Source organism: Chiloscyllium plagiosum, unplaced genomic scaffold (assembly GCF_037043375.1).
Source record: "Chiloscyllium plagiosum isolate Xiang-an unplaced genomic scaffold, Cpla_swu_hap1 HiC_scaffold_9, whole genome shotgun sequence".
In the NCBI taxonomy this organism is placed as follows: Eukaryota; Metazoa; Chordata; class Chondrichthyes; order Orectolobiformes; family Hemiscylliidae; genus Chiloscyllium; species Chiloscyllium plagiosum.
The window spans coordinates 1,180,778-1,652,882 of NW_028270147.1; the positions used below are offsets into that span (position 1 = coordinate 1,180,778).

Sequence of the window (472,105 nt, forward strand, 5' to 3'; positions counted from 1 at the left end):
AAGAACACAACAAGCCAGGCAACATCGGGAGGTGGAGAAATCGACATTTCGGATGTAACCCTTCTTCAGGACTGGGGGTGAACGTAAGGGAGGCAAGTTCAATGGAGAAATCAGAAGAAATAACAAGGTAAGGAAGTACACAATGCTCAGAGGAACAGAGTGATCTTGGGGATGTTTGTACAAAAATCCCTGAAGTTGGCAAGGCAGGTTAATAAGGTAGTTAAGAATGTATATGAGACAATTGCCTTTATCAGTTGTGGCATGCATTATAATAGCAGGGAGGTTATGTTGGAAGTGTACAGGGTTTTGGTTAGACCACAACTGGGGGACTGTGTGCAGTTTTGGTCACTGCACCTAGGGGAAAGATGTGATTGTACTAGAAGGGGTGCAGAAGAGATTCATCAGAAGATTGCCTGGGATGATGCACTTTAATGACAAAGAGAGGCTGGATAAGCTCAGGTTGTTTCCTTTGGAGCATGAAAGATTGAGGGGTGATCTAATTGTGGTTTATAAAATTGAGAGGCTAAGATAAGGTGAATAGAAAGCAGCTGTATCCTTCAGTTGTAGGGTCAATAGCAAGGGGGCAACATTTTAAAGTGAAAGGCAGGCGGTTTAGAGGGGATTTGAGGAAAACTCTCTTCACTCAGACTATGGTGGGAGTCTGGAATGCACTGCCTGGGAGGGTAATTGAGGCAGGTAGCCTAAAAATGTACTTGGAGTATTGTGTTCAGTTTTGGTCACCTTCTTACAGGAAGGATGTTATTAAACAGGAAAGGGAGCAGAAAATTTACATGGATGTTGCCTGTGTTATCGACTAGGCCAGGGTTTAGATCAGATCAGAGTGATGCTGGAAAAGCACAGCAGGTCAGACAGCATCTGAGGAGCAGGAAAATCGACGTTTCGGGCAAAAGCTCTTCATTAGGAATAGAGGCAGGAAGCCTCCAAGGTGGAGAGATAAATGGGGGGAGCTGGGGAGAAGGTAGCAAAGAGTACAATAGGTGAATGGGGGTGATAGGTCAGAGAGGAGGGTGGGGGAAGGTAGCAAAGAGTATAATAGGTGAATGGGAGCGGGGTTGGAAGGTGATAGGTTAGAAGGGAGGGTGGAGCAGATAGGTGGGAAGGGAGATTGGCAGGTAGGACAGGTCATGAGGACAGTGCTGAGCTGGGAGGTTGGAACTGGGGTAAGGTGGGGGAAGGGGAAATGAGGAAACTGGTGAAGTCCACATTGATGCTCTGGGGTTGAAGTGTTCCGAGGTGGAAGATGAGGCATTCTTCCTCCAGGCGTTGGGTGGTGAGGGAGCGGCGGTGAAGGAGGCCCAGGACCTGCATGTCCTCGGCAGAGTGGGAGGGGGAGTTGAAATGTTGGGCCACTGAGCGGTGGGGTTGATTGGTGCAGGTGTCCTAGAGCTGTTCCCTGAAGCGCTCTGCGAGGAGGCATCCAGTCACCCCAATGTAGAGGAGACCGCATCGGGAGCAACGGATACAATAAATGGCATTGGTGAGTGCGCAGGTAAAACTTTGATGGATGTGGAAGGCTCCTTTAGGGCCTTAGATGGTGGTGAGGGGGGAGGTGTGGGCACAGGTTTTGCAACTCCTGCGGTGGCAGGGGAGGTGCCAGGACGGGAGGGCGGTTTGTTGGGGTGCGTCCACCTCAGTCTTTTCTAATTGCATTATAGTTGCCCTTCCCCCATCTTGCCCTGTGGCATGTTGCTATCCCTTTCTATCGCTAAACTAAAGGTAACTGAATTATAGTCACTCCAAAGTGCTCACCTATCACTAAATCAAACACCTGGCCTGGTTCATTACCAAGTACCAGATCCAGTGTGGTACTGGACTCTATTTTCTGTTATTACCGATATTGCTATCCTTGATTGCCCTGTTATTACTAGGCTCTGTTTCCACATTATTATTGGGCTATATGCCCTGTTATTACTAGGCTCAATACTCATGTAATTTTCCTATATTACTGGGTGAATACTTGGTTTTATTTCCCTGTTGTTCTCCTCTATTACGACATTAGATTCTGATATTATTCACCTGATAGTTTCTGTTATTACTGTGCTATATCCCTTTATTTTTAGCCTTGGAGGGCCGAAGGGTCTGTTCCTGAGCTGTAAACTTTCTTTGTTCTTTGTACTGGATTCTATCCTGTTTTATTCGCTCATTACACTTTTATATCCCAATGTCTTTACTGGCACTACTCCTTGTTATTAATAAGAACAATACAATACAGGAACAGACCCTTCAGCCCTCCAAGCCTGCGCCAAAATATTTTGCCCAATCACACTAAAACTTTCTTTACTTACAGGATTCATATTCCTCTATTCTCTTCCTATTCGTATATTCATCCGGGTGCTCCTTGAACGCTGCTATTGTGTCTGCTTCTACCATCTCCTCTAGCAGCATGTTCCAGGCACTCACCAGCCTTTGTATGAAATACTTATCTTGAACATCGCTTTTAAACTTCTTTCCTTGCACCTTGCACTTGTGTCCACTCGTAATTGACCTCTCCATCCTGGACAAAAGCCTCATACTTTCCACACTATCCATGCCATTAACAATCTTATAAACTTCAGTTAGATCGCCATCCTGCCTTCCAGTGAAAACACACCTACTCTATCCAACCTTTCTTCATAACTAAAACCACCATACCAGGCAACATCATGGTAAACCTTTTCTGAACCCTCTTCAAAGCATTCACATCCTTCTGGCAGTGTGGTAACCAAAACTGTACACACTATTCCAAGTGTGGTCTAAAGTTCTATAAATCTGCAGCATAACTTGCCTACCCTTATACTTAATGCCCCTTCCAATGAAGGCAAGCATGCCATAGGCCTTTTTTACTAAGAACAAAGAACAAAGAAAATTTACAGCCCAGGAACAGGCCCTTCGGCCCTCCAAGCCTGAGCCAGTCCAAATCCACTGTCTAAACCTGTCGCCCAATTCCTAAGCATCTGTCCAGACGCATCTTAAATGAATCTAGCGTGCCTGTCTCTACCACCTCTGCTGGCAATACGTTCCAGAAACCCACCACCCTCTGTGTGAAATACTTGCCACTTGTATCCCCCTTAAAACTTTTCACCTCTCACCTTGAAAGTGTGCCCTCTCGTTACTGAATCCTTCACCGTGGGAAAAAGCTTATCTCTATCCACCCTGTCTATACTCTTCATGATTTTGTAAACCTCAATCAAGTCCCCCCCTCAATCTTCTTTTCTCTAATGAAAACAATCCTAACCTACTCAACCTCTCTTCATAGCTAGCGCCTTCCATACCAGGCAACATCCTGGTGAACCTTCTCTGCACCCTCACCAGAGCATCCACATCCTTTGGGAATGTGGTGACCAGAACTGTACACAGAATTCTAAATGTGGCTGACCCAACTTCATGTACAATAGTAACATGACCTGCCAGCTGTTATACTCAACACCCTGTGCAATGAAGGCAAGCATATCATATGTCTTCTTGACCACTCCATCCAACTGTGCAGCAACCTTCATGGGACAATGGACCTGAACTCTCAGATCTCTCTGCTCATCAACTTTTCCCAAGGCTCTTCCGTTTACGGTATAATCACTCTAGAATTAGACTTCCCAAAATGCATCACCTCACATTTGCCTGGATTGAACTCCATCTGCGACTTCTCCCGCCCAACTCTCCAGTCTATCTATATTCTCCTGTATTCTCTAACAGTCCCTTATGCTTTCTGCTACTCCAACAATCTTCATGTCATCTGCAAACTTGCTGATCATACCAACAGTGGCCTCTTCCAGATCATTTATGTATATCACAAACAACAGTAGCCCCAGCACTGACCCCTGTGGAACACCACTGGGCACCCTTCTCCATTTCAAGAAACTCCCTTCAACTACTACTCTCTGTCTCCTATTACTCAACCAGTTCTTTACCCACCTAGTTCGAACCCACTGCACACCATGTGACTTCACTTTCTCCATTAGTTTACCTTGGGGAACCTTAACAAATGCCTTACTAAAGTCCATGTATATGACATCAACAGCCCTTCCTACATCTATCAACTCGGTCACTTCCTCAAAGAACTCTATTAAGTTGGTATGGTACAATCTCCCCCGCACAAAACCATGTTGCCTATCACTGATAAGCCCGTTCTTTTCCAAATATAAATAGATTTTATCCCTTAGTATCTTCTCCACAATGTTCCCACCACTGACATCAGGCTCACTGGTTTGTAGTTACCTGGGATATCCCTACTATCCTTCTTGTACAGGGGGACAACATGAGCAACCCTCCAGTCCTCCGGCACCTCACCTGTGTTTAAGGATGCTACAAAGATATCTGTCAGGGCCCCAGCTATTTCCTCTCTCGCCTCCCTCAGCAACCTGGGACAGATCCCATCCAGTCCTGGGGATTTGTCCACCTTAATAACCTCTTGCATACCCAACACATCTTTCCTATTTATGTCAACGTGATCCAGAGTTACCAAACTTCTATCTCTAATCTCAACATTCATCATGTCCCTCTCTGCAGTGAACACAGATGCAAAGTAATTTTTCAGAATCTCACCCATTTTGCAAGGTGCTGCATTTTGGGAAAGCAAAACTTAGCAGGATTTATACACTTAATGGTAAGGTCCTAGGGAGTGTTGCTGAACAAAGTGACCTTGGAATGCAGGTTCATAGCTCCGTGAAAGTGCTATGAACCTGCTGGTAGATAGGATAGTGAAGAAGGCGTTTGGTATGCTTTCCTTTATTAGTCAGAGTATTGAGTACAGGAGTTGGGAGGTCATGTTGCGGCTGAACAGGACGTTGATTAGGCCACTGTTGGAATATTGCATGCAATTCTGGTCTCCTTCCTATTGGAAAGATATTGTGAAATTTGAAAGGGTTCAGAAAAGATTTACAAGGATGTTGCCAGTGTTGGAGGTTTTGAGCTATAGGGAGAGGCTGAACAGACTGGGGCTGTTTTCCCTGGAGCGTCGGAGGCTGAAGGGTGACCTTATAGAGGTTTACAAAATTATGAGGCGCTTGGATAGGATAAATAGGCAAAGTCTTTCCCTGGGGTCGGGGAATCCAGAACTAAAGGGCATAGGTTTTGGGTGAGAGGGGCAAGACATAAAAGAGACCTACGGGGCAACATTTTCACACAGAGGGTGGCACGTGTATGGAATGAGCTGCCAGAGGAAGTGGTGGAGGCTGGTACAAATGCAACATTTAAGAGGCATTTGGATGGGTATATGAATAGGAAGGGTTTGAAGGGATATGGGCCGGGTGCTGGCAGGTGGGACTAGATTGGGTTGGGATATCTGGTCGGCATGGACGGGTTGGACTGAAGGGTCTGTTTCCATGCTGTACATTTCTATGACTGTATGACACACTGCCTTCCTTGCTTATCCTTTAGTGGGCCAATCCTTTCTCTAGTTACCCGCTTGCTTCTTATATAAGAATAACAGACTTTGGGATTCTCCTTAATACTGCTCGCTAAAGCTATTTTCTGACCCCTATTAGCCCGCTTGATTCGTCGTTTAAGACTGGTCCTACCCTCCTGATATTCCTCCAGGGCCCATTCTGTTCTTAGCTGCCTGGACCTTATGTACACTTCCCTTTTCCTCTTGGCTAGTCATACGATTTCTCCTGTCATCCACGGTTCACGAATCTTGCCTTTCCTATCCTTTGCTATCAATGGGACATGCCTAACCTGCACTATCTTTAAGCTATCTTTGAAAGCATCCCACATATTAAAAGAGGACTTCCCTTCAAATAGCTGTGTCCAATTCACATTTCCCAGCTCCTGCCTAATTGTGATACAGTTCCCAAAGAAATCCCCCACCGCAACTTCTACCATCTGGCCTAGCCCATTCCCCAATAGCATGTCCGATATGGCCCATTCCCTTGTCAGACTATTGACATACTGCTCTAGAAAACTCTCCTCGATGCCTCTTACAAATTCTGCCCCATGCAGACCTCTGACACTCAGTATATCCCAGTCAATGTTGAGAAAATTAAAATCTCCCATCGCCTGTTGCCTCTACATCTTTCCATAATCTGTTTACCTATTTGATCTTCTACCTCACGTTTACTTTTGGGAGGCCTATAAAACAGTCCCATCAACGTAACGGCGCCCTTCTTATTTCTCAGCTCCATCCATATTGCTTCACTGTTCAAGCCCTCCATTGTGTGCTCCTTTAGCACAGCTGTGATATCATCTCTGACCAACAATGCAACTCCTTTCCCCACCCCCCACCCCGCTTTTACTTCCCTCCCTGTACTGCCTGAAGCATCTATATCCTGGAACATTTAGTTGCCAATCATCATGCCCTTCCTTCAACAAAGTCTCTGTGATTGCAATAACGTCATACTCACAGGCACTAATCCAAGCCCTAAGTTCATCTGCCTCACCCACTGTACTCCTTACATTAAAGTATATGCACTTCTGGCCACCAGTTCTTTTGCGTTCATCTGCTCTCTGCCTACTCTTCCCCTTATTAATGCTAATTTAATGATTCCTACTGGTCTTCTCTTCTGGTTCCCAGCCCCCTACCACATACGTATAAAACCTCCTCAACAGCAGTCGCAAAAACTCCCCCAAATACATTAGTTCCAGTCTGGTTCAGGAGTAGACTGTCCAATATGTAATAGTCCCACCTTCCCCAGAACTGGTCCCAATGTCCAACAAATGTGAACCCCTCCCTTCTATACCATCCCTCAAGCCACGTGTTCATCCAGCCTATTTTTTCATTTCTATGCTGGCTAGTACGTGGCACTGGTAGTAATCCCGAGATCACTACCTTTGAGGTCCTCCTTTTAACTTCTCTCCTAGCTCCTTGTATTCTGCTTTCAGGACCTCATCTCATCTTTTTACCTATATCATTGGAGCCTATGTGCATCGAGACCACTGGCTGTTCATCCTCCCCTTTTAGAATGCTCTGAAGCCGATCGGTGACATCCTTGACCAGAGCACCTGGGAGGCAACATACCATCCAGGAATCCTGTTTTCGGCCACAGAACCGCCTATCTACACCTCCCACAATAGAATCCCCCATGACTACAGCCCTACAAGTCTTTTGCTCGCCCTTCTGAACAGCAGTGCCTGCCATGGTGCCATGATCTTGACAATTGCTTCCCTCCCCTGGTGAACCCTCTCCCTCAAGAGTATCCAAAAGGGTATGCATGTTTTGGAGGGAGATGATCGCAGGGGACACCTGCACTGCCTTCCTACTCTTTTTCTGCCTTTTGGTCACCCATTCACTGTCTCCCTCAGCAATTCTAACCTGCGGTGTGACCAATTCACTAAACGTGCAATCCACGACCTCCTCAGCATCGCAGATGCTCCATAGTGAGTCCATCCACAGCTCCAGAGCTGTCATGCAGTCAAATAAGAGCTGCAACTGTACACACTTCTTGCAAGTGTGAGAGTCAGGAACATCAGCCACATCCCTAAACTCCCACATCAAACAAAAGGCACATGCCACGGGCTGAGTTCCCCTACCATTGTAAGCCTTAGCTTTATAACTAACTAAAACTAAACAATGCACTTAAATATATGAAAGAAATGACAGAGAAAAATAAAAGCCTTACCGTAAGAAATCTTTTTCTTTGTAAGGGGGGTGCGGTATGTGTAGTATCTCGGCTTTAGCTGTTGCCCAAATATATACTACGTCCTTACCTTCCCAGTAGCATCCTGCTCGCCACGTCACCTCCGCTGTGTCCCCTGCGGCTCCCGGCGAAGAACTACCTTATCTACTTGCGCTGCCACCTTCAATGATCTGTGGACCTGCACAGATCCCTCTGCATATCAATACTCCGAAGAGTTCTGCCATTCACAGTACAATTTCCACTGTGCCTGACTTTCCAAAATGCATCAATTCACCTTTGTCCAGATTAAACTCCATCTGTCACTTCTCTGTCCATGCTTCCAAGTGATCTATATCCTGCTGTATCCTCTGACAATCACTATCTGCAACTCCATCATCTTTGTATCATCTGGTTTTATAAACGTAGAAAATAGGAGTAGACCATTCAGTCCTTCAAGCCTTGTCAACTATTCAATATGATTGCGTTAATGGCCTGCTTCTACACTGTAGGGATTCTATGATTCTAGTGGAGGATGTTTAAATAACATTTAACACAACACAAACCAGTTTATAATCCTAACAGGGAAAACCCTACTTCACAAAAAACAGGACAATATAAAAATAAAAGAAGGCTTACAAAAATAAGAAAAAGAGCATAGATGCCTCTGAATGGGAAAGATACAAAGACCCATAAAGGGCCATGTGTAGCTTATAAAAGCTATTAGAAGGGATTGTGAAAGGAAACTTACTAGGGACATTAAAATCCATAAGAAGTTTCATTGTTACATAAGGAAAGTGGGTCGCCAGGAGAAATGTTGGTGTACTAAAGATTGAAGGTGGGGATGTTGTCAATGACCAAGAGCATTGGAAACTGAGGGGTGACCTTACAGAGGTTGATAAATCATGAGGGGTATGGATAGGGTGAATAGCTAAGGTCTTTTTCCGAGGGTAAAAGTGCCCAAAACTAGACAGCATAGGTTTAAGGTGAGAGGAGAAAGATTTAAAAAGGACCTGTGCGGAAATTATTTTCACACAGAGGGTGGTGTGTGCATGTAATGAGCTACCAGAGGAAGAGGTGGAGGTGGGTACAATTACAACATTTAAAAGGCATCTGGCTGGGAATATGAATAGGAAGGGTTTAGAGGGATATGGGCCAAGTGCTGGCTATTGAGACTAGGTCAGATTAGGATGTCTGGTCAGCATGGATAAGTTGGATCAAAGTGTTTGTTTCCGTGCTGTATAACTCTATGATTCTAGTTAGTATAACATCTGTGGTGGAAAAATTGCTAATATCTATAATCAAGGATGCGATAACTGAATATCTTGAATATTTTCAATTAATCAGGGAGTGCAAGCATGAATTCATGACAGGTAGGTCACGCCTGACAAATCTCACTGAATATTTTGAAAAGGTGACTAAAGTAGTGGACATAGGAATGTCTATGAATGTTGTTTATATGGGCTCCCAGAAGGCATTTGCTAAAGTTTCACATAAAAGATTGTTAACTAAGGTTAACTGACACCACTGAATTGAGGGCAAATCACTGACATGGCTGTGAAAATGTTTGAGTGGCAGGCAACAGGTAGGTACATAAAATGGCAGGATGTGACCAGTGCTGTTCCACAATGATCTGTATTACAGCCTCAATAACTATCAGAATGTATTAATGACTTGGATAATAGCAGAGTTTGCTAATGACACAAAGTTAGACAGTAATGTGGATAGTGTAAATTAAACTATAAAACTACAGGGTGATATTGATAGACCAAGTGAACGGACAAAACTGTAGCAAATGCAGTTTAATATAAGCAAGTATGAAGTTATCATTTTCTGACTAAAAAAGATTCAATCAAGGTATTTACTAGATGGTGTGAAGTCATATGTAGTGGATATCCAAAGAATTTGGGGGTTAATGTGCATAGATCTTTAAAATATCATGTAAATAATAGGCAAGCTAATGGAATGCTGGCTTCATACCTCGAACGCTGGAGTGCAAGGATCCAGGACTTATGCTGCAGTTATACAAAATCCTGATTGGACTCCACTTGGAGTACTGCTGACTTCACCTGTGAGAAGTGCACCCAACTCCAGTTCCTCACAGACCATGTTAAGGGAACTGGAACTTTGAAACATTTGGGAGGTTTGAAGAGGTGATAGAGAGGGGTTATAGGGAGGTAGTCACATGTAAGTTACAGGATAAAGGCAGCTAGGTGGCTATCAGGAGAGTGAAAGGGAATAGGCAGTCAGTGCAGACGTTCCCTGTGGCCGTTCCTCTCAATATGTACACCGCTTTGGATGATGTTGGTGGGAAGGAGCGACCTACCAAGGTAAAGTCACTATGACCAGGTCTCAGTGGCTCAGAAGGGAAGGGGCAGAATAGGAAAGTGATAGTGAAAGGAGACTCAGTGGAGGAACAGACAGAAGATTCTGTGTCAAAGGTGAGGACTGCAGATGCTGGAAATCAGAGTCTGGGTTAGAGTGGTGCTGGAAAAGCACAGCAGGTCAGACAGCATCCAAAGAGCAGGAAAGTCGATGTTTCAGGCAAAAGGAATTCCTGATGAAGGGCTTTTTGCCCGAAATGTCGATTTTCCTGCTCCTCGGGTGCTGCCTAGCCTACTGTGCTTTTCCAGCACCACTCTAATCTAGAAGATTCTGTGGTCATGAATGAGACTGCCAGATGGTATACCAGGGTCATGGGTATTCTCGATTTGAGTCTAAGGGGAGGGTGAGCAGTCTAAAGTCGTGGTAAACATTGGTACCAATGACATAGCTAGGAAAAGGGATGAGAACCTGATACGTGAATAAAAGGAGTTAGGTTGGAAGCTAAAAGGCAGGATGAGTAGTAATCTCAGGATTGCTATCCGTGCCACAGGCTAATGAGGCTAGAACAGAGTGAGTGCAACTGAACATGTGGCTGCAGCACTGGTGTAGGAGGAATGGCTTCAGATATGTGGATCATTGGGATACTTTCTGGGGAAGGTGGGACCAGTACAAGGAGGACAAGTTGGACCTGAACTGGAGGGGTACCAATAACCTGGGCGGGAGGTTTGCTAGAGTTCTTATGGAGCATTTGAACTAGTTTAATTTAAACTAGGATGGGAACCGGAGCTATGGATCAGAGGGAGGGGTAGCTGGTGAACAGGCAGATTCAGCATGGAGAGAATCTTTTAGGAATGATAGACAGTTGATAGGGCAAAGTTGCAATCAGTGTGATAGGTTGAAGTGTGTCTATTTTAGTGCAAAAAGTATCGGGAATAAGGGTGATGAACTTCGAGCATGGATCAGTACTTGGAGCTATGATGTTGTGACCATTACAGAGACTTGGATATTACAGTGGCCGGAAGTGGTTGGTGGATGATCCAGGTTTTAGATGTTTTAAAAGGAAAAGAGAGGGAGGTAAAATAGGTGAGAGGATGGCATTGCTAATCAGGAATAGTGTCACAGCTGCAGAAAAGGAGGTCGTCGAGAAGGGTTTGTCTACTGAGTCATTATGGGTGCAAGTCAGAAACTGGAAAGGAGCAGTCACTTTATTGGGAGTTGACCCCCCCCGCCAATAGCAACATAGACACTGAGGAGCAGACTGGGAGGCAGATTTTGGAAAAGTGCAAAACTAACAGGGTTGTTGTCATAAGTGATTTCAACTTCCTTAATATTGACTGGAACCTTCTTAGTACAAATAGTTTGGATGGAACAGATTTTCAAGTGCGTCCAGGAAGGATTTCTGACTCATTATGGAGATAGGCCAACTAGAGGGGAGGCCATATTGGATTCGATGCTTGGCAACGAACCAGGTCAGGTGTCAGATCTCTCGGTGGGACAGCATTTCAGTGATAGTGATCACAACTCCCTGACCTTTACTATACCCATGGCGAGAGATAGGAGCAGACGGTGTTGGAAAGTACTTAATTGGAGGAGGGGGAATTACAGTGCTATTAGACAGGAACTGTGGATCATAAATATGAGCAGATATTCTCAGGGAAATGCACAACACAAATGTGCAAGTTGTTTAGGAAGCATTTGCTGCGAATATTGAACAGACTTGTCCCACAGAAGCAAGGGAGGGATGGTAAGGTGAAGGAACCTTGCATGACAAGAAATGTGGAACATTTAGTCAAGAGGAAGAAGGAAGCCTACTTAAGGAAGCAAGGGTCAGACACGGCTGTAGAGGGTTACACGGTAGCCAGGAAGAAACTGAAGAATGGACTTAGAGAACTAGAAGGGGGCATAAAAAAAGCTTTAGTGGGTTGGATTAAGGACAACCCCAAGACATACCACACTTACATGAGGAAGGAGAGGATGGCCAGAATGAGGGTAGGGCTGGTCAGGGATAGTGGAGGGAACATGTGCCTAGCGTTGGAGGAAGTAGGGGAGGTCCTGAATGAATACTTTGTTAGTGAGAGGGACCTTGTCATTTGTGAGGACAGTGTGAAGCAGGCTGATACACTTGAACAGATTGACGTTAAGGAGGATGTGCTGGAAATTTTGAAAAACATGAGGATAGGTAAATCTTCTGGGCCAGACGGGATATATCAAAGGTTGCAACATGAAGTGAGGGAAGTGATTGCTGCATCTTCGGCAATGATCTTTGTGTCCTCAATGTCCACTGGAATAATTCCAGATGATTGGAGGGTTGCAAATGTTATTCCCCTGTTCAAGAAAGGGAAGAGGGATAATCCTGGGAATTATAGACCAGTCAGTCTTACGTTAGTGATGGGCAAGTTATTGGAGAGGATTCTGAGAGACAGGATTTATGATTATTTGGAAAACCAAAGTTTGATTAGAGATAGTCAGCATACTTTGTGAGGGGCAGGGCATGCCTCACAAACCTTATTAAACTCTTTGAGGATGTGACAAAACACATTGATGAAGGTATAGCAGTTATGTGGTGTATACGGATTTTAGCAAGGCATTTGGTAAGGTTCCTCATGGCAGGCTCATTCAGAAAGTGAGGAGCCATGGGACATAGGGAAATTTGGCTGTCTGGATACAGAATTGTTGGCTCATAGAAGATAACGATAGATGGAAAGTATTTAGCCTGGACTTGGTGACCAGTGGTGTTCCACAGGGATCTCTTCGGGGACCTCTTTGTGATTTTTATAATTGACTTGGGATGAGAAAGTGGAAGGGTAAGTTAGTAAGTTTGCCGATGACACAAAGGTTGGTAGAATTGTGGATGGTATGGAGGGCTGTTGTAGGATGCAATGGGACATTGACAGGATGCAGAGCTGGGCTGAGAAATGGCAGATGGAGTTGAACCTGGAAAGTGTGAAGTGATTCATTCTGGAAGGTCGAATTTGAATGAAGATTACAGGGTAAAAGGCAGGATTCTTGGCAGTGTGGAGGAAAAGTGAGGTGTGGGGTCTCAGATCCCTCAAAATTGCCACCCAAATCGATAGGGTTGTTAAGAAGGTGTTTTGTGTGTTGGATTTCATTTGCAGGGAAATTGAGTTTAAGAGCCGTGAATTTATGCTGCAGATATATGGAGCCCTCGTTACACTGCACTTGCAATATTGTGTTCAGTTCTGGTCGCCTCATTATAAGACAGATGTGGAAGCTTTACAGAGGGTGCAGAGGATATTTACCAGGATGCTGCCTGAATTGGAGGACGTGTCTTATGAAGAAAGGTTGAGGTATCTAGGGCTTTTCTCAATGGAGCAAAGAAGAATCAAAGGTGACTTGATAGAGATGTACAAGACGTTGAGAGGCATAATTTGGAGATGCAGGTTTTGGTCTGGGATGTACAAAGTTAAAAATCACACAACACCAGGATATAGTCCAACAGGTTTATTTGGAAACACTAGGTTTCAGAGCACTGCTCCTTCATCAGGTGGTTGTGGAGGATAAGATTGTAAGACACAGAATTTACAGCAAAAGTTTGCTATAAATTTGCTATAACACTTTCCAAATATTGACTGGGGAACTATACTTCAAGTATTTTAGATGGGTCAGTGTTAGTTCTATATGTGCAGGAGTATTTCCTGACAGAGTGTGTAGATAGGCCAATATGGGACGAGGCCACAATGGATTTGGTATTGGGTAATGAACACGGTTAGGTGTTAGATTTGGAGGTAGGTGAGCACTTTGGTGATAGTAACCATAATACAGTTATAGAACATACAACAATACAGTGCAGAACAGGCCCTTCGGCCCTTGAAGTTGCACCGACCTGTGGACCTTTCTCAGCTTGTCCCCCTACTTTATCCCAAAATCATCCACGTGCTTATCTAAGGATTGTTTAAATCTCCCTAATGTGGCTGAGTTGACTACCTTAGCAGGTAGGGTATTCCACGCCCTTCCCACTCTCTGTGTAAAGAACTTGCCTCTGACATCAGTCTTAAATCTATCACCTCTCAATTTGTAGTTATGCCCTCTCGTACAAGGTGACATCATCATCCTAGGAAAATGTCTTTCTCTGTCTACCCTATCTAATCCTCTGATAATCCTGTATGTCTCTATCAAATCCCCCCTTATCCTTCTTCTTTCCAATGAAGAAAGACCAAGTCTCTCAGCCTTTCCTCATAAGACCTTCTCTCCAGACCAGGCAACAGCCTGGTAAATCTCCTCTGCACCTTTTCCAATGCATCCACATCCTTTTTGAGACATGAAGGCTCAGTTCAGGTGCTTGAGAGTCACAATTTAGCCAGGAAAGACCGGAAGAGAGAGCGAAGACGGGCCAGGCAGCGACATGAGAAGTGGTTGGATGATAAGATCAAGGAAAACCCTTCGGCTTTCACTAGGTATATCAGGAGTAAATGAATGACTCGATAAGATTAGGGCCAATCTCGGATAATAGTGGGAAGTTATGCATGGAGTCAGAGGAAATAGGGGAGGCGTTAAATGAATATTTTTTGTCAGTATTCACACTGGAAAAAGACAACATTGTCAAGGAGAATACTGAGATACAGGCCACGAGACTAGACAGGATTGAGGGTCACAAGGAGAAGGTCATAGAGATGTACAGCATAGAAAGAGACCCTTCGGTCTAACTCGTCCATACTGACTAGATATCCCAACCTAATCCAGTCCCACTTGCCAGCACCCGGCCCATATTCCTCCAAAACCTTTCCATTCATACACCCATTTAGATGTCTTTTAAATGTTGCAATTGTACGAAACTTCACCACTTCCTCTGACAGGTCATTCCATACACGCACCACCCTCTGCGTGAAAAAGTTGCCCCTAAGGTCTCTTTTATATCTTTCCCCTTCTTACTCTAAACCTATGCCCTCTAGTTCTGGACTCCCCCACCCCAGGGAAAAGACTTTATCTATTTATCTTTTTCATGCCCTTCATGTTTTTATAAACCTCTATAAGGTCACCCCTCAGCCTCCAACGCTCCAGAAAAAAAACAACCCCAGCCTATTCGACCTGTCCCGATAGCTCAAATCCTCCAACCTTGGCAACATTTTTGTAAATCTTTTCTGAACCCTTTGAAGTTTCACAACATCTGTCCGATAGGAAGGAGATCAAAATTGCATGCAGTATTCCAAAAGTGGCCTAACCAATGCCCTGTACAGCCATAACATAACCTCCCAACTCCTGTACCCAATATTCTGACCGATAAAGGAAAACATTCATTAACGCCTTCTTCACAATCCTATCTAACTTCGACTCTACTTTCAAAGAGCTATGATCCTGCAATCCAAGGTCTCTTTAGAACATAGAAGATAGAACATAGAAATGTACAGCACAGAACAGGCCCTTCGGCCCACAAGGTTGTGCAGAGGATTATTCCTAATCTAAAATAACCGAACCTACACACCAATCAATTCAGTGCTGTCCATGTGCATGTCCAACAGTCGCTTAAATGTCCCAAATGACTCTGCTTCCACCACCACTGCTGGCAACACACTCCATGCATTCACACCTCCCTGATAAAGAACCTACTTTGAATCTCCTCTATACTTTCCTCCTAACACTTTAAAATTATGACCCCTCGTGCCAGTCAATCCTGCTCATGGGACAAGTCTTGGCTGTCGACTCTATCTATGCCTCACAATATCTTGTATACCACGATCATGTCACCTCTCTTCCTCCTTCTCTCCAGAAAGAAAAGTCTGAGCTTAGTCAACCTCTCTTCATAAAACAAGCCTTCCAGTCCAGGCAACATCTGGTTATCCTTCTTTGCACCCTCTCCAAAGTCTCCGTATCTATACTGTAATAGGGCGACCAGAAATGGACACAATATTCAAAGTGTGATCTCACCAGGGACTTGCAGAGCTGCAGCAAAACCTCGCAGCACTTAAACTCCATCTCCCTGTTAATGAAAGCCAAAACACCATATGCTTTCTTAATAACCTGATCCACTTGGGTGGCAACTTTGAGGAATCTATGCACTTGAACACCAAGATCCCGCTGTTCCTCCACACTGCCAAGAACCTGTATTTAATCCCATATTCAGCACTCGATTTCAGCCTTCCAAAATACATCACTTCACATTTATCCAGGTTGAACTCCATCTGCCATTTCTCAGCCAGGACTGAGTGTACAGTTCTGGTCGCCATATTTTGGGAAGGATGTTGAAGTATTGGAAAAGGCACAGAGGAGATTTACCAGGATGTTGCCTGGTCTGAAAGGAAGGTCTTATGAGGAAAGGCTGAGAGACTTGGGTCTGTTCTCATTGGAAAGAAGAAAGCTTAGAGGGGATTTGATAGAGACATACAAGATGATCAGAGGATTAGATAGGGTAGACAATGAAAGTTTTTTCCCCAAGGATGATGACGTCAGCTTGTACGAGTGGACATATGAGGGGTGATAGATTTAAGACATATGTCAGAAGCAGGTTCTTTACTCAGAGTGGTAAGGGCGTGAAATGCCCTACCTGCCAATGTAGTCAACTCAGCCACATTTGGGAGATTAAACAATCCTTGGATAAGCACATAGATGATGATGGGAAAGTGTAGGGGGACGAGCTGAGAATAGTTCACAGGTCGGTGCAACATCGAGGGCCGAAGGGCCTGTTCTGCGCTGTATTGTTCTATGTTCTGCATCCTAACAACATTGCGGTGCAGCCTGCAATAGCCTTTGATACTATCAACGGCACCTCCAACATTTGTGTCATCGGCAAATTTACAATCCCACCCCTCAACCTCCTCATCCAAGTCATTTATAAAAACTACAAAGAGCAAAGGCCCAAGAACAGAGCCCTGCGGGACACCACTCAACACTGATCTCCAGGCAGAATACTTTTCCTCTACTACCATTCTCTACCTTCTGTCAGCTAACCAATTCTGAATCCAGACAGCCAAATCTCCCAGTATCCCATATCTCCTGACTTTATGAATGAGCCTACCATGGGGAACCCTATGAAATGCCTTGCTGAAGTCCATATACACCATGAAGGAGAAAGTGAGGTCTGCAGATGCTGGAGATCAGAGCTGAAAATGTGTTGCTGGAACAGCGCCGCAGGTCAGGCAGCATCCAGGGAACAGGAGAATCGACGTTTCGGGCATAAGCCCAATTCCTGAAGAAGGGCTTATGCCCGAAACGTTGATTCTCCTGTACCCTGGATGCTGCCTGACCTGCGGCGCTGTTCCAGCAACACATTTTCAGCCATATACACCATATCCACTGCCCGACCTTCATCGAACTGTCTCGTCACCTCCTCAAAGTACTCAATAAAATTTGTGAGGCATGACCTGCCACTCACAAAGCTATGCTGACTGCCTTTAATCACGCTATGCATTTCCAAATAGCCATAAATCCTATCCACCAGAATTCTTTCCAAAACCTTGCTGACCACAGACGTAAGACTGACTGGTCTGTAGTTGCCAGGTATTTCCCTATTCCCTTCTTGAGAAGAGAAACAACATTCGCCTCCCTCCAATCCTCCGGTACGACTCCTGTGGAGAGTAAGGAAGCAAAGATCTTCGCTATCAACTTAGCAAACTCCATTCTCGCTTCCCGGAACAATCTAGGATAAATCTGGTCTGATCCTGGGGACTTATCAATTTTGTCAAAATTTCCTGCACATCAATTTCATCAATCTTGATCTGTTCAAGCCTGTTTCCCCTACCCTCAAAGTTCTCATTCACAACAAGGTCCCTTTCCTTCACGAAAACCGAAGCAAAAAACTTATTTAGGGCTTCCCCTATCTGCTCAGACTCCACACACAAATTCCCTATGCTATCCCTTATCGGCCCTACCTTCTCCCTAATCATTCTCTTATTCCTCACGTATGAGTAAAATGCCTTTGGTTCTCCCTAATCCTTCCTGCCAAGCCTTTCTCGTGCCTTCTCCTGGCTGCCTCAGTCCATTTCTGAGCTCCTTTCTAGCAAGCCTGTAATCGTCTAAAGCTGCGTTAGAGCCTTGCTTCTTCCACCTTATGTAAGCTGCCTTCTTCCTTTGTTCAGCAACACTCCCTAGGACCTTACCATTAAGTGTATAAGTCCTGCTAAGATTTGTTTTCCCAAAATGTAGCACCTCTCATTTATCTAAATTAAACTCCATCTGCCACTTCTCTGCTCATTGGCTCATCTGATTAAGATCCCGTTGTAATTTGAGGTAATATTCTTCGCTGTCCACAACACCTACAATTTTAGTGTCACCTACAAACTAACTAACCATACCTCTTGTGCTCACATCCAAATCCCAGCACCAGTCCTTGTGGCACTCCACTGCTAACACTTGATAACACTGCTAACACTTGATAAGGAATAGCATTACAGCTGTACTGAGGACGGATATTCCCGGAAATAAATCCAGGGACATTTTTTGGGTGGAACTGAGAAATAAGAAGGGGATGATCACCTTATTGGGATTGTATTAAGGTCCCCCTAATAGTCAGCAGGAAATTGAGAAACAAATTTGTGAGGAGATCTCAGTTATCTGTAAGAATAATAGGATCTCTAATAATGAAAAACAAACCTTCATCACTACCCTCTGTCTTCTACCTTTGAGTCAGTTCTGTATCCAAATGGCTAGTTCTCCCTGCATACTGTCTCTGGACTCTTGTTATCTCATTTCTGAAGGTTTCCCATTTTCCAGTCATCCTTTTACCAACAAACATCTGCCTCTAATCAGCTTTTGAAAGTTCTTGCCTAATACCATCAAAGGTAGAAGACAGAGGGTAGAAGACAGAGGGTAGTGATGAAGGTTTGTATTTCATTATTAGAGATCCTATTATTCTTACAGATAACTGAGATCTCCTCACAAATTTGTTTCTCAATTTCCTGCTGACTATTAGGGAGACCTTAATACAATCCCAATAAGGTGATCATCCCCTTCTTATTTCTCAGTTCCACCCAAAAAATGTCCCTGGATGTATTTCCGGGAATATCCGTCCTCAGTACAGCTGTAATGCTATTCCTTATCAAGTGTTAGCAATTCTCCAAAGTGTGAAAACAGATAGGTCACAGGGGCCAGATGGGATTTTTCCTAGGATTCTCTGGGAAGGCAGGGAGGAGATTGCAGAGCCTTTGGCTTTAATCTTTATGTCATCATTGTCCACAGGAACAGTGCTGGAACACTAGAGGATAGCAAATGCTGTCCCCTTGATCAAGAAGGGGAGCAAAGACAATCCTGGTAATTATAGACCAGTGAGCCTTACTTCAGTTGTGGGTAAGGAGTTGGAAAAGATTATAAGTGATAGGACTTAATTAGCAAGAAAGGAATACATTGATTAGGGATAGTCAATATAGTTTTGTGAAGGGTAGGTCGTGCCTCACAAACCTTATTGAGTTCTTTGAGAAGGAGACCAAACAGATGGACGAGGGTAAAGCCGCTGATGTGGTGCATATGGATTTTAGTAAGGCGTTTGATAAGGTTCCCCGTGTTGGGCTACAGCACAAAATATGGAGGCATTGGATTGAAGGTGCTTTAGCGGTTTGGATCAGAAATTAGCTAGCTGTAATAAGATAGAAGGGTGCTGATTAATGGGAAATGTTCATCCTGGAGTTCAGGTACTAGTGGGGTACCGCAAGGATCTGTTCTGGGGCCACTGCTGTTTGTCATTTTTACAAATGAGCTGGTGAACATAGAGATCTCGGTGGTGTCCATGTACATAGATCACTAAGACTTCCCACCCAGCTTGATAGGGTTCTTAGGAGGCATGATTTGAGAGTGTGTTGCTGGAAAAGCACAGGTCAGGCAGCATCCGAGGAGCAAGTAAGTCAACATTTTGGGTTGGAGCCCTTCATCAGGAATGAACAAAGAAAAAAGAAAATTTACAGCCCAGGAACAGGCCGTTCAGCCCTCCAAGTCTGAGTTGATCCAAATGTACCATCTAAACCTGTTGGTCAATTCATAAACATCAATTCCATCATCCCTCTGCCCCCCACCTACTCATGAAACTGTCCGGACGCATCTTAAATGAATCTACCGTGCCTGCCTCTACCACCTCTGCTGGCAATTCGTTCCAGACACCCACCACCCTGGGCATAAGGTGTGTTAGTTTTTATAAGTAGAGGGATTGAGTTTTGGAGCCGTGAGGTCATGCTGCAACTGTACAAAACTCTAGTGCGGCCACACTTGGGAGCATTGCATACAGATCTGGTCACCGCATTAAAGAGTAATAGAGATGTACAGCATGGAAACAGACCCTTTGGTCCAATCTGTCCATGCCATGTCTGTGATCATATCCCAACCCAATCTAGTCCCACCTGCCAGCACCCGGCCCATATCCCTCCAAACCCTTCCTATTCATATACCCATCCAAATGCCTCTTAAAAGTTGCAATTGTACCAGCCTCCACGACTTCCTCTGGCAGCTCATTCCATACATATACCACCCTCTGCGTGAAAAAGTTGCCCCTTAGGACTCTTTTATATCTTTCCCCTCTCACGCTAATCCTATGCCCTCTAGTTCTGGACCCCGATCCAGGGAAATGACTTTGTCTATTTATCCTATCCATTCCCCTTATAATTTTGTAAACCTCTATAAGGTCACCCCTCAATCTCTGACACTCCAGGGAAAACAGCCCCCGCCTGTTCAGCCTCTCCCTATAGCTCAAATCCTCCAACCCTGGCAACATCCTCGTAAATCTTTTCTGAACCCTTTCAAGTTTCACAACATCTTTTCGATAGGAAGGAGACCAAAATTGCATGCAATATTCCAACAGTGGCCTAACCAATGTACTGTACAGCCGCAACATGACCTCCCAACTCCTGTACTCAATACACTGACTAATAAAGGAAAGCATACCAAATGCCTTCTTCACTATCCTATCTACCTGTGATTCCACTTTCAAGGAGCTATGAGCCTGCACTCCAAGACCTCTTTGTTCAGCCACACTCCCGAGGACTTTACCATTAAGTGTATAAGTTCTGCTAAGATTTGCTTTCCCAAAATGCAGCACCTCGCATTTATCTGAATTAAACTCCATCTGCCACTTCTTAGCCCATTGGCCCATCTGGTCAAGATCCTGTTGTAATCTGAGGTAACCCTCTTCGCTGTCCACTACACCTCCAATTTTGGTGTCATCTGCAAACTTACTAACTGTACCTCTTATGCTCGCATTCAAATCATTTATGTAAATGACAAAAAGTAGAGGACCCAGCACCGATCCTTGTGGCACTCCACTGGTCACAGGCCTCCAGTCTGAAAAACAACCCTCCACCACCACCTTCTGTCTTCTACCTTTGAGCCAGTTCTGTATCCAAATGGTTAGTTCTCCATGTATACCATGAGATCTAACCCTGCTAATCAGTCTCCCATGGGGAACCTTGTCGAACGCCTTACTGAAGTCCATATAGACCACATCTACTGCTCTGCCCTCATCAATCTTCTTTGTTACTTCTTCAAAGAACTCAATCAAGTTTGTGAGACATGATTTCCCACGCACAAAGCCATGTTGACTATTCCTAATCAGTCCTTGCCTTTCCAAATACATGTCTCTCAGGATTCCCTCCAACAACTTGCCCACCACTGAGGTCAGGCTCACCGGTCTATAGTTCCCTGGTTTGTCTTTACCGCCCTTCTTAAATAGTGGCACCACGTTTGCCAACCTCCAGTCTTCCGGCACCTCACCTGTGACTATCGATGATACAAATATCTCAGCAAGAGGCCCAGCAATCACTTCTCTAGCTTCACACAGAGCTCTCGGGTACACCTGATCAGGTCCTGGGGATTTATCCACCCTTAACCATTTCAAGACATCCAGCACTTAGAACATAGAACAATACAGCACAGAACAGGCCCTTCGGCCCACGATGTTGTGCTGAACATTTGTCCTAGCTTAAGCACCCATCCATGTACCTATCCAATTGCCGCTTAAAGGTCACCAAAGATTCTGACTCTACCACTCCCACAGGCAGCGAATTCCATGCCCCCACCACTCTCTGGGTAAAGAACCCGCCCCTGACATCTCCCCTATACCTTCCACCCTTCACCTTAAATTTATGTCCCCTTGTAACACTCTGTTGTACCCGGGGAAAATGTTTCTGACTGTCTACTCTATCTATTCCTCTGATCATCTTATAAACCTCTATCAAGTCACCCCTCATCCTTCGCCGTTCCAACGAGAAAAGGCCTAGCACTCTCAACCTATCCTTTTACGACCTATTCTCCATTCCAGGCAACATCCTGGTAAATCTTCTCTGCACCCTCTCCAAAGCTTCCACATCTTTCCTAAAGTGAGGGACCAGAACTGCACACAGTACTCCAAATGTGGCCTAACCAAAGTCGTGTACAGTTGTAACATCACTTCACGACTCTTGAATTCAATCCCTCTGCTAATGAACGCTAATACACCATAGGCCTTCTTACAAGCTCTATCCACCTGAGTGGCAACTTTCAAAGATCTATGAACATAGACCCCAAGATCCCTCTGTTCCTCCACCTCACTAAGAACCCTACCGTTAACCCTGTATTCCGCATTCTTATTTGTCTTTCCAAATTGGACAACCTCACACTTGGCAGGGTTGAACTCCATCTGCCACTCCTCAGCCCAGCACTTCCTCCTCTGTAATCTGTACATTTTGCAAGATGTCACCATCTATTTCCCTACAGTCTATTTCTTCCACATCCTTTTCCACAGTAAATACTGATGCAAAATATTCATTTCGTATCTCCCCCATTTTCTGTGGCTCCACACAAAGGCTGCCTTGCTGATCTTTGAGGGGCCCTATTCTCTCCATAGTTACCCTTTTGTCCTTAATGTATTTGTAAAAACCCTTTGGATTCTTCTTAATTCTATTTGCCAAAGCTATCTCATATCCCCTTTTTGCCCTCCTGATTTCCCTCATAAGCACACTCCTACTTCCTTTATACTCTTCTAAGGATTCACTCGATCTATCCTGTCTATACCTGACATATGCTTCCTCTTTTTCTTAACCAAACTCTCAATTTCTTTAGTCATCCAGCATTCCCTATACCTCCCAGCCTTCCTTTTCACCCTGACAGGAATATACTTTCTCTGGATTCTTGTTATCTCATTTCTGAAGGCTTCCTATTTTCCAGCCGTCCCTCTACCTGCGAACATCTGCCTCCAATCAGCTTTCGAAAGTTCTTGCCTAATACTGTCAAAATTGGCCTTTCTCCAATTGAGAACTTCAACTTTTAGATGTAGTCTATCTTTTTCCATCACTATTTTAAAAGGGATAGAATTATGGTTGCTGGCCCCAAAGTGCTCCCCCATTGACACCTCAGTCACCTGCCTGCCTTATTTCCCAAGAGTAGGTCAGGTTTTGCACCTTCTCTAGTAGGTACATCCACATGCTGAATCAGAAAATTGTCTTGTCCGCACTTAACAAGTTCATCTCCATCTAAACTTTTAATACTTTGGCAGTCCCAGTCTATGTTTGGAAGTTAAAATCCCGTACCATAACTATCCTATTATTCTTACAGCTGAGATCTCCTTACAAGTTTGTTTCTCAATTTCCCTCTGACTATTAGGGGGTCTATAATACAATCCCAATAAGGTAATCATCCCTTTCTTATTTCTCAGTTCCACCCAAATAACTTCCCTGGACGCATTTCCAGAAATATCCTCCCTCAGCACAGCTGTAATGCTATCCCTTATCAAAAATGCCACTCCCCCTCCTCTCTTGCCTCCCTTTCTATCCTTCCTGTAGCATTTGTATCCTGGAACATTAAGCTGCCAGTCCTGCCCATCCCTGAGCCATGTTTCTGTAATTGCTATGATATCCCAGTCCCATGTTCCTAACCATGCCCTGAGTTCATCTGCCTTCCCTGTTAGGCCCCTTGCATTGAAATAAATGCAGTTTAATTTATTAGTCCTACCTTGTCCCTGCCTTCCCTGACTGTTTGACTCACTTCTGTTCTCAACTGTACCAGTCTCAGATTGATCTCCCTCACTATCTCCCTGGGTCCCACCCCCCCCACCCCACCTTACTAGTTTAAATCATCCCAAGCAGTTCTAGCAAATTTCCCTGCCAGTATATTAGTCCCCTTCCAATTTAGGTGCAATTCGTCCTTCTTATACAGGTCACTTCTACCCCAAAAGAGATTCCAATGATCCAAAAATGTGAATCCTTCTCCCATATACCAGCTCCTCAGCCATGCATTCATCTGGATTAGAGTGGTATTGGAAAAGCACAGCAGTTCAGGCAGCATCCAAGGAGCAGGAAAATCGGCGTTTCGGGCAAAAACCCTTCATCAGGAATAGAGGCAGGGTGCCTGCAGGGTGGAGAGATAAATGAGAGGAGGGTGGGGGTGGGGAGAAAGTAGCAAAGAGTACAATGGTGGGATGGAGTTGATAGGTCAGGAAGGAGGGTGGAGTGGATAGGTGGAAAGGAAGATAGGCAGGTTGGACAATTCACCCCAGCTCCAAACGTCCAGCTCAGTTTCAGAGGAGATTTACTGGAATGTTGCCTGATATCGAAGGAAGGACATCCAGTCCCTGTACACCTCCATCCCCCATCACGAAGGACTCAAAGCCCTCCGCTTCTTCCTCTCCCGCCGTGCCGACCAGTACCCTTCCACTGACACCCTCCTTCGACTGACTGAACTGGTCCTCACCCTGAACAACTTCTCTTTCCAATCCTCCCACTTCCTCCAAACGAAAGGAGTAGCCATGGGCACCCGCATGGGCCCCAGCTATGCCTGCCTCTTCGTAGGATATGTGGAACAGTCCATCTTCCGCAACTACACTGGCCCCACCCCCCACCTTTTCCTCCGCTATATCGATGACTGTATTGGCGCCGCCTCGTGCTCCCACGAGGAGGTTGAACAGTTCATCCACTTCACAAACACCTTCCACCCCGACCTCAAATTCACCTGGACCGTCTCAGATTCCTCCCTCCCCTTCCTCGACCTTTCTATTTCTATCTCAGGCGACCGAATCAACACGGACATCTACGACAAACCGACCGACTCCCACAGCTACTTGGACTACACCTCCTCCCACCCTGCCCCCTGTAAAAACGCCATCCCATTCTCCCAATTCCTTTGACTCCGCCGCATCTGCTCCCAGGAGGACCAGTTCCAAAAACGTACAACCCAGATGGCCTCCTTCTTCAAGGACCGCAATTTCCCCCCCGATGTGGTCGACGATGCCCTCCACCGCATCTCTTCCACTTCCCGCTCCTCTGCCCTTGAGCCCCGCCCCTCCAACCGCCACCAGGACAGAACCCCACTGGTCCTCACCTACCACCCCACCAATCTCCATGTACAGCGCATCATCCGCCATCATTTCCGCCACCTCCAAACGGACCCCACCACCAAGGATATATTTCCCTCCCCTCCCCTATCAGCGTTCCGTAAAGACCACTCCCTCCGTGACTCCCTCGTCAGATCCACACCCCCCACCAACCCAACCTCCACTCCCGGCACCTTCCCCTGCAACCGCAGGAGGTGCAAGACTTGCGCCCACACCTCCCCCCTCACCTCCCTCCAAGGCCCCAAAGGAAACTTCCATATCCGCCACAGATTCACCTGCACCTCCATACACATCATCTATTGCATCCTCTGCACCCGACGTGGCCTCCTCTATATTGGGGAGACAGGCCGGCTACTTGCGGAGCGTTTCAGAGAACACCTCTGGGACACCCAGACCAACCAACCCAACCACCCTGTGGCTCAACACTTCAACTCCCCCTCCCACTCCACCAAGGATATGCAGGTCTTTGGACTCCTCCATGGCCAGACAACAACACGACAGTTGGAGGAAGAGCGCCTCATCTTCCGCCTAGGAACCCTCCAACCACAAGGGATGAACTCGGATTTCACCAGTTTCCTCATTTCCCCTCCCCCCACCTTGTCTCAGTCAAATCCATCGAATTCAGCACCACCTTCCTAACCTGCAATCTTCTTCCTGACCTCTCTGCCCCCACCCCAGTCTGACCTATCACCCTCACCTTGACCTCTTTCCACCTATCACATTTCTGACGCCCCTCCCCCAAGTCCCTCCTCCCTACCTTTTATCTTAGCCTGCTGGACAAACTTTCCTCATTCCTGAAGAAGGGCTTATGCCCGAAACGTCGATTCTCCTGTTCCCTGGATGCTGCCTGACCTGCTGCACTTTTCCAGCAACACATTTTCAGCTCTGATCTCCAGCATCTGCAGACCTCACTTTCTCATCGAAGGAATGTCGTACGAGGAAAGGCTGAGGGACTTGAGGCTATTGGCATTGGAGAGAAAAAGGTTGAGTGGTGGCTTAATTCAATTATATAAGCTAATCAGAGGGTTAGACAGAGTGGACAGTATGAGTCTTTTTTCCTTGGATGGTGATGACTAGCACAAGGAGACATAACTTAAATTGAGACGTGACAGATGTCAGAGGTAATTTCTTTATTCAGAGAGTGGAAAGGGCGTGGTATGGCTTCCTGCAACAGTAGTAGACTCGCCAACTTTAAGGGCATTGGATAAGCATATGGATGAAAATGGAATAGTGTATGATCAATGGGCTTCAGATTGGTTTCACAGGTCGGTGCAACATCGAAGGCTGAAGGGACTGTACTACACTATAATGTTCTAACTCCCTGTTATTACTGGGCTCCATTCACCTGTCATTACCTTGCCCTATATCCCTATTATTATTGGGCTGTATTCCCCTGGCATTGCTGGGTCTTAGTCCCCTGTTATTGATCAGATTCCCTACAGTGTGGAAACAGGCCCTCCAGCTCAACAAGTCCACACCGACCCTTTGAAGAGTAACTCACCCAGACCCATTTTCCTCTGACTAATGCATCTAGCACTATGGGCAATTTACCATGGCCAATTCACCTGACCTGCACAACTTTGGATTGTGGGAGGAAACCCACACAGACATGAGGAGAATGTGCGCACTCCACACAGTCACCCAAGGCTAAGAATCGAACCTGGGACCCTTGTGCTGTGAGGCAGCAGTGCTATCCACTGAGCCACCATGCCACCCCAGGTCCTATTCTCCTGTTATTACTGGGTCCTATTCTCTTGTTATTATTGGGCCCTATTCCACTGTTAAATCTAGGTCCTTTTCCCCTGTTCTTACTTGGACCTATTCCAGGGTGGCATGGTGGCTCAGTTATTAGCATTGCTACCTCATAGCACCAGGGACCTGGGTTCGATTCCTGCCTCGGGTAACTATCTGTGTGGAGTTTGCACATTCTCCTGCGTCTGCGTGGGTTTACTCCCATAGTCCAAAGTGAATTGACCATGCTAAATTGCTATAGCGTTAAGGGATATGTAGGTGCATTAGTCAGGAGTAAATATAGGAAATGGGTCTGGGTGGGTTACTCTTCGGAAAGTCAGTGTGGTCTTGTTGGGCTAAAGGGCCTGTTTCCATATTTCAGGGAATCTAATCTATTCCCCAGTTAGTACTGGGGCCTAGTCTCTGTTATGACTGGGTCCTATTCCCCTGTTAGCACTAGGTTATTTTCTCCTGTTACTATTGGGATCTATTCTCTGTTGTGACTAGTTCCTATTCCCCTGTTATTACTCGGTCCTATTCCCCTGATGTTCCTGGGACGGCTCGGCACATTGCCCGGTTACTATCCCGCTGTTGTTGAATGTTTTCTCTCGGATCCACCCATTCCCCGCCCTGTCTCCAGCATTATTTCCTGGTCAGACCCACAGCCAGTGCCGCTCCCAGGATCCAGCTTCACCTCACTGCCAGTGTCGGATCCCTGCAGATCCCGATCGACACCATCCCGGATTCCCCAATGTCTACCGGGGGCTCCGAGCCGGAGGACAGCTCCCTGAAGCGCCGTTATTCCGAGCTCTTCTCGCGGCTCGATGTGAACCGGGACGGCCGCGTCGATGTCTCCGAAATACGGGCAGCACTTCAGGCTCGGGGCCTGCACCTCGAGCCCGAGGCCCAGCAGGTGGGGAGCCTGGAAACTGCCGGTGGGGGTGGGGAAGGTGGAATCCGCGGGTGTGGGGGTGCCTGAAAACCGGGGCAGGGTGTGAATGCAATTTGGGGCCGAAAACGGTAACTTGGTGCCGATTCGTCAGAGAGAGTGACAACTCACAAAGGGGTTTCCCCTGGTAACGGGCAGGGCGGTTCCCCTGGTAACGGGCAGGGCGGTTCCCCTGGTCATTGGGAAGGTCCCTTGATAACGGGCAGGGCGGTTCCCTTGGTAATGGGTAGTGCGGTTCCCCTGGCTATGAGCAGACAGCTCACCTGGTAACGAACATGGTGGACCCCTGGTAATGGGTAGGGCGGTTCCCCTGGCCATGAGCAGGCAGCCCACCTGGTAACGAACATGGTGGCCCCTGGTAATGGGTAGGGTGGTTCCCCTGGCCATGAGCAAGCAGCTCACCTGGTAACGAACATGGTGGTCCCCTGATAATAGGCAGGGCGGTTCCCTGATAATGGACCAGTAGGTTCCCCTGGTGACGGGCAGGGAGGTTCCCCCAGTAACAGACAGGGAGGTACCCCTGGTAATGAGCAGGGTGACCCCCTGATAATGGACTGGGAGGTTCCCCGGTGCTGGACAGAGAGCTTCGCCCGGTGACAGGCAGGGAGGTTCCCCCCTATGACAAACAAGGAGTATCCCTGGTAACGGGCAGGGAGTATCCCCAGTAATTGACAGGGAGCGTATTCCTGTGCAATTTGTGAATGCGGGTTCCCTCCAAAGCCTGCCTTTCACCTTTATCCTTCTAAACACTTCAGTCCTTGTGGAGATGAAGTCCCATCTTCACCTTGAGAATACCCTCCATTGTGCTATGTAGCGCTATCACCGTGCTAAATGGAATAGACTTTGAACAGATCTACCAACTGAAGACTGGGCATCCATAGAACATTACAGAGCAATACAGGCCCTTCGGTCCTCATGTTGCACCGACCTGTGAAACCAATCTGAAGCCCATCGAACCTACACTATTCCGTTTGCATCCATATGTCTGTCCAATGACCATTTAAATGCCCTTAAATTTGGCAGGCCTACTGCTGTTGCAGGCAGGGAGTTCCATGCACCTACTACTCTGAGTAAAGAAACTATCTCTGACATCTGTCCTATATCCATCACCCTCAATTTAAAGTAATGGCCTGACATAACCCCATTCAACCATTACCATCAAGCTGGGCGATCAACCCTGATGCAATGGAGAGTGCAGGAGAGCATGACAGGAACAGCACTAGGCATACCTGAAGATGAGATGTTAACCTAGTGAAGCCACTAAACAGGACTACTTGCATGCCAAACAACATAAACATCAAGTGGTAGACAGAGTTGAGTGATCCTACAACCAACAAATCAGATTTAAGCTGTGTATGTCCTGAAACATATAGTCGTGAATGGTGATAGACATTAAACAACTCACTGGAAGAGGCGGCTCCACAAATATCCCCATCTTCAATGATGGAGGAGCCCAGCAAATCAGTGCAAAAGATAAGGCTGAAGCATTTGCAACAATCTTGAGCCAATCGTGCCGAGTGGATGTTCCATCTCAGCCTCCTCCGATGATCCACAGCATTATAGTTACCAGTCTTCAGCCAATTCGATTCACTTCATGTGATGTCAAGAAATGGTTGGAGGCACTAGATACTACAAAGACTATGGGCTCTGACAACATTCTAGCAATAATACTGAAGACTTGCGCTCCAGAACTTGCCGGCTCCCTACCCAAGCTGTTCCAGTACAGTTACAACACTGGCATTTACCTGACAATGTGGAAAATTGCCCAGGTATGTTCTGCAGATACAAAACAGGTCAAATCCAAAATGGCCAGTTACCGCCCCACCAGTCTATTCTCGATTATCGGTAAAGTGATGGAAGGTGTCATCAGCAGTCCTATCAAGCAGTACCTGCTCAGCAATACTCTGCTCAGTGATGCTCAGTTTGGGTTTCACCAACTCCTGACCTCATTACAGCCTTGGATCAAACGTGGACAAAACAGGTGAATTCAAGAGGGGAGGGGAGAGTGACAGCCCTAGACATCAAGACTACATTTGAATGAGTGTGACTTCAAGGAGCCCAAGCAAAACTGGAATCGATGGGTATCGGGGGTAAGCTCTCCGCTGGTTAGAGTCATACCTGATACGTAGGAAGATGGTCATGGTTGTTGGAGGTCAGTCATCTTAGCTCCAGGACATCTCTGTAAGAGTTCCTCAAGGTAATATCTTAGGCCCAACCATCTTTAGCTGCTTCATCAATGACCGTCTCTTCATCAGAAGGTCAGAAGTGGGGATGTGCAATCGTCAGTGTGCAATGTTCAACAACATTCCTGACTCTTCAGACACTGAAACAATCTGTCCAAATGCAACAAGATATGGACAATGTCTAGGATTGAGCTGACAAGTGGCAAGTAACATTTGCGCCACACAAATGCCATGCTATGACCATCACCAATAAGAGACAATCTGACCACCATCCCTTGACATTCCGCGGTGTTACCATCACTGAATCCTGCACTATCAACATCCTGAAATGATTTGGAGATGCCGGTGTTGGACTGGGGTGTACAAAGTTGAAAATCAACAGGTTTGGACTATAGCCTGGTGTTGTGTGATTTTTAACTTTGAACATCCTGGAAGTTATCATTGATTAGAAACTGAATTGGACTCACCATATAAATGCAGTGGTTGCAAGAGCAGTTCAGAGGTTAAGAATACTGTGGTGAGTAACTCACTTCCTGATTCCTCAAAGCTTGTCCACCATCCAAAAGGCACAATTCAGGAGTGTGATCGAATACTCCCCACTTGCCTGGATGAGTGCAGCCTCAACAAACGCAACGTCATCCAGGACAAAGCAGCCTGCTTGATTGGCACCACATCCACAAAATCCACTCCCAATGCTCAGTAGCAGCAGTGTGTACGATATATAAGATGCACTGCAGAAATTCACCAAAGGTCCTCAGACAGCACCTTCCAAACCCACGATCACATCTACCTAGAAGGATAAGGGAAGAAGGTACATTGGAACTCCAGGATCTTCAAGTTCCCTCCAGGTCACTCACCATCCTGACTTGGAAATATATTGTCATTTCTTCACTGTTGCTGGATCAAAATCCTGGAATTTCCTCCTTAATGGCATAGTGGGTAAACCTATAGCACATGGACTGCAGTGGTTCAAGAAGGCAGCTCACCACCACCTTCTCAAGGGGCAACTAGGATCAGGCAATAAATGCTAGCCAGCCAGCGACACTCACATCCAACAAAAAAAATGAATAAATTTTAAAAAGCACCCTCTCTGCCATCCCTCCTCTCCCTGTTAAACACAAGGAAAGGACTGCGAATGCTGTAAAACCTAGCAGGCCTGGCAGAATCTGTGGAGAGAAAGTAGACTTAATCATACAATCCCAACTATGTGGAAGCAGACCATTTAACATCAAGTCCACACTGACCCTCTGATGAACATAACCCTATGCCTATAACCCTGCATTTACCATGGCTAATCCACCTCACCTGCACATGGAGTCATAGAGATATACAGCATGAAGACAGATCCTTTAGTCCAGCTCATCCATGCCAACCAGATATTCTAAACTAATCTAGTCCCCTCTGCCAGCACTTGGCCCATATCCCTCTAACCCTTCCTATTCATAAATCCATCCAGGTGCCTTTAAATGCTGTAATTGTACCAGCCTGTACCACTTCCTCTGGCAACTCATTTCCATACATTTACCACCCTCTGTGTGAAAATGTTGTTCCTTAGGTCCCTTTTAAATTTTTCCCATCTCACCTTAAATCTATGGCTTTCTAGTTCCGGACTCCCCCACCCCAGGGAAAAGACCAGTCTATTTACCCTATCCATCCTCATCATGATTTTAGATAGATAGATTACTTAGTGTGGAAACAGGCCCTTTGGCCCAACAAGTCCACACCGATCCTCTGAAGAGCAACCCACCCAGACCCATTCCCTTACATTTACCCCTTCATTTGACACTACGGGCAATTTAGCATGGCCAATCCACCTAACCTGTACATTTGTGGACTGTGGGAGGAAACCGGAGCACACAGAGGAAACCCATGCAGGCATGGGGAGAATGTGCAAACTCCACACAGACAGTGCCACTGGTCCCGTAACATTGACTCTACTTTCCCTCCAGATGCTGCCAGATGTGTAGTTTTTCCAGCAATTTCTGTTTGTGTTCATCTCTACCTACCTCTGCTTTCTCCCGTCCTTCATCCCAGCCCTCCCTGCCCCCACTACACAATTCACCCCACCCCCCCCCCCAAATCAAAACCTTGAATGATGCTGCAAAAAAAAAGGCCGTGTTCATCATTGCAGTGTCTCTGTGGAAGAGCTTCCACAGCGACATTGGATCAAATATCCTCTTTTTGTCTAGAATTCTTGATTCTCAACCAATTAGCACAAGTGGACACATGATCCTTCCTATATTGTACAGTCTATTAGATATTGTACATCTAATTTTTCATTCACCAGTTTATTACATTTTGTTTTTGACACAGAAAATATTTCGTTCTGCGGGCAAAGAAAATAGCAACCAACTGGACTTTGCAGAGTTTAGTAACTATCTCCGAAACCATGAGAAGAAACTTAAACTGGCGTTCAAGAGTTTAGATAAAAATAATGATGGTCAGTATTATTATATCTTTCCACAAAAGAAATACACCTATTAAATCTCTTAGGGTGGTAGTCTGTCACTTTCTCTATCCCTCAGACTTGTACAGTGTGGCACTCTGTCCTATGTTGTGTGTTACTATCCATACCCCTCATCTTGCACAATGTCTCTCTTTCTCTCCCCGTGTGCCCCTCAGTCTTGCACAGTGTATCTCTCTCCTTGTATCCCTCAGTCTTGTGCAGTCTCTCTCTCATTGTACTCATCAGTCTTGTGCAGTATCACTCTCTCTACCTGTACACCTATCTGGTGCAGTGTCTTCCTCCCTGTACTTCTCAGTCTTGGACAGTATTTCTCTGTGAGGACTGCAGATGCTGGAGATCAGAGTCGAGAGTGTGGTGCTGGAAAAGCACAGCTGGTCAGGCATCATCTGAGGAACAGGACAATTGATGTTTCGGGCATAAGCCCTTCAGCAGGAGTGAGGCTTGTGGGCCGTGGACTGAACGATAAATGGGAGGGTGTGGGGCTGGGGGGCAAGGTAGCTGGGAATGTAATAGGTAGATGAAGGTGGGAGTGATGGTGATAGGTTGGAGAGGAGGGTGGAGCAGATAGATGGGAAAGATGATGGACAGGTCAGGAGGGCGGTGCGGAGTTGTAGGCTTGGGACTGGGTTAGGGTGGGGGGGAGGAGAAATGAGGAAACTGGTGAAATCTACATTAATCCCATGTGATTGCAGGGTCACAAGGCAGAAGATGAGGCGTTCTTTCTCCAGGCGTTGGCTGGTTAGGGTTTGGTGATGGAGGAGGCCCAGGACCTGCATGTCCTTGGTGGAGTGAGAGGGGGAGTTGAGGTGTTCAGTCACAGGGTGTTGGGGTTGGTTGGTGCAGGTGTCCCAGAGGTGTCCTCTGAAACTATCCGCAAGTTGGTGTCTTGTCTCCCTGATGTAGAGGAGACCACATCAAGTGCAACAGATACAATAGATGACATTTGTGGAGGTGCAGGTAAATTACTGTCAGATGTGGAAGGATTCTTTGGGGCCTTGGATGGATATGAGAGGTGAAGGTTTTGCACTTCCTGCAGTGGCAGGAGAAGGTGCTGGGAGTGGGGTGAGGCCGTGGATCTGACAAGGGAGTCGCGGAGGGAATGGTCTCTCTGGAACACTGGGGAGGGCACTATATCCCAAGTGGTTGGGTCTGTTTGTAGATAGCAGAAATGGCAGAGGATGATGCAATGTATATAGAGGTTATTGGGATGGGAGGTGAGGATCAGATGGTTTCTGTCCTTGCTGCATTGGGTGGGGTGGGGTACAAGAGCGGAGATGTGGGAAGTGGAGGAGATGCACTGGAGGGCATCGTCGACCATATGGGACGGGAAATTGCAGTCTTTGTAGAAGGAGGCCATCTGGGATTTTCTATGGTGGAACTGGTCATTCTGGGAACAGATGCGGTGGAGGCACAGGAATTGGGAATAAGGGATATCATTTTTACGGAGGCAGGGTGGGCAGAGGTGTAATCCAGGTAGCTGTGGGAGTCCATGGGTTTGTAGTAGACGTCTGTGGTTAGTCGGTCGCTGGAGATGAAGAGGTCCAGGAAGGGGAGGGAGGTGTCCAAGATGGTCTAGGTGAATTTGAGGTCAGGGTGAAAGGTGTTAGTGAAGTTGATGAACTGTTCAACATCCTCATGGGAGCACAAGGTAGTGCCAATACAGTCATCAATCTAGCGGAGGAAAGATGAGGAATGGTGCTGGTGTAGCTGCAGAAGATGGACTGTTCCACGTACCCGACAAAAAGACAGGCATAGCTGGGGCCCATATGGTGCCCATGGCTACCCCTTTGGTTTGGAGGAAGTGGGAGGATTGGAAGGAGAAGTTGTTAAGGGTGAAGACCAGTTCAGCCAGGCGGGTGAGGGTGTCAATGGAAGGACAGCATGAGAGGAGGAAATGGAGGACTTGGAGGCTTTCGTCATGGTGGATAGATGCATATAGGGACTTGATGTTTATGGTGAAGATAAGAGGTAGGGGGCCAGGGAAACGAAAGTCTTGGAGGCGGTGAGGGGCATGGGTGGTGTTCTGAACGTAGCTGGGGTGTTCCTGGACTACAGAGGACATGGCGGTGTCAAGGTACACAGAGATGAGTTCATTGGGACAAGAGCAGGCTGAGACAATGGGTCGACCGGGGAGGTCAGGTTTGTGATCCTTGGTAGGAGGTAGAATCGGGCAGTGCAGGATACACAGACGATGAGGTTGGATGCGATGGTTGGGAGGCCAACCAATCCCACCGCCCTGTCTCTGAACACTTCATCTCCCCCTCACACTCCACCAAAGATTTGCAGGTACTAGGCCTCCTCTATTGCCAAACACTAACCACCCGATGCCTGGAGGAAGAGCGCCTCATCTTCCGCCTTGGCACCCTGCAACCACAGGGGATTAATGTGGATTTCACTAATTTGCTCATTTCCCAGTCCCAAGCCTCCAACTTGGCACCACCCTCTTGACTTGTCCATCGTCTTTCCCATCTCTCCGCTCCACCATCCTGTCCAACCTATCACCTTTCTCTCACCTTTATTTGCCTATCGCCCACCCAACCTCACCGCCCCCCCCCGTTTATCTCAGCCCACCCAGCCCATAAGCCTCATTCCTGATGAAGTGCTTATGCCGAAAACCTCTGTTCTCCTGCTTCTCAGATGTTGCCTGACCTGCTGTGCATTTCTAATATTTCTCTCTCCCTGTATCCCTTAGTTCTGCACATTGTGTGTCTCTGCCTGTACTCCTTAGTTTTGCACAGTGTCTCTCTCTCTCTCTCTCTCTCTCTCTCCATGTACCACTTAGTCCTGAATAGTGTGTTTCTCACTACCACCAGTCCTAAACAGGATGATTCCTTTTGTTTGGGTATTTCATTGAAACACTGTTTTATCCTTTTAGGGAAGATTGATGCTGCTGAGATTGTTGAGTCTCTTAAGTCACTGGGAATGAATATCAATCTTAAAAAAGCAGAAAAGATTCTTCAGAGGTGAGCAGTTGTGATAAAGTTTCTCCCTATTTTATTCGTTATTGTGTTTCCTTGATGATGGCATCTTGTTTGCATGCTGTCCAATGAATCAAGAACATTCTGTGATTTAAATTATTGTTAAAATGATATGCCCCACCCCAAGTTTCCATGTTCAGGTTGAGGAGAACTGCCCTCTTAAGTGATTAGCGACAGAATGAGACAGCACAGAGGAACATCAGTTGGTCCCTGTGACTGCGCCAGGTCTCTGCCAGTGCCACCCAATGGAGTCCCTTTGCCTGCTTTGGCCCCACATCCCTATGTTTTTTTCTTCAACTAATTGAAAGTGGATAAATCCCCAGGACCTGATCAGGTGTACCCGAGAACTCTGTGGGAAGCGAGAAAAGTGATTGCTGGGCCTCTTGCTGAGATATTTGTATCATCAATAGTCACAGGTGAGGTGCCGGAAGACTGGAGGTTGGCAAACATGTTGCCACTGTTTAAGGGCGGTAAAGACAAGCCAGGGAACTATAGACTGGTGAGCCTGACCTCGGTGGTGCGCAAGTTGTTGGAGGGAATCCTGAGGGACAGGATATACATGTATTTGGAAAGGCAAGGACTGATTAGGGATAGTCAACATTGCTTTGTGCGTGGGAAATCATGTCTCACAAACTTGATTGAGTTCTTTGAAGAAATAACAAAGAAGATTGATGAGGGCAGAGCAGTAGATGTGATCTATGTGGACTTCAGTAAGGCGTTTGACAAGGTTCCCCATGGGAGACTGATTAGCAAGGTTAGATCTCATGGAATAAAGGGAGAATTAGCCATTTGGATACAGAACTGGCTCAAAGGTAGAAGACAGAGGGTGGTGGTGGAGGGTTGTTTTTCAGACTGGAGGCCTGTGACCAGTGGAGTGCCACAAGAATCGGTGCTGGATCCTCTACTTTTTATCATTTACATAAATGATTTGGATGCGAAAATAAGAGGTACAGTTAGTAAGTTTGCAGATGATACCAAAATTGGAGGTGTAGTGGACAGCGAAGAGGGTTACCTCAGATTACTATAGGATCTGGACCAGATGGCCAATGGGCTGAGAATAGCAAATGGAGTTTAATTCAGATAAATGCGAGGTGCTGCATTTTGGGAAAGCAAATCTTAGCAGGACTTATACACTTAATGTAAGGTCCTCGGGAGTGTTGCTGAACAAAGAGACCTTGGAGTGCAGGTTCATATCTCCTTGAAAGTGGAGTCGTAGGTAGATAGGATAGTGAAGAAGGCGTTTGGTATGCTTTCCTTTAATAGAGTATTGATTACAGGAGTTGGAGGTCATGTTGCGGCTGTACAGGACATTAGTTAGGCCACTGTTGGAATATTGCGTGCAATTCTGGTCTCCTTCCTTTGGGAAAGATGTTGTGAAACTTGAAAGGGTTCAGAAAAGATTTGTAAGGATGTTGCCAGGGTTGGAGGATTTGAGCTATAGGGAGAGGCTGAACAGGCTGGGGCTGTTTTCCCTGGAGCGTCAGAGGCTGAGGGGTAACCTTATAGAGGTTTACAAAATTATGAGGGGCATGGATAAGATAAATAGGCAAATTCTTTTCCCTGGGGTCGGGGAGTCCAGAGCTGGAGGGCATGGGTTTAGGGTGAGAGGGAAAAGATATAGAAAAGTTCTAAGGGGCAACATTTTCACACAGAGGGTGGTACGTGTATGGAATGAGCTGCCAGAGGAAGTGGTGGAGTCTGGTACAATTGCAACTTTTAAGAGGCATTTGAATGGGTATATGAAAAGGAAGGGTTTGGAGGGATATGGGCCGGGTGCTGGCAGGTGGGACAAGATTGGGTTGGGATATTTGGTCGGCATGGACGGGTTGGACCGAAGGGTCTGTTTCCATGCTGTACATCTCTGACTCTAGAATGACGTAATTTGTTTCTGGAAGTTATTACTGAATCTGTTTCGATTGGTGTTTCAGATGGCATTTTCCCAATTCCAGCAAATCAACACATTGAAATTATTTCTTCTTTCCTCCAATTCGAGAAAGTGCTGGAGATATGAAATAAAAACAGAATGGCTGGCAAAACTAAACAACTTGCAGCATCTATGGGAAGAAACGAGTTAACATTTTGAGACTAGATGTTGAAGGGTCACCGAACTTCAATCATTAATCTTTGCTTTCTTCCCATAGATGCTTTCAAAACAGCTGAGTTTTGTCAGCAATTTCTGTTTTTGTTTCAAGTTAATATCATTTGCTTCTTTGCTGCTTGTGTTGACTGCGATTTTCCAATATTGACTCTAACTATGGTTCCTGCAGTGCTCAGTGCTCACTTTACATTCCTTTGTAACAATTCTGTTTTCCATTTACAATTCTCCACCATTATCATTAATAATCCTGTTTTGATATACATAGTGTAGGGGCATAGTCTTAAAAATTAAGGCCAGACTGTTAGCAAGCAGCCGAAGAGTGTGGTGCTGGAAAAGCACAGCAGCTCAGGCAGCATCCGTGGAGCAGGAGAATTGACGTTTTGGGCATAAGCCCTTCATCAAGCCCTTATGGGCTGGAGTGGGTTAAGAGATAAATAGGAGGGGTCGGTGGGGTTGGGGGGAAAGTAGCTGAAAATGCGATATTAAAAATCACACAACACCAGGTTATAATCCAACAGGTTTAATTGGAAGCACTAGCTTTCGGATTGCAGGTCCTTCATCAGGTGGTTGTGGAGAATAAGATTGTAAGACACAGAATTTATAGCAAAAGTTTACAGTGTGATGTAACTGAAATTATATATTGAAAAATACCTTGATTGTTAAGCCTGTCATCTGTTAGAATGACCATGTTAGTTTCAGTTCTTTCATATGTAAATCACAAAACTTTTTTTAAAAAAGTTACATTCTCAGGTTAACTTTAGCAATTAGTGTCAGCCCAGGTAAGATATTGAAGGTGTTGGCCCCCTGTGTGCTGCTGTCTGTGCCCTAATGTTTAGACTGATTCTAATCTAAAAAATGAGTTAACAGAGTCTTATATAGATTCATGCAATTTTTGAGCAAAGTTCAATGTAACTCTGCAAGTACAAATTCACCGTACAAACGTATATGTATATGTGTGCATGTGGGTTTTTGTGTGTGTCTGGGGTGGGGTGCTCTGCAATAGGTAGATAAAGGTGGGACAGAAGTTGATAGGACAGATCAAGAGGGCAGTGCTGAGTTTGAGGTTTGGGCCTGGGCCTGGATAATGTGTGGGGAGGGGAATTGAGGAAACTGGTGAAATCCACGTTAATCCCATGTGGTTGCAGGGTCCCAAGGTGGAAGATGAGGTGCTTTTTCTCCAGGTGTCACGTGGTTAGAGTTTGTCGATGGGGGAGGCCCTGGACCTGCATGTCCTTGGCAAAGTAGGAAGGGGAGTTGAAGTGTTCAGCCACAGGGCAGTGGGGTTGGTTGGTGTGGGTGTCCTAGAGTTGTTCTCTAAAATGATCTGCACTTTGGCGTCCTGTCTCCCCGATGTAGAGGGGACTACGTCGGGTGCCTGCAATTAAATTTCTGTTTAATGTGGATGGATCCTTTGGGGCCTTGGACGGAGGTAAGGCGGGGGGGGGGGGAGGTCTGGGTGCAAGTTTGCGCTTCCTATGGTGGCAGGGGAGATGCCAGGTGCGGGGTGTGAGCTGGTGCGGGGGGGGATGTTAATCTGATAAGCGAGTCATGGAGGGAATGGTGTATCTGGAATGCTGATAGGGGTAGGGAGGGAAATATATCCCTCGTGGTGGGGTCTGTTTGGAGGTGGTGGAAATGGTGGAGGATGATGGGCGGCACGGTGGCACAGTGATTAGCACTGCTGCCTCACAGCACCAGAGACCTGGGTTCAATTCCTGCCTCAGACAACTGTCTGTGTGGAGTTTGCACATTCTCCCCGTGTCTGCGTGGGCTTCCGGGTGCTCCGGTTTCCTCCCACAGTCCAAAGATGTGCAGGTTAGGTGAATTGGCCATGCTAAATTGCCCGTAGTGTTAGGTGAAGGGGTAAATGTAGGGGATTGGGTCTGGGTGGGTTGCACTTCAGTGTGTCGGTGTGGACTTGTTGGGCCGAAGGGCCTGTTTTTATTTCATATCCCCCTAATCAATGTACACAGAGGTTGGTGAGGAAGGTGAGGATTGAGGGGTTCTGTCCTTGTTGCGTTGGGAGGGGTGGGGTTCAAGAGCAGAGGTGCAGGAAGTGGAGAAGATGTGCTGGAGGGCATCATCAACCATGTGGAAGGGGAAATTGTGATCTCTGAAGAAGGAGGCTAGCTGGGATATTGTGGAATTGGTCATTCTGGGACCAGATGTGGTGGAGGCGGAGGAATTGGGAGTAAGGGATGTCATTTTTACAGAAGGCAGGGTGGGAGAAGATGTAGTCCAGGTAACTGTGGGACTCCGTGGGTTTTCTAATAGGTGTCTGTGGTTAGACAGTCACTGGAGATGGAGAGGTCCAGGAAGGGGAGGGAGGTGTCTGAGATGGTCCAGGTGAATTTGAGTAGGAAAAAGTGAGGACTGCAGATGCTGGAGATCAGAGCTTAAAAATGTGTTGCTGGAAAAGCGCAGCAGGTCAGGCAGCATCAAAGGAGCAGGAGAATCGACGTTTCGAGCAACACCTTTTTAAGCAGGTGAATTTGAGGTCAGGGTGAAAGGTGTTAGTGACGTTGATGAATTGTTCAACCTCCTAGTAGGAACATAAGATGGTGCAGATACAGTTATCAATGTAGCAGAGGAAAACCTGGGATATGTTGCTGGTGCAGCTGCGGAAGATGGACTGTTCCATGTACCCGACAAAAGAGGCAGGCATAGCAGGGGCCCATGCAGTTGTCTATGGCTACCCCATTGGTTTGGAGAAAGCAGGAGGATTGGTGGGGCTCATGCAAGTGCCCATGGTTACCTCTTTGTTTTGGAGGAAGTGAGAGGATTGGCCTTTGGTTTGGAGGAAGTGGCATTGAGGTTGGTTGGTCTCCCATCCACAGCCTCCAACCTCATCGTCTGCAAACCCCGCATCACCCAATTCTACCTCCTACTGACGATTCACAAACCTGACTTCCCTGGTCGACCCATTGTCTCAGCCTGCTCCTGTCCCACTGAACTCACCTCTGCATATCTTGACACTGTCCTGTCCTCCTTAGCCCAGAAACTCCCCACCTACATTCAGGGCTCCACCTACACCCTTCACCTCCTCCAAAACTTTAGTTTTCCCGGCCCCCTACGCCTTATCTTCAACATGGACATCTTGACCCTGTACACATCTGTCCGTCAAAACGAAGGCCTCTAAACCCTCCGTTTCTTCCTCTCATGCCATCCCAACCAGTACCCTTCCAATGACACCCTCATCCACCGGGCTGAACTGGTCCTCACCCTTAACAACGTCTCCTTCCAATCCTGTGTAAGTTAGCTTGCTGAGCTTGAAGGTTTGTTTTCAGATGTTTCGTCACCATACTGGGTAACATCATCAGTGAGAGTCTCTGGTGAAGTGCTGGTGGTACGTCCTGCCTCTCTCTTTATAGGTATAAAGAACAGAAAAAATCTACAGCCCAGGAACAGGCCCTTCGGCCCTCCAAGCCTGAGCCGATCCAAATGTACTATCTAAACCTGTCGGTCAATTCCTAAGCATCTGTATCCCTCTGCTCCCCACCTACTCCTGCATTTATCCAGATGCATCTTAAATGAATCTACCGTGCCTGCCTCTACCACCTCTGCTGGCAACGCGTTCCAAACGCCCACCACCAGGTCTTGGTTTCTTAAGGTGGGTGATGTCATTTCTAGTTCCTTTTTTCAAGGAAAGTTAGATAGAGTGTAAATTGATGTGTTTATTGATGGAGTTCTGGTTAGAATGCCATGCCTCTAAGAATTCTCATGCATGTCTTTGTTTCTCTTGTCCGAGGATATGTGTGTTGTCCAGACAAAGTGGTGTCTGTATGTATAGAAACGAGTGATAGCGGGTCATGTCTTTTGTTGGCTAGTTGGTGTTCATGTATCCTAATGGCAAGTTTCCTGCCAGTTTGTGTTTTTTTTTAAACAGTTCTTGCATGGTATTTTGTAAATGATGTTATTTTGTTACTGGTATCTATTGGCTCCTTTAGGTTCATTAGTTGCTGTTTAAGTATGTTGTTAGGTTTGTGGGCTACCTGATGCCAAGGGGTCTGAGTAGTCTGGAAGACATTTCTGATATATCTTTGATGTAAGGTAATGTGGCTATAGATTTTGGTTGCATTGTCTGCTTGTTTGGATTTGTTTGAGGAATTGGCAGATTCTGTTTACTGGGTACCCGTTTTTCTTGAAAATGTCCTATCAATATTTTTCTTCTGTTTTTTTGTAGTTTTGGGTGCTGCAGTGTGATGTAGCTTGTTGAAATAATGTCTTGGTGCAGCTTCATTTGTGGGTGTTAGGATGATTGCTTCTGAAGGTAAGTATTTGGTCCGTGTATGGTGTTTTTCTGTTGATGCTGGTTTGAAGCTCTCTGTTTACTGTACGTTCAACTGTCACATCTAGGAATGGGAGTCTGTTGTTCTCTTTTATGAATTTTATGCCTGTCAGGATATTTTTGATGGTGTTGTATGTTTCCTCTAATGTGTTCCATTTTGTGATGACAAAGGTGTCATCCATGTAGCAGAACCAAAGGTTTAGGTTAGATAGATGGGAGCTTGTTCAAGTCTCTGCATTACTGCTTTTGCTATGAGCCCTGATATTGGTGATCCCATAGGTGTTCCCTCCCTCCCCTTCCTGGACTTTGCCAACTCCATGTCTGGTGACTAACTAACAAGGGACATCTACTACAAACCCACCGACTCCCACAGCTACCTATAGTACACCTTCTCCCACCCTGCTTCCTGTAAAAACGCCATCCCTTATTTCCAATTCTTCCGCCTCCGCCGCATCTGTTCCCAGGATGACCAATTCCCCTTAGAAAGATGGCCTCCTTCTTCAAAGTTCGCAATTTCCTGAGGGGTGACCTTATAGAGGTTTACAAGATTGAGGGGCATGGATAGGATATATAGGCAAAGTCTTTTCCCTGGGGTTGGGGAGTCCAGAACTAGAGGGCATAGGTTTAGGGTGAGAGGGGAAAGATATAAAAGAGATCTAAGGAGCAACTTTTTCACACAGAGGGTGATACGTGTATGGAATGAGCTGCCAGAGGATGTGGTGGAGGCTGGTACAATTGCAATATTTAAGAGGCATTTGGATGGGTATATGAATAGGAAGGGTTTGGAGGGATATGGGCCGGGTGCTGGCAGGTGGGACTAAATTGGGTTGGGATATCTGGTCGGCATGGACGGGTTGGACCGTAGGGTCTGTTTCCATGCTGTACAGCTCTATGACTCTATGTGGTCAATGATGCCCTCCAGTACATAACCTCCACTTCCCACACTGTTATGCACTAAGCCAGACCATTCAAAACATTCTTAAGCAGGCATAACTTTGCAAACCATAACTTTGCAACTTTTGGGGCGGCACGGTGGCTCAGTGGTTAGCACTGCTGCCTCACACCCAGGTTCAATTCCCGCCTCTAGCGACTGACTGTGTGGAGTTTGCACATTCTCCCCATGTCTGCGTGGGTTTCCTCCGGGTGCTCCGATGTCCTCCCACAGTCCAAAGATGTGCAGGTTAGGTGAATTGGCCCATAGTGTTAGGAGGATTAGTCAGGGGTAAATGTAAGGGAATGGGTCTGGGTGGTTGCTCTTCGGAGGGACGGTGTGGACTTGTTGGGCCGAAGGGCCTGTTTCTACACTGTAGGGAATCTAATCTAATAAATCTAACTTGTTTTGGTAAGCGAATAGTGAAAAGTACCCAGGTTAAGTTAACTAGGTTGACTACTAGATTTTAAAACAGACAAAAATTTATTCACAAAATAACACAATGAAATACAAAGAACAGAATAAAGAACCCCTACAGAACTCAGTATACCATAAATTAAATCTATGGTATTGAATGACATAGCGTTGGATGATGTGGAGTCTGTGTGGGTGGAATTGAGGAACCACAAAGGCAAAAAAAACATAATTGGAGTTGTGTATAGACCTCCTAACAGTGGTCAGGACCAGGGACGCAACATGTACCGGGAAATAGAGAAGGCATGTCAGAAAGGCAAGGTTACATTGATCATGGGAGACTTCAATATGCAGGTGGACTGGGTAAATAATGTTGCTAGTGGATCTAAAGAAAGGGAATTCATGGAATGCTTACAGGATGGCTTTTTGGAACAGCTTGTCATGGAGCCGACAAGAGAGCAGGCTATTATGGACCTAGTGCTTTGCAATGAACCAGACTCTATAAAAGATCTTAAAGTAAGGGAACCCTTAGGAAGTAGCGACCATAATATGGTAGAGTTCAGTCTGGAGTTTGAAAGGGAGAAGGCAAAATCGGATGTAATGGTGTTACAGTTGAATAAAGGTAATTATGAGGGCATGAGAGAGGAACTGACTAAAATAGACTGGAAGCAGAGGCTAACCGGGAAGACAGTAGAGCAAAAATGGCAGGAGTTTGTAGGTATAATTGAGGACACTGTACAGAGATTCATTCCCAAGAAAAGAAAGATTAACCGGGGAGGGATTAGACAATCTTGGCTGACAAAGGAAGTCAGGAAATGTATTAAAGAAAAAGAGAGATCCTATAAAGTGGCTAAGAACAGTGGGAAATCAGAAGATTGGGAAGGATACAAAAGCAAACAGAGGATAACAAAGAGTGTAATAAGAAATGAGAGGATCAAATATGAAGGTAGGCTAGCCAGTAATATTAGAAATAATAGTAAAAGTTTATTTCAGTACATAAGAAACAAACGACAGGCAAAAGTAGACATTGGGCCACTTCAAACTGATGCAGGAAGCCTAGTGATGGGAGATAAGGAAATAGCAGGAGAACTTAACAAGTACTTTGCGTCAGTTTTCACAGTGGAAGACATGAGCAATATCCCAAAAATTAAAGGGTGTCACGGGGCTGAGTTGAGTATGGTTGCCATTACGAAAGAGATAGTGCTAGAAAAGTTAAAAAGTCTTAAAATTGATAAATCTCCTGGCCCCGATGGGATACACCCTAGAGTTCTGAGAGAGGTGGCTGAGGAAATAGCAGAGGCATTGGTTGAGATCTTTCAAGAGTCACTGGAGTCAGGAAAGGTCCCGGATGATTGGAAGATGGCTGTTGTAACCCCCTTGTTCAAGAAAGGATCAAGGCAAAAGATGGAAAATTATAGGCCAATCAGCTTAACCTCGGTTGTTGGTAAAATTCTAGAATCCATCATTAAGGATGAGGTTTCTAAATTCTTGGAAGAGCAGAGTCTGATTAGAACAAGTCAACATGGATTTAGTTAAGGGAGGTCATGCCTGACAAACCTGTTGGAATTTTTTGAAGAGGTAACAAGTAGGTTAGACCAGGGAAACCCAGTGGATGTGGTCTATCTAGACTTTCAAAAGGCCTTTGATAAGGTGCCACACGGGAGGCTGCTGAGCAAGATGAGGGCCCATGGTGTTCGAGGTGAGCTTCTGGGATGGATTGAGGATTGGCTGTCTAACAGAAGGCAGAGAGTTGGGATAAAAGGTTCTTTTTCAGAATGGCAGCCGGTGACGAGTGGTGTCCCGCAGGGTTCGGTGCTGGGGCCACAGCTGTTCGCATTATATATTAATGATTTGGATGAGGGAACCGGGGCATTCTAGCGAAGTTTGCCGATGATACGAAGTTAGGTGGGCAGGCAGGTAGTACTGAGGAAGTGGGGAGGCTACAGAAGGATCTAGACAGGTTGGGAGAGTGGTCCAGGAAATGGCTGATGGAATTTAACGTGAGCAAGTGCGAGGTCTTGCACTTTGGCAAAAAGAATAAAAGCATAGACTACTTTCTAAATGGTGAGAAAATTAATAAAGCCAAAGCACAAAGGTATCTGGGAGTGCTAGTCGAGGATTCTCTAAAGGTAAACATGCAGGTTGAGTCCGTGATTAAGAAAGCGAATGCAATGTTGTCTCTTATCTCAAGAGGGTTGGAATATAAAAGCAGAGATGTACTACTAAGACTTTATAAAGCTCTGGTTAGGCCCCATTTGGAGTACTGTGTCCAGTTTTGGTCCCCACACCTCAGGAAGGACATACTGGCACTGGAACGTGTCCAGCGGAGATTCACACGGATGATCCCTGGAATGACAGGTCTAACATATGAGGAACGGCTGAGGATACTGGGATTGTATTCGTTGGAGTTTAGAAGATTAAGGGGAGACTTAATAGAGACGTACAAAATAATACATGGCTTGGAAAAGGTGGATGCTAGGAAATTGTTTCCGTTAAACGAGGAGACTAGGACCCGTGGACACAGCCTTAGAATTAGAGGGGGTCATTTCAGAACAGAAATGCGGAGACATTTCTTCAGCCAGAGAGTGGTGGGCCTGTGGAATTCATTGCCACGGAGTGCAGTGGAAGCCGGGACGCTAAATGTCTTCAAGGCCGAGATTGATAGATTCTTGTCTAGAGGAATTAAGGGCTACGGGGAGAAGGCTGGTAAGTGGAGCTGAAATGCGCATCAGCCATGATTGAATGGCGGAGTGGACTCGATGGGCCAAATGGCCTTACTTCCACTCCTATGTCTTATGGTCTTATGGTCTTATATCCAAACTAGACTTAAGAATGTTCTTCCAAATATACACAACAGTCCCAATAATCAAACTCCCACTCCAAGCACCTTTGACTGCCAGCACAGGAAGTGCAAAACCTGTGCCCACATCTCCCTCCTCACTTCCATCCAAGGCCCCAAAGGATCCTTCCACATCCGACAGAAATTTACCTGCACCTCCACCAATGTCGTCTACTCTGCCCGTTGTACCCAATGTGGTCTCCTCTACATCGGGAAGACTGGACGCCAACTTGCGGATTGTTTCAGAGAACATATCTGGGACACCCGCACTTACCTACCCCATCGCCCCGTGCCTGAGCACTTTACCTCCCCCTCCCAATCCTTCAAGGCCATGCAGAGCCTGCACCGCGTCCATCACCAAACCCTAACCACCCGACGCCTGGAGGAAGAACGCCTCATTTTCCACCTTGGGACCCTGCAACCGCATGGAATTAATGTGGATTTCACCAGTTTTCCCCCATCCCACATTATCCCAATCCCAAGCCTCAAATACGGCACAAGCCTCAAACATGGCACCACCCTCTTGATCTGTCCATTGCTTTTTCCATTTATCTACCATCCTCTCCAACCTATCACCTTCTCCTCCACCTTCATAGAACATATTACAATACAGTGCAGAACAGATCCTTCAGCCCTCGATGTTGCGCCGACATGTGAACTATTCTCTGCTTGTCCCCCAACACTATCCCAAAATTATCCATGTGTTTATCTAAGGATTTTTAAAATCTCCCTAATGTGGCTGAGTTGACTACATTAGCAGGTAGGGCATTTCACACCCTTACCACTCTCTGCGTAAAGAACTTGCCTCTGATATCTGACTTAAATCTATCACCCCTCAACTTGTAGTTATGCCTCCTCGTACACGCTGACGTCATCATCCTAGGAAAAAAACTTTCACTGTGTACCCTATCTAATCCTCTGATCATCTTGTATGTCTCTATCAAATCCCCTCTTAGCCTTCTTCTTTCCAATGTGAACAGGTTCAAATCTCTCAGCCTTTCCTCATAAGAACTTCCCAGACCAGGCAACATCCTAGTAAATCTCTCTGCACCTTTTCCAATGTTTCCACATCCTTTCCAAAATATGGCGACCAGAACTGTACACAATATTCCAAGTGTGGCCGCACTAGCGTTTTGTATAGTTGCAGCATGATATTGCAGCTCTGGAACGCAATCCCTCTACCAATGAAACCTAACGCACTGTATGCCTTCTTAACAGCACTATCCACCTGGGTGGCAACTTGCAGGGATCCATGCACATGGTCTCCAAGATCCCACTGCACATCCACACTACCAAGAATCTTTCCATTGACCCAGTACTCTGCCTTCGTGTTATTCTTCCCAAAGTGCATTACCTCACATTTAGCTGCATTGAACTCCATTTGCCACCTCTCAACCCAATTCTGCAGTTTATCCAAGTCCCCCAAAACCTGTAACATTCTTCCAAACTGTCCACTATTCCACCGACTTTATTGTCGTCTGCAAATTTACTAGTTCATCTACCTATGCCTGCGTCTAAGTCACTTATAAAAATGACAAACAGCAGTGGTCCCAAAACAGATCCTTGTGGCATCTACCTATTGCATTCCCAGCTACCTTCCCCCTCCCATTTATTTCTCAGCCTCTGGGCCTGCAAGTCCCATTCCTGATGAAGGCCTTATGCCCAAAACATCAATTCTCATGCTCTTCGGATGCTGTCTGACCGGCTGTGCTTTTCCACCATAACATTCTCAACTCTGATCTCCAGCATCTGTAGTCCTCACTTTCTCCTAGAACTTCAGTAAGGCCACAATTGGAATATTGCATACAGTTGTAGTCGCTCCATTACCAGAAGGATGTGGAGACGTTGGAGAGGGTAAAGAAAACGTTGACCAGGATGTTGCATGGCTTGGTGGGTATTAGCTATAAGGAGAGATTGGCTTAACCCTGTTTGTTTTCACATGAATGTTGGAGGCTTAGGAATGACCTGGTAGATCTTTACAAAATTGAGAGGCGTGGATAGAATGGATAGTCAGTCTTTTTCACAGGATAAAAATGTCAATTACTGGGGACGCTTAAAGGAGATGTGAGAGGCAAGTTTTTTTATTATTCAGAGGGAGATAAGTGCCTGGAATGTGCTGTCAGATAAGATGGTGGAGGCAAATACAAAAGCAACGTTAAGAAACATCTTGAAAGATTCATGAATAGGCAGGAAATAGAGGGATATGGATCACATAGAGGCAAAAGTTATTTAGTTTTGAAAGGTGTCGTGTGTTGGTGTAGGCTTGGTAGGCTTAAGGGTCTGTACCTGTGCTGTACTGTTTTTGTGTTTTGTTGATATGGGCTAAAGACAGGTATACAGAATTAGGAGGAGAAAGTGAGGACTGCAGATGCTGGAGATCAGAGCCGAAAATGTGTTGCTGGAAAAGCGCAGCAGGTCAGGCAGCATCTGAAGAAGGGCTTATGCCCGAAACGTCGATTCTCCTGTTCCTTGGATGCTGCCTGACCTGCTGCACTTTTCCAGCAACACATTTTCGGCTATACAGAATTAGGCCATAGATCAACCATGATCTCCGTGAATGGTAGAACAAACTTCAGAGGATCAATGGCCTACTCCTGTTCCTATGTTCTTAATCAGATTTATAGAGTCATGTAGATCTACAGCATGGAAATAGACCCTTCGGTCCAACTTGTCCATGCCAACCAAATATCCTAAATTATTAAATGAATTCCATTTGCCAGAACATGGTCCATATCCCTCTATTCATATGCTCAACCAGATGCCTTTTAAATGTTGTATTTAATACCAGCCTCCACCACTTCCTCTAGCAGTTTATTCCATACATGCAGCACCCTCTGCATGAAAAAGTTTCCCATTTAAATCCCTTTTAAATTTTTCCCCTCTCACCCTGAACCAATGCCCTCTAGTTTTGGGCTCCCCAACCCCAAGGAAAAGACTTTGTTTATTTACCCTATCCATGTCCCTCATGATTTTATAAATCTCTGTTAGGTCACCCCTTAGCCTCTGCTTCAGGGAAAACAGCACCAGCTTATTCAGCCTCTCCCTATAACTTAAACCCTCCAAACCTGGCAAAATCCTTGTAAATAATTTCTGAACCTTGTCACGTTTCACAAAATCCTTCCTATAGGAAGAAAACCAGAATTGCACACAATATTCCAAAAGTGGCCTACCCAATGCCCTGTACAGCTGCAACATGACCTCCCAACTCCTGTACTCAATACTTTGATCAATAAAGGAAAGCATACCAAATGCTTTCTTCACTATCCTATCTACCTGCGACTCCACTTTCAAGGAGCTTTGAACCTGCAGAGGTCTCTTCGTTCAGCAACACTCCCTAAGACCTTACCATTAGGTGTATAAGTCCTGCTCTGATTTGCATTTACAAAATGCAGCACCTCACATTTATCTAAATTAAACTCTGTCTGCCAGTCCTCAGCCCATTGGCTTATCTGACCAAGATTCCAATGTACTCTGAGGTAACCCTCTATGCTGTCCACTACACCTCCAATTTTAGTGGCATATTGTTGGTAGGAAACAAAAGATGGAGAATGTAGAGAGTCATTTCACCTCTAACACATTTTTTCCTCTCTGGTGCAGTATGGATGAGGACAGGACAATGACAGTGGATTGGAATGAATGGCGAGATCACTTCCTGTTCAATCCAGCAACAGACATCCAAGAAATCGTCCATTACTGGAAACATTCAACGGTGAGCAGTGGAGTTAAGATTTCGTACTCAGAGATAAAGTGGAATTGCTTCACAGAATTATTATGCTGCAGAAGGAAATCACTTGGCCCATTGTGTCTGCACTGGCTCTCTGTGCATTTTAACTCATGTAATGCCCACTCGAATGCCTCAATTGGACCTGCCTCCACCACACTTTGTGGCAGTGCATTCCAAATCCAAACCATTCACTTTATGAACAAAGCTTTTTCTCATCTGATATTTGTTTCCTCTGGAAGCAAAAACTGCTGTCTGGTTTTCGATCTGTTTACAAGTAGGAAAAATTTCTCCCTATCCCTGGCAATATATTTTCATGTCAGGATGGTAAGGAGATTGGAGGGGAACTGCTTTGGGCATTGTCCCTAGACAGCCTGGCATACAGGTTTACGAGAATGTTACCTGGACATCAGGGGTTAACTTATGAGACAGATAAGACAAATTAGACTTGATTTCTCCAGAATTTAGAAGACTAAGGGGTGATCTGATCAAAATCTTCATGATATTAACAGGAAAAGACAGTACAGAGAAAGATAACCTATTTCCACTGGTGGGGATTCTAGAACTAGGGACATATCTGGGAATTAGGGCCAGACCATTCAAGACAGCTATTATAAAGTCATAGAATCAGGAATAAGGGTGACAAATTCAGAACATGGATCAGTACTTCCCACTATGATGCTATGGCCATTACGGATATTTGGATGTCACAGGAGCAGGAATGGTTATCGGGTGTTCCAGGGTTTAGCTGCTTCAAGAGGAGTAGAAGAAGCGGTGAAAGAGGTGGACGAGTGGCATTGCTAATCAGGGATAGTATCACCGCTGCAGAAAGGGAGATCGTCAAGGAGGGTTTGGCTACAGAGTATGATTGGAATTCAGAAACTGGAAAGGAGCAGTCACTTTATTGGAAGTTTTATATAGACCCTCCAATAGTAACAGAGACAATGGAGAGCAGATTGGGAGGCAGCCTTTGGAAAGGTGCAGAGGTAACAGGGTTGTTGTCATGAGTGACTTTAACTTCCCTAACACTGATTGGAACCTACTTAGTTCAAATAGTTTGGACGGAGCAGTTTTTGTCAGATGTGTCCAGGAATAGAGGGGAGGCCATATTGGATTTGGTGCTTGGAGGGAGGGTTTTGGATTCTTGGATAATTGGGGCTAGTTCTGGGGTAGGTGGGACCACTACAAGCAGGATGGTCTTCATCTGAAGCAGAGGGATACCAATATCATGGGGGGGGAATTAACTAAGGCTATTGAGGTGGGTTTAAACTAATCCAGCAGGGGAATGGGAACCAAAATTGTAGTTAGAGTATAGAAAAAAGTAGGGAGGTCCGAAATCAAGTTTCAGGAACGCAAGATGGCACCGGCAAGCAAGAAGTTGGTTTGAAGCATGTACTTCAACGCCAGGAGCATCCGGAATAAGGTGGGTGAACTTGCAGCATGGTTGGTACCTGGGACTTCAATGTTGTGGCCATTTCGGAGACATGGATAGAGCAGGGACAGGATGGTTATTGCAGGTTCCAGGATTTAGATGTTTCAGTAAGAACAGAGAAGATGGTAAAAGAGGGGGGTGTGAGGCATTGTTGGTCAAGGACAGTATTACAGTTGCAGAAAGGATGTTTGGGGACTGGTCAACTGAGGTAGTATGGGCTGAAGTTTCAAACAGGAAAGGAGAGGTCACTCTGTTGGGAGTTTCTATAGGCCTCCGAATACTTCCAGAGTGTAGAGGAAAGGATAGCAAAGATGATTTTCGATAGGAGTGAGAGAGACGGTAGTTGCCATGGGGGATTTCAACTTTTCAAATATTGACTGGGAACACTATAATACGAGTACAAAGATGGTTCAGTTTTTGTCCAGTGTGTGCAGGAGGGCTTCCTGACACAGTATGTAGACAGGCCTACAAGGGGCGAAGCCACATTAGATTTGGTACTGGGTAATGAGCCCGGCCAGGTGTTAGACTTGGAAGTAGGTGAGCACTTTGGTGATAGCGATCACAATTCTTTTATGTTTACTTTAGTGATAGAAAGAGATAGGTGTATACCACTGGGCAAGAGTTACAGCTGGGCTGGGGGAAAAGGCAATTACGATGCGATTAGGCAAGATTTAGGAAGCATAGGATGGGGAAGGAAACTGCAGGGGATGGGCACATTAGAAATGTGGAGCTTATTCAAGGAAAAGCTCCTGTGTGTCCTAGATAAGTAAGTATCTGTCAGGCAGGGAGGAAGCTGTAGAGCGCTGGAGCCGTGGTTTACAAAGGAAGTGGAATCTCTGGTCAAGAGGAAGAAGAAGGCTTATGTTAGGATGAGATGTGAAGGCTCAGTTAGGGCGCTTGAGGGTTACAAGGTAGCCAGGAAAGACCTAAAGAGAGAGCTCAGAAGAGCCAGGAGGAGACATGAGATGTTGTTGGCGGATAGGATCAGGGTAAACCCTAAGGCTTTCTATAGGTATTTAAGGAATAAAAGAATGACGAGAGTAAGATTAGGGCCAGTCAAAGATAGTAGTGGGAAGTTGTGTGTGGAGTCAGAGAAGATGGGGGAAGCATTTAATGAATATTTTTCGACAGTATTGACTCTAAAAACGACAATGTTGTCGATGAGAATACTGAGATACAGGCTACTAGACAAGGTGTGATTGAGGTTCACAAGGAAGAGGTATTAGAAATCCTGCAGAGTGTGAAAATAGATAAGTCCCCTGGGCCAGATGAGATTTATCCTAGGATCCTCTGGGAAGCCAGGGAGGAGATTGCTGAGCCTTTGGCATTGATCTTTAAATAGTCTTTGTCTAAAGGAATAGTGCCAGAAGACTGGAGGAGAGCAAATGTGGTTCCCCTGTTCAAGAAGGGGAGTAGAGACAACCTTGGTAATTATAGACCAGTGAGCCTTTCTTCAGTTGTTGGTAAAGTGTTGGAAAAGGTTATAAGAGATAGGATTTATAATCATCTAGAAAAGAATTATTTGATTAGGGATAGTCAGCACGGTTTTGTGAAGAGTAGGTCGTGCCTCACAAACCTTATTGAGTTCTTTGAGAAGGTGACCAAACAGGTAGATGAGAGTAAACCGGTTGATGTGGTGTAAATGGATTTCAGCAAGGCGTTCGATAAGGTTCCCCACTGTTGGCTATTGTACAAAATGCAGAGGAATGGGATTGTGGGAGATATAGCAGTTTGGATCAGTAATTGGCTTGCTGAAAGAAGACAGAGGGTGGTGGTTGATGGAAATGTTCATCCTGGAGTCCACTTACCAGGGGTGTACCGCAAGGATCGGTGTTGGGTCCACTGCTGTTCATCATTTTTATAAACGACCTGGATGAGGGCGTAGGAGGGTGGGTTAGTAAATTTGCAGATGACACTAAGGTCGGTGGAGTTGTGGATAGTGACGAAGGATGTTGTTGGTTACAGAGAGATGTAGATAAGCTGCAGAGCTGGGCTGAGAGGTGGAAAATGGAGTTTAATGCGGACAAGTGTGAGGTGATTCACTTTGGTCAGAGCAAAGTACTGGGCTAATGGTAAGATTCTTGGTAGTGTAGATGAGCAGAGAGATCTTGGTGTCCAGGTACAAAGATCCTTGAAAGTTGCCAGCCAGGTTGACAGGGTTGTTAAGAAAGTATACAGTGTTTTAGCTTTTATTAATAGAGAGATCGAGGTTATGGTACAGCTGTACAAAACTCTGGTGCGGCTGCACTTGGAGTATAGTCTACAGTTCTGGTCACCACATTATAAGAAGGATGTGGAAGCTTTGGAAAGGGTGCAGAGGAGATTTACTAGGATGTTGCCTGGTATGGAGGGAAGGTCTTACGAGGAAAGGCTGAGGGACTTGAGGCTGTTTTCGTTAGAGAGAAAAAGGTTGAGAGGTGACTTAATAGAGATATATAAAATAATCAGAGGGTTAGATAGGATGGACAGGGAGACCCTTTGTCCAAGTATGGTGACGGTGAGCACGAGGGGGCATAGCTTTAAATTGAGGGGTGATAGATATAGGACAGATGTCAGAGGTAGTTGCTTTACTCAGAGAGTAGTAAGGGTATGGAATGCTTTGCCTGCAACAGTAGTAGATTCGCCAACTTTAAGTACATTTAAGTCGTCATTGGACAAGCATATGGACGTACATGGAATAGTGTAGGTTAGATGGGCTTCAGATTGGTATGACAGGTCGGCGCAACGTTGAGGGATGAAGGGTCTGTACTGCGCTGTAATGTTCTATGTATAAATGTGAGGTGCATTTTGGGAAAGCAAATCTAAGCAAATCTTAGCAGGACTTATACACTTAATGGTAAGGTCCTAGGGAGTGTTGCTGAACAAAGAGACCTTGGAGTGCAGGTTCATAGCTCCTTGAAAGTGGAGTTACAGGTGGATAAGATAGTGAAGAAGGCATTTGGTATGCTTTCCTTTATTGGTCAGAGCATTGAGTACAGAGTTGGGAGGTCATGCTGTGGCTGTACAGGACATTGGTGAGGCTTCTCTTGGAATATTGCGTGCAATTCTGGTTTCCTTCCTATTGGAAAGATGTTGTGAAACTTGAAAGGGTTCAGAAAAGATACACAACTATGTTGCCAGGTTGGAGGATTTGAGCTGTAGGGAGAGGTTGAAAAGGCTAGGGCAGTTTTCCCTGGAACGTCAGAGGCTGAGGGGTGACCTTATAGAGGTTTATAAAATCATGAGGGGTATGGATAGGATAACTAGAAAAAGTCTATTCCCCGGGGTGGGGGAGTCCAGAACTGGAGGGCATAGGTTTAGGGTGAGAGGGAAAAGATATAAAAGAGACCTAACGGGCAACTTTTTCACTCAGAGGGTGGTACATTTCTGGAATGAGCTGCCAGAGGAAGTGGTGGAGGCTGGTATAATTGCAACATTTAAAAAGCATCTGGATAGGTATATGAATAGAAAGGGTTTGGAGGGATATGCGCCAGGTGCTGGTAGGTGGGACTAGATTGGGTTTGGATATCTGGTCAGCATGGGCAGGTTGGATCAATGGGTCTGTTTCCATGCTGTACATCTCTTTGACTCTAACATCTGACACTCCAAGGAAGGTAGCCCCAGCCTATTCAGCCTCTGCCTATCACTCAAACCTTCCAACCTTGGCAACATCCTTCCAAGTTTTGGGTGTAAGTTTACTCACTGAGCAGGAAGATTCAGTTCCAGACATTTTGTTACCCTACTAGGTAGCATCTTCAGTGACATCTGGAAATGAACCTTCCTACTCAGTGAGCAAACCTACATCCAAAACCTCAAACTTAGCGACAAATTTTCTCAAATCTCACAAATCTTCTGAACCCTTTCAAGTTTCACCACAACTTTCCTACAGCAAGGAGATCAGAATTGTATACAGCATTCTAAAAATGGCCTAACCCAGGCCCTGTACAGCCATAACACGACCTCCCAACTCTGTATTCAATGCGCTGACTAAGGCAAGCATACCAAATTATGTTTTCATTACCCTGTCTACTTGAAACTCTGTTTTCAAGGATTTATCAACCTGTACCCCAAGGTCTCTTTGTTTGACAACACTCCCCAGGACCTTACAATTAAGGAAACACTTCTACTCTCAAAAGGTAGAAGATGTTTGGAACTTTCTTCCACAAATGGCATTGGATACAGGATCAATTGTCAGTTTTAAATCTGAGATTTTTTTTTCAACAAAGGTTTTTTTAAACAAAGATCAGGCCACAGATCACCATGATCTCATTTAATGGTGGAACAGGCTTGCTGCATGTTCCTGTTTGGACATCTCTTGACACACTGCGGGCAGTCTATCTCAGATAGGATGTCCAAAAGACAAAGTTGATGGCATTCTACCTGAATGCACACAGCATTCAAATGAAGGTGACTAACCTAATAGCTCAAATAGAGAGAAATGAATATGACTAATTGTTATTACAGAAACATAGCTACACGGAAACAGTAGAGAGAAAATCAGAGTTACTGTTTCAAGTCCAACGACCCTTCTTTAGAACCATTCAGTGACCTTGTGATATTGTTGCTAGACTATTAATCGGTAATATTTGGGAAGTCTGGGTTCGAATCCTGCCAAGGCAGATGGTGGAATTTAAATTCAGTTCAAAATCTGGAATTAAAAGTCTAATGGGACTATGAAAACCATTGTCAATTGTGGGGTAAAAACCAGCTAATCCACTAATCTACTTTAGGAAAGGAAATCTTTACCTGGTTTGGCATAAATGTGATTCCAGATCCTCAGCAACATGGTTGACTCCTAACTGCCCTCTGGGCAATTAGAGTCAGGCAATAAATACTGGTCTAGCCAGCGATGCCCACACCCTGTGAATGAATTTTATAAAGACCTTTCAGTTTTGAAGAGAGGCCACTGGACTCAAAATGGCAAAAGTGAGGACTGCAGATGCTGGAGATCAGAGTCAAGATTAGAGTGGTGCTGGAAAAGCACAACAGGTCAGGCAGCAACCGAGGAGCAGGAAAATTGACGTTTCGGACAAAAGCCCTTCAATTTTGACACTGGACTCAAAATGTCAACTCTTGTTTTTACCACAGATGCTGCCGGATCTGCTGAATATCTCCAGCAATTTCTAGTCTTGTGTGTTTCAGATTGCCAGCATCGACAGTTCATTTTTAATTTTATTTCTGTGTGGAATCTGTTTTGGTGGAATGAAGAAATAGGGAGGGCAGCAGATATTGTTTGGAGTTATTTATAGGCCATTAAATAGTGGCGGTAGTGTGGATATTTGTCAGGAATTGGGAGAAGCAACGTAACATGAGTACATATTCGTGATTCTCTGAAAGTGGCCAGGCAAGTTGAAACAGTTGCTAAGAAGGTTTATAGGATCCTTGGGTTTATAAATAGAGGCTGACAGATTAAAAGCAAGGATTAAAAGCAAATCATTGGTCAGACCACATTTAATGTATTCAGTTCTGGGCACCTTAAGGAACAATGTTAAAGCCCTGGAATAAGTTCAAAGAAGATTTACTAGAATGATACCAGGAATGAAGGATTTCAGACACAGCTAAAGATTAGAGAGATTGGGCTTATTCCCCTTGGGGCAGAGAAGACAAAGAGGTGACCAAAATCATAACAATTTTGACAGGGGAAAGAAGATTAGATTAGATTAGATTACTTAGTGTGGAAACAGGCCCTTCAGCCCAACAAGTCCACACCGCCCCACCGAAGCGCAACCCACCCAATACCCCTACATTTACCCTTACCTAACACTACGGGCAATTTAGCATGGCCAATTCACCTGACCTGCATATCTTTGGACTGTGGGAGGAAACCGGACCACCCGGAGGAAACCCACGCAGACACACGGAGAATGTGCAAACTCCACACAGTCAGTCGCCTGAGGCGGGAATTGAACCTGGGTCTCTGGCGCTGTGAGGCAGCAGTGCTCACCACTGTGCCACCGTGCCGCCCACAAGGATATTTAGTTTCCACTAGTTGGTATATCGGTAGCAAAGGGTCACAATTTCCAAGACTGTCAACATGAGAAATGGAATGAGATGGAGAGAAACTTCTTTGCTCAGAGAGTTCTTAGATTTAGAATGCGCTGTCTGGGAGAGTGGTGGAGGCGGATTTCATACAAAACTTCAAAAGAGAGCTGGATATATATTTGAAAGGTGATGAAGTTCAAGGGCTAACGAGAGATAGGGCTAGAGAGTGGGACTTGCTGGGTAGCTCTTTCGGGAGCCAGTAGAAATACAATTGTTGAATGGCTTCCTTTTGTGCTGCAAAATTCTATGATTCTATTAAATAGCGATAATGCTGATGGTTGAGAGGTTTATTGAATGCAACAAAGGAGAAACAAAGAACTGACAAGAAAAGGGAATATGAATGCGATGTAGGAAAAAATAAAAACAGACTGTAAAAGCTTTTATAGGAAATCTTTGAAGAAAACAAATGTGAATCCATTGCAGGTAGGGTAGAGTCAGGAGAATTTATAATGGCGAAGAGAGAAATAGCAGAGAAGCTAAATGATTACTTTGTGTTTGTTCACTTGAAGAAGATACCAATAATAACCAATAAGATGGCTAAGTGTGAGGTTAGCCATTTTGGTCAGAGGAATAGAAAGGCAGCTTATCATTGAAATCGAGGCAAACTTCAGAGTGGTTTGGTGCAGAGAGTTTCCTTGTGCAGAATCTTTTCAGCAAGTAATAAGGAAGACAAATGGAATTTTGGTATTTATTGTGAAAGAAATAGATTGTAAAAGCAGGGAAGTGTTTCTGCATTTGCACCTGGAGTATTGCGTACAATTTTGGTTCACTTACTTGAGGAGGAATGTAGTTGAATTGGAAGCACTTCAGAGGAGATTCACTGGATTGATTCCAGAGAGAAGGAATTGGTTTTATGATGAGAGATTGAGCAGTTTAAGCCTATGCTGTCTGGAGTTTAGCAGAACAAGGGAAGATCTAATTGAGATATATAACATGCTAAAAGGGATTGACAAAGTAGATTTAGAGCAGATGTTTTGTCGTGTGGGGTAATGTAGATCAAGAGGTCATAGTTTTAGGATATAGGTAGTAGAGTTAAAAAGAGACAATGAGAAATTACTTCTCTCAAAGGGTCATGAATCTGTAGAATTGTTGAATGATTATGGAGCGTGGGCAGGAAACTGCAGTTAAGATTGAGATGAGATCACCCAGAATTGTACCAAATTTTGGAGCAGACTTGAGGGGCTGAACTCCTTATTCCTGCTCCTAGTTCTTATAACTGGAGATACAAGTGACTGGGGAGAATGAGGTGTTGAAGTAAATTAGCTTCAATAAAATTGTACTGGAGAAATTAATGCGGCTGAAATTTAATAAATTCCCATGACCTGTTGGTATATATCCCAGAGCTCTGAAGGAGATGTCTGTAGAGTTAGTGGATGCTTTGGTGATTATCTTCCAAAGTTCTATTGATTCTGGAATGATTCCTAAAGATCAGGAGGGAGCGAATATCACGCCATTATTTAAGAAGGGAGCGAGATAGAAAACTGGGCACTACTGACCTGTTAGTCTTGTGTCAGGAGTCAGGAAAAAAGCTATAATTTATTGTAAATTATGTGATAATTAGATACTGGGTAATAATTAGCTAATTGGATATTGTCAACATGGATTTAGAACATAGAACAATTCAGTGCAGAACAGGCCCTTCGGCCCTTGATGTTGCATCGACCTGTTGACTATTCTCAGCTCGTCCCCCTACACTATCCCAAAACCATCCATGAGCTTATCTAAGGATTGTTTAAATCTCCCTAATGTGGCTGACTTAACTACATTAGCAGATAGGGCATTCCACACCCTTACCACGCTCTGCGTAAAGAACTTGCCTCTGACATCAGTCTTAAATCTATCACTCCTCAATTTGTAGTTATGCCCTCTCTTACAAGCTGACATCATCATCCTAGGAAAAAGTCTTCTGTCTATCCTATCTCATCCTCTGATCATCTTGTATGTCTCTGTCAAATGCCCCCTTAGCCGCCGTCTTTCCAATGAGAAAAGACCCAAGTCTCTCAGCCTTTCCTCATAAGACCTTCCCTCTGGACCAGGCAACATCCTGGTAAATCTCCTCTGCACCTTTTCCAATGCTTCCAATTCCTTTTTGTAATGGGGCGACCAGAACTGTACACGATATTCCAAGTGTGGCCGCACCAGCATTTTGTATAGCTGCAGCATGGTATTGCGGTTTCGGAACTCAATCCCTCTATGAATGAAACCTAACACACCGTATGCCTTCTTAACAGCACTATCAACCTGGGTGGCAACTTTCAGGGATCTATGCACATGGACTCCAAGATCCCTCTGCACATCCACACTACCAAGAATCTTTCCATCGACCCAGTACTCTGCCTTCCTGTTATTCTTCCCAAAGTGCATCACCTCACATTTAGCTGCATTGAACTCCATTTTCCACTCCATTGAACTGCAATTCTGCAGTTTATCCAAGACCCCCTGCAACTTGCAACATTCTTCCAAACTGTCCACTATTCCACCGAATTCAGTGTCGCCTGCAAATTTACTAATCCATCCCCCTATGCCTGCGTCTAAGTCATTTATAAAAATGACAAACAGCACGGCACGGTGGCACAGTGGTTAGCACTGCTGCCTCACAGCGCCAGAGACCCGGGTTCAATGCCCACCTCAGGCATTGTGTGGAGTTTGCACGTTCTCCCCATGTCTGCGTGGGTTTCCTTCGGGTGCTCCGGTTTCCTCTCACAGTCCAAAAATGTGCAGGTTAGGTGAATTGGCCATGCTAAGTTGCCCATAGTGTTAGGTGTAGGGGAATGGGTCTGGGTGGGCACTCGCCGGTGTGGACTTGTTGGGCTGAAGGGCCTGTTTCCACACTGTAAGTAATCTAATCAAAAGTAGTGGTCCCAAAACAGATCCTTGTGGAACACCACTAGTAACTGGACTCCAGACTGAATATTTTCCATCTACCACCACTTGCTGCCTTCTTTACAGAAAGCCAGTTTCTAATCCAAACTGCTAAATCATCCTCGATTCCATGCCTCTGCATTTTCTCCATCAGCCTACCAAGTAGAACCTTATCAAGGCTTTACTGAAGTTCGAGTATACCAGGTCAACTGCCTTACCCTCATCTACATGCTTGGTCACCTTCTCAAAAAACTCAATGAGGTTTGTGAGACATGACCTGCCCTTGACAAAACCATGTTGACTATCTGAAATCAAATTGTTGCTTGCTAGATGATTATAAATCTTATTTATTATAATCCTTTCCTACAACAGAAGTAAGGCTCACTGGTCTATAATTACCTGGGTCATCTCTACTGCCCTTCTTGAACAAGGGCACAACATTTGCAATCCTCCAGTCCTCTGGTACTAAACCTGCAGACAATGACGATGCAAATATCAAAACCAAAGACTCTGCTATCTCCTCCCTAGCTTCCCAGAGAATCCTCTGATAAATCCCATCAGGCCCAAGGGACTTGTCTACTTTCACTCCTTCTAGAATTGATAACACCTGTGCATAACTAACCTCAATCCTTTCTAGTCTAATATCTCATACCTCATTCTTCTCCTCTACAATATTCTCCTTTTCCTGAGTGAACACAGATGAGAAATGTTCGTTTAGCACCTCTCCGATCTCCACAGGGTCCACACTCAACTTCCCACTTGTCTTTGACTGGCCCTGTTCCTATCCTAATCATCCTTTTATTCTTCACATACCTATAGAAAGCTTTAGGGTTGTCCTTTATTCTATTTGCTAAAGACTGCTTGTGTCCTCTCTTTGCTCTTCTTAACTCTCTCTTTAAATCCTTCTTAGCTGATCTGTAACTCTCCATCTCATCTGTACCATCTTACCTCATCAGCACATAAGCCTCTTTTTTTTTCTTAACAAGAGATGCAATTTCTGTATCACTTCTTCCCTGCCTGACAGAGACATACCTATCAAGGACACGCAATATCTGTTCCTTAAACCAGCTCCACATTTCGATTGTCTGCATCCCCTGCATTTTGCTACTCCATTCTATGCATCCTAATTCTTGCCTAATCGCATTTTAATTGCCCTTGCCCCATTAATAACTCTTGACCTTTCCATTGCTAAACTAAACGCAACTGAATTACGGTCGCTCTTTGCAAAGTGCTCACCTACAACTAAATCAAACACCTGGTCTGGTTCATTACCAAGCACCAGATCCAGTGTGCCCTCCCCTCTTGTCGGTCCTTTGACATACTGTGTCAGGAAACCCTTCTGTACACATTGGAGAAAAGCCGATCCATCCAACGTACTGGAGTTATCGCGTTTGCAGTCAATGTTGGGGAAGTTAAAGTCCCCCATAATGATCACGCTGTTCCTTTCACTCCTACCCAGAATAATTTTGCCAATCCTCTCTTCCACCTCCCTGGAACTCTGCGGAGGCCTATAAAAAACTCCCAGTAGTGTGACCTCTCCTGTTTCTAACCTCAGCCCACACTACCTCAGTAGGCGAGTCCTCATCAAAAGTTCTGTCAGCCACTGTTATACTATCTTTGACTAACAAGGCCATGCGTCCCCCTCTTTTGCCACCTTGCCCGTTTTTAATGAAAGATCTAAACCCTGGAACCTGCAACATCCATTCCTCACCCTGCTCTGTCCATGTCTCTGAAATGGCCACAACATCAAAGTCCCAGGTACTTATCCATGCTACAAGCTCATCTACCTTATTTCAGATACTTCTGGCAGTTAAGTAGACACACTTCAAACCACTTCGCTGTTTGCCAGCATATTCCTATGACCGTGAAATCCTGTCTCTCATCCTATTCTTATCCTCCTGTGCACTGCAGCTACACCTCCGGTTCCCATCCCCCTGCTGAGCTAGTTTAAACCCACCCGAATAGCACCAGCAAATTTCCCACTCAGGATATTAGTTCCCCTTGTGAAGGGAAATTGTGTTTGACGAACCTGTTAAAAGTTTTTGAGATGCTACTAACAAAATTGATAAGTGAGAACCGATGGACAGAATATACTTCAATTTTCAGAAGCTTTTTGATAAAAATCTACCACAGGAAGCTGGATATAAAAATTAAGACATGAGATAGGAGGTAATGTACCGGTGTGGATTATTGATTGATTAACAGACAGTTGGAATAAATGGGTCAAGAAGTGTGTATCCCTGAAAGTTGCCACTCTGGTGGATAATGCTGTTAAGAAGGCATACAGTGTGTTAGGATTCATTCGTAGAGGGATTGAGTTCCAGAACCGCAATATCATGCTGCAACTATACAAAATGCTAGTGCGGCCATACTTGGAATATCGTGTACAGTTCTGGTCCCCATATTTCAGGAAGGATGTGGAAGCATTAGAAAAGGTGCAGAGGAGATTTACCAGGATGTTGCCTGGTCTGGAGGGAAGATCTTATGAGGAAAGATTGAATGATTTGAACCTGTTCTCATTGGAAAGAAGGAGGCTAAGAGGGGATTTGATAGAAACATACAAGATGATCAGAGGATTAGATAGGGTAGACAGTGAAAGTTTTTTTCCTAGGATGATGATGTCAGCGTGTACGAGGGGACATAACTACAAATTGAGGGGTGATAGATTTAAGACAGATATCAGAGGCAGGTTCTTTACGCAGAGAATGGTAAGGGCGTGGAATGCCCTACCTGCTAATGTAGCCAACTCAGCCACATTAGGGAGACTTAAACAATCCTTAGATAAGCACATGGATGATCTTGGATAGTGTAGGGGACGAGCTGAGAATAGTTCACAGGTCGGCGCAACATCAAGGGCCGAAGAACCTGTTCTGTGCTGTATTGTTCTATGTTCTATGAGAAAGCACAGGTCAGGCAGCATCTGAGAAACAGGAGAGTTAATGTTTTGGGCATAAGCCCTTCATCAGGAATCACCTGTGATGAAGGGCTTATGCCCAAAATGTCAACTTTCCTGTGCCTCAAATGCTGCTTGACCTGCTGTGCTTTTCCAGCACCACACTTCTTGGCTCTGATCTCCAGCATCTGCAGTCCTCACTTTTTCCATTCGGAGTAAATGGATCATCCTTGAGTTGGCAGGCTGTGACTCATGGGATGCTACAAGTTCAAAGGCCCCAGCTGTTCACAATAATTATCAATAATTTGGAGGTGAGGTCAAAATGTCCAGTTTCCAAATTCGTGTATAATCAAAAACTAAGTTGGGGTTTATGTTGGGAAGATGTAAAGCTGCTTTAGGAGGATTGGGAGAGGCTTAGTGAATGGGGAAGAACATGGCAGGTGGAATAGAATGTGGGAAAATGTGAGGTGATCCACCTTGATCAGAGAAACAGATGTGCTGAGTCTTCCTAAAACGGTAAGAGGTTGGAAAGTGTAGTTTGTACAGAACAACCGAGGTGTCCTTGACAATAAGTCACTGAAGGCTAACATGCAGTTATAACAGGTTCTTAGGAAGCTTAATGGAATGTTAGCCTTTATCATGAGGATTTGAGGATAGGAGCAGTGAAGTCTTACTTCAATAAATAGGAGCTTAGTTAGATCACACATGGAGTACTTTGTGCAGGTTTAGTCTCGTTTTATCTCAGGAAAGATATTATTGCCAGAGAGGGAGTGCAATGAAGGTTCCCCAGATAATGGGACTATCCAGTGAAGAGAGATTGGAACAAACTGGCCACAACACGAGTTTCTAGGATGGAGAGATAATTTAATTGAAACATACCAAATATTGAAACATACCAACTTATTTTAAAACAAGACGTTTCAACTTGTTGGGGAGGCTAGAAACAGAGGCACAATTTGAAAATAAGGGGGATGCCTTTTAGGTCCGAGATGAGATTTTCTTTTCACGGAGGGTATTGAACTTTTGCAATGCTGCACCTCAGAGGGCTGTGGAAGTTTTTTGAGTATGTTTAAGCTAGAGATGGATTGATTTCTGATTATCAGTAGGGTACAGGGTTATGGTGATGTGGAGGGTAAAAGGCATTAAAGTGTTTTAATGGCAGGGTTGGTTCAATGGGCTGATTGCCCTGCCCCATTCATAGAGTCAGGGAGTCGAAAAGTCATATAGCATGGAAACAGACCTTGCATCCAACTCATCCATGCTAGGTTTCCAAACCAAACTAGTCCCACTCACCTGTGTTTGGCCGATTACCTCTTAACCATTCCTATTCATGTACCTATACAAATATCTTTTAAATGTTGTAACTGTACCTGTATTGACCACTTCCCCTGGCAGATCATTCCACATATGAACCACCCTCTAAGTGAAACAGTTGCCCCTCAGGTTTCTTTTAAATCTTGCTTCTCTCACCTTAAAATTATGCTCTCTAGTTTTGAACTCCCCTAAATTAGGGAAAAGGCCTTTGCTAGTCACCTTATCTTAGAACATAGAACAGTACAGCACAGAACAGGCCCTTCGGCCCACGATGTTGTGCCAAACATTTGTCCTAGCTTAAGCACCCATCCATGTACCTATCCAATTGCCGCTTAAAGGTCACCAAAGATTCTGACTCTACCACTCCCACAGGCAGCGAATTCCATGCCCCCACCACTCTCTGGGTAAAGAACCCACCCCTGACATCTCCCCTATACCTTCCACCCTTCACCTTAAATTTATGTCCCCTTGTAACACTCTGTTGTACCCGGGGAAAAAGTTTCTGACTGTCTACTCTATCTATTCCTCTGATCATCTTATAAACCTCTATCAAGTCACCCCTCATCCTTCGCCGTTCCAACGAGAAAAGGCCTAGAACTCTCAACCTATCCTCGTACGACTTCCTCTCAATTCCAGGCAACATCCTGGTAAATCTTCTTTGCACCCTCTCCAAAGCTTCCACATCTTTCCTAAAGTGAGGCGACCAGAACTGCACACAGTACTCCAACTGTGGCCTAACCAAGGTGGCCTAACCAACTCTAATATATGAGGGGTCTTCACAGGTCTGATAATAGCAGGGAAGAAGCTGTTGTTGAATCTGTTGGTTTGTGTTTTCAAAGTTGTGCTTTCCCAGGCCAGATGGAAGTATAGACTGAGTCAATGGAAGAAAGAGTGGTTCTTGTGATAGACTGGGCTGTTTTCACAACTCTCTGTAATTATTTGTGGTCTGGGGCAGAGCAGTTGCCCCAGACCACAAATGCAGATGATACAAAGATAGGTGGAGTTGTGGACAGTGAGGAGGGCTGTTGTCGGCTGCAGAGGGACTTAGATATGATGCAGAGCTGGGCTGAGGAGTGGCAGATGGAGTTCAACCCTGCCAAGTGTGAGGTTGTCCATTTTGGAAGAACAAATAAGAATGCGGAATACAGGGTTAATGGTAGGGTTCTTAGTCAGGTGGAGGAACAGAGGGATCTTGGGGTCTATGTACATAGATCTTTGAAGATTGCCACTCAGGTGGATAGAGTTTGTAAGAAGGCCTATGGAGTGTTATCGTTCATTAGCAGAGGGATTGAATTCAAGAGTCGTGAAGTGATGTTGCAGCTGTACAGGACTTTGGTTAGGCCACAGTTGGAGTACTGTGTGCAGTTCTGGTCGCCTCACTTTAGGAAAGATGTGGAAGCTTTGGAGAGGGTGCAGAGAAGATTTACCAGGATGTTGCCTGGAATTGAGAGGAAGTCGTACGAGGATAGGTTGAGAGTTCTAGGCCTTTTCTCGTTGGAACGGCGAAGGATGAGGGGTGACTTGATAGAGGTTTATAAGATGATCAGAGGAATAGATAGAGTAGACAGTCAGAAACTTTTTCCCCGGGTACAACAGAGTGTTACAAGGGGACATAAATTTAAGGTGAAGGGTGGAAGGTATAGGGGAGATGTCAGGGGTGGGTTAGAACAGAGAACATAGAACATAGAACAATACAGCACAGAACAGGCCCTTCGGCCCACGATGTTGTGCCGAACTTCTAACCTAGATTAAGTACCCATCCATGTACCTATCCAAATGCCGCTTAAAGGTCGCCAATGATTCCGACTCTACCACTCCCACGGGCAGCGCATTCCATGCCCCCACCACTCTCTGGGTAAAGAACCCACCCCTGACATCTCCCCTATACCTTCCACCCTTCACCTTAAATTTATGTCCCCTTGTAACACTCTGTTGTACCCGGGGAAAAAGTTTCTGACTGTCTACTCTATCTATTCCTCTGATCTTCTTATAAACCTCTATCAAGTCACCCCTCATCCTTCGCCGTTCCAACGAGAAAAGGCCTAGAACTCTCAACCTATCCTCGTACGACTTCCTCTCAATTCCAGGCAACATCCTGGTAAATCTTCTCTGCACCCTCTCCAAAGCTTCCACATCTTTCCTAAAGTGAGGCGACCAGAACTGCACCTATCTTCGTATCATCTGCAAATTTACTGACCCACCCTTCGACTCCCTCATCTAAGTCATTAATAAAAATTACAAACAGCAGAGTTCTTTACCCAGAGAGTGGTGGGGGCATGGAATGCGCTGCCCGTGGGAGTGGTAGAGTCGGAATCATTGGCGACCTTTAAGCGGCATTTGGATAGGTACATGGATGGGTACTTAATCTAGGTTAGAAGTTCGGCACAACATCGTGGGCCGAAGGGCCTGTTCTGTGCTGTATTGTTCTATGTTCTATGTTCTACCAAGCTGTGATACTTCCGGATAGGATCCTTTCTATTGTGTATCTATAAAAATTAAGAGCCGTTGTGAACATACTAAATCTCTTTAGCCTTTTGAATAAGTAGAAGCATTGGTATGTTTCTGGACTGTAGTGACTACGTGGATGGACCAGGAAAGATTGTTGGTGATATTTACTCCCAGGAACTTGAAGCTCTCAACGATCTTCACCTCAGCATCCATTAATACTGAGGGGGAAATCGAGAGGATATACCAAAAGTTGGTCACTTCCCAGACACAGGATAAGGACAGCTGGGTTACTGTCAGGGGAAGAAAGGGAACCGACGATAAGAGCAGGGATCCCCTGTGGCCGTTCCCCGCAGCAATAAGTATACCGTTTTGGATACTGCTGGTGGGGACAGCCGACCACGGGAAAGCCATAGTTGTCAGGTCTCTGGCACTGAGGCTCAGAAGGAAGGTGGGAAAATAGGAGAGCGCTAGTGGTAGGGGACTCAATAGTCAGACGGATTGACAGGAGATTTCGTGGTCAGGAACGAGACTCCCGGAAGGTATGTTGCCTCCCCGGTGCCAGGAGAAAGTGAGGACTGCAGATGCTGGAGATCAGAGCTGAAAATGTGTTGCTGGAAAAGTGCAGCAGGTCAGGCAGCATCCAAGGAACAGGAGAATCGACGTTTCGGGCATAAGCCCGAAGAAGTTTCCTGAAGAAGGGCTTATGCCCGAAACGTCGATTCTCCTGTTCCTTGGATGCTGCCTGACCTGCTGCGCTTTTCCAGCAACACATTTTCATCCCTGGTGCCAGGGTCCGGCATGTCGCCGATCGGGTTTACAAGATTCTGAAGGGGGGTGGGGAGCAGCCAGAAGTCATGGTACATATTGGCACCAATGATATAGCCAGGAAAGGGATTGAGGATCTGAAAAGTGACTACAGAGAGCTAGGTTGGAAGCTGAAGAGCAGGACGAATAGAGTAGTGATTTCAGGTTTGCTACTGGTGCCACGAGATAGTGAGATGAGGAGCAGTCAGCGAATGCAGCTTAACTCTTGGCTGCGAGGCTGGCGCAGGAGGGAGGGCCTAGACCATTGGGATACCATCTGGGGAAGGTGGGACCTGTACATGCAGGAAGGGTTGCACCCGAACTGGAGGGGTACAAATGTCCTGGGTGGGAGATTTGCTTGTGTAATTTGGGAGGGTTTAAACTAATTTGGCAGGGGGTTGGGGGAATAAGAGTTACGAACTTAGAGCATGGATCAGTACTTGGGGCTACGATGTTGTGGCCATAACGGAGACATGGGTTTCACTGGGGCAGGAATGGTTGCTTGATGTTCTAGGGTTTAGAACGTTTAAAAAGAACAGGGAGGGTGGAAAAAGAGGAGGGTGTGTAGCATTGCTAATCAGAGAGTGGATCACAGCTACTGAAATGAAGTTTGTTGAGGAAGGTTTGCCTACTGAGTCAGTATAAGTAAAAGTTAGGAACAGCAAGGGAACAGCCACCGCATTGGGGATTTTCTACAGACCACCTAATAGCAGTAGAGAGATTGAAGATCTCATAGGAGGGCAGATTCTGGAAAAATGCAAAAGTAGCAGGTTGTTATTATAGGTGATTTCAACTTTCCCAATATCGACTGGAACCTCCTAAGTGTAGATGGTTTGGATGGAGCCAGTTTAGTCAGGTGTGTTCAGGAGGGTTTCCTTATTCAGTATGTCGACAGACTGACGAGGGGAGAGGCCATTTTGGATTTGGTGCTCGGCAACGAGCCAGGACAGGTGTCAGATCTCGCGGTGGGAGAGCACTTTGGTGAAAGTGATCACAACTGCCTCACATTTAGCATAGCCTTGGAGTGAAAGGAGCAGTTACCGAGGGAAGATATTTAATTGGGGAAAAGGAAATTTTGAGGAGGTTGAGGGGTGGGGTTAGTCAATTTGCAGATGACACAAAAGTTGGAGGTGTCGTCGATTGTATAGAGGACTATTGCAGGCTGCAGCGCGACAGACAGAATGCAGAGCTGGGTTGAGAAATGGCAGATGGAGTTCAAACTGGAAAAATGTGAAGTGATGCATTTTGGAAGGTCGAACCCGAATGCTGAACATAGGATTAAAGACAGGATTCTTGGCAGTGTGGAGGAACAGAGGGATCTGGGTGTGCAAGTACATAGATCCCTCAAAGTTGCCACCCAAGTGTATAGGGTTGTTAAGAAAGCATATGGTGTTTTGGCTATCATCAACAGGGGGATAGAGTTTAAGAGCCACGAGGTTTTGCTGCAGCTCTACAAGTCCCTGGTGAGGCCACACTTGGAATATTGTGTCCAGTTCTGGTCACCCTACTATAAGAAAGATACAGAGGCTTTGGAGAGGGTGCAAAGTAGGTTTACCAGGATGCTGCCTGAACTTGCAGGGCTTATGAAGAAAGGTTGAATAAGCTTGGACTTTTCTCTCTGGAGAGAAGGAGGAAGAGAGAAGACCTGATAGAGGTGTACAAAATAATGAGTGGAATGGATAGAGTCAATAGCCAGAGACTTTTCCCCTGGGCAAGATTGACTGGTACGAGAAGTCATAGTTTGAAGATATTAGGAGGAAGGTATAAAGGAGACGTCAGAGGTAGATTTTTTACACCGAGAGTTGTAATGCATGGAATGGGTTACCAGTGGTAGTGGTGGACAGTGGGGACGTTTAAGTGACTGCTGGACATGCACAGTGAGTTGAGAGGTGCGTAGGTTGTTACTATATTTTACATTAGGATTAAATCTTGGCACAATATCGTGGGCCAAAGGGCCTGTTCTGTGCTGTACTGTTCTATAATACAGACAGCAGCATGTTTGGATGGGAAACTGGGTGGGATGGTGAACTGTGAGGAGGATGAAGAGATGTTGCAATGTGATTTGGACAGACTGAATGAGTGGGAAAATGCACGGCAGATGAAATATAATGTTAATAAATGAGGTTATCTACTTTGGATTATTATCTGAATGGCAACAGATTGGAAAAGAGGAGTGGGTGTAACGAGACCTCGATGTCCTTGTGCAATAGTTGCTGAAAGTAAGCATTGCAGGTGCAGCATGTGGTGAAGAAGTCACATAGTATGTTGGCCTCAGTAAGTGGATTAGAGTACAGGAGCAGGGATGTCTTGCTGTAATTGTACAGGATCTTTTGCCTTGTCATGGCCTAAATTATAAGAACAGGAAGGTGATGTTGGAGTTGTACAAAACTTTGGTGAGGCCACAAAGAACAGTGGAACAGGCGCTTTGGCCACCAAGATTGTGTCCTGATTAAGGGCTTTTGCCCGAAATGTAGATATTCCTACTCCTCGGATGCTGCCTGAGCAGCTGTGCTTTTCCAGCATCACTCTAATCAAGACTCTGATTTCCAGCATCTGCAGTCCTCACTTTTACCATATGCCTTCCTGACCACCTTATCCAGTTGTGCCGCCACTATCAGGAAACTGTGGACTGTACGCTAGATCCCTATGTAAGTTTATTCTATTAAGTGTTCTGCCATTTGCTGCACACTTCCCTCCAGCATTAGATCTTCCAAAATATGTCACCTCTCAATTTGTCCAGATTAAACTCAGTTGGCCATTTCTCTGCCCAAGTCTTCGACCTATCTATATATGTTGCTGTATCCTCTGGCAATCCTCCTCACTATCCACAGCTCCGCCAATCTTTGTGTTGTCCACAAACTTAGTAATCAGGCCACCTTCATTTTCCTACAAATCATTTATAAATATATTACAAACAACCAGGGGTACCAGCACTGATCCCTGCAAAACACCACTGGTCACAGACCTCCAGTCAGGTAATCACCCTTCCACCACTAGTCTCTCTCTCCTATGACTAAACCAGTTCTGTATCCATCTTACCATCTCACCACAGGTCCCATGTGACTTCACAAATCTTAAAAAAAAGGGTCTTTTTAAAGGCCTTGCTAAGGTCCTATAGACATCATACACAACCCTGCCCTCATCAATTATGTTTGTCACTTCTGCAAAAAAAACTCAATCAATGTGTGAGAAACGACATTCCCCTCACAAAAGCATGCTGCCTATTGCTAATAAGTCCCCAAGTCCACAGCTAGAGTATTGAGCGCAGTTCTGGAATCCACGTTATTGGAGAGAAGTGATTGCACTGGAAAGAGTATAGAGGAGATTTACCAGGATATTGCCTGGCCTGGAGAGTTTTAATTAGAAGAGTTTGGACAGACTGGGGTTCTTTTCCTTGGAGCAGAGGAGCCTGAGAGGGACATGATGGAGATGTATGAAATTACATTTGGATCGGCTCAGGCTTGGAGGGCCAAAGGGCCTGTTCCTGTGCTGTAAATTTTCTTTGTTTTTATATACTGTAAGGCTGTGCCCTCTGGTCCTAGTCTCCGCTACCAATGGAAACATCTTCCCAACATCTGCGTTGTCCAAGCCATTCAGTATTCTGCATGTTTTAACTAGATCACCCCCTCCCGCCGTCCCTCCAAATTTTAATGCTATTGGGCAGGAAGTGGGGAGCCTAAATTGGAAACATAGAACAAGAACATAGAACAATACAGCACAGAACAGGCCCTTTGGCCCACGATGTTGTGCCGAACATTTGTCCTAGCTTAAGCACCCATCCATGTACCTATCCAATTGCCGCTTAAAGGTCACCAATGATTCTGACTCTGCCACTCCCACAGGCAGTGCATTCCATGCCCCCACCACTCTCTGGGTAAAGAACCCACCCCTGACATCTCCCCTATACCTTCCACCCTTCACCTTAAATTTATGTCCCCTTGTAACACTCTGTTGTACCCGGGGAAAAAGTTTCTGACTGTCTACTCTATCTATTCCTCTGATCATCTTATAAACCTCTATCAAGTCACCCCTCATCCTTCGCCGTTCCAACGAGAAAAGGCCTAGAACTCTCAACCTATCCTCGTATGACCTATTCTCCATTCCAGGCAACATCCTGGTAAATCTTCTCTGCACCCTCTCCAAAGCTTCCACATCTTTCCTAAAGTGAGGCGACCAGAACTGCACACAGTACTCCAAATGTGGCCTAACCAAAGTCCTGTACAGCTGCAACATCACTTCACGACTCTTGAATTCAATCCCTCTGCTAATGAACGATAATACACCATAGGCCTTCTTACAAGCTCTATCCACCTGAGTGGCAACTTTCAAAGATCTATGAACATGGACCCCAAGATCCCTCTGTTCCTCCACCTTACTAAGAACCGTACCGTTAACCCTGTATTCCGCATTCTTATTTGTCTTTCCAAAATGGACAACCTCACACTTGGCAGGGTTGAACTCCATCTGCCACTCCTCAGCCCAGCTCTGCATCATATCTAAGTCCCTTTGCAGCCGACAACAGCCCTCCTCACTATCCACAACTCCACCAATCTTCGTATCATCTGCAAATTTACTGACCCACCCTTCGACTCCCTCATCCAAGTCATTAATAAAAATTACAAACAGCAGAGGACCCAAAACTGATCCCTGCGGAACTCCACTTGTAACTGGGCTCCAGACTGAATATTTACCATCTATCACCACTCTCTGACTTCGACCGGTTAGCCAGTTTTCTATCCAATTGGCCAAATTTCCCTCTATCCCATGCCTCCTGACTTTCCGCATAAGCCTACCATGGGGAACGTTATCAAATGCCTTACTAAAAGCCATGTATACTACATCCACTGCTCTACCCTCATCCACATGTTCTCAGGGAAATTGGAGGGAGAGACAAACGAAAGGAAACAATAGAGAGCAGGGCAGCAGAATTGGGAGTGACTGACATAAGGGGTGGCGATGGAGGGGGTGGGGATGAAAGGTATGGGCAGCACGGTGGCTCAGTGGTTGGCACTGCTGCGTCATAGCACCAGGGTCCCAGGGTCGATTCCAGCCTCGGGCCACTGTTTGTGTGGAATTTGCATGCTCTCCCCGTGTCTGTGTGGGTTTCCTCCGGGTGTTCCGGTTTCCTCCCATAGTCCAAAAATGTGCAGGTCAGGTGAATTGCCCACACTAAATTGCCCGTAGTGTTAGGTGCATTAGTCAGAGGGAAATGAGTCTGGGTGGGTTACTCTTCGGAGGGTCGGTGTGGACTGGTTGAGCTGAAGTGCCTGTTTCCACACTGTAGGGAATTTAAAAAAAAACATTATAAGGGGCATAGCTAGTGTAGGCAGGAAGATAGCTTTCCCCTTGGTGGAGGAATTGAACCATGTTAAGGTGGCGGTGGGGGAGGGGGGGGGGGGGGGGGGAGCAGGAGGTTTACAGGAGCTGTGAGGAAAAGCTTTTCCATGAAGGGGTGTTGGGAATCTAGACCTCACTGCCTCTAAGGGTGGTTGAGGCAGAAACCCTCATAACATTTAAAAATTGTTTAGGTGTACACTTAGGTATATACAAGGCTGGAATGGGCCAAGTGCTGGTAAATGGGATTAGAATTGTGAGGTGGTTGTTTTTGTCCAATGCAGACTCTGTGGGCCAAAGGGTCTTTTTCTGTGCTCTAAATCTCTCTGCCTCCAAAACCATTGCACCACTATTGGCTCTGCTGCATGAGGGAGAAAGAATAATTGTGGGAAGGCTTTAGTAACAGGAAATTCAATCACAACAGGAATGTATTTGTGTCTGCAAATGAGATTCCAGGAAGGCATGTTACTTCCCAGGGTCTTTTCTGTGTTATAGACCTCCATGATTCTATGACTAGGTCGATGGATCAAAACCTATCCTCTATTATTCATATTCACAGTGGGATGTAATATCTGCTGCTTCCCACAACTTGTAGGGCATCTGTGGTGCAGTGGTAGTGTTCCTGCTTCTGAACCAGGAGCCCTGGGTTCAAGTGGATCTGCTCCAAAGGTATGTAATGACATTTCTGAACAGTTTGATTAAAATAAAATCCATGCCAGTCCTTTCCAAATGTGTTTCACTTTCCGCCTCTAGGTTTTGGACATTGGGGACAGTTTGACCATTCCTGATGAATTTACAGAAGAGGAGAAGACAACAGGCATGTGGTGGAAGCAACTGCTGTCTGGGGCAATGGCCGGTGCCGTGTCTCGTACTGGCACTGCCCCTCTCGATCGGCTCAAAGTCCTAATGCAGGTATTCCTGACAAAATAATTGCTGTCTCCTCTACTGCTGTCTGTACTCTATTATAATTAAACAAAACAAAGCTTACATTGTCAGCAGTAGCTACTAAAAGTCTAGCTTTGTCCAGAAGACTAAGTCACATAGGATCCACAATGCATTGATGAGTTAGATATAAAATTGGATTGGTCATAGAAGACAGACAGACAGTAGTTGTGGATGAGTGTTTTTCTGTCTGGTGTTCAGTGAACAGTATTGGTATTGATATTCAGATCTATTATTCAGATGAAAATGTAAGTGGCCTGCTGAGAAAGTTTGCAGACCACGTGAAAATTGGAGGAATTATGGATAGTGAGGAAGGTTGTCGAAGGATATAGCAGGATATAGATCGGTTGGAAAAATAGCAGTTGGAATTTAATCTGGACAAATAGGAGGTTGATGGATTTTGGAAGGTCAAATGCAAGAGGAAAGTATACAGTAAATAGCAGGATCTGGATTAGAGTGTTGCTGGAAAAGCACAGCAGTTCAGACAGCACCTGAGGAGCAGGAAAATCGCGTTTCGGGCAAAAGCCCTTCATCAGGAATGCAGGCAGAGTGCCTGAAGGGTGGAGAGATAAATGAGAGGAGGGTAGGGGTGGGGAGAAAGTAGCTTAGAGTACAATAGGTGAGTGGGGGTGGGGATGAAGGTGATAGGTCTGGGAGGAGGGTGGGGGAAGGTAGCAAAGAGTTGAGTCTGTTTCAGGACTCCACCCTCCTCCCAGACCTATCACCTTCATCCCCACCCCCACCCTCCTCTCATTTATCTCTCCACCCTTCAGGCACTCTGCCTGCATTCCTGATGAAGGGCTTTTGCCCGAAATGCGATTTTCCTGCTCCTCAGGTGCTGTCTGAACTGCTGTGCTTTTCCAGCAACACTCTAATCCAGAATCTGGTTTCCAGCATCTGCAGTCATTGTTTTTACCTAGTAAATAGCAGGACCCTTAAGAGATTGATATACAGAAAGGTCTTGAGATACAAGTCCCCATAGCTTCCTGAAAATGGCAACACAAGTGTATAAGGTTATAAAGAAGGCATACAGCAAGCTTGCCTTCATCAGTCAAGTCCCTCCTCCCTACCTTTTATCTTCTCCTGCTGAACACTCTCTGCTCATTCCTGAAGAAGGGCCTGTGCCCGAAACGTCGAATCTCCTGTTCCCTGGATGCTGCCTGACCTGCTGTGCTGTTCCAGCAATAAAGTTTCAACCTTCATCAGTCAAGACATTGAGTGTAAAGGTTGGCAAATTATGTTGCAGCTGTATAAAACATTGCAGGTCTGTCAACATCTGTAGAGAGAAATTAGAGTTAACATTTTGGGTCTGATGGAAACTAGGAAAAGGTTTATTTTTGCTCAAGATACAATGGGGAAGCGGAGAAGAAATAAATAACAGGTGGAGATAGACCTCAAAGAGATAGAAGAAACGTCGGAGAGACAAAGGAGTGGATAATGGTCAGTCTAGGAGAACGAATAACTGCTAATGGGGATTATTATGGCTAACAATGGATTGTGTGTAATAACAGGAAAAAAACCACAGGAGGTATAATGCCTGCACATTTACTGGGTGGATAGCAAGAAACTTTTTCCCAGAGTGTGGAACTCAATTACTAGGGGTCATGAGTTCAAAGTGAGAAGGGAAAGTTTTAGGGGAGATATGCATGAAAAGTCCTTTACGCAGAGGGTGCTGGGGGCCTGGAATGCGTTGCCAGTGGAGATGGTAGAGGTGGGAAGAATAGCATAATTTCAGCAAAGGGATACAGATCTTTAGAAAATGGATGACAGGTTTAGATAGAGGATCTGGGTCAGTGGAGTTTGGAGGGCTGAAGGGCCTGTTCCAGTGCTGTAATTTTCTTTGTTCTTTTCTTTGTATAATGTAATCGTTTTTATTTGTTAGCATATGCTAATCAACTACTTTGTTCAATAATATACAGTATAACAAGTAATTTAGCATCATAATACACAGGAAAAGATTAATAATCTTCCACAATGAGAATGTGTGACAGGGTTAACACATGATTTATATCAGGTAGTACGGACCCCATAGGGAGAAATCGCAGTCCCTGGGTTTCAGGTTAATGGTGTTTGTGTAGTCAATTTATCTACATCTCCATGCTTATCTTTCTGCTAAATAAAATCAAATTACTGTGGATATTGTTATATTTTAACAAATTTTACTCTATTCTAACCAGGTCCATTCTTCCAAATCAAACCAAATGAATATGTACAATGGATTCAAGCAGATGCTTAAAGAGGGAGGAGTGACATCTTTGTGGCGAGGAAATGGGATGAACGTAGTGAAGATAGCACCAGAAACCGCCATCAAATTCATGGCTTATGAGCAGGTACTGTTGATATTGAGTTGTGTGTGTCAGCACCCTGGTTTAGGTCTGTGGGCATTGATGCTAAACTAGGTATCATCATTTTGGTACAATCAGAAAGGAACTGGATTCATAAATCTCTGCAGCTATAAGCTGCCATTTTTCTAATGTTGGACCAGAGAGCCAGATCAGTGTTGATGTTGGATATACTTTCAGGTCCAGCAGGTAGATTGGTATTGGACTTGCTGTTGGTTCTAAGTGGTAGATTGAGTCCAATATCAAGAGCTGGGTTGATAGCAACTCCCGGAGTTGGATTGCTATCATTTCGGGAGCAGGATCAATGCTGATTCTGAGAGCAGGATCATTACTGGTTCCTGGAGTGGAATGGATACTGGTTCTAGAAACCGAATTGATTCGGATTCCAGGAACCAGATTACTACCATGGGATGAAGTCAGTCTGGGTGAAAGCCTTTCTGTGCTTTTGAATTTCAGGCATTTGACCTTTCTTCCATTTTCTGCAGTATAAGAAGCTGTTCGCAAGGGACAAGCAAAACATCAAAACCTCTGAAAGGTTTCTCGCAGGATCACTGGCTGGGGCAACTGCACAAACTAGTATTTATCCAATGGAGGTAGGTCTGGACCATTGAAAAACCTGGATACCAGCTCTAATATTCAGCAGGTGATTGTAGATCAATTACCAAGTATTCCCAGCACAGAAACAGGTCCTTTCCGCTGAACATACCAGTGCCAGTGTTTATGTTCCAACAGAATTGCTTCTTTATACCCACTTTTCATTTCATAGAGTCATAGAGATGTACAGCATGGAAACAGACCCTTCAGTCCAACCTGTCCATGCCGACCAGATATCCCAACCCAATCTAGTCCCATCTGCCAGCACCCGGCCCATATCCCTCCAAACCCTTCCTATTCATATACCCATCCAAATGCCTTTTAAATGTTGCAATTGTACCAGCCCCACCACATCCTCTGGCAGCTCATTCCATACACGTACCACCCTCTGAGTGAAAAAGTTGCTCCTTAGGTCTCTTTTATACCTTTCCCCTCTCACCCTAACCTATGTCCTCTAGTTCTGGACTCCTCCACCCCAGGGAAAAGACTATCCTATCCATGCCCCTCATAATTTTGTAAACCTCTATAAGGTCACCCCTCAGCCTCCGACGCTCCAGGGAAAACAGACCAGCCTGTTCAGCCTCTCCCTGTAGCTCAAATCCTCCAACCCTGGCAACATCCTTGTAAATCTTTTCTGAACCCTTTCAAGTTTCACAACATCTTTCCGATAGGAAGGAGACCAGAATTGCACGCAATATTCCAACAGTGGCCTAACCAATGTCCTGTACAGCCGCAACATGACCTCCCTACTCCTGTACTCAATACTCTGACCAGCATACCAAACGCCTTCTTCACTATCCTATCTACCTGCAACTCCACTTTCAAGAAGCTATGATTCTGCACTCCTCACTATATTTCACATCCTCGTGTTTTTAATCCAGTTTACCCTTTAATTGTATTAATACTAATCATATCAACCATTCCTTGTGGGAGAAGTTCCATGTTCTCACCACTCTCTTGAGTAAAGAAATTTCTCTTGAATTCCCTAATGCCTATGTTAATGGTCTCTCGTCCTGATTTCCGTTGCAAATGGAAGCAGATTTCTTCATAACTTTCAAGATCTGACTGAATGGACTTTTATTGCAGAATCATAGAAGTATTTACCATGTAGAAGAAGACAATTCAGTCAATGTTTGCACTGACTTTCCAAATGAGTGTAATGAATTGGAGCCATTCTGTTGCATATTGTATCTATTTAAGCAATAATCTCATGTATTCTTGAACCTTCCATCAGCACTTCCAGGCAGTACTCTCCAGATCCACTTGACATTTCTCACATTTCATTTGCTTCCTTTGCAAGTAACTTTAAATCTGTGTCCTAATTCTTGAACATTTTATGTTTAAAAAAATTTGAGCCTTGTCTGCCATTCAGTTTGATCATGGCGTGACCCTGTAATACAACACCATACCTCTCCGCATACTGCTTAAGTCTTTAATATCTACAAACTTGGCCTCCACAGACATCTGTGGTAGAAAATTCCACTGTTTCACTACCCTTTAAATGAAGAAATGCTCCCTCATCTCTGTCCTAATTGGTTTTACTTTGTATCCTGAGACTGTGTCCTCTGGTTCGTTCTAGATTTCCCAACATCCTCCTTGCATCTAGTCTGTCCAATCTGTTAGGATTTTAACTATTTCAGTCAGATCCTCTCATCTTTCTAAACTGGAGTGAATGGGGGCAGCACGATGGCACAGTGGTTAGCACTGCTGCCTCACAGCACCAGGGTCCCAGGTTCGATTCCAGCCTCTGGTGACTGTCTGTGAGGAGTTTGCACATTCTCCCCGTGTCTGAGTGGGTTTCCACTGGGTGCTCTGGTTTCCTCCCACAATCCAAAGATGTGCAGGTCAGGTGAATTGGCCATGTTAAATTTCCCATAGTGTAAGGTTCATTAGTCAAAGGGAAATGGGTCTGGGTGGGTTACTTTTCGGAGGATCGGTGTGGGCTGGTTGGGTTGAAGGGCCTGTTTCCACACTGTAGGTAATCTAATCTAATAGAATACTTGGCCTAGTCGAACTAACCACTCCTCATTGGATAGTCCTGTCATCCCTGGTGTCAGCTTAGTGAACCTCTGCTGCACTCCCTCCATGGAAAGTAAATGCTGTTTTAGTAGGGAAATCAAAACTGCACACAACACTGCAGATGTGATCTCACCAAGGTCCTGTACAGCATGTAAGACATCTCTATGTCTGAAATCAAATCCTCTTGTAATGACGGCCAGCATACTATTAGCCTTCCTAATTGTTTGCCATAACTGCCTACTTTCATTGACTAGTGTATGAGGATACCCATATCCCTTTGTAAGTCTGCTTCCAAATAGAGTATTATTTAAATTAGAAATATTTAAATAATACTTTTTTTTCCACACCAAATGCATAACTTTACATGTTGCCACATTATACTGCATCTGCCATGTGTTTTCCCACTCACTCAACTTGCCTAAATCACCTTGAAGCCAATTTTAATTGTCCTCACAACGTTTAAAACTGCCCAGTTTCATGTCATCAGTAAACCTGGAAATGCTGCATTTTGGTCCCTAGTCTAGGTTATTCATATATTGTCATTAATAGCTGGGCCCAAGTATTAAGTCATTGCCTCCCACCTGGAAAAAGACCCATTTATTCTTAATCTCTTTTCTGTCTGTTACCAATTCTTAAATTGTGCCAATATATGAGCCTCCCTGCCTCATGTGCTTTAACTTTGTTCACTAACTTCTTCTGAGGGATCTTATCAAAAGCCTTTTGAAAATACAAATGCACTACATCCACTGGTTCTCCCTTATTCTATTAGGTACATCCTCAAAAAATCTCATTAATGCTTTCCAAATGTCTCAAATCATGTCTTTTACAATAGAGTCAGAGATGTATAGCACGGAAACAGACCCTTCAGTCCAACTCCTCCATGCAGACCAGATATTCTAAATAAATCTAGTCCCATTTGCCAACATTTAGCCTATATCCCTCTAAACCCTTCCTTTTCATATACCCATCCAGATGCTTTTTAAACGTTGTAATTGTAATCAAGAGACTTAGATTACTACATTACTGAGAGCTGACTGGCTGACTAACTCATGAATAGACTGCACTGTACAGAACACTGGCCAAACTGAATGACTGCTGACATTAGGAGAGAGTTTTTCAATTACAGTATCGCATGTCATAATATCTCAACAGTACAACGTCCTTATGACGTCCCTATTACTGATGTCTGGCTAAGTGTAGTTTTCTTTTCTATCCCTCCCTTTTTAAATCATAATTACATTTGTCACCCTCTAATCTGTAGTAATGGCTTCAGACTCCATAGAATTATGGAAGAATACCACCAGTGTATCCAATATTTCCAGGGTCACTTCCTTTAATACTCTGGGATATAGGTAATCAAGTCAGCCTTTAACCCCAATTATTTCCTCAGCACCATTTTTTTTCTTAATACTGATTTCCTTTAGTTCTGTCCCCTCACTGTTCCCTAACATTTCTCAGAGGTTATTTGTGTTATTTGTGAAGACAGAACCAAATTCCCCATCCCACAGATTACTTTGCCCACCTCCAACACTCTCCCTCCGCCTGGACCTCTGCCTCTGGCCTGTTACCTGCACTTGACCTGTTCATTGAAAACTGTCGATGTGACATTAGTCACCTCAATTTCTCTGCCTCTCCTCACCAATTCTAAGCTATCCTCCCAGGAACTGACTGCACTGCATACTCTCTGATCTAACGATAACTTTGTAATTAAGCGTGCAGATAAAGGTCAGGCTGTTGTTGACAGGCAGACTGATGTTGCAGAGGCTGAGCGCCAGCTCTCAGATACATCCTCCTATCTTCCCCTGGACCATGACCCCACCCTACAATGGAACATCAAGCCATTGTGTCAATCGCCGTCACCAACCTTATTTCATCTGGTTATCTCCCCACCACTACCTCCAAGTATGCCAACCCCGGATAGCCTGCTTCTACCTCCTTCCCAGAGGCCATAAACAGGACTGCCCATTCTGATGAGGCCAACTTCGACAAAGGAGCTTCCAAAATGTCCACCTTCTTCCCCGACCGAGGATTCTTAGCAGAGTTGTTGACAGGGCCCTCAACTGGGTCCAACCTATCTCCCACACTTCAGCTCTCACCCAATGTGTCCCCTCCCACAACAGCGATTGGTCCCCCTTGTCCTTACCAACCATCCCACCAGCATCCACATCCAGAGTATCATTAATCACTACTTCCACCACCTCCAGTGAGGTGCCACACCAGACACATTCCCCTCCCCTTCCTTGTCCATCTTCCATAGGGACTGTTCCCTCTGGGACCTGGTCCACTTTCATTCACTCCCAAGACCCCACCGCACAGCCCCATGCACTTTACCATGCAACCACAGAAAGTGTAACACCTGTCTGTGTACTTCCTCCCTCCTCAGTATCAAAACACCCAAACATATCTTCCAGCGCTTTACCTGCATTTCACACAATCTAGGAAAAAGTGAGGACTGCAGATGCTGGAGATCAGAGTCGAGTGTGTGGTGCTGGAAAAACACAGCAGGTCAGGCAGTATCCGAGGAGCAGGAAAATTGACATTTCATGCATAAGCCCTTCGTCAGGAATGAGGCTTGTGAGCCGGAGGGCTGAGAGATAAATGGGAGGGGAGTGGGGCTTGGGAGGGCGTCTGTCCTTGTTGCAGTTGGAGGGATGGGGTTAGAGGATAGAGTGCGGGAAGTGGATGAGATGCGCTGAAGTGGGAGGGGAAATTGCGGTCTTTAAAGCAGGAGGCACGGTGGGATTCGCTGGGTTTATAGAAGATGTCAATGTTGGGGATAGGATAAAATATGCAGTGGCTGACTTGCTCGTCCAGTTTAGAGGAACAATATAGCATGCCACACAAATCTTGTGTTTTGACTGTTTATTCGTGAACTCACGGGGAGAGAGAAGTTAACCGAATGTGGTCACAAGTCACTCCAATGAGATGCAGAGAGTTGCATGATTATATGGGTTACACTTTGCCCAGTCAGTACATAGAACATACAAAAGTACAGCACAGAACAGACCCTTTGGCCCATGATGTTGTGCAGAGATTTAATCCTAATGTAAAATATAGTAACTTAACCTACACACCCCTCAACTCACTGCTAACCATTTGCATGTCCAGCAGTCACTTACATGTCCCCGATGACTCTGCTACCACCACCACAGCTGGCAATGCATTCCATGCATTCACGACTTTCTGCATAAAGAATCTACCTCTGACGGCTCCTTTTGTACATTCCTGCTAATATCTTCAAACAATGACTTCTCGTAACAGTCAATCTTGCCCAGGGGAAATGTCTCTGGCTATTGACTCTATCTATTCCTCTCATTATTTTGTACACTTCGATCAGGTCTCCTCTCTTCCTCCTTCTCTCCAGAGAGAAAAGTCCGAGCTTATTCAACCTTTCTTCATAAGGCAAGCACTCCAGTCCAGGCAGCATCCTGGTAAACCTTCTTTGCACCCTCTCCAAAGCCTCTGTATCTTTCCTATAGTAGGGCGACCAGAACTGGACACAATATTCCAAGTGTGGTCTCATCAGAGACTTGTAGAGCTGCAGCAAAACCTCATGGCTCTTAAACTCGATCCCCCTGTTAATGAAAGCCGAAACACCATGTGCTTTCTTAACAACCCTATCCAGTTGGGTGGCAACTTTGCGGGATCTATGTACTTGCACACCCCAGATCCCTCTGTTCTTCCACACTGCCAAGAATCCTGTCTTTAATCCGATATTCAGCATTTGAGTTCAACCTTCCAAAATGCATCACTTCGCATTTATCCAGGTTGAACTCCATCTGCCATTTCTCAGCCCACTCTGCATCCTGTCTATGTCGTGCTGCAGCCTGCAGTAGCCCTCAATACTATCGATGACACCTTCAACCTTTGTCTCATCTGCAAATTTACTAATCCACCCTCAACCTTCTCATCCAAGTCATTTATAAAGACTACAAAGAGCAGAGGCCCAAGTACAGAGCCCTGCAGGACCCCACTCACTGTCCTCCAGGCAGACTACATTCCATCTACAACCTTCTGCCAGACAGCCAAATCTCCCTGTATCCCATACGTCCTGACTTTATGAATGAGCCTATCATGGGTAACCCTATCAAATGCCTTGATAAGTCCATACACACCACATCTGCTGCTCGATTGACCTGTCTTGACACCTCCTCAAAGAACTCAATTAGATTTGTGAGGCATGACCTTCCCCTCACAAAGCCATGCTGACTGCCTTTCATCACGCTATGCTTTGCCAAATAGTCATAAATCCTATCCCTCAGAATTCTTTCCAAAACCTTGCTGACCACAGACACAAGACTGACTGGTCTTTAATTTCCAGGGATTTCCCTATTACCCTCCTTGAAAAGAGGAACAACATTTGCCTCCTTCCAATCCTCCGGTACAACCTCCTTTCTCGCTTCCCGGAGCAGCCTAGGATAAATCTGGTCTGGCCCTGGAGACTTATCAATCTTAATGTTTTCCAAAATTTCTAGCACATCAACCTCATCAATCATGATCTGGTCAAGGCTGTATCCCAGCTCCTCTAAGTTTTCTTTTACAACAAGTTCCCTTTCCTTGGTGAAAACCGAAGCAAAAAAACTCATTTAGAGCTTCCTCTATCTACTCAGTCATGTAGTGTCTGGATAGTGCTAGTTAGTAGCTGATACGCAAGTGTTAGAATACAATAGGTTCTTGTAAAAGAAGAACACTCCCATGCTGGGAAAGAGTTCACTATCAGGTATTAATACAAGATCAACTACCTCACTGAGCTGGGAAAGTACAAACTTAGCAAGCAGACACTATTAAGAGATTCAAAATGGTTTCCAGGCTTTTAATACGTGACAAGATGGCTGCTTCCGATCTTAACAAGTCTCTCACAGTGGTTTCATTTTACGTTTCAGCAGATCAGGAGGGCAGTTCAGAAATATCAGGTGTTGTTTCCATTTACCCTCCAGTTTCCATTTGCCCTCACTGTGACAGTGGAGGATACCAAGGATGGACATGCTGCTGGAGAAGAGGGAGAGGGAATTAAAATGAATGGCAACTGGAAGGTCGGGTTGGGAAGTGCATGTACGGCGCAGACATCAGTTGCGTGGTTCTCTCCACCCCCTCAGCTATTCTAACCTCTTCCCATCCGAACATGGAGCTCTCCACTCCCTTCACTCCAACCCCGACCTCACCAATAAGGGGTGTGGTGGTAGCATGGTGAATTGACCTCTACATCACTGAGGCCAGACACCAACTCTCTAACACCTTGTCCGACTATCCTCAATTATGACCCTACCTCTGATCACCAAGCCATCAACTCCCAGACTATCAACAACCATGTCACTTTGGGAGATCTCCTGATAGAAACGAGTAGGTATGGGGTTGGAGAACTATCTCTTACCCAAAATCCACAAACCTGCCTATTCTGGTCAACCCATTGTCTCTGCCTGCTCCTGTCCCACTGAGCACATCTCCTACCTCAGCTCCGTTCTTTCCCCTTTGGTCAAGAAACTCCTCACCTACATTTGAGACATAACCCACACCCTCCACCTCTTCCAAACCTTTCAGTTCCCCAGCCCCCAACACCTCATCTTCACCATGAATGAAAACACCATTTACATCTGCATCGCTCAAGCCCTCTGTTTCTTCCTCTCCCGCAGGCCCAATCAGACCCCTACACTGACACTCTCATTTGCCTGGCAGTACTGGTCCTCACCATCAACAATTTTTCATTTGATTCCTACTAACCAAAGGGGTAGCCATGGGCACCTGCATGGGCCTGAGCTATGCCTGCCTCTGTGTAGGATTCATGGAACAGTCCCTCTTCTACATCTACACAGGCACCATCCCTTACCTCTTCCTCCGCAATATTGATGAGTGCATTGGTGCTGCATCGTGCTTCCGCAAGTTCGTCAACTTCACCAACACCTTCCACCCCGCCATTTAGAACATAGAACATAGAACATAGAAGAATACAGCGCAGTACAGGCCCTTTGGCACTCGATGTTGCGCCGATCCAAGCCCACCTAACCTATACTAACCCACTATCCTCCATATACCTATCCAATGCCCGCTTAAATGCCCATAAAGAGGGAGAGTCCACCACTGCTACTGACTAACCTCCTCTTCCTGGAACTCCCCGTCTCGGTCTCTGGAAACCGACTCACCACTGATATCTATTTCAAACACACTGACTCCCACAACTACCTCGACTACACCTCCTCACACCCACCCTCCTGCAAAAGTCCCATGCCCCCAATTCCTCCACTTCCACTGCATCTACTCCTAGGATGAAGCATTCCTCTCCAGGATATCCCAGATATCCTCCTACTTCAGTGACCATTTTTCCTCTTCTCAATAATTAAGGATGCATTTAACCACATTTCCTCCATCTCCCACACTTCTGTCCTCAAACCCCCTCCCCCTTAGTCCTCACATACCACCTCATCAACCTCCAAATCCAATGCATCATCTTCTGACATTTCTGCCACCTACAATCAGACCCCATCACCAAAAAGATACTTCTTTCTCTACCCTTGTCCACTTTCCACAGGGACCATTCACTCCGCAATTCCCTCATCAACTCTACACTCCTCATCAACTTCACCACAACATCCGGTACCTTTCCCTGCAACCGCAAGAGGTGTCACACCTCCCCCCACAGCTCCCCCCCACAGCTCCCCCCCACAGCTCCCCCTACAGCTCCCCCCACACCTCCGTCCAAGGCCCTAAACAATCCTTCCAGATCTGACAGATATTCACCTGCACTTCATCTAACTTCATCTATTGCATCCGTTGTTCCTGATGTGATCTCCTCTATATTGGGGGTAGCAAATGCAGACGCAGGGATTGGTTCATGGAGCATCTGCGCACTGCACGCATCAACCAACCTGACCTTACGGTTGCCATCCAATTTAATTATCCCTCCCACTTCCCTGACAACATTTCCATCCTCGGCATTCTCCACTGTTAGAGTGAGGCCAAATGTAAACTGGAGGAACAACAACTGATATTTCACGTGGAAAGCGTACAGATAAATGGCCTCAATAATGGCTTCACCAGTTTCAAAATCCCTCCTCCCATGTTTAATGCCACCCTTCCTCCTCGCCTCCCTGTTCATCTTCCTACTCACCTCTCCACTCCACCCTTCCCACTGACCAATCACAATAACTCTCCACGTGCATCCACCTATCGCCATCCCACCTACCCTTCCCCCAGCCCCACCCCCTCCCTCTATTTACATCTGGGCCCCTCCCCCTCCCCCTCCCCCTCCCCAGTCCTGACAAAGGATTTCAGTCCGAAACATTGACTTTACTGCTCCTCTAATGCTGTCAGTGCTTCTCCAGCTTCACACCTACTGACTCTGGCTTCCAGCATCTGCAGTACTTACAGTCTCCAAGAGTAAAAGAGCAACTAGAGAGAGGAGAGCCTTTTAAAGATCAACAAGGTCCTCTTTGTGTTTAATCTCAAGTGATGGGAGAGATACTAAATGAAAATTTTGCAAGAGTTTTACTAGAGAGAAAGAAATGAAGACGAGAGAACTCAGATGTAAATTTTGATGGTTTGAAAGAGTTCACATTACAGATAAGGAAGCGCTGGACATCTTAGATAACATAAAGGTGGATGAATCTCCGGGACTTGATCAAGTGTACCCCAGAATAGTGTGGAAAGTTACAGAGGAAATTGCGGAGCCTCTAACAGAAATATTTACATTATCAATAACCACAGTCTTTAAGTGAGGAAGGCAAATTTTACAAAACAGAGGAGTAATTCGGCTGTGATGGACTGGAGTGGACGGCTAAAGGATAAATCAGTGATAAACTAGCAGGGGGCAAAAGCAGACATAATCACTATTGCCAAATGGTTGTCAAGAAAATTACAGGGGAAGATTGAATGGAAAAATAAAGCTTAGGTAATCAAAAGCTCAGAACTGCAGCTTGCCTAGATATGTATAGAAAATACAAGGATCAAGTAAAAAAAAGAAATAAAATTAGAGAAGCATGAAAAAATATTAGCAAACACGATATAGAAGAATCCAAAGATGTTTTGCCATTATTTAAAGAACAAAAAAATAGTTAAGGCAAAAGTGGTACTTATCAGACATTAAGAAGGGAACTTGTCTGAAGATGCAGAGTATATGTTAACAATTTTAAATAAATGTTTTGTCTTGTATGTGAAATAAATGAACTGGAATCCTTCAAAGTGAATAAGTCACCATGTCCAAATGGATTGTTCTCTAGAATGTTGGAGGAGGTTAAGGAGGAAATAGCAGATGCTGTGAGGGCTATTTTCCAAATCTTCTCTAGACAAAGGTGAGGTACCAGGGGACTGGAAGAATGTAAATGTGGTTCTATTGTTTAAAAAAGGTACAAAGGAAATGCCAAGCAATTATAGGCCAGTTAGTCTTAATCAATCCTGAGAGATCAGATAAACTGTCGCTTAGAAAGGCATGGACCAATCTGGGATTGTCAGCATGGTCTTGTTAAAGGAATGTCGTGCCTTACAAATTTGATTAAACTTTTTTGAGGGAGTGACGAGAATCGTTGAGGGTAGTGCAGTGGATGTGGTCGACATGGATTTTAATGAGGCATTTGGCAAGGTCTCACATGGCAGACTGGTCAAGAAAAGTAAAAGCTCATGGGATATAAGGAAATGTATCGAATTGGATCTAAATTGGCTTAGTAACAGGAAACAAAAGATAATGGGATATGGCTGCTGTTGTGAATGGGAAGCTGTTTCCATTGGTGTTTCGCAGGACTCAGTGTTGCTGTTTGTTTTATACACTAACAATTTGAACTTGAATGTGTGGGGCACAATTGTTCAGATGACAAAAAAAATGGCTGTGCAAATGGCTGCATAGTGGATAGTGTAGGAGATAGTTGTAAACTCTAAAGTGGTATGGATGGTTTGGTGGAGTGGGCAGGAAAGTAGCTAATGCGAATCAGCTCTAATAAGTATGAGATAATGCATTAAGGGAGGTCAAACAGTAAAAGGTAATACACAATGAATGGGAATATACTGAGGGGGTAGATGAAGTGAGAGTCATGGCATGCAAGTGCAGAGATCTCTAAAGGTAACAGTGCAGGTAGAAAATGTTGTAAAGAAGGCATATGGAATATTTTCATTCATTGGAGAGGTGTAGTGTACAAAAGTAGGGATATAATGATGAAACTATATAAGACACATAGGATCTATCCCTGGTTGCTGAGGGAGGCGAGAGAGGAAATGGTATGCAGGGCGTTCGAATGAGGTGGATAAAGAATTGGTTGAGCAACAGGAGACAGAGTAGTAGTTGAAGGGAGTTTCTCGAAATGGAGAAAGGTGACCAGTAGTGTTCCGCAGGGGTCAGTGTTAGGACCACTCTTGTTTGTGATATACATAAATGATGTGGAAGAGGGCACTGTTGGTATGATCAGCAAGGTTGCAGATGACACGAAGATTGGTGGAGTAGCAGAAAGCAGCAGAGACTGTCAAAAAATACAGGAGGATATAGATAGACTGGAGAGTTGGGCGGAAAAGTGGCATATGGATTTCAATCCAGACAAATATGAGGTGATGCATTTAGGCAAGACTAATTCTAGAGCGAATTATACAATGAACGGAAGAGTCTTGGGAAAAGTTGATGGGCAGAGAGATCTGGGAGTGCAGGTCCACTGTAACCTGAAGGATGCTGCACAGGTGGATAGAGTGGTCAAGAAGGCATATAGTATGCTTGCCTTCATTGGACGGGGTGTTGAGTATAAGAGCTGGCAAGTCATGTTAAAATTGTACAGGATGTTGGTTCAGCCACATTTGGAATACTGTGTACAGTTCTGGTCGCCACATTACCATGGTAGGCTACTGCAGAAAATACGGAGATATGGCATTGAGGGTGAGTTGGAGGTTTGGATTAGGAATTGGCTGGATGGAAGAAGACAGAGGGTAGTAGTTGATGGCAAAGTTTCTTCATGGAGTGCCGTCACTAGCGGTGTTCCGCAAGGATCTGTTTTGGGACCATTGCTGTTTGTCATTTTTATAAATGACCTGGAAGAGGGGTTAGAAGGTTGGGTGAGCAAGTTTGCGGATGATACGAAAGTCGGAGGAGTTGTTGACAGTGAGGAAGGATGTGGCAGGTTACAGCAGGATATAGAGAAGCTGCAGAGCTGGGCAGAAAGGTGGCAAATGGAATTCAATGTAGCTAAGTGTGAGGTGATTCACTTTGGGAAGAATAACAAAAAGATGGGGTACTGGGCTAATGGTCGGATACTTGGTAGTGTGGATGAGCAGAGGGATCTTGGTGTCCATGTACACAGATCTCTGAAAGTTGCCACCCAGGTAAATAGTGCGGTGAGGAAGGCATATGGCGTACTGGCTTTTATTGGTAGAGGAATTGAGTTCCGGAGTCCTGAGGTCATGATGCAGTTGTATAAGACTCTGGTGCGGCCGCATCTGGAATATTGTGTGCAGTTTTGGTCGCCATACTATAGGAAGGATGTGGAGGCACTGGAACGGGTGCAGAGGAGGTTTACCAGGATATTGCCTGGTATGGAAGGAAGATCGTATGAGGAAAGACTGAGACACTTGGGGCTGTTTTCATTAGAGAAAAGAAGGTTTAGGGGTGACTTGATTGAGGTGTACAAGATGATTAGGGGGTTAGATAGGGTTGACAGTGTGAACCTTTTCCCGCGTATGGAGTCGGGTATTACAAGGGGGCATAGCTTTAAATTAAGGGGGGGTAGATATAGGACTGAAGTTAGGGGTAGGTTCTTCACTCAGCGAGTTGTAAGTTCATGGAATGCCCTGCCAGTAGCAGTGGTGGACTCTCCCTCTTTATGGGCATTTAAGCGGGCATTGGATAGGTATATGGAGGATAATGGGTTAGTATAGGTTAGGTGGGCTTGGATCGGCGCAACATCGAGGGCCAAAAGGCCTGTACTGCGCTGTATTGTTCTATGTTCTATGTTCTATGTACCAAAAGGATGTGGACGCTTTGGAGAGGGTGCAGAGAAGGTTTACGAGGATGTTGCCAGGTTAGGTTTATTTTCATTAGAAAAAGGAGATTGAGGTGGGACCTGATTGAGGTTTACAAAATGATGAAGGGTATAGACAGGGTGGAAAGAGACGAGCTTTTTCCCAGGGTGAAGGATTCCATAATGAGAGGTCACGCTTTCAAGGTGAGAGGTGGCAAGTTTAAGTGGGATACACGTGGCACAGAGGGTGGTGGGCGTTTGGAACGTGCTGCCAGCAGAGGTGGTAGAGGCAGGCACGGTAGATTCATTTAAGATGCGTCTGGACAGATGCATGAGTAGGTGGGGAGCAGAGGGATACAGATGCTTACGAATTGACCAACAGGTTTAGACAGTACATTTGGATCAGCTCAGGCTTGGAGGGCCGTAGGGCCTGTTCCTGGGCTGTAAATTTTCTTTATTCTTTTGTTCTATCTGTCTTTATACAAAAACAGAAGTTGCTGCTGGAATAGCTCAGCAGGTCTGGCAGCATCTGTGAAGAGAAATCAGAGTAAACGTTTCACATCTGGCGTGACCTTTCCTCAGAACTGATGGTAGCTAGGAAATGTTGGGGTATAGACAATTTCCCAGATGCCATCAGTTCTGAGGAAGGGTCACCGGACCTGAAAGGTTAATTCTGGGGGAAAGATTCTGATTGTTAACCCTATCTATGCATCTCACAATTTTATAATTTGGAGATGCCAATGTTGGACTGGGGTATACAAAGTTAAAAATCACACACACCAGGTTATAGTCCAACAGGTTTATTTGGAAGCACTAGCTTTCGGAGCGCTGCTCTTTCATCACCTCCAACCAACTGATGAAGGAGCAGCGCTCTGAAAGCTATTGGACTATAACCTGGTGTTGTGTGATTTTTAACTAAATAATTTTATAGACTTCTATCAAGCCTCCCTTCAGCTTCCGCCGCTCCAAAGAAAACAATCCGAGTTTTTCTAGCCTCTCCTTATTACTCATACCCTCTAATCCAGCATCTGCAGTCCTCACTTTCTCCTAGCATCCTAGTAAACCTCTTTCCTAGACCTCCACATCCTGTAATGTAGTGACAGAAATGAACGCAATACTCTAAGTGCAGCCTGACCAAAGTCTCAAAGTTGCAGCATGACACCCTGACTTCTGTACTCAATTCCTTGACCAGTAAAGTCAAGTATGCCATATGCCTCCTTTTACCACCCTATCAACTTGCATGGCCAATTTCAGGGAACTATGGACTTGAACCCCAAGATGCTTCTATACATCAATGCTGTTCAGAGTCCTGCCAGTAACTATATACTTTTTGTTAACATTTGATCTCCCAAAGTGCAGCACCTCATACTTCCCCAGATTAAGCTCCATCTGCCATTTCTCCGCCATATCTGCAAGTGATCTATATCCCACTGCATCCTTGGACAACCTTCTATACTATACTCAGCTCCACCGATGTTTGTATTGTCTGCAAACATACTAACCCACCCACCTACCTTATCATCCAAATCATTTATATACATCACAAACAGCAGAGGTCCTAGGACGGATCCCTGCAGAACACAATTAGTCACGGACCTCCAGCCTGAAAAACACCTTTCCGCCACTACACTGTCTTCTATGTGCAAACCAATTCTGAATCCATGTAACCAAGTTAATGTGTATCCCATGCATCTTAATTTTCTGGATGTGCCTACCATGAGGGACCTTTGTAGAAATTCATGTAAATAACATCCACTGCCTTATCCTCATCAAACACCTTTGCTGCCACCTTAAGAAATTAAATCAAATTAATAAGACATGACCTGTCCTGCACAAAGCCACGCAGACTCTCCCTAATTAGGCCATGCTTTTCCAAATATGTGTAAATCCTATCCTATGAATCCTCTCCAATAGCTTCTGACTACCAATGTGAAACCATCGGCCTATAGTTTCCTGGATTATCCCCATTTCCCTGCTTGAACACAGGAACAACATTAGTTACTTGCCAGTCCTCAGGGACCTCTGCAGTGGCTTGCAAGGTCAAGGCCCTAGCAATTTCATCTTTTGCCTCTCTCAGTAACCTGGGGTAGATACCATCGGACTCTGGGGGTTTATCCACTGTAATGCTCTTCAAAAGATCCAACACCACTTCTTTTTTGATCTTAATATGTCCCAGCATTTTAACATGCTCCACACAAATCTCACTGTCCTTATCCTTCTCCTGGGTCAACACCAATGCAAACTACTCATTTGGGATCTCAAGTTCCCTCCTTTATCTTTGCATAAATATGGTTGTGTTGGAGGCAAGAGGGTTTTTTCTTATGAAGAGAGAATGAGCAATTTAAGCCTCTTTTGACTCAATATTGGCTATCCTCTCCAGGAACCTGGGACTCAACTCAGACTGTCACTATCAAAAGTTTGAATTTTGACCTTTGCTTGCCCAGTCAGACTCTTTAACACATTGAAATGAAACACGAGAGTGAACACCAGAATCTTATCACTAGAATTTTTCAAAGCACCTTCAGCTCAATTCATCATCAAACCTTCCAATATAATTGCAAGGGAGGCAATGACCTTGTGGTATCATCACTGTACTATTAATCTGGGCGAAGTTCTGGAAATCTGGGTTTCAATTCTGTCACGATAGACGGAGGAATTTGAATTCCAGAGAAGTCTGGAACTACAAATCTAATGATGATCATGAAACAATTGTTGTTTGTTAAAAAAAACCCCACCTCATTCACTGATGAATAAGATATGCTAAGATTAGCATTTTTTCGATCCACTGAAACCTTTTCCGTCCCCCGGCTCTGATGGCTTACATCCTAGGATCGTAAAGACACAGACAATGCGGATGCATAGTTTGTAATTTTTCAAAATTCCTTGGATTTTGGAGATTTACTGGAGGGTTGGTCAACTGCAATGTGGTACCTCTATTCAAAAAGGAAGGAAAGAACAAGTGGGTAACCATAGACAATTAACATAATGCATGTTGTTGGAAAAATGTTGGAATCATTTTTAAGAAAGTAGTAGCATATCTGAAAAACATAATCTCATCATGCAGAGTCAGCATGGCTTCTTGAAAGTGAAATCATATCTGACTAAATTATTAGAGTCACTCGAGGGAATCTCAAGCAAAGCAGTTAGAGTGGAACCAATGAATATTTTATATTTAGATTTCCAGAAGGAGTTCAACAAGGTACCTCACAAAAGGTTAAGCCATAACGTAACAGCCAATTGTGTTGGAAGTTGAAAACTGATCGTTTTAAAAAACTGTTTTTTTCAGAACCCAGTGAATTTTGAAATATCGTAACTAATAGATTCACTATCTCTGCTGCTACTTCCTTTAAGGCCCAATGATACAGGCCAAAGGTCTCTGGAGACTTGTCTGCCTTCAATCCCAATTGTTTGCTTGGTACTTTTTCCCCTCGTGATGGTTGTTCCTCCCTTTCTATAGCTTCTGCAATACCTGTTACTATTGGGATGATACTAATATCCTCCACTGTGAAAACTGAAGCAAGGTGCCAACATTTCTATGTTCTCCACTATTAACTCCTCAATCTCATCCTCCATAAGACCAAATTTCACTTTAGTTACTGTCTTCCCTTTTATATATTTATGGAAGCTTTTGTAATTCATATAGTTTTCTTTCTTTTACCTCTGCTCATTTTATTAATTTTAGTACCCCTTTGTTGACATTTAAAAGTTTTCCAATCTTCCACCTGCCATTTGCCTTTGTAAGGTGATATGTTTTAGTTTTTAATCTTTGTTTTATCTTTAACTTGCTTGCATAGCAATGGATGTTTCTTCCTGAAAAAGGGCTCATGCCTGAAACGTCGATTCTCCTGCTCCTTGGATGCTGCCTGACCTGCTGGGCTTTTCCAGCAACACATTTTCAGTTTTGGTCTTCACACCCAATCCACTAGAGCCAGATCTGACCTCATTCCTATGTAATTATCTTTAACTCCAGAATGCTACAGTTTCTCACTTTCCAGCTGAATTTAAAATTCCAGCATACTATGATCACAAATACTGAGAGGATCCTTTACTATGGGATCATTAATGAATTCTGTCTCATTACACAATATTAGAACCAGCATAGCTTGCTCCTTTATTGGTTCCCCAAATTATTCCCCAAAAAACAATCTCTAATACATTTGAGGAACTATCCTTTGAGGTTACTCTTGCCAATTTGATTACTCCATTTAAAACCACTCATGATTATTGCTGTTCCTTTACTACAAGCCCCCAGTATTGTGGTTTATATTGCAGCACTACTTTTCGGGATCTATGGGTTACTCACATCAGGGACGACTTTCTCTAGCAATTTCTTATTTCTCCCCAGACTGATTCTATGGCTTCATCACCCCAGTGCTGATATTATTGTTCAACAAAGCTACACACCTACTTTACTTCCTGCCTGTCATTCTGAATAATTAAGATGTATAAAATTATCATAGACATGGACAAGAAGGAACGTTTCCCCTTTGGTGGAAGGATAATGACCTAGGGGGCCATATATTTATGGTAAGACCCAGGATGCGAGGATTGAGATAATTTAGAACTCAGCTCCTGTAAGAGTGTTAGAAGCAGAGACCCTCATAACGTTTAAGAAGTATTTAGATGTGCACTTGTATGCTAAGTCATAGAATGCTATAGGCTAAGTGCTGGAAATTGAGATTAGAATGGTTAGGTAGTTGGTTTTGACTGGTGCATACCTGATTGGCCAAAGGGCCTTTTTCTGTATTATAGACCTCTATGGCTCCTTGGAGAAAGTAAGGACTGCAGATACTGGAGATCAGAGCTGAAAAATGTGTTGCTAGAAAAGCGCAGCAGGTCAGGCAGCATTCAAGGAGCAGGAGAATCGAAGTTTCGGATTTCCTGAGGAAGGGCTTATGCCCGAAACGTCAATTTTCCTGCTCCTTGGATGCTACCTGACCTGCTGCGCTTTTCCAGCAACACATTTTTCAGCTCTATGGCTCCTTGACTAACTAGTCTTTTGTTCTTATATTTGAAGGTGCTGAAGACCAGAATGGCACTACGAAAGACTGGACAATATTCGGGGGTAGGAGACTGTATCAAGAAGATTATGAAGAGGGAAGGATTGATTGCATTTTACAAAGGTTATATTCCAAACATTTTGGGTATTATCCCCTATGCGGGCATTGATCTCGCTATCTATGAGGTAGGTTCAATACAAAAATCTTGAAATTTCCTTTATCTATTTGAAGGTGGGCCAGTAATCACTCACCCATCCCTCACTGTTCCATAAACTGTCATATGGATAAATGCTCAACATCTATCATCAAGTGTGACTTAGTAGCGTGACTACTTGCCAAGCTGGCTCAGTCTTGCAGGACATTGCCAGACTGAGCCTGGGACAGGTGATGGAAGAACCAAAAACTTGGAATAATCTTCTTGACCTTATCCTCACTAATCCACTTGGGGTAAATGCGCCTATCCATAACAGCATTGCTACCACAACACAGTCATTATGGGAATAAATTATGCTCACCACTACCATCTTAAGAGCAATTAGAGATAGACAATAAATCCTGGTCTTGTCAATGATGCTTACATATGTGAACGAATATTGAGAAACAAGGTAGATAGCGAGAAATTATTTCTGAGTTATGTGTCTTTGGAACGGTCTTCCTCAGAAAGTAGTGGTGGCAGAATTTATGAAAGATTTTTGATAAGCAAAGCAGTGAAATGTTAATGGGAATAGGCAAGAATGTGGATTTGAGGTTAAAACCTGTGAGTCAAGTTGCCGACTCCTACTTCAGTTTCATATGTTCATATAATCATTGTTACGTTGGAAAAGATAGAGCAAATAAATTCATAGTTCCTGAAATGTTCAAAGAGATAGAGTGAAGCACCAAAAAGGGAAGTATGACATGCCAGGTGGAAAATACAAGTGAGAAAAGGTAAATGGAACGTTGGGCTTTATGGCAAGAGGTAAGAGTATAAAGGGAGAGATAGAGACCCAGGGAAGTTAATTGCATCTAATTGAAAGAAATGCATTTAATGAAGGTGGCCAAAAAATAATGCAAAGTAAACTTTTGAGGGTAATCTTTAATTAATGTACAATCAAACAGTGAGAGCATCTTTGTTCATACATGAGGAATAAGAGAATGATCAGGGAGAAGGTAGGGCCGATCAGGGATAGCGTAGGGAACTAGTGTGTGGAGTCTGAGCAGATAGGGGAAGCCCTAAATGAGATTTTGCTTTGGTTTTCACGAAGGAAAGGAACCTTGTTATGAATGAGAACTTTGAGGAGCTGAGACACAAGCTTGACCAGATCAAGGTTGATGAAGTTGATGTGCTGGAAATTTTGGAAAACATTAAGATTGATAAGTCCCCAGGGCCAGACCAGATTTATCCTAGGCTGCTCCGGGAAGCGAGAAAGGAGGTTGCTAAGCCGCTGGCGAGGATATTTTCCTCCTCACTCTCCACGGGGGTCTTACGGAGGATTGGAAGGAGGCGAATATTGTTCCACTTTTCAGGAAGGATAATAGGGAAATCCTTGACAATTACAGAACAGTCAGTGTTACGTCTGTGGTCAGGAAAGTTGATAGGATTTATGACCATTTGGAAAAGCATAGTGTGATTAAAGGCGGTCAGCATGGCTTTGTGAGGAGCAGGTCATGCCTCACAAATCTTATTGAGTTCTTTGAAGAGGTGACAAGACAGGTCGATGAAGGTTGAATAACGGATGTGGTGTATTTGGACTTCAGCAAGGCATTTGATAGGGTTCCCCATGGTCGGCTCATTCATAAAGTCAGGAAATATGGGTTACAGGGAGATTTGGCTGTCTGGATTCAGGATTGGTTGGCTGACAGAAGGCAGAGAGTGGTTGTAGTTGGAAAGTATTCTACCTGGAGGTCAGTGTTGAGTGGGGTTCTGCAGGGCTGTGTTCTTGTGCCTCTGCTCTTTGTAGTTTTTATAAATGACTTGGATGAGGAGGTTGAGGGATGGGTTAGTAAATTTGCAGATGACACAAAATTTGGAGGTGGCTTTGATAGTATCGAGGGCTATTGCAGGCTGCAGTGTGACATAGACAGGATGCAGAGCTGGGCTGAGAAATGGCAGATGGAGTTCAACCTGGATAAATGTGAAGTGATGCCTTTTGGAAGGTCGAACTTGAATGCTGAATATAGGATTAAAGACAAGATTCTTGGCAGAGTGGACATACTGCATCATCTGCCAGAGTGGGATTCAAATCCATGTCCCCAGAGTATTAGCGTGGGATCTAAATTACTAGCCCAGTGATATTACCACTCTGCCTCTGTCCCCCCTACCTGGAATATTGGCATAAAAAAACAGAAATTGCTGGAAAATCTCAGCAGGTCTGGCAGCTTCATTGGGCAGAAATCGGAGTTAATGTTTTGGTTCATGACCCTTTTGCAGATACCTTCTACCATGTCCTTAGTCCAACCTCCACACACCAGTCCTTACAATCACATGGACTGCTACTACGTTGTCAGCTACTAATAATCCCCATTAGCAGCTAATCTAGTATGACCTTGACCTGCTCGTTTGTCTTTTTTCTCCCTCTTTGAGAGGTATCTGAACTTATCATTTACTCTTCCCCCTACCTATCTTCTGCATAAATACCACCTTAGTACAGCATGGAAACAGGACCTTTGGCCCAACTCGTCCATGCCAATCAGGTTTCCCAAACTAAACTAGTTCCATTTGCCCACATTTGGTCCATATCCCTCTAAACCTTTCCCATTCACTTCCATAAATATTGATTTCTCACCTCAGATGCTGTCAGATCTGCTGAGTTTTTCCAATAATTACTGTTTTCGCTTCTGATTTACAGCATGTACAGTTCTTTTTTTTTGGAATGTTGGCATTTATTTTAAAGAGAATGGAGTATGAAAATCGGGAAGTCTTGCGAGAACTATGTAAGGCACAAGTTGTACCACAGTTGGAATACTGCGATCAGTTTTGGTCCCCTGTCCACAGAATGTTATATTGGCATTGGTGGCTATCCAGAGAAGGCTCACTAGATTGATTCTAGGTGTGGAAGGCATTTTCTTAAGAGGAGAGGTCAAGCTGGTTATATCTGTACTTATCGGCATTTAAAACCACAACATGGAGCAGAAGCTTCTTGATTGGAAAACCCTTGACTGGTCAGCTCGATAACTCAGTGGTTAGCACCAGATCTCTGGGTTCGATTCCACCCTCAGGTGACTGTCTGTGTGGAGTTCGCACGTTCTCCTCACGTCTGTGTGGGTTTCCAGTGGGTGCAATAGTTTCCTCCCACAGTCCAAAGATGTGCAAGTTAGGTAGATTGGCCATGCTAAATTATCTATAGTGGACAGGGATGTTTAGGCTGGGTGCATTGGCCATGGGAGATGTGGTGTTGCAGGCCAGGGGTGGGGGTATGGGTCTGGATGGGGTGCTCTTCGGAGGGTCAGTATGGACATGTTGGGCTGGGTGGCCTGTTTCCACATTGTTGGGATTCTATGTAAAAACAAATCTTCTCCCAAAGGGTAGTGTATCTACGGAATTCTTTATCACACACAGAGGTAGAAGGTCGGTATATTCAAGGTTGAGATAGACAGATTTCTAATCAGTAAGGGAATCATGGGTTATGGGTAAAAGGCAGGAAAGTGACAGTGAGGATTATCAGATCAGCCAAGATCTTACTGAGTACCAGAGCAGACATAATGGGCTGGATAACCTGCTTCTGAACCTGGATCTTAGTACAGGGCATTGATGAGACTACTCCCAACGTATCACATACAGTTTTGGATTCCTTAATTAAGGAGGGGTGTAGAACAGAGAACACAGAACGTTACAGCGCAATATAGGGCTTTTGGCCCTCGATGTTGCGTCAACCTGTGAAAATAATCTAATGCCAATCTAACTTGCATCATTCCATTATTATCCATTTGTCTATCCAATACCCACTTAAATACTCTTAATGTCAGCGAGTCTACAGCTGTTGCTGACAGGCCGTTCCACGCCTCTAATACTCCCAGAGTGTAGAAACTACCCCTAATATCTGTCCTAAATCTATCACCCCTCAATTTAAAGCCATGTTCCCTCATGTTAACCTTAACCATCCAAGAAAATAGGCTCTCACTGTCCAATTTATCTAACCCTCTGATTATCTTATACGTCTTGATTTCATCACCTCTCCACCTTCTTCTCTCCAATACAGTCTCAGTTCTCTTAGCCTTTCCTTATAAGACCTCCCTTCTGTACCAGGCAACATCCCAGTAAATCTCTGAACCCTTTCCAAAGCTTCCACGTTCTTCCTATAATGCGGTGACCAGAACTGCACGCAATACTCCAGGTGCGGCCTTACCAGTGTCTTGTACAGCTGAAGCATGACCACGTGGGTCCGAACAACCCTATCAACCCGGGTGGCAACTTTCAGGGATTTATGCACCCAGACACCGAGATCTCTATGATCATCTACACTGCCAAGAATTTTACCATTATCCCATTACTATCCATTCCTGTTATTTCATCTGAAGGGAACTACCTAACATTTTTCCAATTAAACTCCGTTTACCACTTTGCAGCCCAGCTCTGATCTTATCTCTGTCTCTCTGTAACCCACAACATCCTTTAGCACTATCCAGAACTCTGCCTACCTTTGTATCATCCACACATTTACTAACCCAGCCTTCTACGTCCACATCCAGATCATTTATAAAAATGACAAACAGCATTGGCCCCAAAACTGATCCTTGCAGCACACCACTGGTAACTGAGTTCCAGGATGAATATTTTCCATCAACCACCACCCTCTATCTTCTCTCAGCTAGCCAATTTCTGATCCAAACCACTAAATCGCCTTCAATCCCAAAACTCCATATTTTGTGCAATAGCCTACCGTGTGGCACCTTATCAAACACCTTACTGAAATCCAAATACACCACATCAACCCCTTTACCTTTATATACCTGTTTTGTCACCTTCTCGAAGAATTCAATGCTAGTGAGGCACGGCCTACCCTTCACAAAACCATGTTGACTATCCCTAATCAAATTATTCCTTTCCAGATGATTATAAATCCTGTCTCTTATAACCTTTTCCAACACCTTACCCATAACCAAAGTAACCAAGCTCACTGTCTTATAATTACCAGGGTTGTACCGACTACCCTTCTTAAACAAGAGAACAACATTTGCTATCCTCCAGTCTTTTGGCACTATTCCTGTCGACAATGATGACATAAAGATCGAAGCCAAAGGTTCTGCAATCTCCTTCCTGACTTCCCAGAGAATCTGAGGATAAATCCCATCCGACCCACAGACCTTAGCTATTTTCAGATCTTCCAAAATTGCTAAAACCTCCTCTTTGTCAACCGCAATCCCATCTAATCTTGTAGCCTGTAACTCTGTATTCTCACTAACGTTTCCTTTTTCCAATGTGAATACTGACAAAAAGTATTCATTAAGCACTTCCAGTGCTTTCCCTGTAACCTTAGATTCCACGCACAATTTTCCACTACTCTCTTTGATTGGTCCTAATGTGGGACAAATATTGACTGTCAATCAGTTAGTAGATATAGAGTGGAAATTTGGAGTAACAGCAGGGAGCAGTGAATTGCAAAAGGTTGGCAGTATATTTTTACAGTTAAAATTAGTTATAAAGAAGGGAAATAAGAGTGAAAATGTTTACATGAAGTTGACTTTACCACAGTTCCATAACTTCTTACATGAAATGGAACAAGCCAAGGCTAGCCTTGAATGTTTCAGTTAAATTGCTGCATCATTATTCATCAAATTGTTTGAACTATAAACAAACCTCATTTTCTACTTGTTCAAAAAATCCATTTATACATTCAAGTAAAATAAATCTTCATTATTTATAACTTTGAATTGATAGTGAATCGTGTTCAGGAAGCACCTGTTGCCTTTATCAGTTGTAAATGTTAGCATAGTTTAACAGTGTAAATAAAATTATTCTGTGCCAAGTGTAAAAATTTTTTAAAAAGTGGGTGGCACAGTGGTTAGCACTGTTGCCTCACAGCACCAGAGACCCGGGTTCAATTCCCACCTCAGGCAACTGTCTGTGTGGAGTTTGCACATTCTCCCCGTGTCTGCGTGTGTTTCCTCCGGGTGCTCCAGTTTCCTCTCAGTCCAAAAATGTGCAGGTTAGGTGAATTGGCCATGCTAAATTGCCCGTAGTGTTAGGTGAAGGGGTAAATGTAGAGGAATGGGTCTGGGTGGGTTGCTCTTCGGAGGGACTTGTTGGGCTGAAGGGCCTGTTTCCACACTGTAGCTAATCTAATTACTCTAGTCTTTTTTTTTATTCCTGGTATACCTATAGAAGGCCTTAGGGTTTTACTTGATCCTATCCACCAACAACTTCTCATGTCCCCTCCTGGCTCTTCCTAGCCCCCTCATTAGATCTTTTCTGGCTAACTTATATCTCTCAAGCCCCCTAACTAAGCCTTCACGCCTCATCCTCACATCAGCCTCCTCCTTCCTCTTGACAAGAGTTTCAAATTCTTTAGTAAGCCATGGCTCCTTCTCTTGATAACCACCTCCCTGCCTGATAGGTATATACTTAATCAAGGACCCTCGGTATCTGTTCCTTGAATGAGCTCCATGTTTCAATTGTGTCCATCCCTTGCAGTTTTCCTTCCCCATTCTATGCATCCTAAATCTTGCCTAATTGCCCTTCCCCCCCGCCCCCAGTTATACCTCTTTCCCTGCGATATATAACTATCCCTGCCCATTGCTATTGTAAACATCACGGAATTGTGGTCACTATCACCAAAGTGCTCACCTACCTCCAAATCTAACACCTGGCAGGGTTCATTCCCCAGTACCAAATCCAATGTGGCATCCTGTCTACATACTGTGTCAGAAGACCTTCTTGCATACATTGAACAAAAACTTACCCATCTAAACTACTTGAACTATAGTATTCCCAGTCAATACTGGGGAACATAGAACATAAACAGTACAGCACAGAACAGGCCCTTCGGCCCACGATGTTGTGCCGAACATTTGTCCTAGCTTAAGCACCCATCCATGTACCTATCCAATTGCCTCTTAAAGGTCACCAAAGATTCTGACTCTACCACTCCCACAGGCAGTGCATTCCATGCCCCCACCACTCTCTGGGGAAAGAACCCACTCCTGACATCTCCCCAATACTTTCCACCCTTCACCTTAAATTTATGTCCCCTTGTAACACTCTGTTGTACCTGGGGAAAAAGTTTCTGACTGTCTACTCTATCTATTCCTCTGATCATCTTATAAACCTCTATCAAGTCACCCCTCATCCTTCGCCGTTCCAACGAGAAAAGGCCTAGCACTCTCAACCTATCCTCGTACGACCTATTCTCCATTCCAGGCAACATCCTGGTAAATCTGCTCTGCACCCTCTCCAAAGCTTCCACATCTTTCCTAAAGCGAGGCGACCAGAACTGCACACAGTACTCCAAATGTGGCCTAACCAAAGTCCTGTAAAGTTGCAACATCACTTCACGACTCTTGAATTCAATCCCTCTGCTAATGAACGCTAATACACCATAGGCCTTCTTACAAGCTCTATCCACCTGAGTGGCAACTTTCAAGGATCTATGAACATAGACCCCAAGATCCCTCTGTTCCTCCACCTCACTAAGAACCCTACTGTTAACCCTGTATTCCGCATTCTTATTTGTCTTTCCAAAATGGACAACCTCACACTTGGCAGGGTTGAACTCCATCTGCCACTCCTCAGCCCAGCTCTGCATCATATCTAAGTCCCTTTGCAGCCGACAACAGCCCTCCTCACTATCCACAACTCCACCAATCTTCGTATCATCTGCAAATTTACTGATCCACCCTTCGACTCCCTCATCCAAGTCATTAATAAAAATTACAAACAGCAGAGGACCCAAAACTGATCCCTGCGGAACTCCACTTGTAACTGGGCTCCAGGCTGAATATTTACCATCTACCACCACTCTCTGACTTCGACCAGTTAGCCAGTTTTCTATCCAACTGGCCAAATTTCCCACTATCCCATGCCTCCTGACTTTCTGCATAAGCCTACCATGGGGAACCTTATCAAATGCCTTACTAAAATCCATGTACACTACATCCACTGCTCTACCCTCATCCACATGCTTGGTCACCTCCTCAAAGAATTCAATAAGACTTGTAAGGCAAGACCTACCCTTCACAAATCCGTGCTGGCTGTCCCTAATCAAGCAGTGTCTTTCCAGATACTCATAAATCCTATCCCTCAGTACCCTTTCCATTACTTTACCTACCATCGAAGTAAGACTAACTGGCCTGTAATTCCCGGGGTTATCCCTATTCCCTTTTTTGAAATTCGCCACTCTCCAGTCCCCTGGTACCACCCCCGTTGACGGTGAAGACGAAAAGATCATTGCCAACGGTTCTGCAATTTCCTCTCTTGCTTCCGACATAATCCTAGGATATATCCGTCAGGCCCGGGGGACTTGTCTATCCTCAAGTTGTTCAAAATGTCCAACACATCTTCCTTCCCAACAAGTATCTCCTCTAGCTTACCAGTCCGTTTCACTCTCCTCTTCAACAATACGGTTCCTCTAGTTCGTAAATACTGAAGAAAAGTACTCATTCAAGACCTCTCCTATCTCTTCCGACTCAATACACAGTCTCCCACTACTGTCCTTGATCGGACCTACCTCCGTTCTCGTCATTCTCATGTTTCTCACATACGCATAAAATGCCTTTGGGTTATCCTTGATCCTATCCGCCAAAGATTTTTCATGCCCTCTCTTAGCTCTCCTAATCCCTTTCTTCAGGTCCCTTCTGGCTATCCTGTATCCCTCCAACGCTCTGTCTGAACCCTGTTTCCTCAACCTTATGTAAGCCTCCTTCTTCCTCTTTACAAGACATTCAACCTCCCTCGTCAACCAAGGTTCCCTCACACAACCATTTCTTTCCTGCCTGACAGGTACATACATATCAAGGACACGTCGTATCTGTTCCTTGAAAAAGTTCCACATTTCCACAACATCCTTCCCTGACAGCCTATGCTCCCAACTTATGCTCCTCAGATCCTGTCTTACAGCATCGTAATTACCCTTCCCCAAATTGTAAAACCTACCCTGTTGCACGCACCTATCTCTCTCCATAACCAAGGTGAAAGTCACAGAACTGTGGTCACCATCACCAAAATGCTCACCCACTAACAAGCCCATCACTTGTCCCGGTTCATTACCGAGTACCAAATCCAATATGGCCTCCCCTCTGGTCGGACAATCTATATACTGAGTTAGAAAAGCTTCCTGGACACACTGCACAAACACCGCCCCATTCAATCTACTTGATCTAAAGAGCTTCCAATCAATATTTGGGAAGTTGAAATCGCCCATGACTACTACCCTGTGGCTTCTGCACCTTTCCAAAATCTGTTTCCCAATCTATTTCTCCACATCTCTGCTGCTATTTGGGGGCCTATAGTAAACACCCAACAAGGTGGCTGCACCTTTCCTATTTCTGACTTCAGCCCATACTACCTCCAAAGGCAGATCCCCCTCGAACTTTCTGCAGCCGTTATACCATTTCTAATTAGTAACGCCACCCCCCCCTCCTTTTTTACCACCCTCCCTAATCTTACTGAAACATCTGTAACCAGGAACCTCCAACAACCATTCCTGTCCTTCTTCTATCCATGTTTCCGTGATGGCCACAACATCGTAGTCCCAGGTACCAATCCACGCCTTAAGTTCACCCACCTTATTTCTGATACTCCTTGCGTTGAAGTATACGCACTTGAACCCTTCTCTATGTCCGCAAGTTTTCCCTGTCAGTGCTACCTTCTCCACAGCCTCCCTACATTCTTGGACATCCTGACAAACAGCTAGCCTACTTGCTGGACTACAAGTCCGGATCCCATCCCCCTGCCAAATTAGTTTAAACCCCCCCCAAAGAGTGCTAGCAAACCTACCCCCCAGGATATTGGTGCCCTTCTGGTTCAGGTGCAACCCGTCCTGCTTGTACAGGTCCCACCTTCCCCAGAATGCAGTCCAATTGTCCAAATACCTGAAGCCCTCCCTCCTACACCATCCTTGCAGCCACGTGTTCAACTGCACTCTCTCCCTATTCCTTCCCTCACTGTCACGTGGCACCAGCAACAACCCAGAGATGACGACTCTGTCTGTCCTAGCTTTTAGCTTCCAGCCTAACTCCCTGAGCTCTTGAATGACCTCCCCACCCCTCTTCCTACCTATGTCGTTGGTGCCAATGTGCACCACGACTTCTGGCTGCACATCCTCCCCCTTAAGGATTCTGAAGACACGGTCCGAGACGTCTCGGACCCTGGCACCCGGGAGGCAACAAACCATCCGAGAGTCTCGCCCATGTCCACAGAACCGCCTGTCCGTTCCTCTAACTAGAGAGTCTCCTGTAACTAGCGCTCTCCTCCTCTCCCCCTTTCCCTTCTGAGTCTCAGAGCCAGACCTGCTATTTGGGGGCCTGTAGTAAACCTGGTCACTGCAGCTTCCCCCTGCTAGGCCGTCCCCCCCCAACAGTATCCAAAGCGGTATACTTATTGTTTAGGGGAACGACCACAGGGGATCCCTGCACTGCCTGCTTCCTCCCCTTCCCACCTCTAACTGTTACCCAGCTACCTCTGTTCTCTGGCGTAGCTATGTCCCTGTAGCTTCTATCTATCACCCTCTCAGCCTCTCGAATAATCCTCAGTTCATCCAACTCCAGTTCCAGTTCCCTAACTCGTTCTGTGAGGAGCAGGATCTGACTGCATTTCTTGCAGACGAAGTCGGCAGGAGTATCGGTGGTCACCCCTACCTCAAACATCCTGCAGGAGGAACATTCCACTGCCTGCGCTGCCATTAATCTAGGAGGAGAAAGTGAGGTCTGCAGATGCTGGAGATCAAAGTTGAAACTTTATTGCTGGAACAGCACAGCAGGTCAGGCAGCATCCAGGGAACAGGAGATTCGACGTTTCGGGCACAGGCCCAGAAGAAGGGCCTGTGCCCGAAACGTCGAATCTCCTGTTCCCCGGATGCTGCCTGACCTGCTGTGCAGTTCCAGCAATAAAGTTTCAACTGCCATTAATCTACACTTCGTCTCCAAAACAAGAACACTGAGTAGCTTACCTGTGGACTTTAAAGTTAGGTTAGAGGAGGAGAGTGTATGTAGGGCCTGGGGTCTAGAACACACCCACTCAAATATCAATCACTTACTTCCCGACCAGCTCTGCGCTCCCACCTCACTTCCGCCCAGCTCGCGCTGCTCTCTGCTGAGAAAAGACCTTGTTATGGGGGAAGTTAAAGTCCCCCATAACAACTATACATGCCTTGAAAGTGGTTGAGAGATGTTTCATTAAGTGAATCCTATGATAAAGGGGTTATGTTATGAGTACAGTTTGGAGAGTCAGACATCTTATTGGAGTTTATAAGGGTAGACATTGCAGAGGTACTGGCCATGGATGTTCAGCCTTTCTTCAGTTTAGGGTTATGCCAGGAGATTGGATAATTGCAAATTTTGTCAGAATAATCCCAGTAACTACAGGTCAATTAGTTTGAGTTCAATGATGCTAAAGCTTTGAGAGATTATAATTTGCAACAGAAAATGGTGAGAGTGAGGAACTTTATCGTAGTATGTAATTGTGATTTGGATGGGTATATGAACAGGAAGGGTTTGGAGGGATATGGGCCGGGTGCTGGTAGGTGGGACTAGATTGGGTTGGGATATCTGGTCGGTCTGCTTCCATGCTGTACATCTCTATGATTCGAAGTTGTGATAGGGAGATAATAAAGTATGTTGTCAAACTGAGATGAGCAAGATAAGGGAGGAGGCTCATATGGAGCATAAACATCAGCATGGGACAGTTGAGCCAAATGGCCTAATTCTGTACTGTTCATTTTGTTGGACCTGCACATCCATGCAAGTTTGCTTGCTCAGGATTTATATTGGAGAACGTGAGGACTGCAGATAATGGAGATCAGAGCTGAAAAATGTGTTGCTGGAAAAACGCAGCAGGTCAGGCAGCATCAAAGGAGCAGGAGAATCAACGTTTCGGGCATAAGCCCTTCTTCAGGAATGAGGAGGGTGTGCCAGGCAGGCTAAGATAAAAGGTAGGGAAGAGGGACTTGGGGGAGGGGCGTTGGGAATGCTATAGGTGGAAGGAGGTTAAGGTGAGGGTGATAGGCTGGAGTGGGGGTGGGGGCGGAGAGGTCAGGAAGAAGATTGCAGGTCAAGAAGGCGGTGCTGAGTCCGAGGGTTGGGACTGAGAAAAGGTGGGGGGAGGGGAAATGAGGAAGCTGGAGAAATCTGCATTTATCCCTTGTGGTTAGAGGGTTTCTCGGCCTAGGAACCCTCCAACCACAAGGGATGAATGCAAATTTCTCCACCTTCCTCATTTCCCCTCCCCCACCTTTTCTCAGTCTCAACCCTCGGACTCAGCACCGCCTTCGTGACCTGCAATCTTCTTCCCGACCTCTCCACCCCCACCCCCTCTCCGGCCTATCACCCTCACCTTAACCTCCTTCTACCTATCGCATTCCCAACACCCATCCCCAAGTCCCTCCTCCCTACCTTTTATCTTAGCCTGCCTGGCACACCCTCCTCATTCCTGAAGGAGAGCTTATGCCCGAAATGTCGATTCTCCTGCTCCTTTGATGCTGCCTGACCTGCTGCGCTTTTCCAGGATTTATAATGTCTGTTTACTATTCTGAATTTTTTTCTCAAACCCTTTCAGACATTGAAGAAAACTTGGTTAAATAAATATGCCAAGGAATCTGCTGATCCAGGAGTGTTCGTCTTGTTAGCCTGTGGCACCATTTCCAGTTCCTGTGGACAGCTGGCCAGTTATCCATTAGCCCTGATCAGGACCCGAATGCAAGCACAAGGTAAGATCATCCAATCTGTCTTATTCCTGACTTTAGCTTTCATTAAAAATTATGTAGTTTAGACTGATAGGTGTATAGCTAACACTCCACTCATAGAAAAGACTCTTCGGCCCATTGAGTCTGTGCCGATATAACTATCACTAAGGATGGCACGGTGACTCAGTGGTTAGCACTGCAGCCTCACAGCACCAGGGTTCCAGGTTCGATTCTAGCTTTGGGTGACTGTGTGGAGTTTGCACATTCTCCTCATGTCTGCGTGGGTTTCCTCCGGGTGCTCCGGTTTCCTCCCAGTGTCCAAAAATGTGCAGGTTAGGTGAATTGGCCATGCTAAATTGCCTGTAGTGTTAGGTGCATTAGTCAGAGGGAAATGGGACTGGGTGGGTTACTCTTCAGAGGGTCGGTGTGGACTTGTTGGGCTGAAGGGCTTGTTTCCACCCTGTAGGGAATCAAATCTAATCTAATATAATCTCAAAGTGTGCTAATCTCAATTTCCTACACTTGTCCCATATCCTTGACTGTTATGATACTTGAAACATTTACCTGAATGTTTTTAAAGGTTGTAAGGTTTCCAGCTTCCACTAACTTCCTAGGCAAATGCATTTCAGGTTCCCTCACATCCACTGAGTGAAAAAGTTTTTCCAAATCCCCTCTGAATCTCCTGCCCCTCACCCTAAAACTATGCCCTCTCATGATTGACCCCTCAACAAAGGGGAACAGCTGCTCTCTATTCACCCTGCCCATACCCCTCATAATCTTATACACCTCAATCATGTCACCCCTCTGTCTTTTCTGATCTAAAAAACCATCCAAGCCTGTCAAATTTCTCCTTATAATGTAAATTCTCAATCCCAGGCAACATCCTGGTGAACCGACAGGCCGCCTACTTGCGGAGCGATTCAGAGAGCACCTCTGGGCCACCCGGACGAACCAACCCAACCAACCTGTAGCACAGCATTTCAACTCCCCCTCCCACTCCACCGAGGATATGCAGGTCATTGGACTCATCCACCGCCAAACCACAACAACCCGACAGTCGGAGGAGGAGCGTCTTATCTTCCGACTGGGAACCCTCCAACCGCAGGGGATGAACTTGGACTTCACCAGTTTCTTCATCCCCCCTCCCCCCACCTTGTCTCAGCCGGATCCCTCCAGCCCGGCACCGCCTTCCTGACCTGCAGTCTTCTTCTTGACCTCTCCGCCTCCATCCTACTCCGACCTATCACCCTCACCTTGACCTCTTTCCACCTATCACATTTCCAACGCCCCTCCTCCAAGTCCCTCCTCCCTACCTTTTATCTTCTCCTGCTGAACACTCTCTGCTCATTCCTGAAGAAGGACCTGTGCCCGAAACGTCGAATCTCCTGTTCCCTGGATGCTGCCTGACCTGCTGTGCTGTTCCAGCAATAAAGTTTCAACTCCTCTGTAAGCGTCCAGTGCAAGCACATCCTTCCTGTAGTGAGGTGACCAGAACTGCACACAATACTCCAGCTGTGGCCTAACTAACGGACTGTACAACTTCAACATTCCCACCTTGCTGTTATGCTCAATGCCATGACTGATGAAAGCAAGTGTCTCATATGCTTTCTGAACTGTCCCATTCACTTGCTCTGCCAACTCCAGGGATCTGTAAATAATACCCCAAGATCTCTATGTTCTTTTAGCTACCCAGTGTCCTGCCATTTATTAAATACTCCCTCATCTTGTTTCTTCTTCCAAAGTTCATCACCTCGCATTTATCAGGATTAAATCCCATCTGCTACTGGTCTGCCAATCTGACCAACACATCTATATCTTCCTGTAATCTACAAACATCTTCTTTGCTAATAACCACTCCTACCAATCTTGCTGACATCTACAAATTTGCTTAACATTCCTCCCACATTTTCATCAACGTCAGTTATGTATATAACTAAGTAAACTAATGCAACAGGGATTTGGGAACCTGAACTGTAGTTCCCATGTCCAGGAGGTTGAGGGTAAGGAGGTTAGAGATAGGTTTACAAGGTCGTGAGAGGGCACCAGCAACCAGGATGTTGGTTCAAATGTGTGTACTTCAATGCCAGGAGATCTGGAATAAGATGGGTGGACTTGCAGCATGGATTGGTACCTGGGATTTCAATGTTGTGACCATTTCAGAGACATGGCTAGAGCAGGGACAGGAATGGCTGTTGCAGATTCTGGGATTTAGATGTTTCAGCAAGAACAGAGATGATGCTAAAAGTTAGGGGGGTATGAGGGTGGCATTGTTATTCAAAGGTAATATTACAACAGCTGAAAGAATGTTTGAGGAGTCATCCAATGAGGTAGTATGGGCTGAGATTAGAAACAGGAGAAGAGAGGTCACTCTGTTGGGAGTTTTCTATAGGCCTCCAAATTGTTCCAAGGATGTAGAGGAAAGGATAGCAAAGATGATTCTCGATAGGAGCGAGAGTAACAGGGTAGTTGTTATAGGGGTCTTTAACTTCCCCAATATTGACTGGGAGTACTATAGTTCAAGTAGTATAGATGAGTGAGGTTTTTTTCGATGTGTGCAGGAGGGTTTTCTGACACATTGTGCGGACAAGCCAACAAGGCTCGATGCCACATTGGATTTGGTACTGGGTAATGAACCCGGCCAGGTGTCAGATTTGGAGGTAGGTGAGCACTTAGGTGATAGTGACCACAATTCGGTTATGTTTACTTTAGCAATGGAAAGGGATAAGTATATACTGCAGGGCACGAGTTATAGCTGGGGGAAAGGCAATTATGATGTGATTAGGCAAGATTTAGGATACATAGGATGGGGAAGGAAACTGCAGGAGATGGGCACAATAGAAATGTGGAGCTCATTCAAGGAAGATACTGCAGGTCATTGATAAGTATAGACCTGTCAGACAGGGAGGTAGTTGTTGAGAGGAGGAGCCATGGTTTACTAAAGAGGCTGAAGTTCTTGTCAAGAGAAAGAAGGGGGCTTATGTGAGGATTAGGCATGAAGGCTCAGTTAGCGAGCTTGAGAGATATAAGTTAGCCAGAAAAGATCTAAAGAGAGGGCTAGGAAGAGCAAGGAGGGGACATGAGACGTTGTTGGCGGATAGGATCAAGGAAAATCCTTAGGCCTTCTATAAGTATATCAGGAATAAAAGAATGACTAGAGCAAGATTAGGGCCAATCAAAGATAGTAGTGGAAGGTTGTGTAGTGGAATCTGAGGACATAGGGGAAGTGCTTAATGAATACTTTTCGTCAGTATTCACATTGTAAAAGGGTAATGTTAGTGCAAATACGGAGATACAGGCTACAAGATTAGATGGGATTGAGGTTGAAAAAGAGGAGGTTTTAGCAATTTTAGAAGATCTGAAAGTAGATAAGACCCCGGGCCGATGGGATTTATCCTCAGATTCTCTGGGAAGCCAGGAAGGAGATTGCTTTGATCTTTATGTCATCATTGTCTACAGGAATATTGCCAGAAGACTGGAGGATAGCAAATGTTGCTCCCTTGTTTAAGAGGGGGAGTTGGAACAACCCTGGTAATTATAGGCCAGTCAGCCTTACTTTGGTTATGGGTAAAGTGAAAATCATCTGGAAAGGAATAATTTGATTAGGGATAGTCAACATGGTTTTGTGAAGTGTAGTTCATGCCTCACTAACCTTATTGAGTTCTTCGAGAAGGTGACAAAACAGGTGGATGAAGGTAAAGTGGTTGATATGGTGTATATGGATTTCAGTAAGGCGTTTGATAAAGTTCCACATGGCAGGCTATTGCACAAAATACGGAGTTTCGGGATTATAAGGTGATTTAGCGTTTGGATCAGAAATTGGCTAGCTGAAAGCAGACAGAAGGTGGTGGTTGATGGGAAGTATTCATCCTGGAGCTCAGTTACCAGTGGTGTGCTGCAAGGATCTGTTTTACATTTTTATAAATGAGCTGGATGTGGACGTAGAAGAATGGGTTAGTAAATTTATGGATGACACAAAGATAGGCAGAGTTGTGGATAGTGCTGAAGGATGTTGTGAGTTATAGAGGGACATAGATAAGATGCAGAGCAGATGCAGGGCTGAGAAGTGGTAAATGGAGTTTAATGCAGAAAAGTGTGAAGTAGTTCACTTCGGAAGAAATAACAGAAATGCAGAGTACTGGGCTAATGGTAAAATACTTGGAATTGAGATGAACAGAGAGATCTTGGTGTCCAAGTGCATAAATCCCTGCCACCCAGGTTAATAGGGTTGTGAATAGGGTTGGGGGCAGCATGGTGGCTCAGTGGTTAGCACTGCTACCTCAAGCACCCAGGTTCTATTGCAGCCCTGGACTGTCTGTGTGGAGTTTGCACATTCTCCCCGTGTCTGCATGGGTCTCCTCCGGGTACTCCAGTTTCCTCCCACAATCCAAAGATGTGCAGTTTAGGTAAATTAGCCATGCTAAATTGCCCATAGGATTCAGGGATGGAAAGGTTAGGTGCATGAGTCAGGGGTAAATGTAGGGGAATACTCTGGTTGGTGGGTTAGAGGATTAGAGTGGACTTGTTAGGCCGAAGGGCCTGTTCCCATACAGTAGGAATTCTAAGAAGACATACGATGTGTTGGCGTTGATTAATAGGGGGAATTGAATTTCGGAGCCACAAGGTCATGCTTCAGCTGTACAAGGCGCTGGTAAGGCCACATCTGGAGTATTGCGTGTAGTTCTGGTCACCGCATTATAGGAAAGATGTGGAAGTTTTGGAAAGGGTACAGAGGAGATTTACTAGGATGTTGCCTGGTATGGAAGGGAGATCTTTGAGGAAAGGCTGAGGGAACTGAGGCTGTTTTCATTGGAGAGAAGGTTGAGAGGTAACTTAATCGAGATGTATAAGATAATCAGAGCGTTAGAAAGAGTGAACAGTGAGAGCCTTTTTCACTGGATGGTGAATGCTAACATGAAGGGACATAGCTTTAAATTGAGGAGTGATAGATTTAGCACAGAAATCAGGTGTAGTTTCTTTACCCAGAGAGTAGTAGGGGCGTGGAACAGCCTGCTCGCAATAGCAGTAGACTGCCGAAGTTAAGGGCATTTAAATGGGCATTGGACATAATAATGGAATGGTGCAGATTAGGTGGGCATTAGATTATTTTCACAGTCAGTGCAACATCGAGGGCCGAAGGGCCTGTACTGTGCTGTAACGTTCTATGTTCTATAACAAACAGTAAGGATCCAGGTACTGATCCTTGAATCATAGAATTCTGTACAGTGTGGGAACAGGTCATTTGTCCCATTTGAGATTAGAGTGGTGCTGGAAAAGCACAGCAAATCAGGCAGCATCCAAGGAGGAGGAAAAATTGACATTTCGGGCAAAAGCCCTTCATCAGGATCCTGAAGGGCTTTTGCCCGAAACCTCGATCTTTCCTGCTCCTCGGATACTGCCTGACCTGCTATACTTTTCCAGCACCACTCTAAGATTAGATTAGATTCCCTACAGTATGGAACAGGCCCATTGGCCCAACAAGTCCACACTGACCCTCCGAAGTGTAACCCACCCAGACCCATTCCCCAACATTTATCCTTGACTAATGTACCTAACACACTGGGTAATTTAGCATGGCTAATTCGCCTAACCTGCATATCTTTGGATAGTGGAAGGAAACTGGAGCAACGGGAAGAAACCCATGCATACACGGGAAAAATATGCAAACTACAGTTGCCAATGGGTGGAATAGAAGGAAGTCCTGGCGCTGTGAGGCAGCAGTCCTAATGACTGAGCCACAGTGTCTTGTGATATACCATTGGACACTGGCCTCCAGCCACTCGAACAGCCTTCTCCCACTACCCTTTGTGTCCTATTACTAAGCCAGTTACATAGAACATAGAAAAGTACAGCAGAGAACAGGCCCTTAGGCCCACGATGACTTTGCTTCCACCACCTCAACTGGCAATGCATTCCATGCATTCACAACTCTCTGCGGAAAGAACCTACCTCTGATGTCTCCTTTATACCTTCCTCCCAATATCTTCAAACTATGACTTCTCGTACCAGTCAATCCTGCCCTGGGGAAAAGTCTCTGGCTATTGACTCCATCTATTCCTCTCATTATTTTGTACATCGCTATCAGGTTTCCTCTTCCTCCTTCTCTCCAGAGAGAAAAGTCCGAGCTTATTCAACTTTTCTTCATACGGCAAGCCCTCCAGTCCAGGCAGTATCCTAGTAAACCTTCTTTGCATCTTCTCCAAAGTCTCTGTGTCTTTTTTGTAGTAGGGCGACCAGAACTGCACACAATATTCCAAGTGTGGTCTCACCAGGGACTTGTAGAGCTGCAGCAAAACCTTGTAGCTCTTAAACCCGATCCCCTGTGAATGAAAGCCAAAACACCATGTGCTTTCTTAACAACCCTATCCACCTGGGTGGCAACTTTGAGGGATCTATGTACTTGCACACCCAGATCCCTCTGTTCCTTCACTCTGCCAAGAATCCTGTCTTTAATCCTATATTCAGCATTCGAGTTCGACCTTCCAAAATGCATCACTTCACATTTATCCAGGTTGAACTCCATCTGCCATTTCTCAGCAGTGCTCCACATCCTGTCTATGTCGCGCTGCAGCCTGCAGTAGCCCTCTATACTATTGACGGCACCTCCAACATTTGTGTCATCTGCAAATTTACTAACCTACCCCTCAACCTCCTCATCCAAGTCATTTATAAAGACTACAAAGAGCAGAGGCCTAAGAACACAGCCCTGTGGGACACTACTCACCACTGACCTCCAGGCAGAATACTTTCCATCTGCAACCACTCTCTGCCTTCTGTTAGTCAGCCAATTCTGAATCCAGATAGCCAAATCTCCCTGTATCCCATACTTCCTGACTTTATGAATGAGCCTATCATGGGGAACCTTATCAAATGCCTTGCTGAAATCCATATACACCACATTCACTACTCAACCGTTGTCGACCTAACTTAACATCTCCTCAAAGCACTCAATAAGATTTGTGAGGCATGACCTGTCCCTCACAAAGCCATGCTGACTGCCTTTAATCATGCTATGCTTTACCAAATAGTCATAAATCCTATCCCTCAGAATTCTTTCCACAACGTTGCTGACCACAGACGTAAGACTGACTGGTCTGTAATTGCCAGGGATTTCCCTATTACCCTTTTTGAAAAGTGGAACAACATTCGCCTCCTTCCAATCCTCCGGTACGCCTCCCGTTGAGAGTGAGGAGGCAAATATCCTCGCCAGTGGCTTACCCAACCTCCTTTCTCGCCTCCTGGAGCAGCCTAGGATAAATCTGGTCTGGCCCTGGGGACTTAGCAATCTTAATGTTTTCCAACATTTCCAGCACATCAACTTCATCAATCTTGATCTGGTCACGACTGTATTCGAGCTCCTCTAAGTTTTCATTTACAACAAGCTCCCTTTCCTTTGTGAAAACTTTGAACCAAAAAACTCATTTAGAGCTTCCTCTATCTGTTCAGTCTCCACGCACAAGTTCCCTCCACTATCCCTGATCGGCCCTACCTTCTCCCTGAGCATTTTCTTATTCCTCAGGTATGAGTAAAATGCCTTTGGGTTCTCCATAATCCTTCCTGCCAAGCCTTTTTCGTGCCACCTCCTGGCTCTCCTCAGTCCATTTCTGAGCTGCTTTCTAGCTAGCCTGTAATCCTCTAAAGCTGTGCTAGATCCTTACGTAAGCTGCCTTCTTCCTTTTGACGAGAAGCTCCTCTGTTCTTGTCATCCAAGGTTCCTTAATCTTACCCCTTTTTTACCTGTCTCAGAGGAACAAATTTGTGCATCACTCGCAACATCTGCTCCTTAAATAGTCTCCACATGTCTGCTGTGCCCTTTCTGTGGAACAATTGCTCCCAGGCTGTACTTTTCAACTCCTGTCTGATAGCGTCATAATTTCCCTTGAAAGGGTTCAGAAAAGGATTACAAGGATGTTGCCAGGGTTGGAGGTTTTGAGCTATAGGGAGAGGCTGAACAGGCTGGGGCTGTTTTCCCTGGAGCATCAGAGGCTGAAGGGTGACCTTATAGAGGTTTACAAAATTTATGAGGGGCATGGATAGGATAAATAGACAAAGTCTTTTCCCTGGGGTCGGGGAGTCCAGAACTAGAGGGCATGGGTATAGAGTGAGAGGGGAAAGATATAAAAGAGACCTAAGGGGCAACTGTTTCACACAGAGGGTGATACGTGTATGGAATGAGCTGCCAGAGGAAGTGGTGGAGGCTGGTACAATTACAACATTTAAGAGACATTTGGATGGGTATATGAATAGAAAGGGTTTGGAGGGATATGGGCCAGGTGCTGGCAGGTGGGACTAGATTGGGTTGGGATATCTGGTCGGCGTGGACAGGTTGGACCGAAGGGTCTGTTTCCATGCTGTACATCTCTATGACTCTAAATATCTTCCTTCAGTAACTGCTCATTTCACTCTCCAAGGCTAAGTAAAATGTGAGGCAATTGTGATCACTTTCACCAAAGTGCTCTCCCGCCATGATATCTGACACCTGTCCTGGCTGGTTGCTGAGCACCAAATCCAAAATGGCCTCTCCTCGTCAGTCCATCTGATCCATCTCACCAAGTTTCCCTCAATTCCATGTGCTTTAACCTTCTCAATCAGTCTATGTAGAAGCTTGTCAAAAGCTTTGTTAAAGTCCATATAAACTACATCAACTGAATTTCACTCATCCACACACTGGATCACATTTTCAAAAATGTCTAACAAATTTGTTAGGCATGACCTCCATCTGACAAAACCATGCTGACTATCCCTAATTAACCAATGCCTTTCCAAGTGGGTATTACTTTGCTCCTTCAGACTTTTCTCCAATAGTTTCCCTACCACTGACGTTAAACTCACCAGTCTGTAATTTCCTGGTCCATCTCTACTACCTCTCTTAAAACGTAGAACTACATTAATCATCCTCCTGTCCTCTGGCATTTCCCAATGGCCAGAAAGGAATTAAAAATTTGTGTCATCTCCCAAAACATCCTGGGATGCAATTCATCTGGATCAGGGAATTTGTCTGTTTTTAAGCCTGACAGACTCTCCAAATCCCATTTCATATTTCCAACTATGCACGTTTTTTCATCACAGACCCTTGTCCTGAATTCCACACTTACCTTCTCATTTTCCAGAGTGAAGACTAAAGAGAAGTATTCATTTACCACCCTTCCACTATCCTGCGGCTTCACACGCAGGTTGTCTATCAATTCCTCATGGGCCCTACTCTTTCTCTGGTTAACCACTTCTATTTAATGTATTTATAAAATATCTTGGGATTCTCCCTAATCCTGTTCACAAGTTATTTTTCATGTTCCTTTTTGCCCTTCTAATTACTTTCTAAAGATCCCTCTTGCACTTCTTGTATTCTTCAAGAATTGCTTCCTTCGGAATTGCTGAAAGCCCTATTCTTCTTCTTTATGCAATCCTGAATTGTCCTGGACATTCAGGGTCTGTGAACATATTGTTCCTACGTTTCCCTCTAAAGGGTATATGTTGGGGCTGTACTCCCCCCAGTTCCTTTTGAATGCCCCCCCCCCCGCCTCATTTGCTCTGCTGTAGACTCACCCACATGAAGCTGTTCCAATTCTACTGAGGCCAGATTCTGCTTTATTTTATTAAAATCTGCCTTTAAACTTTTCCCAAAAGCACTAGCACTTAGTGCTAATCATTATGTCCCATCCTTAATGAGACAGGGGGACTAGACTGATCCTGAGTTAACTTTGGCTTTATCTGGCCCAGGTTCCTGAGGACTGTTGTTTTGTGCTTGTTCCTCCTCCAGTCTGAATATTGCTTTCAGCACAATATTCCCACATGTGGTGTGAAATTTGTTGGGGTATGGCTTCCATTAATGGACTAATATTCTAGAGACCATAGCTTTTACTCATTATAGACTATTTGCTTTCAGTTAAAAATTATCTGAAAGTAATAATCCCGCATCAGTAAAAAGGATCATGAAACTGTCAGATTGTTGCAAACACTGACCTATTTTTAAGGGAGGAAGATTGTCATCTTTACCTTGTCTGGGCAACTTGTGACTCCAATTCCAGTTAAGGTGGCCCTGGCTCACCAACACCTTCTAAGAACAAGGGCAGTTATATAAAAAAAAGGGGGGAGAGATTAACTGAAGTTGGGGGTGTTTTTGTACTTACAGAGGGTGGTTTGTGAAAATTGTGGAACTCTGAGGGGAGTGTCAAACTCCGATCTCTCAACCTTCATTGATTTTCGGAGTTGTTTTAAAAAAAAATTCTGATCTCTGAACCCTCATTGATTTTCGGAAGCTGTTGAGCTCCGACATTTTTATACTGACAATGGGCGATTTTTAAAATGTAGTGATTAAGGCTGATCTACTTAAAATAGGTAGAAAGGAAGTGTGGAACCTTCTCAGAATTAAGAAAATTTGATTTGCCTAGATTGGTGTTAACTTAAATCAATACTTAAGTTACTTGATAAAAGAAAATATTGCAATATTTTAGAATAAAAGTTTTGATATTTTAAAACTAAAGTTTTGATAATCTGTAAAATGAATTAGGGTCTGTGGAAGTTTGATTGGGGAATAAAAAAATACTTTGAATAGTTACTACAAAACAGAAGTAGTTTTAAAACTGGCAATTATATTGATAAAACAGATGATTCATCCTCAATGTTAGTGAAATTATGTGAAAGATTTCCTGAAAAATCTAAAACCATTTTGTTATGTTATTTTAAATTGAAAAGCCATTTTGAGGTTAATAAAAATCTACATCCTAAGTGTAGCGTAGGATATCAGAAACTGAGGTTCACATTTTGCTGAATTTGAATGCAGTTAACAGAGAATCTGGTATCTTTGCAGCTTCACTGGAGGGATCACAACAGCTCAATATGATGAGTCTATTTCGAAAGATTGTGGCGAAAGAGGGACCCTTGGGCCTCTACAGGGGTCTGGCCCCAAACTTCATGAAGGTGATCCCTGCTGTAAGCATCAGCTATGTTGTGTATGAACGCATGAAGACTGCTCTGGGGATCCAGTCCAGCTAATAGTGGTCACATCTACTCAAGGAACCAAATTTCACTCCACAACAAATCCCATTCGTAGCTTCAGATACAGACTGGCAAAATACAGTTGCCAGATGCCATTCTCCTCATTCAGGAGAGAAACTAGAAAACATTTCTCCACACAAAGGATGCCAGAAGTGTGGAACTCTCCCACAAAGAAGTAACAGATGATGGGCTGAATTCATAATTTTAAATAGGAAATCACTTTTTTTTTGTTAAACAAGCCAAGGGCATCAAGGAATATGTAGCTAAAATAGGAAAATGCAGTTAGAATACAGATCAGCAATGATTCCATTCAATGATAGAGAGGTTTGAGGGGCAGAATGGTCTCTTGTTTCAGTGTTCTTGATTGCAAGGCTCAGTGAAACGTGGGGATTGCAGAACATAATTCTTGAAACATCATACAAAAATCCCTAAATGTCTAACATTAGAGCAGAACTTCCAAAGAACAAAGAAAATTTACAGCCCAGGAACAGGCCCTTCGGCCCTCCAAGCCTGAGCCGATCCAAATGTACTGCTTAAACCTGTCGGTCAATTCCTAAGCATCTGAATCCCTCTGCTCCCTACCTACTCATGCATTTGTCCAGACGCATCCAGTCCAGTCTCGTGACCCTGGACTCTAATGAATGACCTCTCGATGAGCCTCACCATGGGCCTTGACCTCAGTGCTACTGAAATATACATTCTGTGATACAATATCATTTTGCTCACAAGTCCACAGTTGATTTGGCTGTGCTTTCAGATCTGAGCAGAAGCACCTTCATCTGGTGTTAGTCAAAGAATTGACATTTCAAGATGACATGCATTTCTTTAAAAACTTTCCATCCACAGTCTGGTGGAATGTTTACCAAATCATTCAATCTCTGGTAATAAAATTATTCACATTTGTTTAGCTTTGCTTTCATTGTGCAAGTTATAATCAGCTTTTGCTTCTGGAAAACAAGCTCCATATCCAAATTATTTGTAATGACTGTATTTTCTCTTCTACTTGAATCTTGTGCTTCTCTAGTGGGTCAAGTTACCTAAAGCGATTTAAACCAGTGACAATGAAGACAGAAACTTGATTTTATTTTCCAAACCAGGTTGTGCTTTGACTGTGACTTATGCCATACTGAGTCTTAAACATATATCCCTGTATTGCTTCTATTTTGAGGAAAATAGAAGCTTTGAGTCAAAAAGGTTTGGCATATTGAGCAACTTTGGAAAATTGGTTTCAGCACCTGTGCTTTTATACTTTATTATACACATATTGCATGGATTTTTTAAGTCAATAAATCCCCTGATTAATTTGTAACAGTTTGTGGTAATATCTTAATATGTTGGCCTGCTTTTTCACTCATGCCATCTGATGGAAGGAGGGAGCCCAACCTCCAATCATGCACCAGCTAATTAACAGCTTTAAGATATAATCCATCAGCCCAATTTCTATGGCTCTTGTGGCATAGTGATAATATCCCTACCTTAGAGGCAGGAGGCCTGGGTTCAAGTCCCACATTTCTGAACAAGTTGACTATGTCTTTCTCAAATTTCTCAATCTAAATCCTTCATAAGGTCACAGACAAGCCACTCACCCACATTGAAACACTCTCACATAGATACACAACTTTAAAGTGATACAGTATCCATACTCACTATGAAAGGCAAACACAAGAATGGTTCCAGGAAGGAGGAACTTGAATTGGGGATAGATTGAAGAATTTGAGATAGTTCTCCTTCAGAGTGGCACAGTGGCTTGGTGGTTAGCACTGCTGCCCCCACAGCGCCAGGGACCCGGGTTCAATCCCTGCCTCGGGTAACTGTCTGTGTGGAGTTTGCACATTCTCCCCGTGTTTGCGTGGGTTTCCTCCAGGTACTCCAGTTTCTTCCCAAAGATGCCCCTGTCAGGCAGGGAGGACGTGATAAGGTAAGGGAACCATGGTTTACAACAGAAATTGCATCTCTTGTTACGAAGAAGAAGGAGCTTATGTGTTGATGAGGCAAGATGGTTCAGATGAGGCGATGGAGAGTTACAGATCAGCTAGGAAGGATTTAAAGAGAGAGTTAAGAAGAGTAAAGAGAGGACACGAGCAGTCTTTAGCAAATAGAATAAAGGAGAACCCTAAAGCTTTCTATAGGTATGTGAGGAATAAAAGGATGATTAGGGAAGGAATAGGGCCAATCAAAGACAGAAATGGGAAGTTGAGTTTGGATCCTGTGAAGATCGGAGAGGTGCTAAACGAACATTTCTCATCGGTTTTCACTCAGGAAAAGGAGGTATGAGATATTAGACTAGAAAGGATTGAGGTGAGTTACAAACAGGTGTTAGCAATTCTAGAAGGAGTGAAAGTAGATAAGACCCCTGAGCCAGATGGGATTTATCTGAGGATTCTCTGGGAAGCTATGAACATAGAACAGTACAGCACAGAACAGGCCCTTCAGTCCACGATGTTCTGCCGACCACTGATCCTCATGTATGCACCCTCAAATTTCTGTGACCATATGCATGTCCAGGAGTCTCTTAAATGTCCCCAATGACCTTGCTTCCACAACTGCTGCTGGCAACACATTCCATGCTCTCACAACTCTCGATGTAAAGAACCCGCCTCTGACATCCCCTCTATACTTTCCTCCAACCAGCTTAAAACTATGACTCCTCGTGTTAGTCATTTCTGCCCAGGGAAATAGTCTCTGGCTATCGACTCTATCTATGCCTCTCATTATCTTGTATACCTCAATTAGGTCTCCTTTCCTCCTCCTTTTCTCCAATGAAAAAAGTCCGAGCTATGGAGGAGATAGCAGAGTCTTTGGCTTTGATATTTGAGTCGTCATTGTCTACAGGTTTGGTTCCAGAGGACTGGAGGGTTGCAAATGTGCCCTTGTATAAGAAGGGCAGTAGAGATGACCTAGGTAATTATAGACCAGTGAGCTTTACTTCTGTTGTAAGAAAGGTTTTGGAAACCTAGCAAACAACAATTTGATTTCAAATAGTCAACATGGTTTCGTCAAGGGCATGTCGTGTCTCACAAACCTCATTGACTTTTTTGAGAAGGTGACCAAGCATGTAGATGATGGTAGGGCAGTTGACGTGGTAAAGTTGGACTTCAGTAAAGCCACATGGTAGGCTATTGGAGAAAATGCAGAGGCATGGAATTGAGGGTGATTTAGCAGTTTGGATTAGAAACTGGCTTTCTGAAAGAAGGCAGCGAGTGGTGGTTGATGGAAAATATTCAGCCCGGAGTCCAGTTACTAGTGGTGTGCCATAAGGATCTGTTTTGGGACCACTGCCATTTGTCATTTTTATAAATGACTTAGTCGCAGGCATAGGTGGATGGATTAGTAAATTTGTAGATGACACTAAAGTCGGTGGGGTTGTGGACAGTGTGGAAAAATGTTACAGGTTGCAGGAGGACTTGGATAAACTGCAGAATTGGGCTGAGAGGTGGCAAATGGAGTTCAATTCAGCTAAATGTGAGGTGATTCACTTTGGGAAGAATAACAGGAAGGCAGAATATTGGGTTGATGGAAAGATTCGTGGTAGTGTGGATGTGTAGAGGGATCTTGGAATACATAGATCCCTGAAAGATGCCACCCAGGTGGATAATGCTGTTAAGAAGGCATACGGTGTGTTAGGTTTCATTCGTAGAGGGATTGAGTTCCAGAACCGCAATATCTTGCTGCATGTATACAAAACGCTGGTGCAGCCACACTTGGAATATTGTGTACAGTTCTGGTCTCTATATTTCGAGAAGGATGTGGAAGCATTGGAAAAGGTGCAGAGGAGATTTATCAGGATGTTGCCAGTTCTGGAGGAAAGGTCTTATGAAGAAAGGCTGAGGGACTTGGGTCTGTTCTCATTGGAGAGAAGAAGGCTCAGAGGGGATTTGATAGAGACATACAAGCTGATCAGAGGATTAGGTAGGGTAGACAGTGAAAGTCTTTTTCCTAGGATGATGACGTCAGCGTGTTCGAAGGGGCATAACTATAAATTGAGGGGTGATAGATTTAAGACAGATGTCAGAGGCAGGTTCTTTACTCAGAGTGGTAAGGGCGTGAAATGCCCTACATGCTAATGTAGTCAACTCAGCCACATTAAGGAGATTTAAACAATCCTTCAATAAATATATAGATAATTTTGGGATAGTGTAGGGGGACAAGCTGAAAATAGTTCACAGGTCGGTGCAACATCAAGGGCCGAAGGGCCTGTTCTGCGCCGTATTGTTCTATGTTCTATATGCAGGTCAGGTGAATTGGCCATTCTAAATTGCCCATAGTGTTAGGAGCATTAGTTAGGAGTTAATACAGGGTGGGGGGGATGGGTGTGGGTGGGTTGCTCTTCGGAGGGTCGGTGTGGACTTGTTGGGCCAAATGGCCTGTTTCCATATTGTAGGGAATCTAATCTAAAAAATCTAAAAGCCTAAGAGGCTATCAGATAGAGGTTTTAGAATCAGAAAATAGGAGTAGGCTAATCAGTCCTTTGAGCCTGCTGTGCCATTTAGTGTGATAATAACTGATCATCCAGCTCCATATCCTTAGTACTTTCTCCCCATACCCTTTGATCCCTTTAGTCCTAAGAACTATGCATAAATCTTTCTTGAAAATGTTCAATGCTTTGGCCTGAACTGCTTTCTGTGGCAGAGAATTCCACAGACTCACCACTCTCAGGAAGAAACGTTTCCTCATCTCAGTTCTAAATGGCCTGCCCTGTATTCTTAGACTTTGACCCGTGGATATCAGTCATGTTATCAGAGGAATTAATCTGCTAAACCTTTGTTGCACTCCCTGCACAGCTAGAAAATCCTTCCCTAAGTAAGACCAGAAGAATAGGAGAACACCATTTGGTGCCTTGAGCCTGCTCTGCCATTCAAGAGGATTATGAATGATCCAACATTCACCACATCCATATTCCTGCCCATTCTCTGTAACCTTTGATTCTCTGACTGATCTAGAATCCATCTAAGCTTTAAATTTACACAAGGACTCTGTCCCTACAGCTGTCTGTGGCAAGGAGTTCCAAAGGTACTCAACTCCAGGAAAAAAAAATTCCTCCTCATCTTAAAATGATGCCCCTTTATCCTGAGACTATATCCTCTGGTGCTGGATTCATATACAGAATTCTCATACATTAGAGTTGATCCTTCTCTGTAGCTGTGACACTATATGCTGCATTCTGTTCAATTACCTTGATATGTAACGTATGATTTGTCTGGTGAGCATGCAAAACAATACTTTTCAGTGTATCTTGGTACATGTGACAAAAATAAACCCAATCAAATCAAAACTATTCACAGCACTCCAGATGTGGTCTAACCAGCACCTTGTATCATTGCAGCAACATTTACTGACTCTTATAGTGCAACCCCCTGGAAATAAATGCCAACATTCCATCAGCCTTCCCAATTACCTGCTGCCCCATGTGCTAGTTTCCTATGTTTAGTGCACAAATACCTCCAAGTCCCTTACTGTTCTGGCTTTCTACAATTTTTCTTCTTTTAAATGCTGTCCCTTCCAAAATGAACTTTGTATTTTCCCAAATTGTACTCCATTTTTCCCAACATTTTGCGCACTTAACATATCAATATCTCTTTGCAAACTGCTTGTATCCCTCTCGCAACCTGCCTTTCCACCTATTTTTATTTGAGTAAATCCATATGTGGCATATGGTAATCTTTTAAAGGCCAGTTGATTAGAATTCAGGACCAGCATGTTCCTGTCAAAGTGAAAGATAAGGATGGCAAGATTTGGAAACAGTTGATGACGAGAAATTGTGAACTTCGTCAAAAAAAAGGAGGCATACATAAGGTTTAGGAAACTGAAGAGATACAGAGCCCTTAAAGAATACAAATATAGCAGGAAAGAACACAAAGTATTGTGAAGGCTAAAAGGGACCATGAAAAGTCTGTGGCAAATAGAATTGAGAAAAGTCCCAAGTGTTGTAGACATATATAAGGAGCAAGAGGGTAGCTAGGGAAAGGGTGCGTCACAAAGGAGGTAATTTGTCCATGGAGCTTGATGAAGGAGATGAGGACCTTAAAAAATATTTTACTAATTATCGAGAATTGATTGCAAAGTTGCTTGGTGTCATCAACAGTATTATTAAGCTGCACCTAATCAGCAATAACGCAATGATGGCCAATTTGGGATCTGCCAGAGCAATTCAGCTCCTGACCTCATTACAGCATTTTTTTCAAACATGATGGTTCAGTAGTTAGCACTGTTGCCTCACAGCACCAGGAACCCAGGTTTGATTTCAATCTCAGGTGACTGAATGCGTGGAGTTTGCATGTTTTCCCAGTGTCTGCGGAATGTCTCTGCAGTTTCCCCTGGGTGCTCCTGTTTCCTCACACAGTCCAAATATATGTTGGTGAGGTGGATTGACCATGGTGAATTGCCTGTAGTGTCTAGGGATGTGCAGGCTGGATGGATTACCGTGGAAAATGCAGAGTTAGGGGATAGGTCGGGGATGGGCCTGGATGGAATGCTCTTCGAAAGGTCAGTGTGGACTCGACAGGCCAAATGGCCTTCTTCCACACTGCAGGTATACTATGAATTCTGTTCTATGGACAAAAGAGCTGAATTCCAGACATGAGGTAAGAGCCCTTGATATTAAGGTTGCATTTGATTAAGTGTAGCATCAGGAGCCCTAACAAAACTGGAATCAATGGAATCAGGCGGCAAACTCTCCACGCGTTGGAATCATACCTGTCACGTAAGAAGATGGTTGTAGTTATTGGCAGTCTGTTATGTCACACCAGGGCAACTCTGTAGGAGTTCCTCCATTCGCCGAGAGGTGCGAGGGAGGAGCAAAGGACTTCTGGGAAGGTGAGTCTAACAATTTAAAAACCTTAGTTCAGGATTGGGCCTCCATGTGCCGAGAGGTGCGAGGGAGGCGCGATGGACTTCTGGGGAATTTTTAAGTGGGTGAGATCTAGGACAGGTGTCAGATCTCGTGGTGGGAGAGCACTTTGGTGAAAGTGATCACAACTGCCTCACATTTAGCATAGCCTTGGAGAGGGAAAGGAGCAGTTACCGAGGGAAAATAATTGGGGAAAAGGAAATTATGACTCTATCAGACAGGAGTTGGGAAGTACAGACTGGGAACAATTGTTCCACAGAAAGGGCACAGCAGACATGTGGAGACTATTTAAGGAGCAGTTGTTGCGAGTGACGCACAAATTTGTTCCTCTGAAACAGGCAAGAAAAGGTCTCGTTAAAAGGAAGAAGACAGCTTACGTAAGGTGGAGGAAGCAAGGATCTAGCACAGCTTTAGAGGACAACAGGGAGGAGAAAGTGAGGACTGCAGATGCTGGAGACCAGAATTGAGAAGAGTGGTGCTGGAAAAACACAGCAGGCCAGGCAGCATTCGAGGAGCAGGAGAATCGACATTTCAGGCATAAGCCCTTCTTCAGGAATTTTCTTCCTGAAGAAGGGCTTATGCCCGAAACGTCGATTCTCCTGCTCCTCGGATGCTGCCTGGCCTGCTGTGTTTTTCCAGCACCACACTTCTCAACTTTAGAGGATTACAGGCTTGCCAGAAAGCAGCTCAGAAATGGACTGAGGAGAGCCAGGAGGGGGCATGAAAAAGGCTTAGCAAGAAGGATTAGGGAGAACCCAAAGGTGTTTTACTCATATGTGAGGAATAAGAGAATAATCAGGGAGAAGGTAGGGCCGATCAGGGATAGCGGAGGGAACTTGTGCGTGGAGATTGAGCAGATAGGGGAAGCCCTAAATGAGTTTTTTGCTTCGGTTTTCACCAAGGAAAGGGAACTTGTAAATGAAAATTTAGAGGAGCTGAGATACAGTCTTCACCATAAAGATTGATGAAGATGATGTGCTAGAAATGTTGGAAAACATTAAGATTGATAAGTCCCCAGGGCCAGACCAGATAAATCAGAGGCTGCTCCGGGAAACGAGAAAGGAGGTTGCTAAGCTGCTGCCGAGGATATTTGCCTCCTCACTCTCCACGGGAATCGTACCGGAGGATTGGAAGGAGGCGAATGTTGTTCCTCTTTTCAAGGGTAATAGGGAAATCCCTGGCAATTACAGACCAGTCAGTCTCACGTCTGTGGTCAGCAAAGTTGTGGAAAACATTTTGAGGGATAGGATTTATGACTATTTGGCAAAGCATAGCGTGATTAAAGGCAGTCACAGCATGGCTTTGAGAGGGCCAGGTCATGCCTCACAAATCTTACTGAGTTCTTTGAGGAGGTGTCAAGGCAGGTCGACGATGGTTGAGCAGTGGATGTGGTGTATATTGACTTCAGCAAGGCATTTGATAAGGGTCCCCATGATAGTCTCTTTCATAAAGTCAGGCATTATGGGATACAGGGAGATTTGGCTGTCTGGATTCAGAATTGGTTGGCTGACAGAAGGCAGAGAGTGGTTGTAGATGGAAAGTATTCTGCCTGAAGGTCAGTGTTGAATGGGGTTCTGCAGGGCTCTGTTCTTGGGTCTCTACTCTGTAGTTTTTATAAATGATTTGGATGAGGAGGTTGATGGTGGGTTAGTAAATTTGCAGATGACACAAAGGTTGGAGGTGTCGTCGATAGTATAGAGGGCTACTGCAGGCTGCAGCGCGACATAGTCAGGATGCAGAGCTGGGCTGAGAAATGGCAGATGGAGTTCAAACTGGATAAATGTGAAGTGATGCATTTTGGAAGATCGAACTCAAATGCTAAATATAGGATTAAAGACAGGATTCTTGGCAGAGTGAAGGAACAGAGGGATCTGGGTGTGCAAGTACAAAGATCCCTCAAAGTTACCACCCAAGTGGATAGGGTTGTTAAGAAAGCATATGGTGTTTGGCTTTCATTAACAGGGTGACCGAGTTTAAGAGCCGTGAGGTTTTGCTGCAGCTCTACAAGTCCCTGGTGAGACCACACTTGGAATATTGTGTGCAGTTCTGGTCGCACTACTATAGGAAAGATACAGAGGCTTTGGAGAGGTTGCAAAGAAGGTTTACCAGGATGCTGCCTGAACTGGAGGGTTTACCTTATGAAGAAAGGTTGAATAAGCTCAGACTTTTATCTCTGGAGAGAAGGAGGAAAAGAGGAGACCAAAATAATGAGAGGAATAGAGTCAATAGCCAGAGACCTTTCCCCAGGGCAGGATTGACTGGTACGAGAAGTCATAGTTTGAAGATATTAGGAGAAAGGTATAAAGGAGACATCAGAGGTAGGTTTTTTACACAGAGAGTTGTGAATGCATGGAATGTGTTGCCAGTTGTGGTGGTGGAAGCAATGTCGTTGGGGACATTTAAGCGACTGCTGGACATGTACATGGATAGCAGTGAGTTGAGGGGCGTATAGGTTAAGTTACTGTATTTTATATTAGGATTAAGTCTCGGCACAACATCGTGTGCCTGAGGGCCTGTTCTGTGCAGTATGTTTCTATGTTCTATGATGTCACAGGCCCAATCATCTTCAGCTGTTTCATCAATGACATTCCCTCCATCACGAGGTCAGAAGTGAGAATGTTCACAATGTTCAGCAATGTTCATAACACCTCAGACGCTGAAGCAATGTTCTAATGGAACAAGATCTCAACCATGTCCAGCTTGGGCTGACCAGTCGGAGAAAGTGAACACTGCAAATACTGGAGAGTTAGAGTCAAAAAGCATGGTGCTAGAAAAAACACAGGTCAGGCAGCATCCAAGGAACAGGAGAGTCGCGTTTCAGGCATAAGCTCTTTATCAAGAATGTGAAGGTGGAAGGGGGCTGAGAGATAAATGGCGGGGGGGGGGGGGGGGGGGGAGCGGGGGTAGCTGGGAAGGCGAAAGGTGGATGCAGGTGGGGTGTAATACTGATAGGTCAGTGGGGAGGGTGGGGTGGATAGGTGGGAAGGAAGATGGACAGGTAGGACAGTAAAGAGGGCAGTGCCAAGTTACAGGGTTGGATCTAGGATGAGGTGGGGGAGGGGAGATTTGGAAACCGGTAAAGTCATTGTTGATACCATCTGGCTAAAAGGTCTCAAAGTGAAAGATGAGGCGTTCTTCCTACAGTTGTCAGGTGACTTAGATTTGGCAGTGGAGGTGGCCCAGGACTTTCATGTCCTTGGGGAAGTGGGAGGAGAAGTTGAAGTAGTCGGCCACAGGGTGATGGGGTTGTTTGGTGTGCACGTCCCAGAGTTGTTCCCTGAAGTGTTCCGCGAGTTGGCATCCTGTCTCCCCAATCTAGACGATACCGCATCGAGAGCAACAGACACAGTAGATGAGCAGAAAATTCTCTGCCAGATGTGAAAAGATATTTTGGGGCCTTGGATGAGGTAATTAGATTTAGACTACATTACCGTGTGGAAACAAGCCCTTCGGCCCAACAAGTCCACACCGACCCGCCAAAGCGAAACCCACCCATACCCCTACATTTACCCCTTACCTAACACTACGGACAATTTAGTTTGGCCAATTCACCTGACCTTGCACATCTTTGGACTGTGGGAGGAAACCGGAGCACCCGGAGGAAACCCACGCAGACACGGGGAGAACGTGCAAACTCCACACAGTCAGTCGCCTGAGGCGGGAATTGAACCCGGGTCTCTGGCGCTGTGAGGCAACTGTGCCACCATGCCTCCCACGGTAATGAGGTAGGTGTGGGCATAGCTTTCACACTTCCTGTGATGCTAAGGGAAGGTTGAGAGTGGGTTGGTGTGGAGGCATGGACCTAATGAGGGAGTCAGGGAGGGAATGGTCTCTGCAAAACACACATAGGGGTGGGGAGGGAAATACATTTTTGGTGGTGGGAATGGCAGAGGATAATGCACTGTATCTAGTGGGCTAGGTGAGGACCCGGGGAAGGAGGGTCTATCCTTGTTGCGGTTGGAGGGGTGAGTATCAAGGGCAGAGGTGCGGGAACTAGAGGACATGTGCTGGAGAGTGTGGTTGATCATGTGGGAGGGGAAATTGTGATCCTTGAAATAGGAGGCCATCAGAGATATTCAGGAGTGTAATTGGTCCTCCTAGGAGCAGATACATTGGCGGCAGAAAAATTGGGAGGAAGGGATTTCATTTTTATAATGGGGGGGTGGGGGAAGAGATTGAAGAGGTAGTCCACGTAGCTGTGGGAGTTGGTGGGTTTGAAATAGATGTCCGTGTTGAGTTGGTTGCCAGAGATAGAGATTGAGAGGTCCAGGAAGGGGAGGGAGGTGTCAGAGATGGTCCATGTGAACTTAAGGTCAGGATGGAAAGTGTATGTGAAGTTGATGAACCGTTCAACGTCCTTGTGGAAGTACAAGGTGGCGCCAGTACAGTCATCAATGTAGCAGAGGAAAAGGTGGGGGATGGTGTTGGTGTGACTATGGAAGGTGGACTGTTCCACAAATCCTACGAAGAGGTAGGTAAAGCTGGAGCCCATGCGAGTACCCATGGCCATCCCTTTGATCTGAAGGAAGTGGAAGGATTCAAAGAAGAAGTTGTTGAGGGTGAGGACCAGTTCCACCAAACACATGAGTGTGTCAGTAGAGGGGTACTGGTTGGGTCAGCAGGACAGGAGAAAACAGGGCTTGGAGGCTTTCGCCATGGTGGATGGATGTATATAAGGACTTGATGTCCATGGTGAAGATGAGGCATTGGGGGCTGGGGAAATGAAAGTCATGGAGGAGGTGGAGGGAGTGGGTGGTGCCCGAATGTATGTGGGGAATTCCTCGACCAAGGGGGAACAGGGCAGTGTCGAAATATGAAGGGATCTGTTCACTGGGACAGGAGCAGGCAGAAACAATAGGTCGACTGGGACAGTCAGGTTTGTGGATTTTAGATCAGAAGTAGAACTGGTCAGTGGGGGTTCCAGGGCTATGAGGGTGGAAGCTGTAGATGGGAAATCGCCTGAGGTGATCAAGTTATGGATAGTCTGGGAAATGATCGTATGAGGAAAGATTGAGACACGTGGGACTGTTTTCATTAGAGAAAAGAAGGTTTAGGGGTGACTTGATTGAGGTGTACAAGATGATTAGGGGGTTAGATAGGGTTGACAGTGTGAACCTTTTCCCGCGTATGGAGTCGGGTATTACAAGGGGGCATAGCTTTAAATTAAGGGGGGGTAGATATAGGACTGAAGTTAGGGGTAGGTTCTTCACTCAGCGAGTCGTAAGTTCATGGAATGCCCTGCCAGTAGCAGTGGTGGACTCTCCCTCTTTATGGGCATTTAAGCGGGCATTGGATAGGTATATGGAGGATAGTGGGTTAGTATAGGTTAGGTGGGCTTGGATCGGCGCAACATCGAGGGCCAAAGGGCCTGTACTGCGCTGTATTCTTCTATGTTCTATGTTCTATGATGGTTTGGTGATGGGAGGTGAGGTTGTGGTCAAGGGGGCAGTAGGAGGTGTTACCTGTGAGTTGGTGCCTGGCTTCGGCGATGTAGAAGTCAGTGCACCAAACTACCACTATGCCGGTAGGTTTAGGCAGTCAATGCCATGGCGAAGGTTGGAGATAAAGAGGTCAAAGGCAGGTAACAGACCAGTACAGGATATCCAAGTGGATGAAATATGTTGGAGGTGAGAGAAGGGGTCCTCAGAAGGTGGATGGGAAGTCGTGTTTGAAAATGTAAGCTCGGAGGTGGGGGCAACAGAGAAAAGTTTGATGTCGCAACATGTATGGAATTCGTTGACCTGGGAGCGTAGTGGGATGAAGGTGAGACTTTTACTGAGGACCGATTGTTCATCCTCAGTGAGGGGGTGTGGTAAAAACACGGCAGGGGTGGGGCCTGGTGTAGAGCTGGAGTTGGGAGTTGGAGCATTCATGTGATCATTGGTGACATTATTGGAGGAAGTGACAGAGTCACAGAGATGTACAGCATGGAAACAGACCCTTCGGTCCAACTCGTCCATGCCGACCAGATATCCCAACCCAATCTAGTCCCACCTGACAGCACCCAGCCCATATCCCTCCAAATCCTTCCTGTTCATATGCCCAACCAAATGACTCTTAAATGTTGCAATTGTACCAGCCTCCACCACTTCCTCTGGCAGCTCATTCCACACACGTACCACACTCTGTGTGAAAAGGTTGCCCCTTAGATCTCTCTTATATCTTTCCCCTCTCACCCTAAACCTATGCCCTCTAGTTCTGGACTCCCCAATCCCAGGGAAAAGACTTTGCCTATTTATTCTATCCATGCCCCTCATAATTTTGTAAACCTCCCCTTCCTAGAACTTTCCATTTCTATCTCGGGCGACCGAATCAACACGGACATTTACTATAAACCGACTGACTCCCACAGCTACCTAGACTGCACCTCCTCCCACCCTGCCCCCTGTAAAAATGCCATCCCATATTCCCAATTCCTTCGTCTCCGCCACATCTGCTCCCAGGAGGACTAGTTCCAATACCGTACAACCCAGATGGCCTCCTTCTTCAAGGACCGCAATTTCCCCCCAGACGTGGTCGACGATGCCCTTCACCACATCTCCTGCACTTCCCGCTTCTCCGCCCTTGAGCCCCGCCCCTCCAACCGCCACCAGGACAGAACCCCACTGGTCCTCACCTACCACCCCACCAACCTCCATATACAGCGTATCATCAGCCGTCATTTCCGCCACCAGGGATATATTTCCCTCCCCTCCCCATCAGCATTCCGAAAAGACCACTCTCTCCGTGACTCCCTTGTCAGGTCCACACCCCCCACCAACCCAACCTCCACTCCCGGCACCTTCCCCTGCAACCGCAAGAAATGCAAAACTTGCGCCCACACCTCCCCTCTTACTTCCCTCCAAGGCCCCAAGGGATACTTCCATATCTGCCACAAATTCACCTGCACCTCCACACACATCATTTATTGCATCCGACACACCCGATGTGGCCTCCTCTATATTGGGGAGACAGGCCGCCTACTTGTGGAACGTTTCAGAGAATACCTCTAGGACACCCGGACCAACCAACCCAACCACCCCGTGGCTCAACACTTCAACTCCCCCTCCCACTCCACCAAGGACATGCAGGTCCTTCGACTCCTCCATCGCCAGACCATAGCAACATGACGGTTGGAGGAAGAACGCCTCATTTTCCGCCTAGGAACCCTCCAACCACATGGGATGAACTCAGATTTCTCCAGTTTCCTCATTTCCCCTCCCCCACCTTGTCTCAATCAAATCCCTCAAACTCAGCACCGCCTTCCTAACCTGCAATCTTCTTCCTGACCTCTCCGCCCCCATCCCCACTCTGGCCTATCACCCTCACCTGGACCTCCTTCCATCTATCGCATTTCCAACGCCCCTCCCCCAAGTCCCTCCTCCCTACCTTTTATTTTAGCCTGCTGGACACATTTTCCTCATTCCTGAAGAAGGGCTCATGCCCGAAACGTCGATTCTCCTGCTCCTTGGATGCTGCCTGACCTGCTGCGCTTTTCCAGCAACACATTTTCAGCTCCATATAGATCACATCTACTGCTCTGCCCTCATCAATCCTCTTTGTTACTTCTTCAAAAAACTCAATCAAGTTAGTGAGACATGATTTCCCACGCACAAAGCCATGTTAACTATCCCTAATCAATCCTTGCCTTTCCAAATACATGTACATCCTGTCCCTCAGGATTCTCTCCAACAACTTGCCCACCACCGAGGTCAGGCTCACCGGTCTATAGTTCCCTGGTTTGTCTTTACCGCTCTTCTTAAACAGTGGCACGTTTGCCAACTTCCAGTCTTCCGGCACCTCACCTGTGACTATCGATGATAGAAATATCTCAGCAAGAGACCCAGCAATCACTTCTCTGGCTTCCCACAGAGCTCTCGGGTGCACCTGATCAGGTCCTGGGGATTTATCCACCTTTACCCGTGTCAAGATATCCAGCACTTCTTCCTCTGTAATCTGGACATTTTGCAAGATGTCACCATCTATTACCCTCAGTCTATATCTTCCATATCCTTTTCCACAGTAAATACTGATGCAAAATATTCATTTCGTATCTCCCCCATTTTCTGGCTCCACACAAAGGCTGCCTTGCTGATCTTTGAGGGGCCCTATTCTCTCCATAGTTACCCTTTTGTCCTTAATATATTTGTAAAAATCCTTTGGATTCTCCTTAATTCTATTTGCCAAAGCTATCTCATGTCCCCTTTTTGCCCTCCTGATTTCCCTCTTAAGTATACTCCTACTTCCTTTATACTCTTCTAAGGATTCACTCGATCTATCCTGTCTATACCTGACAAATGCTTCCTTCTTTTTCTTAACCAAACCCTCAATTTCTTTAGTCATCTAGCATTCCCTATACCTACCAGCCTTTCCTTTCACCCTGACAAGAATATACTTTTTCTGGATTCTTGTTATCTCATTTAGAACATAGAACATAGAAGAATACAGCGCAGTACAGGTCCTTTGGCCCTCGATGTTGCGCCGATCCAAGCCCACCTAACCTACACTAACCCACTATCCTCCATATACCTATCCAATGCCCGCTTAAATGCCCATAAAGAGGGAGAGTCCACCACTGCTACTGGCAGGGCATTCCATGAACTTACGACTCGCTGAGTGAAGAACCTACCCCTAACTTCAGTCCTATATCTACCCTCCCTTAATTTAAAGCTATGCCCCCTTGTAATACCTGACTCCATACGCGGGAAAAGGCTCACACTGTCAACCCTATCTAACCCCCTAATCATCTTGTACACCTCAATCAAGTCACCCCTAAACCTTCTTTTCTCTAATGAAAACAGCCCCAAGTGTCTCAGTCTTTCCTCATACGATCTTCCTTCCATACCAGGCAACATCCTGGTAAACCTCCTCTGCACCCGTTCCAGTGCCTCCACATCCTTCCTATAGTATGGCGACCAAAACTGCACACAATATTCCAGATGCGGCCGCACCAGAGTCTTATACAACTGCATCATGACCTCAGGACTCCGGAACTCAGTTCCTCTACCAATAAAAGCCAGTACGCCATATGCCTTCCTCACCGCACTATTTACCTGGGTGGCAACTTTCAGAGATCTGTGTACATGGACACCAAGATCCCTCTGCTCATCCACACTACCAAATATCCGACCATTAGCCCAGTACCCCATTTTTTTGTTATTCTTCCCAAAGTAAATCACCTCACACTTAGCTACATTGAATTCCATTTGCCACCTTTCTGCCCAGCTCTGCAGCTTCTCTATATCCTGCTGTAACCTGCCACATCCTTCCTCACTGTCAACAACTCCTCCGACTTTCGTATCATCCGCAAACTTGCTCACCCAACCTTCTAACCCCTCTTCCAGGTCATTTATAAAAATGACAAACAGCAATGGTCCCAAAACAGATCCTTGCGGAACACCGCTAGTGACGGCACTCCATGAAGAAACTTTGCCATCAACTACTACCCTCTGTCTTCTTCCATCCAGCCAATTCCTAATCCAAACCTCCAACTCACCCTCAATACCATATCTCCGTATTTTCTGCAGTAGCCTACCATGGGGAACCTTATCAAACGCCTTACTAAAATCCATATATACCACATCTACCGCTTTCCCCTCATCAACCTCCTTCGTCATCTTTTCAAAGAATTCAATAAGGTTTGTGAGGCACGACCTGCCCTTCACAAAACCATGCTGACTATCCTTGATCACATTATTCCTATCCAGATGTGCATAAATCCTATCCCTTACAATTCTCTCTAAGACTTTGCCCACAACAGAAGTGAGACTCACCGGCCTATAGTTACTAGGGTTATCCCTACTCCCCTTTTTGAACAAGGGAACCACATTTGCTATCCTCCAGTCTTCTGGCACTACTCCTGTAGACAAAGAGGACATAAAAATCAAGGCCAATGGCTCTGCAATCTCCTCCCTTGCTTCCCAGAGAATCCTAGGATAAATGCCATCAGGCCCAGGGGACTTATCTATTTTCACCTTTTCCAGGATTTCCAACACCTCTTCTCTACATACCTCAAAGCCATCAATTCTACTTATTTGTGACTCAGAAATTTCTGAAGGCTTCTCATTTTCCAGCCGTCCCTTTACCTACGAACATCTGCCTCCAATCAGCTTTCGAAAGTTCCTGCCTAATACCGTCAAAATTGGCCTTTCTCCAATTGAGAACTTCAACTTTTAGATCTGGTCTATCCTTTTCTATCACTGTTTTAAAACAAATAGAATTACGGTTGCTGGTCCCAAAGTGCTCCCCCACTGACACCTCAGTCACCTGCCCTGTCTTATTTCCCAAGATTAGGTCAAGTTTTGCACCTTCTCTTGTAGGTACATCCACATACTGAATCAGAAAATTGTCTTGTCCGCACTTAACAAATTTGTCTCCATCTAAACCTTTAACACTTAGGCAATCCTAGTCTATGTTTGCAAGTTAAAATCCTGTACCATAGCTACCCTATTATTCTTACAGATAGCTGAGATCTCCTTACAAGTTTGTTTCTCAATTTCCCTCTGACTATTAGGGGGTCCATAATACAATCCCAATAAGGTAATCATCCCTTTCTTATTTCTCAGTTCCACCCAAATAACTTCCCTGGATGTATTTCCGGGAATATCCTCCCTCTGCACAGCTGTAATGCTATCCCTTATCAAAAATGCACTCCCCTTCATCTCTTGCCTCCCTTTCTATCCTTCCTGTAGCATTTGTATCATGGAACATTAAGCTGCCAGTCCTGCCCATCCCTGAGCCATGTTTCTGTAATTGCTATGATATCCCAGTCCCATGTTCCTAACCATGCCCTGAGTTCATCTGCCTTCCCTGTTAGGCCCCTTGCATTGAAATAAATGCAGTTTAATTTATTAGTCCAACTTTGTCCCTGCCTGCCCTGTTTAGAACATAGAACATAGAAAGATGCAGCACAGAACAGGCCCTTAGGCCCACGATGTTGTGCCGAGATTTAATCCTAATGTAAAATATAGTAACAACCTACGCACCCCTCAACTCACTGCTATCCATGTGCACGTCCAGCAGTCGCTTAAATGTCCCCAATGACTCTGCTTCCACCACCACCGTCGGTAACATATTCCATGCATTCACAACTCTCTGTGTAAAGAACCTACCTCTGATGTCTCCTTTATACCTTCCTTCTAATATCTTCAAACTATGACTTCTCGTACCAGTTAATCCTGCCCTGGGAAAAGTCTCTAGCTATTGACTCTATTTATTCCAATCATTATTTTGTACACCTCTATCAGGTCTCCTCTCTTCCTCCTTCTCTCCAGAGAGAAAAGTCCGAGCTTATTCAACTGCTCTTCATAAGGCAAGCCCTCCAGTCCAGGCAGCATCCTGGTAAACCTTCTTTGCACCCTCTCCAAAGCCTCTGTATCTTTCCTATAGTAGGGCGACCAGAACTGAACACAATATTCCAAGTGTGGCCTCACCAGGGACTTGTAGAGCTGCAGCAAAACCTCGTGGCTCTTAAACCCGATCACCCTGTTAATGAAAGCCAAAACACCATATGCTTTCTCAACAACCCTATCCAGTTGGGTGGCAACTTTGCGGGATCTATGTACTTGCACATCCAGATCCCTCTGTTCCTCCACACTGCCAATAATCCTGTCATTAATCCTATGTTCAACATTCCAAAATGCATCACTTCACATTTATCCAGATTGAACTCCATCTGCCATTTCTCAGTCCAGCTCTGCATTCAATCTATGTCACGCTGCAGCAGCCCACTATACTATCGATGACACCTCCAACCTTTGTGTCATCTGCAAATTTACTAACCTACCCCTCAACCTCCTCATCCAAGTCATTTATAAAGACTACAAAGAGCAGAGGCCCAAGAACAGAGCCCTGTGGGACACTACTCACCACTGACCTCCTGGCAGAATACTTTCCATCTGCAACCACTCTCTGCCTTCTGTTAGTCAGCCAATTCTGAATCCAGATAGCCAAATCTCCCTGTATCCCATACTTCCTGACTTTATGAATGAGCCTACCATGGGGAACCCTATCAAATGCCTTGCTGAAATCCATATACACTACATCCACTGCTCGACTGTTGTCGACCTGTCTTGACACCTCCTCAAAGAACTCAATAAGATTTGTGAGGCATGACCTGCCCCTCACAAAGCCATGCTGACTGCTTTTAGTGACACTATGCTTTGCCAAATAGTCAAAAATCCTATCCCTCAGAATTCTTTCCACAACTTTGCTGACCATAGACATAAGACTGACTGGTCTTTAATTGCCAGTGATTTCCCTATTACCCTTCTTGAAAAGAGGAACAACATTTGCCTCCTTCCAATCCTCCGGTACGATTCCCGTGGAGAGTGAGGAGGCAAATATCCTCGCCAATGGCTTAGCAACCTCCTTTCTCGCTTCTCGGAGCAGCCTAGGATAAATCTGGTCTGGCCCAGGGGAATTATCAATCTTAATGATTTCCAAAATTTCTAGCACATCAACTTCATTCAATCTTGATCTGGTCAAGATGTATCCCAGCTCCTCTACGTTTTCATTTACAATAAGTTCCCTTTCCTTGGTGAAAACCGAAGCAAAAAACTCATTTAGGGCTTCCCCTATCTGCTCAGACTCCACGCACAAGTTCCCTCCGTTATCCCTGATCGGCCTTCTCCCTGATCATTTTCTTACTCACTTCTGTTCTCAACTAAACCAGTCAGATTGATCTCTTTCCTCACTATCTCCCTGGGTCCCACCCCCCACCTTATTAGTTTAAATCCTCCCGAGCAGCTCTAGCAAATTTCCCTGCCAGTATATTAGTCACCTTCCAATTTAGGTGCAATCCGTCCTTCTTGTATAGGTCACTTCTATCCCAAAAGAGATTCCAATGATCCAAAAATGTGAGTCCTTCTCCCATACACCAGCTCCTCAGCCATGCATTCATCTGCTTTATCCTCTTATTCCTGCCCTCACTAGCTCGTAGCACGGGGAGTAATCCAGATATTACTCCCCTTGAGGACCTCCATTTTAAGTTTCTGCCTAACTCTTTGTAATCTCCCTTCAGAATCTCAACCTTTTCCCTTCCTATATTGTTGGTTCCAATGTGGACAATGACCTCCTGCTGGCCCCTCTCCCCCGTGAGAGCATTCTGCACTCTCTCTGAGACATCCTTGATCCTGGCACCAGGGAAACAAAACACCATTCTGCTTTTGCTCTGCTGGCCACAGAAACGTCTGTCCGTACCTCTGACTACAGAATCCTCTAACACAATTGATCTCCTAGAACCCGATGTACCCTTCATTGCATTAGAGCCAGTCTCAATACCAAAAACTTGGCTGTTCGTGCTACGTTCCCGAGAATCCATCAACCCCTACATTTTCCAAAACAGCATCCTGTTTGAAATAGGTGTATCCACAAAAGGCTCCTGCCCTAGGTGCCTACCTCTCTTACCCTTCCTGGAGTTAACCCATCTATGTGACTGTATCTGAGACTTCCCCCCCGTTCCTAGAACTGCCATCCATCACATACTGTTGCTGTTGCAAATTCCTCATCGCTTCTAACTGTCTCTCCAACCGATCCATTCGATCTGATAAGATTTGCATCCAACAGCATTTATGGTCGATATAATCTGCAGTAACCCTTAAACTCCCACATCTGACAAGAAGTACATATCACTGCAAAGGCCATTTTTAGTCCTTCACAATCTACACTGTCTTATTCCTCTACAAAGCACTGCACCAGGTTAAATTAATAGTTATGGCTTATATTTTAAGTTTAATCAAGAGACTTATATCCAAAAACGTATACTCACTACTGCAGCCTTTCTATTGGACAAACTTAAAACAATGATTAACTTATCTGATTCTGTGTTGTGAACTTTGCCCAAAAAGGTTCTTCCAAGATTAGTTGTGAAATTCACTGTTTGTTAATTTTCCCAGACCCACTCCGATGTCCAGCGATACATGAATTCAAAAACAGGAAAGACAATAACTGTGCAGGTTCTCTCTCTCTTTCTCTCTCTCTCTCCTGCACTGTCCTCACCATGTGCTTCCTTTGTCTGTTCTTCTCCCTTTTAAAACTGCTGTTGTTTTGACTATTTTTCCCCCAAAGTTCCAAAACAATGCAACAGCATATAAAACAGTAATTGCTGCTCCTGGAATTCGAGGAACTCATCTCCAGCACCTAAAATACCTCAAAAAAAAGGAGCAGCTGTTACAGCCAGAAATTTTTCCCATCCTCCATCTTGGATTACCTAGAAACCTTACACATAAATGGTGGCAGTCTAGGGGCAGAGGTGGTGCGTCAGTGGCACCTGGTGGTGGGGGGAGCGGAAGTGATGTCCCGACAGGTGTTTGTGGAAGTGGTGGCTACATGGTCGACAGGGCTGGGGTAAATGACGTCAGTGGGGGCGACAACCACGGAGATGGAAGTGACGTGGTAGGCAGCTTTCATGGAGGTTTTGGCGGCAGAGGTTTCAGTGGCATTTGTGGATGCAGTCGTTCTGGCAGTGGCCATGGCCAGTTTGATGGCAGGGACGGAAGTGACGCCATCATTGAGGCAGTAGTGGTGGCCGTAGCAGCCACATGGATAATGGTGTCTGACCAGGTTTGGAGGTATGTACGTGAGAATTTGGTGTACTTATGTTCCTGATGTCCAGTAAGCTCAAGAAAAAGCATTTGTTGAGTTTATATATCCTTCTCCCTGAGCTGGGACAGGGCTGCCTGCAGGGAAAGTAGATGGCAGCACATGGCTGCGAGCGTGGAGCAGAGGATCTGGAGGGAGAACCATTTCTGGAGTCTTTGGATTTGCTGTAGGTAATGGTTGTTCCGGTCAGGCTGACAAATGGCAAGTAACATTTATGTCACACAAATGCATAACAATGATCATTCCAAAGAAGGGATAATCTCATCACTGTCCCATCAATGGTGCTATGATCACTGAATTTCCCAATGTCAACCCAAATGAACTCATCACATAAACACAGTTATGGGCATTTATATGTACAAGTCTGGAATAACGTAGTAAGAAACACACCACCTGACTCCCTAAAGCCTGTCCACCATCTATAAGGCACGTGAAAAGTGTGATGGAATATTCCCCAATTGCTTGTATAGGTGTAGTTCCAATAACACTCAAGCAGCTAAACACTATCCATGACAATGCAGTCCAGTTAATTGGCACCACACGCATAAGCATCCACTCGCTCCACCACCGAAGCTCAGTAGCAGAAGTGTGTACCATTTACAAGATGCAGTGCAGAAATTCAACAAAGATCCTTTAACACCTTTCAAAGCCACGATCACTTCCATCTGGAAGAACAAGAGCAACACATACTTGGGAACACTACCATCTGCACATTCCTCTTGAAGCCATTCACCATACTGACTTAGAAATATATTGCTGTTCCTTCTCTGTTGTTAGGTTAAAGTCCTGGAATTCAATCCACTAACGGATCAAACTACAGCACATGGACTACAGCGGTTCAGACAGATAGCCCACCACCTTCTCAAGGACAACTGGGAATGGGCAATAAAGTGCTGATCAGCCAGCGACTTCCATGTCCCACAAGTGAGTAAACAAGTGTTGGGTCTTTTAAAAATCATTAAGGTAGACTAGTTCCCAAGACCTGATGGGGTCTGTCCCACAAAGCTGAGGGTGGCAGGTGAAGAAAATGCTGGAGCCACATATATCCACTTTTTTCTTTATTTCCTCTTTAGTCACAGGAGAGGTTCTAGAAGACTGGAGAATAGCTAGCTTTGTTCTTTTGTTTAAGAAGGCAATGGGGATAATCCAGGAAATTACATACTGGCGAGCCTTATATCACATTTACAAAAATATGGACTTACTAGCGATAGGGAGCATAGCTTTGTCCAGGGAAGGTCAAGCCTCACAAACTCGATTGTTTTTTTTTGAGAAAGTGACAAAGATGATTGATGATGGCAAGGCAGTGGATGAAATCTATATGGACTTTAGCAAGGCACCTCATGGTAGGCTGATACAAAAGGTGAAGTCACATTGAATCTGCAGTGACCAAGTAAGATAGATACAGAACTGATTTAGTCACAGAAGGCAGGCAGTAGTGATGGAAGGGTATTTTTCTGACTGGAGATCTGTGACTAATGGCAATCTGCTATAGCAGCCCTGTTTGTAATATATATAAATGAAGGAGAATGTAGGTGACCTGATTACTAAGTTTACAGGTGACACAAAGGAGAGGCTGTGAGTAGTGAACAGAATTGCCAGAGGATACAGAATGGTTGAAAACTTGGGCAGAAAAATGGCAGATGGATGGAGTTTAATCAGGGCAAATGTGAGGTGATACATTTTGGAAGGTCTAATGCAGGAGGGATGTATACAGTAAATGGCAGAATACTTAGCAGTATCAACATATGGAGAAATCTTGGTGTACAGGTCCGCAGTTCCCTGAAAGTGGCAACATAAGTGGATAAGGTGGGCAAGATATAGAGCATGCTTCCCTTCATCATTTGGGGCATAGGGTATAAAAATTGGCAAGTTGCATTGCAGCTGTATAGTACTTTAATAAGGCCATATTTGGAATATTATGTACAGTTCTGTTCACCACACGAGGAGGAGGATGTGGAGGCTTTGGAGAGGATACAGAAATCGTTTACCAGGGTGTTGCCTGGTTCAGAGGGTATTAACTATGAGGAGAGGTTGGACAATCTGGTTTGTTTTATTTGAACGTCAAAGAATGAGGGCGACCTGGTAGAAGTTTACACAATTATGAGAGACATGGATAGAATGAATAGACTAAGTCTTTTTCCCAGAATAAAAACTTCAATCATTCGGGGATATAGGTTTAACTTAAAAGGGGTTAAGTTTAAAGAGATATGACAGGCAAGTTTTTTTTTGTACACAGAGGGTGGTAAGTGCTTGGACTGCACTGCCAGAGGAGGTGGAGGAGTGGGATTCAATAGCAACTTTAAGAGACATCTTGAGAGATACATGGATAGGGAGGGAATAGAGGGAAATGCACTGCATAGAGGCAAAAAGATTTTAGTTTAGAAAGGGATAATGTGTCAATGCGGTCTTGGTCAGCCAAAGGGCCTGTTCCTGTGCCGTACTGTTCTTGGTACCTTTGTAAGTATTTAGATGTGCACGTGTGATGCCAAGGCAGACAAGGCTCTGACCAAATGTTGAAAAATTAGATTAGAATAGTTAGGTGGTTGTTTCTGACTGGTGCAGAATCGATGGGCCAAATGCTCTTTTTCTGTGCTGTGGACTTTTGAGTCTGGCGTCCGACAAGGATCCCCATGGGAGGCTGATTAGCAAGGTTAGATCTCACGGAATACAGGAAGACTAGCCATTTGGATACAGAACTGGCTCAAAGGTAGAAGACAGAGGGTGGTGGTAGAAGGTTGTTTTTCAGACTGGAGGCCTGTGACCAGTGGAGTGCCACAAGGATCGACACTGGGTCCACTACTTTTTGTCATTTACATAAATGATTTGGATGTGAGCAGAAGAAGTACAGTTAGTAAGTTTGCAGATGATACCAAAATTAGAGGTGTAGTGGACAGCGAAGGAGGTTACCTCAGATTACAACAGGATCTTGACCAGATGGGCCAATGGGCTGAGAATTGGCAGATGGAGTTTAATTGAGATAAATGCGAGGTGCTGCATTTTGGAAAAGCAAATCTTAGCAGGACTTATACATTTAATGGTAAGGTCCTAGGGAGTGTTGCTGAACAGAGAGACCTTGGAGTGCAGGTTCATAACTCCTTGAAAGTGGAGTCTCAGGTAGCTAGGATAGTGAAGAAGGCGTTTGGTATGCTTTCCTTTATTGGTCAGAGTATTGAGTACAGGAGTTGGGAGGTCATTTTGCGGCTGTACAGGACATTGGTTAGGCCACTGTTGGAATATTGCGGGCTGTTCTGGTCTCCTTCCTATTGGAAAGATGTGAAACTTGAAAGGGTTCAGAAAAGATTTACAAGGATGTTGCCAGGGTTGGAGGATTTGAGCTATAGGGAGAGACTGAAGGGGCTGGGGCTGTTTTCCTTGGAGCGCCAGAGGTTGAGAGGTGACCTTATAGAGGTTTACAAAATCATGAGGAGCATGGTCAGGATAAATAGACAAAGTCTTTTCCCTGAGGTGGGGGAGTCCGCAATTAGAGGGTATAAGTTTAGGATGAGAGGGGGAAAGATATAAAAGAGACCTAAGGGGCAACGTTTTCACACAGAGTGTGGTACACGTATGGAATGAGCTGCCAGAGGAAATGGTGGAGGCTTGTACAATTACAACATTTATGTCATTTGGATGGTTATATGAATAGGAAGGGTTTGGAGGGGTATGGGCCGGGTGCTGGCAGGTTGGACAAGATTGGGTTGGGATATCTGGTCGGCGTGGATGGGTTGGACTGAAGGGTCTGTTTCTATGACTCTATGATTTATGAACCTCAGAAATAAATTAAATAATCCCTGTTTTAGATAGACCAATTCTCTATTCTCAAAAAGTGACCCCTGGTGCTAGAAGGAACAGCCTCCCCCCATCTACTCTGTCAAAATCGGACAGGATCTTACGTTTCACCTCTTGTAAATATCAATGGATACAAGCCAACCCTTTTAAACTTCTTCTCCCAAGTCAATCCTCTCATTCCAGGTATTAGTCTGGTAAACTTTCTCTGGTAAACTTTCTCTGGACTGCCTCCAATGCATTTATATCCATCCTTAAATAAGGTAACCAATACTGTACACAGTACTCCAGATGCATTCCCACCAGTGCTCGCTGTAACTGAAGCATAAACCCTCTATTTTTGTATTAAATTCCTCTCACAATAAATGCTAAAGTTTTATTCACTTTCAAAACAGAAATTACAAAAAAAGATCAGCCGGTCTAGCAGCACCTGTGAAGAGAAATCAGAGTGAACCTTTCTGAGGAAGGGTTACTTGAACCAAAACGGCCAGGTGTTAGATTTGGAAGTAGGTGTGCACTTTGGTGATCATGACCACAATTTGGTTATGTTTACTTTAGTGATGGAAAGGGGCAGGTATTTATCGCAGGGCGAGAGTTATAGCTGGAGGAAAGGCAATTATGATGCAATTAGGCAAAAATTAGGATGCATAGAATGGGGAAAGGAAACTGCAAGGGATGGGCACAGTTGAAATGTGGAGCTTAATTCAAGGACCAACTACTGCAGGTCCTTGATAAGTACGTGCTGGTCAGGCAGGGAGCAAGTTATCGAGCACAGGAGCCGTGGTTGACTAAGAAGTTAAATCTCTTGTCAAGAGGAAGAAGGAGGCTTATGTTAGGATGAGATGTGATGGCTCAGTTAGGATGCTTAAGAGTTACAAGTTAGCCAGGAAAGACCTAAAGAGAGAGTTAAGAGGAGCCAGGAGGGGTCATGAGAATTTGTTGGCGGATAGGATAAAAAAAAACCCTAAAGTTTTCTTAACCTGATTAGAGTAGTAGGAAGCTGAAAATGTGTTGCTGGAACAGCGCAGCAGGTCAGGCAGCATCCAGGGAACAGGAGAATCGACGTTTCGGGCATAAGCCCTTCTTCAGGAATAGTAGGAAGTTGTGCGTGGAGTCAGAGGAGATGGGGAAAGAGCTAACTTTTTATCAGTGTTCACACTGGAAAAAAGACAATGTGGTCGAGATACTGAGATACAGGTAACTAGACTAGATGGGATTAAGATACATAAGGAGGAGATGTCAACAATTCTGGAAGGTGTAAAAATAGCTAAGTCCTCTGGGCCAGATGGGATATATCCTAGGATTCTCTGAGAAGCCAGGGATGAGATTGCAGGGCCTTTTGGCTTTGATCTTTATGTCATCATTGTCTACAGGAATAGTGCCAAAAGACTGGAGGATAGCAAATGCTGTTCCCTTGCTCAAGAAGGGGAGTAGAGACAACTCCAGTAATTACATGAAATTCCTCAGCATAGAAAGATTCATAACCTTCACTCAAAAGACATCTAGACTCACGTTATCACTGACACTCGAAGTATTACAACTCTTCAGTGATAAGTGAGCAAACTACTGTTAACCGGCTCTGGCTGGAGACTAAGACCGGCCAACTGCCACCAAAAAAATGAAATAAAAATAGAAATAAAAAACGGGGGTGCTGGTCCACCTAAACCACGATCAGTCTGACACCAGACTGATGGAAGACCACCAATACCACCCGGCCCTTGGCCTGTGGTGATGCTAGAGAGTACAAAATGTTGACAGGCGATGTAAAGACTCGAAAAAGGCACTCCTGTGACTGTTTCAAAATAGATCAGTAGCCTTACTTTGGTTGTGGGTAAAGTGCTAGAAAGGGTTATAAGAGATAGGATTTATAATCATCTAGAGAGGAATAAATTGATTAGGGATAGTCAACACAGTTTTGTGAAGGGTAGGCCGTGCCTCACAAACCTTATTGAGTTATTTGAGAAGGTGACCAAACAGGTGGATGAGGGTAAAGCGGTTGTTGTGGTGTATGTGGATTTCAGTAAGGCATTTGTTAAGGTTCCCCACGGTAGGCTATTGCACAAAATATGGATGCATGGGATTGAGGGTGAATTAGTGGTTTGGATCAGAAATTGGCTAGCTGAAAGAAGACAGAGTGGTGGTTGATGGAGTTCAGTTATTTGTGGGGTACTGCAAGGATGTGTTTTGGGCCCACTGTTGTTTGTCATTTTTATAAATGACCTGGATGTGGGCATAGAAGTATAGGTTAGTAAATTTGCAGATGACACGAAGGTCAGTAGACTTGTGGGCAGTGCGGAAGAATGTTGTAGGTTACAGAGGGACATAGATAAGCTGCAGAGCTAGGCTAACAGGTGGCAAATGGAGTATAATGTGGAAAAGTGTAAGGTGATTACTTGGGAATGAGTAAGAGGAATGCACAGCACTGGGTTAATGGTGAGATTAGCATCGATGAGCAGAGAGATCTCGGTGTCTAGGAACATAGATTCTTGAAAGTTGCCACCCAGGTAGATAGGGTTGTTAAGAAGGCATATGGCGTGTTAGCTTTTATTGGTAGAAGGATTGAGTTTCGGAACCATGAGATCATGCTGCAGCTGTACAAAACTCTGGTGCGGCCTCACTTGGACTAATACGTATAGTTCTAGTCACCGCATTACAGGAAGGATGTGGAAGCTTTTGAAAGGGTTCAGAGATTTATGAGGATGTTGCCTGGTATGGTGGGAAGATCGTATGCAGAAAAGCTGAGGGATTTGAGGCTGTTTTCATTAAAGAGAAGGTTGAGGGGTGACTTAATTGAGACATAGAACAATACAGCGCAGAACAAGCCCGTCAGCCCTTGATGTTGCGCCGACCTGTGAACTATTCTCAGCTTGTCCCCCTACACTATTCCATCATCATCCATGTGCTTATCCAAGGATTGTTTAAATATCCCTAATGTGGCTGAGTTAACTACATTGGCAGGTAGAGCATTCCACACCCTTACCATTCTCTAAGAACCTGCCTCTGACATCTGTCTTAAATTTATCACCCCTCAATTTGTAGTTATGCCCCCTCGTACAAGCTTATAAGACATATAAGATAATCAGGGGGTTAGATAGGTTGGACAGTGAGAGCCTTTTTCCTCAGATGGTGATGGCTAGCACGAGGGGACATAGTTTTAAATTGAGGGGTGATAGATATAGGACAGATGTCAGAGGTACTTTCTTCACTCAGAGAGCAGTAGGGGTGTCGAATGCACCACCTGCAACAGTAATAGGCTCGCCAAACTTAAGGGCATTTAAATGGTTATTAGCTAGGCATATGGATGAGAATGGAATAGTACAGGTTAGATGGGCTTCAGATTGGTTCCACAGGTCAGTGCAAAATCAAGGGCCAAAGGACCTGTACTGTGTTGTAATGTTCTATGTTCCACATTAACTCTGATTTCTCTCCACAGATCTTACCAGATCTGCTGAACTTTTCCAGCAATTTTAGTTTTTGTTTCCGATTTACAGCATCTGTAATTCTTAGGTTTATTCACTTTCTAATTATGTACTGTACCTGCATGCTAATTATTTGTGCTGCAACACTCAGATCCCTTTGCTTCTCAGAGCTCCAGAATCTTTCACCATTTAGATTAATTGTTTTTTTATTCAGTGTGTCAGGAGCAGGAGAATCAGCGTTTTGGGCAAAAGCCCTTCATCAGGAATCTAGCACAGTTGAATCCAGAATCTGGTTTCCAGCATCGGCAGTCATTGTTTTTACTCAGTATGTAGGCAGGCCAAGGAGGAGAGAGGCCAGTTTGAATTTGGTGCTCGGCAATGAGCCAGGACAGATGTCAGATCTCATGGTGGGAGAGCACTTTGGTGACAGTGACCACAGCTGCCTCACATTTACCATAGTCTTGGAGAGGGAAAGAAGCAGTTACCAAGAGATGACATTTAATTGGGGAAAAGGAAATTATGACGCTATCAGACAGGAGTTGAGAAGTACAGATTGGGAGCAATTGCTCCACAGAAAGGGCACAACAGACATGTGGAGACTGTTTAAGGAGCAGTTGTTGCTCGTGATGCATAAATTTGTTCCTCTGAGACAGGCAAGGGTTAAGATTAAGGAGCCTTGGATGACGAGAACAGAGGAAATTCTCGTCAAAAGGAAGAAGGCAACTTACGTAAGGTGGAGGAAGCAAGGATCTAGCACAGCTTTAGAGGATTACAGGCTTGCTTGAAAGGAGCTCAGAAATGGACTGAGGAGAACCAGGAGGGGGCACGAGAAAGTCTTGGCAGGAAGAATTAGGGAGAACCCAAAGGCATTTTACTCATACAAGAGGAATAAGAGAATGAGCAGGGAGAAGGTAGGGCTGGTCAGGGACAGTGTAGGGAACTTGTGTGTGGAGTCTGAGCAGATAGGTGCAAGGAAGGAGTGAAGGAATTCTGGAAAGGTGAGACTAATGGTTTAAAAGACTTACCTCAGGCATCGGGGCCTCCATTTCTGAGCGGTGCAAGGAGGAGCAAAGAATTCTGGGAAGTTTTTAAGTGGGAGAGCTCTAAACTAGAGTCTCTACAGCATAGGGCCTCCCTCTCACCCACCTCCTCTAACCTTACTAAGAGTCTGTAAACCAGGTAAGTTTTCAGGTTTCTCTTTTTTTTCTTCTTTTCCTTTGTTTAGTCCTGTGCGGGCTTTCAGAGCAGCGGGATATGGATGTCAGGGCAGTTGCACGTTCCTCCTGCAGAATGTGGCAGGTGAGAGACACTTCACATGTCACTGCCGACTACATCTGCGGAAAGTGCACCCAACTCCAGCTCCTCGAAAACCGAGTTAGGGAACTGGAGCTGGAGCAACTTCGGATCATCCGGGAGTCTGAGGGAGAAATTGAGAGGATGCTCAGGGAGGTGGTCACTCCCCAGACACAGGATAAGGGCAGGCTTGGTTACTGTCAGAGGGAGGAAAGGGAACCGACGATAAGAGCAGGGATCCCCTGTGACCGTTCCCCTCAGCAATAAGTATACCATTTTAGATACTGCTGGTGTGGACAGCCTACCAGGGGAAAGCCATAGAACATAGACGAATACAGCGCAGTACAGGCCCTTCGGCCCTCGATGTTGCGCCGATCCAAGCCCACCTAACCTACACTAGCCCACTATCCTCCATATGCCTATCCAATGCCCGCTTAAATGCCCATAATGAGGGAGAGTCCACCACTGCTACTGGCAGGGCATTCCATGAACTCACGACTCGCTGAGTAAAGAACCTACCCCTAACATCTGTCCTATACCTACCCCCCCTTAATTTAAAGCTATGCCCCCTTGTAATAGCTGACTCCACACGTGGAAAACGATTCTCATTGTCGACCCTATCTAAACCCCTAATCATCTTGTACACCTCTATCAAGTCACCCCTAAACCTTCTTTTCTCCAATAAAAACAACCCCAAGTGCCTCAGCCTTTCCTCATACGATCTTTCTACCATATCAGGCAACATCCTGGTAAACCTCCTCTGCACCCGTTCCAGTGCCTCCACATCCTTCCTATGATATGGCGACCAAAACTGCACACAATACTCCAGATGCGGCCGCACCAGAGTCTTATACAACTGCAACATGACCTCAGTACTCCGGAACTCAATTCCTCTACCAATAAAAGTCAGTATGCTATATGCCTTCTTCACCGCACTATTTACCTGGGTGGCAACTTTCAAAGATCTGTGTACAAATCATAGTTGTCAGGTCTCTGGCATTGAGGCTCAGAAGGGAAGGGGGGAAAATAGAAAAGCTCTAGTGATAGGAACTCAATAGTTAGACGGATTAACAGGAGATTTTGTGGTCAGGAACTGGACTCCCGGAAAGTATGTTGCCTCCCTGGTGCCAGAGTCCGGGATGTCGCCGATCGGGTTTACAAGATTCTGAAGGGGGAGAGTAAGCAGCCAGAAATTGTGGTACCTAATGGCACCAATGATATAGCCAGAAAAGGAATGGAGGATCTGAAAAGTGACTACAGAGAGTTAGGTTGGAAGCTGAAGAGCAGGACGAGTAGAGTAGTGATCTCAGGTTTGCTACCGGTGCCACAAGATAGTTAGATGAGGAACAGTCAGCGAATGTACCTTAACATGTGGCTGTGAGGCTGGTGCAGGAGGGAGGGCCTTCAGATACCTTGATCATTGGGATACCTTCTGGGCAAGGTTGGACCTGTACATCAAGGATGGGTTGCACCTGAACTGGAGGGGCACAAATGTCCTGGGTGGGAGATTTGCTCATGTGTTTCGGGAGGGGGCTTTAAACTAGTTTGGCGGGGGGGGTAGGAATCAGAGCCACACGTCTGAGGAGGGGAAAGTTGCATATGGGACAGTGACAGGATACACTGAATCTATCAGGAAGGTTTCTCACACGACGAAACAAAGGGATCGGTCAGTGTGTCTGCTTTAATGCAAGGAGTGTCCGAAATAACTTAAAGCATGGATCAGTACTTGGGCCTACAATGTGGCCATAACAGGGAAGTGGGTTTCTCTGGGGTAGGAATGGTTGCTTGATGTTCCAGGGTTTAGAACATTTAGACCGTGCGGGCGGCACGGTGGTTAGCACTGCTGCCTCACAGCGCCAGAGACCTGGATTCAATTCCCGCCTCAGGCGACTCTCTGTGTGGAGTTTGCACATTCTCCCCGTGACTGCGTGGGTTTCCTCTGGGTGCTCCGGTTTCCTCCCACAATCCAAAAACGTGCAGGTTAGTTGGATTGGTCATGCTAAATTGCCCATAGTGTTAGGTAAATGTAGGGGAATGGGTCTGGGTGGGTTGCGCTTCGGCGGGTCGGTGTGGACTTGTTGGGCCAAAGGGCCTGTTTCCACACTGTAAGTAAGTAATCTAAGTAAACGTTTAAAAAGAACAGGGAGGGTGGAAAAAGAGGAGGGGGTGTAGCATTGCTAATCAGATTGTGCATCACAGCTACAAAAACGAAGGTTGTTGAGGAAGGTTTGTCTACTGAGTCAGTATGGGTGGGAGTTAGGAATAGCAAGGGAACAGCCACCGCATTGGGGATTTTCTACAGACCACCTAATAGCAGTAGAGAGATTGAAGATCTCATAGGAGGGCAGATTCTGGAAAAATGCAAAAGTAGAAGGGTTGTTGTAATGGGTGATTTGAACTTTACAATATCGACTGGAACCTCCTAAGTATAGATGGTTTGGATGGAGCCGTTTTTGTCAGGTGTGTTCAGGAGGGTTTCCTTACTCAGTGTGTCAACAGACCGACGAGGGGAGAGGCCATTTTGGATTTGGTGCTCGGCAATGAGCCAGGACAGGTGTCAGATCTTGTGGTGGGAGAACACTTTGGTGAAAGTGATCACAACTGCCTCACATTTAGCATAGCCTTGGAGAGGGAAAGGAGCAGTTACCGAGGGAAGATATTTAATTGGAGAAAAGGAAATTATAATGCTATCAGACAGGAGTTGGGAAGTACAGACTGGGAGCAATTGTTCCACAGAAAGGGCACAGCAGACATGTTGAGACTATTTAAGGTGCAGATGTTGCGAGTGGTGCACAAATTTGTTCCTCTGAGACAGGTAAGAAGGGGTAAGATTAAGGAACCGTGGATGATGAGAACAGAGGAACTTCTCATCAAAAGGAAGAAGCAGCTTATGTAAGGTGGAGGAAGCAAGGATCTAGCACAGCTTTAGAGGGTTACAGGCTTGTTAGAAAGGAGCTCAGAATCGGACGGAGGAGAGCCAGGAGGGGACACGAAAAAGGCTTGGCAATAAGGATTATGGACAACCAAAAGGCATTTTACTCATACGTGAGGAATAAGAGAATGATCAGGGAGAAGGTAGGGCCGATCAGGGATAGCGTAGGGAACTTGTGGAGTCTGAGCAGATAGGGGAAGCCCTAAATGGTTTTTTTTGTTTCGGTTTTCACCAAGGAAAGGGAACTTATTGTAAATGAAAACTTAGAGGAGCTGGGATAAGGCTTGAACAGATCAAGATTGATGAAGTTGATGTGCTAGAAATTTGGAAAACATTAAGATTGCTAAGTCTCCTGGGCCAGACCAGATTTATCCTAGGCTGCTCCGGGAAATGAGAAAGGCGGTTGCTAAGCCGCTGGCGAGGATATTTGCCTCCTCACTCTCCACAGGAGTTGTACCGGAGGATTGGAAGGAGGCAAATGTTGTTTCTCTTTTCAAGAAGGGTAATAGGGAAATCCCTGGCAATTACAGACCAGTCAGTCTTACGTCTGTGGTCAGCAAAGTTTTGGAAAGAATTCTGAGGGATAGGATTTATGACTACTTGGCAAAGCATAGTGAGATTAAAAGCAGTCAGCATGGCTTTGAGGGGCAGGTCATGCCTCACAAATCTTATTGAGTTCTTTGAGGAGTTATCAAGACAGGTCGACGACGATCGAGCAGTAGATATGGTGTATATGGACTTCAGCAAGGCATCTGATAGGCTCATCCATAAAGTTAGGAAATATGGGATACAGGGATATTTGGCTATCTGGATTCAGAATTGGCTGGCTGACAAAAGGCAGAGTGTGGTTGTAGATGGAAAGTATTCTGCCAGGAGGTCAGTGTTGAGTGGGGTCCCGCAGGGCTCTGTTCTGGGGCCTCTGCTCCTTTTAGTTTTTATAAATGACTTGGATGAGGAGGTTGAGGGGTGGGTTAGTAAATTTGCAGATGGCACAATAGTTGGACGTGTCATCAATAGTATAGAGGGCTACTGCAGGCTGCAGCACGACATAGACAGGATGCAGAGCTGGGCTGAGAAATGGCAGATGGAGTTCAACCTGGATAAATGCGAAGTGATGTATTTTGGAAGTTCGAAATCAAATGCTGAACAAAGGGATCTGGGTGTGCAAGTACATAGATCCCTTAAAGTTGCCACCCAAGTGGATAGGGTTGTTAAGAAAGCATATAGTGTTTTGGCTTTCATTAACAGGGTGACCGAGTTTAAGAGCCATGAGGTTTTGCTGCAGCTCTACAAGTCCCTGGAGAGACCACACTTGGAATATTGTGTGCAGTTCTGGTCGCCCTACTATAGGAAAGATACAGAGGCTTTGGAGAGGGTGCAAAGAAGGTTTACCAGAATCCTGCCTGGATTGGAAGCCTTATCTTACGAAGAGAGGTTGACTGAGCTTAGACGTTTCTCGCTGGAGAGAAAGAGGAAGAGAAGTGAATTGATTGAGGTATACAAGATAATGAGCTGCATCGAGAGAGTCAATAGCCAGAGATTTTTCCCCAGGGCAGGACTGACTGGCACAAGGGGTCATAGCTTTAAGATATTAGGAGCAAGGTCTAGTAGGTTCTTTATGCAGATAGCTTTAAGATATTAGGAGCAAGGTCTAGTAGGTTCTTTATGCAGAGAGTTGTGAATGCAAGGAATGCATTTCCAGCAGTGGTGGTAGGGACATTTAGGCAACTGCTGGACATGCACATGGATAGCAGTGAGTTGAGAGGTGCGTAGGTTAAGTTATTATATTTTAGATCAGGAATAATCCTCGGCACAACATCGTGGGCCAAAGGACCTGTTCTGTGCTGTACTTTTCTTTGTTTAAACATCAAAGACCCCTCGTACTCTAATGTTGCTCTCCTACAACCTCTTCCGTCCGGCAGAAGATGTAGAAGCTTCAACATATGCACCAACAAGTTCAAGAATTTCTTCCTTCCTGCTGTTATTAGACTGATGAATGGACTCTCTAACTTCAAATAATGTTGATCTTGCTTCGTGCACGCCCTGTGCAGTTGTAACCTGTATGCTTTCTCTGTCTAAATATCCTATGATATTTATGTCATTGTTTGCCATAATCTGCCGGTACCCCTCTCAAAACAAAGCTTTTCACTGTATTTAGGTAAATGTAACTTACAATAAATCCAATCAAAGCACTAGACTATTAATCCGGAGACTAAGGTAATTTTTGGGACCTATGTCTAAATACTGCCATGGCAGATGGTGGAATCTGAATTCAATAAAAATCTGGAATTAAGAATCTGATGATGACTATGAAACCACTGTCAATTGTCAGAAAAAAACCATCTGAATCACGAATGCCTTTTAGAACACAGAACAGTACAGCACAGAACAGGCCCTTCAGCCCACGATATTGTGCCGACCATTGATCCTCATGTATGCACCCTCAAATTTCTGTGACCATATGCATGTTCAGTAGTCTCTTAAATGTCCCCAATGACCTTGCTTCCACAACTGCTGCTGGCAACGCATTCCATGCTCTCACAACTCTCTGTGTAAAGAACCCGCCTCTGAAATCCCCTCTATACTTTCCTCCAACCAGCTTAAAACTATGACCCCTCGTGTTAGTCATTTCTGCCCTGGGAAATAGTCTCTGGCTATCGACTCTATCTATGCCTCTCATTATCTTGTATACCTCAATTAGGTCCCCTCTCCTCCTCCTTTTCTCCAATGAAAAAAGTCCGAGCTCAGTCAACCTCTCTTCGTAAGATAAGCCCTCCAGTCCAGGCAGCATCCTGGTAAACCTCCTCTGAACCCTCTATAATAGTGCGATCAGAACTGGACGCAGTATTCCAAGTGCGGTCTAACCAAAGCTTTACAGAGCTGCAACAAGATCTCACGACTCTTAAACTCAATCCCCCTGTTAATGAAAGCCAAAACACCATATGCTTTCTTAACAACCCTGTCCACTTGGGTGGCCATTTTAAGGGATCTATGTACCTGCACACCAAGATCCCTCTGTTCCTCCACACTGCCAAGAATCCTATCCTTAATCCTGTACTCAGCTTTCAAATTCGACCTTCCAAAATGCATCACCTTGCATTTATCCAGGTTTAACTCCATCTGCCACCTCTCAGCCCATCTCTGCATCCTGTCAATGTCCCGCTGCAGCCTACAACGACACCTCCAACCTTTGTGTCGTCTGCAAACTTGCTGACCCATCCTTCAATCCCCTCATCCAAGTCATTAATAAAAATTACAAACAGTAGAGGCCCAAGGATAGAGCCCTGTAGAACACCACTCACCACAGACTTCCAGGCAGAATATTTTCCCCCCTCACCTCCCTCCAAGGCCCCAAAGGAAACTTCCATATCGCCACAGATTCACCTGCACTTCCACACACATCATCTATTGCATCTTCTGCACCCGATGTGGCCTCCTCTATATTGGGGAGGCAGGCCGCCTACTTGCGGAGCGTTTCAGAGAACATCTCTGGGACACCCGGACCAACCAACCCAACCACCTTGTGGCTCAACACTTCAACTCCCCCTCCCACTCCACCAGGTCTTTGGACTCCTCCATCGCCAGACCACAACAACACGACGGTTGGAGGAAGAGCGCCTCATCTTCCGCCTAGAAACCCTCCAACCACAAGGGATGAACTCGGATTTCACCAGTTTCCTCATTTCCCCTCCCCGCACCTTGTCTCAGTCAAATCCATTGAACTCAGCACCGCCTTCCTAACCTGCAATCTTCTTCCTGACCTCTCCGCCCCCACCCCAGTCTGACCTATCACCCTCACCTTGACCTCTTTCCACCTATCGCATTTCCGACGCCACTCCCCCCAAGTCCCTCCTCCCTACCTTTTATCTTAGCCTGCTGGACAAACTTTCCTCATTCCTGAAGAAGGGCTTATGCCCGAAACGTCGATTCTCCTGTTCCCTGGATGGTGCCTGACCTGCTGTGCTTTTCCAGCAAGACATTTTAGCTCTGATCTCCAGCATCTGCAGACCTCACTTTCTCCATCACCATCACCATCCCTGGCTATGGCTTTTTGACTCTTGAGCTAATGCCGCCTTTGAGTACAATCATGTCCTGTCCTTTCCTTCAACAGGATAGGTTCAGCAGAGGTGGAAGCACATTGGTATGTAACTGCGAGGGAGTTGGACCACATGACATCTGGTCAAATATGGGCAAGGAAACCACTTGCTGTTTACCATGTACCATCCTCCATCAGCTGAGGAATCAGTACTTTTCAATTTTGAACAACACTTGGAGGAAGCACCGAGAGTGATGAGTCCAGAGTGTACTTTGGTGGAGGATTTCACCATTTTTATAAATGACCTGGAAGAGGGGTTAGAAGGTTGGGTGAGCAAGTTTGCGGATGATACGAAAGTCGGAGGAGTTGTTGACAGTGAGGAAGCATGTGGCAGGTTACAGCAGGATATAGAGAAGCTGCAGAGCTGGGCAGAAAGGTGGCAGATGGAATTCAATGTAGCTAAGTGCGAGGTGATTCACTTTGGGAAGAATAACAAAAAGATGGGGTACTGGGCTAATGGTCGGATACTTGGTAGTGTGGATGAGCAGAGGGATCTTGGTGTCCATGTACACAGATCTCTGAAAGTTGCCACCCAGGTAAATAGTGCGGTGAGGAAGGCATATGGCGTACTGGCTTTTATTGGTAGAGGAATTGAGTTCCGGAGTCCTGAGGTCATGATGCAGTTGTATAAGACTCTGGTACGGCCGCATCTGGAATATTGTGTGCAGTTTTGGTCGCCATACTATAGGAAGGATGTGGAGGCATTGGAACGGGTGCAGAGGAGGTTTACCAGGATGTTGCCTGGTATGGAAGGAAAATCGTATGAGGAAAGACTGAGGCACTTGGGGCTGTTTTCACTAGAGAAAAGAAGGTTTAGGGGTGACTTGATTGAGGTGTACAAGATGATTAGGGGGTTAGATAGGGTAGACAGTATGAACCTTTTCCCGCGTATGGAGTCGGGTATTACAAGGGGGCATAGCTTTAAATTAAGGGGGGGTAGATATAGGACTGATGTTAGGGGTAGGTTCTTCACTCAGCGAGTCGTTAGTTCATGGAATGCCCTGCCAGTAACAGTGGTGGACTCTCCCTCTTTATGGGCATTTAAGAGGGCATTGGATAGGTATATGGAGGATAGTGGGTTAGTGTAGTTTAGGTGGGCTTGGATCGGCGCAACATCGAGGGCCCAAGGGCCTGTACTGCGCTGTATTCTTCTATGTTCTATGTTCTATGTTCTATTTCAAATGTCCACCACAAGAGTGGCTCAGCAGCAGCAGCAATAGCACGACTTACCGAGTTGTCGAGTCCTAAAGGATATAGCTCCTAGACTGGGATCTGCAGCAGATGAGAGAACCAACAAGAGTGAAAATATAGGTGACCTCATCCTCACCAATCTGTCTGCCACAGATGTATCTGTCCACAACAACATTGATAAGAGTGACCATTTCACAGCTTTGGAAACAAAATTTCACCTTCACACTGAGATTACCCGCTATTGTGTTGTGTGGCACTATCATCATGCTAAATGGGACAAACTTCTAACAGATCCAGCAATTCAAGACTGGACATACATGAAGTGCTGTAGACCAGTAGCAGTGGCAGAATCATACTCCAACACAATCTATAATTTCATGGCCTAGCATATCAACCATTTCTGAAGCCAGGTGAACAACCCTGGTTCAATAAAGAATGCAGGAGTTTATGCCAGGTGGCACCAGGCATACCTACATTTGAGGCGCCAACCTGGTAAAGCTATCAAACAGGACTACTTGCATGCCTAACTGCATAAGCAATAAGTTGTAGACAAAGTCATCCACAATCAACAGATCAGATTTAAAATCTGCAGTCCTGCCATATCCAGTCAACAATGGTGATGGATTATTAAACAACACATTGGAGGAGGAAGCTTCACAAATATCCCCATCCTCAATGATGGGTGAGTTTAGCACATCACTGCAAAAGATAAGATTGAAGCATTTGCAGCAATCTTCACTACAAGTGCTAAGTGGATGATCTGTCTCCTCCAAAGAGTGCCAGCATCACCCATGCCAACCTTCAGCCGATTTGATTCACTTTGTGACATCACGAAATATCTGAAGATGGATACTGCAAAAGTCTACAGACCCTGACCACTTTCCAGCAATAGTGTTGAAACCTTGTATTCCAGAACTTGCCACACCCGTGGCCAGTACTGTTACAACATTTGTATCTACCTGACAATATGGAAAATTGCCCAGGTATATAAAAAGTACATAAAAAGCAGGACAAGTTCAGTCCAATCAATTACAACCCCACCAGTCCATTTTTGATCATCAGTGAAGTGTAGAAGGGGTCATCAACAGTGCTATCAAGCAGCATAACCTGCCCAGTGATGCCTAGTTTGAGTTCTGCCAGGGCCATTCCTCTTCTGACTTCATTACAGCCTTAGTTCAAACATGTGCAAAGAGCTGAATTCTGGAGGTGAGGTGAGAATGACTGCCCTTGAAACAAAGGCCGCATTTGACTGTGTGCGATGTCAAGGAGTCATGGCAAAACCACAGTCATTGGGAATCAAGGGATTCTACTGATTGGAATTATACCTATCACTTTGGAAGATGGTTGTGGTTGTTAGAGGTCAGTCATCTAAGCTCCGACATCTCTGCAGGACTTCCTAAGAAAGTGTCATAGGCCCAACCATCTTTAGCTATTTCATCAATGACTGTCCCTCCATCATAGGGTCAGAAGTGGGGATGTTCATCCAATGACTGCACAATGTTCAGTACCACTTCCGACTCCTCAGATTACTGAAGCAATCCATGTCCAAATACAACAAAATCTAAACAATATCTAGGCATGATCTCACAAATGGCAAAATATTTGCATCACTCAAATGCCAGGAATTGACGATCTCCAATAAGAGACATGACATCAACTGCCCCAAGACAGTCAACAGTGTTACCATCACTGAATCTTCCACTATCAACAGTTGAGGGATTGCCATTGACTCAACTGGATTTGCCATATAAATACAGTGGCTACATAAGGAAGTCAGAGGCTAGGAATACTGCAGCGAGTAATTTACCCAAGTCCCTGAAGCCTATCATCTAAAGGCACAAATCAGAAGCATGATGGAATATCTCTACTTGCTTGGATGGGTACAGCTCCAACCACACTCAAAAGGCTTGACACTGTCCAGGACAAGTAGCCCACTTGATTGGCACCGCTCCTTCCACCACTGATGCTCAGTAACAACAATGTGCACTGTAGAAACTCACTAAAGATCCTGAGCCCACATTTTCCAAACCTACAAACTCTGCCATCTAGAAGGACAGGGGCAGCAGATATATGAGAATACCATCACCCACAAGCTACTCATTATCCTGACTTTGAAACATATCACTGTTCCTTCACTGTCATAAGGTCAGAATCCTGGAGTTCCTTCCCGAATGACATTATAGGTGCACCCACAGCTCATAAACTGCAGCAGTTCAAGAAGGCTGCTTGCCACTAATGTCTCAAGGATAACTTAGGACAGGCAATAGATGCTGATCCAGCCAGTGACACTTACATTCCACAAGTGAATAAAACAAGTGACATAAGCATGATGTCATCACCTCCCCCATCAGAGGGGGAGCAAGCTACCTGACGAAGGAACAGTGCTCCGAAAGCATGTATTTCCAAACAAACCTGTTGGACTATAACCTAATGTGTGATTTTTAACTTCACTACTATAAGACACTATTTAACTCCAACTTCTTTACTAAGTACTTGCCCATCTGCCTAAATACGGTCTAGAGTGGACATGCAGGAGGCAGTGGTAGTGTCACTGGACTAGCAATCCAGATCACTGTGTTAATATTCTAGGGACAGAGTTTGAATCCCACTATATTTGAATCCCAGATGGTGAAATTTAAATTCAATAAAATCTGGAATACAGAGCTGGACACATGGTAACCATGTAACCTGGAAAATCCTGGCTCACTAATGTCTTTAAGCAAAGGAAATCTGTCATCTTTGTGTGGTCTTGCTTGCATATGACTCAAGTTTAACTGTAATACTATAATAATTGGAACAGGAGTAAGCTATTTGGACTCCTGAGCCTGCTCCAGCATTCAAAAGGGCAGTGGCTGATCGATAGTCCTGACATCCACTTTTCTGCCCTGTCTTCATAAATCTTGGTTCCCCTACTGATCAAAAAAATCTATATCTCTCAACCTTAAATACACACAAGGACTCTTCCCCACAGTGCTCTGCAGCAAGGAGAGGGTAATAGTGGAAGGGTACTTGTCAGACTGGAAGCCTGTGAGTAGTGGAGTGCCTCAGGAGTCAGTGCTGGCCCATAACTGGTTGTTATTTATATCAATAATTTGGATGAGACTATACAAAGCATGATTAGTAAGCTTGCAGATGACACTAAAATAGCCGTTATTGTGTACAGTGAAGATTGTCAGAAATGTTTTACAACATTTTTACATAGAGGGTGGTAGGCATGTGGATTGAGCTGCCAGCGTAAATTGTTGAGGTTTAGAAGTATAGGGGCTAAGTGCAGGAAAATGGGGTTAATGTGGTTGGATATTTTGGTCGACATGGACCAGTTTGGGTCAAAGAGCCTGTCTCTGTGCTGTAGGACTCTATGACTCTAGAAGAAATGCCTCATCTCGGGTCTTAAACTGTTACCCCTTTACTCTAAGACTATATCCTCTGGTCTTAGATTTGCCCATGAGTTTTGAGAAGATTTATAGCTCAGGTTGAGGTTCTGGATGTAAGTCTGCTCGCTGAGCTGGAAGGTTCATTTTCAGACCATACTAGGTAACATCTTCAGTGAGCCTCTGGACGAAGCACTGCTGATGTTTCCTGCTTTCTATTTATATGATTGGGTTTCTTTGGGTTGGTGATATCATTTCCTGTGGTGCTGACATTTCCTGTTCTTCTTTTCAAGGGGTGGTAAATGGGGTCCAAGTCAATGTGTTTGTTGATAGAGTTTCAGTTAGAATGCCATGCTTCTAGGAATTCTCGTGTGTGTCTCTGTTTGGCTTGTCCTAGAATAGATGTGTTGACCCAGTTGAAGTGGTGTCCTTCCTCATCTGTATGTGCGGATACGAGTGAGAGAGGGTCATGTCGTTTTGTGGCCAGCTGATGTTTGTGTATCCTGGTGGCTAGTTTTCTGCCTGTTTGTCCACTAAAGAAGAGGAAAACAACAAACTGCCATTCCTAGATGTCACGGTAGAGCAAACAGCCAATGGGGAGCTTCAAATCAGTGTCTACAGGAAAACAACTCATACGGACCAAATATTGAAATACAGAAGCAATCAGCCCAATATCCACAAACAAAGCTGCATCAGAACATTATTTCAATGAGACAACACAGGCTGCAGCACAGAGGAACTACGCAGAGCAGAGGAATATCATCTATACAGTGTACTAAAAAAAAGGGTACCCAATGAACATAGTCTACCGATTTCTCAGCAAAAAACCCAAACAAGCAGACAAAACACGTCCAGAAACCCTAGCCACCCTCCCCTATATCAAAGACATCTCAGAAATGACTGCCCAACAACTCAGACCCCTTGGCATCATGGTAGTCCACAAACCTACCAACACACTAAAACAGCAGCTACTGAACTTGAAAGACCCTATACAGACAACAAGCAAAACTAATGTCATTTTCAAAACTACTGAGCAAGAACTGTTACAAACACTTCATTGAACAAACAGGGCAGAAAGTACCCATCAGGATACATGAACATCAACTAGCCACAAAAGGACATGACCCTCTCTCACTAGTATCCTTACATACAGATAATGAAGGACACCACTTCGACTGGGATAACACATCCACCCAAGGACAAGCCAAACAAAGATACGCACAAGAATTCCGAGAAGCATGACATTTCAACCGGAACTCTATCAACAAACACATTGATTTGGACCCCTTTTGCCACCCCCTGAGAAAAAGAACAGGAAATGACATCACCACAGGATTTGACATCACCAACCCAAAGGAACCCAAGCATATAAATAGAAAGCAGGAATTATCAACAGTGCTTTGTCCAGAGGCCCACTGAAGGTGTTACCTAGTAGGGTGACGAAACGTGGGGAAATGAACCTTCCAGATCAGCAAGCAAACCTATATCCAGAATACAAGGCGTTGGCCAAGTGCTGGAAAATGGCTTAAAATGCACAAATGTTTGGTGACTGGTACAGACATGATGGGACAAAGGTGCATTTCCCATTCAGTAATAAATCTATGACTCATTTTATACTTCGCACTTGACAAACCCAAAAACTTGAGAGTAAGTTCTACATTTTCAGAGTATAATCTGTCCTCCATTTTTGATATAAATCAACCACCCTCCCCAAGTCGTGTCTTGTTTAAGTTAACTCTGCTTTCAACTGAGTGCATCCATTTTCATCACACCCATTTCACACTTACGGCTCACCTTTACCACCAATAGCACTATCGTTGTCTTTTGCTTTGGGTGACCTCAATCTTTGCCACTCTCTCATTTTCCATCTCCGTAAACAGCATTAAAACCATTACTTTCTGAAGAAAAGTCACATTGGACTTGCAACATTAACTTTGTTCACTCCATAGATGCTGCCAAACCTGTTGAGTTTCTCTAGCATTTCCTGTTCTCATGCCTTTTGTCTAAGTTCATTTAGAACAGACAAACGGATGCATAGACTTTACATCAAACCTGTTTCTATAGAAAGTTATAACTTGTCAATCCTTTTATTGATTTCCCAGCTCCTTCAATCAGAAACTGTAACTAAGCATGTTCCCATATTTGCACACACTTTGTATTTTGATTTGAATGTTTCCCTTTTTTTTGGACAGTCTATAGCTGGTATCAACTGATTGTGAAAATCCATCAATTAGTCCTCATTTCTGTCATCATCAGCAGGATATAGGAGAAAGGCCCCACATCTACTCAGCACTACTCGATCAGTCATCTGTAGGATCTCTTCCAGACGCTGGAAAGAGCCACTGAGCTGTTGCACTTTAGGCATGGAGAATAAATTAATTAAGGGTATGTGAAGTTTACCATCAATCTTACACACTTCCAGCCTTTTACTATCTTTCGGCTTAAAAGTTTTCTCTCGTTTACTGTCATCAGTTTGTGCAGATCCCCTTTCATTCTGGTTCCAATTCTCAGCCCCTTGCCCCTCATTGTCATAACGAGTGTTAATGATCTGTCTTCTCACACATTCTGCTGCGTAGATAACTTCATTAAGGACAATATCCTGCTGGATTTTCTTATCTTTCAGACTTGGGTAAACAACTTCATACACCTTGGAAATAAAGGAAAGAAATTTGTAAATCAGTATAAAATCTGTAGCAGGATTATACAGTTTTGAATTAATCCAAATTTAAAGTAAGTATTATTCCTTGTGAATGATTGGAATAAATAAAGATTTCTGAAGGCGATCATGAAAAACAACTGTTGAAACAAGGTTGTTTCTGCTTGGGAATGGAACTGGGACAGAACAACCTGGGATGGATTAATGTGGGTCTGATTAGCATGGGAATGAATAACTGTGATTGATTATTGATTATTTTCTTTGCATTTTACATTATTTTTGACTGCAAACTGAAAGGGGAAAACCCAGGGTTGTGGAAGGAATTGTTGCATTTTAAAAAGCAAGTTACTGAAACACATTATAAGTCATGTTTACACTGCTGTTTTGCTCAAGCTGTTTGCAGACAGGCCTGCACTAGCAGATGTGTACAATGTGAGATATAGTTATTAACAGGTTGCTGATTAGTTTGTAAAGTTATGACCAATTGTTGTTGCCAAAGGCCACTAGTCTGGCAAGAACTATCTGACTGTCTCCTGGGTAACGAAACAGCTTGTGAGGGTGAATGATACAGGAAGTAGTCTTCCAACATATGCACTGACAAATGATGCGTCTCTCTCCCTCTCCAGAAAAATACCTAAAAGCCCGAAGAAAGCTAGTTACTTTCTTTCACCACTTACTGTAGCTGTGATCTTTAATCAGTAATTAAGAGACTTTGCAGTTAATGTACCAATCACCTGTACATGCTGCAAAGAAATGAAAAGAACCAGAAAAACAGGGATTGTAGAACAGAAATTAGATAGGAGTTCTAAATTTAAAAAAAGAGAATAAGAAATACATTAAATGAGCTGCAGGCACAAATTCAAATTGGAGATTACAATATAATAACCATTAATGAGATATGGCTACAGCATGGCTGCAACTAGGAACTAAATATACCGGGGGTTACAGGATGGGCAGGGAGTCCAGAGAGTCGAATCCTTTTATAATCTTACATGTCTCAATCAGATCCCCTCTCATCCTTCTGAACCCAAGTGTATACAAGCCTAGTCCCTCCAATCTTTCAACATATGACAGTCCCGCCATTCAAGGAATTGACCTTGTGAACCCAAGCTGCACTCACTCAATAGCCAGAATATCCTTCCTCAAATTTGGAGACAAAAACTGCACATCATACCGGGGCCCACTACAGCTGCAGAAGGACCTCTTTGCTCCTATACTCAATTCCTCTTGTTGTGAAGGTCAGCATGTCATTAGCTTTCTTCACTGCCTGCTGTACCTGCATGTTTGCTTTCATTGACTGATGTACAAGAACACCTGGATCTCGTTTTACTTCCCCTTTACCTAACTTGACTCCATTTAGGTAGTAATCTGCCTTCCTGTTCTTGCCAAAGTGGATAACCACACATTTATTCACATTAAACTGCATCTGCCATGCATCCATCCACTTACCTAGCCTGTCCAAGTCACCCTGTATTCTCATAACATCTTCCTCACATTTCACCCTGCCACCCAGTTTTGTGTCATCAGTAAATTTGCTAATATTACTTTTAATCCCTTCATCTATATCATTAATGTATATTGTAAACAGCTGCGGTCCCAGCACTGAACCTTGTGGTACCCCACTGGTCACCGCCTGCCATGCTGAAAGGGACCCATTTATCACTACTCTTTGCTTCCTGTCAGCCAGCCAATTTTCAATCCAAGTCAGTATTTTGCCCCCAGTGCCATGTGCCCTAATTTTGCTCACTGATCTCTTATGTGGGACTTTATCAAAGGCTTTCTGAAAGTCCAGATACACTACATCACTGGCTCTCCCTTGTCCATCTTCGTAGTTACATCCTCAAAATAATTCCACAAAATTAGTCAAGCACAATTTCCCCTTTGTAAATCCATGCTGACTCTACCTATCCTGTTAATGCTATTCAATTGAGTCATAATTCTATCTTTAATAATTGATTCTATCTTGGGTGGCATGGTGGCACAGTGGTTAGCACTGCTGCCTCATAGCGCCAGAGACCCAGGTTCAATTCCCGCCTCAGGGATTCTCTGTGTGGAGTTAGTACATTCTCCCCGTGTCTGCGTGGGTTTCCTCCGGGTGCTCCGGTTTCCTCCCACAATCCAAAAATGTGCAGGTTAGGTGAATTGGCCATGCTAAATTGCCCATAGTGTTAGGTGAAAGGGTAAATGTAGGGGATTGGGTCTGGGTGGGTTGCGCTTCGGTGGGTCGGTGTGGACTTGTTGGGCCGAAGGGTCTGTTTCCACACTGTAACTAATCTAATCTAAGTAATCTAATCTAATCTAATCTAATCTAATCTAATCTTTCCCACCACTGACGTCAGGCTAACCGGTCTATAATTCCCTGTTTTCACTCTCTCTCCTTTCTTGAAAAGTGGGACAACATTTGCCACCCTCCAATCAGCAGGAACTGATCCTGAATCTAGAGAATCCTGGACTAGCACTCCCAGATCCCTGTGTACTTTGGCTTTATGAATTTTCTCACCGTTTAAAAAATAGTCCATGCCTGTATTCTTTTTTCCAAAGTGCAAGACCTCACACTTCCTCATGTTGAATTTCATCAGCCATTTCCTGGACCACTCACCTAAACTGTCTAAATATTTTTGCAGCCTCCCCACCTCCTCAGTACTACCTGCCTGTCTGCCTAACTTTGTATCATTGGCGAACTTCACCAGAATGCCCCCGTCCTTTCATCCAGATCATTAATATATAAAGTGAACAGCTGTGGCCCCAACACTGAGCCCTGCGGGACCCATGTCACCAGCTGAACCTTTTATCCCAACTCTCTGCCTTCTGTCAGACAGCCAATCCTCAATCCATGCCAGTAGCTCATCTCGAACACCATGGGCCCTCACCTTACTCAGCAGCCTCCCGTGAGGCATCTTATCAAAGGCCTTTGGAAGTTTAGATAGATAACATCCACTGGGTTTCCCTGGTCTAATCTACTTGTTACTTCTTCAAAGAATTCTAACAGGTTTGTCAGGCATGACCTCCCCTTACTAAATCCATGTTGATTTGTTCTAATCCGATCTTGCATTTGCAAGAATTTAGAAATCACATCTTTAACGATGGATTCTACAATTTTACCTACAACTGAGGTTAGGTTAATCGGCCTATAATTTTCCATCTTTTGTCTTGATCCTTTCTTGAATAAGGGGTTACAACAGCGATTTCCAATCATCTGGGACTTTCCCTGGGCAGCATTGGGGGGGGGGGGGGAGGGATACCCAAGGCGCAAGGTGGCACGGGATCATCCGAGTCCCGGCATGGCATGGGGGAGCCAGAATCCCTGGGCAGCGTGGGGGGAAAACCCATATCCTGGCGTGACACAGGGGGAAACCAGAGTCCCAGGTTGGCACAGGGGTAATACTGAGTTCCGGAGGATGTGGGGGGAAACCAGAGGACTCAGGGTAGCACGGAGGTAAACCAGAATCCCAAGGTGGCACGGGGTGATCCCGAGTCCCGTGGTGGCACAGGGGTAGTCCCGAGGTGGCATGTGGTAATCCTGAGTCCCGGGGTGACGCGGAGGGATAGCCGAGTGCAGGTGCAGCATGAGGGAAGCGAGTCCTGGTACAGCAGCATCAAGGTAAGTTGTGCTGAGTGCCAGTGAGGAGCAAACTGGAGACTAGAGAGAAGCAGGACAGTTGTTGGACTTGTTCCAGGCGCAGGTGGCCTGACCATGTGCTGAGCTGCTGCTATCTAAAACTATTTACCAGGCTGTAATATAAATCCTTTAACTCTGTTCTAACTATCTTATTTCTAACTTATTTTTTATTCACTGTAATAATGCTACCATCTCTTCTTTTAATCCACTTTTGTATCTAAGATTTGTACCTAGATACTTGTACCTAAGATGGCACCATTAAAGGCAGCTATTGTAAAAAACTTTTCATTGTACCCTCTGTATTTCTGTACAAGAGTACATGACAACAAAGGATATTCTATCCTACATATTTCTACCAGTATAGCTTGCTGTCTGGTTGGCATCAGACCATGTTCTATAAAACCATTCTTTGAACTCTTCAACTAAGCGACCTTTACCTCTCTTATTTTTCCAGTCAATAGGTAGAGTATTACAGAATTGATGAACATGAAATTGTCTAACAAGGCTACGAGCCAGCATCAGATTTAAAGAAGAATCTAAGGAAACAAAGTGATCTCTATAGCTGGGTGACTGCCTCTTCAAATTAAATAGAAAATATAGAGATTGATTTCTCACGACTCACCATTTTATATAGCTGTTTGGAATGTTTAGTCTCTATTTGAGGTGCTTTTGATAGCTGTCTCAGAAATATAGATACTTGAGTGCAGAATCCCAACTGCTCTGTCCCGAGAGGTCCTTTTCCTACACCAGTGAATTCCACTTTATAACCAAATTTATTTCCAATGTTCAAAGACCTGAATGTGAAACAGAAAGTTTAAATTACATAGAATGCAATTAACAGTTCCCATTTTAAATAGAAGATAGTCTTCAACTGCATTGTCATGCACAAGAACTGAAATTCAGATAACTTGTTGCCATTGACCCTGTGCTCCACTGCCCTGCTCAGTCACTCCGTAATGAGCCCAGCTGATTTTCTTACTAGTCACATCATATCCCAGAGAGAAACCTGCTTGATGGATCATATTTTGTTTTGTTTCAGTTTTAACAAAGTGGTCTCTCACTGAACCATAAGTATACAATGCTTCAGATTTGGTTTTAATAATAAAACAGAAGCTTAACAAAACAACAAGAAATGAAGACATCAAGACATTGGAGCAGAAGTGGGTCATTCCTTCAGAGGTTACCCAGTGAGTCTATTCTGCCATTTAATAAGATCATGGCATATCTTATAAGTATAATCTTTACTAATGCTGGGCTCTCACTATCTAAATGACACATTTTGCCTCTCAGGCAAAATGAGCAGAGAGTCTGTGAACATTGGGATTACTTTGGTGAAAACAAGGGCTAAATCAGTCCTGTATTATTACCACATACATATGTTTGAACATCTGGTTTAGTCTGCATTTTTAGTCCTAGTGACTTCTTTGCTGGTAGAGATTAAAACACACCACCTTTTGGATGAATGCCTCTGAGAATATACTACTTGCTGAAGACTGCACCAATACTCAAAGTGCTTCAGAAAGTCTTCCAACATATATAAAAGTCCTCTTCAACTTTCCAGGAACAATTGAATAATCGAAGATGATGCAACATCTTTAAGTAACACTCCAGGTCCTCAGCTACTTGGAAGGAAGCAAAGGATACCAGAGAGGGTTCAGAAAAGCTTTACCAGGATGTTGTTGGGAATGGAGGATTTGAGTTTAGATTAGATTAGATTAGATTAGATTAGATTAGAGTGTGGAAACAGGCCCTTCGGCCCAACAAGTCCACACCGACCCGCCGAAGCAAAACCCACCCATACCCCTACATTTACCCCTTACCTAACACTACAGGCAATTTAGTATGGCCAATTCACCTGACCCTGCACATCTTTGGATGGTGGGAGGAAACCGGAGCACCTGGAGGAAACCCACGCAGACACGGGGAGAACGTGCAAACTCCACACAGTCAGTCGCCTGAGGCGGGAATTGAACCCGGGTCTCTGGCGCTGTGAGGCGGCAGTGCTAACCACTGTGCCACCGTGCCGCCCACCGTGCCGTTATAAGGACAGACTGGATAGTCTGGGACTGTTTTCCACTGCAGCATACGAGGTTGAGAGGTGACCTTTATAGGGGGTTTATAAAATCATGAAGGGTATAGATAAGGTGTGTTTTCCCTATGATTGGGAATTTCAAGACTAGGGTGCATATTTGTAATGAGAGAGTGGTAAAATTTTAAAGTCATGAGGGGCAACTTTATTTACAAAGTAGTTCCTGTGTGGAATGAACTTCCAGAGGAAGTGGTGGATTCGAGTACAGTTACAATGTTTAAAAAAACATTTTGTAAGGGCATGAATAAGAAATGTTTGGAAGGATATGGGCCAAGCGAAGGCCATAGTTTAGTTTGGGATTATGGTCGGCATAGATTGGTTGGACCAAAGGGTCTGTGTTCGTGCTGTATGATTCTTAAATATCTGATAATCCTCATTTCCACTTTGCTATCGTTTTGCCACGACCCTTGATTTCCTTAACGATTAAAAATCAATCTCAGCATTCAATATACTTAATGACCCAGCCTAGACAGACCTCTGTGATAAACATCTCCAGAGTTTTAATATCCTCTGACAGAAGAACTCCTCTGTCTTCTCTGTCCTCATCTTTGTCTAAACAAGATAACCCCTTATTCTGAGATTGTGCCCTCTGCTCCTCGACTCTTCCATAAGGGGAAAGAACCTTGTCACACTAACACTATCAAGTCCCCTAATAATTCTTTGTTTCAATAAAGCTGTCTCTCATTCTTCTGAATTCCAATAAGTACAGGCCCAACTGGCTCAAACTCGTCACAAAGCAGTCCTTCTATATTACATATCAGGCTATCGAAACTTCTCTGGACTGCTTCCAATTACAATACATCTTTAATCAGATAAGAGACCCAAACTAATCACAATATTCCAACTTTGGTCTGACCAGTGCTTTAGGAAAACCTTATGACTTTTACACTCCATTACCTTTGAAATAAAATCTAACATCCTCTGTGCCTTCCCTCTTATACACTGAATTTTAATGCTAGACGTGATTCATGACAAAGACTCCCAAACTTCTCTGTTCCATAGCTTCCTGCCGTTTTTGTTCAATGAAATAATATTCAGCTCCACCATTCGTTTCGCCAAAGTGTGAAATTTCACATTTTCCCACATTATATTCCATTTACCAAGTCTTTGCCTCCTCATTTCACCTGTTTATGTCCCTCTGTATCATCTTCACCATTTGACTTCCTCCTTATTTATCTGTCATCCACAAACTTGACTTTAGTACATTCACTTTCTGAATCCTAACTCAATTAATATACATTGCAAATATTGTGATCCCAACACTGATCCCTGCAGCACACCACTTGTTTTAGGTTGCCATCCTGAAGATTCCCCCCCATTATCCCAAATCTCTGTCTTTTACTAATTAGCCAATTCTCTACCCAAGCTAATATACTGCCTTCAACACCATGGCATTTATCTTACTAAGTAGCATCTTTTAAAATGCCTTCTCAAAATCTAAATCTATTACATCCACTGCTTTCTTTTATCTGCTTGAATCTGTGAGACATGACTTCAATTTCCTGAAGCCATGCTGACTTTGATTAAACCCTATCTCTGCCATTTGATCTTTATGGATGTTAAAATTTTCTCAATAATTGATGTTTAGCTAATTGGCCTACAGCTATTTGCATTTTGTTTCCTTCCCTTTTAAATGGAGGCATTACATTGGCAGGTTTCCAAACCTCTGAGGCTTTCACAGAATCTAAGGATTCCTGGAAGATAAGAGTCATAGAATCATGAAATTATCAATACAGAATTCTATAGTCCTTAAAGAATATAGAGAAAGTAGGAATGAGGTCAAACAAGGAGTTAGGAGGGCTAAAAGGAGCAGAGTTAAGGAGAATCCCAAGGCAATTTATACATATATTAGAAACAAGAAGGTAGGTAAAGAAAGAGTAAGCCTACTCAAAGATAGAGGAGGAGATTTTGTGTAGAGCCAAAGGAAATGGGTGAGATCCTTAGTATTCACCAAACAGAAGGACATGAAGAATGTTGAGGTGAGGAAAAGATGTGTGAATACTCTCAGGCAAGTCGACATAATGAAACTTGAAGTGTTGGGTGTCTTAAAATGCATTAAGGTAGACAAGTCCCTATGTAAAAACAATGACTGCAGATGCTGGAAACCAGATTCTGGATTGGTGGTGCTGGAAAAGCACAGAAGTTCAGGCAGCATCCGAGGAGCAGTAAAATCGACGTTTTGGGCAAAAGCCCTTTATGGCCAGATGGGAGCTATCATCAGATATTGCTGGAGACAAGGGACAAAACAGGTGTATTTGCATCCTCTTTGGTGTCAGGTGAGGTTTCAGAGGACTGGAGAATGGTCAATGTTGTTTTCTTTGGTTTAAGAAGGGAAACAGAGATAATCCAAGTAATGTCAGGACAGTGACCCTGAAGACAGTGGTAGGAATGCCATTGGAGAAAATACGGAGAGTCAGGATTTATTCACATTTAGAAGTGAATATACATGTTAAACATAGGCAGCAAGGGTTTGTACGGGGAAGGTTGTGTCTTACCAATTTGATTAGATTAGATTAGATTACAGTGTGGAAACAGGCCCTTCGGCCCAACAAGTCCACACCGACCCGCCGAAGCGAAACCCAACCATACCCCTACATTTACCCCTTACCTAACACTATGGGCAATTTAGTATGGCCAATTCACCTGACCCTGCACATCTTTGGACTGTGGGAGGAAACCGGAGCACCCGGAGGAAACCCACGCAGACACGGGGAGAACGTGCAAACTCCACACAGTCAGTCGCCTGAGGCGGGAATTGAACCCGGATCTCTGGCGCTGTGAGGCAGCAGTGCTAACCACTGTGCCACCGTGCCGCCCACTTTTTTGAGGTGGTGACAAGAATGATTGATGTGGGAAGGTCAGTGGAAACAGTCTACATGACTTCACTAAGGCACATGATAAGGTACCTCATGGCAGGTTGGAACAGAAGTTAAACTCGCAAGGAATCAGAGATGAGCTGGCCAAGTGAATACAAAACTTGGTCATAGAACATAGAACAGTACAGCGCAGAACAGGCCCTTCGGCCCTCAAAGTTGCGCTGACCTGTGCACTAATCTAAGCTCCTCTGCCTACACTATCTCATCATCACACTCTCTGAGTAAAGATCCTGCCTCTGGCATCTGTCTTAAATCTATTACTCTTCAATTTGTAACGATGACACAAAGGTTGGAGGTGCCATTGATAGTATCGAGGGCTATTGCAGGCTGCTGCTCGACACAGACGAGATGCAGAGCTGGGCTGAGAAATGGCAGATGGAGTTCAACCTGGATAAATGCGAAGTGATGCATTTTGGAAGGTCAAACTCAAATGCTGAATATAGGATGAAAGACAGGATTCTTGGAAGTGTGGAGGAACAGAGGGATCTGGGTGTGCAAGTACATAGATCCCTCAAGGTTGCCACCCAAGTGGATAGGGTTGTTAAAAAAGCATATGGTGTTTTGGCTTTCATTAACAGGGTGACCGAGTTTAAGAGATGTGAGGTTTTGCTACAGTTCTACAAGTCCCTGGTGAGACCACACTTGGAATATTGTGTCCAGTTCTGGTTGCCCTACTATAGGAAAGATACAGAGGCTTTGGAGAGGGTGCAAAGAAGGTTTACCCAGGATGCTGCCTGGACTGGAGGGCTTGCCTTATGAAGAAAGGTTGAATAAGCTTGGACTTTTCTCTCTGGAGAGAAGGAGGAAGAGAGGAGATCTGATTGAGGTATACAAGATAATGAGAGGAATAGATAGTCAATAGCCAGAGACTTTTCCCCAGGGCAGGATTGACTGGTACAAGGGGTCATAGTTTGAAGATATTAGGAGGAAAGTATAGAGGAGACGTCAGAGTAGGTTCTTTACGCAGAGAGTTGTGAATGTATGGAATGCATTGCCAGCTGTGGTGGTGGAAGCAGAGTCATTAGGAACATTTAAGCGACTGCTGGACATGCACATGGATAGCAGTGAGCTGAAGGGTGTGTAGGTTAAGTCATTATATTTTACATTAGGATTAAACCTTGGACAAACATCATGTGCCTAAGGGCCTGTTCTGTGCTGTACTGTTCTATGTTAAATGCGTGGCTACAGGGATGGTGCAGGAGGGAGGGATTCCGGTATTTGGATAACTGGGGTTCTTTCTGGGGAAGGTGAGACCTCTATAAACAGGATGGTCTGCAGCTGAACCTGAGGGGCACCAGTATCCTTGGTGGGAGGTTTGCTAGTGCTCTTGGCGGGGGGGGGGGGTTTAACCTAACTCTGCAGGGGCATGGGAACCCAGACTGTAGCTTTAGGGTGCAGGACCTGGAGTGTAGGGAGGTTAGGAACATGGCATCAATTTCAAAGGAGGGTGTCTGTAAACAGGAAAGTGGCTTGAAGTGTGTATACTTCAATGCAAGAAGTATACGAAATAAGGTAGGTGAACTTCCAGCGTGGGTTGGTACCTGGGACTTCGATGTTGTGGCTATTACGGAGACATGGGTAGAACAGGGACAGGATTGGCTGTTGCAGGTCCCAGGGTTTAAATGTTTTAGTAGGGTCAGAGGTGGGGGTAAAAGAGGGGGAGGTGTGGCATTGCTTGTCAAAGATAGTATTACAGCGGTGGAAAGGACGATGGATGAAGACTCGCCATCTGAGGTAGTTTGGGCTGAGGTTAGGAATAGGAAAGGTGAGCTCACCCTATTAAGAGTCTTTTACAGGCCTCCTAATAGTCCTAGAATCGTAGAAGAAAGGATTCAAGAGAAGAGTGAAAGTAATAGGGTGGTTGTTATGGGGGACTTTAACTTTCCTGATATTGATTGGGAAAGCTATAGCTCAAGTTCGTTAGATGGGTCGGTGTTTGTCCAATGTGTGCAGGAGGGTTTCCTGACACAATATGTAGATAGGCCAACAAGAGGTGAGGCCATACTGGATTTGGTTCTGGGTAACGAACCAGGCCAGGTGTTAGAATTAGAGGTAGGTGAGCACTTTGGGGACAGTGACCACAATTCGGTGACTTTTACTCTAGTGATGGAGAGGGATAAGTGTGCACTACAGGTCAAGAGTTATAGCTGGGGGAAGGGAAATTATGATGCGGTGAGGCATGACTTAGGATGTGTGGCTTGGAAAAGTAAGCTTCAAGGCAAGGGCGTAATTGATATGTGGAGCTTGTTCAAGGAGCAACTATTGAGTGTCCTTGATAAGTATGTACTTGTCAGGCAGATAGGAAAGGGTCGTGTGAGGGAGCCGTGGTTTAATAAGGAATTGGAATCCCTTGTTAAATGGAAGAGGGCGGCCTATGTAAAGATGAGGCGTGAAGGTTCAATTGGGGCGATTGAGAGTTATAAGGTAGCCAGGAAAGACCTGAAGAGAGAGCTAAGAGCAGCAAGGAGGGGACATGAAAGGTCCTTAGTTGGTAGGATTAGGGAAAACCCTAAGGCTTTCTATAGGTATGTCAGGAATAAAAGAATGACTAGGGTAGGAATAGGTCCAGTCAAGGATAGCAGTGGGAAGTTGCGTGTGGAGGCTGAAGAGATTGGGGAGACACTGAATGAATACATTTCGTCAGCATTCACTCAGGAACAGGACATTGTTGTCGATGTGAATACTGAGTCACAATTAAGGAGAATGGATGGTTTTGAGGTATGTAGAGAAGAGGTGTTGGAAATTCTGGAAAGGGTGAAAATAGATAAGTCCCTTGGGCCTGATGGCATTTATCCTAGGATTCTCTGGGAAGCAAGGGAGGAGATTGCAGAGCCATTGGCCTTGATTTTTATGTCCTCGTTGTCCACAGGAGTAGTGCCAGAAGATTGGAGGCTAGCAAATGTGGTTCCCTTCTTCAAGAAGGGGAGTAGGGATAACCCTAGTAACTATAGGCCGGTGAGTCTCACTTCTGTTGTGGGCAAAGTCTTAGACAGAATTGTAAGGGATAGGATTTATGAACATCTGGATAGGAATAATGTGATCAAGGATAGTCAGCAGGGTTTTGTGAAGGGCAGGTCGTGCCTCACAAACCTTATTGAATTCTTTGAGAAGGTGACTAAGGGGGTAGACGAGGGTAAAGCGGTAGATGTGGTGTATATGGATTTTAGTAAGGCGTTTGATAAGGTTCCCCATGGTAGACTACTGCAAAAAATACGGAGGTATGGCATTGAGGGGGAGTTGGAGGTTTGGATTAGGAGTTGGCTGGCTGGAAGACGACAGAGGGTAGTAGTTGATGGCAAAGGTTCATCTTGGAGTGCCGTCACTAGCGGTGTTCTACAAGGATCTGTTTTGGGACCATTGCTGTTTATCATTTTTATAAATGACCTGGAGGGGTTAGAAGGTTGGGTGAGCAAGTTTGCGGATGATACGAAAGTCGGAGGAGTTGTAGACAGTGAGGAAGGATGTGGCAGGTTACAGCGGGATATAGATAAGCTGCAGAACTGGGCAGAAAGGTGGCAAATGGAGTTCAATGTAGCTAAGTGTGAGGTGATTCACTTTGGTAAGAGTAACAAAAAGATGGGGTACTGGGCTAATGGTCAGATACTTGGTAGTGTGGATGAGCAGAGGGATCTTGGTGTCCATGTACACAGATCTTTGAAAGTTGCCACCCGGGTAAATAGTGCGGTGAAGAAGGCATATGGCGTACTGGCTTTTATTGGTAGAGTAATTGAGTTCCGGAGTACTGAGGTCATGTTGCAGTTGTATAAGACTCTGGTGCGGCCACATCTGGAGTATTGTGTGCAGTTATGGTCACCATATTATAGGAAGGATGTGGAGGCACTGGAACGGGTGCAGAGAAGGTTTACCAGGATGTTGCCTGGTATGGTAGGAAGATCGTATGAGGAAAGGCTGAGGCACTTGGGGTTGTTTTCATTGGAGAAAAGAAGGTTTAGGAGTGACTTGATAGAGGTGTACAAGATGATTAGGGGTTTAGATTGGGTTGACAGTGAGAATCTTTTTCCACGTATGGAGTCAGCTATTACAAGGGGGCATAGCTTTAAATTAAGGGGGGGTAGGTATAGGACAGATGTTAGGGGTAGGTTCTTTACTTAGCGAGTCGTGAGTTCATGGAATGCCCTGCCAGTAGCAGTGGTGGACTCTCCCTCATTATGGGCATTTAAGTGGGCATTGGATAGGCATATGGAGGATAGTGGGCTAATGTAAGTTAGGTGGGCTTGGATCGGTGCAACATCGAGGGCCGAAGGGCCTGTACTGCGCTGTATTCTTCTATGTTCTGTGTTCCCTCATACAAGCTGACGTCATCATCCTAGGAAAAAGACTTTCACTGTCTACCCTATCTAATAATTTTGTATGCCTCTATCAAATACCCTCTTAGCCCTCTTCTTTCCAATGAGAACAGACCCAAGTCTCTCAGCCTTTCCTCATAAGACCTTCTCTCCAGACCAGACAACATCCTGGTAAATCTCCTCTGCACCTTTACCAATGCTTCCATATCCCGCTTGTAATGGGGCGACCAGAACTGTACATAATATTCCAAGTGTGGCCACACTAGTGTTTTGTATAGTTGCAGCATGACAACTGGAATTCAATCCCTCTACCAATAAACCCTAACACACCGTATTCCTTCTTAACAAAACTATCAACCTGGGTGGCAACTTTCAGGGATCTATGTACATGGACTCCAAAACCCCTCTGCACATCCACACTGCCAAGAATCTTTTCATTGACCCAGTATTCTGCCTTCCTGTTATTCTTCCCAAAGTGAAACACCTCACATTTATCTGTATTGAACTCCATGTGCCATCTTTCAGCCCAATTCTACAGTTTATCCAAGTTCCCCCTGCAACATTCTTCCACACTGTCCACAACTCCACCGACTTTAGTGTCATCTGCAAACTTACTAACCCATCCACCTATGCTTGTATCCAAGTCATTTATAAAATTGACAAACAGCAGTGCTCCCAAAACAGATCCTCGTGGCACACCAGTAGTCACTGTCCAGACAGAATATTTTGCATCAACCACCACTTGCTGCCTTCTTAAAGAAAGCCAGTTCCTAACCCTAACTGCTAAATCACCCTCAATTCCATGCCTCTGCATTTACTCCAACAACCTACCAAGTGGAACCTCATCAAAGGCCGCCTTATTGAAATCCATGTACACCACATCAAATGCCCTACCCTCATCCACATGCTTGGTCACCTTCTCAAAAAACTCAATGAGGTTTGTGAGACATGACTTGCCCTTGATGAAATCATGTTGACGATCTGAAATCAAATTGGTGCTTGCTAGATGATTATAAATCCTATCTCTTTTAATCCTTTCCCAAACCTTTTGTACAACAGACATAAGGCTCACTGGTCTACAATTACTTGGGTCATCTCTAGTGCCCTTCTTGAACAAGGGAATAACATTTGCAATCCTCCAGTCCTCTGGTACTAAACCTGTAGTCAATGACGACTCAAGTATCAAAGCCAAAGACTCTACTATCTCCTCCCTAGCTTTCCAGAGAATCCTTGGATAAATCCTATCCGGCCCAGGGACTTGTGTACTTTTACGTCTTCAAGAATTGATAACATCTCTTCCTTACGAACCTCGATCCTTTCTAGTCCAGTATCTCGTATCTCATTCTTCTCTACAATATTCTCCTTTTTCTGAGTGAAAACCGATGAGAAATATTCGTTTAGCACCTCTCCGATCTCCACAGAGTCCACACACAATTTCCCACTTCTGTTTTTGATTGGCCCTATTCTTACCCTAGTCATCCTTTTATTCCTCACATACCTATAGAAAGCTTTAAGATTCTCCTTTATTCTACCTTCTAAAGGTTGGTCATGCTCCCTCTTTGCTCTTCTTAAATCTCTTTAAATCCTTCCTTGCTAATCTGTAACTCTCCATCACCTCATCTGAGCCACCTCGTCTCAGCATCACATAAGTCTCCTTCATCTGCTTAACAAGATATGCAATTTCTGTAGCAAACCATGGTTCCCTTACCTTATCACTTCCTCTCTGTCTGACAAGGACATAGCTATCAAGGACACGCAATATCTATTCCTTAAACCAGCTCCACATTTCGATTGTCCCCATCCCCTGCATTTTGCTACCCCATTCTATGCATCCTAAGTCTTGCCTAGTCACATTTTAATTGCCACTCCCTGGGGCATGTACCTATCTCTTTCCATCGCTAAACTAAACGTAGCTGAATTATGGTCACTCTCTCCAAAGTGCTCACCTACCACTAATCAAACACCTGGCCTGGTTCATTACCAAGCACCAGATCCAGTGTGGCCTCCCCTCTTGTCGGCCTTTCAACATACTGTGTCTGGAAACCCTCCTGTACACATTGAACAAAAACTGATCCATCCAACGTACTGGAGTTATAGCATTTCCAGTCAATGTTGGGGAAGTTAAAGTTCCCTCATAATGACCACCCTTTTCCTTTCACTCCTACCAAGAATCATTTTGCCAATCCTCTCCTCCACGTCCACAGAACTCTGCAGAGGCCTATAAAAAACTCCCAGCAGTGTTACCTCTTCTCTCCTGTTTCTAACCTCAGCCCATACTACCTCAATAGAAGAGTTCTTGTCAAAAGTTCTTTCAGCCACCGTTAAACTATCTTTGACTAACAAGGCCACACCTTCCCCTGTTTTACCACCTTGCCTGTTCTTAATGAAAGATCTAATCCCTGGAATCTGCAACACTGATTCCTGACCCTGCTCTATCCATGTCTCAGAAATGGCCACAACATCAAAGTCCCAGGTACCTATCCATGCTGCAAGCTCACCTACCTTATTTCGGATACTTCTGGCTTTGAAGTAGACACGCTTCAAACCAGCTTGCTGTCTGCCAGCACATTCCTGTGACCATGAGAAGATGGAGAATGGAAAGGTGCCTTTCAGAATGGAGGTAACTAGTGGTTTGCCGCTGTTCACCTTTGTTGTTTCTAATATATAAATGATGTGCAGGAAAATGTAGGTGGTCTGATCAGTAAGCTTGCGGATGACACCAAAATTGGCAAAGTTGCAGATAGTGAGGAGGACTGTCAAAGGCTGCAGTGGGATATAGACAGATTGCAAGCTGGGGCAGGAAAAAGGTGTTGTGCGTCTTAAACAGTATTAAGGGAGAAAAGACCCCAGGTCCTGATGGGAACTATCCCAAAATATTGAGGGATGGAAGAGAACAAATTACTGGAGCATTGACAGACATCTTTGTTTTCTCTGTGGCCAGAGGGGAGGTCGCAGAGGACTGGAGAATACTGAATGTTGTCCCATTGTTTAAGAAGGGTATCAGGGATAATCCTGGAAATTACAGAGCTGTGAACCTCACATCAGTGATAGGGAAATTATTGGAAAAGGTTCTCAGAGGCACAAAAAGACATGACCCACTCTCACGAGTATCCTTACATACAGATGAGGAAGGACACCACTTCAACTGGGACAACACATCCATCAGAGGACAAGCCAAACAGAGACACACATGAGAATTCGTAGAAGTGTGGCATTCCAGCTGGAACTCTTATCAACAAATACTTTGACTTGGATCTCATTTACCAACCCATGAGAAAAAGACCAGGAAATGACATCACCACAGGCAATGATATTACCAACCCAAGGAAACCTAAACACATAATAGAAAGTGGGCCATGCCACCAGTGCTTCATCCGGAGGCTCACTGATGATGTTACCTCAAATGGTGACGAAACATCTGAAAATGAACCTTCCAGTTCAGTGAGCAAACCTATATCCAGAATCTCACTTTGAGCTACAAATCTTCTCAAAACTTGCTAGTGCTGAAGAATGTTGCAGGTTACACAGGGACAATCGATAAACTGCAGAGCTGGGCTGAGGAGTGGCAAATGGAGTTTAAAATGGAAAAGTGTGAGGTGATTCACTTTGGAAGGAACAGCAGGAATAAAGAGTACTGGGCTAATGGTAAGATTCTTGCATTGTAGATGAGCAACAAGATCTCGGTGTTCATGTGCATAAATCCATGAAAGTTGCCACCCAGGTGGATAGGGTTGTTAAGGCAGCATACGGTATGTTGGTTTTTATTGGTGGACAGATTCAGTTTCGGCGCCACGAGGTCATGCTGCAGCTGTACAAAACTCTGGTGCGGCTGCACTTGGAGTATTGCGTACAGTTCTGGTTACCGCATTACAGAAAGGATGTGGAAGGGTCAAAAAGGGTTCAGAGGCAATTTACTAGGATGTTGCCTGGTATTGAGGGGAGGTTTTGAGGAAAGGCTAAGGGACTTGAGGCTGTTTTCATTAGAAAGAAGAAGTTTGAGAGATGACTTAATTGAGATATGTAAGATAATCAGAGGGTTAGGTAGGGTGGACAGGGAGAGCCTTTTTCCTTGCATGGTGATGGCTAGCACAAGGGGATATAGTTTTAAATTGAGGGGTGATAGACATAGGACAGATGTCAGAGTTTCTTTACTCAGAGCACAGTCAGGGCATGAAATGCTCTGCCTGCAACAGTTATAGACTCACCAACTTTAAGGGCATTTAAATGGTCATTGGATAAACATACGAATGAAAAGGGAATAGTGTAGGACAGATAGGCTTCAGATTGGTTCCACAGGTCCATGCAACATCAAGGGCTGAAGGGCCTGACCTGTGCTGTTATGTTCTATCCTTTTGGCTAGTTTTCTGCCTCTCTGTCTGATGTAGTGTTTGTTACAGTCCTTGCATGCTATTTGTAAATGACATTCGTTTTGCTGATTGTTGATACAGGATTCTTTAGGTTCGTCAGTAGGTGTTCGTGTATTGGCAGGTTTGTGGGCTACCATGATGCCAAGGGGTCAGAGTAGTTTGGTAGTCATCTCCAAGATGTCTTTGATGTTAGGTAGTGTGGCTAGAGTTTCTGGGCTTGTTGTATCTAGTTGTTTGGGTTTGTTGTTTAAGAATCGGCAGACAAAAAGGATGCAGAGGATACAGAAACAGCTAACAAAATGTTACCTGGTTTGCAGCATATTACATATGAGGAGAGATTGGACAAACTTGGCTTGTTTCACTTGAACACAGAAGGATGAGGCGCAACCTAATAGAAGTTTACAAAATTATGAGAGGCATTGTTAGAATGGTTACGGGAGTATTTTTCCCATGGTAGAAATGTCAATTACTAGGGGACATAGGTTTAAGGTAAAAGGGAGTAAATTTAACAGAGAAGTGAGACACAGATTTTTTTTAAACAGAGGATAGTAAGTCCTGGAATGCACTTTCATAGGTGGTAGTGGTTAGCCAGATAAAATAGCAAAGTTTAAGAGGCATCTTAACAGACACATGAATAGACAGCAAATAGAGGAATACAGATTGCATAGAGGCAAAAAGGCTTTTAATTTAGAAAGGCATTATGTGTCAATGCAGTATCGGTGGGCCGAAGGGCCTGTTCCTGTGCTGTAACGTTCTTTGTCCAGCACTATTCACAACTTCTCAATTACTGAAGCAGCACAAGATAACGTGCAACAAAACCTTGACAACATCCAGGCTTGGGTAGAAGTGGAAAATAACATTTGCACCACTTAATTACCATGCATTGACCATCTCCAATAAGACAGAATCTAACCATCTGCCCTTGACAATCAACAGCATTATCATTGCTGAGTCCCCTATCAACATCCTGGTGTTTAACCACTGATCATGAAAGAAATGGGCCAACCATTCAAGTACTGTGGCTGCAAGAGTAGGTCAGAGGCTAGGCATTTTGTGTTGAGTAACTCACCTCTTACATCCTCTCTATTTGCAGCTCCAAAAAACACTCAGAAGCTTGATACAAAGCCAGAATTATTTTAAACATTCATGAACTCCACCACCAATGCACAATGACAGCAATATGTATGATCCACAAGATGGACTGTAGTAACGAAAGCATCCCATGATACCATTTTCCAAACCCTCAATCTCTACCATTCAGACCAAGGATTGAAAATGCGTGAGAATCCACCAACTGTAAGTTCCCTTCAAAATCATGCACCATCTGACTTGGAACCAAGTCACTGTTACTTCATTGTAGCTGGGTCAAAATCCTTGAACTCCTTAACAACATTGCGTGCATCAACATTACATGGACAATAGCAGTCCAAGAAGGCAGCTCATATTCTCCAGGGTAATTAGGGATGGGTAATAAACACCCTCATGTCATGAATAAATAAAACAAAATGAGAATACTGCCACAGAATTGAAGAATTGTAAATTTAAAACAAAAGCAAAATATCATAAATGCTGGAAATTTGAACAATAAGCTAAAAATACTGCAAGCACTGTGCAGGTTAGAGACAGTTTTGTGAAGAGAAAATCAGAATTAATGATTCAGGATTGTAACCGTTCACAATAATACATTGTAGTCCAGCTAAAGTTGTGTGGAGGGACTTTCAAAAGACTTTCAAATAAAGTGTTACATTATAAGCTTATAATGGTATAAATTGATTCAGCCATTGTAAAAGGTCCTGAACTCTAAATCAAGGCAGCTTTAATTTCAGTTCGTACTCTCCATTGAAATCCAATAAGAATGACCAACCAGACCAAATGACTCCTTGAATTATCTCCTCTATTATTTTCTATTCCATCCAATAGTCATTGGCTTACTCATTTATTTTGTTTCGAGATCTACATTTAAAGTGACACGCAAATGAAGCAAAGGTGATGTGAGAAAAACACCGTTTCAAATAGTGAGTAGTTGGTGTATGGAATGCCTGGAATTGTGATGGAGACAGGTTCAACTGATGCATTCAACATTTTCTTTTATAGGAGTGGGTGCGCACAGACATGGAAAAAAAAGGCAGGAGATTAGCACTAGATAGAACCAGACAAGACAACAGAGCTAGTGTAGGTGCGATCAGTTGAATGCCATCCATCTGCTTTGTAATAATTCTGAGATTCTGTGACTCTCTGATATTTGTATGCCTCTATTTAGCTTGGTTCCTTATTTTATAATCGACAATAGTATGGGATATTTGCAGCCCTCTACACTCACCAAGCTTGGAATTCTGCCCTGCTCCACTCAAATTTATGGTCCCAGTGTCTGAATCGCATTATTCCTGGAAGTAAGGGGTTGAAATCTGCATTTGGAGTTGTAATTACAACTACTGCTGGATTCATGTATCCAAACACCACCTCTGAAAATCTCTCAACCTCTGAGATGTTTAGGTGTTCTACTCTGAAATGGAAACAGAAAATGAGCAAAGTCAGATGAAAGGAATTTGACTTTAACATGAATAGTTAAACTGAGAAATATATCTCTTATTCCTTTATAGAAAAAGTGCACATTGCTGGTAAGGTCAGTATTTTGTGCTCATCCCCATTGGCTCTTGCTAAGGTGACAAAATCATAAGACATAAAATTGGTGTAGACCATTCAGTCCTTTGAGTCTGCTCTGCCATTCAAAGAAACAGAGAAACTTAGAAAACAGGAATAGGAGTAGGCCATTCGGACGTTCAAAGTGTTTCACAATTCAATATGATCATGGCTGATCTTTCACCTCAGTATCCAGATCCCACTTTCTTTCCATCTCCTTTGATTGCTTTAGCCATCAGAATTGCCTCTCTTTCTGGTAAACATTGAATGTTTTGGCCTCAATTGCTTTCTATGACAGAGAATTCCACAGGCTAACCACATTCTGGGTGAAGAGATTTCTCCTCATCTCAGTTCTAAACTGCCATCCTGTATTCTCAGACTGTGAAGCCAGGTTCTGGACCCAAGGTCATCAGGAACATCCTTTCTGCATATATCTTGTCCAGTCCTGTTAGAACTTCATAGGTTTCTAGGAGAACTCCTCCTCATTCTTCTAAACTCAAGTGAATATATTCCTAACGGATCTAGCAACTCTTTATATGTCAGTCGTGCCATCTCAGGAATCAGTTTGGTAATCCTTTATTACATTCAGTCCAATAGGAAAAATATCCTTCCTCAGGTAAGACAAAACATAGAACAATACAGTGCAGAACAGGCCCTTCAGCCCTCGATGTTGCGCCGACCTGTGGAGTATTCTCAGCTCGTCCCCCTACACTATCCCAAAATCATCCATGAGCTTATCTAAAGATTGTTTAAATCTCCCTAATGTGGCTGAGTTGGCTACCTTAGCAGGTAGGGCATTCCACGCCCTTACCACTCTCTGCGAAAGGAACTTGACTCTGACATCAGTCTTAAATCTATCACCCCTCAAGTTGTAGTTATGCCTTCTCACACAAGCTGACGTTATCATCCCAGGAAAATGTCTTTCTCTGTCTACCCTATCTAATCCTCTGATCATAGAACATTACAGCGCAGTACAGGCCCTTCGGCCCTCGATGTTGCACCGACTTGTCATACCAATCTGAAGCCCATCTAACCTACACTATTCCATGTACGTCCATATGCTTGTCCAATGACGACTTAAATGTATTTAAAGTTGGCGAATCTACTACCATTGCAGGCAAAGCATTCCATACCCTTACTACTCTCTGAGTAAAGAAACTACCTCTGACATCTGTCCTACATCTATCACCCCTCAATTTAAAGCTATGCCCCCTCGTGCTCGCCGTCACCATTCTTGGAAAAGGCTCTCCCTGTCAACCCTATCTAACCCTCTGATTATCTTATATGTCTCTATTAAGTCACCTATCAACCTTCTTCTCTCTAACAAAAACAGCCTCAAGTCCCTCAGCCTTTCCTCATAAGACCTTCCCTCCATACCAGGCAACATCCTAGTAATACTCCTCTGCACCCTTTCCAAAGCTTCCACATCCTTCTTGTAATGTGGTGACCAGAACTGTACACAATACTCCAAGTGCGGATCGAGTTCTGGAACCATGAGGTTATGCTGCAGCTGTACAAAACTCATGGTTCCAGAACTCGATCCCTCTATTAATAAAAACTAAAACACTGTATGCCTTCTTAACAACCCTGTCAACCTGGGTGGCAACTTTCAAGGATCTGTGTACCTGGACACCAAGATCTCTCTGCTCATTTACACTACCAAGAATCTTACCATTAGCCCAGTACTTTGTATTCCGGTTACTCTGACCAAAGTGAAACACCTCACACTTGTCCGCATTAAACTCCATTTGCCACCTCTCAGCCCAGCTCTGCAGCTTATCTATGACTCTCTGTAACCTATAACATCCTTCGTCACTATCCACCAACCTTAGTGTCGTCTGCAAATTTACTAACCCACCCTTCTATGCCTTCATCCAGGTCGTTTATAAAAATGACGAACAGCAGTGGACCCAACACCGATCCTTGTGGTACACTACTGGTAACTGGACTCCAGGATGAACATTTTCCATCAACCACCACCCTCTGTTTTCTTTCAGCAAGCCAATTACTGATCCAAACTGCTATATCTCCCACAATCCCATTCCTCCACGTTTTGTACAATAGCCTACTGTGGGGGACCTTATCGAACGCCTTGCTGAAATCCATATACACCGCATCAACCGGTTTACTCTCATCTACCGGTTTGGTCACCTTCTCAAAGAACTCAATAAGGTTTGTTAGGCACGACCTACCCTTCACAAAACCGTGCTGACTACCCCTAATCAAATTATTCTTTGAGATGATTATAAATCCTATCTCCTATAACCTTTTCCAACACTTTACCAACAACTGAAGTAAGGCTCACTGGTCTATAATTACTGGGATTGTCTCTACTCCCCTTCTTGAACAGGGGAATCACATTTGCTTTCCTCCAGTCTTCTGGCACTATTCCTGTAGACTATAACGATTTAAAGACAAATGCCAAAGGCTCGACAATCTCTTCCGTGGCTTCCCAGAGGATCCTAGGATAAATCCCATCCGGCCCAGGGGACTTATCTATTTTCACACTCTGCAGGATTTCTAATACCTCTTCCTTGTGAACCTCAAACACACCTAGTCAAGTAGCCTGTATCTCAGTAATCTCTTCGACAACATTGTCGTTTTCTAGAGTGAATATTGTTGAAAAATATTCATTTAGTGCTTCCCCTACCTCCTCTGACTCCACACACAACTTCCCACTACTATCCTTGATTGGCCCTAATCTTACTCGCGTCATTCTTTTATTCCTTAAATACCTATAGAAAGCCTTAGGGTTTACCCTGATCCTATCCAGCAACAACCTGTCATGTCTCCTCTTGGCTCTTCTGAGCTCTCTCTTTAGGTCTTCCCTGGCTACCTTGTAACCCTCAAGCGCCCTAACTGAGCCTTCACATCTCATCCTAACATAAGCCTTCTTCTTCCTCTTGACCAGAGATTCCACTTCCTTTGTAAACCACGGCTCCCGGGCTCTACAGTTTTCTCTTGCCCGACAGGTACATACTTATCTAGGACACACAGTAGCTTTTCCTTGAACAAGCTCCACATTTCTAATGTGCCTATCCCCTGCAGTTTCCTTCTCCATTCTATGCTTCCTAAATCTTTCCTAATCGCGTCGTAATTGCCTTTCCCCCAGCTGTAACTCTTGCCCAGTGGTATACACCTATTCCTTTCTATCACTAAAGTGCTCACCTACCTCCAAGTCTAACACCTGGCCGGGCTCATTACCCAGTACCAAATCTAATGTGGCTTCACCCCTGGTTGGCCTGACTACATACTGTGTCAGGAAGCCCTCCTGCACACACTGGTAAAAAACTGACCCATCTATAGTACTCGTACTATAGTGTTCCCAGTCAGAAATGAGAAAAGACCCAAGTCTCTCAGCATTTCAAAACTTCGCATAATACTCCAGATCTGGTCTCACCAAGGCATTGTACAACTGCAGCAATACATCTCCGATCCTGTACTCGAATCGTTCATGATGAACAGAGTCATAGAGGTCTATTGCACATAAAAAAGCCCTTTGGTCAATTAAGTCCCAAGCTATTTTAAACCCATTTTTCAGCACTTGCTTATTGGACTTGTAGAACATAGAACATTTTGGCGCAGTACAGGCTCTTCGGCCCTCAATGTTGCGCCAATCTGTGGAACCAATCTGAAGCTCATCTAACCTATGCTATTCCATTCTCGTCCATATGCCTATCCAATAACCATTTAAATGCCCTTAAATTTGTCGAGTCTACTACTGTTGCAGGCAGTGTGTTCCACGCCCCTACTGCTCTGAGTAAAGAAACTACCTCTGTCCTATATCTATCACCCCTCAATTTAAAACTATGGCCCATTGTGCTAGCCATCGCTGTCTGAGGAAAAAGGCTCTCACTGTCCAACTTATCTAACCCTCTGATTATCTTATATTGTATGTTTTAGCATTGCAAGTGCACATCTAAATATTTCTTGAAGTTTTTTTTAGTGTTTTGGCCTCTATTTCTATCAGGCAGTTAGCTCCAGATTCCCACTATCCTCTGAATGAAATATTTTTCCTCAATTTCCTCTAAACCTCCTGCCCGTTACGTTAAATACATGCCTCCTGGTCATTGATCCCTTCACCATGGGAGAGTAGCTTCCAGTCTAAACACCCACGGCAATATAATTTCATATATCTCAATCATGCCTCCCCCCCAACAACCTTCTCTGCTCCAAGGAAAACAACTCAAATCTATCCTATTTCAGACTATCAACAGTTTAGAGGGGACAGATTTTGCACGGTATTCAGGAGAGTTTATAATACCAACTCCCAGAAGGCTTTACAAGTTGCTGGACTTAATTATGGGGAGCAAAGTCAGGCACATATTCGAAGTGGAAGTGGGAGGGCATTTCAGTGATAGCAACTACAACACTATATTTGCTATGAAATATGAAAAAAGATGGTCTGCAAAAAAGGGTTTTGATTTGGGGGCAAGGAAGATTTCATTAAAATTATACATGATGTGGCCAGAGTGGATTAGGAACACCTGATTCTGGGTAAATTCACAGCACAACAGTGGGGTTGTCAGATCAACAAGCTCTGCATGCACAGGAACGAGAGACCACATCCGGTGTGAGAGATAGACTGACTGCGTGAATATATAATTTGGGGATTAGATTAGATTCCCTACTGTATGAAAACAGGCCCTTCGGCCCAACAAGTCCACACCGACCCTCCGAAGAGTAACCCACCTGCACCCATTCCCTTACCCTGTATTTACCCCTGAATAATGCACCTAACACTATGGGGCAATTTAGCATGGCCAATTCACCTGGCTAGCACATCTTTGGACTGTGGGAGGAAACCGGAGCACCCGGAGAAAACCCACGCAGACACGGGAGAATGTGCAAACTCCACACAGACAGTTACCCGAGGCAGGAATTGAACTCGGGTCCCTTGTGCTGTGAGGCCGAAGTGCTTACCACTGAGCTACCATGCCACCCTACAGATTGCCAATCTGAAAAGAATCCCTTATTCCCACTTGCTGTTTCCTGCCCATTAGCCATTTCTCTACCCATGCCAATATATTACCTCCAACACCACTGGCTCTTATCTTGTGACATCTCTTTGTGAGGTTAGAAACAGCATGGGAATTAGGCGCAGAGGGGAAGCAGTGCTTTTTCCTTGCTTATTTTTTGAACAGTATAAACTGAAGCAATGGGTCTGGGACCCAGTCAGAACAAAAAAAGTGATATCACAGGAAAATCACAAGTTCATTGGTTGGTAAAAGCTGCTAATTTGACTCTTACGGGTTACTTTCAGTGTGAAAGTAAATAGGAGAAATATGAACTAAAAGAGCTGTAGGAACTTTTTTAAGAACTAAGTAAATAAAACAGAGATGCAGGGTCAGGGCAGTGTGCTTCATAGTGATCACATCTGTAGAAAGCTGTTAGCTTAAGAAATTCCAGCTAAGAGAACCATGATATTTGCATGGCTGGTTTGTATTGAGGTTTGACCTGAGCAGAAAACCTGGTCATCAGGTGTGAGGCACTGTCATTGCTGTTATACGTGGCACAGGTCTGGCCTATTCCTAGAACCTGTGCCGCTGCAGTCACCCGGGCCATTTTCCAATTTATATGGAGGTCAAAGATGGACCGGGTCCGAAGGGACTCTATATATAAAGATCTGGCCAACGGGGGAAAAAACACACCCAATGCCCCCACCATCATCCTGATGGCCACCTTTGTGTGTGGTTGAATCAAGCTGTGCGTGGATCCCCGGTATGCAAACGCCAAGTGTCACTACGTACTGAGGTTCTACCTGTCCCCGGTGTTGCGATGGATGGGCCTGGCCTCGCTGCCGCTGAACTCTCCGAGTAGTTGGACCGCAAGTGGCAGGTCAGGGTAACCCTGAAGGTCGCTGCCAGTGGGAACATCCTCCACCCACCCTCCAGCTTACCTGACATACGCAGGGCAGCCGAACGTAGGCCGAACCTGCAGGAGGTCAGGCCACATGGCGACGGATTGTAAGGTGACCATCTGTCAAAACTGCAAGCAGGAAGGCCACCTGACCAAGGAATGTAAAGAGGCCAAGAACTGTAACGTGTGCGGAGAGGCAGGCCACATGTACAAGGCCTGCCCAAGACGAGGGGCCACCACCTATGCCCAGATGGCCGGAAGTGGCAACACAAGCCGAGAACCGCATAAGACCAGCAAGGTACCACAAAACAGCATGGGAACGGTGTCTGGTGGCATCCAGAAGGAAGGGCAGACTGGAGCGGAGCAGATGGCAGACAGCGGGGACGTGCAGCAGCCGATCCAAGCTCCTTCAAGACGGAGGAAATGGAAGAGGAGGGAACAAAGGAGGCAGAGGATTGGATTACTGTCAAAAACAGGAAGAAGAAACCTTGCCAGGCTCCCAAAGCCACCCAGCAAAAGGGGAAACGACATCTACACGACGAGGATACAGGCAACTCTTCGGATGGTGAGGGTAGGCACAAGGAGGGTTGTCCCCAGAGGAAGAGACAGAGCGCCATGGGGAAAAAGGAGGGCAGCACCGCCCAAACAGGAAAAGACGATCCCTCTGAGAGAACGGGTAAAGACCACTCCCCCACCCAGTGAGAACCAAGAGGTACCCACAGCCCCACAGCTCCAGGTAACTGGGAGCAGCGGTCCTGTGACAGCCCCGCTGTCAGACAGAGAACTGGACTGTGTGGGCCCTGGGCCCAACCCGAAGACACCAGAGCGGGGAAATGGCCCCAGCGTGAAGCAGGACAGCTACCTCAGCCCCGGGAGGGTCCAGCAGTTTGCTGTCACCACGGGGATGCACACAGCTATCCCAGAGAGGCAAGACCAGCAGCAAATGGACACTGGTAACCTCGTAAACTGTTAAAATGGGGATAAAAACTGCCAGTATCAATGTGCTACGCGATGTGTTTTCTACAATGGCCTTCCTGGCCAACGTTAAAGCCAACATCCTGTTTCTGCAGGAGTGTGGGATACCGCACCTCAGCAGCTACAGGAGATGGTCGAGCTTGAGGCCCCATGGGCCGTCAGTTTGGTCGGGGGGCAACGATAGCTGCGCCTCCGGCCTGGATATCCTGTTGTGAGGAGGCAACTTCACCATCTCCGAGGTTAAGGAGATGGTGGGCGGGCGCCTCCTCGTCAATGACGTCATGTACAGGAATGCTCCCCTGAGACTGATTAATGTGTATGCCCCAGTGGGTAAGAGTGAATGGTTGGCCGTCCTGCAGCAGCTTCCACTGTTGCTGGCTACATCCAGACCAGTCATTCTGGCCGGAGACTTCAACTGTATCATTGATGCAGATGGACGATCCGGCGGGGGAGACAGTAAACTGGACTCCGCATCCAGAGCCCTGATGGAAACGGTCAAAGATGCCAAGCTGCACAACGTCTTCAGCACCCCTGCAGACTGAGCACAGCGTAGATACACCTGGTCATGGGCAGACGGGTCTATCTGCTCAAGGACAGATTACCTGTTTGTGTCCCGAACGCTCTCAGTCAGCTCCACCGACGTCAAGCCTGTGCTCTTTTCTGACCACTACCTCCTGCTGGCCGACTGTCACCTATAGGATGAGCAGCGGGCTGGTAAGGGAACGTGGAAGCTGAACACAAAGCTGTTGACCCCAGGAAACATGGAGGAGCTCGAGAGGGACTACGCAGGTTGGAGAACTGTGAAGCCCCTCTTTGAGTCCCCAGCGGACTGGTGGGTAACAGTAAAAGGGAACATCAAAAGGTTCTTCATCCTCAAAGGTGTTCAGGAGGCGAGAGAGGGGCAGGGAAAACTGTCCCAGCTCCAGGAAAGTATGCAGAATCTGCTCCTGCTGCAGACGATGGGGGTCAATGTCACGGAGGACCTCAAGGAGGTGAAGGGCCAGCAAGCCTCGCACTTTGCCTTGGAGGCCTCCAAGATAATCTTCTGGTCCAGGGTCTGCTCCGTGGAGAAAGACAAAACTGCTTACATTTCTTCTTCCAGAAAGTGCACAAAGAGAGCTCCTTGCTCAGCAGCCTGAAGGAAGAAGATGGCTCGATAACTTCATCTCAGGCTGACACTATGAGGATCAATAAATCCTTCTATGCCAGTCTGTATGACTCGAAGCCAACCGACAGCGTGGCCTCCCAGTCGTTCCTGTCCTCTATCACAGAGGTCTTAGACGACAGAACACGGGAGTGGCTGGACCAGCCGCTATCTCTGGAAGAGCTGACCAAGGTCCTCAAGTCCTTCGAAAAGAATAAAACTCCCGGAAGCGACGGCTTACTGGTCGAGCTCTATTCCGCTCTGTGGGACTTGATTGGCCAGGACCTGCTTGAGGTGTATGACAGTATGCTTCTGGCAGGTACCATGAGTGAATCCATGAGGAAAGGCATCATCACCCTCATCTACAAGCGGAAGGGGGAGAGGGAGGAAATTAGAAATTGGAGATCAATCTCACGATTGAATGTGGATTACAAAATTTTGTCAAAGGTTACGCCAAACGGGTCAGGTCTGCTCTGGGGTCAGTGATTCACCCTGACCAAACCTGTACTGTATCGGGCAGGAAGATCGCTGAGAGTCTCGCACTCCTCATGGATACAATCGCCTACGTGCAGGACAGAGGGTTGGACACCTGCCTCATCAGCCTGGACCAGGAGAAAGCCTTTGACAGGATATCACACATGTATATGAGAGATGTTCTCTCCAAAATGGGCTTTGGGAGGGAATCTGCAATTGGATCAAAATGCTCTACACCAACATTGTCAGTGCAGTCTCAATCAATGGGTGGGAATCAGATAGCTTCCCAGTCAGATCTGGAGTCAGGCAGGGCTGCCCTCTCTCTCCTGCCTTGTTCGTGTTCTGCATAGAGCCATTTGCCGAATCCATCAGGAAGGATGCGAGCCTGAGAGGGGTGACTATTCCTGGAAGCGGGGGCCTACAAGTTAAGGCCTCCCTGTACATGGATGACGTCACCGTTTTTTGCTCGGATCCGCTGTCCGTGCACAGACTCATGTGCATATGTGACCAGTTCGAATGGGCCTCGGGGGCCAAGATAAACCGAGGCAAGAGCAAGGCCATGCTCTTCGGGAACTGGGCCGACCAATCCTCGATCCCCTTCACCGTCAGGACTGACCACCTGAAGATGCTGGGTATTTGGCACGGGGGGGGGGGGTGGGGGGTCTGGGGCGTGCGCCAAGTCTTGGGAGGAGCATATCAACAAAGTGAGGCAGAAACTGGGCAGATGGAAGCTACGGTTGCTCTCCATCGTGGGAAAAAAACGTGGTCATCAGGTGTGAGGCACTGTCATTGCTGTTATACGTGGCACAGATCTGGCCTATTCTCAGAACTTGTGCCGCTGCAGTCACCTGAGCCATCTTCCATTTTATATGGAGATCAAAGATGGACCGGTCCGAAGGGACTTGATGTATAAAGATCTGGCCAACGGGGGAAAAAACACACCCAATGCCACCCTCACCCTGATGGCCACCTTTGTGTGTGGCTGCATCAAGCTGTGCGTGGATCCCCGGTAGGCAAACACCAAGTGTCACTATGTACTGAGGTTCTACCTGTCCCAGGGTTTGCGAAGGAGCCTGGCCTCGCTGCTGTGGAACGCTCCAAGTAGTTGGACCGTTCCGTATCAGCTAACCTTCGTGGAGAAGTTTATGAAGAAAAACACCTTTGACCACAAGTCCATCACGAAGTGGTCAGCACGTAGTGTCACTGAGACCCTTCGGGAAAAGGAAAGCGCGGATCCTATCAAGCAATTCCCTGAGCAGACTGTCAAAGTCATTTGGCAGAATGCCTCATCGCCAGAACTTTCCAACAAGCACCAAGACATGACTTAGCTGGTGGTGAGAAGGACTCTGCCTGTGAGATCCTTAATGCACACCCGGACTTTCTGCCGCTCCGCATGCTGTCCTCGAAGCGGCTGCGGGGGGGGGGAAAACGAGACGGTCACACACCTCCTTCTGGAATGTGCCTCTGCAGAAGAAGTCTGGAGAGGAATGCAGTGGTGTTTGTCGAGGTTCGTCCCGAGCAGCGCCGTGACGCGGGACTCCGTGCTCTACGGTCTGTTCCCCGGGACGCACACCGAGACGAACATCAACTGTGCCTGGAGGATCATCAACTCGGTGAAAGACGCTCTTTGGGCAGTCCGAACCTGTTGATCTTCCAGCTGAAGGAGTTGACCCCAACTGAGTGTTGCAGACTGGCACATTCCAAGGTCCAAGACTACGTGTTGAGGGACGCGCTGAAGCTTGGGGCAGCTGCCGCCAAGGTGCGGTGGGGAAAGACCACCGTGTAACATCTGCCTGCCTAAAAAGAACAGGGGGGCCACCCAGTCATTTGGGCTCCGTTGACGCCTCAGCAGAAGAGCTGGATAGTAAATGTACAGATGTGTATACAGGAAAAATAAATTTCGATGTCTGTATGTAAAGCAATGTAATGTGTGCACAAGAATGGCATGACCGATTGTATAGAGATCCAAATAATTTTATAAAGTATATATTTGAAATAAAAAAAAGCTCCATGATACAAGACTCTGTGCTATTTGGTTTGTTCCCTGGAATACACACCGAGACAAACATCAACTGCACCTGAAGGACCATCAACTCAGTGAAAAATGCTCTTTGGTCTACCCAAAACCTGTTGGTTCTCCAGAACAAGGAGTTGACCCCAACTGAGTGTTGCAGACTGGCACATTCCAAGGTCCTCGACTATGTGCTGAGGGATGCACTAAAGCTTGGGGCAGCTACTGCCAAGGTGCAGTGAGGAAGGACCACTGTCTGAGATCTTCCTCCAGAAGATGAATGGGGGGTCAGTTCAGTTGCTGGACCATTCTAGTTCCTTAAGCATTTTGTTTCATGCAAGATGGTAGCAGAGTAAGACGTTCAGCTGGAGCTCCTTTGCTCCACCCATTCTTTTTCCTTTCTTTTCCTTTTTTTACTCTCCTGCTTTTTTTTTCCCAATAATGACTTTGATTTACCTCGAGGAGAGTGGAGGAGCTGGCAAGCCCCAGAGGTGAATCCTGGAGTAGAGGCCAGTGAGGGAAATTGAATCCCGGAGCAGAGGCCACCGAGGAGAATAGAGTCCCAGAAAAAAACTTACCTTGGAGCACCTGAGATCCAGTGCAGAGTAGACTGGAGGTTTGGAGCGAAGCGGGGACAATTGTTGGACTGGAGTCTGGTATGACCTGCTGTGCTTTTCCAGCACTACTCTAATTCAGATTCTGATCTCCAGCATCTGCAGTCCTCACTTTTGCCTAATTTCTAGGATAGCAGGACTGATATATGAAGGAAGACTGGATTAATTGGGCTTGTACTCACTGAAATTTAGAAAAATGAAGAGGGATCTCATAGAAGCATACAAAATTCTGTTGGGATTTGACAGACTAGAGGCAGGAAGAATGCACCCGATGTGGGGGAGGTCCAGAACTAGGGGTCACATAAAAATATGGGAAAAGCCATTCAGGACTGAGATGAGGAAGAATCTCTTCATTCAAAGAATTGTGAATCTGTGGAATTCCCTACCACAGAAAAATGCTGGGGCCAATTCGGGAGATATAATCAAGAGGGACCTGGACATAGCCTTGCGGCCAAAGAGATCAAATGATATGGAGAGAAAGTGGAAGTGGGACACTGAAATTTTATGATTATGGTGGTGCAGGCTCAAAGGGCCTAATGGCCTGCTCCTTCAACCGTGTTCTATGTTTCCATGTTTTACCTCTCCAAATGCATGTAAATTCTATCTCTCAGAATCCACTTCAACAACTTACCCAGTACTGATGTCAAACTCACCAATTTATAGTTCCCATGCTTCTCCTTACATCTTTTATGAAATAAAAGTACAACATTAGCCAATCTCCAGTCCTCTGGCACCTCATCTATGACTATAGATGATACTAATATCTGTGCAAGAAGCCCCGAATTTTGGAAAGTTATATTAATAAATTTTCATCTCACAGGAAATTATTAGAGAAGATTTTTAGGGTCAGGATTTACTCACATTTACAAGAATGTATACTTATCAGGGATAGGTAGAATGGCTGGCAGCATCTGTAAGGAGAGTAAAGAGCTGACGTTTCGAGTCTAACTGACCCTTTGTCAAAGCTTTGACCAATTTTGACAAAGGGTCAGTTAGACTCGAAACTTCAGCTCTTTTCTCTCCTTACAGATGCTGCCAGACCTGCTGAGATTTTCCAGCATTTTATCTTTTGGTTTCAGATTCCAGCATCCGCAGCAATTTGCTTTTATCGCTTATTATAGGTAGAATGGCTTTGTGCAGAGAACGTTGTGGCTCATAAACCTGAATGATGAAGGAAGGTTGGTAACTGTTGTCTATATGGACTTTAGTAAGACTGTTGACATGGTCTCCTCATGGCAGGCAAATAGAAAAAGTGAAGTCACATGAGCTCTGCAGTGAGCTAGTAAGATGAATACAGAACTGGCTTAGTCACAGAAGACAGAGTCGCAGTGGAAGGATGGGGCTTTTCAGACTATAGATCTGTGACAATGGTGTTCTGCAGGGATCAGTACTGGTGCCTGGAATGTAGGTGGCCTGATTAGTAAGTTTGCAGGCAACACAAAGATTGGGGGAGCTGCTGATAGTGAGGGGGAATGCTAAAGGATATAGCATGATATAGATAGGCTGGAGACTTGGGCAGAGAAATGGCAGACAGAGTTTAATTCAGACAAATGTGAGGTGATATAGTTTGGAAGATCAAATACAGGAGGGAAGTATACAGTAAATGGCAGAACACTTAGGAGCATCAAGAGGGATCTTGGCATTCAGGTCCACAGTTCCCTAACAGTGGCAGCACAAGTAGCTAAGGTGATCAAGAAGGATTATAGTAAACTTGCCTTCATCAGTCAGGGCACAGAGCATAAAAACTGGCAAGTCCTTTTGTTTAACAGGATGATGCTTGATTTGAAAGTTATTAGCAATGAGAGATTGGAGAAACTTGGTTTGTTTTCACTTGAACATCAAAGGATGAGGAGCAACCTGACTGAGTTCACAAAGTTATGAGAGGTATGTGTAGAATGGGTAGTTGGAGTCTTTCTCCAGGGTAGAAACATAAGTTATGAGGGGAGATGAATTTGAGGTAAAAGGGGGTATGTTTAAAAAAGATGTCAGAAGCAAGTTTTAGAGAGGCTGGTTAAATGCCTGAAATGCGCTGACAGAAGTGGTGGCAGAGGGGAATACAATAGTAGTGTTTAAGAGGAATCTTAACAAATATATGAATGGCCAAGGAATAGAGGGATATGCACAGCGTAGAGGAAAAGAAAGGGTTTTAGTTTAGAAAGGCATCTTGATGGGCCATAGGGCCTGTTCTTGTGCTGTACAGTTCTTGGTTTCTACCACCAGTTGCTTTACTATGCTGAATAAACCCTAAACATTTACCAGATTCTCACCAAATAACTCACTTATTTTCCTGCAATGGGTAAAAACCAATTTCTCAAGGCTGAAATGGCAAGAAAAGGCAAAAACAATGGAACGCCAGTTTCTTTCTTCCTTTAACTCTCTTAATCATTTAACGTGGCACTCCATTGGAAGTAACAGTCAAGTGTTCAGTCTTCCTAAGTGGGTTAGTTTCATATGTTCCGAACACAAAAGGTCTCACAGATCCCCTCATTGAGGAACTGGGTTTGAGCTAATTGTTAATTATGGCTAACTGCTCTTCAACTGAAAGTTTTTTTTAAAATTCTGCTTTAGGTGGAAACTACATAATTTAAACTGTAAATTTCACTTAAATGCCACTTCCAAAATTAAATTTGTAAAGAATCAAAATTTAGATTTTCTTCCCCAGTCAAATTTAGAACTGAGATGAGGAGAAATATTTTTACTCGAGGGGTTGTGGATCTTTTTGGAATTCTCTCCCCAAAGAGTTGTACATTCTATTCTTGAAAATATTTAAGGCTGAGGTGGATATATTTTTGACATAAAAAGAAACACATATTGGAAAAACTCAGCAAATCTGACAGCATCTGTGGAGAGAGAAGCAGAGTTAACATTTTAAGTTCAATTTGATTCTTCTTCAAATCAGAATTTTTTTTCTGGATTTCTAAGGAAATCAGTGACTGGAAGAGTGGGTGGGGAAATGGAATTGAGGCTCAAGGTCTCCACTACCACAGATCATATGGCCTTCTCCCACTCCTATTTCTTATATTCTCATGTTACCATTATCATCCATTTCACAAATTGCTTAAAGCTAACCTAATGGCAATCATGTAATTATCGTTAATTGCTGTAAAAGCCCAAGTCATTCACGAAGTCTTTTATGGAGGGAAATCTGCAATTCTTATCTGGACTGGCCTAAATGTGACTTTAGATCCACAGCAATGTGGTTGGCCCCCAAATAGCCAGCTGTTACTAGCGGAGCAGACGTGTAGAGAGATTGCAGATACCTGGAGGAATAATAAAATAGCATTGGTTGGAGATTTTAATTTCTATAAGATCATAAGACATAGGAGCAGAAAGTAGGCCATTCAGCCCATCGAGCCTGCTCTGCCATTCAGTCATGGCTGCTAAGTTTCACAACCCCATTCTCCCACATTCTCCATGCAACCCTTGATCCCTTGACAAACAAGAACCTATCTATCTCTATCTTAAATATACTCAATGGTCTGCCCTCCACAGTCTTCTGTGGCAGTGAATTCCATAGATTCACCACTCTCGAGCTGAAGAAGTTTCTCCTTATCTCCATTCTAAGGATGTGCTCTCAGGTCCTCGTCTCTCCTACTAATGGAAACATCTTCACAACATCCACTCTGTCCAGGCCATTCAGTATTCTGTCAGTTTCAATGAGATTCTCCCCTCATCCTTCTAAACTGCATCGACTATAGGCCTACAGTCCTCAGGCATTCCTCAAATTTAAGCTATTCGTTTCTGGGACCATTCTCGTGAACCTCCCCTGAGCACATTCTAGGGCCAGTACATCCTAGAGTGTGGGGCCCAAAACTGTGCACAATAGTCCAAAGGTAGTCTAACCAGAGCCTTATAAAGCCTCAGAAGTACATCTCTGCTTTTATAAAGAACATAGAAAAATACAGTGCAGTACAGGCCCTTTGGCCCTCGATGTTGCGCCGATCCAAGCCCACCTAACCTACACTAACCCACTATCCTCCATATGCCTATCTAATGCCGGTTTAAATGCCCATAAAGAGGGAGAGTCTACCACTGCTACTGGCAGGGCATTCCATGAACTCACAACTCGCTGAGTAAAGAAACTACCCCTAACATCTGTCCTATACCTACCACCCCTTAATTTAAAGCTATGCCCCCTCATAATAGCTGACTCCATACGTGGAAAAAGGTTCTCATGGTCAACCCTATCTAAACCCCTAATCATCTTGTACACCTCTATCAAGTCATCCCTAAACCTTCTTTTCTATAATGAAAACAGCCCCAAGTGCCTCAGCCTTTCCTCATATGATCTTCCTACCATACCAGGCAACATCCTGGTAAACCTCCTCTGCACCCGTTCCAGTGCCTCCACATCCTTCCTATAGTATGGCGACCAAAACTGCACACAATGCTCCAGATGCGGCCGCACCAGAGTCTTATACAACTGCAACATGACCTCAGGGCTCGGGAACTCAATTCCTCTCCCAATAAAATCCATATGCTTTCTTCACCGCACTATTTACCTGGGTGGCAACTTACCCATCTTTTTGTTACTCTTACCAAAGTGAATCACCTCACACTTACCTACATTTGCCACCTTTCTGCCCAGCTCTGCAATTTATCTATATCCCGCTGTAAACTGACACATCCTTCCTCACTGTCAACAACTCCACCGACTTTCGTATCATCCGCAAACTTGCTCACCCAACCTTCTAGCCCCGCCTCCAGGTCATTTATAAAAATGACAAACAGCAATGGTCCCAAAACAGATCCTTGCGGAACTTATATTCAAGTGCTCTCAAAATAAATGCCAACATTGCATTTTCCTTCCTAACTATTGACTAATCGACTGTGGCATCCAGAGTGTAAAAGGCTCTAATAGGGTGGAATTTGTCTAAGAAAGTTTCCTAAATCAATACATAGAGGGCTCTGCTTAGGAGGGTGAACCCTGGACGACTACTTCAGAAACGAGGGTGGGCAAGTGACTGCAGCGAGAGTCGTGGAGCATTTTGGGATCAGTGACCGTAAATCTCCTAGTTCTAACACTGTTACGAATAAAGATAGGACAGGTCCACAGGTTAAGGTGCTAAACTGGAGCACAGCTAATTTTGGGGCTCACACAGGATCTAGTAGAGGTCAACTGGGAGAGTCTGCTTGAAGGAAAAGGAACGACTGGCAAATGGGAAGCTTTTAGAAGTGTGATATCAAGAATCCAGTGATAGTATGCCCAGTAGGGTGAAGGGAAAAGCAGGCAGGTTTAGGGATCCTTGGCTGACAAGGGATATTGAGGCTCTGGTCAGGAAAAGGTAGGCATATATAAAGTTTAGGCTATCGGGCTCAAGTTAATCTCTGGATGATATAAAAAGTGTCAGAGCACACTTAAAAGGAAAATCAGAAGAGCAAAAAGAGGGTATGAGATGGATCTGGTAGATAAGGTTAAAGATAATCCCAAGAGGTTCTATTGCTTTACTGAGGAGAGAATCAAGGTTGCGAAGGAAATAAGGGAAGCAAGTAGGGATGTTTTGACCACATACAATTACGAGAGGAGGTGTTTGCAGCCTTAGAGCACATTGAGATGGATAACTAACCCTGGGCCTGATCAAGTCCATCCTCTGACATTGTGGGAGGCTAGAGAACACATTGCAGAGGCCCTTGCAGAGATGTTTGCCTCATCTTTAACCATTGGTGAAGTTCCGGAAGACTGAAGGGTGGCTAATGTTGTTCCACTGTTTAAGAAAGGTAGCAAAGACAAGCCAGTGAACTACAGGCTAGTTAGCCTGACATCAGTGGTTGGCATGTTGTTGGAGAGGATACTGAGGAACAGGATCAACCAACATTTGGATAGTCAAGGTCTGATTAGGGATATTCAGCATGGATTTGTGCATGGAAAGTCATGTCTGACAAATCTTTTAGAGTTTTCCGTAGAGGTAACCAAGAGGATAGATGAGGGTAGGGCAGTGGTTGTTGTCAAAATGGGCTTTAGTAAGGCCTTTGACAAGATCCCGGATGACAGGCTAGTCATGAAGGTTCGGTCATATAGAATCCGGGAAGCACTAGATAAATGGATTCAAAATTGGCTCAATTGTAGGAAGCAGAAGTTGATGATTTAAAGTTGTTTCTCAGACTGGAGGCATGTGACTAGTGGTGTGCCACAGGGTTGGCGCTGGGATCTTTGTTATTTGTTACTTATATAAATGATCTGGGTGCGAATGTACAAGGCACGATTACTAAGTTTGCGGATGATACAAAATTAGGGTGTTTCGTTAACAGCGAGGAAGGTTATCAAAAATTACAGATGGATCTTGATCAGATGGGGAAATGAGCTGAGGATTGGCAAATGCAATTCAATACGGAGAAGTGCGAGGTGTTGCACTTTGGAAAGTCAAACCAAGGTATGACTTATACAGTAACTGGTAAGATCCTGAGGAGTGCTGTGAAACAGAGGGACCTCGGAGTACAAGTACATAGTTCTTTGAAAGCCACGTCACAGGCAGACAGGGTGATGAAGGTGGCACTTAGCATGCTGGCCTTCATCTGTCGAGGCACTGAGTAAGTATAGGAATTGGGACATTGTGTTATTGTTGTACAACCGTTGGTGAAGCCGGTATTGGAGTATTGTATACAGTTTTGGTCATCCAGTTATAGGAAATACATCATTAAACTGAAAGGAGTGCAAAAAAGATTTACAAGGACATTGCCAGGATTAGTAGGCCTGAGTTATAGGGAGAGGTTGGCCAGGATAGGACTTTATTCCTTTGAACATAGGAGGATGAGGGGTGACCTTATTGAGGTATATAAAATCATGAGGAGCATTGATAGGATTAATGCACATAGTCTTTTTCCTATGGATGGGGAATTGAAAACTAAACGGCATAGGTTTAAAGTGAGAGGGGAAAGCTTTAAGAAGGACCTGAGGGGCAACTTCTTCAGAGAGTGGTGCGTATATGGAATGGGCTGCCAGAGAAAATGATTGAGGTCGGTATAACAGCAACATTTGGAGAGGTACATGGACAGGTTTAGAGGCATATGAACCAACTGAAACTAGCTGAGTGAACACCATGAACAGTGTTATGAAGTTGAAGGCATGTACTGTACCCTTGAGAGTGGATGCTGTTCTGCACTGAGAGCTTACTAGCACCTGTCATACAACTAATGAGCAGTCTCAGAATGTACTAGAAAATTGAAAATATGTACCATTTGGTTGTGAAATGGATACCAGAGATGGTTGCAGTTTTGACAACAATGGGAATTTAGCCAGTTTAAATTATATCCCAGGATATTAAAACCCAAACAAATTTCAATTTATTATTTTACCAACATTGAACCAATGATACAATCCGATGTTAGGGGTATTAAAAAAAAGGCAGGCAGTTTGTAAGTCAGATAGAATAACTGCCATCGAGAAAGACCCAAGATATTGAAACACTCTCTATCAAAGGTACCTTTTCATATGAAACATATTTGCAGCAAAAGAAAGACGACAACACAGGGAGATCTTCAGCTGGAAGGTGGAGGACACCAACAATGACAACTACCGTATGGTTTTGAAATTAAACTCATGTAATTTTAGTAAGTGTTTTACTGGAGCAGTATAGAGTGGAGGCAGATAGTAAGCAGTTAAAAGAAAGGGAGGTTAGAGTTGTGAATAGCTGTTGTTTAATGTTCACTTTTAGAGTTAAAGAATGTGTTGATATTACTTTCCTGAAATAGTGGAATTTGGGAGTTCTCTGTCACTCATATTTTAACAAGTTATGAGACGAGGTGAGTTTTCCAGGCATTTGGTTTAATTAAAAGAAGGGTTCACTGCCGTGTCGTAACAGTCAGCATGGACCAGTTTGGATTGAAGGGCCTGCTTCCATATAGTATTATTCTATGACTCAACTGCTCTCTGAAGTGGCATAGGCAAGCCACAAAAATCAAAGGACAATGGGGTTGGGCAATAAATGCTGGCCCAGCCAGCCACTCGAAGGTCACATGAATTTAAAACCAAAATTCACACATACAATTTCCATTTCAGCTGCTAAATAAATGTACTCAAAATGATTAAAACAAGGTTTACTTGGCAATTATTCCTTTTAGTATAAGTACTTACAATTCAATGCATGACACAAAGTCACAGTCCAACATGCGAGAGTCTTTTACAGTTGCTGATCCATGATACAAACTTACTGTTAACATGGATGCCCGGGGCTGTAGATAGTCGCATGGAAGGGGAGAGACGCGATACCTACCAGGTGGAGAAGTGCAAGGTGAATTTCTCTTATTCATATTTCAGGTATACAGCGATACTGATGCAGCAAAACTATAAGATAATATCCCATTTTGAAACAAGGTTGTTCTGCGATTACAATTAAAATTTTCTTAAAAAGCTTTCTACCACAGAAAGCTGTAGACGCTTAATTGTTGAATGCATTCAAAGCATAGTTTAATACAATCTGGAGCCATCATTTACCTTTGTGGCGAGGATCAGAGAAAGCTGACATAATGCAATTTGGTACCATAGGCAGCTGTGCCATAAAGATGTTTAGCATATTGGACAAGCCAGGGAACTATAGACCGGTGAGCCTGATGTTGGTGGTGAGCAAGTTGTTGGAGGGAATCCTGAGGGACAGGATGTACACGTTTGGAAAGGCAAGGACTGATGAGGGATAGTTAACATAGCTTTATGCATGGGAACTCATGCCTCACCAACTTGATTGAGTTTTGTGAAGAAGTAATGAAGAGGACTGATGAGGGCAGAGTGGTGGATGTGATCTATATGGATTTCAGTAGGGTGTTTGACAAGGTCCTCCAGGGGAGACTGGTTAGTAAGGTTACATCTCATGGAATACAGGGAGAACTAGCCATGTGGATACAGAACTGGCTCAAAGGTAGAAGAGAGGTGGTTGTGGAGGGTGTTTTTTTTTTAGAATGGAGGCCTGTGACCAGTGGAATGTCACAAGGATTGGTGCTGGGTCCACCACTTTTTGTCATTTATATAAATGATTTGGACGTGACATAAGAGGTATAATTAGTAAATTTGCAGATGACACCAAAATTGGAGGTGTAGTGGACAGCAAAGGTGGTTACCTCAGATTACAACGGGTTCTTGATCAGATGGGCCAATGAGCTGAGAAGTACCAGACGGAGTTTAATTTAGATAAATGTGAGGTGCTGCATTTTGGGAAAACAAATCTTAGCAGCGCTTATACACTTAATGATAAGGATCTAGAGAGTGTTGTTGAACAAATAGACCTTGGAGCGCAGGTTCACAGCTCCTTGAAAGTGGAATCACAGATAGATAGGATAGTGAAGGCGGCATTTGGTATAGAACATAGAAAAGTACAGCACAGAACAGGCCCTTTGGCCCACGATGTTGTGCTGAGGTTTAGTCCTAATGTAAAATATAATAACTTAACCTACGCACCCCTCAACTCACTGCTATCCATGTGCATGTCCAGCAGTCATTTAAATGTCTCTAATGACTCTGCTTCCACCACCACAGCTGGCAACACATTCCATGCATTCACAATTCTCTGCGTAAAGAACCTACCTCTGACGGCTCCTTTATACCTTCCTGCTAATATCTTCAAACTATGACCCCTCATACCATTCAATCCTGCCCTGGGGAAATGTCTCTGGCTATTGACTCTATCTGTTCCACTCATTATCTTGTATACCTCGATCAGGTCTCCTCTCTTCCTCCTCCTCTCCAGAGAGAAAAGTCCAAGCTTATTCAACCTTTCTTCATATGGCAAGCCCTCCAATTCAGGCAGCAACCTAGTAAACCTTCTTTGCACCCTCTCCAAAGACTCTATCTTTTCTATAATAGGGTGACCAGAACTGGAGGAGAAAGTGAGGACTGCAGATGCTGGAGATCAGAGCTGAAAATGTGTTGCTGGAAAAGCGCAGCAGGTCAGGCAGCATCCAAGGAATAGGAGAACCGACGTTTCGGGCATAAGCCCTTCTTCAGGAATGAGGAAAGTGTGTCCAACAGGCTAAGATAAAAGGTAGGGAGGAGGGACTTGGGGGAGGGGCCTTGGAAATGCAATACGTGGAAGGAGGTCAAGGTGAGGGTGATAGGCCAGAGTGGGGTGGGGGCGGAGAGGTCAGGAAGAAGATTGCAGGCTAGGAAGGCGGTGCTGAGTTCGAGGGATTTGACTGAGACAAGGTGGGGGGAGGGGAAATGAGGAAACTGGAGAAATCTGAGTTCATCCCTTGTGGTTGGAGGGTTCCTAGGAGGAAGATGAGGCGCTCTTCCTCCAACCGTCGTGTTGCTATGGTCTGGCGATGGAGGAGTCCAAGGACCTGCATGTCCTTGGTGGAGTGGGAGGGGGAGTTGAAGTGTTGAGCCACAGGGTGGTTGGATTGGTTGGTCCGGGTGTCCCAGAGGTGTTCTCTGAAACGTTCCGCAAGTAGGCGGCCTGTCTCCCCAATATAGAGGAGGCCACATCGGGTGCAGCGGATGCAATAAATGATGTGTGTGGAGGTGCAGGTGAATTTGTGGCGGATATGGAAGTATCCCTTGGGGCCTTGAAGGGAAGTAAGGGGGGAGGTGTGGGCGCAAGGTTTGCATTTCTTGCGGTTGCAGGGGAAGGTGCCGGGAGTGGAGGTTGGGTTGGTGGGGGGTGTGGACCTGACTAGGGAGTCACGGAGGGAGTGGTCATTTCAGAACGCTGATAGGGGAGGGGAGGGAAATATATCCCTGGTGGAGGGGTCCGTTTGGAGGTGGCGGAAATGACGGTGGATGATACGCTGTATATGGAGATTGGTGGGATGGTAGGTGAGGACCAGTGGGGTTCTGTCCTGGTGGCGGTTGGAGTGGCGGGGCTCAAGGGCGGAGGAGCGGGAAGTGGAGGAGATGCGGTGGAGGGCATCGTCAACCACGTCTCGGGGGAAATTGCGATCTTTGAAGAAGGAGGCCATCTGGGTTGTACGGTATTGGAATTGTTCCTCCTGGGAGCAGATGCGGCGGAGACGAAGGAATTGGGAATATGGGATGGCGTTTTTACAGGGGGCAGGGTGGGAGGAGGTGTAGTCTAGGTAGCTGTGGGAGTCGGTTGGTTTATAGTAAATGTCCGTGTTGATTCGGTCACCCGAGATAGAAATAGAAAGTTCTAGGAAGGGGAGGTTTACAAAATTATGAGGGGCATGGATAGAATAAATAGGCAAAGTCTTTTCCCTGGGATTGGGGAGTCCAGAACTAGAGGGCATAGGTTGGGGGTGGTGCCAGTGTAAGCGGAGGAAAAGGTGGGGGGTGGTGCTAGTGTAAGCGGAGGAAAAGGTGTTAACTTGACACCCTCCTTCGACTGACTGAACTGGTCCTCACCCTGAAAGACACCCTCCTTCGACTGACTGAACTGGTCCTCACCCTGAAAGACACCCTCCTTCGACTGACTGAACTGGTCCTCACCCTGAATTCTTCCATGATTTTCGCTTTCCCGGTCCCCAATGCCTTATCTTCACCATGGACATCCAGTCCCTGTACACCTCCATCCCCCATCACGAAGGACTCAAAGCCCTCTGCTTCTTCCTTTCCCGCCGTACCAACCGGTACCCTTCAATGACATCCACCTTCGACTGACTGAACTGGTTCTCACCCTGAACTCCCACAAGGAGGTTGAACCGTTCATCCACTTTACCAACACCTTCCACCCGGACCTCAAATTCACCTGGTCCATCTCAGATTCCTCCCTCCCCTTCCTAGACCTTTCCATTTCTATCTCGGGTGACCGAATCAACACGGACATTTACTATAAACCGACCGACTCCCACAGCTACCTAGACTACACCTCCTCCCACCCTGCCCCCTGTAAAAACGCCATCCCATATTCCCAATTCCTTCGTCTCCGCCGCATCTACAACCCAGATGGACAAGAAATGCAAAACTTGCGCCCCACCTCCCCCCTCACTTCCCTCCAAGGCCCCAAGGGATCCTTCCATATCCATCACAAACTCACCAGCACCTCCACACACATCATTTACTGCATCCGCTGCACCCGATGTGGCCTCCTCTACATTGGGGAGACAGGCCGCCTACTTGCAGAACGTTTCAGAGAATACCTCTGGGACACCCGCACCAACCAACCCAACCGCCCCGTGGCTGAACACTTTAACTCCCCCTCCCACTCCACCAAGGACATGAAGGTCCTTGGCCTCCTCCATCACCAGACCATGGCAACACAATGCCTGGAGGAAGAGCGTCTCATCTTCTACCTAGGAACCCTCCAACCACAAGGGATGGAGGGTCAACCCGCGGACTCAGCACCGTCTTCCTGACCTGCAATCTTCTTCCCAACCTCTCTGCCCCCATCCCCTCTCCGGCCTATCACCCTCACCTTAACCTCCTTCACCTATTGCATTCCCAACGCCCCTCCCCCAAGTCCCTCCTCCCTACCTTTTATCTTAACCTGCTTGGCACACCTTCCTCATTCCTGAAGAAGGGATTATGCCTGAAACATCGATTCTCCTGCTCCTTGGATGCTGCCTGACCTGCTGCGCTTTTCCAGGAACACATTTTTCACCTCTTCAAAGAACTCAATAAGATTTGTGAGGCATGACCTGCCCCTCACAAAGCCATGGTGACTGCCTTTATTCGCACTATGCTTTGCCAAATAGTCAAAAATCCTATCCCTCAGAGTTCTTTCCAAAACTTTGCTGACCACAGACTTAAGACTGACTGGTCTGTAATTGCCAGGGATTTCCCTATTACCCTTCTTGAAAAGAGGAACGACATTCGCTTCCTTCCAATCCTCCGATACGACTCCCACGGAGGGTGAGGAGGCAAATATCCTCACCAACGGTTTAGCAACCTCCTTTCTCACTTCCCGGAGCACCCTCGGATAAATCTGGTCTGGCTCTGGGGACTTAGCAATCTTAATGTTTTCCAACATTTCCAGCACATCAACTTCATCGATCTTGATATGGTCAAGACTGTGTCCCAGCTCCTCTAAGTTTTCATTCGCATTAAGGTCCCTTTTCTTGGTGAAAACCGAAGCAAAAAACTCATTTAGGGCTTCCCCTATCTGCTCAAAATCCACGCACAAGTTCCCTCCGCTATCCCTGATCGGCCCTACCTTCTCCATGATCATCCTCTTATTCCTCACGTATGAGTAAAATGCCTTTCGGTTCTCCCTAATCCTTGTTGCCAAACTTTTTTCGTGCCCCCTCCTGGCTCTCCTCAGTCCATTTGAATTCCTTTCTAGCTAGCCTGTAATCCTCTAAAGCTGTACTAGATCCTTGCTACCTCCACATTACATAAGCTGCCTTCTTCCTTTTGATGAGAAGCTCCTCTGTTCTCATCATCCAAGGTTCCTTAATCTTACCCCTTCTTATCAGCCTCAGAGGAACAAATTTGTGCATCACTCGCAACATCTGCACCTTAAGTAGTCTGCACATGTCTGCTGTGCCCTTTCTGTGGAACAATTGCTCCCAGTCTGTACTTCCCAACTCCTGTCTGATAGTGTCACAATTTCCTTTTCCCCAATTAAATATCTTCCTTCGGTAACTGCTCCTTTTCCTCTCCAAATCTATGGTAAATGTGAGGTAGTTGTGATGACTGTCACCAAAGTGTTCTCCCACCACAAGATCTGACACCTGTCCTGGCTCATTGCCGAGCACCAAATCCAAAATGGCCTCTCACCTCGTCAGTCTGTCTACATGCTTTCCTTTATTGGTCAGAGTATTGAGTACAGGAGTTGGGAGGTCATGTTGTGGCTGTACAGGACATTGGTTTGGCCACTTTTGGAATATTGCATGCAATTCTGGTCTCCTTCCTATCGGAAGGATGTTGTGAAACTTGAAAGGATTCAGAAAAGATTTACAAGGATGTTGCCAGGCTTCAAGGATTTGAACTACAGGGAGAGGTTGGATAGGCTGGGGCTGTTTTCCCTGCAGCAGTGAAGGCTGAGGAGTGACCTTATAGAAATTTATAAAATCATGAGGGCATGGATAGGATAAATAGACAAAGTCTTTTCCCTGTGTTGGGGGAGTCCAGAACTAGAAGGCACAGGTTAGGGTGAGAGGGGAAAGATATAAAAGAGACCTAAGGAACAATGTTTTCACGCAGAGGGTGGTATGTGTATGGAACGAGCTGCCAGAGGAAGCGGTGGAGACTGGTGCAATTACAACATTTAAAAATCATCTGGATGGGTATATGAACAGAAAGGGTTTGAAGGGATATGGGCCGGGTGTTGGCAAGTGGGAGTAGATTGGGTTGGGATATCTGGTCAGCATGGATGAGTTGGACTGAAGAGTCTGTTTCCATGCTGTACACCTCTATGACTCTATATTATCATTTGAGAATTTGGATTTTAAAGTACAGGTAATATATTTATCCAATTTTAATTTTATGAAAGCAACTTCCTTCAAAGAGGTCAGGAATACATTTGGAACAATGAGCAAAAGATATTATTTTCAAGGAAGTTCACTGATGCCCACTTTGGGTTTTGCAGGACAACACAGTCCTTCACCTTATTATAGCCTTGGTTCAAACATGCACAAAAGAGCTGAATTTCAGAAGCGAGGTGAGATGAGAGTGACAGTGCCTGACATCAAAGCCGCACTCAACGAGTGTGGCTTCAAGGAGCCTCAGCAAAACTGATGTCGATCTTGCTTTTGTGCACCTCCTGTGCAACTATAACCTTATTTGCTTTGCTCGGTCTAAACACCCCATGATCCTATGTCCTTGTATGTTAAGATCTGAATGGACCGCTCACAAAACAAAACTTTTCACTCTACTTAAGTTCATGCGACAACAATAAATAAATCAAATCTAAAGTTAATTCCATTTCTCTCCACAGATACTGCCAGATCTGCTGAGTTTCTCCAGCTTTGTGTTTGTTTCATTATTTACTATTTCCTCTCTGCTTCTAATTTCAGAAATCAGTCAACAAATTGTGCATTTTTTAGTTAGCTTGCATAACGTCAGAAACGTTCAGATCAGCATTTATCAAAAAGACATTACATTTTTTCCTTCAGCAGTTCTAAGTCAGTATCGACTCCTACAAGAACCTCAACGCAGCTGCAGAATTTTAAACGTGACAGCAGCATACAGTCAGCACATCCCAAATCTGCAACCTGAAAATAATAAAAGATTAAAAAAAGTTCAATAATTAATTGCTCACATTTGGCATTTTACGGAAGTGGCAAACTGTTAAGTCAATAATTTTTCTCAAATTCTCTAAAAGTCAAACTGGAGATCCTTTCATAATTATTTTGCTACATTATAGGTACTGTATGAATGGAAGTCGTTATTACATTTGTAATACTAAATTGTTATATCTACATCTGCTTCAGGACCTATCACTTCTTCAACTACTACACAATAGAACAGCGATACAAGATTTGTATCTGCCTGTCAAAGGCTTGCCATTCACAGGTATCAAAGGAACAGTCATTTCCAGTTTGAATATTTGCTTCTACACAATGAAGTATTAGTTAAAACAGGGATAGGAAGAATAATAAAACATTAACAGATCTGAATCAAACCAATCGCAGTAATTAAGAGATAGGCATCCTCTAAAGGTTTATCATTCCAACGGCAGATTACTTAGTAAAATATAGATCACATTTTAAAAGGAAATACTGTATTTGAAAAGTGAATTAAATCACATAACCCAGAAGGTGAAAAGTTCAAACCAATTCAGCTCAAGTTAGCTATAAAATAATTCTGTGAATGAAGAAGGAAGTGAAATTAATGGGTTGGGCAGGACAGGCATAAAAGATTAAATGGTCTCCTGTGCTGAATCATTTTATGACTATTGACAACAGGAAATGAAAGAAAAACCTTCACTTCTCAATGACATCTCATGGCTTGCAATACCTCAGAAAGTAATTTGGACAACTGCACTTTTGATTGTTCTTTGGAAGAGTTATCAATATAATCCAGCTTCCCTCTCCACCTCATCCCTTTCTCATCAAATGTTCCCTTTCAAGTAATCTATTCAATTCCCTTTTGAAACTTTCACTAAATCCAGCATATGCTCTGCTGGACTTAATCTTTAATATTTAGGAGAGAAAATCAAATATCAACTGCATGAAGGTTGCAGATGATTATATTTTTTAGTTCTGTAGGGAATCAAGGGATATAGGGATACTGCAACAAAATACGACTGAGGAATAAGATCAATCACCATCAAATTGAATGGTGGAACAAACGAATGGCCTAAGTCTCTTGTTTTTATAATCTCAGGGTCTCTGCTAATCGTAACGGGTATGTCTGTTTCTTGTAAAATGTCCTGAAGAAAGCTTCAATGTCAAGATAAAAAGCTTCAACAAAATATGCCTTTTCTCAGCAATAAAAAATCTGACAAGGCCGAACAGACTAGATACAGGGGGACCAGAACAAAAGTTCAAGGCTTCAGGATACAGAGTGGGCTATTCTGGATTGAGATGAGGTGAAATTTATTCACCCAGAAGGTAGTGAATCTGTGAAATTCTCTGCCTCAGAAAGCTGTAGAGGCCAAGTCATTGGATGTAAGCATATATATTGCTGGAGTCTAAAAGTGTCAAGAGTCATTGGGAGAGAGTGGGTATTGAAATTTAGATAATCTGCCGTGATTATGTTGAATAGCGGAGAAGGCTTGAAGAGCCAAATGACCGCATCCTACTGCTATTTTCTATGCTTCTGTTAAGAAATAGAAAGCATTATTTTTGAAACCACCAAGACCAGTGGTTACCGGATTTACCCTAGGCTGTTCTGGGAAGCAAGAAAGGAGTAGCTAAGCCACTGGTGAGGATATTTGCCTCCTCACTCTCCACCGGAGGATTGGAAGGATGTTGTTCCTCTATTCAAGAAGGATAATAGAGAAATCCCTGGCAATTACAAAACAGTCTTACATCTGTGGTCAGCAAAGTTTTGGAAGGAATTCTGAGGGATAGGATTTATGACTATTTGGCAAAGTATAGTGTGATTAAAGGCAATCAGCATGGCTTTGTGAGGGGCAGGTCATGCCTCACAAATCTTATTGAGTTCTTTGAGGTGGTGTCAAGACAGGTCAACGAATGTTGAGCAGTAGATGTGGTGTAAATGGACTTCAGCAAGGCATTTGACAAGGCTCATTCATAAACTCAGGCGTTATAGGATACAGGGAGATTTGGCTATCTGGATTCAGAATTGGCTGGCTGACAGAGGGCAGAGAGTGGTTGTTGATGGAAAGTATTCTGCCTGGAGGTCAGTGTTGAGTGGGGTCCTGCAGGAATGTGTTACATAGATCATAGAACATTACAGCGCAGTACAGGCCCTTTGGCCCTCGATGTTGGGCCAACCTATCATACCAATCTGAAGCCCATCTAACCTACACTATTCTATGTACGTCCATATGCTGGTCCAACGACTACTTAAATGTACTTAAAGTTGCCGAATCTACTACCGTTGCAGGCAAAGCATTCCATACCCTTACTACTCTTTGAGTAAAGAAACTACCTCTGACATCTGTCCTATATCTATCACCCCACAATTTAAAGTTATGCCCCCTCGTGCTCGCCGTCACCATACTTGGAAAAAGGCTCTCCCTGCCCACCCTATCTAACCCTCTGATTATGTTATATGTCTCTATTAAGTCACCTCTCAACCTTCTTCTAACGAAAACAGCCTCAGGTCCCTCAGCCTTTCCTCGTAAGACGTTCCCTCCATACCAAGCAACATCCGAGTAAATCTCTTCTGCACCCTTTCCAAAGCTTCCACATCCTTCTTGTAATGCGGTGACCAGAACTGTACACAATACTCCAAGCGTAGACGCACCAGAGTTTTGTACAGCTGCAGAACTCGATTCCTCTATTAATAAAAGCTAAAACACTGTATGCCTTCTTAACAACCTTGTCAACCTGGGTGGCAACTTTCAAGGATCTGTGTACCTGGACAGCAAGATCTCTCTGCTCACCTACACTACCAATAATCTTACTATTAGCCCAGTACTTTGCATTCCAGTTACTCCAACCAAAGTGAATTGCCTCACACTTATCCGCATTAAAGTGGATAAGTGGATAGTAACTATAGGCCGGTGAGTCTCACTTCTGTTGTGGGCAAAGTCTTAGAGAGAATTGTAAGGGATAGGATTTATGCACATCTGGATAGGAATAATGTGATCAAGGATAGTCAGCATGGTTTTGTGAAGGGCAGGTCGTGCCTCACAAACCTTATTGAATTCTTTGAAAAGGTGACGAAGGAGGTGGACGAGGGGAAAGCGGTAGATGTGGTATATATGGATTTTAGTAAGGCGTTTGATAAGGTTCCCCATGGTAGGCTACTGCAGAAAATACGGAGATATGGCATTGAGGGTGAGTTGGAGGTTTGGATTAGGAATTGGCTGGATGGAAGAAGACAGAGGGTAGCAGTTGATGGCAAAGTTTCTTCATGGAGTGCCGTCACTAGCGGTGTTCCGCAAGGATCTGTTTTGGGACCATTGCTGTTTGTCATTTTTATAAATGACCTGGAAGAGGGGTTAGAAGGTTGGGTGAGCAAGTTTGCGGATGATACGAAAGTCGGAGGAGTTGTTGACAGTGAGGAAGGATGTGGCAGGTTACAGCAGGATATAGAGAAGCTGCAGAGCTGGGCAGAAAGGTGGCAAATGGAATTCAATGTAGCTAAGTGTGAGGTGATTCACTTTGGGAAGAATAACAAAAAGATGGGGTACTGGGCTAATGGTCGGATACTTGGTAGTGTGGATGAGCAGAGGGATCTTGGTGTCCATGTACACAGATCTCTGAAAGTTGCCACCCAGGTAAATAGTACGGTGAGGAAGGCATATGGCGTACTGGCTTTTATTGGTAGAGGAATTGAGTTCCGGAGTCCTGAGGTCATGATGCAGTTGTATAAGACTCTGGTGCGGCCGCATCTGGAATATTGTGTGCAGTTTTGGTCGCCATACTATAGGAAGGATGTGGAGGCACTGGAATGGGTGCAGAGGAGGTTTACCAGGATGTTGCCTGGTATGGAAGGAAGATCGTATGAGGAAAGACTGAGACACTTGGGGCTGTTTTCATTAGAGAAAAGAAGGTTTAGGGGTGACTTGATTGAGGTGTACAAGATGATTAGGGGGTTAGATAGGGTTGACAGTGTGAACCTTTTCCCGCGTATGGAGTCGGGTATTACAAGGGGGCATAGCTTTAAATTAAGGGGGGGTAGATATAGGACTGAAGTTAGGGGTAGGTTCTTCACTCAGCGAGTCGTAAGTTCATGGAATGCCCTGCCAGTAGCAGTGGTGGACTCTCCCTCTTTATGGGCATTTAAACGGGCATTGGATAGGTATATGGAGGATAGTGGGTTAGTATAGGTTAGGTGGGCTTGGATCAGCGCAACATCGAGGGCCAAAGGGCCTGTACTGCGCTGTATTCTTCTATGTTCTATGTTCTAAACTCCATTTGCCACCTCTCAGCCCAGCTCTGCAGCTTATCTATGTCTCTCTGTAACCTACAACATCCTTCGTCACTATCCACAACTCACCGACCTTAGTGTCGTCTGCAAATTTACTAACTCACCCTCTATGCCCTCTTCCAGGCCGTTTATAAAAATGACGAACAGCAGTGGACCCAACACCAACCCTTGCGGTACACCACGAGTAACTGGACTCCAGGATGAACATTTCCTTCAACCACCACCCTCTGTCTTCTTTCAGCAAGCCAATTACTGATTCAAACTGCTATATCTCCCACAATCCCATTCCTCTGCATTTTGTACAATAGCCAACTGTGGGGAACCTTTTCGAATGCCTTGCTGAAATCCATATACACCACATTTACTCTCATCAACCTGTTTGATCACCTTCTCAAAGAACTCAATAAGGTTTGTTAGGCACGACCTACCCTTCACAAAACCGTGCTGATTATCCCTCATCAAATTATTCTTTTCTAGATGATTATAATTCCTATCTCTTATAACCTTTTCCAACACTTTACCAACAACTGAAGTAAGGCTTACTGGTCTATAATTAACAGGATTGTCTCTACTCCCCTTCTTGAACAGGGGAACCACATTTGCTGTCCTCCAGTCTTCTGGCACTATTCCTGTAGACAATGACGATTTAAAGACAAATGCCAAAGGCTCGACAATCTCCTCCCTGGCGTCCCAGAGGATCCTAGGATAAATCCCATCTGGCCCAGGGGACTTATCTATTTTCACAGTCTGCAGGATTTTTAGTACCTCTTCCTTGTGAACCTCAATCACACCTGTTCTTGGGCCTCTGCTCTTCGTAGCTTTTATAAATGATTTGGATGAGGAGGTTGAGGGGTGTGTTAGTAAATTGGCAGATGACACAATGGTTGGAGATGTCGTTGATACCATAGAGGGCTACTACAGGATGCAGAGCTCGGCTGAGAAATGGCAAATGGAGTTCAACCTGGATAAATGCGAAGTGATGCGTTTTGGAAGGTTGAACTTGAATGCTGAATATAGGATTAAAGACAGGATTCTTGGCAGTGTCACGGAACAGAGGGATCTGGCTGAGCAAGTACATAGATCCCTCAAAATTGCCACCTAACTGGATAGGGTTGTAAAGAAAGCATATGGTGTTTTGGCTTTCAATAACAGAGGGATCGAGTTTAAGAGCTGCAAGGTTTTGCTACAAGTCCATGGTGGGACCACACTTGGAATATTGTGTGCGGTTATGTTCGCCCTATTATAGGAAAGATACAAAGGCTTTAAAGAGGGTGCAAAGAAGGTTTACCAGGATGCTGCCTGGACTGGAGTGCTTACCTTATGAAGAAAGGTTGAATAAGCTCGGACTTTTCTCTCTGGAGAGAAAGAGGAAGAGAGACCTGGGCGGCACCTGGGCGGCACGGTGGCACAGTGGTTAGCACTGCTGCCTCACAGCGTCAGAGACCCGGGTTCAATTCCCCCCTCAGGCGACTGACTGTGTGGAGTTTGCACGTTCTCCCCGTGTCTGCGTGGGTTTCCTCCCACCATCCAAAGATGTGCAGGGTCAGGTGAATTGGCCATACTAAATTGCCTGTAGTGTTAGGTAAGGGGTAAATGTAGGGGTATGGGTGGGTTTCGCTTCGGCGGGTCGGTGTGGACTTGTTGGGCCGAAGGGCCTGTTTCCACACTGTAATCTAATCTGTAAATCTGAGACCTGATCGAGGTATACAAGATAATGAGTGGAAAAAATAGAGTCAATAGCAGGAGACTTTTCCCCAGGGCAAGATTGACTGGTACGAGGAGTCATAGTTTGAAGATATTAAGAGGAAGGTATAAAGGAGACGTCAGAGGTAGGTTCTTTACACAGAGAGTTGTGAATGCATGGAATATGCTGCCAGCTGTGGTGGTGGAAGCAGAGTCATTGGGGACATTAAGCGACTGATGGAAATGCACATAGATAGCAGTGAGTTGAGTAGGTTAAGTTATTATATTTTACATTAGGATTAAACCTCGGCACAGCAAAGTGGGCCATGGGCCTGTTCTGTCCTGTACTTTTCTATGTTCTAAAGGCCATCTCTGGATTGAGGTCAAATGAACAAAATCCTCTTTGTTCACAGATTGGTGACTCTCAAAAATGACAACTCCATCCATCAACGCTGGTAGGACATTTCCAATAACTTGTCAATTATGAATTCTCAGTAATAGTCGATACTCTTGGGCTATTCCCAACATCATACAGTAGAATTCAGTTTATTCTTCAATAATTAGCTCATGATTTGGTAACATGTAATTATCAAGCATACGAGGTAATTAATAAATATTATATGGTCTAATAACAGTCAAAATAAGACACTCATATTGCACCACGTGTGCCTATGCCTGTATCTGCATTTCTGCTTGACAAGTGAAATATGCCAAATTTCCCTCGCCCAAAGTAAAGTCATGACGTAATGGTTTTTAACAGAACAAATGTTGCAAAGAGGCCCACTGTTACATGTAATGGCTTGATTATAGAACAAATGTGAGGGCACTTTGTAGTTTCATTGTCAAAGTTGGATATAGTTAAGGATTGTTGGAGTAGTTTTTTAAGGGAAGCATTTTAAAATAAACAGTCATTTTCTTTTAAAGTACGTAACAGGTCTATGTATAAATATGCTACTTTGGAATTTGGTTCTTTAATGAGTTTTGTTTTGCAATTATGGTACCATATTAGCAATCAAGAAGTTATGAGTTTTAAACCCATCAAAGCCATGAAGGGTGGCACAATGGCTCGGTGATTAGCACTGCTGCCTCGCAGTGCCAGGGACCCGGGTTCGATTCCAGCCTCAGGCTGCTTTCCTCCATAGCAGAAATATAGGAGTTGGGAGGTCATATTGAGGCTGTGCAGGACATCGGTTAGGCCACTTTTGGAATACTGCGTGAAATTCTGGTCTCCTCCCTGTCAGAAGGATGTTGTGAAACTTGAAAGGGTTCAGAAAAGATTTAGAAGAATGCTGCCAGGGTGTGCAGATTTGAGCTATAAAGAGAGGATAAATAGGCTGGGACTGTTTTCCCTGGAGCGTCGGAGGCTGAGGGATGACCTTATAGAGGTTTATAAAATCATGAGGATCTTATGGATAAGATAAATAGACAAGGTCTTTTCCCTTGAATGGAGGAGTCCAGAACTAGAGGACATAGGTTTAGGGCGAGAGGAGAAAGATAGAAAAGATACCTAAGGGGCAACTTTTTCACGCAGAGGGTGGTGCATGCATGGAATGAGCTGCCAGAGGAAGTGGTGGAGGCTGGTACAATTATAGCATTTAAAAGGCATCTGGATGGCATATGAATGAGAAAGGTTTAGAGGGATATGGGTCAACTGCTGGCAAATAGGATAATATTAAGTTAGGATATCTGGTTGGCATGGAGAAGTTGGACTGAAGAGTATGTTTCAGTGCTGTACATCTCTCTGATTCTATGACTGTCAGTGTGGAATCTGCACATTCTCCCTGCATCTGTGTGGGTGTCCTCTGGGTGCTCCAGTTTCCTCCCGCAGGTTAGGTAAATTGGCTATGGTAAATTGCCCATAGTGTTCCGGGATGGGTAGGTTAGGTACTATTAGTCACGGGAAATGTAGAGTAATAGGGTAGAGTAATGGGCCTGAGTGTGATACTCTTCGGAGGATCAGTGCGGACTTGTTGGGCCAAATGGCCTGTTTCTACACTGTAGGCATTCTACAATTCAAAACAAATTGCAAAACTAATTAAATTAGTAAAGGTAGGTACAGACACAACATTCAAAGACATTTGGACAAGTACGTGAATAGGCAAGGTTTGTAGGTTATGAGGCAAACGCAGGCAAATGGGACGGGTTTTGGAAATGAACGAGTTGTCATGAACGAGTTGGAGTAAAGGGTCTGTTTTCATGCTGTATGGCTTGGTGACTATGACTCTATAACTCTGGCTGTAGAAATCTCCAGCCATAGAGTCATAGAGATGGAAACAAACCCTTCGGTCTCACTCTTCCATGCCGATCAGATATCGTAAACTAATCTTGGCCCATATCATAGAACAATGCACTGCAAAACATGCCCTTCGGCCCTCGATGTTGCACCAAACTCTGAATTATTCTCAGCTCATCCCCCGACATTATCCCATCATCATCCATGTGCTTATCCAAGGATTGTTTAATCTCCCAAATGTGGCTGAGTTGACTACATTGGCAGATCGGGCATTTCACGCCCTTACCACTCTCTGAGTAAAGAACCTACCTCTGACAACTGTCTGAAATTTATCACCCCTCAATTTGCAGTTATGCCACTCGTACAATCTGACGTCATCATCCTAGGAAAAAGACTTTCACTGTCTACCCTATCTAATCCTCTGATCATCTTGTATGTCTCTATCAAATTCCCTCTTAGCCGCCTTCTTTCCAATGAGAACAGTCCCAAATCTCTCAGCCTTTCCACAAAAGACCTTCCCACCAAACCAGGCAACATCCTGGTAAATCTCCTTTGCACCTTTACCAATGCTTCCACATTCTTCTCGAAATATGTGGGCGGCACGGTGGCATGTGGGCGGCACGGTGGCACAGTGGTTAGCACTGCTGCCTCACAGCGCCAGAGACCCGGGTTCAATTCCCGCCTCAGGCGACTGACTGTGTGGAGTTTGCACGTTCTCCCCGTGTCTGCGTGGGTTTCCTTCGGGTGCTCCGGTTTCCTCCCACAGTCCAAAAGATGTGCAGGGTCAGGTGAATTGGCCATACTAAATTGCCCGTAGTGTTAGATAAGGGGTAAATGTAGGGGTATGGGTGGGTTTCGCTTCGGCGGGTCGGTGTGGACTTGTTGGGCCGAAGGGCCTGTTTCCACACTGTAATCTAATCTAATCTAATCTAATATGGTGACCAGAACTGTTCACAATATTCCAAGTGTGGCCACACTCGCGTTCTGTACAGTTGCAGCATGATATTGCGGCTGCGGAACTCAATCCCTCTACCAATGAATGGTAGAGGCACAACGTATGCCTTCTTAACAGCACTATCAACCTGGGTGGCAACTTTCAGGGATCTATGTACATGGACTTCAAGATCCCTCTGCACATCCACACTACCAAGAATCTTTCCATTGACCCATACTCTCTGCCTTCCTGTTATTCTTCCCAAAGTGCATCACCTCACATTTAGCTGCATTGAACTCCATTTGCCACCTTTCAGCCCAATTCAGTCCAATTTATCCAAGTCCCCCTGCAACGTGTAACATTCTTCCAAACTGTCCACTACTCCACCGACTTTAGTGTCGTCTGCAAATTTACTAATATTTCCACCTATGCCTGCGTCTAAGTCATTTATAAAAATGACAAACGGCAGTGGTCCCAAAACAGATCCTTGGAGTGCACCACTAGTAACCGGACTCCAGGCTGAATATTTTCCATCAACCACCACTCGCTGCCTTCTTTCGGAAAGCCAGTTTCTAAACCAAACTGCTAAATCACCTTCAATTCCATGCTTCTGCATGTTCTCCAACAGCCTACCATGTGGAACCTTATCAAAGGCAAGGTTATAGTCCAACTGGTTTAATAGAAAGCACTAGCTTTCGGAGCGCTGCTCCTTCATCAGGTGGTTCGGAGCAGCACTCCGAAAGCTAGTGCTTCCAATTAAACCTGTTGGACTATAACCTAGTTTGTTAGATTTTTAACTTTGCACACCCCAGTCCAACACCAGCATGTCCAAATCTTTATCAAAGGTTTACTGAAATCCACGTATACCACGTCAACTGCCCTACCCTCATCTACATGCTTGGTCACCTTCTCAAAAAACTCAATGAGGTTTGTGAGACATGACCTGCCCTTGATGAAATCATGTTGACTATCTGAAATCAAATTGTTGCTTGCTAGATGATTATAAATCTTATAATCCTTTCCAAAACCTACAACTAAATCAAACACCTGGCCTGGTTCATTACCAAGCACCAGATCTAGTGTGCCCTCCCCTCTTGTCGGCGCTTCGACATACTGTGTCAGGAAACCCTCCTGGACAAAAACTGATCCATCTAACGTACTAGAGTTATAGCATTTCCAGTCAAAGTTGGGAAAGTGAAAGTCCCCCATAATGACCATCATATTCCTTTCACTACTACCAGGATTAATTTTGCCAATCCTCTCTTCCACCTCCATGGAATTCTGTGGAGGCCTATAAAAACCTCCAAGCAATGTGACCTCTCCTCTCCTGTTTCTAACCTCAGCCCACACTACCTCAGTCGACAAGTCCTCGTCAAAAGTTCTTTCAGCCACCATAATACTATCCTTGGCTAACAAGGCCACACCTCCCCCTCTTTTACTGCCTTGCCTGTTCTTAATAGAGTCATACAGATGTATAGCATGGGAACAGAGCTGTCGGTCCAACCCATCCATGCTGACCAGATATCCCAACCCAATCTAGTCCCACCTGCGAGCATCTGGCCCATATCCCTCCAAACCCTTCCCATTCATATACCCACCCAAATGCCTCTTAAATGTTGCAATTGTACCAGCCTCCACCACCTGCTCTGGTAGCTCATTCCACACACGTACCACCCTCTGTGTGAAAATGTTGCCATGTAGGTCACTTTTACATCTTCCCCCTCTCACCCTAAACCTATGCCCTCTAGTTCTGGACTCACGCACCCCAGGGAAAAGACTTTGCCTATTTACCCTATCCATGCCCCTCATAATTTTGTAAGTTTCTATAAAGTCACCCCTCAGCCTCCGACGCTCCAGAGAAAACAGCCCCAGCCTGTTCAGACTCAAATCCTCCAACCTGGCAACATCCTTGTCAATCTTTTCTGAACCCTTTCAAGTTTCACAACATCTTTCCAATAGGAAGGAGACCAAAATTGCATGCAATATTCCAACAGTGGCCTAACCAATGTCCTGTACAGCCGCAACATGACCTCCCAACTCCAGTATTCAATACTCTGACCAATAAAGGAAAGCATACCAAACGCTGCCTTCACTATCCTATCTACCTGCGACTCCACTTTCAAGGAGCTATGAACCTGCATTCCAAGGTCTCTTTGTTCAGCAACACTCCCAAGGACCTTACCATTAAGTGTATAAGTCCTGCTAAGATTTGCTTTCCCAAAATGCAGCACCTTGCATTTATCTGAATTAAACTCCATTTGCCTCCTCTCAGCCCATTGGCCCATCTGGTCAAGATCCTGTTGTAATCTGAGAAAACCCTCTTCACTGTCCACTACACCTCCAATTTTGGTGTCATCTGTAAACTTACTAACTGTACCTCTTATGCTCGCATCCAAATCATTTATGTAAATGACAAAAAGTAGAGGACCCAGCACCGATCTTTGTGGCACTCCACTGGTCACAGGCCTCCAGTCTGAAAAACAACCCTCCACCATCACCCTCTGTCTTCTACCTTTGAGCCAGTTCTGTATCCAAATGGCTAGTTCTCCCTGTATTCCGTGTCATCTAACCTTGCTAATTAGTCTCCCATGGGGAACCTTGTCGAACGCCTTACTGAAGTCCATATAGATCACATCTACCATTCTGCCTCATCAATCCTCTTTGTTACTTCATCAAAAACCTCAATCAAGTGTATGAGACATGACTTCCCACACACAAAGCCATGTTGACTATCCCTAATCAGTCCTTGCCTTTCCAAATACACGCACATCCTGTCCCTCAGGGTTCCCTCCAACAGCTTGCCCACCACTGACGTCAGGCTCACTGGTCTATAGTTCCCTTACCACCCTTTTTAAACAGTGGCACCATGTTAGCCAGCCTCCAGCCTTCCGGCACCTCACCTGTGACTATCAATGATACAAATATCTCAGCAAGAGGGCCAGCAATCACTTCTCTAGCTTCCCACAGAGTTTAGGGTACACCTGATCAGGGCCTGGGGATTTATCCACTTTTATGCATTTCAAGACATCCAGCACTTCCTCCTCTGTAATATGGACATTTTGGAGGATGTCACCATCTATTTCCCGACAGTCTATATCTTCCACATCCTTTTCCACAGTAAATATTGATGCAAAATACTCGTTTAGTATCTCCCCCATTTTATGTGGCTCCACACATAGAACGCCTTGCTGATCTTTGAGGGGCCCTATTCCCCCCTAGTTACCCTTTTGTCCTTAATATATTTGTAAAAATCCTTTGGATTCTCCTTAATTCTATTTGCCAAAGCTATCTCATGTCCCCTTTTTGCCCTCCTGATTTCCCTCTTAAGTATACTCCTACTTCCTTTATACTCCTCTAAGGATTCACTCAATCTATCCTGTCTATACCTGACATATGCTTCCTTCTTTTTCTTAACCAAACCCTCAATTTCTTTAGGTCAGGCAGCATCCAGGGAACAGGAGAATTGACGTTTCGGGCATAAGCCCTTCTTCAGGAATGGGGAAAGTTTCCCCATTCCTGAAGAAGGGCTTATGCCCGAAACGTCGATTCTCCTGTTCCCTGGATGCTGCCTGACCTGCTGCGCTTTTCCAGCAACACATTTCCAGCTCTGATCTCCAGCATCTGCAGACCTCACTTTCTCCTCAATTTCTTTAGTCATCCAAGCATTCCCAATACCTCCCAACCTTCTCTTTCACCCTGACAGGAATATACTTTCTCTGGATTCTCGTTATCTCATTTCTGAAAGCTTCCCATTTTCCAGCCGTCCCTTTACCTGCGTACCTCTGCCCCCAATAAGCTTTCGAAAGTTCTTGCCTAATACTGTCAAAATTGGCCTTTCTCCGATTTAGAACTTCAACTTTTAGATCTGGTCTATCCTTTTCCATCATTGTTTTAAATCTAATAGAATTATGGTCGCTGGCCCCCAAGTGCTCCCCCACTGACACCTCAGTCACCTGCCCTGCCTTATTTCCTAAGAGTAAGTCAAGTTTTACACGTTCTCTTGTAGGTACATCCATATACTGAATCAAAAAATTGTCTTGTACACACTTAATAAATTCCTCTCCACCTAAACCCTTAACACCATGGCAGTCCCAGTCTATGTTTGGAAAGTTAAAATTCCCTACCATAGCTACCCTATTATTCTTACAGATAGCTGAGATCTCCTTACAAGTTTGTTTCTCAATTTCCCTCTGACTATTAGGGGGTCGAAAATACAATCCCAATAAGGTTATCATCCCTTTCTTATTTCTCAGTTCCACCCAAATAACTTCCCTGGATACATTTCCGGAAATATCCTTCCTCAGCACAGCAGTAACGTTATCCCTTATTAAAAAAATGCCACCCCCCCCTCCTCTCTTGCCTCCCTTTCTATCCTTCCTGTATCATTTGTATCATGGAACATTAAGCTGCCAGTCCTGTCCATACCTGAGCCATGTTTCTGTAATTGCTATGATATCCCAGTCCCATGTTCCTAACCATGCCCTGAGTTCATCTGCCTTCCCTGTTAGGCCCCTTGCATTGAAATAAATGCAGTTTAATTTATTAGTCCTACCTTGCCCCTGCCTGCCCTGATTGTTTGACTCGCTTCTGTTCTCAACTGTACCAGTCTCAAATTGATCTCTTTCCTCACTATTTCCCTGGGTCCCACCCTCCCCCCACCTCACTAGTTTAAATCCTCCCGAGCAGCTCTAGCAAATTTCCTGCCAGTATATTAGTCACTTTCCAATTTAGGTGCAATCCGTCCTTCTTGTACAGGTCACTTCTACCCCAAAAGAGATTCCAATGATCGAAAAATGTGAATCCTCCTCCCATACACCAGCTCCTCAGCCATGCATTCATCTGCTCTATCCTCCTATGCCTGCCCTCACTAGCTCGTAGCACCAGGAGTAATCCAGATATTACTACTCTCGAGGACTTCCTTTTTAAATTTCTGCCTAACTCTCTGTAATCTCCCTTCAGAATCTCAACCTTTTCCCTTCCTATGTCACTGGTTCCAATGTGGACAAAAACCTCTTGCTGGCCCCTCTCCCCGTGAGAACATTCTGCACCCGATCCGAGACATCTTGATCCTGGCACCAGGAAAGCAATACACCATTTTGCTTTTTCGCTGCTGGCCAGAGAAACGTCTGTCTGTACTCGAACTAGAAAATCCCTTAACACAATTGATCTCCTAGAACCCGATGTACCCCTCATTGCATTAGAGCCAGTCTCAATACCAGAAACTTGGCTGTTCGTGTTACGTTCCCCTGAGAATCTATCAACCCCTACATTTTCCAAAACAGCATCCTGTTTGAAATGGGTGTATCCACAAAAGACTCCTGCACTAGCTGCCTACCTCTCTTACCTTTCCTGGAGTTAACCCATCTATGCGACTGTATTTGAGACTTTCGCCCCTTCCTATAACTGCCATTCATCACATACTTTTGCTGTTGGAAATTCCTCATTGATTAGATTAGATTACTTTAGATTAGATTACTTTACAGTGTGGAAACAGGCCCTTCGGACCAACAAGTCCACACCGTCCTGCCGAAGCGCAACCCACCCAGACCCATTCCCCTACATTTACCCCTGCACCTAACACGACAGGCAATTTAGCATGGCCAATTCACCTGACCTGCACATTTTTGGACTGTGGGAGGAAACCGGAGCACCCGGAGGAAACCCACGCAGACACGGGGAGAATGTGCAAACTCCAGACAGTCAGTCGCCTGAGGCGGGAATTGAACCCGGGTCTCTGGCGCTGTGAGGCAGCAGTGCTAACCACTGTGCCACCGTGCCTCCCACGCCATTGCTTCTAACTGTCTCTCCAACCGATCCATTCGATCTGATAAGATTTGCAGCCAGCAGCATTTATGGCAGATGTAATCCGCAGTAACCCTTAAACTCTCTTTAAACTCCCACATCTGACAAGAAGTACATATCAGTCTAATAAAGGCCATGTTTGCTCCTTCACAAACTACAGACCCAGAAAATAACACCTTCCTGTTCTTCTACAAACACTATTTAAGTTTCATCAAGAGACATATCTCCAAAAACATGTAATCAAGGAAGAACCTACTCTACTCACTGCTGCAGATTCTCTGTAAGCCATACTTACAACAACGATTAACTTATCTGATTCTGTGCTGTGAACTTCGCCCAACAGTTCTTCCAAGATTAGTTGTGAATTTCACTGTTTGATCATTTTCCCAGATGTACTCTGATGTCCAGCGATACACGAATTCAAACAGCAAAGGCAGTAACTATGCAGGTTCTCTCTCTCTCTCCTGCAATGATCTCACCATGTGCTTCCTTTGTCTGTTCTTCTTTTTAAAACTGCTGTTGTTTTGACTTTTTTTTCCAAAGTTCCAAAACAATGCAACAGCATATGAAACAGTAATTGCTGCTCCTGCAATTCGAGGAAATCACCTCCAGTACCTAAAATACCTCAAAAAAGGTGCAGCTGTTACAGCCAGAAATTTTTCCCACCTTCCTAAACCCTGGAACCTGCAACATCCATTCTTCACCCTGCTCTAGCCATGTCTCCGAAATGGCCACAACATCAAAGTCCCAGGTACCTATCCATGCTGCAAGCTCACCTACCTAAAATATGTCTGACGTTGAAGTAGACACACTTCAAACCTGCTTGCTGTCTGCCAGCACTTTCCTGAGACCCTGAAATCCTGTCCCTGTACTTCCTACTCTTACCCTCCTGTGCACTGCAACTGCACCTCAGGTTCCCACCCCCCTACTGAGCTAGTTTAAACCCACCCGAAGAGCACCAGCAAATTTCCCACCCAGGATGTTGATACCCCTCTGGTTCAAGTGAAGATCGTCCTGTAGAGCAGTACAGCACAGTACAGGCTATTCTGCCCACAATGTTGTGCCGAGCATTTATCTTAATCTAAGATCAACCTAACCTGCACACACCTCAATCTACAGCCATCCATGTGCTTGTCCAGCAGTTGCTCAAATGTTCCTAATGTCTCTGACATCTCCCTTATACCTTCCTCCAGTCACCTTAAAATTATGACCACTCACGATAGCCATTTCGGCCCTGGGGAAAAGTGTCTGGCTACCTACTCCACACAGCTCTATTCCTGATTAAGGGCTTTTGCCTGAAACGTCGATTTTCCTGCTCCTCAGATGCTGCCTGACCTGCTGAGCTTTTCCAGCACCACTCTAATCTAGATTCCAGTTTCCAGTATCTGCAGTCCTTGTTTTTTACCTATCTATTCCACATATGCCTATCAACAACTGTACACATCCATCAAGTCACCTCTCTTCCTTCTTCTCGCCAGTGTGAAAAGCCCTAACTCACTCAACCTCTTTCATAAGAAAAGTTCTCCAATTCAGGCAGCATCCTGGTAAACGTCGTCTGCAACCCCTCTAAACATAGAGCATAGAATAATACAGCGCAGAACAGGTCCTTCGGCCCTTGATGTTGCGCCGACCTGTGGACTATTCTTAGCTCATCCCCCTATACTATCCCAAAATCATCCATGAGCATATCCAAGGATTGTTTAAATCTCCCTGAGTTGTTGAGTTGACTACCTTAGCAGGTAGGGTATTCCACGCCCTTACCACTCTCTGCGTAAAGAACCTGCCTCTGACATCAATCTTTAATCTATCGCCCCTCAATTTGTAGTTATGCCCTCTCGAACAAGCTGACGTCATCATCCGAGGAAAAAGTCTTTCTCAGTCTACCCTATCTAGTCCGCTGATCATTTTGTATGTCTCTATCAAATCCCCCCTTAGCCTTCTTCTTTCCAATGAGAAAAGACCCAAGTCTCTCAGCCTTTCCTCATAAGACCTTCCCTCCAGACCAGGCAACATCTCTGCATCTTTTCCAATGCTTCCACATCCTTTCCGTAATGGGGCGACCAGAACTGTACACAACATTCCAAGTGTGGCCGCACCAGCATCTACATCCTTCCTATGAGGCGACCAGAACTGGGCACAATATTCCAAGTGTAAGTATAACCAGTATCTATAGAACTGCAGCAAAACCTCACAGATTTTCAACTCAATTCCCCTGATAATGAAAGCCAAAACACCATACACCTTCTTAATAACTCTATCAACTTCGGTGGCAACTTTGAGGGATCTATGTATATGAACATAGAGGGGGCATAGCTCAACCTTTGTCAACTTGTCTTGTCACATCCTCAAAGAACTCAATAAGGCTTGTGAGACATGACCTGCCCCTCACAAAGCCATGCTAACTATGTTTTTCCAAATACTTATAAATCCTCTCTTTCAGAATCCTTTCCAGTACCTTGCTTACCACAGATATAAGACTGACTGGTCTGTAATTCCCAGGGATTTCCCAATTCCCTTTCTTGAACAGAGGAACAGCATTCACCTCCCTCCAATCAGCCAGTACCTACTCCTGTAGAGAGTGAGGATGCAAAGATCATCACCAGAGGTGCAGCAATCTCATTTCTCACTTCCCGTAATAACCTTGGATATATCTGGTCTGACCCTTAATATCAATCTGTTCAAGTGTATTAACCTGGTCTCTCACTATCAACAAGGTCCATCTCTCTCGTGAACACTTAAACAAAAAACTCATTTAGGGCCTCCCCTACTCTTCAGACTCCAGGCACAAGTTCCCTACACTATCCTTGATCGTCCCTACCCACTTTCTGATCATTCTCTCATTATTCATGATGTGTAGAACGAATTTTGGTTTTCCCTAATCCTTCCTGCCAAGGTTTTGTTGCGCCCCCTCCTAGCTCTCCTCAATTCATTTTTGAGTTCTTTCCTAACTACCCTGTATTACTCTACAGCTGTGCCAGATCCTTGCTTTCTCAAACTTAAGTAAGCTTCCTTCTTCCTTTTGACGAGAAGCTCCTCTGCTCTTGTCATCCAAGGCTCCTTCACCTTACCATTCCTTGCCTGTCTCAGTGGGACAAAGGTATCCAACACTCGCACCAAGTGCTCCTTAAACAGCCTCCATATTTCTGTTGTGCACTTCCCGCAGAACAATTATTCCCAATTTGTACTCCACAGCTCCTGTCTAATAGCAGTACAATTTCCCCTCCCCAAACTAACCCTCTCATGACTATGGTAAAGGTGAGGCAGTTGTGGTCACTGTCACTGAAATGCTCTCCCTCAGAGAGATCTGACACCTGGACTGGTTCGTTGCCTAGCCCAATATGGCTCCCCCCATGGTCAGCTTATCTACATATTGAGACAGGAATCCCTCCTGGACATACCTGACAAAATCAACTCCATTCAGACCATCTGCACTGAGAGGATTCTAATCAATATTGGGGAAGTTAAAGTCATTCATTACAACAACTGTTATATCTGCAGCTTTCCAACATCTACCGTCCAATCTGTTCTTCCATCTCTTTATTGAGGGATCTGTAGAAAACATCCAATAAAGTGACTGCTTCTTTCATGTTACTGACTTCCACTCATAATGACTCAGTAAATAAACCCTCAACAACCTTCTTTTCTGCAGCTGTGATGCACTCTCTCATTAACAATGCTACTCCCCCTCCACTTTTTAAAAAGACAGCTGCAACCATTCCTGCCCCTGTGAAATCCATGTCTCTGTTATGGCCACAACATCATAGTTCCAGATACTGATCCACGCTCCAAGTTCATCACTCTTATTCCTGACACTCCTTGCATTGAGTCAAGATTAGAGGTGCTGGAAAAGCACAGTAGGTCAGGCAGTATCCGAGGAGCAGGAGATTTGACGTTTCGGACAAAAGCCCTCCATCAGGAATGAGACTGGGAGCCTCCGGGGTGGAGAGATAAATGGGAGGGAGGTGGGGCTGAAGGGAAGGTAGCTGAGAGTGCAATAGATGGATGGAGGTGGGGGTGAAGGCGATAGGCCAAGAGGAGGGTGGAGCGGATAGGTGGGAAGGAAGATTGACAGATGGGACAGGTCATGAGAATGGTGCTGAGCTGGAAGTTGTAACTGGGGTAAACTGGGGGGAGGAGAAATGAGGAAACTGGCGAAGTCCATATTCTTGCAATGAAACAGACAGATTTTAATCCATCCGTTTGCCCTATAAACTGTGTATCCTTCTTGACAGACTCTCTCCAGTCTATTTCTGCCTGTTTAACAACTACTGGTCTCCTCTAACTTGTAGCTCTGGTACCCATCTCCCTGCCAAACTAGTTTAAACCCTCCTGAAATGCTCTAGCAAATCTCCCGCCCAGGACATTGCTGTCCCTCCAGTTTAAGTGCAACCTGTCCTTCATGTGCAGGTCCCACCTTCCCAGCAGGTACTCCAATGATCTATGTATCTGAAGTCCTCCCTCCTGCACCAGCCCTGCAGCCAAGTGTTTACCTGCACTCGCTCCCGGTTTCTTGGCTCACTAGCACATGGCACCAGTAGTAATCCTGAGATTACTAATCTGCTCGTCCTGCTTTTTAGCTTCCAACCTAACACTCTGAAATCACTTTTTAGAGCCTTATCCCTTTTCCTGGCTATGGCATTGTTGCCAATGTGCACCACGACATCTGGCTGCTCACCCTCCCCTCGAGGGGAGGAAACAGCCGTCCTTACCTGGTTTGACCTATGTGACTCCAGACCCACAGCAATGTGGTTCACTCTCAACAATTAGGAATGCGCAATAAATGCTGGCCTAGCCAACCATCCCCTCACCCCATGAATGAATTTTCAAAAATTATGATGTTATTGCCAGTATGGAGACATGATTAAAAGAGAGAAAGGATCAGCAACTTCACATTCCAGGATATCGCTGTTTTAGATGGGACAGAAAGGGAAACAATAGGGGTGGAGGAGTTGCATTGCTGATTAGGGATCATATGTTGTGGGAGAACATATCAGAGGGATCTTACAGTGAGACAATATGGGTGGAGCTCAGGAATAGAAAGGTGAAATCACAATATTGGGAGTTTTCTATAGACCTCCCAAAAGACCATGGGACACAGGGAAGCAGATATGTAGTCAGATTCTGGAAAGATATGGAAAAAGCAGTAGGTCAAACAGGTATGGACATATCTTGTGGGTAACTTCAACTTTCCTTTAATGTCTGGGACTCCCTTAGAGCCAGAGGCTTGGATACAGAGCAATTTAATAAATGTGCTAGGTCGAGGCAGCTGCAAACGGATGAAGTCCTTGAAGAGCAGAGAAAAGTTAGGAAGGAACTTAAATGTGGAATTAGGAAGGCTAAAAGTGGCCATAATATTTAGCAGAGTCAAGGAGAATCCCAAGGCTTTTTATATTAGAATAAAGAAGGTAGCAACGGAAAGAATAGGCCCACTCAAGGACAAAAAAGGAAACTGTGCATGGAGCCACAGGAAGTGGGAGAGATCCTTAATGAGGACTTTAAATCAGTATTCACCAAGGAGAAGGACATGACTGATATTGAAGTCAGGGGTGTGTGTGCGAATACTCTAGAGAATGTCAATACATTGAAGATGGTGTTGGATATCCTAAATTGCATCAAGGTAGACACGCCCCTTGGGCCAGATGGGATCTATCCCAGGTTACTGAATAAATAGCTGGGGCATTAGCAGATATCTTCACATTCTCCTTGACACAGGTGAGGTTGCATAGGACTGGAGAATAGCCAATGTTATTTCCTTGTTTAAGAAAGGAAGCAGGGATAATCCAGGAAATTATAGACCAGTGAGCCTGATGTTTGTGGTGGGAAAACTCTTGGAGAAGATACTGAGGGACAAGATCTATGCGCATTTGGAAGAAAATTGACCAGTTAGTGACAGGTAACATAGTTTTGTATGGGGAAGGTCATGTCTCACCAACCTGATTAAATTTTTTGAAGAGGCAACTAAGATAATTGATGCGAGAAGCCTATGGATACAGTTTACATGAACTTTAGTAAAGCATTTGATAAAGTCCCACATGGCAGATTGGCACAAAAACTAAAATCACATAGGATTCAGAGAGGGCTGGCTAGGTGGATACAAAACTGGCTTGGTCATAGAGTATAGAGGGTACTGGTGGAAGGGTGCTTTTTCTTTCAGAATGGAGACTGGTAATAAGTGGTGTTCCACAGGAATCAGTCTTAGGTCCTCTATTGTTTATAGTGTATGTAAATGATCTAGAGGAAAATGTCGGTGATATAATTAGTAAATTTGCAGATCACACAAAGATTACAAATAGTGTCGATAATTGCAAAAAGATTCAACAGGATACAGATAGATTGGCAACTTGGGCAGAAAAATGGCAGATGGAGTTTAATCCAGCCAGATGCGAGGTGTTGCATTTTGGAGGATCAAATTTAGATGTGCATTATACTGTAAATGGCAGAACCCCTTGGAATATTAACAGAGAAATCAGGGTATGCAGGCCCATAGTTCCATAAAACTGGCAACACAGGTGGTCAAAGTGATTAAGAAGGCATATGGCTTACTTGCCTTCATCGGCTTGAGCATGGAGTACAACAGTTGAAAAACCATGTTGCAGCTACATAAAACACTTGCTAAGCCGCATTTGAAGTAGTGTGTGCAGTTTTGGTCACCACACTACCAGCAGTATGTGGAAGCTTAGGAAAGTGTGCAGAGAAGATTCAACAGGATGTTGTCTGGTTTCGAGGGCACTAGTTATGAGGAAAGGTTAAAAAGACTAGGATTGTTTTCACTAGAAAGATGGTGGCCGAGAGGAGACCTGACAGAGGTCTACAAAATTATGAGAGGCATAGTTAGAGACTTTTTCCCAGGGTTAAAATTTCAATTACAAGGTGCAGATTGAGAGAGGGAAAGTTTAAGGGAGAAATGCAAGGGAAGTTTTTCACACAGACTGTGGTAGGAGCCTAGAATGCACTGCCATAAGAGGTGGTGGAAGGAGGTACGTCGGCAAAGTTTAAAGGCACCAGGATGGTTACATGGACAGGGAGAGATTAGAGGGATATGGACTGAATAAGGGCAGACCTTTTTTTAAAGTTAGTTAGGGCATGATGATCGGCACAGCTTGGAGGACCGAAGATCTGTTCCTGTGCTGTACTTCTCTTTTGTTCTTTGTTCTAGCTATGTCCTGTACACAGAAAGCAGGACAAATCCAACCAGGCCAATTACTACCCCATACTCCTGATCATTGGTAAAGTGATGGAAGGAATCATCCAACAGTGCTTGAAAGTAAGCACTTTACAATAACCTACTCAGTATTACTCAATTTGGCTTCCATGAGGCCACAGTGGAGGGGGTGGCATAATGGTAAAACACTAGATAAGCAATCTAGAAGTCCAGGCCAATGTTCTGGGGATATGAGTTTGAAACCTGCCATAGTAGATGGTAAAATTTGATTTCAATTTTAAAAATCTGGAATATTAGCAACTGTTGATTATTGTAAAAGCCCATTTAGTTCACTAATGCCCTTTAGGGAAGGAGATCTGTCCATACCTGTTTGACCTACATGTGATTCCAAATCTACAACAACCTTTAACTAACTGCACTCTTAGGCAATTAGACAAGGGTAATAAACACCGATCCAGCCAGTGATGCCCCAGCCCATGAATGATTTTTTTTGTTTAAAAATCGAAACCTTTGTGTTTAAATAAAGCATGCTGCATTCACCTAACCAGAATTTATAACAATTTTAGTCAATATGATGTTTTGCATTCTACAACGATATTAAGCATTTCCCACATTATGTGGTCCTCTACTTACTTTCCTTGCCTTATATTTCTCTACAAGTTCAAAGACCAGCTGATATCTCTGCTTGTACAAAGGTGGGTTGAAGGTTATAGTCTCCATCCTTCTGCTTCTATCAGAGTTTGTTGAAAAACCTGTTTAATCACATTAGCCAAACATCCAAATATAAGTCAGATTCAAAGTCAGGCAGTCACTACAGCTACTATATGTCCTTGATAAGTGTGTAACTAACAGGCAGGGAGGAAGCTGTCGAGCGCGGGAGCCGTGATTTACTAAGGACGTTGAATCTCTTGTCAAAAGGAAGAAGGCGACTTAGGATGAGATGTGAAGTTAGGGCATTTAAGAATTACAAGTTAGCCAGCAAAGACCGAAAGAGAGAGCTAAGAAGAGCCAGGAGGGCACATGAGATGTCATTGGCGGATGGGATCTAGTACATTAGATGGATCAGTTTTTGTCTAATGAGTACAGGAAGGTTTCCTGACAAGAGGGGAGGCCACACTGGATCTGGTGCTTGGTAATGGACCAGGCCAGTGTTTGATTCAGTGGTAGGTGAGCACTTTGGAGACAGTAACCATAATTCAGTTACATTTATGCAAGGTTTGTGAAGGTATGTAGCTCAGGTTGAGGTTTAGGGTGTAGGTTTGCTCGCTGAGCTGTAGATTTGATATCCAGATGTTTCATTACCTGGCTAGGTAACATCATCAGTGGCGAGCTCCAAGTGAAGCGAACCTATTGTCTCCTGCTTTCTATTTATATATTTCTCCTGGATGGGGTTCCTGGGGTTTGTGGTGATGTCATTTCCTGTTCGTTTTCTGAGGGGTTGATAGATGGCATCTAGATCTATGCGTTTGTTTATGGCATTGTGGTTGGAGTGCCAGGCCTCAAGGAATTCTCTGGCATGTCTTTGCTTAGCCTGTCCCAGGATAGATGTGTTGTCCCAGTCGAAATGGTGGTTTTTTTCATCCATGTGTAGGGCTACGAGGGAGAGAGGGTCGTGTCTTTTTGTGGCTAGCTGGTGTTCGTGCATCCTGGTGGCTAACTTTCTTCCTGTTTGTCCTACGTAGTGTTTGTGGCAGTCCTTGCATGGAATTTTATAGATAACGTTGGTTTTGTCCATGGGTCGTACTGGGTCTTTTGTCATCACAAAACGAAACAAGATAGAAGAGACATTTAACATCATCAACAACACCCTCACAGGCATAAAGTTCACCAAGGAGGAAGATACCGACAACAAACTCGCATTCCTGGATGTCACAGTCGAAAGAAAGGACAACGGAGAACTACAAACCTGCGTATACAGAAAACCGACAAACACTGACCAAACACTTAACTACATCAGCAACCATCCCAACACACACAGATGAAGCTGTATCAGAACACTATTCCAACGAGCCACCACAGACTGCAGCAAAGACAAACTTCAGAAAACAGAGGAGAACCACCTATACAACGTATTCAAGAAGAACGGATACTCAAATAATAGTGCAGATTCCTCAAGAACAAACCACGACAAGCAGACCAAACACAGCCAGAAACCCTAACCACCTTACCATACATCAAAGAAGTTTCAGAAATGACAGCCAGATTACTAAGACCCCTCGGAATCCTAGTAGCACACAAACCCACCAACACTCTCAAACAAAAACTAACAAACTTAAAAGACCCAGTACAACCCATGGACAAAACCAACGTCATCTACAAAATTCCATGCATGGACTGCCACAAATACTACGTAGGACAAACAGGAAGAAAGTTAGCCACCAGGATACACGAACACCAGCTAGCCACAAAAAGACACGACCCTCTCTCCCTCGTTGCCCTACACATGGATGAAAAAAACTACCATTTTGATTGGGACAACACATCTATCCTGGGGACAGGCTAAGCAAAGACATGCCAGAGAATTCCTCGAGGCCTGGCACTCCAACCACAACGCCATAAACAAACGCATAGACCTAGATGCCATCTATCAACCCCTCAGAAAACGAACAGGAAATGACATCACCACAAACCCCAGGAACCCCATCCAGGAGAAAGATATAAATAGAAAGCAGGAGACAACAGCTTTGCCTCACTCGGAGGTCGCCACTGATGATGTTACCGAGCCAGGTAATGAAACGTCGGGATATCAAACATACAGCTCAGCGAGCAAACCTACACCCTAAACCCCTCAGTTACATTTAGTTTAGCGATGGAAAGGGATAGGTACATGCCACAGGTCAAGAGTTATCAATGGGGCAAGGGCAATTATAATGCATTTAGGCAAGAATTAGGATGCATAGAATGGGGTAGCAAAATGCAGGGGATGCAGACAATGGAAAAGTGGAGCTGGTTTAAGGAACAGATATTGTGTGTCCTTGACAGGTATGTCCCTGTCAGGCAGGGAGGAAGTGATAAGGTACAGGAACCGTGGTTCACTACAGAAATTGCATCTCTTGTTAAGCAGAGAAAGATGCTTATGTGTTGATGATGCAAGATGGTTCAGACGAGGCGATGGAGAGCTACAGATCAGCTAGGAAGAATTTAAAGAGAGAGTTAAGAAGAGCAAAGAGAGGACATGAGCAGTCTTTAGCAAACAGAATAAAGGAGAACCCTAAAGCTTTCTATAGATATATGAGGAATAAAAGGTTGACCAGGGTAGGAATAGGGCCAGTCAAAGACAGAAATGGAAAGTTGAGTGTGGACCCTGTGGAGATCAGAGAGGTGTCAAATGAACATTTCTCACTCAGGAAAATGAGAATGTTGTAGAGGAGAAGAGTGAGGTAAAGGTACTAGATTAGAAAGGATCGAGGTTAGTTATGAACAGGTGTTATCAATTCTAGAAGGATGAAAGTAGAGACGTCCCCTGGGCCGGATGGGATTTATCCGAGGATTCAACGGGAAGCTAGGGAAGAGATAGCAGAGCCTTTGATATTTGAGTCGTCATTGTCTACAGGTTTAGTACCAGAGGACTGGAGGATTGCAAATGTTGTGCCCTTGCTCAAGAAGGGCAGTAGAGATGACTCAGGTAATTATAGACCAGTGAGCCTTACTTGTGTTATAGGAAAGGTTTTGGAAAGGATTGTAAGAGATAAGATTTATAGCCATCTAGCAAGCAACAATTTGATTTCAGATAGTCAACATGGTTTCATCAAGGGCATGTCGTATCTCACAAACCTCATTGAGTTTTTTGAGAAGGTGACCAAGCATGTAGATGAGGGTAGGGCAGTTGACATGGTATACATGGACTTCAGTAAAGCCTTTGATAAGGTTCCACATAGTAGGCTGTTGAAGAAAATGCAGAGGCATGTATTGAGGATGATTTAGCAGTTTGGATTAGAAACTTCTTTCTGAAAGAAGGCAGCAAATAATGGTTGTTGGAAAATATTCAGCTTGTATTCCGGTTACTAGTGGTGTGCCCCAAGGATCTGTTTTGGGAGCACTGCTGTTTGTCATTTTCATAAGTGACTTAGACGCAGGCATAGGTGGATGGATTAGTAAATTTGCAGACGTCAATAAAGTCAGTGGAATAGTGGACAGTTTGGAAGAATTCTACAGGTTGCAGGGGGACTTGGATAAACTGCAGAATTGGGCTGAGAGGTGGCAAATGGAGTTCAATGCAGCTAAATGTGAGGTGATGCACTTTGGGAAGAATAAATGGAAGGCAGAATACTGGGACAATGGAAAGATTCTTGGTAGTGTGAATGTGCAGAGGGATCTTGGAGTCTGTGTACATAGATCCCTGAAAGTTGCCACTCAGGTTGATAGTGCTGTTAAGAAGGCACACATTTTTCCCAAAGAAATCCCCCATCGCAACTTCTACCACCTGTCCTGGCTCGATCCCCAGTACCAGGTCCAATATGGCTCCTTCCCTTGTCAGCAGTACTAACATATTGCTGTAGAAAACTTTCCTGGACGCTTCTTACAAATTCTGTCCCATTTGTTCTTCTACCTCACACTCATTGTTGGGAGGCCTGTAATACAGCCCCAACAGTGTAACTGCACCCTTCTTATTTCTCAGCTCTACCCATAGTGCCTTACTACCCAAGACTTCCACAGTGTGCTCCTTTAGCACAGCCGTGATATCGTCCTTGACCAGCAATGCAACTCCACTCCCCCCTTTTACTTCCCTCCCTGTCCTGTCTGAAGCATCTATATCCTGGAACATTTAATTGCCAATTATCATGCTCTTCCTTCAACCAAGTCTCTGTGATTGCAATAACGACATACAATAACATGGGCGGCATGGTGGCTCAGTGGTTAGCACTGTTGCCTCATAGCACCAAGGATCCGTGTTCAATTCCCGCCTCGGACAACTGTCTGTGTGGAGTTTGCATATTCTCCCCGTGTCCGGGTGGGTTTCCTCCGGGTGCTAGTTTCCTCCCACAGCCCAAATATTTGCAGGTTAGGTGAGTTGCCCGTACTGTTAGGTGCAGGGGTAAATTTATGGGAATAGGTCTGGGTGGGTTGTTCTTCGGAGGGTCGGTGTGAACTTGGTGGGCCGAAGGGCTTGTTTCCACATGGAAGGGAATCTAATCCCAGGCACCAATCCAAGCCCTAAGTTCATCTGCCTTACACACTATACTCCTTGCATTAAAGTAGATGCATTTCAGGCCACCAGTTTTTTTGTGCTCATCTGCTCTCTGCCTACTCTTCCCTTTATTAATGCTATCTTCATGATTCTTACAATCTCCAGTCTCCACCTCGCTGCCTACTTGCTTTATCTTCTGGTCCCCAGCCCCCTGCCACGTTAGTTTAAAACCTCTCCAACAGTAGCAAAAACTCCTCCAAGGACATTGATTCCACTCTGGTTCAGATGTAGACCGTCCACTTTGTAATAGTCCCACCTTCCCCAGAATCGGTTGCAATGTCCAACAAATCTGAACCTCTCCCTCCTACACCATCTCTCAAGCCACGTATTCATCCTGCCTATTTTTTCATTTCTATGCTGGCTAGCACGTGGCACTGGTAGTAATCCTGAGATGACTACCTTTGAGGTCCTCCTCTTGAACTTTTCTCCGAGCTCCCTGAATTCTTCTTTCAGGACCTCATCTCCTTTTCTACTTATATCATTGGTGCCTATATGCACCAAGACAACTGGCTGTTCACCCTCCCCTTTTAGAATGCTCTGCAACTGATCAGTGACATCCCTGACCTGAGCACCTGGGAGGCAACATACCATCCAGGAATCCCGTTTTCGGTCACAGAATTGTGTATCTACTCTCCTCACAATAGAATCCCTTATAACTATGGCCCTACGAGTCTTTTTCCTGCCCTTCTGAACAGCAGTGCCCGCCACGGTGCCATGATCCTGGCAACTGCTGCACTCCCCTGGTGAGCCATCTCCCCGGAACAGTATCCAAAACGGTATACCTGTTTTGGAGGGAGCTGACCGCAGGGGACACCTGCACTGCCTTCCTACCCTTTTTCTGTCTTTTGGTCACCCGTTCATGGTCTCCCTCAGCAATTTTAACCTGCGGTGTGACCAGTTCACTAAACGTGCTATCTACGACTCCTCAACATCGCGGATGCTCCACAGTGAGTTCATCCGAAGCTTCAGAGCTGTCATGCAGTCAAACAAGGACTGCAGCTGGACACACTCCTTGCAAGTGTAAGAGTCAGGAACGTCAGACACATCAAGCAAGAGGCACATGCCACAGGTCTGAGGTCCCCTGCCAGTAAGCTTAGCTTAGCTTTATATGAACTAACTAAAACCAAACAATGCACTTAAATATATGAAAAAGAAAGATAAAGAGAAAAATAAAAGCCTTACCTTACATAGTCTTTTCTTCCAGTTAGAGGAAGAGGGGACGGGAGGGAGATACTACACGTGTAGTATCTCAGGTTTAGCCATTGCCCAAATATAAATTAAGCTGTAACCTTCCTGGCAGCCCTCACTTCACTCCACTTCTCTCCTCGCCACTCTGTCAAAATTGTATAGGATTATTATAAAAACTGGCTTCATCCTCAGGTCGGGGAAGAGACTTCTCAACTGCCTGGGCAGACCGTCTGTGCTGTTTCAGCTTAGAAATTTTCTCTTCCGTAATATCGCCGTACTAATAAACTGTTTGTCAATTTCACTTTGAACTGTGCTTTGTGACCTCTAACTTATTGGGCAAATTTCTCTGACACCAAGGATCCAAGGATCTGAATCTGAATCTGCCCCATGCACCAGCTCTCAAGCCACACACATCTGCCAAATCCTCCTATTCCTACTCTTGCTAACAGATTGCACTGGAACTAGTCCAGAAATTAGAACTTTGAGGTCCAGCATTTTAACCTTCTGTCTAACTCCCTATAATCAGTCCTTAGGATCTAATTCCTTTTTTCTTTCGATATGTACGACAAGCTCTGTCTGCTCGCCCTCCCTCTTAAGTATTTCACGTAACTGATCAGAGACATAGAACCTGGCACTAGTAAGGCAAAAAAACATCCTGGAGTCACGATCGCAGCCACAGAAATGCGAGTCTGTGCCCCTCTGTCCCACACCACTAACATTCGCTTGGCATTTGCCCAACCTGGTCTCTCCAGCTGAGCCAGTCATGATGCCACAGGCTTAGCTGCAGTTGTTGTACTCCCCTGAGAGGCTAGCCTCCCACAAGTTTCCAAAATAGTATACCTGTTTGAGAAGGGAATAGCCACAGGAGAATCCTGCACTACCTGCCTACCTCTCCTGACAGTCACCTATCTACCTAACTGAACCTCTGGTACGGTCACACTTGGAGTGTAGTGTACAGTTCTGGTCACCGCATTATAAGAAGGATGTGGAAGCTTTGGAAAGGGTGCAGAGGAGATTTACTAGGATGTTGCCTGGTATGGAAGGAATGTCTTACAAGGAAAGGCTGAGGGCCTTGAGGCTGTTCTCGTTAGAGAGAAGGTTGAGAGGTGACATAATAGAGACATACAAGATAATCAGAGGGTTAGATAGGGTGGACAGGGAGAGCCTTTTTCCAAGTATGGGGACGGCAAATAGAAGGGGACACAACTTTAAAGTGAGGGGGAGATAGATATAAGACAGATGTCAGAGGTAGCTTCTTTATTCAGAGAGTAGTAAGGATATGGAATGCTTTGCCTGCAACAGTAGTAGATTCGCCAAGTTTAAGTGCATTAAGTTGTCATTGGACAGGCATATGGACGTACATGGAATAGTGTAGGTGGGATGGGCTTCAGATTAGTATGACAGGGCTGCGCAACATTAAGGGCCAAAGGGCCTGTACTGCGCTGTAATGTTCTATGTTCTATATGTTCTATGAACCTGTGGTGTGGCCATATCACTGTAACTAATGTCGATCACACTCTCTGCCCCGTTTGCTCCTTAGTGTCTCCAACTGGCTCTCCAATCAAACCATTTGGACTGTGAGGATCTGCATCTTGTTACACTTCTTCACATATAGTTGTCACGAACACTAAACAGTTCCTTGATCTCCTACATGTGGCAGATGCACACCACTGCCTAACTGGCATCTTTGCCCTTTCACAGTAAGACCAAGAACAGAATCATATCTTGCCCTTACCTCATTGCTGATCACCCTTGTCACCGAAGCACTGTATTCACCAAAGACCACACTTAAACCACCAGCAGCACTTCCATCGTAAAGCTGCCTTCTGAAAAGGGCCACTCCCAGTAGAGGAGAAAGTGAGGACCGCAATTTCCCCCCCGACGTGGTCGACGATGCCCTCCACCGCATCTCTTCCACTTCCCGCTCCTCCGCCCTTGAACCCTGCCCCTCCAACCGCTACCAGGACAGAACCCCACTGGTCCTCACCTACCACTCCACCAATCTTCATGTACAGCGCATCATCCGCCGTAATTTCTGCTACCTCCAAACGGACCCCACCACCAAGGATATATTTCCCTCCCCTCCCCTATCAGCATTCCGTAAAGACCACTCTCTCCGTGACTCCCTCGTCAGATCCACACCCCCCACCAACCCAACCTCCACTCCCGGCACCTTCCCCTGCAACCGCAGGAGCTGCAAGACTTGCGCCCACACCTCCCCCCTCACCTCCCTCCAAGGCCCCAAAGGAAACTTCCATATCCGCCACAGATTCACCTGCACCTCCACACATATCATCTATTGCATCCTCTGCACCCGATGTGGCCTCCTCTATATTGGGGAGACAGGCCGGCTACTTGCGGAGCGTTTCAGAGAACACCTCTGGGACACCCGGAACAACCAACCCAACCACCCTGTAGCTCAACATTTCAATTCCCCCTCCCAGCCCACCAAGGATATGCAGGTCTTTGGACTCCTCCATCGTCAGACCACAACAAAACGACGGTTGGAGGAAGAACGCCTCATCTTCCGGCAAGGAACGCTCCAACCACAAGGGATGAACTCGGATTTCACCAGTTTCCTCATTTCCCCTCCCCCCACCCTGTCTCAGTCAAATCCATCAAATTCAGCACCGCCTTCCTAACCTGCAATCTTCTTCCCGACCTCTCCGCCCCCACCCCAGTCTGACCTATCACCCTCACCTTGACCTCTTTCCACCTATCACATTTCCGACGCCCCTCCCCCAAGTCCCTCCTCCCTACCTTTTATCTTAGCCTGCTGGACAAACTTTCCTCATTCCTGAAGAAGGGCTTATGCCCGAAACGTCGATTCTCCTGTTCCCTGGATGCTGCCTGACCTGCTGCGCTTTTCCAGCAACACATTTCCACTCCCAGTAGAGGTTGCCTCCCTTTTATTCACTCCTGGGCAACTGCTGGTGACTGAGCTGACTCCTCGCAGAATTCTCCTTAGTCACTTCTCAGCAGCGACTCTGTTGCAACTCAGTGCCGCTGCTCCCACAGTCCCTCAGAACTGGCTCCCAGAGCTACCACAAGCCCTGGGCTTCTTAATCAGGAGGTGATGGCCTAGTGCTATTATTGCTAGACTAATAATCTGGAAACCCAGGTAATGTTCTGAGGAATTTATGTCCAATAATATCTAGAACAAAAAGTTGAATGATGATCAAGAATCCACTGCCGACTGATGGAAAAAGCCATCTGGCTCACTAATGCCCTGTAGGCAACAAAACTGGTCTGGTCGACATGACTCTAGGCCCCCAGCAATGTCTCTAAATTGCCATTTAGGTAATTAGAGATGGGCAACGAATGCTGGCCTAGCCAACGACACCCACATGAATCAATGAATGATGAATGAAATATGTGATGATGATGCTTCTTTAAAAAGATTATGTTGTCCTTAGCTTTTTTTTCCCCCCAGGGAGGTCATAAAAGTCTAAGTTGGATGGATTTTAGGGCCAATTTGGTTACAGCTAACAGATTCTGCTTCAGGCAAAAGGCTTTCAAGTTTTAAAAAAAATTGTACAATGAAAGGGGAGCGGCCAGTTCTCCCAGCTCAGTTTTTTACTCTGGTTTGGTCTGGCTATTCACTGAAAGCAGTCAGGCAGTTTTGAGGCTGCTGATCCAAGAAACAACTACATGAAAGAAGCAGGTCCTTGCTGATCCTCTCTGACATCTCGTCTGTAGGACCCTGTGTTTGATTTTACCTTTTGTGCCAAGGGGTGTTTATGAGAATTGTTGCAAGTATTAAGAATGGCATCATTAAGTGGGGATGGTCTGTTGGGTTTTTGGCTAAGTTAAATTAGTCAGTATTCTATTCTCTTTTGTTTGTGTTTCATTCGGTAATCTTTTAGATAAAAATTCTGTTCTGTTTAAAACTTAGTGATTTGACCAGCTGCATCTCTCCTGAATATCCCAGTTATACCTGCTTAAAACAACTAGCAACGTTAGGGTCTGGGCTACATTCTAGAAATGTTTTGAGGGGGTCTGGCCTGGTCCATAACAGATTGGGGATCATCTGGGATTTGCTCTGTAATTCCAAATTGGGATTAGGGTTGTCGGGCTTGAAGTACTTGAAAGTGTCTTTTGTTCCCGGTATTGAATTTGGTTGGTTTAAACAGCGCTTGGGATAGCAATGGTTATTTCAGTCACCAAACATTTTCTGAAGGTGGAATAAGTGACTTTGGGGGGTTTGCAAAAGGCGATTAAGGCCAAACTGCTGGAATTAGCAGACAAACTGAAGTTGGAGCCGTCTCCTTCCATGAGGAAAAGAGAGATAATTAAAGCAATAGGTCAACATTTAAATTTGCTGGAAACCCCATCAGAATCTTTAGAGATGGTTAAATTTCAATTGAAAATGAAGCAAAAGACAAGGAAAGGACAACAGAAATGAAACAGTTTGAATTACAATTAAAAGCAGAACAGTGCAGAAAAGAAACTGGCACTTCGACAGGAGTTCAAAAATTCACTTTCTGAAGTACTAAGAACCACAATGGAAGAGCAGAGAGTCAAAACAGTAAGATTAGCAGCTGAAATGGCTGATGGTTATGAGTTGGTCCATAAATCAAAGTTCGGCTTCCAAAATCAATTTCAATTAGTGAGAGGTAGAATTTGGGGGAAAAAGAGAAATCCTCACCTGGAAAGGGAAAGGTAAGTCTTGGTGAAGATCCGAAGGATAACTTAAAAGGAAACCCTTGAAGGGGAAACAGAAGTTAAAAAGCTCCACTGTTTTCACTGCAATAAAGTAGGCCATGTGAAATCAGAGTTGGTGGGTTAAGAAAAGCACTGGGAAGCCAGGCTAATGCACAAAATACATAGGAGAAAGTGAGGACTGCAGATGCTGGAGTACCAGAGTTGAAAATGTGGTGCTGGAAAAACACAGCAGGCCCTAACCCTAACTCGCCTTCCAATCCTCCCACTTCCTCCAAACCAAAGGAGTAGCCATGGGCACCCGCATGGGCCCCAGCTATGCCTGCCTCTTCGTCGGATATGTGGAACAGTCCATCTTCCGCAGCTACACTGGCACCACCCCCCACCTTTTCCTCCGCTACATCGATGATTGTATTGGCGCTACCTCGTGCTCCCATGTGGAGGTTGAACAGTTCATTCACTTTACTCACATCTTCCACCCCGACCTCAAGTTTACCTGGACCGGCTCAGACACCTCCCTCCCCTTCCTAGACCTCTCCATTTCTATCTCGGGCGACCAACTCAACACAGACATTTACTGTAAACCGACCGACTCCCACAGCTACCAAGATTACACCTCCTCCCACCCTGCCCTCTGTAAAAATGCCATCCCATATTCCCAATTCCTCTGCCTCCACTGCATCTGCTCCCAGGAGGACCAATTCCACTACCAAACAACTCAAATGGCCTCCTTCTTCAAAGACCGCAGTTTCCCCTCCGAAGTGGTCAACCACAAAATACATAGGAATGGGATTGAGGGTGCTTTAGCGGTTTGGATCAGAAATTGGCTAGTTGTAAGAAGACAGAGGGTGGTGGTTGATGGGAAATGTTCATCCTGGAGTTCAGTTACTAGTGGTGTACTGCAAAGATCTGTTTTGGGTCCACTGCTGTTCGTCATTTTTTATAAATGACCTGGATGAGGGCGAAGAAGGATGGGTTAGTACAATTTGCAGATGACACTAAGGTCAGTAGAGTTGTGGACAGTATCAAAGGATGTTGCGGGTTACAAATGGACAAGGGTAAACTGCAGAGCTGGGCTGAGAGGTGGTGAATGGTGTTTAATGCGGAAAAGTGTGAGGTGATTCACTTTGGAAGGAATACAGAGTGCTGGGCTTATGATATCTTGGTAGCGTGGATGAGCAGACAGATCTCGGTGTCCATGTACATAAATCCCTTCAAGTTGCCACCGAGGTTGATAGGGTTGTTAAGAAGGCATAAGTATGTTAGCTTTACATGTCGGAGGATTGAGTTGCAGCTGTACAAAACCCTGTTGCGACCGCACTTTGATTATCGCATACAGTTCTGGGTCGCCGCATTATAGGAAGGATGTGGAAGCATTAGAAAAGGTTCAGAGGAGATTTAACAGGATGTTGCCTGGTATGGAGGGAAGGTCTTATGAGGAAAGGCTGAGGAACTTGAGGCTGTTTTTGTTAAAGAGAAGACGTGACTTAATTGAGACATATAAGATAATCAGAGGGTTAGATGGGGTCTGGGCTACTTTCTTGAAATGTTTTGACGGGATGTGGCCTGGTGCGTAACAATAAGAAAAAAAATGTTCACAATAGGATTAGTCGTGACATAAGTAGTCAGTTATTTCAGGTGGCTGAATGGCTGGTTTGCAATGCAGAGTAATGTCAACAGCGTGTGTTCGATTCCTGCACCAGCTTAGGCTACCATGAAGGACTCTCAGTCTCAACCTTTCCCGTCCTCTCTCGGTGTAAGCATGCACAGATCATTGAAGGTAGCAGGACAGATGGAGAGAGAAGTTAATTTTGTGTTGTGTTCTCAACTTTATTAAAAAAGAGAGGACAAGAGTGAATCCTTAGAAAACTATAAAGGCAGTAGGAGTGTACTTAAGAGGGATATGGAAGATATAGAATGTAGGAAAATAGATGGTGACACCTTCCAAAGTGCTGGATGTCTTGAAATGCATAAAGGTGGATAAATCCCCAGGACCTGACCAGGTGTACCCTAGAATTCTGTGGGAAGCTAGAGAAGTAATTGCTGGGCCTCTTGCTGAGATATTTGTATCATCGATAGTCATAGGTGAGGATGACTAACGTGGTGCCACTGTTTAAGAAGGGTGGTAAGGACAAGCCAGGGAATTATAGACCAGTGAGCCTGACGTCGGTGGTGGACAAGTTGTTGGAGGGAATCCTGAGGGACAGGATGTACATGTCTTTGGAAAGGCAAAGACTGATTAGGGATAGTCAACATGGCTTTGTACTTGGGAAATCATGTCTCACAAACTTGATTGAGTTTTTCAAAGAAGTAACAAAGAGGATTGATGAGGGCAGAGTGGTAGATGTGATCTATATTGACATCAATAAGGCGTTTGACAAGGTTCCCCATGGGAGACTGGTTAGCAACAGTAGTTCTCAAGGAATAGAGGGAGAACTAGCCAATTGGATACAGAACTAGCTCAAAGGTAGAAGACAGAGGGTGGTGACGGAGGGTTGTTGCAAGGTTTGTAGCTCAGGTTGAGGTTTAGGGTAGGTTTGCTCGCTGAGCTGTAGGAGGGTTGTTTTTCAGACTGGAGGCCTGTGACCAGAGGAGTGCCACAAGGATCGGTGCTGGGTCCTCCACTTTTTAACATTTACATAAATGATTTGGATGCGAGCCTAAGAGGGAGAGTTAGTAAGTTTGCAGATGACATCAAAATTGGAGGTGTAGTGGACAGCGAAGAAGGTTACCTCAGATTACAACAGGATCTTGACCAGATGGGCCAATGGGCTGAGAAGTGGCAGATGGAGTTTAATTCAGATAAATGCGAGATGCTGCATTTTGGGAAAGCAATCTTAGCAGAACTTATACACTTAATGGTAAGGTCCTACCGAGTGTTGCTGAACAAAGTTGCTTGGACTGCAGATTCATAACTCCTTGAAAGTTGAGTCACAGGTAGATAGGATAGTGAAGAAGGCATTTGGTATGCTTTCTTTTATTGGTCAAAGTACTGAGTACGGGAGTTGGGAGGTCATGTTGTGGCTGTACAGGACATTGGTTAGGCCACTGTTGGAATATTGTGTGCAGTCTGGTCTCCTTCCTATTGGAAAAATGTTGCGAAACTTGAAAGGGTTCAGAAAAGATTTACAAGGATGTTGCCAGGGTTGGAGGATCTGAGCTACAGGGAGAGGCTGAACAGGCTGGGGCTGTTTTCCCTGGAGCGTCGGAGGCTGAGGGGTGACCTTATAGAGGTTTACAAAATTATGAGGGGCATGGATAGGATAAATAGGCAAAGTCTTTTCCCTGGGGTCGGGGAGTCCAGAACTAGAAGGCATAGGTTTAGGGTGAGAGGGGAAAGATATAAAAGAGACCTACGGGGCAACATTTTCACACAGAGGGTGGTACGTGTATGGAATGAACTGCCAGAGAAAGTGGTGGAGGCTGGTACAATTGGTACATTTAAGAGGCATTTGGATAGGTATATGAATTCGGAAGGGTTGGAGGGATATGGGCCGTGTGCTGGCAGGTGGGACTAGATTTAGTTGGGACTAGATTTAGTTGGGATATCTGGTCAGCATGGACGGGTTGGACCGAAGGGTCTGTCTCCATGCTGACTCTAAGAGCAATGAGGTGATTTTGAATTTGTCTAAGACACCTGTTTGACTGCAGCTGGAGTACTGTATACGATTGAGGGCACCACTCTAGAGGTAAGATGTGAAAACATCAGAGAGAATGGAGAAGCAATTTACGAAAAGGTTCCAGGAACAAGAAACTTAAGTTACGAGTATAGATTGTAAAAGTTGGGACCGTTTTCCTTGGAGAGTAGGAGGCTGAGAGCAGATTTAATAGAGATTTCCAAAATCTTGAGCAAGCTGGATAGAATAGGGAGAAGCTGGTCCTGCTTGTAAAAGGTATAAGAACAAGAGGGCATAGATTTAAAGTGACGTGCAAAAAAAAAGGAAGGGTGATGTGAGAAAAATGTTAGCACAGTGAGTAGGCCGAGTGTGGAATATATTGCCTGGAAATGTGGTGGAGGCTGGTTCAATTGAGGCATTCAAGAAAGCATTGTATGATTAAATGCATAAAAATAGTGTGAAAAGGTGTGGGAGAAAAAGCAGATTTGCACGATGTTTGTTTGAAAAGCAAATGCATGAATATCCATAGCTCTGCAAGTAGATTTCCCACAAGGGCCCATCCTATTTCCTTTTGGAACCAGTCTTTGTCTCCTGCTTCCACCACCCTCCTCAGCAGTCAGTTACTGAATCAGTCATTACCACGCACTGTGTAATAAAAGCTCTCCCTCAGATCTGATTTATAACGCTAAAGAAAACAGGAACGGAGTAAGCCATTTGGCCCCTCAGGCCTGCTCTGCCATTTAACAATTGCAAAACCAGTTTCCTGCAATAGCTTCATATCTTTTAATTATTTAATTTGAAGAGTAAGAAAATTAAGTAGAAAAATGCATTGGATAATTTGATGGGATTGAAGGCTGACAAATCCCCAGAGCTTGATAATCTATATACAAGAGTACATTTTTTCTTCAGTTGTGGAACTTGGGCATCGCTGGCTGGCCAGTATTTATCGCTTGTCTCTAGTTGCCCTTGAGAAGGTGATGGTGGGCTGCCTTCTTGAACCACTGCAGTCCATGGCCTGTAGGTTGACCCATTATGCTCTTACTGAGAGAATTCCAAGATTCTGATTGCAGAGACAGTGAAAAAATAGCAATATTTTTCGAAATCAGAATGGCAAATGACTTGGAAAAGAACTTGCATGCGATGGAGTTCCCTTGTACTTGCTGCTCATGTCCTTCTGATGGAAGTGGTTGTGGATCTGGAAGGTGCTGTCTAAGGATCTTTGGTGAATTTCTGCAATGCATCTTGAAGATAGTATATGGTGCTTCTACTGAGTATCGGTGGAGGCAGCAGTGGATGCTTGTGGATGTAATGCCAATCAAGTGGACTGTTTTACCTTAGATGGTGTCAGGCTTCTCAACTATTTTTGGAGCTACACCCATCCAAGCAAGTGGGGAGTATTCCACCACACTCCTAACTCCTGATGAAGGGCTTAGGCCCACTTTGATTCTCCTGCTACTTGGATGCTGCCTGACCTGCTGTACTTTTCCAGCACCACACTCTCGACACTCCTAACTGTGCCTTGTAGACGGTGAACAGGCTTTAGGGAATCAGAAGATGACTTACCTATTGCAGGATTCTTAACCTCTGATGCAACTCTTGTAGTGGCTTTGTGGTTTTTGCAAAGATCTGCAGATCATGTTGTGAACGAGGAAGCTGGTTAGCTCACCAAATGCTGGGTTATCATGCAGACATTTCATTACCATGCGGGGTAACATCATCAATGCAACTAACTTACCATTACAGGACAGGCCAACCAGAGACACGCAAGGTAACTCTTGGAAGCCTGGTTTTCAGGATGATGGATTCAAGATTGCTGACACCATTGAATGTCATGGGGCAGTGGTTCGATTTTGTTTTATTGCAGATGGTCATTACTTGGCAGTTGTGAGGTGTGAATGTGACTTGCTGCTTTCAGCCCAAGTCTGGATATTGTCCAGATCTTGTTGCATTTGAACTGCTTCAGTATGAGTCATCATGAATGGTGCTGAACATTGTGCAACCATCGGCAAATATCCCCTTTTCTGGCCTTATGATGGAACAAAGGCCATTGGTGAAGCAGCTAAAGATGGTTGAGCTTAGGGCACTATCTTGAAGAATTCCTGCAGAACTGCCCAGAGTTAAAATGACTGACCTCCAACAGAGACAACCATTTTCTCAGTGCCCTGTGTAACTCCAATCAGTGGAGAGTTTGCCCACTGTTACCCTCTGCCAATTTTGCTTGTGCTCCTTGACGCCACACTTGGTCAACTGCAGCCATGATATCAAGGGCTGTCACTTTCACCTCACCTCTGGAATTCAGCTCTTTTGTCTATGAGCAAAGGAGAAAGTGGGGACTGCAGATGCTGGAGAGTCAGAGTTGAAAAGTGTGGCACTGGAAAAGCACAGCAGGTCACGTAGCATCCGAGGAACATTCATCAGGAAAGCCTGTTTTAACAAAGGCTGGAATGAGGTGAGGAACTAAGTGGCCATGATGAAACCCAAACAGGACGTCACAGAGCAATGCTGAACAGATGCATATTTAGATGTATTTTGTGGTGTTTCCCAGTTTTTATTCAGGGGTATATCTCAGTGTGCAATATGGTTTTTCCCAGCATATTTTGCTGTGTTTCCCATCTTATACTTATAAGTATTTTCCATTGTATATTTAGAGATTTGTCAGTATATATTCTGATGTAAACTGAGGTTTTATCCAGCGCACATGAAGAATATTTCTCAGCATATATTTAGAAGTACATGGAACAATACATCGATGATGTCACTTCCGCCCCCATCATGGCCACGTCCGCCCCTCAGAAGTCCTCATGCACCACACGTAACATCACTTCCGCCCCCAACGTCATCGCTGACGTCACACGCTCAGTGACTTCCGCCCTCCCCATGTTCGCCACCACTTCTGCCCCCACCAACACCACTCACCTGCATACTGCTGACATGTCCCCCACAGATCCAACTGTCACCATCCCCGCCCCCCAGAACCCTGAGGTGAACATCACCCCTGCTCATGACTCCACCCATATTTCTCCTACCATCACGCCCACTCCAGTTACAGACTCTGCCCCACTCCCAGCTCCAGCCATACCCCAGGTCCTAGCTCCCTGCCAAGTTTTCACCATCCCCCCAGACCTCCCCCTTACTGAGGACAAACAATCTGTCCTCAGCAAAGGCCTTACCTTTATCCCCCTCCATCCACGCATCAATGAATTTAATATGCATCGTGTTGTTGAACATTTCTTCCGCCGCCTCCACCTCCAAGCTTACTTTTACAATCAGGATTCCCGCCTACCTTCCGAGGACCGCTTCACTCACCTCCAACATGCTCCATCCACCTGGACACCCCGCGCTGGCCTATTGCCCGGCCTCGACCTCTTCATTTCCAACTACCGCCGAGACATTAACTGCCTCAACCTGTCCAGCTCCCTTCCCCACTCCAACCTCTCACCCTCACAACGCGCAGCCCTCCACTCCCTCTGCTCCAATCCTAACCTCACCATCAAGCCAGCGGATAAAGGGGGTGCAGTGGTAGTTTGGCGCACTGACCTCTACACTGCCAAAACCAGACGGCAACTCGAAGACACCTCTTCATACCACCCCCTCGACCATGACCCCACCCCCCATCACCAAACCATCATCTCCCAGACCATACAGAACCTCATCACCTCAGGAGCTCTCCTATCCACGGCTTCCAACCTTGTATTCTGGGAACCCCGCATTGCCTGATTCTACCTCCTTCCCAAGATCCACAAGCCTGACCACCCGGCCAACCCATTGTCTCAGCATGCTCCTGCCCCACCGAACTCATCTCTACGTACTTCGACACTGTCCTATCCCCTAGTCCAGGAACTCCCCACATACATTCGAGAGACCACCCACGCCCTCCACGACTTCTGTTATCCAGGCCCCCAACGCCTCATCTTCACCATGGACATCCAATCCCTTTTCATCTCCATTCGCCATGACCAGGGCATCCAAGCCCTCCATTTTTAACTCTTCCGATGTCCCCAACAGTACCATTCCACTGACACTCATTCGTTTGGCTGAATTGGTCCTCATCCTTAACAATTTCACCTTCAAAACCTCTCACTTCCTCCAGACCAAAGGGGTCTCCTCTGTGGGACCCAGCTATGACTGTCTCTTTGTCAGCTACGTAGAACAGTCCATCTTCCGTAGTTACACCAGCACCACTCCCCACCTCTTCCTCAGCTACATTGATGACTGCATCGGCACCACCTCGTGCTCCCATGAGGAGGTTCAGCAGTTCACTAACTTCACAAACACATTCCACCCCGACCTTAAACTCACCTGGACCATCTCTGACACCTCCCTCCCCTTCTTGGACCTCTCCATCTCCATTAATGACGACTGACTTGACAGTGACTTTTTTTTTTACAAACCCACTGACTCCCACAGCTACCTGGATTACACCTCTTCCCACCTTACCTCCTGCAAAAATGCCATCCCATATTCCCAATTCCTCTGCTTCCGCCATATCTGCTCCCAGGAGGACCAGTTCCAACACAGAACACACCAGATGGCCTCCTTCCTTAGAGACACAATTTCCCTTCCAATGTGGTTGAAAATGCCCTCCAACGCATCTCATCCACATCCCATCCATTTCCTGCACCTCCACCCTCAAACCCCATCCCTTCAACCGTAACAAGGACAGAACCCCCCGGTCCTCACTTTTCACCCTACCAACCTTCGCATAAACTGCATCATCTGCCAACATTTCCGCCACCTCCAAACGGACCCCAACACCAGAGATATATTTCCCTCCCCACCCCTTTCCGCTTTCCACAAAGATCGTTCCCTCCGTGACTACCTGGTTAGGTGCACGCCCCCTAACAACCCACCCTCCCGTCCTGGCACCTTCCCCTGCCACCGCAGGAATTGCAAAACCTGCACCCACACCTTCTCCCTCACCTCAATCTAAGGCCCCAAAGGAGCCTTCCATATCCAAAGTTTCAAGCTCCATTCCTATGAAGGGCTTTTGCCCAAAACGTCGATTTTCCTGCTCCTCGGGATGCTGCCTGACCGGCTGTGCTTTTCTAGCACCACTCTAATCTAAACTCTGGTTTCCAGCATCTGTAGTCCTCACTTTTGCCATAGAACAATACATTAGAGCAATAGGCCCAAAAGGAGAAGCTGCCAGAAAAGCTCAGCAGGTCTGGCAGCATCTGTGAAGAGCAATCAAAGTTAACGTTTCAAGTCCGGTGACCTCAGAACCAGAAAGGGTCACCAGACCCCAAGCATGAACTTTGAATTCTCTTCACAGATGCTGCCAAACCTGCTGAACTTTTCCAGCAACTTGCATTTGTTTCTGATTTACAGCATCCACAGTTCTTTTGATTCTTATTTTTTATAGAGGAACAGGCCCTTTGGCCCACGATGTTGTGCCGAGCATGACGCCAAATTAAACTAACCCCTTCTGCATGCCCATGACCCATATCCTTACATTCCTTCTTTATTCATGTGCTTATGTAAAAGTCCCCATCATATCTGCCTCCACCACAACCCCTGGCAGCATGTTCCAGGCACCTACCACTGTCTAAAAGCAAACTTGCCCCTCATGTCTCCTTTGGACTTTCCCTCTCTTCCATTAAATGCATGCCCCTTTTTATTAGACATTTCAACTCTGAGAAAAAGATTCTGACCATCAACCCTTTTTATAGATGTTTATCAGGTCTGCCCCAGCCTCCACTGGTTCAGGTAAAACAACCCAAGTCTGTCTAGACTTTCCTTATAGCTCATACCTGCTAATCCAGGCAGCATCCTGGTAAAACCTGTTCTGCACCCTCTCCAAAACCTCCACGTCATTCCTGTAACGTGGTGACCAGAATTGAACGCAATACTCCAAACGTGCCGAAATAAAAATTTTTATAAAGCAACTATGATGTTCAAGAGTTCATTCGCTCTGCTGATATGCAAGAAATTGAAAGTCCTGAGGGTAGGGTGGTGTGTCTTTGTCTTATGGTGGAATGTGGGAGGTTTACTTTCCCATCTCTTGTCATTGAGAGCCATTTGCATCATCATCATCTATTCAGAAATCAGTTGGAACATTGCAATTGAAATTCTGACCACACCCTATAGTTACAAAAAAAATACAATTCACACCAGATCTGACCATGAAGGGATAGAGTTATAGAGATTTACAGCATGGAAACAGACCCTTCGGTCCAACCCCACGCCGACCAGATATCCCAACCCAATCTAGTCCCACCTGCCAGCATCCAGTTCATATCCTTCCAAAGCCTTCCTATTCATATACCAATCCAAATGCCTTTTAAATGTTGCAATTGTACCAGCCTCCACCACTTCCTCTGGTAGCTCATTCCATACACGTATCACCCTCTATGTGAAAACGTTGCCCCTTAGGTCTCTTTTATATCTTTCCTCTCTCACCCTAAACCTATGCCCTCTAGTTCTGGACTCCCCCACCTCAGGGAAAAGACTTTGTCTATTTATCCTATCCATACCCCTCATAATTTTGTAAACCTCTATAAGGTCATCCCTCAGCCTCCGACGCTCCAGGGAAAACAGCCCCAGCCTGTTCAGCCTCTCCCTATAGCTCAAATCCTCCAACCCTAGCAACATCCTTGTAGATATTTTCTGAACCCATTCAAGTTTCACAACATCTTTCCGATAGGAAGGAGACCAGAATTGCACGCAATATTCCAACAGTGGCCTAACCAATGTTGATTCGCATTACATTGGATCTGGAGATGAAGTGGTCACTGCATCATATCTTGAGTGGCATGTGACTGTGAGGGAGTGGCTGGGGTTGACTTGAGCAGCATGTGACTGTAGGGAGTGGCCAGAGTACCTGTAAGCATTACAAACTGACCTGTATAAAGGGGATGTGTTTTCTTTGTTCGGGGCCTCTTTGACTCGACTTTGCACACCTGCGAGGAGGGTTGGGGATTGGGGCGGGGGTCACCTAATTTGTATGGTCTTTGATAAACTTTAACTGTTTGCAGAAGTTGGTGTGTGCAAATTGCATCTCGGGATGCGAAACCTCGAGAAAAGAACCTAACACAGCAACATGACATCCTGACTCTCGTACTCAATTCTTCAACCAATAAAAACAAACAAGTCATATGCCTTCTTTGCCACCCTATTCACTTGCGTGGCCACTTTCAAGGAGGTCTGGAATAGGACACCAAGATTGCTCTGTACATCAATGCTATTAAGGTTCCTGGCATTAACTGTATACTTTCTTTTAACATTTGATCTCCCAAAATGCAATATTTCACATTTATCCAGATTAAATTCCATCTGCAAATTCCCTACCCATAACTGTAACTGATCCATATCTCGTTGTATCCTTTGACAACCTTCCACACTATCCACAATTCCCCTGACGTTTGTGTCATCAGCAAACTTACTAACCCACCCATCTTTATTTTCATCCAAATCACGTAGATCACAAACAGCAGAGGTTCCAGTACAGATCCCTGCAGAACACCACTAGTCACTGACCTCCAGCCAGAAAAACACCCTTCCACTACCCTCTGTTTTTCGATTGGCAAGCCAATTCTGTATCTAAACAGCCAAGTCACCATGGATCACATGCATCTTCTTGAAAAGCCTGTGAGGGATTTTGTTGAAAGCCTTACTAAAATCCATGTCGACACCATCCACTGCTCCACCATCAACCATCGTCATGACCTACTCAAAACAATCAATCAAGTTAGTAAGACATGACTTGTCCTGCACAAAGCCATGCTGACTGTCCCTAATTAGGTCATGTTTTTCCAAATGCGCATAAATCCTATCCCTAAGAATGCTCTTCAATAGGTTCCCAACCACTGGTGTGAGACTCACCAGTCTATACTTTCCTGGATTGTCCCTATTTCCCTTCTTGAACAGAGGAACAATATTAGCTACTTGCCAGTCCTCAGGGACCTCTCCGGTGGCTAGAGAGGATACAAAGATCTTGATCAACCCCTCAGCAATCTTTTCTTGGTGTCTCTCAATAACCTGGTGTAGATACCATCGGGCCCTGATAACATGTTCTTCAAGAGACCTAACACCATTTATTCCTGACCTCAAAATGCTGATAATGCTGGACAGGTTTGACTCACTGAGGTAAGGAAGGGATGGTAGGTTGAACTTTAGGTGATAAGGGATGTGGAACATCTAGAGGAAGAAGGAAGCTTATTTAAGGTTGAGGAAGCAAGGATCAGACAGCGCTTTAAAGGGTTACAAGGTAGTCAGGAGGGAACTGAAGAATGGAGTTGGGACAGCAATAAAGGGGCATAAAAAAGCTTTAGCAAGTAGGATTAAGGAAAACCCTAAGGCATTCTACACTTATGTGAGGAACAAGATGGCCAAAGTGAGAGTAGGGTCGATCAGGGATAATGGAGGGAACTTGTGTCTAGAGTCAGAGGAAGTAAGGGAGGTCTTTAATGAATACTCTGCTTCAGTATTCACTACTGAGAGGGACCTTGACGTTTCTGAGGACAACATGAAACAGACTGATATGCTCGAACAGGTTGATGCTAATAAGGAGGTGTTGAAAATTTTAAAAAAACATAAGGATAGATAAATCCCCTGGGCCAGAGGATTACTTGGAAAAATATAGTTTGATTAGAGATGGTCAGTCATGCCTCACATACCCTATTGAATTCTTTGAGGATGATGTGACAAAACACATTGATGAAGGTAGAGAAGTGGATGTGGCATACATGGATTTTACCAACGCATTTGTTAAGGTTCCCGAAGGTAAGCTTATTTAGAAAGTAAGGAGCCATGGGATACAGGGAAATCTGGCTGTCTGCATACAGACTTGGCTGGCCCATAGAAGACAGAGGGTGGTGATAGATGGAAAGCATTCAGCCTGGAACTCAGTGACCAGTGCTGTTCTGCAGGGATCAGTTCTGGGACCTCTGCTCTTTGTGATTTGTATAAATGACTTGGATGAGGAAGTGGAAGTGTGGGTTAGTAAGTTTGCCGATGACACGAAGGTTGGAGGAGTTGTGGGTAGTGTGGAAGGCTGTTGTAGGCTGCAATGGGACATTGACAGGATGCAGAACTAGGCTGATAAGTGGTTAATGGCGTTCAACCTGGAAAAGTGATTCACTTTGGAAGGTCAAATTTGAATGCAGAGTACAGGGTTAAAGGCAGGATTTTTTGCAGAGTGGAGGAACAAAGGGAACTTGGGATCCATGTCCATAGATCCCTCAAAGTTGCCACTCAAGTAGAGAGCGTTGTTAAGAAGGCATATGATGTCTTGGCTTTTATTAGCAGGTGAATTGAGTTTAAGCGCAGCAAGGTTATGGTGGAGTTCTATATAGCCTTGGGTAGACCACACTTGGAATAGTGTGTTCAGTTCTGGTCGCCTCATTTTAGGAAAGACGTGGAAGCTTTAGAGAGGGTACAGAGGAAATTTCCCAGGATGCTACCTGGACTGGAAGGCATGTCTTATGAAGAAAGGTTGAGGAAGCTAGGGCTTTTCTTATTGGAATAATGGAGGATGAGATAGAGGAATACAAGATGCGGCACGGTGGCTCAGTGGTTAGCACTGCTGCCTCACAGCACCAGGGTCCCAGGCTCGATTCCAACCTTGGGTGACTGTCTGTGTGGAGTTTTCACATTCTCCCAGTGTCTGCGTGGGTTTCCTCCGGGTGCTCCAATTTCCTCCCACAGTCCAAAGATGTGCAGGTTAGGTGAATTGGCCATGCTAAATTGCCCATACTGTTAGCTGCATTAGTCAGAGGGAAATGGGTCCGGGTGGGTTACTCTTCGAAGGGTCAGTGTGGACTTATAGAACATAGAACATCGAAAAATACAACACAGGACAGGCCCTTTGGCCCTCGACGTTGCGCCGATCCAAGCCCACCTAACCTACACTAGCCCACTATCCTCCATATGCCTATCCAAGGCCCTTTTAAATGCCCATAATGAGGGAGAGCCAACCACTGCTACTGGCAGGACATTCCATGAACTCACGACTCGCTGAGTAAAGAATCTACCCCTAACATTTTTCCTATACCTACCACCCCTTAATTTAAAGCTATGCCCCCTCGTAATAGCTGATTCCATACGTGGAAAAAGGTTCTCATGGTCAACCCTATCTAAACCCCTAATCATCTTGTACACCTCTATCAAGTCACCCCTAAACCTTGTTTTCTCCAATGAAAATAGCCCCAGGTGCCTCAGCCTTTTCTCATACGATCTTCCTACCATACCAGGCAACATCCTGGTAAACCTCCTCTCCACCCGTTCCAGTGCCTCCACATCCTTCCTATAGTATGGCGACCAAAACTGCACACAATACTCCAGATGAGGCTGCACCAGAGTCTTATAAAACTGCAACATGACCTCAGGGTTCCGGAACTCAATTCCTCTACCAATAAAAGCCAGTACGCCATATGCCTTCTTCACCGCACTATTTACCTGGGTGGCAACTTTCAGAGATCTGTGTACATGGACACCAAGATCCCTCTGCTCCTCCACACCAACAAGTAGCCGACCATTAGCCCAGTACCCCGTCTTTTTGTTACTCTTACCAAAGTGAATCACCTCACACTTACCTACATTGAACTCCATTTGTCACCTTTCTGCCCAGCTCTGCAACCTATCTATATCCCACTGTAACCTGACACATCCTTCCTCACTGTCTACAACTCCACCGACTTTCGTAAACTTGCTCACCCAACCTTCTAGCCCCTCCTCCAGGTCATTTATAAAAATGACAAACTACAATGGTCCCAAAACAGATCCTTGCGGAACACCGCTATTAACTGCACTCCAAGATGAACCTTTACCATCAACTGCTACCCTCTGTCTTCTTCCAGCCAGCCAATTCCTACTCCAAACCTCCAACTCACCCTCAATGCCATACCTCCGTATTTTTTGCAGTAGCCTACCATGGGGAACCTTATCAAACGCCTTACTAAAATCCATATACACATCTACCGCTTTACCCTCGTCTACCCCCTTAGTTAGCTTCTCAAAGAATTCAATAAGGTTTGTGAGGCACGACCTGCCCTTCACAAAACCATGCTGACTATCCTTGATCACATTATTCCTATCCAGATGTTCATAAATCCTATCCCTTACAATTCTCTCTAAGACTTTGCCCACAACAGAAGTGAGACTCACCAGCCTATAGTTACTAGGGTTATCTCTACTCCCCTTCTTGAACAAGGGAACCACATTTGCTATCCTCCAATCTTCTGGCACTATTCCTGTAGACAAAGAGGACATAAAAATCAAGGCCAATGGCTCTGCAATCTCCTCCCTTGCTTCCCAGAGAATCCTAGGATAAATGCCATCAGGCCCAGGGGACTTATCTATTTTCACCCTTTCCAGAATTTCCAACACCTCTTCCCGAAATACCTCAAAGCCGTCCATTCTAATTAATTGTGACTCAATATTCACATCGGCAACAGTGTCCTGTTCCTGAGTGAATACTGACGAAAAGTATTCATTCAGTGTCTCCCCAATCTCTTCAGCCTCCACACGCAACTTCCCACTACTATCCTTGACTGGACCTATCCCTACCCTAGTCATTCTTTTATTCCTGACATACCTATAGAAAGCCTTAGGGTTTTCCCTAATCATGTCCCCTCCTTGCTGCTCTTAGCTCTCTCTTCAGATCCTTCCTGGCTACCTTATAACTCTCAATCGCCCCAATTGAACCTTCACGCCTCATCTTTACATAGGCCACCCTCTTCCATTTCACAAGGGATTCCAATTCCTTATTAAACCACGGCTCCCTCACACGACCCTTTCCTCCCTGCCTGACAGGTATATACTTATCAAGGACACTCAATAGTTTCTCCTTGAACAAGCTCCACATATCAATTGTGCCCATGCTTTGAAGCCTACTTTTCCAAGGCACGCATCCTAGGTCGTGCCTCACCGCATCATAATTTCCCCGCCCCCAGCTATAACTCTTGCTCTGCAGTGCACACTTATTCCTCTCCATCACTAGAGTAAAAGTCACCGAATTGTGGTCACTGTCCCCAAAGTGCTCATCTACCTCCAATTCTAACACCTGGCCTGGTTCGTTACCCAGAACCAAATCCAGTATGGCCTCAACTCTTGTTGGCCTGTCTACATATTGTGTCAGGAAACCCTCCTGCACACATTAGACAAATACCGACCCATCTAACGAACTCGAGCTATAGCTTTCCCAGTCTATATATGGAAAGTTAAAGTCCCCCATAACAACCACCCTATTACATTCACTCTTCTCCTGAATCATCCTCGCAATCCTTTCTTCTACATCTCTGGGACTATTAGGAAGCCTGTAGAAAACTCCTAACAGGGTGACCTCACCTTTTCTATTCCTAACCTCAGCCCAAACTACCTCAGATGGCGAGTCTTCATCCATCGTCCTTTCCACCGCTGTAATACTTGTTGGGCCAAAGGGCCTGTTTCCATGCTGTAGGAAATCTAATCTAAAAGATGATGAGAGGCAAAGATAGGGTGAATAACCAGAGACTTATTCCAGTGGTGGAAATGTCTATCACAATGGGACACAATTTTACAGGATTGGAGGAAGGTTTTGGGGAGATGACATAGAATAGAATAGAATAGACATAGAATCCGTATAGCGTGGAAACAGGTCATTCGGCCCAACAAACCCACACTGACCTTCCAAAGAGTAACCCACCCAGACCCATTCCCCTACCCTATTATTCTACATTTACCCCTGATTAATGCACCTAATCTAAACATCCCTGAATACTATGGGCAATTTCAAATGGCCAATTCACCTAACTGCACATCTTCGGAATGTGGGAGGAAATCAGAGGACCCGGAGGAAACCCACGCAGGCACAGGGAGAACTCCACACAGACAGTCACCTGAGGTTGGAATGAACATGGTTCCCCAGCGCTGCTACCCATAAGCCACTGAGATTTCAGAAGCAAGATCGTTACATAGAGTACTTGGAATGCACTGCCAGCGGTGGTAGTAGAGTCAGATACATTAGGGACAATTAAGCGACTCTTGGATAGGCACATAGAACATAGTGCAATGAAGGGCATGTAGGTTAGTCTGATTTTAGGGTAGGATAAAAGGCTGGCACAACATTAGGAGCTGAAGGGCCTGTACTGTTGTATGTTCTACATTAATATTGGGGCAGTTAACGTCACCACTCCGACAACCCTGTTGTTTTTGCATCTTACCATAATTTGTGTATATATTTGTTCCCCAATGTCTCAGTGGCTGTTATGGGGGCCTACAATATAATCCCATTAGAGTGATTGCACTCATGTTATTTTTGAACTCTACCTGTATTACTTCAGTTGAACAGTAAGGCAATATGGGCAGAGCTCAGAAATAGGAAGCATGCGATAACAATGTTGGGGCTGTACTACAGGCCTCCCAACAGCAAACGTAAGATAGAGGTACAAACATGTAGAGAGATCATAGAAAGGCATAGGAGCAACAGGGTGGTGATAATAGGAGATTTTCATTTTCCCAACATTGACTGGAAATTCACTTAGTGTTAGAGGATTGGATGGAGCAGAATTTGTATGGAACATCAGGGGGGGTTTCTAGAGTAGTACATAAAGGGAAGGAGCCATACTGGCCCCAATGTTGAAGAATGAGCCCAGCCAGGTGGTTGAAGTTTGAGTGGGGGATTACTTTGGGAATAGTAATCACGATTCCATAAGTTTTAGAATATTCATGGACAAAGATGAAAGTGGTCCGAAAGGAAGAGTGATAAATTGGGGGAAGGCCTTCATCAGAGGAGGTTTTGAGTACAAGAGTTGATAGGTCATGTTACAATGAGAGGTTGGAAAGAAAGCGGTTGAGGGGCAACCTGAATGAGGCCTACAAAATCTGACCTGCTGCGCTTTTCCAGCAACACATTTTCAGCTACAAAATCATGACAGTTGTCGACAGGGTAGATAGCAAGAAACATTTTCCCATAGTGGAGGACTCAATTACTAGGGGTTACGAGTTCAAAGTGATAGGGGAAAAGTTTAGGGGACATATAAGTGGAAAGTTCTTTACGCAGATGGTGGTGGATGCCTGGAATGCATTGCCAAAGGAGGTGGTAAGGGTGGGAATGATAGCGTCATTTAAGATGTATCTGGACAGATACATGAATGGACAGGGAGCAAAGTGATACAGATCCTTCGAAGATAGACGGCAGATTTAGATAGAGGATATGGATCATAGATCATAGAACGTAGAACATAGAACAATACAGCACAGAACAGGCCCTTCGGCCCACGATGTTGTGACAAACATTTGTCCTAGCTTAAGCACCCATCCATGTACCTATCCAATTTCTGCTTAAAGGTCACCAATGATTCTGACTCTGCCACTCCCACAGGTAGCGCATTCCATGCTCCCACCTCTCTCTGGGTAAAGAACCTACCCCTGACATTCCCCCTATACCTTCCACCCTTCACCTTAAATTTATGTCCCCTTATAACACTCTGTTGTACCCGGGGAAAACGTTTCTGACTGTCTACTCTGTCTATTCCCCTGATCATCTTATAAACCTCTATCAAGTCACCCCTCATCCTTCGCTGTTCCATGAGAAAAGACCTAGCAATCTCAACCTATCCTCGTACGACCTATTCTATATTCCAGGCAACATCCTGGTAGATCTTCTCTGCACCCTCTCCAAAGCTTCCACATCTTTCCTAAAGTGAGGCGACCAGAACTGCACACAGTACTCCAAATGTGGCCTTACCAAGGTCCTATACACCTGTAACATCACTTCAGGACTCTTGAATTCAATCCCTCTGCTAATGAACGCTAATACACCACAGGCCTTCTTACAAACTCTATCCACCTGAGTGGCGACTTTCAAAGATCTATGAACATAGACCCCAAGATCCCTCTGCTCCTCCACCTTACTAAGAACCCTACCGTTAACCCTGTATTCCGCATTCTTATTTGTCCTTCCAAAATGGACAACCTCACACTTGGCAGGGTTGAACTCCATCTGCCACTCCTCAGCCCAGCTCTGCATCATATCTAAGTCCCTTTGCAGCCAACAACAGCTCTCCTCACTATTCACAACTCCACCAATCTTCGTATCGTCTGCAAATTTACTGACCCACCCTTCGACTCCCTCATCCAAGTCATTAATAAAAATTACAAACAGCAGAGGACTCAGAACTGATCCCTGCGGAACTCCACTTGTAACTGGGCTCCAGGCTGAATATTTACCATCTACCACCACTCTCTGACTTCGACCGGTTAGCCAGTTTTCCATCCAATTGGCCAAATTTTCCTCTATCTCATGCCTCCTGACTTTCCGCATAAGCCTACCATGGGGAACCTTATCAAATACCTTACTAAAATCCATGTACACTACATCCACTGCTCTACCCTCATCCACATGCTTGGTCACCTCCTCAAAGAATTCAATAAGACTTGTAAGGCAAGACCTATTTCTAATAAATCCATGCTGTCCCTAATCAAGCAGTGTCTTTCCAGATACTCATAAATCCTATCCCTCAGTACCCTTTCCATTACTTTGCCTACCACCAAAGTAAGACTAACTGGCCTGTAATTCCCGGGGTTATCCCTATTCCCTTTTTTAACAGGGGCACAACATTCACCACTCTCCAGTCCCCTGGTACCACCCCCATTGACAGTGAAGACGAAAAGATCATTGCCAACGGCTCTGCAATTTCCTCTCTTGCTTCACACATAATCCTAGGATATATCCCGTCAGGCCCGGGGGACTTGTCTATCCTCAAGTTTTTCAAAATGCCCAGCACATCTTCCTTCCCAACAAGTATCTCTTCTAGCTTACCAGTCCGTTTCACACTCTCCTCCTCAACAATACGGTCCCTCTCATTTGTAAATTCTGAAGAAAGGTACTCATTCAAGACCTCTCCTATTTCTTCCAACTCAATACTCAGTCTCCCACTACTGTCCTTGATTGGACCTACCCTCGTTCTCGTCATTCTCATGTTTCTCACATACGCATAAAATGCCTTGGGGTTATCCCTGATCCTACCTGCCAAAGGTTTTTCCTGCCCTCTCATGGCTCTCCTAATCCCTTTCTTCAGCTCCCTTCTGTCTATCCTGTATCCCTCCAACGCTCTGTCTGAACCTTATTTCCTCAACCTTATGTAAGCCTCCTTCCTCCTCTTTACAAGACATTCAACCTCCCTCGTCAACCAAGGTTCCCTCACACGACCATCTCTTTCCTGCCTGACAGGTACATACACATCAAGGACACGTCGTATCTGTTCCTTGAAAAAGTTCCACATTTCCACGACATCCTTCCCTGACAGCCTATGCTCCCAACTTATGTTCCTCAAATCCTGTCTTACAGCATCGTATTTACCCTTCCCCCAATTGTAAAACCTACCCTGTTGCACGCACCTCTCTCTCTCTCCATAACCAAGGTGAAAGTCACAGAATTGTGGTCACCATCACCAAAATGTTCACCCACTAACAAGCCCATCACTTGTCCCGGTTCGTTACCAAGTACCAAATCCAATATGGCCTGCCCTCTGGTTGGACAATCTACATACTGAGTTAGAAAAGCTTCCTGGACACACTGCACAAACACCGCCCCATGCAATCTACTTGATCTAAAGAGCTTCCAATCAATATTTGGGAAGTTGAAATCTCCCATGACTACCACCCTGTGGCTTCTGCACCTTTCCAAAATCTGTTTCCCAATCTGTTTCTCCACATCTCTGCTGCTATTGGGGGGCCTATAGTAAACACCCAACAAGGTGACTGCTCCTTTCCTATTTCTGACTTCAGCCCATACTACCTCCAAAGGCAGATCCCTCTCGAACTGCCTTTCTGCAGCCATTATACCATTTCTAAATAGCAACGCCACCCCACCCTCCTTTTTTACCACCCTCCCTAATCTTACTGAAACATCTGCAACCAGGAGCCTCCAACAACCATTCCTGTCCCTCTTCTATCCACATTTCCGTGATGGCTACATCGTAGTCCCAGGTACCGATCCACGCCTTAAATTCACCCACCTTATTTCTGATACTCCTTGCGTTGAAGTATACACACTTGAACCCATCTCTGCGTCCGCAAGTATTCCCTGTCAGTGCTACCTTCTCCACAGCCTACATTCTTGGACATCCTGACAAACAGCTAGCCTACTTTTTTTTAGATTAGATTAGATTAGATTACTTACAGTATGGAAACAGGCCCTTCGGCCCAACACGTCCACACCGCCCCGCCGAAGCGCAACCGACCCATACTCCTACATCTACCCCTTACCTAACACTACGGGCAATTTAGCATGGCCAATTCACCTGACCTGCACATCTTTGGACTGTGGGAGGAAACTGGAGCACCCGGAGGAAACCCACGCAGACACGGGGAGAATGTGCAAACTCCACACATTCAGTCGCCTGAGGCAGGAATTGAACCAGGGTCTCTGGCGCTGTGAGGCAGCAGTGCTAACCACTGTGCCACCGTGCTGCCCACTACTTGCTGGACTACAAGTCCGGATCCCATCCCCCTGCCAAAGGATCGGCACAGGGTTGGAGGGCCGAAGGTCCTATTCCTGTGCTTTAATGTTTTTTGTTTATTCTTTGGATGAGACCGCCAGTAAAAGCGGCACCGTGGCACAGTGGTTAGCACTGCTGCCTCTCAGCGCCAGAGACCCGGGTTCAATTCCTGCCTCAGTCGACTGACTGTGTGGAGTTTGCACATTCTCCCCGTGTCTGCGTGGGTTTCCTCCGGGTGCTCCAGTTTCCTCCCACAGTCCAAAAATGTGCAGGTTAGATGAATTGGACATGCTAAATTGACCGTAGTGTAAGGTGAAGGGGTAAATATAGAGGAATGGGTCTGGGTGGGTTGCTCTTTGGAGAGTCGGTACGGACTTGTTGGGCCGAACACTGTAAGTAATCTAAATATCCCTTTACTCCAGTACATCTTCTGAGTGCAGCTGCGCCATTCTCCCCTGATCAATATAATTCCTTCATCCCTTTCACCTCCCTCTCTGCCTCATTTAAAACATCAAAACCCTGGAACGTTGAGCAGCCAGTTCTGCCCCTCTCTCAACCAGGTCTCTGTAATGGCCATAACGTCATATTCCCCATGTACTGATGCAGGCTCTAAGCTCATCTGCCTTACCCATAATACTCCTTGTGTTGAAATAAACACACTTCAGCCATGCAACGTGACTGTGTTCATTAACCTGTCCTTGCTTTCAGACTTTCTGGTCATAACATCTACGTTGCCCTCAATCTCTCCACTTGCGGATCTGCTGATCTGGTCCCTGCCACTAGTTTAACCCCTTCTGAGTAGCACGAATGATCTTCCCTGTAAAGACTTTTGTTCCCTTCCAGTTTAGGTGCAACACCACATCCCCCCGCTCTCCCCCCCACACTTCCCCACCCCACTCTACCCACCCATTGCTCCCCAATTCCTCCCCCCCACCCCAGACTTGATTCCATCATTGCACAACCACCTGATGAAGCAGCAGTACTTCGAAAGCTAGTGCTTCTAAATAAACCTGTTGAACTACAACCTGGTGATGTGTGATTTTTTTAAGATAGACACATGGCAATATAATGCTTTGCTATAACAGAAACCTGGCAAAATTGGCAACTCAATATCTCTGGATATAGAATTTTCAGGCGGGATAGAGATATTGACCATAAAAGGAAGGGGAGGTAGCAGTATTGGTTAAAGCGTCAATTATAGTTGTCAGAAGAGAAGATATGGAGTTGTTGGTCAGTTCGCCAAGCCGGTTAATTGTTTTTGCAAATGTTTCATTCCCCCTTCTGAGTGATATCTTCAGCGCTGTGTAGCCTCCGAATGAAGCGAACCGACCAACAACTCCAACCACAACCCGAGCTACAGATCTTCACAAAAACCTTAAAGGGAAGATATTCTAAATGGGTTAACAAATGAGGCTTTATGGGTTGATCTTAGGAATAAAAACAGGGAAATCACACTACTAGGGAGTATACGATATAGACGTACTACAGCTTGCTATGGCAACTGCTCTGCCCAAGACTGCTAGAAATTGTGAATGCAGCCTATTATATCACGAAAACCAGCCTTCCTGCTGTATATCTCTATGACTCCGTCTAAACTTCCAGCTGCCTTTGGAAAGCAGCCAACATAATTAATGACTCCTCTCACCCCAGCTATATCTTTTCCAACCTCTTCCATTGGGCAGAAGATACCAGCTTGAAAATACAAAGTAACGTATTCAAGAACAGCTTCTTTCCCACTGTTATCAGACTTATGAATGGACTGCTTTCTCTGCATCTTTTCTGAAGCTGTAACACTATATTCTGTACTCTGTTCTATTATCCTGATGTACTTACATCAGGTATGATGTAAATTTTGCAAAATTGAAAAAAGATGTGACAGATGTGAGCTGTACAGGACTGCTAATGGATAAAATCAGTGGCAAACCAGTGGGAGGCACTAAAAGATGGGCACAAAGCAGACATGTCCCGTTCAAAAATAAGAATGGCACTGCCAAATCTAGACTCCCATGGTTGTCTCGAAAAATGCAGGGCAAGTTTAAATGAGAAAAAGGAAGCCATTCTAAGGAAGGGTCACTGGACCCAAACGATGAACTCTGATTTCTCTCCAAGAATGCTACTAGAACTGCTGAGCTTCTCCAGCAATTTCTGTTTCTAATTTCTAGCATCTACAGTTCTTTCGGTTTTCAAAATAAAGCTAAAGATCATCGCAAAAAACTCAACACTGCTGATAGCCTAGCAGAGTACAGACAGTGCTTAAAAATGTGTTGCTGGAAAAACGCAGCAGGTCAGGCAGCATCAAAGGAGCAGGAGAATCGACGTTTCGGGCAGGAAGAAGAAGGGCTTACGTCCGAAACGTCGATTCTCCTGCTTCTTTGATGCTGCCTGACCTGCTGCGCTTTTCCAGCAACACATTTTTAAGCTCTGATCTCTAGCATCTGCAGTGCCCACTTTCTCCTCCGGAGTACAGACAGTGCAAGGAACAAGTCAAAAAAGAAATAAGGAAATCAAAGAAAGGGCATGAAAAAATATTAGCAAGCAAGACAAAGAAAACACAATGATATTTTGCCAGTATATAAAAAGCAAAAGGATAGTGAAGGAAAAAGTGAGACCTATCAGAGATGGAGAACTTATGTGAAGGTGCGGAGGATATATGAAAAAGTTTAAATGAATTGTGTCTCTATTCGCAAAGGAAAGGGATTATGTGGATATGGTAATCAGAGTACCAGTATTGGACAAAATAATCACAATGAGAAAGGAAGCGTAGGAAGTGGTTCCTTTAAGTGGTTAAATCGCCAGGGCTGGATGGATTGTTCTCTCGGATGTTGAAAGAAGTCAGGGAACAAATAGCAGATGCTCTGAGGATTATTTTCCAATCATCACTAGACACAGGTGAGGTACCAGAGGACTGAAGAATGCAAATGTGATTCCGATATTCGAAAATGGTACAAAAGAAATGTCAAATAATTATAGTCTTACTTCAGTGGTGGGTTAGTTGTTAGGAGGAGAAAGTGAGGTCTGCAGATGCTGGAGATCAAAGTTGAAACTTTATTGCTGGAACAGCACAGCAGGTCAGGCAGCATCCAGGGAACAGGAGATTCGACGTTTCGGGCACAGGCCCTTCTTCAGGAATGAGCAGAGAGTGTTCAGCAGGAGAAGATAAAAGGTAGGGAGGAGGGACTTGGAGGAGGGGCGTTGGAAATGTGATAGGTGGAAAGAGGTCAAGGTGAGGGTGATAGGTCGGAGTAGGATGGAGGCGGAGAGGTCAAGAAGAAGACTGCAGGTCAGGAAGGCGGTGCCGGGCTGGAGGGATTCGGCTGAGACAAGGTGGGGGGAGGGGGGATGAAGAAACTGGTGAAGTCCAAGTTCGTCCCCTGTGGTTGGAGGGAACCAACCACAGGGGACGAACTTGGACTTCACCAGTTTCTTCATCCCCCCTCCCCCCACCTTGTCTCAGCCGAATCCCTCCAGCCCGGCACCGCCTTCCTGACCTGCAGTCTTCTTCTTGACCTCTCCGCCTCCATCCTACTCCGACCTATCACCCTCACCTTGACCTCTTTCCACCTATCACATTTCCAACGCCCCTCCTCCAAGTCCCTCCTCCCTACCTTTTATCTTCTCCTGCTGAACACTCTCTGCTCATTCCTGAAGAAGGGCCTGTGCCCGAAACGTCGAATCTCCTGTTCCCTGGATGCTGCCTGACCTGCTGTGCTGTTCCAGCAATAAAGTTAGTTGTTAGGATCAATTCCAATAGATCAGACAAATTGTCACTGAGAAAGCATGGACTAGTCAGTAACAGTTAGCATCGCTTTGTTATGGGAAGGTCATGCTTTACAAACTTGATTGTGTTCTTTGAGGAAGTGAGGAGGAGGAGGACCGACAAGGGTACTGCAATGGATTTTGGTTTAGGCATTTGACAAGGTCTCACATGACAGACTGGTCAAAAAAGTAAAAACGCATGGTATATAGGGTAAAGTGTCAAATTTAGTCTCGTCTTGGCTTAGTAACAACATCTGCAGTCCTCACTTTCTCTTAGTAACAGAGAAGAATGGTTGATGGAGGGCCTTCTGAATGGAATGTTATTGCAAATGGTGGTCCACAGGGCTCAATGTTGGGACCCCTGCCGTTTGTTTGATGCATGAATGATTTGGATTTGAACATGGGGTGGGGACACAACTGGCAAATTTGTAGACAACGCAAAAATTGGCCATGTTGTGGATAGTGTTGAGGATAGCTGCAAACTCCAAAATGATAATATGTAGTTTGGTGGTGTGCACAGCAAATTGGCAGGAGTTCAATTCTGATAATGTGAGGTGATGCATATAGGGAGGTCAAACAGTAAAAGGGAACATACTATAAACAGGAATATACCAAGAGGGGCAGAGATCCTGGTGTGTAAGTGCCCAGGTCCCTTAAGTTAGCAGTACAGATAGATAAAGTTGTAAAGAAGACATATTGAATGTTCCCCTTCATTAGCAGAATACAGAAGTAGGGAAAAATGATAAAACTGTACAAGACACTGGTGAGGCCACAACTAGTGTATTGTGCACCGTTCTGTCGCCACATTACAGAAGGGACACAATTACTGTGGAAAGCATGCAGAGAAGATTTAGATTAGATTACTTACAGATTAGATTAGATTAGATTACTTACAGTGTGGAAACAGGCCCTTCAGCCCAACAAGTCCACACCGCCCCGCCGAAGCGCAACCCACCCATACATTTACCCCTTACCTAACACTACGGGCAATTTAGCATGGCCAATTCACCTGACCTGCACATCTTTGGACTGTGGGAGGAAACCGGAGCACCCGGAGGAAACCCACGCAGACACTGGGAGAACGTGCAAACTCCACACAGTCAGTCGCCCGAGGCGGGAATTGAACCCGGATCTCTGGCGCTGTGAGGCAGCAGTGCTAACCACTATGCCACCGTGCCGCCCACAACTGTACTGGAACTGTACAGCCCACAAATTTACTGGAACTGTAGCTACAAAGGAGGGTGGGGGCAGGGGCGAGGGCGGGGGGCAGGGCTGTTTTCCTTGGAATAGAGAAGGCCAAAGGGTAACATGGTTGAGTTATATAAAATTTTGAGGGGTAGAGATAGAATAGACAGGAGGAACCAGATTCTCTTGGCAGTGAGTTCAAAGACCAGGAGTAATAGATTCAAGCGAAATGACATAAGAATTAGAGAGGTCCTAAGGAAAAACATTTTTTAGCAGAGGGTGGTGGGTGTTTGGACTTTGCTGCCCGAGGTGATGTGGTGGAGGCAGAAACCTGAAACTTTTTCAAAAAGGATCTGCATCTAAAGTGCTGTAAAAGCTGCAGGGCTATGGGCCGTATGGAGGAAAATGGGATTAGAAAGGGCATCTCGGTGTCTTTGGGACAGCATGGAGGAGATGGGCTGAATGGCCACCTTGTGTGCTGTATCATATCTCCGGTTCTATGAGTATCTCTCGGTGTACACTTCGATATACATTGTTGGTGTTTCCCGGTGTATTTATTCACAACGTATTGGTGTACGCTATGGGATTCCCGGTGATATCCATAGTTAAGGTGTATTGTTGCACTCCGTGGTGTTTCCCAGCGTACATTTATATTTATATTTACCGTATATTGTCGGCCTGTGTTGCTGCTGTTACTGGTCCTGACCCAAAACGGCGCGCGCACTCTAACCCCCCCGAGGACTTTCCGATGACGATCCGTATACATCAGACGCCGGCGAACGTCATTGCGTCCCGACGGAAGCCTCGAAGGCAGAGAGAGGCAGCATTGTTGTGAACAGAAAACAACTCGAAACGTTAGCTTGCTGTCTGTCTGTGGGTACTGCCTGACCCATTGCGATCTCTAGTATCGTCGGAATTTTTCTGAGGCTTAACGGACGCGAAACGATACCTTTGATTTCTACCCACAGATGATACAAGACCTGCTGAGCTTCTCTGTCAATTTCTTTTTTTTTGTTTCAGAATTTTACTGATTGCTTTAATAGTCTTTGTGAGGGGGTCTCAATGAATGAGTTATTAGTGTCTTATAGAAGAATACAGCGCAGTACAGGCCCTTTGGCCCTCGATGTTGCGCCGATCCAAGCCCACCTAACCTATACTAACCCACTATCCTCCATATACCTATCCAATGTCCGCTTAAATGCCCATAAAGAGGGAGAGTCCACCACTGCTACTGGCAGGGCATTCCATGAACTTACGACTCGCTGAGTGAAGAACCTACCCCTAACTTCAGTCCTATATCTACCCCCCCTTAATTTAAAGCTATGCCCCCTTGTAATACCCGACTCCATACGCGGGAAAAGGTTCACACTGTCAACCCTATCTAACCCCCTAATCATCTTGTACACCTCAATCAGGTCACCCCTAAACCTTCTTTTCTCTAATGAAAATAGCCCCAAGTGCCTCAGCCTTTCCTCATACGATCTTCCTTCCATACCAGGCAACATCCTGGTAAACCTCCTCTGCACCCGTTCCAGTGCCTCCACATCCTTCCTATAGTATGGCGACCAAAACTGCACACAATATTCCAGATGCGGCCGCACCAGAGTCTTATACAACTGCATCATGACCTCAGGACTCCGGAACTCAATTCCTCTACCAATAAAAGCCAGTACGCCATATGCCTTCCTCACTGCACTATTTACCTGGGTGGCAACTTTCAGAGATCTGTGTACATGGACACCAAGATCCCTCTGCTCATCCACACTACCAAGTATCCGACCATTAGCCCAGTACCCCATCTTTTTGTTATTCTTCCCAAAGTGAATCACCTCACACTTAGCTACATTGAATTCCATTTGCCACCTTTCTGCCCAGCTCTGCAGCTTCTCTATATCCTGCTGTAACCTGCCACATCCTTCCTCACTGTCAACAACTCCTCCGACTTTCGTATCATCCGCAAACTTGCTCACCCAACCTTCTAACCCCTCTTCCAGGTCATTTATAAAAATGACAAACAGCAATGGTCCCAAAACAGATCCTTGCGGAACACCACTAGTGACGGCACTCCATGAAGAAACTTTGCCATCAACTACTACCCTCTGTCTTCTTCCATCCAGCCAATTCCTAATCCAAACCTCCAACTCACCCTCAATGCCATATCTCCGTATTTTCTGCAGTAGCCTACCATGGGGAACCTTATCAAACGCCTTACTAAAATCCATATATACCACATCTACCGCTTTCCCCTCATCAACCTCCTTCGTCACCTTTTCAAAGAATTCAATAAGGTTTGTGAGGCACGACCTGCCCTTCACAAAACCATGCTGACTCTCCTTGATCACATTATTCCTATCCAGATGTGCATAAATCCTATCCCTTACAATTCTCTCTAAGACTTTGCCCACAACAGAAGTGAGACTCACCGGCCTATAGTTACTAGGGTTATCCCTACTCCCCTTTTTGAACAAGGGAACCACATTTGCTATCCTCCAGTCTTCTGGCACTACTCCTGTAGACAAAGAGGACATAAAAATCAAGGCCAATGGCTCTGCAATCTCCTCCCTTGCTTCCCAGAGAATCCTAGGATAAATGCCATCAGGCCCAGGGGACGTATCTATTTTCACCTTTTCCAGGATTTCCAACACCTCTTCTCTACATACCTCAAAGCCATCCATTCTACTTATTTGTGACTCAGTATTCACATCGACGACAATGCCCTGTTCCTGAGTAAATACTGAAGAAAAGTATTCATTCAGTGTCTCCCCAATCTCTTCCGCCTCCACACGCAACTTCCCACTACTATCCTTGACTGGACCTATTCCTACCCTAGTCATTCTTTTATTCCTAACATACCTATAGAAAGCCTTAGGGTTTTCCCTAATCCTACCGACTAAGGACCTTTCATGTCCCCTCCTTGCTGCTCTTAGCTCTCTCTTCAGGTCCTTCCTGGCTACCCTATAACTCTCAATCGCCCCAATTGAACCTTCACGTCTCATCTTGAGATAGGCCGCCCTATTCCATTTAACAAGGGATTCCAATTCCTTATTAAACCACGGCTCCCTCGCACGACCCTTTCCTCCCTGCCTGACAGGTACATAATTATCAAGGACACTCAATAGTTGCTCCTTGAATAAGCTCCACATATCATTTACACTCTTGCCTTGGAGTCTACTTTTCCAAGCCACACATCCTAAGTCATGCCTCACCGCATCATAATTTCCCTGACCCCAGCTATAACTCTTGCCCTGTAGTACACACTTATCCCTCTCCATCACGAGTGTAAAAATCACCGAATTATGGTCACTATCCCCAAAGTGCTCACCTACCTCTAATTCTAACACCTGGCCTGGTTCGTTACCCAGAACCAAATCCAGTATGGCCTCACCTCTTGTTGGCCTGTCTACATATTGTGTCAGGAAACTCTCCTGCACACATTGAACAAACACTGACCCATCTAACGAACTTGAGCTATAGCTTTCCCAATCAATATCAGGAAAGTTAAAGTCCCCCATAACAACCACCCTATTACTGTCACTCATCTCCTGAATCACCTTCCCTATCCTTTCTTCAATGATTCTAGGACTATTAGGAGGCCTGTAAAAGACTCCTAACAGGGTGACCTCACCTTTCCTATTCCTAACCTCAGCCCAAACTACCTCAGATGGCAAGTCCTCATCCATCGTCCTTTCCACCACTGTAATACTATCTTTGACAAGCAATGCCACACCTCCCCCTCTTTTACCCCCACCTCTGACCCTACTAAAACATTTAAATCCTGGAACCTGCAACAGCCAATCCTGTCCCTGTTCTAGCCATGTCTCCGTAATAGCCACAACATCGAAGTCCCAGGTACCAACCCACGCAAGTTCACCTACCTTATTTCGTATACTTCTTGCATTGAAGTATACACACTTCAAACCACTTTCCTGTTTACAGACACCCTCCTTGGAAATTGATGCCATGTTCCTAACCTCCCTACACTCCAGGCCCTGCACCCTGAAGCTACAATCTGGGTTCCCATGCCCCTGCAGAGTTAGTTTAAACCCCCCCCAAGAGCACTAGCAAACCTCCCCCCAAGGATACTGGTGCCCCTCAGGTTCAGGTGTAGACCATCCTGTTTATAGAGGTCCCACCGTCCCCAGAAAGAACCCCAGTTATCCAAAAACCGGAATCCCTCCCTCCTGCACCATCCCTGTAGCCACGCATTTAAGTGTTCTCTTTCCCTATTCCTCGAATCTCTATCACGTGGCACGGGTAACAAACCAGAGACAACAACTCTGTTCGTTCTAACTCTGAGCTTCCAACCTAGCTCCCTGAAAGCCTGTCTAACATCCTCGGCACTCCTCCTACCTATGTCGTTGGTGCCAATATGGACCACGACTTCGGGCTGCTCCCCCTCCCCCTCCAGGACCCGGAAAACACGATCAGAGACATCACGTACCCTTGCATCTGGGAGGCAACATACCAAACGTGAGTCTCTCTCGTTCCCACAAAACCGCCTATCTGTGCCCCTAACTATCGAGTCCCCAATTACTACTGCTCTGCTCTTCTCCACCCTTCCCTTCTGAGTAACGGGGACAGGCTCCGTGCCAGAGACCTGAGCCCCGTTACTTACCCCTGGTAAGTCATCCCCCCCACAAGTATCCAAAACGGTATACTTGTTCTTGAGGGGAACGGCCACAGGGGGTCCCTGCACTGGCTGCTTCCTCCCAGTCCCCCTCACTGTCACCCATCTATCTGCCATCTTTGGAGTTACTACCTCCCTATAACTCTGATCTATGACCCCCTCTGCCTCCCGAATGATCCGAAGTTCATCCAACTCCAGCTCCAGTTCCCTAACACGGTCTTGGAGGAGCTGGAGATGGGTGCACTTCCTGCAAGTGTAATCGGCAGGGACGTCGATGGCATCCCTCACCTCATACATGTTGCAGGAGGAACATTGCACTGCCTTCACTGCCATCCCTCTAAAGCTAACTTTTATTTTAAAAAAAAACTGGGTCTAAAGAATACAACAAGCAAAATTCAGCACTTACCTACTTACCAAAACAGGTGTTATTATTAGGTTAGAGGAGGAGGGCGGGTGGGAGGCCTCACACTGTCATACTTGAAGGACAATCAGACGACTCCAACAAACAAACAAACCAACTTCAACTCTCTCTCTCTCCATTCCCTGAAGGACATGTAAATCCTGGGCCTCCTCCACCACCAAATCCAAGCTACCTGCCAACTGGAGGAAGAATGCCTCACCATCCAGCTCAGAACCCTACAACCACAGAGCATTAACATTGACTTCACCAGTTTCCAAATATCCCCACCCCCACCTCATCCCAAATCCAACCCTCCAACTCAGCACCACCCTCTTGAACTGTCCTACCTGTCCATCTTCCTTCCCACCTATCTGCTGCTTCAACCTCCCCACTGACCTATCACAATTAGCACCCCCCCATCTGCATTCACCTATTGCCTTCCCACCTCCTTACCCCGACCCACACCTTCCCATTTATCTCTCAGCCCCCTCCCCACTCTACATTTTCTGATGAAACGCTTATGCCGGAAACATTGACTCTCCTGCTCCTTGGATGCTGCCTGACCTGATATTTTTTTCCCAGCACCACACTTTTTCACTCTGACTCTCCAGCATTTGCAATCCAACTTTCTCCTAACTACCACACTATGAAAGCAGCTAACAAGTATAAAGGATCCCATATCTACAACCAACAGGATCAACATTATATACAAAATACTATGTAAAGACTGCCAAAGCACTACATAGGGCAAACAGGAAGGAAATTAGCCCCAGGGTACACAGACACCAACTAACCACAAAGAGACATGACAACCTATCATTTGTATCCATGCACACAGACAATGCAGGACACCAATTCAACTGGGACAATTGGGAATTATGGCATGATTCGGCTGAATTTAGAATACTGTGTACAGTTCTGGACGCCACATGTGGATGCTGTGGAGAGGGTGCAGGAAAGGTTTATGAGGATGTTGCCTGGTATGGAAGGTGCTAGCTATGAAGAGAGGTTGAGTAGGTTAGATTTATTTTCACTAGAAAAAAGGAGATGGGGGGGGGGGTCTGATTGAGGTTTACAAAATAATGAAGGGTGTAGACAGGGTGATAGAGACAAGCTTTTTCCCCAGGGTGAAGGATTCAATAATGAGAGGGAATACTTTCAAGGTGAGAGGTGGAAAGTTTAAGGGGGGTACACATGGCAAGTACTTCACACAGGGTGGTGGGCATTTGGAACGTGTTGCCAGAAGAGGTGGTAGAGGCAGGCACAGTAGATTAAGATGCATCTGGACAGATGCATGAGTAGGTGGGAGCAGAGGGATACAGATGCTTAGACAGTTTAGACAGTACATTTGGATCGGCTCAGGCTTGGAGGGCCGAAGGGCCTGTTCCTGGGCTGCAAATTTTCTTTGTTCGTATTCTTTGTTCAACCCATAACTCCAGTAACAAACATGCAGAGTAGGACCCCATATACCAACTACAAAGAAACAGAACCAGCCACAAAACCGGAAATGATACTACCAATCCCAGCAGACCCAGTCACATAAACAGCAAGAAAAATAGAAAACAACGTTCTACCGGAGACACACTGATGATGTTACCTACAGTGGTGACGAAACATCTAAGATCAAACTTACCAGCTCAGCGAGCAAGTCAACAACGTGAGCGACAAATCTTCTCGAATATTCAGGAAATCCTTGCTGCAGCATATGAGATAGACAACATTGGCCGAGACATGAGTATCTGCTGTGTATGTGGTGGTTGGTGTTACAACATGTGATGGTAGTATCCATGTCGATGATCTGACACATCTTGCAGAGGGTCATCACTCTTGGGAATTCATAGAGATCAGTCTCTTGAATTCCTGTGTATCAACCTCAGGAATTGAGAGATCACCCTCAGGAATTTTGTTTATTTATTTATTCAAAGTTTGGGTGAAGATTTGTAGCTCGGGTGCTCGTTGTTGTGGTTCTGTTCGCCGAGCTGGAAATTTTTGTTGCAAATGTTTCTCTGTCACCCTGTCTAGGTGACATCCTCAGTGCTTGGGAGCCTCCTGTGAAGCGCTTCTGTGGTGTTTCCTCCGGCATTTATAGGGCCTGTCCCTGCCGCTTTATTTAGTTATTGTCACATGTTCCTAAGTTCAATGAAAAACTTTGTTTACAAATAGTACAGGCAGACCATAGTAAGCAAGAACATACAGATGACAGAGTAAAAATAAAACTTAGAGGCACACGTTATGTCACACAGAGCATGCACTAACTAGATCAACATTAGCAAGATCAGCATTATCTGAATGTGGAGGTGATGGATTGTGATCGTGTCATGCGATTTTCAGCATTACTTGAAGTTAGAGCTATTTGAATTGAGAAATCATGCTCAGAATTTCTTGTACAGTATATTACCCTCAAGAGTTGACAGAGATAACCCTTGGGAATTCGCTCTGATTGACTAATAGACAGGTCGAGGTGAAAATGAGGACTGCAGATGATGCAGATCAGAATCAAGATTCACCATTTGGATACAGAACTAGCTCAAAGGTAGAAGACAGAAGGTGGTAGTGGAGGGTTGTTTTTCAGACTGGAGGCCTGTGACCAGTGGAGTGCCACAAGGATTGGTGCTGGGTCCACTACTTGTCATCATTTATACAAATGATTTGGATGTGAGCATAAAAGGGAGAGTTAGTAAGTTTGCTGTTAACACCAAAATTGGAGGTGTGGTGAACAGTGAAGAAGGTTACCTTGGAGTAAAACGGGATCTTGATCAGATGGGCCAATGGGCTGAGAAGTGGCAGGTAGAGTTTAATTGAGATAAATGTGAGGTGCTGCATTTTGGGAAAGCAAATCTTAGCAGGACTTATACACTTAATATAAGGCCCTAGGGAGTGTTGCTGAACAAAGAGACCTTGGAGTGCAGGTTCATAGCTCCTTGAAAGTGGAGTTGCAGGAAGGTAGGATAATGAAGAAGGTGTTTGGTATGCTTTCCATTACTAGTCAGAGTACTGAGTATGGGAATTGGGAGGTCATGTTGCAGCTGTACATGATATTGATTAGGCCACTGTTGGAATATTGTGTTCAATGCTGGTCTCCTTCCTATTGGAAAGATATTGTGAAACTTGAAAAGGTTCAGAAAAGATTTACAAGGATTTGCCAGGTTTGGAGGATTTGAGCTATAGGGAGAGGTTGAACAGGCTGGGGCTGTTTTCCCTGCAGCATCAGAGGCTGAGGGGTGACCTTATAGAGGTTTATATCAAGAGGGGCATGGATAGGATAAATTTGACAAATTATTTTCCCTGGTATGGGGGAGTCCAGATCTAGAGGGCATCGGTTTTGGGTGAGAGGGGAATGATATAAAAGAGACCTAAGAGGCAACCTTTTCAGTCAGAGGGTGGTACGTGTATGGAATGAGCTGCCAAAGGAAGTGGTGGAGGCTAGAACAATTGCAACATTTAAAAGGTATCTGGATGGGTATATGAATAGGAAGGGTTTGGAGGGATATGGGATGGAAACGTGGTGCTGGAAAAGCGCAGCAGGTCAGGCAGCATCTAGGGAACAGGAGAATCGACGTTTCGGGCATTAGCCCTTCTTCAGGAGGAGAAAGTGAGGTCTGCAGATGCTGGAGATCAGAGATGGAAATGTGTTGCTGGAAAAGCGCAGCAGGTCAGGCAGCATCTAGGGAACAGGAGAATTGACGTTTCAGGCATTAGCTGAAGATTCCTGAAGAAGGGCTAATGCCCGAAACGTCGATTCTCCTGTTCCCTAGATGCTGCCTGACCTGCTGCGCTTTTCCAGCAACACATTTCCATCTCTGATCTCCAGCATCTGCAGACCTCACTTTCTCCTTTGGAGGGATATGGGCCAGGTGCTGGCAGATGGACTAGATTGGGTTGGGATATCTGGTTGGGATGAACGAGTTGGATGCTGTCTGACCTGCTGTGCTTTTCCAACAGCACTCTAATCTTTGACAAACGGTCAGTTAAGCGCAGCAGGTCAGGCAGCATCAAAGGAGAAGGAGAATCGACGTTTCGGGAATAAGCCCTTCTCCTTTGATGCTGCCTGACCTGCTGCGCTTTTCCAGCAACACATTTTTAAGCTCTGATCCCGAGCATCTGCAGTCCTCACTTTCTCCAAACGGTCAGTTAGACTCGAACGTCAGCTCTCCTTACAATGCTGCCAGACCTGATGAGATTTTCCAGCATTTTCTCTTTTGGTTTCAGATTCCAGCATCCGCAGTAATTTGTTTCTATGCACTCTAATTTTAACAGACGGGTCTGCCAATGAAAATACTGAAACTGGGATGGTATTGGGTCTGGTTCAGAGGACGGGTCACTGAACCTGAAACGTTAGCTCTATTCCTCTGCACAGATGTTGCCAGACCTGCTGAGTTTTTCTAGCAATTTCTGTTTTTGTCAAAAGAATAAGAGCCCGTCACTGGGGCGGGGCTTAATGCCTGGTGAGGGAGAGAGTTGGGGGTCTGGCCTGTCGCCGATGGACGGTGATTGATTGGTATGGGCTGTCATTTAATGACGGTGATTGATTAGTATGGCCTGTCGCAGATCACGGTGAGGGGTGGAGTCTGGGTTATAATTGCCCCGCCCACCGTCTCCTATTGGAGCGAATTGAAGGGACGGTACGTCAAGACAGCCCTCCCCGACAAGTGGTTGCCATAGTAACCGGCAAATCAACAAGAACGATAAAGAGTGAGAAGATGGTGGGAAAGCTTATCCTTATTGTGAAGGGCTTTGGGTGCGGAATGGGCAGACCCCTATCTTACTCAGGATCACGGAGCCCTGTTGTCATGGTGTCGGGTGTTAGCGCCGTCTTCTCTGGTGGCCCTCCAGCCTCTGTACCTCAGGGGATGGACATTTCCCCCATTCCTTTGGTCTGAGGAATTAGGAGCAGAGAGGCAGTAACTTAGGCGAGAATCTCTGGAGTAGAGAATGAAAGGCATCAAAGTGGGTTTGTGAAAGGGTGTTGACTAGTCGGCACTGAGAATTTGTTTCCCTATGCCAGGAGAATCTGGAACATGGGGCACAGTCTCAGGCTGATTTACGGTAAAGAAATCCCTTCACTCCGAGGATTATGAACTCCCTCTCTCAGAATGCTGCGGTCAAATGGCGGAGCGGACTGAAATGACCAAATAATGTACTCCACCTCATGTCAAGAAATATGTTCTTGAATGGTTCCCACACTATGTATAGTTGTGCTATACATAAATAAAGCATGCATTTCAGACTATGAAAGTCACAAATGTTTTCATTTGCAGCCAGGCCAGAACTAAGGCCCATTAGTATTAAGACGGTCACTCAAAATCCAAGAGGGAGTTCACAAATTTTATTTTTATGACTCATTCAATTTGATTTCCTTACTTGACAAAGGATGTAGCTGCAAAGGAGGGTCAACAGAGGAGGTTCACTAGATTGATTCCAGAAATGAGAGGCTTGTCTTATGAAGAAAGATTGAGCAGTTTTGGGCTATACTTGCTAGAGTTTAGAAGAATGTGAGGAGATCTAATTGAACTATACAGGATGTGAAACAGAATTGACTAAGTAGATTTAGAGAAGATGCTTCCTCATGTGGGACAATCTAATAATCAGATTTAGAATAGAGGTGAGGGTTGTGATTCTGTAGAATTCACTACCTCAGAAAGCAATGGATACTGGGACTTGAGTAAATTTAGGAGGAGATATATATTTTATTAGTGATGAGCTGAGGGAATATAGAGTGCAAGTAAGAAAGAAAAGTTGAGGCTGAGATGAGCTCAGCCATGATTTTATCAAATGATGGAGGAGGTTCGAAGGGCTGAATTGCTGCTGTTGCTTTAGTTCTTATGTTCATGGGATGTGACTATCATTGGTAAGACTGAAATTTACTGCCTATTCCTAACTACCCTTGAGAAATGGAGAGATTGTGGAACTTGCTACCACAGGGAATAGTTGTGGTGAATACTATTAACACTTTTAAGGGAAAGATGGATAAACATAAGAGAGAAAGGAGATACTGATGATGTGTGATAAAGAGGAATGGGAAGAGTGGAGCATGATGTCTGGATATCATAATTTATGTGAAGCATAATCTTTGGCATAAAACTGTATCATGTGATTGTGAGAAAGTTGCTATTGATTTCTCCTGCTATCTTTCAGTCAGCATGTGCTCGAACTTGTGGTCCTGAGATTGAGGGCACTTCCTCAACAAGCCTCAGCCATTCACGTCGATATCGGACCAAGGCCTCAAACTCTCAGATCGATGAGACTCTATTTGGGAACCATCGTCAGGTAATTTAAATTAAGAAGTCTAGTGTAAGCAGTATTATGACTATGCCTTGCATACAGATTCAGCAAGATCCTGCCCTACGTTGTCCTCTTCCTGGAGAAGGTAATATAATAAAAAATAGTATAGGAATAGGTCATTCTGCTATACCAGTTCAGTAGGACCAAGGTTGATCTGAATGTGAACCTGAAATCTGCTTTCCTGACAACCTTTCAGAATCATTGATTTTATTGCAAATCAAAAATCGAACTCAACTGTGAGAAGAAATTCTTCCTAAAAGCCATCTCAAATGAGAAACACCTTATTCTGAAGATATGACTCAAGTTCCAGAATACTCCCACAAGAGGATACATCCTTTCAACATTAATTATCAAACCTCATTAGAATCTTTAATGTTTCAATAAGGTAATCTCTCATTCTTCTGAACATGACCCAATAATGGGCTCGAGATGCTTAAGGTTTCCTCATTAAACAATGCTTTCATTGCCAAGAATCAATCTAGAATTAAGAAGACCAAAACTGTACAGGGTACTCCAGGTGTGCACTGGACTGTTGTTGCAGGACTTCCTACTTTTATAGGTAAAAACAAGGACTGCAGATGCTGGAAACCAGAGTCTAGGTTAGAGTGGTGCTGGAAAAACACAGCAGGTCAGGCAGCATTCAAGGAACAGGAAATCAACGTTTTGGGCAAAAGCCCTTCATCAGGAATAGAGGCAGGGTGTCTGCTTCCTACTTTTATACTCAAACACATTGTAGTAAAGTCCAACATTCCATTTGCCTTCCTAATTACTTACTGTACCAACATGATAAGTTTACATTTCATGTATAAAGAGACAAATTCCTCTGTCCTACTGTCTCTCTCAATTTGCATTATATCCTACTTTTCTATTCTTGTGTCAGCTTTAGCTCAGTTGGTACCATTATTGTCTCTTAATCACAAATTCTTGCCAGGGTATGAGCACGGTCTGGCTTTCATTGTTCGCAGGTAAAAGGACAGCTGGAAAATGGGAAGCCTTCAGAAATGAGATAATGAGAATCCAGAGAAAGTATATTCTGGTTAGGGTGAAAGGAAAGGCTGGTAGGTATAGGGAATACTGGATGACTAAAGAAATTGAAGGTTTGGTTAAGAAAAAGAAGGAATCTACACTTGCTTTTGTAGGTGGTTGTAAAAAATTCCATGGCACTAATTAGAAGAAGAGCAGGGGAGATATTCCTGGTTTCCTTTCTAATATTGATCCCTCAGTCACGATCACAAAACAAATATACAGCAGTCATGAAAAGCATGATATTGAGACTTTTTTTTCCTTTCAACCAAAACAGACATCCTCCCATTTCTCCACATGATACTCCATTTGCCAAAATTGGCTTCTCAACATTGCTGATTCTTCATATTTTACCACTAATTTGCCTTCCTATCTTTGTACAGTTAATAAGCTTGGATACACTGCACTTGGCCCCTTCATCCAAGTCAAAAATATAGATTGTTAGTAACAAAGAATGGTACAGCAGAGGAACAGGCTGTTCAGCTCACCAAGCATGTGCTGAAACATACCTTTCTAAACGAAAATCTTTTTGTCTCTACATGGTCTGTATCTCTCTGATCCTTGCCTGTTCATATATCTGTCTGGATCATCTTAAATGTTAGCAAGGTTTGAAATGATTTGTAGTTCAGATTGAGGTTCTGGATGTAGGTTTGCTCGGTGAGCTGGAAGGTTCATCTTCAGACGTTTTGTCACCATACTAGGTAACATCTTTAGTGAGACATGCACAAGAATTCCTAGAAGCATAGCATTCCAACCGGAACTTTATCAACAAACACATTGACTTGGACTCCATTTACCACCCTTGAGAAAAAGAACAGGAAATGACATCACCATATGGAATGACATCACCACAGGAAATTACATCACCAACCCAAGAAAACCCAAACATATAAATAGAAAGCAGGAAACACCAGCGATGCTTCGTCTGGAGGCTCACTGAAAATGTTACCTAACATGGTGACGCAATGTCTGAAAATGAACCTTCCAGCTCAGCAAGCAAACCAAAAGCAAGTGTGGATTCGGTTTAACACTGCATCTGAAAGGCAACATCTTAAATGTTGCTATTGTATCTGCTTCTACCACCTCCTCTGGAAGTGTATTCCAGGCACCTACCACCACTGTGCAAAAGAAAAATGCCGCTCATATCTCTTTTAAACTTTCCCATTTTGTTTTGAACCTGTGTCCCTGAGTAATTAAAAAGACTCTGACTATCCATTCTATCCATGATTGTCAATTTTGTAAACTTCTATCTGTTTGTCCCATGGCTTTCGATGTTCAATTACAAACCAACCAAGCTTGTCCAGTCTCTGCCCATAGCTAATGCTCTCCAAACCAGACGAAACCTTGGTAAACCTTTATTTTATTCTCTCTAAACCCTCCACATCCTTCTGCTGGCATTGTGACCAAAACTGGACACAATATTCCAAATGTGGTCAAATGAAAGATCTATATAGCAGCAACATGCCAATTTCTTTACTCCATGCTCTGACTGATGAAGGCAAGCGTACCATACACACTCTTGACTACCTTATCCACTTGTGTTGCCGCTTTCAGGGGACTGTGGACCTGTACAGCTAGATCCTCCTATATATTAAAGCTCCTAAGGGTTCTGCCATATACTGCACACTTCCCTCCTGCATTAGACCTTCCAAAATGCATGATCTCTCATTTGTCCAGATTAAATTCCATCTGTCATTTCTCTGCCTACTTGTATCCTGCTGTATTCTCTAGCAATCCTCCTCACTATCCACAGCTCCACCAATCATTGTGTTGCCCACATTTATTAATCAGACCAACTACATTTTCTTCCAAATCATTTATAGATATTACAAACATTAGATCCCTGCAGAACACCATTAGTCACAGATCTGGGTGGTTGCTTTATCCAAAACACTACTCAGATGTTGTCTCCCACCCGTTCTCCTCCTCTAACCAAAAAAAAGTTCTGTGTCCAAATTGGTAAGGTGATTGGTCTCTTTTTTTTAGTTTTCCAGTAGTCTCGTTGGGAATTTCGAATAATGGGAATGGAGGTTAGGGCAGTTGAATGTTCCTCCTGCAGAATGTAGGAGGTAAGGATCACCAGTAGTACCCCTGCTGACTGCATCTGTGGGAAGTGCACCCAACTCCAGCTCCTTGAAAATCACATTAGGGATCTGGAGCTGGGGTTGGATGAACTTTGGATCATTCGGGAGGTGGAGGGGTTTACTGAGAGGAGTTACAGGGAATTAGTCACACCTCAAGTAAAAGAAGAAAATGGATGGGTTACCATCAGGGGATGGAAAAGGAAACGGCAGACAGTGCAGGGATCCCCTGTGGCCGTTTCCCCTCAACAACAAGTATACCTTTTGGATATTGTTGGGGGGGAATGACTTACTTGAGGTAAGCAATGGGCACAGGTCTCTGGCACAGAGTCTGTCCCTGTTGCTCAGAAGGGAAGGGGAAGAGGAGAAGAGCATTAGTCATGGGGACTGCATGTTTAGGGGGACAGATAGGAGGTTCTGGGGGAACGAGAAAGACACACGGTAAGTGTGTTGCCTCCCAGGTGCCAGGGTTCATGATGTCTCTGATTGTGTTTTTGGATCTTTAAGGAAGAGGGGGAGCAGCCCCAACTCGTGGTCCACATAGGCACCAATGACATAGGTAAGAAGAGAGCTGGGGATTTAAAGCAGAAATTCAGAGAGCTAGGGTGGAAGCTGAGAGTTAGAACAAACAGAGTTGTTATCTCTGGTTTGTTGCTCTTTCCATGTGCTAGTGAAGCAAGGAATAGGGAGAGAGAGGAGTTGAACACGTGGCTACAGGGATGGTGCAGGAGAAAGGGTTTTGGATTCCTGGATAATTGGGGCTGTTTCTAGGGTAGGTGGGACCTCTACAAACAGGATGGCCTTAACCTGAACCAGAAGGGTACCAATATCCTGAGGGGGAGTTTGCTAATGCTCTTCGGGTGGCTTTAAACTAATTCAGCAGGGGGATGGGAAATTAAATTGTAGTTCGAGTATACAGGAGGTTGAGAGTAGTGAAGTCAGAACTAAGATTTCAAGATCGCAAGAAGGCACTGGCAGTGCAAGAATTGGTTTGAAGAGTGTCTACTTCCACGTCAGGAGAATTTAAAATAAGGTGGGTGAACTTGCAGCATGGGTTGGTACCTGGGATTTTGATGTTGTGGCCATTTCAGAGACATGGGTACAACAGGGACAGAGATTGTTATTGCAGGTTCTGGGATTTAGGTATTTCAGTAAGAATAGAGAAAATGGTAAAAGAGGGGGTGGTGTGGTGCTGTTAGTCATGGACAGTATACAGTTGCAGAAAGGATGTTTAAGGACTCCTCCACTGAGGTAGTATGGGCTGAGATTAGAAACTGGAAAGGAGAGATTACCCTGTTGGGAGTTTTTAATCGACCTCCAAATAGTTCCAGAGATGCAGAAGGTAGGATATCAAAATGTTCCCCGACAGAAGCGAGAGTAACTGAGTAGTTGTTATAGGAGCCTTCAACGTTCCAAATATTGACTGGGAAAACTATAGTTCAAGTACTTTAGATGGGTCTGTTTTTATCCATTGTGTGCAGGAGGGTTTCCTGACGCAGTGTGTAGACAGGCCAACAAGGTGCAAGGACACATTAGGTTTTCGACTGGGTAATGAACCTGGCCAGGTGTTAGATTTGGAAATAGATCAGCACTTTGGTGATAGTGACCGCAATTAAGTTATGTTTACTTTCGTGATGGAAAGGGATAGGCATATACCACAGGGCAAGAGTTATAGCTGGGAGAAAGGCAATTACGATACAATTAGGCAAGATTTAGGATGCATAGGGTGAGGCAGGATACTGCAGGGGGTGGGCAGAATTGAAATATAGAGCTTATTCAAGGGTGAGCTACTGTGAGTTCTTGATAAGTATGTACCTGTCAGGCAGGGAAGAAGTGTCGAGCGTGGGAGCTATGGTTTACTAAGGAAGTTGAACCTGTCTTCAAGAGGAAGAAGAAGGCTTATGTTCGGATGAGATGTGATGGCTCACTTAAAGTGCTCAAGAGTTACAAGTTAACTGGGAAAGACCTAAGGATAGAGCTAAGAAGAGCCAGGAGGGGACATGAAAAGTCATTGGCAGGTAGGATCAAGGAAAACCCTAAGGCTTTCTATAGCTCAATCAGGAATAAAAGAATGACTAGAGTAAGTTTAGGGACAATCAAGCATAGTAGTGGAAAGTTGTGCATGGAGTCAGATGAGATGGGGGAAGCGCTAAATGAATACTTTTCGTCAGTATTCACATTAGAAAAAGACAATGTGGTCGAGGAGAATACTGAGATACAGGCTACTAGACTCGATGGGATTAAAATGCATAAGGAGGAAGTGTTAGCTATTCTGGAAAGCATAAAAATAGATAAGTCCCCTGAGCGGGATGGGATTTATCCTAGGAATCTCTGGGAAGCCAAGGAGGAGATTGTCGAGCCTTTGGCTTTGATCTTTGTCGTCCTTGTCCAAAGGAATAGTGCCAGAAGACTGGAGCATAGCAAATATTGTTCCCTTGCTCAAGAAGGGGAGTAGAGACAACCCTGGAAGTTATAGACCAGTGAGCCTTAGCGGGTTTTGAGAAGATTTGTAGGTAGCGTTGAGGTTCTGGATATAGGTTTGCTCGCTGAGCTGGAAGATTCATTTTCAGACGTTTCATCACTCTACTAGGTAACATCTTCAGTGGGCCTCCAGGTGAAGCACTGCTGATGATTCCTGCTTTCTATTTATATGTTTGAGTTTCTTTGGGTTGGTGATGTCATTTCCTGTGATTATGTCATTTCCTATTCTTTTTCTCAGCGGGTGGTAGATGGAGTCTAACTCAATGTGTTTGTTGGAATGCCTTGCTTGTAGGAATTCTCGTGCATGTCTCTGTTTGGCTTGTCCTAGGATTGATGTGTGGTTCCAGTCAAAGTGGTGTCCTTCCTTATCTGTATGTAATAATCCAATTGAGAGAGAGTCATGGCATTTTGTGGCTAGTTGATGTTCATGTATCCTGGTGGCTAGTTTTCTGTCTGTATGTCCAATGTAGTGTTTGTTACAGTTCTTGCATGGTATTTTGTAAATGATACTAATTTTGCTTGTCTGTATTGGGTCTTTCAAGTTCATTAGCAGCTGTTTTAGTGTGTTGGTAGGTTTGTGGATTACCGTGATGCCAAGGGGTCTGAGTTGTCTGGCAGTCATTTCCAAGATATCTTTGATGCAGGGGAGAGTGGCTAGGGTTTCTGGATGTGTTTTGTCTGCTTGTTTGGGTTTGTTGCTGAGAAACCCAGCAACACATTAAAACAACAGCTAATGAACTTGAAAAACCCTGTACAGACAACAAACAAGACTAATGTCATTTACAAAATACCGTGCAAGAACTGTAACAAACACTACATTGGACATACAGACTAGCCACCAGGATACACGAACATCAACTAGCCACAAAATGCTATGACTCTCTCTCACTTGTATCATTACATACAGATAAGTGTATTAGCTTTTATTGGTAGAGGGGTTGAGTTTTGGAGCCATGAGATCATGCTGCAGCTGTACAAAACGCTGATGCAGCCACATTTGGAATATTGCACACAGTTCTGGTCACCACATTATAGGAAAGATGTGGAAGCTTTGGAAAGGGTTTAGAGGAGATTTACTAGGATGTTGCCTAGTATGGAGGGAAGATCTTACAAGGAAAGGCTGAGGGACTTGAGGCTGTTTTCATTAGAGAGAAGAAGGTTGAGAGGCAACTTAATTGAGACAAATAAGATAATCAGAGGGTTAGATAGGTTGGACAAGTGACAGCCTTTTTCCTTGGATAGCAAAGGCTAGCACCAGTGGGCATAGCTTTAAATTGAGGGGTGATAGATGTAGGTCAGATGTCAGAGGTAGTCTCTTTACTCAGAGAGTGGTAGGGGCGTGGAACACACTTCCTGCAACAGTAGTAAACTCACCAACTTTAAGGGCATTTAAATGGTCATTGAATAGGCACACAGATGAGAATGGAATAGAGTAGGTTAGATGGGCTTCAGATTGGTTCCACAGTTGGCATAACATCCATGGCCGAAGGGCCTGCACTGCGCTGTAATGTTCTATGTTCTAAGTTCTAGCTCCAGTTGCAAGAACACATTTCCACTTTACTGTCTGTCTTCAATGATTGAGCCAGTTTTGGATTCATCTCACCAGCTTACCACATATCCCATGTGACTTCACCTTTTGTATCAGCCTGCCATGAGGGACCTTGTTAAAAGCCTTGTGAACAATATCTACCACCCTGCCCTCATCAATCATCTCTGTCACTTTGAGGCATAGAATCATACAGTCATACAGCAAGGAAACAGACTCTTCAGTCCAGCGTGCCCACACCAACCAGGCATCCTGATCTGACCTAGTTCCATTTGCCAGCATTTCGCCCATATCCCTCTAAACCCTTCCTATTCATATTCCCATCAAGATTTCTTTTAAATGTAGCTATTATACCAGCCGCCACCACTTCCTCTGACAGCTCGTACCAGACACACATCACCTTCTCCATGAAAAGTTACCCCTCAGGTCCTTTTTAAAATCTATCCTCTCTCATATTAAAACTATGTTCTCTAGTTTTGGACTCCCCCTCCTCCCCTTCCCCCCACCCTCGTAAAAAGACTTCCTCCTATCCATGCCCCTTATGATTTTATGAACTTCTATAATGTCACCCCTCAGCCTCCGATGCTCCAGGAAAAAGATGCCCCGCCTATTCAGCTTTCTTATAGCTCAAACCCCTGCAGTCCTGGCAACACCCTTGTAAATCTTTCCTGCACCCTGTCAAGTTTAACAACATCCTTCCTATAGAAAGGCTACCAGAATTGTATGCAGAACTCCAAAATTGGCCTCACCAATACAGTGCAACATGACATCCCAACTCTTATACTTTAGGTTATGACCAATGAAGGGAAGCGTACAAAACATTGCCTTCACCACCTTGTCTGTCTGGAAATCCACTTTTGAGAATCCCGCACATCTAGATCTCTTTGTTCGGCAACAATCCCTGGAGCCCTACCATTTAATGTCTGAGTCCTGCCCTTTGTTTGTCTTACCAAAATGCAACACCTCATATTTATCTAAATTAAACTGTATCTGCCATTCTTCGGCCCATTGGCCCATCTGATCAAAGTCCCATTATACTCTACACCACCTCGAAGACTATCTCTATCACTTTGAGGCATAGAATCATACAATCATACAGCAAGAAAACAGACTCTTCAGTCCAACGTGCCCACACCAACCAGGCATCCTGATCTGACCTAGTTCCATTTGCCCATATCCCTCTAAACCCTTCCTATTCATATTCCCATCAAGAGTTCTTTTAAATGTAGCTATTATACTAGCCTCCACGACTTCCTCTGACAGCTCGTACCAGACACACATCACCCTCTCCATGAAAAGTTACTCCTCAGGTCCTTTTTAAAATCTATCCTCTCTCATGTTAAAACTATGTCCTCTAGTTTTGGACTCCCCCTCCTCCCCTTCCCCCAACCCTCGTAAAAAGACCTCCTCCTATCCATGCCTAGTGATAGAGATAGTCTTCTTTACTGTCCTCTACACCACCTATTTTGGTGTCATCTGCAAATCTATTAACCATCACTTCCTAAATTCACATCCAAATCATTTGTATAAATGACAAAAAGCACTGATCCTTGTGGTACAATGGTCATAGGCATCCAGTCCATAAAATGTCCCTCTATCACCATCCTCATGTCTCCTACCTTCAAATCAATTTTGGATCCAATTGGTTAGCACCTCCTGGATCCCATGTGATCTAACCTTACTAACCAGTCTACCATGCAGAATCTTGTTAAACACTTTATTGCAGTCCATATAGACAACGTCTACCACTCCTCAAAAACTCAATCAAGTTTGTGAGACATAACCTCCCCCTCACAAGGACGTGCTGTCTGTCACTAATAAGTATGTATTTTCCACTTGCGAGTAGATCTTGTCCCGAAGAATCTTCTCCAATAATTTCCCTACCACTGATGTAAGACTCTGAGCCTTTAATTTCTTAGAATATCCCCGTTGCCCTTCTTAAAAAAAGGAACAACATTAGCTCTTATCCGCTGGAACCTCTCCAGTGATTAAAGAGTTACAAGGCCCCAGCAATTTCCTCCCTTGCTTTCCTCAGTACTCTGGGATATATCCTATCAGGTGCTGGGAACTTGTTTACCTTTATAATTTTCAAAACACCTAACAGGAAAGATATTGTTAAGCTAGAGAGGGTTTAGAAGAGATTTACCAGGATGTTGCCAGATGTGGATGATTTGAGTTATAAAGAAAGACTTGTTAGACTGGGACTTTTTTCACTGGAGTATAAGAGTTTGAGAGATGATCTTAGAGAGATTTATAGAATCATGAGGGATATAAATAGAGTTAATAGTAGGCGTCTTTTCCCCAGGAAGGGGGATTTCAAGACTTTGGGGCATACTTTTAAGGTGGGAGGAGAAAGATTTAAAGGAGACATTTGGGGCATTTTTTTAACACAGAGGGTGGCTCACATGTGGAATGAACTTCCTGAGGAAGTGGTGGATGCAGGCATAGTTATAACCTTTAAAAGACACGTAGATGCATACATGAATAGGAAAGATTTACAGGGCTAGGGGCCAGGATCAGACAGGTGGGACTAGTTTAGTTTGTGATTATGTTCAACACTGACTGATTGGACTGTTTGACTCTGTGCCCTCCTCCTTTCTTATTTTGATATGCCTTAGAATATCAACATACCCCTCCCCACATTCACTATCCATCATGTCCTTCTCATTTATGAATAACAATGCAAAATATTTATGAAGGACCTCACCCACTTCCTCTGGTTCCATACATAAATTACCTTCTGTCTCCTTGAGTCGACACACCCTTTCCCTAGTTACCTTCTTGCTCCTTATATACATATGAAACGCCTTGGGATTTGCCAAGGACATTTTATGACCCCTTTTAGCCCTTCTAACTCCTTGCCTAAGTTTTTTCCTGCTTTCTTTACAGGGGTCTCTGTCTTCAGTTTCCTAAACCGTATGTATGTCTCTTTTTTTTTATTTTTGGTTCAGCTCTCATTTTCTCTTGTTATCCAAGGTTCCCAAATCTTGCCATCGTTATCCTTTATTTTTATAGGAACATGCTGGTCCTGAACTCTGTGACTAAGGAGGTGGACGAGGGGAAAGCGGTAGATGTGGTGTATATGGATTTTATAAGGTGTTTGATAAGGTTCCCCATGGTAGGCTACTTCAAAAAATACAGAGGTATGGCATTGAGGGTGAGTTGGAGGTTTGGATTAGGAATTGGCTGGCTGGAAGAAGACAGAGGGTAATAGTTGATGGTAAAGGTTCATCTTGGAGTGCCGTTACTAGCGGTGTTCCACAAGGATCTGTTTTGGGACCATTGCTGTTTGTCATTTTTATAAATGACCTGGAGGAGGGGCTAGAAGGTTGAGTGAGCAAGTTTGCAGATGATACAAAAGTCGGAGGAGTTGTTGACAGTGAGGAAGGATGTGGCAGGTTACAGCGGGATATAGATAAGCTGCAGAACTGGGCAGAAAGGTGGCAAATGGAGTTCAATGTAGCTAAGTGTGAGGTGATTCACTTTGGTAAGAGTAACAAAAAGATGGGGTACTGGGCTAATGGTCGGATACTTGGTAGTGTGGATGAGCAGAGGGATCTTGGTGTCCATGTACACAGATCTCTGAAAGTTGCCACCCAGGTAAATAGTGCGGTGAAGAAGGCATATGGCGTACTGGCTTTTATTGGTAGAGGAATTGAGTTCCAGAGTCCTGAGGTCATGTTGCAGTTGTATAAGACTCTGGTGCGGCCGCATCTGGAGTATTGTGTGCAGTTTTGGTCACCATACTATAGGAAGGATGTGGAGGTACTGGAACGGGTGCAGAGGAGGTTTACCAGGATGTTGCTTGGTATGGTAGGAAGATCGTATGAGGAAAGGCTGAGGCACTTGGGATTGTTTTCATTGGAGAAAAGAAGGTTTAGGGGTGACTTGATAGAGGTGTACAAGATGATTAGGGGTTTAGATAGGGTTGACCATGAGAACCTTTTTCCACGTATGGAGTCAGCTATTACAAGGGGGCATAGCTTTAAATTAAGGGGTGGTAGGTATAGGACAGATGTTAGGGGTAGGTTCTTTACTCAGCGAGTCGTGAGTTCATGGAATGCCCTGCCAGTAGCAGTGGTGGACTCTCCCTCTTTATGGGCATTTAAGCGGGCATTGGATAGGCATATGGAGGATAGTGAGCTAGTGTAGGTTAGGTGGGCTTGGATCGGCGCAACATCGAGGGCCAAAGGGCCTGTAATGCGCTGTATTCTTCTATGTTCTATGTTCTGTCTAACCCTTTAAAAGATTCTCACATACCAGACATGGGTTTACCATCAATCAGCTGCCTCAGTCTATATTCCCCAGTTCCTGCCTAACATTGTCGGAGTTAGCCTTCCCACAAGTTCACCTGAAGACTACTCATATCCTTATACATAAGTAAATAGTTGAGGCTCCAGAGGTGTTCTCTATAGCCCTATTTATTGTAGTTTACCAACCTGAAAATGATCAGTTAATCCAAGATTCTATTTCTTAGTAGTTAGCTGATCCTGTATCCATGCTGAAACAAAAGCACAAATTGCTGGAGAAACTCAGCAGGTCTGGCAACATCTGTGGGAAGAAAGCAGAGTGACCATTTCGAGTCCAATGACTTTTCACCAGACTGATCAACATCCGTGCTGATAAAGATATATATACCTGAATACCATGAGCTCTTGTCTTGTGAGATAACCTTTCATATGACACCTTAATGAAATACCTCTGGAAGTCTAAATAATCTACATCTACTGTTTTTTTCTTATAAGACCATGAGACATAGGAGAAAAGTAGGCCATTCAGCCCATCAAGTCTATAAAAGATCCTCTAGGGAAGTGATTATAGCAAGCTAGAATTTCAAATTCAGTGGGAAAGCAAGACACAGGACTCCTAATTCGAGCATTCTGGTTTAAAACAAAGGTAATTATTTAAGCATAAGGACAGAATCTGGCCCTGGTGGACTGGAAGGAGGACTAAAAAGTAAGTGATGAGGAGCAGCATATGCTTAAGGAGGCACTCAGTTGCTCCTAAGTAAAATAAATTCCAGAAAGGAAGAGAGATTTGTAAAAATGGGAGAAACATCCATTGCTAAGGAAGGAAGTTACAGGTAATATATGGATAAAGACTATGGCATACCATTTGCAAATGCAGTTGACAGGCCTGAAGATTGGGAAACTTCTAAAGATCAACAATGGGATACTTAAAAAAAAAAGTCATTGTAGGAGCAAATTTAAATAATGAAAGAAACCTACCACAAAAATATAAAAATAGATAGAGAGTTTCTTTAAGGAAATAAAAGAGAAGAGAGTAGCTAAACTGAATATTGGCCCCATGGAGTATGCGATTTGCGAGTTAATACTTGGGAACACAGAAAAGTTGGTGCTACTGAATAAATACTTTGCTTTCATTTTCACAGTGGAGAACATTAGTACCATCCCAATAGCAACAGTTAATGCAGAAGTCATAGAAAAGGAGGAACCTAAACCAATTATTGTCAATAGGGAAAACGTACTAAACAAACTGTTGGGATAGAAGGCAGACAAGCCCCCATGCCTGATAACTGAATGGACACATTAGTCATAATATTTCAAAATTCTCTGCATACTGGAAAGATTTCAGGATTGGAAAACACCCTTATTCAAAAAGAGAGTGCAGAGGGTAGGAATCTACAGAGCAGTTAGTTTAACATGTATCATTAGGAAATTATTTGAATCCATTAATAACAGAGCAGTAAAAGGACATTGAGAAAGTCTAAATACAATCCATATAAAAATTAAATCATGTTTGACCAATTTGCTCCAGTTCTTTGAAGATGTTGTGGGGGATCTTGTAGATATACTATATTTGATTGCCAGAAGGCAATTGTTAAGTTATCATACAAAAGGTTAGTACACAGGTAAGATCTCATAGAATTTGGGGTAATTTATGAGCTTGGATAGAGGATTAGCTAACCAACAGAAAGCAGAAATTTGCGACAGATGCATCTTTTTCTGGTTGTCAAGTTATAACTATTGGTGTGCCACTAGTTCACTCCATGGGCCACAACTACCTATAATCTACATTAGTTACTTGAATGTGGAGTAGAAAGTACTATAGCCAAATTTGCAGATGACACTAAAATAAGTAAGAAAGTAAGCTGCAATGAAGAAATAAGAAATTTGCAAATGAATATAGTTAGGTGAAGAGGCCAAAATTTGGCAAATGAATTTTAATGTGGATAAGTGTAAGGTTATTTATGTTGGCCAGAGGAATAGAAAGGGAACTTATTATCCAAATGGAGAGACAATTTAGAGAGTTTTGATGCAGATAAATCTGATTTTCCTCAAGAGTCTCAGAAATTACAATGGGTAATAAGGAAGGCAAATGGAATTTCGCTTCTTTTGCGAAAGGAATATAGTATAAAAGCAGGGAAGTTTTTGTTGTAACTGTACAAGGCATTAATGAGACTGTACCTGATATTGTGTACAGCTTTGGTCCTCTTGAGGAGGACTGTATATGCATTAGAGGCTGTTCAGGGGCGGTCACTTGATTGATCCCAGAAATGAGGGATTTGTGTAATGATTAGAGTTTGAGCAGTGTAGGACTGCATTTTCTGGAGTTTGGAAGAATGAGAGGTGATCTAATTGAGGTAACTAAGATGCTAAAGGCGATTGACAAAGTAGACGTAGGAAGATTGTTGTCGAAGAGTGTGGCGCTGGAAAAGCACAGCTGGTCAGACAGCATCTGAGGAGCAGGAGAATCGACGTTTCGAGTAAAACCCTTCAATGCTCAAAACGTCAATTCTCCTGACTAGCTCTGCTTTTAAACTAGTATGGCAGGGGGGTGGGAACCTGAGCTGTATACCGGAGGTGAGAGTTGATGCAAATGAGGCAATAGCAAGAGGTAGACCAGCTAGTGGGAAGGATTTTCCTGGGAAGGAACCAGGGGATCAGTTAAAGTGTGTTTGCTTTAACGCTAGGAGTATCAGGAATAAAAGTGATGAACTTAGAGCATGGATCAGTACCTGATGCTATGATGTTGTGGCCATAACAGAGACATGGATTTCTCAGGGGAAGGAATGGTTGCTGGATGTTCCAGGGTTTAGAGCATTTAAAAAGAATAGGGAGGGGGGAAAAGAGAAGGAGGTGTAGCACTACTAATCAGAGAGGGTATCACAGCTACAGAAGCTTCCATTGTCGAGGAAGATCTGCCTACCAAGTCAGTATGGGTAGAAATTAGGAACAGCAAGGGAGCAGTCACCTCGTTCGGGGTTTACTACAGGCCCCCCAATAGCAGCAGGGAGATTGAAGAAAGCATAGGTCGGCAGCTTTTGGAAAAGTGTGGACGTAGTAGGGTTGTTGTAATGGGTGACTTTAACTTTCCCAACATTGATTGGAACCTCCTTTGAGCAGAAGATTTGAATGGAGCTGTTTTTGTAAGGTGTGTTCAGGAGGGTTTCCTAACTCAGTACATTGACAGGCCGACAAAGGGAGAAGCCATTCTAGACTTGGTGCTCAGAAACGAGCCGGGGCAGGTATCTTGTGGTGGGAGAGCATTTTGGTGATAGTGACCACAACTGCCTCACATTCTATATAGCTATGGAGAAGGAGAGGATTAGGCAAAATGGGAGGATATTTAATTGGGGAAGAGGAAACTATGATGCGATTAGACATGAGTTAGGAAGCATGGACTGGGAGCAATTGTTCCATGGTAAAAGCACTATAGACATGTGGAGACTGTTGCGAGTGATGAATAAATATGTCCCTCTGAGACAGGAAAGAAAGGGTAAGATAAAGGAACCTTGGATGACGAGAGCGGTGGAGCTTCTCGTCAAAAGGAAGAAGGTAGCTTACATAAGGTGGAGGAAGCTAGGGTCAAGCTCAGCTCTAGAGGATTACAGGCAGGCATGGAAGGAGCTCAAAAATGGTCTGAGGAGAGCCAGGAGGGGGCACGAGAAAGGCTTGGCAGAACGGATTAGGAATTTTACATTTATGTGAGGAATAGGAGAATGGTCAAAGAAAGAGTAGAGCCGATCAGGGATAGCATAGGGAACTTGTGTGTGGAGTCTGAGGAGGTAGAGGAAGCCCTAAATGAGTTTTTTGCTTCTGTCTTTACAAAAGAAACGAACTTTGTAGTGAATGAAACCTTTGGAGAGCAGATGTGCATGCTGGAATGGATAGAGATAGAGGAAGCTGATGTGCTGAAAATTTTGTCAAACATTAAGATTGACAAGTCGCCAGGCCCAGACCAGATTTGTCCTCAGCTGCTTTGGGAAACGAGAAATGCGATTGCTTTGCCACTTGCGAAGATTTTTGCATCCTCGCTCTCCATTGGAGTCGTACCTGAGGACTGGAGAGAGGCAAATGTAATTCCTCTCTTCAAGAAAGGAAATAGGGAAATCACCGACAATTACAGACCAGTAAGTCTCATGTCTGTCTTCTGCAAGGTGTTAGAAAGGATTCTGAGGGACAGGATTTATGACCATCTGGAAGAGCAGGGCTTGATTAAATGCAGTCAAGACGGCTTTGTGAGGGTCAGGTCATGCCTCACAAACCTTATCGAGCTCTTTGAGGATGTGACTAGAAAAGTTGATGAGGGTCGAGCTGTGGATGTGGTGTATATGGACTTCAGCAAGGCAGTTGATAAGGTTCCCCATAGTAGTCTCATTCAGAAGGTCAGGAGGAATAGGATACAGGGGAACTTAGCTGTCTGGATACAGAATTGGCTGGCCAACAGAAGACAGCGAGTGGTGGTAGAAGGAAAATATTCTGCCTGGAAATCAGTGGTGAGTGGTGTTCCACAAGGCTCTGTCCTTGGGCCTCTACTGTTTGTAATTTTTATTAATGACTTGGATGAGGGGACTGAAGGATGGGTCAGCAAGTTTGCAGACGACACAAAGGTTGGAGGTGTTGTTGACAGTATAGAGGGCTGTTGTAGGCTGCAGCGGGACATTTGACATGGGCTGAGAGATGGCAGATGGAGTTCAACCTGGGTAAATGTGAGGTGATGCATTTTGGAAGGTCGAATTTGAAAGCTGAGTACAGGATTAAGGATAGGATTCTTGGCAGTGTGGAAGAACAGAGGGATCTTGGTGTGCAGGTATATAGATCCCTTAAAATGGCCACCCAAGTGGACAGGGTTGTTAAGAAAGCATATGGTGTTTTGGCTTTCATTAACAGGGGGATTGAGTTTAAGAGCCGTGAGATCTTGTTGCAGCTCTATAAAACTTTGGTTAGACCTCACTTGGAATATTGCGTCCAGTTCTGGTCGCCCTATTATAAGAAAGATGTGGATGCTTTGGAGAGGGTTCAGAGGAGGTTTACCAGGATGCTGCCTAGACTGGAGGGCTTATCTTATGAAGAGAGGTTGACTGAGCTCGGGCGTTTTTCGTTGGAGAAAAGGAGGAGGAGAGGGGACCTAATTGAGGTATACAAGATAATGAGAGGCATAGATAGAGTCGATAGCCAGAGACTATTTCGCTGGGCAGAAATGGCTAACATGAAGGGTCATTGTTTTAAACTTGTTGGAGGAAAGTATAGAGGGGATGTCAGAGGCGGGTTCTTTACGCAGAGAGTTGAGAGCATTGAGTGCGTTGCCAGCAGCAGTTGTGGAAGCAAGGTCATTGGGGACATTTAAGACATTGCTGGACATGCATATGGTCACAGAAATTTGAGGCTGCATACATGAGGATCAATGGTCGGCACAACATCGTGGGCTGAAGGGCCAGTTCTGTCATGTACTCTTCTATGTTCTAATCTCCGTCTCTGATCTCCAGCATCTGCAGTCCTCACTTTCTCCCTGTAGAAAAGATGTTTCCTTATGTGGGACAATCTAGAATGAGATGTCACAGTTTTAGAAAAAGGGATAGCTTAATTTAAAACAAAGATGAAGAGAAATTACTTTGCCCCAAAAATCTTGAATTAGTGGAATTTACAATCCAGAGTGTGGTGGATGCTGGAACATTGAGTAAATTTAAGGAGGAGATAGACAGATTTTTAATTACTATGGAGTTGAAGTGTTATGGATCGTAGACAGGAAAATTGGGAGTTGAAACCAAGATAACATTGGACATGATCATATCAAAATGTCAGAGCATGCTCGAGGGGCTGAATTGCCTACCCCTGCTCATAGTTGTTATGTTTTGGGGCAGATCAAACAAGGCAAGGGAACATGTGATGAATGGCAGGACCCTGGAAACACCTCGGATCAGAGGAACCTTGATGTGAATGTGTACCAGTCCCTTTAGCAACACAGGTAGATAAAGTGGTTCAGAACGCATATGGGATATTTGCCTTTTTTTGGCTGAGGCATAAAGTTTAAGAACAGAGAGGTTATGTTGGAGCTATGTAAAAGTTGGTGAGGCAATATCTAGAGTATTGTGTGCAGCTCTGGAATCCACATTATAAGAGAGGGTGCATAGAAACATATAAGATAGGAGCGGGAATGAGCATTTGACCCCTTGGGCCTGCTCTGCCATTTAAGATGAAAGTGGGTCATCAAGCTTAATACCCTAATCTCATCTTCCCCCTATTCCTTTACCCACAAGAGCTATACCTATGGACTTCTTGAAAACTAATCTTCAAGTTTCCATCCAAACCACTCACCACCCTGACTGGAAACATACCACCGCTCCTTCACAGTCATTGGGTCAAAATCCTGGAATTCCCACCCTACCGACATTGTGGGTCAACACTCAGCAAGTGGACTGCAGCGATTCAAGAAAGCAGCTCACCACCACCTTCTCAAGGGCAAATAGGGATGGGCTAACAATGCTGGCCAGCCAATAAATAAAAAACAAAGAAAATTTACAGCCCAGGAACAGGGCCTTCGGCCCTCCAAGCCTAAGCCAATCCAAATGTACTGTCTAAATCTGTTGGTCAATTCCTAAGCATCTGTGTCCCTCTTCTCCCTACCTACTCATGCATTTATCCAGGCGCATCTTAAATGAATCTACCGTGCCTGCCTCTACCACCTCTGCTGGCAAGGCATTTCAAAATCCCACCACCCCCGTGTAAAGTACTTGCCGCATGTATCCCCCTTAAACTTTCCACCTCTCACCTTGAAAGCGTGACCTCTCGTTATTGAATCCTTCACCCTGGGAAAAAGCTTGTCTCTATCCACCCTGTCTATACCATTCATGATTTTATAAATCTCATGTCCTCCCTCAATCTCCTTTTTTCTAATGAAAATAATAAACCTGACCTACCTCTACTCAACCTTTCTTCATAGCTAGCACCTTCCATACCAGGCAGCATCCTCGTAAACCTTCTCTGCACCCTGTCCAAAGCGTCCATATCCCTTTAATAATGTGGCGACCAGAACTGTACACAGTATTCTAAATGCGGATGAACCAATGTCATGTACAATTTTAACATGACCTGTCAGCTCTTATACTCAATACCCCGTCCGATGAAGGCAAGCATACTATATGCCTTCTTGACCACTCTATCCACCTGTGCAGCAACCTTCAGGGTACAATGGACCTGCGCTCCCAGATCTCTCTGCCCATCAACTTTTTCCAAGACTCTTCCATTCATTGTATAATTTGCTCTTGAATTAGTCTTGCTTAAATGCATCACCTCATATTTGAAAACTATCTGCCACTTTTCCGCCCAACTCTCCAGTCTATCTATATCCCCCTGTATTCTCTGACAGTCCCTTATGCTTTCTGCTACTCCACCAATCTTCGTGTCATCTGCAAACGTACTGGTCATACCAACAGTGCCCTCTTCCAGATCATTTATGTATACTACAAACAACAGTGGCCCCAACACTGACCTCTGTGGAACACCACTGGTTACCTTTCTCCATTTCGAGAAACTCCCTTCAACTACTACTCTCTGTCTCCTGTTGCTCAACCAGTTCTTTATCCACCTAGCTAGAACATCCTGCACACCATATGACTTTACTTTATCCATTAGTCAACCATGGGGAACCTTATCAAACGCCTTACTAAAGTCCATATGAACAGCCCTTCCTTCATCTATCAACTTGGTCACTTCCTCGGAGAACTCTATTAAGTTGGTAAGGTAATTAAGTTGCGTATCACTGAGAAGCCCATTCTTTTCTAAATATAAATAGATTCTATCCCTCAGTACCTTCTCCAGCAACTTGGTGTCCGAGTTCCACAAATGGATAAAAAGAAATCAAAATAAATGCCTGGTTAAATGGTCACCCATTCGAATGGAGGTCAATATCATTGTGGCTGTATCAGTGATTACGGAACTGTTCTTTTGCAAAATTCACCCTGTACTCCAGCCTTTAAGTTTGCATTGGACCTTGGCCAGGATGAGAACCTATACCAAGGAACCCCTGCAGATTAAGGGTATAACTTTGGCTTCAGTCTCTAATGAAAAGCTGCTGATTCAGCTACCACTGATTGTAGTAAAAGCTCAGAACCAAGGTTGATGGGACAATATTAGTTGAAAAAGGTTCAACTAAATTGACTCAACATTTTTCGATTAGAAAATTGCTGCCTGAGTGAAGTCCTAATTAAATACCTGGAAGTTTTTCAGGGAATTCTAGGGACTACCAAAGGGTACAAGGGTACGTGATGTCTCTGATCGTGTTTTCCGGGTCCTGGAGGGGGAGGGGGAGCAACCCGAAGTCGTGGTCCACATTGGCACCAACGACATAGGTAGGAGGAGTGCTGAGGATGTTAGACAGGCTTTCAGGGAGCTAGGTTGGAAGCTTGGAGTTAGAACGAACAGAGTTGTTGTCTCTGGTTTGTTACCCGTGCCACGTGATAGAGATTCGAGGAATAGGGAGAGAGAACAATTAAATGCGTGGCTTCAGGGATGGTGCAGGAGGGAGGGGTTCCAGTTTTTGGATAACTGGGGTTCTTTCTGGGGACGGTGGGACCTCTATAAACAGGATGGTCTACACCTGAACCTGAGGGGCACCAGTATCCTTGGGGGGAGGTTTGCTAGTGCTCTTGGGGGGGGTTTAAACTAACTCGGCAGGGGCATGGGAACCCAGATTGTAGCTTCAGGGTGCAGGGCCTGGAGTGTAGGGAGGTGAGGAACATGGCATCAATTTCCAAGGAGGGTGCCTGTAAACAGGGAAGTGGCTTGAAGTGTGTATACTTCAATGCAAGAAGTATACGAAATAAGGTAGGTGAACTTGCAGCGTTGGTTGGTACCTGGGACTTCGATGTTGTGGCTATTACGGAGACATGGCTAGAACAGGGACAGGATTGGCTGTTGCAGGTTCCGGGATTTAAATGTTTTAGTAGGTTTAGAGGTGGGGGTAAAAGAGGGGGAGGTGTGGCATTGCTTGTCAAAGATAGTATTACAGCGGTGGAAAGGACGATGGATGAGGACTTGCCATCTGAGGTAGTTTGGGCTGAGGTTAGGAATAGGAAAGGTGAGGTCACCCTGTTAGGAGTCTTTTACAGGCCTCCTAATAGTCCTAGAATCATTGAAGAAAGGATTGGGAAGGTGATTCAGGAGATGAGTGACAGTAATAGGGTGGTTGTTATGGGGGACTTTAACTTTCCTGATATTGATTGGGAAAGCTATAGCTCAAGTTCGTTAGATGGGTCAGTGTTTGTTCAATGTGTGCAGGAGAGTTTCCTGACACAATATGTAGACAGGCCAACAAGAGGTGAGGCCATACTGGATTTGGTTCTGGGTAACGAACCAGGCCAGGTGTTAGAATTAGAGGTAGGTGAGCACTTTGGGGATAGTGACCATAATTCGGTGATTTTTACACTCGTGATGGAGAGGGATAAGTGTGTACTACAGGGCAAGAATTATAGCTGGGGTAAGGGAAATTATGATGCGGTGAGGCATGACTTAGGATGTGTGGCTTGGAAAAGTAGACTCCAAGGCAAGAGTGTAAATGATATGTGGAACTTGTTCAAGGGGCAACTATTGAGTGTCCTTGATAATTATGTACCTGTCAGGCAGGTAGGAAAGGGTCGTGCGAGGGAGCCGTGGTTTAATAAGGAATTGGAATCCCTTGTTAAATGGAAGAGGGCGGCCTATCTCAAGATGAGACGTGAAGGTTCAATTGGGGCGATTGAGAGTTATAGGGTAGCCAGGAAGGACCTGAAGAGAGAGCTAAAAGCAGCAAGGAGGGGACATGAAAGGTCCTTAGTAGATAGGATTAGGGAAAACCCTAAGGCTTTCTATAGGTATGTTAGGAATAAAAGAATGACTAGGGTAGGAATAGGTCCAGTCAAGGATAGTAGGGGGAAGTTGCGTGTGGAGGCGGAAGAGATTGGGGAGACACTGAATGAATACTTTTCTTCAGTATTCACTCAGGAACAGGGCATTGTTGTCGATGAGAATACTGAGGCACAAATAAGTAGAATGGATGGCTTTGAGGTATGTAGAGAAGAGGTGTTGGAAATCCTGGAAAAGGTGAAAATAGATAAGTCCCCTGGGCCTGATGGCATTTATCCTAGGATTCTCTGGGAAGCAAGGGAGGAGATTGCAGAGCCATTGGCCTTGATTTTTATGTCCTCTTTGTCTACAGGAGTAGTCCCAGAAGACTGGAGGATAGCAAATGTGGTTCCCTTGTTCAAAAAGGGGAGTAGGGATAGCCCTAGTAACTATAGGCCGGTGAGTCTCACTTCTGTTGTGGGCAAAGTCTTAGAGAGAATTGTAAGGGATAGGATTTATGCACATCTAGATAGGAATAATGTGATCAAGGATAGTCAGCATGGTTTTGTGAAGGGCAAGTCGTGCCTCACAAACCTTATTGAATTCTTTGAAAAGGTGACGAAGGAGGTTGATGAGGGGAAAGCGGTAGATGTGGTATATATGGATTTTAGTAAGGCGTTTGATAAGGTTCCCCATGGTAGGCTACTGCAGAAAATACGGAGATATGGCATTGAGGGTGAGTTGGAGGTTTGGATTAGGAATTGGCTGGATGGAAGAAGACAGAGGGTAGTAGTTGATGGCAAAGTTTCTTCATGGAGTGCCGTCACTAGCGGTGTTCCGCAAGGATCTGTTTTGGGACCATTGCTGTTTGTCATTTTTATAAATGACCTGGAAGAGGGGTTAGAAGGTTGGGTGAGCAAGTTTGCGGATGACACGAAAGTCGGAGGAGTTGTTGACAGTGAGGAAGCATGTGGCAGGTTACAGCAGGATATAGAGAAGCTGCAGAGCTGGGCAGAAAGGTGGCAGATGGAATTCAATGTAGCTAAGTGCGAGGTGATTCACTTTGGGAAGAATAACAAAAAGATGGGGTACTGGGCTAATGGTCGGATACTTGGTAGTGTGGATGAGCAGAGGGATCTTGGTGTCCATGTACACAGATCTCTGAAGGTTGCCACCCAGGTAAATAGTGCGGTGAGGAAAGCATATGGCGTACTGGCTTTTATTGGTAGAGGAATTGAGTTCCGGAGTCCTGAGGTCATGATGCAGTTGTATAAGACTCTGGTACGGCCGCATCTGGAATATTGTGTGCAGTTTTGGTCGCCATACTATAGGAAGGATGTGGAGGCATTGGAACGGGTGCAGAGGAGGTTTACCAGGATGTTGCCTGGTATGGAAGGAAAATCGTATGAGGAAAGACTGAGGCACTTGGGGCTGTTTTCACTAGAGAAAAGAAGGTTTAGGGGTGACTTGATTGAGGTGTACAAGATGATTAGGGGGTTAGATAGGGTCGACAGTATGAACCTTTTCCCGCGTATTGAGTCGGGTATTACAAGGGGGCATAGCTTTAAATTAAGGGGGGGTAGATATAGGACTGATGTTAGGGGTAGGTTCTTCACTCAGCGAGTCGTTAGTTCATGGAATGCCCTGCCAGTAACAGTGGTGGACTCTCCCTCTTTATGGGCATTTAAGAGGGCATTGGATAGGTATATGGAGGATAGTGGGTTAGTGTAGTTTAGGTGGGCTTGGATCGGCGCAACATCGAGGGCCCAAGGGCCTGTACTGCGCTGTATTCTTCTATGTTCTATGTTCTATTACATGTTGACCAAGAAGCAATTCCATGATTTTTCAAAGCTCTACCATTTTTTTACATGCAAAATTAGAGGCAGAAATCAGAAGGTTGGAAAGCAAAGGAATTATAAAACCAGAACAATTTGTAGAATGGGCAGCACTGGTTGTACTGATTGTAAACATCCATGGGTCAGTTTGCCTTTGTGAGGATTTCAAACAAATGGTAACACACTTAGAACATAGAACATAGAACAATACAGCACAGAACAGGCCCTTCGGCCCACGATGTTGTGCCGAACATTTGTCCTAGCTTAAGCACCCATCCATGTACCTATCCAATTGGCGCTTAAAGGTCACCAAAGATTCTGACTCTACCACTCCCACAGGCAGCGCATTCCATGCCCCCACCACTCTCTGGGTAAAGAACCCACCCCTGACATCTCCCCTATACCTTCCACCCTTCACCTTAAATTTATGTCCCCTTGTAACACTCTGTTGTACCCGGGGAAAAAGTTTCTGACTGTCTACTCTATCTATTCCTCTGATCATCTTATAAACCTCTATCAAGTCACCCCTCATCCTTCGCCGTTCCAACGAGAAAAGGCCTAGCACTCTCAACCTATCCTCGTACGACCTATTCTCTATTCCAGGCAACATCCTGGTAAATCTTCTCTGCACCCTCTCCAAAGCTTCCACATCTTTCCTAAAGTGAGGCGACCAGAACTGCATACAGTACTCCAAATGTGGCCTAACCAAAGTCCTGTACAGTTGCAACATCACTTCAGGACTCTTGAATTCAATCCCTCTGCTAATGAACGCTAATACACCATAGGCCTTCTTACAAGCTCTATCCACCTGAGTGGCAACTTTCAAAGATCTATGAACATAGACCCCAAGATCCCTCTGTCCTCCACCTCACTAAGAACCCTACCATTAACCCTGTATTCCGCATTCTTATTTGTCTTTCCAAAATGGACAACCTCACACTTGGCAGGGTTGAACTCCATCTGCCACTCCTCAGCCCAGCTCTGCATCATATCTAAGTCCCTTTGCAGCCGACAATAGCCCTCCTCACTATCCACAACTCCACCATTCTTCGTATCATCTGCAAATTTACTGACACACCCTTCGACTCCCTCATCCAAGTCATTAATAAAAATTACAAACAGCAGAGGACCCAGAACTGATCCCTGCGGAACTCCACTTGTAACTGGGCTCCAGGCTGAATATTTACCATCTACCACCACTCTCTGACTTCGACCGGTTAGCCAGTTTTCTATCAAATTGGCCAAATTTCCCTCTATCCCATGCCTCCTGACTTTCTGCATAAACCAACCATGGGGAACCTTATCAAATGCCTTACTAAAATCCATGTATACTACATCCACTGCTCTACCCTCATCCACATGCTTGGTCACCTCCTCAAAGAATTCAATAAGACTTGTAAGGCAAGACCTACCCTTCACAAATCCGTGCTGGCTGTCCCTAATCAAGCAGTGTCTTTCCAGATACTCATAAATCCTATCCCTCAGTACCCTTTCCATTACTTTGCCTACCACCGAAGTAAGACTAAGTGGCCTGTAATTCCCGGGGTTATCCCTATTCCCTTTTTTGAACAGAGGCACAACATTCGCCACTCTCCAGTCCCCTGGTACCACCCCATTGACAGTGAAGACGAAAAGATCATTGCCAACGGCTCTGCAATTTCCTCTCTTGCTTCACACATAATCCTAGGATATATCCCGTCAGGCCCGGGGGACTTGTCTATCCTCAAGTTTTTCAAAATGTCCAACACATCTTCCTTCCTAACAAGTATCTCCTCTAGCTTACCAGTCCGTTTTACACTCTCCTCTTCAACAATACGGTCTCTCTCGTTCGTAAATACTGAAGAAAAGTACTCATTCAAGACCTCTCCTATCTCTTCCGACTCAATACACAGTCTCCCACTACTGTCCTTGATCGGACCTACCCTCGTTCTAGTCATTCTCATGTTTCTCACATACGCATAAAATGCCTTTGGGTTATTCTTGATCCTATCCGCCAAAGATTTTTCATGCCCTCTCTTAGCTCTCCTAATCCCTTTCTTCAGCTCCCTTCTGGCTATCCTGTATCCCTACACTGCTCTGTCTGAACCCTGTTTCCTCAACCTTATGTAAGCCTCCTTCTTCCTCTTTACAAGACATTCAACCTCCCTCGTCAACCAAGGTTCCCTCACACAACCATTTCTTTCCTGCCTGACAGGTACATACGTATCAAGGACACGTCGTAACTGTTCCTTGAAAAAGTTCCACATTTCCACGACATCCTTCCCTGACAGCCTATGCTCCCAACTTATGCTCCTCAGATCCTGTCTTACAGCATCGTAATTACCCTTCCCCCAATTGTAAAACCTGCCCTGTTGCACACACCTATCTCTCTCCATAACCAAGGTGAAAGTCACAGAATTGTGGTCACCATCACCAAAATGTTCACCCACTAACAAGCCCATCACTTGTCCCAGTTCATTACCGAGTACCAAATCCAATATGGCCTCCCCTCTGGTCGGACAATCTATATACTGAGTTAGAAAAGCTTCCTGGACACACTGCACAAACACCGCCCCATCCAATCTACTTGATCTGAAGAGCTTCCAATCAATATTTGGGAAGTTGAAATCGCCCATGACTACTACCCTGTGGCTTCTGCACCTTTCCAAAATCTGTTTCCCAATCTGTTTCTCCACATCTCTGCTGCTATTGGGGGGCCTATAGTAAACACCCAACAAGGTGACTGCACCTTTCCTATTTCTGACTTCAGCCCATTACTACCTCCAAAGGCAGATCCCCCTCGAACTGCCTTTCTGCAGCCGTTATACCATTTCTTTTTTTTTAATAGATATTTTTATTAGAAATTTAACATTTTTACAAGTTTACAAAAATAAACAAAACTCTCAGATATAAACATTGATATACAATTAGCTCAAATATACAATAGCCAAAATTTGACAAAAAAAAACAAAACAACAAAAAAAAACCGAAAAGAAAAAAAAAAACAAACAAACAAAACTCAACTATCTACTAATCTAACCTACAACTAACCAGGGTGTATATTTAAGTCTCTTACATGCTCGGGATGTGTTAGCATCAGATATGATAAAACCCGTATTCGTGCGGGATTCCTCCCCCGAGGGGCCGCGGACCAGCCAGGTTTGTAATCTCAATTAAATAAAAGCCCTTGTTAGGATAGCCGAAATATCTGTATTTATATAATTCAAAAAGGGCTGCCATATGTTATAAAATAATTCGGTCTTTCGGTGCACCATATTTGTAAGGAAGTCAAGGGGAATACATTCCATAATTAGTCTGTGCCAATTTGAAAGTCCAGGGGGGCCCTCCACCGCCCAGTTCATCAAAATATTTTTCCTTGCACAGAAAGAAAGAATAGAAAATAGTCTCTTCCTGTACGTGTCCAGGGAGGGAAAGTTCGAAAAGCCCAAGAGGAGAGATACGGGGTCCACTTTTATTTCCGTTCCTAAAATTTCTGTCAGGGTACTTGCTACTTTAGTCCAATATCTACAGATCTTATGACAGGTCCATAAGCAATGTACAAGAGTGCCCACCTCTATTTTGCATTTAGGACACATTGGAGATGCTCCTGCCTTAAATTTTGCCAATCGAACCGGTGCTATATGGGCCCTATGAAGTATCTTCAGCTGGATAGCCTGGGTTCTGTTACAAATAGTAATTCTTCTAGCATTTTCCCAGATATCATTCCACGTTTCTGTGGAGATTTCTAGTCCCAGATCCTGATCCCATGTTTTAAGCAGATTATCCATATCTCCCGATACTTCATCATGTAGTAAATGATAAATATTACTGACTGGTCGTAGGACACTACGTTCTCTATCGGATTTATAAAAACTATCTAATAACGTAGTCTTCTTCTGTATATAATCTCGAATTTGGAAGTATCGAAAGAGGTCTCCATTGAGTAATCCGAATTTCTGACGCAGCTGTCCGAAAGACATCAGGACCCCATCTTTAAATAAATCCCCGAGACATGAGATACCCCTGGATCTCCAGAGTTTAAAAGTGGCATCTGTTAACCCCGGTTGGAATCCCCATGCTCCCACTATCGGTGCATAGGGGGATGTTTTATGTGAATTACCCTCATTTTGCCGCATTATATTCCAAGCCTTGATTGTATTCAGTATTATAGGGTTTTTTACAGTGATCTGTAATGATTTTCCTCTTGTCTGAGAATAAAAGGTTAATAAGTGGGTATTTTACTTGAGAAGCCTCGATGTCCAACCAGATTGATTGTGGATCAGACAAGACCCAATCAGCTATGTAACTTAATAGGGAACTTAATTGATATTTCCTAAAATCTGGGAAGTCCAATCCACCCCTTGCCTGTGGAAGCTGTAGCTTCTTCAGCTTAATGAGGGGCCGCCTATGATTCCAGATAAAGGAACTCAGCCAGCCGTATAATTTACATAAAGCCGTCCTCGGCAGCATCACCGGAAGCATTCTCATAGGATATAGGAGACAGGGCAGGATATTCATTTTGATTAATGCTATTCTACCCAACCAGGAAATTGGCAGGTCTCCCCATCGCTGGAGGTCCTGCCTTATCCTTTCCAATAAATACACAAGATTAGCCTTATACAACTGACCAAATACTGGAGTAATAAAAATGCCTAAATATAAGAAACCCTCCAGGGACCAGCGAAAGGGAAAAAGGGAACCGTCCGCTAAGCGGGGTATCACAGCAAGGCCACCCATTGGCATAGCCTCCGATTTTGAAAAATTAATTTTATAGCCTGAGAATGCACTAAATGTATTAATAACTTGGATTAAGCGAGGTATGGACATCAAAGGGTTACTGAGGAATAGAAGAACATCATCTGCATAAAGGGTAATTTTATGTTTACCTGTACCAATCCTTGGGGCCACTATATTAGGATCAGCTCGTATAGCTTCTGCTAGTGGTTCAATTATTAGCGTGAATAACAATGGCGAGAGGGGACATCCCTGACGGCAGCCCCTACCCACACTGAAGCTATCCGAGCCTAATCCATTGGTAACCACAACTGCTTTGGGATCACTATACAGTGTTGAGATCCATTTGGTAAACACCTGTCCAACACCAAACGTCTCCAATGTGTAAAACAAATATGACCATTCGACCCTATCAAATGCCTTTTCCGTGTCTAATGAAACCACTACTCCTGGTATCTTTCCCTGATGACAAGCTTGAATCATATTCAGAGCCCTTCTAACATTATTGGATGATCTACGGCCCTTAATAAACCCCGTCTGATCCTCCTTTATAATATGTGGCAGTATCCTTTCTAATCTCAGTGCTAACGTTTTAGAGAGGATTTTAAAATCTACATTTAGCAAGGATATTGGTCTGTCTGATGTACAATCTTCTGGGTCCTTTCCTTTTTTAAGGATAAGAGAGATATTTGCCTCTTTCAGCGAAGGCGGGAGACAGCCCTGACTATATGCATAGTTATACATGTCCATAAGTGGACCAACCAGTATTTCTGTAAATTCTTGATAGAATTCAGCTTGAAAGCCATCTGGGCCCAGCGCCTTACCATTTTGAAGGTGCCTAATTGCATCAACTATTTCTTGGGGTGTAAGAGGAGCATTTAGGACCGATACTTGTTCCGGAGTTAGGTCTGGAAATGTCAAATTTTTAAAAAATGACTGCATCCTCTTCGTCCTATCTTCACAATCCTGCGATTTATATAACTCAGAATAAAATTCTCTAAAGGTCGCATTAATCTTTTTATGATCATGAGTCAAAATACCCGTACTTTCCTTGATAGACATAATAGTCTGAGGGGCCTTTTTTTTCTTTGCAAGAAATGCTAGGTATCTACCCGGTTTGTCGCCATATTCATATAACCTTTGCTTTGCAAATAATATTTCCCTCTTAGCCGTTTGAGTAAGTGTAGTATTTAGAGCTGTCCTAAGAGCTGTAATCCTTTGCAATTTAATAATAGAAGGTCTATCAGTGTATGCTGTTTCAGCCGCTTTTAAGCGGGCTTCAAGCAGATGCTGTTGTTCTCCCTTTAATTTCTTCTGGGTCGCTGAGTAGGAGATGATCAAGCCTCGCGTGTAAGCTTTGATGGTCTCCCACATCATTGACGGGTTGCTAGCTGTACCTGAATTAATTTCTAAAAAAGTTTTAAATTCTTGAGAGAAGTACTTTACAAATTTACTATCTTTCATTAAGAAGGGGTCCATACGCCAATGCCGAGGGGATGTCCCACTGTTCTTCGCCTTAGTTTCCATATATACAGCAGCGTGGTCAGAAATTGCTATATTACCTATTTTACAGGATGATATGGAATTTAAAAAAATCGAGGGGGCAAAAAACATATCAATTCTGGTATGACATTTATGTGGATTAGAGTAGAAAGAAAAATCTCTACCCTGTGGATGAAGACATCTCCATACATCTACTAATCCTAATTCTTTGTTCAGATCCATCAATTGTCTAGATCTGGGAGATACTCCTGCAGTACTCTTAGGAATCCTGTCTATTTCCGGATCCATAATACAATTAAAGTCTCCCCCTATAATTATATGACGGGCATCAAAAGCCATCAATTTTGAAAAGGCTTCCGTTATAAATTTAAAGGGGTGTGCCGGGGGGCAGTACAAATTTAAAATCCCATATTCCTCTCCATTTATGAGGGCTTTAATCAAGATATATCGTCCAGATTCGTCTTTTATCTGCTTTAGGATTTTGAAAGGGAAATTCTTCCGAACAAGAATAACAACTCCACTGCTTTTTGAGCTAAAAGAAGAAAAAAAGGCCTGATCAAATCCGCCCTGTCGTAATTTCAAGTGTTCTTTATCTGACAGGTGTGTCTCCTGTAGGAGAGCTATATCAACTCTTTCCTTCTTAAGATTTGATAATATTTTCTTCCTTTTAAGTGGCGAATTACTCCCCTTGACATTCCAGGTGCACCACTTAACCGACTGATCAACCATAATCCTCTGGGCCAATCCGAGACCCCTCGGGAGGGGGAACCCTATCCAGAACATCCCGAGCATGGAACATGTAAAATTTACAAAAATAAAGCCTCTTTAATACACCCACAACAATACAGTAAAAAACTATTTCTAAATAAAAAAAATATAAAATGTATCTAAGTGGAGACTTTCCCCCTTGTTCCCAGGGGGCGTCACTTCCTCTCCAAAAATCCCTCATATCCTCTCCCAACCAATGCCCCACCCTTGACCCAGGCACTCCTCAATAAAATGAGGAAAATTCAAATATAATACAAAGCTAGAGTTTGGTAACCCCCCCCACCCCCACCCCTACCAACACCTGGTTATATTTGGTAATGTTAATACCATATATAAACATATAACTATAAAATTACCAGTTCAACAAATAATAATTAAATATGATAATACAAAATAACGAAGGGAAAAACAACCCCGCTCCTAAAGACAGAGGTAAAATCGAATAAGGTAACCACCTCCCCCCACCAACATTAACCAAATCCCCCAGCTTATATATATATACATATATATACATACACATACACACACACATATATATATATATATATATATACACATACATACATACACACACACACACATATACATACATCCCTCATATATACATAAGATAATAACAGAAAACAACTCCAAGGGGGGGGGGGAGAAAATCAAATCCCTCTCCCCACCCCCCATGATAATATTAAGCAGTAAGGTAAGAAAAAAAAGGGAGGGGATATAAACCAAAGCGGGGGGGCGGAAAGGCAGACCAACATCCATTATGTCCTACAGTTTATCTAAGAGAGTCCAAGAATTCCTTAGCCTTTTCTGGTGATCCAAAGTTATATACGGATCCTTCATGGTTAAAACATAACATCGCTGGGTAGCGTAAGGAGTACTGAACATTTAAGTTCCTTAAACACTTCTTCGCCTCGTTGAATGCCTTCCTCTTTCGAACCAGAGCCGGGGAAAAGTCCTGAAATAGCATGATCTTGGATCCTTTGTAGATCATAACTTGGGGGTCTTTTCCGAGATTTCTAGAGGCTTCTAGGAGTATCTGCCTCTCCCTGTAGCTCTGCAGCCGGAACAGGACCGGGCGTGGGCGCTGGTTCGAGCCGGGCCCGCGTATTGCGACCCGGTAGGCCCATTCCACCCTTACCTGGCCTGATCCAGCTTGCAGATTTAAAAGTTGTGGCAGCCACTGCTCCAGGAATGCTGTAAGCTGGCCTTCCTCTTCCCGTTCGGGAAGGCCCAGCAAACGAATATTTTTTCGACGACCTCGATTATCGAGGTCGTCAATATGATTTTCCAAGGTCCGGACTCGCTGCTCGAGAGTCCGGACCTGATCCACGGCCGATTGAGCGGTTGTCTCCGAGGTCACGGCCTTTAACTCCGCCCCTCCGACTCGGCGTTGAATTTCTTCAATTTCACGGTCGTGCTTCTGCAGCGCGGCCGAGAGCGACTCCCAACGATTTCTGGATTCGACGATAAAGGCATCGATCTTCGAGTCAAGCTTGGAAAGCATTTCTGCAAGACTTGCTACTGTTGGTAAGTCCCCCGGGGCGGCTGTGGACGCCTCTGCTGCAGCTGGAGAGTGTGGGGGAGGGGTTCCTGCTTGCTGAGAGCTGCGGGCTCCCTTCCCTTTAGTCATTTTAACTTAGGATAAAGTTGCTTAAATGTAATATTAAACACAACTAATTGAGTTACTAAACTATTATAAATGATTTATAAATGATTTGGTGAGCTTGGTAGGGGGTAGGTGACCCACTGTGCCCAAGTCTTGGGAGGAGCACTATAGACTCAGTCTTACTGGGTCGCCGCCATCTTGGATCCCCCCCGTTATACCATTTCTAATTAGCAACGCCATCCTGCCTCCTTTTTTACCACCCTCCCTAATCCTACTGAAACATCTATAACCAGGAACCTCCAACAACCATTCCTGTCCCTCTTCTATCCACGTTTCCGTGATGGCCACAACATCGTAGTCCCAGGTACCAATCCACACCTTAAGTTCACCCACCTTATTTCTGATACTCCTTGCGTTGAAGTATACGCACTTGAACCCATCTCTGTGTCCGCAAGTATTCCCTGTCAGTGCTACCTTCTTCACAGCCTCCCTACATTCTTGGACATCCTGACAAACAGCTAGCCTACTTGCTGGACTACAAGTCCGGATCCCATCCCCCTGCCAAATTAGTTTAAACCCCCCCGAAGAGTGCTAGCAAACCTACCCCCCAGGATATTGGTGCCCTTCTGGTTCAGGTGCAACCCGTCCTGCTTGTACATGTCCCACCCTCCCCAGAATGCAGTCCAATTGTCCAAATACCTGAAGCCCTCCCTCCTACACCATCCTTGCAGCCACTCTCTCCCTATTCCTTGCCCCACTGTCACGTGGCACCAGCAACAACCCAGAAATGACGACTCTGTCTGTCCTAGCTTTTAGCTTCCAGCCTAACTCCCTGAGCTCTTGAATGACCTCCCCACCCCTCTTCCTACCTATGTCATTGGTGCCAACGTCTCGGACCCTGGCACCCGGGAGGCAACAAACCATCCGAGAGTCTCGTCCATGTCCACAGAACTGCCTGTCCGTCCCTCTAACTAGAGAGTCTCCTATAACTAGCGCTCTCCTCCTCTCCCCCTTTCCCTTCTGAGTCTCAGAGCCAGACCTCGCGCCACAGACCCGGTCACTGCAGCTTACCCCTGCTAGGCCGTCCCCCCCCAACAGTATCCAAAGCGGTATACTTATTGTTTAGGGGAACGAACACAGGGGATCCCTGCACTGCCTGCTTCCTCCCCTTCCCACCTCTAACTGCTACCCAGCTACCTCTGTTCTCTGGCGTAGCTATGTCCCTGTAGCTTCTATCTATCACCCTCTCGAATAATCCTCACTTCTTGCAGCTGGATAAATGTCTAGTCCCTTGCATAGAGGACTTCTGTGCAAAACAGGTGGGGAATTGGGGGTGGCTGTTCTTCATGAAGCTAGACTTGAGCTATGCATATCTGCGATTCCGATAAGGTGAGGATTCCCAGCAGAATGCTACAATTAATACCCATAAGGATTTTTACCAATATACGAGACTGCCTTTTGTGGTATCATCACCATGTGCCATTTTCCAGCAAACAATGGAGAACATTTTACAAGGTTTATCCCAGGTTGCCATTTATCTGGATGATGTGCTAATAACTTGGAAGATCAATAAAGTTTATTTAGAGAACTTGGACATAGTGTACATTTTAGGAGGGAGAAATGTGTGTTGCAGGCACCCCAAGTGACTTACTTGGACTACAGAGTCACCAAGACCAAGTTACGACAGGGTTACAAATTGGCAAGGGTCTGGAGTGCAATGTTGGTAAATGTGAAGTAATTTTGGTAGGAATAACAGCAAAACGGACAATTGTTTAAATGATGAAAAATTTCAGCACACTGCTGTGCAGAGGGAACTGGGTATCCTTCGGCATGAATCACAAAAGGTGGTTTGTAGGTGCAACAGGTAATTAAAAGGCAAATGGAATATTGTCCTTCATTGCTGGAGGGATAGGATAGTAACCCACCCAGACCCATTTCCCTCTGACTAATGCACCTAACACTATGGGCAATGTAGAAGAAGGGCTTATGCCCGAAACGTCGATTCTCCTGTTCCCTGGATGCTGCTTGACCTGCTGCGCTTTTCCAGCAACACATTTTCAGCTCTGATCTCCAGCATCTGCAGACCTCACTTTCTCCTCAAAGATTTCAACTATGGGCAATGTAGCATGGCCAACTCACCTGAGCTGCACATCTTTGGACTGTGGGAGGAAACCCATGCAGACACAGGGAGAATGTGCAAACTCCACACAAACAATCACCCGAGGCTGGAATCGAACCTGGGACCCTGGTGCTGTGAGGCAGCAGTGCTAACCACTAAGCCACCATGCCACCCTTATAGAAACATGAAATTCTGAAGAAAATAGATAAGATAGAAGCAGGGAGGTTGTTTCTACTGACTGATGAAACCAGGACTACTGGGCATATCCTCAAAATAAGGGGGGATCAGATTTAGGACTGAGTGGAGGAGGAACTTCTTTGCCAAAAGGTTTATGAAACTGTGAAATTCCCTGCCCAGTGAAACAGTTGAAGCTATCTTGTTGAATGTTTTTAAGACAAAGATAGATAGATTTTTAAACAGTAAAGGAATTCAGGATTATGGTGAATACTTGGGTAAGTAGAGCTAAGTCCACGAAAACATCAACCATGATCTTATTGAATTGGTAAAGCAGGCTTGAAGGGCCGGATGGTCTATTCCTGCTTCTATTTCTTCTGTTCTGATGTTACACCATTGGAAGATAAAGTGAGGGCAATCCACTGTGCTCTGAATCCCACATCTTTACCAGAGCTTAGGTTTTTCCTTGGCTTGGTGAATTATTATGGAAAATTCATACATAATTTGGCCTTTATCCTGGCAACTTTACATTTGCTATTGAAAAAGGGTCAGCCTTGGAAATAGTTTCATAGCCAAGATGTAGCCTTTAGGGAAGTGAAGAAGCAGCTATCATCAAAAGGTACTGGTATATTATAATTCCATACTCATCACCACAGAAATAACTCCACGATAGCCAGTATTCCATTGCCAACTCACCCTTTATTTACACATGCATAGTTCATGAGATTGACCAAGCTCGAACAGAGCCGGCTCCGAGAATGAACAGGATTCTGACAGTCTTGTTTTTTTTCCCCCAAGATCAACAAAAGACCTTTATTGCAATTTAATTTGTTCTAAGTTCCTTCTTTCCTGGGGGAGATTTCAATCATCCCATGGAAGAGTCAGAAACAATCACAAACCAGGGACTATGTACATAGGCAATACTCCATGCCATACTAACTGCTGCCCTCCTGTGAGAGCCTGTCAAACAGGTAATCTCCCATACCATTCTCAGGAGCTCCCAGATGCTTTAGGTTGGTGATGTAGTCCCCAAGTTGCTTGATGATCTCAACCACCTCATCCAAATAAATAGTGAGTCTCCAGGAATTCATACAGATGAGGGTCAGTCTGTGCAGTGGCAAGTTAGTATAGATCCAGCAAACTCTGGTTCACATTCTTCTCCAGATCCAGGGCAACCTGGATTGCTTGCAGACCGTTACCCCACTCATCACTCGCTGGCTTCTTCACGACCTGGAGGAGAACTCTGCCTCCATGCTAATATAGTCTTGTTTATTTTTTTTTAAGTAACTGTCCCATTGCTATTGGCCAAGGGTTAAACATATGATTGGAGGCCAGGAGACAAGTGACTGGTATCTCCTCACTAACTTCCCCCTTCATTTACATGTGACTAGTACATGACACTGATCCAGCTTCCTCTCACCCAGCTCTCAGCAAACTGGATGTCTGATGCTCCTGTTTTTTTTTTAAAAGCAGAATCTGTTTTTTTGTTTTTTCCCCCTAATTACCCCCCCCCATACTACTGCCTAGCTGCAGTAGTGCTTGTTTTTTCCCCCCAGCACCCATACATACGTGTAGCTGTGACAGTCTTGTTTGTTTTATTAAAACAATTACAAAAACAGTTTACAAAAAAAAGTTAACATTTACAGCTGTTTACAACAGCAATTTTACAAGGGAGGAGCAGCAAAGCCAGGCCCCAAACCCTACCATTCAACCAGTTTACAGGGAATTGAGGACAAACCACAAATCCCAGTTTCAAATATAAAAAAAACTGCAATGACCTTTATACATAAGACAATACAGTTACATAAAAGTGCAGACAAGACAGACCCAGCAAGCCCCCATCCCTCCCACCTTCTGGCTACTAAGGCAGCCCGCCCCTACCTGCCTTCCAGCTCTCACTCCACCCCATGCCCCTTCCAGTTCTCAGTCCGCCCTGACACCTTTCGACCACCTCTAGGACAACCTGCCATAGTACCTGCCTGGGGTGACAGCGGTCAGGACAGCCTACCCACCTTCTGGCTTCACTAACTACCCTCAGCACCTTTTGACCACCTCTGGGACAGCCTGCCCCAGTACCTGCCAGGGGTGATAGCACGGAGGATGGCTACCTGCCTTCTGGCTCTCGGTCTGCCCCTACGTACCTTTGGGCTCTCACCCATCCAGATGCGCCTCCAGCACATGGGCTATCCTGGCACATGTTCCGGCCACCTCTAGTTCAGCCCGTCCCCTTCCCTGGGACAACAGCGTGCAGGGTAGCCCACAAGCCTTCTGGATCTCAGCCCGCCCCTACGCACCTTCTGGTGCTCAGCTGCCCTGATACCTTTCAACCACCTCTAGGGCAGCCTGTCCCGATTACCCCTTCTCAGGGGGACAGTGCTCAAAACGGCCTACCCACCATCTGGCTCTCAGGGCGACTGGCATCAGGGTGGCCTACCCACCCTCTGGCTTTCAGGACAGCCTCTCAACCTTCAGGTTCACAGGATAGCCTACCCACCTTCCGGCTCTCAGGGTGACAGGTTTCAGGACAACCCATGAGCCTCCCAGCTCATAGCAAGGCCTGCCAGACCCAGGGACACACAAGACAGTGCAGGTGATAGACCCAGGAAACACCACAATACAGTTAGTTACCAAAAAACAGAGTCCTTTCTGGTACACAGTCCAAATCTATACAGTATTCAAGATATAGAATCCATTTCCAGGAAGCATCCACTCCAGTATACAATGTGCATTGTCAGAAATAGAGTCCACTCCAAACTGCAGAGTCCGTTGCGAAAAACAGAGTCCGCAACCAAGGACAGAGTCCACTCCTGAAGGCAGCAAATGCACACCACACAGGTGTTCAGTCTCCATAGAGTCCTGGCCCAGTCTTGGAAAACCAGGCCCATTCACAGGAGCACAGTACAGGTGCAGTTAACTCACAGGGGTTTTGTCCACTCCTGAAGGCAAGATCTTCTCCAAAACTCCAGGATACAGCAAGTGCTCATCTCCCAGCACACAGGTGTTCAATTTTCAGAGGCCCAGTCCCAGGGCTAGGCCTCCCCACAGGAGCAGCTCCTCTGGTAAAATGTATGTCTTCCACAAGGGCTCAGTCAAAACACCAAAAACAGTGAGGATACGTACAAAAAAAACAAAGAAAACTAGAGTCCAAGGGCTAAGCCCTACCATAAAATTAACATTATCCTTTTCTCAGAAAGAGGAGTGTGTAACACACAGGCTGTAACCAGCCAGTGAAACAACAATCCCCTAATGAGAACGGAGTTACACCTGAAACACATTATGTGTAACAGGAGTTTTTTTTTATTTTATTAAACAAATTACAAAACAGTTTACAAAAAAAAACATTGACAGCTGTACACAAAAGACAGCAATTTTACAAGGGAGAGGAGCAGCAAAGCTAGGCCCCGAACCCTACCGTTCAACCAATTTACAGGGAGAGGAGGACAAACCTCAAATCCCAGTTCGACATATGATAAGACAGTGACAATGACATTTGTACATTAGACAATACCGTTACATACAAAAGTGCAGACAATACAGACCCAGCAAGCCCCCGCCCCTACCCACCTTCCGGTTCTCGGTCCACCCCATGCCCCTTCCAGTTCTCGGTCTGCCCTGACACACCTTTCGACCACCTCTAGGACAGCCCGCCCCGGTACCCGCCCAGGGTGACAGCAGTCAGGACGGCCTACCCACCTTCCGGCTTCACTAACCACCCTCAGCACCTTTCGACCACCTCTGGGGCAGCCCACCCCGGTACCTGCCCGGGGTGACAGTGCCAAGGACGGCTACCCTCCTTCTGGCTCTCGGTCTGCCCCTAGGTACCATTGGGCTCTCACCCACCCCGCTGCACCTCCGACCAGTGGGCTATCCTGGCACACCTTTCGGCCACCTCTAGGACAGCCCGTCCCCTTCCCTGGGACGACAGCGTGTAGGGTAGCCCACAAGCCTTCCGGATCTCAGCCCGCCCCTACGTGCCTTCTGGCTCTCGGCTGCTCTGACACCTTTCGACCACCTCTAGGACAGCCCGTCCCGATTACCCCTTATCGGGACGACAGTGCTCAGAACAGCCTACCAACCATCTAGCTCTCAGGGTGACTGCCATCAGGGTGGCCTACCCACCCTCTGGCTTTTAGGACAGCCTACCAACCTTCAGATTCACAGCATGGCCTACCCACCCTCCGGTTCTTGGGGTGACAGCTTTCAGGACGACCCATGAGCCTCCCAGCTCACAGCAAGGCCTGCCAGACCCAGGGACACGCAAGACAGTGCGGGTGATAGACCCAGGAAACACCACAATACAGTTAGTTACAAAAAAAAACTCCCTTCTGGTACACAGTCCAAATTTATACAATCTTCAAGATATGGAATCCATTTCCAGGAAGAATCCACTCCAGTATACAATGTGCAATGTCAGAATTAGAGGCCACTCCAAACTGCAGAGTCCGTTGTTAAAAAACAGTCCACAATCAAGGGCAGAGTCCACTCCTGGAGGCAGGAAATGCACACCCCACAGCACACAGTTCAGTCTCAATGGAGTCCTGGTCCAGCCTTGGAGAGCCAGGCCCACTCACAGGAACATAGTACATTGTACAGGTGCAGTTAACTCACAGGGGTTTGGTCCACTCCTGAAGGAAAGGTCTTCTCCCAAACTCCAGGATACAGCAACTGCTCACCCCCCAGCACACACACAGGTGTTCAATCTTCAGAGGCCCAGTCCAGGGCGAGGCCTCCCCACAGGAACAGCTCCTCTGGTAAAATGCATGTCTTCCACAGGACTCAGTCCAAAACACCAATAAAAAGTGAAGACGCATACAAAAAAAACAAAGAAATTTACAGTCCAAGGGCTAAGCCCTACCATAAAATTAACATTGTCCTTTTCTCAGAAAGAGGAGAGAATAACACAGGCTGCAACCAGCCAGTGAAACAACAACCCCCTAATGAGAACTGAGTTATACCTGAAACACATTATGTGCATCAGGAGTTTAACAATCAGTCCTCACTAAAAGGAATGCCAGTTAACAAACTAGCTAAATAATTCAGCCAGTTCAGGAATCAGGTTTTCCCCTCCAAAAAAAAGAGAGAACCCAAACCAACAGCAACATACTGACTGTAACACCAGCCAGCACAGAGTCAATCTCCGAAACTGAGAAGACCTCTGAATCTCCTATTTATTTATTTATTTTTTTCTCTGGTTATATATATTTTATTAAACAAATTACAAAACCAGTTTACAACAAACAGTTACATTTACAGCTGCATACAAGAGACAGCAATTTTACAAGGGAGAGGAGCAGCAAAGCCAGGCCCCAAACCCTACCATTCAAACAGTTTACAGGGACATGAGGACAAACCTCAAATCCCAGTTTCACATAAAGATATAAAGAGACAACAGCAGTAACAGTTGTACATTACACAGTACTGTTACATACAAAAGTGCAGACAATACAGACCCAGCAAGCCCCCGCCCCTCCCACCTTCCGACCACTCTAAGGCAGCCCGCCCCTACCCACCTTCCGGTTCTCGGTCCACCCCATGTCCCTTCCAGTTCTCGGTCCGCCCTGACACACCTTTCGACCACCTCTAGGACAGCCCACCCCGGTACCCGCCCAGGGTGACAGTGGTCAGGACGGCCTACCCACCTTCCGGCTTCACTAACCACCCTCAGCACCTTCCGACCACCTCTGGGGCAGCCCGCCCCGGTACTTGCCTGGGGTGACAGCGCTGAGGACGGCTACCTACCTTCTGGCTCTCGGTCTGCCCCTACGTACCATTGGGCTCTCACCCACCCCGTTGCACCTCCGACCAGTGGGCTATCCTGGCACACCTTTCGGCCACCTCTCGGACAGCCTGTCCACTTCCCTGGGACAACAGCGTGTAGGGTAGCCCACAAGCCTTCCGGATCTCAGCCCGCCCCTACACGCCTTCTGGCTCTCGGCTGTTCTGACACCTTTTGACCACCTCTAGGACAGCCCGTCCCGATTACCCCTTATCGGGACGACAATGCTCAGAACAGCCTACCCACCATCTGGCTCTCGGGGCGACTGGCATCAGGGTGGCCTACTCACTCTCCGGCTTTTGGGACAGCCTACCAACCTTCAGATTCACAGGATGGCCAACCCACCCTCCGGCTCTCGGGGTGACAGCTTTCAGGACGACCCATGAGCCTCCCAGCTCATAACAAGGCCTGCCAGACCCGGGGACACGCAAGACAGTGCGGGTGATAGACCCAGGAAACACCACAATACAGTTAGTTACCCAAAAAAAAAAACCCCTTTCTGGTACACAGTCCAAATTTATACAGTCTTCAAGATATGGAATCCATTTCCAGGAAGAGTCCACTCCAGTATACAATGTGCAATGTCAGAATTAGAGGCCACTCCAAACTGCAGAGTCCGTTGTTAAAAACAGCCCACAACCAAGGGCAGAGTCCAGTCCTGGAGGTAGCAAATGCACACCCTACAGGACACAGGTGTTCAGTCTCAATGGAGTCCTAGTTCAGCCTTGGAGAGCCAGGAACACAGTACATAGTATAGATGCAGTTAACTCACAGGGGTTTGGTCCAAACTCCAGAACACAGCAAGTGCTCACCTCACCACACAGGTGTTCAATCTTCAGAGGCCCAGTCCCAGGGCTAGGCCTCCTCACAGGAACAACTCCTCTGGTAAAATGTATGTCTTCCACAGGGCTCAGTCCAAACACCAATAAAAAGTGAAGACACATACAAAAAACAAAGAAAACTACAGTCCAAGGCCTAAGCCCTACCATAAAAGTAACATTGTCCTTTTCTCAGAAAGAGGAGAGAGTAACACACAGGCTGTAACCAGCCAGTGAAACAACAATCCCCTAATGAGAACTGAGTTACACCTGAAACACATTATGTGTCTCAGGAGTTTAACAACCAGTCCTCACTAAAAGGAATGCCAGTTAACAAACTAGCTAAATAATTCAGCCAGTTCAGGAATCAGGTTTTCCCCTTCAAAAAAAGAGAGAACCCAAACCAACAGCAACATACTGACTGTAACACCAGCCAGCACAGAATCAATGCCCAAAACTGAGAAGACCTCTGAATATCCTATTTATATCTGTCAGCCAGGGCTCCCTGATTGAACCAGCTCAACGTCCTAGTCAGAGAGATCATATTCATTGAGATCCACCTTGCTGACCTCGTTCCAAACATTGCAGTTTTCACCAATCTTTTTAGATACACTGCAGAAACTTTTACAGTTAGGTTTTATTGTCCTGCAAGCTTGCTCTCATGTTCTGTTTTTGTCTTCTTAAATCCTTTGGTCCTCCTTTGCAAACTTCTGAGCAATTCCCAATCCTCAGGTCTGTTGTTTTGTCTGTTGGTGTTTTCCAGCACCACTCTAATCTCGACTGTTGTTTTGTCAAACCAATTTGTCATAGTCATAGTCATAGAGATCTACAGCTTGTATGCCTCTTTTTTACATCTACTGCTATTTCTTCCCTTGTAAACTATGGTTTGGCCACTGTCCTCTTTATGTTCTTGTGCCAAACAGGAATAAACAATGTGTAGAGGAAATTCACCAGAATGTTCTAAAGAAACATCATTGCACTCAAAACTTTAACTCAGTTATCTCTCCACAGTTGCTGCCAGACCTGCTGAGTTTTCCAGCAATTTCTGTTCTGATTCACTTCTCAACCATTCATTTTTTTTAATTCTATTACGAGGATATTGCCTGGGCTGGAGAGCTTGAGTTATGAAGAGAGATTGGATAGACTGGGATTGTTTTCCTTGGAGCAGAGGAGATTGAGAGGAGACATGATTAAGATGGATAATGTTGTAGATGCAGTCAACAGTAAGGAACATTTCTTAGTGGAGAGATTGATGACTGGGAAATGGGTTTAAAGCAAGGGGCAGGAGGTTCATAGATGATGTAAGGGGAAAAAATCTGTACAGAGGGTCTTAGGAATCTGAAAGTCACTGCCTATATGAGGGCAAAATACTGAAGAAGTATTTTGATGTGTACTTGGAATGTCAAGGCATACAAAGCTATGGGCCAACTGCAGAAAATGGGATTAAAATAGTTAATAGTCACAAATTCGAAAGGCCATAGTGTATTTTTCTGTGCTGTAGATCTCATGACTATATGACATTCAATGGTATCACCATCACAAAAACCCCCACCCTCAAATTTCTGGGATTACTTTTGACCAGAAACTGAACTGGACATGTCATAGAGATGTACAGCACGGAAACAGACCCTTTGTTCCAACTCGTCCATGCCGATCAGATATCCTAACCTAATATAGTCCCATTTGCCAGCACTTGGCCCGTATCCTATCCATATACCCATCCATTTCTTTTTAAATGCTGTAATTGTACCAGCCTCCACCACTTCCTGTGGCAGCTCATTCCATACATGCACCACACTTTGCGTGAAACATTTACTCCTTAGGTCCCTTTTATATCTTTCCCCCTCACCCGAAACTTATACCCTCAAGTTCTGGACTCCTACACCCCAGGGAAAAGACCTTGTCTATTTATCCTATCCATGCCCCTCAGGATTATATAAACCTTTGTAAGGTCACCCATCAGCCTCCAACACTCCATGGAAAACAGCCCGAGCCTATTCAGCCTCTCTGGAGAGCTCAAGTCCTCCAACCCTTGCAACATCCTTGTAAATCTTTTCTGAACCCTTTCAAGTTTCACAATATCCTTCCGATAGGAAAGAGACCAGAGTTGTATGCAATATTTCAAAAGTTGCCTAACCAATCTTTGATACAGTTGCAACATGACCTCCCAACTCCTATACTCAATACTTTGACCAATAAAGGAATGCATACCCAATGCCTTCTTCACTATCCTATCTACTTGCGATTCTACTTTCAAGGAACTATGAACCTGCACTCCAAGGTCCTTTTGTTCAGCCACATTCCCCAGGACCTTACCAATAAGTGTATAAGTCCTGCTCTGATTTGCTTTTCCAAAATGCAGCACCTCACATTTATCTAAATTAAACTCCATCTTCCAATCCTCAGCCCATTGACCCCTCTTATCAAGATACCATTTTACTCCAAGGTAACCTTCTTCACTGTTCACCACACTTCCAATTTTGCTGTCATCTGCAAACTTACTAACTGTGCCTCCTATGTTCATATCCAAATCATTTATATAAATGAACGAAAAATAGTGGACCCAGCACCGATCCTTGTGGGACATCACTCATCACAGACCTCCAGTCTAAAAAGCAACTCACTACCAGCACCCTCTGTCTTCTACCTTCGAGCAAGTTTTGTATCCAAATGGATACTTCTCCCTGTATTCCATGAGATCAAACCTTGCTAACCAGTCTCCCATGAGGAACCTTGTTAAACACATTACTGAAGTCCATACAGATCACAACCACCACTCTGCCCTCATCAATCCTCTTTGTTACTTCTTTTAAAAAGTTTGTGAGACATGATTTCCCATGCACAAAGCCATGCTGACTATCCCTAATCAGTCCTTGCCTTTCCAAATACATATATATCCTGTCCCTCAGGATGTCAGGCTCATCGGCCTATAGTTCCTTACCACCTTTCTTAAATAGTGGCACCAGATTAGCTAATCTCCAGTCTTCTGGTACCTCACTGTGACTTTCAGTGATACAAATATCTCAGCTTCCCCAGCTTCCCACAGAGTTCTCGGGTACACCTGATCAGGTCCTGGGGTTTTATCCACTTTCATGCATTTCAAGACATCCAGCATTTCCTCCTCTATAATATGGACATTTTTGAAGGAGTCATCATCTATTTCCTACATTCTATACCTTCTATATCCTTCTCCACAGTAAACACTAATTCAAAATCCTCATTTAGTTTCTCCCCCATTTCCTGTGGCTCCACACAAAGGCCATAGCTTTAAATTAAGGGGGGGTAGATATAGGACTGAAGTTAGGGGTAGGTTCTTCACTCAGCGAGTCGTAAGTTCATGGAATGCCCTGCCAGTAGCAGTGGTGGACTCTCCCTCTTTATGGGCATTTAAGCGGGCATTGGATAGGTATATGGAGGATAGTGGGTTAGTATAGGTTAGGTGGGCTTGGATCGGCGCAACATCGAGGGCCAAAGGGCCTGTACTGCACTGTATTCTTCTATGTTCTATGTTCTAAAGGCCACCTTGCTGATCTTTGAGGGGCCCTATTCTCTCCCTAATTACCCTTTTGTCCTTAATGTATTTATAAAAATCTTTTGGATTCTCCTTAACCCTATTTGCCAAAGCTATCTCATGTCCCCTTTTTGCCCTCCTGACTTCCCTCTTAAGTATACTCCTACTGCCTTTATACTCTTCTAAGGATTCACTCGATCTCTCCTGTCTATACCTGACACATGCTTTCTTCTTTTTCTTAACCAAAACTTCAATTTCTCTAATCATCCAGCACTCCCGCCTCCTACCAGGATTTCCTTTCACCCGAACAGGAATATACTGTCTCTGGATTCTTGTTATCTCATTTCTGAAGGCATCCCATTTCCAAGCCAAAGCCTTTACCTGCGAACATCTGCCTCCAATCAGCTTTTGAAAGTTTGTGCTATCCTTTTCCATCACTATTTTAAAACTAATAGAATTATGGTCGCTGGCCCCAAAGTGTTCCCCCACTGTCACCTCAGTCACCTGCCCTGCCTTATTCCCCAAGAGTAGGTCAAGTTTTTCACCTTCTTTAGTAACTATATTCTAATACGGTACTGAGGCTATTAGGGCAGGCCAGAGGCTCAGAATCCTGCAGTGAGTAACTCACCTCCTTAGTCCCCAAAGATTGTAGTTTCCACTTTATACCTTCTTCCCTTCTTGAATAGCAAGATTACATTCTCTACATTCCAGTTTAAAGAAACCTTCTCAGAATCTGTGATGTGGAGGTGCCGGTGTTAGACTGGGGTGGACAAAGTTAAAAATTACATAACAGGGGAATGGGGGTCTTTAACTTTCCAAACATTGACTGGAAACTACTATAGTTTGAGTCAGTTTTTGTCCAATGTGTGCAGGAGGGTTTCCTGACGCAATATGTGGACAGGCCAACAACGGACGAGGCCACATTGAATTTGGTACTGGGTAATAACCCCGGCCAGGTGTGAGATTTGGAGGTAGGTGAGTACTTTGGTGATAGTGACAATTCAGTTACGCTTACTCTAGTCATAAGAAGGGATAGGGATATACTGCAGGGCAAGAATTATAGCTGGTGGAAAGGCAATAATGATGCAATGAGGCAAGATGGTGGATGCATAGGATGAGGAAGGAAACAGCAGGGGATGGGCACAATTGAAATGAGGAGCTTATTCAAGGACCAGCTACTGTATGTCCTGGATAAATATGTACCTGTCAGGCAGGGAGGATGTGGTCAAGCGAGGGATCCGTGGTTTATTAAAGAAGTTGAATCTCTTGTCAAGAAAAAGAAGGTTTATGTTAGGATGAGACGTGAAGGCTCAGTTCAAAGTAGTTATGAAGAGAGGTTGAGTAGGTTAGGTTTGTTTTCATTAGAAAAAAGGAGATTGAGGGAGGACCTGATTGAGGTTTACAAAATCATGAAGGATATAGACAGGGTGGATAGAGACGAGCTTTTTCCCTGGGTGAAGGATTCCATAACGAGATGTCATGCTTTCAAGGTGAGAGGTGGAAAGTTTAAGGGAGATACCCACGGCAAGTACTTCACACAGAGGGTGGTGGGCGTCTGGAACGCGTTGCCAGAAGAAGTGGTAGAGGCAGGCACGGTAGATTCATTTAAGATGCGTCTGGGTAGATGCATGAGTAGGTGGGGAGCAGAGGGATACAGATGCTTAAGAAGTGGGCAACAGGTTTAGGCAGTAGATTGGATCGGCTCAGGCTTGGAGGGCCAAAGGGCCTGTTTCTGGGCTGTAAATTTTCTTTGTTCTTTGTTCTCCTGTATTCTTTGACAGTCTTTCTGCTACTCCACCAATCTTCGTGTCATCTGCAAACTTGCTGATCATACCAACAGTGCCCTCTCCTAGATCATTTATATATTTCACAAACAACAGTGGCCCCAGCACTGATCCCTGTGGAACACCACTGGTCAACTAGGCAAAGTGTGGACTGCAGATGCTGGAAACCAGAGTTTAGATTGGAGTGGTGCTAGAAAAGCACAGCAGGTCAGACAGCATCGGAGGGGCAGGAAAATCGGCGTTTCGAGCAAAATGGAGGGTTTTTGCCCGAAACATCAATTTCCAGCTCCTCGGATGCTGCCTGACCTGCTGTGCTTTTCTAGCACCACTCTAATCTAAGCACCACTCTAATCTAAACACCACTGGTCACATAGAACATAGAACATAGATCAACACAGCACAGAACAGGCCCTTCGGCCCACGATGTTGTGCCGAACTTCTAACCTAGATTAAGTACCCATCCATGTACCTATCCAAATGCCGCTTAAAGGTCGCCAATGATTCCGACTCTACCACTCCCACGGGCAGCGCATTCCATGCCCCCACCACTCTCTGGGTAAAGAACCCACCCCTGACATCTCCCCTATACCTTCCACCCTTCACCTTAAATTTATGTCCCCTTGTAACACTCTGTTGTACCCGGGGAAAAAGTTTCTGACTGTCTACTCTATCTATTCCTCTGATCATCTTATAAACCTCTATCAAGTCACCCCTCTTCCTTCGCCGTTCCAACGAGAAAAGGCCGAGAACTCTCAACCTATCCTCGTATGCCTTCCTCTCCATTCCAGGCAACATCCTGGTAAATCTTCTCTGCACCCTCTCCAAAGCTTCCACATCTTTCCTAAAGTGAGGCGACCAGAACTGCACACAGTACTCCAACTGTGGCCTAACCAAAGTCCTGTACAGCTGCAACATCACTTCACGACTCTTGAATTCAATCCCACTGCTAATGAACGATAATACTCCATAGGCCTTCTTACAAACTCTATCCACCTGAGTGGCAACCTTCAAAGATCTATGTACATAGACCCCAAGATCCCTCTGTTCCTCCACCTGACTAAGAATCCTACCATTAACCCTGTATTCCGCATTCTTATTTGTTCTTCCAAAATGGACAACCTCACACTTGGCAGGGTTGAACTCCATCTGCCACTCCTCAGCCCAGCTCTGCATCATATCTAAGTCCCTTTGCAGCCAACAACAGCTCTCCTCACTATTCACAACTCCACCAATCTTCGTATCGTCTGCAAATTTACTGACCCACCTTTCGACTCCCTCATCCAAGTCATTAATAAAAATTACAAACAGCAGAGGACTCAGAACTGATCCCTGCGGAACTCCACTTGTAACTGGGCTCCAGGCTGAATATTTACCATCTACCACCACTCTCTGACTTCGACCGGTTAGCCAGTTTTCTATCCAATTGGCCAAATTTCCCTCTATCCCATGCCTCCTGACTTTCCGCATAAGCCTACCATGGGGAACCTTATCAAATGCCTTACTAAAATCCATGTACACTACATCCACTGCTCTACCCTCATCCACATGCTTGGTCACCTCCTCAAAGAATTCAATAAGACTTGTAAGGCAAGACCTACCCTTCACAAATCCGTGCTGGCTGTCCCTAATCAAGCAGTGTCTTTCCAGATACTCATAAATCCTATCCCTCAGTACCCTTTCCATTACTTTGCCTACCACAGGAGTAAGACTAACAGGCCTGTAATTCCCGGGGTTATCCCTATTCCCTTTTTTGAACAGGGGCACAACATTCGCTACTCTCCAGTCCCCTGGTACCACCCCCGTTGCCAGTGAAGACGAGAAGATCATTGCCAACGGTACTGCAATTTCCTCTCTTGCTTCCCACATAATCCTAGGATATATCCCGTCAGGCCCGGGGGACTTGTCTATCCTCAAGTTGTTCAAAATGTCCAACACATCTTCCTTCCTAACAGGTATCTCTTCTAGCTTACCAGTCCATTTCACACTCTCCTCTTCTACAATACGGTCCCTCTCGTTCGTAAATACTGAAGAGAAGTACTTGTTCAAGACCTCTCCTATCTCTTCCGACTCAATACACAGTCTCCCACTACTGTCCTTGATCGGACCTACCCTCGTTCTCATCATTCTCAGGTTTCTCACATACGCATAAAATGCCTTGGGGTTATCCTTGATCCTATCCGCCAACGATTTTTCATGCCCTCTCTTAGCTCTCCTAATCCCTTTCTTCAGGTCCCTTCTGGCTATCCTATATCCCTCCACTGCTCTGTCTGAATCCTGTTTCCTCAACCTTATGTAAGCCTCCTTCTTCCTCTTTACCAGACATTCAACCTCTCTCGTCAACCAAGGCTCCCTCACACGACCATTTCTTTCCTGCCTGATAGGTACATACATATCATGGACACGTCGTATCTGCTCTTTGAAAAAGTTCCACATTTCCACCACATCCTTCCCTGACAGCCTATGCTCCCAACGTATGCTCCTCAAATCCTGCCTTACAGCATCGTAATTTCCCTTCCCCCAATTATAAAATCTACCTTGTTGTGCGCACCTATCTCTCTCCATAACCAAGGTGAAAGTCACAGAATTGTGGTCACCATCACCAAAATGTTCACCCACTAACAAGCCCATCACTTGTCCCGGTTCATTACCGAGTACCAAATCCAATATGGCCTCCCCTCTGGTTGGACAATCTACATACTGCGTTAGAAAAGCTTCCTGGACACACTGCACAAACACCACCCCATCCAATCTACTTGATCTAAAGAGCTTCCAATCAATATTTGGGAAGTTGAAGTCGCCCATGACTACGACCCTGTGGCTTCTGCACCTTTCCAAAATCTGTTTCCCAATCTGTTTCTCCACATCTCTGCTGCTATTGGGGGGCCTATAGTAAACACCCAACAAGGTGACTGCACCTTTCCTATTTCTGACTTCAGCCCATACTACCTCCAGAGGCAGATCCCCCTCAAACATCCTTTCTGCAGCCGTAATACCATTTCTAATTAGCAATGCCACCCCCCCCTCCTTTTTTCCCACCCTCCCTAATCTTACTGAAACACCTGTAACCAGGAACCTCCAACAGCAATTCCTATCCCTCATCTATCCACGTTTCCGTGATGGCCACAACATCGTAGTCCCAGGTACCGATCCACGCCTTAAGTTCACCCACCTTATTTCTGATACTCCTTGCGTTGAAGTATACGCACTTGAGCCCATCTCTGTGTCCGCAAGTAGTCCCTGTCAGTGCTACCTTCTCCACAGCCTCCCTACAGTCTTGGGCATCCTGACATACAGCTAGCTTACTTGCTGGACTACAAGTCCGGATCCCATCCCCCTGCCAAATTAGTTTAAACCCCCCCGAAGAGTGCTAGCAAACCTACCCCCTAGGATATTGGTGCCTTTCTGGTTCAGGTGCAACCCGTCCTGTTTGTATAGGTCCCACCTTCCCCAGAATGCAGTCCAATTGTCCAAATATCTGAAGCCCTCCCTCCTATACCAGCCTTGCAGCCACGTGTTCAACTGCACTCTCTCCCTATTCTTTGCCTCACTGTCACGTGGCACCGGCAACAACCCAGAGATGACGACTCTGTCTGTCCTAGCTTTCAGCTTCCAGCCTAACTCCTTGAGCTCTTGAATGACCTCCCCACCCCTCTTCCTACCTATGTCGTTGGTGCCAATGTGTACCACGACTTCTGGCTGCACACCCTCCCCCTTAAGGATTCTGAAGACACGGTCTGAGACGTCTCGGACCCTAGCACCCGGGAGGCAACAAACCATCCGTGAGTCTCGCCCATGTCCACAGAACCGCCTGTCCGTCCCTCTAACTAGAGAGTCCCCTATAACTAGCGCTCTCCTCCTCTCCCCCTTTCCCTTCTGAGTCTCAGAGCCACAGACCCCTTCCATGCAGCTTACACCTGCAACGCTGTCCCCCCCCAACAGTTTCCAAAGCTGTATACTTATTTTTTAGGGGAACGACCACAGGGGAACCCTGCACTGCCTGCTTCTTCCCCTTCCCACCTTTCTCCATTTTGAGAAACTCCCTTCAACTACTACTCTCTGTCTCCTGTTGCTTAACCAATTCTTTATCCACCTAGCTAGAACACCCTGCACACCATGTGACTTCACTTTCTCTCTTAGTTTACCATGGGGAACCTTATCAAACGCCTTACTAAAGTCCATGTATACGACATCAACAGCCCTTCATTCATCTATCAACTTGGTCACTTCCTCAAAGAACTCTACTAAGTTGGTAAGGCACGATCTCCCCTGCACAAAACCATGTTGCCTATCACTGATAAGCCCATTCTTTTTGAAATATAAATAGTTTTTATCCTTCAGTATCTTCTCCAGCAACCTTCCCACCACTGACGTCAGTCTCACTGGTCTGTAGTTTCCCAGTATATCCCTACTACCCTTCTTGTACAGGGGGACAGCATGAGGGCATCCCTCCAGTCCTCCAGCACCTCACCTGTGTTTAAGGATGCTACAAAGATATCTGTCAGGGCCCCCGCTATTTCCTCTCTCGCCTTCCTAGGCAACCTGGGATAGATCCCATCTGGTCCTAGGGATTTGTCCACCTTAATAACTTTTAGCCTACCCAACACATCTTCCCTACTTACGTCAATGAGATCCGAAGTTATCAAACTTCTATCTTTAATCTCAACATTCATCCTGTCCCTCGCTTCAGTGAACACTGATGCAAAGTAATCATTCAGAATCTCACCCATTCCCTCAGGTTCGACACACAGTCTTCCCTCATTGTCCTTTAATGGACCAATCCTTTCTCTAGTTAACCACTTGCTTCTTATGTAAAAATAAAAGGCCTTGGGATTCTCCTTGATTCTGTTCGCTAAACCTATTTAATGACCCCTTTTATTCTGCTTGATACCTTGTTTAAGACTGGTCCTACTCTTCCGATATTCCTCCAGAGCCCATTCTGTTCTTAGCTGCCTGGACCTTATGTACGCTTCCCTTTTCCTCTTGGCTAGTCATACGACTTGGCCTGTCATCCACGGTTCACGAATCTTGCCTTTCCTATCCTTTGCTTTCAATGGGACATGCTATCATGCACTATCTTTAACCTATCTTTGAAAATCTATCAGTTCTGGGTCCTCTGCTGTTTGTAATTTTTATTAATGACTTGGGAGAGGGAGTCAAAGGGTGGGTCAGTAAATTTGCAGACGATACGAAGATTGGTGGAGTTGTGGATAGGAGGAGGGCTGTTGTCGGCTGCAAAGGGACTTAGATATGATGCAGAGCTGGGCTGAGGAGTGGCAGATGGAGTTCAACCCTGTCAAGTGTGAGGTTGTCCATTTTGGAAGGACAAATAAGAATGCGGAATACAGGGTTAACGGTAGGATTCTTAGTAAGGTGAAGGAGCAGAGGGATCTTGGGGTCTATGTTCATAGATCTTTGAAAGTTGCCACTCAGGTGGATAGAGCTTGTAAGAAGGCCTATGGTGTATTAGTGTTCACTAGCAGAGGGATTGAATTCAAGAGTCGTGAGGTGATGTTGCAGCTGTATAGGACCTTGGTAAGGCCACATTTGGAGTACTGTGTGCAGTCCTGGTCGCCTCATTTTCGGAAAGATACGGAAGCTTTGGAGAGGGTGCAGAGGATGTTGCCTGGAATGGAAAATAAGTCGTACGAGGATAGGTTGAGAGTGCTAGGCCTTTTCTAATTGGAACAGTGAAGGATGAGGGGTGACTTGATAGAGGTTTATAAGATGATCAGGGGAATAGATTGAGTAGACAGTCAGAGACTTTTTCCCCGGGTACAACAGAGTGTTTCAAGGGGACATAAATTTAAGGTAAAGGGTGGAAGATATAGGGGGGATGTCAGGGGTAGGTTCTTTACCCAGAGAGTGATGGGGGCATGGAATGCGCTGCCTGTGGGAGTGGCAGAGTCAGAATCATTGGTGACCTTTAAGCGGCAATTGGATAGGTACATGGATAGATGCTTAAGCTAGGACAAATGTTCGGTACAACATCGTGGGCCGAAGGGCCTGTTCTGTGCTGTATTGTTCTATGTTCTATGTTCTAAAACCTCCCACATATCAAATGTGGACTTCCCTTCAAATAGCTTTGTCCAATCCACATTTCCCAGCTCCTGCCTAATCTTGATATTCTTGGCCTTGGCCCAGTTTAGTACTCTTCCCTTCGGACCACTCTCATCTTTGTCTACGAGTATTCTAAAGCTTACAGAATTGTGGTCACTGTTCCCAAAGAAATCCCCCATCGCAACTGCTACCACCTGGCCTGGCTTATTCCCCAGTACCAGGTCCAATATGGCCCCTTCCCTCGTCGGACTATTGACATACTGCTCTAGACAACTCTCCTTGACGCTTCTTACAAATTCTGTCCCATCCAGACCTTTGACGCTAAGTGTGTCCCAGTCAATGTTGGGAAAATTAAAATCTCCCATCACCACTACCCTGTTGCCTCTACATCTTTCCATACCTATTTGTTCTTCTATCTCATGCTCACTGTTGGGAGGCCTGTAATACAGCCCCAACAATGTAACTGCACCCTTCTTATTTCTCAGCTCCGCTCATAATGCCTCACTGCTCAAGCCCTCCATAGTGTGCTCCTTTAGCACAGCCGTGATATCATCCCTGATCAGCAATGCTACTCCTCCTCCTCCTCCTCCTTCTCCTCCCCCCCCACCCCCCGGCTTTTACTTCCCTCCCTGTCCTGTCTGAAGCATCTATATGCTGGAACATTTAGTTGCCAATCATGTCCTTCCTTCAATCCTTGTGATTGTAATAATGTCATACTCCCAGGCACCAATCCAAGCCCTAAGTTCATCTGCCTCACCCACTGTACTCCTTGCATTAAAGTATATGCACTTCAGGCCACCAGTTCTTTTGCGTTCATCTGCTCTCTCCCTACTCTTCCCCTTATTAATGCTAACTTCATGATTCATACAGTCTTCAGTTTCCACCTCACTGTCTACTTGTTTTCTCTTCTGATTCCCAGCCCCCTGCCTCATTAGTTTAAAACCTCCCCAACAACAATGGCAAAAATTCCCCAAGGACATTAGTTCCAGTCTGGTTCAGATGTAGACCGTCCAATTTGTAATAGTCCCACCTTCCCCAGAACTGGTCCCAATGTCCAACAAATGTGAACCCCTCCCTCTTACCCAATCCCTCACACCACCTGTTCATCCTGCCTATTTTTTCATTTCTATGCTGGCTAGTACGTGGCACTGGTAGTAATCCCAAGACCACTACGTTTGAGGTCCTCCTTTTTAAATTCTCTCCTAGCTCCCTGAATTCTGCTTTCAGGACCTCATCTCGTTTTGTACTTATATCGTTGGTGCCCATATGCATCGAGACAACTGGCTGTTCACCCTCCCCTTTTAGAATGCTGTGCGGCCAATCGGTGCATCCCTGACCCGAGCACCTGGGAGACAACATACCATCTGGGAGTCCTGTTTTTGGCCACTGAACCGCCTATATACTCCCCTCACAATAGAATCCCCTGTGATGATGGCCCTACGAGTCTTTTTCCTGCCCTTCTGAACAGCAGTGCCCGCCATGGTGCCTGTTTTGGAGGGGGATGATAACAGGGGACACCTGCATTGCCTTCCTGCTCTTTTTCTGACTTTTGGTCACCCATTCACTGTCTCCCTCAGCAATTCTAATCAGCAGTTTGACCAATTCACTTAACATGCTATGCACAACCTCCTCAGCATCACGGATGCTCCAGAGTGAGTCCATTCGCAGCTCCAAAGCCATCATGCGGTCAAGTAAGAGTTGCAGCTGGATACACTTCTTGCAAGTGTAAGAGTCAGGAACATCAGCCACATTCCTGAGCTCCCATCTCAAACAAGAGGCACGTGCCATGGGTAGAGGCACATGCCACTAGTGCTTGAGAATTACAAGTTAGCCAGGAAAGACCTAAAAAGAGAATTAAAAAGAGCCCGGAGGGGACATGAGAAGTCATTGGCAGATAGGATCAAGGAAAATCCTAAAACTTTCTATAGGAATATCAGGAATAAAAGAATGACTAGATTAAGATTAGGAGAAAGTGAGGACTGCAGATGCTGTAGATCAGAGCTGAAAATGTGTTGCTGGAAAAACGCAGCAGGTCAGGCAACATCCAAGGAGCAGGAGAATCGACGTTTCGGGCATGAGCCCTTCTTCAGGAATGAGGAAAGTGTGCCAAGTGGGCTAAGATAAAAGGAAGGGAGGAGGGACTTGGGGGAGGGGCGTTGGAAATGCGATAGGTGGAAGGACGTTAAGGTGAGGGTGTTAGGCCGGGGTGGGGGCGGAGAGGTCAGGAAGAAGATTGCAGGTTAGGAAGGTGGTGCTGAGTTCGAGGGTTGGGACTGAGACAAGGTGGGGGGAGGGGAAATGAGGAAACTGGAGAAGTCTGAGTTCATCCCTTGTGGTTGGAGGGTTCCTAGGCAGAAGATGAGGCACTCTTCCTCCAGCCGTCATGTTGCTATGGTCTGGCGATGGGGGAGTCCAAGGACCTGCATGTCCTTGGTGGAGTGGGAAGGGGAGTTGAAGTGTTGAGCCACGGGATGGTTGGGTTGGTTGGTCCGGGTGTCCCAGAGGTGTTCTCTGAAATGTTCCGCAAGTAGGCGGCCTGTCTCCCCAATATAGAGGAGGCCACATCGGGTGCAGCGGATGCAGCAAATGATGTGTGTGGAGGTGCAGGTGAATTTGTGGCGGATATGGAAGGATCTCTTGGGGTCTTGGAGGGAAGTAAGGGGGGAGGTGTGGGCACAAGTTTTGCATTTCTTGCGGGGTTGCAGGGGAAGGTGCCAGGAGTGGAGTTTGGGTTGGTGGGGGGTGTGGACCTGACGGAGTCACGGAGGGAGTGGTCTTTTCGGAACGCTGATAGGGAAGGGGAGGGAAATATATCCCTGGTGGTGGGGTCCGTTTGGAGATTAAGATTAGAGCAAATCAAGAACAGTAGTGGGAAGTTCTGCATGAAGTCTGAGAAGATAAGGGAAGCGCACGGTGGCACAGTAGTTAGCACTGCTGTCTCACAGGGCCTGTTTCCACACCGTAAGTAATATTTTTCATCAGTATTCACACTGGAAAAATACAAAGTTGTTGAGGAGAATATTGAGATACAGGCTACTGGATTAGACAGGAATGAGGCTCATAAGGAGGAGGAGTGAAAATAGATAGGTCCCATGGGTCAGATGGGATTTATTCTAGGATTCTCTGGGAAGCCAATGAGGAGATTACAGAGTTTTTGGCTTCAATCTTTATGTCATCATTGTCTACAGGAATAGTGCCAGAAGACTAAAGGATAGCAAATGTTGACCCCTTGTTCAAGAAGGGGAGTAAAGACAACCCTGGTAATTATGCACCAGTGACCCTTACTTCGGTTGTGGGTAAAGTGTTGGAAAAGGTTATAAGAGATAGAATTTATAATCATCTAGGGAGGAATAGGTTGATTCAGGATAGTTAACATGGTTTTGTGAAGGGTAGGTCGTGCCTCACAAACCCTGTTGAAGGTGACCAAACAAGTGGATGAAGGTAAAGTGGTTGATGTGGTGTATCTGGATTTCAGTAAAGCATTTGATAAGGATCCCTATGGTAACATATTTCACAGAATACAGAGGCATGGGATTGAGTGTGATTTAGCAATTTGGATCAGAAATTGGCTGACTGAAAGGAGACAGAGGGTGGTGGTTGATGGGAAATATTAATCCTGGAGTTCAGTTAGTAGTGGTGTACCGCAAGGATCTGTTTTGGGTCCACTACTGTTTGTCATTTTTATAAATGATCTGGATGAGGGCATAGAAGGATGGGTTAATAAATTTGTGGATGACACAAAGATCGGTGGATATTGCCGAAGGATGTTGTAGGTGAAAGAGGGACATAGATAAGCTGCAGAGCTAGGCCGAAAGATGGCATATGGAATTTAATGCGGAAAAGTGTAAGATGATTCACTTTGGTTGGAACAACTGGAATAAAGAGCACTGGGCTAATGGTAAGATTCTTGGTAGTAGAACATAGAACAGTACAGCACAGAACAGGCCCTTCAGCCCACGATGTTGTGCCGACCACTGATCCTCATGTATACACCCTTAAATTTCTGTGACCATATGCATGTCCAGTAGTCTCTTAAATGTCCCCAATGACCCTGCCTCCACAACTGCTGCTGGCAATGCATTCCATGCTCTCACAACTCTCTGTGTAAACAACCCGCCTCTGACATCCCCTCTATACTTTCCTCCAACCAGCTTAAAACTATGACCCCTCTTGTTAGTCATTTCTGCCCTGGGAAATAGTCTCTGGCTATTGACTCGATCTATGCCTCTCATTATCTTGTATACCTCAATTAGGTCCCTTCTTCTCCTCCTTTTCTCCAATGAAAAAAGTCCGAGCTCAGTCAACGTCTCCTCATAAGATAAGCCCTCCAGTCCAGGCAGCATCCTGGTAAACCTCCTCTGAACCCTCTCCAAAGCATCCACATCTTTCTTATAATAGGGCGACCAGAACTGGACGCAGTATTCCAAGTGCGGTCTAACCAAAGTTTTATAGAGCTGCAACAAGATCTCACGACTCTTAAAGAGAAAGTGAGGGCTGCAGATGCTGGAGATCAGAGCTGAAAATGTGTTGCTGGAAAAGCGCAGCAGGTCAGGTAGCATCCAAGGAACTACCACCTACCACCCCACCAACCTCCATGTACAACGTATCATCCGCCGTCAGTTCCTCCACCTCCAAACAGACCCCACCACCAGTGATATATTTCCCTCCCCTTCCCTATCAGCGTTCCGAAAAGACCACTCCCTCCGTGACTCCCTCGTCAGGTCCACACCCCCACCAACCCAACCTCCACTCCCGGCACCTTCCCCTGCAACTGCAAGAAATGCAAAGCTTGCGCCCACACCTCCCCCCTGACTTCCCTCCAAGGCCCCAAGGGACACTTCCATATCCGCCACAAATTCACCTGCACCTCCACACACATCATCTATTGCATCCACTGCACCCGATGTGGCCTCCTCTATATTGGGGAACGTTTCAGAGAACACCTCTGGGACACCCGGACCAACCAACCCACCCACCCCGTAGCTCAACACTTTAACTCCCCCTCCCACTTCACCAAGGACATGTAGGTCCTTGGATTCCTCCATCGCCAGACCATGGCAACACGACGGTTGGAGGAAGAGCGCCTCATCTTCTGCCTGGGAACCCTCCAACCACAAGGGATGAACTCAGACTTCTCCAGTTTCATCATTTCCCCTCCCCTCACCTTGTCTCAGTCAAATCCCTCAAACTCAGCACCGCCTTCCTAACCTGCAATCATCTTCCTGACCTCTCCGCCCCCACCACACTTTGGGCTATCACCCTCACCTTGACCTCCCTCCACCTATCGCATTTCCAAAACCCCTCCCCCAAGTCCCTCCTCCCTACCTTTTATCTTAGCCTGCTGGACACACTTTCCTCATTCCTGAAGAAGGGCTTATGCCCGAAACGTCGATTCTCCTGTTCCTTGAATGCTGCCTGATCTGCTGCGCTTTTCCAGCAGCACATTTTCAGCTCACGACTCTTAAACTCAATACCCCTGTTAATGAAAGCCAAAACACCATATGCTTTCTTAACAACGCTGTCCACTTGGGTGGCCATTTTAAGGGATCTATGTACCTGCACCCCAAGATCCCTCTGTTCCTCCACACTGCCAAGAATCCTATCCTTAATTCTGTACTCAGCTTTCAAATTCGACCTTCCAAAATGCATCACCTCGCATTTATCCAGGTTGAACTCCATCTGCCGCCTCTCAGCCCATTTCTTTATCCTGTCAATGTCCCGCTGCAGCCTACAACAGCCCTCTATACGGTCAACGACACCTCCAACCTTTGTGTCGTCTGCAAACTTGCTGACCCATCCTTCAATCCCCTCATCCAAGTCATTAATAAAAATTACAAACAATAGAGGCCCAAGGACAGAGCCCTGTGGAACACCACTCACCAGTAGTGTAGATGAGCAGAGAGGTTTGGGTGTCCATGTACACAGATGCCTGAAAGTTGCCACTCAGTTTGATGCAGTTCTTAAGAAGGATAAACTGTGTTAGCTTTTATTGGTAGAGGGATTGAGTTTTGGAGCCATGAGGGCGGCACAGTGGTTAGCACTGCTGCCTCACAGTGCCAGGGACCTGGGTTTGATTCCCGTCTCGGGTGGCTGTGTGGAATTTGCACGTTCTCCACATGTCTGCATGGATTTCCTCCAGGTGCTCTGGTTTTCTCCCACAGTTCAAAGATGTGCAAGTCAGGTGAATTGGGCATTCTAAATTGCTCATAACGTTAGTGCATTAGTCAGGGGGGGAATTGGTCTGGGTGGATTTCTCTTCGGAAGGTCAGAGTGGACTTGTTGAACCAAATGGACTGTTTCCGTACTGTCGGGAATATAATCTAATGAGGTCATGTTGCAGCTGTACAAAACTCTGGTGCAATCGCACATGGAGTATTGCGTACAGTTCTGGTTTATAGGAAGGATGTGGAAAGGGTTCAGTGGAGATTCAGTGGAGATCTGGTATGGAGGGGAGGTCTGAGGGACTTGAGGTTATTTTTGTTAGACAGAAGAAGGTTGAGAGGTGACTTAATTGAGACATACAAGTTAATCAGAGGGTTAGATAGGGTGGACCGTGAGGGTCTTTTTCCTCAGATGGTGATGGTGAGCACAAGGGGACATAGCTTTAAATTGAGCAGTTAAAGATATAGGACAGATGTCAGAGGTAGCTTCTTTACTCAGGGCATAATAGGGGTGTGGAACAGCCTGCCTGCAACAGTAGTAGACTTGCCAACTTTAAGGAGCATTTAAATGGTCATTGGATAAACATACGGAAGGACTGATAGGCCAGGAGATTTTGGGAAAATGCAGATGTACACAGAACATAGAAAAGTACAGCACAGAACAGGCCCTTAGGCCCACGATGTTGTGTCGAGACTTAATCCTAAGTAAAATATAGTAACTTAACCTACACACCCCTCAACTCACTGCTATCCATGTGCATGTCCAGCAGTCGCTTAAATGTTCCCAATGACTCTGCTTTCACCACCTCAGCTGGCAACGCATTCCATGCATTCACAACTCTCTGCATAAAGAACCTACCTCTGATGTCTCCTTTATACCTTCCTCCTAATATCTTCAAACTATGACTTCTCATACCAGTCAATCCTGCCCTGGGGAATAGTCTCTGGCTATTGACTCTATCTATACCTCTCATTATTTTGTACACCTCGATCAGGTCTCCTCTCTTCCTCCTTCTCTCCAGACAGAAAAGACCGAGCTTATTCAACCTTTCTTCATAACGCAAGCCCTCCAGTCAAGGCAGCATCCTGGTAAACCTTCTTTGCACCCTCTCCAAAGCCTGTGATCTTTCCGATAGTATAGCGATCAGAAGTGGACATAATATTCCAAGTGTGGTCTCACCAGGGACTTGTAGAGCTGCAGCAAAACCTCGTGGCTCTTAAACTCGATCCCCCTGTTAATGAAAGCCAAAACACCATATGCTTTCTTAACAACCCTATCCACTTGGGTGGCAACTTTGAGGGATCTATGGACTTGCACAACCAGATCCCTCTGTTCTTCCACACTGCCAAGAATCCTGTTTTTAATCATATATTGAGCATTTGAGTTCAACCTTCCAAAATGCATCACTTCGCATTTATCCAAGTTGAACTCCATCTGCCATTTCTCAGCCCACCTCTGCATCCTGTCTATGTCGTGCTGCAGCCTGCAGTAGCCCTCTATCCATGACACCTCCAACCCTTGTGTCAACTGCAAATTTACTAACCTCCTCATCCAAGTCATTTATAAAAACTACAAGGAGTAGAGGCCCAAGAACAGAGCCCTGCAGGACCCCACTTAACGCTGTCTTCCAGGCAGAATACTTTCCATCTACAACCATTCTCTGCTTTCTGTCAGCAGCCAATTCTGAATCCAGACAGCCAAATCTCCCTGTATCCCATAATGCCTGACTTCATGAATGAGCCTACCATGGGGAACCCTATCAAGTGCCTTGCTGAAATCCATATACACCACATCCACTGCTCAACCGTCGTCGACCTGTCTTGACACCTCCTCAAAGAACTCAATAAGATTTGTGAGGCATGACCTGGCCCTCTCAAAGCCATGCTGACTGCATTTAATCACACTATGCTTTGCCAAATAGTCATAAATCCTATCCCTCAGAATTCTTTCCACAACTTTGCTGACCACAGACATGAGCCTGACTGGTCTGTAATTTCCAGGGATTTTCCTATTACCCTTCTTTAAAAGTGGATGCTCCTTCCAATCCTCCGGTACAACTCCCGTGGAGAGTGAGGAGGCAAATATCCTCGCTAGCGGCTTAGCAACCTCCTATCTCACTTCCCAGAGCAGCCTCGGATAAATCTGGTCTGGCCCTGGGGACTTATCAGTCTTAATGTTTTCCAACATTTCTAGCACATCATCTTTATCAATCCTGATCTTGTCAAGACTGTGTCCCAGCTCCTCTAAGTTTTCGTTTACAACAAGGTCTCTTTCCTTCTTGAAAACCGAAGCAAAAAACTCATTTAGGCCTTCCCCTATCTGCTCAGACTCCACACACAAGTTCCCTCCGCTATCCCTGATCGGCCCTACCTTCTCCCTGATCATTCTCTTATTCCTCACATATGAGTAAAACGCAGGGTTGTTGTTATGGGTAACTTCAACTTTTCCAATATTGACCGGAACCTCCTTAGTGCAGATAGTTTGGATGGAGCCGTTTTTGTCAGGTGTGTTCAGGAGGGTTTCCTTACTCAGTATGTGGACAGGCCAACGAGGGGAGAAGCCATTTTGGATTTGGTGCTCAGCAATGAGCCAGGAAAGGTGTCAGATCTCAAGGTAGGAGATCACTTTGGTGACAGTGACCACTACTGCCTCACATTTACCATAGCCTTGAAGAGGGAAAGGAGCAGTTACCAAGAGAAAATATTTAATTGGAGAAATGAAACTCGATGTAGGTTTGCTCGCTGAGGTTCATTTCCAGACGTTTTGTCACCCTACTAGGTAACATCTTCAGTGGGCAAAAGTGAGGACTGCAGATGCTGGAAATCAGTTTAAATCAAAGTGCTGGAAAAGCACAGCAGGTCAGGCAGCATCCAAGGAGCAGGAAAATCGATGTTTAGGGCAATAGAACATCAGGAATAGAACATCTTCATTGGGCCTCCGAGCGAAGCACTGCTGATGATTCCTGCTTTCTATTTATATGTTTGGGTTTCATTGGGTTGATGATATCATTTCCTGTTCTTTATCTCAACTGGTGGTAGATGAGGTCTAACTCGATGTGTTTGTTGATAGAGTTCTGGCTGGAATGCCATGCTTCTAGGAATTCTCGTGCGTGTCTCTGTTTGGCTTTTCCTAGGATGGATGTGTTGTCCCAGTCGAAGTGGTATCCTTCTTTATCTGTGTGTAAGGATACTAGTGAGAGAGGATCATGTCTTTTTGTGGCCAGTTAATGTTCATGTATTGTGGTGGCTAGTTTTCTGCCTGTCTGTCTAATGTATGTTTGTTACAGTTCTTGCACGGTATTTTGTAAAGGACATAAGGTTTACTTGTTGTCTGTATAGGGTCTTTCAAGTTCATTAGCTGCCACAAAAAGACGTGACCCTCTTTCACTAGGACATTCCAAACAGAGACATGCAGGAGAATTCCTAGAAGCATGGCATTCCAACTGAAACTCTATCAACAAAGACATCAAGTTAGACTCCATCTACCACCACCCCCCCTCCCCCCCCCCCCCCCCCCCCTGCTGAGAAAAGAACAGGAAATGCCATCACTAGCCCATAGAAACCCAAACATCTAAATAGAAAGCAGGAATCATCAGAAATTCTTCGCCCAGAGGCCCACTGAAGATGTTACCTAGTAGGGTGATGAAATATCTGGAAATGAATCTCCCAGCTCAGCGAGTAAACCTACATTCAGAACCTCAACCTGAGCTACAAATCTTCTCAAGACTCACTGGGGAAAAGGAAATTATGATGCTATCAGACAGGAGTTGGGACAGATTGAGAGCAATTGTTCCACAGAAAGGGCACAACAGTATGTGGAGACTGTTTCAGGAGCAGTTGTTGTGAGTGATGCACAAATTTGTTCCTTTGAGACAGGCAAGAAGAGGTAAGATCAAGGAGCCTTGGACAAGGAGAACAGAGGAGATTCTCATCGAAAGGAAGAAGGCAGCTTACTTAAAGTGGAGGAAGCAAGGATCTAGCATAGCTATAGAGGATTGCAGGCTTGCAAGAAAGGAGCTCAGAAATGGACAGAGGAGAGCCAGGAGGGGCACAAAAAAGGCTTGGCAGGAAGGAATAGGGAGAACCCAAACGCATTTTACTCATACGTGAGGAATAAGAGAATGATCAGGGAGAAGGTAGGACCAGTCAGGGATAGCGTAGGGAACTTGTGCGTGGAGTCTGAGCAGATAGGGGAAGCCTTAAATGAGTTTTTTCCTTCAGTTTTCAGTCAGGAAAGGAATCTTGTTGTGAATGAGAACTTTGAGGAGTTGGGAAACAGGCTTGAACAGATCAAGATTGATGAAGTTGATGTGCTCGAAACTTGGCAAACATTAAGATTGATAAGTCCCTAGAGATAGGCCGGATTTATCATAGGTTGCTCCAGGAAGCAAGAAAGGAGGTGTTAAGCCTCTGGCGAAGATCTTTACTTCCTAACTCTTCAAGGGCATCGTGCCTGAGGATTGGAGGGAGGTGACTGTTGTTCCTCTTTTCAAGCAGGGGCATAGGGAAATCCCTGGCAATTACAGACCAGTCAGTCTTACGCCTGTAGTCAGCAAGGTTTTGAAAAGAATTCTGAGAGATAGGATTCATGACTATTTGGAAAAGCATAGCGTTAAAAGCAGTCAGCATGGCTTTGTGAGGAGCAGGTCATGCCTCACAAATCTTATTGAGTTCTTTGAGGAAGTGTAAAGACAGGTCGACGATGGTAGAGCAGTGGATGTGGTGTATATGGACTTCAGCAAGGCATTTGATAAGGTCGCCCTGGTAGGCTCATTCATAAAGTCAGGAGGTATGGGACACAGAGAGATTTGGCTGTCTGGATTCAGAATTGATTGGCTGGCAGAAGGCAGAGTGTGGTTGTAGATGGAAAGTATTCTGCCTGGAGGTCAGTGTTGAGTGGTGTCCCACAGAGCTCTGTTCTTAGGTCTCTGCTCTTTGTAGTTTTTATAAATGACTTGGACGAGGAGGTTGAGGGGTGGGTTAGTAAATTTGCCTATGACACAAAGGTTGGAGCTACCGTTGATACTATCGAGGTCTATTGCAGGCTGCAGCATAACACAGACAGGATGCAGAGCTGAACTGAGAAATGGCTGATGGAGTTCAACCTGGATAAATGCTAAGTGATGCATTTTGGAAGTTTGAACTTGAATGCTGAATATAGGATTAAAGACAGAATTCTTGGCAGTGTAGAGGAACAAAGGGATCTTGGTGTTCAAATGCACAGATCCCTCAAAGTTGCCACCCAAGTGGATAGGGTTGTTAAGAAAGCATATGGTGTTTTGGCTTTCATTAACAGGGGGATTGAGCTTAAGAGCCGCGAGCTTTTGCTTCAGCTCTACAAGACCCTGGTGAGACCACACTGTGAATATTATGTCCAGTTCTGGCCACCCTATTATAGGAAAGGGTGCAAAGGAAGTTTACCAGGATGCTGCCTGGACTGCAGGGCTTGTCTTACAAAGAGAGATTGACTAAGCTCTGACGTTTCTCTCTGGAGAGAAGGAGGAAGAGACTGATCTGATTGAAGTATACAAGGTAATGTGAGGCATGGATAGAGTCAATAGCCAGAGACTTTACCCCACCGCAGGATTGACTGGCACTAGGGGTCATAGTTTTAAGATATTAGGAGGAAGGTATAGAGGAGAGGTCAGAGGAAGGTTCTTTACGCAGAGTTGTGAATGCATAGAATGAGTTGCCTGCAGTGGTGGTGGAAGCAGAGTCATTAGGGACACTTAAGCAACTGCTAGACATGCACATGGACAGCAGTGAATTGAGGGGTGCGTAGGTTAGGTTATTTTATTTTAGATTAGGAATAATCCTCGGCACAACATTGTGGGCTGAAGGGCCTGTTCTGTGCTATACTTTTCTATGTTCTATGCACTATGAAAATAGAATAGTGTGGGTTAGATTGGTTTCAGATTGGTTCCACAGGTTGGTGCAATGTCGAGAGCTGAAGGGCCTGTACTGCGCTGTAAAGTTCTATCTACCTTCTATCAAGTTATAGTCTTAACAAAGGAGCAGCACTCCAACAGCTTATACTTGCAGATAAACCTGTTGGATTATAACCTAGCGTTATGTGATTTTTAACTTGCTCAGAATCTAACAGACATAAAACAAAATATTTATTCATTACAGAGGAGCTTCTTGTCAAGAGGAAAAAGGAAGCTTACTTAAGGTTGAGGAAGTAAGGATTAGATTAGATTAGATTAGATTACAGTGTGGAAACAGGCCCTTCGGCCCAACAAGTCCACACCGACCCGCCGAAGCGAAACCCACCCATACCCCTACATTTACCCCTTACCTAACACTACAGGCAATTTAGTATGGCCAATTCACCTGACCCTGCACATCTTTGGATGGTGGGAGGAAACCGGAGCACCCGGAGGAAACCCACGCAGACACGGGGAGAACGTGCAAACTCCACACAGTTTTGACGCAGCTTTAGAGGATTACAGGATAGTTAGGAAATAACTCAAAAATGGACTGAACAGGGCTAGGAGGGGGCACAATAAAACCTTGACGGGAAGGACCAGGGAAAACCCAAAGGCATTCTACACATACGTGAGGAATATGAGAATGATCAGACAGAGGGTAGGGTCGATCAGGGATTGTGGAGGGAACTTGTGGCTGCAGTAGGAAGAGGTAGGGGAAGCCTTAAATGAGTATTTGCTTCAGTATTCTCTGGAGAGGTGGACCTTGTTGATAGTGAGAACACCCTGGACCAGGTTAATAGAGTTGAACAGATTGATATTAAGAAAGTGGATGTGCTGGACGTTCTGGGAAACATCAAGTCAGATAGGTCCCAGGGCCAGACCAGACATATCCAAGGTTACTGTGGGAAGCCAGGAATGAAATTGCTGCGCTTCTGGCGATGATCTTTGTATCCTCACTCTCCACAGGAGTAGTACCGGTAGTTTGGAGGGAAGCGAATGTTGTTCCTCTGTATAAGAAAGGGAATAGAGAAATCCCTGGGAATTACAGACCAGTCAGTCTTATGTCTGTGGTAAGCAAGGTACAGGAAAGGATTCTGAGAGATAGGATTTATGACTATTTGGAAAATCATAGTTTGATTAAACATTGTTGTGGTTCTGTTCGCCAAGCTGGAAGTTTTTGTTGCAAACGTTTCGTCCCCTGGCTAGGCGACATCATCAGTGCTTGGGAGCCTCCTGCGAAGCGCTTCTTTGATGTTTCCTCCGGTGTTTATAGTGGTCTGTCCCTGCCGCTTCCGGTTGTCAGTTTCAGCTGTTCGCTGGAGTGGTTGGTATATTGGGTCCAGGTCGATGTGTTTGTTGATGGAGTTTGTGGATGAATGCCATGCCTCTAGGAATTCCCTGGCTGTTCTCTGTCTGGCTTGCCCTATGATAGTAGTGTTGTCCCAGTCGAATTCATGTTGCTTGTTGTCTGCGTGTGTGGCTACTAAGGATAGCTGGTCGTGTCGTTTCGTGACTAGTTGATGTTCATGTATGCGGATTGTTAGCTGTCTTCCTGTTTGTCCTATATAGTGTTTTGTGCAGTCCTTGCATGGTATTTTGTACACTACATTCGTTTTGCTCATGTTGGGTATCAGGTCCTTCGTTCTGGTGAGTTGTTGTCTGAGCGTGGCTGTTGGTTTGTGTGGCTATCCTTAGTAGCCACACACGCAGACAACAAGCAACATGAATTCGACTGGGACAACACTACTATCATAGGGCAAGCCAGACAGAGAACAGCCAGGGAATTCCTAGAGGCATGGCATTCATCCACAAACTCCATTAACAAACACATCGACCTGGACCCAATATACCAACCACTACAGCGAACAGCTGAAACTGACAACCGGAAGCGGCAGGGACAGACCACTATAAACACCGGAGGAAACATCAAAGAAGCGCTTTGCAGGAGGCTCCCAAGCACTGATGATGTCGCCTAGCCAGGGGACGAAATGTTTGCATCAAAAACTTCCAGCTCGGCGAACAGAACCACAACAACGAGCACCCGAGCTACAAATCTTCGCACAAACTTTGATTAAACATAGTCAGCATGACTTTGTGAGGGGCAAGTCATGCCTCACAAGCCTTATTGAGTTCTTTGAGGATGTGACAATAGACAATAGGTGCAGGAGTAGGCCATTCTGCCCTTCGAGCCAGCACCACCATTCATTATGATCATGGCTGATCATCCTCAATCAGTATCCTGTTCCTGCCTTATCCCCATAACCCTTGATTCCACTATCCTTAAGAGCTCTATCCAACTCTTTCATGAAAGTATCCAAAGACTTGGCCTCCACAGCCTTCTGGGGCAGAGCATTCCACATACCCACCATTCTCTGGGTGAAGAAGTTTCTCCTCAACTCTGTTCTAAATGGCCTAGCCTTTATTTTTAAGCTATGTCCTCTGGTTCGGGACTCACCCATCAGCGGAAATATGCTTCCTGTCTCCAGAGTGTCCAATCCTTTAATAATCTTATACGTCTCAATCAGATCCCCTCTCAGCCTTCTAGACTCAAGGGTATACAAGCCCAGTCGCTCCAATCTTTCAACGTAAGACAGTCCCACCATTCCGGGAATTGATTTCGTGAACCTACGCTGCACTCCCTCAATAGCCAGAATGTCTTTCCTCAAATTTGGAGACCAAAATATTCCAGGTGCAGTCTCACCAGGGCCCTGTATAGCTGCAGAAGAACCTCTTTGCTTCTATACTCAATTCCTCTTGTTATGAAGGCCAGCATTCTATTAGCTTTCTTCACTGCCTGCTGTACCTGCATGTTTGCTTTCATTGACTGATGTACAAGAACATCTGGATCTCGTTGTACTGCCCCTTTACCTAACTTGACTCCATTTAGGTAGTAATCTGCCTTCCTATTCTTGCCACCAAAGTGGATAACCACACATTTATCCACATTAAACTGCATCTGCCATGCATTTGTCAACTCACCTAGCCTGTCCAAGTCACCCTGTAATCTCCTAACATCCTCCTCACATTTTGTCCTGCCACCCAGCTTTGTATCATCAGCAAATTTTCTGATATTACTTTTAATATCTTCATCTATATCATTAATGTATATTGTAAACAGCTGCGGTCCCAGCACTGAATCTTGTGGTACCCCAGTGGTCACCGCCTGCCATTCTGAAAGGGACCCATTTATCACTACTCTTTGCTTCCTGTCAGTCAGCCAATTTTCAATCCATGTCAGTATTTTGCCCCCAGTGCCATGTGCCCTAATTTTGCTCACTCATCTCCTATGTGGGACTTTATCAAAGGCTTTCTGAAAGTCCAGGTACACTACATCCACTGGATCTCCCTTGACCATCTTCAGAGTTACATCCTCAAAAAATTCCAGAAGATTAGTCAAGCAGGATTTCCCCTTCATAAATCCATGCTGACTCTGACCTATCCTGTTGCTGCTATCCAGATGTGTCGTAATTTCATCCTTTATAATTGACTCCAGCAAGTTGTTGAAGATCGAGGAGTGGATGTGGTATATGTGGATTTCAGTAATGCATTTGATAGGTTTCCCCACAGCAGGATCTTTGAGGAAGTTAGGAGAAATGGGATATAGGGAAATTTGGCTGTCTGGATACAGAATTGGCTAGCCAAAAGAAGACAGCGAGTGGTTGTGGGTGGAAAGTATTCCATCTGGAGATTGGTGACCAGTGGCGTCCTGCAGGGATCTGTTCTTGGGCCTTTGCTCTTTGGAGTTTTTAAAAGTGACTTGGATGGAGAAGTGGAAGGTTGATCCAGTTAGTTTACTGATGACATAAAGGTTGGTGGTATTGTAGATACATTGACAGGATACATAGCTGGGCTGAGAAGTGGCAGATGGAGTTCAACCTGGATAAATGTGAAGTGATCCATTTTGGAAGGTCAAATTCAAATGCTGAATACAGGGTTAAAGACTGGATTCTTGGCAGTGTGGAGGAAAGCAGGATCTTGGGGTCCACGTAATAGATCCCTCAAAGTTGCCATCAAAGTTTGTAGGGTGGTAAAGAAGGCGTATTGTGTTTTGGCTTTCATTAAGCCTATTAACCTGGACCAGGGCGTTCTCACTATCAACAAGGTCCATCTTTCTAGTGACTACTGAAGCAAAAACTCATTTAAGGCCTGCCCTACCTCTTCAGACTGCAGCCACAAGTTCTCTCCACAATCCCTGATTGACCCTACCCTCTCTCTGATCATTATCTTATTCCTCACGTATGTGTAGAATGCCTTTGGGTTTTCCCTAGTCCTCCCTGTCAAGGTTTTGTCGTGCCCCCTCCTAGCTCTGTTCAATCCATTTTTGAGTTCTTTTCTAACTACCCTGTAATCTTCTAAAGCTGTGCCAGATCCTTGTTTCCTCAACCTTAAGTAATCTTTCTTCTTCCTCTTGAGTTTAAGAGCTGCGAGATTTTGCTGCAGCTGTACAAAACCCTCGTTGGACCACATTTGGAATATTGTGTCCAGTTCTGGTCGTCTAATTTTAGGAAGGGTATAGTTCCTTTTGAGAGGGTCCAGAGGACGTTTACCAGGATGTTGCCTGGATTGGAGAGCTTGCCTTATGAAGAGAGGTTGAGCGAGCTAGGGCTTTTCACATTGGAGAGAAGAAGGAAGAGGAGTGACTTGATAGAGGTGTACAAAATAATAAGAGGCATAGATAGAGTAGATAGCCAGAGACTTTTCCCTAGGACAGAAATGGCTGTCATGAGGGGTCATAATTTTAAGGTGATTGGAGGAAGGTATAGGAAAGATGTCAGAGATAGCTTCTTTACGCAGAGAGTGGTGGGTGCGTGGAATGCACTGTGTCAGAGACTTTAGGGACATTAAAGTGACTGCTGGACAAGCACACAGATGGCAGTAAATTGAGTTTTTTTTTAAAATCTGGGAGTAAGAATCTAATAGTGATAATGCAACTATAGCTGATTGTCAGGAAAATCCCATCTAATTCATTTCTCTCCTTCAGAGAAGGAAATCTACCATCCTTGCCCTATCTGGCCTACACATGATTCCAGAACCACAGCAAAGAGGATCAAAGAACAAAGTTTATATGTAGGTTAAAATCACTCCTAATTCTTACCAGCCCAGACCAGAGCAAATGTAGGCCATTTGGCTGATGAGTAATTGAGATTAGGTGCACATTAAATCACAGGCAGCAGAACGTTGGCTGAGGTGAAACATGAGGAGGGTGAAATATGCTAGGTCAGCCAAGAGTGCATGGAAATACCTAAGCTCAGAAGTGAAAAAAGACATGGGTGAGTGAGGGTTTCAGTTGCTATTAAGCTAAGAGAAAGGAAGATCAGATGGTGTAATGATGGTGATCTTAGTTATGGTGTGGACATGTGGTCGTGCACTCACATTGAGATCAAATATAACATCAACATTTCAAACAGATTAATTGAGCATCAGATACTGGATTTGGTTCTGGGTAACGAACCAGGCCAGGTGTTAGAATTAGAGGTAGGTGAGCACTTTGGGGATAGTGACCATAATTCGGTGATTTTTACTCTCGTGATGGAGAGGGATAAGTGTGTACTACAGGGCAAGAGTTATAGCTGGGGTCAGGGAAATTATGATGCGGTGAGGCATGACTTAGGATGTGTGGCTTGGAAAAGTAGACTCCAAGGCAAGAGTGTAAATGATATGTGGAGCTTGTTCAAGGAGCAACTATTGAGTGTCCTTGATAATTATGTACCTGTCAGGCAGGGAGGAAAGGGTCGTGCGAGGGAGCCGTGGTTTAATAAGGAATTGGAATCCCTTGTTAAATGGAAGAGGGCGGCCTATCTCAAGATGAGACGTGAAGGTTCAATTGGGGCGATTGAGAGTTATAGGGTAGCCAGGAAGGACCTGAAGAGAGAGCTAAGAGCAGCAAGGAGGGGACATGAAAGGTCCTTAGTCGGTAGGATTAGGGAAAACCCTAAGGCTTTCTATAGGTATGTTAGGAATAAAAGAACGACTAGGGTAGGAATAGGTCCAGTCAAGGATAGTAGTGGGAAGTTGCGTGTGGAGGCGGAAGAGATTGGGGAGACACTGAATGAATACTTTTCTTCAGTATTTACTCAGGAACAGGGCATTGTCGTCGATGTGAATACTGAGTCACAAATAAGTAGAATGGATGGCTTTGAGGTATGTAGAGAAGAGGTGTTGGAAATCCTGGAAAAGGTGAAAATAGATAAGTCCCCTGGGCCTGATGGCATTTATCCTAGGATTCTCTGGGAAGCAAGGGAGGAGATTGCAGAGCCATTGGCCTTGATTTTTATGTCCTCTTTGTCTACAGGAGTAGTGCCAGAAGACTGGAGGATAGCAAATGTGGTTCCCTTGTTCAAAAAGGGGAGTAGGGATAACCCTAGTAACTATAGGCCGGTGAGTCTCACTTCTGTTGTGGGCAAAGTCTTAGAGAGAATTGTAAGGGATAGGATTTATGCACATCTGGATAGGAATAATGTGATCAAGGATAGTCAGCATGGTTTTGTGAAGGGCAGGTCGTGCCTCACAAACCTTATTGAATTCTTTGAAAAGGTGACGAAGGAGGTTGATGAGGGGAAAGCGGTAGATGTGATATATATGGATTTTAGTAAGGCGTTTGATAAGGTTCCCCATGGTAGGCTACTGCAGAAAATACGGAGATATGGCATTGAGGGTGAGTTGGAGGTTTGGATTAGGAATTGGCTAGATGGAAGAAGACAGAGGGTAGTAGTTGATGGCAAAGTTTCTTCATGGAGTGCCGTCACTAGCGGTGTTCCGCAAGGATCTGTTTTGGGACCATTGCTGTTTGTCATTTTTATAAATGACCTGGAAGAGGGGTTAGAAGGTTGGGTGAGCAAGTTTGCGGATGATACGAAAGTCGGAGGAGTTGTTGACAGTGAGGAAGGATGTGGCAGGTTACAGCAGGATATAGAGAAGCTGCAGAGCTGGGCAGAAAGGTGGCAAATGGAGTTCAATGTAGCTAAGTGTGAGGTGATTCACTTTGGGAAGAATAACAAAAAGATGGGGTACTGGGCTAATGGTCGGATACTTGGTAGTGTGGATGAGCAGAGGGATCTTGGTGTCCATGTACACAGATCTCTGAAAGTTGCCACCCAGGTAAATAGTGCGGTGAGGAAGGCATATGGCGTACTGGCTTTTATTGGTAGAGGAATTGAGTTCCGGAGTCCTGAGGTCATGATGCAGTTGTATAAGACTCTGGTGCGGCCGCATCTGGAATATTGTGTGCAGTTTTGGTCGCCATACTATAGGAAGGATGTGGAGGCACTGGAACGGTTGCAGAGGAGGTTTACCAGGATGTTGCCTGGTATGGAAGGAAGATCGTATGAGGAAAGACTGAGACACTTGGGGCTGTTTTCATTAGAGAAAAGAAGGTTTAGGGGTGACTTGATTGAGGTGTACAAGATGATTAGGGGGTTAGATAGGGTTGACAGTGTGAACCTTTTCCCGCGTATGGAGTCGGGTATTACAAGGGGGCATAGCTTTAAATTAAGGGGGGTAGATATAGGACTGAAGTTAGGGGTAGGTTCTTCACTCAGCGAGTCGTAAGTTCATGGAATGCCCTGCCAGTAGCAGTGGTGGACTCTCCCTCTTTATGGGCATTTAAGCGGACATTGGATAGGTATATGGAGGATAGTGGGTTAGTATAGGTTAGGTGGGCTTGGATCGGCGCAACATCGAGGGCCAAAGGGCCTGTACTGCGCTGTATTCTTCTATGTTCTATGTTCTATAAGCGTGAAAAGATCCCTTTTGGGGTGGCACAGTGTGGGTTTGTGCAAAACTCATAGTGTTGGGGATCCAGATTCAATTCTACCATCTTGCGACTTTCTGTATAAAGTTTGCACATTGACCCTACCTTCTCTCTGATCATTATCTTATTCCTCACGTATGTGTAGAATGCCTTTGGGTTTTCCCTAGTCCTCCCTGTCAAGGTTTTGTCGTGCCCCCTCCTAGCTCTGTTCAATCCATTTTTGAGTTCTTTTCTAACTACCCTGTAATCTTCTAAAGCTGTGCCAGATCCTTGTTTCCTCAACCTTAAGTAATCTTTCTTCTTCCTCTTGAGTTTAAGAGCTGCGAGATTTTGCTGCAGCTGTACAAAACCCTCGTTGGACCACATTAGGAATATTGTGTCCAGTTCTGGTCGTCTAATTTTAGGAAGGGTATAGTTCCTTTTGAGTCTGCATGAGTTATTTTGAGGTGTTCCGGTTTCCTCCTGCTGTCTGAAAATATGCAGGTTAGGTGGTTGGCTATGCTAAATTGCCCATAGTGTCCAGGGATGTGCAGGGTAGTTGGATTAGCCATCAGAACTGCAAGGTCACAGGATAGGGTAAGGGTCTGGATGGGAATCTCTTCAGAGGATCAGTGTGGACTCGATGAGCCTAATAGCCTGCTTTCACGCTGTCAAGATTCTATGATTTCTATGAAATAGAAAAGACTAAGGACAGACTTCATGGTAGGTACAAGAGGTGACAGTGTGGGAACAGGAAAAGAAGACATTGTAAGTGATTCTCTGGCTAAGATCAGATGGCAAAGAATTGAACCAAGTTGGAGCATGTTCCCAACACACCCCCTTTTTTTTGTCACAATCGTGTAGGATGTTATTTGTCTCTGAGTGTTTTGGTACTGTGGCAGGAGCAGAAACCTGATGGAGGGATTCAATCTAGAGCTACAGTATTGTGTGCAATTCTGGAGACCACATTACAGGAGAGATGTGTTTGCACTGGAGAGTGTGCAGAGGAGATTTCCCAGGATGTTGTCTGGACTGGAGAGTTTTAGTTACAAAGAGAGATTGCATTGACCTGTTGTTTTTTTTGGAGTAGAGGAGAATAGGGGAGCTCATGACTGAAATGTGTAAAATTTCGAGGAGCATAGATATGTAGACAGGAAAGGGCTTTTTCCCTTGGTGGATCAATGATGGGGGGCATAGTTTTAAGATAAGGAGCAAGAGGTTTAGAAGGATGTGATTTTAGCTCACTCAGACCGTGGTAGGAAACTGAAATTCAGTGTCTGTGAGGGTGATAAAAACAGAAACCCTCATAACACTTAAGAACCATTCAGATGTTCACGTGCAAGTGCCAAGGCCTACAAGGCTGGGCGACGTATGGGCCAAGTGCTGGCAAATGGGAATGGAATAGTTGGTTGTTTTTGTCTGGCTATGAACTTTTTCTGTGCTATGGACTTCTGTTACTATATAGCAAACATGGAGTTCTGGGAAAGATGAGTATGGATTGGGAAACACAAGTATGTTTGAGAACTTTGAGTAGGAAGGAAGCATGGAGATATTGTGATATTTTGCAAGGCTGAAAAGGTCAACAATTAATTACTGTGGGACAATGGAAAAAGTGAAAGAGGCACATGGGTTCAGAAAGATCCCAGGTTGCACCTCCACTTTGTGGTACTGAGCTTCTCACACAGGTGTGGGAAAACCCACACGCACATTGCCTTAAGGTTGACCCTCAATGATTATGTTCTGCAGAATGTGAAGCAGCAACAGATGATAGATTAATTACTGGCTTTTTATATCTTTCAGAAATTGGACCCTGCCACCCAAGCTGGTGCAAAATTGGACCCATGCTCAGATGAGGCACTTGGGAAACTGTTGTATCCCACTTCCAACAACAATAAGCCTAAGGAGAGTATTAGACTTATTACCAAAGACATCATTCGAGACCTGATGCAAGTGATTTTTATTCATCTCACATGCAGTGACTCAATGTGGAGTAGGCTTGTATCTTTCTCGATTTCCATATCATTTTCTGTCTATCTGCCTGACTCTCTCCGTCTATCTCGCTCTCTCTCTCTCTCTCTTTCTCTCCAGCTCTATCTTTCTGTCTTACTCACTCACCCTTTCACTCTCAGTATTCCCACAGAGGATCCCTCAGGCAAGACCCTGATCATGAGCCCTGAGGAGTTTGAACGGATCAAGCAGGCTTCCCGAGTGATCAGTGAGGAGGAACGTGAGGTCATGCGTGTGGCGAACAATGCAGAAAGAATGCAGGCAGCGGTAGGTCAATGTTGTTGTCTGGGTCAGTATCCCCTTGGGAGTCAATGCCATGTCTCAGGTAAATGATCCCTTGAGAGTCAATGTGCACTTGCAGCTCCATGTTCACCAGTTGATACATCGCCCCCTTTTCCTGCAAACGACCCTGTTCCCAGATGCCAGCATCTTCACCTCACCCACCTTGTGCTTGTTCAGTGACAGATTTTTATTGAAATGCAAAACTCAGCATTTTGACTTGAACGTGACTGAAAATGATGACCCCCAACTAATTCCAATGTGAGCAATTTATAATTTGAGTATTATGAACAGAAAGAATGCAGGCATGCATTCTCTCCATTTAGTAGATGTAAGAATTCAAAAATTATATTTTATCCTATATACCGTATTTCATTCTGATGAGCAAGCTCAATTTCTTTCCTCCTCTCTCTTTATTTAACCTTCTACTTTGAGATCCCTTAGGCAATATCTCGAGCCTAATTCTGAGTATCTTGTCTTATTAAGTAAATATCTGTCCTCATATGATAACTGCAGCAGTTGCACTTTCCATACATTATTAACAAAAATTCATGTTTCAGTCCTTGGTCCTTGCTTCACTCTAGAATACATTGACTGTTGCTAGACTAATCAGTAAGATATCTGTCCATCTCTCTGTCTTCCTCTCTTCCTGTATCTTTCTCACACTCTATCTTTCTCTCTTTTACTATATATATCTGATCCTCTTTTTTTGTCACTCTCTTTCAATCTCTTTTTCTATCTGTCTCCCTGTTGTCTTGCTTTCTTTCTCTCTCCCAGTATCTTTCTAAGATCATATTCTTAACAAATAGCAGCAAGAGCTGGCCATTCAGCCCATTAACCAGCTGCATCATTCAATTAGATCATGGTTGATCCATTTATAGGCTCAATTCCACTTTGCTGCCTTCTCATCCTATAACCTTTGACTCCCTTGTCCCTTTTTCTATGCTTCTGTCTGTTTCTATGTCTTTCTCCTTTCACTTTATTTTCTGTACCTCTTCAAATTGGTCTCAAATGCTCCTTGTCCCATTCTCTTTTTATGCCTATTTTTACCTCTCAAGCCTTTCAGTTTTTCTGTCTTTCACTCACGTTCTACCCCTCTCTCTCTTTTCATATCTGTCTTTCTTTCTATACATCTATCTCCAACTCTCAACTCTTCCCTTCCCTCCCCTCCCCATTGCCTGCATATCTCTCTCTTCATGTTATTTCTTGGCACATTCTTGTTTCAGGAAATGGCTGGTGAACGAAAAAGCTTTATGAGAGCAAAGGAGCTTCAAAGGCGTAAGAATGAGAAGCTGAATGAGGTGGAAGAGGCAGCACGGGACAGGGCACTGTACTTGTTGGAAAAAGCAAATGCCTTACGCCTAGAGCAGGAGGATGAGATTAAACAGATCAATGAGGTGAGTGAGAGAGCGGAAGTTGGTTAGCTGAGAAACAGAAACGTAAAAACAAAAAGTAGTAGGAATGTTAGTATTATTTGGCCCTTCGATCCTGTTCTGCCATTCCATATGTTCCTGGCTGATTGTCCAATTCAGGACCCTCTTCCCACTTTCTCCCCATTCTCTTTGATTTCTTTAGCCCAGAGAACCAACCTTACTCCTTATTGAAAACATTCAGTGTTTTGGCTTCAACAGCTTTATCTGGCAGAGATTTTCACAGGCTTACCACTCTCTGGATAAAGAAATGTCTCCTCTTCTCAGTTCTAAATGGCCTACCCCATTCCTAAAACTGTGACCCCTGCTTCTGGACTACCCAGTTGTCAGGAAGATCCTTCCTGCATTTACCCATCCAGTTTTGTTAGAATTTTATAGGTATCTATGAAATCCTCTCTCATTCTTCTAAATTCCTGTGAATACTGTTGTAACTGATTCAGTATCTCTTCATATATTAGTCCAGCACCACTCTGATCTAAACTCTGGTTTTAAGCATCTGCAGTCCTCACTTTTGCCTATTACCTGCATTATCCTTGCCACCCTTCTTAAACAAGGGGAAAACATTAGCAATTCTGCAGTGCTCCGGGACCTCACCCATGTTCAAGGATGCTGCAAAGATATCTGTTAAGGTTCCAGCTATTTCCTCTCTTGCTTCCCTTAGTAACCTGGGATAGATCCCATTCGGACCTGGGGACTTGTCCACCTTCATGTATTTTAGAATACCTAACACTTCCTCCCTCCTTATGCTGACTTGACCTAGTGTAATCAAACATCTATCCCTAACCTCAACATCCGTCATGTCCCTCTCCTCGGCAAATACTGACGCAAAGTATTCATTACGAATCTCACCCATTTATCTGACTCCACACCTAGCTTTCCTCCTTTGTCCTTGAGTGGGCCAAGTCTTTCCCTAGTTACCCTCTTCCTCCTTATATACAAATAAAAGGCTTTGGGATTTTTCTTCACCCTGTTTGCTAAAGATATTTCATGACCCCTTTTAGCCCTTTTAATTCCTCATTTCAGACTAGTCCTACTTTTTCAATATTCTTCCAAAGCTCCGTCTGTTTTCAGTTGCCTCAACCTTATGTATCTTCCTTTTTCCTCTTAGCTAGTCTCACATTTTCACCTGTCATCCATGGTTCCCTAACCTTGTTATTTCCATCCCTCATTTTCAAAGGATGCAGCAAGACTTGATTGATCTTGTACACAAGTCATTGAAAATAAGCATGTAGGTGTAGCAGTCAATGAAGAAGGCAAATGGTATGCTGGCTTTCATAGTGAGAAGATTCGGGTACAGGAGTAGGATAGTTTGCTCCGATTGTACAGACCACATCTGGAGTTTTATATGCAGTTTTGATCTCCTTATCTATGGAAGAATGTTCTGTCATTGGCAGTACTACAATAAAGATTTACCAGACTGGTGAACTCATTTCCCCTCCCCCCACTTTACCCCAGTTCCAACCTTCAGCTCAGCCCTGACCTCATGACCTGTCCTACCTGCCAATCTCCCTTCCCATCTATCCGCTCCACCCTCCCCTCTGCCCTATCACCTCCATCCCCACCCCATTCATCTATTGTACTCTTTGCTACCCTCCCCCACCCTCTTCTCTGACCAATCACCTCCATCCCCGCCCACATTCACCTGTTGTACTCTTTGCTACGTTCTCCCCAGCCCCACCCCACCCCCATTTATCTCTCCATCCTGGAGGCTCCCTGCTTCTATTCCTGATGAAGGGCTTTCACCTGAGACGTCGATTGTACTGTTCCTGACCTGCTGTGCTTTTTCAGCACCACTCTGATCTAATGCAGGTAATAGTAGACTGGTGAGCCTGACGTCAGTGGTAGTGAAGCTTCTGGAGAAGATACTGAAGGATAGGATCTATTTACTTTGGAAGAAAATGGGCTTATCAGTGATAGGCAGCACAGTTTTGTACGGGGAAGGTCATTACCAATGTAATAGAAGTCTTTGAGAAAGTGACAAAGTTGATTGATGAGGAAAGGCCTGTATATATCATATACATGGACTTCAGTCAGGCATTTGATAAGGTTCCCCATGGGAGGCTAATGGAGAAAGTGAAATTGCATGGGGTCCAGGGTGTACTAGCTTGATGGATAAAGAAATGGCTGGGCAACAGGATACAGAGAGTAGTACTGGAAGGCAGTTTCTCAAAAAGGAGAGCTGTGACCAATGGTGTTTCACAGGAATACGTGCTGGGACCACTGTTGTTTGTGATTTATATAAATGATCTGGAGAAAGGTATAGGTGGTCTGATTAGCAAGTTTGCAGATGAAATTAAAATTGGTTGAGTAGCAGATATTAAAGGGGGCTGTTAGAGAATGCAGCAGAATATAGATAGATTGGAGAGTTGGCAGAGAAATGGCAGATGGAGTTCAATCTGGGCAAATGCACAGTGATGCATTTTGGAAGATCCAATTCAAGCGCAAACCATACAGTAAAGGGAAAAGACCTGGGGAAAATTGATATATGGAGAGATCTGGGTGTTCAGGTCCATTGTATCCTGAAGGTGGCAACACAGTTTTATATAGAGGTTGAGAAGGCATATGGCATGCTTTCCTTCATCGGACTGGGCACTGCATACAAGAGTTGGCGAGTCAAATTACAGTTGTTTAAGACTATGGTTCGGCCACATTTGGAATACTGCGTACAGTTCTGGTTGCCACATTGCCAAAAGGATGTGGATGCTTTGGAGAGGTGCAGAGGAGATTCACCAGGATGTTGCCTGGTATGAAGGGTGCCAGCTATGAAGAGAGGTTGAGTAAAGTAGGATTATTTTAATTAGAAAGACAGATGTTGAGAGGACTACCTATTGAGGTCTACAAAATCATGAGAGGTATAGACTGGGTGTATAGCACGAAGCATTTTCCCAGACTGGGGGACTAGGGGTCATGAGTTCAAGGTGAGAGGGGGGGAAAGTTTAAGGAAGATATGCATGGAAATTTCTTTATGCAGAGGCTGGTGGGTGCCTGGAATGCATTGCCAGCAGAAGTGTTAGAGGCGAGTACAGTAGCATCACTTAAGATGTACCTAGACAGATACATGAATGGGCAGGGAGCAGATGGGATACAGGTCCTTGGAAAATAGGTGACAGGTTTAGATAAAAGATCTGGATTGGAGCAGGCTTGGCGGGCAGAGGGGCCTGTTCCTCTGCTGTAATTTTCTTTGTTCTTTCTTCTCCCTCTTTCCCAAATCTACTGCCACTCACATGTGCCTTAAGTTGATGCTACCAAAGTTGATAACCTCACATTTGCCCACATTATACTTTATCTGCCATGCACATTCACACTCGATCAACTTGTCTAAATCATACTGAAGCATCTGTGCACCTTCCTCACAATTCACCGCCCCCCCCACCCAGCTTTGTGTCATCTAAAAACCTGGACATAATGCATTTAATTGACTCATCTAAATCATCAATATTTATTATGAACATTAGAGTCCAATCGCTGACCCCTGAATTACCCTAGTAGTCACTGCCTGACACTCAGAAAGAAGCCAATTTAGTCCTACTCTTGTTCCTGTCTGACAGCCAGTTTTCTACCCATGTCAATATACCATGCCACTTATCCTATCTACTTCAGTTTTACTTATGAATTTAAAAATCTCACAACAGGTTTATTTGGAAGCACCAGCTATCAAAGCACTGCTCCTTCATTAGGTAGTTGTGAAGCAGGACCATAAGACCTAACTTATAGCAAAAGATTACACTGTCTTACAGTTGAAACATAGATTGTTGTTAAGTTTTTTCATCTTTTAGAATAGGTTGCAGGTTTCAGTTCATTAATATGTAAATCCCAGAACTTCTTTTAAGTCACATTCTCAAAATAACTTAAGGATTTTCTAAAAAAAGGTGACATCTCCCCTCAGACAATGCATTAAAGGTGTGAAGTTAGCATCCATCTGTATCCTAGTTTTGAGTCAGACAGGTTCTATTTCCAAAGTGAAATTTACAAAATATTACATGGATTGATTGCCTGCATTGACTGCTTGCTGTTTGTGCATTTTTTTTGAGCAAAATAAAATGTATCTGCAAATATAATTCTGCAAAAACAAATTCACCCCATAGACTTATGTGTGCGCGTGCAGGAGAGAGAGAGAGAGAGAGAGTGTGTGTGTGTACATGAAAGAGTGGGTGTTTGTGTGTGTGCAAGCTTGGTAAAGTCAATGTGATGGTGTATAAGCCTGCGAAAGGATGTGTGCGTGGGTGTGGGGGTGTATGTGTGTATATGCAAGAGAGCGTGTGTATGAAAGGTGGTCTGCGTGAATGTGTGAGTGTGTAAGAATGTGCATGTATGTGCTTGTGTGTGTGTCTGTCTGTCTGTGTGACTGTATGTGAGAGAGAGTGTATAGTGTAGTGGGGTCACCTGTCGTGTGGCATGAACCCAAGGTCCTGTTTGAGGCCATCCTCACGGGTACCAAATTTGGCTACCAGCCTCTGCTCAGCCACTTTGCATTGTTGCCTGTCCCAAAGTCCGCCTTGGAGGAAGGTCCCCCGAAGATCCAAGGCCGAATGCCCCTGACCACTGAAGTGTTCCCCAACTTGGAGGGAACACCTGTCTGGTGATTGTTGTGTGGTGTTCATTCATCCATTGTCATTGCGTCTGCTTGGTCTCGCCAAGGTACTATGCATCAGGGCATCCTTGCCTGCAGTGTATGAGGTTGACCACGTTGGCCAAGTGACATGAATACCGGCCGCATACATGGTGGGTGGTGTCCCCACGTGTAATGGTGGTATCCGTGTCGATACTCTGACACGTCTTGCAGTAGCTGCCATGATGGTTGTACGGTGTTGTGGTCGATGTTGTCCTGAAGGATGGGCAGTTTGCTGTGAGCAATCGTCTGTTAAAGGTTTTGCGGTTGTTTAAAGGTGAGAAGTGGAAGCGTATGGAAGATCTTGGCGAGGTGCTCATCCTCATCAGTAATGTGTTGCAGACTGCAAAAAACATGGCGTAGTTGTTATGAAAATCCAAGCAAACCACATCTGCTGATAATTTGTTTTTACATTAGATTCCCTACAGTGTGCAAACAGGCCCTTTGGCCCAACAAGTCCACACCGACCCTCCGAAGAGCAACCCACCCATTCCCCAACATTTACCCATGACTAATCCACTTAACACTATCGACAATTCACCTGACCTGCACATCTTTGGACTGTGGGAGGAAACCGGAGGAAACCCACGCAGACACGGGGAGAACGTGCAAACTCCACACAGATAGTTGCCTGAGGCAGGAATCGAACCTGGGTCCCTGGCGCTGTGAGGCTGCAGTGCTAACCACTGAGCCACCATGCCGCCCAAACATCATCAACTTCTCTACTTACATCTTTGAAAAATTCTAGTTGTTCCAAATTCCACTTGATTTGTCAAGTGTGGTTTCTTTTGCATGAATCTGTGATATCTCTGTCTGATCTTGTCTCATACTTCCCAGTTCTTTGCTATTAATTCTTCTATAATAAACTACCGCATTTTACCCACTTCTGAACTTAGGCTAATTTATCTATGATTCCTTTTTTCTGGGTTACATTGACTGCTCTCCAATCCATAGGAACCATTCCAGTGTGTATAGAATCTTGAAAGATGGCACCAATGTCCTTAAGTACTCTGGGATGTAGATTGTCAGGGATTTATCAATTGTTAATTCCATCAATTTCCCTCCCCATTTCCCAAGTAATATTGGTTTCCTCAGTTGTTCCCGCTCACTTGACCCTACATTTCCCAACACTTTTGGCATGTTATTTTGACTGTACAGGTTCAATGAGAAGGGCCTCTTCTGTACAGTATGATTCCTTGAAAATATATAACTAATTAATTTCCATCTCTTTGCTCCCCATTGTAACTTTATCAATTTCTTTACTAGTCTGATTCTCTTCACATTCCTAAAGAAAGATACTTAAGAGAAAGGAAGTTATCACATATGAAACAAATTTATTTATTCAACTATGCTGACTTCATCAATCTCTCCATCATCTCTGCATTGCATAGATGGATGAGACAGTTGCGTACTGGTAATGAGCAGGTGCATCATTTCTTGAAACTGGAGTTGCAGGTAGACAATGGTGAAGAAGATATTTGGCACACTTGTCTGCATTGGTCAGTGCATTGAGTTTAGGAATTGGGACATGGTGTTGTGGCTGTACAGGAAATTAGTGAGCTAACATTTGGAATACTGCATTCAATTCTGGTCTCCATGCTATAGGAAAGATGTTAAATTTGAAAGGGTCCAGAAATGATTCACAAAGATGTTGCTGGAATTGGAGGGTTTGAGCTATAGAGAGAGGCTGAATAGGCTGGGGCTGTTTTTCCCCCAGCACCAGATGTTGAGGGGTGACATTTTGAGGTTTAAAAAACCATGAGGAGTATGGATATGATGTACAGCCAAGGGCTTTTTCCCAGAGTAAAACTTGGGGAAAACTTTCAAACTCCACACTGGCACTCACCCAAAGCTGGAATTAAACCTGAGTCCCTGGTGCTGTGAGACAGCAGTGCTAACCACTGAGCTACTATGCCACTCCTCATATAGGAGACTCTAACTGTCCTCAAGCCACTCAGTTCAAGTCATGGTCAGATAAAAGTTTGGAATTAAAAATCTAATGATGACCATGAAAGCATTGTCAATTGTAAGGACAAACCTCTCTGGTTCACTAATGTACTTTAAAGAAGGAAAATGTGGTTAACTCTCAATTACCATGACAAATACCATGGGATGGACAATAAAAGCTGGCCTAGCCAGTGATACCCACTTTTTTGTAAAGTTGAAATCTGAAACTAAATGAAGTGGTATTTATGGAGGATAGACAAATAGGAAAATGAGAGTATGAGGAATGAGTTGACAATGATAGATTAGGAAATTTCATAAAAACAGTTGGCAGAGGATAGACAATGGCTAGTCTTTGAGGAATGTGTGTATGAATTACAACAATTACTAATTCTTATCCAGTGCAAAAATAAAAAAATGGTTCAGTCTTACAAAAGAAATTAAGGATAGTCTTCAATCCAAAGAAAAAGGTTATAAAATTACCACCAAAAGCAGGAATGACAAGGACTGGGGAGCAGTTTAGGATTTAGCAAGAGAGTACATAAATAATGATCAAGAGAGGAAAAACAGTGATTAAACTTGCAGGGAATATGGGCAGCGTTGATTCTAGCGTTGTGTGGCTGTTTGTGGAGTTTGCACATCCTCTCTGTGACTGTGTGAGTTTCTGTCGGATGCCACAGTTTCTTCCCACAGTCCAAAGATGTGTAGTTTAGGTGGGTTAGCCTTGGTAAATGGTGGAGCTGCGTGGGATCTCTTTAGAGGCTCAGTACAGACTTGATGGATCAAATGGCCTCTTTATATAGAACATATTACAATACAGAGCAGAGCAGGCCCTTCGGCCCTTGATATTGCGCCAACCTGTGAACTATTCTCAGCCTGTCCCCCTACTCTATCCCAAAATCATCCATGTGCTTATCTAAGGATTGTCTAAATCGCCCTAATGTGGTTGAGTTGACTACGTTAGTAGGTAGGGCATTCCACGCCCTTACCAGTCTCTGCGTAAAGAACCTGCCTCTGACATATGTCTTAAATCTATCACCCCTCAATTTGTAGTTATGCCCCCTCGTACACGCTGACGTCATCATCCTAGGAAAAAGACTTTCACTGTCTACCCTATCTAATCCTCTGATCATCTTGTATGTCTCTATTAAATCCCCTCTTAGCCATCTTCTTGCCAATGAGAACAGGTTCAAGTCTCTCAGCCTTTCCTCATAAGACCTTCCCTCCAGACCAGGCAACATCCTGGTAAATCTCCTCTGCACCCTTTCCAATGCTTCCACACCCTTCCCGAAATATGGCGACCAGAACTGTACACAATATTCCAAGTGTAGCCGCACCAGCGTTTTGTATAGTTACAGCATGATACTGCGGCTCCAGAACTCAATCCCTCCACCAATGAAAGCTAACACACCGTATGCCTTTCTAACAGCACTATCTACCTGGGTGGCAACTTTCAAGGATCTATGTACATGGACTTCAAGATCCCTCTGCACATCCACACTACCAACAATCTTTCCATCGACCCAGTACTCTGCCTTCCTGTTATTCTTCCCAAAGTGCATCATCTCACATTTAGTTGCATTGAACTCCATTTGTCACCTCACAGCCCAATTCTGCAGATTACCCAAGACCCCCTGCAAACTGTCTTCCACACTGTCCACCACTCCACCGACCTTCGTGTCATCTGCAAATGTACTAATCCATCCATCTATCCCTGCGTCTAAGTCATTTATAAAAATGACAAACAGCAGTAGTCCCAAAACAGACCCTTGTGGCACACCACTAGTAACTGGACTCCAGGCTAAATATTTTCCATCAACCACCACTCGCTGCCTTCTTTCAGAAAGCCAGTTTCTAATCCAAACTGCCAAATCACCCTCAATTCCATGCCTCTGCATTTTCACCAACAGCCTACCATGTGGAACCTTATCAAAGGCTTTACTGAAGTCCATGTATACCATGTCAATTGCCCTACCCTCATCTACATGCTTGGTCACCTTCTCACAAAACTCAATGAGGTTTGTGAGACACAACCTGTCCTTGACAAAACCATGTTGACTATCTGAAATCAAATTGTTGCTTGCCAGATGATTATAAATCTACTCTCTTATAATCCTTTCCAAAACCTTTCCTACAACAGAAGTAAGGCTCACTGGTCTATAATTACCTGGGTCATCTCTACTGCCCTTCTTGAACAAGGGCACAACATTTTCAATCCTCCAGTCCTCTGGTACCAAACGTGTAGACTCAAATATCAAAGCCAAAGGCTCTGCTATCTCCTCCCTAGTGTCCCAGAGAATCCTCAGATAAATCCCATCTGGCCCAGGGGACTTGTCTACTTTCACTCCTTCTAGAACTGATAACACCTGTTCATAACTAACCTTGATCCTTTCTAGTCTAATATCTCGTACCTCATTTTTCTCCTCAACAATATTCTCCTTTTCCTGAGAAAACACTGATGAGAAATGTTCGTTTAGCACCTCTCCGATCTCCACAGGGTCCACACTCAACTTCCCACTTCTGTCTTTGACTGGCCCTATTCCTACCCTCGTCATCCTTTTATTCCTCACATACCTATAGAAAGCTGTAGGGTTCTCATTTATTCTATTTGCTAAAGACTGCATATGTCCTCTCTTTGCTCTTCTTAACTCTCTCTTTAAATCCTCCCTCGCTGATCTGTAACTCTCCAACGCCTCATCTGTACCATCTTGCCTCATCAACACATAAGCCTCCTTCTTCTTCGTAATAAGAGATGCAATTTCTGTAGTGAACCATGGTTCCTGTACCTTATCACTTCCTCCCTGCCTGACAGGGACATACCTATCAAGGACACGCAATATCTGTACCTTAAACTAGCTCCACATTTCCATTGTCTGCATCCCCTGCATTTTGCTACCCCATTCTATGCATCCTAATTCTTGCCTAATGACATTATAATTGCCTTTGCCCCATTGATAACTCTTGACCTGTGGCATGTACCTATCCCTTTCCATCGCTAAACTAAACATAACTGAATTATGGTCACTATCGTCAAAATGCTCACCTACAACTAAATCAAACATCTGGCCTGGTTTATTACCAAGTACCAGATCCAGTGTGGCCTTCCCTCTTGCCGACCCTTCAACATACTGTGTCTGGAAACCCTCCTGTACACATTGGACAAAAACTGATCCATCCGACGTACTGGAGTATACTGGCGGCATGGTGGCACAGTGGTTAGCACTGCTGCCTCACAGCGTCAGAGACCCGGGTTCAATTCCCGCCTCAGGCGACTGACTGTGTGGAGTTTGCACGTTCTCCCCGTGTCTGCGTGGGTTTCCTCCGGGTGCTCCGGTTTCCTCCCACCATCCAAAGATGTGCAGGGTCAGGTGAATTGGCCATATTAAATTTCCTGTAGTGTTAGGTAAGGGGTAAATGTAGGGGTATGGGTGGGTTTCGCTTCGGCGGGTCGGTGTGGACTTGTTGGGCTGAAGGGCCTGTTTCCACACTGTAATCTAATCTAATCTAAAACTTGTGGCGTTGAAGTAAACACACTTCAAACCACTTCGCCGTCTGCCAGCACATTCCTGTGACCGTGAAATCCTGTCCTTGTCCTCCCTACTCTCATCCTCCTGTGCACTGCAACTACACCTCCGGTTCCCATCCCCCTGCTGAGCTAGTTTAAACCCACCCGAATAGCACCAGAAAATTTCCCATCCAGGATATTAGTACCCCTCTGGTTCAAGTGAAGACCGTCCTGTTTGTACAAGTCCAACCTTCCCCAGAATGAGCCCCAATTATCCAAGAACCTGAAACCCTCCCCCCTGCACCATCCTTGCAGCCATGTGTTTAGCTGATATGTCTCCCTATTCCTTGCCTCACTATCACGTGGCATGGGTACCAAACCAGAGATAACAACTATGTTTGTTCTAGCTCTCAGCTTCCATCCGAGCTCCCTGAAACCCTGCCTTATCCTTCTGCAGGGATTCTATGATTCTAATGTAAAAACTGAATATAAAAGCTCATATAAATATGTGAAGAAAAAGTTAGTAAAGTCAAATGATTTCCTTTACAATCACAAACTGGAGAAATCATAATGGTCAAGAAAGAAATGTACAGAATTGAACACATTTTGGTTCTGTCTTCATAAAACATGACAAATAATACCCAGGACAGACATGGAGTAAACATTTCATCATTCAGAGGGTGGTCAACCTGTGGCATTCACCACCACAGAAGGTTGTAGAGTTGGTCACTGAGTGTATTCAAGAAAAAGATTGTTTATTTGTCGGCACCAATGGCATCGGAGGTATACAGAGAAGGATCTTCATGATCATATTGAATGGTGGAGCAGGTTCAAAGGGTTAAATGGCCTACTTCTGCCCTTAGTTTCTATGTTTCTATGTCATAAAGAAAATTTACAGCCTAGGAACAGGCCCTTCGTCCCTCCAAGCCTGAGCCGATTCAAATCTACTGTCTGCACCTGATCCCAATTCCTAAGCATCTGTATCTCTCTGGTCCCCACCTATTCATGCATCTGCCCAGACGCATCTAAAATGAATCTACTGTGCCTACCTCTACTACTTCTGCTGGCAACACATTCCAGACTCCCACCACCTTCTGTGTAAAGTACTTGCCACATGTATCCCCCTTAAACTTTTCACCTCTCACCTTGAAAGCATGAACTCTCGTTATTGAATCTTTCACCATTGGAAAAAACTTATCTGTATCTACCCTGTCTATACCCTTCATGACTTTGTAATCCTCAATCAGATCCCCCGTCAATCTCCTTTTCTCTAATGAAAACAAACCTAACCTACTCAACCTCTCTTCATAGCGAGCACCTTCCATACCAGGCAACATCCTCGTAAATCTTCTCTCCACAGTGTCCACATTCTTTTGGTAATGTGGCGACCAGAACTGTACACAGTATTCTAAATGCACCTGTGCAGCCACCTTCAGGTTACAATGGACCTGAACTCCCAGGTCTCTCTGCTCATCCACTTTTCCTAAGGCTCTTCCGTTTACAGTATAGTTCGCTCTCGAATTAGACCTTCCAAAATGCATCACCTCACATTTGCCTGGATTGAACTCCATCTGCCACTTCTCCGCCCAACTCTCCAGTCTATCTATATTCTCCTGTATTCTTTGACAGTCCCCTATGCTTTTTGCTACTCCACCAATCTTTGTGTCATCTGCAAACTTGCAGTGCCCTCTTCCAGATCATTTATGTATATCACAAACAACAGTGGCCCCAACACTGATCCCTGTGGAACACCACTGGCCACCTTTCTCCATTTCGAGAAACTCCCTTCAACTACTACTCTCTGTTTCCTGTTGCTCAACCAGTTCTTTGTTCACCTAGCTATAATATCCTGCATACCATGTGATTCACTTTCTCCATTGGTTTACCATGGGGAACCTTATCAAACACATTTCTAAAGTCCATGCACATGACATCAACTGCTCTTCCTTCATCTATCAACTTGGTCACTTCATCAAAGAACTCTATTAAGTTGGTAAGGCACGATCTCCCCCGCACAAAACCATGTTGCCTATCACGGATAAGCCCATTCTCTTCCCAATATAAATAGATTTTATCCCTCAGTACCTTTCCCACCACTGACATCAGACTCACTGGTCTATAGTTACCCATAATATCCCTACTACCCTTCTTGTACAGGGGACAACATGAGCAACCCTCCAGTCCTCTGGCACCTCACCTGTGTTTAAGGATGCAATGAAGATATCTTTCAGTGCCCCAGCTATTTCCTCTCTCGCCTCCCTGAGCAACCTGAGATAGATCTCATCTGGTCCTGGTGATTTGTTCACCTTAATAACCTCTAGCCTACCCAACACATCTTGGAAAAGCGCAGCAGGTCAGGCAGCATCCAAGGAACAGGAGAATCGACGTTTCGGGCATAAGCCCTTCTCCTGAAGAAGGGCTTATGCCCGAAACATCGATTCTCCTGTTCCTTGGATGCTGCCTGACCTGCTGCGCTTTTCAAGCAACACATTTTCAGCTCTGATCTCCAGCATCTGCAGTCCTCACTTTCTACCCAACACATCTTCCCTACTTATGTCAACATGATCCAGATTATTCAAACTTCTATTTCTAATCTCAACATCATCATGTCCCTCACCTCAGTGAACACTGCTGCAAAGTAAAGTCATGTGTCTTAAGTGGCTGTTTAGCTTGCTGATTCTTGTATATGTAACAAGGATTGAAACTGGCTGATGTGGACCTTAATCTCATTGCTCATGTTTGCCCCGTAGAGTACTTACCTTGCCTTCAGACTAGACTCAATTTGTTGATGGTTTTTACAGAATTATCAGTTTTGTTTCACTCCTGAGGGAATTGCCTTTATTTCTTTCATGCAAGATGCCATTTTGGACAATCACTTCATCTTTGCATCCATGATGCTTTTTTGTAGCAACAGGCATGCTCTTGATGGTTTCAGGCCATATTGTCATTACTATGCTCTATTGCACTTGCAGAGTTTAATCTTGTTGCTTGATTTAAGCAAGACGCTTGGCTTTCACATTCAATATTTCTGCTGGGTTGATGACTTCCAGAGCATGTCATTCTGTTTCTCCATATGGAGTGCAGTAGCTCTTAATAGCATTCCAGAAATTTCTTTTTTATTTGTTCATGGGACGTGGATTTTGCTGGTCAGGCCAACTTTTATTGCCCATTCACATTTGCGCTAGAGAAGATGTTGATAAGCTAGTTTCTTGAATTGATGCTGTCCATGTGGTATGTGGACACCCACAGGGCTTTAGGAAGGAGATTCCAGGATTCTGACACAGCTACTGTGAAGGAATAGAACATTGTTCTAAGTCAGGATAGTGAGATGCTTGGAGGGAAACAAGCAGGTTTTAATGTACCCCTGTATTTCCTAACCTTGTCCTTCTAAGAAGTAGAGGTCATGGTCTTCGGGAGGTGATATCTAAGGAGCCTTAATAGATAGTATACACTGCTGCTGCTAAGCAGGGAGTGAATGTTTATGGATGTGGTGGCCAGTAATTAGACTGTTTTGTATTGGATAGTGTCAAGCTTCTTGAGTAATGTTTGAACTGCACTCATCTAGGTAAGTAGTGAGTATTCCATCAAACTCCTGACTTGTGTTTTATTGGGTGGACAGGCATTGAGGAGATAGGAACTGTCAAGAATTCGCAGACTCTGGTCTGTTCTTGTATCAGGTGTATTTATATGGCTGATCCTATTCAGTTTCTAAATAATGGTAACTGAGTGATAATGCCATAAATATTGGCCTTGCTAGCAATATGCACATCCCATGAATGAATGAAAAATTACTGTGGCTTCAAGAGCACGTCAGAGGCTGGGAATTCATCTGTGAATCACCTCCTGTCCCCCGTAAAACTGTCCACTACCTATAAGATACAGAGTCAGGACTGTATTTGAATTCCCCCCATTTGCTTTGATAAATGAGATTGAAGATGTTCCAAAACCTTCCAGGACAAAGCCACTTACTTGATCATCAGCTTAAACATTCATGTCCTCCCACCACCAATGCACAGTCGCAATAGTATGCACAATAAAAGATACAATGCATCAACTTGCCATCTACTCTTGGAGAAACCACATTCCATCATTATTACCACTTAATAGGACAAGGACAGCAGAGGCTTAGAACACCATTACCAACAGGCTTTCCTCCTGGCTATATGCTGTTTGACTTGAAGGTATATTTCATTTCCTCCACTATCATGGGGTCATATAGAACAGGCACTAGAGAAGTACCTGCAATACATGGACTGCAACCTTTCAAGAAGGTGACTCACCAGCATCTCTTTCAGGACAGTTAGGGATTGGTGATATATCTTGACCTTAGTAATAATGCTCACATTTCATGAAAGAATTTTAAAAAGTTTGATCAGACACTGTCAAGAAGATTTTCTATTCATGGTCTTTTAATTTCTATAGACCATCACAGATGCAAGGTGTCATGCAATCCGGGATGCCCAGATTCTGGAGAAAGAGCAAATTGAGAAGGAAATGATGGAGGAGGAAAAACGACTGGATAAGATGATGGAGGTGGATCGTCAGAAAGCCATCAAGATGCAGGATGAGCTTGAACGTTTAAGGAAAGAAAATGGGCTGAGGTAAGAGAAAAAGAGGGAAAAGGAGGGGGACATGGATTTAGAAATCTAGACAGAAGATGAGATTTGAATTCAGAGAGAGATTGAGAGGAGGATAAATGGGTAAAGAATGAAATAGAGAGAAGCAAGAAAGAGTTGGTGAGAGAGTGAGTGAAAAATGAAGTGAGATATATACATACGGATAGAATAAATAAATCAGGGAGGGAGAGATGCAGAGCAAGCACGAAAGAGATGCAGATATGGAGATGACGACTGAGGACTGAGGAATGTGAGAAAGAGAGAGAAGAGGGACAAAAAGGGAGTGATTAAGACAGGGAGCGAGACAAAAGGTAGGGAGCATAACAAACAAAGGAAACGACAAAAAAGAGAGTGATCAAGACAGAGAGGGGTGCAAGATAGAGGGGCAGAATGAGAGACAGAAAGAGAAACAGGCAGACCAGAGTAGAGATACGTACAACAAGTAAGAGAAAGAGGTAGTGGGATGAAGGCAGAGAATGGTTATGGCCTGAAATGGAATGAGAGGGGTCAAGGAAACAGAGAGAGAGAAAGAGACATGGAGACAGAGAGAGAGAAGAAGATAAAGAAAGAAGCTGGAAAAGAGAAGGGAGGAAGAGATTAGGATTAGATCTAATTTTGCCCTCTGCTATCTCAGGGCTAAAGCTCACATCATTCAGCAGATTGAGGAGAGGGAACAAGAACGGATGTTGCAACAAGAACATAAAGCACTGCAGGCTGTGGAGAGAGTTCAGGCAATGGAGAGAATGCAACAGGAAGATCTGGAGGTGAGAGAAAACAAAAGTAAGAGAATGATAACATGAGAGTAAGGGACGACGAGTGAGAAAAAGGGAGAGATCACAAAGAAAGAGTGAGAGTGAAACTATGAATGAGAGAGTGAGAGTGAGAGACCACATGCAAGAGAGAGTGAGAAGATGGAAGAATGAGAAGGTGAGAAATCATGAGAGAGAGACTATAAGTGAGTCACTCCAAGGAGGAGAAAATGCGAGGGCAGGAGACGGTGAGAGGCAGCAGAGTGAAAAAATAATAGACATGAATGAAAATGAGAAACCATGAGTGAGACTGCAAATTTGTGAATGAGAGAAAGAGTGAGAAGTGAAACTAAGTGTGAGAGTGAGAGGAAGAATGAGAGTGAGAAGAAGAACAAGAGATCAAGAGTGAAAGCATGCAGAGTAACATGAGAACTGGAAAAAGAACAAGAATGAAAGTGTGAGTGAATGAGATTGAAGGTGAGAGGGTAAGACAGTTGAAACCTTTCGTCCTAACTCCTCACTCTCCTATTCTTGCTCCACCCCATCACCTTCAACCTACTACAATCTCTCATCTCCTCCTCTGCCTCTCTCCCATTTTCATTGGCCTTCCATTCTTCAATTCCATTCTCTCATTCTCCTCCTATTGTAATGTCCCTGTCCTCCCATTTCGATTTCTTCCCAACATTCCCTCTCCTCCCTTCTCTTCCCCTACTTCAGTCTCCCCAGTACACCCCATCATCACCATGTATTGTTCTGACCCCTCCCATCAAGGGCGGGAATGCTCCATTTCTGTTTTCAGCAGCAGCAGCTCAAAAGGTGGGAGCTTTTACCAGGGTCCTGCTGGGAGCAGTGAGTCACTGGTTTGAGCTTTTATATTTGAAATCAGAGAGCAGAGGTTTCTGGGAAAGGATGGACTTCTTTTTCTTTCCTTCCAGCTATATAAGTCAGTGCAAGGTTGCAAAGGTAAGCCAGTGTTTTCTAAACCCAAGACCCTACCATTGTAGGGCCTCCCACCCCCACCTCCTCTAACCTTAAAGACCAGGGACACGTCAGGTAAGTGTCTCTTCTTTTTTTACTTTGTGATAAGGGGACTAGCAGGGATGGCAGTGCAGGGAGAGGAATGTTCCTCCTGCTTGGAGGGACGTTATTAGTGTCCCATCCAAGTACATCTGCAGGAAGTGCACCCAACTCTCGCTCCTCAAAGACCGTGTTAGGGAACTGGAGCAGGAGCTGGATGAACTTCAGATCATTCGGGAGACAGAGGCTGTGATAGATAAGAGTTACAAGGAAGTAGTTACTCCTAGACATGAAGAAAGCTGGGTGACTGTTCGAAAGGGGAGAAAGCAATTAGTGGAGGGATCCTCTGTGGTCGTTCCCCTGAAAAACATGTATACTGTTTTGGATACTGTTGAGGGGGACGACTTACCAGGGGTATGCAGTGAAGCCCAGGTCTCTGGCACAGAGCCTGTCCCTGTTGCACAGAAGGAGGGAAAAGAGGAGAGTGTTAGTCATTGGGGACTCAGTAGTTAGAGGGTCAGATAAAAGGTTCATTGGGAATGAACGAGAACTACAGTTGATGTGTTGCTTCCCAGGTGTCAGGGTCCGTGATGTCTCGGATCGTATCTTTAGGGTCCTGAATGGAGAGGAAGACCAGCCTCAAGTCGTGGTCCACCGAGGTACCAATGACATGGGCAGAAAGAGGGATAGGGATGTAAGGCGGGATTTCAGGGAAGCTGCGAGCTAGAACAAACAAAGTTGTTATCTCTGGTTTGTTACCCATGCCACGTGATAGCGAGGCAAGGAATAGGGAGAGACATTGGCTGAACACATGGCTGCAAGGATGGTGCAGGAGGGAGGGTTTCAGGTACTTGGATAATTGGGGCTCATTCTGGGAAAGGTGGGACCTGTACAAGCAGGATGGTCTTCACTTGAACCAGAGAGGTACCAACATCCTGGGTGGGAAATTTGCTGGTGCTCTTCGAATGGGTTTGAACTTGCTCAGCAATGGGATGGGAACCTAAGGTGTAGTTGCAGTGTACAGGAGGATGAGAGTAGGGAGGACAAGGACAGGATTTCACAGTCACAGGAATGTGCTGGCAGGCAGCAAGCTGGTTTGAAGTGTCTACTTCAACGCCAGAAGTATTTTAAATAAGATAGGTGATCTTGCAGCATGGATAGGTATCTGGGAATTCGATGTTGTGGCCATTTCGGAGACATGGATAGAGCAGGGTGAGGAATGGATGTTGCAGGTTTCAGGGTTTAGATCTTTCATTAAGAACAGATGACACCAAAATTGGAGGTGTAGTGGACAGCGAAGAGGGTTACCTCAGATTACAACAAGATCTGGACCAGATGGGCCAATGGGCTGAGAAGTGGCAGATGGAGTTTAATTCAGATAAATGCGAGGTGCTGCATTTTGAGAAAGCAAATCTTAGCAGGACTTATACACTTAATGGTAGGGTCATGGGGGGTATTGCTGAACAAAGAGACCTTGGAGTGCAGGTTCATAGCTCCTTGAAAGTGGAGTCACAGGTAGATAGGATAGTAAAGGCAGCATTTGGTATGCTTTCCTTTATTGGTCAGAGTATTGAGTACAGGAGTTGGGAGGTCACGTTGCGGCTGTACAGGACATTGGTTAGGCCACTGTTGGAATATTGCGTGCAATTCTGGTCTCCTTCCTATCGGAAAGATGTTGTGAAACTTGAAAGGGTTCAGAAAAGATTTACAAGGATTTTGCCAGGGTTGGAGGATTTGAGCTATAGTGAGGCTACAGGCTCGGGCTGTTTTCCCTGGAGCGTCGGAAGCTGAGGGGTGACCTTATAGAGGTTTACAAAATTATGAGGGGCATGGATAGGATAAATAGACAAAGTCTTTTCCCTGGGGTCGGGGAGTCCAGAACTAGAGGGCATAGGTTTAGGGTGAGAGGAGAAAGATATAAAAGAGACCTACGTGGCACCTTTTTCACACTGTGGAATGAGCTGCCAGAGGATGTGGTGGCGGCTGGTACAATTGCAACATTTAAGAGGCATTTGGATGGGTATATGAATAGGAAGGGTTTGGAGGGATATGGGCCGGGTGCTGGCAGTGGGACTAGATTGGGTTGGGATATCTGGTCGGCATGGACGGGTTGGACCGAAGGGTCTCTTTCTATGCTGTATATCTCTATGACTCTATAACAGGAAAGGCGGCAAAAGAGGGGGCGGTGTGGCCTTGTTAGTCAAGGACAGTATAACGGTGGATGAAAGAAATTTTGATGAGGACTCGTCTACTGAGGTAGTGTGGCCTGAGGTTAGAAACAGGAGAGGAGAGGTCACACTGCTGTGAGTTTTTTATAGGCCTCCACAGAGGTGAAAGAGAGGATTGTCAAAATTATTCTGAGTAGGAGTGAAAGGAATAGGGTGGTCATTATGGGGACTTTAACTTCCCCATCATTGACTGGAAATGCTATAACTCTAGTATGTCAGATGGATCAGTTTTTGTCCAATGTGTACAGGAGGGTTTCCTGACGCAGTATGTCGAAGGGCCGACAAGAGGGAAGGCAACACTGAATCTGATGCTTGGTAATGAACCAGGCCAGGTGTTTGATTCAGTGGTAGGTGAGCACTTTGGAGAGAGTGACCATAATTCAGTTATGTAGATAAAAACAATGACTGCAGATGCTGGAAACCAGATTCTGGATTAGTGGTGCTGGAAGAGAACAGCAGTTCAGGCAGCATCCGAGGAGCAGTAAAATCAATGTTTCGGGCAAAAGCCCTTCATCAGGAATAAAGGCAGAGAGCCTGAAGGGTGGAGAGATAAACTAGAGAGGATGGGGGTGGGGAGAAAGTAGCATAGAGTACAATAGGTCAGTGGGTGAGGGGATGAAGGTGATAGGTCAAGGAGGAGGGTGGAGTGGATAGGTGAAAAAGAAGATAGGCAGTTAGGACAAGTCATGGGGACAGTACTGAGCTGGAAGTTTGGAACTAGGGTGAGGTGGGGGAAGAGGAAATGAGGAAACTGTTGAAGTCCACATTGATGCCCTGGGGTTGCAGTGTTCCGAGGCGGAAGATGAGGCATTCTTCCTCCAGGTGTCTGGTGGTGAGGGAGCGGCGGTGAAGGAGGCCCAAGACCTCCATGTCCTCGGTAGAGTGGGAGGGGGAGTTGAAATGTTGGGCCACAGGTCGGTGTGGTTGATTGGTGCGGTTGTCCCAGAGATGTTCCCTAAAGTGCTCTGCTAGGAGGCGTCCAGTCTCCCCAATGTAGAGGAGACCGCATCGGGAGCAATAAATGATATTGGTGGATGTGCAGGTAAAACTTTGATTGATGTGGAAGGCTCCTTTAGGGCCTTAGATGGAGGTGAAGGAGGAGGTGTGGGCACAGGGTTTGCAATTCCTGCGGTGGCAGGGGAAGGTGCCAGGATGGGAGGGTGGGTTGTAGGGGGGGCGTGGACCTGACCAGGTAGTCACGAAGGGAACAGTCTTTGCGGAAGGCGGAAAGGGGTGGGGAGGGAAATATATCCCCGGTGGTGGGGTCTTTTTGGAGGTGGCGGAAATGTCGGTGGATGACTTGGTTTATGCGAAGGCTAGTAGGGTGGAAGGTGAGCACCAGGGGCGTTTTTTTTTAGATTACTTAGATTACTTACAGTGTGGAAACAGGCCCTTCGGCCCAACAAGTCCACACCACCCCGCCGAAGCGCAACCCACCCATACCCCTACATCTACCCCTTACCTAACACTACAGGCAATTTAGCGTGGCCAGTTCACCTGACCTGCACATCTTTGGACTGTGGGAGGAAAACGGAGCACCCGGAGGAAACCCACGCAGACACGGGGACAATGTGCAAACTCCACACAGTCAGTTGCCTGAGGCGGGAATTGAACCCGGGTCTCTGGTGCTGTGAGGCTGCAGTGCTAACACTGTGCCACCGTGCCGCGTTCTGTCCTTGTTACGGTTGGAGGGGTGGGGTCTGAGGGCCGAGGTGCGGGATGTGGTCGAGATGCATTGGAGGGCATCTTTAACCACGTGGGAAGGGAAATTGCGGTCTCGAAAGAAGGAGGCCATCTGGTGTGTTCTGTGGTGGAACTGGTCCTCCTGGGAGCAGATATGGCGGAGGCGGAGAAATTGGGAATACGGGATGGCATTTTTGCAAGAGGTAGGGTGGGAAGAGGTGTAATCCAGGTAGCTGTGGGAGTCAGTGGGTTTGTAAAAAATGTCAGTGTTAAGTCGGTCGTCATTAATGGAGATGGAGAGGTCCAGGAAGGGGAGGGAGGTGTCAGAGATGGTCCAGGTAAATTTAAGGTCAGGGTGGAATGTGTTGGTGAAGTTGATGAATTGCTCAACCTCCTCGCGGGAGCACGAGGTGACGCCAATGCAGTCTTCAATGTAGCGGAGAAAGAGGTGGGGAGTGGTGCCGGTGTAATTACGGAAGATCGACTGTTCCACGTAGCCAACAAAGAGACAGGCATGGCTGGGGCCCATACGTGTGCCTATGGCTACCCCTTTGGTCTGGAGGAAGTGGGAGGATTCGAAGGAGAAATTGTTAATCTGGAGGAAATGGGAGGATTCGACCCACGCCTTCCACCTCCTCCAAGACTTCCGTTTCCCCGGCCCCCAATGCCTCATCTTCACCATGGATAGTCAATCCCGCTACAGCTCCATCCGCCATGACCAGGGCGTCCTAGCCCTCCATTTTTTCCTCTCCTGACGTCCCCAACAGTACCCTTCCACCAACACTCTCATTCATTTGGCCGAACTGGTCCTCACCCTTAACAATTTCTCCTTTGAATCCTCCCAATTCCTCCAGACCAAAGGGGTAGCCATGGGCACACGTATGGGCCCCAGCTATGCCTATCTCTTTGTTGGCTACATAGAACAGTCAATCTTCCGTAATTACACCAGCACCACTCCCCACCTCTTCCTCTGCTACACTGATGACTGCATTGGCGCCACCTTGTGCCCCCGCGAGGAGGTTGAGCAATTCATCAACTTCACTAATGCATTCCACCCTGACCTTAAATTTGCCTGAACCATCTCTGACACCTCCCTCCCCTTCCTGGACCTCTCCATCTCCATTAATGACAACCGACTTAACACTGACATTCTTTACAAACCCGCCGACTCCCACAGCTACCTGGATTACACCTCTTCCCACCCTACCTCTTGCAAAAATGCCATCCCGTATTCCCAATTACTCCGCCTCCGCCGTATCTGCTCCCAGGAGGACCAGTTCCACCACAGAACACACAGATGGCCTCCTTCTTTAGAGACCGCAATTTCTCTTCCCACGTGGTTACAGATGCCTTCCAACGCATCTCGCCCACATCCAGCACCTCGGCCCTCAGACCCCACTCCTCCAACTGTAACAAGGACAGAACGCCCCTGGTGCTCACCTTCCACCCTACCAACCTTCGCATAAACCAAATCGTTCGCCGACATTTCCGCCACTTCCAAAAAGACCCCACCACAGGGATATATTTCCCTCCCCACCCCTTTCCGCCTTTCGCAAAGACCGTTCCCTCTGTGACTACCTGGTCAGGTCCACGCCCCCCTACAACCCACCCTCCCATCCTGGCACCTTCCCCTGCCACCGCAGGAATTGCAAAACCTGCACCCACACCTCCTCCCTCACCTCCATCCAAGGTCCTAAAGTTTTACCTGCACATCCACCAATATCATTTATTGTATCCGTTGCTCCCAATGCGGTCTTCTCTACATTGGGGAGACTGGGCGCCTCCTAGCAGAGCACTTTAGGGAACATCTCCGGGACACCCGCACCAATCAACCACACTGCCCTGTGGCCCAACATTTCAACTCCCCCTCCCACTCTGCCGAGGACATGGAGGTCCTGGGCCTCCTTCACCGCCGCTCCCTCACCACCAAACGCCTAGAGGAAGAACACCTCATCTTCCGCCTCGGAACACTTCAACCCCAGGGCATCAATGTGGACTTCAACAGTTTCCTCATTTCCCCTTCCCCCACCTCACCCTCGTTCCAAACTTCCAGCTCAGCACTGTCCCCATGACTTGTCCTACCTGCCTATCTTCTTTTCCACCTATCCACTCCACCCTCCTCTTTGACCTATCACCTTCATCCACTCCCCCACTCACCTATTGTACTCTATGCTTCTTTCTCCCCACCCACACCCTCCTCTAGCTTATCTCTCCACCCTTCAGGCTCTCTGCCTTTATTCCTGATGAAGGGCTTTTGCCCGAAACATTGATTTTACTGCTCCTCGGATGCTGCCTGAACTGCTGTGCTCTTCTAGCACCACTAATCCATAATTCAGTTATGTTTAGTTTAGCGATGAAAAGGGGACAGGTCAAGCGTTATTGATGGGGCAAGGGCAATTATAATGCCATTAGGCATGAATTAGGATGCATAGAATGGGGTAACAAAATGCAGGGGATGCAGACAATAGAAATATGGAACTGGTTTCAGGAACAGATATTGCGTGAACTTGATAGATATGTCCCTGTCAGGCAGGAAGTGATAAGGTAACGGAACCGTGGTTTGTTTCAGAAATTGCATCTCCTGTTAAATGGAAGAAGGAGGCTTATGTGTTGATGAGGCAATCTTATAGAGGTTTACAAAATTATGAGGGGCATGGATAGGGTAAATAGACAAAGTCTTCTCCCTGTGCTCGAGGAGTCCAGAACTAGAGGGCATAGGTTTAGGGTGAGAGAGGAAAGATATAAAGGAGACCTAAGAGGCAGCATTTTCACACAGAGAGTGGTACGTGAATGGAATGAGCTTCCAGAGGAAGTGGTGGAGGCTGGTACAATTGCAACATTTAAGAGGTATTTGGATGGGTGTATGAATAGGAAGGGTTTGGAGGGTTATGGGCCAGGTGCTGGCAGGTGGGACTAGATTGGGTTGGGATATTTGGTCGGCATGGACGAGTTGGACCAAAGGGTCTGTATCCATGCTGTACATCTCTATGACTATGACTTGATGAGATGAGGCGATGGAAAGGTACAGATCAACTAGGAAGGATTTAAAGAGAGAGTTAAGAAGAGCAAAGAGAGGACACAAGCAGTCTTTAGCAAATAAATAAAGGAGAACCCTAAAGCTTTCTATAGGTATGTGAAGAATAAAAGGATGACACGGATAGGGCCAGTCAAAGATAGAAGTGGGAAGTTAAGTGTGGACCCTGTGAAGATCGGAGAGGTGCTAAATGAACATTTCTCATCAGTTTTCACTCAAGAAAAGGTGAATATTGTAGAGGAGAAGAATGAGATATGAGATATTAGACTAGAAAGGATCAAGGTTAGTTATGAACAGGTGTTATCAATTCTAGAAGGATGAAAAGGTGACAAGACCCCTGGGCCAGATGGGATTTATCTGAGGATTCTCTGGGAAGCTAGGGAGGAGATAGCAGAGCCTTTGGCTTTGATATTTTCATTGTCATTATCGACAGGTTTAGTACCAGAGAACTGGAGGATTGCAAATGTTGTGCCCTTGTTCAAGAAGGGCAGCAGAGTTGACCCAGATAAATGTAGACCAGTGAGCCTTACCTCTGTTGTAGGAAAGGTTTTGGAAAGGATTAGAAGAGATAAGATTTATAATCATCTGGCAAGCAATAATTTGATTTCAGATAGTCAACGTAGTTTCATCAAGGGCAGGTCGTGTCTCACAAACCTCATTGAGTTTTTTGAGAAGGTGACCAAGCGTGCAGTTGAGGGTAGGGCAGTTGTTGTGGTATACATGGATTCTGGATCAGTGGTGCTGGAAGAGCACAGCAATTCAGGAAGCATCCGAGGAGCTTCGAAATCGACGTTTCAGGCAAAAGCCCTTCATCAGGAATAAAGGCAGAGAGCCTGAAGCGTAGAGAGATAAGCTAGAGGAGGGTGGGGGTGGGGATAGAGTAGCATAGAGTACAATAGGTCAGTGGGGGAGGAGATGAAGGTGATAGGTCAGGGAGGAGAGGGTGGAGTGGATAGGTGGAAAAGGAGCTGGGCAGGTCGGACAAGTCCGGACAAGTCAAGGGGGACAGTGTTGCTGGAGGTTAGAAACTAGGATGAGGTGGGGGAAGGGGAAATGAGGAAGCTGTTGAAATCCACATTGATGCCCTGGGGTTGAAGTGTTCCGAGGCGGAAGATGAGGCGTTCTTCCTCCAGGCGTCTGGTGGTGAGGGAGCTCCTAGCAGAGCGCTTTAGGGAACATCACCGAGACACCCGCACCAATCAACCAAACCGCCCCGTGGTTCAACATTTCAACTCCCCCTCCCACTCTGCCGAGGATATGGAGGTCCTGGGCCTCCTTCACCGCTGCTCCCTCACCACCAGACGCCTGGAGGAAGAACGCCTCATCTTCCGCCTCGGAACACTTCAACCCCAGGGCATCAATGTGGATTTCAACAGCTTCCTCATTTCCCCTTCCCCCACCTCATCCTAGTTTCTAACCTCCAGCAACACTGTCCCCCATGACTTGTCCGGACTTGTCCGACCTGCCCAGCTCCTTTTCCACCTATCCACTCCACCCTCTCCTCCCTGACCTATCACCTTCATCTCCTCCCCCACTGACCTATTGTACTCTATGCTACTCTATCCCCACCCCCACCCTCCTCTAGCTTATCTCTCCACGCTTCAGGCTCTCTGCCTTTATTCCTGATGAAGGGCTTTTGCCTGAAACGTCGATTTCGAAGCTCCTCGGATGCTTCCTGAATTGCTGTGCTCTTCCAGCACCACTGATCCAGAATCCATGTATACCACAACAACTGCCCTACCCTCAACTGCACGCTTGGTCACCTTCTCAAAAAACTCAATGAGGTTTGTGAGACACGACCTGCCCTTGATGAAACTACGTTGACTATCTGAAATCAAATTATTGCTTGCCAGATGATTATAAATCTTATCTCTTCTAATCCTTTCCAAAACCTTTCCTACAACAGAGGTAAGGCTCACTGGTCTACATTTATCTGGGTCAACTCTGCTGCCCTTCTTGAACAAGGGCACAACATTTGCAATCCTCCAGTCCTCTGGTACTAAACCTGTCGATAATGACAATGAAAATATCAAAGCCAAAGGCTCTGCTATCTCCTCCCTAGCTTCCCAGAGAATCCTCAGATAAATCCCATCTGGCCCAGGGGTCTTGTCGCCTTTTCATCCTTCTAGAATTGATAACACCTGTTCATAACTAACCTTGATCCTTTCTAGTCTAATATCTCATATCTCATTCTTCTCCTCTACAATATTCACCTTTTCTTGAGTGAAAACTGATGAGAAATGTTCATTTAGCACCTCTCCGATCTTCACAGGGTCCACACTTAACTTCCCACTTCTATCTTTGACTGGCCCTATCCGTGTCATCCTTTTATTCTTCACATACCTATAGAAAGCTTTAGGGTTCTCCTTTATTTATTTGCTAAAGACTGCTTGTGTCCTCTCTTTGCTCTTCTTAACTCTCTCTTTAAATCCTTCCTAGTTGATCTGTACCTTTCCATCGCCTCATCTCATCAAGTCATAGTCATAGAGATGTACAGCATGGATACAGACCCTTTGGTCCAACTCGTCCATGCCGACCAAATATCCCAACCCAATCTAGTCCCACCTGCCAGCACCTGGCCCATAACCCTCCAAACCCTTCCTATTCATACACCCATCCAAATACCTCTTAAATGTTGCAATTGTACCAGCCTCCACCACTTCCTCTGGCAGCTCATTCCATTCACGTACCACTCTCTGTGTGAAAATGCTGCCTCTTAGGTCTCCTTTATATCTTTCCTCTCTCACCCTAAACCTATGCCCTCTAGTTCTGGACTCCTCGAGCACAGGGAGAAGACTTTGTCTATTTACCCTATCCATGCCCCTCATAATTTTGTAAACCTCTATAAGATTGCCTCATCAACACATAAGGCTCCTTCTTCCATTTAACAGGAGATGCAATTTCTGAAACAAACCACGGTTCCGTTACCTTATCACTTCCTGCCTGACAGGGACATATCTATCAAGTTCACGCAATATCTGTTCCTGAAACCAGTTCCATATTTCTACTGTCTGCATCCCCTGCATTTTGCTACCCCATTCTATGCATCCTAATTCATGCCTAATGGCATTATAATTGCCCTTGCCCCATCAATAACGCTTGACCTGTCCCCTTTTCATCGCTAAACTAAACATAACTGAATTATGGATTAGTGGTGCTAGAAGAGCACAGCAGTTCAGGCAGCATCCGAGGAGCAGTAAAATCAATGTTTCGGGCAAAAGCCCTTCATCAGGAATAAAGGCAGAGAGCCTGAAGGGTGGAGAGATAAGCTAGAGGAGGGTGTGGGTGGGGAGAAAGAAGCATAGAGTACAATAGGTGAGTGGGGGAGTGGATGAAGGTGATAGGTCAAAGAGGAGGGTGGAGTGGATAGGTGGAAAAGAAGATAGGCAGGTAGGACAAGTCATGGGGACAGTGCTGAGCTGGAAGTTTGGAACGAGGGTGAGGTGGGGGAAGGGGAAATGAGGAAACTGTTGAAGTCCACATTGATGCCCTGGGGTTGAAGTGTTCCGAGGCGGAAGATGAGGTGTTCTTCCTCTAGGCGTCTGGTGGTGAGGGAGCAGCGGTGAAGGAGGCCCAGGGCCTCCATATCCTCGGCAGAGTGGGAGGGGGAGTTGAAATGTTAAACCACGGGGCGGTTTGGTTGATTGGTGCGGGTGTCTCGGAGATGTTCCCTAAAGCGCTCTGCTAGGAGCTCCCTCACCACCAGACGCCTGGAGGAAGAACGCCTCATCTTCCGCCTCGGAACACTTCAACCCCAGGGCATCAATGTGGATTTCAACAGCTTCCTCATTTCCCCTTCCCCCACCTCATCCTAGTTTCTAACCTCCAGCAACACTGTCCCCCTTGACTTGTCCGGACTTGTCCGACCTGCCCAGCTCCTTTTCCACCTATCCACTCCACCCTCTCCTCCCTGACCTATCACCTTCATCTCCTCCCCCACTGACCTATTGTACTCTATGCTACTCTATCCCCACCCCCACCCTCCTCTAGCTTATCTCTCCACGCTTCAGGCTCTCTGCCTTTATTCCTGATGAAGGGCTTTTGCCCGAAACATCGATTTCGAAGCTCCTCGGATGCTGCCTGAATTGCTGTGCTCTTCCAGCACCACTGATCCAGAATCTGGTTTCCAGCATCTGCAGTCATTGTTTTTACTTCGTGGTATACATGGACTTCAGTAAAGCCTTTGATAAGGTTCCACATGGTAGGTTGTTGGAGAAAATGCAGACGGCATGGGACTGAGGATTATTTAGCAGTTTGAATTAGATACTGGCTTTCTGAAAGAAGGCAGCGAGTGGTGGTTGATGGAAAATATTCAGCCTGGAGTTCGGTTACTAGTGGTGTGCCACAAGGATCTGTTTTGGGACCACTGCTGTTTGTCATTTTTATAAATGACTTAGACACAGGCATAGGTGGATGGATTAGTAAATTTGCAGACGACACTAAAGTCGGTGGATTAGTGGACAGTTTAGAAGAATGTTACTTGGATAAACTGCAGAATTGGACTGAGAGATGGCAAATGGAGTTCAATGCATCTAAATGTGAGGTGATGCACTTTGGGAAGAATGACAGGAAGGCAGAATATTGGGACAATGGACAGATTGTTGGTGGTGTGGATGTGCAAAGGGATCTTGGAGTCCATGTACATAGATCCCTGAAAGTTGCCACCCAGGTTGATAGTGCTGTTAAGAAGGCATACGGTGTGTTAGGTTTCATTGGTAGAGGGATTGAGTTCCAGAGCCGCAATATCATGCTGCAAGTATACAAAACGCTAGCACAGCCACACTTGGAATATTGTGTACAGTTCTGGTCGCCATATTTCGGGAAGGATGTGGAAGCATTGGAAAAGGTGCAGAGGAGATTTACCAGGATGTTGCCTGGTCTGGAAGGAAGGTCTTATGACAAAAGGCTGAGAGACTTAGGTCTGTTCTCATTGGAAAGAAGAAGGCTAAAAGGGGATTTGATAGAGACATCTAAGATGATCAGAGGATTAGATAGGGTGGACAGTGAAAGTCTTTTTCCTAGGATGATGACGTCAGCATTGACAAGGGGGCATAACTACAAATTGAGGGGTGATAGATTTAAGACAGATGTCAGAGGAAGGTTCTTTACTCAGAGCGTGGTAAGGGCATGGAATGCCCTACCTGCCAATGTCGTTAACTCAGCCACATTAGGAAGATTTAAATAATCCTTGGATAAACCTCATGGAGAATGATGGGATAGTATAAGGGGACGAGCTGAAAATAGTTCACAGGTCGGTACAACATTCAGGGCCAAAGGGCCTGTTCTGTGCTGTATTGTTCTACATTCAATGTGTTCATCCGCTTCCCTCACACTCCTCTTCTTCTCCTTCTTCCCTTCTCCTCTTCAACCTGTGGGCGGCACGGTGGCACAGTGGTTAGCACTGCTGCCTCACAGCGCCGGAGACCCGGATTCAATTCCCACCTCAGGCGACTGACTGTGTGGAGTTTGCACGTTCTCCCCGTGTCTGCGTGGGTTTCCTCCGGGTGCTCTGGTTTCCTCCCACAGTCCAAAGATGTGCAGGTCAGGTGAATTGGCCATACTAAATTGCCTGTAGTGTTAGGTAAGGGGTAAATGTAGGGGTATGGGTGGGTTGCGCTTTGGCGGGTCGGTGTGGACTTGTTGGGCCGAAGGGCCTGTTTCCACACTGTAATGTAATCTAATCTAATCTAACTCCCCAGCTCAACACTCCCCTTCTTCCATCCTGTCCTTTTTACTCCATCTCTCACTCGATCTCCTTTCTCCTTTCTCCCTTCATCCCTCCCACACCCTTTCTTCTTCTCCTGCCTCTCTCTCATTATGTTCCTTTGCTCCTCCACCTCATTTTGTTCCTTCTTAGTCACCGCCTCCACCTCTGCCCCCTCAGTTTTCCCTTTTCTTCTCCCTATGTCTGCCTCTGCCAATCCTTTTCCTCTTCCCTAATCTCTTCTTTGTCCCCTTCCATCTTCCATTCCTTCTCTACTGTCATCTCTTCACATTTTCACTTCCTTTTCCCTTTCTTTTGCCATTCTGCACCCTCCATATGCACCCTCCTCTCCCATAACCTCATTAATTCATACCTACTTTATCCCCTTAGAAAAATGTTCTTTTCACACCATTCACTCCTTCCTTTCTCACTTCACTATTGGCTTCCATCAAACGGATCCTCCCTCTCCAAAAGGGAAAATGCTGGAAAATCTCAGCAGGTCTGGCAGCATCTGTAAGGAGAGAAAAGAGCTGATATTTCGAGTCTAACTGACCCTTTGTCAAAGGAGGATATTTGGATCCTCCCTCTCTCCCCTACCTCAATAACCTCTCCATCCCTCTTTCTCAAAAACAGAATTTTCAAAATAAACGTCAGCAACAAAGAAGGAGACACCAGGAGATCAAGGAATCCAATGAACAAGTTCAGAAGCATCGAGAGCTGATGCAACAGCTAGACCAGCAGGCCGATCAGAAAATACGGGAATTCCAGGACACCAAGATGGTAAAGGCCAAGACAGTGGGACAAAGAGTTGGGGACATTGGTCATGAGAAAGAGAGTGTTGGAGAGGGATGGTGGGACAGTAATCGTTTAGGTTACAGAAGCAGGCCATTTGTCTTGATAAGTCAGTAGAGCAACAGCACCAATAGCTCTGCAAGCTAATTTTCTTCCAAGAGCCCATTCAATACCCTTCAGAAATGATTCATTATGTTATAGAGTCATACAGCACAGTCCAACCAGTCCATGCCGAACATAATCCCAAACTAAACTAGTCGCACCTGCCTGCCCCTTGCCCATATCCCTCCAAGGCTTTCCTATTCATGCATCTAACCAATTGTCTTTTAAAAGTTGTAATTGTACTCACATCCACCACTTCCTCGGGAAGTTCATTCCACCCACAAACCACTGTCTATGTAAAACGTTTGCCTTTATGTCTTTTCTTAAATCTCCCTCCTCTCACCTTAAAAATGTACCCTCTAGTCCTGAAATCCCTCATCCTAGGGAAAACGCAACTACCGTTAACTCTATCTATATCTATCATTATTTTAGGAACTTCTATCAGGTCGCCTCTCAACTTCCAAAACTCCAGTGAAACAAATCTCAGCCTACCCAGCCTTTCTTTTTAACTCAAACCTTCTATACCTGGCAACATTCTGGTAAATCTCTTCTGAACCCCCTCCAGCTTGATAGTATCCTTCCTATAACTGGGCAACCAGGATTGGACACAGTACTTAAGAAGAAGCATCGCCAATGTCCTATACAACCTCAACATGACTTCCCAACTCCTATACTCAAAGAACTGAGCAATGAAGGCAAGCTTGCCAAATGCCTTTTTAACCATCCTGTCTATATGTGCCGCAAATTTCAAAGGATTATGTACCTGCACCCCTAGGTCCCTTGTTCTACAACACTACCCAATGCCCTACTATTAATCATATAAGTCCCATCCTTGTTTGTTGTACCAAATTGCAATACCTCACGTTTATCCAGATTGAACTCCATCTGCCATTTTTCAGTCCATTAACCAATTTGATCCCTTTGTAATCTTAGAAAACCTTCTTTGCTGTCTATTATGTCACCAATTTTGGTGTCGCTGCAAACTTACTAACCGTGCCTGCTTTATTCTCATCCAAATTATTTATATAAATGACAAACAAAAGAGGACCTAGAACCAATCCCTGGGGAGCACCATTGGTCACAGGCCTCCAATCCGAAAAACAAGCTTCTGTCATTACTCTCTGTCTCCTGTTAAACCAATTATGTATTCAATTGGCAAGCTTACTCCGAATCCCATGTGACCTAACTTTACTAATTAGTCTACCTTGTGGGACCTTATCAAAGGCTTTACTAAAATCCAAATAAGTAATGTCTACTGCTGTGCCATGATCAATCCTTTTGGTAACGTCTTCAAAAAACTCAATCACATTTGTGAGACATGATTTTCCTCACACAAAACCATGCTGACTCTCCCTAATCAATTTTTGCTTCTCTAAATGTCCATAAATCCTCTCTTTTATAATCACGTCCAACAATTTACCTATAATCAGTCAAGAGCTATAGGTCTATAGTTCCTGATTTCTCTTTACAACCTTTCTTAAACAAAAATACAACATTAGCTTCCCTTCAGTCATTAGGTATCTCACCAGTAGTTATAGATGGTGCAAATATTTCTGCAAGGGGCCTCATAAATTCCTCCCTTACTTCCCACAATATTCTGGGATACATTCAATCAGGACCTGGAGATTTATCCATCTTTATATTCTCTAAGACCTCTCAAACTTCCTCTTAGATAATGCGAACTGTTTTTAAAACATCAAAGTTCATTTCTGTGTGTCCTCTGGACTCTTTCACCACAGTAAAAACTGACACAAAATATTCATTTAGTATCTCTCCCATCTCCTGAGGTTCAACACAAAGACAATCTCCTTGATCTTTAAGAGGCCCTACCCTCTCTCTAGTTACCTTCTTGTTCTTAATGTATTTGTAGAGTCTCTTTGGATTATCCCTGACCTTATCTCCAATACTACCTCATACCCCTCTTTGCCTTCCTGATTTCTCTCAAGAATGCCCCTACACTTTTTATATTGATTAAGAGATTCAATTGAACCAAGTTGTCGATACCTAAAATAAGATTCTCTTTTATTCTTGACTAGAATCTCAATATCTTTATTCATCCATTGTTCCTTAATCTTACCAGCCTTAACCTTCACACTAACTTGAAAAAAAATGCCTCTGAATTCTTCAAATCGTATACACGCTGGAACAGTTCTTACAAATTAGAGGGTAGCTGATGTAATCCCTCTATTTAAAAAGGGAAGCAAAGAGAAAGTCAGGAATTATAGATCAGTCAGCCTGATGTGGGTGTTTGGGAAAATGCTAGATTCCATGATAAAATAATTAATAGTTGTACATTTGGAAAACAGTGGAAGGATCAGACAGAGTCAGCATAGATTTACGAAAGAGAAATAATGTTGACAAATCTACTGGAGTTCTTCAAGGATGTATCTAGTAGAGTTGATAAAGGGGAACCAGTGGATATGGTTTATTTGGATTTTCAGAAGGCTTTTGACAAAGTCACAGACAAGACTTTAAAATGGAAAATTAATGTGAATGGCATTGGGGTAGTTTATTGAGATGGATGCAAAACTGGTTGGCAGACAGGATAGGGAACTAAATGTAATATTTCAAAATTTGCAGATGACACAAAGTCGAGTGGGAAGGTGAGCTGTGAGGAGGGGCAGAGTTGCTCCAGTGTGATTTGGAGAGGCTGAGTAGCAAAATGCAAGGTAGATGCAATATAATGTAGATAAATGTGAGGTTATCCATGTTGATAGGAAAAACAAGAAAACAGATTATTATTTACATGGCTGTATATTGAGAGAAGGGAATGTGCAACAAGACTTGGTGCCCTAAAGGCAAGCATGCAAGTGCAGCAGGTAATAAAGAAGGCCAAATGGTATGTTGACCTTCATAGTGAGAGAATTCAGGTACAGAGCAGGGATGTCTTGCTGCCATTATACACTACTTAGTGAGGCTACACTTGGAAAATTGTGTGCAGTTCTTGTCTCTTTATCTGGAAGGATGTTTTTGCTATAAAGGAGTGCACTGGAGGTTTACAAAACTGATTCCTGCGATGGCCGGACTATCATATGAAGAGAGGTTGAATCAGTTAGAATTATAATCACTGGAGTTCAGAAGAATGAGGTGGGATCTCACAGAAACTTGTAAAATTCTAACAGGACTAGACAGGATAGATGCAAGAAGGATATTTCCGATGCTGGGAAGTCTAGAACCAAGAGTCACAATCGAAGGATGTGGGTAAACTATTTAGGTTTGAGACTAAGAAAAATTTCTTCACAGAGTGGTGAGCCTGTGAAATATATTGCCACAGGAAGCAGTTGAAGCCAAAGCATTGAATGTTTTTCCAGACATAATTGTTGATAGTAATGAATGGTGGAGCAGGCTCAAAAGGCTGAATAGTCTACTCTCATTCCTATTTTCTGTATTCCTACGAGAGAGAAAGGGAGGCATAGAGAGCGCGAGCAAGACAGACAGTGGCTGGGGATGAATAGAGAGAATTTTACTCAGTAACTAACCATTTCATATTTGTATGTTTCTTCCTAGAAAAGAGAAGCTGAAATTGAGGAGCAGCAGAATCGTTTGAAGCGGGAGAAGGCAATTGAAATGGCTCGATTACAGGCCTTGCAAGAACGGTCACATGATCACAAAGCAGAACAGGTTAGTTTAGAGGTACTCCTCTGTGGGAGAGAGCTGAGAGACATCAACCAGTGCACAGAAAGCTTCCTGATAGAGAGCAACTGAGACAAGCCAATCAATGTGCAGAGGTGAGGTAAGAGTGTTTACTTTGGTATAAAGGCAGCATTTGACCAAGTGTGGCAGTAAGGAGCCTGCACAAACTTATGTAATACAGCCCAGAATCAGCCATTTGCCAACTGAGTCTGCGCCAATCCTTATTTAGCCTTGCTACTTATTATCTATACGTGGTTTCTATCCCTCTGTTAGCCTCCCATTAATGTTCCTGAATTCCTGAAGAAGGGCTAATGCCCGAAACGTCGATTCTCCTGTTCCCTAGATGCTGCCTGACCTGCTGCGCTTCTCCAGCAACACATTTCCATCCCATTAATGTGACTATCAAGATACATCTTAAATGTTGCTAACATGCCTGCTTCCACCACCTACACTGGCAGTCCTTTCCAGGCATTCACCACCTTCTGTGAGAAAAAGTTTTTGTGCACTTCTCCCCTTTCTCCTTCTCACCCTGAACCTGTGCCCTTTTGTAGTTGCCCTTTCCACACTGGAAAAAAACCTCTGACTCTCCACCCTATCTATGCAAAGAACAAGAACAAAGAATAATACAGCATAGAAGCAGGCCCTTTGGCCTTCCAAGCCTGCACCAACAAATTTTGCCCTTTTGTAATAAAATTGTCTTCACTTAGAGAATCCATATTCCTCTATTCCCTTCTTGTTCATGTATTCATCCAGGTGTTTCTTGTATGCTGCTATTGTGTCTGTTTCCACCACCTACCTGGCAATGCGTTCCAGGCACTCACCACCCTTTGTGTGAAAAACCTGGCTCGCACATCTCTTTCAAACTTCCCCCCTCACACTTTGAATCCATGTCCCCTAATAATTCATCCCTCCACCCTGGGACAAAGCCTCATACTATCCATGCCATTCACAATCTTATAAACCTCTGTCATGTCACCCCTCAACCTCCTGTGATCCAGTGAAAACAAACCCAATCTTTCTTCATAGCTAAAATCCCCCATACCGGGCAACATTCTGATAAACTTTTTCTGTACCCTCTCCAAAACATCCATATCCTTCTGGTATAGTGGTGACCAGAACTGTGCACAATATGGTAAAAACAAGGACTGCAGATGCTGGAAACCAGAGTCTAGATTAGAGTGGTGCTGGAAAAGCACAGCAGGTCAGGCAGCATCTGAGGAGCAGGAAAATCGACGTTTCGGGCAAAAGCCCTTCATCAGGAATCTAGACTCTGTACACAATATTCCAAGTGTGGCCTAACTAAAGTTTTATAAAACTGCAGCATAATTTGTCTATCCTTATACTCAATGCTCCTTCCAAAGAAGGCAAGCATGCCATAAGTCTTTTTTACCACCTTATCTACCTGCCCTTCCACTTTTCAGTGATCTGTAGACTTGCACACCCAGACCCCTCTGTAAATCAATAGTCCTATTGGTTCTGCCATTCACTGTACAATTTAACATGTACTTGACCTTCCAAAATGCATCAGATCACACTTGTCCAGATTAAACTGCATCTGCCATTTTTCTGCCCATGCTTCCAACTGATCCATGTCCTGCTGTATCTTCTGACAGTCCTCCTCACTGTCCACAACTCCAGCTAGCTTTGTATCATCCATCAACTTGCTAATTCGACCAGCTACAATTTCCTCGAAATCATTTATATAGATCATGAACAGCAGAGGAGCACCACTGGTCACACCCTTTCATTTTGAAAAGCATCCTTCCACCACTACCCTCTGTCTCCTATGACTAAGCCAGTTCTGCACCCACCTTGCCAGCTCACCCCTGATATCGTGTGACTTCACCTTTTGTACCAGGCTGTTATGAGGGACCTTGTCAAAGGCTTCACTGAAGTTCATGTTGACAACATCAACTACATTTCCCTCATCAATCATTTTCATGACTTCCTCAAACGACTCAATCAATTTGGTGAGAGACAACCTCCCCAACTCAAAACCATGGTGTCTATTGCTAATAAGGGCATTTGCTTCTAAATCCATAAAGAGTCTTGTCCCTGAGAATCTTTTCCAATAATTTCCCTACCACCAATGTGAGACTCACAGGCCTGTAACTTCCAGGATTATCCCTGTTACCCTTCTTAAACAACGCCTTTCATAATTTTGTAGACCTCTATCAGGTTGCCCTTCAACCTCCATCTTTCCAGTCAAAAAATTCTGAGTTAAACCAACCTCTCCTGATAACTAAAACCCTGCAGACTAGGGAACAACATCCTGGTAAACCACCTCTGCGAGGTATTCAAAGCAACCACACCCTTCTGGTCGTGTAGTGACCAGAACTACATGCAATATTTCAAATGGGGCATAACTGAAGTTTTGTACAGCTGTACCATAACTTGCCAATTTTTGTATTAGATGCCCTGCCTGATGAAGCAAGCATGCCGTGTGCCTTCTTAACTATCTTATCTACTTGTGTTGCCATTTTCAGGGATCTGTGGATCTGCATGCTCAGACTCCTCTGTATGTCAGTACAACTAAGGATTCTGCCATTTATTGTATAATTTGCACCTGAATTCGATCTTACAAAATGCATTACCTTGCATTTGTCTGGATTAAACTCCATCTACCTTTTTTCTGCCCAAATTCACAATCTGTCCATATCTCACTGTATCTTTTGACAGTCCTCACTATCTGCAACTCTGCCAATTTTGGTGTCATCCTCAAACTTACTAATCAAACCACCTATATTTTCCTTCAGATCATTTTGTTCGGGATGGGATAAATTATGTAGTGGGTGATTCGCTTGTCCAATTTAGAAGAACAGTATATCACGCCACACAAATCTCGAGTTATTGACTGTTTATTCATGAGCTCACAGGGAGAGACAAGTCAACCGAATGGTCACAAGTCACTCCAATGAGATACAGAGAGTTGCATGATTATATAAGTTACAATCATTTAACAATTAGCAAACTGTTAATTGCAGTATAATGAGCAAGTAGGCACTTTGACCAGTCACTAGCCTCAGTCACGTAGTGTCTGGACTTTGCTAGTTAGTAGCTGATAAGCAAGTGTTGGAATACAGTCAGATCTTGTAAAAGAAGAAAACTCCCATGCTGGGAAAGAATTCACTATCAGGTATTATACAGCTGCAAGATCAGCCACCTCACTGAGCCTGGGAATGTATAAGCTTAGCAAGCAGACACTATTATGAGATTCAAAATGGTTTCCAGGCTTTTAATATGTGACAAGATGGCTGCTTTGGATCTCAACAAGTCTCCCACAATTGTTTCCTTTCTCTTTTCACCAAGTCAGGAGGGCAGTTCAGAAGAGCCGGCAAAAGTGGGACATAGCTGGATGCAGGGAGGTTGTCGGACAGTGGGGATTTCGAGTCGTCCAGGTAACTGTCAGAGTCAGGGTCACCAGGATCGAGAGAGTAGGAGTCAATGCAATCATCTACTGGTGGGGGAACATCAGAAACAGAAAGCCATACAAGCTGAGAAGAAAGAGGGGTATTTGGCATCAGTAGGGAGCTGAAACAGGTACAACAGTGTTTCAGAAAAATAATAATAAGGGAGAGAAAAACAAAAACAGCAATGAGAACACAAGGCTCTGGAGGAGTGTTGAAGCCCAAGAGCCAAGCAAACCACCTATCCCAAGTCCAAAGATCCCAACAGGGGGTCGTGTCATGTAGGGAGAAAGCCGCCTTGCAAATATGGGCTGTAATATTAGTAATGTTCTCACTGGAGTCAGGGATGTAGGTACAACAATCAGAGCCGATAAGGGCACAAGTGTCTCCCTTCTCAGCTAATAGGAAGTCAAGGGCCATGCGATTGTGTAGGGCCACAGTGCGGACAGTGACCATCTCTGCATTGAAAATGTCAAAAGCCAAAAATGTGGTATTGGTAATCTCTTCCACATTGGTGTCAATCCTCCAAACCTAAATCTCAAGTTGAAGGGTGGCACAGGGAGGAGAAAAGATAGTTCGGCGGTGTTGAAAGGTAGGGAGAGATCTCCTTTCATGGGGCAATGAAGCCTTGAAAGGTAAAGTGTGGGAGTGGTAAAGGAAAGGGACAACATATTCTAAATAGCAGATGCCAGTCCAGGAGACAGGCAGCCAGGGGTAGGCCTTTTGGCCACAAATGAAATAAGTGCCATTGAAAGCTAAAAAAGTGATTGCATTGGATACCAATCCAAAATGTGGTAAAAGAGGAATTGATGACAGTCTTGTTGGGAACAGTGAGAATACGTACGCTGCTGTCCACAGTGGATTGGAAATCAGATACGGAAAGAAGGGTGGAGTGATGGCATTTACTGAACCCAGCTCGCCATCCTAAAGAATGTTTGCTCTTAATACAAATACTTCCTAGGGATGTAGTCGTGGCTGTGATATTGGTGAGGAACAGGGACAGACATGTGCATGAAAAATTGTAACGAGACTAGAACCATAGAACAAAGAAATGTACAGCACAGAACAGGCCCTTTGGCCCATGATGTTGTGCCGAGGTTTAATCCTAATGTAAAATATAATAACCTAACCTACACACCCCTCAACTCACTGCTGTCCATGTGCATGTCCAGCAGTCGCTTAAATGTCCCCAATGGCTTCACTTCCACCACCTCAACTGGCAATGCATTCCATGCATTCACAACTCTCTGCATAAAGAACCTACCTCTGATGTCTCCTTTATACCTTCCTGCTAATATCTTCAAACTATGACTTCTCGTACCAGTCAGTCCTGCCCTGGGGAAAAGTCTCTGGCTATTGACTCTATCTATTCCTCTCATTATTTTGTACACCTCGCTGTCACTACGTGACTGAGAATGTACAACCTTGAAATGTGTCCATCTGATATCCCGCTAATCGCTAGTGGAGGCGGGAGTTATCCCCATAAGAGGATGGGGCACCTATCAGCTGCAGGAAAGTAGGAGGGATGCGAAAAGTTGTTACAGCAGCAGAGCGGCCTTGGTGTGGCCACCATTCAGCCATTTCAGACTCATTAAAGGTATGGCTCTCAATGGAAAGGAATGTGTGTGCAAACCCAGCAGCTAGATAGTTGACCTTTTCTGGATAAAGATATGTCATAGAAGAAAGGGGTTGAAATGCAATTCTTTCTTGTTGGAGGCTACTAGGTTATACCAAGGACCCCAGCCAGATAAAAGCAACGTCAGAAAAATAAGCAAAAGCAACATTAAAACTGTAATAGCAATCATTTTGAGCTATCTGCATTTGTACGCTTTGCAGGTAACTGTGCACAATTCAACTGGTGTTCCCCTTGGGATAACGTCCTCTTGCACTGCATGGCGTGAGTCCGCAGGTCAAACTTGGTCAGTGGCTTAGAATTATTGTTCTGAAGGCAAATAAGACAGTGTCACAAAGCACAAGCAACAGTAGTGAAACCAGGGGCATACCAAAACGTGTGACAGCATGGCACATGCCCCGCTAGCCAACATGGCCAACTCCATGAGCGGCCAGGGCTAGGACATGTTGATGAGACTTAGGGCAGGTGATGCGGCCATCAGGATGTGTAAGAAGACGAAGGGATTCAGATTCTGTGGCACCTAAACGGACCCAAAGAATTTGTTCAGATTGAGGGGCTGCCTGTTAAGCATTACGAATGCCCTCCAAAATGGGAAACTGATGTATCTTAAGAGTATGCAGAACCTGCATATGTGGATTAGTGGCAGCCACACAAGCGGCCCTATCAGCAAACGTATTGCCACAGGTGACATTATCTTCAGCAGTTGTGTGAGCAGTGCATTTAATGACAGCTATAGCCAAAGGAAGGAGAATGGCTTCCAAAAGATTATTAATGAGCTGACCATATTGTAAGGGTTTACCTGAAGAAGTGATGAAGCCCTTATTCTTTCAGAGTGTGCTAAATCATGCACCACTTCCAAAAGCAAAGCAGAAATCAGTATAAATTTTAACAGGTTTTCCAGTAGCTAAAATGCAGGCCCATGTAAGAGCAAAGAGTTCAGCTGCTTGTGCAGAAGTACTGTTAGGGAACACTGCAGATACAAGAACCTCAGAAGGCATGCAGACATCATGGCCTGCCAGTGTCATGTGATCAGAAAGCCAAAAAAAGGAGCCATCAATAAAAAGGACCATATCAGGATTATCCAGAGGGGTTTCAGAAAGATCTGGGTGAGAGTTAACAACATTATGGACAATGTATAAACAATCATGGTCAGGTGTCCCTGAGGGGTTAGTACTAGGAAGGAGAGCAGCAGGATTCAAAGCCGCGGCGCAAAGTAAGATTAGACAGGGAGAATAAAATGACCTCATAGCCCGTATACCTAGAAGCAGTAAAATGCTGGGTGGCTTGTAGAGTGCAGCCACAGGGAAACTAAATGTGGATCAAAAACCAAAAATCAAAAACTGATCCAGCACAAGGCGGGGGTAGATTTTTCAACCATTACCGAGGCAGCCGCCACAGCTCGCAAATACGACGGCATTGCCCTTACAACAGGTGGCAGAGTAAAAAGCTACAGGACACATGAGATTCCCATTCATTTGTGTCAGGATTTCAGAAGTACATCCCTCGCACTCAGCAACATTAAGTTGAAATGGCTGTGAATAATCTGGAAGACCCAAAGCAGGTGCAGAGCTCAGTATAGATTTCAACTGTTCAAAAGCCTTTGTCATTTCAGAGGTCTACTGTAGTTTCGATGGCTTCTTAGTGAAGACGCCTCTCTCAAAGGCGCATCAATCTCACAAAGATCTAGAATCCACTGCTGGCAGTAATTCACCACTCCCAGAAATGACATAAGTTCAGTGCGTGTTGCAAGAGGAGGGAGACTCATGATGGAATTTAGGCAATCGGGAGAGAGGGTCCTAGTACCCTGCGATATTGTGAAACCCAAGTAATGAACAGTGGGTTGGCAGAGCCGCAACTTATCAGCAGAAACCTTGTGGCTACCCTTTGCCAGGTACTGAAGCAAGGCAACAGTATCTTGTACGCAAGCATCGGAAGAAGCAAAGGCAATGAGTAAATCATCGGCGTATTGAACGAGGACACTTGCAAGGCATGTGGAGGATTTCAAGAATTTATAGCAAAAATTTGCAGTGTAATGTAACTGAAATTATACATTGAAAAATTGATTGTCTGTTAAGCCTTTTTTCACTATATTTTAGAATACAGTGATAGTTTCACTTCTTTCATGTGTAAATCACAAAACCCTTTTTTTTAAAGTTGCATTCTCGGGTTAGCCGTTAACAATGGTGATAGCTAGACAATATGTTGAAGGTGTTAGCCCCCTGTGTTCCCTGTCAATGACCTGATGTTTAGATTGATTCTAATCTAAAAAGTGAGATAACAGAGTTTTACATAAATTCATGCAGTTTTTTGAGCTCAGAGTTCTACATGAATGTATGCAGTTTTTGAGCAAAGTGCAATGTAACTCTGCAAGTACAAATTCACCACACAAAATATGTGTGCATGTGGGTCTTTGTCTGTCTGTGTGTGTGTGTATCTGTCTGGGGTGGCGGTTGTGAGTGTGAGAAAGTGTGTGTGTGTGTGTGTGTGTGTAGTGAGTGCAGAGTGTCTTACGTCTGTGAGGGGGTGCATGTGTGGGAGTGTGTGTGTCTATAAGGGTGTGTGTGGGTGTCTGTGTGCGCGTCTGTGTGAACCTGTGTCCGTGTGTATGTGAGAGCGTGTGTGTGTGTGTAGTGCAATGGCGATCACCTGTAATGTGACATGAACCCAAGGTCCCAGTTGAGGCCCTCCCTATTGGTACCGAACGTAGCTATCAATTTTTTAACGTATAATTTCAGTTACATCACACTGCAAATTTTTGCTATAAATTCTGTGTTACGATCGAGCCCTCCACAATCACCTGATGAAGGAGCGTCGCTCCGAAAGCTAGTGTGCTTCCAATTAAACCTGTTGGACTATAACCTGGTGTTGTGTGATTTTTAACTTTGTACACCCCAGTCCAACACCGGCATCTCCAAATCATGACTACTGTTCCACAAGGGAAACAATAACAGGCCTGATCCCTTTTATAGCAGCAGTTGTGAGTGAATACTGACTGATCAACGGTAGGGGAGCGCTAGCCTTTAGAGTAATAGTATGTGGAGGGGCAGAAATGACCAAACTGGCATAGTTAGGAAGGAGCACCCATAGCACAGGAGGCAAATAATCTAAAAGCTGTGGGTGATCGTAGGAGAACACAACCGAGGGATCCAATGTAGTAAAGGTAATTTTAACAAGAAAAGCAGGTAGGCGCAAGCAGCAATGCAAAATGATGACGAATCACTGGGAACGAGGGGATCGAACAGGGAAGTGAATGAAGATGCGCATACATAGAAGCTAAATCATTAAGTGCCCAGGAGCTTTTAAGGACAATGGGAATAAAAGGAGACATAGTAGAGCGGAATAACTGAGATTGCAGAGTCGAAAGGGAACCATCATGTTCGTTAAACAAAGCAGGCAGTCAAATCCTTTTCCTTCCGGAAGCAGCAGAACACAGAGCAGAGATGACATTGGGACCGGGAGGTTGCCGGGAAGGTAAATGAACAGTATATATTTGGACAGTGGCTAAACCTGAGATACTACACATGTAGTATATGGAGGATAGTGGGTTAGTGTAGTTTAGGTGGGCTTGGATCGGCGCAACATCGAGGGCCCAAGGGCCTGTACTGCGCTGTATTCTTCTATGTTCTATGTTCTAAGTATCTCCTTCCCGCCCTCCCGCTCTCCTCCTGTAACCAGAAGAAAAGATAAGGATTTTTTTTTTCTTTTATATATTTAAATGCATTGTTTGGTATTAGTTAGTTGAGTAAAAATTAAGGTTTACAATGGCAGCGGACCTCTTGCTTGATGTGGGAGCTCAGGGATGTGGCTAACACCCCTGACTTTTACACTTGTAAGAAGTGTGTCCAGCTGCAGCTCTTGTTTGAGCACATGATGTCTCTGGAGCTGCGGATGGACTCATTGTGGAACGTCCACGATGCTGAGGAGGTCGTGGATAGCATGTTTAGTGAATTAGTCACACCGCAGATTAGAATTACTGAGGGAGACGGTGAGTGGATGACCAAAAGGCAGAGAAAGAATAGGAAGGCTGTGCAGGTATCCCCTGCGATCATCTCCCTCCAAAACAGGTATTCTGTTTTGGATACTGTTGGGGGAGATGGCTCACTAGGAGAGGGCAACAGTTGTCAAGATCAATGCACCGTGGTGGGCACTACTTTCAGAAGGGCGGGAATAAGACTTGCAGGGCCATAGTTATAGAGAATTCTATTGTAAGGAGAGTAGATAGGCTGTTCTCAGGCTGAAAACGAAATTCCCGGATGATATGTTGCCTCCCAGGTGCTTGGGTCAGGAATGTCACCTATCAGCTGCAGAGCATTTCAAAAGGGGAGGGTGAACAGCCAGTTGTTGTGGTGCATATGGGCACCAATGATATAAGTAAAAAACGAGATGAGGTCCTGAAAGCAGAATTCAAGGAGCAAGGAGAGAAGTTAAAGAGGAGGACCTCAAACATAGGGATAGGAAAGGCAAGATTCGTGAACCGTGGATGACAGGAGAAATCATGCAACTAGCCAAGAGGAAAAGGGAAGCGTACATAAGGAACAGGCAGCTAAGAACAGAACGGGCTCTGGAGGAATATCTGGAGAGTAGGACCAATCTTAAATGAGGAATCAAGTGGGCTACAAGGGGTCATGAAATAACTTTCGCGAGCAGAGTTGAGGAGAATCCCAATTTTATTCATATATAAGAAGAAAGAAGGGCTTATGCCCGAAACGTCGATTCTCCTGTTCCTTGGATGCGGTCTGACCTGCTGCGCTTTTCCAGCAACACATTTTCAGTTTATAATGTCCCCCTGTACAAGAAGGGTAGTAGGGATATTCTGGGTAACTACAGACCAGTGAGCCTGACGTCAGTGGTGGGAAGGTTGCTGGAGAAGGTACTGAGGGATAAAATCTATTTATATTGGGAAGAGAATGGGCTTATCAGTGATAGGCAACATTGTTTTGTGCGGGGGAGATTGTGCCTTACCAACTTAGTAGAGTTCTTTGAGGAAGTCACCAAGTTAATAGATGAAGGAAGGGCTGTTGATGTCATGTACATGGACTTTAGTAAAGTGTTTGATAAGGTTCCCCATGGTGAATTAATAGAGAAAGTGAACTCACATGGTGTGCAGGGTATTCTAGCTAGGTGAATAAAGAACTGGTTGAGCGACAGGAGACAGAGAGTAGTAGTTGAAATGGAGAAAGGTGACCAGTGGTGTTCCACAGGAATCAGTGTTGGGGCCACTGTTGTTTGTGATATACATAAATGATCTGGAAGAGGACACTGTTGGTATGATCTGCAAGTTTGCAGATGACACGAAGATTAGTGGAGAAGCAGAAAGCATAGGGGACTGTCAAAGAATACAGGAGAATATAGATAGACTGGAGAGTTGGGCGGAGAAGTGGCAGATGGAGTTCAGTCCAGGCAAATGTGAGGTGATGCATTTTGGAAGGTCTAATTCGAGAACGAACTATACTGTAAACGGAAGAACCTTGGGAAAAGTTGATGAGCAGAGTGACCTGGGAGTTCAGGTCCATTGTACCCTGAGGTGGCTGCAGAGGTGAATAGAGTGGTCAAGAAGGCATATGGTTTGCTTGCCTTCATCGGATGGGGTATTGAGTATAAGAGCTGGCAGGTCATGTTAAAATTGTAAAAGACTTCGTTCGGGTACATTTAGAATACTGTGTACAGTTCCGGTCGCCACATTACCAAAAGGATGTGGACATTTTGGAGAGGGTACAGAGAAGGTTTACGAAGATGTTGCCTGGTATGGAAGGTGCTAGATATGAAGAGAAGTTGAGTAGATTAGGATTGTTTTTATTTAAAAAAAGGCAATTGAGGAGGAACCTCATTGAGCTGTACAAAATCATGAAGGGTATAGACAGGGTGGATACAGGTAGGCTTTTTCCAAGGGTGAGGGATTCAGTAACGAATGGTCACGCATTCAAGGTGAGAGGAGAAAAGTTTAAGGGAGATACATGTGGAAAGTACTTTTTACAGAGGATGGAAGGTGTCTGGAAAGTGTTACCAGCAGAGGTAGTAGAGGCAGGCACAGTAGATTCATTTAAGGTGTGTCTGGACAGATACATGAGTAGACGGGGAGCAGAGGGATACAGATGTTTAGGAATTGAGTGATAGGTTTAGACAGTGGATTTGGATTGGCACATGCTTGGAGGGCCGAAGGGCCTATTCCCAGGCTGTAAATTTTCTTTGTTCTTTGTCTTCTTTTTTTGTAAGATAAAGCAACAAAGCAAAATACAGAAAACAACAGAGAAGCAGAGACAGACACCAGAACTCGGGATCCCAACCAACATCTCAAGGTGAATGCTGCCAAATTAATCACAGAGTCCAACGTGGTCTCTTTCAGCCCAATCTTGCTTCAGCATATCATAACAGCCGGTAACTACAAGGGAAACCAGCTCCCGACTACTGCTTTTTAGCTCAGGGAGGAACTGCTGCAAACTGCCGGAGGAATTTGGAGAAGTCTCCAAACACAACCTTTCTTACCTCAGTGCCTCGCTAGCGGCTCAAGGTGTCAATATACAATCCTTAAGGATCAAAACTAAAACTGCCGGCGTCCATAACCACAGCCCAACCCTATCCACTCCGGCTCGCAGCAGTGGTGAAAACAACTCTCCCGTCTTGTCGCAAAAAAATACAAATCCACCGACTCAGTGAGGTTGCACAAAATAGGGACAAAATCGAGAAAAGTCCAGAAAACCTTGTGAAATCGAGGTCCTGAACAGCTACATCAACAATTGAGGATGGGATACATTATAGACAATAGACACTAGGCGCAGGAGTAGGCCATTCTGCCCTTCGAGCCAGCACCACCATTCATTATGATCATGGCTGATCATCCTCAATCAAAATCCTGTTCCTGCCTTATCCCCATAACCCTTGATTCCACTATCCTTAAGAGCTCTATCCAACTCTTTCTTGAAAATATCCAGAGACTTGGCCTCCACAGCCTTCTGGGGCAGAGCATTCCGTACACCCACCACTCTCTGGGTGAAGTAGTTTCTCCTCAACTCTGCTCTAAGTGGCCTACCCCTTATTTTTAAACTGTCCTCTGGTTCAGGACTCCCCCATCAGCAGAAACATGCTTCCTGCCTCCAGAGTGTCCAATCCTTTAATAATCTTATACGTCTCAATCAGATCCCCTCTCAGCCTTCTAAACTCAAGCGTATACAAGCCCAGTCGCTTCAATCTTTCAACGTAAGATAGTCCCACCATTCTGGGAATTGACCTCGTGGACCTACGCTGCACTCCCTCAATAGCCAGAATGTCTTTCCTCAAATTTGGAGACCAAAACTGCACACAATATTCCAGGTGCGGTCTCACCAGGGCCCTGTACAGCTGCAGAAGGACCTCTTTGCTTCTATACTCAATTCCTCTTGTTATGAAGGCCAGCGTGCTATTAGCTTTCTTCACTGCCTGCTGTACCTGCATGCTTGCTTTCATTGACTGATGTACAAGAACACCTAGATCTCTCTGTACTGCCCCTTTACCTAACTTGACTCCATTTAGGTAGTAATCTGCCTTCCTGTTCTTGCCACCAAAGTGGATAACCACACATTTATCCACATTAAACTGCATCTGCCATGCATCCGTCCGCTCACCTAGCCTGTCCAGGTCACCTGTAATCTCCTAACATCCTCCTCACATTTCACCCTGCCACCCAGCTTTGTGTCGTCAGCAAATTTTCTGATATTACTTTTAATACCTTCATCTATCTATATCATTAATGTACATTGTAAAAAGCCACGGTCACAGCACTGATCCCTGCGGCACACCACTGGTCACCGCCTGCCATTCCGAAAGGGAGCCGTTTATCACTACTCTTTGTTTCCTGTCAGCCAACCAATTTTCAATCCACGTCAGTATTTTGCCCCTAATACCATGTGCCCTAACTGTGCTCACTAACCTCCTATGTGGGACTTTATCAAAGGCTTTCTGAAAGTCCAGATATACTACATCCACTGGATCTCCCTTGTCCATCTTCAGAGTTACGTCCTCAAAAAATTCCAGAAGATTAGTCAAGCATGATTTCCCCTTCATAAATCCATGCTGACTCTGACCTATCCTGTTACTGTTATCCAGATGTGTCATAATTTTGTCCTTTACAATTGACACCAGCATTTTTCGAGGAGAAAGTGAGGTCTGCAGATGCTGGAGATCAAAGTTGAAACTTTATTGCTGGAACAGCACAGCAGGTCAGGCAGCATCCAGGGAACAGGAGATTCGACGTTTCGGGCACAGGCCCTTCTTCAGGAATGAGCCATTCCTGAAGAAGGGCCTGTGCCCGAAACGTCGAATCTCCTGTTCCCTGGATGCTGCCTGACCTGCTGTGCTGTTCCAGCAATAAAGTTTCAACCAGCATTTTTCCCACCACTGAGGTCAGACTAACTAGTCGAGGATTATTCCGAACCTAAAATAAAATAATTAACTATGTGCATGTCCAGCAGTCACTTAAGTGTCCCTAATGACTCTGCTTCCACAACCACTGCTGGCAATGCAGTCCATACATTCACAACTCTGCATAAAGAACCCACCTCTGATGTCTCGACTAAACTTTCCTCCTAATAAACCAGATATCCTAAATAAATCTAGTTCTATTTGGCCATATCCCTCCAAACCCTTCCTATAAAGGGGCTGCACGGTGGCTCAGTGGTTAGTACTGCAGCCTCGCAGCGTTAGGGTCCCGGGCTCAATTCCCACCTCGGGCAACAGTCTGTTTGGAGTTTGCACATTCTCCCCGTGTCTGCGTGGGTTTCCTCCGAGTGCTACAGTTTCCTCCCACAGTCCAAAGAAATGCTAAATTGCCCATAGTGTGAGGTGCATTAGTCGAGGCAAATGTAGGGGAATGGGTCTGGGTGGGTTGCTCTTCGGAGGGTCCGTGTGGACTTGTTGGGCCCGTGTGGACTTGTTGGGCCAAAGGGCCTGTTTCCATACTGTAAGGAATCCAATCTAATCTAATATCTTAAAATGATAACCCCACGTGCCAGTCAATCCTGCCTTAGGGAAAAGTCTCTGGCTATTGACTCTATCCAAGCCTCTCATTACCTTGTATACCTTGATCAGGTCACCTCTCTTCCTCCTTGTCTCCAGAGAGAAAAGTCCAAGCTTAGTCAACCTCTCTTCGTAACACAAGCCCTCCAGTCCAGGCAGCATCCAGGTAAACCTTCTTTGCACCCTGTCCAAAGCCTTAGTATCTTTCCTACAATATGGCGTCCAGAACTGGACACAATATTCCAAGTGTGGTCACACCAGGGTCTTATAGAGCTATAGCAAAACCTTGTGGCTCTTAAACTCGATCCCCCTGTTAATGAAGGCCAAAACACCGTATCCTCCCACAGGGCAACTGTCTGTTTGGAGTTTGCACATTCTCCCCATGTCTGTGTGGGTTTCCTCCGGGTGCTCCGGTTTCCTCCCACAGTCCAAAGATGTGCAGGTCAGGTGAATTGGCCATGCTAAATTGCCCATAGGTTAGGTGCAGGGGTAAATGTAGGGGAATGGGTCTGGGTGGGTTGCTCTTGAGAGGGTCAGTCTGGACTGGTTGGGCTGAAGGGCCTGTTTCCACTCTGTAGGGAATCTAATCTAAAACAACCCTATCCACATAGGTTGCAACTTTGAGGGATCTATGCACTTGAACACCAAGATCCCTCTGTTCCTCCACACTGCCAAGAATCCTGTCTTTAATCCTATATTCAGCATTAAAGTTCAACCTTCCAAAATGCATCTCTTCATATTTATCCAGGTTGAACTCCATCTGCCATTTCTCAGTCCAGTTCCACATCCTCTCTATGTCGCGTTGCAGCCTGCAATAGCTGTCAATACTATCAATGGTACCTTTGTGTCATCGGCAAATTTACTAACCCACCGCTCAACCTCCTCATCCAAGTCATTTATAAAAGCTACTAAAGAGCAGAGGCCCAAGAACAGAGCCCTGTGGGTCACCACTCAACACTGATCTCCAGACAGAATACTTTCCATCTACAACCACTCTGCCTACTGTCAGCCAACAAATTCTGAATCCAGACAGCCAAATCTCCCTGTATCCTATACCTCCTGACTTTATGAATGAGCCTACCAGGGGGACCTTATCAAATGCCTTGCTGATGTCCACATATACCACATCCACTGCTCAAATTTAGTCGACCTATCTCGTCACCTCCTCAAAGAACTCAATAAGATTTGTGAGGCATGACCTGCCCCTCACAAAGCCATGCTGTTTGCCTTTAACCACGCAATGCTTTTCCAAATAGTCATGAATCCTATCCCTCAGAATTCTTTCCAAAACCTTGCTGACCACAGACGTAAGACTGACTGGTCTGTAATTGCCAGGGATTTCCATATTCCCCTTCTTGAATAGAGGAACAACATTCGCCTCCCTCCAATCCTCTGGTACGGCTCCCCTGGAGAGTGAGGAAGCAAAAATCTTTGCCAGAGGCTTAGCAACCTCCTTTCTTGCTTTCCGGAGCAACCTAGGATAAATCTGGTCTGGCCCTGGGAACTTATCAATCTTAGTATTTGCCAAACTTTACAGCACATCAACTTCGACTCGTCAACTATGATACGAAAGTCGGAGGAGTTGTTGACAGTGAGGAAGCATGTGGCAGGTTACAGCAGGATATAGAGAAGCTGCAGAGCTGGGCAGAAAGGTGGCAGATGGAATTCAATGTAGCTAAGTGCGAGGTGATTCACTTTGGGAAGAATAACAAAAAGATGGGGTACTGGGCTAATGGTCGGATACTTGGTAGTGTGGATGAGCAGAGGGATCTTGGTGTCCATGTACACAGATCTCTGAAAGTTGCCACCCAGGTAAATAGTGCGGTGAGGAAGGCATATGGCGTACTGGCTTTTATTGGTAGAGGAATTGAGTTCCGGAGTCCTGAGGTCATGATGCAGTTGTATAAGACTCTGGTACGGCCGCATCTGGAATATTGTGTGCAGTTTTGGTCGCCATACTATAGGAAGGATGTGGAGGCATTGGAACGGGTGCAGAGGAGGTTTACCAGGATGTTGCCTGGTATGGAAGGAAAATCGTATGAGGAAAGACTGAGGCACTTGGGGCTGTTTTCACTAGAGAAAAGAAGGTTTAGGGGTGACTTGATTGAGGTGTACAAGATGATTAGGGGGTTAGATAGGGTCGACAGTATGAACCTTTTCCCGCGTATTGAGTCGGGTATTACAAGGGGGCATAGCTTTAAATTAAGGGGGTGTAGATATAGGACTGATGTTAGGGGTAGGTTCTTCACTCAGCGAGTCGTTAGTTCATGGAATGCCCTGCCAGTAACAGTGGTGGACTCTCCCTCTTTATGGGCATTTAAGAGGGCATTGGATAGGTATATGGAGGATAGTGGGTTAGTGTAGTTTAGGTGGGCTTGGATCGGCGCAACATCGAGGGCCCAAGGGCCTGTACTGCGCTGTATTCTTCTATGTTCTATGTTCTATGTTCATTAATCTTGATCTGTTCAAGCCTGTTTCCCAGCTGCTTGAAGTTCTCAATCACAACAAGGTCTCTTTCCTTAGTGAAAACCGAAGCAAAAAACTTATTTAGGGCTTCCCCTATCTGCTCAGACTCCATGCACAAATTCCCAACACTATCCCTGATCATTCTCTAATTCCTCACGTATGAGTAAAATGCCTTTGGGTTCTCCCTAATTCTTCCTGCCAAGCCGTTTTTTGTGCCCCTTCCTGGCTCTCCTCAGTCCAATTCTGAGCTCCTTTCTAATAAGCCTGTAATCCTCTAAATCTGTGGTACCTCCACCTTACGTAAACTGCCATCTTCCTTTTGACGAGAATCTCCTCTGGTCTTCTCATCCAAGGTTCCTTATTCTTACCCCATCTTACCTGTCTCAGAGGAACAAATTTGTGCATCATTCACAACAATTGCTCCTTAAGCAGTCTCCACATGTCTGTTGCGCCCTTTCTCTGGAATAATTGCTTCCAATCTGTACTTCCCAACTCCCACCTGGTAGCGTCACAATTTCCTTTTTCCCAATTAAATATGTTCCCTTGGTAGCTGTGCCTTTCCCTCTCCAACGCTATGGTAAATGTGAGGCACTTGTGGTCACTGTCACCAAAGTGTTCTGCCACCACGAAATCTGACACCTGTCCTGGCTCATTGCCGAGCACCAAATCCAAAATGGCCTCTCCCCTCATCGACCTAACCACATACTGAGTTGGGAAATCTTCCTGAACACACCTGACACAAACAGCTCCATCCAAACAATCTGCACAAAGGAGGTTCCAGTCAATATTGGGAAGGTTGAAGTCACCCATAACAACAACCCTGCTACATCTGCATTTTTCCAAAATCCTATGAGTTTGGCCAATGAGTTCTGCTATTAGGGGTCTGTAGAAAACCTCCAATGAGGTGGCTGCTCCCTTGCTGTTCCTAACTTCCACCCATACTGACTCAGTAGGCAAACCTTCCTCAACAACCTTCGCTTCTGTAGCTGTGATGTACTCTCTGATTAGCAATGCTACACCCCCTCCTCTTTTTCCACCCTCCCTGTACTTTTTAAACGTTCTAAACCCTGGAACATCTAGCACCCATTCCTGCCCCTGTGAAACCCACATCTCTGTTATGGCCACAACATCATAGTCCCAAGTACTGATCCATGCTCTAAGTTCATCACTCTTATTTCTGACACTCCTTGCATTAAAGCAGACACACTTTAACCAATTCTTTTGTTTCATCACGTGAAAAACCTTCCCGATAGATTCACTACATCCTGTCACTGCCCATCTACAGCTACCCCCCCTCTCAGCTCTGGTTCCCACCTGCCTTGGGTTATTTACTGTTTATTCGTGAGCTTACACGGAGAGACAACTCAACTGAATGGTCACAAGTCACTCCAATGAGATACAGAGAGTTGCATGATTATATAGGTTACAGTCAATTAACAATTAGCAAACAGTTAATTGCAATGTAATGAACAAGTAGCAATTTGCCCCGTCAATAGACTTAGTGACGTAGAGTCTGGTCAGTGCTAGATAGTAGCTAATATGCAAGTGTTAGAATACAATAGGTTCTTGTAAAAGAAGAACATTCCCATGCTGGGAAAGAGTTCACTATCAGGTATTAATGCAGCTGCAAGGTCAACCACCTCACTGAGCCTGGGAATATACAAGGTTAGCAAGAAGATACTAATATGAGATTAAAATCATTTCCGGGCTTTTAAAACGTGACAAAATGGCTGATTCGGATCTCAACAAATGTCCCACACATTTATGTTTATTACAAACAACAAATCTGCCGGCACTAATCCCAACGGAACACCATTTGTCACTGATCTCCATTCCAATTTGTGCCCTTCCACCACCATTGTCTGTCTTTTATGACCAAGCCAGTTTTGTATCTATCGAGCCAGCTCTCTCTAGATTGCATGAAACTCTACCTTCTGTACCAGCCTGCCATGAGGTACCTTATTAAATTTGTTACTGAAGTCCATGTTGACAACATCCATTGCCCTGCCCTCATCAGTCATTCTTGTCACCTCCTCAAAAACTGAATTAAGTTCATGAGACATGACCTTCTGCACAGAAATCCATGCTACCTATCACTAGTGAATGTGTTCGCTTCCAAATGTGATTAAAACCTGTCTCTCATTGTCTTCTTCAACAGCTTCCCCTCCATCACTTGGAGGCAATTGGAGGGGTACAGAAGATGTTTGAAACTTAAATAGCACAGGGAGAATGTTTATATAATATGAAATTTATAAAGTTGATGAAAAAGGACAAGGCAATAATGCAAAGTATTGTTAAGGGTTATCACTACCAAAGTGTGACAGGAAGAGTAGGGAAAAGTAGTAAAAGACAGAATTGAAGACTCCATCTCAATACATTCATCATTTGCAACCAGATTGATCAATGATAGTACAAATAGAAATAAATAAATAGGTAGCCATTATGTTATTTGAGTACAAGTGATTGAATTGGAAAGTAAATATTCAAGAGCATTTGACATTTCAGAAGGATGAGAACAAAGTAAAGTAAGGTGGGGCAGCTCTTTTAATAAAGTATGAAATGCGTAAAGCTGGAAGAAATTATATTGGTCCAGAAGATCAAGATGTAGAATCCGTGGATCATCAGAAAACACTGGTGGGACTAACACCTGTAGTATAACAGGAACATGTCAATTGTCCATTTGGTAGAAAGGATAGAAAAGCAGGAAATGATTTAAACTGAAAAAATTACAAATGCTGCAGCACAGAAGGAACTACACATCCTTGTTCAATATTCACAAAATATATGTATGAGAATATTAATTGGGTGCAGAAGTGGGCTGTTTGACTCCTCAAAACTGCCCTGCCATTCAATAAGAACACAGCAGATTGATTTTGTTTGAATTCCGCATTTCCAGCGACACCTAATAACCTTTGATTCCACTGGCAAACAAAAATCTACCCACAGAAAAGCAATATACTGCAAAATAAAAATAAAAAATGTTGAAGAAACTCAGTAGGTCCAGTAGAATCTGTGAAGACAGAAATAAAGTTACCTTTCAGATATGAATCTTTGCAACATAGAACCATCAAAACTAGGATCAGGAATAGGTAAAAACAAGGACTGCAGATGCTGGAAACCAGAGCCTAGATTAGAGTACTGCTGGAAAAGCACAGCAGGTCAGGCAGCATCCGATGAGCAGGAAAATCGATGTTTCGGGCAAAAGCCCTTCATCAGGAATAGAGGCAGGGTGCCTGCAGAATGGAGAGATAAATGAGAGGGGGGTGGGGGTGGGGAGAAAGTAGCATAGAGTAAGATAGGTGAATGGGGGTGGGGATGGAGGTGAGTGGTCAGAGAGGAGGGTGGAGTGGATAGGAGGAAAGGAAGATAGGCAGGTAGGACAGGTCATGAGGGCGGTGCTGAGCTGGAAGGTTGGAGCTGGGGTGAGGTGGGGTAAGGGGAAATGAGGAAACTGGTGAAATCCACATTGATGCCATGGGGTTGAAGTGTTCCGAGAAGGAAGATGAAGCGTTCTTCCTCCAGGTGTCGGGTGGTGAGGGAACGGCGGTGGAGGAGGCCCAGAACCTGCATGTCCTTGGCAGAGTGGGAGGGGGAGTTGAAATGTTGGGCCACAGGGCGGTGGGGTTGATTGGTGCAGGTGTCCCAGAGATGTTTCCTAAAGCGCTCTGCGAGGAGGCATCCAGTCACCCCAATGTAGAGGAGACCGCACCGGGAGCAACGGATACAATAAATGATATTGGTGGATGTGCAGGTAAAACTTTGGATGTGGAAGGCTCCTTTGGGGCCTTGGATGGAGGTGAGGGATGAGGTGTGGGCACAGGTTTTGCAATTCCTGCGGTGGCAGGGGAGGGTGCCAGGAAGGAAGGGGGGCGTGGACCTGACCAGGTAGTCATGGGGGGAATGGTCTTTGCAGTAAGCGGAAATGGGTGGGGAGGGAAATATATCCCAGGTGGTGGGGTCCGTTTGGAGGTGGCGGAAATGTCGTTAGAAGTTGTGGTTTCCCAGCCTATCTTCATTTCCACCTATCCACTCCACCCTCCTCTCTGACCTATCACCTCCATCCCCACCTCCATTCACCTATTGTATTCTATGCTACTTTCTCCCCACCCCCACCCCCCTCTCATTTATCTCTCCACCCTGAGGCTTCCTGCCTCTATTCCTAATGAAGGGCTTTTGCCCGAAATGTCAATTTTCCTGCTTCTCGGATGCTGCCTGACCTTCTGTGCTTTTCCAGCACCACTCTAATCTAGGAGCAGGAATAGGCCATTCAAGCCTGCTGTGCATTCAATATGATCACAGCTGATCATCTAACTCAGTACCATGTTGCCACTTTCTCCCCATATACTTTGATCCTTTTAATCCCAAATTCAATTGAAAATATTCAATATTTTGTCTTCAACTGCTTTCAATTGGAGAAAATTCCACCATTCTCTGGGTGAAGAAATTTCAGCTCATCTCAGTCCTAAAAACCCACCCTTATATCTTTAAACTGTGAGCCCTAGTCCTGGACTCCTCAGTCTTCAGGAATAGCTTCCTGCATTTATCTTGTCTAGTCCTATTGGAATTCTTCCAAATTGTAATGAATATAGTCCTATTTGACACAATCTTTATTTGTGTATCAGTCCTGCCATCCCAGGAAGTGTTCTGGTATACCTTCATTGTACTTCCTCCTTAGCCAGAACATCCTTTTTCAAATAAGGAAATCAAAACTCCACACAATACTCCAGGTGTGGTCTCACAATGGCCTTGAACAATTGCAGCAAGACATCCCAATGCTCCCTACAAGCTGACTCTTAATCTTTATTTTACCCCTCTTAATCAATCCCTTTCTTATCCTTTTGCTGAAATTTAAACTTCTCCCAATCCTCAGGTCTCATGCTCCTGTATTTGAATCCTCTTGCTATGAAAGTCATCATAACATTTGCCTTCTTTACCGCCTGTTGTACCTGCATCATTTGTTTGCATACTGGTGTACAAGGGCATCTATGTCTTTGTGCCTTCCCCAATTAATTGCCTTTCATATAATAAGCCGCGTTCCTGTTCTTGCTCGCAAAGTAGATATTCTCACATTTATCAGTTTTATTCTTCATCTACCATGCATTTGTCCACTGATTCGACTTGTCCAAATCACACTGAAGCATTTCTGCATCATCCTCACAGTTCATCCTTCCACCCTGTTTTGTGGCATATGCAAACTTGGCCATGTTCAAATGCAATAGGATCTGGACAATATCCAGACTTGGGCTGTCAAGTGGCAAGTAACACTTGCACCACACAAATGCCAGGCAATGACCATCTCCAATAAAAGATAAACTAAACACATCAATACCATCACTGAGTCCCCCTGGGATTTAGAATTGAACATAAACTCAACTGAACTCACAATATAAATACAGCAGTTACAAGAGCAGGTCAGAGGCTAGGAATACAGTAGCATGTAGCTCACCATCTATAAGGCATAAGTCATGGAGTCATAGAGATATACAGCATGGAAACATCCTTCGATCCAACTCGTCCATGCTGACCAGATATCCTAACCTAATCTAGTCCCATTTGCCAGCACTTGGCCCATATCCCTCTAAACCTTCCTCCATCCAGATGCCTTTTAAATGCTGCAATTGTACCAGCCTCCACCACTTCCTCTGGCAGCTCATACCATACATGCGCCACCCTGTGCATGAAAAAGTTGCTCCTTAGATCCCTTTTATATCTTTCCCATCTCACCCTAAACCTATGCTCTCTAGTTCTGGATTCCCCAACCCCAGGGAAAAGACTTTGTCTATTTATCCTAACCATTCCTCTCATGATTTTGTAAACCTCTATCAGGTCACCCCTCTGCCTCTGACATTCCGGGGAAAACAGCCTCAGCCTATTCAGCCTCTCCCTATAGCTCAAATCCTCAAATTCTGGCAACATCCTTGTAAATCTTTTCTGAACCATTCAAGTTTCACAATATCCTTCCAATAGGAAGGAGACCAGAATTGCACGCTATATTTCAAAAGTGGCCTAACCAATATCCCGTACAGCTGCAACATGACCTCCCAACTCCTATACTCAATTCTCTGACCAATAAAGGAAAGCATACCAAAGGCCAATGCTCCCCACTTGCCTGGAAGAGTGTACCTCCAAAAGCACTCACGGGTGGCACAGTGGCTAGCGCTGCTGCCTCACAGCGCCTAGCACTGCTGCCTCACAGCGCCAGAGACCCGGGTTCAATTCCCGCCTCAGGCGACTCTCTGTGTGGAGTTTGCACGTTCTCCCCGTGTCCGCGTGGGTTTCCTCCGGGTGCTCCGGTTTCCTCCCACAATCCAAAAATGTGCAAGTTAGGTGAATTGGCAATGCTCAGTTGCCCGTAGTGTTAGATGAAGGGGTAAATGTAGGGGAATGGGTCTGGGTGTGTTACACTTTGGCGGGTCGGTGTGGGCTTGTTGGGCCGAAGGGCCTGTTTCCACACTGTAAGTAATCTAATCTAAAAAAACGCTTGACACCTTCCAGGACAAAGCAGCCCCCTTGATTGGGAACACATCCACAAACATGCACTCCTTCCATTACTGGCAGTCAGTAGCAGCAGTGTGTACTATCTATTAGGTGTACTGTAGAAATTCTCCAAATTTTCTTATTACACCTTCAAAACCCACAGCCACTTCCAATTAGAAGGATAAGCACATCAGATACATGGGAGCACCATCACCTGCAAGTTCCCTGTATTCTGTCTGTTAGCTGATCATTAATCCATGGTCAGTACATTACATACTATCCAAATGCTGTATCTTTTTCTAACCAGTTTCCTGTGGGAGATTTCACCAAAACCCTTTTGGAAATCTAAGTGTGCTATATCTGTCAACTCTCCTTTTGTAACATCCTCAAAAAGCCCTAACACCTTGCTTAGACATGATTTCTCTTTCACAAATCTATGCTGACTATGCCCAATCAGATTATAATCAGCCAGGTGTCTGTTTATCTCATCCTTTATAATAAGTTCCAGCATTGTCCCCAGTACTGATGTAAGGTTAACAAGTCTCTAGTTCCCTTTTTTTCCTCTCCTGCTCCTACTACCAAGACTGTATAGAACTTTGGAAGATGATAATCAATGCATCAATTCACAATAGCCACTTTATTCAACTTTCTGGGATGAAGGCCATTACATATTTTGGATTTATCAAGCCCCATTAATTTCTACAGTGCAATATTCCTACTAATATTAATTTCCTCCAGCTTCTCATTTTTCCTAACTACTTGGATCTTCTAATTTTTGGAAATTTCTTGTATCTTCAAGTTGAAAACAGACAGAAAATAATATTTTAGCTTCTGTGCCAGTTCGTCATTCCCCATTATAAATCCTCCTGGCTCTCTCTTTAATGAACTCACATCCGGTTTAGCCAAACGTTTCCTTTTTACATTCTTAGATAATGTTTTACAATCTTTTTTGTTGCTTTTTTTTGTTAGATTGCGTTCATGTGTACGTCCTCTTTCCTTATCAGTTTTGTAGTCCTATTTTATGTTCCATATAGCTCCAAATCCTCAGAGTTGCTGCTATTTCTGAAAAATGTATAAGTCTTTTCCTTAACTCCTATGAAATCCTGAGTTTCCTCTGTTGATCACAGTTGACTGACCTTTCAGTTTTTGGACCTTAAAAGAATGTTTGGTTGCTGCAAATCATCAATATGTCTTAAAGTTGTGCCTTTTAATGTATTTTTTCCAATCCACTCCAGCCAATTTATGCCTTATGCTTTCATATTTTCCTCATTTAAATCTTTATTTCAGATTGAATTTGCTCACTTTTAAACAAAATATGAAATTCTATAATATGTAGTCATTCATTGCTAAAGATTCTTTTGTAACTAGATTGTTAATTAACCGTTTGTCATTGCACAATACTAGATCTAAAGTAGCATGTCTTCCAATTAGCTTCTTTAAGTACGGCTACAGAAAACCATGCCCAACACACTGCGGAAACTTGTCCTCCACAGCTTTAGTGCCGAATTGGTTTGGGCTGTCTTTGTGCTTCCTAATGTACTCAAGCACTCCGTTACTATCAATATTACTACACCTTCCTTTCCTTCTTGTCTATCCTTCTTAAACATTAAATATCCTTGTATATTCAGTTCCCAGTTCTAATCACCAGGCAGCTGTGATTTTACAGTAGCAAATATATCATATTCATTTGTATCTCTATTTGTGTCTTTAAATTATTTATCTTGTTCAAAGTTTGTGCGAAGATTTGTAGCTCGGGTGCTCGTTGTTGTGGTTCTGTTCGCCGAGCTGGAAGTTTTTGTTGCAAACGTTTCGTCCCCTGGCTAGGCGACATCATCAGTGCTTGGGAGCCTCCTGCGAAGCGCTTCTTTGATGTTTCCTCCGGTGTTTATAGTGGTCTGTCCCTGCCGCTTCCGGTTGTCAGTTTCAGCCGTCTGCTGTAGTGGTTGGTATATTGGGTCCAGGTCGATGTGTTTGTTGATGGAGTTTGTGGATGAATGCCATGCCTCTAGGAATTCCCTGGCTGTTCTCTGTCTGGCTTGCCCTATGATAGTAGTGTTGTCCCAGTCGAATTCATGTTGCTTGTTGTCTGCGTGTGTGGCTGCTAAGGATAGCTGGTCGTGTCGTTTCGTGGCTAGTTGATATTCATGTATGCGGATTGTTAGCTGTCTTCCTGTTTGTCCTATATATTGTTTAGTGCAGTCCTTGCATGGTATTTTGTACACTACATTCGTTTTGCTCATGTTGGGTATCGGGTCCTTCGTTCTGGTGAGTTGTTGTCTGAGCGTGGCTGTTGGTTTGTGTGCCGTTATGAGTCCTAGGGGTCGCAGTAGTCTGGCAGTCAGTTCCGAGATACTCCTGATGTATGGTAGTGTGGCTAGTCCTTTTGGTTGTGGTCTGTCCTCGTTCCGTGGTCTTTCTCTTAGGCATCTGTTGATGAAGTTGCGCAGGTATCTGTTTTTGGTGAATCCCTTGTATAGGTGTTCCTCTTCTTCTTTTTGCAGTTCTGGTGTACTGCAGTGTGTTGTGGCCCTTTTGAATAGTGTCCTGATGCAGCTTCGTTTGTGTGTGTTGGGGTGGTTACTTTCATAGTTTAGGACTTGGTCTGTGTGTGTGACTTTCCTGTATACCCTTGTAGTGAATTCTCTGTTCGGTGTTCTCTGTACCATCACGTCTAGGAGTAGGAGTTGGCTATCCTTTTCTTCTTCTCTCGTGAATCGGATTCCTGTGAGTGTGGCGTTGATGATCCGGTGTGTTTTTTCTATTTCCATGTTTTTAATGATTACAAACGTGTCATTGACATATCTGACACAGAGTTTGGGTTGAATTTATTTATCTTGTTGCAAATGTTGTGTGCTTTCAATGTAGGGTGCCCTTGAATTTTCCACGTTTGATATCTTTTTGACTTCAGTCTGAAGCTTACTTGATGTTCAGTTTTGTTTTTCCTATCTCCCTATCTCCCAAGTATCTTTTTAACTTTCTTTTACCAACTTGACTTCCTTCCAGTTTGGGTTCTCCCTCAGGTTTAATCTCCTTGAGCAGTTAGTATAAATCCACCCCAACAGTTGTAGCAAATCTCCATGAGTTTTGAGTCCCAATCCCATTAAGTTGTAGCCCCATTTAGTTTGTACAGGTTCCGCCTGCCCCAGAACCAGTGCAAATTCTTTAGAAATCTGATGGTCTCCTTCCTATGCCTGGTGTCACACAACAAATGTAAACAATGAATTCTTCTATTCTTATGCATACTAGCATGTGGCACTAGGAATGATCCTCAGATTACTGCTTCTGAAATCCCATTTTTTAATTTCCATCCTTCCTAACTTCCTGAGGTTTTTCTCCAGGACCTCATACTCTTCTATCTATGTCATTAGTACTAATGTGGGCATGATGTCTAGCTGGCCTCCCTCCCTCAGAAGGATATTGAATGACTGCTTTGTGCCACCATTGACACTGGCACCAAGGAGGCAGCACATCATCTTGGAGTCATGTTTGCTGCTACAAAAACACTTGTCTGATCCTCTGACTGTGGAATCTCATATGACTATTGCCATTATATTCTTTGCTCCTTCCCTGTACAGTTGGGTGATCCATGGTGCCATGGGCTTGGCTCTGGCTGCACTTCCCTGAGTGACTATTGCTTTCAGTAGCTTCCAAAATGGAATATCGATTAGCATGCAAAGTTGACTTAATTGTTTACTGCAGAGAAAAGGTCAGTTCCTCCTTCCATTTTAGCAATCTAAAATTTGCTTTTGGGCAAACATTCACACCCATAATTTGTTTGGCTATTTGAGAACCAGGTATATATTTGTTGACAGGTAGAAAGCTGTTGTCTTCAACAAGTGGTCACCACTGGACAGGCCACTCAGCTACGTATTGTTAGGCAAACTTTATTTTGTGCATACTCTCTAGCTCCTGTAGTCCTTTCCTCACTGCTTGTATACGCAAATGGACAAACAGCATTTATAATGAGTGTCAGCTAACTGCTTTTAAAAAGTGCAGCAATCCTTTCTTCAATCTTTGGTTTTAAAAACAGTCCACTTTCCTATATCAGTTCACAATCAAAAATACAGCAAAATCAAAACATAGAGAATAGGACCAGGAGTGGTCTATACAGCTCTTTGAATCTGTTCTGCTATTCAGACTGATCTTAGCTGGTCATCCTACTCAGAACCCAGTACTCATTTTTATGCCATATCTATTGAACTATATCTAACTCTTTCTTGAAAACATTCAATAATATGGTTTTAAGGGAGAGTCAGGGTGGAAATGTCTGTCTGAGAGAAATAGAGAGCTTTTGGATACTAGTCTGTGTATTGGTGTCCCCCGAGAGACAATTGTGAGACACCGTTACATGAACAAATACCGCACTGAGACACTCTCTCAGCTTTTGTTTTCCTTATTCTCTCTTTCATAGGATGCTCTACGAGCAAAAAGAAGCCAGGAAGCTGCAGAACGGGAATGGCGCAGGAAGGAACTAAAGGACGAGCGGAAAAAAGCAGAGGTAACAGCAATGCTGAAGAAGTCTCGCTCGGATCAAATTCGGCACAAGCAGCATTTCCTGGCTGTGCAAGCAACTAAGGAACGACAGGAATTCGAGAGAGTCCTCAAGTAGGTCACTCAAGATCCTAGAATTCAAATGCAATCCAGGTCATGCATTTTCTTTACCATGTATCGGATGCATCCTGCAATATTACAGTAATTGATTGTACAGAACTTAAGCATGTTGAAAAAAAGATGCATTTTGTCAAAGCTTTATATTGTACTCATCAATACATGGTCAAGGATATAAATTTGAGGGGGAACAAGTTTTATGCTTATGAGAAGAAAGTGCTAACGTTGGCAAGTGAAATCTGATCAATAGAAATGTTGCCGTGTAGAATGTACCAATTATATGATGACTGGCAGTTAACTTCCAAGTTATGTTTAAATTTAAATCAGGTAAATTGATTTGAGTGTTTAAGCGTTGCTTTTTTGAATGGATAATGGAATAGCTGCCATCTGTTTTGTTCAATTGAAACAGATGTGATGTGTGTACATGTTCTTCCTGTTTGCAAAGTACAGGGATCTGTGTATCAAAATAGCTCCCAGTACATGCAAGTGCCTTCCACAACAAGTCTAAATGACAATCCTAAATTAATCTTAAGAATCATTCATAGTTGCACAATTGCAGAATCACAGCTTACTGTGCTTTGTGTTTTGCAAGCACGGGCTAGTTGTAAAGTATACCATTCATCCCTTGCCCATTGCAAACAGTTGAAGGTACATGCAATTCAATACAGTCTGTTAGTCTTTGTGACGTAAACCCCTAACATTGCATTGGCACCATATCAGACACCATGTCCTTGCAACAGGCAAGGCACTGACTGTGCCCAAACTGCTTGCAAAACTCACATCACAGGATATAATCTTTCCAGTCCCCGAACAACGTGAGCACTGGTGAATTAGCAGGGAAAATAGGGTGGATATCCACACCAATGTCCCTCTCATTCTCTGAACTGAAGTGACAATAAATTACTATTCTATATCCTTGCCTTATTTGTTTTCCCAAAATATATCATTTCACACTTTTCAAGAATAAATTCTATTTGCCCAACCCATCCATATCATCCTGTAGTCTAAGGCATTCTTCCTCATAATTTACTATGTCATCAATTTACATGTCACCTACAAACTTACTGAGCAAACCTCCTACGTTTGGATTGAAACAATGAAGACAGAGTCGTATACGAGAGTTTTAGCATTAGGCAAAGGTAATTGTACAGGCTTGAAGAAGGAGTTAGCCCAAGTGGATTTGGCAAAAATATAAAAGGTAGGACAGTTGAAGAACAGTGGCAAATGCTCAGGGAAATACTATAAATGAAAAGAAAAAAAGCGAAGATGAACTTTGAAAGAAAATGAGCATAAACGTAAGCACTGACACCAAAAGCTTCTGTAAGTATATAAAAGGGAAGTGAAAGTATATGTTGGCCCTTTAGAGGATGAAAATGGTGAGGTAATAATGGGAAACTCAGAAATGGCAGAGGCACAAACCAATACTATGCATCTGTTTTCATTGTGGAGGATGATAATTTCTTCCCAAACACTGCAGTTACGACAGAGAGACTTGGTGAAATTACTGTAACTAAGGAGAAGATATTAAGGAAACTGATGTTTTCAGTTAAGTCAGATAAGTCCCTGGGGCCTGATGACCAACACCCTATGATATTAAAGCAAAATAGTGGAACCCATTGGTTATGATTTTCCAAAATTTCCTGGATTCTGGAAAGGTGCCAGTGGATTGGAAAAATGCTAATGTGACACCCTTATTCAAAAAAGGAGATAGACAAAAAGTGGAAAGTATAGACCAGTTATTTTGACTTCTGTAATGGGGAAGTTGCTGGAGTTGACCATAAAGGAGGAGATAACTGACCACTTGGAAAAATAGAACTCAATTCACCAGTGTCAGCACAGTTTCATGCTTGACAAACTTGCTGGAGTTCTTTTAAGATGTAATCAGCAAGGTAGGTAATGAGGATTTGGTGGATGTGGTATATCTAAACTTTGAGAAGGCATTTGACATAGTGTCTCAGAAAATACTGATCCAGAAGGTTAGATCCCAGAGGGTTAAAGGTTGAATATCGGCTTGGATAGAGGATTGGCCGATTGATAGAAAGCAGAGAGTTGGGATAAATGGGTTCTTCTCTGGATGGTGAACTCTAACTAGTGGGGTGCCGCAGAATTCAGTTCTCGGACCTCAATTATTTGCAATCTATGTAATTGATCTGCAAACAGGGACAGAATGTAACAGCAAAATTCACAAATGATGCTAAAATAGTGAGAAAGCAGGCAATGATGAGGAAATAGTTTATAGATCAATATTGACAGGCTGGGTGAAATGTCCGGAATCTTGTAGATGGAGTTTAATGTGGATAACATTAAGCTATTATTGAGAAAATAATAAAAACTCAGGTTCTAGACATGAATGTAGGAGCACTTCGAGTCCACTTTGTAATTTAACGATTTGGAGATGCCGGTGTTGGAGTGGGGTGTACAAAGTTAAAAATCACACAACACCATGTTATAGTCCAACAGGTTTAATTGAAAGCACTAGTTTTCAGAGCGCTGATCTTTCATCAGGTGGTTGACAACCTGAGTTGGACTGAAAGGTCATTGTCCATCTCTATGGGAGATTAAGTTCCCTTGTTTAAGAAAGGAAGAAAGCATACTCCAGGAAATTATAAGCTGGTGAGACTGACATCTGTGGTGGGGAAGCCTTTGGAGAAGATACTGAGGGGCAAGATATATGCACATTGGAAGAAAATGGGCTAGTTAGTGACAGGCAGCATAGTTTTGTAGAGGGAAGGTCATGTTTCACTAACCTGATCAAATTTTTTGAAGAGGTGACAAAGATAATTGATGTCAGAAGGGCTGCAGACGAACTTTAGTAAGGCATTTGATTAGATTAGATTACTTACAGCGTGGTAACAGGCCCTTCGGCCCAACAAGTCCACACCGCCCTGCCGAAGGCAACCCACCCATACCCCTACATTTACCCCTTACCTAACACTACGGGCAATTTAACATGGCCAATTCACCTGACCTGCACATCTTTGGACTGTAGGACGAAACCGGGGCACCCGGAGGAAACCCACGCAGACACGGGGAGAATGTGCAAACTCCACACAGTCAGTCACCTGAGGCAGGAATTGAATTCGAAAAAGTTTGATAAAGTTCCACATGGCAGCTTAGTACAAAAACTAAAATCACATGAAATTTGGAGAGGGCTGGTTAGATGGACACAAAACTGGCTTGGTCAAAGAAGAAAAGGGTAGTGGTGAAAGGGTGTTTTTCGGAATGGAGACAGGTAACTAGAGTGTTCCACAGGGTTCAGTCTTAGGTCCTCTGTTGTTTGTAGTGCATAATGAGCTGGAGGAAAATGTGTAATAAGTTTACAGATGACACAAAGTTTGGTGGAGTTGCTGACAATGCCGACAATTGTGAAAGGGTACAAGATACAGATACATTGGCAACGTGGGTACAGAAATGGCAGATGGAGTTTAATCCAGACAAATATGAGGTGATGCATTTTGGAGGATCGAATTTAGGTGGGCATTATACTGTAAATGGCAGAACCCTTAGGAACATTAGCATACAGATGGATTTAGGTGTGCATATCCACAGTTCCCTAAAAGTGACAACACAGTTGGCCAAGGTGATTCAGAAATTTATGGCATGCTTGCCTTCATCAGCCAGGGTATGGAATACAAGAGTTGGCAAACCATGTCGCAGTTTTATAAAACCCTTCTCAGGCCACATTTGGAGCATTGTGTGCAGTTTTAGTCACCATATTACCAGAAGGACATAGAAGCTTTGACAAGAGTGCAGAGAAAGTTCACCAGGATGTTGCTTGGTCTCAAGGGCATTTGCAATGAGGAAAGATTAAAAAGGCTACATTGTTTTCACTGGAAAGATGGCAGCTGAAGGGGACCTGATAAAGGTCTACAAAATATAGAGATATAAATAGGGTGGATAGTCAGAGGTTTTTTTTCTCAGGGTTGAAGCTTCAATTACAAGGGGGCATAGGTTCAAGATGAGGAGGGAAAGTTTAAGGGCTATGTGCAAGGGAAATTTTTCACACGGAGTGGTAGGAGCATGGAACACACTGTCAGGAGAGGTGGTGGAAGCAGGCACATTGGCAACATTTAAGAGGTATCTGGATGGTTACAAGAATTCAGAGGGAATAGACAAATACGCACCAAATAAACTCAGAAAGTTTGTTTTTTGGTTTAGTTAGGGCACGATGATCACACAGACTTGTAGAGCTGAAGAGCCTGTTCTTGTACTGTATTTCTGTTTTGTCCTTTTTCTTTTATATTAATAGAAGACAGAGACCAAAAAAGAAATTTCTGAAGAAACTAGCAGCATCTCTGGAAAGAAAGCAGTGTTAACCTTTGAAGACAGCTGACTCTTCATCAGAATTGAATAAAAGACAAAGCTAGGAAAAGCGGCAAGGGGAGGGCATTTTCACGCTGGCATCCTGTTTTTGAAGAAGTAACAAAGAAAATTGATGAGTGCAGAGCAGTAGATGTGATCTATATGGATTTCAGTTAGGCGTTCGACAAGGTTCCCCATGGGAGACTGATTAGCAAGGTTAGATCTCATGGGATACAGGGAGAACTAGCCATTTGGATACAGAACTGGCTCAAAGGTAGAAGACAGAGGGTGGTGGTGGAAGGTTGTTTTTCAGACTGGAGGCCTATGACCAGTGGAGTGCCACAAGGATCGGTGCTGGATCCTCTACTTTTTGTCATTTACATAAATGATTTGGATGCGAGCATAAGAGGGAGAGTTAGAAAGTTTGCAGATGACACCAAAATTGGAGGTGTGGTGGACAGCAAAGAGGGTTACCTCAGATTACAACAGGATCTTGACCAGATGGGCCAATGGGCTGAGAAGTGGCAGATGGAGTTTAATTCAGATAAATGCGAGGTGCTGCTTTTTGGGAAAGTAAATCTTAGCAGGACTTATACACTTAATGGTAAGGTCCTAGGGAGTGTTGCTGAACAAAGAGACCTTGGCGTGCAGGTTCATAGCTCCTTGAAAGTGGAGTCGCAGGTAGATAGGATAGTGAAGGCAGCGTTTGGTATGCTTTCCTTTATTGGTCATAGTATTGAATACCGGAGTTGGGAGGTCATGTTGCGGCTGTACAGGACATTGGTTAGGCCACTGTTGGAATATTGCGTGAAATTTTGGTCTCCTTCCTATTGGAAAGATGTTGTGAAACTTGAAAGGGTTCAGAAAAGATTGACAAGGATGTTGCCAGGTTGGAGGATTTGAGCTATAGGGAGAGGCTAAACAGGCTGAGGCTGTTTTCCCTGGAGCGTCAGAGGCTAAGGGGTGATAGATGCAAAGCCAAATTATCAAGATGACACAAACAATCTGCAATAGATTGAGATCAGTTAAGTGAGTGGTCAAAATCCTGCCAGATGGAATATAATATGAGAAATATGAGTTTATGCATTTTGGCCAGAAGAATACAGGAGCTAAATAGTATTTAAGGAAGACAACAAAAAGCTTCAGAACAGAGTAAGTTGTGAGTCTCTTGTGCATGAATCACAAAAAGTTAGTATCCAAATTCAGTGGGTAATGAGTAAGGTAAATGGAATTTTGGGATTTATTTCAAAAGAAATGGAAAATGAAATTAGGGAGGTTTTATTAAATCTACAAGATACTTGTCAGACCACATTTGGAATTCTGTGAATAGTTTTTAGTCCCTTTTCTAATGAAAGATATACTAGCAATGGTGCCAGCCCAAAGAAGGTTCACTTTGCTGAGACCAGGTATGGAGAGAATCTTATGAGTAATATTGAGCAGATTAGACCTGTACACATTGGACTATAGAAGAATGAAAGGTGACCTTATCAAAGCATCAAAATTCTTAGAGGATTTGACAGGGTGGTTGCAGAGAGATTGTGGGAGAGTCTAGAACCAGAGGAGGACCTCAGAATGAGGTGTACACTTAAGACAGAAATGCGGAGGAATTTCTTCTCTCAGGGGATTGTGTATCTGTGGAATTCTTTACCATTGCGTGCTTCTGTTACTGACATAAAATATATTCATATTTGAGATAGAAAGGTTTTTAATCAGTAAGGGAATGAAGGATACGTGGAAAGAGCAGAAAAGTGGATTGAAGGGTTATCGTATAGATCTCATTTAATGACAAATCAGACTCAATGGACTAAATGACCTATTTCTGTGCCCATGTTTTATGATCTTATGAACCTGTAACCTGAAGGAGTGCATGGTCATCTTATCCTTCTGGCCATCATGCTGACAGTTGTGCTAAACTTTTATGCGACTGGATGCTTCCAAGCATCTACTGGGGATCTTTGTGGGATCCCAGAACCCACGACCCACAAATAAATCAAAACTGTTACCAGTACATTTTGTGATCACACCACTTTGCATACTTCTCTAGGATAAGGTCAATGCGACAGTCCATCAGAAGGCCTTAGCAACATGTCTAAGTGTTGTATACTGTACACACATTACATTATGTGCAACCTATCATAGCATGGATGATTTCATGACAGAAAATTATTACAAGACGTAATGCTTTTCAGCTTCTTCTGAGTGACACATGGCAACATGTTCTCATTTTTTATAATCCTTTTTGTGTGTCTTTCACCTTTCCCACATTCCCCTCATTCCCCTTTTCTAATTGTTAATGTTCCTAAGCATGTGCCTTTGCAAATTACCAGGCTCTTGTTGTTCCAGGGGGATTGTGATTTATGTAACTCCATCCCCTGTACCTCATTGCACCTTCTATTGCACAGTGCACTCCCACTGTTTGATCTCTAACTGCCTCCTTTCAATATTATCCTTCTCTCAGCAACACTGCCCAGTGAAGCCCAACACCAGACTGGAATTTGTTTCTTTCCCAAAACTCCATAGACTGTCCTCTGATAAAAAAACTTAAACACTTAAAACCCAAGACCCCAACTGACACAACCCCACCCCACTTAAGGCTGACTGTGCTCCCTGCCCTGGACTGACTAGGCTGGACAGTCCTGGCTGAGAAGAGCTGGAAATGTGTTGCTGGAAAAGCGCAGCAGGTCAGGCAGCATCCAGGGAACAGGAGAATCGACGTTTCGGGCATAAGCCCTTCTTCAGGAATGGGGAAAGTTTGTCCAGCAGGCTAAGATAAAAGGTAGGGAGGAGGGACTTGGGGGAGGGGCATTGGAAATGCGATAGGTGGAAAGAGGTCAAGGTGAGGGTGATAGGTCAGACTGGGGTGGGGGCGGAGAGGTCGGGAAGAAGATCTCAGGTTAGGAAGGCGGTGCTGAATTTGATGGATTTGACTGAGACAGGGTGGGGGGAGGGGAAATGAGGAAACTGGTGAAATCCGAGTTCATCCCTTGTGGTTGGAGGGTTCCTAGCCGGAAGATGAGGCGTTCTTCCTCCAACCGTCATTTTGTTGTGGTCTGACGATGGAGGAGTCCAAAGACCTGCATATCCTTGGTGGAGTGGGAGGGGGAATTGAAATGTTGAGCTACAGGGTGGTTGGGTTGGTTGGTCCGGGTGTCCCAGAGGTGTTCTCTGAAACGCTCCGCAAGTAGCCGGCCTGTCTCCCCAATATAGAGGAGGCCACATCGGGTGCAGAGGATGCAATAGATGATATGTGTGGAGGTGCAGGTGAATCTGTGGCGGATATGGAAGTTTCCTTTGGGGCCTTGGAGGGAGGTGAGGGGGGAGGTGTGGGCGCAAGTCTTGCACCTCCTGCGGTTGCAGGGGAAGGTGCCGGGAGTGGAGGTTGGGTTGGTGGGGGGTGTGGATCTGACGAGGGAGTCACGGAGGGAGTGGTCTTTACGGAATGCTGATAGGGGAGGGGAGGGAAATATATCCTTGGTGGTGGGGTCCGTTTGGAGGTAGCGGAATTCAAGGACCGCAATTTCCCCCCCGACGTGGTCGACGATGCCCTCCACCGCATCTCTTCCACTTCCCGCTCCTCCGCCCTTGAACCCCGCCCCTCCAACCGCCACCAGGACAGAACCCCACTGGTCCTCACCTACCACCCCACCAATCTCCACCTCCACTCCCGGCACCTTCCCCTGCAACCGCAGGAGGTGTAAGACTTGCGCCCACACCTCCCTCCAAGGCCCCAAAGGAAACTTCCATATCCGCCACAGATTCACCTGCACCTCCACACATATCATCTATTGCATCCTCTGCACCCGATGTGGCCTCCTCTATATTGGGGAGACAGGCCGGCTACTTGCGGAGCGTTTCAGAGAACACCTCTGGGACACCCGGACCAACCAACCCAACCACCCTGTAGCTCAACATTTCAATTCCCCCTCCCACTCCACCAAGGATATGCAGGTCTTTGGACTCCTCCATCGTCAGACCACAACAAAACGACGGTTGGAGGAAGAACGCCTCATCTTCCGGCTAGGAACCCTCCAACCACAAGGGATGAACTCGGATTTCACCAGTTTCCTCATTTCCCCTCCCCCCACCCTGTCTCAGTCAAATCCATCAAATTCAGCACCGCCATCCTAACGTGAGATCTTCTTCCCGACCTCTCCGCCCCCACCCCAGTCTGACCTATCACCCTCACCTTGACCTCTTTCCACCTATCACATTTCCGACGCCCCTCCCCCAAGTCCCTCCTCCCTACCTTTTATCTTAGCCTGCTGGACAAACTTTCCTCATTCCTGAAGAAGGGCTTATGCCCGAAACGTCGATTCTCCTGTTCCCTGGATGCTGCCTGACCTGCTGCGCTTTTCCAGCAACACATTTCCAGCTCTGATCTCCAGCATCTGCAGACCTCACTTTCTCCTGGCTGAGGAGAGCCAGATACCCCCCTGAGTCTAAACAAGATGAATTGCCTCTACCTGAATGCAATGGGAACCTGTTTACCACTGCCTGTGATTATAATGTAAATATTTGGATACTGAATGTTGTCATAAAAGTGCACTGCGTTCTTCAGTACGATGCAACTCACATCTTATGACCTGTGACAATTCACAGGGATATTATCAACCAAATCTTGACATTAATTCACATAAGGAGATATTAGAGCAGATATCGTAGTCAGAAGGAGGTTTTTAAAGAGTGTCTGTGATCCTCAGACCAGTCACACTCAACCTACTGGAGTGACCATGGCCTACCCACCCTCCCAGACTGTGTCAGGACCATGTGCCCCTGAAGCTCAATAGGGATTGGTCCTAGTTGATCAGCAGATGTGTCCATTTGCTCAAAGCTGAAGCAGTGTGAATGCTGGTGTCAAACAAAGCCATATCCATTCCATTACACATTGAACTATAACAAGCTGCAGGAGAAACTGTGGACTGCAGATGCTGACGATCAGAGTCGAAAGTGTGGTGCTGGAGGGACGCGGCGGGTCAGGTGGCATTCAAGGAGCACGAGAGTTGAATGTTGGTTCCTGATGGGGGGCTCTTGCCCAGGGCATCGGTTCCCCTGCTCCTTGGTTGCTGCCTGATCTGCTGTACTTTTCCAGGACCACACTCTTGACTATAACAAGCTGCTGCCTTCTCTGTCTCACTGAACAGCAAATACATGTCACAGAGGATGGTAGCTTCCAGTTCAGAGCCATAAGAATCATAGAACTCTGACAGTTTGGAGGCAGGCCATTCAGCCCATTAAGTTACACCAACCCTCAGAAGAGCAAGCCCCTAGACCCACCCTATCGTTGTCACCCTGCATTTCCTGTGGCTCTCCTGCACATCCCTGGACAATTCAACATAACCAATCCACTTAACCTGCAAATGTTTGGTCTGTGGAAAGAAGCTGGAGTGCCGAGAGAAGACCAGCACCGGGAGAGTGTGCAGCCTCCACACAGACAGTGCCTGAGGCTGCAATTGAACCCGGGTCCCTGGTGCTGCAAAGCAGCAGTGCTAACTGCTGAGCCACCGTGCCACCCTCAGCTAACCACTGAGCTATAAGATGATTGCTGTGTCACGGCGGGGAAATGTATTTGTGGGTCCCTGTGTGCGTAGTGACCTGGCAGAAACATGCCAGTGGTAGGTGACCCTGAGCTCCAGAGTGAAGTCTGTGGGGCTGAACCAGTGACAGCAGACCCAGGGGACAGCTATGAAGAAGAAAGATGGTAAGGACAAGCCAGGGAACTATAGATCAGTGAGCTTGATGTCGGTGGTGAGCAGGTTGTTGGAGGGAATCCTGAGGGACAGGATTTACACACGTTTGGAAAGGCAAGAACTAATTAGGGATAGTCAACATGGCTTTGTGCGTAGGCAGTCATGTCTCACAAACTTGACTGAGGTTTTTGAAGAAGTAACAAGGAGGATTGATGAGGGCAGAGCGGTAGATGTGATCAATATGGACATCAGAAAGGCGTTTGACAAGGTTCCCCATGGGCGACTGTTTAGCAAGGTTAGATCTCATGGAATACAGGGAGAACTAGCCATTTGGATACAGAACTGGCTCGAAGGTAGAAGACAGAGAGTGGTGGAGGAGCGTTGTTTTTCAGACTGAGCACCATTTTCATAGGATCCCAACAGTGCAGAAACAGGCCCTTCGGCCCAATAAGTCTACACCAACCCTCCGAAGAGTAACCTACCCAAACCCATTCTCCTACCCTATATTTACTCCTGACTAATGCACCTAACCCACACATCCCTGAACTCTATGGGCTATTTAGCGTGGCCAGTTCACCTAACCAGCACGTCTTTGGAGTGTGGGAGAAACCAGAGCACCCGGAGGAAACCCATGCAGACATGGGGGAGAATTTGCAAACTCCACACAGACAATTGCCCGAGGCTGGAATTGTACGGGTCCCTAGCACTGTGACGCAACAGTGCTAACTACTGAGCTACCATGTTGCCTCACTGGAGGCCTGTGACCAGTAGAGTGCCACAAGGATTGGTGCTGTGTCCATTACATTTTGCCATTAATATAAATGACTTGGATGTGAACATAGGAGGTATAGTTAGTAAGTTTGCAGGTGACACCAAAATTGGAGGTGTAGTGGACAGCAAAGAAGGTCACCTCAGATTACAATGGGATCAGATGGGCCAATGGGCTGAGAAGTGGCAGATAGAGTTTAATTTAGGTAAATGCGAGGTGTTGCATTTTGGGAAAGCAAATCTTAGCAGGATTTATACAAGTAATTGTAAGGTCCTGGGGTGTATTGTTGAACAAAGAGACCTTAGAGTGCAGGTTCATAGTTCCTTGAAAGTAGAGTTGCAGGTAGATAGGACAGTGTTTGGTATGCTTTCCTTTATTGGTCAGAGTATTGAGTATAGGAGTTGGGAGGTCATGTTTACAGGATGTTGGCTAGGCCACTTTTGGAATATTGCGTGCAATTTTGGTCTCATTCCTATCGCAAGAGTGTTGTGAAACCTGAAAGGATTCAGAAAAGCTTTGCAAGGATGCAGCCAGGGTTGGAGGATTTGAGCTATAGGGAGAGATTGAATAGGCTGGGGCTGTTTTCCTGGAGCTTTGGAGGCTGAGGCATGTCCTTATAGAAATTTATAAAATCATGAGGGGCATGCTTAAGATAAATAGACAAAGTCTTTTCCCTGGGGTGGGGGAGTCCTAAACTAGAGGGCATAGAGTCTTAGAGTCATAGAGACGTACAGCATGGAAACAGACCCTTCGGTCCAACCCGTCCATGCCGACCAGATATCCCAACCCAATCTAGTCCCACCTGCTAGCACCCGGCCCATATCCCACCAAATCCTTCCTATTCATATACCCATCCAAATGCCTCTTAAATGTTGCAATTGTACCAGCCTCCACCACTTCCTCTGGCAGTTCATTCCATTCACCTACCACCCTCTGTGTGAAAAATTTGCCCCGTAGGTCTCTTTTATATCTTTCCCCTCTCACCCTAAACCTATGCCCTCTAATTCTGGACTCTCCGACCTGGGGGAAAAGACTTTGCCTATTTATCCTATCCATGCCCCTCATAATTTTGTAAACCTCTATAAGGTCACCCCTCAGCCTCCGACGTTCCAGGGAAAACAGCCCCAGCCTATTCAGCTCTCCTATAGCTCAAATCCTCCAACCCTGGCAACATCCTTGTAAATCTTTTCTGAACCCTTTCAAGTTTTACAACATCTTTCCAATCTTCCAACAGTGGCCTAACCAATGTACTGTACAGCCGCAACATGGCGTCCCAACTCCTACACTCAATAAAATCAAATTACTGTGGATGCTGGAATCTGAAACCAAAAGAGAAAATGCTGGAAAATCTCAGCAGGTCTGGCAGCATCTGTAAGGAGAGAAAAGAGCTGACGTTTCGAGTCTAAATGACCCTTTGTCAAAGCTCAAAGGGTCAGTTAGACTCAAAACATCAGCTCTTTTCTCTCCTTCCAGATGCTGCCAGACGTGCTGAGATTTTCCAGCATTTTCTCTTTTGGTTCCTGCACTCAATACTCTGAACAGTAAAGGAAAGCATACTATCCTATCCTATCTACCTGCGACTCCACTTTCAAGGAGCTATGAACCTGCACTCCAAGGTCTCGGACCTTACCATAAAGTGTATAAGTCTTGCTAAGATTTGTTTTTCCAAAATGCAGCATCTCGCATTTATCTGAATTAAACTCCATCTGCCACTTCTCAGCCCATTGGCCCATCTGGTCAAGATCCTGTTTTAATTTGAGATAACCCTCTTCGCTGTCCACTGGGTTTAGGGTGAGAGGGGAAAGATATAAAAGAGACCTAAGTGGCAACTTCTTCACACAGAGGGTGGTGCATGTACAAAATGAGCTGCCAGGGGAAATGGTGGAGGTTACTTGCAACATTTAAAAGGAATCTGGATGGGTGTATGAATAGAAAAGGTTTGGAGGGATATGGGCCAGATGCTGGTAAGTGAGACTAAATTAGTTTGGGACATCTGCTCGGCATGGACAAGTTGGACCGAAAGTTCTGTTTCCGTGCTGTACATCTCTATGACCCCATGATATGCCATCAATGTGCAAGTCATCTGTGATCTTCAGGACCACATCATGGATGTCCACTGGGTGATGCCCCAGTTACATCCTTGAAAATTCACATGTTCCTACTTTGCTTTTATGGACAGATAGTTTACAGGGATGTTTACTGGAAAACAAAGGTTATACTCTGCAGCCATTGCTGATTACTCTGTGATGCAGTCTCATGGCAAGGACTGAATGTAGAGTCACTGGGGACATTTAAGCAACTGCTGTACATGCACATGGATAGCAGTGAGTTGAGGGGTGCGTAGGTTGTTACTATATTTTACATTAGGACTAAATCTCGGCACAATATCATGGGCCAAAAGGCCTGTTCTGTGCTGTACGTTTCTATACTCTATGAAATGCTGTTCATTCTTCATCTAAGGTCATCGTGGCACATAGAAGGGGCCTTCTGAGGGTGAGGTTCTGATGCTCAGATCTTTCTGCACAGACCTCACTGAACACTCAAGACAAACTGTGCTACAATATTGTGGCAGATGTTTTGGGAGTTACTCAATTACTCCCAACTAAAGTATTTGAATTAGAATATCCTTTATTGTCATGTGTATTCAAGAATGGAATTAAAGGAGTAAAGTGAAAAGCTTACAATGTCGCCCCATATAGCATCAACTTAGGTACAATGAACCTAGCTATAGATCTTAGATACAAAATACAGAAAGAAAGGGAGAAGGGAAGGAAAAAGAGTAGGATTACTTAAAGTTGTTCATCGCTGTGGTTCTGTTCGCCGAGCTGGAAGTTTTTGTTGCAAACGTTTCGTCCCCTGGCTAGGCGACATCATCAGTGCTTGGGAGCCTCCTGCGAAGCGCTTCTTTGATGTTTCCTCCGGTGTTTATAGTGGCCTGTCCCTGCCGCTTCCGGTTGTCAGTTTCAGCTGTCCGCTGTAGTGGTTGGTATATTGGGTCCAGGTCGATGTGTTTATTGATGGAGTTTGTGGATGAATGCCATGCCTCTAGGAATTCCCTGGCTGTTCTCTGTCTGGCTTGCCCTATGATAGTAGTGTTGTCCCAGTCGAATTCATGTTGCTTGTTGTCTGCGTGTGTGGCTACTAAGGATAGCTGGTCGTGTCGTTTCGTGACTAGTTGATGTTCATGTATGCGGATTGTTAGCTGTCTTCCTGTTTGTCCTATATAGTGTTTTGTGCAGTCCTTGCATGGTATTTTGTACACTACATTCGTTTTGCTCATGTTGGGTATCGGGTCCTTCGTTCTGGTGATTTGTTGTCTGAGTGTGGCTGTTGGTTTGTGTGCCGTTATGAGTCCTAGGGGTTGCAGTAGTCTGGCAGTCAGTTCCGAGATGCTCCTGATGTATGGTAGTGTGGCTAGTCCTTTTGGTTGTGGTATGTCCTCGTTCTGTGGTCTTTCTCTTAGGCATCTGTTGATGAAGTTGCGCAGGTATCTGTTTTTGGTGAATCCCTTGTATAGGTGTTCCTCTTCTTCTTTTTGCAGTTCTGGTGTACTGCAGTGTGTTGTGGCCCTTTTGAATAGTGTCCTGATGCAGCTTCGTTTGTGTGTGTTGGGGTGGTTACTTTCATAGTTTAGGACTTGGTCTGTGTGTGTGACTTTCCTGTATACCCTTGTAGTGAATTCTCTGTTCGGTGTTCTCTGTACCATCACGTCTAGGAGTAGGAGTTGGCTATCCTTTTCTTCTTCTCTCGTGAATCGGATTCCTGTGAGTGTGGCGTTGATGATCCGGTGTGTTTTTTCTATTTCCGTGTTTTTAATGATTACAAACGTGTCATCGACATATCTGACCCAGAGTTTGGGTTGAATTTGTGGTAGGACTGTTTGTTCTAACTTTTGCATAACTGCCTCTGCTATGAGTCCCGAGATCGGTGATCCCATGGGTGTTCCGTTGATTTGTTTGTATATCTGGTTGTTGAATGTGAAGTGTGTTGTGAGGCAACTAGCCACGAAACGACACGACCAGCTATCCTTAGTAGCCACACACTCAGACAACAAGCAACATGAATTCGACTGGGACAACACTACTATCATAGGGCAAGCCAGACAGAGAACAGCCAGGGAATTCCTAGAGGCATGGCATTCATCCACAAACTCCATCAACAAACACATCGACCTGGACCCAATATACCAACCACTACAGCGGACAGCTGAAACTGACAACCGGAAGCGGCAGGGACAGGCCACTATAAACACCGGAGGAAACATCAAAGAAGCGCTTCGCAGGAGGCTCCCAAGCACTGATGATGTCGCCCAGCCAGGGGACGAAACGTTTGCAACAAAACTTCCAGCTCGGTGAACAGAACCACAGCAACGAGCACCCGAGCTACAAATCTTCTCACAAACTCTGAAAGTTGTTCATCGTACAAGTTAGAAAAAAAAAGTTAAAAAGATAAGCATTACAGTTTTTCAGTAGGTCAGCGGAGGGGGCTTCCACATGTGGTCTGCCCAGGCTCACACCCACATCAGTCCCCAGTCTAACAACTTTCCCCACTCTGCTCGGGCCTCCAGGTCGCTGGCCGTTCCCGCTTTGTGCGAGCCTCCAGCACGCTGCCATTTCCGCTTCGTGCAAGCCTCCAAACCACTGGCCATCCCTTCTCCGCTCCATGTCTCCAGCCACTCTACCTCAGGAGAGAACTCCAAGAGGGAAAAAAGGGAAAAAAGATAGAATGGAAAATAAACAGAAGGAGCAGAGGAGGTCTGGTTGGAGCATCCTACTCTGCCATCATCTTGACCAGAAATATATTCCAGAAATGACAAAATATTTCAAGAAGGGAAGCTATGCAAGGAAGTTAATAAGGACTAAGGTATAACATATTGCAAAGATGAGTGGCAGGCTGGAAGATTGGGAAACTTTTAAAGATCAATAAAGGGTATAGAAAAGTCATAAAAAGAGCAAGAAAAATTATGAAAGAAAACTAGCGCAAAGGCTGCCATCAATGTATAAAAGGGAAGAGTGTAGCTAAAGTGAATGGTGATCCCTTGGAGAATGAGACCACTGTGTTAATAGTTAGAAACACAGAAATGATAGAGTCACTAAATCAATATTTTGCTTCATTATTCATGCTGGACAACACTAGTATCATCTAAAGAGTAAAAGGTGGTTGTTTTTCATTGGCACAGCCGTGATGTGCCAAGGACCTTTTTTTGGTGCTGTTGGTCTCAATGACTCTATGACTGTAATGTTATGCAGCAGTTACGGAAAGGGCTAATAAGTACTGAGCAAAGTATTGGGAATGAAGACTCCATGGTCTAATGGCCAACATCCTTGCATCTTAAAGAAAGTGGCAACAGACATGGTGGTTTTATTGGTTACAATATTACAAGTTCCTTGGCTGCAGCAAAGATTCCAGTGGTTTGGAAAAAATGTTAATATAACACCCTTATTCATTCTTTCCATTGGCCCAGTATTCAGCCTGGAGTCCGGTTACTAGTGATGCGCCACAACGATCTGTTTTGGGGCCATTGCTGTTTGTCATTTTTATAAATGATTTGGATGCAGGCATAAGTGAATGTGTTAGTACGTTTGCAGATGATACTAAAGTCGGTGGAGTGGTGGACAGTGTGGAAGAATGTTGCAGGTTACAGGGAGACTTGGATAAACTGCAGAACTGGGCTGAAGGCTGGCAAAGGAAGTTCAATGCAGATAAATGTGAGGTGATTCACTTTGGGAAGAATAACAGGAAGGCAGAATACTGGGTCAATAGAAAGATTCTTGGTAGTGTGTCCATGTACATAGATCCCTGAAAGTTGCCACCCAGATTGATAGTGCTGTTAAGAAGGCATAATATAGAACAATACAGCACAATACAGCACAGAACAGGCCCTTCGGCCCATGATGTTGTGCCGAACATTTGTCCTAGCCTAAACACCCATCCATGTACCTATCCAATTGCTACATGCGGTGTGTTAGGTTTTACTGGTGGGGGGATTGAATTCCGTAGCTGTGATGTCATGCTGAACTGTACAAAACTCTAGTGCGGCCTCACTTGGAATATTGTGTGCAGTTCTAGTCGCCCCATTACAGGAAGGATGTGGAAGCACTGAAAAGGGTGCAAAGGAGATTTACCAGGATATTGCCTGGTCTGAAGCAAAAAACTTATGAGGTAAGGCTAAGGGGATTGGGTCTGTTCTCATTGGAGAGAAGAAGGCTAAGAGGCGATTTAAGAGAGACATACAAGATGATCAGGGGATTAGATAGGTTGGACAGTCAGAGTCTTTTTCCTAGGATGATGACATCTGTTTGTATGAGGGGACATAGCTGCAAATTGAGAGGTGATAGATTTAAGACAGATGTCAGAGACAGGTTCTTCACTCAGAGAGTGGTAAGGGTGTGGAATGCCCTGCCTGCCAATGTAGTTAACTCAGCCACATTAGGGGCAATTAAACAGTCCTTGGATAAGCATATTGATGATGATGGGATATTGTAGAGTAATGGGCTTCGATTAGTTCACAGGTCGGCTAAACATCAAGGGGCGAAGGGCCTCGCTGCTTTGTATTGTTCTATGCCCTATGTTCAAAAGGGAGACAGAAATTAGGAAACTACAGACAGTTAGTTTTACATGTATCATTAGGAAAGTGTTAGAATCTATGAATAAGGGAGTAAGAACAGGGCATTTTGAAAGTCAAAATGCAATCCATCAGATCCATCAAAGTCAAGTTTTATGAAATGTGAATCATGTTTGCCTAATTTGTTAGAGTTCTTCAAAAGATGTAACAAGCAGTGTGGATATTGGGAATCCTGTAGATATAGTCCCGATAGACTACCAGAGGCAATTGATAAAGTGCTGCACAAAAAGTTAATATATAACGTAAGATCACATGGGTTTAGGGTAGAGTAACTTGATTAAAGGATTGGCTAACCAACAGAAAGCAGACAGTCAGGATAAATAATTTTTTGTTCATTGGCAAGATATAACTAGTGGCGTGCCACAGGATTGGTCCTCATTTATTTAAAATCTATATTAATGACTTGGATGCAATGATTGAAAGAACTGTAGCCAAATTTGCAGATGACATGAAAATAGATGGGAAAGTAAGCTACAATGAAGAATTAAGAAATTTGCAAATAGGTTGGGTGAAAGAACCAACATTGGCCGATGAAGTTTAATGTGGATAAGTATGAGATTGTCCATTTTGGTTGGAGGAATAGAAAAGGTATAGGGAATGCTGGATGACTAAAGAAATTGAGGTTGAGAGCTGAAAATGTGTTGCTGGAAAAGCGCAGCAGGCCAGGCAGCATCCGAGGAGCAGAAGAATCGACGTTTCGGGCATAAGCCCTTCTTCAGGAATCTGAAGAATTCTGAAGAAGGGCTTATGCCCGAAACGTCGATTCTCCTGCTCCTCAGCCTGCTGTGTTTTTCCAGCACCACATTTTTCAACTCTGATCTTTGAGGAGCCCTATTCTCTCCATAGTTACCCTTTTGTCCTTAATATATTTGTAAAAACCCTTTGGATTCTCCTTAATTCTATTTGCCAAAGCTATCTCATGTCTCCTTTTTTCCCTCCTGATTTCCCTCTTAAGTATACACCTACTTCCTTTATACTCTTCTAAGGATTCACTCGATCTACCCTGTCATGCTCGAAACGTCGATTCTCCTGTTCATTGGATGCTGCCTGACCTGCTGCGCTTTTCCAGCAACACATTTTCAGCTCTGATCTCCAGCATCTGCAGTCCTCACTTTCTCCTTAAAGAAATTGAGGGTTTGGTTAAGAAAAAGAAGGAAGCATATGTCAGGTATAGACAGGATAGATCGAGTGAATCCTTAGAAGAGTATAAAGGAAGTAGGTGTATACTTAAGAGGGAAATCAGGAGGGCAAAAAGGAGACATGAGATAGCTTTGGCAAATAGAATTAAGAAGAATCCAAAGGGTTTTTACAAATATATTAAGGACAAAAGAGTAACTATGGAGAGAATAGGGCCCCTCAAAGATCAGAGTTGAAAAATGTGGTGCTGGAAAAACACAGCAGGCCAGGCAGCATCCAAGGAGCAGGAGAATCGACGTTTCGGGCATAAGCCCTTCTTCAGAATTCTTCAGATTTGAAGAAGGGCTTATGCCCGAAACGTCGATTCTCCTGCTCCTCGGATGCTGCCTGGCCTGCTGTGTTTTTCCAGCACCACATTTTTCAACTCTGATACTCCAGCATCTGCAGTCCTCACTTTCTCCTCCCCTCAAAGATCAGCAAGGCGGCCTTGGTGTGGTTCCACAGAAAATGGGTGAGATACTAAATGAATATTTTGCATCAGTATTTACTGTGGAAAAGGACATGGAAGATATAGACTGTAGGGAAATAGATGGTGACTTCATGCAAAATGTCCAGATTACAGAGGAGGAAGTGCTGGATGTCTTGAAACGGTTAAAGGTGGATAAATCCCCAGGACCTGACCAGGTGTACCTGAGAACTCTGTGGGAAGCTAGAGAAGTGATTGCTGGGCCTCTTGCTGAGATATTTGTATCATCGATAGTCACAGGTGAGGTGCCGGAAGACTGGAGGTTGGCAAACGTTGTGCCACTGTTTAAGAAGGGCGGTAAAGACAAGCCAGGGAACTATAGACTGGTGAGCCTGACCTCAGTGGTGGGCAAGTTGTTGGAGCGAATCCTGATGATCAGGATGTACATGTATTTGGAAAGGCAAGGACTGATTAGGGTTAGTCAACATGGCTTTGTGTGTGGGAAATCATGTCTCACAAACTTGATTGAGTTTTTTGAAGAAGTAACAAAGAAGGTTGATGAGGGCAGAGCAGTAGATGTGATCTATATGGACTTCAGTAAGGCGTTTGACAAGGTTCCCCATGGGAGACTGATTGGCAAGGTTAGATTTCACGGAATACAGGGAGAACTAGCCATTTGGATACAGAACTGGCTCAAAGGTAGAAGACAGATGGTGGTGGTGGAGGGTTGTTTTTCAGACTGGAGGCCTGTGACCAGTGGAGTGCCACAAGGATCAGTGCTGGGTCCTCCACTTTTTGTCATTTACATAAATGATTTGGGTGCGAGCATAAGAGGGAGAGTTAGTAAGTTTGCAGATGACACCAAAATTGGAGGTGTAGTGGACAGCGAAGAGGGTTACCTCAGATTAAAACAGGATCTGGACCAGATGGGCCAATGGGCTGAGAAGTAGCAGATGGAGTTTAATTCAGATAAATGCGAGGTGCTGCACTTTGGGAAAGAAAATCTTAGCAGGACTTATACATTTAATGATAAGGTCCTAGGGGGTGTTGCTGAACAAAGAGACTTTGGAGTGCAGGTTCATAGCTCCTTGAAAGTGGAGTCACAGGTAGATAGGATAGTGAAGGCAGCTTTTGGTATGCTTTCCTTTATTGGTCAGAGTATTGAGTACAGGAGTTGGGAGGTCATGTTGTGGCTGTACAGGACATTGGTTAGGCCACTGTTGGAATATTGCAAGCAATTCTGGTCTCCTTCCTATCGGAAACTTGAAAGGGTTCAGAAAAGATTTACAAGGATTTTGCCACGGTTGGAGGATTTGAGCTATAGGGAGAGGTTGAACAGGCTGGGGCTGTTTTCCCTGGAACGTCAGAGGCTGAGGGGTGACCTTATAGAGGTTTACAAAATTATGAGGGGCATGGATAGGATAAATAGACAAAGTCTTTTCCCTGGGGCCGGGGTGTCCAGAACTAGAGGGCATAGGTTTAGGGCGAAAGGGGAAAGATATAAAAGAGACCTAAAGGGCAACGTTTTCACACAGAGGGTGGTACGTGTATGGAATGAGCTGACAGAGGATGTAGTGGAGGCTGGTACAATTGCAACATTTAAGAGGCATTTGGATGGGTATATGAATAGGAAGGTTTTGGAGGGAATTGGGACGGGTGCTGGCTGATGGGACTAGATTGGGTTGGGATATCTCGTCAGCATGGAGAGGTTGGACCGAAGGGTCTGATTCCATGCTGTACATCTCTATGACTCTAAAAGCAACTACATATCTAAATGAAGAGAAATTTCAGAGTGCTTCAGTGCAGAGGGATCTGGGTATCCTCGAGCATGAATCGTAGAAAACCAGTATGCAGACACAGAAGGTACTAAAGAAAGCAAATGTAATTTTGACATGTATTACTAAAGAAATAATGTATAAAAGTAGTGGAGTCTTTCTACAACTGCACGAAGCAGAAGTGAGGTGGCACTTGGAGTATTGTGTTCAATTTTTGTCTATTTACTTGAAAAGGCCTGTAGTTGCATTGGGCAGAGTTCAGAGGAGGTTCACTAGATTGATTCCAGAGATGAGGGGTTTATCTTATCAAGAGAGGTTGAGCAGTTTAGTCTTATACTCTGTGGAGTTTAGGAGAATGAGAGGAGATCTAATTGAGGGATGTAAGATGCTAAGAGGACTGACAAAGTCGACATACAAAGGATGTTTCCTCATGGGGCAATCTAGAATGAAAGGCTAAAGATATGGGTTAGCAGGTTTAAAACAGAGATGAGGATAAATTACTTGACTCAGAGTTGTGAATTCACAACTCCAGACAATGGTAGATGCTGGGCCATGGAGTAAACTTAAGAAGGAAATAAACAGATTTTTAATTGGTAATGAGTTGAGAAATTATGGAGGGCAGCAGGAAAGTGAATTTGAAGCTGAGCAGGCTCAAGGGGCTGAATTGCTCACTGCTCCTGATCTTATGTTCCTATGTTCTCATTGAAGCTTAGCAATGAAGTATCAGTTGTCATCTGATTAGAGCATTTGCCATTGCAACGTTTCAACCAGATTCTGCATGCCAACCATTACACACTCTGCTCTTACCATGTAAAATGGTTTTCACATTTCTATCAGAAATCTTGTAGACATCCTAATCTGGAAGGTGGAAGGTGATGCAAGGTGGAATGCTTCAACAATTTATGTTTTCACTTTTTAGTGAATATTATTGGTCCGTATGGAGGTTTTTGGTCTATCATGTTTCCATGATTGTCTCAAAAAGCATTTATTTTGGTCTTGATCTCCATCTTGACCCATATTTCCCTTCTATGTTTTCCCAATTAAGTATTCATTTAATTCCATTCTGAAATTGTGTAAAAATGATAATTGAATAACTATATTAAGGATTTCAACAACCCTTTGGTAATCATAGTAAAAAGGGTAGAGATGGGCCAGATTTCGTGAAATATATACAGGAGAGCTTTTCATATCAAATTTAGATAGAGCAGTGCATTTCTGAACCAGATTGTGGGGAATAAAGGTTTGGATAGGTGTTTGAGGTGGCAGTGGTGGAGCATTTTAGTGATAGTCACCACATCATTGTATGTTTTAAGTTTCACAACACCAGGTTATAGTCCAACAAGTTTACTTGGAGGTACTAGCTTTCAGAGCACTGCTCCTTCATCAGGTAGCAGCCCTCTGAAAACTAGTACCTCCAAATAAACCTGTTGGACTGTAACCTGGTGTTTGTCCCCTCCAGTCCAAAACCAGTACCTCACATCATTTTTTAAGTTTGTTATGGAAGAGGAGAAAGATGGTTTGCAAAAAAGGGATTTGGATTGGGGTAGTCAGATTTTGTAAGAATAAGGCAAGATCTGGCCAAACCAGACTGGGGATAGCTACTTCAGGATAAATCTATAGCAGAACAGTGGGAGGCATTCAAACCAATGTTTGTGGAAGTACAGGGCCAAAATGTTCCCTTTAGGATGAAATGTAAGAATAACAAATCCAAAGGGCCTGTATATGTAGGAATATGCAAGACTTGATTTTAAAGAAAGAGAATATAATAAGTATAAAGAGAGCAAAATGATAGAGGCCTGAGAGGAGTGTAGAAAGTCCTTGAGAAGCTCAAGAAAGCAGTTGGGAGATTTCAATTGTGACAAGATGAAGGAGAATCCAAAGATATTCTCCAAGTACATCAGGGGAAAAAGAATAACCAGGGAGGAGTAGGGACCAATTTAGCAATCTGTGTGTGAAGCCAGAAGGCTTTGGTGGAGTGTTAAATTAATACTTTGCATCTCCATTTACTTGGGAGAAAGAAGATGCATGTACAGAATTTATGAAGACGAATCATGGAGATGAAGTACAATCTTCACATTAGACTATAAGAGCATAGACATAGGAGCAGAAATAGGCCTTTCAGCCCATCAACTCGATCATGGCTGATATGTTTCTCAACTCCATTCTCTTACCTTCTCGCTGTAATCCTTGAACCATTAGTGTCCCATCCAAGTACATCTGCAGGAAGTGCACCCAACTCTTGCTCCTCCAAGACCGCGATAGGGAATTGGAGCGAGAGCTGAATGAACTTTGGGTCATTCGGGAGGCAGAGTCTTTGATGGATAAGAATTACAGGGAATTAGTTACTCCTAGGCATGAAGAAAGCTGGTAAAGAAGGGGTTAAAAAAAAGTCAGTGTAGGGATCCCCTTTGGTTGTTCTCCTGAAAAATAAGTATACCGTTTTGGATAAGGTTGGGGGCGACGACTGACCAGGGGCAAGCGTTGGCGTACAGGTCTCTGGCACAGAGTCTGTCCCAGTTGTACAAAAGGAAGGGGGGAAAAGAGGAGAGTGTTAGTCACTGGGGACTCAATAGTGAGAAGGTCACATTGAAGGTTTGTTGGTGACTCATGGTTGGTGTGTTGCTTCCCAGGTGCCAAGGTCTGTGATGTCTTGGATCGAGTCTTTGGGGTTCTGAAGGGAGAGGGTGACCAGGCCCAAGTCGTGGTCCATATAAGTGCCAATGACATAAGTAGAAAAAAGGATAGGGATGTAAGGCAGGATTTTGGGGAGCTGGTGTGGAAGCTGAGAACTAGAACAAACAGTGTTGTTATCTCTGGTTTGTTACCCCCCATGCCACGTGATAGCGAGGCAAGGAATAGGGAGAGATCAGTTGAACACGTGGCTGCAGGGATGGTCCAAGGAGGAGGGTTTCAGATATATGGATAATTGGGGTTTATTCTGGGGAAGGTGGAACCTCTACAAACAGGACAGTCTTCACTTGAACCAGAGGAGTACTAATATCCTGGGTGGGAAATTTGCTAGTGCTATTTGGGTGGGTTTACACTAGCTCGGCAGTGGGTGGGAACCTGTGGTGTAGTTCCAGTGCACAGAACGATGTGAGTAGGGAGGACATGGACAGAATTTCATGGTCAAAGGAGTGTGCTAGCAGACAGCAGGCTGGTTTGAAGTGTGCCTACTTCAATGCCAGGATTATCCAGAATAAGGTAGGTGAGCTGGCAGCATGGATAGGTACCTGGGATTTGGATGTTGTGGCCATTTTGGAGACAAGGATAGAGCAGGGTCAGGAGTCAATGTTGTAGGTTCCAGGATTTAGATCTTTCATTAAGATCAGGGAAGGTGGTTAAAGAGGGGGTGGTGTTGCTTGGTTAGTCAAGGATAGTATAATGGTGGCTGAAAGAACTTTTGGCAAGGATTTGTTTACTGAGGTGGTATGAGCTGAGGTTAGAAACAGTAGAGGAGTGGTCACACTACTGGGAGTTTTTTATAGGCCTCCGCAAAGTTCCAGGGATGTAGAGGAGAGGATTGGCAAAACGATTCTGGGTAGGAGTGAACGGAACAGGGTGGTCATTATGGGGGACTTGAACTTGCCCAACATTGACTGGAAATTCTATAAATCTGGTACGTCAGATGGATCAGTTTTTGTCCAAATTGTGGCTGAGGGTTTCCTGACACTGTATGCTGAAGAGATGACAAGAGGAGTGGCCACACTTGATCTGGTACTTGATAATAAACAATTGGTGCAGGAGTAGGCCATTCTGCCCTTTGGGCCAGCACCACCATTCATTATGATCATGGCTGATCATCCTCAATCAGTATCCTGTTCCTGCCTTATCCCCATAACCCTTGATTCCACTATCCTTAAGAGCTCTATCCAACTCTTTCTTGAAAGTATCCAGAGAGTGGGCCTCCACAGCCTTCTGGGGCAGAGCATTCCACACATCCACCACTCTCTGGGTGAAGTAGTTTCTTCTCAAATGAACCAGGCCAGGTGTTTGATTTAGTGATAGGTGAGCACTTTGGAGAGAGTGACCATAATTCAGTTATGTTTAGTTGAGCAATGGAAAGGGATAGATACATGCAACAGGACAAGAGTTATAGATGGGGTAAGGGCAGTTATAGAGCATAGAACATAGAAAAGTTCAGCATAGAATAGGCCCTTTGGCCCATGTTGTTGTGCCGAGGATTATTCCTAATCTAATATAAAATAACCAAACCCTACACACCCCTCACTTCACTGCTGTCCATGTGCATGTCCAGCGGTCGTTTAAATGTCCCTAATGACTCTGCTTCCACCACCAACGCTGGCAACGCATTCACAACTCTCTGCATAAAGAACCTACCTCTGACATCTCCTCTATATCTTCCTCCTAATATCTTAAAACGATGACCCCTCATGCCAGTCAATCCTGCCCTGGGGAAACGTCTCTGGCTATTGACTCTATCCATGCCTCTCATTATCTTGTATACCTCAATCAGATCAGCTCTCTTCTTTCTTCTTTCCAGAGAGAAAGGTTAGTCAACTTCTCTTCGTAAGATAAGCCCTCCAGTCCAGGCAGCATCCTGTTAACCTTCTTTGCACCCTCTCCAAAGTCTCCATATCTTTCCTACAATATGACGACCAGAATTAGACACAATATTCCAAATGTGGTCTCACCAGAGCTGCAGCAAAACATTGCGGCTCTTAAACTCAATCTCCCCGTTAATGAAAGCCAAAACACCATATGCTTGCTTAACAACACAATCCACTTGGGTGGCAACTTTGACGGATCTATGCACTTGAACACCAAGATCCCTCTGTTCTTCCACTCTGCAAAGAATCTTGTCTTTAATCCTATAATCAGCAGGAGAAAGTGAGGACTGCAGATGCTGGAGACCAGAGTTGAAAAGTGTAGTGCTGGAAAAGCGCAGCAGGCCAGGCACTATCCGAGGAGCAGGAGAATCGACGTTTCGGGCATAAGCCCTTCTTCAGGAATCCTGAAGATTCCTGAAGAAGGGCTTATGCCCGAAATGTCGATTCTCCTGCTCCTCGGATGCTGCCTGGCCCGCTGCACTTTTCCAGCACCACACTTTTCAACTCCTATATTCAGCATTTAAGTTCGACCTTCCAAACTGCATCAGTTTGTATTTATCCAGGTTGAACTCCATCTGCCATTTCTCAACCCAGCTCTGCATCCTGTCAATGTCGCCTGCAGCCTACAGTACTTCTCAGTACCATCAATGGCACCTCTAACCTTTGTGTCATCAGCAAATTTACTAACCCACCCCTCAACCTCCTCATTCAAGTCGTTTATAAAGACTACAAAGAGGAGAGGCCCAAGAACAGAGCCCTATGGGACACCACTCACCACAGACCTCCAGGCAGAATACTTTCCATCTACAACCACTCTGTGCCTTCTGTCAGCCAATGCATTTTGAATCCAGATAGCCAAACCTCCCTGTATCCCTTAATGCCTGACATTATGAATGAGCCTACCATGGGGAACCTTTTCGAATGCCTCACTGAAATCCATATACACCACATCCACTGCTCAACCTTCGTCAACCTGTCTCGTCACCTCCTCAAAGATTTGTGAGGCATGACCTGCCTCTCACAAAGCCATGCTGACTGCCTTTAATCACGCTATGTTTTTCCAAATAGTCATAAATCCTATCCATCAGAATTCTTTCCAAAACCTTGCTGACCACAGACGTAAGACTGACTGGTCTGTAATTATCAGAGATTTCCCTATTCCCCTTCTTGAAAAGAGGAACAACATTCACCTCCCTCCAATCCTCCAGTACAACTCCCATGAAGAGTGAGGAAGCAAAGATCTTCACTAGCAGCTTAGCAACCTCCTTTCTTGCTTCTCGGAGCAACCTAGGATAAATCTGACCTGGCCTGGGGACTTATCAATCTTAATGTTTGCCAAAATTTCCAGCACATCAGCTTCATCAATCTTGATCTGTTCAAGCCTGTTTCCCAGCTCATCAAAATTCTCATTCACAACAAAGTCCCTTTCCTTAGTGAAAACCAAAGCAAAAAATTCATTTAGGGCTTCCCCTATCTGCTCAGAGTCCACATACATGTTCCCTAAGCCATCCCTGATTGGCCCTATCTTCTCCCTGATCATTCTCTTATTCCTCACTTATGAGTAACGTGTATAATGCAATTAGGCAAGAATTAGGAGGCATAGAATAGGGTAGCAGAATGCAGAGGATGGGGACAATCAAAATATGGAGCTGGTTTAAGGAATAGATATTGTGTGTCCTTGATAGGTATGTCCCAGTCAGGCAGGGAGGAAATGATAAGGCAAGGGAACCGTGGCTTACTAAAGAGTTTGTGTCTCTTGTTAAGCAGAAGAGGGAAACTTACACAACGTTGAGACGAGATGGTTTAGATGAGGTGATAGACAGTTACAGATTAGCTAGGAAGGATTTAAAGAGCAAGTTAAGTAGAGCAAGGTGGGGGGGGGGGGGGGGGGGGGGGGGGGGGGGAATTGAGTAGTCTTTGACAGGTAGAATAAATGAGAACCCTAAAGCTTTCTTAAGGTATGTGAGGAATTAAAGGATGACGAGGGTAGGATTTTGGCCAGTCAAAGACAGAAGTGGGAAGTTGTGTGTGGACCCTGTGGAGATCAGAGAGGCGGTAAACAAATATTTCTCATCTATTTTCACGCAGGAAAAGGAGAATATTGTAGAGGAGAAGAATAAGGTACGGCTATTAGATTAGATTGAGGTTAGTGAGGAGGAAGTGTTATCAATTACAGAAGGGGAGTAAAAGTAGATAAGTCTCTGGGACCAGATGGGATTTATCCGAGGTTTCTCTGAGAAGCTAGGGGGGAGATGACAAAGTCTTTGGTCTTGATCTTTGAGTCGTCATTGTCTCCAGGTTTAGTATCAAGAGAGGCAGGAGAGATAACCCAGATAATTATAGACCAGTGAGCCTTAGGTCTGTTGTAGGAAATGTTTCAGAAAGGGTAATAAGAGATAGGCTTTATAATCATCTAGCAAGCAACAATTTGATTGGAGATAGTCAACATGGTTTCGTCAAGGGCAGATCATGTCTCACAAACCTCATTGAGTTTTTTGAGAAAGTGACCAAGCATGTGGATGAGGGTAGGGAAGTTGACGTGGTATACATGGACTTCAGTAAAGCCTTTGATAAAGTTCCACATGGTAGGCTGTTGGAGAAAATGCAGAGGCATGGGATTGAGGGTGATTCAGCAGTTTGGATTAGAAACTGGCTTTCTGTAAGAAGGCAACAAGTGGTGGTTGATGGAAAATATTCCATCAGGGTGGGAGATATGCTTGTGTGGTTTGGTAGGGTTTAAGCTAGTTTGGTAAAGGGGTGGCAATCAGAGCTACACATTTGAGAGGAGGGTAGTTGTAAATGGGGCAGTGACAAGATGTAGTGAATCTATGGGGAAGGTTTCTCACGTGATGAAACAAAGGGATCAGTTAAAGTGTGTCTGCTTTAACGCAAGGAGTATCAGAAATAAGAGCGATTAACTTAAAGGATGGATCAGTACTTGGGGCTATGATGTTGTGGCCATTAATGGAGACGTGGGTTTCACATGGGCAGGAATAGTTGCTTGATGTTCCAGGGTTCAGAATGTTTAAAAAGAACAGGGAGGGTGGAAAAAGAGGAGGGTGTGTAGCATTGCTAATCAGAGAGTGCATCACAGCTACAGAAACGAAGGTTGTTGAGGAAGGTTTGTCGACTGAGTCAGTATGGGTGGACGTTAGGAACAGCAAGGGAACAGCCACCTCACTGGGGGTTTTGTACAGACCACCTAATAGCAGTAGAGAGATTGAAGAACTCATAGGCCAGCAGATTTTGGAAAAATGCAGATGTAGCAGAGTTGTTGTTATGGGTGACTTCAACTTTCCCAATATCGACTCAAACCTTCTTAATGCAGATGGTTTGGATGGAGCCGTTTTTGTCATGTGTATTCAGGAGGGTTTCCTTACTCAGTATATGGACAGGCTAACGACAGGGGTGCTCGGCAATGAGCCAGGACAGGTGTCAGATCTCGCAATGGGAGAACACTTTGGTGACAGTGACCACAACTGCCTCACATTTGCGATAGCCTTGGAGAGGGAAAGGAGCAGTTACCGAGGGAAGATATTTAACTGGGGAAAAGGAAACTATGACGCTATCAGACAAGAGTTGGGAAATATAAACTAGGAGCAATTATTCCACAGAAAGGGAACAACAGACTGTTTAAGGAGGAGTTGCTGCAAGTGATGCATGAATTTGTTCCCCTGAGACAGATAAGAAGGGGTAAGATTAAGGAACCTTAAATGATGAGAACAGAGGAGCTTCTCGTCAAAAGGAAGAAGGCAGCTTACGTAAGGTGGAGGAAGCAGGGATCTAGCACAGCTTTAGAGGATTACAGGCTTGCTAGAAAGGAGCTCAGAAATGGACTGAGGAGAGCCAGGCAGGGGCTCAAGAAAGGCTTGGCAGGAAAGATTAGGGAGAACTCAAACGCATTTTACTCATTCGTGAGGAATAAGAGAATGATCAAGGAGAAGGTAGAGCTGATCAGGGATAGCGAAGGGAACTTGTGTGTGGAGTCTGTGCAGATAGGGGAAGCCCTAAATGAGTTTTTTGCTTCGGATTTCACTAAAGAAAAGGACCATGTTATGAATGAGAACTTTGAGGAACTATGATACAGGCTTGACCAGATCAAGATTCATGAAGTTGATGTACTGGAAAATTTGGCAAAACATTAAGATTAATAAGTTCCCAGGGCCAGACCAGATTTATCCCAGGCTGCTCCGGGAAGTGAGAAAGGAGGTTGCTAAGTTGTTGGCGAAGATCTTTGCTTCCCCACTCTCCACGGGAGTCGCACCGGAGAATTGGAAGGAGACGAATGTTGTTCCTCTTTTAAAGAAGGATAATAGGGAAATCCCTGGCAATTACAGACCAGTCAGTCTTATGTCTGTGATCAGCAAAGTTTTGGAAAGAATTCTGAGGGGTAGGATTTATGACTATTTGGAAAAACATAGCGTGATTAAAGGCAGTCAGCATGGCTTTGTGAGGGGCAGGTCATGCCTAACTAATCTTCTTGAGTTATTTGAGGAGGTGACAAGACGGGTTGACGAAGGTTGAGCAGTGGATGTGGTGTACATGGATTTCAGCTAGGCATTTGATAGGGTCCTCCATGGTAGGCTCATTCATAAAGTCAGGCGTTATGGGATACAGGGAGATTTGGCTATCTGGATTCAGAGTTGGTTGGCTGACAGATGGCTGAGAGTGGTTGCAGATGGAAAGTATTCTACCTGGAGGTCAGTGTTGAGTGGTGTCCCGCAGGGGCTTCTGTTCTTGGGCCTCTGCTCTTTGCAGTTTTTCTAAATGACTTGGATGAGGAGGTTGAGGGGTGGGCCAGTAAGTTTGATGATGACACAAAGGTTGGAGGTTCCGTTGATAGTATTGACGGCTATTGCAGGCTGCAGCACAATATAGACAGGATGCAGAGGTGGGCTGAGAAATGGCAGATGGAGTTCAACCTGGATAAATGAAAGAAATTATCCAACTATAAAGTACACTGTAACTGAATTGCATATTCCAATAGAATTATTAAAAAAAGTGTTTCCAACTTAAGCTTAAGGGGGCGGCACGGTGGCACAGTGGTTAGCACTGCTGCCTCACAGCACCAGAGACCCGGGTTCAATTCCCGACTCAGGTGACTGACTGTGTGGAGTTTGCACATTCTCCCCGTGTCTGCGTGGGTTTCCTCCGGGTGCTCCGGTTTCCTCCCACAGTCCAAAGATGTGCAGGTCAGGTGAATTGGCCATGCTAAATTGCCCGTAGTGTTAGGTTAAAGGGGTAAATGTAGGGGTATGGGTGGGTTGCGCTTCGGCGGGTCGGTGTGGACTGGTTGGGCCGAAGGGCCTGTTTCCACACTGTAATGTAATCTAATGTAATCTAATCTAATCTAATCTAAATGCGAAGTGATGCATTTTGGAAGGTCTAACATGAATGCTGAATATAGGATTAACGACAGGAGTCTTGGAAGTGTGGAGGAACAGAGGGATCTTGGTGTTCAAGTACATAGGTCCCTCAAAGTTGCCACCCAAGTGGATAGGGTTGTTAAGCAAACATATGGTCTTTCGGCTTTCATTAACAGGGGGATTGAGTTTAAGAGCCATGAGGTTTTGCTGCAGCTCTACAAGTCCCTGGTGAGACCACATTTGAAATATTGCGTCCAGTTCTGGTCGTCCTACTATAGGAAAAGTATGGAGGCTTTGGAGAGGGTGCAAAGAAGGTTTACCAGGATGCTGCCTGGACTGAAGAGCTTGTCTTATAAAGAGAGATTGACTAAGCTCAGACTTTTCTCTCTGGAGAGAAGGAAGAAGAGAGGTGACCTGATAGCGGTATACAAGTTAATGAGAGGCTTGGATAGAATCAATAGCCAGAGACTTTTCCCCAGAGCAGGACTGACTGGCATGAGGAGTCACAGTTTTAAGATATTAGGAGGAAGGTATAGAGGAGAGGTCAGAGGTAGATTCTTTAGGCAGAGAGTTGTGAATGCATGGAATATGGTGCCAGTGGTGATGGTGGAAGCAGAGTCATTAGGGACATTTAAGCGACCGCTGCAAATGCACATAGTCAGCAGTGAATTGAAGGGTGCATAGGTTGTTATTTTATTTTACATTAGGATTAATCCTCGACACAACATCGTGGGCCAAAGGGCCTGTTCTGTGCTGTACTTTTCTATGTTCTATGTTCTATGTAAAGTCGATGGAGTGATAGACCATATGAAAGAATGTTACTGGTTGCAGGGAGACTTGGAGAAACTGTAGAATTGGGCTGAGGTGGCAAATGGAATTCAATGCGATAAATGTGAGATAATTCACTTTGGGAAGAATAACAGGAAGGTAGAATACTCAGTCAATGGAAAGATTTTTGGTAGTGTGGATATCTTGGTGTCCATGTACATAGATCCCTGAAAGTTGCCACCCAGGTTGATAATACTGTCAAGAAGGTATATAGTGTGTTAGGTTTTGTTGGTCAAGGGATTGAGTTCCAGAGCTGTAATGTCATGCTGCAACTATATAGTAAGTGGAGAAGTCCTGGGGAAAGTTGATGTACAGAAAGATCTGGGTGTTCAAGTCCATTGCACCCTGAAAGTGGCAACGCAGGTCAATAGAGTGGTCAAGAAGGGATATGGCATGCTTTCCTTCAACGGACGGAGTATTGAATACAAGAGTTGGCAGATCATGTTACAGACTTTGATTCGGCCACATTTGAAATACTGTGTACAGTTCTGATCACCATATTAGCAAAAGGATGTGGATGCTTTGGAGAGGGTGCAGAGGAGGTTCACCACGATGTTGCCTGGTATGGAGGGTACTAGCTATGAAGAAAGGTTGAGTAGATTAGGATTATTTTCATTAGAAAGATAGAGGTTGTGGGGAGAACCTGATTGATGTCTACAAAATCATGAGAGATATAGACAGAGTGGATAGCAAGAAGCTTTTTCCCAGAATGGGGGACTGAATCACGTGGGGTCACAAGTTCAAAGTGAGAGGGGAAAGGTTCAAGGAAGATATGTGTAGAAAGTTCTTTACACAGAGGATGTTGGGTACCTGGAACACGTTGCCAGCGGAAGTGGAAGAGGCGGGCACAACAGTATCATTTAAGTTGAATCTGGACAGAATGGGCAGGGAGCAGAGGGATACAGATCCTTAGAAAATAGGCGACAGGTTTAGATAAAGAATCTGGATCAGCACAGACTTGGAGGGCCGAAGGGCCTGTTCCTGTGCTGTAATTTTCTTTGTTCTTTATCCTTTGTTCCTCTTAGTGGAAACATCTTCTCCATATCCACTCTATCCAGGCCTCTCAGTATTCTGTAAGTTTCAATTAGATTCCCCCCTCATTTTTCTAAACTCCACTGAGTACAGACCCAGAGTTTTAACTGCTCTTCATATGACAAGATCTTCATACCTAGAATCATTCTCATACACCTTCTCTGGACCCTCTCTAGCACCAGCACAACCTGTAATTTTGAGAATACCTGATATCATGCTATGTAGCACTATCACCATCCTAAATGGGACAGAGTTTGATCAGATTTAGCAACTCAAGAATGGGTATCCATGAGACCCTGTGGGTCATCCACAGCATAAAATCGCACTCCAATGCAATTTACAACCTCATGGTTGACATATCTCCACTCTACCATTTCCATCAAGTCAGGGAATCAACCCTGGTTCAAAGAAGCAGCATCAGGAATACCTAAAATGAGTTATGAATCTGACAGGACTTCTTGCATGTCAAAAAGCATGAGCAGTAAATGATAAACAGAGATTAGTGATCCCACAATCAACAGATCAGATCTAAGCTCTGCAGTCCTGCTACATCCAGTCATGCATGGTGGTGGTCAGTTAGTCAAGATTAGATTAGATTAGATTATTTACAGTGTGGAAACAGGCCCTTCGGCCCAACAAGTCCACACCGCCCCGCCGAAGCGCAACCCACCCATACCCCTACATTTACCCCTTACCTAACACTACGGGCAATTTAGCATGGCCAATTCACCTGACCTGCACATCTTTTTGGACTGTGGGAGGAAACCGGAGCACCCGGAGAAAACCCACGCAGACACGGGGAGAATGTGCAAACTCCACACAGTCAGTCGCCTGAGTCGGGAATTGAACCCGGATCTCTGGCGCTGTGAGGCAACAGTGCTAACCACTGTGCCACCGTGCCGCCCAGAAGAGGAGGCTCCACAAATATCCCCATCCTTGATTATGGAAGAGACCAACATATCAGTACAAAAGACAAGTCCAAAGCATTCACAATAGTTTTCAAGTAGAAGTGCCAAGTGGGTGATCCATTTCGACCTCCTGCAGTGGTCCCCAGCATCTCAGATGCCAGGATTCAGCACAAGATATCAAAATATGGTTGGAGGCACTGATAATGCAAAGACTATGGGCCCTGACAACATACTGGGAATGGCACTGAAGCCTTGTGCTCCAGAACTTAGTGAACCCCAGCCAAGCTGTTCCATTGCAACTCCAACGCTGATATCTACCTGACAATATTGCCCAGGTATTTCCTATACACAAAAAGCAGGACAAATCCAACCTGACCAATTACAACCTCATCAGTCTACTCTTGCTCACTAGTACATTGATTTAAGGTGTTGTCAACAGTGCTATCAAGTAGCATCTGCTCAGCAAAACTCTGCTTACTGAGATGGAAATGTGTTGCTGGAAAAGCGCAGCAGGTCAGGCAGCATCTAGGGAACAGGAGAATCGACGTTTCGGGCATTAGCCCTTCTTCAGGAAAGGGCTAATGCCCAAAACGTCGATTCTCCTGTTCCCTAGATGCTGCCTGACCTGCTGCGCTTTTCCAGCAACACATTTCCATCTCTGATCTCCAGCATCTGCAGACCTCACTTTCTCCTCTGCTTACTGAGACCCATCTTAGGTTCTGCCAGGACCACTGAGCTCCTGACCTCATTACAGACTTGCTTCAAACATGAACAAAAATGCTGAGTTCCAGCGGTTAAGTGAGAGTGACAACCTTCAACATCACGTCTACATTCGGAATTGAGTATGGTATCGAGAAGCCCAAACAAAACTGGAATCAATGGGAATTGGGGAAAACTATCCACTGGTTGGAGTCATACCTGACATATAGGAAAATGCAATTTTGGACAAGATTTGTAGCTCAGATTGTGGATCAGGTTGTAAATTTGCTCGCTGAGCTGGTCAATTTGTTCTCAGATGTTTTGTCACCATGCTAGGTACTCAGCAAGCCTCCAATGAAGCGCTGGTATTCTGTCCCACTTACTGTTTATGTGTCTTGGTCTGTTGTGGTAGGTGATATCACTTCCGGTTCTTTATCTGAGAGGTTGGTAAATGGAGTCCAAATTGGTACATTTGTTAATGGAGTTCCGGTTTGAGTGCCACGTCTCTGGGAATTCTATAGAACATAGAACATTATATTACAGCGCAGTGTAGGCCCTTCAGCCCTCGATTTTGAGCCGCCCTATGAAACCAACCTGAAGCCCGTCTAACCTGCACTAAGCCAATGGAGAGCTGCAGACCAGCGTTTACAGGAAAGCCACACACGCTGACCAGATACTCAAATGCAGGAGCAATCTTCCCAACACCCACAAATGGAGCTGCATCAGGACATTATTTAAATGAGCCACAAGTAGCACCCAGGAACTAAGAGAAGCTAAGGGAAAGCACATAAACAACGTATTCAGGAACGAGTACCCAACTCCTGCACAACCAACCTAAACAAGAAGACACAACACGCCCAGAGATTCTAGCCACTCTGCCATACTTAAAGACATCTTGGAGATGACGACCAGACTACTCTGGCCCCTAGGCATCATGGTAGCCCACAAACCGATCACCACATTGAAACAACTCCTGATGAATTTAAAGGATGCCCTACCAATAACCAGCAGAACGAACGTCATTTACAAAATACCCTGCAAGGACTGCAACAAACATTATATTGGACAGACAGGCAGGAAACAAACCACCAGGATACATGAGCACCAAGTAGCCACCAAAGGATATGACCAACTAACACTAGTAACCATACACACAGATGAAGAGGGACACCTGTTCGATTGGGACAATACATCCATCCTGGGATAGGCTAAACAAAGATGTTCACGGAATTTCTAGAGGCCTGGCATTCAAACCAGAACTCCATTAACAAGCATATCAATTTGGATCCCATTTATCATTCTCACAGAAAAAAGAACCAGAAGTGATATCACCCACCACGACAGACCAAGACAGGTAAATAGCAAGTGCGTCAGAACACCAGCGCTTCATTGGAAGCTTATTGATGATGTTACCTAGCATGGTGATGAAACATCTGAGAACAAATCTACCAGCTCAGCAAACAAACTTACAACCTGATATCGGAAAATGTTTGTGGTTGTTTGAGGTCAGTCGTCTCAGCTCCAGAACATCTTTGCAGGTATTGCTGAGAGTCATGTCCCCAGCTGAAGCATTTTCAGGTGCTTCAACAATGACCTTCCCTCTATTATTAGGTAAGAAAGGGGATATTTACCAATGACTGCAGCAATGAGAATGACTCCACAGATACTGGAGCAGTTTTTGCTCAAATGCAATAAAATCTGGACAATATCCAGGGTTCAGCTAAAAAGTAGGAAAAAGTGAGGACTGCAGATTTTGGAGGTCAGAATCAAGAGTGTGATGCTGGAAAAGCACAGCTGGTCATGCAGCATCCGAGGCTGGTCTGTCTCTGGGGACTTGACAATTTTAATGTTTGCCCAAAATTTCCAGTACATCAACTTCATCAATCTTGATCTGTTCAAGCCTGTATCCCAGCTCCTCAAAGTTCTCATTCACATCAAGGTCCTTTTCCTTAGTAAAAACCGAAGCAAAAATCTCATTTAAGGCTTCCCCCATCTGCTCAGATTTCATGCACAAGTTCCCTACGCTATCCCTGACTGGCCCTACCTTCTCCCTGATCATTCTCTTATTCCTCATGTATGAGTAAAATGCCTTTGGGTTCTCCTTAATCCTTCTTGCCAAGCCTTTCTCATTCCCCCTCCTGGCTCTCCTCAATCGATGTCTGAGCTCCTTTCTAGCAAGCCTATAATCCTCTAAAGCTGTGCAAGATCCTTGTTTCCTACACCTTATGTAAGCTGCCTTCTTGACGAGAATTTCCTCTGTTCTTGTCATGCAAGACTCCTTAATCTTACCCCTTCTTACCTGTCTCAGAGGGACAAATTTGTGCATCACTCGCAACAACTGCTCCTTAAATATATACTTGAATATATTGACCAAGGTTCCCTATGGGGAAGAGAATTCCACAGACTAACAGCCCTCTGACAAGAAATTCCTCCTCCATTCCTTAAATGAGAAATACCATTATTTTTTAAATCATGCCCCCTGGTTTTGTGGATTTTCTTTTACTATTGCTTGCTTTCCCATCAGTTAATTTTCTCATAAATTATTGTTTCAGGCGTCTCTGTGAGTGAGTGAGACTCTCATGATATGGAGCTACATGAACTAGGCAGTACTGAGAGGGTTTCACAATATGTCCACAAATCACCTATTCCCATCCTATTTCTATTTGGTTAACAGGTTCTGAAGTTGGGGCAGTTACAAGAGGCAAGTAACTTTTCTCTACAATATAGAGAAAGGAATCAAGTTGACGGATTGTTTTGGGATTCACTGTACCTAATGTGATTGAAATTGCAGAGTACAGAAAGAACAGATCGAGAAGGAGAAGAAAGAGGAGGAAGACAGGAGATATGGCAGGACCAAGTATGCCAATGACCTAAGGGAGCAGATCAGAGAGAGGGAGCAGAAGCATATTGCGGAGCGGGCAGCTTTCTTTGAGGAAGGAAAGCGTTTGAAAGAAGAAGCTTATCAACGACGGCTCCGTCTTGATCAAATCAAGCGCAAGAAACTTGAAGAACTCAGGTCAGTTCCATTGGGATTTTGTACAATGGTTGTGAATGAGGAAGAGTTGATATCATTTGGGATCATGTACAGTAAGTATGAATCTACTGGGATTGTATACAATATGAGTGAATGAGGAAGTGTTGGTATGCTATTGAATTTTACTTTTTATTTAGTATGTTCATGGGATGTGGGCCTCAATGAACATTTATCTCACTAATTGTCCACGAGAAGGTGAGCCAGAGTACTTACCACTGGAATTGGGTAGAGAGGGAGTGAATTGGAACTAGCTTGAGTTCCTTTTGGATTCCGTAGTGAGAGTGAATGGGAAGTGGTTGGTTGTGCAGAGGAAAGAAGCTGGAAGCTGTATTTACTCTGTGCGTAAATTGGTGGTGCTCTAATCCTAAATCAACCTCAGTCTCAATCTCTGTAACGCATTTTCCATTTTCCTCCTTGTATTTCAGGTCTGTCGGTCTTCCAGAGAAGTATTGCCGAGAGATTGAGCGAAGATTGGCTGCTGTCACAGCTTAGGAGCAAATCCTAATGATGGCTACATTTGGAGATTATCTGTTACAATTGTACTGTGGTCTTCAGTATCTATAAAGAATAAATTAAACATGATTTAACTCATTATCACTGTCAAACTTAGTTTTGTAATATACTTTTACACATTACTTCATTTAGGCAAGAACTTCACACAGATGGTGGTGAGCGTTTAGAAAGCATTGCCAGCAGAGGTGGTAGAGGCAGGCACGGTAGATTCATTTAAGATGTGTCTGGACAGATGCATGAGTAGGTGGGGAGCAGAGGGTTACAAATGCTTAGGAATTGACTGACAGGTTTAGACAGTACATTTGGATTGGTTAAGGCTTGTAGGACCGAAGGGCCTGTTCCTGGGCTGTAAAGTTTCTTTGTTCAAGAACAAAAGAAAAGCATAACACCAGAACCGGCCTTTCAGCTCTCCAACCCTAGTTAGAGAGCTCCTCACTTCAAATTATTCAACACTTAGCACAATCTGAACCCTAGCTCCTCAGTCCTCAATCCCAAGCCTGATCTTGATTCTCATCCATTCATCCCAATCCTCTCAACCCTAACTCTCAACTCTTTACCCCAAATCCTAAACCCCTTTACTCAACCTCAGTGCATCACCTCAACATCTCACCTGTTGCTGCTCATAATCAACTATGGGAATCTTGAGTAAAGATTTGTGATTGTTTATTCAAGCAAAATGCAGGGAGATTGTATTGAAAAGCTAACAGGTATAAAAATTCCAAGGAGTAGAGAAAAAGGCAATACTTTTATAAGATCTTTTTGCCACAATGGCATCTTATTGTCCAAATTCCAACTTTGTTTCTAGACACATAAAAAGCAGATGTCCATTCTAAATCATAAGCTAGTGTCATTAACGTCTACTTCACCCATCAAGGGCCACTTAATCTTATTGTGGCATGTTTTCCCATTCCTTATCAATGTCTGTTGCCTCCCTGTCTCTAAATCCCTCCTGACTCCAAGATCTCCCTGGAATGCTTTTGTCAAGATTTAATTTATTTTTACAAGGTTTGCCTATAGATTCCTGCAGATACTAATTTCTAGGGTGCACAAGATTCATCTCATACAAGGTTCATCTGGAGAAGTCTTTACTTTTTCCCTCTTTAAACCTTGCTCTCCAATTTGCTCTAACACACACCATCTCCTCATCCTTAAACCCTTAACTCTCACTCCTTACCCTACCCTCAATTCCTTTTTCAATACCAATCCCAACCTTCCACTCTCAATTATTCAATCCCTAATTTCCCCACCCCAAATTTCATCCTCAACTCATAGATCCTTCCACCACAGAAACAGACCCTTTGGTCTAACCAGTCTATGCAGATCATGGCACCAAGCTAAACTACTCCTACCTGCATACACTTAGCCCATATCCCACCAAATATTTCTTATTTATGTACTTATCTAAATGTCCGTCACATAGCTGGTCCTTTTTCTTAAAGTTACTGTGCCCTTGATATTTTTTCAGAGAGGTTGTAAAACAGCCCAGGTTCTGAAACAGCTGAGTTGGTGCAGAAATGAATGGTTTATTGGGGCCCTTTTTGTTTACCCCTAAACAGATGATACCTCAGGCCAAAAGCTTTCACGTTTTAGAAATAATTTTTATAATGAAAGGGGATGGCCAGTCCTGGCAGCTGAGGTTTTTTTGGTTCAGTTGCAGCAAGGGATGTGTGAAATAAGCTGCTGGACTTCTCTCTCTCCTTGCAAACTATAAGTTGCCTGTGCCATGTTTTACTATTTGGGCTAAGAGATGTGTGTATTTTCGGAACACCGTCATTAAGTTGGGTTTGGTTAGGATAAGGTATCGGGTACTTCTTTGTGTTTCTTTCTGTAATTTTGTAAGTGAATTTTGTTTGTTTAAAACTTGCTAATTTACACTGGGAATATCCACTGGACTACTTGCTAAAAGAGGTTTTGAGGGGTCTGGCCTAGTCCATAACAGATTAGGGGATGCTTCGCGAGATATAAACAACGAGTGGTAGGTGTTAGAGTCTTTTATTTCGGGTGTTGATTTGGTTGGTTTACACATAGCTCGGATAGCAATGGCTCTTTCAGTCACCAAGGAGTTTTTGGAGGTAGAAGAAATGCCCTTGGGGGTTTTACAAAAGGCAAATAAGACCCAGCTACGGGAATTAATGGACAAGCTGGAGTTGAATTTACCACCTAATGTGAGGAAAGATGCGATGATTTCAGCAGTAACTCAGTATTTAAATTTGCTGGAAACACCATCAGGATCTGTAGAAATGGCAAGAATTCAGTTGCAAATAAAGCAGCTTGAGTTAGAGGCGAGAGAGAAGGAAAGGGCAGCTGAAATGAAACAGTTTGAGTTACGAATAAAATCAGAAGAAAATAAACATTGGGCTTTAGCAGAAGAGAAAGACAAAGAGAGATAAAGGTTGAAGGTAAGCTTAATGTAGAATAGCAGAGAGTTAAAGCAACAAGGTTAGCAGTCAAAGTAGCTGATGACTATGAGTTGGTCCATAAACCACGATTTGACTTTCTGAATCAATTTCAATCCATGACGGATAGAAATTGGGGCAAAGAGAAATTGTCATGTAGAAAGGGAAAGATAGATCATAAAGAGACCTTACCACAGGGTAAAAAGGAAACCCTTGAGGGGGACAAAGAGGTTAAAAAGCTCCGGTGTTTTCATTCTAATAAATTAGGCCACATGAAATCACAGTGTTGGTGGGCTAGGAAAAGCACAGAAAATCCAGATGTGTGAAGGCAGGATACACCTGGAGTTTTGTTGAAATGGTAACAGAAAGCACAGTAGAAGGTAGAAAGCTGCAGCAGAGTGCATAAGCTGATCAAAGGTTGGTTAAGGAGGAAGGGCCAGATCTGCTTAAAAAAAATACCTGCAAGGGTAAAATTTATTAACATAGGCCAGGAGTAGCAGGTAAAGAGGTTACAATATTAAGGGACACAGGATCCTCTCAGTCTGTGATGCTGAAGGATGAGGAAGTATGTAGTCCTGCAGGACTATTACCAGAAAAGGTACTGGTAACAGGAATTCGTAGTGAGACAAAAAGCACTCGATGTAAAGTGAGGTTAGAGTGTCCAGAAAAGAGTGGAGAATTTGCAGTAGGAGTACTAGACAAGCTCTCAGCTCCAGGATTACAGTTTGTCATTGCAAATGATATACTTGATTCACTGGTAGGTATACTACCTACTCTAGTTGAAAAGCCAGTAGAGACTAAAGCAACTGAAGCAATGCAGGATTCTTATCTGGGAATCTTCCCTGATTGTGTATTAATGAAATCACACAGTCACAAGCTAAAGCAGGAAAGATTAAAGGGCACAGATAAGGAAGCTGAAGTAGCATTACAGAGACTGTGGTCAGTCATTCAAGTGGGACACAACAGGAGCAAATAGGTAAACATGCAAGTACCTTTAGCTCTGCTGAGCTCATTGAGTTACAGCAGAAAGATGAAAGTTTAAAGCAGTTATATCAAAAGGCATACACAGTAAACGAGTCTGAATGTATCCCTGTGTGTTATTACCTGAAAAATGATGTCTTAATGAGGCAATGGAGGCCATCACTTATTCAAGATGATGAGAAATGGGCAGAGATTCATCAAATTGTATTGCCTGTGGGGTATAGAGAGGAGGTGTTGCAAATGGCGCATGAACTACCACTTGGAGGTCATTTAGGAGTGAAGAAAACACAAGCTAAAATACAAAGACATTTTTACTGGCCTGGACTGCATAAGGATGCAGTTGAATTTTGCCAGACACGTCGTACATGTCAGGTAATTGGAAAACAACAGATAGTAATAAAACCTGCACCTTTAATGGTAGGGTTCTTAGTGAGGTGGAGGAACAGAGGGATCTTGGGGTCTATGTTCATAGATCTTTGAAAGTTGCCACTCAGGTGGATAGAGCTTGTAAGAAGGCCTATGGTGTATTAGCGTTCATTAGCAGAGGGATTGAATTCAAGAGTCCTGAAGTGATGTTGCAACTGTACAGGACTTTGGTTAGGCCACATTTGGCGTACTGTGTGCAGTTCTGGTCGCCTCACTTTAGGAAAGATGTGGAAGCTTTGGAGAGGGTGCAGAGAAGATTTACCAGGATGTTGCCTGGAATAGAGAATAGGTCGTACGAGGATAGGTTGAGAGTGCTAGGCCTTTTCTCGTTGGAACGGCGAAGGATGAAGGGTGACTTGATAGAGGTTTATAAGATGATCAGAGGAATAGATAGAGTAGACAGTCAGAAACTTTTTCCCCGGGTACAACAGAGTGTTACAAGGGGACATAAATTTAAGGTGAAGGGTGGAAGGTATAGGGGAGATGTCAGGGGTGGGTTTTTTACCCAGAGAGTGGTGGGGGCATGGAATGCGCTGCCTGTGGGAGTGGTAGAGTCAGAATCTTTGGTGACCTTTAAGCGGCAATTGGATAGGTACATGGATGGGTGCTTAAGCTAGGACAAATGTTCGGCACAACATCTGTGCTGTATTGTTCTATGTTCTATGTTCTAATGCCTATTCCGGCAGTTGAGGAACCTTTTACCAGAATCTTAATTGATTGCGTAGGTCCCCTACCTCAAACAAAAAGTGGGAATCAGCATTTGTTAATAATAATAGATGTATCAACGAGATTTCCAGAGGCTGTTCCATTACGTATTATCATAGCTAAAAGGATTGTAGAGGAAATACTCACATTTTTTATTAGATACGGACTACCAATAGAGATACAATCAGATCAAGGGTCAAATCTTACATCCAAACTTTTCAACGACGTTATAGACAGCTTAGGCATAAACCAATTCAAATCTACTGCGTGCCATCCAGAATCACAGGAAGCGCTAGGAAGATGGGGCTATTACAAGGGGGCATAGCTTTAAATTAAGGGGGGGTAGGTATAGGACAGATGTTAGGGGTAGGTTCTTTACTCAGCGAGTCGTGAGTTCATGGAATGCCCTGCCAGTAGCAGTGGTGGACTCTCCCTCATTATGGGCATTTAAGCGGGCATTGGATAGGCATATGGAGGATAGTGGGCTAGTGTAGGTTAGGTGGGCTTGGATCGGCGCAACATCGAGGGCCGAAGGGCCTGTACTGCGCTGTATTCTTCTATGTTCTATGTTCTATGTTCTATGGCATCAAACACTAAAGACCATGTTGAGGGCTTATAGTCAGGATTATCGAGATAATTGTGATAAAGAAATTCTGTTTGTGCTTTTTGTGATCAGAGCTGCAACAAATGAATCGACAAAATTCAGTCCATTTGAATTAGACTTTAGGCATGAAATGAGAGGATCATTAAAATTGATTAAAGAGAAAATAGTAAGTCAGAATTCAGGGACCACACCTTTGGATTATGTGTCAAATTTTAGAGAATAATTAATAGAGCTGGAGAGTTGACTGGACAGCATTTAAAAGTATCACAGCAGGCAATGAAACAGGAAGCAGATAAGAAATCAAAGATTCGCCATTTTGCTATCAGGGATAATGTATTGGTATTACTTCCAATAATAGGTGAACCTTTAAAAGCAAGGTTTAGTGGACCTTATCCAATCAAAAGGAAATTGATTGAGGTGAACTATTTAATAAGGACTCCAGACAGGAAGAAATCTTAGAGTGTGTCATGTGAATATGCTCAAAAGGTATTTTGACAGGGAAGGAAAGGAAAACGAGAAAGTGTTAATGATTACAGCACAGAAGGAAGAACCAAGTTCTGAATTGGATTCTGAATTGGACTTTGCTCAAAGTAAATTGGACAATGAGGAAGTTGTCAAAAATTGGGATGAATTATTGGGTTACCTTCCTGAGAAAAATTTAATTGACCTGAAAGAGTTATTACTATCACATGGGGATATATGCGGAAATAAACTGGTAATTACGAACCTAATTGTGCATGATGTAGATATAGGAGATGTTGTTCCGATTAAGCAACATTCTTGTAGGCATAACCTTGTAAAGTTGGCACAAGTTTAGAAGGAGATAAAACGCATGCTCCAAGATGGCATAATCAAAGTGAGTTACGGTGACTGGAGCTCAGCCTTGGTCATGCTGCCAAAGCAAGATGGTACCCAATGGTTATGTGTGGACTATCGCCAAGTCAATGCAGTTACAAAGACTGATATACATCCAATTCCATGATTGGAAGACTGTGTTGAAAAGGTGGGGCAAGAAACTTACATTTCTAAGTTGGACTTGCTCAGAGTTACTGTCAGATTAGATTACATTACAGTGTGGAAACAGGCCCTTCGGCCCAACAAGTCCACACCGATCCGTCGAAGCGAAACCCACCCATACCCCAACATTTACCCCTTAACTAACACTACGGGCAATTTAGCATGGCCGATTCACCGAAACCTGCACATCTTTGGACTGTGGGAGGAAACCGGAGCACCCGGAGGAAACCCACGCAGACACGGGGAGAACGTGCAAACTCCACACAGTCAGTCACCTGAGGCGGGAATTGAACTCGGGTCTCTGGCGCTGTGAGGCAGCAGTGCTAATCACTGTGCCACCGTGCCGCCCAAAGCAGGTACCCCTATCAAAAAGAGCAAAGGCAATTTCAGCTTTCATAATGCCAAATGGACTGTATCAATTTAAAGTCATGCCATTTGGTATGAAAAATGCTCTGGCCACATTTCAGAGACTAACTAAAATGGCTATTGCTGGATTACCCAACTGTATTTTGTACTTTGATGACTTGGTGATTTTTAGTCACTCATGGAAGGAACATTTATAACATTTATCAAACTTGTTTGATCGATTTCAGAAGGCAGGGTTGGTGGTAAACCTAGCTAAAAGTGAATTTGCCAAAGTGCAAGTCATCTTCCTGGCCGTGTTATTGGACATGGCCAATGGCCCCATGGGATGCAAAAACAAAATTCCCACACAATCGACAAAAAGAGCTGTATTACAGTTCTTGATATTGAGTGGATTTTAGCAGTGTGGCAGCTCCACTCATTGCAAACAAGAAGTTTCATTGGGCAGCAGACTGTCAAAAGGCATTTCACAGTCTGAAAATTGTGCTAACACTACCCACACCTGATTTCACAAAGCCTTTCAAGGTGGTATTGATGCCAGCGATGTGGGTGTCAATGCTGTGCTCATTCAGGAAGATGACGAGAAGATGGAAAGACCTATTAGGTATTTCTCCAGGGAATTGAATGTTCATCAGCAAGAGTCTAGATAAGAGTGGTGCTGGATAAGCACAGCAGGTCAGCCAGCATCTGAGGAGCAGGAAAATCGACATTTCGGGCAAAAGCCCTTCATCAGGAATAGAGGCAGGGTGCCTGCAGAGTGGAGAGATAAATGAGAGGGGGGTGGGGGTGGGGAGAAAGTATCATAGAGTACAATAGGTGAATAGGGGTGAGGTTGGAGGTGATAGGTCAGAGAGGAGGGTGGAGTGGATAGGTGGAAAGGAAGATACGCAGGTAGGACAGGTCATGAGGGCTGAGCTGAAAGGTTGGAGCTGGGGTGAGGTGGGGGGAGGGGAAAAGAGGAAACTGGTGAAATCCACATTGAAGCCATGGAGTTGAAGTGTTCCAAGGCGGAAGATGAGGCATTCTTCCTCCAGGCATCAGATGGTGAGGGAGTGGTGGTGGAGGAGGCCCAGGACCTGCATGTCATTGGTAGAGTGGGAGGGGGAGTTGAAATGTTGGACCACAGGGCAGTGGGGTTGATTGGTGCGGGTGTCCCGGACATGTTCCCTAAAGCACTTCTGCTAGGAGGCGTCCACTCTCCCCAATGTAGAGGAGACCACATCGGGAGCAACGGATACAATAAATGATATTGCCAGTATCATCTGTTTAGGGGTAAACAAAAAGGGCCCCAATAAACCATTCATCTCTGCACCAACTAGGCCATTTCAGGGAGATTTTGCTGTCTGGATTCAGAATTGGTTGGCTGACAGAAGGCAGACAGTGAATGTAGATGGAAAGTATTCTGCCTGGAGGTCAGTGGTGAATGGTGTCCTGCAGAGTACTAATCATTTTTTAAAGGGGTTTTAAAAATGAAGACATCTTTGGATATTGATGGTTCATTTTTTTAAAGGCAGAAGATGTCACAAAGCTGGAACTTTTTCTCAAAGTTACTGTGTCTTTGATCTTTTTCAGACGATTCCTAAGAAAGCCCAGGTTCCGAAATGGCTGAGTTGGTGCGGAGATGAATGGTTTATTGGGGCCCTTTTTGTTTACCCCTAAACAGATGATACTTCAGGCCAAAGGCTTTCATGTTTTATAATTAACTTGTATAATGAAAGAAGAGTGGCCAGTTCTGGCAGCTGAGGATATTTTTGGTTCAGTTGCAGCAAGGGATGCGTGAAACAAGGACTTCTCTTTCTCCTTTCAAACTAAGTTGCCTGTGCCATGTTTTACTGTTTGTGATAAGGATGTGTGTGCTTTTGGTGCACCATCATTAAGTTGGATTTGGATAGGATAAGTTATCGGATATTCTATTTCCTGTTCTTTGTGTTTCATTCTGTAGTTTTGTAAATAAATTTTGTTTCTTTAAAACCTGGCAGTCAAACCAGCTAATCTACATTAGGAATGTCCACTATCCACCGAGCTATACAAATAGTAAAGTTACGGTCTGGGCTACCTGCTTAAAGGTTTCGAGATGTCTAGCCTAATCCATAGCATGTCTTTTAAATGTTGTGACTGTCTGTATCCACCACTTCTTCTGGAAGTACATTCCAAACATAAACCATTCTCTATGTAAAAAATGGCCCCTCTTGCTGTTTTTGAATCAATTCTCCTCTAACCTAAATATATGCCCCTTGGTCTTGAAATTCCCCCCCTTAGGGAAAAGATTAGATTAGATTCCCTACAGTGTGGAAACAGGCCCTTCGGCCCAACCAGTCCATACCGACCCTCCGAAGAGTAACCCAGCCAGACCCATTTCCCACTGACTGATGCACCAACACTATGGGCAATTTAGCATGGCCAATTCATCTAACCTGCACATCTTTGGACTGTGGGAGGAAACCGGAGCACCTGGAGGAAACCCACACAGATACGGGGAGAATGTGCAAACTCCATACAGACGGTCGCCCAAGCCTGGAATCAAACCTGGGACCCTGGTGCTGTGAGGCAGCAGTGCTAACCATTGAGCCACTGTGTCGCCCCAAAAATACCTGCCATTCACCTTATCTCAATCCCTCATTATTTTTTTCAGAAGGGTCATAAAACAGTCTGGGCTTCAAATCGGTTGGGTTGGTACAGAGATGAAAAGGCTATTAGGAGGCTTTTTAGTTTATACGTAAACTGCTGAGACTTTAGGGCAAAGTAACCTGTATAATGAAAGGGCAGTGGTCGGTCCTAAAAGCTGAATTCTTGTTTGAGTCAGTTCAGCAGTGGGCTATGTGGAATCAGGATTCTAGACTCTCTCTCCTTTTGCCTTTCTAACTCCGACCTGTAAGCATTTGTTTTACTTTTGCTCTGTGTTTAAGGGGTATGTTTATTGGGACTGTTGTGTATTTTCAGAACAGCATAATTAAGTCTAGTTTGGATAGACTGAGTTCTGTGGGTATTCTATATTCTGTTCTTCGTGTTTCATTCCATAATTTTGTGAAGAAATTTTTGTCTGTTTTAAAACTTGGTAGTGAACCTAGCTAACGTACTCTGGGTAATTTTTATTGTACACTTACCAAAACATATTGCAAAGTTACAGTCTGGGTGAGTGGTCTGGCCTGATCCATAACAAGAACATAGAACATAGAACATTAAAGCACAGTTTAGGCCCTTCAGCCTTCAATGTTGCGCCGATCAGTGGAACCAATCTGAAGCCTATCTATCCTACACTATTCCATTTTCATCCATATGTTTATTCAATGACCACTTAAACACCCTTAAAGTTGGCAAGTCTACTACTGTTGCAGGCAGGGCATACCGTGACCCTACTACTCTCTGAGTAAAGAAACTACCTACTGAGACTTTATAAAGCTCTGGTTAGGCCCCATTTGGAGTACTGTGTCCAGTTTTGGACCCACACCTCAGGAAGGACATACCGGCACTGGAGCGTGTCCAGCGGAGATTCACACGGATGATCCCTGGAATGGTAGGTTTAACATATGAGGAACGGCTGAGGATCCTGGGATTGTATTCATTGGAATTTAGAAGATTAAAGGGAGATCTAATAGAAATTTACAAGATAATACATGGCTTGGAAAGAGTGGACGCTAGGAAATTGTTTCCGTTAGGCGAGGAGACTAGGACCCGTGGACACAGCCTTAGAATTAGAGGGGGTAAATTCAGAACAGAAATGCGGAGACATTTCTTCAGCCAGACAGTGGTGGGTCTGTGGAATTCATTGCCGCGGAGTGCAGTGGAGGCCGGGACGCTAAATGTCTTCAAGGCAGAGATTGATAAATTCTTGATGTCACAAGGAATTAAGGGCTACGGAGAGAATGCGGGTAAGTGGAGTTGAAATGCCTATCAGCCATGATTGAATGGCAGAGTGGACTCGATGGGCTGAATGGCCTTACTTCCACTCCTATGTCCTATGGTCTTATGGTCTTATGGACATTTGTCTGATATCTATCACCTCTTAATTTAAAGCTATGTCCCCTTATGCTAGCCATCACCATCCGAGGAAAAGGGCTCTCACTGTCCATCCTATCTAACCCTCTGATTATCTTATATGTCGTAATTAAGTCACCTCTCAACCTTCTTCTCTCTGATGAAAACAGCCTCAGGTCCCTCAGGCTTTCTTCATAAGTCCTTCCCTCCAAACCAGGCAACATCCTAGTAAATCACCTCTGAACCCTTTTCAAAGCTTCCACATCCTTCTATAATATGGTGGCCAGAACTATATGCAATCCTCCAAGTGCAGCCGCACAAGAGTTTTGTACAGCTGCAACATGACCTCATAGTTCCGAAACTCAAACCCTCTACCAATAAAAGCCAACACCGCATATGCCTTCTTAACAACCCTATCAACCTGGGTGGCAACTTTCAGAGATCTATGTACATTGTTATGGACTAGGCCAGACCACTCTAAACATTCTTTAACAAGCAGCCCCAGACCATAACTTTGCAACTTGTTTCAGTAAGAGTAGAGTGAAAATTACTCGGAGTAAGTTAGCTAAGTTGACTACTAGATTTTAAAACAGACAAAACTTTATTCACAGAATTGCATAATGAAACACAAAGAACAGAATAAAGGACCCCGACAGAACTCAGTCTATCCAAACTAAAATTAATTATGCTGTTCCAAATATACACAACAGTCCCAAGAAGCAAACTCCCTTTAAAAACCAGTATAAATGGAACACATGTTTACAGGTTGAAGTTGAAGGGCATAAAGAGAGAGAGCTCACTGTTGAACTCCTTACCAGTTCAGGACTGAACTAAACTGTTCTGCTCAGCTGGAGAGCAGACCACTCCCTTTCATTATACAGGTCACTTCTAAAACATGACCACTTTGGCCTCATCTGTTTACCTATACTTTGGAGCAGCGAGAGGCGGGATCCGGGAGGAGGTGACGTTGGTGCGAGGTGATTGTCAGGAAGGCAGGTAAGTATATTTATACTTCTTACCTTCAGGCCAGCGAGGGAGGAGCAAGCAAAGGACTTCTGGGAAGGGTAAGTAGAACAGTTTATATTTGCATGGTTGCGTTACCCAAGACACTACTCAGGTAGTGTCTCCAACCCATCCTCCTCCTCTAACCTAAAAAAAAGTTGTGAGATCCAGATTGACAAGGTAAGGTAACTAGTTTATTTCCTAATCCTTTTTTTAGTAGTCACTTCGGGAGTTACAATAGTGGGAATGGAGTTTAGGGCAGTGGAATGTTCCTCCTGCAGAATGTGGGAAGTAAGGGTCACCACTAGACAATAGACAATAGACAATAGGTGCAGGAGTAGGCCATTCAGCCCTTCGAGCCTGCACCGCCATTCAATATAATCATGGCTGATCATTCCTAATCAGTATCCTGTTCCTGCCTTATCTCCATAACCCTTGATTCCACTATCTTTGAGAGCTCTATCCAACTCCTTCTTAAATGAATCCAGAGAGTGGGCCTCCACTGCCCTCTGGGGCAGAGCATTCCACACAGCCACCACTCTCTGGGTGAAGAAGTTTCTCCTGAGCTCTGTCCTAAATGGTCTACCCTGTATTTTTAAGCTGTGTCCTCTGGTTCGGCACTCACCCATCAGTGGAAATATGTTTCCTACTGCCAGAGTGTCCGATCCTTTCATAATCTTATATGTCTCAATCAGATCCCCTCTCAATCTTCGGAACTCAAGAGTATACAAGCCCAGTTGCTTCAGTCTTTCAGTGTAAGGTAATCCTGCCATTCCAGGAATTGACCTCGTGAACCTACGCTGCACTCCCTCAATAGCCAGAATGTCTTTTCTCAAATTTGGAGACCAGAACTGCACACAGTACTCCAGGTGTGGTCTCACCAGGGCCCTGTACAGCTGCAGAAGCACCTCTTTGCTTCTATACTCAATTCCTCTTGTTATGAAGGCCAGCATGCTATTAGCCTTCTTCACTACCTGCTGTACCTGCATGCTTGCCTTCATTGACTGGTATACAAGAACACCCAGATCTCTCTGTACTGCCCCTTTACATAAATTGATTCCATTGAGTAGTAGTCTGCCTTCCTGTTCTTGCTACCAAAGTGGATAACCATACATTTATCCACATTAAACTGCATCTGCCATGCATCTGCCCACTCACCTAACTTGTCCAGGTCACCCTGTAATCTCCTAACATCCTCATCACTTTTCACCCTGCCACCCAGCTTTGTATCATCAGCAAATTTGCTAATGTTATTGCTGATACCATCTTCTATATCATTAACATATATTGTAAAAAGCTGTGGTCCCAGCACGGATCCCTGCGGTACCCCACTGGTCACTGCCTGCCATTCCGAAATGGAGCCGTTTATCACTATCCTTTGTTTCACAGAACATAGAACATAGAACATAGAAGAATACAGCGCAGTACAGGCCCTTCGGCCCTCGATGTTGCGCCGATCCAAGCCCACCTAACCTACACTAGCCCACTATCCTCCATATGCCTATCCAATGCCCACTTAAATGCCCATAATGAGGGAGAGTCCACCACTGCTACTGGCAGGGCATTCCATGAACTCACGACTCGCTGAGTAAAGAACCTACCCCTAACATCTGTCCTATACCTACCCCCCTTAATTTAAAGCTATGCCCCCTTGTAATAGCTGATTCCATACGTGGAAAAAGATTCTCACTGTCGACCCTATCTAAACCCCTAATCATCTTATACACCTCTATCAAGTCACCCCTAAACCTTCTTTTCTCCAATGAAAACAACCCCAAGTGCCTCAGCCTTTCCTCATACGACCTTTCTACCATACCAGGCAACATCCTGGTAAACCTCCTCTGCACCCGTTCCAGTGCCTCCACATCCTTCCTATAGTATGGTGACCAAAACTGCACACAATACTCCAGATGTGGCCGCACCAGAGTCTTATACAACTGCAACATGACCTCAGTACTCCGGAACTCAATTCCTCTACCAATAAAAGCCAGTACGCCGTATGCCTTCTTCACCGCACTATTTACCTGGGTGGCAACTTTCAAAGATTTGTGTACATGGACACCAAGATCCCTCTGCTCATCCACACTACCAAGTATCCGACCGTTAGCCCAGTACCCCATCTTTTTATTACACTTACTAAAGTGAATCACCTCACACTTAGCTACATTGAACTCCATTTGCCACCTTTCTGCCCAGTTCTGCAGCTTATCTATATCCCGCTGTAACCTGCCACATCCTTCCTCACTGTCTACAACTCCTCCGACTTTCGTATCATCCGCAAACTTACTCACCCAACCTTCTAACCCCTCCTCCAGGTCATTTATAAAAATGACAAACAGCAATGGTCCCAATGATCCTTGCGGAACACCGCTAGTGACGGCACTCCAAGATGAACATTTGCCATCAACTACTACCCTCTGTCTTCTTCCAGCCAGCCAACTCCTAATCCAAACCTCCAACTCACCCTCAATGCCATACCTCCGTATTTTTTGCAGTAGTCTACCATGGGGAACCTTATCAAACGCCTTACTAAAATCCATATACACCACATCTACTGCTTTCCCCTCGTCCACCTCCTTAGTCACCTTCTCAAAGAATTCAATAAGGTTTGTGAGGCACGACCTGCCCTTCACAAAACCATGCTGACTATCCTTGATCGCATTATTCCTATCCAGATGTTCATAAATCCTATCCCTTACAATTCTCTCTAAGATTTTGCCCACAACAGAAGTGAGACTCACCGGCCTATAGTTACTAGGGTTATCCCTACTCCCCTTCTTGAACAAGGGAACCACATTTGCTATCCTCCAATCTTCTGGCACTACTCCTGTAGACAACGAGGACATAAAAATCAAGGCCAATGGCTCTGCAATCTCTTCCCTTGCTTCCCAGAGAATCCTAGGATAAATGCCATCAGGCCCAGGGGACGTATCTATTTTCACCCTTTCCAGAATTTCCAACACCTCTTCTCTACATACCTCAAAGCCATCCATTCTACTTAATTGTGACTCAGTACTCACATTGACAACAATGTCCTGTTCCTGATTGAATACTGACGAAAAGTATTCATTCAGTGTCTCCCCAATCTCTTCAGTCTCCACACGCAACTTCCCACTACTATCCTTGACTGGACCAATTCCTACCCTAGTCATTCTTTTATTCCTATTAGCCAACCAATTTTCAATCCAATCTAGTACTTTGCCCCCAATACCATGCACCCTAATTTTACTCACTAACCTCCTTTGTCGGACTTTATCAAAAGCTTTCTGAAAGTCCAGGTACACTACATCTACTGGATTTCCCTCGTCCAACTTCATAGTTACATCCTCATAAAATTCAAGAAGATTAGTCAAGCATGATTTCCCCTTCATAAATCCATGCTGACTCTGTCCTATCCTGTTACTACTATCCAGATGTACAGTAATTTCATCCTTTATAATAGACTCCAGCATCTTTCCCACCACTGAGGTCAGACTAACTGGTCTATAATTTCCTGCTTTCTCTCGCCCACCTTTCTTAAAAAGTGGTATAACATTAGCCACCCTCCAATCCTCAGGAACCGACCCCGAATCTATTGAACTCTGGAAAATAATCACCAACGCATCCACGATTTCCCGAGCCACCTCCTTCAGTACCCTGGGATGCAGACCATCAGGCCCCGGAGACTTATCAACCTTCAGACCTAACAGTCTCTCCAACACCAAATCCTGGCAAATATAAATTCCCTTAAGTTCAGGTCCTTCAGCCACTGTTACCTCAGGGAGATTGCTTGTGTCTTCCCAAGTGAACACAGATCTGAAGTACCCATTTAATTCCTCTGCCATTTCTTTGTTCCGAGTAATATATTCCCCTGTTTCTGTCTTCAAGGGCCCAATTTTTGTCCTAACCATTTTTTTGCCTTGCACATACCTAAAAAAGCTTTTACTATCCTCCTTAATATTCTTGGCCAGTTTACCTTCGTAAACTAGTGTCCCTGCTGACTACACCCAACACCAGCTCCTCGAAAACCACATTAGGGAACTGGAGCTGCAGTTGGATGAACTTCAGATCATTCAGGAGGCTGGGGGATTATTGATAGGACTTACAGAGAGGTAGTCACTCCCCAGATAAAAGAAAAAGACATATGAGTGACAGTTAGGGGACAGAAAGGGAACCGGCAGGCAGTGCAGGGATCCTCTGTGGCCATTCCCCTCAATAATAAGTATACTGGTTTGGATACTGTTGGGGGGGATGACTACCAGGGGAAGCAGTGGGGCTCCTGCTGCTCAGAAGGGAAGGGGGACTCGATAGTTAGGGGGACAGATAAGAGGTTCTGTGGGGACGAGAGAGACTCACGGTTGGTGTGTTGCCTCCCGGGTGCCAGGGTCCGTGATGTCTCTGATCATGTTTTTGGGATCCTTCGGGGGGAGGGAGAGCAGCCCCAAGTCGTGGTCCATATTGGCACCAACGACATAGGTCGGAAGAGAGATGGGGACTTGAGGCAGAAATTCAGGGAGCTAGGACGGAAGCTTAGAGCTAGGACAAACAGAGTTGTTTTCTCTGGTTTGCTGCCCGTGCCACGTGCTAGTGAGGTGAGGAATAAGGAGAGAAAGGAGTTGAACACATGGCTACAGGGATGGTGCAGGAGGGAGGATTTCAGGTTTTTGGATAATTGGAGCTCTTTATGGGGTAGGTGGGACCTCTACAAGCAGGATGGTCTTCATCTAAACCAGAGGGGTACCAATATCCTTGATGGGAAATTCGCTAAAGCTATTAAAGTGGATTTAAACTAATACAGCAGGGGGATGGGAACCAAAATTGTAGGACTGGTACAGAAGAGGATGAGAGTAGGGAGTTCCAAAATCAAGTATCTGACACTGGCAAGCGAGAACCTGGTTTGAAGTGTGTGTACTTCAATGCGAGGAGCATCCAAAATAAAGTGGGTGAACTGGCAGCGTGGGTTGGTACCTGGGACTTCGATGTTGTGGCCATTACAGAGACATGGATAGAGCAGGGACATGAATGGCTGTTGCAGGTTCTGGTATTCAGATGTTTCAGTAAGAACAGAGAAGATGGTAAAAGAGGGGGAGGTGTGGCATTGTTGATCAGGGACAATATTACAGTTGTAGAAAGGATGTTTGGGGACTCATTAACTAAGGTAGTATGGGCTAAGGTTAGAAACGGGAAAGGAGAAGTCACCATGCTGGGAGTTTTCTATAGGCTTCCGAATAGTCCCAGAGATGTAAAGGAAAGGATAGCAAAGATGATTCTCGATAGGAGTGAGAGAGGCAGGATAGTTGTCATGGGGGACTTCAACTATCCAAATATTGACTGGGATCACTACGAGTACTACAGATGGGTCAGTTTTTGTCCAGTGTGTGCAGGAGGGCTTCCTGACACAGTATGTAAACAGGCCTACAAGGGGCAAAGCCACTTTAGATTTAGTACTGGGTAATGAGCCTGACCAGGTGTTAGATTTGGAAGTAGGTGAGCACTTTGGAGACAACGATCACAATTCTGTCAGGTTTACTTTAGTGATGGAAAGGGATAGGTGTACTCCACCGAGCAAGAGTTACAGCTGGGGGAAGGGAAATTATGATGCAATTAGGAAAGATTTAGGAAGCGCAGAATGGGGAAGGAAACTGCAGGGGATTGGCACATTAAAATTGTGCAGCTTATTCAAGATAAAGCTCCTGTGTGTCCCAGATAAGTATGTACCTGTCAGGCAGGGAGGAAGATATAGAACGTGTGAGCCGTGGTTTACTAAGGAAGTGGAGAAGGGCTTATGCCCGAAACGTCGATTCTCCTGTTCCTTGGATGCTGCCTGACCTGCTGCGCTTTTCCAGCAACACATTTTCAGCTCTGATCTCCAGCATCTGCAGCCCTCACTTTCTCTCTAAGGAAGTGGAATCCCTGGTCAAGAAGAAGAAGAAGGCTTATGTTAGGACAAAATGTGAAAACTCAGTTAGGGCGCTTGAGGGTTACAAAGAAGTCAGGAAAGACCTAAAAAGAGAGCTCAGAAGAGCCAGGAGGAGACATGAGAAGTTGTTGGCGGATAGGATCAGGATTAACCATAAGGCTTTCCATAGGTATGTCAGGAATAAAAGAATGATGAGAGTTAAATTAGGGCCAATCAAGGATAATAGTGGAAAGTTGTGTGAGGAGTCAGAGGAGATAGACGAAGCACTAAATAAATATTTTTCGACAGTGTTCACTATAGAAAATGAAAATGGTGAGGAAGATAGAGATACTTGCATCTAGACTAGAAGAGACTGAGGTTCACAAGGAAGAGGTATTAGAAATACTGCAGAGTGTGAAAATAGACAAGTCCCCTGGGCCGGATGGGATCTATCCTAGGATCCTCTGGGAAGCAAGAGAAGAGATTGCCAAGCCTTTGGCATTGATCTTCAAATCATCATTGTCTACAGGAATAGTGCCTGAGGACTGGAGGATAGCAAATGTCTTTCCCTTGTTCAAAAAGGGTAGTAGAGACAACCCTGGTAATTACAGACCAGTGAGTTTCACTTCAGTTGTTGATAAAGTGTTGGAAAAGGTTATAAGAGATAGGATTTATAACCATCTAGAAAGGAATAATCTGATCAGGGACAGTCAGCACAGTTTTGTGAAGGGTAGGTCATGCCTAACGAATCTTATTGACTTTTTTGACAAAGTGACCAAACAGGTAGATGAGAGTAAACCGGTTGATGTGGTGTATATGGATTTCAGCAAGGCATTCGATAAGGTTCCCCACAGTAGGCTATTATACAAAATGCGGAGGAATGGGATTGTGGGAGACATAGCAGTTTGGAACAGTAATTGGCTTGCTGAAAGAAAACAGAGGGTTGTAGTTGATGGAACATTTTCGCCTTGGTGTCCAGTTACTAGCGGCGTACCGCAAGGGTCGGTGTTGGGTCCACTGCTGTTCATCATTTTTATAAATGCCCTGGATGAGAGCTTAGAAGGGTGGGTTAGTAAATTGCCGACGACACTAAGGTCGGTGGAGTTGTGGATAGTGACAAAGGATGTAGTAGGTTGCAGAGAGACATAGATAGGATGCAGAGCTGGGCTGAAAGTTGGCAAATGGAGTTTAATGTGGACAAGTGTGAAGTGATACACTTTGGACAGCGTAATCGGAATGCAAAGTACTGGGTTAACGGTAAGATTCTTGGGCGTGCTGATGAGCAGAGAGATCTCAGTGTCCATGTACACAGATCCCTGAAAGTTGCCACTCAGATTGACAGGATTGTTAAGAAGGCATACAGTGTTTTGGCCTTTATTAATAGAGGGATTGAGTTCTGGAACCAGGA

At 44.8% G+C, this 472,105-nt stretch overlaps 3 protein-coding genes across 7 annotated transcripts; 2 read left to right on the forward strand and 1 right to left on the reverse strand.

The window, feature by feature from the left end:
- Positions 1–27,408: 27,408 nt before the first annotated feature.
- On the forward strand, positions 27,409–119,740 carry LOC122556252 (mitochondrial adenyl nucleotide antiporter SLC25A24-like). Its single transcript, XM_043702883.2, has 10 exons — positions 27,409–27,748; positions 32,281–32,407; positions 35,310–35,397; positions 49,580–49,691; positions 73,565–73,723; positions 75,931–76,083; positions 76,581–76,688; positions 94,645–94,812; positions 107,313–107,463; positions 118,244–119,740. Exons 1-10 carry the CDS (start codon positions 27,434–27,436, stop codon positions 118,426–118,428), a joined length of 1,566 nt encoding a protein of 521 aa, XP_043558818.1. The 5' UTR covers positions 27,409–27,433; the 3' UTR covers positions 118,429–119,740.
- Positions 119,741–161,531: 41,791 nt separating this feature from the next.
- On the reverse strand, positions 161,532–274,604 carry henmt1 (HEN methyltransferase 1). 5 transcript variants are annotated; one of them, XM_087990331.1, is made up of 7 exons: positions 268,405–268,475; positions 231,358–231,476; positions 208,501–208,613; positions 201,649–201,783; positions 182,181–182,363; positions 166,844–167,015; positions 161,536–162,593 (listed from the first exon to the last, which is right to left on the reverse strand). In XM_087990331.1, exons 2-7 carry the CDS (start codon positions 231,442–231,444, stop codon positions 162,177–162,179), a joined length of 1,107 nt encoding a protein of 368 aa, XP_087846457.1. In that variant the 5' UTR covers positions 231,445–231,476; positions 268,405–268,475; the 3' UTR covers positions 161,536–162,176. The 5 variants fall into 5 exon arrangements, with proteins under 5 accessions (XP_087846459.1, XP_087846460.1, XP_087846456.1 ...); XM_087990330.1 differs by lacking the exons at positions 231,358–231,476; positions 268,405–268,475 and adding an exon at positions 274,401–274,604 and having other exon boundaries at positions 161,535–162,593; XM_087990335.1 differs by lacking the exons at positions 231,358–231,476; positions 268,405–268,475 and adding an exon at positions 237,095–237,217.
- A 2,805-nt stretch (positions 274,605–277,409) lies between these two features.
- On the forward strand, positions 277,410–453,429 carry LOC122556251 (cilia- and flagella-associated protein 45-like). The gene is made up of 12 exons (XM_043702882.2): positions 277,410–277,470; positions 278,903–279,034; positions 352,528–352,673; positions 352,857–353,001; positions 354,240–354,410; positions 368,924–369,102; positions 369,752–369,881; positions 384,166–384,312; positions 387,934–388,047; positions 415,442–415,635; positions 452,595–452,819; positions 453,263–453,429. The coding sequence occupies exons 1-12, from the start codon at positions 277,468–277,470 to the stop codon at positions 453,327–453,329; spliced, it is 1,653 nt and encodes a 550-aa protein (XP_043558817.1). The 5' UTR covers positions 277,410–277,467; the 3' UTR covers positions 453,330–453,429.
- Positions 453,430–472,105: the final 18,676 nt, after the last annotated feature.

Bases quoted from the DNA above. Each gene is read 5' to 3' on its own strand.
- LOC122556252 (XM_043702883.2), top strand. From the start codon at position 27,434: ATGTTTTCTCTCGGATCCACCCATTCCCCGCCCTGTCTCCAGCATTAT. The intron at 32,408-35,309 runs GTCAGTATTATT...TTATCCTTTTAG, and splicing joins TTTAGATAAAAATAATGATG to GGAAGATTGATGCTGCTGAG. The intron at 49,692-73,564 runs GTGAGCAGTGGA...TTCCGCCTCTAG, and splicing joins ATTACTGGAAACATTCAACG to GTTTTGGACATTGGGGACAG.
- henmt1 (XM_087990330.1), bottom strand. From the start codon at position 274,589: ATGACCCTCTGCAAGATGTGTCAGATCATCGACATGGATACTACCATC. The intron at 208,614-274,400 runs GTAAGTTTGATC...TATTATTTTCAG, and splicing joins TTGACTTGCTCGCTGAGCTG to GTTGCAGATTTGGGATGTGC. The intron at 182,364-201,648 runs GTAAGTACTTAT...TTTCCATTTCAG, and splicing joins TTTGTGTCATGCATTGAATT to AGTAGAACACCTAAACATCT.
- LOC122556251 (XM_043702882.2), top strand. The intron at 353,002-354,239 runs GTAGGTCAATGT...TTCTTGTTTCAG, and splicing joins CAGAAAGAATGCAGGCAGCG to GAAATGGCTGGTGAACGAAA. The intron at 354,411-368,923 runs GTGAGTGAGAGA...TAATTTCTATAG, and splicing joins AGATTAAACAGATCAATGAG to ACCATCACAGATGCAAGGTG.